The sequence below is a fragment of the Sceloporus occidentalis genome, unplaced genomic scaffold, assembly GCF_023333645.1.
Source record: "Sceloporus occidentalis isolate IW3139 unplaced genomic scaffold, rSceOcc1.0.p SCAF_5, whole genome shotgun sequence".
In the NCBI taxonomy this organism is placed as follows: Eukaryota; Metazoa; Chordata; class Lepidosauria; order Squamata; family Phrynosomatidae; genus Sceloporus; species Sceloporus occidentalis.
The window spans coordinates 167,158,605-167,735,320 of NW_028316985.1; the positions used below are offsets into that span (position 1 = coordinate 167,158,605).

At 39.9% G+C, this 576,716-nt stretch overlaps 1 protein-coding gene across 2 annotated transcripts; it reads left to right on the plus strand.

Annotated features, from left to right (window-relative positions):
- Positions 1-48,685: 48,685 nt before the first annotated feature.
- On the plus strand, positions 48,686-310,087 carry STPG2 (sperm tail PG-rich repeat containing 2). Of its 2 annotated transcripts, none has more exons than XM_089526095.1 (14): positions 48,686-48,857; positions 58,517-58,626; positions 59,963-60,118; positions 65,460-65,624; positions 78,436-78,551; positions 82,804-82,915; positions 104,598-104,702; positions 104,887-105,046; positions 108,767-108,930; positions 115,591-115,680; positions 147,671-147,731; positions 205,152-205,282; positions 308,903-309,063; positions 309,546-310,087. In XM_089526095.1, the coding sequence occupies exons 1-14, from the start codon at positions 48,752-48,754 to the stop codon at positions 309,577-309,579; spliced, it is 1,671 nt and encodes a 556-aa protein (XP_089382221.1). In that variant the 5' UTR covers positions 48,686-48,751; the 3' UTR covers positions 309,580-310,087. The 2 variants fall into 2 exon arrangements, with proteins under 2 accessions (XP_089382221.1, XP_089382222.1); XM_089526096.1 differs by having other exon boundaries at positions 48,690-48,857; positions 147,671-147,836; positions 309,546-310,086.
- Positions 310,088-576,716: the final 266,629 nt, after the last annotated feature.

The following is a 576,716-nucleotide window of genomic DNA, read 5'->3' on the forward strand; positions in this document are numbered from 1 at the left end:
GCTGAAGTCCAAAATCTCTTAAAGGGCACAGTCTGGGGACCACTGATGTAGGACATGACCAAAGCAGTGCTTCCCCAAAGTGTGCCCTTTAAGAGATTTAGACTTCAGCTCCCAGAATCCCTTATTATTGACTAACATGGCTGAGGCTTCTGGGAGCTGAAGTCCAAAAAAATTCTCTTAAAGGGCACACTTTGGGGACCACTGGTTTAATTAAAGCTCAAAACACTCCTAGAAATATCAATTCATACTTCTGTCTTAGGTCCAAAAACCCACTGCAGAAATAAATCCACTTTGAGACCCCTTTAACTGCCCTGGCTCACTGCTAAGTGTAGGACATGACCACAAAAAAGTGTCCTCCATTTTGAGCATGACTAAGAAGCATGAATTGATATCGCTATGGTCCAAAACAGTGGTTTCCAAACGGTGCCCTTTAAGAGATTTTGGACTGCATCTCCCAGAAGCCTCAGCTATGTTGGCTATAATCTGGGATTCTGGGAGCTGAAGTCCAAAATCCCTTAAAAGAGCACAGTTTGGGGACAACTGGTCCAAAACAACACTGCAGGAAATAATTCAGTTTGAGACCTCTTTAACTGCCTTGCCTCAATGATAGGGAATTCTGGGAACAGTAGTTTTGAGAGACATTTAGCCTTCTCTGGCAGATCTAGTGCTGTAATGAACTACAGTTCCCAGGATTCCCTAGTACTGAGCCAAGGCAGTTAAAGGGGTCACAAATTGGATTATTTCTGCAGTGTTGTTTTGGACCATAAAAATATCAGTCCATGCTTCTTAGGTCCAAAACACACTGCAGAAATAATCCACTTTGAGACTATTGTAACTGCCCTGGTTCAGTGCTAGGGAATCCTGGGAACTGTAGTTTATTGTGGCCCCAGAGCTCTCTCTGATAGAGGCTAAATGTCTCACAAACAAAATGTCTACAGTGCCCAGAATTCCCTAGCATTGAGCCAGGACAGTTAAAGCAGTCTCAAACTGGATTATTACGTTTTTGGGGTCATGTCCTACATTTTTCTGGAATGTCCCACATTTTGCAGTGTCTTGTCCTCCTTTCCATTTAGGACACCTGGGCACTGTGAGCCAACTTGAAGGCAAAAAACATCACCGGTGTTCTTGTGCAAGTGTGCAACAAAGTCCTCTAAAAGAAACATATCCCTCCCCTGGTTTTAACTTTTAATTAATTAATTAATTAATATCCCAAGATGGGGGAATCCAAAGCAGCTGGCAAGAAGGCGTGTAAAAAAATTACATTATTAAATAATATTTATTTATTATTTATTTATTTCAAGGACTTATATCCCTTTTTTCCCTCCCACAAATGGGATTCGAGGCAAGTTACAATAATTTAAAAAGACAGAAGTAAGAACATTAATTTACAAAAGTTAAAAAAAATTAAACATTATTAATATTGAAACATTAGTTAAAACAAAGTTAAAACCAGTAAAAGTAAAATTCAGCCACCAAACCCCTGCCTAAATAAATAAATAAATAATACAAAGGGATCTTGCAGCCCCTTTGAGACTAATTTGAAAGATAGAAGTTGGTAGCATGAGCTTTCCTAGACCTGAGCCTACTTCTTCAGTTCAGGTGGACCAAATGTCCAGATGTGAGTTACTGGAGATTATCAGATGATCACGCAATCGCGCAAAGGAGATTATCACATGCAGGATAAGGACAGGAGCCAAGTGGGATGCTCCTGTCTTTATTGCACAATTGCAGGAAGATTATCACAAGACGTTGCGCAACATCATGCTCATCCCGTGCTTCTCCCGTCAGTGAAGTGCCATGGTCCGTCACATTTCATTAACAGGAAACTACTGTTAATGAAAAGTGGCAGGACCATGGCACTTCACTGACAGGTGAAAGACGGGATGAACACAATGCCATGGGACGTCGTGTGACAATCTTCCTCCAAATGCGCAATAAGGATGGGAGCATCCTGCTTCGCTCCCATCCTTATCCTCCATATGGGAATCTCCAGTCCTGCGCTCATCCGGTGCTTCTCCCATGCACACACTGGAATGCTCCCGCAACTTCTCATTCATGGGGAAGTGACGGGAATAGCTTGCCAAAAGAAGCGCAATTGTGAAGATGTAGAAGTTAATAATGTTTTATTTGCACTATCGGTGAAGCAATCTGGAACCTTTACATGCAATTCTCTCTCATTGACAGGGTCAGTATTGTTGTGGATTTAATTCTTGTTTTGAGGTGTGGGGCATTATTTTGTTTGCACTGGATAAAAATAATGTTGTGAACTATATAAATTTTATTTTATTTTGTATGGGATAGAAACATGGTTTTCAGACATGCGCAGTAGTGCCAAAACAGCGCATATGTGAAACATTCAATCACAGTGTAATAGTGATACACTAATGGATGTATGTGGAATGAAACTGTGTTTCTCTTTCATTTTTATGTCATCATTTCAGTGCAGTTGTGCAACTGTGCGAAAATACAGATTGCTATAGTGCTATTATTCTGTTATCTCCCAATAGCGTGATAGTTGTGGAACTGGCCCTGGTGTGATAATCTCCGTAGTGCAATACACATGGAGGACACTGCTTTTGAGAAAACTGTAGTAGACAGCACTGAGCCTCATGATGGTCTGTCTGAGTATGTAAGGCAGCTTCACATGTATGGTTGTTTCATAGGACATACTAAGTGTGTTCTTTTTTAATGTTTTTATTAACAAAAAAAATTAACACATACACATATCCTAAAACATTCATAAATCATATCAATACCTATGATAGTGGCAATGTGGCACTGCCCAAAACTTCTTTATTTTTCTTTTTAAAACCCTTGTACTCCTTTGTGCCACAGCTGCCCCCAGCCCCTGATGAAGACCTGCTTTTCCCCCAACTACTCAACCAGCAACTGTATATTTGAAAGCACTTCAAACAGGCATTTATTGAAACAACCTTATATATTTATTTGCAGGTTAACTTAAATACAGTATCACTTGGGTGGGATGTTGTTCACATTTGATACATTATCAGTATACTTTATTTGTTACACTGTTTCTGGTTTCTTGTCCTTATACTTGTTTGTTACAGTAGTCCAAAACCATTCAAAATCTTTATCATACTCTTGTTTCTTATACCTTTATTAACTGTTTGTGCTTCACTTTTCACGGTCTACTATTCTCTTCAGAGCCTAACACTTCTCTTCCCCCAGGACGCTCTAAGACTACATTCACACTGGAGGAATAACCCAGTTTGGCACCGTTTTAATTGCCTTGGCTGAAGGCTATGGAATTCTGGGAGTTGGAGTTTGTCGTGGGGCCGAGAGTGGAGCAGGCTTTGCTCTGAGCCCACAGCAAACTCCCAGAATTCCATAACCTTCAGCCAAGGCAATTAAAATGGTGCCAAACTGGGTTATTCCTCCAGTGTGAATGTAGCCTTAGTCCTCTCTTGGGTGTTTTTACAAAATTTTAACTGCCTTTCTCTGCAGTATAACCTAGACCAGGGGTAGGCAACCTGCGGCCCGGCAAGGCCTTGGGACCGGCCCCCGCCTGGTCCTGCTGCCAATTGCCGCCGGAGCCTTTGGCGTCTCGCGTGAGGGCATGGGGCCTTTGGCCTATCAGGAGGAGGCAGGCAAGGGGGGCAATTCTCTATAGAAGCCTCCAAAACATGCATTTATATTAACATTTTTTAAAAAATCAGCAAATTTTTTTGCGTATCCTCCATTTATTTTTAAAAAATGTCCTCCATTTGAAAATTTTGTCCTACATTGGTCCCGGTTTATTTATTTAATTTTTTTAAAAAAATATTTAATTATTTAATTTTTGGCTTCGGCCCCCCCCAGTTGTCTGAGGGACAGCAACCCGGCCCCCGGCTCAAAAAGCTTGCCTACCCCTGACCTAGACTCTCAGGCTCTTCAGCCCCTCAGGTTGTACTAAAACAGCAACTCTTACTGAATTTTCTGGCGTATAAGATGACTTTTTACCCCCGTCTTATACGCAGGTTTGTGTTTGGCGGCCTCCACAGAGACAGGCGAATGGCGTAGCCACCTCTCCGTCTCTGGGGGGGGATGCCCTTGTGGGTTCCTATCCCAGCAGGCACTGCGGCCAGGCTCTCTCCTTCTCGCTGCCATTGCTGGAAAAGGTGGCGGAGAAGCGGCTCCAGAGCCAGTCCAGCGGGAGAGGGATGGTCAGGCCGAGGGAAAGAGCCCCTTATGCCTCACCACTGCCGCTGTCACCACCGCCACATCGGGATACTCCGCTCCAGTGGCTTCCATGGCATCTAGTGCCCTTTTGGGCCGGACTGCGGGAGGCCCTTTGCCACTTGCAGCACCCACTTTCCAGGCCTCCACAGAGGCCCCCTCAAGCCAGCACATGTGGGTGCCAGACCCCCTTAATTCGGCCTATAGTAGACCAGGGCACTGCCTGCATGCGACTTGGGGGTCGTCTTACACGCCCAGTCACCTTATACGCCGGAAAATATGGTACTTTGAGTTCTGTCCCTAACCAGTTCCCTAACAAACTAACAACACCAGCACCAACAACTACCCTCTGTCCTCATGAAGAAACCAGTGAAGCTTTTGAAAGCTTGCATGATGTATTTTGTGCATTTTGGTTGGCCAATAAAGGCTTCGCTCTTTGATGGATTTTGGATTTTGTTGCATTGTACTTCCAATCATTAAAAGTGCTGTAATTCAGCGAAGTACACTAGAGCTCTAGCAGAGAATTCTAAATGCCTCCCTAAAGTACAAATCCTATGATTTTGTAGGACTGATATAGAAGGGTATATAACTGATATAGCTGGCCAATATAAGTATGCTAGTTGTTGCCTCTTTGTAGGATCCTGTAACCATTTATATATTACAGTACATTTATAGCATTGGAGTTCTCTAGCAGAGGACTGCAAATACTTCACTAAACAATTCCCGTTATTTCTTAGAACACAGAGTTAAATTAAAGTGGTTAAAGTCATATCAATCTGTTATAGCTATGTAGTGGAGACACACTTTTAGAGAAAATGTCCTTTGGTATATAGATGGTGTCAGTATGTTCATCCATGTTAATTATCAAATGATGCTCCATTACTGACTTACTAGTGTGTTTATGTGTGTGGCTGAAATGCTCTTCATCTGAAAAGCTCTCCATAGTGGCTTACATGTCATTAGCAACAACCAACATGCTCCCGAAATAGGCTTACAGTCTAAAAGAAATGACATAAAAGGGATTGTGTTGGAGGTGGAGGAAGGAAACCAATTGCTGCAAACTTCTTTTATGATTAGCTTGATTAGAAACATTTGAGGGAGGGAGACAATGCAGTCTCAGCTGCAGACTGATGGTGAGGTTGGTGGTGGATAACAACATATTGGACATATTAGACAAGCTGTTGCATGTTTTTACCTGTGAGCAAGCAGTAAGAGTGTTAAGCACTATAAATTATTTTAGTAATTCAAATTAGGAATATTAACGACATGAAGGATTGAACATAAAATTGGTACTTCAGCATTAAAAGTATTAAATGTTTTCAAAACCCAGTGTTTTGCCATTATGACCATTAGTGCAAAAATAAAGCAAGAGAAGTCTCAAACAAAGGAAAGCTTGGGATGTGTGTACGCATATTTTTTTATTTAACTTGCTTGTTTAAATAGATATATACTAAATAAAATTCTAATTCTATGTTTAGTTTCAGAAATAGTCACTTCTCCCCTATAATTTTACTACACAGCAGCTTTTGTTCTCCAACCGCACATACATTCCTATATGAAAAATCTAAAGCGCACAGTAATGATTGGGCCTTCCTTTCAACAAAAGAGGACAACTGAAAGGTGATACTTTAATAACAGCTGATTCATAAGTGCTGTTGTCGTAGTATCACTCTGCCTCCTTAAATTTTCCTCTTGGAGAGCTGTAGTTTTGCGATATAGCAATGCCAGTCATTCTGGCAGATCTTCCAAAGAACTGTCAGAATTCTTCAGAACTAGGAACTGTGAATTTGATGCAGAACACCAAGGCACTATTTTTAGTGGCATAGTGGTAAATTTTGAAGTGCAGACCTTGACAGTCCTTATAAACACCCCACCCCCCAAGAGAGTCCAAAATTGCATGCATCTCTGTTGATTTATATTTATATACAGGTATATATTCCCTAGCACTTTTCATCTCCACCACGAGCCTGTCTTTTGTGAAACTAATTATTTTTGTCCACTTAGGACTAAGGCACCTCCAAAAAAATTGTTGCTGGGAAAATAAATTTGTGTTGCATCTGATGTGAAGATAGCAACTAAACTCAGAGGGAACAGGGGAAATCCAAAGGAGGGGCAGATAAATGTTTCTGCTCAGTTAATGGTTTTATATTTTTGTATTTTTAATTGTATTAAATAATTGTATTTTTAAATTGTACTGTTTTATTGTTTCTGTTGTTGTTGTCTTTAAGCATCTTTTGTGGGTCCAGTTTAGGAGAAATATATCGCCTTGGATCCAATTTGGGTGAAAGGTGTCATTGTTGTCATATGGGACAGATTTCAGGAGGATGAAAAAGGAACGGATGTCTGTTTCATGTCTTCTTTTCCTTAATCTCCATCCCAACTCGCCAGAGAGTAGGACAAGGTTCATATTCCAGGTTGTCTGTAGCTGGAACATGAGCTCTCTTGATGTGGAACTGGAGATAGATTATAACACTTTGTTGTGAGTCTTCAGTATCACAAAATAAAGCAGGGATACACACAATTTCCACCCATGTTTTACAGGGAAATGTCAAAGAGGTTGGTGCTGCATGATTCCAGCACTAGAAAGATTAAACAAAATGAGCAAACTTCTTTAAATGCCAAACTAGACATGGCATTGTTTACAATTGTGCGAACGTTTTTTTTAAAAATCAAGGAAAAGTCATGGAGGGTGTCAGTCAGGACCAGAACCTGAGGGTGAAAAATACAGAAGCTTTGACTCCCTACCCACTGATTTGTTCTCAGGATGGCCCTTAAACCTGCTATTGACATAGAGGGGAAAACATCCACTGGAGTAAATAAGAGCTTTCCATGCAAGGGAAATAGGAGTAATGAGTATCAGCAGGGTCGCAATGATATGACTCAGCAGACGGTCACAGTAGTTATCCCCCCACCTCCAAACCTGATCTGTATCACCTGCTGTTGACCTTTGGAAAGCCATTCTTGAAATTGCTGATTGCATAAATGCCATCTTGTTGAGCTTGACCCTAAGAAATGAACTGAAATATCTCACTGGATTCACCATAAATACTAGAGCTGAAGATTAAAATGCTGTATATCAGAAGGATGCACAGAGAATTCAAACTTCCTTATAAGCATTTGATCAGTCCTTCTTCTGCTTGGATGCAAGAAGGATTATATTATGGATAAAATGCCAAGTTACAGGAGGGGCAGGAAAGGGAATGAATGGATTTCATTTTGTATCATTTTTCAAGTACCTTTACTGCTTTGAAAGTATATGATGCAGTTCAGTTTGGCTTTTTTCCTTAAAATAACAGAGTAGCTTTTTGCGGTTTCTTTAAAGTCAGGTCTGAGGAAACATTCAGATGTTGTTGAACTACAACTCCTCGTTGTACTACAACTCCACATTGGCAGACCTAAATCCAGACAATAATAGCTGGAATGTGGTGAATGCCCCAGCTTTCTTTAAAACCAGTATTTACTTGAATACTATCAATATTAATAAAGCCAGTAGCATGGTAGTCATTTTAATAAAGATGGTTATCATAACAGCTTGCAGCCCAACAGAGTTCAAAATTTCAGGCAGCTGTGTTGATCCATATCAGCAAAATAGTTTTAACCTCTACCTCAGCACATCTTTTGCAAAACTATTTGGTCTGTCTGAATGTTATCTCTTGTGCTTTGATTCTTCTTCTTTGAAAGCAAACATGTGCCCATGAAACATGTGGCAGTTAACCAAGTTACAAGAAAAAATTGAACTGTCCAAGAAATTAATGTATAGTAATCACACTCCTTAGAAAGCTAAGATTTAAAAAAATTGCCTGTGCCTCAACATCCAGTAGCAAAAAAAGAAAAGAAAAGAGGATTAAATGTGTTCAGATCACGAATCTACATTCAGTGACATTTGCCTTTGACAAAAGTCAAGCTGTTCTAACAGTTTGGCAGAAGGATTTGCTGTGGAGGGAATACAGTCAGCATTAAGCAAACTTGGAATAAATAATTCAATAGAATCATAGAGCAGGAAGAGACTACAAGGGCCATCCAGTCCAACCCCAGTGTCATACAGGAACTCACAATCACAGTACCCCTGACAAATGGCCATCCAGCCTCTGCTTAAAGACCTCCAAAGAAGGAGACTCCACTACACTCCGAGGGAGTATGTTCCACTGTCAAACAACTCTCACTGTCACGAAGTTCCTCCTAATGTTTAGCTGGAATCTCTTTTCCTGTACCTTGCATCCATTGTTACGGGTACTTAGGGTTGCCATAAGTCTGGACCTCCAAACCGGGACAAATGTAGGACAAAATTTTCAAATGTAGGGCACATTTTTAAAAAATGGAGGACACACGGAAAAAATTGATGGTTTTTAAAAAATGTTAATATAAATTCATGTTTCTTAGGCGTGATCAAAATGGAGGACATTTGGGCATTATTCCTAAACAGATGACAGAAATGTACTTTCCTTTTTGGCCAACCTCCCCTCCCCCCATTCCAAACAGTGCATTTGGGCATTGAACATGGCTTTACTTAACATGGCAATCTCTTGCATATTTCAGAGGCTTATTCGATAACCAAACTCTTTGGGTTTCACACTGACCATGCTATGCATACTGAATAAGTCAAGGTGGTTTAACAAGAAGTGGGTTTGCCCTCGGATTCAACTGTACTTCTCAGAAGTGTGTATTTGGTCAAAGGACTTTGGTTTTTTTCACTGCACATGAGTTTGTAAAAATGAGAGCAACTTACATTGGTCGTGCCTCAGAGGCTTGCTGATATCAGTATCACCATTAAAGAACCAAAAAAACACAGAAAATGCACTTTGGAAGGTGACACTTTCTCGGCTTCAGAAATAGTGCCTGCATGTCTCTGAAGCTGACTCATATCATCATCATCACACTATCATTGTCAAAATAAGGGAGACTTGTTAGCGTTAAAAGACCCCCCCCCCCCAAAAAAAAGCCACCTTGAGGCCTCTGGCCACTCACTCACCACCTCCTCCTCCTCCTCTTCTTCTCCTTCTTCTTACTCCTCCTCCTCCTCCCCCCTCCTCCTTTTCCTCCTCCTCCTTCTCCCCCTCCTTCATTTGCTGGGTGGCCTGGAAGGAACAGAGGAGGAGGAGGAGGAGGAGGGGGGCGCGGGCACGCGCAGGGGGGGAGGGGGCGCGGGGGCGTGCAGGAGGCACACTGCCTCCTTCTTCACCTCTTCCACGCGGCCGCGCGGCCTGGAACAGAGGAGGAGAAGGTGAGCCTCCTGCGCGCCCCCGCGCCCGCCTCCCCGCGCGGCCGCACCACCCACCTCCTCCTCCGTTCCAGGCCACGCGGCCGCGCACAGGAAGCACACCGCCTCTTCCTTTGCCTCCTCCACGTGGCCGCGCGGCCTGGAACAGAGGAGGAGGAAAAGGAGGTGCGCCTCCTGTGTGCCCCTGCGCCCCCTCCCCGCCTCCCTACCACCCTCCCCCGCCTCCCCACACGGCCGCACCGCCCACCTCCTCCTCCTCCATTCCAGGCCACATGGCCGCGCGCAGGAGGCACACCGCCTCCTTCGCCTCCTCCTTCGCTTCCTCCACGCGGCTGTGTGGCCTGGACGGAGGAGGAGGAGGAGGTGGGTGGCGCGGCCGCGCGGGGAGGCGGGGAAAGGTGGGTTGGCGCTGCACGGGCCCCGAACCAGGGGCTGGGGGCCAAACTGGACCGGGACCGGGAGGGGGCCCCCAAAAGCGGATTTGTCCCGGGGGCCACCGGGATATGGCATCCCTACGGGTACTAGTCTCTGGAGTAGCAGAAAACAAGCTTGCTCCATCCTTAATATGACATCCCTTCAAATATTTAAACAAGGCTATCCGAAGATAAGTTGATGAAACTGTCAATAATGCTAATGACATGGGCCTGTTATACAATTATAGGGCTATATTCCATTTCAGAGTCAGTGTGATGTAGTGGCTTGAGTGTAGGACTAAGAGTCCAGGAGACCAGCGTTTGAATCCTTGCTCAGCCATGGAAACTCACTGTGTGACCTTGGGAGCTACACTCTCGCAGCCTAAGAGGAAGTATGTGGTAAATTCTCCCTGAACAAACATAGCTAAGAAAACACCAAGGAAAGATTCACCTCAGAGTTGCCATAAGCCAGAAACAACTTGAAAGCACACAACAACGTTCAATTTTAGTTTTCATGGCAATATCCTATGGAATCTCTGGGTCGGTCGTTTGTTGAGGCACTAGAGCTCTGGCTGAGAATTCTCAATACCCCTTAAAGTTGAACCATAGTGCTATAATTGCATAGTGTGAACAGGCCATTACAAAAAGGCTTTGGATCATCAGAACATGAATAGAATCACCTCTGTGCCCATTCTCTCATGCTTGCTTAAAATATTATTGGAAGTAATGTTATTTATCTATTGTTTTTAGCTCCTGAATAATTCAAGGATACTAAGTGGAAGCATACGTTACTCAGTGATTTGGATTTACAGATTTGAAGCTGAGGAGAGTTTTTTTTTTTAAAAAAAAGAAACTAACCCTCTATATGACACACATTCCTCCTGGTTTTTTTTTAAGGTCTGCTTATCTCCATTCAAAGTTTATTAAATTTCTCTTCTTCTATTTGTCATTAAAGCTTAGTTATCCAGGGACAGCTCTGAGGTCATTGTTGATGTTGATTTAACAAATTCTAGAAGCTGTTCCAGTAGCATTGGTGTGCCTCAACTCAGCTGGTAGGGAGTTTTCAGAATGTGGGAGATAATACAGTGTATGTTGTACTCCAAGTGGTCTCCAAGCAGAGCTCAGGCCTGTGCATGACCAGAAACAAGTTTTTTTGCAGTGAGTATAATTACTGTTGCGCCCAGTAGGAAGAAAAAGAATATTTTCAGCAAGACCTGGACCCCAGAAGATCCCAAGGTGTCATAGATGGTAATGTGTGCAGTGCCAAGCACTTCCTCAGAGGTTACTCAGTAAGGCATGTACTGGTTGTGCAGTCTTCACAGACAATGTACATCTCCCCCCAGGTGGACCCTGTTTTGCTAAGAAACGGCAACTCTCCCCCTCAATTCTTTTTTATTAAAATTATTTTTAAAATCACACATTGTTGCCTTGAGGTTATTACCATATTTCACATATAACAACAACAACAAAACTACATACAAAAAACCCATAAATAAGTATTTCCAATTTAACTTCTCCCATATAGAGGTTGACTTTACACACCCTTTTCTAATAACATTTCATTATCTTTCCTATCTCAATATTCTTTCCACTTCCTATTCATCACCTTCTGTTATCAATATAAAAATATATTCATTTGTATCTTCTATTTATATTAATGCCTCTGGATTATTCCATATATTTACCAGTTTAACTCCATACTAAGCAATGGGAACTCTTATGGATTTCTCTGTTCTCTCCTTTCTCAGAAGTTTTTTTTTACCTTTTCTTTCTCAGTCATTAGGAGAAAGTCAGATCTGAATAACATCCCTGCCAAGATGTACATGTGTATATTCTAAAATGGAACTTCTTTGACTATCTGGCTCAGGACAGCAAGGGTCACCTGAAAACTTTCTCCAGTCCAAACCTATAGCTAGCACCTATGCTAAACTCCATTATTCACCATCATCAAGTTTCCTCATTATACTATTGAAATACTAAATATGCTACGCTTGATAATGCATTGTAGGCAGGAAATGTCCATCTTTGGGGCATAGCCTGATCAATGAAACACTTCTGTCTTTGTTAGCCAGGTTATTGTAATAATCTCTCTCAAGTCAGCTCAGTGGAATCAGTAGGGGATGTGAGGATGTGCAGATTGCACCAGGTGGCACCCCAGAGGGAGAGACTGCCATAGCTACTGGGAAAGTGAGAAAGGGTGCCTTCCTGCTTGCCCACTAGCCACACTGGACCCTAAATGGCCCTGTGAAAGCTGCACTGCTGCTGCCCTCAGCAGCAGCAGCTACGGTGTCTTCGGAGCCCCATGCGGCAGCTGCCCCATAGGACTCTGAAAGCCTTGGGGGTGGTCTGGCTGGTCAGGCTGTGGAGGGCAAGGCAGTTCACCCCACTCTTCACAAGGTGACACGAACACTAGTGAGGCCACGAGGTGAACTCAAAATTCAAAGGCTGTGGTTCTGGAGATGGGATCTACTTGAAGCATCTTGTTGTTCAAGCTTTGGCATCAATGGCACATGGTGTGGGGGTGGGGGAGCAACTGGGCTGAGAGTGAGACTTCTGCATGACCATATGGCAGTGCAGAGCCTGTAAAAATGCTCTATGTCTCATGAATACTATAAGTAAGATCTGTGAGATGCACCAAGAATTAATGGGGCTACCACTACTAGGGCTGCTAGAGTGAAAACCAGAGACAGGCTCTTGTATCTTTAATGGCTGTGCAGAAGAGGGAACGTCAATAGGTATTGCTTGTTACTTTGTTGTGTGACAAGCAACAGCTGTGAAATTCCCTCTTCTACACACAGATATTAAGGTACAGGAACTATCTCCAATATTCTATCTAGCAATCCTAATCACTGTAGTGGTTAGGACAGGGGTAGGCAACCTTTTTGAGCCGGGGGCCGGGTTGCTGTCCCTCAGACAACTGGGGGGCCGAAGGCAAAAAATAAATAATTAAATATTTTTTTAAAAAAATTTAAATAAATAAATAAACCGGGACAAATGTAGGACAACATTTTCAAATGGTGGACACTTTTTTTAAAAAAAGTGGAGGACACGCAAAAAACAATTGCTGATTTTTTTTTAAAAAAAAGTTAATATAAATGCATGTTTCTGAGGTGTCTATAGACAATTGCCCCCCTTGCCGCTGCGCACGAGAGGCCAAAGGCCCCGGCGGCAATCGGCAGCAGGACCGGGCTGGAGCCGGTCCCAAGGCCTTGCCGGGCCGCATCCGGCCCGCGGGCCGCAGGTTGCCTACCCCTGGGTTAGGATTACCGGATAGAAAACTGGAGACAGCTGGAGATTGCTGTGTACATTCTACAACCATTTCCCCCTTCCCTGGCTCTGGGTACCTATGCACCTGGCTAGCCAAGCTTCCTCCAAATTTCCTATGTCATGCCTGTTTTCATAGTCAGCTGTCTTAGTTGCTTCTCTGGCCCTCCTTGTAATCCTTTCCTGCCTCGCTTCTCAGACACTGTAAAAGCCCGCCTCATGATGTCAAAAGAACCAGACACCATCCTCAGGTTTTAGTTCTAAAATCTCAGTGGTTGAGAGCTTTGCAATGTTAATGATGGCTGTGATGATGAGGTGTCTGTAGCAGCAATGAGGGTCTGTGGTATCAAGAAGTGTGTGGGGTAGCATGTATGCATGCATCAGGAGACAACAATTTGCACTGCCCCACTTTGGACTGGACAAGAGGAATAGAAGAAGCTACAAATTTTTCCTAGCAATTACTGGATACTGTTCTTGCACAAGACAGCTGATTTTTTTGCATCAATTAACAGTTGCTTGCCATTTGTGTGAACCTTTCCAGTTGCATGGAAGGACAGTTAAGAAATAAGAATTCAAATGTTATAACAGCTAATCTATATGTAGCTTTTGCCTAAAGGGCAGAAATGAATGGGTACCAGCACACCAGTGGGGAGCATGACTTTGAAAAATCCACCCTTGTCTTTTGATACCTTATGGTGCGGGTGGTAGCAAGAGGATCAGAGCCTGTATCAGCAGGTTTTCATATGCTTATCTTCAGGCAACGGAAATTGCTGGTAGAAGTGATGTTTCCCCCTCCTTCTTCCCAGGGAAGAATCAAAAGAGCAAGGATCAAAGCCTGCATTTCTGACTCTGTGCTTGCTGAGTATTATTGGCATTGTCCAGAGTCTGCTGTGGCAGCACTGATATAACAATGATTGTGGGCATTAATAGCACAAAAGGTCACAGGACACAAATGCTAAAGGGTGGAAAGGACAAGAATGGACAGAATAGGTCTCCCTTTAATGTAACCTTTTCCTGTTAGCATTTTTCAATTAAACACATTCTAGGAAGTTCAGGCTTGTGTTCATTCAGAGATTCTGCATGAAAGCATAGAATGTGATATTTTATGTAGAACTTGCCACCTGAAATGCAACCTTTTCCTTTATAAAGAAAAAGTGCTACATATAATTTCCAGGAATTGGATTTGGCTTCTGCATCAGCAAAGGAAATGCTGACCATATGAGACCACTGGGCCCATTGGGGAGTTTCTGAAAACATTTGGGACATTGTTATAAAATAGCAATGTTGGGAGAGCTATGTTGTTTCACAGAATGGTTGCTGAAGCTCCATTTTTGTCAGTCATAAGGTGCGTATTTTGTAGAAGGCAAACAAGATTGGATGAAAAAAAACTAGCTTGCCTAATCACCTAACACAAAGACAAAGTGGGAATCTGAGCATCAAAACACACCTTCAAAACACCAGTTATCCCCATCAGATATTCTTCTGAGGACAGCAGGACTGACTGAAAGCCTTTTCCCCAAAATCGTAAAACCTTGGTCAATCCTGCTAGGTAACAGCCCTGACAGGCATTCAGAAAGTCTAATCCCAAATTATATTCGGGTTTTATGGACCACAACCAACAATTTGAACTGTGCTTGGAAACAGACCAGACACCATTGAATTTATTGTAATAAGCCACTAGTCAGTGAAATATGTTGTAACATTATCTTATGATTATACCACTGGGGGGGGGGGGGCAGAAGGAACACCTGTGAGGGCTAAGGGGCAAGGCAGATGGGCAGAAAAGTGTGGCAAGAGGCAGCTCTGGACACAATCAGGCTGGGGCTGCGGTGACTGCACAGCCTGCACTTAAAGCAGGCCACCACTGCTACAGATCCCAATCTGCGCTGCCCAGGGGCTGAATTAAGCGGCTCCTTTTTTATCTGGTCCTTTGCACTGGAGGGTGGCATCGGGATAGCTTCTGGCTGCTTTTGGGGTATGCGCCATCTTAATGCCACACCCCCAAAGTGGCCAGAAGATGCTTCTTTTGGTCCTTGTATTTTAGGCCTACCTCTCCTAATGCAAAACCTGGAATTAAGGTTGTATAATTATTAAGGTGGTCATATTTGCTGTTGATAATAAATTATTCAGGCTGGTGAGAACAATAAGGCATTGTAAAGAGCCCCAATAGTATCTGTCTAAACTGATAGAATGGCCTTTAAAATGACGGATGAAAATGCAGTAAAAAGATGTTTAAACTGGCGCAATTTCTAAAAAAATAATTATTTATTTTTTAAAAAATTCTATGATAGGATCTGAGCAAGAAGCAACTAACCAAGGGATCTAGTATGCAGAGAGATCTTGTAGCACCTCTGAGACTAACCTTTGAGACAAGGGATTTAGTACTCATGGTGGCATCTCTTTAAAAATGTCACCAAGCTTGCCATTGTCACAAAAATACATTCTGTGGGGTTCTAAAAGAACTCTTAAAACAAAACTGAAAAATCCACATATAATATATATAGCTTTTCTGTGGGAAGAGTGTGGACCCCTTCTTGGTCTACTCAACACAGTGCAACTTGCTTTTTCTTTCTGGGAGATGTCCCACAAATCCTAATGAAAAACAAAAGAAGAATGGAAAAGGGCACCTTTATATCGTGGTTCCTTGTTAATATAAACCCTCTATTTTCCCTGTTAACTTGGTTTTCACTTATTGTGGCTGCTAAGAAAGTGTTCCAGTTAAAAACAGCTTCTGGAAAAATTGATCAGGCTATCATTATGACTGCAGAACCAGAAATAAATGCTACATTTTATAGAAACTAAATGCTTATGCATAAAATATTTACAACACAGTCTTCTTTTGCCTATATTTTGTACAGCAAGGTCACTTGGAGGAATACCTTGAAGAGTGGTGAAGTCTCTTTCATTACAAAATGCAGAGGTTAGATAGCCACTTCTCAGTAATACTTCTCTTTGAATTCCTGCCCTGGAAGAAGTTGAACATGGTAACTCTTGAGATCCATTCCAACTCTATGATTCTGTGACTTGCATGTGAGCCCTCTGTGCCTCAAATCCCTAAAGTATTCAAAGAAACTAGCTCCAGAACATATGCAGAATACAAAAATGATAGAAAAAAATGTTTTGTCCATGCTGCTCACTCTAAGGGCGCCCCTGAGTTGCAGTGCTATTAGTAGGCCTTCCCCCCCCCCCCCCCTCCAGATTTTCTGTAGTACACAAAATTGAAAACAGCTGCAGGAAGCTCCTCTGCCCTATTTTCTTATTCCAGAAGGTAAGTCAGCAGGAGTACAGATTCTCCTACCCATTATCACTCAGTTATCCTTTAGTATCAAGATTCTTACAAACTCAGTGTGTACTAAGAGGTCCTCTGCATGTGATCAGTGTAACTTTACTCCCAGCAGGGACGTAGGGAAGGGGGGGGGGTTGGGGGTCCGAACTCCCCCTTCAGGCCCTGGGGGCCTTCAAGCTCCTTCCTCCCCCCTCCTCCCCTCCATCAAAACCACGGAGAAAGCTCAGAGAGAGAGAGAGAGAGAGAGAGAGAGAGGGAGAGGGAGAGGGAGGAGGGGGAGGGAGGGGGTCCTTGTGATTTCTTTCTCTTTCGTTTCCATCGGAGTCCGGCTTCCACTCCTCCGCCTCCCCCCCCTCCTCCCTTGTGCTTTTGCCAGAATAAAAGTCTAGAAAGGAAGGAAGTGGAAAAAGGAAGGAAGAATGAGAGGGAGGGACTGAGGGAGAAGTGAAGAAAAGAAGGAAAAGAAAGGGAAGAAGAGGAAGGGGAAAAAGGAAGAAAAAACGAAGGAAGGAAGCTTCTAAAGGGAAATATAAAAGAAAGAAAAGGTGACTTTTAACTTTCCTTTCAGCAGTTATATCCATGTACAATACAGTATAGTATAATAATAATAATAATAATAATAATATCCCTTACCCAAAATGCTGAGGATTAGATGTATTTTGGATTTTGGAGTTTTTCAGAGTTTGGTATATTTATATACAGTATGTCTAATGGGATATAATGGGAGATGGGATCCATGTATGTTTCATATGCATCTCACAGACATAGACTGAAGGTAATTTAATACACAATATTTTCAAAATAATGTTGTGCTTCTGCACACTGAGCTTCAGCAAACCCCTGAGACCACTATTCCTTGTATAATTCAGTAGTTCAGTAATTGATCTAAACCTTCAGGATTCCCAGGTGTCCTTGAGTTGGGGTCAGACCAGATGCTCTCAGGATCAGTTTTGGGTTTTGGAATAATTCAGGTTTCAGAAGTCCAGAGAAAGGAGACTCAGACTCAACTCTGGACATTTCTTCTGATAATGAACTCAGGTTTTCAAAAACAGTCATTTCTGGATTTTTGCAACAACAAAAAAGAGGAGGGTCTGTGATGCAAAAAGGCAAGAGGCTTCCTTCCAGCCTTGTTTTTTCTCTTTTTTGAAAGACAAATAGAATAAAATACAGTTAGCTGGCCCCTTTTTAGCATGCCAATAGGGATGCTTTGATGGAGAGTTCCTGCATAGCAGAATGGGGTTGGACTGGATGGCCCTTCTTGGGGTCTCTTTCAACTCTATGATTTTATGATTAATTAATTAATATATGGAATCAATCTAAGATGATGAATCGGGGCTGTGGAGTCCTATGGCCCTGCTCCAGGCAATGCTAGACTGCAGGCCCCATCATCCAGCAGCACCACAGACTGCTGGGAACTGCAGTCTAATAAGGCTGCACACTGCAGAAATAATCCAATTTGACACCACTTTAATGCTATGGAAAATCCTGGGATTTGTAGTATGTTGTGCCACCAGAGCTCTCTGACAAAGAATGCTATATGTCTCACAAAACTACCATACCCAGATATTGTTGTTGTTGTTGTTATTTTCTTATATCCCACCTTTCTCCCAATATATGGACTCAAGGTGGTGATTTTCCATAGCATTAATCTATAGTATATCTTTCTACAATGTAGATGGACACCTCCATTACATAATTTGTTGGGGATGCTTTGACTGGGAGTTCCTGCATGGCAGAATGGGGTTGGACTGGATGGCCCTTGGGGTCTCTTCCAACTCTATGATTCCATGATTCTATAGCACTCTGAGCCTACTGTGATTTTAATTGTTTTTAAATGTATAAAGTTTTAAAGTTATAGTCTTATAATGCAAGCCATGCACTGATGGACTATTGCACTATAATTTTTTATTGATTGATTTTATACCCTGCCTTTCTCCCAAAATAGGATTCTCTTAAAGGGGTTTGTTTTTCATAAAAAGAAAGGAAGGTATTATGTCTTGGAATTTAAAATTATGATAGATAGATAGATAGATAGATAGATAGATGAGTCTTGGAATTAAAAATCGTGTGTATGTATGTATGTATGTATGTCTTGGAATTAAAAATCCCTCTTGGAAGTGGGAATGAAATGTTGTGTGGATGCAGCCTGGGTTCTTAGCTCAGCTCAGAAGTTGAAATGCAGTGTCTCAAAGCATGAGCAGAGTGTCTCTGAGCATGAACAGAGTGGCTGCCGCTCATTGCATGAGCAGCTGCACTTTGCTTTATCGAGCTGAATTTATCTGATGTAAACACCTTCAGAGGAAGGACTCAGTTTGCATCTGCACTGAAAAAATAATCCAGTTTGATGCCACTTTAACTGCTCTTGGCTCCATGTTGTGAAATGCTGGGATTTGTAGTTTGTTGTGGCATCTGACAGATGACTCAACAGGTCCTCAAAACTACAGATCCCAAGATTCCATAGCATGAAGCCATAACGGAAGTTAAAGTGGTGCCATCGAGGTGTCAAGGGTAAACGCTCGACCCTCTTTTTGTGTCTTGGGGGGGCTCTTAGCCTCTCAAAATGGTGGCACTTAGTCTTGACCCCCCCTTCCCAAAATCCTGGCTACATCTCTGCTCCCAGGTGATTGTACACAGGCTAGACTATATGCAGCTTTTGGTATTCCAAGAGTGGTGTTGAACTACAAAGAACTGTCTTATATTTAGTGTGTGTTTCCCTGATCATTTAGTATATTTCTGACTGATAATTCTTGGTGAAGTTCAACTCATTATAGCCATGATGGCAAACCTGTGGCACAGGTGGCACATGATGCCATTTTGCCTGGCACGGTTCAGGGAGGAGGAGGAACAGGCGCACATGCACCCATTGCTCCTCCTCCTGCTGTTTCCTGGCCTTCAGCTTTCTCTTGGAAACAACTGGAAGGCGGAAAATGGTGCTGGGGAGAAGGAGCCACAGGTGTGTGCCTTCTCACCTGCCTTCTCCCAGCTTCCAGCTGCCACTCTGAGACAATTGGGAAAAGGTCCCTGGGGAGAAGGAGCCACAGGCATGCACCCTTTGCTTCTCCTTGTGCATGTTCCCCAACCTTCATCTGTCTCTTAGAGATAGTTGGGGGCCAGTAAAAGGGCGGGGGGAGGAGAAGCAACCAGTGTGCGCCTGTTGCTCCTCCCCAGAGACCTTTCCCGGCCCCCAGCTGACTCTGAGCAGGCAGCTGAGGGTCGGGAAAGGTCCGGGAGGAGGAGAAATGGGTGCATACCTATTCCTCTTCCTCCCCAGGGACCTTTCCCGGCCTCTCAGCTGCCTCCAGAGGGACAGCTGGGGGTTGGGAAAGGTCTGGGAGGGGGAGGAACGGACACGTGCCTATTCTTTCTCCTGAGACAGCTGGAGGTCGGGAGAAGGGCAGGGGGAAGAGGAGCAACCAGCTCGCGCCTGTTGCTCCCACTCCCAGACCTTCCCCAGCTTGTAGCTATCTCTCAGAGACATCTGGAGGCCAGGGAAAGGTTGTGGGGAGAAGTCCTATCCTGGAAGTCCTGCCCCCAGAGGGCAGACATCTTGCCTCTGGCACCAGGTGCTACCCGGTGCCAGAAATTTTTTTAGCTTGGGCACACAGCCTCGAAAAGGTGTGCCATCACTGCATTATAGTCTTGGTGGTCCAATTTTCCCTGATCATTTCAGGGTAGCAAGGGACATCAGTTCTGGCATTTATATGAAAGCTGTAGTTCAACAATACAGGGAGAACTGCAAGGCTTGAATTATAGGCTCCAGCTATACTTTCAAAATTTTATTTTGTGAAGCCTTTTCTTTCTCAGAACTCCTTTATCCTGACTGTATAATAATAAAGCAGATCGCTGTGTTTCCATGTGTGTGCATGTGCGTGCACATGTGTGTATCTATCTATGGCAGTTAGAACTCATTGTGACATTGTGCTAGACATGTCAACATTTGACAGCGTGTTTCTGGTTGTCATCCAAGTTAAAGTGCTAAATTGCAAGCCAAATCTGAAATGGGGATATTATGAGAAGCAAGAAAAGGGAAGTCAGTCAGAGCTCAAACATAATATTGTAGTACTTCTCTCAAAATTTAACTGATTTTGGTTGTCATCCAAGTGATATGCCTCAATTCAAACTGAAAAAGTCAAAATTTCAAAGGGTATGGATTTCCTAAATGAAAAAGTGGGGATAGCCATGATTCCTTAGGACATTGCAGCAGGCTCTTCAGAACTTGACTAATTTTTTGGTCTTTGCTAAGTTGCAGTGTCCAGTTTCAAGTCAAAATTCCAAATAGAGGCTTTCTATAAGCAAGAAAAAGGAGCTGAGAAATAATTTTTGAAGGGCTAGAAAACAGGAGAGGTCTCTGGAGGACAATTACTAAAGTTCCCGAGGTAGGAGAAGCAAACCAGGATAACAGGATTGGGATAAAGCAAGGCTGCAAAAATTTCCTGAGATTATAAAAAATCAGAGAAATGAGAGGGACCTCTGATAGTAAGAGGGAGCACTGATAATGCTGAGGCACTGTCTGTAAAAGGATCAGAACATAAAAACAGAATGTTCAATGGACCTCTTTTAGGGTATTAGGTCTGGATATACTTCAGCTAGTTCTTAATAAAAGACTGGAATCAGAATCTGGCATTGACAAAAGATCTTTTACTTGGGATATTTTTGCTCACAGATGACTGTTCCACCTGAATGAGAACAGGCAACCTGGTCCCATCCAGGCCTTTTGTAGCCCAACTCCTCCCATAAGGTCTATCCAGCATAGTGCGTGGTCAAGCATCATGGAAGTTAGATTTAAGAACACACACAAAGAAACAGTTTGCCTACAAGTGGCCTAAAGGCTATTAGATAGTCAATCAATAGGTGAATTCTGCAGATTTGGATTCTGTATGTCCATATGCCTTAAGATTTTTATCGCAAGGTAGCAGTGGTGTGTAAGAAAGATATGTGCATGTGTTGTGTGCCTTCACGTTGTTTCTGATTCATGGCAACCCTAAGATTAGCGTATCACAGGATTTTCTTGGCAAGTTTCCTCAGAGAGGGTTTGCCACTGCCATCCTCTGAGACTGAGAGAGTGTGACTTGTCCAAGGTCACCCAGTAGGTTTTAATGGTTGTCAGGACTCGAACTCTCCAGTCATAGTCCAATGCTCAAACTACTATGCCACACTGGCTCTCATAAGAAATAGCCAGTTGTAAGAGAAAAGGAGGGTGTCAGTGTTTCTGTCTGTTAACAACAGATACATGTTTCTTAATACAGCTCTCTTCACATGTGTTGACTACAACTACCAGCAGCCATATCATCTGGGGTTGATGGGTGATGTGGTCAAACATTAGGAGACCAGCAAATTTGGGAAGACAGAAGAAGGAAATGAGGTTAACAGGATGGCGTGCTTGTAAAAACCTCAATTTAGAACAGGGTTGGTTAACAAGTCACTCTCCAGCTGTTACTGGTGTATTAGAGGTGTCGGTGATGGGAGTTAAAAGCCCAACAGCATCTGGTTGTCCACCCATGATTTAAAGGAAATGAAACTAGATAGCATTGACTGTTTACATTCTACATATGTGAAAAAATCGAACAAACCAATGCCTGGTCTCTTTGAACCCGACTGGTTGCCTGGAGTACCCTGTTTGTTCTGGCTCTTCTGTCTTCTGTGAACCTGTATATTGCATCATGTAAAGCTTCCACAAACACAGTTCTTTAAAAAACAAAACAAAAAAGGTCCACTGGGGATGCTGCTTACGGAGTGCACATTCCCATAAGCATTTGATTTGCATTAGTGATAATGAGCTCTCTTGTTTGCCTTTCACCACTTCCTGCTTTCATGGAGACAGAAGGCTGTTGTACTTTTGTAGCAACACTGATGTTCAGGAGGGTCTGAAGTGACATGAAGCTAGAGAAGGCAACCAGGATCTCTGAGTGCTAGGCAGTTGGACAGGTAGTCACCTGAGGATTAGTTTACGGTAATGAGGGAGTGCAGGAAACCATAGTTTCTTGTCTAGTTTTTGCTCCACAGCGGTGATAGGAAGCAAGGAGATAAGTAATGTGCATTTCCTATGGCGCTTGAAGCCCTTATCCCAATTTTAACCATATTGGAAACATTCTAAACATGGTAAAACTCTTTTTTATAACAATCAAAATAAAGTGGTCTTATATAGAATTTGTAGCTGATGATGAACCAAATTATGGTTTAGCATTAGGGTGGCCGGCCATAGTGAAGACTGCATGCTTTTCTCTCCTTTGACATAATTGTGCAAAGATATGATTCTATGGTCCAAAACACACGCTGCGGCAATAATCCAGTTTGAGACCTCTTTAACTGCCTTTGCTCAGTGCTAAGGAATTTGGGGAACTGTAGTTTTGTGAGACGTTTGGCCATCTCTGACAGAGAGCTCTCATGTCACAAAAAACTACAGTTCCCAGGATTTCCTAGCACTGACCCAGGCCAGTTAAAGCAATCTCAAACTGGATTATTTCTGCAATGTGTTTTGGACTTATGACTTCCAGTTTGAGTAAATTTCCATTTTGCATTCTGCTGAAACGTTTATCAGTACTGGTGGTTTATTAAAGCAAGGCAATTTCATATACCACAGTTTAAAGTTACTCTGCTTAAAGCAAACTGTAGTTAAGGTTAACAACAGTTTGTGGAGTTCAGATGATACAACAGGGTTTATCTAAGCTCCCCCCCCCCCCCCGACACAAAAAGCCAAAGGGCTGGTACTAAAGAACTGCTTCTCCTACACCTGCTCAGCACAACATTTTGCATACAGTGCATCATAGAAAGTGACACGGACAAATTAACTGAAGATACATTAGCAATGTCCCAGAAGAGTGATGGCATAGTAGAGTGCCAAAATTTATGTAATGGATTAGAGTTCTCTAGCTGGGAAGTCTAAGTCCCTTATCAAGCTAGAAATTCCAGGATCCCTTAGGTGGGAACCATTATTTATTTATTTATTTCCCGCATTCCTCCCAATACAGGGACTCAAGGCAGCTAAAACCATGTCAGCTAAAGATATTGGAACTGGAATTATATTAGTTTTATACATTAGATCTAAGAGTTTTGCTAGAAGCAAAACAACAGATTGGTATTTTACCTGATGGCAACCGCTTTTGGGAGCTAAACTGCCCAGATCGTGTGATCTATGCTCTAAATTGTTACATTCAGGATAAAAGCCTTTTCTTTTTCTTTTGGCCTACATTTGTCTAACCTCACAGGCATCTCTGCTAGCAACACTGCAGATGACATCAGTTCATGCTGAAATGTCTGCGAATTCTCCTAGGTCCAGCAGATTCTTTCCTAGCCTTAGAGAGAATTTGATGATATCAGACTGATGTGCTACAGCATATTTATCTCTGTAGTGGTATCTAGAAATGGAGCAGAGAACATGCCAAGAACTAAACAGATAATTCAGAGGGGAATAGTTTAAAGATCACAGTAGCTACAATTTATGGAGATACGGTTCATAGCTAATGAAACTAGAGGGAGCAAACATGAACAGCAAGAGCCCTCAGAGCAATGGAAATACCGGCCTCTAGGTTTCATGGCAATTTTCAGTTTTTCTTGATGTCTTTCCATACCAAATTAAAAGCTTTATTAAGTTCAATCATAATTAGTTAAGATTCAGAGTCCTGTCTGGCTATGTAAGGCAAAAGCTATCCAAACAAGGTACCTGAACAACTGTAAATATTAGTGATTTTATTAAGTAAAACAATTACAAAGCAACTTTTTTTTTGTAATTGTTCTACATAACACATTTAAGAGCTCTATATTGATACATATTTTAATCATGTTTTATTATGTAAATTTTATAGTTTGGGAGGGAGGGTTGGGTCAGGGTTTTGTGGATTTTATTGTTTTGTATTGTGTACTGCATAAATTCTGTTGTTACCAAACGGAAGAAGTGGAGTATAAATAAATATTTTATTATTATTATTATTATTATTATTACCTTCTTTGCTTTCTTGCTGCAGATTCCTTAGACTGCTGTAATTCATCTGTACCTCACATCCCCCAACATTTCACAGATAAAAACTGGGACATGTGCAGCCAAGCCAATTTTAATTTTAATTTGCAACACAATTCTGGAATTATGGCAATGTGATTTAGTGAAGCAAAGATGAAAGAAAAGAGAGTAAAAAAAAAGTAAAGAAAACCAGCCTGTTTGTAAACAGCAGGGGGGAATTGAGAGGGGATGAGAGGCTCAATCTCGTAAGTGCTGTTGGAGGAACTTATCACATCTGAGAACTAATGGTACAGTGCTGCAATTGGGAGCTTATTGATGGGTTTACCCATCAGTGTATCCTGTTTCGTCAATGTACCATGCTTCAACAGCAATGGTTGGAGGCAACATCATGTGATAAGTATTGCCAAAAGTTCTATTCTCAAACTTCTATTGCTGTTTAAAGGTCATGTGAGTTAAAGTCCTTAGTCTGAGGGAAAATGGGGCCTGATTTAAACGAGCCTTTGTGCCGCCCCAGTCACGTGCTAGGGGTTGGCTGAGGATGCAGCGTCCATACTGGCCTCACCCCTAGCATGTGACGGGGGCATCAAAATGGCGGTGCCCTATACACATGGGCGCCATCATTTTGATGTGATGGACACGTAGTGTCCGCATGTCCCCTCGTGCTGGTGACGTCACGAGTGCGCCATTTGTGCACTCAGGCGTTGCAAGCGCGATGTAAAAAGAACCCAATTTTTGCGGGTTCTTTTTCTGCCGCCGGGAAGCTTCGCCATTTGGCAACTGAGGTTTCTCGCCGGCGGAAATAGAGGCGGCGGCAGACCACCCTTTTTGTGCGGTCTGTATCCCACCTATGAGACTAGTTAGGCTGAGAGATTATGGCTAATTCAGAGCTATGCTCTGAGTTTTATGGCTGATAATATATATACATATATATATCCTGTCTTTCCTCCTCCACAGGGCCCAAGGTAATTTACATCCAGTTAAAACAAGGCTTAGCTTAAAAATCATTTGTACAAAAGTTCAAAAACAATTAAACAAACAATTCATTAAATCCATTAAAAACACAAAATAAAAATAGTTTAAAAACTTATATAAACCCCAATTTAAAAAGATATAAGCACAGTCCCATTAAGAGCCCCTTCTGCCATATGAATTATAAGTCAAAAGCCCTTGCTTGCCCATGGAAACAGAGAAGACAGAAAGCAAATTAAATCTTCCATTGGAGAGAATTCCACAAGCAGGGAGCAGCCACTGAGAAGTCTTTCTCACATATTCTCACCATGTTCATCTCAGATGGTAGGACTGGGGAAAAAAGACTCTCCTGAAGATGTTAAAATCATGCAGGTTCATACAGGGTGATATGGTCTTCTAACTAATCTAGACCCAAACAATGTAGGAGACTTTGAATTTTTCCAATGGAACTATTTAAACAAGAGTTATGTTAGTCCCTGCAACCACCCCTAGTCAGCATCTTGGACCTGCTGTGGTTTCCAAAGGCAGCCCCATGTAGCGTGTGTTACACTAATCTAACCTGGATGTAATCAAGATGTATGTTACCATGGCCAAATCTGACATCTCAAGGAATGGATACAAGTGGTGCACTAGTTTTAACTGTGCAAAAGCACTCTTGGCCATTGTTAAAACCTGGGCTGCTAGGCTCAAATCTGAGTCCAGGATTACGCCAAAGCTGCAAACCTTCAGGGAGAGTGGAAAGAAATGATCCATGAATAGCACTCTGTTCATTGCCTCCACTCATTGATCAGCTGATATATGCACTGATACCCTTTAATATCTAACATAGGAGTGAAGCAGATGGGTGGCAGGGAGCAGCCTCTAGCTACTCCAGCCACAATTGTGCCGGGACTGCAGCAATCACATGGTCCACTTCCAAAGCAGGCCGCCACCATGGTCCCAAGCCAGCTGCTGTCAGGAGCCAGATTATTCTGGCTCCTTTTTATATGGTCCAAAGGACCAGATCATGACATTAGAGTGGCTTCTGGTCGCTTTGGGGTGTGCATGTGTGTGTCATTTGAATGCATTGCCACCACAGCATCTGGAAGCCACTTTATTTGGCCCATGTGTTTCGGGCCACGGTTGGAATGTGGATTCTGACTGGTTTCAGTTAAGGCAACACATATTTTCACATGATCAACTCTCTCTCAATGCTGGCTAAGCAGACATCTCTGAGAAATACACAAGAACAGTAGATAGCCCCTACTGCTACTGCCTGGATCCTGGTAATAAAAGGGCTTATGTCACTGAACATGTCTCATTTAATTTTATGTCCACAAGCCTGGAAGGCATCCAGTTTGTAGTCAAACTGGAAATCACTTTAGCTGAATTTGGCTTGTGGGACCTTTCTTTGCCTTTCTTTCTTTCCTAATTTTAATTGGCCTAGGAGGAAAAGTAGGTAAACAGAGGATAAAGAAGCTACCAATTCTCATCTTTGGATGAAAATAATAGGGAGAAGGCATGGCACATGGTACTGTGTATTGGGGTTTGTGAGTCAAAACATATAATATATGATAGACAAAATTTTTATGGCCCATCATATATTATACAGCTATACCACAAAAATGTTCAGTTCCTTAAAACTTATAAGTTGGATCTCTTTGGAAACTCTGCCTCAATGCAAGTTTCACTGTGCTTTCAATAAATCAAATGAAATAATTTTACACTATGTGCAAACCAACCTGTAGAGATTAATATGGCTCCTCCTTCTAAGATCTAGAATTTTGCACTTAAATTTTGAAACATAGCATGGACAGACATGCCCATATCACAAGAGAGAGAATCAGGATCAGCTTTATTACCTTATTGATTGATCTTATTTATTACCTTATTTATTGATCAATTCTATTTGTAGACTACCACTCTTCAAATGAGGTCAAGCCATTTCCCCCTACTTTATCCTTTATAACAAGTCTGTGACATCCTTTAGGCTGAAAGGCACTGACAGTTCAATTGTGATTCCACATTAACTACTATGGTTGCGTGTTGTGGAATCTTGAGATCTCTAGTTCGGTGATGTATTAAATACAGTAGTCTAAATAGCCCTCCCTACACAGCAAATCCCAGCAACCTGTAGGAGGCAGCCACAGCAGTTAAGATGGAATCATGGTGCTATAATTGTGTGGTTTGAAAGGGTTTGAGAACAGGCATGTGATATCAGTTTCACTGACTGGCAGGGATCTGGACTGGTGATGCCTGCTGGAAGTCCTAAATGCAAAACTGGCCAACCAACTGAACAGAATGAAGCATACTATGAGTTTGGAAGAGCTGAGCTGCCCCAGGTGAACCACTAAGAGTCCAAATTGTTCTTCCTCCACCCTTTCAGATCGCTCCCACTTACCATTTGGGGAGTGGGCAGATGATTAGGGAAGACAAAGAGGGAAAGGAGCAAGTGAGATGGGACAGCAGTAACCATGGTGGTGTTTCTTTGTGAGCCCAGGAGAACCTAGTCTAGACACCTGGCTTTCTAACCTCACCTTTTACCTTTGCCAGCAGAAGAACACCTGGTGCTCTGTAGGTTCTCAGTTTTAGCTTCTTCAACCTTTTTGACTCCATTCGATTCCTGGCAGTACCAGTGTCGGGATCATCCCTTGCACAGTATTTCTGATGTCTATGTGTGGTTGTGAAAGCTGGACAGTAGATTAAGTGGATAGGAAGAGAATCAACTCATTTGAAATGTGGTGATGGAGAAGAGTTGTATGGATACTGTGGATTGCCAAAAAGACCAATAAATGGATTCAAAAGCAAATAGTCTGAACTGCCCCTAAAGGCCAAGATGACTAAACTGAAATTGTTGTTTTTTGAACACATCAGGAAAAGACAGGACTTACTAGAAATGACAATAACGCCTGGTAAGGTGAAATGCAGTAGGAAAAGCGGAAGACCATAGGACACGTTGATAGACTCAACCAAGTAAGCCATACCATGAGTTTGGAAGCGCTGAGCAAGTCTGTTAATAACAGAGTGTCTTGGAGGCCTCTTGTTCATATGGTTACCATAGGTTGAAGCTGACAACATCGCTACAGTAAATCCAGTCTGCTGCTGTTTCAGAATTTAACAAACAAACAAATTGCAGATCATCTAGAAGCCCAAAGTGATTTTCTGTTTCTCTGCTGGCTTCCCTTTAGGTAGATAATGAAAAACACTGCTTCCAAACTACCACATTTGCCCTTGGATCATTTACAAGGAAAATGACAATTAAACCAGCTGCAGAAACACCTGGAAATATTGTAAGAATGAAGGTTTTCGGTTATGAAAAAGGTTCCATTTCAGCGAATTATTTAAATATTGGGAGGAGGATTTTGTAACTGCATTTTCATCTGGCGTGTTAATGTACCTAGTCAGAGAACACAGATTTGCATGTTTGTCTTAGTGCTGATAAAGACTGTAGAGTGATTATGCTAATCCATGAGTCCCTACTGACAATCAATCAAATGTCAGGGGCACGTGAAGTGTATATTTTTAATCACCACTTGCATGTTGTTTCAGCAAAATTAGACATTCAGAAATGTTTCTTAGAGAATATTTTAGTGCAGACCTTGAATTATCATCACAGTGTATTGTGTATGTGTGTGTGTGTTACTCTCCCTGTATCCCTGCAGTCTGATTGGAGGAACATTTATCTTGCTGTATAATTTGATCATGCACAGTGCACATCCCATGGAAAAGGATGTTTATTTATCAATGGCATGTCATCAGTGGATTTTCATCGTATCCATTATTTGAAGCATCCTCAGTGATTACTCATTTGTTCACGTTAACCCTTTTAAAAAAATCCTTGGCAGTCTTCCCTTTCCCCCTGCTGTATTCCCCTACTCTGAAAATGTAAAATAAATAGGAGAATGTTAATATGTATACAACTTGTAATCTGATTACCATTAACAAAAAGCATCTCACTCACTTCAATACTTTGGAATCTAAACTTTAAATATTCCTTGATTTTTCAAACAAAAATTATCCTGATAATTTACACCAGAATTTATACCAGTGTGTTGCAGCAGTCTGAACATTGGACTGTGACTCTGGAGATCAGGGTTTGATTCCCAGCTCAGCCATGAAAACCGACTGGGTGACCTTGAGCGAGTCACATACTCTCAGCCTCAGCAAACCCCATTGCCTTAGGTTGGAAACAACTTGAAGGTACACAACAATATACATACGCATATGAGAGTGATATCATCCCTGGAAATGTTAATGTATACTGTATGACTTCTATATGATTCCTAGATAGATTCCCAGACAGCTTACAGACCTGCTTAACTTCAGCAAAGAAATTGTGCCACATAGTTTTTGTGGGTTTCTCGGGCTATGTGGCCATGTTCTAGAAGAGTGTACTCCTGACATTTTGCCAGCATCTGTGGCTGGCATCTTCAGAGAATGCTGGCATGGAAGAGAGTGGTGTGTGTGTGTGTGTGTGTGTGTGTGCGTGTGTGTGTGTGTGTGTGTGTATATATATATACACTGTGTTACTCAGCTACACAGTCTTTCCAGGTGACTTACTGGCCAAGTCAGACCAGGTGTAGAGGAGTTCCTGCATCATGTACCTTCAGGCTACACTTTGTAATCATGAGCTTGCATGCTGTATAAGACAGACTACGTACAGTCTTGCTTTCTTATTCCAGAGTCCAACAAAAGATGGAGATATACAGTATCCTTTTTTCCTGGACATTCATTATTAAATGGTATACACCATTTCCTTCTCTGCTTAGTGCACAAGGAGACTTCCATGAAGTAGGTCGTCAAAGCCATTTGCTACATGAATTATGCAGTTCCTAGAGCCCTCTAAAAATAAACTATGACAGTGGGCACGAGAGGCTAGTTAGCAGGCAGTACAAAAGATGACCTCTTTTCCAAGTTCCATGGTGAGTACCCGTCTACATTCCATAGCAGTAAAAGCACTTGTTAATAGAGTTTGAAAAATTCCTAGATGGTTGCAACCAATGGTTTGTCCATTTATTCAAGTCAGACATTTCCCCCTCAATGTCTTCTCCACTCCTTCTATATCCTACCCACCCTGGAAACCATCAGCCATACCCAGCCAGAGCCTCCTGCATCATTCTTACTATATACTGATGAAATACTAGGAACAGAAAACCCAGAAAATAGATATCAGTCCCAAGAAAAGCAACAGTGGTACTCATGTCCCATACCCAATGTGATTTGGTTCATATGACTTGCATCTTGTTTGATTTATATCCTGCCTTTCTCCATAAGCAGGATCCTATTGTTCTTCATTGCAACAATACCATTATTGATGATAGTGCACTCCCATTCTCCTTATTGTAATAGGGAAGGAATCAGAAATGCAGGGTGGGGATGTTACTATGCACAACATAGTGTTGTCAAAAACATACTGGATGATAAGTCAACACCATGTGGTAATCACATTCATATGAAACTTGGTGGTATAACAGAAATTGGCTGAACAAATGAAAATGGCTGAAGAAAGGATGGATATGCTCAAGAAACTATATTGGCTGCTTGATAGTTTGTAGGCCTGAGCCCAAGATTTCTGGTGGAGGGCTTTGTTTAGTGTGTGTTCTCTTGGACTTTGAAATCTTGGTTGAGATCTTTGAGATCATCCTCTATGGCAGTGGTTCCAAAACTTTGGTCTTCCAGATGTATTGGACTTCAGCTTCCAGAATTCCTCAATGTTGGCCTTCATGTTGGCTAGGGCTTCTGGAAGTTGAAGTCCAAAACACCTGGAGGACCAAAGTTTGGGAACCACTGCTCTATGGATTTCTGTATTTAAATCTGTCCAGCTTAAATGGGGACAGCTATAAAAACATATACTATTGTTTTAAAAAATTCTAATATGGGAATGGTGTCCACAAGCCCTGAAAACTGAATACATTCTGTAGCCATTAACAGAAATTTGCCCATACTTTGCAGAACAATGTCAATGTTTAAATTAAAATGCGCTGGTCCTTGGGAACCATGGGGGTGTACATATACCCCATGCTAAGAGCATTTTGTAGGAGTGATGTTCCATTGGCAAACTCAGGAACCATAATTGAGGTTATGAACTGCTACATGACTAAGAAGGACATCCTTTTTAGTCTTTCAATATAGGCATGCACATTGCGAATGTGGCCTTGGCTGGATGCATTAAGATAACTCTGAGCAATAGATGACTCATTCCTCTTCATGTAAGAATTAGTGTTATTATATTCCCATAATCTGTGCGCAAAGACCTTTTCTGAAGACTTAATGGCTTTCCATAAACTTTTAAGTTGTATGTCTGTGCTAGGTACACTCTGCAGGAGGCCACCTAAAGTAAAGAGCAGTTTGTTCTTTCAGAGCATGCAACATACCAGTATTTTATTACATCTTTCAAGAGAAACCCAAAGAAGGGCAAATCTTTTTAATGTGGTGATTAAGCCTGACAGATGCTGGATGGTATTTCAGGTGAAAACCCAACTACTCCCAGCATGATTTAATGTATCAGTGAGCCACAGCTTGGAAATACTCACAAATAATAATCCATTCATTCTCTTTAAACAAGCACACTAACGGGTTGTTCCCACTTAAGATTTGAAACGATTTAAAATACAACGTTTTTAATAAAATCGATTCAAAATAACACTGTTCTTATCCCGCTATCCGAATCGCTTTGTTCATCGTTCCCATCTGTTTGTTTAAATCGAAGTTTTTACCTGCAAGCGTTCCTACTTGGCATGAAATTGGTGTTTAAATAAAGCGATTCTTTTCCTCCATACCTTATTTGGAGCTGTCAATCAATAGTACGTCAGAATGACGTAACGTTAATCCGGAATATTTGGAAGCAATTTATCTTTTGGCATCGTTTCCATTTCATTGACAGCCAGGGAGAATCCCTTCAGAGAGCACAGAGATCAATGAAGGAGGCTGCTGGCAAAAAGCGAAGCTCTTTCCAGAGGAACTATGGGATAGGTTTTGGAGGGCAGCATCCTGTCTCCCAAGACAGCCAGGGAGAATCCCTTCAGAGAGCACAGAGATCAATGAAGGAGGCTGCTGGCAAAAAGCGAAGCTCTTTCCAGAGGAACTATGGGATAGGTTTTGGAGGGCAGCATCCTGTCTCCCAAGACAGCCAGGGAGAATCCCTTCAGAGAGCACAGAGATCAATGAAGGAGGCTGCTGGCAAAAAGCGAAGCTCTTTCCAGAGGAACTATGGGATAGGTTTTGGAGGGCAGCATCCTGTCTCCCAAGACAGCCAGGGAGAATCCCTTCAGAGAGCACAGAGATCAATGAAGGAGGCTGCTGGAAAAGCAGGGAGGGAGCACTCTTCCCAAAGATTCTCTTTCCAGGGTTGGAGGAGAAGGCAGATTCCATTTGAGAAATGGAGGGAGAAAGGCTCTATCCCCCCCCCCCCATTGATCAGAGCCCTTCCTTGCCTGGGCGAGATCAGATGCCTCCTCGCGAGGAGCCTTCCCTTCCCTGTCTGGGCGAGATCAGTGCCCAAGCGGGCAGGGAATGTCTCCTCGCGAGGAGCCATCCCTTCCCTGCCTCTCCTCCGTTCGAAATGGGCTCTCCCCACACAGAGGGGAGGTTGCAATCCACCGGGGGAAGCCTTGAGCAGCCGGGACTTCAGGCGCTTAAAGCGCTGAAGAGATTAAGCGCCTGTAAACCATTAAAATAAAAAATAAAAATAATCCTTATCTCTTATTGAAAGACCACAGCGGACAAAGGGGTGAGGGAAGCAAAAATGGCGACAGCCAGACGGATGGGGACAGAAAGGGCAACTCCCCCAAGGACAGCCCCATCGCACTCCGCTCCTCCCATTCATCTAACGCAATTTCAAAGGCTGTCGTTCCTATTTAAATGCTCTGGTTCCTAAATCGAATCAATGGAAAAACGTAGGTCAGACCCTAGTGTTTTTTTAACACGCGTTAAATGAGGAAAACTCGAATCAAAATTTTATTCCGCTCTACAATTCGATTTGTAGTGGAGACGATTGCGGGTTGCTCTAGAACCGTTCTAGGTTTAAATCGGATCCTAATAGGAACGCCACTCCTTGGATTCGATTCAGAACGCGGGGTTTCACCTAGTGAGAACAACCCCAGAGCAGATTTATAGCTATCTAGATTCTTCTTTGGGTTGTTCCTAGAATGGCTGCTTCTGCATCATGCAAAAAGTGAATACAGATTTCCATCAAAACTGTGCATGATCATTTATATGTATTATTATACATTTAGAAACAGTTTGTATAATTTAAATTGAAATCCAGTGCATCTCATTATAGTGGAGAATACTGGGACCATGTGATGTCTGTAGCTGTTAATTTGTTGTTTAAGAGATCACTATTGATGGAGAACTTCAATAAACCTTGTCAAGAAAAAAATATGAAAGTGTTGCCATAAATGGAGTCAACTTGAAGGCACATAACATGACAGGGTTTCTATGGGAAAACATAGAAATTAGCTATTTCAGGTGTCCCACATGAGGAGAGACCACTTCTTCCATGACATGAAGTAACCAATAATCTCTTTAATCTTAACAGCAACAAGTGTTTCCCAATCTCATTCTAATCCATTGACCAAATATTTCCCCATCCCAATATTCCAACTCTGTTTCACCTTGTTTTGTTTAGAACAAAATGAAAGCAAATGGCATACCAAATTTTGATGAACAACCAGTCTCTATCCAGAACCCATAGTTTATGCAAATATCTCACTGTTCTTAAATCATGTTTCCATATATGTATCTTGCTATTGACATAAATGCCTGGGTTGTCTCTATTACCTTCTGTTTCCAGTTTGTTTTTACTCCATTCCTTAATGGCCGAGAGAAAAGGTGGAGTGGATTTTTATAATAGTAACACAGAGATGTTATACTGGGCATGGTGAATTAGTGTTCCTTAGCAACACCACTTATGAAAGATTTTGCTTTTCCAGTCATGTTCCACCATGGAAAGAGAGCTTTGGAGAAACTGTGAGAAGTTAACCATAATTAAAGAACCTAATTCTAGGGAGAGGGGAGAAGTAAAGTAGTCCATTGTGGGTGCTTCAGGATACTAGAGTTAATGAACCTATACTCATTAAATACTTTAAGCTTTAACATAGCCTTGTCTTTTAATTGGTAACTCCAGTTCTTGGGCAACCTCATATGCTTAGTATGATTTTGGATTTATTCAGGAAGAGCTAAATATTACTGTAACTTTCATGCAATTCATCTACAAATCATCATTAAGGATAGGGTTGCATTATCACCCAGAGGGTTAAGTGTTACTGTCCGATGCCCATTGGGGCATTGGAGCATCATTTGACCTAGATTCCAAGTTTTCATTTTTACAAAAATCTCTTGACCCTGGAGAAGCTGAGCTATGGGACAAAATATGAAGGTACTCTTCGTCAAAATTTTATGAAAGAAAGAAATCCACTTGGAATTTCAGCAGTAAAGAAAGTGAGAATGAGCTCTACAAATAGCAAAGTTCAAGAAGCAAGTGAAGGGTATACTGTGAGAGTGTAAGATGAGACAAGAGATGGATTAGGAGAGATGGGAAAGCAAATGGTGTAAGCAGCAGCACACAAGAAGTAAGCAAAGTGGTGTGCTAAGGAGTTTATCACATGAGGACCTATGTGCTTGCATCCCGGAAATTATTGCAGTGCTTGCATCCTGGATAAGCGTGCAATTGCGCTAATGATTTTCACTCGCAGAGCACAAGGCATTAAAAGCATATTACCAATGGGAGAAAGTGAGTAGAAAGCATATTTGGTTTTCACACAGATGTGGACAAATCCCGGTGTTGTTTAGGAATTTTTTTTTTAGCATTTTCACATAGAAACAGTAGTTGCGGCACCAGAAGTGGTGCAAAAATCTGTCATTTCTCGCTAGGAGAGTAGTGGGGTCTCCTTCTTTGGAGGTCTCTGGATGGCTATCTGTCACAGGGGGTGCTTCCATAGCAGTTATAGTGATGTTAAACTGGATCGTTACTACAGTGCAGATCCCAACTTGGCCCCATGTCAGTGGCGGGCGAGGGACTGGTGGGAAGGTGTGGGTTGTGGAGAGACATTGAATGGCGAAGAGAGGGAGGCAGCCCTGGAGCCAGAACTTCCTGCATGGCAGAATGGAGTTGGTCTGGATGGCTCCTGGGACTGCCTATTTGTCTGTCTGTCTGATGGGGGAAAGTGGCTAGCACTGCCTGCTGCAATAGAAAGGCTTCCCGGGCAGCCCTCCCTTCCCTTTGCTTCCCAGCAGGCAAAGAAAGTGCTTTTGAAGCCAGGGACCCCGTTGGTGGGCGTTTTAAGTCCAAGGAAAGGAGAGTGGCCCTTCTGCTCTGGGACCGAGCCCTGCCAAGGGACCGAGGTAGGAGCTGCATTCCTTCCTCCCCAACCCTGCCGGGTCTGGTTCAAGCCACATGCTCAGGCTCAGGCCAGTTGTCCTCAGTTTCCAGGACAAATCCTCCATCTCAGTCTTCTGCTCCAGGAGGAATTCCAAGAGGTCCTCCATGAGGAAAACACTCTCTGCCCCAGAAACAGTGTTCAACTGGGCAGGAAAAAAACCAGGAAATAAACTCGGCCCAAAGAATCCTGGGAAATCTGGCAACAAGTAAAATCCCCTGAACAACCCACAAACAGCTTTCACACTGGAGCAATTGCACAAAGAAAGCAAATTAGTGATTGAAATGGAAATGAAAACACTGAGGTCCCAGCTCAGTAGGCTGCACTGGATGGGGGCCTGACTTTTGCCTGACAGAGATAAGGGTTTGTTACTTGCTTTGATCACCCACTTGTCTATTTATCATACAGGAAAGATGTGTTTTCTAGAGGGGAGAAGGGGTGCAAAGATTCAGGGATCAACTCTTCGAGTCATACAGTGCAGAGGAAGATATGGAGGGAGGAAACACTTAAAATATCAAAGAAGATATGGAGGTTGTTGTTCTCAAATTGTCTCTCAGCTCAAGTTACATGGATACCCTAGAAGACAGCCTTCCAAAACTCTGGGTTGAAAATGCTGTTGCTGAATGCCAGGTCAGTAAATGAATAAACAAATGTCATTCAGGATTTGATTCTGGATGAGCAAGCTAACCTGGCTTGCATTACAGAGACCTGGTTGGTTGAGGCTGTCTCTCTCTGTGTTAATCAGCTCTGTCCACCGGGATTCTCTGTGCAGCAGCAGGTGAGATCTGGTGGGTGAAGAGGTGGAGTTGCAGTGATCTATTGTGATTCCATCCCCTGACCAAGTGCCCTTTCCCACAGTCTACTGGTTTTGAGTGTGTACATAAAAGTGGGTAGCTGAGGCACCATCTGTTGGTGTACTGCTCACCCTGCTCTCAACAGTCTCCCTTCCTGAGCTAGCTGGGTTGGTTTCAGGGTTGGTGTTGAAGAGCCTTGACAGACTGGTAATAAAGGCCAGCATGGGGGCAGAGTGAGGACATGGCGTCTGTATGATGCATGCCCCAACTCTACGTCCATGCCAGCGTGATGCTGTGTGCCCCACCATATGGCAGCTGGCATCACAGCACTCCTCTGCTGCTGCATCCAGAGGATGCAGTGCCAAAGAAGCACTGAAAATCTGTAGCTGAGGCAGTTATGGTGCCCTTTTGGCGGTGCAAAAAGGAGCTGCTTTTTACGGCTCCTTTTTGCCCCACAGAAAAGCCAGATCAGGACCATGGCATGTAGTTGCCACTGCCCTGATCTGGCGCTGAAAGGGGCAGTCTGTTCAGCCCCTGCAGCTAGTAGTGATGTTGATCATGCTGAGACTGTACTTTCAGGAGTGTCTCAGGATAGACTGATAGAATGTACAATATGAAAGTCCTTCTATATCTTTGTCACAAACATGTATGTAGCATCTTTAATAGAAATAAATGGCTGTACTTTTTTAATCCTTACACTCACTTCCTCCAGGAGGAATGGCCTCCATTTTTGAGCATGAGAATTAAGACTTGACCTTTTGGGGACCTATTAAGTTTGCTGATGGCTATGCATGGAGCCAGCTGCCTGATCCCCCCCCCCCCCACTCTGGCAAATGCTTTTTCAATTAACATACATTGTTATTTAGGCTTGTGGGGAAAACCCCCAACGTGGTCTGCATGATGATTTTAGTCTAAAAGAACTGCTCAACATCCTACTTTCTTTGGTAATTTTGTTGTAGCATATTTCTACACAAATAGATGGAAGTGAAGATACATATCTACCACATTGATTTCAACAGGGGTTTGCCTCTTGAAACCAATGTGGTAAATATGTATCTTCACAAAGACCTTCATAAAAAAAGGCCAGTACTGCAGTATTATTGGCTGGTAGCTTTAATGATTAAAATTCAGGGACAAAAGAAGAAATTAATGGGAAAGGAGAAAATAATTACAAAGAATATAAGGGGAAATCTGAGAAAAAGAAGCAGTTATCTTTTTTAAAAAGGCAGATCATTGAGTCAGTTTTTTGTACTTCGTTCTGTGGTAAGTGTGTCTATAGAAACAGAGTTTAGGACTTAGACAACTGCTTATTTACTTGTTTGTGTTTTGAGTAACTTTTGTCCAGAGGCAGCACTGGCAGCTGAAATGATAGCTCTCTTCATTTTCAGCTGCAGAGGAATGTGCCAAATGCATTGTGAGCAGAGAGGCAGCAATGTAAGGATTTTTAATGCCAGGCTCTATAGGCATTCAATGCAGAGGCGGAGGTCCTCATGCAGTTTCACAATGTGGACTGCATTTTAATCAAGAGATTGAATCACAGGCATCCTCCGCTCCCTATTCACAATTGTCAATATTATACTGTGAAGATTCACAATTGTGTAGCATCTTTAGGTTACAGGGAATTCTTTATATTTTAAAAGTCTGCTGTAGTATTTTGCAGCAATTTCGAATGCAGCTAGAAGCCAGAAAATGAAGCAGAAAAAGAAATGTGTCCAGTACATTGATCACTGTTCTAGAACCTCCAATCTATAAAGCCTATAAACAAATGTAATAATCATATTCTCCTGTTTTGTTTTCAGAATATGGGTGAGTGTTATTTTTATCTTGAGGTAAGTTTCTTGAAGATATTTTCTTGAAAGAGACTTATGTGGTAGATGCATGTGGTTATCTTTTCAGTTGACTACTGCAGTGCACTCTCTCTGTGGCTTCCTTGAAGTCAGTTTGAATGCAAGAACAGATACAACATGTGATATGTAGCATCTGGCAGTACCAGAAGTATAAAATTGGACACATAAATAAGAAAAAATATTTATTAACTTTTTGGACCTTGATGTTTCATCACTTGGGAGATTCGGAACAAAGATGAGCTTAGGTTTGAATGTATTGTCTCTTCAGCCTTTATAGGAGGCACTCCACTGTCATGAACACTGAACCTGCAGAAGTTTTATATTCTGAACAAATATTACAGGGTAGACAGAAGATATAAGGTTTATGTAAACCTGAAAAACAAACAGATCTTCAAACAGAACAGAAGGAAGGAGAGGAATGCCTCTCTGCTGCAATATTGATCCTATTTTAGGGAAATTAGACATGAAGGGGAATCTAAAATCCATTAAAGGAGGAAAATCAGTGTGTCTGAGGAAGAGAGCTTGAGACAGAGCCTGATGCCTATTACTAAGGCTGCTTTAATTCAAAGGGGATGTCTTCAACTAGGGTTTCTTTTATTTGGCAAGGCTCTCCACTTCCCTTGCTTTTACAAGGTGTGGGTGGTATGTGTTTACTCCTTTTGCTTATCTCATGAAACAACTGGAGGAACACAACAAAGGCTGACTACAGAGTTCTTCTTTCCTTATGGTGGTCTGAGGTTTTTCCTTTAACTCAGCTACATCCTTTTAACCCTTGGTCTGGCCCTGGCCCCAATTCTTTCCCTAATACACTTTCTTAATAAGTGACTCAAGGATGGGCTCCCAGTATCCTTATTTATGATGTGTTTTATTATTTTGGTAGTGTGCTTAGGATGTTTTTAGTTATAAATTAATGCAAGCCACTGTTCTGTAAACAAGAAGGAATATAAAGTTTATTTACAGTCAGATCTTAAGTTTGTATTTACAGTTCATTTGCAAATCGTGTGGTTACATTATGTACAGCTCTTCGTTTGTTATAATCTATTTCCTTTTCCAATTCCCACGTGATACTACTACTACTACTACTACTACTACTATTTATTTATACCCTGCCTATCCATTAAGATTGAGGTAGCTAACAACATTAAAACATTGGAATACATTAAAATACAATATCCCCAAAACCCACCCACCCACCATAACCAATAACTCTTTATATATAAACAACAACAATAAAACAATACCATTAAAATGGACCAGACAGGGTAGTCAATGGGGGCGACTGAAATGCTAAGCTGGGAAGGCCTGTGGGAAGAGATCTATCTTGATTGCCTTTTTAAAGCTGTCAAGATTGGTAATATGGCGGGTCTCCTCTGGCAGGCTGTTCTATAACTTGGGAGCGGCAGAAGAGAAGGTCCTCTGGGTAACCGCAGCCAGCTTAGTTTTTCCTGGCTGCAGTAGATTTTTTCCAGAAGACCTAAGTGTGTGAGATGGATTATATGGAAGAAGGTGATCCCATAGATAAGCTGGACCCAAGAAATGAAAGGCTTTAAAGGTCATAACCAACACCTTGTACTGTGCTCAGAAACTAACAGGAGGAGGAAGGTAGGAGGAGGGAGAAATCAGGACTCATTAAAGCCAACTGGAAAATGGAGAAGACTAGCTGTAGCCATCCTGGCGCATCCAGCTGGAGGGAATGGGTAGCTTTTCAGTAAAAATCTTGATTCTCTGAAAAAACGCTTGCTCAACACTGTTTTCATAAACAGATACTAACTAACACACAAAGGTACTTTCTACCTAGATAAATGGTACACAAACTTAATTCTGTATTTTTATTAGTATGTTCACAGAACCAGGTTCAGCCAGTTGAATATCCATTTTTCATCTCATGAAATATGGCAAAGGGTATGTTGGGAAGATTTCCTCCCAAGCCCATGATTTGAACTAAAATTCCTCTCCAGAATTGTGTTCCATAAGTACTAATCCCTGAATACAGAGAAATAAGGCTCACAGACAGTTGTAGAGCCAATACAGACAAAACAGACACAAGATCAAATGCACTAATTTAGGACAAACATAAAAAAAAAAGAAAAGAAAAGAAAAAAGGAAGCATGTAGAGCCCTCAAGCTTAGGAGAAATGATGAGCTCACTTGTTTTCAAGGGTTTTATGTGTGCCATGATTTGCTTGGAGGGTCAGGTTGTGGTATTCAAAATAGGAAATCATCTGATTTTTCAAGCAAGATGAAATTCTCCTTCTAAAAGTTTAATTAAATGGCTGTTGTGACATCATACACACTTGGTACAGTATAGTTGGTCTTCTGTACCTGTGGATTTTTTTAATCTATGGATTCAATCATCCACAGCTTGAAAATATTCTATGCATATATATATATAGAGAGAGAGATTCAAAAGCAAAATTTGATTTTACCATTTTATTGAAGGGCTGCTATTTTACTCTGCCATTCTATATAATGGGACTTGAGCATCCATGGATTTTGTTATCCACTGAGGTCCTGGAACCAAACCTCAGCGGATACCAAGGGCTCACTATACAAGTGTTTCTGTAATGGGATTTACACCAGTGTAAAGCCACAACTGAAAAGGCCTAAATATCTTAAAGGCTCCAGATCCCATCTGATTTTGGAAGCTAAGCAGGGTCAGCCCTGGTTAGTACTTGGATACAAGACAGCCAATGAATATCAGATGCAGTAGACCTGTGGTTCCAACATCTGATCCTCCAGATGTTTTGGGCTTGAGTTCCCAAAATTCTTGATGATTGGCCAAGTTGGCTAGAGCTGAAGTCCAAAACACCTGGAGAAATAAAGGATGGCAACCACTGCTGTAGACTATGGGGCAGTAGAGACTGGCGTTTAAATGCTACCCCTTTTTGCTGCGCAGCATTACCACAGCAACCAAATGGAGCAGAAATGCTGTGCAACAAAAAAGGAGCCACCTAGAACAGCCCTATACAAATGGGCATTTTGTGGCATGGCAACGGCGATTCTAGGGTTAGGAACCGCGCACCAACCGCACAGCTCCTAACCATGGAATGTCAGGGCGACGACTTCATGACGGCCTCCTGTCTACACGGGGGCCCCACGATGATGCTACCAGCACGCAGCATTCCCACAGCCACGCGGGGAAGCGACATCATGCAACACAGCCCTTTTGCAGCATTTTGCAGCTCCTTCATAAAGCATATCATTTCCATGGCAAACGCAGCCGTGGGAATGATCCTGAGCAGAAAGGGTCCACCCCTTTCTCTTCTGTAGGGCCAGGGTGTCCAGGGGCATGAAGCCTCAAGGACACCCCTTTTCCAGGCCATGGAGAAGTGGCATTTTGCCGCTTCTCATTGGCCTGGAAAAACACTGGATTGGGGCTGCAGGGCTGCCGGTGAGGCTGCCCTGGCCCCAATCCAGCTCAAAAAGTGGCAGCTGCAGGCTTTGGGGCTCATTGTACAGCCCCAGTGGCTCCTTTTTTGCGGTGTCGTAAGGGCTACATTGTAGCCCTTACGACGCCGCTTCCTTGCTGAGACATGTGGGCACTCAGATGCCCACGCGTCATCCCAACGCCCCCCATGCAGGCGGTGCCGCTGAATAGTGGTGCTGCTGACATTTAATAGGGCTCGGGACTGTGCGGTTGGGGCGTGATCCCGAGCCCTACTATCAAGCCAAAATTTCATAGGAAGAAACTAGGAAAATCACTTCCGTGTATTCCTTGCCTAAGAAAGTGGTATGAAATTCATGGGGTTGCCAGAAGTCAACAGGCGATTTGAAGGCACACATACTACACAGAGTAGAGATAATCCTTAATGTAATATAGCAGCCAACAGTGGTGATGATAATAGGGCCTTTCTTTTGTGGTCTTGCCTTGTCATTAAATAAGAACCCCCTTCTGAAAGGAATGCAGCTTTGCTAGTTTCCTTTTTAAACAGGCTAGTCTTAGTCTGCCTTATCTCTTAAGAATCAGAAAGGCTGGCAGTCCAGGTGCTAACAGACATTGTCCTTAATAACAGCTTACTGCTAAGATGCTACAATGGAACATTGTGGTGTCCAGTCTTCGTGTGTCACTAGCTTTGTATCATTTCAAAATTGTATATAGCTAGAAGGCTGAGAAACCACAGAAATATGCAACAAAACCCACCTTTTTCTGCAGGAAGTGTTCCTCCTTTAGATTTTGTGTGTAATACAAAAACAGCATTCAAAGCCTCTTCCATAATAAATTAAATCAGTACTGTTACAGTCATATAAATGTTTCTTCTATCCTAGTTTTTGCTGTGTGGCAGACTTCTTTATGTAGCCAGATTCAACTTGTCGGGGTGAACAGGTCACACAAGCTTATTCTCAGATATTTCCCATTATGTAAAATGTCTGAGTTGGCTGATACGGCTTCTAATGTTGGAATACTAGTTGCTTTTGTGCATGGCATATAGCAAGAGCAGCCTCAGATGATCCATTTCATTTAATAAAAGTAGAGACAGAAAATCTGTTCCTCTGAAATCTTCTGCCTCCAAGCAGACATATAATTTTATTCTACAAAAAGCAAGTGCTGGAAAAATTACTCTTAGATTGGTAAATCTTGAATTTGAAATCCAAGGTGAAGTTTTCAGTTCTAAGGATCTCTACAGTACTGTCTCCTTTTCAACATGTGTGACCTAAGAAGGCCTTTCCTACTAGTTCTCTATTCATGCGTTGGGTCAGGAATGTTAGTACATTACTGCAGCACTGAAGGACTTTACGGGTGCTTTAAGCAGCAGCTGGGAGGATCCACGCTTCTTACCTTGCTACTGCCCAGCCTTCAGCATTGAAGGACTCATCCTTGGGAACTCTCACAATATGGTGAGTGATCACCAGAGGGCTGGCCCAGATATCACATGTTGGGCTGGGTGACCAGCTGCCCTAACTGCAAAGGAGAATAACGACTGCAAAATATAGGACATTCAAGAAAAATGGAGGGCATGACTATATAAAAGATTACAGTTCTCATAGAAATGTAAATTTATGCTTATTAGCCATGCTAAAAATGGAGGACCAACAATGGTCCGCCCTGGCCTCGCATTGGGAGACATGGAGACACACTATCCATGATGCTGCAGCCTTTTTCGAAAGGTCACACCGAACGAGTCTCGAAGAGAAACAACAACGCAGGAAGAACCACAACCCAGAAACATCACCCAAGGAGACTTTCTGCTGTGCTTTCTGCAACCGAACTTATTCATCCCAGATTGGCCTTTTTAGTCATCAATGCGCTTGTAGAAAGCACGGGATGAATCCTTCCTGAATCTTCGTTTGCGAAGAAAAGCCAGAGAGACATAGCAAACTGCAGAATTCCATGGGATATTGCCATGGCAGTCCAAGTGGAATGATTGCACTATAATTCTGAAGTGTGAGTGGACCCAGGGTTTTCTCCCAAGACCCTGTTCAGTTGTATGGGGTTTCTGCTGTTCAGATGCACATGGATGTCAAAGTCCAGATACTCAGGATGGTTTCAGTGGCGCAACAACACAACTAAATATGGAATTCCTGGAAATTGTTGCTTCAGCTGTTCAGAAATATAAGTTAGCCGCTCTGATAGTCTTTAGGGCTGAAGGGCGGGGTATAAATAACTTAAATAAATAATAATAATAATAAATTATGTTTCATGTCCTATATTAAACCCATCATCAGTCTGCTGAGTATTTTGGAGCATCATTATCTTAAAGCAAGAAACAACGAGAACCATTTGTTTTCCTAATGTCTTTTCCAAGAGTACCTTAAAAGCATGACATTTTGCTCTCTATTTTCCCTTGAACAGAGACTGAGTTACCCATTTGGATCATAATTACACTTGAAGTGGTTCTTAACTATGACAAAGTCTGAATACTTTGCTCTACTACAAGCATACATAGGATGGTGTTGTATAGATTCTATTTAATTAGGAATGCAGGCACAAGGATAATTAATGCAAACTAAGATTCCAGTTGGGAAATGTCTTAGTTATATTAGTACTAATTTGAAGGAGATTGTTTGGGTAAACAAATATATAATGTAAATTAAAGTCATAGAATTTGAAAATATAATTTAATTAAAAACAGTCTGGGCGGTCCGGTGTCCTAGCAGCCATTCTTGCTTTGGTACGACATATTTTATGCATCGCCTCTGACAGAATATGATCTTCTTATGTCTGTTACATTTCAGTGCACTCTAAATGATGATTTCGGATATTAAAGTAGATCTTTGACATATCAACATGATCCAAAGAGGAAGCTAATTATGGGAGCAGACACCACCTAGTGCTGTGTTGTAGTAATGAAAGTTTCCTTATTTGCATCCAAATCACACTGCAGAAATAATCCAATCTGAGACCACTTTAACTGCCCTGGCTCAGTGCTAGGTAATCCTGGGAATTGTAGTTTATTGTGGCGCCAGAGCTCTCTCTGACAAGAGAAGGCTAAATGTCATGCAAAACTAGTTCCCAGAATTCCCTAGCATTGAGCCAGGGCGGTTAAAGCGGTCTCAATCTGGATTATTTCTGCAGTGTCCTTTGGACCTTTGTTAGAAAGCTACATTAAAGGTATAGGTACGTTTTTTAATGATATTATTTTTGTGATTCCAAGACAACTATCTACCTATACCTGTTTTTTACAGGAATAACCTTATTTCAGAGATTGCAGCTTAACTGTCTGTGGATGAGAAAAAGAAAACCTGGCTCCAAAACTGGGTTTGGACATTAAGCACAATAGTCCCCTAACAATATATTTCACTTTAGCCCTATGCCAGAGGATTGCTGGGGTAAAGCATTGCAGTTTTTCTGCCATTACTTAGATGATCCAAAAGATGTTGCTTGGTGGATGTTCCTTGCTTCATGCACTCTCTGATGGCCAGGTTTGTCTTCCCTGCTATTTAACATCTACACTAAACCTACATGCCTGAAGTGACTATGGTCATCCATAGTTTTTAAATTCATTGTCCCCAGTATGTCAGTGATGCCCAGTTCAATTATTCATCCTCCTCAGCAGCTGAATCAATATCTGGCTGCAACAATGGACTAGCTGAGGCCAGAAAAGAGAAGGCCAGTCCAGACAAGAGTAGGGCAGCTGAGTTGTATAGTATTGATCAGTTCCATTTGCATCTTACTGCTGCAGCCCTATGTGTACGAAATGGGTAGCAAGTTCCATAGAATACTTGTGTGACTGGCTTCTCAGTAAACATGTATAGTCTACTTGTGAATAAATATATATTGCATTGAACCTATGCCCAAATTGACTATATGTAATGCTGTTAGTAACAGTTTATACCTGCTTCTTCCTTCCTCAGCTATATAAGTATATGTTGTGAGAAGGAAAATATAGTTGTCCCTCCCGATTCACGGTCTTGCCATTCGCGTCCCTCAGTCTTTTGCAGATGGCAAGCTGGGAGGGACATAATAGCACACACGTGGAAGTGCACCCCCATTGATTACAATGGGGCTCCAATACTGGTGATTTTCCCGATTCGTGGAAGGGTGGGTATCCGGAACAGATCTGCCATAAATCGGAAGCAAGGTCCTCCAGTTACTTTGGGCCTTTGGAGAGCTGAAGTCCAAAATGTGGGTTGAATAGTTCAAATTCTTATCTTTTCAGCAATGCCTTAACTCCCAGCATACTGAATCCAGGTGCTTTCATCTTTAGTTCAGCTTCTCTAGGAAAGAAGCATGTATGAGAAAAATTATTTTCTGCAGGTAAGAAAGGAGGAAGCAGTTAATACCACTTGTTTGAGCCAGCAAAGTTTCTGGAGCAGCTTAAAAACATAACACAAAACAAAGCAACAATACAAAGTTTTTAAAAAAGAAAGAATGGGGGGGGGGCAGATTCTGCTTCTTTGGAGATTTTAAAAAGTTGAACCGTCATCTTTTGGGAGTGCTTCAGTTGTGTATTCAGGGAGTTGGGTTAGATACCGCTGCAGTCCCTTCCAACTCTATGATAATATGATTCTAGGAGCATTTTGTAAGTCTGTGGCTGAAAAACAGAGTCTTTGAGATTAATAATTTTGCTGTGGCATAAGCATTCAAAGACTACCAGAACTCACTTCATCAAATGCATAGAATGTCCTCTTGAGTCTGCAGATCTAAATGTACTGTAATGTAAAGAGGAGGGAAAAAAAGAAAGAAAATGCTAGCAGTGAGGTCAGAGGGGAATGAAATTCAAGAAAAACTGATAGATGGGATCAGTGCTATAGTGCTATCTGTGTTTTAATATGATTCTATGGAAAATAATACAAGAAGAAGGGTTCCTATGTAGCCTGGGACTGATATGTTAACTGTTCAGAAAAACAGATTAAAACTCTAGTGTTCAAACTGACAGAACCAAACAATTTGGGTGGATAAAAAAATTCTTCACTTGGTAGTGAAAAAAAAAAACAAGAAGGAAGTGTCCAGATAAGCTTCTCTATGGAATGAATCGCGTAGCTGGAGACCATAGCAGTAAAGTCTCAACCTACATCGAATTGTTTCTGAATTGTGCTCAGAAACTGATTCCAGGGGTTAGAGTGTGTTGTTCTTAACCTTTGGTCCTCCAGTTACTTTGGGCTTCAGAAAACATGGCTAATGGTCAGGGATCTGGGGAGCTGAAGTCCAAAACATCTGGTGGATGAAACGTTCAGCACCACTGGAGCATAGTGTGTAGAATAACATCTTGGAGAAACACATCTGAAAAACAAACAAACAAACAAAAAACCCAATAGTTCAAGTTAGTACAGATGACTAAATATATGTATGGTTCTTGTGTGATGTCTTGTTAAACTAAAGCAGCACTTTAAAAAAATATTTCATACCACCCACAGCAATCTATCCTTACAACCCCAGCAAAAACACACAGAACCACAATAAGGCAGACCTTGGGAAACTTATCTAGACCATTATGAAGTAGAAGTATACAAGCAGGCTCCCTATTGTGAAATATACAAACCAAGCCTGAATCTTGCCAGGTCATTTTCTTTTAAAATCAGGTGTATGACATAACAACATAACATTATAGCACAGTCAGAATTTATATTTGTGATAACAGCTCATGATTTGCACTCTCACAATTATACAGATATATCCAGGGATAGCTGTGTTGGCTGTACAGCAAAGTACAATAACTACCCCAAATCCACAGAACAGTGATACCTTTATTAGATCAACCAAAATGCACAAAATACATGGTGGAAGCGTTCAAAGCTCCATTGGCTACTTCATCATCTTACCAGTGGTCCATAGAAATCAGGTGGAGGGATGATCTTGCCTTGTACTTTCCTCATCAAGTTATCGGAGCCATGCTAGTAAGGTGGAAGAAAGAGCAATATCTAAGACCCCATCCCACTCCTTTTACACTTAAAAATTAGTTATTTGCTGCCCAATTCTATGCATATTTTGTGGGATGAACACAAATCTAAAACAATTGGGGGGAGGAGTAGGCTAAATGTCTCACAATATTACAATTCCCAGACTTCCACAGCATGGAGCCATTGCAGTTAAAGTGGTGTGAAACCAGATTATCTCTAGCCTAAAGCTGCATCCACACTGCAGCAATAACACAGTTTGATGCCACTTTAATGGCAATGGCTCCATGCTATGGAATCCTGGGAATTGTAATTTATCTGGTGCCATAAGAAACTGCAGTTCCCAGAATTCCATAGCATGGAGCCATGGCCGTTAAAGTGGCGTCGACCTGGGTCATGTCTGCAGTGTGGATTCAGCCTATCTTTCAGCTGGTCTCAAAGCTCCACTCTGGTGCTGCAACAAACTACACTTCCCAGAATTCCATGGCATAGAGCCATAGCAGTTAAAGTGGCGCCTAACCAGATTATTGTTGTAGTGTGGATGCAGCCTTAGGCCGTATCCATACTGCAGAAATAATCTGGTTTGACACCACTTTAACTGCCTTGGCTCAATGCTATGGAATTCTGGGAACTGTCATTTTGTGAGTAATTTAGCCTATTTTGTTTGGTGTGACAAGAAGCTACAATTCCCAGAATCCCCTAGCATTGAGCCATGGCAGTTAAAATGGTGTCAAACTGGATTCTTTCTCCAGTATGCATTCAGTCATAGTCTTAGAGGTTATTCAGTCACAGGGCCAAAACAACACTGCAGAAACAATCCAGTCTGAGGCCGCTTTAAGTGCCTTGGCTCAATGCTAGGGGATTCTGGGAAGTGTAGTTTTGCGTGACGTTTAGCCTAGAGAGTTGTGGGAAGCTTGATGGGAAGGGCGACATAATTTAAGGCCCCAAACACACTGCAGAAACAATAATCCAGTTTGAGACTGCTTTGACTGCCCTGGCTCGGGGAATCCTGGGAACTGTAGTTTATTGTGGCCCCAGAGAAGGCTGAATGTCTCATAGAACTGAGCCAGGGAGGGCAGTCCAAGCGCTAGTAGTCTCTTATTCCGGCTGGGCTGGGGCTGGCTTTGCTGGCGAGTGTTAGGCCTTGGGTCGCCATGGCGACGGCGGCGGCGGCGCCTGCTCCAGCCCAGGGCCGCCATGTACGACCGGGCGCCTCGGGCCCTGACGCTGACGGTCGGCTGCCCAGAGCCCCACTTGGGCCCCGGCTGCTATGACCTGCCCTCCACCGCTAGGCAGCTCCGAGGTGAGGGCCAGCAGGGGTTAGGAAGGAGGAGGAGGAAAGCCAGCGAATAAGGCCCACTTTGACACCATTTTAACTGCCCTGGCTCACTGCTAGGGAATCCTGGGAATTGTAGTTTATTCTGGCCCCAGAGCTCTCTGACAGAGAAGGCGAAATGTCTCACAAAACTACAGATCCCAGAATTCCCTAGCATTGAGCCAGGGCAGTTAAAGAGGTCTCAAACTGGACTATTTCTGCAGTGTCTTTTGGACCTTTGTCCCTAACAGGGACCATTGGACTAAAGGTAGGGCTGCCATAATTGTCCACTTTTACCAGGGACAAAATGTAGGACAAATTCAAGACCAAACTGTAGGGCAACTGCAGGACAAAACTCAGCTCAAAATGTAGGACATTTAAGGTCCACCATTTTTCTTCAATGTCCTACATTTTGGGCTGAGTTTTGTCCTGCAGTTGCCCTACAGTTTGGTCTTGAATTTGTTCCACTTTTTGTCCCTGGTAAAAGTGGACAATTATGGCAACCCTAACTAAAGGGGGACTTTGCTTCTTTTCTTTCCACAGTCACTTCTCAGTTGTTGTTGTTGTGTGTTTTCACGTCCTTTCTGACTTAGGTGAACCTGTCATGGGCTTCTCTTGGCAAGATTGGTTCAGAGGAGGTTTGCCATTGCCTTTCCTGAGGCTGAGAGAGTGTGACTTCTTTCCCATGGTCACCCAATGCAGGGTGTCCAGAGGCCCTGGCCGCGAAGGAGGACAAGGCACTGCAAAAGAGAGGACCTTCAAGAAAAATGTGACACATGACCAAATAAAAGCTTGAAATGCTCCTAGAAATGTAAACTCATGCTTCTTCATCATGCTTAAAATGGTGGATATTTTGGAATTCCTCATGGACAGAAAGGTTGAGTGGAATGGAATTCATTTTGGAATTGGAGAATCCCTCTTAGACAGAAGGTGGAAAATGGAGGACATGTCCTGGACAATGGAGGACATCTGGTCACATCCAGTGGATTTCATGGCTCAGCCGGGACTTGAACCCTTGGTCTTCAGACTCATAGTCCAAAGCTCAAACCACTCCCCCACACTGGCTCTCCAGTCACTTCTCACATCTCCTATAATGTCCTTTCATTATCAACATTTTGTGTGTTACTTCAGTAAAAGAGAGAGAAAAATAAAGAAATACATGCAATGCAATGGTGATTGTCACTGAAGTTGTTGCAGGGTTAAAAATGGTCACCATAAGTCGGAAATGACTTGAAGGCACACAGCAACAACAACAACAGTAGTTTTGAGTGATGGATGGACTGCAGCTCTGGAGACCAGGGTTCGAATCCCAGCTTGGTCATGTTAAAGCCACTGGGTGATCTTGGGCAAGTCACACTCTCTCAGCCTCAGAGGATGCTAATGGCAAACCCCCTCTGAAGAATAGTTTTTCGTGGGTTGTTCGGGCTATGTGGCCATGTCCTAGAAGAGTTTCTTCCTGACGTTTCACCAGCATCCGTGGCTGGCTTCTTCAGAGAATGCTTGCCTGGAAAGGACACTGTGTGACCTGGGAAGGCAGAAGAGATTTGCATGCGTCTTGTTCTGTTGCTAATGGCAGGCCTCAGGGTGGGAGGGTCTGCAAAGGAGGCTGAGTGTCTGCTTGTTTAGGGCTCATTGTCTGCTGGGAAAGCCCTGACCCTGGGAGAGCTCTCATTTACATCTGTAGAGTCTTCAGCTTCCTGTGTTTCAGGACTGATAGCCAGACCTTGTTTACTTTAAGGGTTTCCTCTTTCCTGTTGAAATTGTCCAGGTGTTTGTGGATTTCAATGGCTTCCATGTGCATCCTGACATGGTAGTGGTTGGCATGGTCTAGAATTTCAGTGGTTTTTTAAACAATTTTATTAGCTTGGGGGGAAAACATACATATTAAGCATACATACAGAATAACATATAATCCTACATACATTCATACAAAGTAACAAATTAAGCATATAATGTTCAAACCTTCCCCAAAATAATCTTCTAGTCTTCAGCACTTCTGCTCTTGTTTCCATCAGTTACTCTTCTTAGATCTTCTCACATTATCTCATCTTTTTTCTTCACTGTCCCTTCTCTACTTAAAACCTCTTATTCTCTTCCCTTTCTTCCACTTTCCCTTTTACTAACTCTCTTTTCTCCTTACTAACACTTATCCTTCACTCCAAAATTGGAACTAAGTCTTCACCCTTACCCTTCTTTCACCACTCTGACCTTCTACTTATACTTTCTAATAACTCTCCTATCTTCTTCCTTCTTTGAACATTACTTACAAATGAAAAAAAAAGAGACACAATTAAGTTTACCTATACCAACAGATTCACGCATATCTTCTTATCTATTTTCCTAACCATGCACATCACACAAACATACTGTATAATAACTTCCTCCATCTTTGAGTTGTGGCATATACCACTCTCTTACAGACATGCCATCTAAAGTTACAAAGTATTTGCCATCCTGGGCATAAAATACTGTTTGGAAACATTGAAATTCTGGACCATGCCAACAACTACCATTGTTGAATTTTTCCCATTTCTTTTTATATTGCTGATCTGTTTTTCTATTAATAAGCATTGTCAGTTTGTCCATTACTGCAAGCTCATTCAGTTTTACTACTCATTCCTCAATTAGTGGACTATTCATGGATGAAATGCCATGAGAGTTTCAATCGTGGCAGGAGGGGGGTGAGAGGAAGAGGAAGGTGGACAAAGGAGGATGCAGCAGGTATAGGGGGAGAGGAGGGAGAAGGAAGAGGCAGCGGATGCACCAGAAAATGGAGGTGCTTCCGTTTACGGACCGATCCCTCACGATCTGGACCGATCCGATGGTGAGTTCTCACTACTGAAGATCCAGAACGTTTCGGCGCTGTGCTTAGTGAGAAATTACTACCAAGCAATATATTGCATACTTACATCTGTATTGCATGATCCTGTGAGTTTCTGAATTTAATGTGTATTAACGTGTATCCACATTGCAGAATTAAAGCAGTTTGACACAACTTTAATTGCCATGTTTCTGTTTTACAGAATCCTGGGATTTGCCGTTTGGTGAGACTCCAGAGCTCTCGGATAAACCAGGCTGAACACCTCACCAAGCTACAAATCCCAGGATTCTGTAGGATAGAGTCATGTCAGTTAAAGTAGTATTAAACTGCTTTAATTCTGCAGTGTGGATACACCCTCAGTTTTAAAGTTTCTGCTTATGCATAGCAGGCCTAGAGTGCATTTGCACACATCCCTGGGGCAAAGTCCCTGACTAGAATGGGACATAGTTTCAGGTAAATTTAGGTGGGCTGCACATCTCCAGGCCAAATCTTCAGAAATATGTGGAAATAAAAAACAATTTTGGATATTAATTTCAAAGTTTGATCAAATAATATTTCTCAGGCCTGTAGAAGATCCTTTTTAGTATTTGTTTTCAGCGAAATCCTCTGAAAACATAGAAAAAAATAATAATTCAGATTAAATGTAGTTCATCTAATCAGTTTCCCTTCCTGTTAACATTTATTTAGGAGTTAACTCGGTAGGATTTGTCTCTTAAGTAAACAAGTGTAGCATTGGGCTCTTAGTAATGGAAAGTCAAGTCTGATTCAAAAGTCAAGTTAAGCTGAAGTGTAATACAAGGCTGTACTTCTGTGTTACGACAGACTGTATTTTATTGTATTTGTTTATTTATATCCTGCCTTTTCCCAAAGCTGGGACTCAAAGTGGCTTATAAATTAAAAAAGGATACCAGTGAAAACACATGTAGGTGAAAACACAAACATACCGGTGAACTCAAACCTAGATAATTAATTTTTTGGGTTAATGTTTTTTGTTTAAAATTTCTAGACTTATTCATGAGTCTGTACAGTAAGGGAGCAGTGGAGGATGGGGGCTTGGAGATGTCTCATTCACAGGGTTGCCATTAATTGCAGCTGACCTGAGGTCAGTTAACAGAACAAGAAGAAGGTAAAAACATACTGAAAGTTTTTTTCCCTTTAAGGTTGGCATGATGTCTGTACAATGAATCATGATAGATTGGTGGATTTATTTATTTATTTATAGTATTTATACCCCGCTCTTCAGCCAAAAGGCTATCAGAGCAGCTTACATTATTTTCCACTTCCCTGCCCCACAGCTCTCTTCTGTTTATGCATAGATAACTCTTTGTCCTGGAGGAACCCTTGAAATAATTTTCAAACCTCAGAGAACCCCTGAATAAAAATTATTATATCTACAGCTCAAAAAAATTGCCCCCCCCCCCAATAATCTCTCATGGAGTTCTTAGAAACCTCTTGTAGAACTCCAGGGTTTTAGGAAACCCTGGGTGAGAAACTTTGGTTTAGAAAGTTTGGCTCCCCCGTTACCTGTGATACATGCCAGGTTGGCATACTCATCCAGGATCAAGTGCTGTATAGTGCTTATTCTACCATTCATCTGCCTGAAATTCACCAGCAGCACTTTTGACCCATTCAGACCATCACCAAGACCATTCAAAGTTATTTGAATTGTGGGATAAATCTGGAACAACCAACAAACCTTTGGGACCCTCTCTCAAGATAACATGCTTGTCGCCCCCTTTCCCTCAGCCCAGAGAACTGTACTTGTTGCTCCAGGGTAGGGATGCCATAACCCAGCTGCGCCCGTGATTGTAACGGTTTTGTGGTACTGGCACGGTCACGGTCCAGTTCACTCTAAATCCCGGGTCTGGGCCCCGGCCGGCAGCCATCTTTGTCCCGGAGGACACACTCGTCCCCTTGAGGCTGGCCGGCCAATGGCAGAGCAGCTGGGGCAGAGCTGTTTCCAGCCCCACTCTGCCATTGGCCAGCCTCAAGGAGGAGGTGGACCCTTGGAGGAGGAGGAGGAGTGGGAGTGAGACTCTGGGCCAGCCAGGGGGAGGGAAAAGCGCCCTTTCTTAGTGCATGGCGAGGAGGAGGAGGAGGAGGAGGAGGAGGAGGAGGAGGAGGGGGAAACAGGAGGAGGAGGAGGAGGAGGAGGGTGCCCATTTTCAAAGTGCACTTTCTGTGTACAGTAGAGTATCGGTGAAGAAGCATGGGACATCGGATTGGGGACAAAAGTCCCTCGCCTTGCCTCCTCCCTCCCTAGTTCCCTACTTACCTTCCCTGCTTGGGTCAGGCTTCTTCTTGGCGGCTGTGTTTTCTGCAGACTCCCTTTGGCCTGAGGAAAATGAAGCTGCCGAGGAGAGGCTTGGGGCTGTGCTCCGCAGCCGCCGAGTCCTTGCCTTCCCTGCTCCCTTCCCTTCAAAGGGCTCCAAAAAGAGCCCTTTGAAGGAAAGGGGAGGTCTGGGAAGAGCAGGACCGGGCTAGTGCCCAGGTCTCTCCTCTCCTTTCCTGCCTCCCTTCCCTTCCCTTTAAAGAGCTCCAAAGAGCCCTTTGTAGGAAAGGGGAGGTCCGGGAAGAGGAGAGTGGCCTCGGAGGACAGGCCTGGGCCGAGCACACAAGCCCCTCAGAGGAGCCTGCGTCCTCGATCTAGGCTTGTCCTCCTCCATTTTGATCATGCCTAAGAAACATGCATTTATATTAACATTTTTTAAAAAGCATCAAATTTTTTTGTGTGTCCTACATTTGAAAATGTTGTCCTACATTTTTCCTGGTTTGGAGGTCCTGACTTATGGCAACCCTACTCCAGGGTGACCAAATGTCATAACCACAAAGGAGAACAAGGCTCCATAAAATGTAGGGCATATGAGAAAAATGTAGGACATTACAAAATAAAAGCTAAAAACACTAATATAGAAATATAAATTCATGCTTTTTAGTCATGCTCAAAATGGAAGACATTTTGGAATTCCTCCTGGACAGAAGGTGGAAATGCCCTGGAAAAGGAGGACCTCACCTTAATTGTCATAAAGATAAAATACTGGTCCAACAGGCAGATGTCAGAATGCAGAAAATCCCCCTTTCTTCTTTTTATTAGGGGATTTCATTCATGACCCCCCCCCCCCCCACACACACCACAAGAAGCTCAGTTTTTATTATTTATTATTATTTGCCTTGATTCGCTCATTCATTTATTTGAGTTATAGCCCACCTTTATTCCAACATTATTATTATTATTAAGCTTTAGAATGCAAGGCAGCTATCACTTATTTTTATGCTTTTTCTAGTTGGGAAAATACTTTTCCTAATTCACAACATGCCTGAAACAGATTTAGCTTTTGTTTTCTTTTCCAGAGTGTAAAAGTTGTGTATAAATTAATAAGGAAAAATAAAAGCTCATAATCGGATTGTATGTGCCAAGATTTTAAGAGGAACTAGTGTACGTATGTCAGGGGCCTTAATGCTCTGATCTTTGAAGCTAAGCAGGGTCAGCCCTGGTTAGTACTTGGATGGGGGGCTGTGAAAGAGTACTAGTTGTTGGCTATATTTCAGAGAAAAGCAATGGCAAACCATCTCTGAGTGGCCTTTGTTGTTGTGTCATTTCTGACTTATGGTGACCTAAGGCAACACTACCATGGAATTTTCTTGCAAGATTTGTCACCCATTGGGTTTCATGGCTAAGCTGAAAATTGAACACTGGTCTCCAGAGTTGTAAGAAAACCCTATTAAATTCATGGGTTCACTGTAAGTTGACAGGTGACTTGAAGGTGTGTGTGCACTTGCAAACACCCACATGTACACACATAATGTATGGGGTCACAGCTGGTTTGGCTTTACTGCCTCAAGTTGAGAAGAACTGTTGCAATATAAGTTAATACCTAATAAGGACAAATACAACTAAGCCTCAAACATTATTTGAGCCAATGCTTCTCAGGTTTGTCCATTCATAATGCACAGTTTGCTCTGCCTATCCCAGGGGAATATGAAAACTAATATCCACTAGAATTATGTTTAAACTGATCGGATGCGAGTGGTGTTTAAGTAAGGCTCAGGAAAATCCAGTTTCCCTGCTGTTATTCTTGGAACTTAAGGACTTTGCTCTTGTAGAAATCATAGCTTTATAGAGAAAAGGTAATAATGCCTGCCCCAAAAAGAAAAGAAAAATCAACAATGCAGTTTATTAGAGTGATATTGGTTCAGTATACTGCAAATCAAATGCTGTAGACATATTGTGTACAGTTATATGACTAGAAAAGGAGTTCTCATTTGGAAGGTAATGTATATGCTTGCCAGGCAATAGGGTATTATTTATTTATGTATTTCCATCCATGTACATGGATGTTGTGTTATATAGCAACAATTCAGCATTCTGCTTTTACCTTTTCTTTTTTCCCCAACCAGGATGTTTTTAATGGCTTTGTTGTGTAGTAAGGAGGCATTCTCAGTATGAAGTAATGATCAAGGCAGTCTGTGTTATTATTTACATGTGTGTGGCATTTACATTTAAAAAAATCAGATCAGAATGGCAATTATGTAAACACTATATATTTATAAATAAAGGTTAATAATAATAATAATAATAATAATGAATAAAATGGATGTTTAAACACTTAATAAGGTTCTTGTACATTAAGGTGTATAATAAATGATATGTTATCTGAATGTGGGTTACAGCAGGTATTGGTGAGTATTTTAATTAGTACACTTATCCCTCCATATTTGTGACTTTGAGATTTGTGGCTTTGATTATTCACAGATTTGATTTATATGTTCTCTCTAGGAATATCTAGGTCCTCCAGTGCAATTCTATGGTCAACTTTAACCAAAAGTCACACAGAAGGACCTAGAGATACCTAGAGAGAATATTCTACTAGGCATTTGTAGCTCCTCCCATGTGGAACAATCTAAAGATGAATTTTATTGAACGTACACAGATGTACACTTAATAATTACATCGGGGAATAGCAAATACAGTTGTCCCTCCATATTCTCTAGGGTTAGGGAACAAGACCCCTGTGAATATGGAAAAAACGCAAATAACAAAAACACTGTTTTTGCCTGAGAGGACACCTTTCTAGGAATCTCTAGGTCCTCCACTGCAACTCTGTGGTCAATGTCCAACATACACTGACCATAGAATGGCACTGGAGCTACAAATGGTCTTTCAGCGCAACTTTTAGTTAAAGTTGACCACAGAGGTGCACTGGAGGACCTAGATAGTCCTAGAGAGAACATATTAATGAAATCCGTGAATAATCAAATCCGCAAATATCAAAGCCGCAAATATGGAGGTATGACTGCATTGTGGTACACCTTCATCGGTGGTTAATGAATGGATAAGACAAATAACTAGCTAATAAAACAATTTCTTCAGGATGGAGAAATATGAACTCAAATAAGCAAACTTGTAAGACTGAGAAGTTTTCAGGATCCTGGCTGTTAGTTGTGAACAAACTGGATACAGAAAGTGAAGTTAAAAGATCATCGCAATGCTAGCACTGAAGGGGAGAGATGTCAAACAATTGATGATGTTATAACATAGAATCTGAAAGATTGTTAATGACAGCTGGGTATTGTTTTTATTTGGATGTTTTTGCATATTTTGTATTTTATTTTTCATATATATATATATATATATAGGCTGTCATTGAAACACCTGAGAGTCCTATAGAGAATTAAATACTAATTACAAGGGGATCTGTATTTGGTGTTGGCTAAGCAATTTGAGAGGGTACTAGGAGGAAAAGGAAAAGGAAACAGAGAGTGGTACAAAAGTGGGGACAACAAAGAAAAAGGGGGTAGGTGCCAAATCAGGGGGGCATATGTACCCCCTAGGGCTATTTTGTGATTCCTGAGGGGGGTGTCAAACAAATTTTAAACAGAATTTTGGCACCCCCCCCCATGCACTCTAGAATCTGTAGGGGGCATTTGACTATGTTTTGAGCCCATCCTGGGACAATGAAATCTCAAAAGAGGACTTTTTTGGAACAGGACATGTACAGGGAGGCCAAAAACATGGTGAAAATGCTCCCTTCCCCCAAAGGACATTTAGAGGTTAAAAAGTTCATTTATTCTTTGTGTGGAAGCAGGTGGTTGTAGGTACAACCTTCCAAGGTCTTCGGCTAATGTGACCCTGCACCCTGCACAGTTGCCCACCACTATACTAGATATGTAGCCATCATGACCAGTGGTGATTTTCTATAATTCTCATTTAATGCTAGTCATGCTGGTTGTTAATAATTAAATTATTTTGTCATAGAAAGTCCATAGTTTTGTGCAGTTGTATTTCCTTTATGTCTTCTGAGTGTCCAATGTTACAATGTTATAGTAACTTGCAGTCCAATGAGGCAGGGCTGTAATTTGAGAACTTCGAGGCTGTACAGACTGGCCATTAAGTCGGGGTGTGGCATCCACACGATGCATGTCCCAACTCTGTCCCCAGGCTGGTGTCGTGGCACACTGCACCACACAGCAGGCGGCGTCACTGCGCACCTCTGGTGCTGCATCTAGATGATGCAGTGCCAAAGGAGCACTGAAAAGCTGTGGCACCAGCAGCTATGGTGCCCTTTCCACAATGCAGAAAGGGGCCACTTTGTGCGGCTCCTTTTTTCGCCATGGAAAGCTGAGATTGGTGCCCCAATCTGGTGCTAAAAGGGTCAGCTGCCCTTGGTCTGTACAGCCTCTGTGTTAACTTCTGTGTAGGTGCCTACAATTAAGTGAAGGGTTTTTAAGTACTCTGACAACTGCAGATCAGTTTTCATCACTGACTCTTGACTATGTGTTATAAGAATATTTCAAAGGTATATGATTTCCCCCTTCCTCTTTGCAGATGGCTTTGCTCCATTTCTTTCTCTGACAAGTCGTGGTCTTCAAAGCACTTCTCAAAATGCTGAGGATGATATTCCAGGGCCAGGGCATTATGAAATTGACAGAACACAGGTACATTTTTGCTGGATCTAATAGATGAATTTCGCAACTTCAACCCAGCAAGAGTAACTTTTCTACTGTTGATAATAAATTTAGTTGGGCTCAGTCTGTCCCTAATTTTCTTAGTGGATTATTTTTTTTGTTCCATTTCTCTGATTTTACTTCAGAATTAAAAATAATGTAAAGGAAATATTGTATCTCAAAACATAATATTGTTAGGTAGGTAGCGGGGATTTAAAAATTAATTTTCTGTTTTTTCTGTATGATCTGAAATGGTTGTCAATCATTTCACATTTCCTCCCATGGCTACTTTATATGGCTTTTATTGATTGTGTGGTCTAAATTGGAATTTTCCATATGCTGGGATGTGTTGTTTTAAAAGAGAGAGTAGCAGCTTTGTTTATTGAACCATAGATGGAATTTGTAATTTTGGATACATTGCATCAGAGATGGTGTGGTGCACTAGAGCCAAGAGGATTCAGGCCAAATTGTTTGTTTTTATATATCAGGTACCTATTTGAGGGTCTGTTGTTTGAATATCCATAAAAGAGATTTTATTTCTGGTAGGATTTTTTAAAAAATATATTTTTTATAAAATATTATATTTGTAAAATTAGTTTAAATATTAAAACCCATTATAGCACAATCTTTCTGTGATGGGGACATTTCATGCTCCTGTGAGGCAAAAGCTGGTCTCAAGCATTTCAGATAACAGATATTCAACTTGTATTTTTCTCTATGTGTAAAAGAACCCAAACCCCTCTTATATTTTTAAAAAAGTTTGAAAAACATGTAGTGATAGCACAGATGGAGCTACACAGTCCTGAAATGTATGGAGCATGTTAACTGCAAGGAGCATCTTTGATTTTGCCAATTCATTAAGAGCAGGCAAAATAGCAACTATACAATTTTTAGAAATACCTTTGAGGGAGTAAATATATGAAAACCTTATTTTAAACATATTGTTCATAACTCTAAAGAAAACATCCTGTAATCTGCCCTCTGCCCCCAGAAAAAAAGCTTGGAGGAAGAAAGATAAGGCTCTCCCCACATTCCCCTTCACAAAGCCTTTACACATCTAATCATTCCATAGAACCTGTATTTTCTATTAAGGGTTTGGTGTAGTCCCCTGTTCCGGTGTTTAGCCTAGGTATGTGCAGTTCAAACAATCACACACAATTTTTGCCTATACTTTCCTTCTCCTTCCTCTATTGTCCCATTTTCTGGCAATATAATATTTTGGTAGGGTCTTCTCATTTTTAATTATGTGCCATGTAGATGGGTAACATTATATACATAGTGGAAATCATCATTATCCTCATGATCTTTTAAATTTTCTCCACACTAGAAAACTATTAAAGGGGGGCAAAGTCTTCGATATAAAGAGAAACGTTTCAGAGATATCCGCACGGATACCCCTGGTCCTGGAACATATTGCCAACCTCTTTCACTGGGTCAAGACATCAGTAGGCCAAAGAGACCAGTTAAAGTCCCTGCAGCACAGGTATGTAAAGGGTACACTGTCATAATTTTGTGGCTTATATTGACTGCTAGCACTGAAGGATGCTTCCCATATGACCTTTTCCCTCTGTCAACATGTGTTTGATGTAGAAAAAATCCATACATAAGTGCAAAGCATGATGTTTGTTTTCTTCAAATACAAACAGAGCAATTAAAAATTTTGCTTCATTTGTATGCATTTCCCCTGCTATAATTTCATCATATTACCATATACCTAGCTCTGCTAACTTGCTGTGGTTGCCATCACTCTAGTCCACGCTATCAAATTTCTGTCTAATTTCATGTTCATTAGTCAATGCATCTTAATATGATGCAGGGTGAACAGAACAATAGACTTTTACTGTGCTGTGTTTTGATAGTGCGGAATGGTTTTATCCCTTTTTATGAAACATTGTGGAAGCTGCAGCAACTTGTTCCAGTTTCTGAAGGAAATAACAGCAACCTGGTCCCTAGAGCTAAGGACTTTGGATGTGGTTAGTGTGATACCTAGTTCTGCTTTTTCACCCAAAGTCTTAATTCATTGATGTGTTTGTTATCCTCCTTTTGCTGATTTTCTTATTTGTGCACATGTAGGATTTCTTTGAATCTGAAAAAGGCAGCCATCAGAATTTCTGTCACAAAAATGAATGGAGTAACCCCCCAGTCTCCTGCTTTGGAATATGCAAGAAGAGAATCCATTGAGATTCAGAGGTCCCTTCTTCTTCTTTCTCCCAAGATCTTTCTTTATTTCTTGATGATGTATGTGAAATAAGAGGGAGGATTGCCAGCTAGTCAAAAGTTTTGCTGAATGGCTGCAGGGGGTTAAGGTCATGGGGTGAAACAGAGAGAGGGAAAGTCTCCACTGAGTTTCCATAGAAAGGAAGTTGTTAACAGAACTTCAGAATTTTAAGAAGAAGAAATGAATGGACAAAAGTTTGCAACTTCCTTCTTTTTACTATGGAGACTTGGTTGAGGAAGTAGGGGAAAGAGGCAAATGGGATAATGCAGCATATCTGAGGCCAATGTGATAAGGCATACTTGCCCAGTCTTCCAAAGAGATGGATTTTAACAACCTAGAAGAGCTGTAAGTTGGTCAGGATGCTAATTAAATGTTATTTGGGCAATTCCTTTATTTTGGTTCTTGAGAACTATTGGCTGAGGCAGATGCAGTTCTCATTAGCATATAGTTTCTTGTGTTTTTATATTTTATGGTTGCTTGCTTGCAACATCATCATCAATGTTGCAAGACTGAATGTATGTATTTTTATTTTCTTTTAAACAAAAGAGCATTTTTAAAGTTGCTTGTGATGGTTGTCTTCAGGGAAGAGTAGTCTTTGTGCACCTCCTTAAGACTGCATAGTCAACTGCCAAGGAAAGCCAGTTCTTTTTGTTCTTATCACAGAACTCAACTCCTGGGAGCCACCCTTTCTCTGGGAAAAGGAGCAGATGTACACAGTGGACTCACCTTACAGGGATGATGCTTTTTGAGTCCTAGAAGTTTAATGCATAATATTACATTAGAGTATTGGCATAAGGCAATCTTAAACCAAAGGGGATCTGTGCTGTTGGAAAGTCTAACAGTTCTCAAAAGCCAAAGGTGTTGGTACATTATTTTTGTATGCTATGTCCTGCAGTCAAAGGACAGATTGGGGAACCAACTTGACAAGTAATTTGGTCCTGTTACAGGAAAATTTCTAATACTGATGGAAGCTGTGGTTCTTGTCTTGATTCTAGTGGAAATCTAATTCTAGCCTAAGATACAGATTTGATCAAAGATTGGTAACATTCAGTACCACCCCTGCTGTACCTTGAATACCTGTTTATCTCAGTGAAGGCCAAATTTCTGTTATATTAGGCTAAATAAAAAGTGTTAAAAGAGCCTTAGAGGATAATGCATGCAATAACTGTTATTCAGCATAGTGTAGATACACAATGCAATTCATCCAGACAGGAAGTTTGCCAGTACAATAATGTTGCACATTTTGCTTGGATCTTGAACTACCTCTATTTCTTGTATGCAGTTGTTAAGAACTGGAGGCACCAAAGTTTAGTGTTCATCTTGCAGCCTGCTTGACATCTCAGTTAAATCAAAAGCATGTAAATTTCTTTCTCTCATGCACAGATACACAGGCACATGAAGCATGTCATTTTGTAAATAATTCTCTTAGATCCATGTTTTTATTTCAGATCTGCTAACAATATATTTGGTTCTCATGTCTAGTTACTCAGTGTAATATCTTTAGGATATCATTTGATGTCTTGCAAAAGTCTGAGTCTTCTTTATGTTGAAACCTGAAATGCTTCATAATCTGTAACGTTTTTAAGACCGACATGACAGGGCAGCAGTGGAGGCAGTGGGAAGCCCCAGCCATACATACTTTGGGCGGGAGGAAGGGAGATGTCATAGGGGATTTAACAGTCAAACTTTGCAGAAGTGGTGGCTGTGATGGCTGCCACTGCCACTTCTCCATGGCAGTCCCCTAGCCAAAGTGAGGTCTACAATTGGATGCAGCAGTGGCAGCTGCTGGGGAGCATTTCCAACCTTAACATGAAGAGGAGCCCCATGCCCCCCAAAAAAACAGTTTCCCTCTCCTCTCTGTCTTGGGATGGCAGCATAAGTAATTCACTGATAGTTTGGGTTTTACTCCACGCACCATCCGCGAGGCAGGAGTCAACATTCTATCTTTTTTTTTAAAGACTCCTAACCGTCTTCTCCGACAGTTTTTTTATTGTCTGCCTGCTGTCTGGGTGAAGGCAACATCTTCTCTAAGGTTTTATTCGATTTAAATCACATGTAGAAAATACTAAAGAGATTGGAAGGAGTCAGGGAAGCAGCTGATTGCAGCAGCAACAGAAACAATGAATTTACAAACTAAAAAAGGAAAGCAGCCCTCTTAGATGACCGATTTTACCCCACGCGTCATCCTTGAGGCAGGAGTCAACATTCCATCTTTTTTTTTAAGACTCCTAACCGTCTTCTCCAACAGTTTCTTTAACCAGCCACCTTATTCTGCTGTCTATAGACTTCTTATTTACCTAAATGTTGTATCTTTTATATCAGTTTGATACAGTGGGCCATTGCTGTACACTGGGGATCCGTTCCGGACCCCCCCCCCCCCCGCTTAAAGCAAAATGCACGTATGCTTGAGCCCTATTATGTCCAATGGGGCTTGTGCTTGTCCTGTGGACACGCGGGTCCCTCACGGCCATGCGCGCCATTTGCAAGCCCTATTGGTTATAATGACGCTCGTGCTTGCTGCGCGGCTGTGTGCACGTGCCGTGCATTATCCCCTTTCCCAGGCGGCTTCAGCATAAGCTGAAAGCCGGCTATAATGAGCTCGCGTGTGGCACGGGCTCACTGTATATGATTTCCCTATTGTAAATGCTGTTTCCATCCCCTTCTTGCAACAAATTAGTATTCCAAGTTAGGGAGGGTGTGGATTACTTATCCTACCATCCCAGAATGACTCTTCATGGTAAGTACAACTTCTGATTCTTTGGTTGGCCGCATAAGTAATCCACTGATATCTTGTGTTTTACCCCATGCACCATCTTTCCCTCCACTGCTGGATTGAGGATCCCAGTCTGTCTTTGCTACCTTGGTCTTCTGCAGTGGTGGCAGGGACAATGGGGCTGCTCTCTTTTGCCCTCCCCTGAGTGCATCTGGCCACCCAGGTGGGTGGATGGGAGGAGTTTGAAGTAATGATATAGTTAAATAAAGTCAGTCATGATTGTTGAGCCTATGCAGCACAGTGCTTTTTTGAAGCCAATTTCAGAAGGTTATTTGAGGAAAAAACTTGCCCATGATTTGATTTGCAGCCCATTTTTCACTCCTACTCCCAGGAAACCAACCAAGCTGAAAATCGAAATGCTCATTTTCTTTGAAAGGAAGAGTGATATTTGAAGAGATTCATAATTAAATCTGTCTAATCTTTACATATTTAGGTTCCTAACTAACACTTAGAAGAATATCGCATGGGCCCTGAAACGGGACTGTTGCGTTCTAAAATGGGAGTGCGCAGGGCTGCGCACGGAATGGGATGGGACTAAGAACTGGAGTTTACCGCACACTGGAACGCCGCTGCTGTCGCTGGGCATTCCAATCGTGTCCTACATCCATTCCAGAGGGTGCCATTTCTGAGAACGCTTTGGAACAGTTCTCAGAAATGGCGCCCTCTGGAACGGATGTAGGACGCGATTGGAACGCCTGGCAGCAGCGGCGGTATTCCAGTGTGCGGTAAACTCCAGTTCTTAGTCCCATCCCGTTTGGTGTGCAGCCCTGCACGCCCCCATTTTAGAATGCAACGGGCCCGTTTCAGGGCCTGTGCAATAAACTTCTTGTTGTTAGGCTTTCAAAAATGATAGTGCAACTAACTAATGCTAATATACACTTAGGTGTTAAAAAGCTCAACAAGTACAACTCTAGTTTTCAGAACTGAAGCACTGGAGGAATCAACGCTAAGAAATTTAAACTGGCTTCAGATTATTTTTGGATGGCCCGTGACTTTCAGGCTTTTACTAAATATATCCTACTGCCTTTAGCTGCAATAACCATTTTGTTAGTGTGATTTATTCAGACATCTATTTTCATTGTTTCCTGGTTGAAGTCTCAAGCCCTGTCTTGTTTCCCATTGACATCAAAGTACATTACCATGTCAGGATGCACAGGGAAGCCATTGAAATCCACAAACATCTGGATAATTTCAACTGGAAAGAAGAAACCCACAAAGTGAACAAAATTTGGCTACCAGTCCTGAAGAACAGCAAAATAAGGACTCAGCAAATGCAAATGGGAAACCACTCAGAGTCAGGGGCTTTCCCAGCAGATAATGATCACCAATTAGCAGACACTAATCCTCTTTTGCATTAGCCTCCCAGCCTGAGGCCTGCCATCAGCACAGAACAATACACATGCAAATCACTCCTCCATTCCCAGACTCACACAGTGTATACACACACACACACACACACACACACACACACACACACACACACCACTTTTCCCAGGCAAGCATTCTCTGAAGATGCCAGCCACAGATGCTGGTGAAACACCAGGAAGAAACTCTTCTAGAACATGGCCACATAGCCCGAAAAACCCACAAAAAACAACAGCAGCATTTTCTCATCTATAGCTCATCTGTCCAGTTGGAAGGCAAGATATACACAGGGGTGAACTTTTTTTGGCGGTGTACTAAATTTGGATCCTTCATGGGCCAGTTTTTCCCCTTACCTTGAAAAGAGTTAAATGTATTGTTTCCACTGAACATGTTCAATCTCTTAATATGTTGGCTTTATAGAAGAATGTGGCACATCTATAACACAGATTATTGGATTTATTTCTACAGAAATTTTCAAGCAGTATCAAAATCTTCCGAAAGTCTGAGGCTCCCTCTATCCCTTCTCAAGGACAAGCATATGGTTATGAAGAATTGGAGGATGGCACTCTTATAAAGCATACCCCTCCTTCAAGAGACAGTACTTTGGGTCCAGCATATTATCAGATGAACAGTGTAAGTAATTTTTTAATTCTTTCATTATGTGTGTTGAAACCTGTAGATTGAGCTGCTGTCAGGACAGACTCAGAAGATAAAAACTAAACAAGTGAATGAGCCAGATACAATGATGGATGCACTGGATTCAGACCCTGACAGCAAGCCTGAACCTAACACTCAGGATATTAAGGCTGCTCAATGGGATCCAGATTTCCTAGAAGAACCAGTATCTTCTCTTTATCCTTTTTACTTTCTGTTCACCAGTGCAGTGCTGCATCATGTGGAAGCAGATGGGGAGGTGATTCAGTGCTCAGCTGTAAACTTAGGACAGGGCCTTTAACACTCCTCACTCCTAAATATGGTTGAGATGGGTTGATTCCTGGATTGCTAGTCAAGCTCATTTGGGGCTGAGCTTCAGTGTTGGAAGAAGTGATCAGTTTATGGTGTCCTGTCCATGGTTCTGAAATTTCTGTTTCTGAACTTCCTTTCATGGAGGCTGCATTCTATGTTGTCCTCAGCATTTATATTCTAAGGTAAGATTCATAGATTGGATTCTGATGGCCTTGCTTACTTCCCCTGAGGAGTGCTGATGGTATTGTTTGTTTTCCGTTGGTTCTGCTTTCTTAAGATATGACAGGAGTTTGCCCTCCCCCCTCCTTTTTTTGGTCACAAAAGCTCTTTATATCATGGATGGGAATCGTGCAGCCCATGGGTTGTGTGAGACTTACCAAAACTGTTTTGAGGCCTTTTGAACTTCCAGTTTCATTTGCATCCCAGTTGTTTTGGCCAAAAATTAGATTTCCAGATTCTAGACATCTCCAGGAGCAGTAAGTCTCCTCTAGAGCAAGGCACAGAACCTTGCTATTATATATATGCCTCTGTGTGGTGTTAGTTATTATTATTATTATTAACCTTTATTTATGAAGCGCTGTAAATTTACACAGCGCTGTACATACAATCTTTTAGTTAGACGATTCCCTGCCCTCGGGCTTACAATCTAAAAAGACAAGACACAGAAGGAGAAGGGAGTGGTGGAGGGAAAGGGTAAGAGGTCCAGCAGTTCCTCTCTACCTCCAAGGCCTGGACCAAGGGAGATGGACTGGAGGGAGGGCGAGGCTTCATAATGAATGGTTAATCATTTTCCAGGGAAAATACATACTCTCAAGTAGGATAAAACATATACAGTACATAGCAATACAGGAAATGGTTCAATAAACAGGCACCACAAGAACATCAAATAGTAAGCGACAATTATGCAATGCCTGGGAAGGCTTCTCTGAACAGGATGGTTTTCAACTCTGTTTTGAAGCTGATGGCTCTTGCTTGTGGGGGAAGAAGGTTCCAGGAGTGAGGGGCAGCGAGTGAAAAGGGGCGAATCCGGGATGGGGCAGAGGAAATCCTGGGCTGAGACAGCAGACCTTGACTACCAGAACGGAGGGCCCGAGTGGAAAGGTGAGGAGAAAGAAGGTCTGATAAGTAGGGAGGGGCCAGTCGATGGAGGGCTTTAAACGTGGACAGTGGGGATTTACTTCATGAATTCAGTGACATTTGTTTTTGAAATATGTATGTATGTATGTATGTATGTATGTTTCTCTTGGTGTGTGGCCTGTCCTGGGAGACAGAATTAGTCCCTAGACCTGCTAAAGTTGATCACTTCTGCTTTAGATCATGTGAGCCATGGTACTGTCATAACTCACCTTGAGAAATCTGACTTGAAGGAGTCAGACCTGGAGGGGACTTCAGTTCCAGTTGATGGCTGTCCTCAGAACCTGGGCAGCTATGAGCAGATGGTGCTGCTGCTGACCTTCAGCAAGATGGGCCCCCATCTTATCCAGAGGTGAGGTGTGATGAGGAGATGCCCCTGTTATCTGCAGTGCAAAGGCAAGAAAAACAGCAGTGTTGAAAGAGCCAACCTCCTCTTATAGAGGCTTAAATAAGAAGTGCTGAGTAATTGGCCATTGACATGTCAAGGAGTTATAAACCTCCCAGTCACAGTAATTCAGTAAACTGGTGTATGGGTTTGTATAGCTCTGATTTCTTGAAATTCCTGACCTCTAGACTGTTTTTATTTTCACTTCTTCGGCTTTGTTTATCATGACTGCTTGCTTCTGGTGCTTGACTTTGGGACATTTGAGACTTTGCTACTATACCTCTCCTCAGTTTTGGGATTACCTTGTTGATTGCACTTGCAGTTGACCTGGCCTGGCCTGATTCCCCCTGCAACAATCTCACTGTAAAGGAGTTTCTTCCCCTGGCACCTACTTCTGGACACACGACAGGTACAGACATAACAGGATTGCAAAGAAAGCATGCTTCTTTGTGACATTGTACATAGATAATGTCTGCAGCACTGACCATGGGCAAAGCTGAATTAGAGGCTTTCCTGGGCAGGGATAGAACTTTGGGTCTGAAGCTATCATAGCTCTGGAAATCCATATGCTGTCTTGTACCAATTAACTTCAGTAGCTCTTTCCTTTCCTCACCTCTTTTAACTCTGGCCACTGATTCCTCCTTTTCCTCTCAGCAGTCTTTGCAACAGATGCTTCCTCATCTACAGATCTTGGATAGTTCTTTGCTAGATCCTCACCTGTTTTTTCTTCATTTTTTTCCTTTGGTTTCTTGGCCCTACTAGCTGTGTGACCTGCTTCTGTCCTCATTACTTTTACCACCTGCCTCTGTAGAGATCGAGACTTTCCTTTTTCACTGAGACCCTGTGACCCTGCAGCAGGGGATGGAGCTCTGTGAGCATGATTCTGTAATATTTGTATATGTCGTTTTGCTAGAAGCAATATGAAAGTACAAGGAACTCTTAAGCAGCACTTAGACTGAGACAAAATAATATTGAAAAGGGCTTGCATGTTACATTAAAAGCATTTTGGTAATTATAGTTGGCTATTTCAACATGCTTCTTTGAGCTTCATACATTTTAGCAATGCAGCCAATAGCTGGTGCCTGCAAAAAAGAAAGAGCCTTATTAGTGATATAAAATGCTGAGGGTAGTGATCACTGAAGAGGACCACCACTTACTGAAGCTGGTTGCTCTGTGAAAGCAGAGTAGCCAGCTTCAGTAAGCAGTTAGTGGCTGTAATCGCTATCCCTCCCCCTGGAGACTGTGTATTGAGAGGAATAGGGAACAGTGACCTTTGCTGTAACATCCTCCTAAACTGCGTCTAGGCACACACAAGACCCAGCCTCCCCACCACACAATGCCTATTTTCCACTTTGGGTCTCACTTTGAGAGAAAGGCAGGATAAAAATAAATAAACAAATAAACAAATAATAAAAATAATATTTCATTCCCTGCCATGTGGTCTGATGTTGAAGAGGATGATGAAAAATTATTCGAAGCATCTCCCCTCTTTGGTGTATGAGCAAATTAGCACCTGATGTTGGAGCCCTCCTTGAGAATCTGTCACTTTCTTTGGTGGGATATGCCCCACTGTTTAAAAACCTAGGCTGTAGAGTGTTAGATGGTGTGAAGATCTGTTGGATCACACCTGTTTTCTATCCTCCCCCCCAGCTATTTACCTCTATGCACCAGAAATACATGGGTGGATGAGAGGGGTTTGAACAACATGGTGGCTCTTTTCTGAAAGGGAATTCTCAGAAGCCCTGCCATCCATGTGCTGATGCAGCAGCAGGGCTTGTTGCATGCTTTTAAGAATTGTGAAACATGTAAGTCTGCTTACTACCCTTCTGGTTCAGCTCTCTAGAAGAGACTGAGAAGGTACTGTAACATTTGTGGAAAAAGGGCTCTGCAAATGGAATAATGAATATTTCTTTTGGTAAGCTTAGAAAGGAGAGAGAGGAAGATATTATCTCAGGTGTGCTAAGTTTTAAGAAAAAGTAAGAAATGGTCATTCTGACACTAAATAATGTAACCCCTCTTTCTTTGACCCCTTTAAGTATTTAGAAGACTTGGTTGAATGTGAGGGGCTTCAAGCTGGCCCACAAGGAATGGGGCTGCCTGGTAAACCATGGCAAAATAGTAGTACCTTGGACTAGTTTGTTTTATTTTTGTTGCTTCTGCTAAAGGTTTGCAAGTATTTTTTTAAGCACAAGAAGCTATAACATAAGGGTAGAATGCATGCTTTGCACACTGACCATTCCAGGGTCATTGTTTGATATTTGCAAAAATAATCAAACATAACTGCAAAGAGACGGGAATAAAGTCAAACAAGGAAGGATCTTTACGATTCCTATAATTATAATAGAATCATAGAATCATAGATAATATCTGTTAGCTCATTTTGTATGATAAAGAGTTAAGAGTGGGAGGGGAAAATGTTGTATTTTATTTAATATTGTTTATTATTTTCAAGTGAAAAATGTTAATTAAAAAAAGATCAGGTAGAAATTGACGAGAGAGATCTCTGTGTATTGGCTGTAGAGCCACTGTAAATCAGAGTACATATCCTGTGCTAAATAGATATATCTGACCCTACATAATTGAACTTCCTTTTATGATTTTAACAGTTTTCATGTTTCCAATTTGTTAAGGATATTAGGCATTTTAAACTAATATGCTAACAGCTAGCATTTACACATTTCTCAAAAATATATCAAGTCCATATGATCACTGATTATCTTCTCAATGAATCATACAATATTTATTTTCATTCTAAATGGCACCATGAATATGGAAAACCACAATTATTCCACTTGTAATTGTAGTTATTTTACCAAGTGCTTGTGTATACTGTATATCAATGTAAAGCTACTTTCAGCAATTTCCCCCTTTGCTGCTATATTTAAGAATGACATTTTGTTTTCATGGCATTTTGCTTCATCAGGAGATCATCAATCAGAAAACAGTAATGTAGAGTTAACAGTTACCTAGAATATGAAATAAACAGGACAGCATTTTTTATAGGATTTTTCAATCAGTGCATTAGGGGGCAGCAAACTCATTATATTGAGCTACTTGATTTTCTCAATATGTAATGCATTATGTAGTTAAGTTAGCTTACCCTTTTATATATAAGGAACAGGAGAAACTCAAATATCCAGAATTTCTTGAAAGATTAAGAATCTCTTACCTTGCACCTGAAAAGTCAAAGATTTTTCATGAGATGTATCACCTTTTCCTTGTATTTATGAACAGTACTTAGTAAACAGAAAAAAAAATAGATTTTAAAAATTTAAATATTATTTTGTGAAGGTAGAGTATCTTTGTTGATATGCCTTTTATGCGGCTTTCGGCTTAGAGGCGCACACGCCATGCTGTGCCGCATGCACGAGCCCCATTATCTTCAACGGGGCTCGAGCATACGTGCTATTTGCTTTACGCATGGGGTGTGTGTGTGTGGAACGGATCCCTGCTTAAAGCAAGGGCGCACTGTATCCGTTTATCTTGGGGGGAGGTGTTAAACAGTGACTAATAATATTTATGCATTTATTTGTTTACTTATATTTCACCTTTCTGCTAAAAATGTCTCTGAAGGCATCTGATAATAGTAAAATTCAGTTTAAAATGCAGTTTATACTGTATATACACATGTATAAGTCTAGAAAATTAGGGTAAAAATTGAGCCAAAGAAACTGAGTCTACTTATCCATGGGTCAATGTAAGTACTGTATTTTAATTTATACACACACACACACACACACGGTGAAAGACAAGAGTTTAATCTGCCCTGGAAGCACTGATCCCCTTCTACTCTCATCTATGCAGCCTTTAGTATGAGCACAAATAGTTATATCTGCTGGAATGTTTGGCATTATTTTTATTTGCTTCGTCCTTTACACCCATTACATGCCCCAAGTTTTACCTTTGACTTATTCAAGTGTCATATCAAAATCCATAAATATGGCCCCAAAACCTGCCCTCGACTTATATATGAGGTCGACTTATAGTCGAATATGTAAGGTAATTAAAAATCACAGTGAAAGACACTCAGATGAAAAAAGAATTCCCATCAGCAATAGCACTGCTAAAAGAAGAAATAAATGTCGAAATAAAAAGCTCTTTGCTTACTGGCAGAAGGACAACGGGTCAGGAGTGGAAGGCGAGTCTATAATCCCTAAGCAAAGATTCCAGAGCTTGTAAAACACTTTATTCCAGACATGTTAATACAAGAAAACATTGGTTGGTATCCTGTTATTGGCATAGAAAGATATAAATTAATCTGTATATAATCACTGTAAATGCTGATATTCCCTTCCTCCACAGTGACCAAAGCCACCCTACCAAGTTCCTGAAGCCTCCTTGACCATTTTGTGACATGGATAGTGAGTATTTATGTAGAAGTATCTGGCTATGTCCCTCTAGCAAGATGTGGGATGCTAACATCAGCTGTTGAGACCTCTGGAAGACCCAGTGGATCTCAGTGGATGTTGTAATTGCTTCCCATCTGGTCACAGGAACATAGCCAGGTGCTTTTGTGACCCCCCCACTCTCTACCTGGCATGGAATCGCTTGGGGGGGAGGGTCTTCAGCAGCGCTACAGTAGGTGTACATGTAGAACTACTGTGCTATATTGAGCAGCTATAGTATGTAAAACAGTAAACAGTGTTTAAGCTAATTAAGACTGGATTTTGGTGCACTGGCACCTCTCTGTTATTCACTGGCAAAAATGAACATCAGCAATGTGAGAGGGGCTCTGACACAGCAGAGACCCCTGCTACATCTTGGGAGGCTATATAGTGGTAGCAGATAGAAAGAGCTGCTGGATCAAAAAGCACTTTGTATTGACCGGAATAAAACCCATTCTGTCAATCACAATCATGCTTGGCAGCTAAGCTAACCTGGAGTTGGCATAGTGAAAAATACACCTCCACCCTCATGCCTTCAGTTCTTGCTTGAGTCATCAGGATCAATAATGTGGCTGTGGAGCCACTGTTCCACTTTTGCTTTGGCCTCACTCTGGATTGCTCTGTAAACAATAAACAAAAAACAAATTCAGGAAAGGGAACTTAGAAAAATAGCTAGAAAGAGAATCTATGAAATAAAATAATAATAATAATAAAACTTTTATTTGTATACCGCCTTTCCTCCAGATCAAAGCAGTTCACATATCATAACTATAACATATGAAACCCTTGAAAACTATAAAATAATTTTTCTCCTGAATGTATAATACCAGCAAAGACTGGGAGGAGTGATCTTTGTTATCTTTTACTACCAATGGAATCAACTATGTGAAAAATATATATGAAGGATTATAAAATAATACTAATATTCTAACAGGACGTTCCTGTACATGTCTACTTAAAAGTAATTCCCATTGTCTTCACCAGGGCTTTCTTCCAGGTAAGTTTGTGTAGAAATGTTGGCTATGTTAGCACATCTGACATCCCTATGTTGTAGATGGGGTTTCATATTTTCATATCTGGAGTCAGAGATGTTTTAATAGGTCACAATGACATTTGAAACACTGGGAAGTGTCCCATGGAAAAGGAACGTTGAGCCAAAGACATATGGGTAGGCTCTAGGTAATACCAAAATAAAGATTAAAGGGGTTTCCTCATCACTCTGTCCTTCTCCAGGCTCTATGGATATTCTCTTGCTATGGAGACAAAGATCCCATTGCATTAAAGCTAGTAAGACAGTATCTCTGTGGACTTGGTATCCGTGAATTTAAGCATCCATGGACAACACGCCCGTTGTCTCCACTAGCATGTGCATGTGGCTGTGCCACCATTAGGGACAGCCCTTGTTGTCCCTAATGGTGGCACAGCTGTGTGCATGCCCTGATACTAGGGACAATGGAGACAGTAGTGCCATTGGGGACCATGGGACTTGAGGTGCTGCAGATTTTGATATCCATGGGAATGGGGGTCTGGAATGGATCCCTCGTGGATACTGAGGTCCCACTGTACTTTCCTCAGTAACGCAAAGCTAATAATGTTGATACAACATAGTGGTATGTCTGTTTAACCTTTTTCTGTATTGAGGACATCAGGACAAATGTGTTCTGCTGCATCTTGAGATTTTAGATGTTAGAGTTGCTGATTCCAGATTGTGACAGTAGCAACACAGAAAAATACTTTGCATAACAGGAAAAATGAACCCCATTCCCAAATAAAACTGCTGTAGCTGCAGTCAGGATTCAGAAGACAAGAACTGTTTTGTTTTCCTTGCCATGCGTTTTAAGAGCTCACAGCAAAGGGAGGAAATATGCTTGTGAGATGAGACTGATTTAAACTAAAATCCCCTAAATATAATCTTATCCAGAGTATCAAATTTATCTCTGATGGCTGGATGATTGTTTAAAGAGGGAATGACAGAAGTGCATACACAAACCAACTAAACAGTGTGGCTTATGTTTACTAGTGTTAGCAAGATGGTTAGAAACCTGTTTCAGTTGAAATTGATAACGTTATATTGATTAAAATCGGAACAAAATCCCCACAATTGTTGTTCTTAAAGGCCTTTATTTTTTTGTAAAATATATATGTTTGTAGTTTTAATAACAATTATACAAAGTGCCTTGCAGCTGAATGTCTTCCATCAAGACATTTAACAGCTATGCGTCGTTTTTATACACTCATTCTGAAAAGTGATAAATGCATCTTTCCTCTTGAGACATTATGGGATGTAATCCCAAATCTGTGCATTTCACCTTATGTATTCATACTAAGAGCTGACACTGATAGATTAGGTAATGTTGGGACCATGCTGGGAACTACCTATGCACTGTAGCACTGAAAGACAGTCCATTAGTGCTAGAATTAATGCACTCTGGGACTTTTAATTCTTCATGGAATCTATTTCCATATTTAATTACGGGAAAGTCATAGAAAAAAAGTTCTAAAGCACCTTCATCCATTTTTATTGTCAACGGGAGTGGCGATTAGTAATTTTTCAAGTTATATTGCAGTGTTCACTTAAAATAATGCACCTCCTTGCTGAGTTTGCTTCAATTAAACCATATTTTATTTGCTAATGACATAGCAAGTTGACAGCGACCTTGAAGTTGGTATTGTCAACACTTCTTGGCAAAAAGAGCATGGTGATTTAGAGTTAAGAGTGCATCAATTTTTTCTTCAGTCTCTGTGTTTTTAAAAGGCTTTTTAATTCCGTTATGGATGGGGTAGTTTACCTGAGTAATGCACAGGTTAGTGAGTTAAGTAGCAGTCAATTTATATTATTTTTAATGCGCTTAAGCAGTAGATGGGAAAGGGAATAATTTTATTCAAGTTTATTGAGTTTGACGTAGAATAGCCTGTAGTTGGAGCACCTTTTAAAATTGCTTTCAGAGCTGAATCAGTAAAATGCTTTTTGTAAATGTCAAAGATGTATTGATTATAAAGCTCTTTCATGGATACTTATAAATATTTTGCTATTGGATTTAGGTTTTGTAATGAAACAAATGCATATTTTGCTGTTCTTTAGTGGTCTGCCAAGGGAAAAAGTCTGTAGAATCGGTGCTTTTAAAGAGACCTTCTCTGTGCACAAACCTTGTGTAGCTGTTGTGTGTAATCAGCAAAAGGAGGATTAAATACAGAAAAATTTGAGGTAGCTTGGTATCGGTTTATTATGTATGTTCAAGGAAATATTGGAACTATAGGTCCACCACCATCTGCCAAAGGACTGGACTGTTGTTTTTAAACCAAGGCTTACAATAACCATAATCTGGTCCTAGGTTTGGAATTCTGATTCTGATTATTATTATACTTTATTTATATAGTGCTATAGATTTACACAGTGCTGTACATACAAACAATATTACAGACCAATTTCAATTAAGAGAGTAGGGGGTGGATGGATGGATGAATCGTTGCTGATATTTTGTTACATTATATGACATAGTGAGATAGGATATGATTTTTTGGATAAAAGAAGAAAAAAAATCATATTTTTTGTCAAAAGCTACAACATTGCCATGTAGCAATATCAGAAACACTGAAGAAAACAATTTATGGATATTTCTGACTTTTGATCATGCATGATTTACATCAGATACAACAGATGCATTTAGAAGATTAATATTTCCAATAAAACTAGTGAAGACACTTTCTACAAACGGAGCTGCAAAAGGAGACAAAAGATAGAAGTATGCATATGACATTGCCTGAATTGCAGCATAAACTGATATAGAGGCCTACCATTTCTTTATGAAACAAAAATATCAGTCTTAAGGAGTACTATGAGTAAATATTTAGGCTTAAATCCAGTTGCTAATCCTAGTAAGGGGTAGACTCTTGAATCAGTGGAAACTGGGTAAATCAGTAGATAAATTCCATTGGTCTTCTCTAAGGAGAACTAACAACTGGATTTATTTATTTATACAAAAAGCATATCCTGCTCTTATAGTTTCTACATAACTCTTGGGGTGTCTCAAATAACTGAAAAGAAATAAATTAGAATAAAATTTCCAAAATCACAAAATACAACAAAAACAGGGTATGTAAATATACAGTAATATGTGAAATAGTATGTGTTCCATATTTCAGATCTATTTTATCATTTTGGTACATGATATTCCTTGTCTCCATAAGCAAATATGTTGTTCATATATGATTAAACAGCATGTTCAGATTTTTCTCAAATCAATTTATTATTTGTTTGTTGTTATGTCCTAATAAATTAAATGTTGAATTCACTTTGCTCTCATGGAATGGAGTGAATATTGAAAATTGATTGGATGAATTCAGTAATAAAAATAAAGAAAATTAGATTAATATATTAAGAATAACTTTACATAAGAAAGTATGAGTCCTAAAATATGCTGCATTTTAAATAAAAGTAGGAGGTGTTTATAATTCACCATCATCTGACATTTGCTAAATAAATTATATTAAAATATACTTTAAGTCAGTCATAATTTTGAAGTCATGTGCCTTTAAAACCAAGCTTGATATTTGTCAAATTCCAGGTAATGTCAGATAGAAGAATTAAGCAAAATTGATGGAAGGCTGTCATGGTAACATTGCCCAAGGTTCAGTAAAGCAGGAATACTTATATTTTCTCTGTATATGGAAGCAGAACGCTGTAGGATTTATAGCACATAAAAAACATTTATTAATTAAAATTTGTGGCTCTGGTTATCTTTAAATATATTTGTTATGAATAATTCTTTAGAAACTTTGTAAAATAATTCCTTGTAGAAACCACTGGATGGTGCTCTAATCCCATTACTGTGAAATATTAGATTTAGTGGCCAGTAGAATTTACAGTTTTGACAGAAGGATATTGTAGGTCACTTTATTTGTAACACTTTCCATACAATATGTCTTCTTATATTCACTGTAGAATAAGGTTTTGTACACAAAGACATGGCTTTTCTTCCTCCTCCTAAATCATGAAAACAAATATGATAAGTTTATTGTCTCAGATTACATTCCATTTGTTATGAGGTTTATAACTCTCAGGTTCTTTTGTTGTTGTTGTTGTTACAACTACTGTTTTTACTGTTGAAATAAGATTTCCTCTTCTGGACCAGAACACTGTTTTTTAATGTCATAAGCCACTGTGACTCCCAGATTTGCGAAAAGGGTGGGGTATAAATAAATATAATCACCACCACCACCACCACCACCCTGGATTCAACTTGGAATTGGTTTAAGTTGTATTTCTACCCCTGTTTAGAATTGCTGGAATGTCAATGGTTTGTACAACCAGTGGATCTCAATAAAGTTGAATTTGATATGAGAATTCGTACAACTTCAAGAGATATAGACAGTATCTAACATTTACCCTAGTAAGGGGCTGAACAGACTGCCCCCACGGGGCAGCCTGCAGCTGCCTCATTCTTCGCCAGATCAGGGCCATGGCAACTACAGGCAGTGGCCCCGATCTGGCCTTTCCATGGCACAAAGTGGAGCTGCAAAAAGTGGCTTCTTTTTGTGCCATGGAAACGGTGCCATAATTTCTTGTGCCACAGCTTTTTAGTGCTCCTTTGATGCTGTGTCATCTGAATGCAACACCAGAAAAGCACTGTGATGCCACCTGCTGTGTGGTGGGGTGCGCAGTGTCACACCGGCATGGGGTGGAGGTGGGGCGTGCATCATGCGGATGCCATGCCCCCACTCTGCACCCATGCTGGCCTTTGATGCCATTCTGTACAGCCCCTTAGTCACTGTAAATGAACCTGTGGGACTTCTTTCTGAAGTTTATTTATTTATTTATTTATTTATTTATTATTTAGAGAACCATATATACTCGACTGTGAGTCGACCTCATGTATAAGTCGAGGGCAGGTTTTGTGGTCAAAGGCTGGATGAATGAGATTGTAGATGGGAGTAATTTCTTCCAGCGCATATTGCAGTCTTGCCTTTCACAAGGGGATGGTTCCTTTTTTATAAGAGTTTAAAATATCACATTGACTCATGAATTAGTCAAGTAAGGTTTTTTTGCTCAATTTTTTAATTAAAAATTCTAGACTGATATATGTGTATATACAGTATTTATACTCCACCCTTCAGCCAAAAAGGCACCCAGGATAGCTTACAAATCATTAATTTGGCAGTTGCCATTCCTTAGGCTTACCGTCTAAATGAGATATGACACATGAGAAAAAGAGAATGGCAGTGGAGAGGGGATGAAGTACAGAACGAACACAATTGGAACATGAAGCGAGGGTCCCTCATCAGCTGCTGGGACAGAGGCACAATGGAGTGTTGCCTGGCTGCTTTTCTGTTCCTTAGAGACCAGAGCTGTGACAATTGAAAATGGAAGTAAATTTTTGTATTTTGTGTTTGTGAATAAAATTTTGTGCATGGCATAGAACTTCTTAGAGCTGAGCTATTCTTGTAATCTGAATAGCAATCAAACAAAGAAATAAATATTTAATCAAAGGGAGCCTTGGCTGTAGAATTTTGCTTAGCTGTTTTAAAGAAAGTCTGATTTTCAAAACTATACACTACTTACCTTTTTTCCTTTTAGAATGAAACTTATCCTACGATGAAGTATAAAGGAGTGCATTTTGGCAATTTGACAGAAAAGCGACATGAATTTAAGGCACACGAAGGCCCTGGACCTGGAGATTATGATGTAATTCCGTATGTAATTCTGTCACTGCTTGGTATTAAAATTTGCATTTCTCACAAACATTATTCTCTAGCTTGGGTGTTATGATAAATCATGGCAACAAGCTGCAGCAGGTTACAGGACTACATGCTTTCCACAGAAAGAACAGGAACATTTGATCAACCACAGTTTGTCATCTCATCTCATCACAAGACCTTTGATCTTAATTGTATTTTGTTTGAAACAAGAAAACTTCAAACTATTGGCTGTGAATTTTGCTTGTTTCAAACAAACCACAGTTAAAATTGGACATAGGATTTGTTTTTTGCTCTGGAGAAGAAACAACCTGCAGTCAATCAAAATTATTTCAAAAATACAAATAAAGCTTCCAATATTTTCGTGTCCATAAAGTAAGGGGACGGGTCAAATGTGTGTGTCTGAGAGAGAGAGAATGAGAAAGAGAGAGAAAGAGAGAAAGATAGATTAAACGTCTTTTGGCTCATCCCCATTACAATAATTAGACATTTATTGTGATGTCTGAACAAAGTTTTTGTGTCATACTTACATTATACTCGTTCAATTGGCTGTTTGGTAGGATGTTCTGAGAAATGTCTCTCAAATCTGCCTCAAATACAGAGGACTCTGAAATGAAGCCAGGGCAGTCCAAACAGGAATGGAGGGGGGAGGGTCACCCCATCCAATAATAATAATAATAATAATATAATTTATTTATGTTTCGCCTTTTCCCGAAGGAATCAAGGCAGATTACAAAACAGAATCAATATAATACAAAACAAAATATTACAATAATACATTAGGCTATCCCCTTACACTTTGCCATCATTACATAACAGTAAAAATAATAATAATATCAGTAGGATAGTTATACAAAAGGTTAACTATACGTGATACAGAATACAGATTATGTAATATAGCATAATAATCAAAGCATAACATGACATACTAATCTAAAGGACCTCAACTCCCTCCAGACAGCAAAACAGCAATTAGATTCAAATTACATGCCTGAAATAGTTAAACTACCATATTTTATGGCGTATAAGGCGACTGGGCATATAACACGACCTCCAAGTTGCATGCAGGCAGTGTCCGTGGCCTCCTATAGGCCAAATTAAGGGGGTCTGGCGCCCACATGCACCGGCTTGAGGGGGCCTCTGTGGAGGTCTGGAAGGCAGGTGTCAGAAGTTGCAATAGGGTCTCCCGCAGTCCAGCACGCCGCGGAAGCTGCAAGAGCCACTGGAGGAGCGGAGTATCCCGGGTGGCGGTGGCGGCGAGGCATAAAGGGACGGCTCTTTCTCTCAGCCCGACCATCCCTCTCCCTTTGGACCGGCTCTGGAGCCACTTCTCCGCCACCTTTTCCAGCAATGGCGGAGAGAGAGAACCCGGCCGTGGTGCTTTCTGGGATAGGAACCTGCAAGGATCCCGGAGACAGAGAGGTGGCTACACCATTCACCTGTCTCTGTGGAGGCCGTCAAACACAACCCGGAGTATAAGATGGGGGTAAAAAGTCATCTTATACACCGGAAAATACGGTAGTTATAAATCAGATGAAGATCCTCCAGGTGTTCCAGGAGGCGTTTGGAGCCAGCATTTAAGTCTTCTGCCAATCTCCTACGCTGTCTCCTCAGGGCTGGTGCTGCCAGGTGTTCCCGGAGATGTTGAGCTGGCATTTCAATCCTCCGCCGCTCTCCTCCACCGTTCTCCTTAGGGCTGGGGCCGTCAGGATGTTCTTCTTGTTTCAATTTTGACTTGCCAGTGAAATAAATGAGGCCGTTATTACTCATCCATACCCACACCCATTCCTGCCCTAAACATTCCCTAGCCCTGGGAATACACAAAGCAGCTTAAGAAAAGTAAAAGCTCATATGAGAAAAAAAATTAAAATAATAAATAATAATAATAATAATAAATTAAAATGCAATTAAGCTATTGATAGTTTTAAAAGAAATTTAAAAATACACCCATTAAAAAGCAAGAAATAAGAACAGTATAGGACACTTTTAAAAAGCCTTTCTCAAAAAGACTGTTTTATCAAGAGAAGGGACAGTATGGAGAGAGTCAATCTAGCCTCTAGTCTAGATGGGAGAAGCCACAGAGAAGGTCCATCTCAGCATTTCCATCAGAGGGTATCTATGAGGGTGATGGGAAGGAGAGGAATTAAAGCACACATTATATTAATTGATATTAAATGATAGTAAAGTACACATGGTATTATGAGGCAAAGGCCCGAAACACACGGGCCAAAAGTTCTGGCTTTAGGCTGTGTTGGGGGTGTGGTGTTTAGATAACACACACCCTGAATGCAGCCAGAAGCTGCTCCAACATGTGCCATCCCAGAAGAACTGGGAAGAATCCGCTCTTTCCAGCGGTCTGGTTCAGGACTGCAGTGGCGGCCTGGATTGGGACCGGGTGTATGTGGTCGCTACGGTCTTGGATCTGAATGAGGCTGCTCCATCCGAACCGCCTGTTTCACCCTAGAGATTATGGGCCAAGCCCCCCTGGTCTCCTCACATAGGGGCCAATAAAGCGCTCCTTCCCTGCAGCAGTATTCATTGTGTGGCATGGGAATAATTTATTGACCAACCATGAAATAATGAGACCAAACACAGTATTTGCAATTAAACAAGGGCCATCTTTATTGACCTAAAGCCTTGTTAAATGTTTGAGACTTGGATCTGAGCAAATGAAGTGGGGAGCAACCTGATGTGGGTTTAGCAGAGACACAGCATGTCAACCTATGATAGCTCTCCAGCCATCCTTGGGCAAAACACCAGACTCCAATGAAAAGAGATTGTGAAGTTGAAGGCTTTCAAGGCCAGTGTCTATAGTTTTCTGTGGTTTTTCCAGGCTATGTGGCCATGTTCTAGAAGACTTTATTCCTGGTGTTTCACCTGCATAATTAAATAGACACACATCTACCTCTCATATCCTCCCACCCTGAGGCCTTGCCATTCAACATCAGACCAACATACAAATTCACATGTAAATCACTTCCTACCACCCAAGGGTCACACAAGTATATATACATATACACATAAATACTGTACATACATAGATACACCCCACACACTTCCATGCCACTACCCTCTGAAGATGCCAGCCACAGATGCAGGTGAAACATCAGGAATAAATTCTGCTAGAATGCGGCCACATAGCCTGGAAAACCCACAGAAAACTGCAAAACAGATTGGCTGTCATCTCAGATGGTCATTTTTTGAAAGACCAACTTGGGGGGGGGGGCTCCTTCCCAAGCCCCACAATTTTATGAGAGAGTAAGCCCACAGATTAGCCCCAAGGGCATACTCTTTCCCCAGACCCCCAGTATTGCAGCCCGTGGACACAGTTCCAGAGACCAACCCTCCAACACAAAGGAGTGCCAAGGTATACACCAATCTCATATCTTCTCCTTTTAAATCGCCCCCCCCCTCTTGTCCCCTACATATGATCTTGCTTGGCCCATAGGACCAAGCCCCCCTAGTCTCCTCTCATGGAGGCCAAAAAAGTGCCCCTCCCCACAGTGCTGTTCATCGCATGGCTTGGGTACCAAATCTCCAAAGTGGACTGACTCATTTCTTGCTGAGAGGAAAATGACTAAGGGGATGGATGACAGGTTAAAATGAAGAGTGAAGTTGGGTTTAGCGCCCCCTTCCTCAATGCCCTTTTGTTTGTTTGTGTAAGGATTTACCTTATTCAACTATCTCAGCATTTATTTTAATTTAATCCTTTTCTAGTTTGCTGTAAAAAGGAAACCTGGGGATGAATATTGGATTGGACAGTTGGAGATTATGATTTTTTGGGGATGTTTTCCCAATAAATTCTGCATTTATGTAAATAAATGGGAGTTCTAGCTTAGCAACTGAAAATACTAAACTTTTAAATGTTAAGAAACAATATCCTATCTCAAAAAATATCATTTTCTTGATTAGAAAGGTTTGTTGTTCTGGACATTTGAGGCATTATGTTCTATGTATAATTTTTTACAGCTTCTTGAATCTACTCTGTATCAACAGTGGTTTTATTGCACTTCACCTATGGCAAGAAAACTTAGATATGAAAAAAATTGTTTGAATTTATAGTATGGCAGAACATAAGTTTAGACTGTCCTGTTGGTGAGCAAACTAGCTTTTCATTTGTTACCACAAAGAACAGCTGTTTATAATACTACTCAGGGGACAAGGGAAGCAGGTAGAGCCTCTAATGTGGATATTTAAGTACTCAGGCATTTAGAACAGTTGACTCATAAATCTCTCATATTTTTTAAAGGGAAAATGTGGTGCATTATGAAAATGTTAACATCAGGAGGGAAGACCAGAAAAAATATGACCTTTGTGTTCCACGCTATCATGAAGTAATAGTATTGCAGGAAGAAAAGAAGGTAATGTCAATTCAACACAGTCTTTCATAGTAATTTTAAAAAGTATGATGAGACCAAAACTTTGACATCTGAAGCAGTATATACATATACAAAAGGTAGTGGAATTTTATAGGAAAAATTTGATGGCATGCACATACACAGAAGAACGATGGTAGATTGCATGCACAATGCTTTCTATCCTTCCTTGTTGAATACAGTTTGGCACTTGAAAAGTATCCATATTAGTTTGTCCAGTGGAAACTATCACTCAATTTCTTCTTGTCTCGAAGATGTATTAATATTCCATCAACACTAATTATGTTTCATGACTCTAAAACTAGGGTATACTGGCCATATTTCAAGGGCCTTCAAAACCACAGTTTTAATTTGCTACATCAATTAAGAATGCTTAGGTGGTTTATTACAGTGAACCTTCTGTATTGGTGGGCTGGCGATCTGACGATTTGACCACCCCATATTGTTCAATGGCAGCTTGTGCACATGGACATGCTGATATGTCTGCATGCACATTACCACCATGTAATAATATGAGGCTTGAGCATCTGTATTTTTGCAATTCACAGGAGGTCCTGGAACTGGGTGGGAAGGACTGACTGTATTCCAAAAATATATTTCTCGTGGCTTCATTGTGAAAAGGAATGTTTAGAAATCCAGATTCTTTAACACTACACATGGTTTGCAGCATATCATAATTATGAAAATAAATGTTTTTACTCATAATATATTTATAAGTCAGTGGAGTGGATTGAGACATAGCCATGTTTAGCGTTAATCCATTGAAATCAATGGGCATATTAAATTAACAAATTTAAATTCTGGTGGTAGAATTCAAAGATATAGCCATGTTAGTCTGTTGAATTAGTATGTAGAGAGATCTTGTAGCACCATTGAAATAACTGAAAGAAAGAATTTGGCAGCATGAGCTTTAGTAGACTGAAGTAGACTGAAGTCTACAAAAGCTCATGCTGCCAAATTCTTTCTTTCAGTTAGTCTCAAAGGTACTACAAGATCTCTCTACATTAAATTCGGGTTGTTTCAGTGGGTATGATCAATGCGTGACTAAGGAGATTATCACATGGGAGGCAAGCATTCTCCTCCCATCATTAAAGAGTTTTATTTGTGTGATTGAGGGGAAGATTATCGCAGGATAATCGCGCAAACAAAATGATTTAATGAAGGGAGGAGTTTCCATTAATACTCAATTATGTGTCCATTATTGTTTATCGACAGGATAAGAATGGGATAAATGCATGGGGGTGTGATAATCTTCCTTCCGATGGTGGAAATGAAACGATTTAATGACGGAAGGAGGATGCTTGCCTCCTCCTTGGGATAATCTCCTAAATCTGAATGACACTAAGTATGTCACAGGCCTAGTGTTGTAGTTCCACTCTGCTTGTATGCTAGTTTATAGTAAGTATAAGTAAGATTCTTATAGTAAGAATCCTGTGCACTAGCAGCAGTACTGTAGAAAGCAAAAGGATACTTGGGAAACAAATCCTCCCCTTAGTGGCCCTAGTGGCTACACTTGCAGGGTTTCTGGATACTTGATCTCTACCCATTGGTAATACTGTAAACTCTATGATTCTATGACTGGTACTTTTCTTGCAAATTATCTAGTGGGATTTGTGTGGGAGGAATATCATTAAGTTGGGAAATAAAGCAATTGCTTTAGAGTTTGATTGTACAGGTATTTCTGATAAGCACTTATTTTAAATATGGGTTACCTTACTGGTGCATAGTTGGTGATTGGGGATAGGGTGTAATTAGGATATTCATTGTACACTATTGGCACAGTCATTTTGTTTAAGACAGAATTTCTTGTGAATCTAGTAAGATTATTTTGTAGACTTCAGGATCAGTAATAGTTTTATTTAACTGAGAAAAATGATTGGAAAGAGTAAGTACATCAGAGTGCAAGAGATGTTTTAATAAGACTGATGATTGTCTGTGCTACACATCTTAGATTTTTAAGCTTAAACCTTTTGTTCATCAATCAGTCAAAAGTGGCAGGTAGTGACCATTAGGAGGATTCATTAGCACCCTGCAGCATGTTTGTACAGGGTGACCCACATCTGTCTTCATTAGAAGTTTGCTAGTTGCCAGTAGTGAACAGATGGGTCATTATTGCCTACATTGCCCTTTGGGTGTACCTGGAGGACAGGCAAAGTCATCCTGAGCAGGACACACAGTGTTACCTCACAGAGAGCAAGCAACATATTTTGAATAATATTATTGCAGGAATTCTTTTTTCTTGTTGCTTACCTGCACGTCCTTGCTGGAAATAAATGTGCATTGATCAAAAATGTTCTTCTTTTTATGCGTTTAAAGTTTCTAGCAATTAATAATCTGGCAGTCAGAGGTTATATGTGACTCTTTTGCACATTAGAGGTTCTTTTTTCATTACTGAGTCAACTTTATTTTACTTAATGGGAGGATTTAAATAAAGTTTGTATTTTGCAAAACCTTAGTGAAGGCATTTTTTTTCCACCCCAAAGGGAGAGGGCAGAAAGAAATATGAGAACTTTAAGTTTAATGATCAAAGGTACCACTAATTCATAGAAGAAAATATCATAGTAATGTTTTCTTTTTCATCAAAAGTGAAAACATGGAATGTTAATAATAATAATTTGTTTTATTTATATACCGCTATTCCAAAGATCATAGCGGTGAACAGCAAGTAAGCTAATTAGCAAGTAAGTTACCCATTATAACCCTCTTGTATATAAAAGATATTTAAAAATAAAACCCCTAAAGATCATGGGTGTTTTAGAAGACTGTTTGAGGGGTTATGCAGATTAAGGATTGTGGCCAAAAGGTCATGCAGATTAAGGACTGCAGCCAAAAACTTGCAGAACTGGTTCTGCACAGCCAGTAGGGATTTAATGTTGTGTTCTTCAATTAGCTGGTTTCCCCTCACCTATTACATGGAAATAACTTTTGAAAGTGAGGTAGGGGCTGGAGCACGCCAGTGAGAAAGAGCAGCTCAAGTCCGCTCCAGAGTCTGAACCCTGCCGACCACATGGCCAGCTCCCAATGTGGGCTGTGCTCCTTGGGTTGGGGCTGACCGGCATTTCTAGGAGCTGGATTATTCTGGCTCCTTTGTGCTCTGGTCCAGCGGACCAGAGTGTGGCATTGGCACAGCTTCTGGCGGCTTTGACTTCTAATCGGCATACTGCCAAAGCAGCTGGAAGCCGCTTCATTTGACCCATTTGTTTTTTTTAATTGAACAAAAGAGAGAGCTACAGAAGTCCTCAAGCCATATATGGATGACTGAGTCATTTTACCAATTTGCCTTAGTTCTTTTGTGTAAATTGAAACGGAATATTTATCATTAGTTTGTCTCCAACATTGGAGATTATCACACGGGGTAAAGGAGAGATCGTTCCTGTCCTTACCCCATCCTTATTGTGTCATGCTTATCCCGTCCTTCTCCCATCAGTGGTCCCATCATTGTATTAACTGGAATTTTTGTTAATACACGGTGACAGGGCCATGCCACTTCAGTGATGGAGAAGGACGGGATAAATGTGACGTTGCCTGATAATCTTAGCATGATTGCCCAGCTCCACTAGGGCTAGCCTGAAGATAGAGCGCCCTCCCTCCATAAACTGTCATCTTTCGGCCTGGGAGGGAGTGAATAGGCTGGCCCAGCTCCATCAGGGCTAGACGGAAGAATAAGTGCCCTCCCTCCGGTCCATCTGCCTTGGTCCAGGCCTCAGAGGGAGAGAAGAACCACTGGACCTCATCCCCTTTCCCACCACCATTCCCTTCTCCTTTTGTGTCATGTCTTTTAGATTGTAAGCCTGAGGGCAGGGAACCATCTTATTAAAAATAATAATTGTAAGCCACTCTGATAGCCATTAGGGCTGAAGGGTGGGGTATAAATACCATAAATAAATAAATAAATAAATAAATAAATAAATAAATAAATTGTGCAATAAGAATGGCAGAAGGACAGATATCACAAGATAATTTTCACATGATCACATTTTAAGGATGGGATAAGGACGAGAGCATCCCTCCTTTACCCCATGTGATAATCTCCATTGTCCTGTTATCTGCAATGAACAAAAAATATAATTTTTGGAGAAATAATTGTGATATGTCAGAAGAATATGGTGAAAGAAACAAAGAGAAAGGGCTTTTGGGGCATGTTCAGCCAGTTGTTGTTGTGTGTCTTCAAGTCATTTGCAGCTTATGGGTGACCCTAAGGCAAAACCTATCATGGGATTTTCTTGGCAGAATTTGTTCAGAGGGGATTTGCCTTTTCCTTCCTCTGAGTCTGAGAGACCATGATTTGCCTATGGTTATCCAGTGGGTTTCCAGGCCTGAATGGGAAGTTGAACCCCAGTCTCCCAGAGTTGTAGTGCAATACTTAAGCAAATAAATCATGCCAGCTAGATATGCTTAAAATTGTTCAACCGTTTGGATTATTATTATTATTATTATTATTAACCTTTATTTATAAAGCACTGTAATGACTGTATGGTCTGAGGCAGGGATGGACTAATATGGCCTTCAAGATGATTTCAAGACCCACCAGCCCTAAAAAACATAGGCAGTGGTGTAGAGAGCTGGGAGTTGCATGTAACCTTATTTGGAGGGTACCCTCTGGAGCACTCTCTTAAGTTTCATGATGGAGGAAATGTAGGGAGATTAATGTAAGGTTATATCCAATGATACGTGAATGAACTTCACCTTTTGCAGTGGAACTTTCTCTTACTTTGTTGTTCTGTGCAGGCCTGTCCCCCAGTGCAAACTCAGATCTACTGTGGTTGGGGCTGCAAGGACGAGATATCAACTGAATTGACAGATTGACACTGTTCTTGTCTTTAATTGTCCCTTGTACTTTCTCTTTTGCATGACAAAGTTATTATTAAGGATTCTTATTTTCTAAAGGTTATGCCCATTATTTGAGATAAGTATGTTAGCTGAGTCATTGGTGCTTTCATTGTGACACTGAAAACTAATGAACAGTATTTTTGAAAGCCAGCATGGTGTAGTGGTGGAGCAATTTGAGTGTTGGGCTGACTCTGGAAACCAGAGTTTGATTCCTCTGCTTGGCCATGGAAGCTCACTGGGTGATCTTGGACAAGTCACATACATGCAGCCCCAGAAAACCCCATGATAGATTCTTCTTTGTGTCACCATAAGTTGAAAATGACTTGAAGGCACACAACAACAACAACAACAAATTTTCCATTTACCAAATTTTTCATTTACCTTGTAAATTAAAAAAAGCAAAATGATTTGTTATCTTAACAAATCTTGAAACTTTTAAACAAGGGGAGAAAGCTTTAAAAAAGATTGTTTTACCATCTAGCTAAGTTGTACAGCTGAGTGTAGGAATGGGTTTTCTTAATGTACCTGTTAAAGTTATGGTGACATTTAGAGCTATTGCTGGCATTTGCAACTTTTATACCTAATGCCATCTTGTGTTATATTGTCAGCTGAGGACTGAGTAGTTTGAAATGGCAATATATGGGAAAACATATAAGCTTTGAATGCTCTTAACTGGTTATAATGTCAAAATCATGCATGACCACTCTGCATTTATCTCTGTCATTACTCCTCTCTTTGCTTGGGATTCAGTTAAAGTGCTGCTTTTAAAAATCATAATATTTAATACTTTACATTGGCACAAACATTATTTGGACTAACAATAAAGTACAATTTTAGGGATAAGATTTATCAAGCCAATAAGTGTTTAAAGAATGCTATGCAGAGAATATACACTTGGAGAAAATAAATGTGTACCTTCCCAGAAATAAAACTGATGCTGTACACTAACAGAATCTGTCTTTCTATAAATGCTGTCAATCCAGCTTTAAAGTTTCACTTTTCAGCTGTGTATGTCTTATTCACTGCCACATATATGTTATTGACTTCTCAGGCTTGAGCCATTTAAGACACTGTTTCAAGAGATTTAATTTCCATTGTTAACAATCCCTGAAGACTTCAGGGGCTTGATTCTTTCCCATGATGGCACAGTGCCTTTATATACAGAGGTCAGAATAGGTCATAAGAAATCCCCTTAATGTGGAGACACAAATATATCTGATGCAGGTCTCCTACATCCCCATTTAGCCAATTAATGTTCCAATTTTTAAAGTCAGAATAGAAGCTATAGGGTCCCCAATTAGGAGTGAGAAGATTAGTTAGTTCCTATCGAATTGAAATAAATTAAATTATGAAATAAGTTGCAAATTAGTTGACCAACTGAATGTGAAGAGTACTCACCAATAGTTGCTCTTTATCTTGGAATGAAATGACTAGTGGTATGCTTCAGGATTCTGTCCTGGACCCAAGGTTGTTAAATGATTTAACGATTTAAAAGATAGAATAAACGGCATGCTTAACAAATTTTCAGATGACACCAAATTGTGGGAGGGGTACCTAATACCCTGGAGGTGGAATAATGGACATTGGAATAAGAGGCATGCTTATCATATTTTCAGAAGACACCACATTAGGAGGTCTAACTAGTACCCAAGAGGACTAGATCAGAATTCAAAATGACCTTGACAGATTGGAGAGCTAGACATATTAGCAAAATGAATTTTAACAGGTATAAGTGGACTATATCTAGGAAGAAAAAATGAAATGCACAAATATCGGATGGATGGTACTTGGCTTGAAAGTAGAACATGAAAAATGATCTAGGGGTTTTAGAAGACCACAAATTAAACATGAGTCACCAGTCTTATGTTGTGGCCAAAAAAGCCAAAGCACCTCTGAGCTTCATCAACAGGAGTGTAGGGTCAATATCAAAGGATGTGTGTTGCTACTCAATTCTGCTTTGGTCACACCTGATCTACAATATTTTGTCCAGTTCTTGGTGGCACAGTTAAAGAAGGATATGAAAGCTGGAATGTGTCCTGAAAGGGCTGACCTTGATTCAAAACACTGCAGAATTAATCCAGTTTGAGATTTCTTTAAATGCCCAGGTTCAATGCTACAGAATTCTGGGAGTGGTAGTTTGTGAGACATTTAGTCTTCTCTGTCAGAGTGCTCTGGTGCCACAATAAACTACAGTTCCCAGGATTTCCTAGCACTGAGCCAGGGCAGTTAAAGCTGCAGTGTGTTTTGGACCTTAGATGATCAAATGTCTCGAAACCAAGTCCTGTGAGGAAAAACTTAGGGTGTTGAGTATTAGCTTGAAAAAGACTGAGGTGGTCTTTTTCTGATAGCCATCTTTAAAAATCTGAAGGGTTGTCATTTAGAAGATGGAACAATCACTGCTTAATTGGTCATTTGATGGAAATAAACTTGAGCAAGTGCCTTCCTTTAAGTATCTTGGGGTGGTTGTTTAGTGTACTGGTGAAATACAGTAGAAATACATAGAGATACAAATTCAGTGGAATACATAGTTTGCCACCAGAACCTTAAATGGACTATTAGAGTTCTGTCGCACAAAGGGAGGAAAACTGGTTCAACCCATCTTAGAACTGTACAGTATTAGAAGCACTCCCAAACTATTACATGGTGCTCAACTATGGCTATGCTAATTTGGACTGATTAGAAAGAGCTCAAAATATATTCTTACTTAGACCTTTGGCAGTTCCTGTAACCACTATGCTATAATTAGTTTATGCTAAAGTGGTTGTGATAACTATCACAGCTGAGGCCCTTAGATGAGTTTTGTTTTTCTGGTTAAAAATTATTCTTTTAGCAAGTTTCAGAATTCATCTTGATAGTGCTGCAGGACATAGGCCCAAACACGTGGAAGCAAAAAATGAAATTGGTTACCATGAATTTGGGATTTTCCACTTCTTTCTTTATAGCTAGGGGATAAATACAGCTGGAATTAAGGCTTGTCAGTTTTATGCCTCTTTCATTACTTCATGTCTTATACATAACATATACTTTCAAGGTATCTGGTAAATTTTCCAGATAGCAAGATGAGAATAGCTTTGACTCGGGCAAGGTTCTCCCTTTGGCAGATTGGATTGATTGGAAAAAGAGGACACCTAAGAAAAACAGACTATGCAGTTGTGATTCTTGATCTATTATAGATATTACTCATAAGTTTTTGGATTCTTTAGCTGTAATCATCTTTATAGAATCACAGAATCTTAGAGGTGGAAGAGACTACAAGGGACATCTAGTCCAACTCCCTACCATGCAGGAACTCACAATCAAAGCTTCCTTGACAGATTATTTTAGAAATAATACATACAGCTGCAGTTAGAATCACTGTAGGGAGAGTAAGTGTTCTAGTGCATGCAATTCCTCCCCTGGAGGGTGGGAGTCCCACCCTGGATGTCCTGTTGCCCCCCCTTCCCCGGAGCTCCCGGCACCAGGTAACACCCGGGGACAGAAGGCCTTTTAGGTTGGGCATTCGGTCCCTAACAGGTTTGCCATTACTGTTCTAGAATTCCATGCCTCAGTTCACATTGGCCACTCCTCCCTCCTCCCATAACTAGGATATTTTGTAGCTCCAAGAAACAAAAAACATTTGTGAGCCATTTAACATTTATTAGCTGTAGTGCCTGGCAGTTCTCTTAGCCATCTTCATAAATTATAGCTTCAACCAGAGGCAGGGATTTTATGGCTCACCAGATGTTGTTCAGCTGGAACACCCAGCAGCCCTGACCAGTCTAGTTGATGGTGAAGAATGTTGGGAGTTGCAGTTCAACAACATTTAGAGTCTGCATGATTCCCCTCCCTGGCTTAAAGAAAGACAACTCTATAGCAAGCAATAATAGTTGGTTTAGTTTGTTGTTAACTGCCTTCAAGTCAGTCTTGACCCATGGCAACTTTGTGGATGAGACATCTCCAAGACTCTCTGTCATCCACTGCTCTGCTAAGTTCCTGTAAATGCATACCTTTGACCTCTCATCCTTCTAGCATGCAGCCTTCCTCTCTTTCTATTTCCCTCCACCTTTCCTAGCATTTTTGTTTTTTTCCAATGAGTCCTCTCCTCATGATATGTCCAAAATATGACAGCCTAAGTTTTGTCATTTTGGCTTCCAGGGACATTTCTGGCTTGATCTACTCTAGCACCCATTTGTTTGTCTTTTTGGCTGCCCATGGAATTCTCAGCACTCTTCTCCAGCACCACATCTCAAATGAATTGATTTTTATCCTATAATCTTTCTTAACTGTCCAGCTCTCGCATACATGATAATAGGAAATACAATGGCTTGAATGATTCTAACATTTGTGCTCAGTTGTATAATAGTTGGCTACTCTTTGCAATATTTTGTTAATAGGTATCCATGTCTTTGAGCTGTTATATTCCTGATGTCTGACAAGAAGGTGTAGATATCTTGGTATCTGAATAGGTTTAATTCATTTAATAAAGAATACAATTACCATGATTGTCAGAGGTAATACACTCTGGAATGAATAAAGCACTCACTTGTGAAGTTGCACATACAGCAAATTAATACGACAATAAAAATACATGTTTAATATTTCACAGTAGAGATGATTTATTTAACAATCACTGGTACTTGGCACATAAAAAGTAGCATTAATTGTTTGTCTTGTTGAAGGTAGAGTACTTGGTTTTTATTAGTATCTTATGCTGTTATATCAGTTGATTAAAATATATTCAGCTACTATAAATGATAAAGGAAAGCAGCAAAAGCACTTTGCTTCCATGTTATAGAAACAATGAACATTTACTATCTGTACTGTGTTGAAATCAGATAAAAACGAATGATAAAAAGGGTGCCTACCTGCATAGTCACATATTTGCTTTATATGTCATTGGATATCTGATCCATGTAGCCCAGGACTGTGTACTTTAAATGGTCATACTCCTCGAAGAGTGAAGTAGAGCCTTTTCAGGGGAGCTACTTCAGATGGTTTCAATTGGAGACATCAGGGATTACACTTGGAGCCACCTGAATACAAAATAATGTGCTGTGACACACAGATATGTCATTTCTTGCCACATACTTTAAAAAAGAATTTGGGGAAAATGTATTTTGGGAAACACATGTGAAGACATTTGTAGTTTCTGACCAGAGATAAATGTTGATACCTATTCACTTTCCCAAATTTCCCATTTTTTAGTTATATTCACATCTAGCAAACCATCAGGGCATCATGTTGAGGATATTGGGCCAAAAGGTATTACCTATTTTATGACCATGTGAGAGAAGATGCATTTCATTCATTTTCTGCAATTGTCATGGTCTGTTTGGTAGTATTCTGAATAGTTACTGATTTGAAATTAGATGCATGGAGCATTCAACTTAAAGGTCTTAAGGAATAAATCATAGCAGGGTCACCGAAAGACATAGTATACTAATAACAGATTTTTACTCAAAAGCCAGTCACCATGAATTTAGTTAGGGTTACTTCCAGGAGACATATGCTATGTTAAATGCTGCCTACAAAGAACCCTTGGGATTCAGTGGAACAGAACAGAAGAATAAGATGAACTAGAAAACTGGATATGATAGGAAGAGTATTCATTTAAAGCAGAGCACTTAGTTTGCATTGAGAAAGTGACCGGTGTTTCTCCAGCTCACAAGCTACTGACTACAGTCACGAAGGTGGAGAATCTGGTGCCATACATTGCTATGTTGCCTCACGCGCTGCGTAACAACGTCAAAAGCGTTTTAACAAATATTACTACTAAATATATAATTAAATGAATCCAGAAATACTAAATATGTGTTAATCTTTCCAGCAGTACTATTGCAGATAGGAGGTTAGCAGAAAGGTAGTAGTGATTTCCCCCAAGCATGCATATTTTGCTGAAGGAATGCTTCTGGTTTCATATGGGTCAAGCTTTTAGAGCATAATAATTTCATGCCCTTCAAACCCCACATTTTAATTATTTTTTTTAAATAAAATGTGACATTCTCACCTAGCTTTTAGTCCGTATATTAACTTTTTGAAAATACTTAGTGGAATAGCCTACCTCTGTTTCATCAACTTCAGTGGGAACATTCCCTCACTCTCCCATCTTTCCTTCTAAGCCTGGTGAGTTTTCAGTACAAGTATATGCTGGGGTTTGGTTCCAGGGCACCCTGTGGGTATCAAATTTGGTGGATGCTCATACCCCATTATATACAGTGGGGTAGTAAAATGTCAGGGACACAATCAAGGAATAGTGCAGGAAAGTATTACCAATGGCCAAAAAGAAAGAGAAGGAACCATGTTTAACAGATGGAATGCTTCAAGCATTGAATGAAGGATGAAAAGCAATAGTAAATGAAGATAGAAATTAAACACAATTGTTCAATGACTAGTATGCAATGATAAAGAGAACTACTACAATAAACACTGCAGACAATTAGAAGACAATAACAAAAAAGGAAGAATGAGACATCTTTTCCACAAGATCTGGGAACTCAAAGGGAAGATGGCCCTTGTGGTCTCTTCCAACTCTACGATTCTATGATTCTAAGATCAAACCAAGGGCAGGGATGCTCTATGAGCAAAAGAACATACAGTATGCCCTTGACTTATGCGGGGGATCTGTTCCGTATCCCCTGCATAAGCCAAACAATGCGTATGCAAAAAATGCGTGCACGTGGTGGTGCTGTGGCACAGCGGCGCGCACACGCCATTGAATGCATACCCTATTCATTAAAATGGGATGCGCCACCCCTTGTGCCCCGTGCACTCCCGCACGGCTCTACATGGGTTTGAGCGTATGCTCAAATCTGCGTATAGTGTGCCTGCTTATGACGCGGGTGCACAGTACCACACAATCAAAACTAGACAAAATGATGGCGGAAGCAATACACAGAAGAGCTATATAAAAGAGATGATAAAATGAATTACATATGGAATGAAGAACCATATGAAGAGGAATGCCAAATCCTAGAAAGCTGGTGGGGGGTGGGGGGTGGAAGCTGTGCTAAGAGAAACTGGGAAGAATAAACCACCAGGAACAGATGATATCCCAATTGAACTGCTACAATCCATACAGACAGAAGCAATTCAAGACTTAATGAAAATATGTCATCGAAAATGGAAGACAAAACAGTGGCTAACAGATTGCAAATGATCAATATACATCCCCATCCACAAAAGACTGCAGCAGCTGTAGGACTATAGCATTAATTTCCCACACGAACAAAATCATGCTCAAAATACTGGAGTATAGACTTCAGTCATATGTGGAGAGAGAAATCCCACAGATGCAAGCGGGGTTCAGGAAAGGAAGAGGCACTAGGGACCACATTGTGAACATATGACTGTTAATGAACACACCAGAGAATTCCAGAAGAAAATCATCATGTGCATTATACACTACAGCAAAGCCTTTGACTGCATAGATCATGAACATCTGTTGAATGCTCTTAAAGAAATGGGAGTACAGCTACATTTAGAAGTTCTAATGAGGAATCTGTACTTAGGACAAGAGGCTGCTGTTAGATCAGAATATGGAGCAACAGAATGGTTCCCAATTGGCAAAGGAGTAAGGCAAGGCTGCCTTGCCTTCTATCATCCTATTTCTTGAACTTTTATAATAATAATAAATAAATAAATAAAAAATTTATTTGTATACCGCCCTTCCAATGATCAGGGCGGTGAACAGCACATTTCAATACAATACAATAAAAAGTACTTATACATATTACAAACAACAATATTAAAACCAATATTAAAACCCCATCAGCCAGCTACCATCGCTGTCGAAGAGTAGGGGAAGACTAGCTGGAGCTTGATTCAGGGAACGCTAGCCGAAACAGGAAGGTTTTTAGCTCCCTCCTGAACTGGGCCAGGGAGGTGGCTGAGCAGAGCTCTATTGGCAGCGTATTCCAGAGGGCCGGGGCGACGATGGTATATGACCTCTTTGCTGTAGAGGCTAGTCTAGCCCCTGGGACCCTCAATAGTTGCTGCCCAGATGTTCTGAGGGTGCGGGGCGGAATGTATGGGGAGAGGCGGTCCTCCAGGTATCCTGGGCCCAAGCCATGTAGGGCTTTATAGGTTATCACCAACACCTTGTATTGTGCCCGGAAGTGAATGGGCAGCCAATGTAGATCTTTAAGTACAGGTGTAATATGACTGGCCCTGGAAGTACCAGTGACCAGTCTGGCTGCCATATTCTGTACCATCTGCAGCTTCCGGGTGTGGTACAAGGGTTGCCCCATGTAGAGCGCATTGCAGAAATCCAATCGAGAGGTTACCAGAGCATGTACTACCGTTTCAAGGTCCCCCTGGGCCAGGTATGGACGCAGCTGGCGAATAAGCCGAAGCTGATAACAGGTGCTCTTGAAAATAATCATACAGAGAGCAGGTTTAGACTCAGAAGTAGGAGGAATGAAGACAGGAGGAAGGAACATCAACAATCTAAGATCTGCAGATGACACCATACTACTAGCAGAAAATATCAGAGACTTGGGAAAACGACTAAGGAAAGTTAAAGAAGAAAGTGCAAAGGCAGGCTTACTGCTGAACATAAGGAAAACAAAAGTAATGACCACAGAAGATCTACATAAATCTGACCTAGATAATGAAAAATTAAAATAGTCAAAGATTTCCTGTACCTTGGGTCAAATACAGTACACCTGCGCCATGCGCGCATGAGTTTTACGCGGCTTCCAGCATACGGGGAAGCCACTTGGGAGGGAAATATTATTTCTTATGGGGCTCGAGCATAGGCGGATTTTCCCTTATGCGGGAGGATTCGGAACAGATCCCCCGCGTAAGGAGAGGGCCCACTGTACTGATCAGAATGGAGACTGCAGTCAAGAAATCAGAAAATTTCAGGAATCAGAAGATTTTCAGAAATCAGGAATGGGAAGGGCAGCTATGAAAGAACTAGACCAGATCCTAAAATATAAATATATACAAGTGATCACTAAAGCTAGAATTTCCCAAGCCATCATATTTCCCATCACCATGTACAGATGTGAGAGCTGGACAGTGAAGAAAGCAGAAAGAAAGAAAATAAACTCATTTGAGATGTGGTGCTAGAGAGAAGTGCTGAGGATATCGTGAACAGCCAAAAAGACAAATAAATGGGTCCTAAAACAGATCAAGTCTGAACTCTCCCGGGAAGCCAGGATGTTGAAACTGAGGATGTTATACTTTGGTCACATCATGAGAAGGCATGACTTATTAGAAACACCAATAATGCTAGGAAATGGAGAGGGTAGTAGAAAAAGAGGAAAACTATAAGCCAGGTGGCTAGACTCAATCAGAGAAGTCATGGGCCTGAAAATACAGGACCTAAGAAGAACAGTGGAGGATAAGGGGGCTTGGAGATGTCTCATCCACAGGGTTGACTTGAGTTGAGGTTGAATCGAGGGCAGTTCACAACAAATAACAATATAAAATGGCAAAATCAAAGTTTGCTTTTTGGGATTTTTGGGGGGAATGTTTTCAAGCTGTGGATTATTGAATCTATGGATGCAGAATCTTTGGATATGGAGGGCTGACTGTATATGTTTCAGGGACAGGTCTCCCATTTTTGGGTGTCTGTAAGACCAGCAGCAACATTTCCATTACCAGTCATCTTGAAATGAAGAAAAGTATATGAAAACTGAACAAAAATATGTTAATGAGGCACAGAGGCATTCATAACTTTAATTTTGCTGTGGTAGAAGTAGAAGGAATATTTCACAATGCTGCAATGCTTTTATGAATTATTGTAGAATAATACTGAACATGAATGACTTTTCCCCTGAAGATAAAAATATATTGGGAACATTTGTTGTCAACTGTACTGGGGACAGAAAGCTTTTTTCTTATTTTGTGTTTCAAAGGGGAAAAAAAGACGAGAGAAGCACTGAGGTGACTGCTTCAATTTTAAGCTAATTAAAATGACTGTTATTCTGGTACCATGGTAGCTGTTCCCAGAGGTTCATCATCACTGTTGTATGACAGTTTTCCCTTGCCTAATTAAAGAACTTTTTTCAATTCAAACATGCTTTCTCTGTCTCTATATTTGTGGTTTTATATTTTTCCCCCTTTCACATTTTTTTCCTCACGTATAGCTTAGATAAGCAGTGTTACATAAGACATTCAGTAATAATGAAATGAATGTATTCTACATTTAATTCTACAGTTGAGTTCATTTTTGGCTTACCTGTATTCCCGCAGTGAGTTTTCAAGATCTGAATTTTTTCACTTCATAGTTGCATGACTTCTTCATTAATATTCTTTTTAATATCAAGGCAACTGACTTGGACAGATGGATACTTTAACAGGAGCACAAAAGTACAATTTGCCGAGAAGTGCTTATACTGCTTCCTCATGCATTCTGAAATGATGCCTCTTTGTGAATATGTGCACTCTCAAGATATTTTACGTTTTAGAATCCTTGTCAGCAACTTATTTTATACGAAGGCTGTTTTCAAGATGGGACTGAGAATAACATGCCAGGATTCACCTTTCATTCCTCAGTGTGGGGCTGGTATTATTACCACCAGTTTTCTCTTCTCTACTTAACTGTTAATATTCAGTATAGTAATTGCTACCATTAAATTTGTCACACAAGTATTACTAAGCAATACTATCTGAAGAATGCAGATGAATATACAATTGATGTCCATGCTATCTGAAGGACTCAACATACACTAACTTGTATCTTCAGATGGTGGTTGTTTTGTGATGTCATGGACTTTTGATGTAAAATGTTGTTTAATGTCCTGTCCTATCATGTCATATAATAGATGTGTGTGTGTATGTGTGTATGCATACACTGTGTATTAAATAAGATAAGAAACTGTTAAGAGTGGCTGCTTTTTTGGCTCCTTTTCACGCCCTGGAAAGGCCTGATCGGGGCCGTGGCGTGCAGTTGCTGTGGCCCTGATCTGGCTGTAAAAGAGGTGGCTGGAGGCCACCCCTTTGGGGCTGTCTGCACAGCCCTGTAATTAAGCTAGTTATTTATAAAGAAGAAAGGCGTGAGTGAAGTAAAGATTAGGGTTAAAAGAATCAGCTAAGTTTAGGAATTAATGAGTGGTGTTTAAGAGTGTGAATTAGCTAGGAGTGGAGTGTGAGCTATGCTCTAAATGTATTTGTGCATATGCCTCCAAATTGCATGTCATCTTATGGCAACCCCATGAATTTCATTGGGTTTTCTTAGGAAAGGAATACAGTACTGTGTTACTATGTTCAACTTCTGTTAATAAAATAATTGCTTTTTATTTATATGTTTTTTGCTTCTGGGAACCTTATGTTAGAAAGCTTGGATTCAGACAGGGTGTCTCTGGTGGCAGCAGTAAATAAAGAGTAGTGGTGTTTGGTGAGGATTATGAGCTGCATAATATCTCACAATGGTATTTTGAGGGCATCTAGGAAGTCCTCTCAGTTTGGTGGCCACAGCAGTAAGACAAGAAGTGGTCTTATATAGGTGGCAGAGGTGGGGACAAGAAAAGGCCTCTCTCATGGTTGTAACAGTGAGATGTATGAAGTTCTTCACATTTGATGGCAGTAGAAATTTAAGCAAAGCCTTGCAGAACTTTATTGCACCCGTTTTTTTCATGATTACGGGTACGGAAAGAGGACGCTCGTGTGTGCGCGTGACCAGCCAAAACCGGATTTTATTGCACACCAAAGCGTCCTCCAAAAGGCCCCGTTCCATCCCCCAGCACCAAGCCATCCCTGTTCAGTGCTGAGGCATGTGAAATGTTCTGGTCAGAAGTCTTCTGACCGAGGAAAATGGCGCCCGTCAGCACTGAATGGGGACGGCTTGGCGCTGGGGGACGGAACGGGGCCTTTTGGAGGACGCTTTGGCGTGCGATAAAATCCGGTTTTGGCTGGTCGCACACGCACACGAGCGTCCTCTTTCCGTACCCGTAATCGTGAAAAAAACGGGTGTGATAAAGTTCGCACTTGGTGGAAAAATGGTGGGTTAAGCAGCAAACCTCCACACTCTTCCCTTTGTCCTGCCTACCACCTTACAAGTATGTTTCTTGAGGACCAGAAAAAGAATCTTCATAGTAGCTGCTCTCAAACTAGACCAGCCCTCTACCTGATGGCCTACTGCCATGTAGGAGTGTGGGAAGACACATTTTACTGAGGCCTGGAAGTCCAGAAGGCACTGGTTCAGGTTACAACACGATCAGTACGAGAGAAAAAAATGAGGATATACTTCATGCCAGAGAATATTTACTAAGACTTAGTTCTGTGTACTTATTATCAAGATCTTGGGAAGTTTCATGCAGAAGCAATGTTACAGCAATCCCACGCAACATTTTAAAGTATGTAGAGAGATCTTGTAGCACCTTTGAGACTAACTGAAAGAAAGAAGTTGGCAGCATGAACTTTTGTAGACTAAGTAGACTAAAGTCTACTTCCTCAGATGCATTTCGTAGAATAAAGTCTACTTCCTCAGATCTCTTTGACCAAATGCATCTGAGAAGGTAGACTTAAGTCTATGAAAGGTCATGCTGCCAACTTCTTTCTTTAAGTTAGTCTCAAAGGTGCTACAAGATCTCTGTTCATACTGATTTTACAGACTAACATGGCTACATCGTCAAACATTTTAAAGTGGCAGGCCCTTCCACTGATTTCTACAGGATACATTTTAAAAAATTAAACTGCTCCTTCCTCGAAATTGGAGTGATCATGGGAAGAATTGCTGTTCCATTCCAAACCTAAGCAAATTTCTTGTAAGCTTTCTGCAGGAAAGCAAAGGCATCTGTTAGACTGCATGCTTTTTCTAATGTGTCTGTACTTTTGTTTGAGCTACTATCAGTAGTTTTAAATATCATGGTTTTAAGCTGCTGAAGAGGATTGACTTTCCTTTAATGATTCCCTTTTAATGTCCCTATTACTATCCCATGCTTTTTGAGATTAAATAAGGCTGTGTTCTACTTCCTGAGCTCACATTTTAACTTGTGTTATGTTGAATTGGATAACGTTCTGGTTGCCATTTCTGAGCAATTAAGTTCATTTCAGAAGCCAACAAATGGCTGTACTAGTGCAGTATTACAGATGTCTTATTGTTATTGTTGAGATTTAAATGGGAGGAAAAATGATAGCACAACAATGTAAGGTTAATAGTAATCATGTTACATTAGTGAATACTGAGACTTATTATTATTATTATTATTATTAACCTTTATTTATAAAGCGCTGTAAATTTACACAGCGCTGTACATACAATCTTTTTAATTAGACGGTTCCCTGCCCTCAGGCTTACAATCTAAAAAGACACCACTTCTTGAGAATATAAAACATTTATTTCCTAATGGAATTTTCAGAAGGTGAGGTCTCTTAGAATTAATCTTACTATGATGCTAATTTCTTTATAAATATTTACACCTCCAGTACTATTTACTGCACACACACTGATATCTGTACTCCTTGGCCAGCCAAAATGGCCATGTAGACACAAGAGCAGATTCAATCTCTCTGTACTAGAGACTGAAAAAATTACTTTTTTGGGCCTATGACTCCCATAATACCCCAGCAGCATAATCATTTAATGAGAGATTCTGAGAGCTGTAGTCCCAGAAAGATAAATCTATAAAGCCCTGCTCTTTACATAGTGGTACTAGTACATGTATAGTATAAGAACCTTATTATATTTTTACTCCAAATGGTTTAGAAAGCTTGCTTTCCTATAAATATGTACAAGCTTAAGGAAATGTTAAGACAAAAGCCAGAACATCATGCTGCTAGAGTTGTATCCTGTTGTTTGGTCTGGCCACATAAACTAGGCCAGTTGATGCATTTTCCCTGTGAAATATAATTTGACTCCGCCCTTCCTCCTCCTCTGCTGTTATAATTTTTATAATTATTATAATCATTCATAATTTAAAAACGGCATTGGAAACATACTTCCCCTTACATACTATTGACTGATTTTTTTAATCTCTGGGTACATAACCTGCCCATTATCATGTTTAGTTGATTTAAAGCTTTTAAAATTTAATTAGAACAGTGTTGTCCATAGACCATGGGCTTATTTCTTTTATTAAAACACAGGATGTATTTGAGCCATGAGTTAGCTAAAATTTATGTTGTAATTATGTAAATTAGTACTGCTAATACAAAATCTTTGCTCTATGGTAAATAGAAGACATGCTTTAAGCACTAGCCAATCAAGCATTGGAAATTGGTCACTAAAAGTGCTTCCTACATCTGTGCCTCCCTCATTAATTCCATGCAGCCTTCTGCTTTGAGAGTCCTGGTTTCCCTTATTAAAGCTGTGGTATGCTAGCCATTTAACAAAAAGCTCAGTTGAGATAAGAACCATATGGAATACACTTTAGGTTAATAAGCATTTACTTTAACATGTATTTAAATTTGTTTTATGGTACTTCATTGAACAAGAGCAAGTATATTTAATGAGATCTATTTCATTACTATTTTACTTTTTTAAAAATCCAGTTTAAAGAAAGGAGGATCAATTTTTCTTTACTTTTTCTGTACAAGAGGCTACAGCCACAGTCCAAACTTCTATGGGTTCTGACTCCTCGCTTCCCTTTAGACCAGGGGTTGGCAAATTGTGTCTCCTGAAGCCCGCAGTTTCCCAAAGGTCCCCATCCTCCCCTCTTTAAAAAAAACAGTGTGATTTTTGCCCCCAAACCACAAAGAAAGCCCTCCTATCAAAAAATATTGTAGGAAGTGATGTTGTGTCACTTCTGGTTGCCATTTTGAGAGGGACTGCAGAGGAAATCACAGGTACTTGGGTTTGCTGTGTATAGAGGTTCAGCCTGCAAGACATTTGGGCCCTTGACCCCACACAGTTGATCACCTTGTTTTAGACTAACAACCAAGTCTGTCTTCTTGCCTCCTGATTGACGTTTGTGTCCTGATTCTCTGCAACTTATAAGCTAAGAGCATTGTAGATTTCATGGTTTGCAGTTTGCAATTAGTTTTCTGTATTTCAGACCACTTGTTACATTTGGTGATTACCCTGATGATTCAGTTCTTTTCTAAAATTGAGGCTGGGAAAAGAGTTTGTATTTGTGTACAGGGCATAGAAAATATTGTTTGCCTCTTTCTCTGTTCTTTCAATTTCTATCCAGCTAAAATCAGATAACTTCAAAGGAGCCCAATTTTTTTCTCTTAACAGGTATAAGTAAAACATGGTGGGATGTCATTTGGTGATGTAATCTTGATTTGGCTCATTGGTAAATGAAACATAAGTCAGTGTGACTTCTGCTTATAAAGAACTTTGAATGAGCATAGCACCATCATTCACTGCTGTCATTCAAGTAACAACTTGATACTCTGTTTTGTATACAGACTGTACATTAAACTTTTGATTAAATAGGAAAGACCCTGTTGCATATACTCTACTTTTGCACCCAAGTTCTCTTACATGCATTATAACAATTGAGTAGAGATGCATTCATGCCTAGGGCATGTCACAGTAAGCTTCCTCAAATCAGGTAACTTCGTCAAAAGTAGTATATGTCAAACAAAATGCAGTGATTTGCAAAATACCCAATAGCAAAGGAAGATAATTAACTTCTCCTCAGATAATAATAGTTTAATACCAGACTGTGAATGCAAATATATTTTGACTTCACATTATCCTATTTGAATTCTCAGCCTAGGAGTCATTGGGGAGGTTGAAGTATATTGCATGAATCTTTGATAATGCCACGTCTGTCTGAGGGTCTGAGCAGACAGGCAGGATACTACAGGACAAGCCTGTGGGGTTCTGCCCCTGTTCTGACCTGGGACAGTCCCCAGGCTAGCGCAGCAATGGGTGGGTGTTTACATGCCTACCTACTGCTACTGTGTGCTCCTTACCTAATGCTTGTCATTGCATCTTCTCTGAAGGCCCCATGATGGCTGTACGGGTGGAAATTAGGAGCCTGGCTGTAGCCACATGGGCAGGTGCCCCATTCTGATGTCAGAAGCCATGGTGGGGAAGGCGGCTTTAAAAAAAGATGCAATGGTGGCGGCAGGTAAAGGTGCATGGGGCTGTCCAGTCGGTTGTTGCTGCATAATTTCTTGGAAGCTCCGTGGCAAATTGCTGTACTTTTGGGATCGGATTAAGACCCCTTTGGGCTGGGATCAGCCTGGGACTGCTGGATTAGCATCTAGACTGGCTGATCCTGGCCTGGGGCTAATGACCTGCATTGTCTGGACAGGATAACAGTAGGCCAGGGGGGGGGGGACATAGGCCTTTTGGCCCACATGTGCAAGCCCTTAGTGTGCTTCCTCTCTAGGATAAGGAAGTATTATGTTTAGTGGATCTCTTCATTATCAGATGTTCCTGTGTAAGACCTTGTTTGATACTAGAATTATGGGCAAGAGCTTTCTATTCCTCCACTGTCTGTTTGGACTCTGCTTCTGCAAGACAGTCATGTTCCTTAAAACCATTGAGAGTTCCACTCTAATGGAAGCATTCCACATTTGCTCAAAATATGGTAATACTTCTGGTTCATAAAACTATTTTTTAAAAGTATAACTTGCATTTCATGTCAGATGTGGCATTATTGCTGGTCTTTTTGTTTTCAAAATTCCTGCAATATGATATGGGACATTTTAATCTACAAATTGTAAGATTATAAAAATGGCAATTCTACAGCTTTTCATTGTTATTAATAATATTAGTTTTTGATAATTATGCTAGTATTCTTGTTGAGATACAAATAGATGACAGTGTGATAAGAATCTTGGAAAGCTGTCATCCTTTTGGTGCTGTTTTATGATTTTTGTTGGTTTATTTTTTCTTTTAAGAGTCACATTATGGGGGCATTTTGTAATTATCTTTTTTTAGACCTAAGATGGTCTGTAGTCCTCAGTAGGTGCAGCTATTAAAGTGATGTTTATTTTTACTGTTTTGAAGGGTGTTCCAGGTCCTGGCCAGTATTATATAAAAGGTCAATTTGAAAAGGGAGACAGGATAGCACAAAGTGAAGCTCACCGTGCTCCTTTTCTTTCTCTTGCCCAGGTAAGCAGTAATATATATCTTTGTTTTTAAAGTAAGAATAGGAATACCTTTCCTCAGTTCAGAATTCAAGGCAACTTATAACATTCAAATTATTTTGCGACAGAAAAATATTTATTTTGTTCACATCAAAGTAGGTCTCACATAGCTGCTTGTCATTGATTTATTTTCTTTTGTATTTCCTTAGAGGTTTGCACCAGTGAAATCATCCACCCCAGCTCCTGGCACCTATAATGAAACACGCTATGCTCTTGAGTCCTTGAAGAAAGCTTCTAAAACAAAAAACATTCCATTTGGCCATACTGCTGTTCGATTCACCCAAGACTACAGGCTGCAAAAAACACCAGGTTTGCATTTAATCTAAGCAAATGAAGCATATCTTCATAGTCTAAGAGGAGTGTTTCTGTTCAGACATCCAGATTGCCATGATGAGAGCATTATTGTACACAAAGAAGACTAGTGGATGTGTAGTAGTAGGGTTGAGTCTGATGGTGAACAGGAAAAGGAAAATAACCTGTTCAAACCTGAACATTGTATGACTTCATTGCAGCATGGAAGTGGTGGTGAATAAGAAAGGGGAAGGATATCCTCCTAAAACATCTATTATATTTCAGGGAGGAGAGCTTTTCACTTCTTGGCATGTATCCTTATAACTCTAATACCTTTGTCCAAGAAAAAATTACAAGTGATTTAAGGAGATCTTTCTCCACTAGTTGCCTCTCTGTAGTCCACTCTGTTGCTCATTGGGAACTGAAAACAGCATTAGCTGTTGAACAGTCTGTTAGTTTCTGTTTACTTATACTGTGCCCTGTTTGCTTATATGTAAAAAGATATTGCAGGTCTGTAATGCTTTCTTTCAACCAAAGGTAAGAAAGCTCTGTAGCACAACCTTTGGTCAGCTATTGCTCAGGGAAGTGAATCAGCTTTAAAATATATATTAAAGCAGGGCCAGTACTAGCCCCCCCCCCCTTTAAAAAAACTATTATATTTGCCTTTACTATGGGTCCTGTTAGCTAGATGGTATAATGGTTTGAGCATTGGACTAAGGTCTTGGAGAACAGGGTTTGAATCCCTGCTAGGCCATGGAAACCCACTGAGGGATCTTGGATAAGTCACATGCTCTCAGCCTCAGGGTTTTTCCCTGAGGGGAAGGTAATGGCAAACCTCCTCTTAAGAAATTTTGCCAAGAAAATCCCATGATAGGTCGCCTTATGGCTGCTATTAGTCAGCAATGACATGAAGACATAAAACAACAGCAACAACAGCAACAATGTAATATTCCTGATTTTAATGTTGGATAGGAGATGGAAGAGTTTAAAATTAGCTTGCAAAAGTTATTTTGTATTATTGCACATTGCCTTGAGCACACGAGTCTAATTCTGTAGCTATTTACTTTGAACTAAGTTGCATAGTGTGGAATTTACTTCTAAATATATGCACATATTGTTACAAACCTAAAATTTTACAAATAAATAACTGTGATTGTCCAAGTGTGGATATTTTCTAGGCCATTCAAAGTACTTAGACTTTATTGTAGGTACTTACTTAATGACGTATTCTTTCACTTCTGACAAGGTCACTCTTGCCGACAGTCAGAAAATGCTATTTATCCTTGTGTTGCAGATCATGCTAGTTATCCTGAGTCTAGAGGTCATAAGCACTATAATATGACAGTCACTTCCTAAGACAAATAGTACCTATTAATGGCATTCCCAAGAGTGTGTGCTGTCTCTCTTTCTCTCTTTACAGAACATTTTGAGTGAGTCTTATATAAGTATCAAGCTATTCAATATGAAAATTGCATATACATGGGTAAAGAATCTTCTGTGAGAACTTCTTCCAGTAATTTGGAGAGATTTCAATTTTCAGTTTAGTCAATTAAAAAAATTCTTTGCAGATAGTGTGTGTAAAAGTATATAACATGTAATTTATTGTTTAAAGGGTATAATGACCCTTTGTGTGTTTTGGAGTTACCTACTTTGAGAACACGCTTATGATGTATTTTTTCCTTCTGATCATTTTCTTTCTATAGCTCCTCGTCCTCTGTCCCAATATATATGTCTTTGCTTTTGTCCTCTAACCTGCAAGGAATGTGTTCTTCAGTATCAGCCACTTTGTTGCTGAGCAGAACATTTTTTATTAGGTCCTCAGCCGTTAAATGTGAAGTATCTTGGCTGATGGAGATGCATGTTTACTGTCATCTGAAGTCATTATCAAGTTGCTGTTCATATTTTATTTTATGTTATTTATGACCTGCTTTTCTTTTGTGGAAGTTGGGGTGTACAGATGGCCCCCATATGTCATCCCATCCAGGCTTAGCTTGCTTAGCTTATGGGCTTAAGGGTCTAGGATCCAGTTGAAAAGTATGATACGAGATTTCAGTCTTTATCCAAGAAGAGAAATGGTGTGAGTGGATAGATTATTTTTTGTACTTGATCTTTGCCTAGAATTGAAAAAGATAGACATGTCTTTATCATTAAAGTTCTTTGATTTAGAGCCCAATAGTATGCAAATGGGCTGCAAAATTGAAAGCTGGAGGAGAAATAACTCAGTGATGTGACAACACAATTATGAGAGAAATATAACTGAAAGAGAGTATAATTAAAGGAGGCAAGTTATATGTATAAATGTAGATCATACCATTCAATATTGACCAATATCACATTACAGGCAGTACATGGAAATGATTCACATGCCTTTAGGTTTTATAATATGGTGATAGGAAATCTATCATGACCCTATTGGTGGAGTTTTAATTGGAGGAGGAATTACACCCTCTAGAAGAGCAGTTTCTGTAGAAGACTTGGAAGCATCCCTCAGATCTCTACTTAAAGAGGCAGGGCAGAATGGTACTGCTAGGGTGGGCTCACTAGCAGCAAAACATGCAGAGAGTGTGGATTGCACGTGGAGAGACAACTGTATCATGGGTGAAGCAAGCTGTGTTGGAAACAAGAAGTCAAACATTGGTAACGAGGAGGAAAAAATCACAAAAGATTAATTTAATAGAGAAATAGCCAATATGTTTAATAGCTAGAATGCCTGGGCATGAAATAAGGGGAAAGGACTATTTTGCAATAGATAACCGAACATGTCAAAGAGATCTTTTCATGGCTTTTTCATGACATCTTGGGCTTTTTTATTGCCCAAGTGGCGCCTAGATGTCTGCATTTGCCCAAAACAGGGAATGCTGGGATGCCAGGCTGAGACAGTGAGTGAAAACAGTCCTGATAAGAGAATTGATGGTAATGCCCATGTGCTTCAAAATGTATGTTTTTGTGACCAATGGGTTCCTATGTTTAAATTCTATGTACCAATCAATATATAGCTTGGAAGTTCTTTGTTTGAATCCCTGTAAAATGATATATCACCTATTGCTCAGGGCTTCAGATTTTTGGAAGGTATTCCTCTGAAGCCAGCCGGCTAATAAAACTTGCTGAACTTTCTTACACTTCTTGGGTTCTCTCTGGTTTTCTGGGAAATCTACAATAGTATCTCACTGCTTCTGGCATTTCTGAAATAATTTTGGCTCAACTGGCATCCAGTCTTGACTTCTATCAGACTTCATCTGTGAACTTTCTTTCTTTGGACTTGAATCCTGTGACCTCACTTTGTTTCACCTCACTTTTGTTTCACTTAATATCCTGAAAGCCTAAAAATATTGTATTTGTTGATGTGGTTTCTCTCTCTCTCTCTCAAAAGGTTTGTATTATGATTTCATTTGATAGGTTTCTGAAAGTAACAAATTTAGAATCTATTTTTAATCTGTAAACTGGAATACCAAATCTGTAGTGGTCACACCACTATTTACTTTATTAAAATTAGAGAACGTAGCATGATATGCCTTAGTGGGATTATATCTGTACATCAAAGTTGCAGTCCTATGTGAAGTTAAATCTAGCTGACTTCAGCGTAATTTAAATATTGTAGCAGAAATTAAGATTGTATGTGTATGATTTTACTTTTATACAGACTGGTTTCTAGGTTTTCAATTATGAGTTAATTCATAACAGTAAAACAAATAGATAATACATTTCATGCTGACAAACATTTCCTTTAAACTCTGCTAGGTCCTGCATTCTATAATATCCTCAACGACAGCATTGCAACAGAAAGTCTTAAAAAAACTGTTTTGGAAAAAAGAAAGAAAGGAGCATTTGGTTCTTCAGTTCCTAGACTTTTATATTTAGTTAAGAGAGAAGCTTTAAGTACTCCTGGTCCAGCTGATTATCAGGTAATTGATAGCAATAACAAGTACATTTGGTTTTATTTAACTTTCATCCACATTGATAAAAAAAACTTGCATTGCATGACATCTAGTATTTTTTTTTATTCTGTGGGATTTATAGTGTTCAATACCCAAACAACCAGGGCCAGAAGTCCCATAGTCCCATGGGTTGTAACACTTATTTTGAGTAGCTGACACACTTAGTCAAAATAAGTAATTTTAAAAAATGTAATTTCTTTACTGTGTAAAAATGCTACTGTTTCTAACTGAAAATAAACCATTCTCCTACTCACTGTTACTTCTGCAGTAGGGCAATAGATAAGAATGTTTTGTACATGTTTATGTACCCTCAAGTCACCTCTTGACTTCTGGTGACCCTATGAATTTCATAGGTTTTTCTTAGGCAAGGAATACTCAGAGGTGGTTTTGCCAGTTCTTTCCTCTGGAATATAGCCTACTACGGGCTCATTCACCCTATGATTTAACACAGTTTGCAAACTGGGTTAAAAGTGCCTCATTCACATTCAGACTGATTTCACCCCTGAGTGTATTTGGGGTGAGCCAGGACAAACTGGCACAAGACCTTTTGACCTGGGTTATTTTGAAATGGTTCTTTTAGCACATCTTTTCAAAATACGCTGCTTGCCCCAAATGTGAACGCACGGCCAATCACATTTGGGCTCCTGAGAGGGAGGGCCAATGGGCAGAGGGGTGGAACCTATCTGTCCCAAAGGTCTTGCCAAACCACCCTTTTTTTCTGTCTCAGCATTGCTGTGAATCCGTGGAGCTCTTTTGATTTTATATTTCCTTTATATTTCAAATCACTGTGCACCTGTTCTCTGCTTCTGCTGGTTATTTGGTACTGGTTATTTTCACTTTTGGCCTGAGGTCGGGGGCAGTAGGTGGGGGAGCACCCTGGTGTGGGTTTTTTTAATTAAAAAAAAACTTGATAGACCCTGTGCACTGTCACATGTTTGTGGGTTCACGAGAGCAGCGAGTACAGCCGTGGGCGGTGGGTGGACTGCCCTGCCATCATGCATGGATCCATAATGGCAACTCCCCCTCCCCCCAGCAATGGATCCGTGCATGCCAGGGCAGATTTCCCCCATGACACCCACCACCATTCCTTTTTTCCCTGAATGCTCACAGTCCCGTGAATATCTTTTGTGATATCCCCACACTGTCAAAGTAGTCCTTTTAAATAACCGTGCAGCTATTCTCTGCTTCTGCTGGTGTTTTGGTGCCCTTTTCCCTTTTCACCCGAGGTTGAGGAAGTCTGCGGGAAAGGGAGGGTTGTGGGCATATTGCTTTTTTCTTTTTTAAAAGGAAAAAGATGCAAGCAGTCACATTTTGTGGGTTCAGAGGACATTGAAATCTGCCCAGCCATGCCTGGATCTGTGGGAGACGTCACAGGAGGTATGCCCTGCCAAGAAATGGAGAAATAGTTCTGTGGGTGCCATCATGGGAGCAATACAGCAGCATGCCTTGGACACTGGGTGCCCTGGTGAAGGAATGGGCGGCCATGCATTGGCCCATGGGTGTCATCAAGGGAAATATGCCCTGGATTGAAGGGCTGTGTGGGGCCATGGTGGAAACATGTCTTGCAGGGATGGCTGTGTGGGTGCAACGATGGGGAATGTGTCCTGGCATCTGGCTCCATGGGTAACATCACAGGAGATATTCCGTGCCAAGCAGCCCATTTCTCCACCATGGCACCCATTGTCCAAGGCATACCACTGTATTGCTCCCATGATGGCACCCAAAAAAATCACTAGGAACTTACAACATTTTCTATTTTCAAGTAATCTTCCCCCGGCCCCATGGCTCAACATCATTCAGGTCTTATGGTCATGTCATTTTCCGACTTTCCTTCTTAATTTCCCTTTTTGGTCCTTTCCCTATGGAAAGAATCACTTTAAGACAATAATATGACTTTTTGTCAACTATTTAAATCTCAAAAAATTCTTATGTAGTTTCTAAAGTTTTTTTTCTTTACAAAAAAGCATTGTAAACATCCTGAATATAACAGACCTATAACAAATGAGATAGTTTAGAACTATGTAAGTCTAGTCACTAGATTGTTATTTAACTATACTGAGTCTTTGGTACAGCCACTTTAGCTAAAAAAATATAATCAGTCTTTAAATATTAAGCAACATACAGGCTTTAGATCTTCTGGATTTTAATAGGGTATATCAGTGTAGGATCTAAAGCACACAGCCTTTTACACTATTGGTAGCCCTTGTAATTTTTGCAGCATAGGAGCATGCCTTTAGAACATTTTTCTGGAATCAGATTGCCAGCACTTCCCCATTTGGTGAGGTGAACCAACACTGGGACCACCATACCTGTATGGATCCTGGCACATACTATTTTTACTGTTGATATTGGGATGAAATTCCATGATACCATTATCATCCATCAAGTCAATCATCCAGGAAGTTCTCAAATATACACCCCCTTGTCCTTCTTGTCATCCTTCAGCCACAGTTTCCACACCTTCTGATTCTCCAGAATGCATGTGTCAGGAGATGCCCTTGTACTGCTGTTGACTATCTTCAGGGCCTTCTTCTCTGAACCATCTTTCCCATCTATACCACCAATGAAAGTCAAGATTACTTCAGTTCCATAATAGGGCTTGACTGTTCAGATTCAGAACAGGATGATGACACTGCGGAGTCATTGTTCTCTTCACTGCCACATCCTTACTGCTTGCAGAGGTGGTAGACCAAAAAACCCTTTCTCAGTCTGATGAAGTGTGCCATATGTGGACCAGACCTTATGTATGGTGATGATGCCAGAGACTGAGCACAAGCAAGCAGAGCAGCCCACTCTGGAGTTAGTGTTCAAATGGAAACAGTGACAACTGGTACTTCTGTCTGCAGTATCCATGTTGCATTCCCATATGCAAGTTGCTTGGGAACCCTGGAAATCACTATCCACTATATTACCAACATCTTGATTCATCAAAAATTTGTGTAGGGTGCAGGAAGACAATGTGCTCTTCTTTTTGAGCATTCATAACCTAATTCACTAATGGTGGGCAATGAAAATAGGAAGTTAGATGTGCTGGCTAGAAAAGCGTACTCTGAAGCTCCTCTTTTTTGGGGGCATTTTGAACTATCAGGCCTAAATGGACACATACCAATAGCAATAGCAATACAGCTTCATTTATATACCACTTCGTATTGCACTAAGCAGTCTCTAAGCAGCTTACAACTATAAGCTAATTGCCTCCAACAAGCTGGGTACTCATTGTAGCCATCTTGGAAGGATGTTAAGGCTGTGTCAATCCTGAGCCCTTGGCTGGGATTGAACTCACAACCTTGTGGTTTGTGAGTGAGTGGCTGCAGTACAGGTATTTAATCACTTCACCACCAGGGCTCTATCTTGTATCTGTGTCTGTTAAGTCATGAGACGTCACAGGGCTCTATCTTGTTTTCCAGTGCTGTTCAGCATAGATATGGAGTCGTTGGTGGAGGTCATAAGGGCTTTTGGGGTGAGATGCCATCAGTATGCTGCTGACACCCAGTTCCACATTAATCACCCTGTATGTCAATTAGAAAATTCTTTCTAAATGAGAAAAAAGATGCTCATGTGATTTAAAGAATTAACTTGGATTAATTAATTTGTAAATACAGAGAAATGAGTATTCAGTTATTGGAAAATAACATTTCAGCACTCATAACTCTGTAGTCTAGCTAAACACACACAGAGAGATATATACATATATATCAAGAGAGAAAGAGAGAAATAGAAACAGCTTCTTTTTCAAGTAGTATCAGTTAATTAGCATAGGATCTCTTTCCTCTCTTTCTCTCAAGTTCTATATTATCAAACATATTAAGTATGACTACCTAAGAGCCTCATTAACATTCCCTGACAGCTTAATTTAACAGAATTATAATCATGTAGGGAGGAACTGAATACATATTACCAAATATGTTAGTTGTAGGAACAATTTTCTTCAGCATTTCTCAAATGCAAATAATTTCCCCCCTCAGGTCTTAATCAAGCTGAATAGCTAACATATATTATCATTAGAAGTTATCATAGATAAATTTAGAGATAGGTCTTTTGATAGCGGGAGGTGGTGGAATGCGCTATTAACATAAGAGCAGGCTTACCAAACGTTGTTAGCTATCCTTCAAAAATAACTAAAACCAAATTAAAAGTACTTCATTTATACCAAAACACTTAACTGCAAGTATATAGAATTTGCTACACACATATAACCTCTTCAAAAGCTTTAAAAATACAGGCCAAGATCCAGTTCAGCCCTGGCAGAACAAAAAATCCCACTGACATAGTCATGCTGTAGTCTCCCATCAAACATCTGCTTTGTCTATGTAGAGGCATCTATATAGGAGCGACCTTGGAATTATTTTTAAGGTGGTCCTTCTCAAGACAGCAGGCAGATCATTATAAATGTTGCCAAGATACAGATATATTATTACAAAAGAATGAAATACAACATACACTGCATTAATATATTGCTACTGCTGCTGCTACTACTGCTAACAACAACAACAACAACAACATGATGGATAAAATTTCTTGAACATTGAAACAAAAGTTGCATACAGACAGAAAAAAAATGAAAAACCTGATGTCAGGCAAAACAAACCACTGCATGGTCAATGCATCAAAAGTATAGAAGAAAAAGCAGAGTATGAAAAAATCTGGAAATGGTTACAAAACGGGGAGGGGGGGTGAACTCCTCAAGGACTTATAGGTGCTTCAGACAAATGCTATCAAAAATAACTGTAGATGATAAATGTTCTCTATGGCTTGAAACACACGGGCCTAATGACGAGGATTTCGGCCATGTTCAGGGCATAGTGTTCATATGACGCATGCCGCAAATGTGGCCAGATGCCATGATGACGCCACACCATCCAGGAAGAACCGGGCCAAGAAGGAGCAGATAGGATCTGCTCCTTCCAGCGGCTCGGTTCAGAACCATGGAAGCAGCCCAGATCAGGGCCAGGCACTTGCGGTTGCTACAGCCCTGGCATGATAGGCACAGGAACAGCCGCACGCTGCTCTTTTCAGTCTGTTTTGCGCCTTTGTAAAGAAAAAAACAGAGCTGTTTACTACCTTGTTGATCTGTGTTAAGATAGTACAGACTGAATACAAGAATTCCATGATAAAGTAGCTGTAATGTATGTTGGAATTTGTGCAAAAATATGTTTTACCATCTGCAAAGAAATGGTGGGAACATAGTCCTGAAAAAATTGTGAACAATGACAAAGTAAGTATGTTATGGGGCCTTAACATTCAAATTAATAAACCATTAGAACATAATATGTCTTGTAACTTCAGCTGAGAAAATTGTTTGATTTAAAGCTGTGGCAATCCTTGTAGTAGAAGAATTGAAAACTAATAGAAGGAAAAGATTATTAAACAGTAATACAGTATCTACAAATTGGGGTTCAACACCTCTAGGCAAAGAAAACAACTGTAGTTCCAGTAGTGATAGGTACTCTGGGAGGATGAAAAACCATCTGAATGAAATCACCATAGATAGGATTACAAAAACAGAAATACAAAGAGTGGCATATACTCATCTCTAGATTCTTGAATAGAATCCAAATCTTCTTAGATTGTGTGCCATAGGCAGGTTTACTCTTATCGATTTATTATTTGTATGTACAGCTCTATGCAAATCTACAGTGCTATATAAATAATAATAATAATGATGATGATAATGATGATGATAAATCACCCATAGTCCAAAACTCCAGTCATTAACCTCTGGTGGACTATGGGGCTTTCTAAACAGCCCTTTGGGACGTCCTCCGGACGTCCCATTTTAAAAAAGGGGCGTCTCTTTTAGACGCCCCATGGTCTAGTACGGACTCCGTCCGTACAAGATGGCGGCGCCCCTTCTACATGGGCGCCGCCATCTTTACGCATCGGACGCACAGCGTCCAGACGCGTCGCGCCGCTGCTGACGTAGCGAGCGCGCCCCTGGCGCCTCGCTACGTCGCAAACGCGACGCAAAAAGAAGCTCCATTTTGGAGCTTCTTTTTTCGGTCCGCGCGGGAGTCGGGCCGTTTGAAGGCTCCGGCTCCCCCGCGGACCTTCTGGCGGCGGTGCCAGACCGCTGCAAAGCGGCGGTCTGTACCCCGCCAAAGACTCTAAAACATTGTCTGAGAAAGTAGACTGAAGTCTATGAAAACACATGCTGCTATCTTCCTTATTTCAGTTAGTCTCAAAGGTGCTATAAGATCTCTACATACTGATTCTACAGACTAACATGGCTATATCTTTGAATTATCATCAGTTAACAGACTACCTTGAAAGTCATGATAAAATTACAAATGAAGTGTTACAAAACTGAGTAAATTAAAAACCAAGAAATAGCTATATAAGACAAAAGAAAATGTATATTGAAACCCTATTAAGGGAATACAAAGGTGCCTATAAGGACTTCTAACATGTCTGCCCCTTTAAGCATGTAACATTAAGATGAAAAACTATGAAGCTATGTTAGCATATACAGCACTTTCTCATAATACTAGAATGCATGGTCTTTATCTTCTGGTGGAAGGAGAGGAGTAAAGAGTTCAGATATATATTCAGACTGTTGAATGTTATTGAATCACAGAGATGAGTTTGGATGTAAATATAATTACTAATAACCATGTACTCAAATTTCAGGTCAAAGAGACCACTGAAGAACCACGTAAAAAGAAGAAGCAATTATCTGTTTTTGTGTCAGCAACAGAAAGAATTCCAGTAATGAACACAGTAAGCTGTCTCCATAATGATTTTTATTCCTTTAGAGTGTGTTGGGGGTTTCTCTATCATTTCCCAAAAAGTGGTGTAACATGCACCTAAAGCCACATATCTGTATTTTCTGTGAATATGGAAGAAAATAGTTGTGCTGACAGACTTCAGCATGCACCTCTGATAAGATTTTTAACACGAAACAGATTAAACATTGGTATAATAATTAAATTGATATTTGCATTATATATCTGTATCAGCAGAGAGTGATTCAGTGCAAATATGTGAACCTAACATACATATGAGTAATCAAATTATCATGACACTCATATACCATATTTCTTCAGTTAAGAGATGTGGTGTTAATTAGATAAGCATCTGCCTTCCCTATGGTATGTAACTGAGAAACAGGTGTTTAATTGAGGCTATTTAAGAGAGGCGTTAATTACACTTTGCATGTTAGTCCTCGTGCAAACTTAGATTGAAAGGCAACAATTTCTCTCTTGTGTAAACAATCAAATTTAGAATAATAAGCGGTTATATTTGAGACTGAATCCACGGGAGCAAATGTCAGGTCAGTCAAAAGCAAAAAGCCCATCACTAACTAACTTGAAATATTATTGAAAATATTGGTAGCCATCTAAGAAACAGAATTAATGACATGAAATTCTTTATTGAGTCAACTGATAGTTTAAAATGTGAAGGTATTTACATTTTACTAAATTCTTCATTAGATCAAGGGTATATTCACTGCATTAATGGATCAGCTTTAACAAATCATTACTGTGTTTCAGCCCCTGTGTCATAGTTGTTAACTAGTTTTACTTTGGTCAGACATAGATGGTTCTTGCACATTCTCAGGGCACAATTTTTCATGCAAATCAAAGACAAGAAACAAAGAAAATATAGCTGTGGTGTAGATAAGCTGACTTTGCATATAGATGGTAAATATTTGGAATAAAATATGGCACCTATTGTGTATATTTGTACTTAGAGGATTCTGTTTAGAAATGCTGCTGTTCCACATGTTCCCCTATGTAGCTTGGGTTGTGTCTCAGGCTGAATGGTTGCTTCTTTGTTTATCAGCAGTGAGAATGCTAGCCAGTGCTTTTAGTATGTGTCAAAGAGTAAATACCTTGGATAAGTAAGAGGTGTCTTAAACTCTTGGAGAAATTATAATCACTGAAAGGATCATGGAAGTTATTACTGACTTGTTTCTCTAAGAACATTAGTGATATGGAAGGAGAAATCAGTTATTGTGTTTCCTGATATTATCTATTTGAACCCACAAGCTTCTTCCATCCATCTTTTTTTTCTACCAACTAACTGCTGAGGAAATTATATGGTAAAACTATCAGAAGGTACCATTTACCAAAGAGTATTGACATTTTTTCTTCAGGATGGAAATTTTAAATAGGTTCCAGCCATTTCTGGCCTCTGAATGTCATCATTATGTCTCAGTCTTGTAATCTAGACTAGGGATTTTTCCTTCCTTTTCACATAATCACCCCAATTTTGTAGTTTTTACTTTATCCTGGGCATCTTAGAGCATTGCTAGGTTGTTTGCTTTCCACCATTCTTCTGTTCTGGATTTCCAATAAATGACCTATTTGAGACAGGGCACAGCTATAAATCTTAATACCACATTATGTTCCTTTCTTTCTTTATATTTTGTTCTTTTCCACTAATATTCCTAGTAGAGCACTAAAATAATTTAATCGATGTGTTGCCAAAATTTTCAGATTTCCCTTCAAGCATGGGTTACTATTGGCCTGCTACAGACTGCCAAAATAAAACTGCTTCGGGTCTCTTTGGAGGTATGCTATTTAAATGATGAATGGGTCCTAAGAGTCCAGAGGTCGCGCCAAAGCCACACTCCATTCCTAAGCACTGGAGTGCAGCTTTGGTGCAGCTTCTGGATTCTTAGGGTGCATGCATCATTTAAACAGCATACATCCAAAGAGACCCAAAGCAGCTTTATTTGGGCAGTCTGTAACAGGCCTATTATGTACTACAGATATTTAGCAAAGAAGAAAATGGCAGGTTTCATGAGAAGCATGGAAGGTAGTTGCTGAATATTAAATATTTTTTTAAAAGGTCATGCATGACTTAAAACTATTTATACACCAGCATTACATCTTATGAACAGGAATGTTTTACTTCATTTGTGTAGACAAGAAAGAAAAAAAGGACAATGAATACAAGATTTTATTGCCAGTTCAAAACATTACGTTATTTTAATGTTATTTATTGGTCTAATTACATTTTAATTATAATTTTAGTATTTATTCCAGTTCCGGGGTGAAAAGATGGGGCTATAAATAAAGAGGATGATGATGATGATGATGATGATGATGATGATGATGATGATGATGATGATGATGATGATGATGATGGGACCACTTGGCAACTGGAGGCAGTGGAGAATTACATGGAATTTGAAAAAATGAAAAAACAACAACAATATAAGGCTTATTCAAATTTAGCAAATACAGTACAACCACCATATCCATGGGGATATGTTCCTGGACTTAATGTGGAAATGTGAAACTGTGGATAATAGTGGATCCTATTGAAATGAATGACTTCCGGTGGAAGTTGACCGTAGAGTTACACAGGAAGACCTAGATATTCCTAGAGAAAACACCTCTCTAGTCATTTCTAGGTCCTCTAGCATGATTCTGTGGACAGCTTCTGCCAGAGCTATATCATAGAATCATGGGGGGAAACCTAGAACATGCCTAGAGGGAACATATTTTTTGGATTTGGGTAAGTGAAACTGCAGGGAATCCTGGGAATTGTAGTTTATTGTGGCAACACATCTCTCTGATAGAGAAAGCTAAATATCTCACAAAACCATAGTTCCCAGAATTCCCTAGCATTGAGCCAGGACAGTTAAAATGGTCTCAAACTGGATGATTTCTGCAATGTATTTTGGACAATAAAAAAACAGGTTTCCATCAACAGGATAGTTTTCTAAAACGTATTCTAATATAACAAAAGAGATATTTTCCTTGCCTTGTTTAATTAATGTTCTCCTTTCCCCCCAAGGATTAATGATATCCAAAAATGCTGTATCTCCCATATTTATTTGGGTGGATTTGGTTGAATATCTGTGGCCTTTAGCCTGTTACTAAATAGAAGGAGGGAGGGTTGCCCAATAATATAATAACTTGGAATTGTGATTCATAAGCGAACAAATGGTAGATATGTGCTGTAGGGAATAATTGTTTCAGCTGTTTTAGCTTTTTTTTTTGTTCCGTCCTCTGTTGACAAGCCTTCCTGAGTTTGTACAATGATTAATTTTGCCAAATAATACACACAGAAGAACTGTTCATGGCCCCCATGCATCCACCTACTGCTAGATAGACATGGAGACTTGCTTGCCATGCATATTCAGCAAATGTAGACATAGGACTATTCATAGAAAGGCCTTATCATGTTTTGTCTGTTATTCAGGGTCTTGAATAACAATTCAGGAAGCTTCCATGTGGGAATGGATCCCTGCCCCTATATCCTTTCATGGTAGCCAGTCTGTATACAAAGGTTTTCCCTTACATTTATTATACTATATAGACCCTTTTTGTTAGAGTGGGTTCCTACATATTGACATCTTCTTAGATTGTCTCTACTTACGTTTATAGTTACAGAGATTATATGGACAAGTACGTTGCATCCCACTAGAATATTTCCATAGTGACTTTCATGGAAATAACAGTTCAAGTGATCTGTGAAGTATAGATTCATCCACAATGCATCTTCATGGGATCCCTGAATTTGGATGAAAAAGTATCTAGAATAAGATGTTGCTCTTTTTGCTGGTTTCCTGTGGGAAAACGTGATTATTGCTGACAGTAGTATTTTTGCGAGTAATATCCTTAACAGACGGCCCATTAGTATTTGCCTAATATATAATGATGACCAGATGCTCAGAAATTTAAGCTTCTTTACTTGAGAAATGATTTATTATGTTGGCTGTACCAGTAACAAAATTTTATTGTAAATGAATCCAACAATGCACTCAGTAGTGATGTTTAGTACAAAGGATAACATATGTAAAAACAGATAGTGTGCATAAATATTTATACTCACAATTCATGACTTGTAATTTGACTGCACATCTGTGATAAAGTTTAGTTCAAATATAGTATACATGCATGGAAATATTTTTATTGTAAATGAAGATGAAATTGATAGTACTCTTGGGAGCAAAGCCCCTCATTTGTTTAAGAGAAAACAGGATAAATAATACAATTTATATTTTAAGATTTTGCACCTCAGTGTGTCAAGGATTTTTTTTTTCTCAGCTAAAATTTTTGGTTGCTTGACAGTCATCTGCTCTGCTATGGACTTAGACCTTCTTGACATGTACCTGAAGTGACTGCTCATTCTCATTTGTGGTTAATCTCACATTTCTTCAGTTATGTTTCAAAAACAACTCCATTCATATGGTTATTTTTTTTAACCACATACTTACATAGCAAGCAATATTACTCCCAAGGGGGAGAGAATAGCTTGAAATATGCAAACTTGTGGTTATGATTATTACTGTGGCAAGATGTTTTTAAAGATACATTTAACAACATAGCAGTTTTAGAGGAGAGAGCAGCAGCATTGATCCAAATACCTGTAAAAATATGACTGAAATAATTTAAAATGTTATCTAGCTGGCTACATCAAAACCACACACCCATTACTTTACCCTGTTCCAGTGAGTCACTTACCCAGCATGATTGCAGACAGCAGCTTCTAGAATTAACTTCAGTCCAAAATGCTTTTGACTTGTGGGGTGACTCAAAATTAGAAAATGACACTGGTAAACCATGGCGGAGTGTGATCCCTATACCAAGCAAGTAAGTAGGCACCCCAAAGGAAAAGGAGGTAGGTGAGGGTGAAGTCCTGGTGAGCTACAGGTGAGGACCCTATGGCTGCCAACCCATGTATCTCCAAGGGAAATAACTTTGGACTAGTCAAACTAGGGGAATGGTTGGCCAAGGCAAAGATCTTCCTCAAGATGGAACTCTGAGAGAACCATATATCCTTCTTTGTACTACATCACTTCAGGGAAGCTTCAGTGGAGATAATACTCGCAAATAGATATATACTTCTTCCATCTTGGGATCTCTTTAGTCATATTGCCTTAGTTGCACACAGATCCAAAATGGCTTTGCTTGTTCCTTTCTTTCAAAATAGAGATTATATTTTTTAATTTTCATTTAAAAAGGAATGTTCTGCAAGAATTGAGATTCACATGTTTTTCTAAGCTGTTTTGTGTCCCAGTCTGGAAAATGATTTGATATAGTAGTAAATAAAGGGATGGATTGGGTGGATATTCTAATGTTTCAGTGTACATTTGTTTATTTAGTATTACTAAATCTGAAAGCCAGAATAGTGTAGTGGTTAGGCTATTGGACTAGGGCTCTGAAGACCAGGGTTTGATTTTACACAAGGCCATGAAAACCCACTGGGTGACCTTGGGCAAGTCACACTGTCTCAGCCTCAAAGAAGGACAATGGCAAACTCTGAAACCTTGAGAAGAAAACGCTTTGATAGGTTTGACTTAGGGTTGCGATAAGTCAGAAACGTCTTCAAGGTACAAGACAACAACAACAAATTACTATATCTAGCATGGGAGTAAAAATAAATGTGAGGATTACATTTTCAGTCATGTAGAAGGGGACGTTAGCTAGGAGATCTGTGCTGGACAAAAATAAAGTCACATCAGTGAGGAATACAGAACCATCCGTCCAGGCATATTTCCCAGTGTGTTACCTCTCAGCTGAGTACCAATACAAGACTTGGCTGATATAAGATTGCTTAGAAGCAAGGGAGCTGTGGTTAGGGGAGTGATCTCCCCAACCATTTACCTTTGTACTGAATTTTTAAAAAATGGTCTCTCTTATTCTGTATGATTAAAGGATAATTTATTATCCTTGGTTCTAAAACACCACAAATCCACCATTGTTAAATCTCATGTTGCTACTAATGCTGCCGTCAACAAATCTAGATAATTTTGTTAGTACAGTCATCCCTCCTCATTGGTGGCTTTGACACTCACAAATTTGATTCTTCACGAATGTCATGCCATGAGTGCACACATGCATGCCCCCTACTTCTTTCTCCTGGGCTTTTCCCCTTGGGACGGGAGAAGCCCAGGAGGGAAGGAGCAGCTGGGAAGGGTCTGTGCGCTGCTCTCCTCCTCCTCAGTGCCTCAGAGACCTTGGGGAAGCTCTCTGAGGCATCGGAGGAAGGAAAAAGATAAGCGAGTATGCTCTTCCCTTCTACCCTTCTCTGCCACCCTGTAAGTGGGCCAGTTGAGTGGCAAGTGTGTGTGCTCCTCTCCAACCCCTCCTTGCCACCCTGTAACTGGCTCAGCTGAACCAGTTACAGGGTGGCAGGGAAAGGGAAGAGCGGCAAGTGTGTACGTTGCTCTCCAACCCCCCTGCCTCCCTGTAATTGGGGAAGGAGTTATTCGGATTTTTCCACATTTGTGTGGGCCTTCACCCTAACTCCCACCAAATGTGGAGGGATGACTGTACTACTGAAACCTTTAATAGTAATTGATCATCCTTTCTCTGCATACACTGTAGTTATGAGATTTAGAAAAATATCATTGGTGTTTATATTGATGAAAAAACTAGGTGACAGAGGCGGATACAACTGCCTTATACTGAAACAGATTGTTGTTTTATCTAATCCAGATCTCTCTATCCCAACTGTCATTGTCACTTCAAAGCCTTGACATACGGTCTTTCCCAGCTCCAACAGGGTTAGAAACTGGAATAATGGAATTCCAGTTACAATGTCCTTGTTTACCAGGATACTGACCTTGTGTCTTGCACACGGGGTCATTGAATAGATGGCTGGATTGTCATACTTGCTTGAGAGATGATAATGAAGTGCTTTCTCTTAGTTGGTTCTGGAAGGCCATTTGGAGCAGCTGTTGGCTTCACAGTAGACTCCGATCAAATTCTGTGAACATGCTTTTCTGCATCTGAGGAAATCAAGGGGTTGGGAACTTTCCTGGAGGCCATTTTCATCCTTAGGGATTCCAGCTGCTCATTTGTAGCTAAAAAGTATTCACAAAGGTGTTTCCATCGTACAAGAAAGATGTCAGGTTATTCAGCCAAATGTTTTATATTATATTCAAGACTCTAATTTTAATTTAGGATAGACTTCCAAAATAACAGAGCATTTCATACTCCTGCTGGATATAAACTGAAAAAAGAATAGTCCTGAAACCAAATGCAAGTTAAAATAAATTATTTCATTCTAAATATAAATATAGATAAACACTAATCACCAAAGCCATCCTATTTGTCATATATCCCAGTGCCACTAATATGAATTTTTTTGGTAAAGGGGCTCCATTTCCCATGGTGAGGACATTTTTAGCCTATACTAGAGAAAAATGAAGGTATGTAATTTGCATGTAAACGTAGTCGATATAATTCACAGAAGCATTTTGGGTACTTCCTTCTCCAAGTTTCATTTTGCAGGGAGCAGCTTTTAAAGATTAATAATTCACAGAATACAGACACTTTACAAATTCCTGGAGGGGTAATTTATTATAAGAAAATGAAAAGAAGTGTGGCAAATGGGTAGAGTGTCTCAGATCTCCATTGCCATATGGCATCGCAGCATAGGATGTATATAAATGCAATTAAAATACTAGATAGCTCATAGGGTAATTTTTTTGATAAAATGAACATTACATTCTCACATGCAAAAAAAAGTAAAATTTTCCAACAGATAAACATCACAGTCAGCAGTAACTATCAACCTTCTGTTCTGTAATAGTCCTTTAAGTTAACCATTTCTTTTTAGTCTATTATACCCAGGATGACACTTGTCCTACAAACAGATTTAAGTTGTTAGTTTTAAAGCAGTTGCTTTCTTTGATTGACAGATAATTGTTTTAATTCCTAACAAAATTTTAGGACTCTAATTATCCTAATGATATTCTAGGACTGTTAACAAAGTTTTAATGTAGTTGCTTTCTTTGATAGATGGACAATTATTTTAATTCAAGGCTGCAAATGCAGGATGGATAATGAACTGAAATAGTTGAAACTTCCAAGTTTTTATTGTATCAGAGATAGTCCATCAGTAATCACACAGTATCTCTGCCATGATGCTGTTAAAATGAGAATTGGTAAATCAACATACATGTCATAATGTTCTGAAACCTGGAAAAAGATCAGAATAAACTTACAATGTTTACTTTTGGTGTAACATATATACAAATATTATTCTTCCGAGGACACTGTAAATGAAGAATAAATAAATAGGAAGGCATCAGGAATTGTTTTGTTTAAGAACAATCTGATACAATTAGAATTTTCTCAAACCATGCATGGATTAGCTAGCATGTTAATAATCAGCTTTTAACTTTTTTGTTCAGGCCAATACTACTTTATTCCTGTGCTTGTTCGCCCCACTCTCTCCATGTTCCTATGATTCTACTCTGATGTCCTCTGGGCATTGGAGGGATAACTTTCATAATGGGGAGTCTGCCCATCTTAGGTAAACTGCCCCCACAGTTTAGAGCCCCAATTATCTGAGCAGGAGCCTAACTCATTCTAGCAGATTGGACTACACCTTTCTAGCAGGGTTTACGCCTCCATTTCAGCAATGGACCAGGAACCTGTAAGAAGAGTTAGAGTCAACAAACATGAAGAAGCTAAAAATACCTCCTTCATCTGATGCAACAGGGATAACACCTGAATAGGACTTTACTTAATGGCTAAGCTTTTGAACTGTTTCTCCATCTGTCAGGTGAAGAATGGCTGGTTTTGATGTATAATAAAACAAGGATTGAACAATACTTAAATAATTTAAAGTAGTATGTATATGTAAGAGATAATTGTCAACATGATGGGTGGTATGGGTGGTTGCCTGTTTTTGTCTTGTCTGTGTTGTCTTGCCTCCATTTTCTCACTCAGGTGTGTGTATCCCCCACATATTAATCCAGTTGCTGTTTGTCTTCCCTTGTTTCCTATTTTTACCTGTCTATTTTTCATGTCTTTAACTCTCTTGAGTTCAGCAAGAGTGGCAAGATTGTTCCATTTCCCCTCATATTAGTCACTTAGTTTCACGTTACTTCATTAAGCTAAATTTTATTTAATTTTTCTTTCTTCAAATTCATTTTTATAGGTCTTTTCTTTTTAGCATATATGTAACCACACCAGTCTCCTAATACATTTTGTTCATGCTTCTTTATGCCTCTTTGTTGACTTTGGCCCATCCTCTGTAGCTTTCCCTTTTCCAGTGAATAAAGGCTATTGGTTCACACTATTGGTTCTAAATAATGCTGCCACTGTTACCCTCTTGAAATCTGGGTGGTGCTTTTCTTTTACTGTTCACATGCTACAGATTTTGGTTGTTAACTGCCCTGGAGTTGACTTTAACTCATGGTGAACCTGTGGATGAGACCTCTCCAAGACCCCATGTCCTCTGATGCCCTGCTCAGGTATTCAGACTCTCACCTGTAGCTTTTTTGATTGAGTCCAGCTATCTAGCAAGTGGTCTCCCACTCTTTCTGCTGCCTTCTACCATTCCTAGAATTATTGTCTTTTCTTATGATTCATGCCTTCTAATGATGTAGCCAAAGTACAACAGCCTCAGTTTGATCATCCTGGCTTCCAGAGGTATCCTCTGCCCTGCTCAGGTCCTGCAGTTTCAGGCCCATAACTTCTCTGATTGAGTCCAACTGTCTGGTATGTGGTCTCCCTCTCTGTCTACTACTGTCTACCTTTTTAAGCTTTATTATCTTTTGTAACGATTCATGCCTTCTTATGTGGTCAAAGTATGACAGCCTCAGTTTGGTTATACTGGTTTCCAAGGGGGTTAAGAAACAGAAATTATTTGTTCAAAGGTCTCCCCCATGACTACAGGTCCCCTAATGGCCAGCTAATGGATGTCTATTGTAGCCTCATCCCTACAGGGCATATCTCGCAAATGGGGAGCAGGAAGGTATCCTTGATAGTAGTACAGGTGGTATTTCTGGCTCTCATGTAAAACAGCTGCCATTCTTGGCCACTATGTAATCTCTACATGTATGTAGAAACATCTTCCAACCAGAAAGTCAAAAGGGTTCCCACCACCTTTCAGAAGACTTCAACATTCTCTCAGCTACGTTTGATGTATATGTGTATGTATATGTGGTGTGTGTAGTCTTTTTGTGTTCCTGGTTTAACTTGACAGAATTTGTATCAGCTCAGAATGTTATCACTTTGCTTGTTCTGTTCCATTTAAGAATGTTTCAGCTTCTGATCTGAATGTCAATATGTGAATAGAATCCATCTATTTTGGTGCCAATCTTTATGCAAAAACCTACAGCAACATTTACAAAAAGGACAATTTGACATGAGCCTAAAGTATCCAGCTGCTTAAGCTCTTCCCATCTTGCTATTTATAAAGTCAGTTTATTTTTGCCCAATTTATGCACTCACATGAATACATTTGAAATTATGGCAAAATTAGGCACAGTAATCAATTCAAACTCAGCAGTTGTCAGCTATTAATTGCCATTTACACACATTTAAATGCAAGTCTTGTGATTGCTTTGATTCATAAATTTTGAAGATGTATTTTAATGGGTAAAGAAATCCTGCACTTATTTAGAATTGGAGAATGATACACATTGTTTTGAAAAAGAATGGAGGCCCAATTTTTAATGTATTTAGTAGGTGAAATAATGTATGCCCATAAATATGAGCTGATAACACTTTAATTCTGCTTTTTGGGGTGGTATTATTGGTTTCAGAAAATGAAACTTTAATAACAACAATTATGTGATGATGTTTATTGAAATATCGTCTATTGGTGAGATCTGAAAAATAGATTAGCCTTCTAAATGTTGTTTGTAGCAAAATTCTGAAACGCTTGTATATACAATATATGTATACTGTAGCATTAGGACAGCTTTCTAAGATATCTTGTTGCAGGGAAGAAGAAGAACTATGACTTGAATGGTTGTTAGTCTTATGGGAAGAGAAGAAATTGAACATTTTCTCTCAGGTAATAAGAGAATTTAAGAGAGAAGTGCAAGGTTGTGAAGGGACATGTTTTTTGTATGTAGAAGATGCTAATCACTTTCTGTGTGATGACTCATGGGGACGAGGGATTGGCCTGTAGTATGTCAGAGGTTTTTGTGACTATTGGATACTTAATCCCCACCCTACCTCCATCTGTCTGCATTGTTAAAGTAGAAATCCAAATGTTACCCAATATGGCTGGACATACTTAATGGGCATTGAATCAGGATTGATACAAATGAATGGTATTTTTTTTTTCATTGCTCCTGCGAGGAAAGAGGCTATGCTAGTTGGAGAAGTGCTGTTAGTAGAGTCTCTCATGTCAGACAGGCTGTTGCTGAGGAGCCAGACTAAATGTGCCAAACAACTACTGGGCAGCAGCACTAGTGGGGTGGGGGTGACACCATAGCTAATACTGCACAGAAAGAGGCATGGTAAATCCTCTTTGAATGTCTTTTACCATGAAAACCCTATGACGAAACAATACAAAATGAAACAAAAAGATAATGGCAGAAGATGACACTCTCAAGTTGGAAGGTACTCAATGAGCTACTGGGGAAGACAAGAGGACACATGTGAGTAGCACTGTGGTAACTGAAAAGGGGGGTGTCTACTTGACCCAGTTATGCCCACTAGGTTTCCAGATGCAGCAACAAGCAAGAGTTGCAGTAATCTATCATGAGCCCATCCTTCTATTGTGGTACCCTGTTCAACAGTTTCCAAGGTTTTAGTTTATACACCTGGCAGTAGGGCAATGAGACAGGATGGGATCCTGTTTGTGCACTGCCTACCCTGCTGCCAAGCTGTCTCCCTCTAAGGGCTGCTGGGGTTGATCTCAAAAGCAGCGTTAATCTCCCGCAAATTATTGTGTTGGAGAATCCATGTCAAGGCACACTCATCATGGCCAGTTCAGGGGTTCATGGCTTCCATGGCAAACATATTTTAAGGGGCTCGACAATGAAGTGAGCACTGGTGTAGAAAGACTCAGAATGAATCCAGTTGAGCCTGGGTTAAGGCCTATTTTTGAACGTACTTTGCAGCAGTGAGGACAGCAACAACAAAACAAGAAAGATTTTTTTCTGCCTCTATTAAAGGGCTATTACATCCTACACCTCAAATTGCTGATGACGAATCCTCAGAAATGTGCTGTGATGAATTTTCTAAATACTTAGAGGAGAAAATTGCCCTGATTCATTTTGACTTGTTATCCACATTGACGGAAGAGCCTGGGTAGGTAAATGTGGCATGTACGTATTCAGTTTTGATTAGTGAATTTCATGTTGTTCAAGATGATGATGTGGACAAGTTGCTTGCAGAGGTAAAGCCAACCACTTGTCTGTTAGATCCATGTCCATCTTGGCTAATTAAAGCTGCCAGAGGAGGACTGGTCAGTTGAGTGGAGGTAATAAATGCTTCTTTGGAAGAGGATTATGTTACAGTAATCCAAATGGGATATAACTAACATATGTTACTATGCTGAGATCAGTCATATAGTAATTTAACGCTCCAAATACCCTCCTGGTCACCTCAGAAAATGTGTCACCACTCTCAGGACTGAATTAAGGAAGGTACCCAAACTATGAATCTGAGTCCACAGGGCAAGTGCAATTCCTTCTAGTACAGGCTGAATTCAGATCCTTAATCTACCTTTTGACTAACAAGAAGTATTATCTGAGTTAAGCTTCAGTTTGTTTGCTGTTATCCAATACATTATTGAGGGCAGACACTGTTTTAGAACTGAAATACTTATTATTTACATGTGTGTGTGTGTGTATACATATATATTTGACATGTGTGTGCAGGTATATATATGTATGTATATATACATACAATATTTATGATATGATATTTGAAAGAATTCCTTTATAGTAGTTGTTATTATGGGCACTAGAGAACACTAGTTTTTCGTCTCTCTAAAACTCATTGTTCACAATACAGCTGCAGATAACTGTATTTTTTAGTTTTTGTTCTGTAATTGTATAGATTGTATATAATCTGTATAATTGTATAGTTATATACATATATTCATTCTTCATGGATTGTTTCAGGAATGTCTTCTGGCTGTCATCCTAGATGTGCTGCTCTTTTGCTGAGTTGCTTTCCTCTTCTCCCCATTCCTTCAAAGGATAACAGGATTGGTAGTTGGAAATTTACTTTCAGTCAAAAGGCCTATATTATTTCTCAGCTATACATGTGTGGTATAACAGTCTAAAAATGTGCATTTTAGACATCCGCTGAACATTTAAGCTAACAAATTCAAAAAGAAACCTTTGATTAGATCCAGATGTTATGGTAAGCAGCAGCCTTATCTTGCCTCTTTATCTGTCTCCTGATGACATCTGCCATTATGCAATGCATGATATAATACTGCTGAATTGTGTTTCCCTACACTCACAAATGCCAGCTGGTGAAGTTGAACAACAGCAATTAAAACTTGGAACATAATGATGTCACATGTTTTCTAATATGAGGTTATAATAGAGAATGGGCAGATAGTGGGCGGAGAATGCTACTTTTGGTTACAGCCTCACATAGCAACATAGGAAACATACCTTATACTGGTTCATCTAACCGAGTATTGTAAATTATCAGTGGTGGCAGTTCTCTAGAGTTTCAGGTAGAATACTTTCCCTAGCCCTATCTGAAAAATTCTTGGTATCTCTTGGTGACCTCCTATCCAAATACTAACCAAACTCAACCCTGTTTAACTGCAGAAACCATAAGAGATCAAGTGTAGTACCATGTTTTACCTTCCAGCCTTGAATTTGTAATAATCAGAATTAAACAACAGGAGTTAAGACTGTTTTATAGCTCTTATGTATTATTATTATTACTATTGCCTACTTAGATGTTGTTGACTTTTCATTACTAGAACCTTAAAAGTGCAGTTGTCTTAAAAATGCTGACAAGATTTTTAACTAGGAGGTGTCCCAATAATCCTAATAATAATAATAGAGTATGATGGCTATAAATAGATGAGGCATTTTAGTAATTTTCCAGTGAAAGTCGTTTAATAATTCCATGCTGAGCCCTCTTTCAACAAATTTAATGAAAACCAGCATGATAGTGTGACAGCTTCTATTGGATTTTTCTGCCATTTTCGTATGCTCCATGGTGTGAGTGATTAAAATAGTATCTAATAAACTAGTATTAAAGGCTCTTCATCTTTCCTTTGTCTGAGAAACTGATCTAGACCTTTACAGACTTTTTCTCCTTCTCTTCCAAAGGATGACCTTGTTTATCTTTCCATTGCCTAGGAACTAGAAATGGTTACACAGGAATTCTGGGGCATTATTGCTTATTCATTTCCAATATCAAGGATGAAGATATTCTGAGAAAATCTGAAATAATGAGCTATTTTCAGCCTACTGTGAAACTTTATTAATCTGAAGAGACCATTTTGAAGCCCACTTGATGAGCACAGGAGTAAAGTAGTGATATATCCACATCATTATTTATTGGTCTCTATGGGTATGAATGATAGGGTAGTATGTGTAAGTTATGAAATATTGTTCCCTTACATATAAGTTATGAAATCGTACAGCTTGCTTTCACTTTGTAAATATTTTCATACTTGAAGATATCAAATAATATATATGATCAGATATTTAAGCAGATTTTTACTGAGTTTCAGATATGATCATTCTGCCTCTTTCTTTGAGCAGTTATTACTACTGTATCCCCTTTTGTTCTTGAAAAGCCATTTCAGGAAGTTAGGGGACTATCTGGTAGCTTCTGATATTGTTTCGGAGATGAGGCTATGAACAGAAAATTAGAGAGCCTTTATGCACTTAGGCAAGCCGCTGTTGTGTGCACAAAACTCTGTTGTTGTTGTTGTTGTTGTTGTTGTTGTTGTTGTTGTGTGCCCTCAAGTTGCTTTCGAATTATGGCCACCCTAAGGTGAACCTGCCATTGGGTTTTCTTGGCAAGATTTGTTCAGAAGTGCTTTGCCATTGCCTTTCTCAGAGGCCGAGAGAGTGTGACTTGCCCAAAGTCACCCAGTGGGTTTCGTGATTGAATGGGTATTTGAACCCTGTTTTCCATTGTCCTAGTCTAATGCTCAAACCACTACACCACACTGGCTAATTACAATAAATTTAGATGTGACCTTTTCCTTGGAAATGAAATCTAATCTTGCCAAAATTGTTCTCTTTTTCTTTGAAATTATGCTATACACCTTAACTGTGAATTTTATCTACGGCAAAATTTGGTGGAGACTTTAGATATGTGCTTCACTAATCTTATTTTAACTCTCCTTGAGACTTATTTTAAATAAATGTTTTACCGAAACAAAAATCTCAAATTAATTTTATATTTTCTGCCTGGTATCTCACAATTTGTTCCATGCAGATATTAAAATTTCCTCCTCCCCCTCCTCCCCCTCCTCTCCTATCATCATTTGCCTTTTCCTCAAAATTGGTTTCCAAGGCAGTTTGAGAGAACAGTTTTCTCTTCCAAGCCTAAAAGTGGAAGGTATTTAGTAGTAAACCAAGTGGAAGGTAATTAGTGTAATCCTAACTAAAGTCATAAATGCTGTCATTGGAACCACAACCAGTAATTACAGTAAATGGTATGAAAGAAAATAACCTAAACTAAGAAAGGGGAAAATAATCTACTTTTCTGACTCTCCATGCTTTGTCGGTAACAGTTTAATGTTGCTAGATTCTATATAGGATAGGGCTTATCCTGCCTAGTGTTGCAGAGAGGAGAAATGCTAAATCTGTCAAAGGCACTTTCCTTTACACAACTAACAGAGTACAAGTGGTTTATCTTCTCTGGAAGCTGACAATATTATGTCAGTAGATATTTTAGTTCACCATGCACTTTTTTCTCCTGTTACAGATGGAACTGTATTATACATCCTTAGAGAATTATACCTCTATTGAGATGTCCTTTGGGTGAAATAAATGTTAAGTTGACCATTAATAAGCAATTGATCCTGTAGCTGTTTATATTGATGGATGTGTTATACCGACCTCTGACAACTGATTTAGGGAATAGTGGCTGGCATCAAGGGAAATCCTTGGTTTGTTCCAGATTTCAGGAAACATAAATCAAATCAGTCAGGTGTCATTAAATGCCCACAACACAAATAAGTTTAACTGTAGGCAACAAGAAATGGTTCTACAGAGACCGTTGTTATATATTTCAAAGAGTTGTCACCTGACAGCTTTTACTATTTATGTCTTGGATTTTGATAAATGATCAGCCCTTGATAAAAAACTAATTTTCAGATATTTCATGACAGAACTCTGCTCAGCATCTTCCCCAGCAGCAGCTCCCCAGCTGGCTTGGTTGTTCGAGTTTGGAAACAGAACACAATTATGAACATGTATGGCTGGCTGTATGCTTGTGCCATTCCATTACTATGTTGTGAACCATCTGAGGTCAGTGTCGTAATCATGAAAAAATAGCCAGTGTTGACAACATAACTCCTTCATTCTGAAAAGGAGTATGAGTAATCCAATATGGTCTTCTTTCTGTGAAGGTGATGAAAAGCAAAAGATAAGCAGCCACTACATTTAATCTTTCATATCCCTCCTATCAGCAGGCACAGTGTCTGTGAAGCTTTTTCAGCAGAGCTTTCTGCTTGCTAGATGAACAGTGTGACGTCCAGATAGGCTGTGAGTTGTGCATACTTGTTGTTGCTATTGTGTGTCTTCAAGTTGTTTCTGACTTATGGAGACCCTATCATGAAATTTTCTTGGCAAGTTTTGTTCAGAGGTGATTTGCCATTGCCTTCATCTAAGGCCGAGAGCATGTGACTTACCCAAGGTCACCCAGTAGATTTCATGATTGAGTGGGGATTCAAACCCCAGGCTCTTACAATTAATAATAATAATAATAATAATAATAATAATAATAAAATTTATTTGTATCCCGCCCCTCTGAGAACAATCGGGGCGGCTAACAAAGTTAAAAATACAAAACATATAAAATCCCTGGTACCCTCCCCTCCTTAAAAAAGTATTAAATTCAATGCAATATTAAAAAAAAAAACCCAGAACAAACAACAACAACAAACAAACATACAAGTTAAAAACTGACCAGAAGGTCAACAACATCATACCAACAAGCAACCAGTGGGAGCAGCAGTATCTTTCCCAGACGTTTTTCTAAGGCCGGGTTCTCTATTCTGGGAAGGCCTGCCGGAAGAGATCTGTCTTAACAGCCTTTTTAAAGCTGTCTAAGGATGTAAGTAGATGGATCTCATCCGGCAGGCCGTTCCATAGTCTGGGGGTGGCGATGGAAAATGCCCTCTGGCAGGTAGTCGAAAGCCTAGATTTTTGTGGCTGAAGTAGGCCTCTCCCAGAGGAGTGGAGTGTGCGGGGAGGATTGTAGGGGAGAAGGCGGTCCCAGAGATAGCTTGGACCCATGCTCAAACTCTATATCATGCTGTGCATATCTTAGTGAGTACCTTCCTTTATATACTATATTTATGTCTTAGATTTATTCACCACCAGTGATGTGGTTTTGGGGGGCCTTTATAAGAAAGGAAAACAATTATAAAATCCTCCCAAAGTTTTCATTTTTATATAATCTGAGATCTTTACCCCCACCAAAACAACTAAAGCCAATATGCTCTGCTCCAGTTAGAAAACTAGAACAGTAGGAAGAAAGGGAGACCATTCTTTCTTCTTGTTTTTAACATTTCTTTTTTTTTTAAAAAAAATAATGACTCACCCATCTGAATTGGTACACTTTTAGGGAAATGCATGTTTATAGACCAAGCCTGGGGTTGCTTGTACACTGAACATTAACTGTCTTTGAAGCATTACTTTTTGTTTAAATAACCTCAGGATTTGACATATATAGATTACAAATATGGGAGGTTTGTATTCTAAAAATGTATTTTCTCCCAAAATTTTAAGCAGCCGGATAACTAGAATCTATATGAAATTGTTTGTACAGCAGAATGTGAATGTAATACAGCTGCTGTAGGATTCTGGAAGAATATAATAATACAGGAAAGACAATAATTTATTTCTGAAAAAGGCAAGACCATTGGATATCGTTACCTTTTCTTTCTATGCCACTTTTCTAAAAGTAATGTCCTTCTTGTTAAATTTCTTCTGGTGCAGTGTAATTACATTCTGAAATCTACCTTCACAGATTTATTTTCTTTAAACTAGGAGAGATGCCGCTTTAGGAAAATCAAAACACTACCGTACTTAATTTCCTTCCTAGTGTAGTTTCATCAGGATTTGTCTTTAAAACATCGACACAGTGATCTAATGTGAGGGTTCCTTGCATACTACTGCCCTTCCTTCTCTATACCGTACCACAAATACTTTAATAAATCTCACAAGTTTGTAGTGCCATGCTAGGACTTCCTTTAATGCAAGAGAGACAAATGTCTAGATTGTACATGTACACCTTGCTGCCTGCCTCCTCTGGGAAGTCTCCAAGGTGGCATTTGATATATATATAGCATAGGGGTCTTTAGCCAGAAAGGAAACCTGGCTTCCCCCTTTATCTTTTCAGGGAAGTGCTTTGTCCATGGTTTTCTTTGGATCCTCAGCAAAATTTCTAAAACATGTATACAGTTGTGTTCTCTGAAACGTATTCTTGACTTCTTTTAGAATATGTACCTGTGACTGCCTTAGCTGAAGAAGCCTACTGTCTTTGCCCCATTAGGTAGGGCATCTTTTTCTTGCCCTCCCCTGTTTTTGGTGTACTACTGATCCCCCCCCCCCCCCCCCCCCCGGATGACCACAGAGCCTCTAGTTTATGAAGACATTTCAGGCTTATTTTCTGGAAAGGATGCTTGTTCGTATTGTCTATGTTCTTCTCCTGGATGGAATGGGAAGAAAATGCACCAACATGGGACTGAAATTAGTACTGTAATTGGCCTACTGGCCACAGAATGCCAACAAGTGACTTTAAAATATATTAGAAACATAATGTGTTGGCAGCATTCAAACCTTGCATTAGTATCACAAGATTTTATTCCTCTGTTTTATTCCTAAGAGCCTTCCCTGAACCTGTACTATCCAAATGGATTGAACAACAACTCGTATCATGCTCAGTCAAATTAAGTGGGTGTCTTGGGAATTGCTGTTCATCATCAAAAAGATTTTCAGTATAAATCTTGATTCAGCTGAAACCAACAAAGAAGTAGACCAGAGACAGTAAAACATGAACTAGGACCTCCCCTAGAAAAAATCTATAGCTCCCACTTTTAGATTTATATACCTCTTACAGTTGGTAACATATGAAGTCCAGTAACTGCCTTGTAGTTTTGTAATATAAAAGTGTTTCCCAACTTGGTGGTATCCAGATGTTGGACAACAACACCTTGCAGAAGACTGAGTCTTGTATTTATGGTAAGGGCTGTAAAACATGCTGGATGACTTACTTAGCTGTAGTTCTCATAAATAGTTTTATTTTTATTACATAGATCAGAGGTAACAATATGGACAGGGTGGAGCCAGCTGAAAGTGCTAAATGGTAGTGCCAGTTGAGAGGGCTTTGTTTTGCTCTTCATTCACTTTTCCCTTCCTGAGATAAAGGCCTGTTACAGACTGCCAGAATAAAGCTGCTTCGGGTCTCTTTGGAGGTATGCTGTTTAAATAATGCATGCATCCTAAGAATCCAGAAGCTGCACCAAAGCTGCTTAGGAATGGAGTGTGGCTTTGGCGCGACCTCCAGACTCTTAGGACCCATGCATCATTTAAATAGCATACCTCCAAAGAGACCCGAAGCAGCTTTATTTTGGCAGTCTGTAACAGGCCAAAGATGAAAGCTACATGGCCAGTGCTTGAAAATTTGGAGACCTGGTGAGTCCCAAGATGCTAGCTTCACGCTTTGCTCACCTTCACTGGGCTGGGAAGACAAATGGGAAGTAAAGATATTCAGCTGAGGTTGTGGCTCATCTAGCATTTAAAGTGCCAACTTCTGGCTGGGCATGGGTGACTATTCCCCTCTCACCTTCCCTGTGAGCGGAAGGCAAGGTGAGAGCAAAGCTGGATTTTGGGTCATAGCAGCTTCTTGAAAAACCCTCCTGTTGCTGTTTTGGTTGGGAAACCAGTGATGTCAGGCCCAACACTCAGATGCCATCCTGCCCAGTGGGAGTTGAAGGGTTGAGAATCCGTTCTGCACCCCTGCACCAGGATATAAATCTGTTTGCTCAATAGGAAAAACTTTAAAATTTTGGTAACAGTCCAGATGTCAAATTTGCCTTCCATTAACAATATGTACATGTTTTCTAATTTATTATTTCACAGTTGAAATAATTTGTTAATTTGATTTTCATTCTGCAAAGTTTTTGGAATTTTTATTTACATAGTACAAGAAATTGTATTCTAATTGTAATAATTAACTTCTTGATTACAGAGGTGTGTAAATTTTTTAATTTGTTAAACACTGTTCCTGTATTTTGATATACACAACTTCGACAGTAAAATGTGGAAGCTTAATGATGAGAAGGACTTTCCTCCTTTTATATTGCAAGCCCAGAAATTATCACAATAATTTTTACATTTATTTTTGATATACTGAGCTGTAGATTCACAATTACTATGATCCAGACATTTAAAAATGATGCAATGAATAATGCAATACATAATTTAGCCTAATCCTATAAAATATATGAAAAAATAAAAAATTACTTTTGGTCATGACAGTTCTTCGATAGGATTAATGAATGATAGACTCCTTTATAAAGTGCCTCATCCTTTTATGTCTAATACAGATATTAGGAAGATTACATTGTTCCAAGAATAAAATTGAATCACAATTACATATCAGTCTTCATGCATTTCAGTATTTGAAACAGAAACCTACAAGGAGTATGATTGGATTTTTGTGAGATTGAAGTTTTATGAGATAATTTTTTGGGTTTAACAGAAATCACTTATCAGAACAGGAGCTTATTTGTGATGGGCATCTGACTTGAAATGTGTGAAGCTCCTGGTTGTTGACAAAATCCCTGATCTAAGTATCTTTCTTTCCACAGTTAGGTGAAATGTAAGGCAATATGAGGCCTGCCACTTTGTGAGAGGTGAGGGAAACACAGAATGTGAGGAATAGCCTGTATTCACTAAGAGCAGGCCTTGTAGTGAGCCTGATCTAGAACCCTTTACTGGACCTAACTACTATTTTTTTCCCCAAGAATGTAGATGTGGCTGGCTCTCCTTTTTAATCCTTCCTCCCTTTCTGGTGTGATGATGAAACAGAATTCTGTACCTTTCATCCTTCAGACTTATTTACTTGAGTCTCAATAGCTGTCTGGAAATGAGATGTTGTTGAAAATTGTGTCCTGCAAATGGAAACTTTCGGGCTGAGCCAGAATGCCCTATTTAGTATCTTATAAGAAAGTGTGAGGTAGAGATAGGGATACTGAAACTTGTAGGCTGATATTCAAATGAATGTGTAACTCCTGAACTCATCTCAGTATTTGCTTTTTGGGAAATATAGCTGAAGAACATGAAATTATGCTTCAGACCCCTTCAGTCCAATAAGCAAAGCAGTCTGGGACCTCATGAGTTTTTAAAAGTTTTTAAAAGGAGAAATCAAGGGGGAAATAGCATGCATGCTCTGCATCTTTCTTTTAAACATGAGGGAACCTTCTAAGAGGGGAAAACTCTTGAGAAAAGTGTGCATCTGTATGCATTCATCTGGATTTGATCTATGAACATGAGAATAAAGAAGTCTAATGAAATAACGATATGGATTTCTAGAACATGGCCACATAGCCCAAAAAACCCACAAAAAACTATGGAAGGCCATAGAAGCCTTCGACTACACAGTGATAAGGGCTGTTGCTCAGTGGTACTTTGCATGCAGAAAGTCCCAAGTTCAGTCCCTGGCATCTTCAGTCTCAACCTAGCGTGCTACCTATTGAGAGCTAGCTCAACACTACTGAGCTAAAGGTACTGAGATATAATGTAATTTCCTGTGTTCTTAAACTTTTGTAGTATGATTTTTTTATGATTCTTCCCTTAGCCAACAATGATCCAACACATTTGCAGCATTTTGGAATTGGCATACTTTCTGTTCTATATTGAATATGCTTCTCTTTGTGAGTATTAGTCACACAGGAGCGTAATAGATGCACTGTTTTTGTTAACCAAAGAGAGAAACAGGGAATGCTCCCCGTTCGTTTTCAAAAGATATTACAATAATTGACCTGGTTCAGTGGCCCAGAGGCCTATGATATATCCTTAGCAAAGTAAAGGACTTTCACCCACTTACCTATATTAGAACTTACCTATATTAGCAATATAGATTTCTCCATGCATATTTTTAAAATGATCTGAAATATTTATATCCTTACCATTAAATAATCTACATGGAAATGTACATCATCATAAAAGGATGAATTGTTTTAAAATCAGACATGCCAATATCCCCTAAGGTACAATAGTAACATCAGTACCAATAAAATATTTAAAGAAGCAACAAAAAGAAGACACATGAAATAGCTGTTACCCCAGTTGCCCTCTGAAATACAAGAAGACCCCCTCCCCCCTTTGAATCTTATTGCTTATGTGGAATTTTGTTGCTACTAAGAAAGTCTTACATGTGTTACAACCACCAGAAGTCTTCCAATTTTGTGGTGTGATTTCCTTTCTATGGCCCTTGATGGACTCTGTCAGCCATAAGCCCAAAAGCAGTAGATCACGTACTACGGTACCAGTTTCATAGATCAAACAAGATCGTTTGGGAACTGCAGTCAAGGAAGAATTCACACTTCTGAGACAGGAAGGCTAGGTGATTTATAGTCAGATGTTTTGCATCCAAGCTGGAGAGACACTATTTGCAATCCCATTCCCACCATTGATACCCCTATCTTGAGTGATCTTTCCCATGCAGATTTGACCCTTTTGATGTATCTTTGCCTCAGGCTATTTGTGCCCTATATAAGTACCCAGATGTCTTTTGTTTCCTTGGGCTGGATAGAATTCATGATGACTCCACATCACTTTGGATTCTGACTAGTTCCAACTTACTGCTGTTCCCCTTCAGCCTTCTCCAAAACGGCTGAATCCAACAACACTATACCATCTAATTAGACTATCCAGAGCCACCATGCTCTAGTAAGTACACAGTTAGTGGAGCTTCTTGTCTATTCCAGTGCTCAACCCTTTATTCCTTAGTGTGTGTGTGTGTGTGTGTGTGTGTGTGTGTGTGTGTTAGAGTATGCTTGCATTGACATGTGTTTCCCCCTTGAAATAAAAGACAGTTAATGGAAAGAACTCTGCCTTTGTGAATTCCTTATCCCAGCATCTCAGTATACAGGTGAGAAATGATTCCAAAAGGACTGTTTGTAACTCAGGAGCTCTACAGATGGCTTCTAAGGGGTGGTGGGATGCCGCCCATTTCCTGACTGGATCAGGGCTGTGGAAATCTCACACTGCAGCCCTGATCCAGCCTTTGAAGGGTGCAAAAAGGAGCTGCAAAAAGTGGCTACTTTTTTCCCTCCAAAGGGTGCCATAGCCATGGTGGCACGGCTATATGGTGCCCCTTCGCCGCTGCATCATCTGGACGCAGTGCTAGAGGAGCACTATGATGCTGTGCACTGTCTGGAGTGGCGTGCAGTATCATAGTACCTTGGGGGCGGAGTCAGGGCGTACATCAGCAGGTCACTGTTCCCTAACTCCACCAATAGGCCGGCCTTTTGGACTGGTCTGTATAGGGCCTTAGTCCAATTAATTGAGCTAATCAAAATTCTCCTGGTTCTTGGTTACACATGCTCTCCCATTGAATTAGGCAGCGGAGAGGTCCACAGTAGGGCCTTCAAAGATGATTTGGATAGGCAGGTTCATGCAGAGGAATTCATTTTTGAGAGATAACATCCACATGCCATAACAGGCAGGGGTGGGGATTATGTAACCCTCCAGCTGTTGTTGGACTGCAAGTTGCAGAATATCCTAGTTAGCATAGCCAGTAGAGATGAGTGATGAAAGATGCTGGAGAGCAACTTCATTCTCACCCCTGATTTAGGCTTTGAAGGTCAATTTGAACATTATGAATTGTACTCTGGAATGAATTGGGAACTAATGAAGTAATTTGCTGCTGGTACATTGCAGTCCTGTATTGCCCTGCAAAAGGGGGTAGTGCTGTTGCAGAAAAAGCACAGGCTGGATAATGTAAGTCAGGAAAAATGAAGGGTCTAAAAGCAGTAAGGGTGTAATGCTTCATTAAAAATATTCTTGAAGGAAGCAATTAGTAATTTTAGTAATTTTCCTCTTGTAAGGAAGTCTTTAATCATCATGCAATTTTCAGAGCCTTTTCACAATTTGGGACTTAGTATATGCAAAATTGGCATGTCGTTATTATGTACAGACAACAGCAATTTCTGCACATGAAGCAGCATTTTATGTGCAGAAAATAATATTCCTGTGTAGAAGTATTATTCTCTGCAAATGTTGTTTTCCTGCACAGAAAATGCTGTTTTCTATATTCATCACCCACTTGTGAATTTTGTGTAGAATAAGTCCCTAACTGCAGCATTTTCCCCACAGGAAACCATTTTTTTTTCTGTGCAGGAAATAATCCTTAATAAAGATGTCCTCTTCTGAACAGAAGATGGTGTTATCTATGCAAAACAACCAAGTGTAAATCTTTACATAGAATAAATTCTGCAAAAATTATCATCAATCCAGAATTCTTCTCATCTAAGTTTTTGAACACTGAAAAAATATTTTCCAACATTTCTGGAACATTTTAAATATTCTTTCCATTGCTAGAACGTAGTCATCAGACTACAAATAAAGGCCTCCCCATATGTGTGTACATCCACCTTGACTGTTGCAAAAAGATGGCATCAGCACATGTAGGAAGTACTTAGTGAAAGGGGGGAAGAAATAGATGTCCCTGTTGTTTTTCCCTTCTTGTCTTTCATGTTTCTATGTGTAATTTGCTAGACTTCAGTCAGGGACGTAGCCAGGATTTTAGGAAGGGGGGGGGTTCCAGACTAAGTGCCAACATTATAATGGGGCTTGGGCATGGTGGCGCAGCAGCAGGTACCATTCATTTTTCTAATGGAAGGGGGGGTCCGGACCCCAAGAGGGCCCCCCCCGCTACATCCCTGCTTCAATTCAACTTCCTTCTTTCCTTTGGGATCTCTTCTTCCTCTTTGAAAGATGATCTTTCACCCACTTTCCTCCCTTTTTCTGAGAAAGGAGTAGGTGTGGGATCTCCAGTGTCATCCCAGCAATGACCACTACCTTACTCCATTGAAAGAAACCAATTTTAGAGGTTACTGTAACCAGATTTAGGTTTTTGTTTTGTTTATTCCTATACATAGAGGAATTTCCTGAGAAAATAAACCTAAGTAAAAATTTTTTAACTCATCCAGAGTAATATTCTGAGTAATTACTCCTTTATATATTACATGAACTCACATTGCAAAAGCTGGTTTCACTCTGCCTAAATATGAAACATATTTACACTGACATCTTTCTGTAACGAAGACTCCAGGCTGGCTGAAGCTATCAAAAAGCAGGCAGTTCCACACAACAAAGGAAAGTCTTGGTGGGATAACTTTTTTTGCTCTGCAGGGACTTTGTCTTTGAGAAACTGAAAAACTTTGGCTTAAGGCTACAGTGGAACTGCAGCTGAGAGTTTTTGCTAGAAAGAGATCCTGGGGACTGGAAACCCCTTATTCCCGGGAGAAGGGGGACTTGTGTTGCTAAAATAAAGTCTAGGTAGACTGAGTTCTGCTTTGTCAAAACAAGGTGAACAGGGAAGTATTTATCAACCTCTGGTTGTTGCAACAGCAGATTAAATAGACTCTCGAACTAACAAGATATGTGCAGAATTTCCCTATGCCTGGAAAAGGCAATGTTCTGGTCTCATCTGAAAGTGTGATCTGGGAGACCATTCCTTTCAAGCTCGAATGATGGTGATTAACTGAAACATCTGTACAAATATAAAACTTGGTTATAGAACCTTTCTGGGCTTTAAAAAATCATCACATATTATTTTGGCTTTATGCCACAGTGTGCTTCCATAAATCATCAAAAGATTGTCTGGAGGTAAAAGGCTGAAGTGGTGACAAGTGGAGCAAATTGAGAAGGAAGGAAGGAAAGAGAATGGCTAAGTGAGGAAGGAAACAAAACACATGCTCTTGTTATTTTTTTGCTAAGAAGTAGCAGCAAGTTGATGAAATGATGGAGAAGGAGAGCTGCTTTTTTGCTTAAGGTGGTGTCTAGTTCCTGAGTAAAGTACTTAAGGACATTTGTGTAAATGGTTATTTCATCAGGTTTGGCTCCCATATATGCTGTCCAAAACTACATTTCTGTTCATATGTCTGTTAAAGCTGATCTGTAGCCAACATAACTAAATGCAGTATTGCATGCCAAATCTATATTCAATTAATAAAGCTCACATGGAGGAAATCAGGTTTGATAACAATCATTCAATAACAGGGGAGTCAAATACTAGATTACATTTTTAAACACTTAGGAGTCTTTATTGCTACAAGTACAATCTAGTATAGATTAGGTTATGATAATTTCACCTTAGATGGAGTGGAAGTAGTCACCTATTCTTCATGGTGGGCAATGAAACAAAACAGATGACCACCAAATTCACTGCAGAAGCAAACAACTCTTGGTTGTGTAGAGCATCCTAGTTTGAAGTGTTCCAAATGGTAGCAGCCTAAACATACATGATGTCAGACATAGGTCAAACATTTATCTATTTAAATGTTAAATGAAATTGCATACCACCTCATATCTAACTATATTTATTACTTGATTGGTGATGTTAGCATACCAATGAGTGTTGTTCCCAGGCCACCAGATGGTGGCATAGTAATGCTGTATGGGAGAGGACCAGCATGCGATAAGCACAATTAACCATGCTGAAGTGTGTATAGAATGTTTGGCTGCCTTCCTTGTGGCTGCTTTCTGATTTTGGCCTTTATTTTTAAAATATATATTTTAATTAAAACACACAGCATAAAAAAATCTTCCCTGTTCTTTCTAGATTTACATAACAATCCTGTATATAATAAAATTCAGCATAAAATACACTCATTTCCACTTCATCTATAAAATTAAATGAATTTCCTTCCCAACAAATGCTGAAATATTTCCCTATTGTCTAAAATCCTCATATCTTGAATATATTACAATATTAAAGCTAATTATGTTTTACATGTTTTTATGATATTCTTAATGTCTCCATAATCTTCATAGTCTATTTTATACTCTTCATTTCTTTATCTTTCATTTGATTTCTGACATTTTTTAAAATTTCAAATATATGGTCTTTCCATCTTAGTTTGTGCCACTGTATCTCCAATTATTGTATAGTTTTTTAAAAGCTTTCTGCCTTCTTCCATTCTAGCTATGGTCATCATATTTCCCATTTCTTTTTTCCAGTATTTAACATCCACATTCCAATCTTCTTCTAAATCTGTTGACATGTTTCTTCTGACAGGCTGAATGATGAGGCCAGGTGTGCCCATCTGGCCAGAAGGGTGAAGGCTTGCCAACCATGATTTAACATTTATATCCTTAGTTCATTGGCTGTCCATGCAACACAATGTGTTTCTTGGATGACTATAGTTTTAGTATGCCAGCTGAGTTCTGTATGATGGTAGAATTACAAACTTTTCTTGGGGATAATGTGCCATCCCAAGTGCCTTTCTGTAAACAGGAATCCTTGAAAGCAATGATGTGAAGCTAGTGGATTTCTCTGTCAATGTGAATGTTGGACAGCTCCCCCTCCAGTCCTCTGCCCAAACTCCTGTGCAGTTCTATAAAGTCTCTCAAAACTTCAAACAAGAGGATAGCAACTAAAAATCAAGGGGTGGGCTGGGAAATGCTAGTGTTTGGTAGACCACATTGGTCTCCTGAAGAATCTTCGTGGGCTATAAAAATACCACAATCTTCCTGAAAGGTATGGGGGAGCAATTTCAGCATTTTAAGCTTGTTTTTCCAGACTGTCTCAGACCCAGGAAGTACATCTGAGAAGTCATTTTAGTTATTGGTTTAATAAAGGTCTTTTTGGATTCTGTTCTCGAGAAGGGCTATATGCCAAAACTGACCATGCTTGTCATGGTTATTCTTAACAAATAAAAAATTGGGATTAAAATATAATGGCAGTGAGCTTGGATCCCTTAAGTCTCTTAAAGGTAGATGGGGAGAGGGTTGCGTGCAGCTTGTGATCAGCATTTTCCCACTCCTAATTGAGAAAGGAGATCTGAAACTCCAAAGGGCTGAATTTACCCCCAAAGGATGGGTGAAATGCCTAATCCAACCTTATGCATAACAATTGCAAAATGTAAAGAAACTGTAAGAAAGCTTGGTTTGCTAATATACTGTATTGCTATCCTTCTTTTCTTCCTCTTCCTCCTCTGGGATTCTTAATATAGCCAAGTAAAGTGTCAGGTATTAGATCTGTCCTTTATCTTACACTTTCTTATAGCATCTATCATTCTTTTGTCAGTTCACGGCTGAGATTATGGGAATTCCTTCTGCTGCCTAACACATGAGATTGTAATTTTATAAGTCACAGGAGTTTCTTAAAAATGGAGGCATCTGAAAATAAAAGTATTTATGTACATTTAAAAATCAAGAAAAATATTGCCAGTCCAATATAAAATGAAATTGAGTATCTGGAAATCCAGATGGAAGGCACTGCTGTACCAACAATTTAAGTCTGGTGTTTGCACCATTGGATAGTTAACCAAGAATTATTATCATCATTATTAGTACTAATGTTTCTTTGATGTTGATTAAAAATATTAATATAGCAACTGAGCAGAAAGAATTTATAAATGATGGAAGACTAAATGTTTTAGCTTAATTGGAAATATTAAATTTGAAGTAAAAAGGTCCATCTTGGATAATAAATTACCACTTTTCATTGGAATGAAGCAAGAACTGTTAAATAAAAGTGGCTGAGTAAGGAAATACATTATCATTTTACACTCAGTCTATAAATGTAAATAATCACCTGACTGGTAAAAAAAGGGATAAATTAAATTTACTATTGTTAGACTAAGCCTCTTGCAGTGGTTTTTTTTTTTTTTTTGGTGGATATTCGTTTAGAGTGGTTTTGGGATTTGTGCAACAGTACATTGCTGAAATTCAAGTCCCAGAAGCTCTACCCAGCATAGCCAATGGTGAGGAATTCTGGAAGTTGCAGTTCACTAGTATCTGGAGGGGCATACAATTTACACCCGTGCTAGAGAGAGAAATGGCTAAGTTGGTAGCTTGTCCATGGTCTTTGTCTACTTCTCTCTCTTCCTCTGTGTTGACTAGCTATACCCGTTTCTGTTCTCCCCCTCCACATATTTAATGTATTTATCTGCATTTGTAGTAATAAAGAACATATACAGTACACTTGTGTATAAGTTGATTTTTTTTTGACAAAAAATAGACACAAAAAACCCTGGGTCGATTTATACATGGGTCAGTGTGATACTTCTGTCCGATGTGGGGCCACTTCTGGCCTTTTGTAATACTTAGTCAAAAAATGGTGGTGTCTGTTTGGCACTTCCCCACCACCATGGAGACAGCAGAGGGGGTCAGTGCTTTTTTTTAGGCTCTTCTGAATCAGACTAAGCTCTTGTAGTTTGTCCTGGGAGAACCTAAAAACAAACAAACACCAATCCCCTCCATTCTTTTCACTGTGATGGCAGCTCTCCGGTGCTCAACCACTGCTGTGGAGAGAGCAAAGGAATCAATGCTCATTTTAGGCTCTTCCCAGTCAAACCAAGCTCTTGCTGTAGTTTATCTGGGAGAACTTTTAAAAAAAAATCAGCCAAAATCATGTGATAAGAAAAGGTGTGCTGAGAATTTGGGAATATTGTGAAAAGAGATTTTATAGCAAGATTCCAAGGTGGACATCACCACAGGAAGCACATTTTGGAAAATTTAAAAAGACAAAAGAGGAGTGGATAACATATGAGCATATCTTGGAAGAAGGAGAAAAAGCGACCTTAAAAATAAAATCTAAAGAGAAATTAGAGAAAGAAAATGTAAAAATAGAGTGGTTCCCGTATAAACAATTGGAAGAAAGGTTTAAAAAAGATATGAGTCAAAAGGGAATGAGCTGGACATTATAATTTTAGAAAAAAGGAAAAAGAAAAGGATATCAAAATATTATGGGGAGCTATTAAAGAGGGATCTGGAACAAGAATGTATAAAGGAAAACATGATAAAGTGGAGCCAGATAATACAGCAAAATATATGTTTAGAAAACTGGGAATCGTTGTGGAGGAAAACTAGTAAGTTCACCTTGGCACAGAGTTTGAAAGAAAACTATTATAAGGTGTTTTATTTGCGGTATCGGACACCTGTTAAACTCTCAGAAATATTTAAAAATGTAAATAAATTATGTTGGAAGTGTGGAAAGACAGAAGGGACATTTTACCACATGTGGTGGTTGTGTAAGAAAGCAAAGCAGTTCTGGGGAAAGATACATGAAGCGATGAAACCCGGAGCTATTCTTGCTAAACATGACAGATGTGATAGGAAGGGAAATAGAAAGAAAACGTTGGAAAATAGTGTTATATATGGTGACAACAGCGAGATTGTTATATGCCCAAAAGTGGAAAAGGACTGAGGTTCCTACGCTAAAAGAGTGGATTGATAAATTATTGGATATGAGAGAATCGGATAGATTATCTAAAAGGCTAAAGGGTGAAAAAGAGGAGGAGGTCAAGGATGAAGATGAATGGGATATAATAATGAGATACTGGGAAAAAAGTATAAGAAAGAATAAGGAAGGAAAAAAAATGATGATTATAGACAAAGAGGAATAAAAAGATAAAGAAATGAGAGGTACATAGATAAGAGGCGTGAGGGGGAGATAAAACATAAAGAAACATATGTATAAGAAAAAGAAACGTATGGGTTGGTTTCAGTGTGATTTATTAAAGGGGGGAGGGGTAAGGAAAGGGGGGAAGGGTGGGGGGAGGGGGAATAGGGGAGGAATGGGAGGGATAAAGAAACAGTAGAAAAAATATAAGAATGTATGTATGTAAATACAATAGATATCTATTGTGGAAAAAGGTGTGGAAAAGAAAAGGCAAAAAAAAAAAAAAAGAAAAGAAAAGAAAAGAAAAGGAAAGGAAAAAAATCAGCCTTCTCCACTCTCACTTCCATGGCAATGTTTCTTTGATGCCATTTTCCATTTTATTTTTGCAGAGGAGAGGAGAGAGAAACAGAGGGAAGGGGAAGAGAGAGGGGGAAAGGACTCAGGCTTGGGTTAGCAAACATAGCTGATTTCACTGGCCTGAACTAGAGGTTTCCTTCTCCTTTCTCCTCTTCCTTTGCCTTTGCTCTCAGTTTGAGCTCTCCATCTTTAGGAGTGAATGTTAGGTTTCTACCATGTTAATTCTTTCCTCAACAAAAAAAAGCAAATAAGCAGCCCCTTTGTCTCCCTCCGCTTTCCCGAGTGAAACTGACCAAGCTTGCTCACCTGATCTGCTGTTGCTTCTGGCCTTTTTCTTAGGTGGGCGAGTTTGGCTGATTTCGCTGTCATGAATGAAGGGATACCTCTTGAAAAGGGGAGGAGGATGAAGTTCATCAGCTCTGTTTGTTTGCTTGCTTATTTGCTGCAGATGAAAGAGTTAAGAAACTGAGATGGATGGGAAGGAAGCCTCTTGGCACCATAGCTGGCAGTCTGAATCGCTCCTGCCAACAACAAGATCTTAAAGAAATGGGACACCAGGCAGGATTTGCTTGTAGAGGCTGTCCAATGTGCAGAGGGGACTTACCATAGAAGCAGATGTCTTTTATTATGGTGCTACTTAAGTTGTCTGGTGAGATAAACTGACAGGGTCTCCCAACCCTAAACATGCCAAGAACCGGCATCATATTTGTGCCTATTGGCTACAGCTGACTCTTTCTTTCATGCCAATTTGTTGAGGACTGGCTTACAATGGATTGTGAACTAACACCAATCCACAAGCCACTGCATTAGGTAGCTCTGTATTAGCTTACATAATTGTTAACTTTAAAATGCCTTGTCTGCTTCAATTGATGCTTTGTACAATATTGCAGGAAGCTCCACCACCAGGCTCCTATGATGTTCAAAAATCATTTGAGAAATCACAGTGCAGAAGTGAGTACATGCCTCCACGAACCATAATGGCTAAAAAGAAGCATGCTTCTTTTCTCAGTGGAACATTTAGGGAAGGCGTTTCAAAGGCTGTAATGGATTTGCCAGGTATGTGAAGTATATGTTGTTATTATTTTTCAACAGTATAAGATTTTAAGAAAGGGACACTTGTGTATATTAATTGTTTGTAAAGGCCTCAAGAAATCTGAGATATCATCATCATTATCATCAATCATCATTTATTTATACAGTGCCATCACTGAACATGACACTTTACATGTAAAAGAACAACAAAACAGTTCCCTGCTCTCAGGCCTGCAATCCAGTTAAGACATGACAGGAATGGAAAAGGGTCTGGCCTCTTTCCCTCCGAGGCCAGGGCAGTGGCAATTGGATGGATGGAGGGCCTTTCATCTTTTGCTTTTTAGTTTGTTGAGAAGAGGTATTCTTTGAGATGCCACAAGTACAGTATTTTCTTGAATCTACATGACTATTGATTTGCAAGGACATAGCTTTTAACCATGTTCCTTGCAAAACTATTGTCTCAAAAAAGGCCTGAAAACTACTTCACCATGTTCAGGAAGTAAGCTTCTTGGTTGTAGGGAAACCTTCTGCAACCATGACTCTGTTCAGTTGCACAACAAGCTGCTGTCAGTCCAAAAGAGCTGATCCAGAAAGTAGCGTGTTTACAGAAGAGCACAGTAGGTGGACCTTTAGGAATGTAGTGTAGATTCTGGAATGCTCTGGTAAAGTCTGGCAATGAGCAACAGAAGAGAAATCTGAGTTTTCTCAGAAATCGCAAAGGGTTTTGGAGGAGAAGGGGGAACTAACATAAAAGGCAGTTTGCTGATTATTGAAGGCTGTCCAAGAAAAGGGAGAGAAGTGGATGAGAAGTAGCAGATCAAAGGAAATTCCGTACTGATGCTTCAGCAATTAAAGGATGTTGAAGCAGTGGAGAACAGAAACCTGGTGAGAGAAAGAGGAGGGATGGAGAGAGTTATACCTGCCCTTCTTGATCTTATTTGAAATGACAGGGGCAGTGCACATCTTTACCTTCACTGAATTTACTGTCATGGTAAATTCTGAAGGGAGACAGAAAGGAAAGATTTTACCAGGCAAAAACTATGGCATATTGGAGTACAGAAGAGGGGATCCAGAGTATATAGTTCCAGAAGTGCTCATGCTGTGTGTATTGCAGCTAGAACTTCAAAAATTACCTTCAAGTTGAGGGGTTGAAGAATGGAAGTTCCAAAGTCTAGTCTGGCAGACTGTCTCCCAACGGGAATAAAATCCATTGAAGACAGAGTTCTAAAATGGTTTTAGTTTTAGAGAACAAACAATACAATACCCTCACAACTTTTTAATGGTTCATTGTTGACATAATTAGGCACACAGCTTATTCTTTCCAGCTTTCTTTCTCACATGAAGGGAGTAGACTTCATATCTAGTGGGATATGAGTCATGCTTTAAAAGCCCATTTCGGAGCTATGGGTTCTCATCATAGTTTGCAGTTACTCTTTAGGGATTAAGTATTGAAGTGAAACTATTTATTGGTGTTAGGAGAACTAAACTGAATTAACTTGTATGGTTTCTGAGAGCCAAAATTTATTTATTACTTTCTTAGCCCATTTTTCCTTCCAGAAACTCAAGGTGGCATATATAATTTTCCTGCTCCTGCCTATAATCAAAGCAACTCGTGGGAAGTAGGTTAAGCTGAGAAGATATTCAGCACCTCAGTGTAAAGTTCTGCTCTATGTATGTAAAATAATTACACATATAAATTTTAAGTGAGGTTTTTTGTGCCATTGCATCCGCCACAGTTAAGAGGAGTATCATTTAAATCTAAAGAGAAGCTTTCATCATTAAATGAAAATTCTAGAAGACTTCATAGCTGAGCCTCTGATTATTGTACATGTAATGTGAAAAGATTCTTTTCACATTTTTTACCTAACCATCCACAAATTATTGCATTCCCAGCTGTTCTGTTGTGGAAAAGTCAAATAAGTGTTTTTGAATCTTAAGCATGGGACTAACTTGAATAAATGTATGTACTGCATTTTTGTGAATTATTTTTAGATTGAAGCTTCATATTTTATTTCAAGAGGTAGATTTGTTGCTATGTGTTGGTTACCTTCAAAACAAGAGCTGTTCTAATTGAACACATCTGTGGTAATCACCTGTTTGGGTACTAGGGCAGGAGGATTGATTCTAGGTATATATTTATTCCGAACAAGTGTTAGCCATCTGTTCACGGGGGGATATCTTTTGCACAGCAATGGGCATGCTACTGAGGATTTCTGGGCAGACATACTTTTAGTGCTGTGAGACAACTGTATTAAAATGAAACTTAAATAATTGTGTCAGCAGATGTTCATTTGTGTTTCAATAATTATAGTAACCTAATATAAAAAAGTCACTTGCACTAACTTAATGAAAGTATTATCAAATGATGTGACTCTCATTATAAAGCAATAGCTTCTCATAATTAAGTTTTCCTGTACACTTTTACAAATGGCTTTGTGAGTTGCTCCCACATGAAATGAAAAACAAATTATTACATATGAAACAAAAGTAGGAGGATGTTTCTGGCGGGAATCCAAAGATTTGCAAGGGCTTTTGCTGGCTAGTTGGGTTTTTGATGTCTCCCTTCACAGTCCCATGTGCACTTAGAGATGTTACTCACTACAACAGTGTCATTTCTCCCTTGTATTCATTCTCTGCCACCTTGGTCTGATGAATAAGCCAATGGTCTTTGAAAGCTAGACTTTTATTTATTTATTTTTACTTTCTGGCTTGCCTAGTAATGTATCACTAATGTGTGTTTTACAGTTAGGGTCTCTTGGAGGACTCTAATTCGTAGGTTCACTGCAGGTTGAAGCTGGCTTGATAGCACATAAAAATAAAAAGCCACAATTAATTCAGCAGGGTTTACATCTGAGTAAACATGCTATAGAAAATGACCAAAATATAGCTAATTTAGGATCCTAGTCATTCTTGATGAAATAAAACAATGTTTTGAATCTTTATAATTTTGTGAAAAATATATATTCATGTAAAAGCAATGAAGGCAATTCTGTATTAGGAATTACTTACTCCATAATTCCTAGTTGCTTACTTGATCTCACCCATCACTACCTCTGCTATTTTGTATTTGGTAGCTGATGTGAGATGTGTGCAGCACAGCCTACTTTCTATGTGTTTGATGTTTAACAAATAATTAGTCATAATGTGAAGCAGTGCACTCCACCATAATTCATTCATTGCGTTAGTTACAAAAGCCACTGTTTGAATCAGCGTGCCAAACTCATTATGCTTCTTGGCATATTCCCACAGGAAATTACTTTAGGTAACAAATAGAATTTATCTTCAAAATTAATTGGACAGATCACATAAAGGTAGTTGTGTCCACTTTTCCCATGACATTGCCCAGTACCTTTTTATATAAAAGTTACTGTAGTGTGAAAACTAATTATTTCTTCTATTTGCTTGTTGGCTTGTGATATTACATTTCAAAATAGTTGGAAGTCTTTACATCAGAACACTTCTAGAGTAAAGACAAGCAGCTCAAGTCCTAAAGTTCTTGCATAGTTTTCTGTTTTTTTTCTTCTCTCTGTTAGAAATGTATGGAATGGCCTGGCATATTAACATCACCAAATCCCACCATTCTGGATAATTATTGTCCAGTCTCTAACATTCAGTTTTTGGGCTAGGTACTGGAGCTCATGGTGTCCTCCTGGCTCCAAGGGTTTCTGATTGATATAAATTATCTAGATCCATTTTAATTGGTTTCCGGGTTGTTTATGGAGCAGAGATTACTTTGGTTGTCTTGATGGATGACCTATACTGGGAGCTAGAAGAAAGGAGTGTGTTCCTGTTGGTTCTTTTGGGCAGCTTTTGATATCATCAATTATGGTATTCTTCTGGGGTCATTGTTTTACAGTTGCTCTGTTCCTTCCTGGAGGGGTGAACTCAGAAGGTGGTTCCTTCCTGTTCAGTCCCCTGACTGTTGGCCTGATTTGTTCTCCGTGTTATTTAACATACACATAAAACCAATATGAGAGGTAGTCTGGAATTTAGGGGTTTGATGCCACCAGTATGTGCATGACACCCAACTGTATTACTCTTTTCCACCCAAAGCCAAGGAAGCTGTTTTGATCCTAGACCTAGTGCCTGTCATCAGTAATGGACTGGATGCAGGGAAACAAATTGAAACTTAATCCACACAAAATGGATGTGCTCCTGGTTAGTCAAAAGTCAGATCAGGGAATAGGGATTCAGCCTGTGCTGGATCTTGCTGGATCTACACTCTCCCTGTAGATGCAGGTCCACAACTTGGGTGTGCTCCTTTCCTCTGAGCATGGAAGCTCAGATTTCAGCAGTAGCTAGGAGTACATTTGCACAGTTAAAGCCTGTGTGCTAGCTACAGCTGTTGCTTGAGCCATCAGATCTGACCATCACCAATATATGCATGTAAAAGAAGTTCACATGTTTGAGGACTTGATAGTTTCTGCTTACAATGTCAGATATAGATGTACATTGATGTAGAATAAGAAAGTACATCAAGCAATGTGGATCTTTCAAGTGGAATCCAATGTCACATGAATAATTTTCTTTCATGCCCTACTCCCCATAAACATCTTCTCTCAAGGCTCCCCAACTTGTTTGGCTGACAGAAATTGTTCTGTTGGTGGGAGGACTAACTGTTTGCAACACATTATTTAGATTTAAACTGTTATTTATATTTTTGTACTGATTATTGCATTTGCAGGTGAAATTAACTAAACCAGACCAGTTCCTGATTTTCCTCTTCATATACAATCTTTGTAAGGTCCATTAGTACATAAATGACTTAGCATAACTGTCAAAAAGTGGCTGATAGAAACTAATAACATTGATTTTTAACCATATGATGTCATTGTAATCTTGCTGAATATATTATATTTATCGCCATCCTGCAGCCTCTCTTGCTCTCATAGAGCCATTCAAGAAAAGAAATTATTGAGATACCAACACTGAAATTTGAATATACTAGCTAGATGTGTTAAAATTTAAATCCAATTAAGAAACTGCCAGTTTTACTGTAAGGGCAAGGAGAAAATGAAATTTGGAAAGTCAAAGAAGCAATGCAAACCACATTTAAATAGCAGAAGATGTCTGATCTTTGACAGCTATGGCGCACACAGCTCTGTGGAATCCTCCTCCTCCTTCTCCTCTTCTCCCTCCTGCTAAAACTTTTAAAATACTTTCATCTAGTGAATGTAACTTCTCTTATATCTCTTATAATTAACTGATTAAACTTCCTCTCACTGCTGCTCATTTTGAAATTAATTTTCACAAACACATAATACATTTGTAGAAGATGTAAAACCAATCAGTAGTTTGACTAAACATAGGAAATGCAGATCACAGAATCTATGATACACCATTAAAATATCTCAGGCCTTGTTTTTATAAAGCATCTATGCCAGTTTTGGCCAAAGATATTTACTTGTATTTTTGGACTCTCTTTTGTCTTTTTGGTGACTGCTCTCAAGTTAGAGAACTCCATTTCCTGGGATGCCTAGTTGGCCCCCTCTTTTGTTATCTTTCTGCCAGCAGGAAAAGACCATTTTATTTATGGAAGCTTTTTGGATTTTAGTGTATATGGCAGATGAAGCTTTTCATGGAGGATGTAATGTTTTTATTTTAATGCTGTTTTAACTGGTTCTAACTTGTGTTTTTAAAGCAGAAATTTAGATTGATTGTGCTTTAACTTTTGTATTAACAGTTTTAAAAATTGTATTGTGCTTTTAAAATGTTGTACACTGCCTTGGATCGTGTGTTGGGAGAAAGGCATGATATGAGTTAAAGGAATAAATGGCAGACTAATGTACATTTTATTCATTTTTAGGGATGAACCTTTACCACTGTTTTTCATCTCTGTATGTATGGTTCTACAGTTGCATCATGATGACATCTATGTGGAAAGTCATTTTGTCAATGCTATTGTTTTCTAAAGGAACCCAATCTTTTGTGTTATTATGAAGTAAAAATAATTTTAAAATGGACAAATATTGCAAATTGGTAGCAAGAACCTAAATAAAGTTTTATTCTCTTTCATAAATGAGTTTCTTAAGAAAACAGTTATGGTAAATAACATATAATACCAGAGATTAAATATTAATCTATTTTTATAAAAGCATTTCGCCATTGCAAACCATGACTTGTATTTGTAAATATTGTTTTTACATGGAAATTTAGTTAGTGGTGGTTTCCCTTCAATAGAAAGTACTTCTATTTATACAAATTGGAATATCTGTTTTCTTCATCACAATATCCAAGGAGATCTTGAGGATGGATGTCCTTTTGGAACAATATGTAAAATAGCACAGAGGCCTCTAGTAGACACACCGAGAGAGTAGATAAAATAGCAAACATGGACATTTTTTCAATTTTTGTTACTGTAGTATATGTTTAAATAAATCCCAGCCACTCCTTGATATTTTAAATTTCTAAAAGTATTTAAAGATGAGAAAATAGTATTAAATAATGCTGTTATTAGAAATATGTTGTAACCACATTAATTCAGGAAGCTGGTATTAAAAAGGGAAAGGTTTCCCCTTTGACAAGATTGTCAAGTTGTGTCTGACTGTAGAGGGCAGTGCTCATCTCTGTTACTAAGCTGAAGAGACATCAAAGACAACTCTGTGATAATGTGACCAGCATGACTGCACCGAACACCTTCCCACCAAAGTAGTACCTGTTTATCTACTTGCACTTTTACATCCTTTCGAACTGCTAGGTTGACAGAAGCTGGAACCTGGGCGACAGCAGACTTCATCACCTGGTGCTTGGGCCTCGGCCTGCCAACCTGACGATCTTGCAATTGTCAGAGTCAGCATCTTAACCACTGAGTCACCTGTCCCAAAGGGTATTAAGTTGGTATTAAACTGTCAGAGTAAAGTGCACTCTGGGCAGAAAATGTCATAGATGTGGTTATGGCTTGAAACTGGAACAAAGGTGATGGTGTAACCTGAGTTCATTTTGGAGACATGATGACTCAACATTTGAAGAGTCCTGAGTCACAGGAAGCTGATGACAGAGGGGCAGGAGGTGAAGTCAGCAAGCTTCAATTCTGCAGAGTCACAGCTGCCAAGTGACAGAAAACTGGGTGACATACCAGTAGGAGGATAGACTCAAATCCCAAGAGGGGAAAGTATACATGTGTGTGAGCTGAATGTTCTGTGTGGTGGTTGTATTGTATATAGAAGTCTGGTGAAGCACTTTGACGATCTGATGTATATAGAGAAACCAAGAATAAATCCTCTGTGGGAGTACTCAGCAGTCCAGCAGTTTCTTGTCTTGCCAACAGCTTCTGCGAGGAAAGATTTTTTTCTGCAGCCTGCACCAAACTTCACAGCAGAGATCTTTCTGTGGTGTCCTGTTCCTGGCATTATGTCTTCTGCATGTTGATCCCTGGTTACACATGCCCCAACTGTGATGAATCTGGTCACTTTCCCACTAAAAGTTCAAACCACCAATTTTAGTCTTCACTATGGATACCAAGTAACATTTGTAGCAAAAAGTGTAGTTTGGTAGCTCCCTCTCTTATTGAAAAGATACGACCTTGTTAAAGTTATACTTTGTGTTTCCAAATCAGATTACCATAATGATTATGTGTAACTTAGGCCCTCAATAGACCAGCAAAATACACTAGTGTGAGGGCAAAGTGTGGGCATGGCGACCGCACGCCGCACGCCCTAATGCCAGCATCATGCCGCCTCACCAACCACATGGTGGGTGGTGTCACACCGCATCTTTGGTGCAGCACATAGACACACTGTGCCAAAGAGCAGCAGAAAAGCCTCAGAGGCACTGGAAAGGGTGCAGTTTCTACGGAGCAAAAAGAGGCCGCTTCATGCAGTTTCTTTTTGCGCTGGGTTGGAGGCATGGCTTGTGGTTGCCTCATCCCCAACCCAGGGCTTCCATGGTGCCACCTCTTAACGGTGGTCCGCTGAGCCCCTTACTTGGAGAAATGCTTAGAATCTTCCACTAATTCTACATGGAGTTGTCAATATATGAACCCTATAGTTTGTGTATCTTAGGCCCGGTACAGACGGTCCTCATGGCACGTCTTGATGATGTGCTAGGGTTGTCTTGCGGCGTTGCTTACAGACTCCCCGCAACCCTAGTACATCTTCCGTACGTCAAAATGACAGCGCCCTGTACAGATGGGCGCCACCATTTTGACGCGATGGATGCCTAGCGTCCGCATGTTGCAGCACCATAATGACATTGCGAGTGCACCATTGGCGCACTGCAGCATCATTATGGTGCTGCAAAAAGAACCCACTTTTTGCGGGTTCTTTTTGCTCTGTGAGGAAGCCCTGCAGTTTGTCCGCTGCGGCTTCCTCACGGAGCAAACCTGGGCGACAGCAGACCGCCCTTTTGGGGAGGTCTGTATCGGGCCGTAGAATGGCTTTCTTTAATGTGATCTTGCCCATTTACTTTGGCTGTCATTGGGGACACTGTTCTGAGTGACTTTGCCGACTCAGGTGACCTTGGGTAAGTTACACTCTCAGCCTCAGATAAGACAAGAGCAACCCCCTCCTGAACACATCTTGCCAAGAAAACTGTATGATAGGCTCACTTCAGGATTACCATAAATCAGGGTCAACTTGAAGGTCCATAACAGCCAGTGGTGTCATTAGGGGTGTGTGGCCCACACTGGGTGAGACGCCAAAAGAGGGGTGACATCTGGATGGGCCCTCTTCCTGCTCCCATCTTCCTGACGCCCCAGAAAAGGGCCAGGCCCTCTTCCTGGCCAAAAATGTCTCACAAGGAGGCCACCACTGCAGCAGCAAAGGAGCGGCGCAAGTACTCCTTTCCTGGATTTGCTATGGCAGTGGAGGTCTCTTGATGAGGAGACCTTTGCCCCTGCAGCAAAGAAGGGGCTGAGTGTGTCCCTCCCAGCTTTGCCACAGTGGTGGAGGCCTCCTCACAAAGACACCTCTGTTACTGTGGCTGAGAGGACCAAGTGCACTCTTTTGGCTGCTCCTACCCCTGGCAGCACCTCTCTGGCAGCCCGCCTGGAAGCCCCCCCCAGCATGTGACATCAGGAGTGGGGACGCCACTGATAATCGCAGCAACAACAGCATGCAATGAGTGTGATGCTGAATCAGGAATAAGTAATGGAAAAATTTCACAGGCAGAACTATACTATATCTTCCCTCTCAATCCCACCAATATTCACCTTTTAGCTGCAGAAGCCCCCACTCTGTAGCTCTTTTGTGGCTATTGGAGGTCAAAGGGCATTAGAGAATCATTTGGCTGTGTCCCTATATGCCCCCTGGATGACTTTGATAGATGATGGCTTTGTTCTGCATCTGGCTGTAGGAGCATGGCCAGAAATTTATCTGATGCCCCCCTCCATTGGCCACTGGGGGCCAGATTTGGTCATTATGTGAGGTTGGTAGAGAATTATGATCCCTGCAACAATAAAGGGAATACTTATGATGATCTAGGTTGGACATAAGTCATCATAGATCACTGAGATGATTTCATAGGCTTTTTAATGCCTAAATCATGCCAGAGGCAAATGGATCTTCCTGAGGAGGGCAAAACCTGGAATATAGTCGGCCCTTCTTATACACAGATTTTTTTATACACAGATTCAAGCATCCAAGGTTTGAAAATGTTCCAAAAAAGTATAAATTTCAAGTATCAAACCTTGATTTTCCATTTTTTATAAGGGACACCATTTTGCTATGTCATTATATTTAATGGGACTCGAGCATCCATGGATTCTGTTATCCACAGGGGATCTTGGAACCAAACCCCAGCGCATAACAAGGGTCCACTGTATTACTAAAATTTTGTTAAGTGATACCTAGTGTGGATACTCATTTTTTAAAACAATTAAAATAACAGATGAAATCTTTTCCCTGTTACATTTTTACCTATCTATGGGCGCGGTACATACCACCTGCAAAAGGTGAGCTGGGGGTGCCTCTCTTTGCTCTGCAGCATAACCACAACAACCAAATGGTGCGGTACCACTGTGCAGCAAAAACGGAGTGCTTAGAAGCAGCTCCTGTTTGCTGCGCACCTGCAACACAGCAAAGCGCTATAGGACGGTGTGGTGGCATCGCAGCTGTACAGCACCATTTGGACACTGTACAGCAGCGACGTGACCAACGCGTGCGGCGTGTGGTGTGGGGACACACAATCATGGCAGCCTCCACATGTACTAGGGTTAGGTAGCGTGCAGTTGGTGCACGTTCCCTAACTCTGAAATCGGCGCCAGCACAGCACAAAATGCTGGTCTGTACCATGCCTATGATAACCTGTTGATTGTGTGATTTGTTTTAATTCTTTTCTGTATTTTAAAGGTTTGTGAACAACTTCAACCAAATCCATGTAAATACTTATACAGGTTATAAATACTTTCAGCAAGTGAAACCATGGTGATAAATGAAAATACCAATGTTTGAGGCAGAAAGCTTGACTGTGTGATATTTTGACTGTGCTCATTACTCTGTGTGGGGAGAGAGAGAGTGTCCCCCCCCCCCCCCCCCGGCCTATATTGTTTGCTTGTAGCTCCAGTGCCACTGGAATGGATGTGTGAACATAATACTTAAAACAGTGAATGTGTATATAATCCATTCTGGATAGATGTAGTCAAGAATATAAATGGGTTTTATGTTTCTATGATTGTTGGAGGCGCAGAGGGGAAGGTGAGTCTTGGAAAGAAGCCTCATAACATTGGGAGACATGATGGGCAGGGAGGGAAAATGTGGGCACTTTACTGTGCCCCACCCTGATGGATGGGGCAGCAGTATTGCACTGCACAATTATGGCACTTTGGTACTACTTCAACTGCCTTGGCTACACTCTATAATATCTTAGTGACCTTGTGTTCCTTTGCAGGGGATTCTGTATAGCTTGCAAGACTACAAATCCTGGAGATTTGTGGGATGAAGCCATTGTAGCTGAGGTAGCATCAAAGTGGTTTAATTTCAGAACCTGAAAGAGACCTATTGTAGGAGGATCACCCATTGGTTTTCTGGTTCAAGTTGCGTTTATTACCATAATTTTATGAAAGTATATAGATCCAACAAGTTAAGTGTACATTTGGCATGGAACATTTGCTGTAAGCCAAGATAAACAAGCTTTTGATTTTCATTGTCAGATTTTTGTGTGTGATGAAAAGTGAACAGACATTGTGTGGGTCTTACATGACCTTGCTTTTTAATTTTTTTATAGCATGATGTAAGACTTTGTGAGCTTATTACTGTATATTTTATGAAAGTTGGTAAGAGCACTGTGTGAACACATAAGAATCATATTTTCTTGTATTTGTAGTACAATTCTTATTGAAGAATTGCATTTTCCCCATTCAAATTAAATGTAATGAGGCACATCAGCTATTGAAATGATACTATCCAGCTCCACTGGGTTAAAAAATTAGCTTTTCTCTCAACATATTGCAAGGTGAATATAAAGCATAGACTTGCTTATGAGAGCATATAAAAATCAGCCAGAGAGAAAAGTTGTGTTTTCCTTTCACTTACATGCTGTTGCAAGATGAAAGGTAGTCATTACTGAAATACTGGAAAAGAGGGTATAATTAAATTTGGGTTAGTACACTGCATATATGGCAATATTTTAAAGTTGTATCTTAGGGAACACTGGCAATCCTCAGAAGATGATTAATGGTGGGTAAATGTTCCTGAAAAACAACTCATCAATACATCAGCGAAAGTAGGCTCAAGTCTATGAAAGGGCATGCTATCAACTTCTATCTTTCAGTTAGTCTCAAAGTGCTGCAAGATCCCTTTGCAGCTCATACATTAGTATCATTTTCCTCTTGCAGTCTGAAACTATAGATAATAGGGCAGTTCAAGCGGTTGCCAATCAACTACAAGCAGTCTTGGAGGAAACGGATTTTTTGGATCCATTTCAAACGGGATTCAGGACGGGATACGGAGTTGAGATTACCATGGCCGCCTTAGTTGATGATCTCTGTCTGGGCATCGACAGGGGGAAGTGTGACTCTGTTGGTGCTCTTGGAACTCTCAGCGGCCTTCAATACCATCAACCATGATATCCTTCTTGAATGCCTGAGAGAGTTGGGTATTGGAGGCACAGCATTGCAGTGGTTCTGGTCCTACCTCTCGGGCAGGTTCCAGATGGTGTGGCTTGGGGACAGTTGTTCGGCTAAGAGGGCACTAAAATCGGGTGTCCCTCAAGGAGTGATTCTGTCCCCAATGCTGTTTAACATTTACATGAAGCCGCTGGGTGAGATCATCCGGAGACATGTGGCAGGGTGTTATCAGTATACTGATGACACCCAAATATACTTCTCTATGTCTCAGACTGAAGCAGTGACTAAGGATGGCATCTCTCCTCTCAATGCCTGTCTTGGGGCGGTAATGGACTGGATGAAGGAAAACTGACTCAAGCTGAATCCAGGTAAGATGGAGGTACTTGCTATAGGAACCCCGAATCCAGGAATGGAGTTGTGTCAGCCAGTTCTGGATGGGGTCACACTTCCCCTGAAGGATACTGTTCTCAGTTTGGGGGTGCTCCTTGACTCGTCGCTCCAACTGACAGCTCAGGTGGATGCGACAGTCAAGAGCGCCTGCTATCAGCTTCATCTGATACACCAACCGTGCCCCTTCCTGGAGCTGAGGGACCTAGAAACAGTAGTACATGCACTGGTAACCTCTCGACTGGACTTCTGTAACGCACTCTACTTGGGGCTACCCTTGTGCCAAGTTCAGAAACTTCAGTTGGTACAAAATATGGCAGCCAGATTGATCACGGGAACTTCTAGAAATGACCATATAACACCGGTCTTGAAGTCCCTGCACTGGCTGCCTATTAGTTTCCAGGCAAAGTACAAGGTGTTGGTGATTACCTTTAAAGCCCTACATGGCTTGGGCCCAGAGTACCTGAGGGAATGCCTTCTTCCCTATTGTCTGTCCCACACACTAAGGTCCTCTGAAAGAAATCTACTACAACCAAAAAAAAATCTAGGCTAACATCAGTTTCCCAGAGGGCCTTTTGTACCACTGCTCCAAAACTATGGAACGACCTGCCGGAGGAGATCCATCACATTCCCACTCTGACAGCTTTTAAGAAAGCACTTAAGACAGATCTCTTCCAGCAGGCCTTTCCAACTTAGTTACCCTCCCCAGATATAGAGATATTTGCCCCCTCATCTGCCTATTCTTCCCCGCCTATCTTTATGTCTACTTTTTTTTATTGAATTTTTAAAATGTTTATAATGTTTTTAATGCTATATCATCATTGTTTAATTCTGTTTTAATGTTGGGTATGGGGGGGGGGTAGGTTTAGGGTTTGATTTTTATTTTTTTATTTTTCCTAATCTTACTGTAACTTGATGTGTTTTATTGTTGTAACCCGCCCAGATTCTCTGTGATTGGGCGGGCTAGAAATAAATCTATATTATTATTATTATTATTATTATTATTATTATTATTATTAAAGAGGTGGTCCCTGGATTGGTGCTGGTCCTCAGAACACTGGCTATCAATCTGTGGAGAGTTTCCAGGAAACAAGTAACTGTAGCCAATGGGCATGAATATAGTGCCAGTTCCTGTAATATTGGGGGTGGGAGAAATTACTGGTCTCCTACATCAGATACCATAAGAAGCATGTTCTAGGACACATTTTCAGCTGAAGTCCAATAGGCTAGCAGGTTTTGGCACAGTTCATATGTCATAACATTACCTAAATAAATAATGTTGCCATAGTGTGAAAATCCTTGTACAGTGGTACCCCGGGATACGAATTGACCGCGTTACGAAATTTTCGGGGTACAAAAAAGTTAGATTTAAAAAAACTGTTCCGGGTTACGAAAGATTTTTCGGGTTACAAAATTAATTTCGGCGCGAAATTCAAATCGGAAGCGCGGCTAGCGGCTTTCCAGCGCCTTTTCGGGTTGCGAAATGTATCGGGTTACGAACGGCGCCGTGGAACGAATTAATTTCGTAACCCGAGGTAGCACTGTACTTACACTTTCTTCTCTCTCCTTCATTGCCTCTTCCCCTTGCATGCCAAGCTTCATTCTGTCTTGTTAAGACAGAATTGCCCTCAATGCCAAGATATTAAACCGGGACCTGGCACAGCCTTTCAGTGCTGTGTTATACATAGCTTCATGAATCAGTGATCAGTGATGCTTATTCCAAGGTAAGGGTTACAACTGAGGGTTCATGAGCCGATTTACACTCTACATTTCTGGCCTGCAACTAAAATCGCCTGTGCATTTGCCCAAAGGGTCCCCCAAATCCACCAGAAGCAATTTTGGGGCAGCAGGGCAGTTCTTCTCTTCTCATTCTACTGCAAGAAACCTTCCGTTCATGGATTGATTTTGTCCTTGGACTTCATCCTTGGTATGCAGAGGTTTGCACCCTTAGAGACTAAGGATATAAATGGCTGTGGCTGCAGATATATGTGAAAGGTTTTAACATACTTTTTTTTTTTTTAAAAAAAGCTTTTTTCAACCCCCAAATACTAAAGGGTTACAGGAGAAGCCACATAATTTATTTTTATAGTGCAATTAGACCCTCCCCATTTGTTCAGGTATTTTGTACTGCTGCAGTGTTGAGAAAGAGCTGTATCAGTGTTCATTACCAGCTGGTCCTTTGTTGATTTATATATAAAACAAACATTTTGTCAGAGCAGCAGGAATTCTTTCAAAGCCTGCTGTCTTTTCTGTGCATTGAAAGAAACATTACCAAATTTGTATTTTTTTCAATGGATGTATCATCATTTATTTGCTGCCAGAGACTGAGCTAATACAAACGTTGAAACATCGAAACTTAAGTGTAAAGAAAACTGTGTTCTAATATTGTGTACAAAAACGTTTACATCCAGCATACTGTCCTGCTTATTGTAGTGATTTCTTTTTATTTTAAAAATTCTTTTTATTCCATTTATCTACCCCTTTGGTCATCCCTTGTGTCTAATACTATTTTTCTTTTATTTCCAAGCACCAGTTTCCATCAACCTATATGGGAGTTATTGAGGTTGTTGAGAGAGAATAGTGGTGAAGAAGGCTACTGTTTTTTGTGAGAAATCACTGTGCTTTATTTGGCCCTAAACCATCCCATTTTAGCTGGAACCTCAAAGTTTCTTTTATTAGTAGCTGTAACTACACACTTATTTTGGCCAGTTTTGATGCCATTAAAATAAAAATAAAATAAAGTCCCTTCATATGTCTTTAATTCCTTTAATAAGCCTTTCATTTTAGTTTCTGTGATTTTCAATTCCAGTAGTAATTCTCTGATGTGCCACTCTAACAAGTATAGCTTTTCTCACTATATTTTTGTTCGGAGAGGAACATTAGTCTATAGGGACATCTGCAATGGGTCTCAGTGCTTTTCTTTGACTACTGGTAAACTAACTCTTAATATCAGAAATGCATTTCTACAGAAGCTTTTGGAAAGCTGAAGATCTCCAGATACTTGTTAGTTGGAATAGCAGGTTCCCAAGACCTCTGAGTAATTCAAATTGGTGACTGCCAGAGAAAGCAATTAGGGCTTGATTCTAGAGAATATCATTGAAAAGTCTAGTATGGTGTTCTCTGCAGTGTTTTTCTGTTTGTTTTGGTTTTTTTTTTTAAAGCATGTAAGTAGCCTGGTGAAGCAATTTTAAAAAGTGTACATAAATCCTTTGGGTCTTGTAGAGAGCAAAATGCTCAATATTTGGGGCTGTAGGCGTATTAATAAAGAAGTCCTTACACACTGCCTAGATTTCATGTTTGGGTTTAAGATCTCAGGATTTGAAAGGGTCCTGACCTGGCAATATTACGGGTAGACATCATTGTGACACCTGCAAAAGGACACACACCCTAGATAGCCCACTGCAACTCTCTGGAACTGTCTGGTCCTGCTCTTTTTTCTGTTTGTTTTTGCTACCTGTTAATTGTGCTCTCCAAACTTGCAAATAATGAGAAGAGTGAGGAGATAAAAGACCTTTTCTCTACTCCTTTTGTGCTCTTCTGCTATAGGCAACTGTGCAGATTGAGCCCAAAGGGCAAGGGGGAAAATGAGTGCAGCAGTGGTCCTTTAAGACAGGAAGGGGGGGGGGCATAAAGAAGTAACAGTATCTTCAAGGCATTACAAAAATGTGATGGCACTTCTGACACCATCTGCTCCAGCATCATCTTTCCAACATCAGTGGGCTACATCATTTTAGGAAGCTTTCAGCAGGGCATCTATATTATCCAGGAGCTGGTATTTATTAAGTGATACAGTTATTATGAAGATTGGGGTTCTGTTTAACCAATAATGTTACAAACAGATGGACAGAGAAAAAGTTATGCTGGATTTACTACTCTAGTTATTAATATCAAATATTATTAGGAAGTGAATTGCTACTGTAGAGATGCTGGAGACTTTCCCTTTTCCTTTACTTGAATGAAAAAGAAACCAAAAGAGCTACTGTAACAGGATGTACAATATTTGCAAAAGAGATTATACTGTATGCATTTAAAGTCAAACCAAAATATTTTTGACAACTTTAAAATTGTGTTCACTTCTTGATATAGAAATATAGTATGTAAAATCACAACCCCACAGCACAGTATGTGAGAGAGATTATAGTTGTGAATGATTTTATTTATTGTAAACTAACCATATTGTCCAAAATAGATTGAACTGTGCTTTCCAGTCAAATTATTTTTAAGAATTAAATTAAGTTCATTGCAGGATATGTGGAGCACAGATTCTAAAAGCTCACCTCTCTCTGAAATAGAAGAGACATAATAATAATAATAATAATAATAATAATAATAATAATAATAATAATACCAGAACCCTGCCCACATTGTAGTATAACAAGAACCTTAAAGGACAACTGTTCATCTTGTTGCTTCTTCTCACAACAGTTCTCATATCATAATGGAAGATTTTGTATCACAGATTTAGAAGCAAACATATGCTGGAAAAGAAATAGTACAGAGAAGTTAATTTTTTCCCCATTACATATATATGGATCAATTGTTGCTTCACTTTGGTAAGAGTGCAGATAAAAAAATCTGAGTGGCTAGGGCTAACAATTATTCTTCCATACCTAGGAATCATGATTTATCTTTTCCAAATTTTATTATACAGTCGGCCCTTGTTATACACAGATTTTTTATACACGGATTCAAGCATCCACAGTTTGAAAATGTTCCAAAAAAGTATAAATTTCAACTATCAACCCTTGATTTTCCATTTTTTTAATAAGGGACACCATTTTGCTATGTCATTATATTTAATGGGACTTGAGCATCCATGGATTTTGTTATACACGGGGGATCTTGGAACCAAACCCCAGCGCAGTGGCAAAGAAGGAGATACATTACTTATATATAGCCATTTTAGAAGACATAGGGATGAAACAGATGGCTCTGAATCCCGGATGGAGGCTGCAGAAGCCAATCCGCCCCGCCTCCACCCCAAATAGGAGCAGAAGAAATCGGATCCTATTTGGGGTGGGAAAAAAGCTGCTGGAGCTGGCTTTTTGCTGGCTCCAGGGTGAGTGACATCTAAAAATGCCAAGCCCCCAAGCAGGATAGAAGCAGGCTGGTGTGTAATAAAAAAGGAGCGGATATAATCTGGCTCCTGGCGGTGCTGGTTTGGGACTGTGGTGGCAGCCTGTTTCAGGAGTGTGCAGTCACCACAGTCCTGGCCCAATCATGGCTGGAGCGGCCTATGGCCATTCTTTACTGGCCATGTGCTCCTTCAGCCATAACTATTCTAGAGAGGAATCTTAGTGTGGAAGATCTAAAATTATATCTTATACCTAAAACAACACAGAGAATCAAAGCTGAGTGTTGGTGGAAGCTGTGCAGGAGGTTAAGGGTTACTTCCTATTTCTTGGCTGAAGGCAGAGAGTTAGTAGTACAAGTATGGTAAAATAGGCTGAGAAGTGGATTATTCTTTAGAATATTTCCCATATGCTGACAGTTTCTCATGAACAGTGGCAGATGCTAGGCAGGCTATCTCCAAAGAGAGTAAAGGGCTCGAATAATAAAAAAGAAACTCTTTCTTTACTAAGGCCCGTTACAGATGGGCCTTTTAGTACGGAGTCAGTCCGTACTAGGGTTAGGAAGGTGCGGTGCTTCCGCACCTCCCTAACCTTAGTATGGACTGAGTCCGTACAAAATGGCGGCACCCCATCTACATGGGCGCCGCCATGATGACGTCACGACCGCGTCGCCTCTATACAGGGCGGCGCGGACGTGACGTCGTCGCTCTGCGCGAGGGTGCTTAGTGCGCCCTTTGCACCGAGCAGGAAGGAGCTCCGTTTCAGAGCTCCTTCCTGGTTTGCGGCGCTGCTTTGCGTCGCTGGGCGCAGCCTTCAGACAGCTGCGCCCAGCAATGCAAGGGAGAAAAGGGCCAAGCGGCCCCTTTGTCCTCCTCCCCGCCACCATGGGGTGTCCTTGGGGCTTGAAGCCCCAAGGACACCCCTTTCCAGGATGTGGGGAAGCGGCCTTTTGCCGCTTCCCCGCGGCCTGGAAAGCGGCGGATTGGGGCCTCAGCAGCTGCCGTTCTGGCTGCTGAGGCCCCGATACCCCGGGGAAAGGGGCGGGTACAGGCCGCCGCTTTTCGGCGGTCTGTAACGCACCCATGTTTCCTTTACATATTATGATTCAAGATCATTTAGGGCTTTATTTTTAAAAAAAGTCCCACTCCTTAATCCCCTTAATTTTAGCAAAATCATGCATCCTCTCCCAGTATATTTTAAGAAACAGCAATAGTTAAGTAAGTTTGCCCCACAATAGGTAATTTGAGGATGGGCCAAACAATTGTTTTCAGTGTTATTCAGAAATAAACCGGAAGCCTCTGCGGATCCTTCATTGTGTATTAGCAATCATCATTTTGAGAGAACCAGCATGGTGTAATGGTTTGAGCATTAGAATACAACTCTGGAGATCAGTGTTTGATTCCACACTTGGTCGTAGAAACCCACTGGATGATTTTGGGCAAGTCACATGCTCATAGCTCCAGAAAACCTTGTGATAAATTCACCTTAGGGTTACCATAACTCAGAAACAACTTGAAGGCACACAACAACAAAAAGTAATCAACAGTTAGTTCATGAATTTACTTTCCCCTTATCCTCTGATATGCAAGCACATACCTATTCGGCTCATGCCGAATGGCATTCCGTTATTTAAACAATAATGAAAAAAATGAAAACAATATTTAATTTTAATATTGTTTCCCTTTCCAAGCAGACAGTACATGCCAGGACCTTTGCTTGCTTAATTCTTTTTCTTTCTTATTCGTTTTCTTCTCCAATTTCCCAGAAATCTGAAAAGTGTATATTCAAATATAATTCATGTTTGCAAACACTTTGAAGAGTGTTACAGCTTACTGTCATTCCCCCAATTCTTTGGAAATGGATTATATTTTGTTACAGAGAAACATTTTATTGCCTGCTGCTGTAACTCTGCAATGTTCATTTATATCTCCATCTGAAAACCCTTTTTAATCTAAGATCAGGAAGCTCAGAGCAGACTCAGAGCACTTGAAAAGCGTGACTGTGTTTATATAAAACGTATTTTACAGAAGATTATCCTTTCTGCGGGGAACAAAAAAGAGGGCAAATTAAAATTTAAAAAATTCAGAACTTGCAGGCAATATATATCCAGTGCTTCAGATATATTTTCTTATTTCTTGTTTAGCAATGCTGTTTACAACAATAAAGAACAAAAAGATACATATCTCAAAGGTTATTCCCACTAGTTTGGAAGTCTGTTCAAAACTGATTGCTTTAAAAGAAAATGAGAAGGATGGTGTTTCTGTCCTATAGTGCTGCATGATTTCTCTTTCATAAGATCAATGGTTTAACATCAATAGAGCAATATTTGTTCTTTCTGATGTCTCTAGCAAACTAGGAGACAGTTTTTAATTTTTAAAGAAAAAACTAAGGCAGAAAACAGACAGCTCTAAAGGGGCCGCATCACGCCACCCTTTTGTGTGCTGGATCGGGGCTGTGGCAACTACATGCCGCGGCCCTGATCTGACCTTTTCCCAGCACAAAAAGGAGTGGCAGAAAAGTGCTCCTTTTTGTGCCAGGGAAAGGCCGGCCCTTACACCACCACCACAGCTCTTCTCTGCTCCTGCTGTGTGTGGTGTCTAATCATTGCGCTGCAGGAGCGTTCCCATGCTGTCTGGTTGGGCAGGCGGGTGACGTGACTCCAGCTTGGGGGTGGGGGTGCCACCCCCAAGCCAGCTCATATTGTCGGTCTGTTTTGCCCCTAAGTTTATTACTTATTTCTTGGCATGGTATTATCAAGATACATAGGGCCTACCAAAGCAAAATGGTTGAAAAAAAATATTACTGTAAGTAATGTCCTGGAATTGTTCTGTAGGAAATTAGATAGCAGCAGGGAGAAAGACAGAATCATTTGAAGGAGTAGAGTCCATGGACTGAGGGCAGTGGAACAGGAAAATAAGGTTAGAGCTTGCTATTTGGACTGAAGCCTCCCAGGCTCCTCCCACTAGCATGGCAAGTGTGGAAAATCTTGCTGGGAAATTCTGAGATGTTTGCTCATAAAATGCAATGTCTCCAAGTTCTGAGCAAAGGTCATAAGCAAAAATGTAGAAAGATATAATTCTAGATATTAATTTTTTTGAAGTACACAATGGAAGTGGATGTCAGGTTTCTACTCCTGTACCTGAGCAATTGGTCTGCAAATTGGTACTGGTTTATTTTTCTAATACTTGCCAAAACAGTTCAGTATATATAATGGTAAATTAATTTAAATTCAGAACACATATGCTTTCCACATGACAGTCCATCCTAAATGAATATTGCTTATCTGTAGAAAGTGGCATGTAAACCAACCTGAGTGACTAAGGCCCGGTACAAACCACCCCCAAAGGTTGGTCTGGTGGCGGCCTTGCGGCAGCCTGTTTCCCTATACAAAAACACCGCAGCAGCCAAAGTGCCCGGCATCCCTCTATCCCAAAAAGAACCCAGAAAAACCAGGTTCTTTTTAGGACGGTGCATGCACGTCATGAGTGCGCCATTGACACACTCATGATGTAAGCGATGCTTAGTGACATCTATATGCTGCGCTTCGCTTATGTCATCATGGTGGTGCCTGTGTGGATGGGAAGCTGCCATGATGGTTACTGTGCATTCCCAAACATGAGTATCGGTGGCGGCACGCCACTTTGGGCCCATCTGTCCCAGGCCAAAAACACAATTGAATAATATATACAAATATTTATATGGTATCTGCCTCAAACATCTGCTGTGTGGAATGCCTCTTCTTCAGGGTTTCAGCCAGCCAGCCAGCCAGCCAGGCCATCTTTCAGAACACTATCCCAATTCCATCCATTAGTTTTCTGTATGATTCCTCCAACACACACATTTTGTGTCCATTGAGCATGTTGACTCTGGAATGGGCTGTCTGGAAAATTATTAAAGTTCCTTTGGATTTTTTGCTCTGATGTGTTTTTGGGTTTTTTGTACTTTCCCTTAGCTACTTATCATCATAATTCTTTACCTGAATTCACCATGAATAGATATGATTATTATTGGTAGAATGTTCAGCTTTTTCTTCTTCTTCAAATTTGAGTTGTGTAACCTGTTCACGATGCTGTTACCATTTTCTCTCTCCCATATTATATAAGATCTCCTGTCAAGAGACTAGATAATATCCTGTGAAGATAATATATTTTGAATTTTTTAATTTCAGTCATATGCTAATTACAAGGTGTCATGTGAAGTTCTTTGTTGTGGAATTGTTTACTTGCTACAGGTAGATAAGACCCCTTTCTTTGAGCATTTACCTATTGGTGCCTCTTGTGCCACCTTATAATAAATATGAAATCATTTCAAAGTCATTGTTAGAAGTAACACCAGAATATATTTGCATTGTCAGATCAAATAACACTGGAAAGTGCAGCAGTACTTATAATAAAATTATTAATGCAGCAGGGTTCAATATTGTTTGTAGCAAAGAAAACCAAGCGGGCATTATTTCTAGGAATTTAAATGTGAGATCAAAGCTAGTGAAACAAAGAATAGAGGGGATGCATATTCTGAAAACAGAAAAAGTCTTATTTTCCCAAAGAAATAACCACTGGAGTTATCAGTTGTATTAAAAAGAAAGGGTAGGCAGAGCTATCAAAATATGCATTTAATAAGTTAAACTGAAAGAGAGAGCCGGTCTTGCTGTGAGAGCTTACAAATACATATTTTATGCAATGTAAGAAGTTTTAGGTGCTTGCAAGTTTCTGATAACTCATGACAATTTTTATAGGCTTTTTTTTTGGGGGGGGGGAGTCATGTTTGAAACTACAAGAATTTTCAAAATTCAGCTCCGTTTAGCTGCAGGGAGAATTCTTATCAAGTATTAAAAGTATTGAATTTATACTATCAGCCCTTAGTGTGCAAATCCCACATACAGCAAAGATTGACATATTTTTAACACACTGCAATTAGAAACAGTCCCAATTTCTCATAGCAGGAAGAGACACTTTTGGGATGTTAGGACAGAGCTACTTTCTGCTCCTAATTTCACTGTATCATCCAGTCCCTTACTCTTGGTGAGGGAAGCAATAAGGCCTATTCAGGCAGAAAAATACATGCTTTATACAGTATTTAACTACATGATCCTGAGGATTTCAGAAATGTAGTTGTATGTATAAGCATGAAGAAAATTGACATACATATAAATGTAGTTATAGACAAATTTATGTGTGTATATATGTGTGTATTTCAAGCACAGAGAAGCAATACATAGTGAGATAAAGAACCTACGGCTGGTCTCCCTTTTTGACACATAAGGTTTTGGATGAAACATAAAAGTTCCTGAGTAGATATAGAAAAGAAACACAGAGAACCATGACTGCCTACAGAGATGGAAATAACATTGTAGATTGTTCACTAGTTAAAAAATCAGTTGAAACCAAATTGTGCATTCAAATTACCAATGTTTCTCATCTGTTTACTTTTTGGTATTTTCAAGAATCACATTTTCACAGAAAGAGCGAATGAAAAAGATAGATAGATAAAGTCAAATATGTTTTAAGCTTTTTCTTAGGAAATGATCGTAGTGTTACTAGTGTCCTGTTGGTTGGTTGGGATGTGAGTTCATTTGATTGTTCAGTGGAGAGCATCAGAGGGGCACATTAGTGGGAATAATAATAATAATAATAATAATAATAATAATAATAATAATAAAATTTTATTTCTATACCGCTATTCCAGCGATCACAGCGGTGTACATCAAAGAGTAAGACAATTGAAACATTAGCATGAAATAATACAAAGTTAATAATTAAGAACAGTAAAAACTAACAACACCCTATACAAGTGGCTGTGTAGAATGGAATACACAAAAACATTGCCACGGGGAAGAGAATGACCACAAGGCTCACGGGGGGAAAGCCTGGCGGAACAAAAAAGTCTTCAAGTTCTTCTTGAAAGCATCGAGGGAGGTGGAAGTACGGAGCTCATTGGGGAGGGAGTTCCAGAGCTGAGGGGCTGAAATAGAGAAAGCCCTCTGAGCTGATACATATCGAGCGTCTGGAACTCTTAAAAGATGTCTTTCACCCGACCTGAGAGTGCGGGGCAGATTGTATGGGGAGAGGTGGTCCTCCAAGTACCCTGGGCCCAAGCCATTGTAAAAAAGACCATCCTTTCTCTACAAAGTATCACTTTCAGTAAGACTTTAAATCAGTTAGTTGGCTGAGTTAAGCACCAAGATGTAGCCATGGCCTCTAATTGCACCGATAAAGTCAAAAGGTTTTGAGGAGCTTGGAAGAATGTGATCAGTCTGAAAGACATTGAAGGGGTGTGTTCCTTTTAGGGTTTTACAATATATTGCTTGAACTGAAAACATAATTGTATAGGTTGGTTGGTGTGAACTTAAATATGCTGTAATTGCTTTTAATGGATGTGATTTTGATTTATAATACCCATTAGAGACACTTTCCTCTTCCCTTTTTCATGTTTTTGCAAATTAGGCACTGAAAGCAGAGTCACTGACAGTTCAAATTTTGGCTGAAAGCAGTTTTGGCAAGTGCCCCAGTTTTGGAGTATCCAGCTGATTTCATAATTCTTTCTGCCTGATAGTGAAACCATGTTTTTCAAAGTCCTTCTTAACCTGTGGCTGATGTGATTGTCCTTTGTTAGACCTGTTTGTTACTTCCTTATAAGTGAGTTCTTAAAGCATTCATTCAAAATGATCCCACAAAGGAGACATTTGACTCTTCTTCTTCTTCTTTCTTCTTTCTTTTCTTTTTTTAAAATGCAATGTTAATGTCACAAGTGTGAAGATACCATAGCCTACCCTTCCTAACCTCGCCAAGCAGAACCTTTTTCCCCTCATGATATTAAATGTCAGAGAAAGAGTTCTTGCACTGTGTGTGAATGAGGGATGCTGTTTCAGGGCATTTGGGCTTTAAAGGTCAGTATTATTGCTTCAAATTGGTCAGAAGTATATTGATGTCCAGTGTAATCACATTGCTATTCATAGCTGCTGCCTTTCCTTGTGACTCATTGCTGTCCAAAGCCAAAGCCATGCAGTTGCATTTTGGAGATATTGAGGATTCAAAGGTAACCTGATGTAGAGCTATTTACAACAATTGATCTGTGAAATTAGGTAGCATGTACCCAATGGTTGGAAACACCTTGTATTCCAAGACAATATGTAATTTGTGAAACAAGTGTAACCTGAACAAAAAGCATCACCCCCTTGGACATAAAATAGCCCAGTCAGATTCTAAGAGTATGCAGGATAGTGCAGCTCCCATGTTAAGGTAAGCATTATACACGTTTAAAAGTGCCAGCTTGTACCCCAGTTATCTAACTAAATATAATAACCATATATTTAACTTAAATCTAACTAAGGCCCTCAACAGACTGGCAAGAAACACCAGTGTGAGGGCAGAGTGTTATACCAGTATCATACCGGCATCATGACGTGCACCCCACCACACGGTGGGCGGCATCACACCACATCTTTGGCACAGCATGTAGATGTGCTGCGCCAAACAGCCACAGAAGAGCCGTGGCAGCTTTGGTGCCCTTTCTGCATCACAAAACAACCAGCGTTTTGCAGCTTTTTTTTTGCGCTGCAGACCTCTTGGGTTGCGGGCATGGCATCCAGTTGCTACCTCCCCAACCTAGTGCTTCCAGGGGCAGCACAGAGCCACCTCTTATGGGCGGTCTGTCCAGTCCCTAAATATCTAAAATCTGTCAATAAAACAATGACCCACAGACTGGAAATGTTCAATGTACATTCCAGTCTCTAGGCAATTGTAGGATTGTATTGACCACAAGTTCATTGCGTTAATTTCCTATGCAACCAAAGTTCAAGAAAGGAAGTTCAAGAAAGGAAGAGGCACTATGGATCATATTGCAGACATAAGTTGGATAATGGAGCACACCAAAGAACTTCAAAAGGAAATTGATCTGTGCTTTATAGACTGTAGCTAAGCTTTTTGTTGTACTCAATTGTTGTACTCTGGCTATATTTAGTTATGTTTTTAACTTTTGTATATTTTTAATGTTAATTTTATATGGTTTACCTTGGTTATTTTAATTTTTTAAAAAACCGCCTTGTAAAGTGTTAAAGTATTTTTATCTTGTGCCACCTTGTGTGCCTTTCTGGAAGAAAGGTGGAATAGAAATTAAATAAATAAATATCATGAGAAGACATGACTCACTAGAAAATACAAAAATGCTTGGTAAGGTAGAAGGCAATAGGAAAGGAGAAAGACCAAATTGCAGATGGATAGACTCAATTAAGGAAGGCAGAGTCTACAAGACCTGAGCAGGTGTGTTGACGACCTGACCAGGTCTGTTGAGATTTGGAGGTCTCTCATTAATGAGGTCTCCATACATTGGTCAGCGTGATGACAATTAACAGCAACACCCCCCCCCCCCCCAATATAATGAATCACCAGCCACCAGTGGGAGCTTATCTGGATTTACACTCAACTTCTTCACTCCCATCTAGTCATTACAATATTTGGAGCCGATTCTGGATTGAGGCCACTGCTTCTCATTTGACTGGGAATGACAAATAGAGCTGGATGCCATCAGTATACTGTTAACTTGGTTATGTCTAGCTTTAAGACAATTTCTTCTCATGGTTTTACATAAATATTTAAAAGAATTGTGGAAAAACTGAAACCCCTGAAGCTATTTGCTGGACAGAGACTATTTCATGATTTGTACTGTACTTGTAAAATATTCTGCTTTTCTATGTTTATCCGTTGACGTAATAATAAATAGCAGTAGTAGCTGGGGCTACAGAAATAATAGAATTGATGGAGATTGGAATTAAATAACACAGTACAAAGGGCTTATTAGTAGTGCTGTTAGCCTCTGAGAGGAGTTATAGCTGAAAATTGTAAGTCTGAAGGGCATTTGGCTGGCCTATATCATAGTGGTCATTCGTTATTGGTTTCAAATGGCTGCCTCTCTGTTCCCCTGCATTTGAGGAAATATAACAGCAAATATAAGAGTGAGAAGTGCAGGGAAATCCATATATTAGTAAACCATTGCCAAATTATATTTAAAAGAAAAATATTTTCTAAACTAAAAAACAAACAAACTAAAAAGCATACCAATATTTAAATGTCAGCAGACAGTTTTAATAATAATAATAATAATAATAATAATAATAATAATAATTTATTTTTATCCTGCCCCTCTGTGCAACATAACTGGGGTGTCTTACAAGATTAAAACATACATTCCCATTTCACAATCCCACCCACCTCTAAAATACAATTAAACAACTTACAATGTAAAACATAACTTAAAATAATAGACAAAACGAATAACATTGGCTACAGAGGAAATTGGGGTGAGCAGTTAGGCTTTTTTGGTGGCTGGGTTCTATTCAGGAAGGCCTGCCAGAAGCGATCCATCTTAACAGCCATTTAAAAGCTGTGGTGATGTGACAGATCTCCTCTGGCGGGCCATTCCACAATCTGGGAGCAGTTGCCAAAATGATCCTCTGGGAGGTCGCAGACAATCTGGTTTTTATAGGTTGTAGCAAATTCCTCCCAAAGGAGCTGAGCGCAGGGTGGATTATATGGAAAGAGGCGGTCCCAAAGATAGGTTGGACCCAAGCCATTTAGGGCTTTAAAGGTGATAACCAAAACTGTGTACTGGACCTGGAAACTGATGGACAGGCAATGGAGCTATCTTAAAATCAGTGTAATGTGGTCTCTTCTAGTTGTACCTGAGACCAGCCTGGCTGTCATGTTCTGCACTAATTGAAGTTTCTGAGTCAAGCACAAGGGTAGCCCCATGTAGAGTGTGTTACAGAAATCGAGACAGGAGGTTACCAGCGCAGGTACCACAGTTTCAAGGTCCTTAATTAAAATGGCTTGTACCGTTGTCAATTCTCTCTGCTTGGGAAAATGAAAGATAATTACTTTGAAACCTGGAATCTTTTCTTGAGTGACCTAGTTGCTTGGGTCATCATTAATTATCATAGAGCAACCTATAGTTGATTGATCTTAATGGGTTCTAGACATTGCATCTGAACTACCAGGTCTGGATGGACACACCTTTCCATTTAACCTTTTCACTTTCATGTGTTTTCACAAAGTTCATTCTATCTCAGTTCCACATCTGCAAGTAAAAGACTGTGAAATTATGCATTTATTTTCTTCATATACATGCTAATATATGCTATGTTGAATGCAGTTTTCTCTGATATGTGAATTTTTGCTAGCAGTTTCACTAACTATATGCATTTTGTCATGCTGTTTTCTCTAATATACCCATTTTTTTAAAAAAAAATGTTCTCAGCTTTATTTGAAAAACTACATATATTAAAAATAATTTAATATACTTGGTTACACTTTATGGTTTCTGCTTCACACAAATGGGTTTTGTCCCTATGCAGAGACCCCCATCTGAAAGTTGTAGAGCTGAGTATCTTAGTGGAACCCTGTTCCCTCATGTCTATCACATGCTCTAGCCCACCAAGCTACCGTCTCCTCAGTTTCTCTCCAACCTCTGGAAGAGAAATTTTTCATCAGGTGTTCTCTTGTCTGAGTAGTTTCCTCCTTATATTTTCACTTTGATTTCTTCATCTTTTGATTCTCTTATCTTTCGTTCTTTACTTCCTTGTATTATTCCTATTCTTTACTTGCCATCCATCTTCCCTTCCCCCCTTCATCTTGATTCTATGGCCTCTAATTCCCTCTTTAACTGCTTTGAACTAGCCTCTGTTTTCACCATCAACTTCTATCACTAAGCCATGCAAACTGAAGGTGGCATTGGTACCGATGGCATCTGTGGTACCAACTATTACATCTTCTCCAGTTATCACTTTAATGCCAGCCACATCATCTGTGGAGGACCTCCTGTGATTGGACTATTACAGCTTCTCTAGCTACCACTTTCATCCTTGCCACGTCATCCATGGCATTGCCTACAATGCTCGTCTCATCAGTATTGATTTCTGTCATTTAACAGTCTTCTGCAGTACTGGTAGCAGGGCAGTTGGCCTCAGTACATGGAGCAACGACTGGGAAATCAGCCCACTAAGTCTGGGTGTAGGAGAGCACCCAGAGAGATGCTTGATGTTAAAAAATACAAAGATGATACAGAGCTGAAGGAGAAGAAGTACTCCAAACATGCAAAACACCACCAGATTCTCCATTGGAATCAACACCTTTGGTATTGACATGCACTGCTCCTCCTGAGACACCTTCAACATTGATAGCTTCCTTGATTCTGATGTCTTAACTAAGGGAGCAATGGTGGCAGAAAAGCACTAACTAGAGGAGGAGGAAGAGGTGGCCGTGAGACAGATGCAGCCAAAGTACACACCGCTGGCTGGCCAGCTGCTGCACAAATGGATGGTGGCAGTGGTTAGAGGGACAGACTTTTGTACTTCCTATCACACACAGTGGTGCCCTACATATGACGGGTAGGCACTCTGTGAGAGCAATGCCATCATGCGGCCTTGCTCAGGGAGGGAGGGAGGGAGGGAGGCAGGCAGGCGTAAGTAAGAGCCAGGTGGTGGTGCTGCCTCCTGCCCTCCCTCTCTCTGTCCTTCCTTTCCTTCCTGCCTTGGCCCACCATAGCCCTGGAGCCATGGTTATTTGCCATTTGGCTCTTCACCCTCCAGCTGACCTTAGCATTGGAGGGGAAGAAGCTGCACCCCAACATATGAGTCCTGCCCTTTGGCTAGTCTCCCCTCCGCAAAACATCAGGTGAGCTGGGGGGGCAGTATTTTGACTCTGAGTATCAAAATATAAGGTTTTGCTAATACCTGAAGTTTTGTGTAGCCACTCAAAATCCTGGAATGTATCCCTCCTGGATATGGGAGTTGTATTGGGTTTGCTGCTTTTGTGTTATAACAGTTGTGAGAGGATTTGGATAATAAAGCTTATAGCTATAGTCTGTCTATCAAGAAGAGTTTGATGCCCCTGCTGCCTCATAAGTGGAGAAGTGGAATACGCAGATAAGGACTGAGAAAGCCAATGGAAAAAGTAGCCCCAGGATACAACAAAATCTGAATTAGAATAAATACAAGAAAACATGTTTGTTACTTTGAGTGCAGTACCTCTGGTTTAATATCAAAGAAAGCAAAGCTTGTGAGAAAGAGACCAATATCTTTATTTTATGGCTGAAAATACTGAGTCAAAAAGTGTTAGCTATATGATCAATTTTAGTGGAGGTGTTGTTCTCCAAGCCAGCTCCTGCTTGGTGAATTCTGTGGGTTGCCTTAGAAGAATCCTCAAATATGAAAGATGAGATTGTATGTTGTTCCATGTTTTAAAAATAGTCTGTAAAAAAAGACACAGCAGCATAATGTCTATATAACAATGTATATGTTTAGGGGAAAATGATAAATCTATGAAAATGATGCATTTGTTTTAGAAAACAGATTGGCATGGGAAATGCAGTTGTAGATTTCATCTGAATGTTGAACTTGCCATTTCTGTTCTAGATCAGAACAAATATTGTGAATGAACTCTCATGAAAGACTGTGTTTCTAAACAGATTTCATTAATGTTTTCCACAGATAATTTATCCCCTTCTTTATGCCCCTCTTCTCATACTAATAATGGATAGGCTATTTGCATATAAATAGATTTCAGTATTTGCTGAAGCAAAGGCCTAATATGTTTCTCTTTTCAATGGGCATTGTTAAATAAGCGAAGAATTGTAATAATTTCCTTGGTAAAAATTCTGTAGTGTGTATCTATAGTCAGGCATTTTTGAGTGCTACAAAGGCTTTAGATCTCAATTAAAATAATAGAACCATGAAACATCTCTTTTGGTTCCTGTAGAGATCCTTTTGATATCACTCTTGGTTTTAAAAAAGCTCTAAAACTTAATGTGAGCTACTGAAAATGTTGATTGGGACCCTCAGGGAATCTCTTCTTAATTAGTTTTTTTTGTTCTTTTCCCTCCTGTGCTATTTGCCTTCTAGTAGCATGTTACCATTCTCAGAATATAAATGTCAATAAAAGTGTGAAAGTATTATTTAAGAGAAGTGATAGCAGACTTCTGATCATGCAATCAGGCGTCCTTGCCTCTATTCCATTGCAGGCCCTTGCAGCTCCTGAAGATACGATATTGAGAGATGAGGCACAGATGTGTAGTGGTGACCAGCAGAAAGAATACAAAACCTTTTTTGGTGTGGTTAAATGGAAGTACTGTATTTCAACTCTTTTTTTTTTTTAAAGAAGCCATTCCCTGGTGAAAGGCAAGAGTGTAATCTGTCCTGGAAGCACTGACCTCCCTCTGCTCTCTCATTCATCCAGCTCTTTAGTATGAGTCATTCCTGGTGGAATTTTGTAAGTTCTTTAGCACTGTTTTTCGTTGCTTCATCATTTAGATCCTTTGTTATATGTATTTCAAGTTTTACCCTCGACGTACCCATGGGTCATATCAAAATCCATACTTTTGGCCCCAGAATTATAGTCAAGTATATACGGTATACTAAAACACATTTTCTTCAAGGCATGAGAAAGTTTCCTGAAAACTGTGCAGCTCTTGAGGACTGTTTGCAGTTTGGGACCTTTCCTATACACCAAGACAAAACAAAACAACCCAGAAAATGTATTTTTAATGCAGAAAATAAGATTTTCTACACAGATAATGCCATTTGATGGTTTTCAGTGCAGATGGCAACATTTATGTACAGAAACTAATGTGCAAAGATTCTTGTAATTCAGGATTCTCATCAGAGTTTCCCAGTACTCAGGAAACCTCTCTTTCTTCTGTGCATTGACTATTTGGGAATGGGGTGGCTATGTTGGCCCCCTCTCTATTTTTCTTCTACCAGCAGGTAAAGACCATCCTCTTTAGACAACCTTTTGGGTCATAGAATCATAGAGTTGGAAGAGACTACAACGGTCATTCAGTCCAAAACCTTGCCATGCAAGAATACACAATGAAGGCACTCCCAAGCCAACAGATGACCATCCAGTGTTTGTTTAAAAACTTTCAAATAATGAGACTAGATCACAGTCTGAGGCAGTGATTTCCACTGTTGAAAAGCTCTTACTATCAAGATGTTCTTCCTAATTTTTAGGTGGAATCTCTTTTCTTGTACTTTACTGAAGGTTTGATGCAGGAGGTTTCTCTCCTACTTTGTCATTTTTAAATCCTTTTATACCATTTCTAATTTACTACAGGTTGAGTCTTCCTAAACTTTGTAACTTTCTCCTCCACACTGAAAGGAGGAGGGAAGATACAGATGCTTCTTCACCACTAAATTGCCCTCATGTGTTGGGTCAGATTACTACTCTTTTGTGGTGTGCATATCTCTTGAAGCAATGTGTTGGTGTTTTCAGAGCATTCTCACACAAATTTCTGCATTGAAGGATTATCTTGGGGAACACATCAGAAAGGAGGAGGGAACAAAGAGAAAAAGCAGAGGAAAGAAGCATCCCCGAAAAGGAGCAGTATTTGAGAAAGTGCCACAATCCCACCTTTATGGTTGCTTGTGGTAGAATTGCTTTAACTCCCCTGTCCTCCCTTCTTCATCAAGAGGGGAGGATAGCAAGATGGGAGAAGGAGGGAGGGAAGGAATGAGTGGATGGGGAAGCAGATGTGGGAGTGGAGAAGCAAAGAAGGAAGCAATGGGGCCTGGCAGCCCTCTTCAATACTGATGTTAATAGTTGAAAGTTTGGAAGGAAAGGTTGGCTCCCACCTAGCCGAAACATGGGAGAAATTGACTGTGGTTTGTAGGAGGGGATCTGGCATGCCTGGAGCTTCTTCTGCACTTGTGGAAGAAATTTTGGCTATAGGGCAAAGGTACATCTGTACCTTCTCACACCCTTTCAGCGTGGAGAAGGAAGTTACAAGGTATTGGAACTTGCGTTTGGGGTTGTTGGAGCAGTTGAAGTGGTGATCGTGGTGGTGGTGGTGGTGAAGGAGTCATTGTGAGGGAGCTGTAGTTATTTTCCTAGAGGCTGCTCTTCCAGCAGACTTGAATCCTGGAAACCACTCTCTTGTATGTGATTGGCCCTGCCATCATGGTGTAGTGTTTTGAGCATTGGACTATGACTCTGGAGAACTAGTCTGAATACCTGCTTGGCCATGGAAAGCCACTGGTTGGAAAAAATTTGAAGGTACACAACAACTAAAACCTGTTTGGCTGCCAAATTTATAGCCACACGATGCCAGGATAGATGTGTATGTTTGCAAAAAAAATGCAAAAATGAGAAATTTTACTCTTTATACAAAAACAGAGGGCAATGAAATGTAAACCTCTTCCCATCTCCTCTTCCTCCACTCTTCTGTTGGAGGCTATCCCTCCCCCCCTGTGGTTCCAGTATCAAAACTAGTGAGCTATGGTAGGTATATATATATATATATATATATATATATATATATATATATATAAAAATGTTAATGACTTTGTATAGTTTCTACTTGTATTGTTTTAAAATATTTTGTTAGTTTCCTTGAGTCCCATTATTGAGAGATAGGTTGGGATAAAAATCAATGAAATAAAGAAATATGCAGCAGATACTTCTTTATAACCAATCTACCAAACCAAAGCAGCTGTTTAGTAAACATGGCACTTGTGTGCTTAGATGAATCTGTTTAAGAACATATAATATTGCTATTTTGCACATTATTATTTGTTCACAGTCATAAATATACATAGATTTGCTGCTTTTTCCTCTCAGTTCAAGAAAAATTATATTACTGACAATTTGAAAGTGTCCTTTAAAAAACAACAATGTACTTGAAAGCCCATGAAAGCAAAAAAAAACCAAAAAAAAAAAAAAAAAAAAAAGAGAGAGAAGAAAGAAGGTAAGAAAATTGTGCTATCCATTTGGGAATTTCTCTGTTTTTGACTAATAATGTATATCAAGTACTCAAAACTAATGGGAAGCAAAACAAGGGAAAACTTGTAAATGTATTTTTCTCTGGATAAATAACACAGGCCTGTAAAACTGAGGATCATAAAAACCTTTTTAAAATGTATGCAGGTTTTATAGGAATTTGGTGCTCTAAATTAAGAAATGACCTCATGTCATTTTTTAGCAATTTACAGTATACACTCATGTATAAGTATAGAAATTTTAGTCAAACTGTTTACCCCAAAAACCTAGGTCAACTTATCCATGGGTCAATGTAAACACTTACTTTAACTCTTATTAAAAAAGGAACCATTCCCTGGTGAAATTTGTCCTGGAAGCACTGACCTCCCTATGGTCTCTCTTCCATCCAGCCTTTAGTGTGAGCCAAAACCATTAGGCCTGCCAGAATTTTGTAGGTCCTTTGGATTGTTTTCTTTTGCTTTGTCATTTAGATGCTTTGTTACATGTCCCTATCTTTTACCCTCGACTTATCCATGAGTCGTATCAAAATCCATAATTTTGCCCCCATAACTTGCCCTTGTCTTATACATGAGGTCAACTTATAGTCGAGTATATATGGTACTTTAATGTTTCTATGTTGCAATATGTGACTGAATGAAATGTTACTGCAAAGAATTATCCCGAAAGGAGTAAGAAAGGTGTTAAAGTTTTTGACAGACTTTCAAAACAGTTTAATAAACTGATACGAAACACAAAAATCCATTCAAATGCACTAAAAGAAATTGCACTGGAACATCAGCGTCCACACTTAATCAAAGCTGAGTAACAACTGAATTGAGAAAAATATTGAATATGTGAAATAACTGTGAGTGGTGTGACATTTTTATTTTATTTTTTTAAATTCAGCATACAGAAATACATTAAAAACAGCTACAATATTGAAAAAAAGTGAATTGTTATCTAATTGGTGTATAAGAAGGCATGTGTGTTTCCTTCTGACCAGCAGATGTCACTCACTGTAAAGTGAATGATTAGCTTTCTGGTTTTAAGGAGAATATTAAGTATCACCAGAATATGGAAGTCATGTAAATGAAGTTCTTAAAAAAAAGGCTTCTCTCTGTTTTTATTCCGTATATCTATATATATCTTTTTTCCATGTTTTTCTGTTGAGGTATGTGTTGGTATATTAGTATTTTGGTACATATTGGTAGAGCCAGTGTGGTGTAGTGGTTTGAGGGTCACCATGAATCAGAAATGACTTGAAGGCACATAACACACATACACATTGTTCATAAGAGATGTATTCAAAATACTGTTTTTTTTAAAAAAAAATCAATCGTAATGATTCAACAATAGCTTGAATAAAGAAGTTCTGAATCCCAACTAGAGAGCATTTGACATCTTGAGCAATTTCTGCTACAGTTTATTTCAGTTTTTCTCTATGAGGAGTGGCCCCATATATTGCAACCAAGAAAACTCTATAATAGGTTTATCTTAGGGTTACCATAAATCTGAAATGCCTTGAAGGTACGTAACACACAAACATATTGTTGATAAGAGATATTTCAAGGATGGGTTTTTTAAAAAATATTTTTTTTTCAATCTTAATGACTCAACAGAGGCTTGAATGAAGAAGTTCATAATCCCAATCTGGAAACATTTCACATCTTCAGCAATTTCTGCTACAATTTATTTCAGTTTTCCTCTATGAGGAGTGTCCCCATATCCACTTGTTCTGGAGGGTTCCCCAACCATCTGGAATGACATCTTGCTCAGTAGGAGGGAGGTTTCAAGGACTTCTTGCACTGTTCTTGGGATACAAGCATTATGTGAATGTAGAACTCTAAATCTTTTCTTCATATTCTGTTTTTTTCTAATATCCTTTGTACAGAAGGAAGTGGAGTAACATTTAAAATCAGAACATGTAGTTTATGTACTATAATAGCACAGAGATATGTTGATCCGGTCCAGATGAAGTTACATCTCAGTCCTCTGCATGTTTACTTTGAAGTTCAATGTGTCTTGCTCCTTTTTAAGTTTTAGGTCTGCAGCCTCAGTTGACATCCTTCAGTTCATTTCAGTTAATGGAATAGGTTAGTCACTGCTAACTAATGTCATGTTAAATTTCAGAGAAACATTTATGTGCATATTTTTCTTTGACATCCTATATTAATAAGAAATAATGATTTAGAATCCCTCATACTTAGGGATTGGCAAAGAAAGCTCAATTTGTTTTTATATTAAATAGCTCTTATTCCTAAAAATATGAGGATCTTGTGTAGTATAGTAAATTACTAGGTAATGTCTCTCTCTCTCTGTGAAATGTGTCTTTTTTTCTGGTACAATGTGGGAAAGGCCTATCTTTCAGGTCTGACACTAATTTCCCTAAGTAATATTAAAGTAACATTTTGGTAAAACTCAACCCCCCAAAACACACACACACATATGACTATAATGATGACAAAACTGAAGAACATATTTCATCATTCCTGTGAACAGTTCTACGCTTTATGGAGCATTACTGAAAACTGATTGAAAATGTGAATACAGAATGGGAATAATCCCCTTACTTTTCAATACCACTAGATGTCCATATTCAATAAGGTTTGTATTTTGAGTCCACTGTTAAAATTTGTTCAGGTTTCATTCTTAGTAATTCTAAATTCAGGTGTAGCATTGCAGGTTAGTTGTATAGAAGTAGAGTTGGTGGTGTGAAGAACGTAAAGGAAAACAAATCAGGAGTGTAATGTTGTCAGGACTGAGCCATGGGCAGCAATCTGTCAGTGACACAGCAACCATAGGACCAGCCAGTAGTCAAGACAAAAGAACAAAAGCATCATAGACTTGGAACAACCACTAAAGAAAGTAAAAGAGTATACAGCTGAACACTAGAGTCAGAATTGGCCAAGTGATTGTATTCCCCATTACCATGCATGGATGTGAGAGCTGGACAGTGAAGAAAGCAGATAGGAAGAAAATTAATTGATTTGACAAGTGGTGCTGGAGAAGAGTGCTGAGGATACTGTGAACAGCCAAAAAGACAATGAATTGGGTCCTAGAACAAGATCAAGCCTGAACTCTCCCTGGAAGCTAAGATGGCTAAACAGGAGCTGTTACACTTTGGTCACATAGTGAGAAGGCACAACTCTTTAGAAAAGACAATGGCCTGTTACAGACAGCCAAAATAAAGCTGCTTCGAGTCACAGTGGAGATATGGTGTTTCAATGATGCATGCGTCCTAAGAGTCCAGAGGTCGCACCAAAGCCACGCTCCAGCCCTAAGGACTGGAGCATGGCTTTGGTGTGGCTTCTGGACTCTTAGGACGCATGCATCATTGAAACACCATATCTCCACTGTGACTCGAAGCAGCTTTATTTTGGCTGTCTGTAACAGGCCAATGATGCTAGGGAAGGTAAAGGGCAGTAGAAAGAGAGAAAGACTGCATGCCAGATGGATAGACTCAGTCAGGGAGACCATGGGCCTGATCCTGCAAGACACGAGCAGGGAGGGATTCACCACATGTTGAAGCAAACTTGGGCAACTAACAATGACAGAGAGGCTGACTCATATTTACTGACCAAAAGCAAACCTGGAAGCTGGAGAAACGTAAAAAGACTGAAGAGTTATTAGAAATGCAAGAAGGGGCAAGAATTCAGTGTGACCTTTTTACCCAAGTAAGGGTTAACTGGAAATGTGAATCCATTTACTCTCTAGTCTGTCAAACAGGCCACAGTGGCCAGTCAAGCTGGACAGTGTTAATTCAGAGTCTGAAGATCCTTCTCTGAGAAGCTGCTAGCTGCTTTTCATTAGTTTTAGAATACAAAGGAGCTTCCTATAGATCTAGCAGTTCCTGAATATATGAATTAAGCAGACTTCAAGCTTAAAAAACCCCTAACACTTTATTTAATGGCAAGTACTAAAGGAGGTAACCTTTGAGAAACTGGAATTGAGATTTTGAAAGAATAATTTGCTCTGGGCAATCTTCAGTGTTGGGTTGTTGCTAGTAGAATGGTAGAAACCATTCGAAACAGGAAATGGAGGGGTAAATCCTCTCTTCATTGCAGCTTCTTTGAAGGGCTGAGGAACAGTCTTGAGCCAGTTTGGGGGATTTTTTGGAGAGCTGCAAAGAGGAAGGTAGCCCTGTTGCACGAGGAAGGTAGCCCTGTTGCACTATATTGCATTTATGTGAATATTTCCTATTTTTCTGAAAACCTGTCAAGTCTATTGCCACAGTCTAATGCCCTGTGTAAACTGGAAACCTTCTATTTTCATTGTGTGTGCCTTCAAGTCTCCTGTCAATTTATGGTGACCCATGCATTTTGTAGGGTTTTCTTAGGCAAGGAATACTCTGGGGTGATTTTGATCATTCCTTTCTCTGAAATATAGCCTACAGCACCTACTTTGTTCTTAATAAGCATTTCCCACTGTGGTGACCTTTCTTTCAAGGCGAGCATTCTAGGACAAAGCAAGCATGATATCAGGCATCCTAAGTAGCATCCTGGTTGGTTTTTTAAAACCATACTTCTTTCATCTATTAGAAGAAAATGGGTAAAGTCAGGATGGAATTTCATTCTAAATAACAATTCTAATTTTAATACCTGCTTTGTTGCTATGCTGTACTGTGTGAAACAGTGTATTAACTATTCTAGGATTGTTAGAAAACAGTTTACTATTTTTTTAGTGGAAAAGTGGTATACCCATCCATCCATCCATCCATCCATCCATCCATCCATCCATCCATCCATGTTGCAACCCCTTTCTCCTAGTCAGAACAGATTTCAAGGTACTTTTGTTTTCAGTGGATGAAAATTAAACTTACAAAAGTCTATCTGATAATCTTTCAACCATATAAACGTTTTAGGCTCTTTGAAAATAAAATTTTAAAAAACAAACAAAAATCAACAACAGCAAAACAGGCAGCTTGCCTGAAGTAAATGGAGAGGACATTGCAGGAAAAGGCAATTAGATATTCATTCCAAAGATTTCATGTATGAACATAGGAATGACAGCAGACAGCCAAGTTTGTCCAGAGTTTATTCTTCCATACTCATACCTTTCCCCAGGCACAGCTGTATTCAGTCTTATAATCATACAAAGTGCCAACAAGAGCAATGCAGTTTAGAGGCAAAAACTCCTTTTCTTGTTGACATTACAATGCCAGATACAGGTTTAGATTTGTATTAGCACTTACCATTAGAAAAGTCTGTTATAGACTATAACTTCTGACAAATTAATTGCATGGCTGCTATTTTCCATGCCTGGGGGATGCCTCAGGCTGATTTTTGTTAAGCCTCAGCAGCTGAAAACATCCCTCACTCTTGACATAGTTGGAGGGTGTTAAAATGTGATGTGTTATGATAAATACAAATCTAGCTAACTGGAGACAAGGACTGATAAAAAAGAATCTAAAGGCACATCCAGACTGATGAAAAAGACCAGAAAGTCCCTTTTCTATCCAAATTTATTTTGGAGATTCATACATGTTTTGTTTATCCCAGAATATTTTCTGTCACCTTCCTGTATGATCAGAGACTTTTAATACCAACTCTCCAGCTCAGTTTATTTTAACCCAGTTTAAAATCAGATTTCAAACAAGGAAATCAAAATACGAAAAGAATTCCCATACCTTGGATCAGACATTAATCAGAATAGGGACTGCAGTCAAGAGACTGGGAATAGGGAGGGCAGCTACAAAAGAACTAGAAAAGATCCTAAAATACAAAAATATACAGCTGAGCACGAAAGTTAGAATCATACAAGCCATTGTATTCCCTATTACTAAGTATGGATACAAGAGCTGGACAGTGAGGAAAGCACATAAGAGGAAAATCAATTCATTTGAAATGGATTCTGAAGAAGAGTGCTGAGGATACCATGGGCAACCAAAAATAGATCCTAGAACAGATGAAGCGTGAAATCTCATTGGAAGCCAAGATGATTTAAGTGAAACTGTTGCATTTTGGCCACGTCATGGGAAGGTATGACTCAGTGGAAAAGACAATAATATTAGGAAAGGTGGAGGGATGCAGAAAAAGAGGAAGACCCCATGTTAGATGGAAGGACTCTATTAAGGAGGTCACAGGTTTGAATTTATAGGACCTAAGCAGAGCAGTGGTGAATAGAGAGTCTTGAAGATGTTTCATCCACAGGGTTGTCATGAGTCAGGATCAAATCAAAGGCTGTTAACAACAACAAATCAGAAAGAACAGAAATAAAATCTAGGACTTTCCAATCAGTCTGGATGTGCCCCCTAACTTCAAAAGACATAGATCATGGAGATAGCATTGATACAGATAAAAGATAGGGGAAAATTTTTCTCCAGAATAGCAAACATGATAAGAATATATTATACACATGTCTGATATGTGAATCACTTGTGGGTGCCATATGCATATTCACATTTGGTGCTGCAGCAGCCCAGCTGCTGGCAGATCAGGATATCAAAACACAACCTGTAACACTGACAGGGAGGTTATGTGCCCAATGCTTCTGTGGGCCACAGAAAGCCCCCAGGAGCCAAATGGGGAGAGGAATAGGACTGAGAAGACACAGAACCCACCTAGCTGTTTAGAGGGGAGGAGAAAGAAGATTAGCCCTAATAACCATTAGACTTAAATCTAGTTGTCATTCCTAACTAAAGCAGCCCCATCGAATCATTGATAATTAACATAGGCACCTTATAGATGGGCCCACAGAGGCGCCGTCGTCACATGCGAGGGGCGGCGCTTTTAGACACCCCTCACCCCTCGCACGTGACGAGGACGTCAAAATGGCAGCGCCCTATACACAACTGCACCAGAAAAAGAAGCCACTTTTTTCTGCGTGGGGGAGCCGCGCGGTTTGTCCGCTGCGGCTCCTTCGCGTAGCAAACAAGGGCGGCGGCAGACCGCTCTTTTGGGCAGTCTGTAACGTGCCATAATTAAGGTTTTCCTACTGATTCATTCAGACTGCTTTAGTTAGGACTAACACTTGGCCTTGGGCCCAATTCTCACATAGGTCTGCTCTAGAGTGAGGAGTTTCTGTGTGTGTTGCTCTGTAAGATGCCAAAGGGGTAAGAAAAGAAAGCAGCTGTTTGTGGCTTGTAATACTACAAAGAAAAGGGAGCCTTTCCAATAAGACTGCAACTAGTGAAGGCTTAAATTCATAGAATTATGAAGTTGGAGGGGGCATCAGGAACCATAGAGTCCAAGCCCCTACTCAATGCCTTCTCCAGCTAAAACATTCTCAGCAGGTAGCTGTCTAGTCTTTTTTTTTAAGGCATCCAGAGAATATGATCCCAACCCCTCTAGGCAATTGGTTCTATTGCCAATGCCAAACCACTCTTACTGTCAAGAGGCTCTTTCTAAACTTCAGTTAAAATCTACCCTCCTGTAACTTCAAACCATTAGACCAGCTCCTACCCTTTGGGCCAGCAGAGAAAAGGCCTTTCCTTTCCTTTCTGTGACAGCCCTTGAAGCATTTAAAGAGCACAATTATGTCACCTCTCAGACTTCTGTTCACCAAACTGAACATGCCCAGGGCATTCTACCTTGTTTTGTTCTCCATATTTCTTATCATCCTTGTAGCCTTTCTCTAAACCTGCCCCAACTTGTCTATATCCTTCGTAAAATGAGGCACCCAGAACTGGATACTGCTGATTTTTCTGGTGACTGGGTCAGTAGCAGTAGCAGTAGCAGAACACGTTATAAACCATTCTGGGCATACAATACTGTTTGAAAACACTGAAATTCTGGACCATGCCAATAATTATTAGGTCAGAATGCACAGGGAAGCCATTGAAATCCACAAGCACCTGCACAACGTCAACGGGAAAGAAGAAACCCTTAAAGTTAGCAAAGTTTGGCTACCAGTCCTGAAAAACACTGAAATCAAGACCCAGCAAATGCAAATGAAGACCACCCAGGATCAGGGATTTTCCCACTAAACAATGGATCTCTAATTAAACAGACACAAATCCTCTTTGCATATCCTCCCATCCTGAGGCCTTGCCATTTAACAATAGAACAATACACAGATTAACGTGTAAATCACTTCCACCCAACCCAGGATCACACACTATATATATACATATGTATATATATACACACACACATATATATATACATACACCCCACTCGCTTCCATGCCAGCATTCTCTGAAGATGCCAGCCACAGATGCTGGTGAAACATCAGAAACAAACTCTTCTAGAACATGGCCACATAGCCTGAAAAACCCAAAACAAACCTTCACCATCTTTTGCTGCGGCATTGCTTGCTCATAATCAACTTATGATCAACAAAGATCTTAAGGTTCTTTACTACATGTAGTACTGCTGAACCATGTGTTCCCCCATCCTATAGCTGTGCATTTGTTTTTTGCCTTCGTCTCTGTTGAATTTCATTTTATTGATTTTCGCCCAATTTGCTTGTTTATCTTGAACCTTTTGAATTCTGTTCCTAAATTTGAATGTGTTAGCCATCCATCCCAGTTTTATGTCATCTGAGTCATTCATAAAATAGTTATGAGTAATGGCCCAAACTTCTTTCCACTTTGTAGTCCTTCCACTGATGACATTGATTATGATAAATTAATTGTAGTCAGGTTTGTCAGGTCTCAGGGCATTGCTGAGCTTTTCTAGGCAGAGAGAGAAAGGGTGAATGGCACTGGAGAAGAGAAAACGTGATTTTATTCAGTGTACACATTGTAGTAGTATCTTTATTAGGTCATCCAAAGGACACAGATTAGATCATTCTAGCTTTCAAAGCCCATTGGCTTTTTCATCAGTCAAAGAAAAAAATGCAGTGGAGGGACAGAGATATTGTTGGAGTTTGGGGTCTGTATTCTTCATGAGGTGTTTCCTTAAGGTGCTATTGAGGGAGAGATGGTGCAGACATGAAGGTTAGGTAACATTCATGTGGCCCTGAGAAGATTGGGAACAAAAAAACTTTAAAAATCAATAAAAATTTCCTTCTGCATTGGCAGCAAAGCTTCATTGAGTTCAGATACATGTTATTGAATCCCAGGGGAGAAATAGACTGCCCCCTTGTGCCAGCATAGCCGTGCTGTTTGAGCATGGCATTTAGATGCCACATGCTCTGATGCCGCGCCCTAGCCTGTGTCACGTCACCTGCCTGAGCACATGGTGGGCAGCTTTGCGGCACTCCAGTGGTGCAGCATTTATACGCTGCACACTACAGGAGTGCTGCAAAGTTGCAGCAGCGGAAAAGCTGACTTTTTTCCTGCGCAAAAAGGAGCGGTATTTTGCCCCTTCTTTTTGCTCTGGAAAAAAGCCAAAGTGGGGCTGTAGTATGCAGTTGCTGTGGCACCCACCTGGCTTTTTCAGAGGTGGTCTGTTTCACCCCCAGTTTCAGTTGCCTTACTGATCTATTGGGGTGGCATACAAAAAAAAAAAAGACAAAAACAAGCAGGTGAATAGTACAATTGAATTTTTAAATTGATTTATACAGAACACAGGCCTCATAAAAAGTTCTGGTTTTCCATGCTTCAGTGCAGTCACCACAGGTATGAGCCTATGTAAAACTAGGGCACCAGCAGCACATCCTGCTAAGCCATAACTTGCTGGCTTACTAAGCAAATACAAGAATGAACCAAAGCATATATTATTTGCCTCTAAACCTGACTTTGACATGTAAAAAGGCTTTAAGAGTTTTATCCTTCTATCATGTCCTATGATGGCTACTGGAGCGTACCAAGGAATTCCAAAAGAAAACCAGTATGTGTTTTATTGACTACAGCAAAGCCTTTGACTGCATAGATCATGAAAAGCTATGGAGCACCCTCAAAGACATAGGAGTGCCAACACACGTAATAGCCCTAATGAAGAACCTGTTCTCAGGATAAAAGGCTACTATCAGAACAGAACAAGGAAAAATAGGATAGTTCCTGATTGGAAAGGGGTCAGGCAAGGGTGCATCCTTTCCCCCTATCTGTTCAGTCTACATATGTAGAAAATATTATATGAAAAGCAAGCTTGGACACAGAAGTAGGAGGTGTGAAAATAGGAGGGAGGAATATTAATAATCTAAGATTGACACCATATTACAAGCAGAAAACATCACAGACCTAGAGCAACTACTGAGGAAGGTCAAGGAAGAAAGGTCAAAGGCAGGGTTACTGCTGAACAAAGAAAACAAAAATAATGATCACGGAAGATACTCATAAATTCAAGCTAGACAATGAGGAAATAGAAATAGTCAGAGTTCCTATACCTTGGATCAAACATTGATCAGAATGGGGACTGCAGTTAAGAATTCAGAAGAAGATTAAGAATGGGGAGGGCAGTTATGAAAGAACTAGAAAAGATCCTAAAGAGTAAAGATATACAACTAAGCATGAAAGTTAAAATTGTACAAGCACTTGTGTTCCCCGTTACCATGCATGGATGCGAGAGCTGGACAATTAAGAAAAAAGATTAAAAGAAAATACATTCTTTCAAGATATGGTACTAGAGAAGAGTGCTGAGGATACTGTCGACAGCCAAAAGCCTGAGAGTTACCCAGAAGCCAAGATTATTAAACTGAGGCTGTCATACTTTGGCCATGTCATGAGAAGACACGATTCATTGGAAAAGTCCACTATGATAGGAAAGGTGGAGGGAAGGAGAAAGAGAGTAAGACCACACATTGGATGGACAGATTCCATTAAGGTATGAATTTGCAAGAATTAAGGAAACTAGTGGAGGATAGGGAGTCTTGGAGATGTCTCATCCACAGGGTCGTCATGAGTTAAGATCGACTTGAGGGTGGTTAATGAAAACCAAAAACCAAAACCAAATACAAAAACAAAAAACAAAACCATATCTATATAAATCAGATCCTAATGCAAATCCTGAATATACCCTTTTCAGTTATTCCAAACTCTTGACCATTGATCTTTGAACTTCTATACATTATTTAGTTTTGAGCACTTGATTTTTTGAAAACTTAGGGGCTGTACAGATGGTTGGCATGCAGTGCCCCCTTTACTGGCTGGATTGGGGTCTTAGGATGGGGGACACCTGGCTTAAGGAGACAACATGTGAAAGGGATCTAGGAGTCCAAGTAGACCACAAGTTGAACATGAGTCAACAGTGTGATGCGGCAGCTAACAAGGCCAATGCAATTTTAGGCTGCATCAATAGAAGTATAGTGTCTAGATCAAGGGAAGTAATAGTGGCACTATATTCTGCTCTGGTCAGGCCCCACCTGGAATATTGTGTCCAGTTCTGGGCGCCACAATTCAAAAAGGACATTGAGAAACTGGAGCGTGTCCAAAGGAGGGCGACTAAAATGGTCAAGGGTCTGGAAACCATGCCCTTTGAGGAACGCCTAAGGGAGCTGGGTATGTTTAGCCTGGAGAAAAGAAGGTTAAGAGGTGATATGATAGCCCTGTTTAAATATTTGAAGGGATGTCATATTGAGGAGGGAGCAAGCTTGTTTTCTGCTGCTCCAGAGACTAGGACCCGGAGCAAGCTGCAGGAAAAGAGATTCCACCTCAACATTAGGAGGAACTTCCTGACAGTAAGGGCTGTCCGACGGTGGAACACACTCCCTCAGAGTGTAGTGGAGTCTCCCTCCTTGGAGGTCTTCAAACGGAGGCTGGATGGCCATCTGTCGGGGATGCTTTGATTTGGATTTCCTGCATGGCAGGGGGTTGGACTGGATGGCCCTTGCAGTCTCTTCCAACTCTATGATTCTATGATTCTATGATCCCTATCTGGCCTCCAGAGAGTGCAAGAAGCTTCAAACAGCGGCTCCTTTTTGTGCTCTCCAAGGGACACCATAGCCGTGGTGGTGCATCTTTATGATGCCCCTTCGGCACTGCATCATATAGATAATAGCACCGGAGTCGCGTCATGATGGCACGAGCCATGTAGACTGGCATGTGCCAAAATGGCAGCCTGGGGGCAGGGCTAGGGTGTCCAGTGTGCTGCTCCTTTAGTTGTCTTTTAAATGGGGAAAAGGATTTCTGTATGCTTGGGGGAGGAGACAGAGAGAGAGAGAATGATACAGCAGATATTACAGTTTTACCCTTCATTTTTAATGTAGCATCATCATTTTCCTCATCCACACCATCATTTATATTTAGCATAAGGGTTATCTGGAGATTACCTGAAGAATATTACTTCCACAAGGCCAGCAGTGCACTCAACATAAAAATGTCTCCAAGCATTTCTTTTATAGAGTTAACCTAGAGTGACTTAGAGCCAAACATGATTTCAGAGCTGTGCAGTGGAGAGAACTGCTTTCTTGAAAACTCAGCATGTTGAATCTTACCTTCCTTTCACAGATTGTCGTGAATACTCCACCGAGTCCTATTAACCTAAATGTTTTACTTATCCAGCATTTATGAAGCACCGTTCTAGAAAGCAAGCTTTTAACTCCTCTTTGTTGATTTTGTCTCTAAATTAACAGAACAAGCAGTCTCCCAAATGCTCTTCATCCTTGGAGACAGGCATGCTTTATTGCCTTTTAGGGCTTTGGGGGATATAAAAAGGTTGGCATTTGCATTTTTAAAAAATCTTAATACATTACCAATATTTCTTAATGTTACTTGCTGATGGGACAGGATAGGAAGCATTGCAATCTAGTGGTGCATTCTATTATCAACTGAATATGTTTGTGATATCACAGGTTTAAATCTCAGTTAAAAAAACACTGGTGCACAGTTTATTTACTTATTTATTTTATAGTGTTTCTGTATTGCCTCCCAGCCCACAAGGTCTCCAAACACTATGAGCAACAATAAAACAACAACAACAATTAAAACAATACAAAGATGGAAATGTTTAAAAACATATTAAAAACTCATTGAAGAAATCTAAAAAATTCTAGAATCCAGTTCTGAGACAGTTAAAACAGCAATTTCAAACACTGAAGACCATGCAGAATAGCACTGTTTTGGCTGTCTGTTGGAAGGTTAAAAGAGATAGGACCAGTTTACCTTCCTAAGGTTGGCAATTCCACAGTCAAGGTGGTGCTACAGTTTTATCTTTGACTCTTCTCTGTCGTGTATCCCTCAGATCCAGACCACAGCCAAGGCTTGTAGATTCTTTTTGTACAATATTGCCAAAATCCGACCATATCTCTTCGCCTCTACTGCCAAGATCCTGGTCCATGCCCTAGTGGTCTCACGACTGGATTACTGTAACGTCCTCCTGGCTGGGCTTCCTCGTTCTCACCTCCGTCCTTTAATCTCTGTTCAGCGTTCAGCTGCACGCATTATCACTTCCACCCACCGCTCTGACCACATCTCTCCTGTGTTGGCATCCCTTCACTGGCTCCCCCTCCCTTTCCGCATTCAGTATAAGCTCCTGCTGTCGACATTTAAAGCCCTCCATAGACTGGCCCCTCCTTACTTATCAGACCTTCTTTCTCCTCACCTTCCCACCAGGTCCCTCCGTTCTGGTAGTCAAGGTCTACTGTGTCAGCCCAGGATTTCCTCTGCCCCATCCCGGATTCGCCCCTTTTCACTTGCTGGTCCTCACTCCTGGAACCTTCTTCCCCCACAAGCAAGAGCCATCACTTCTTTAACCAGCTTCAAAACAGAGTTGAAGACCTTCCCGTTCAGAGAAGCGTTCCCAGGCATTGCATAATTGTTGCTTACTATTTGATGTTCTTTTGGTGCCTGTTTATCAAACCATTTCCTGTATTGCTATGTACTGTATATGTATTATCCTACTTGAGAGTATGTATTTTCCCTGGAAAATGATTAACCATCCATTATGAAGCCAAGCCCTCCCTCCAGTCCATCTGCCTTGGTCCAGGCCTTGGAGGTAGAGAGGAACTGCTGGGCCTCTTACCCTTTTCCTCCACCACTCCCTTCTCCTTCTGTGTCATGTCTTTTTAGATTGTAAGCCCGAGGGCAGGGAACCGTCTAACTAAAAAGATTGCATGTACAACGCTGTGTAAATTTACAGCGCTTCATAAATAAAGGTTAATAATAATAATAATAATAATAATAATGTATGAGTGATAATATGAGAGTCTAATCAATGAAAGAAAAATGTGGCGACTCACCTGTGTGAAATGAATAACTGAAAAGCAGAAGCAAACAAGGAAATTAAGGAACAAAGACACTATTATTACTTTGCAATTTTTTTTAAAAAATGATCAGTTTACTATTCTGCTTTTATTTCTTTTCTTTTCCTTTATTTTATTTTATTTTATTTTATTTTTGCACATTTATTCACCCATTCAGTCTAACGCTAACTCTCCTTCTCCCTGGGAATGCAAAATTATCCATCAGTAATAGCATGCTACAGCTGCTAGTATACTAGAGAGCCAGTGTGGGAAACTGGTTTGAGCACTGGACTATGACTGGAGATCAGGGTTCACTTCTTTGCTAGAGTATAAAAACCTACTGGCTGACCTTGGGCAAGTCACACTCTATCATCTTCATAAGGTGGCAGTGGCAAAGTCAAACTTCGTCTGAAGAAACTTGCCAAGAAAACCCTATGATAGGTTCGCCCTAGGGTCACCATGAGTGAAAAAAGACTTGGAGGTATATAAGAACAATGATAGTAGTATACCAAAGACTATAACAACAGTCTTCTGTCCCACCACAATCACACTTGTTTAAGAATAGAAGCATACTGGTTTGGCATATCCCCCCCCCCCCCCACAATTCCCCCCACAATAATACTTTGGCAATCCATGGTTGCATGATTTGTTTTCTACAGTGCCAAGTGCCCTCTGTGTGTATGTGCTTCTCCTGCCCACTCCCAAAGCTAGACCCTCCCAGCTTTGGGAGGCTGTTGGCTGTTGGAGTCTGGTTGCAGAAAGCACAGCAGAAAGTCTCCTTGGGTGATGTTTCCGGGTTGTCGTTTCTCTTCAAGACTTGTTCGGTGTGAGCATTCAAAAAAGGCTGCAGCATCGTGGCTAGTGCGTCTCCATGCCTCCCGATGCGAGGCCAAGGCGGACCATTGTTGGTGATCGATTTGTCCAAGCCTGAGATGTTGTTTTAGGGAGTCCTTGTATCTCTTCTTTGGAGCGCCCTTCTTACGCTGACCCATGACGAGTTCACCATAGAATACTATTTTGGGGAGGCGATGGTCCTTCATCCTAGAAACGTGTCCTGCCCAGCACAGCTGCGTCCTCAATAGCATGGCCTCAATGCTAGTGATCCCTGCTTGCTCAAGGACAGCAACATCCGTCACATAGTCCAGTGTATATTTAGAATTGTGCGTAAATAGCGCTGATGAAAGCGTTCGAGGAGTTGTAAGTGTTGGTGATAGGTGATCCATATTTCAGACCCATAAAGGAGAATAGACAGTACAATGGCTCTATACACACAGATTTTTGTGCTTTGCCTCAGGTGTTTGTTACTCCAGACTCTTTTGTGAAGCATTCCGAATGCACTATATGCCTTTGCTAATCTGTGATTGATCTCTTTATCAATCTTGGCATCTGAGTAGATGATGCTTCCCAGGTAGGTGAACTGCTGGACGGACTTAAGCACAGATATGCCTACAGTGATGTGGGGATGGTAGTGTTCTTCCTGTGGTGCAGGCTGGTAGAGAACTTCCGTTTTCTTCAGGCTGACTTCCAGCCCAAAGAGCTCTGCAGCTGTAGCAAAACAAGATGTTAGGCGCTGCAGGGCTGCTTCCGTATGGGCAACGAGGGCAGCATCATCAGCAAAAAGCAGCTCACAGACTAGATTAGAGTCTTACTGCGAGCCCTCAGGCGGCTTAAGTTAAACAGGCTACCATCAGTACGGTAGCGTATATAAATGCAGTCGTTTTGTTCGAGATCTGCCATAGCCCTTTGGAGCATCATGCTGAAGAAGATTGTAAATAAAGTTGGAGCGAGAACACAACCTTGTTTCACACCATTAGTTATTAGAAAGGGCTCCGAGAGAGCGTTGCCATATCTAACTTGACCTTGCTGGCCTTCATGTAGCAGGATAATCATTTTGAGGAATTTTTTTTTTTGGGGGGGGAGAATCCTAGTCGTTCCAGGATCTGCCACAGAAGGCTTTGATGAGGTCGACAAATGTTACATAGAGTCCTTTGTTCTGCTCTCTACATGTTATGTAATAAGACCTGGCCAAAAGTGCCTTTATCCTGTTAAATCCCGCCCTTTTAGCCTCATGTGATAAAGTCCCTAGAACAGAATGTATTAATGACATAAGGTAAGTTCTAATTAAGCAGGGATGTAGCCAGGATTTTGGGAAGGGGGGAGGGTCCCAACTAAGTGCCACCATTATAATGGGGCTTGGGCACAGCAGCACACACCATTCATTATATCTAACGGAAGGGGGGGTCCGGACCCCCCGGATCCCCCCCTTGGCTAAGTCCCTGAATTAAGTCTGATACCATCTATCCCATCTGTATGGCTACAATGTAAGAAATGGTAGATCCACTACTGAAAAAAAAAGATTCTTAAGAGAGATTTTATGGCAAGTCTCTTCGCAACTGTTTGATGTCTGTCCTGATAATGATTGTGCATCTTCTTCCTCAGGGAGCTGCATATATCTTAGGACAAAGGTTCTAGTTCATTGATAGAGCATATGTTTTATCTGTGGAAGGTCACAAGTTTCACCCCTAGCATTGATACTTATGGTAGTAACTGCCATATATCAATGCTTGGCATAGTGAGAGAATTGCTCCCTTTCTTGCCTTCACTGGAATATACAAAGATTCCAGGGACATATGGCACTGAGGAGCAGATTGCTTTTGCAGTGTGAACCTTGGAGGTCAGTTCTGGAATCAGAAGATGAGAGAGAACCTCCTGTCAGTGCAAGAGAATGGTGCAGGAGGAAAATATAAGTGAGGTAACAAAGTGCCCATGTGCAAGGAAAGATTTCTTAGGAGTAGAAGCCTTCTTGATATTTAGGGCTTTCTCAAGGGAAACACCCTCCTGAAAGCTCATGCTGAAGTCCCAGTAGCTGAGCACTAAGTGAAGCCCAAGCAGCCTAGGTATAAAAACCTCTGTTCCAGCTGGGAGGATGTGTTACAGTGTTTATGACCTCGCTTTCTTTTCCTGAATTGAATTCTAATTCAGGAGGCAGCTGGGTCCTATCATACATAAAGTGCCACTGAAATTGCTGCCCAGATACAGCCTTGGTCCATGGAGACACTTTGGCAGCCATTTTGTAAAGTCGGAAGCTTCTGTTTTTGAAAAGTTGCCGGCTGGGCGCAGCTTTGACTCAAGCTGCATCTGGGCTGGATCTGGGCAACGATTTTGGTGGTGATTTATGTATGATAGTACCTGGCTGCCTCCTGAATTAGAATTCAGTTCAGGAAAGGTAAGCCGTTTTTTTTTTACCCCATGTGATAGAGTCCTTTGTTAGCCTTCCTTGGATGCCTTAACTCTTATTTTGACTAATGAGCCAGTGGCCTGAATGCAAGATGAGTTTGACTTTGCTCTTACATTATCCTTGCCTGTTTGGTTCTTGAGCTTGGCTGGTTTCAGGCTCTTGACTCTTTTCTGGTGTTAGCCCTGGATCATTCTTACTGGATTTACTTGCTCACTGGTGCTACTCTTAATTTGAGTTTTGCATTACCTTCTGGTTTGGCTGTTTTTCTTCTTGTGTATAACCCTGCTAGCACTGCTCTTGGATTGCTACACTCATTACCGAGAGCAACATACTGCCAACTAGGAGACTGCCAGAGTAGACAGCCCTAGGCTGAATGGATTTGGATTAATATGAATTGGCATCGGTGCAGTTTTATATGTGACTTCATATATTACATATATGCCACAGGTATCTTCAGGACCTCTGGACTTGAATTTGTGATTTCAGGGAGAAAATCTCCCCTTTTTAAAAAGTTACATAGGCCACACTTTATCCTTTCCTTTGTTCTTAGTGATAGTTGGCAAGGTTTTATCATTACGTCTCATTTAATATTTTGGAGATTTTATTTATTTATTTATTGTTTTGGACTTGAGTACATGTAAAACTCATTAAGGCATTTTAAAGAAGGCTAATTGTGTTATAATGGCCCGTTAACAGACGGGCATAAAGTGCGGATTGGGTCCGTACTAGGGTTAGAAAGGGGCGTCCCTTCTGGACGCTCCTAACTCTAATACGGACCGAGTCCGTACAAAATGGCGGTGCCTGTTCCACGCAGGGGGCGCCATCTTGACGTAGCAGACGCTTTGTGTCCGCACGTCACGCGGCACATATGACGCTGTGAGTGCGCCATTGGCGCCTCACGGCGTCATAACTGCGCCACAAAGAGAAGCGCCATTTTGACGCTTCTTATTTGCAGCGGGGAGGAGCTGTGCGGTTTGGATGCTGGGGCTCCTCCGCGCTGCAACCGGCAGCAGCGTGAGACCGCCCGTTTTGGGTGGTCTGTAACGTGCCTGTGTGACAGCTAAAATAAAATAAAATAAAATAAAATAAATCACACCCTAATGTCACACCTTAAAAACTTTAAAAAAACACAAAACCCAACCTTTAAAACATTTCCTAGTTTTTATGATGGTACAATATTCTTTGTTCCTTATACACCACATTTCAGTCTGAATAGCATGTTCAACTCAGAATTTTGCTCAATAGAATAATTGAAAGTGGCAGTTCACGAAATGTTGCCCCCTCTTGTATTTTGTAGAGACAAATGGAGAATTGAATATGTGTATATACTGTATTGGTGTTGCATTCAGACCTGTTGTAAAAGGCATACATTTTGTACTCGGGTTTTGGTTGTTGTTAACTGCCCTTGAGTTGATTTGACAATAATGTCAAATAAGCAGCACATTTTTATTCTTGCCTTTGCACTTGAAAGTGGATTTTTTTCACATTAGTAATTAGACCTTCATGTAGCTTTTAAGTTTGACTAAAATTTTTATATTGCCACAAATCATTTTAAGGAAAGGCATATTTCTTTTATTTATACATTTATTTATTTATTTATGTTATTTATACCCCGCCCTTCAGCCCTAAAGGCTATCAGAGCACCTTACAATTATTATTTTTAATTAGACGGTTCCCTGCCCTCAGGCTTACAATCTAAAAGACATGACACAAAAGGAGAAGGGAATGGTGGTAGGAAAAGGGATGAGGTCCAGTGGTTATTCTCTCCCTCAGACGCCTGGACCAAGGCAGATGGACTGGAGCGAGGGCTCTTCTTCTTCAGGCTAGCCCTGGTGGAGCTGGGCCTTCCTGTTCGCTCCCTCACAGGCCGAAGGATGACAGTTATCATGGAGGGAGGGCTCATTTTTGCATGCCTTACATGTTTTTGCCCCACATGGACTTTGTTCCTCAAGTTTGGTAACTCACTAGTTTGTGCACTTCTCTGACCCTAATTTGATATGTCATTTACATCAAAATGAGCCTTAGGCAGAGTTCGTAATTGACAATTAGTATACAGGCACACTGCACAAGTCCTTCTTAAGGGCCACATTTCTTTTTTGTTACTTCAGAATAGCATACCTGGGAATATATTACTCAAGAGGCTATTGAAGTTGTCGTAGAGTAAATTGGGTCACCTTAACATCATTTTGGAAATGGCTATTATTTTTAACTGATTCTTAAAAGTCAGAAGACTACCTATGTCTGATAGGGCAAAAAGAGAGAAAGGATATTTGTGGCACATTAAACATTAACTAATTTTATATACCATGAACTTTTGTTGGGATAAATCTGCATTCACTGCAGGATGATTTAAGTGTGAAGGACCTGGTAAATGACATTAACTTCAAGGGAAGGTTACTTCTTAGCTTATTGGCCATATGAATGGTCATCCCTGGTCATCATTATGTGGTTGCTTTCCTTCTCTTCTAACAGTGAGTCACAACTTCTTTTCCCATTGCTTTCCCCCCTCTAACTCTTTATAGTCAGCCAGGTTCAACATGGAACAACAACAACAACAACAACAATAATAGGATTTATTTATATACCGCCCAATCACTGGGAATCCGAGCGGTTTACAACAGAGGGGATAATAGACGGTGATAACAGCATACTTGAAGTCCTGTAAATCTCAGCTTGCTGCTTGATCTCTCTCTCTCTGGTCTTAACAATAGAGGATTACAAGAATAACAACAACAACAACATCAATTTATTTATAGCCTGCCTTTTCACGGGGAATCAGGGTGGGTTACAACATATAAAAACAGTGTATTAAATATCAAATCTAGTTAAAATTAATCCCCTGCCCAATCGCCCATTCCTGATTATAAAACTAAATTAAATTATTTACAATATAAAACATTGTGATGATAAGATCAACAAAACTGGGGGAAAAAATAAGAAGGACTATATAATGGGGGGAATAAGCTCCATTGTGCTCGGGGAGGGGAGGCTAGTTTGGAAAGGCCTGCCAGAAGAGATCCGTTTTAACGGCCTTTTCAAAAGCCGCCAGGGTGTTAATGTAGTAGATCTCCTCCGGCAGGTTGTTCCATAGCCTTGAAGCAGCAGTGGAGAAGGCCCTCTGGGAAATGGTGGACAGTCTGGATTTTTTAGATTGAAGTTAATTCTTCCCAGAGGACCATAAAAGATGGGGAAGACAATATGGGAGAAGGCGCTCCCGTAAGTAGTCAGGACCCAAGCCATGTAGGGGCATTACTGATGGGGGCAAAGCCCTTATATCTAGGTATTCTACACTTAGAGGTAAAGCAGATGGCCCCGATAGAGCAGCATCCTGCCCCCCCCTTCAGCACTGGATCAGGGCCGTGGCAACAGCACGCTGCAGCCCCAATCCGGCAGTTTGCAGGCTCAATAAAGGTGGTAAAATGCTGCTCCTGTTAGAACTGGTAAAAAGTACTTTTGCTGCCGTGGCAGCTATTTTTGGTGCTCCTTTCAGCGTGTGGTATATAAACCCAAGGGACACTGTCCGCCATGCTGTCAGGCGGGTGGCATGACACCAGTGTGGGGGTGTGCATTGTCCAAACACCACACTCCCATGCTGCCCCCACACTGGTGCTTCAAGCTGGTCTCTTTAGCCCCTCAGATAACATCCCTTACCTTAATCTTTAAGATACCACAGTTTCTCTGTCATTCTTGGTTACTTAAAATAGAAAATTCAGAATGGAAACTATGGACAAATAAGAACTACATTGCTTTCAATTTCAGGTATATCCTTTATTTTTCTAATCCTTGATTCTGGCTGTTGTTTTAAACACCTAGTTTTTATAGGCTAATAGCAGAAGTCAGCAGTAAAGTGGATGGCAACTGAATGACATAAGATCCACAAATGTGCCTCCGACTGCAAAGAAAATTTGTGTTTGATTTTTAAAGCTCCATTTTGTAAAGCAATCATTTTCCAGTCCTCCTTGACTGTACTGAAAATGTTCATACTGAGGGGCCAGCAGCATAGATTTTCACTTTAAATTACCCAATGCTCTTGTTCTGTACTGCTTTTGCCCTGTAGCATTGGTTGACATTTCATAGAGAGTGAACCTGCATAGGGCCAGAAAATATATAATTATAGGAATCACCTTCTCTTGATTTTCCCATTACATACCAATCACTACACAGACAGGCTTTTCCTAGATGCATGCTATGAAGTGAGAAAGTTTTATTCTTTGTTGACCTGTGATTAAAATGTGGCATTTTGGTAAATAAATAGAAGATAGCTTTTGCATAATTCAGTTCTCAGCTGGTGCTATGAGAAACTTGTAATGTGAATCTTTGACCTGTGTCGCACAAACAGCAGCACATGTATAATGGAAACTATGTCCTAGGACAATGTAGGAAAAAATCAGTCTCTAGTCCAGAAATATAACAAGAAGATCAATATAAAGATAAGAATAAAGTGGGGCTAGATTAGGTTCTTTCTAGCCTTCATCCTACCCCATCTAATTAGTTTAAACTGTGCCACATTTGAGTCCAGCCTGGGCAAAAACATCCCACGTCTTTTGAAGGGTGTCCCAATAGTCATGATGATATTTATCTATGGGCCCAGACTGTGCAGTGAATTCAGAAGGAAACTGGTATGGGACATTTCTTTTGATGCATGTGAGCTGTCAGACAGAAGAACCAGGAGCATGCTAATAGCTGGGGGCTGAAATAAAATGGCTTAGGGAGGAAGCATGATATGTCTGCTTAAGATGAATGGCACAAACAGCTCTGTCAATGAGGACAACATCATTGTTCTGAAAGGGTTTTCCAATCATAACAGAGGCCTCAAAATTGGGATTTCCTGGAGTGAGAAACTGATGACAGTTGTTCAAAATGATTGCCCTTGTTGTTAAGGCAAAGAATTGACCCGAACAGGAAGTCATTTTGGGAATCATAGGGTGCATGATTCAGTCAAAGAACCCATTGCTGCTCAGGTAATGCTCTGATCAGATATTAGCAGCCCAACACACAAAAAAATAGCATACTGATATGAAGGTTCTATTCCTAGAATTTCTGACATCTCAACTCTTAGGGAACAAGCCAAGCCAGAAACAAAAGAAAGGTTATGGAGAAGACTTTCTCCTCAAGACTGACCAATTAAACCTGTAGAAATGACACTGGGAGAAATTTGAATTTTGTGTTATGATACTGACTGAACTAATCTACTGATATATGTTCATGTGCAGGTTGGCTTTCAGATTGATTTTCCCATTACATATCAATCACAACACAGACAGGCTTTTCCTAGATGCTTGCTATGATGTGAAAATGTTCCTGTGCTGGTTGGCTTTCACACTCAGACCATTGTGAGACAGTTCTCAGCTCAAAAAAGTATCAGTGTAATAATGCCCTGTCTCTCAAAGGCCATGCTTCATGGATGAACCAGAAAGAGTTTATTATAATAGATCAGCACACATCTTTTGCCAGAACTAAATGAACATATGTAATTTCACTTCTATATTCACTCCAGATCCACTTCTCTGCTCCTTTTCACATTCCATGATAAGCCAAACATTATATGGCTGTGGTTCTTACACAGCAACTATCTGCATCTTCCTGTCTCCTCTCCTTATAGCTAAGATCTCAACATGACTATAGCATAGCTAAGCAGGTCCAATCATGGTATGATATTTATATTTGGGCTACATTTTTATTTAGGCAGGCTTTTGGTGTATGAATTTTACTTATGTAGTGTGTGTGTTACTTTTAATGCTTTATTTTTTTCCCTTTTTAAAAATAGTTTTAACCATGCTGTGTCTAATTGTTGTGTTTTAATATTTGTATTATTTAATTGCTTCTTAACTTTTGTAATTAATGTTTTAGTTCTAACTTTCTAAAATTATTGTAAGCCATCTTGAATCCCATTTTAGGAGAAAGGCAGTGTATAAATCCAACAGACAAACAAAGGCAGAGGGAGCCCTGAGGGGCAACCCTGAAATCCAATGTGTTCTAAAATACATTTGAATATTTATATGAGTGAAATTATGTACAGTATATATATTTAAATATATTTTAAAACTATCCTCAGATTAATATGGAAATAGAATAGAATACATCCATAGGTAAAAACATGTAAAATGAAATGGGCAAAAATCAAATGATTTGTCCATCTGTGTCTATATGAATGTTGGATATTAAATAGATAGAATTCCTAATTCATTAGCTGAATAGCAATTTTATTGCCTACCTCAGTAAGTTGTTGTAAGGTTTAAGTACTCTAAGCTCCTGAGAGGAAAGTGTTAAATACAAAAAGGTGAAACACACTCTCCTAAGGTCATCATATGTTGCCATTGTGTAGTTGCCATATAACTGATCTTTACTATGCTGTAGAGTTGTTGAAAACAGAACAGCTACTGAAAGCACTTTTTGTTGTTTTTGCGCAAGAGAGCTTGACAAATACAAGTAGTTTGTTCATACGCTGTAGATGATCTTCACCAAAACAGAGGTTTTTCTAGCAATTCCCAGCAATGGCTTACAAAGCATATAATTCTGTTACATTCTCAAAGCAAAGCAAGTCTGAGCCAGGATGTGGCACAGAGAGGTGAGGCATATGATCCTCTATATAAGCAGTTAATTTCCATAACATATATGTAATAAGCAGCCATCACTGCTTATCACACACATATTCTGAGGCACTTGTAGTATGTACATTCGCTTACCAAGCCGTACGAATATATATGAGATGTTATGCTAACAATGTGATAGACTATGGTAAAAATGTGAGTTATATTATTGGTAATGTTTTATATTACTGTGAGACACTGATTTTGATCTCTCATTTCTATGTTATGGTCTAGCTTGCAAGCAAGCTTCTGTAGAAAATCAGAAAAACAAATCTATCTTACTCCACTTCCTATTTTTCTGTTTTAGGACCAGGAGCCTACAACCCAGAGGCATATAACTCAGCAGCAAAACCATCTTCCAGTGTTGCAGTCTGGGTTTCTCGAGTGGAGCGTTTTAAAGAAACAAAAGATGACACTCCTGGCCCTGGAACATATGAGGTATGTTTATATGACAGTGTTATTAGTTAAGTGTTTTCTATCAGTCTTCCTTTCCTCAGAAACAGTTTATAGATACTTTACTGTCTGTTGTGTTACTGTTTAAAAAGTGGAGAAATGTTGATATTTTCAGTTGACAAAAAAAAGGCCTGGTTTGATGCGTGACAGTAAAATATTACATTTATTGTGTATGCTGTATGTGTGGGATTGAATTCATTGAAGTTGTCAAAATGTGTCTTGTCTTGAGAAATTGTCAAAATGTATCTTGAATAGGACAGTTCAACTGTCTTCTGTTGACTTTGTATGAATTTGAATAGCCTGTTATTTACACCTCTTTCACAAAGAAGACCAAAAGATTTCCAGAGTCTTGAAACTGAGGAAGCTAGTTTGATTTCTGAAGGTGGTGAACATGATTATGCCTCAGAAGACATGAATTCTTCTGTGGCTCAATTGGGTTGAATGGAGTGTCATCTTCTGTGCAGTAGAGAAACACCATATGCTTCTTGCCTTGCGGTTTTAGGATTTCATGGGTGTTTATGGTAAAATGTTTCCTTGTATTAACATTTATTGTTGGACACTCTAAGGGATTTGGTAAAAAGAAGGACAGAAGTCTGAGTGATTAATATTAGCTGTATTTAAAATTAAGGATTCAATGGCAAAACAGAATAGGAATTGTATAGCCAAATGTATATTTGCAATATAAGAAAATACTTAATGTCTTAGGCTGAGCTTGGAGTTGCTGCAGCGAAAGTTTAAACTGCTTCAATTTATCATTCTTTTCATGTACTCCAAGCATACAAAGTAGTTCTTTCACGGTGTTGCCTGCTGATCATAAATTGAATCTACATAAATCTAATCTACATTAGACATGTATTGGGTTAACATATTTTGAAATAAAGTAACATATTACTGTCTCAAATGGGGTGGCTGGGTGTGAAAATTATTATATCCAGAGTCTAAAACAGGTGAGAAAACATGGTGGAGAAAGTGTGGTTTTTGAGCCCCTCAGGAAATCATAGCACACTTCCCCCTAATTTGGTAAGTGTATGAGAGGTATTGTTACCAACTCCCATGGCCATTTTAGGTTCAGGAGAAGTCTTTAAAAAAACATAAAAAATTACTTTCAGGTCATTCTTGGTTGAAAATGGCTCCCCTCCTGGACCTAATGCATAATAAAATTGGCCTCAGAGCTAAAATTGTTGGGCTAATGTTGTTTTTGGAAAAGTGAAAAAATGCACATGACAGTGATAGTGCAGCTTTCCATGTTCCCATGGAAAACCAATGCAACCCCTATCCCCTGTTAATTGGCTACCTCACCCTAAAATTACCGTACTGCACTGGTCATTGCTGTTGCCTTTGACTGCAGGGTTCAGTGCTGTTGCCTTTGACTGCAGGGAGCTTTGCCAAAGGAAAGCCATTTTCAGCCCTACTGTCTGAAATAATTTGAGATACACAAATTAGGGACAATTTATACTGAAATTGTGTGCTGTGACCACCTGCATTTAAAAATAAGGATCCTTCCTTGGGCTTCTAGTCTTATCATCTGTTGAGCAGAGAAATCTCTCTCTCTCTCTCTCTCTCTCTCTCTCTCTGACACACACACACACACACACACACACGCACACACACACAACTATATCACAGACTGACTGTATATTTGAGTTGGCTATCAATAGACTTCAACACAAAGCAAGGCTCAGGACCTTCTTCCCTTCCCCAGCCAATCTCTCCTAAGCAACAGACAAAACTTGGAGGACCTAGTTATTATCATCTGATACAGAGCTAGGAGCTGCAGACTGAGAAAACTCAAGCAATAAGCAGAAATATTTGCACATGCTTGCAAGCTTCCTTTCTGTCCCAATTCAGAGTTGTATGCTGCTCCATACAGAATGTATTTATAGTAAATGGAGCAAAGGTGCTTTTAAAAGACATTTTGTACTGAAGAAAACTGTATTATACCAGCCTTCAGTAGTGGTCCTGTACTTCTGGAATTCTCATCCCTGTGATGTCTGCAGAGATAGATTGTGGATGCTCTCCCCAGAGGTAGGTCAAGACTATCCTGTACTAGCAGGCCTTTGGAAGATAACGTTGATTGGCTCACTTTTTTCTCTAGCTCTGTTTGCAGGCTAGCAGAAATATTTCTCTGTGTGACTGTTCCATCTGAATTATATTTTGCAAGTTCCTATGCAGGGCCAAATATGAGATTAATAATACATTTTAGAAGCCAGAAAGATGTTGTACATGTGTGTTTTAATGTGATGTTTTGCTTGTAAAATATTGCTGGTTTTTTAACTTGAATTATCATCAACATTTTAATTTTATTTTTGCTACTGAGAGCTATGTGGAAGGCTCCGTGTGTGTGTATGTGTGTGTAAGAGAAAGAAAGCGAGAGAAAGTGTGTGTGTGTGTATGTGTCAGTCAGAAAGATTTAACTATCTAGGGATGGTTGTTAAATCCACTGCCCAGCCACTCAGAGTGAATCCACTCTGGGTTCCTCTGCTGCTCTTCCCACCAATGCTCCAAGTTGAAATGGGGCTCTGTCATAGTGAGGATGAAGCAAGCTTGTTTTCTTGCTGCTCCAGAGACAAGGACTCAGAGCAATGGATTCAAGCTACAGGAAAAAAAGATTCCATCCAAACATTAAGAAGATCCTCCTGATGGTAAGAGCTGTTTGATAGTGGAAGACACTGCCCCAGAGAGTGGTGAAGTCTCCTTCTTTGGAGGTTTTTTAAAGAGAGGCTGAATGGCCATCTGTCAGAAGTGCTTTGATTGTGTTTTCCTACATGGCAGGGGGTTGGACTGCATGAACTTTGTGTATATTCCAACTATATAATTCTATGATTCTGCCAGAGCAGTTCTAGGAACTGGCACTGGCAGAGCTCTTGTTCAGTTCAGAACAGCTTCAGAAGGAGCAGCAGTAAAATCCAGTGGGGCTTCATTGCCCCCATAGTAGTAGTTCTGCCAGCTACCCCTGCGTAAAGCAGCTTTCTACAGATATGGGGTTCAAACTCAAACAGCACACCTCTCAAATTCAACACTAGAGAAACTTTAATCAGACACATAGATAGTAAGAAACAACCCATTTTTTATCTATTGTTCATTCATCAAATTATCAACATAGTCTGAATTCCAGAATTGAATTACTCAGAATTAACACTTGTGAATAAAACAGTATTCCTGCATTAATTTTGTTATGATTTTATCACCCAAGAGCTGATCTTTTCAAGGTAAGGATAGGGAATACTTGGCTGTCCAAATAATTAGGACTGGAATTCTCACCACCCCTTTGTCTGTGCTGGCTAGGGCTAAAAGGATAACAGTGTGATGTCATTTAGAAGATCATAAGTTGCCTGCCCCTGTTCTAAGTGTATTTGGATGGTCACATTTTTAAAGACTGAAGCTACACTCACATGCCATTAAAAAAAAAAGTCTTGTAGGTTCCTTTCAGTTTCATTGTGATATTTAAATCATAGTACTGCTTAGGAGAAATCCAACAGCATAATTTATACTTCATTTTACCAAAAAAATGTGCAGATATGTTAACACAAGCTGCAATGGCTAATTTATATACAGTACATGCAAATTGATCCATCATTTAAAACAATTCTTACCTGTTAGCCAACTTTATGACATTTCTGTCATGTTGAATGATCGTCACCTCTTTAATTTGACAATGTGAAAGTTGGTGGTATGTCAATTCTTTTTAGTATGCTAGAAGATCTACACTGCTTGTCTTTAGCATGCAGAAATTTCTTTTATTTCTCCTGCGTGGAATATTTTGCTGCTTTTAGAAAATGTATTATTAACTTGAGCTTTGTTTTAATGTAGGCTGTGATGTGAGAGCTTGAAAAATATTGTAGGAGTTCAGCACTCTCAAATAAAAATATTTCTGCGCATTTTTGAAATGTTGTTTTCAGTATATAACTGAAATATAGTTTACTACTATATAGTCATCGCGTGCCATACGCAGGCTTCCCTTATGTGGCTTTTAGCTTACGCTGAAGCCGTGGTACAATTTAATGAATGGTGTGCATGCCACATGCAAACACCCCATTGTTTTCAATGGGGCGTGAGCATACGTGGTTTTCCCCTTACGTGGGTGGGTGGGTCTGGACCGGATCCTCCGTGTAAGGGAAGGGTGGACTGTATTACTAAATATGGAGTTATAGATAGTATTTTGGTTTATACTTGTTTTTTATATTATGCCTAGCATTCACAGGTATTCAATGACTGGAGAATGGCTGGTGCATATGCTGTGCAGCTCGGGTGCAGGAAAGACTCACCATATCTGTTCATGATGTAGTGGCCCTAACTTTCTACTATCTTCATCAATATTTTTCCAGTAGGTGGGCTGTGTGATGGTATCAGTCAGCATCTATATTGCCTGATAACTAGATCCTTGTTGTATGCCAGGACAAACTTGTGATCTGTAAACAGTAAAACCGTTTAACCTGCATCTATGGTTAATACTGCTACCACACCATCCTGCAGATGAAGTAAACATTACCATATTGTCATAATAATAACCATGTTGTCTGCATGTTTGAGTTGCAGTCCACTCTGTAATGATTGATGTCTCTAGGTTTTGCAGGTCGCTGCTAATTTTAGACCCATTGTTTATTTGCTTGAAAAAAATACAAAGATACTGGTAAAATATAAAGATACCTCACTATATTGTAATAGAAACAATATGTTAAATTCTCATACTTTGACCTGGAGGTTTTTAAAGGGTGCTGCACTTGATCTAATATTCTTTTAGTTGTTTATTGGAGTTCCCTAACTCCCCATGTTGATTTTTCCTTCCCACCCCAGGTAATTTCCCTGCAATGTGCAGCCAAAGGAGACTATGGGCTGAGAGTTGTGCATGCAGTGCCATTATGCAGAGACACAGGTGTACATGTGAATGTCCATGCAGTGTTGGTGCAGATATTCATGTGGATGTACATGCAGATTTGGTTGTAAATTTAATTGCTATTTACGCTACACAAATGTCTTTATGTGGAGCTATACCTTGATTATGCTACATATTCCTTATGTGGAAGGTAAAAGTACTCAAGAAAATGCAATCTTGAATGCAACCAAATGTACAACCAAATGTGCATGCACATCAATATGAATATCTGCATCAACATTCCATGGACATCCATATGCACACCTGCATCTCTGCACAGTGGCACTGGATGCACAACTCTTCTTTGACAACCTTTGCTGAGTTGTATTGTGTGTGTCTGTAGGGGTAGAAATGGGGCATGAAAGACTGGTCCATTTTCACATGAACTGAATATGTGTATGCTCTCTTCAATTTGCCCTGAGTCCTTGAAGTGCACTGTGTTTGGTAGGTGACCTATAGAGGTTTCTCAATAGATGACTCAATATAGAAGCCTAAAAGACTGATATACTACTTTCAAAGGAATGTGCAGAGCACTCTGCAGCATCTAAACTGCATATGCTGGTGAGATGTTAGCTTCTGCTTTTCTGTGAGAGTAAATTATTAATTTGGTGCCAGCAAATGACTTTAATGGCATTCTTCTGCTGGCCAGTGCATGCCAAAATATTATGGCTTCAAATTAATTGCAGTTGGAGCCTTGAAAACAAGTCTATCATGATGCTGTAAGGACTCAAATGATGAGTTAGTGAAATGTTGTTGATGCGCTGGAAGAAAAACCAGCTGAGACTCCAAATCTCAACCGCCATGTGTTGCAGTCACCATTCCAGCTTAATACCTGGAAGATGACTTTATTATACAGATAAAGAATCTGACCACATCCACAGAGCATGAATCAAATGGCTATATTTCTTCAGTGAACAGCTGTGCTATTGGCCAGGAGCCTCTGTGATTATATCTATATCAGCAGTCTCTCATCTTGGCATGGGTATGTACACACACAGAGCTTTGCAAGTTGAGTGAAGGATGGTACCTCTGTAGTTGAGGATTTTAAACACAGTTTTTATTAGCTTCAGCATCATCAGTCAGATGTTGAGGATGTGGCTTACTGGTTACATACAGCTCATAGAGATATGTGAAAGTGATCATTTTCACTGTCTGCTGCCAAGTTATCAGCTGCTGTCCCTCACAATCTGACAGACATTTGGGAGAATTGGTGGAAGAAAATAGAAGAGCCCTCTATTTAGATTAGATGGGTGTATTACATCATTTCAATTTGGTAAGGTTGACATCCCCCATAACCTTCATATTGTAAGAACAAGTGGCCATACATATCCATGTATTCTGTATGCATGGAGTCAACCATCCATGGCTTGAAAATATTCAAAAAAGCAAACTTTAATTTTGCCACTTTATATAAAAGACACCATTTTACTATGCCACCGTATATAATTGGATTTGAGCATCCAAACCAAACCAAACCAAACCAAACCAAACCAAACCAAACCAAACCAAACAAACCAAACCAAACTGAAATTCATTGATTTAATTCAAGTAATGTCCATGAACTTTAGGTAGTTGGTTCAGGACTATAAGAAGTCACAATATGTATTCTTTTCAAGCTATCAAGTCCTGCTTTTCAGGCTATCAAGAGCAGTTTGTTAAAACTGACATTTACATACCCTTTTGCTGGTCTCATTTCCCATAGCTACCTTTTCCATTCTAAATTTCAGAGCACATGGGTAGTTTAACTCTTTGCTTTTTCAAATTCCAAATAATGTGATCTGCTGTGTGTCTCTGTGTGTGTCACTGGCATTGTTCACTATGGAAAATCACCAAAGAATTTTCTCTGTCACTATAATTTCTTTCAGGAATATACAGCAATATTAGACTTTGTTTAGCCTTCAAATATGTGATGGATAGGGATTGTAGAGCACCTTGCCATTACTTTTGCTGAGAGGTGGATTGAAAGGAAGAACAGGATGGACAATCCTGAAAAACAGTTTATAGGATAATACTGATAGATACATTGAAGCAAGCTATTGATTCATTTTATTGATGGGGGGAGGGTGCACCCATGAGTTCGTAGTGGCAGCCATTTTTTTCATGTACAGGTTACCTCCATGTTACAGCACATCTTCAGTGCCATTATTCCCATGGGTTTATGCACAGCAATGTTTGTTCTGCAGTACATCTGTACTCGGGACTACCAATTTCCAATTTAATTTGGAATGCCAATTTCATTCCCTTCAAGCTGGCTATAGTTATCTTGCACCATGTTGATTGCTCTAGTCTAGTTCATTTCACATCTAGGCCAGTCAGAAATCTTCAGAAATGTCAAATAATATAACAGCCCCAGAACTGGCTAGATCTAGCATAATGTAGATGCAAAAAAGTTTAACTGATTCCAAGATTGTTTCTGGGCACACTTCAAAGTGGTTGTTCTGACTTCAAAAGCCCTACGTGAGACAAACTCACTTGAGTACTTACTGATGGATTACAATATTTTTGCTAGGCCATGGTATCAGTGACAGTGGCAGAACACATATAGAAATGAGGGACTTGACTTGATAACTTTGTGTCAGTTCTTCATTAGTTTATTTGCTCTTTTTCTGGGAAGAGTCAAATAGAACTGAATGGCTTACATGGTCCAGCATGTATCATATCAACAGCAAGGCACTATCTCCTGAATGTTATGATTTCCCTTCATATATGAACATAGTTAATAACATTAATTATTCAATTCAATTCATTAATATCTTCAGTTTCTTCAGTATTGCAGCCTTCTGTATAAATCAGTTTCTTCAGAGGTAATACAACTTCTGGCCTGCAGATAATGTAAACTCATTTTTAAAATCCAAAATTGGGAAAACTCAGCATCATTTTCCAAAATATTATGATTATGTACTGCTGTTTAGCATATGAACCATGCCAAGGTCATACAGTATTATAAATTAAACCGTAACTTAAGAGTGAGATCGTCCCTCAGCCATGCTACAGTTTAAACCCCAACCATCATTTGTAATTTTTCATGATTAATTTGGTTTAATAGCTATAAATGGTTCTACATCATCTGTTAAGAAAGTACTAGAGTTATATATAAGATAGCAAATGCCTTGTCAGTGTAGTGCATTAACTATTTTTAGGTTTCATCAAAATCATGTTAGTTGAGACTCACTTGAAAATTCTAAAGTACATTTGCTCAGCCATAGCAGCACCGTTCACTGTGAATTGTTCAGATTTTAGACAGGGATTTTTTTTGGCCGGGGGGGGGGGGCAGAATCATAATTTTTCAAGGCATTTATCTGGAGAGTGAAGTCAAAAAACATTTTAAAATGCAATTAAATTAGTGAAATCTAAACATTTAGTTTCTCACATCATTTTTGGCTTCACCTTCTGAGGCTCTGTTTATTCAAGAATCATGCCCATATATATTCTGCTAGAATTACTGGAAAATTGTTTTCTACTAGTTTGAACATGTCTGAATATGTGACAACAAAATATAGGCGTTCAAACTGTATAGCACTCTAATCAATGCACTAGTCTGGTAATCTTTTCAGTAACTAGACCATATGTGAAGATAATTAAATCCCACCTACTGTGATATAAAATCTTTGACAGACATAGGGGTGGTGGCTTTAGAAATAGTGGTTGATTTCAACCAAACACGTAGTTCTTTTTGCTGTTCAAGAGTCTCTAATGGTGCATTAACTGATGGAAGAAATTGCCACCGCTTGCGACTAACTGTTACAGACTGAGCCAGGTCATCTGGTTCAAAGCAGAAACTACTAAAGGATGAGGGGACTAGCTGTGCATCCTGCTGTGGAAATTATTTAGGCTATCCTCATCTAGGAGAAAGTTGGGCTGGGCTCTAAATTTCAGTCCCAAATACATCTCTTAGCCCTATAATCAGCCCTTTAAAGCTTTAAAAATGTAGTTTCTTTTGAATTTTTAAGAGGAGGGAGTATGGCCATACAGTTTTAATCCTAAACCCATTAGTTGGAAACAAGGGACAAAATCAAGCATTGGTTGTTGGAGTCCTGTTAGTAAAACCAATATTTGTTTGATGTGTTCATTTGTTATAGAAGACTATATAAACCAGGTAGTTTTATTCCAGGTTTTGACAGGTTCTTAATGAAATGGGAATGGCACTACATCTGATAGTCCTGATGAGGAATCTATACTTAAGATAGGAGGCTACTGTAAGAACTGAGTACAGAGAAACAGAATGGTTCCCAATAAGCAAAGGAGTCAAGCAAGGCTGCATTCTTTCACCTTACCTGTACAACTTGTATGCAAATAATAACATACAAAGAGCAGGTTTGGACACTAAAGAAGGAATGAAGATAGGAGGAAGGAATAACAACAACCTAAGATATGCAGAGAACACCATACTACTAGCAGAAAACATCACAGATTTGGAACGATCACTAAAGAAAGTAAAAAAAGAAAGCACAAAGGCAGACTTAATGTTCAACTTAAAGAATCCAAAAATAATGACCACAGAGGATTTACATAAATCAAACCTAGATAACGAGGACATCAAAATAAATATTTCCCATACGTTGGATCAAACATTGATCAGAAAAGGGACTGCAGTCAAGGCATCAGAAGAATATTAGGAATGGGAAGGGCAGCTATACAAAGAACTAGACAAATTCCTAAAGTGTGAGAACTGGACAATGAAGAAAGCAGATAGAAAGAAAATTAATTCATATGAGACATGGTGCTGGAGAAGAATGCTGAGGATAAAAAGACAAACAAATGGGTCCTAGAACAAGATCAAGCCTGAACTCTCCCTGGAAGCCAAGATGAGGAGGCATGATTCATTAGAAAAGACAATGATGCTGGGGAAGATGGAAGGAAGTAGAAAGAGAGAAGACCATATGCCAGATAGATAGACTCAATCAGGGAGACCATGGGGCTCAGCCTGCAGGACTTGAACAGAGAGGTAGAGGATAGAGGGGGTTGGAGACATCTCATTTACAAGGTTGCTGTGAGTCGAGATTGACTTGAAAGCAGCTAACAACAGCTTCAACAGGTATGAGGCAAAAGGAATACTTGGGAGGCCTTCCTCAGTGCCTACTCGTTGTCAGCCCTCATCATCCACTAATACCCAGAAGGATAATGCTAGCGGGAGCCAAAAGAATACTCTATATGCCAAACCTAGCAAGAGTTAGCAGATAGATCTACAAAATATGTTAGAATCATGTAGCCTTCCAGATGTTTTTGGATTGCTTCTCCCAGCAATCTTATATTATGTACCAGTGGTGAACATTTTTTGAAGCTGCAGTCTGACAATGTCTGTGTGTTTCTCTGTGTGTGTGTGTGTGGGGGGGGGGGGCTTGTACAGTTCTCTATAGACTTGTGTGATCTCCCGTTACTTTTGAGGTGAGTGGCAGTAGGATAGCCAGAAGTAAAATCTACAGTCTTTTACTGCTAGATGCTCATTTTGTGCTGTGTCTCAAAGGAGTATAAGGACTCTAATCTCTTTATCATATCTCTGGAGAAGAGACTCTCCACATAAAGCCATGCAAAAATAAAAGGCATTCTGGGAAGATATCTTGGGGCACACCCCAGGAAGGAAAGAAGCTATGGTTGTCTTATATGCCAATTATTTTGTGCAAATCAGGTTTCATGTTAGGAAATGGGAAATGTCTCAGGGGCTATGCCTGGCAGTGAACTTCAGCAGTTGCCCAGCCATTCCAACCTCTAGCTGCAGACTTGATAAACAAAGGTCCTTTGAAACCTGCAGAAGAGGCTTTCTTATTTATAATACTGAGAAATTTGCTGCTTTTATCTTGTTACAACAGCCCAACATAGCACTCTACAGATGTGTTTCACTACAACTCTCATCATCTTCAGGCATCAGTCATGCTGGTGGAGATAATGAAACAGAGTGGATCAATTTGCTGAAGCTAATATTACGCTAGTATATTGCTCATTCTTCTTTTCTGAATTCTACACTTACTCAAGAAAACTTTAAGAACAGAAAAGAAACTATTAACTCTCCAGGAACATTTGGTTGTATTGACCAAATAATACTGTATCAAGCTGCCAAATTAACTGCTTAATCCAAACTGCCCTCTTAAGTGACATCTTCACAAATCCCATTTTAGTTTTAAATGGACCCTGTAGGAACTAAAATACAGACAGACATGAGTACGTGACTTAATTAAAATCCATCTTTAGCCACTCACAAACACCATTAAATTAGCACTAAACAGATGGGGCCAATCATTATTATCGTTACAGGGGAAATGCTCTCATGAAAATAAGCCTTCTCCCCTGTCTCATCAACATTTGTGATATCCTGTGCCAGTAAAATCTCAGAACTAAATATTATAATAAACACCATATGAAATGAATTTTTTTTATAGTGCTACAACACAACAAAACAACCACAAATTCTTTGATTAACCAATACCTGGGGAGATTTTCTATTGCCGTGCTGTCAATTTCACTGTCTTCATTTGTGGTTCAGAGTCTCTAATCTCAGTAGCAGAAGAAAGATTGACTGGATTGTTCATAGAGTTTCTGCTGCAAGGACCATTACCGGCAGTTTCCAGAGTGTGATAATCTTTTGTGCTCTCTGATTAGTTTAAAACCAGTCCTCATTGTTGAAAATATAGGAAGTCAATCAGTCAGTTCTTTTGCATCTTACTGAGTATACTTACATTTGCAGGTTACACAGTTCCACTGCATTTCTTTCCATCCATGCATTGAGGATAGTAGTAAGCACACTGTGGAAAGAAATTGACTGACTTCTCTGTGGTTATTAACCTTTCATGCCCTTTTCCAGCCCTATGGTGAGCCATTTTCCTTCCTAAAGGAATGGTGTTTATTTCAGCTGTTTTTCCATGTGTACTCTGTATCAGGAATACAGGATGAGTCTGGAATATGTCTTCCTCTTTTGTTTGTCTAGAGAATAAATTTTGGGGGCAGACTAAAGAGGTCCATTGAGGAAGACTGGAAAGTTATCTCCTAGGTATTTTCTTGTAAAGTTCTCTCCTAGCTATTAACCTGGCCTATATCTTGTATAGATTAAAGGATGCAGGGCCATAGGCGATGTTGCTTCCATACATGATTCTAAATAAGAACATAAGAACTATGCCAGGGGAAAGAAAAAACACAAGTTCCCTTTTCTAACAAATTTTAACACCAATGGCAATAAACGTCTCAAATAGAGAGAAGAGATATGATACCTTTTCTCTCTATTTGTGACATTTTAGATATTCATGCATTAGAAATACCATAAAAACTTCTTTCTAATGGCTATTTATATTTATATTTTTAAAATGAATTTGTGCAATCATTCATTAAACTTGCATGTAGTACAATAGAACTAGATGGAAGAGTATGTTGCTGGTCAGTTTTGCACAGTCTTCAATATATTTATCTTCTTAAAATCTACTTACTAAATATTCTAACTGTAAAACTATTTAAATATTTCAATTGAATAATATGTAAAACATAAACATCGATTTTCGGTGCGAAAGACCTATAATACAATCCTGTGCTCAGAAATAAGTTTAAGGTAAGCATGTATAAGATTGCAATGTTTGACATCACCATCAACCTACTTAAAGTATTCTGATTATAGTGTTTCCCTGCTCCATGCTATATAAATATCATGTCCACTGTTTTATATGGTCGGGGTGGTCACAGGCCTCAGAAAGAATCCCAGGTTCTCAGAGACCAGAAAGTTACGTATAAGATGAATGGATATAATAAAGGATAGGGCAGTGATGGTGAACCCTTTCGAGGCCTAGTGCCCAAACTGCAACCCAAAACCCACTTATCTATTGCAAAGTGCCATGTCCCTCTGGCTTTCTAATAACAAACTCTGGCAAAATCTGTGCTGAGGCGACAGCACATGTGCCCACGGAGAGGGCTCTGAGTGCCACCTCTGGCGTGTGTGCCATAGGTTTGCCATCACTGGGCTAGGGTGTTGTCCTGCCATTGCTTAAGTTATGGATGGCTTCAGCATGTCATTAGTTTCATGCTTATTAGAAGTAACTTTCCAAGCTATGCAGGCACTGAATCTTTGGAAAAGATGATAATTAGAAAATGATAATCACAGTCAGCTCTGATATACTGGGGATTAGGGTATGACTCTGAGGCTTATTAGATTTCTTCACATAAAAATTAAACGTTTGCATGGCAATTTGTTGAGTTTGTTTCAAAAATTCAAATCCTGCCTTTCTGTTAATACCCATTAACACAATATAAAGCCTTATAAATTCTAAAACATCTAATAATGATTTAGTGGTAATGGAGGGCATGGCCATATAAACTGTCTTCCATTTTAAAAATTTCTAGCCCATAACAAGATCAGCCGAAACTCCAGCTGCCACCAGCCTTCCATGCCAGTTTCTCCTCCCAATCAAAAGCAAAGCATGGTTCAATGAGAGAAGACATACTTTGTGTTCCTTGGCATTTCAAGATAGGTCTGGAAAAGATTCATAGGCTGAATACCTGGAGACTCCTTGCCAGTCAATTCAGCATGGACAAAACTATGCTAAAATGAACTGATGATTTCATCATGATATAAGGCAGTTGCCTAAGAAAACCCATCTCAGCAATGCCAGAAGGGGAAACTGATGATAAGCAGCAACAACAGAAGTAGGAAGATCACTTTGTCTTTATCTCCCTGTTACACTGCAGAAATAAAATAGTTTGACACCACTTTAACAGTCATGACTCCATTCTGTGGAATCCTGGGATTTGTTGTTGCTGAGGTATTCAGCCTAGTCTGTCAGAGAACTCTGGTGCCTCATCAAACTACAAATTCCAGGATTTTGTAGGCTAGCATCATGATAGTTAAAACTGCTTTATTTCTGTAGTGTGGATGCACCCTTAGATGTCCCATGTATGTTCAAGGTCCTCACCTTATGTTGAAATCCCATTGTTTATCTTATCTCTCAACTTCTTACTCCTTAACCATCCTTTTAATTCTTGATCAGGGAAATTAAAATAGTGGTTAAGTTGATGCACTCCCCTTTCACAAATAGAGTGAAAGTCTATGGAGATTCTTCCAAATGAATGCAGATTAAATAAAAAGATTGTTTTATACTTACTTATACTTATAATTACTTCATTACTAGTTCATCAGTATGTCACACTTGGGAATGCTATCGAATTAGCCACAAACGTTAAAACAACGCAACAAATTTGGTTAGATTTTGAGTCTTTAATGAGGTTACTGTGACTATATGACACTGCTGTATTGGCACTTGAATGCCTTGGCATAAAAAATTAAATCTCTGGATTTTTCTGAAATTCCAATAGCTATATAGTGTTTTAAAGATTAAAATACAATGCAAGATCTAATCAGATTACAGTAATTGTTGATTGGAAACTCCCTTCATCTCCATTTGCAGTACAGTATCATCTGAGAACATGGGGATATATTTACATCATGAGACAAGGAAATGTGTAGTCAGAGCCAGGAAATCACTATCATAAGCAACATATTTATGCAGTGTATGGTAGTAATAGAATGGCCTTTTGTCTACATTTTCTCATCAATGAACATTGTTCTCCATCCCACCCCATTTTGAAATTCAGAACATTGTAACCAAAACTTTGGATTGCATGCAAAAGAAAGCATCTGTATTTTGCTTCGGTTGCAATCATTAACTGTAGTCAAGGTGCCTTTCAGCAGGGAAGGAATGACAGATAGGTAACATTCTCACTATCAGATGCATCAGGGGACAGCGGGAGACAGAGTGCACTGGGATACAGGTGCACCTTTTCCAGAGCACTAGCAAGATGAATGCCCCTATTGTCACCGCTCCCCTGCCTCCTCATAGCCATTAATATGACAGCATAGTAATTGATGGCATGACATAGGACCTGTTGTGAAATTTCTTTCCTTTCTTTTGAAGCTACCCCATGTAGCTTTTTGACAGAGTGTGGTTATCTAATGTGTCAACAGATATGTCTTCTAATTTCAATCCATGCCATCCTGGCAGTGACAGAAAAGCGCATGCACTTGTAACACAAAGGGGGGATTTTTTTTTTATAAAAAAAGGCTGATGATGTCTATATTAGCAGCAGTGCCCTGCGGTGGTGTGCTACCCAGTGATGTCTAAGGTCAGAAGGATATTTATCAGGGCAAGAAGAAATGTCAATGTAATTTCACTCATCAATCTACTGTAGCTAGGTATTTTGCATTTTAATGCTCTTCATTTTACTTAAATGTTTCCCTGGATGCACTGTCTGAATTGGAAAAAAACCAAAAAGGGTATGACAGTTCCACTTCAGATTATGCTGTGTGTCATAGATCATCAGTATGCATTAAATAAATGAAATACTCTAGAGTCCAGTGCAATCTATAAGTGAATGTGCAGATTATGAAAAACACAATTTTCTTTCCATTCTGATAATTGCTACAAAAATATTGAGCCCCTCAGAAATTAATGGGAAATATTTTTGAACGTAAGTGCAATTTTAAGCTTGATTTTATAATTACTTCATAACCAGTTCATCAGTATGTCACACCTGGGAATGCTATTGAATTGCCACAAATGTTAAAACAATGCAACAAAATTTGTTCAGGCTTTGAGTCTAATGAAGTTGGTCTGACTATATGACACTGCTGTATTAAGCACCTAACTGTTCATAGAACTAATCGCTGTAGGCTCACTTACTTTGTACAAGGCATTGCTTCCTGTAAAGGTAAGCAGTGTACTGAAGAATCTGAAATCTTGAAGTTAATCAAATATTTACTTATTGGAAGTATTAAATTTTCCAGTTTAAAAAAGGATAATTCTTTTATAAATATTTTTATTTCACCGCTGAAGCTTATAAGATAGTCCTGTGGCCTAAAACTACAGAAAGCATTTTAAATGTGTTGTTGCCCCTTAGACTCTCTTGGCTCCAAATTCAACAAATTACCTCATTTGTGCCCCAACTAGTATGGTCAGGAGAAACTCCTAGATCATTGACCATACTTGAACAGTCCCAGGTCCACTAGTGAAAGGTAGGTCAGCTGCATTGTATAACTGGATGGTTGAAAACTCCTATGGGAGGGGTATTTTTTTTATAAAACAGGGTGGGAGTTGGATATACAGTCGGTTATTTCAGATACAGAATGGCATCATACATGATCATGTCGTCCTTATAAGCCTGAGTCATCTGCCCTATGAGAAAACACATTGAAAGTGATATACAGATGGTACGTGACCCCTGTCCAGCTAGCATGAATGACAAGGAAGACATCTCCTTTGTGCTGGAGGGGTTGTGGGGCAAGAGGTACTTACCTACACATGTGGTTGGAGTGCCCAAATGTTCAACAATTCTGGACATAGATTGTTCAATTGATGTCAGACATTACTAAGCAAAAGGTTCAATCCACCTCAGAGTTGCTTCTCTTGTCAATATTTCAATTTGATAATAAATTTCTCCATCATAAAGAAATTATATCCTTTTCAGTTGCTATAGCTAGATTAATCATTGCCAGAAACTGGAAAACAGGTCATCTGTCCATGGATCAATGGTGGACGAAGTTCTGGGAAGTATGGTTAATGGGGAAGCTTACAGATGATGTCAGGAGAACCTCTGGGGCAAGGAACTGTAATTAGTTCAAGGGAAAGTGGTTACCTCTAATAGAATATATATACTCCAATTCACATGCTTATGTTCCACCACAGCACCACAAGAGATTTTGGTTTGGAGTTTTGAATGAGATCTCAGTTTTGTAAATCTGTATTTTAGCTTGTGTTTTTCAAGTGGAATGATGGTGTAATCAAAGCACCCCTGACAGATGGCCATCCAGCCTTTGTTTATAACCTCCAAAGAAGGAGACTTCATTACACTTAAAGGCAACATACTCCACTGTTGATCAGGTCTTACTGCCAGAATGCTCTTCCTAAGGTTTCAGTGGAATCTTTTTTCTTGTTTGAATCCATTGCTCCATGTCCTAGCCTCGGAGCAGCAGAAAATTGAGGATGGAGCAGAGTTTGCTCCATCCTCAGTATGTTATTCCTTCCAATATTTAAACATGGCTATCATGTCACCTCTTAAACTTCTCTTCCCCCAGCTAAACATACTGAGCTCCCTAAGCCACTCCTCATAGGGCATGGCTTCCAGACCTTTCACCATTTTGGTCAGTCTCCTCTGGACAAGTTCCAGCTTGTCAATATTACTCTTGAATTGTGGTGCTCAGAACACTATGCAGTATTCCAGGTGAGGTCTGACCAGAGCAGAATAGTCTTATTGCTTCCTTCATTCTAGACACAATACTATCAATGCAGCCTACGATCATAACAGATCAGTCTTTCCCAACCTGGTTCCCTCTGGATGTATTAAATCATAATTCCCATCATTCTCAGTTAATGGCTATACTAACTTTGGGCACTGGAGGTTGTAGTCCAACACATCAAGATGACACCACATTGAGGACTTCTTCTTTGGATGTTGCCTGGATAGAACATAGTTTAGACCAGGAGACCAGGATTCTGATCTTCATAGAATTATTGTGAAATACTTTCACTCTGAAAAATACAATATAGTGTAACTGTGGGCTTAATGAAATGTGCATTCTACTTGGTCCTTTTCTCTTTCCATCCCACACTTGAAAATTTACCTCCATATTTTCTCCACCTCTGAAATTTGTATTTTCTGATTCATGGTTGATTCCATGCTTTTCTTATGCTTAGGAAATAATTGTATGTTCAGAAATAACTGCAGCCAGTCAGATGATTGTATTTAAGTATATTCATAATCATTCAAAGCTATGATTGTCAAGTTAGAAGAATAATCAGACACAATAGGATGTTTCATTAAAAAGAAACACACTGAACAGCTGCATTATGGTATTATTTCAAAGAACATCTTCCAGCCTTTTGGAAACAGCTTTAATTCATGATGACAGCCATATTTATGGGCCTTGTTTGTCATTTAGAATTGTTTGTTTTGGCAAACAGTTACTGTCAAACTAGTATAATTTTATTGATATACCATTCTCTTTTGCTTTAACAGAGCCTGAAAATACAACTTGACATAGTGATACTGGAAGGTTCTTTTCTGAAACCCATATTTCAAAATAACAACAATAATGATATAGTTTAACCTTGGAAAATAACTTAGAGGTAAAACTTGGGTTATTAAGCACTTGGGAAGAGGAATGTTTCTGACATGAAATCTTCAAAAGTTTGATTAGTCTGACTTTGAGTTACTGCTCAGTTAGGACAATATAGAATGGAGGATATTTGCCAGAGAGACAGTCATATTTGGATAACAAGAAATGTGGCTATAATTAGTGATGTCAGCAAATGCCTCAGAAATACAAATTTTGGCAGTTTGTAGTGCTTTGCCTGGAAAGACCAGGTAAGATTTATAACTTCAAAGATTTTTTTTTTTCTATAGCACAGAAGAAAAGTCTTTTAAATAGCCATTTACTCTGTTTGCCTTTATTGAGTATGGAGGCTCTCCTGTCAAATCAGTCAAAGAAGCTTTGAAGAAGTTTGTAGCAATAGTGGTAGTAGTAAACAGTAGTAGTAGTAGTAGTAGTAGTAGTAGTAGTAGTACTTTTTCCTTTACGGCAACAAATAGCTAACATTTGTGTAGGGTAGAAACAACATTTGGAGGGCCAGTACATTTTGTGGGCTTATTTATAAATCTGGACTAGTCAAAACATCAGTCTACAAAATAGCAAAACAGTATCTTGGCAATGACAGCATATCTCTGAATTAATATGAGAAATTATTTATAGTTGAGTGTTTGAATATCATATTCATGTTGAGGTTTCTGGAAGGATGGGCTCATGTATAATGAACCCACTCAGATATATAAGGATAAATATTGTGCCCTTTTAGAACCCTCCATCTCCAGATGCAGAGGCAGCATCACCTAATGCCTCCAACAACTTGATTTTGCTTTTAATGCATGTGTGCAAGTCACAAACATGAAATGATGAATGATGCCAAATGGAGATATGAGTTCTCAGATTGGCAGTCACCTGCTTGAGAGATGGTTCTGAGCTTTTGATCAGGGAACAAAAGCCTTAGCAGATCCAGTTATGAAATTGTATTGGCAGCATAGCCCTGCTCTCCTATCCACTGTGCCTGATTCCAAGCCTTCTGTCACTTAAAAATGTACGTATTCCTGATGGAAACAAATTGATCCATCAAGACACTGTGTTGTGCTTCTGTATTTCTTTGTACCTTACAAAAAGGGGAAGACTCACAACATAGTGGGAAAGTTTCCTTGCTGTTTTGTTATTGTCTACTGTGCCTGCTGTTTGCAATGTTTTAAAATGATTCTGACAAGCTTGATGTGTGCCAGAAACCAGCAGGCCCACTGGTGGGAAGATTATTATCATCCAGATATAATAAAAAGCTTCTAGAAAAGTGCCTGTAATATGGACTTATTTTTCTGGCACTGACAAAGAGTTCTATTTATTTTAGTAGTGCCCGCTAGCACCATTGTGTTTAAGGGGCTCTTAGCATTTTCATTAGAAATTCATTTCCAGGACTTTTAAACTCAGCTGGAGACATTTTGCTTGGAGATGAAATGTTGCAGAATGGAGCTTTGCCAGGGGCAGCTTCTTTTCCCTCCTCCCATCCCTCTCGGAAATGAGATTTATGGAAGATCAATCATTAGTTCCTAATTGGGACTTTTCTCATGTTAACCTGTGATAACTAATTTACTTCTGGAAATAGTAGTGTTTCTGAAGGACCAGCATGAAGAAGGGATTGAACTATTATCCGTTGAGTAGTTCCACACTGGTTCCAATGACAAAGTGTAAGCAATTAAGATCAAGACATAAGCTGAATGCTGAGCAAAGGTACAAATATACCCTAGAAAGTAAGAAGGAATCAGTTAATATATCCACCCACAACTCCAATTGCTATTTGTAGAGTTGTTTCACTTTTCTCTAAAGCTCCTTATATTGTAGGACCTCCATGTCAAATGGAGCTTTGCTTAAATTATTTGGGTGCATGCCATTAAGAATGTGAATCTCCCTTTTTTTTTTTTTGGACTGGGTGCTTTATCGGTTCTCTGCAACTTGCACTTGCTCTCTGCATTTGATGCTCCTTCACTTCATATCAAATACACTCGGCCCCCGGGTTACAAAATTAATTCGTTCCGCCGCCATTTTCGTAACCCGGAAGGCTTCGTAAGCCGAAAAAGCCATAGGCGCTAATGGGGAAAAGCCGCGATTCCGTGCAAAATAGCACCGAAAAGCACCAAAATTTTATTCGCAACCCGGAATAACCTTCGTAACCCGGAAATATTTTTTATTATTTTTTTTTTCGTAACCCGGAAATTTCATATCGCGGCGCATTCGTATCCCGGGGTAAGAGTGTAAACAATTTGATCCAGAAACATTCTATGAAAATTCTAGTAGAGCTGTGTATGACAGAGGAATGTGCTTTTTACAGTGGATGATTGGAAGTGAAATTTGGCAAGGCAAAGATAGGGTGTTTCTTCAATTTGCAGTGGTTTTGTTCACATTTCTTAGTATGTGTGTATTCACTTGTTCTGGGAATGCAGTCAGAGAATCTTAGAGTCATTATTTTGAATGGGACACCAATGATTGATTGAATCATATCACGTAATACAGAAACCACCACTACTACATGAACAGTCTTGATCAGTACCCCTTAGCTTCCACTTAAAAAGCTCTAGTGGAAGTCAACTCTATTGCTTTAGTTGTTACATGGATTGGATCTGTTTAGTAGGTGCATAGATTAAAATACCCACATAGCTATGAATCTAATTGGATTGCCTAGGGCAAGCCACTATTGGTCATGACCTGCTTCATTGCCCATTCTGTCCTCCTCAGAGAAAGAATGGGATGCAGACAAAATGAAGGGTCAGGAATATAGTAAGGTCTTCTATTTAATATAATTAAGGCTCTCCAAATGCACACGTGCATGGAAGTTACTTTTAATTGTGTGCTTTTGCGGTAATCAGTAAAGTAGAATATGAAAAGTGGCTTCTCTTTTATTCTTCAAAAAGATATAATTTAGTATTTGATTTCCCTTGCTGAAATAGTTCTTTTCTACATTAGAAAAGGCACACTATAAAAGGGTGTTTGTGAGGATCAGCTTCTTTGCAGAAAGACTACAGTGAGACAGTTGACCTTTTTTCAAGTGGTTCTGAAATAGTCCAGAAATAGGGCAGTTGGCATTATTTCACAATCCCTAGTTCCATCATGCTTAAAGATGGATCTGCCACCAATGTACTCCACAGAATGTTAGCAAGGACAAAACTGGGATAAGTGCCTGTTTTGTAATGTTGTGTAGTATAGTGACTAGGAAAGTGAGCTTGGAACTAGGAACTGGATGAAGTCACTTTTCAGCCATGAATTTACACGATGGTCTTGAAATAAGCTACTTTGGCCCAAAACACATGGGCCAAATAAGGCTTCCGGCTGCTTTAGGGGCGTGGTGTTTAGATGACCCACACCCCAGAGCCGTTGGAAGTTGTGCCAAGGCCATGCCAGGTGGCTAAAATCCGGCCTCAAAGGGGTGGAGATCATCTGCTCCTGGCAGCATCAGCTTGGGGCCTGCAGTGACGGGCCACTTTGGAAGTGGGCCATGCCGTTGCCATGGTCTTGGTGTGATCAGGGCCAGAGCATCTAGAGGCTGTTCCTTCCAGGCCGTATTCTTCTGCTCTTTGTCTGTCTATACCTCAGCATCTCTTAACAAAATGGAATCATCACACTGTGTTTACTTATAGTAAAAGTTATTTAATAAAACTCTTGCTAATTTTACTGAAAAAATATATGTGAAGCACTTTGAACTAGCAATTAGAGAATGAAAGTGTCCATACTGTATACCCCATTTAATTTAGCACACATCTTACTGCAGCCATTGTTTCCACTTTCTCTTGTTGGTTAATTGCCTTTGGTTTTGCTTAAAAGGCCTTCTTCCCACTTGGTTTGTTAGTGGCATACCAAACCTGGATGTTATTGTGTTCAGTCCAGGCAGGATCTGCTTACCAAAGTCAATGCCAGTCAGAGAATGCAATACTATGTGGATTTACCAGAGGCCTGACTTGGTAAAAGATTTCATAATTTGCATGTCCATTAAGGCACTACATAGCCAGTCAGATCTGCCGATATGATGAAGACCTTAAGGTAAATGCAATGTTCCTAGTACATCTCTAGCCTAGTGTGGGTGGGAAAGAAAGAAATGTGTCCTTGCTCCTCCTCTCATTGCGTTGTATGGGAACCTTTGCTCTTAAGGATTTCGATTCCACACAGTGTTAGTTTCCCACATCCATGCCTCACATTTGAGGATAGAAATGGAACTGAGATACAGATTTATATGTACATACAAATCAACCCATTGCTCTCTTCTCACATGTCCACTTCATGCAGTATGAACTGATGGCATCTATATCCTACTTTCCACAATAAACGAGTAAAAGAATATTAATCTAATTATTTGGATATTGGATCCTCGTCATACCTTCTCTTTTAAACAATTTTGCTTTGCAGAAGAAGTTATAAAGGATAGCTGAGAGTCTGATTTCATAAAGACCTTACATATTTTTTTTAAAGTCCTAATATGGTTTTTGGCTGAGATACTCTGAATCTTATAATGCATTACATACATGCTGATTTAATCAGACTGTAATTTACTTTGCATGTTAAAATGTGCTACAAAAATGAGAGGTGAGGATATGTTGATTTGTTGAACTACATGTTTGAGTGATACTGTTTTGGTACGTGAACCTCATTAGAGTTTTCTTGGAATCATCTTGGCTCAGATTACTCCCCCCCCCCCCCATGTTGTAAAATTCATGACTAGCTCAACAAAAATACTTGTCTTCAGAATGAATATTTAATTAAGGGACAAAGTCAGCAAAATGAATGTTTCAATATTCAAATAAGAATGCTTCTCATATATTAATATGGACGATCTATTTAAAAGAGTCTGACAAATCCACATAAAGATATTTCCAGGCTTTTATCCAACTTGCCTTCTGAACATTTACAGGAATTTTCTTGTTGCTAATGGCTTTTTTGGATTTAACAGCTATGCAAAACAATGGATAGCCTGTTGGCAGACGTGCATTTTTGATATTCCCAGAACTGCTTGTGAACATGTGTCACAGCAGTAATTACCAATAGTATAATAAAAAAGTTTGCTGCATTATCTTTTTGTGTGGATATAAAACAGTTTATTGACATAAATCAGCAATTCACTGCTTATTTCAAACACAGTATTAGTTGGTTATTGGCCAGGAGTTTTAGTATCTTTCTGTTTATAAAAGCCGATAAAGTAAAATCCATATCCTAAATATGTTTTAGAAGTGAGGATTTTGCCCATTCCGTTTCTTCTTATTATGATTCTGGTTAACTCTTGTCCTTTCTTTCTTTCTTTCTTTCTTTCTTTCTTTCTTTCTGAGTGTTGGATGTTCTTTGTTTCTGAGTGCCAGATTCATAAGATAAACTACAAAAATTAATAGTGAAAATTGAATATCCACAGTATCAGTTTCCTTCAATTTTTTTTCTTCCTTCAGTTTATTTACCTCTTTTCTTCTCTTCATATTACTACTGTACTATTTATGTGCACTTGTTTATAAAAAATGAAAAAACCTTCTTGATGTGACTATGGTCAGTTTCATATTACATAGATCTAGCACTCTGATTCCACTTTAACTGCTGTGTCTGCGTCTTATGAAATTCTGGGGTTTGTAGCTTCATAACAGGGACGTAGCTAGGATTTGAGGAAGGGGGGGTCCAGACTAAGTGCCACCATTATAATGGGGCTTGAGTGTGGCAGCGCAGCAGCACACACCATTCATTTTTCTAATGGAAGGGGGGGTCTGGACCCCAAGACCCCCCCCCCTTGGCTACGTCCCTGTTCATAAGACACTAGAACTCTCGTGGAGAGTTCTGCACTGCATATCCCAGGATATCACTGGACTGGTATCCCACTTTAAAGTGGTATTCCTTTTAACTGCACAGTAGTAAAGTGGAATCAGAGTGGCCTTAATTTTGTAGTGCAAAAGGAACATATATGATGCTATCAGAATTCTTTTTGTGCAGTGTTTAACTTGGGTGCATGCATTCCAGAGTGTTAATAAGATGCCTTGCAAAAAGGATCTCAATACAATTGCTTAGGCTACTTTTCTAACCATCTTCCCTGGCCAAGGGATGGCACTGGCAGCAGGCTAATGCTGTGGCAATATCCATCTGGCCCTATTTTTATTCCCCTGGTGTTCTTACATGCCCCTTCCTCTATGCTTATTTCAACATGGATTCAAAACACATTGCAGAAATAATCCAGTTTGTGGCTACTTTAACTGTCCTGGCTCAGTGCTAGGGAATCCTGGGAATTATAGTTTGTTGTGGCACCAGACCTCTCTGACAGAAAAGGCTAAATGTCTCAGAAAACTACAGTTCTCAGAATTCCCTGAGCCAGGGCAGTTAAAGCGATATCAAACTGGATTATTTCTGCAGTGTGACTGCAGCCATGATCAACCCGATAATGATTTAACTATGATTATGTCCAGATTATTTTTATGCAGTTTCTTTTTTTTTCTGATGTGCACATGTTCTTCAACGCTTTGGTAAAACATTATATAAAAATAATATTTGTACAACTATGTGTGCAATCATATCCCATTCCCTTTTTAAAAAAAGTATTTTATCAATGCAAATTGTACATTACAATGTTTTATCAATGCACATTTAGCAGTATACATTCACACACAGAGAGACAGAGAGACAGAGACAGAGACAGAGACACAGAGCGACTGCACAGCAGGAATTCTAATGCAGTCATGCACACTATCATATTGATATTGCTTTTTTAATGGCTCATCTTCATGCTTAAACACACCAGTGACACAGCAAAGGGAAAAGGCGTGAAACAATTATTAGAGGAGGAACTGAAATTTGCAGCAAACTGGCAGTGCACAGAGCTTTGACACTACATTGTACAACAGTGGAGAATTCCTAAATTGTTCATCCTTTTCGGAAACAGCACTAGTTAATTTTCAAGTTCAAAATAAGACGACAAATTCAGATAAGGAGGTTGCTGACAAGATTCCTACATGTTATTTACCTAGTGCACCTCCCTACTATGCCTACTAAAGTAATAGCATACTGACCATACTAGTTTAATGATGTTATTTGAGAGACTGCTTCACTGCTTTAATCAAAATAACAGTATGCAAAGGGATCTTGTAGCACCTTTGAGAGTAACTGTGCAAAAGAGGTTGTAGCATAAACTCTCTCTCTCTCTCTCTCTCTCTCTCTCTCTCTCATTTTTTCTCCAACCTCTCTCTCCTCCCCACACCAACCAGTTTGGGATTCAAGGCATCTTACAACACATAAGTTTACAACAGATTAAAAAAAAAACTCCTCATATAGTTGGCCATCCATATCAACAGATTCGGCATCTATGGATTTAACTATCCAGAGCTTCATTTAAAAAAAAAAAAATCCAAAAAGCAAACTTTGATCTTGCAATTTTATATGAAGGACAACATTTTACCATGCCATTGTATATAATAGGACTTGAGCATCCAGGGATTTTGGTATCCATGGGTGGTCCTAGAACCAAACACCAGCAGATACCAAAGGCCCTTTGTAGTTAAATATTCACAAAATAGAAAAGTTAAAAGGTGATTAAATATATTAAAAACCACTTGAAAACATTAACCATTAAAAAACACAACAAGCACAACAAAAATAACAGATAGAAAATACAGCATATTATTTAGGTGTGCCAGCCTTTGTACACAGCCTTCCAAGTCCATTGCTAGTGAATTATGTTACATCTTGATAGGAAAGCCTGCTATCTGTGCACTTGCTCTTAATAACAACACCCACAGAGCACTGTCCCTCCACTTGTCTCTTCTTTCATTGTCTTTGAGTATACCGGATGGTGTATATTTATTTCAGCTGTATTCTACTAGAAATGGAATCTGACATTTAAAAAAATAATGTTATAAATGCTGTACTTTGTTATGCATTAGCTTTGCTTTTCAATCAGAGATAAAAGCAGTTTCATAGAAAGGATTTTTAGTAACTACTTTTCTGTGGGCACTTACTGTATTAAATTACATTTGGTTTATATGTACTGGAAAAGTTTCAATAATATAAATGGCTCCAAACTTTAGCTTTTATATAACACTTCTATAACAGCCTTTTGAATTGGTATCCATTAAACCCTTTTAAGCACGAGCAAATAAATCACACATCATTACTTAATCATACTGAAAATATTTTTTAAAAAGTGGCTTGTGTTTAGAGATGCAAAGAACAGGCATTTTACAGAAGCAAAGGATTTTGTCATCAAAACATCCATAAACTTAGGGGGGGGGGGGAAATCTAAGGTTTGAGTTTTTCTTTTGTAGTAATTCCCTCCCCCCCCCCCCCCAAAAAAAAAGTAACACTAATTTTAATTTTAAAAACAGTCAACTTAATTATCATGGTTAATTTTGTTCCTTTCTTCCTTTTCCTTTTTTTTTTTGCATGGTATTGTGTCCTAAGCTGCAAATAGTCTTCAAAAACTGTGCAGTTGTGGTCCCCAAGTTGTGTGACGAACAGTGCTGAGTGGGAAGGGGTGCTTTGTTGGCCTACATAACAGGAGACTAGGGAGCTTTGTGCTTGGCTCATATGTAGATCACATGTAGTGGGCAAGAGGGAGGTTATTTAAAGGCTCATCACCCCCTCATATACCTCTTTTACCTGATTGCTGTGACCCATCCATATGCCCTTAGTGCAATGTGAGCATTTCTGGTCATCTCGGGGGCAGGTAGGAATTTTTCCCCTTTACCTGTTTTTGCAGTCTGGAATTAAAGACAAAGGGCACCCAGCCTAAAGTTTTAAAATAGACACACTTTAAAAAATGTTTAATGTGTTAGAACGCTACTCTTAAAATGTATCCCACACCTTTCTGTTTATGTACCCTGGGGAAGATGAAATTGTCCAAAACAAATGACACAGTTTGCAGTAAAAGAAGGAATGTTCTACTTTCTTCAGTACTTACATTTTCTTCTTTAATGAAATGATAGGGTATTGCCAGCCTCAGTAAAACAAAAACACTTTTAATTATAGATGTATTCAAGCAGCTGCTCTAGCACAGTAGCTTTGCCAGTTTTCGTGGCCACAGATGTCCTCCAGAACCAGCTGTGTTTGTTTAGTTTGAATGTTGAGTTGTGTGCCATTACTTACAATTGTTGTTATTTTAGCCTGCATCCTCCTTTGTTGCTTAACATCCAGGTTTTCCTGCTTATTTGCAGGGATGTAAAATATCTTTCTCTCTCTCTAGATATTTTACCCCTTGATAATGTTCTTGATAACTTGTTTTGTTTTGTGTTTGGCTTTAAGCCCCAAAACAATATTAAGCACACCAAATATTTTAAAAATGCAAATAAGATCTCAGAAAATGTACCCAATTGAAGAAACATATGGGTGGCATGGGATTTTAACCAAAGAAAGTTTTGCTATATTTGAGAAGTTAGCCTGAGTATTAAACTAGGCATTAAGGGGAATGTGTATTTCTTGTGATTAACCTTTTTACCTCTTCATAATAGAAATTCCTCACAAAAATGTACCTTTGTAATCCATTGTGTTTATATGCCTTTGAGTTGATGCCGACTTGCAGCAATCCTATCATAAGGTTCTCTTGGCAAGATTTATTCAGAAGAGACTTGCCATTGCCTTTCTTTTAGGTTGAGAGTGTGTGACTTGCCCAGGGTCATTCACTGGGTATCCATGGCTCAGTGGCAATTTGAACCCTGGTCTTCTGAAGTCTTAGTCTAATTGGTTGAAGGCATATGATAAAAACAACAAAATTACATGAATTAATTTTGTTTTCTCTCACACAATGTAGACTAGCAGCTACACACACAAGTGGTTGGTAGGCAAAGGACATAAAGGAGTGAGTCCTTCAAATTCAACAAACACCCAATGCTTCTATTATAGAATTGCCTCAAACTAGTAACTCGCCAAACGAAGCAAGGATTGTAGTTTCACTTGTACATCTGTCCCTACTATGGTCAGGATTTAGGATTTAGGCCCATGTGATATGGTTACACCTGTGGTGTAGTCCACTTGCACTGCCATCAATTGAATACGCCCATTGCACAATGGCCAAAAAAGTACATACACATGTGTAAGGAAATTTACAAGGGAGCCTTGGTGGCACAGTGGTTCAGTGCCGGTACTGCAGCCATAATGTTGTGAGTTTGATCCCAAGGTTCCAAGGTTGACTCAGACTTCTATCTTTTCATAAGCCTGTAAAATGAGTACCAAGCTTGTTAGGGGCAATTGGTTTACAGATTGTAAACTTCTTAGAGAGTTCACTATTAAGTGGCATAGAAAGGTAAATGGTATTGCTGTTGCTATATATGTGCATGACACAAGTATGGCATCCCACCACTACCACCACCACCACTTCTGTAGCATCAAGAACTTCACTAGGAGAAGAGATGGAGCCTGGCCTGGCAGAGCCCCGAGAGAGGGGGAGACAACATCTAAGGAAAGAGGAGGGAGATAGACCTGGAGGGGGGAAGTGAACAAGTTAGGAGAGTTGGCTGAGGTAGCCCCTGAGCATGTGGTGTAGTGGGCGAGGTTGATGTCAGGAGAGGTGGGAAAAGGAAAGAAACAAAATTGTTGTTTTTTTAAATGCAATGCTGGTTAGGAATATTTCTAGTAGTGATTTTCACAGTTTATGTAGAGATATTTAAAGTGAGAGTCAGCATAGCAACTGGTGGTTTGAAGGAGCCATTCAGTAAATGTGAAGTTGAAGGCTTTCATGGCCAGCATCCATAGTTTTTTGTGGGTTTTTCAGGCTGTGTGGCCATGTTCTAGAAGATTTTCTTCCTGACGTTTCGCCAGCATCTGTGGCTGGCATCTTCAAGATGCCAGCCACAGATGCTGGCACAACGTCAGGAAGAAAATCTTCTAGAACATGGCCACACAGTCTGAAAAACCCACAAAAAACATTTAGTAAATGTTTTTCAAGACATGATAACCCTATTACATTGGCAGTCTGCATGTAGTTAATTAAAATGAGATTTGATGGATTACAGTTAACTCATGTGGGTCAAGCTCCCAAAAGACTGAAGAAGAAAAGAAAAAAAGCCCTCTTTTATAGGTGGACAAAAGAGGGAACAAAAACAACTAGAACTGATGGGAATGTAAATATGTATATATTTCAGATGTCCCTCAAATTTTTATTTTTCGCTTCTATGCCTATACACATAAAAAATAAGGTTGCCCCTTTTTTCACTTCGGCATTTAAAAATCCATTTAAAAACAACTTTATTCCCTACAGGTCATGTCAGAAATTGTAGAAACTAAACTTTTTTGTGCTTCCTGGAGATCCAGAATTATGTTACGCAGGGAAAAGCCCCAGCCTGTCTTCCCACTATTACTAGAGGTGAAGAGGACACTGAGCAAGAACTGAGCTTCTGTTCTTCAAGGTCCCAAGCACTACAATGAAGATGTGTACTGATGGTGATCCAGAAGCAGTCTAGATTGCAAGCCCCATTACTCCACATAAAATAGAATAAATACAGATCAAGTTTGAGGGATGTCGATGTAGCTTGATTAAATTGTATCTGTGAGGCGTTTTAAGATTTTCTAAGATTTTGCTGATAGGCAGAAGGAACCGATAACCTATGATGGATCTTGAGAGGTAGGGGGGCTTCAGGCCCAGCTGTTCTCATGATGACATCATTTTTTTTTTTAGAATTTTTATTATTAAAAGAAGAAAAAAAATACACTGCAGTACATACATACAACACAATACATACATACCACTTGCATATACATACATCTACTTACATCTACTTACAGACTGTCATGCTTACATTACACACAGATAAATTCATGCGTCTATCACTCATATTCCTTCTTATTTCTCTAACATTTCCTTCTATACCCTTCTAGAATAGTACCTTTCACACTCCTTCCTATATAACTTCCCCACTACTAAATACCTACATATCCTACCCCTTCTCTATCTTTAACCTCGCTACTTACACTCACCTTCTTCACTTACTTATACTTGCTATTAATTCTTATCTACCTTCCCTTCTCATCTCTCCACTCTTCCTGTTCCCATTCTATTATCTTTCTCTCCAAACATTCATACTTTTTCTGACTTCCTCCTATCTCTTAGATTCTTCAGCCTTTGTGGCCTTCCGTGTTCAACTTTTTATTTTATTTTTAAAGTGGATCTTATTTCCCTTTAACAATACAGTGTTTCTTTCTTTCCATATACTTCCCAAACAGCCAAGTTTAAATTACTAATCTACTCAAATGATATTATCGCTATTTTGCCCCACTTCATCTCTATAAAATTAATTACCTTACTCCATTCATCCTCTGCCTGTACGCCATCTTCATGCCTCAGGGCTTTAGTTAGTCTGTCCATCATAATAGCCTCATAAAGTTTAAATATCCAGTCCTCCACATTTGGACTATTAACGTTTTTCCATTTTTGTGCGAAACATACCCGTGCCAAAGTAGTCAGATAGTATAAGATCTTCTTTTCCTTTCCTTTAATATCGTCCTCAAACATGCTCAATAGGAAGGTCTCAGGTTTCAACTGTATCTTCTTGTCCAGAATTTGATCAATCTGCCTACTAATTGCCTGCCAGTATTTCTTTGCTTCCTTACATACCCACCAACAGTGGTAAAAGGTGCCTACCTCTCTTTTGCACTTCCAACATAGATTATTGTCTAGTTTATAAATTTTCGCCATCTTAGCTGGAGTTATGTACCAATGAAAGAACATTTTGTAATAATTTTCTCTCATATTCTGAGAAACTGTAAGCTCAAAATTATTTTTCCATGATTTCTCCCATTGTTCCAATTTTATAGGGTGGCCTATCTCTCTTGCCCATCTGATCATGTCTTCTTTCACGCTCTCTTGTTCCATTTCAAATGTCAGCAGGATTTTGTAAATTTTCCCAATCACTTTCGAATCATTTCCCAGTAAAATTTTCCCTAAGTCCGAATTCCCTTGCGATGGTTCTACTTTATATGATTTAAGATCCTCCTTATATCTTAGAAGAATTTGGTTGTATTCAAACCAGTTGAATTTCCAGCCTTCTTCATTGAGTTGCTCTCTAGATTTTAAGATTATTTCCCCTCTTTTCGTTTCCAATAGGTTACTATATTTATACCACTTTGAATTTGTTGTCATTTCTCTTCTATGGAAAGCTTCTTGGGGGGAGACCCATCCCTCAATGTTTTGAGAAATCCTGTATTTGTATTTATTCCAAATTTTTATGAGGGCACTCCTAATACAATGCTTCTTGAATACTCTATTCGATTTGTCCTTATCATAAATTAAGTAGGCATGCCAACCAAAATTGTTGCCATCGCCCTCTATTTCTAGCAAGTTTGTATCTTCCAGTTTCATCCAATCTCTTAGCCACATCAGCCCGCATGCCTCGAAATACAATTTGAAATTTGGTAGGCTAAGTCCCCCTTTATATTTAGAATCTTGTAATAATTTAAATTTTATTCTTGGCTTCCTGCCCTTCCAGATAAAATACGTCAGATCCTTGTCCCATTCTTTAAAGGGCTTCTCTGTTGAGATGATAGGAAGCATTTGGAATAAAAATAGAATTTTAGGTAGGACCATCATTTTAATACAAGCGATTCTACCAGTTATAGTAAGGTTTAGTTTGTTCCACTTGATCAAGTCTTGTTTAATTTTCACCCAAGCTTTCTTATAGTTAGTTTCAAATAGGGAATTAGTTTTGTTAGAGATCGTTAAGCCCAGGTATTTAACCTTTTTCCCTATATTAATACCAGATTTATCCACTAATTGTTTTTGTGCTTTAAGGTTCATGTTCTTGGTTAGTATGATTGATTTAGATTTGTTGATCTTACACCCTGTCATTCTTCCAAATTTCCCTAGAATTTCCATAATCGGTCCTACACTCTCAGTTGGGTCTTCAAGAAAAAAAATCAGATCGTCTGCGAACGCTCTAATTTTATAAGTTTGGTCCTTGATTTTTGTTCCTTTTACATGAACATTACTCTTGGTTTCTTTTAATAATAGATCCATTACTAATAAAAATAAAAGGGGAGAGAGCGGGCAGCCCTTTCTAGTGCCTTTACTAATGTCTATAAAATTTGATTTTCCTCCATTTATTCTAATCTGAGCTTTTTGTTTTTCATAAATTCTTGTTATCCAATTAATAAAGTTTGGTCCGACTTGAATTTTCTCTAGAATTTTTAATAGGGTACCCCATTTGACTGAGTCAAATGCCTTTTCCAAATCAACAAACATTATTCCCAATTGCTTATCGTTATGCTTCTCGTAGTATTCCAAGATATTTAGGAGTAATCTTGAGTTGTCTCTCATAAATCTATTAGGAAGGAATCCTCTCTGATCTTTATCAATTGAATCTTTGAGACAATATTTCAGACGGTTTGCTAATATAGTGGCAAATATCTTATAGTCATTGTTCAAGAGTGAGATGGGACGGTAGTTCTTCGGTTCCAGACTATCTTTCTCCTCTTTAGGTAACATTATGATCTCAGCTTCTCTCCAGGAAGTTGGAATATTGTCTTCTATGGCATTATTCATGATTTCTTGTAGGATTCTGCCTAGTTCGAATTTAAATGTTTTATAGAATTTGGCCGTTAGTCCGTCATTCCCTGGGGCTTTGCCCACTTTGGTTGCATCAATTGCGTCCCACACTTCTTGAATCGTTATTGGTTGATTTAGATATGCTCTTTGGTCCTCAGATAAAATTTCAATCGACGAGGAAGTAATATAACTCCTGATTTCTTCTTGGGTTTCAGGGGTTTCTGGGGTGTCCTTATATAAATTTTGAATAGAATAGAATAAATACAGATCAAGTTTGAGGGATGTCGATGTAGCTTGATTAAATTGTATCTGTGAGGCGTTTTAAGATTTTCTAAGATTTTGCTGATAGGCAGAAGGAACCGATAACCTATGATGGATCTTGAGAGGTAGGGGGGCTTCAGGCCCAGCTGTTCTCATGATGACATCATTGAGAAAATGATAAAGCTTGACTATCACAATGGCAATGGAGTAAAGACAGTTTTGTTAATGTCATTTGGAAATAATTTATGTTCTCTGAACCATTTCTAAATTGGAGCAGGAGACATTTGTGTGTTATACTGCTGATCACTTGATCCTGATTCATAGTTCCTCTGAGGTTTTCTCCACTGAACTGCTTCTGACGACACTGTTAGTTATATTCTTTCTATGTTTATGCTGTCCTGCCAAGTGACCATAAACAGAGGTGTTCTCTTGATGAATAACTAGCCTCTAATCACATTTTTGCCCTTGTCATTAATAAGGATTGGTGTTGGAAGAACAGTACTGTACATACACAGGTAACATTGCTGTAACATCAAAGATGTGTTTCACCACTTCCCATTTCTTTGCTCCCAAATTACATATATCAGAATATTTAATTCAGATATGCACAACTTTAATCTCAGTAACTGAACATAACTTAACAACCATTGATGGCTACTTTCAGAGGGCTTGATGACATTTTTATTTACAGGCTGGCGCTTCCAGAATGAGAAGAGGTTGCAAATACCTGCCACTCATAATGCATTGTTATCTTGCTGTGTTTCACTTAGTTGGCCACACATTGTTTCTTCTTTTTCTTCTATGGGAATTTTTTAAAGTGTTTAGCAGTGATATATTTGGGATGGCTCTTTGTGCATGGTTCTTTGTGTTCTCAATAGTATAGCTTTTTGATTGTTTTAAAAAGCTTCATCATTAGAAGTAGTTATGAAACTAATTTCAGTGTTGATTTCTTTATTATAGAGGATGTGTATGTGCAGTTAAGATGCTTACATTGTCCATAATTTTTGGAATATGTGTATAGGAAAATGATGGTGCTATATTGGTGAGATGAACTGAGGTATACATCATCTTCTGAACTTAATCATTTCTTTTAAATAAAATGAGCTTGTAGCATCTCTGTACTCTGTCAGCTCCAACAGTGAACCATGAAATAAAAACACAAAGGAAAGAGTTGCTCAGTATGCATGGCTTGGTCTTAAGCAAATGTCTTTTATCTATTAGAAATGGAAGACAAAAGACAATTGGTTGGCGGTCTGAAAAGCTTCTTTGACACAACACTGTATCATGTTTGTGAAGCATTGAAGAAAAAGTCTTTTCCTTTTGTATTTCCTTTTAGGATGTATTTCTGAAGCATAAACCACCTTTCCCTCCTTTTCTCTTTTTCTTTTTTAGAAACACAACTTTCATCTGTTTATGATATCACTCTACTGACTTTCTGTTCCTAATCAATTACATCCAAAAGTAAAAGGTTATAGAAACATAGAATAAAATAGTCAAAGAAATAATGAAGTGGAAAATTACAAAAATGTTTCTTATCGCATCCTTTTAAGAACAAACCAAAGACGCGTTATACATGAACAATTCCAGTATAAATGAAACTGTATAGAAGTACAAGTGCTCCAATAAATACACCATCAGTGCAGTTGTGACCTGACTTTTTGACCATTTGAAGTTGTCAGTGCCACGGGTTTTCTGGCCAGTGTCCCAGAAACCTTACATTTCAGTTTTACCTGATATGTCTTGGTATATATAAAGCACATGCCTACTATTAGCCATAGTGGTATGAACTCCATCTAGTACAGCAAATTCCTATTAATAGTTACCCTATTTCTGAGTTCTTACTTTTTCTCCAGTGAATTCAAGGTGCCATGCATGGTTCTCTTCCTCCTTATTTTATCTTCACAACAATCCTGTGAGGTAGGTCAGGGCTGAGACAGAATAAATGACCTAAAGTCACCCAGAGGCTTGCATGGCTCACTGGGGAATTGAACCTAGGCCTCCCAATTTAGGGTAACTACTACACTGAACCCAGTGGAGTGTAGTGGCTTGAACATTGGACTATGGACTTTATCACATGTGAAAAATGGGGGTGGGGGTGGGGGTAGGGGATCAGGGCTTTAAACAGTGATTATCCCATGAAAACTGTATGATCACAATTAAGATTTTCACACACATTGTGATTTATAGAGCCTTTATCCCAGGAATAAACAGGCAATAAATAGCAACAAATCATTCATGGGATTTCGCTGTGATAGATTTGTTGCTGCTTATTGCCTGTTTATTCCTGGGATAATGGCTCTTTAATCATGATATTGTATGAAAATTTTAATAGTGACTGTGTAATTTTCACAGGATAATCACTGTTTAAAGGCCCAATTTTCTCTGTGTGATAAAGTCCTATGTCTCTGGAAACCAGGGTTGGATTCCTGCCAGGCCATGAAACCCACTGAGTGGCCTTGGGCAAGTCATATGCTTTCAGCCTCAGAGGAAGGCTATGGTAAATCCCCTCTGAAAAAAATCTCACCATAAATTGGAAAAGACTTGAAGGCACACAACACATAACCACTACACTACACCATACTTTTATTACTTGAGGGAACGCCTCCTCCCATACAATCCTTCCCGGCCAAAGAAAACCAAGCTGGTGGTGACTTCCCAGAGGACCTTTTCAGCTGCTGCTCCTAAAATATGGAATGACTTGCCGGAAGAGATCTGCCATATTACATCTTTGGAGGTGTTTAAAAAGGTGATAAAGACAGATCTCTTCTGGCGGGCCTTTCCAAACTGACCTCCAGCTGAATTAACCAAATTGATCCATTCACTCTTTCACCGCCTCGCCTGATGATTTCTTGGAGTAATTCAACCTGTGTTGATGCTCAGTTACAAAATTTGTAACTAAGTACACTGTACTGGGGATATTGTATTGTATCTCGATGTTTAAGTGTAATTTTAGCAGAAGGAGGGAGGGTTAAGGGGATTAGGGAAATTTTAATATTGTCTGTACATCTGTTTTATTGGACTGTTGTTACTTGCCTAGATCCTGGAAGGGAGATGCGGGATATAAATAAATATTCTATTATTTATTATATTATTCTTAGGTGGTGAGAGGATGCCATTTAGATACTTTTTTAGTCACTGGAGCATTTGGGACCAGTGCTACTGTCTTTGCATTTGGGTTTTTATTGTGTCTCCAGTTTTTCATCTGGCCTTTTGAAGAGTGTCTTGAGAACAACAGATTGCTGGTGTCCCAGAGTTTTATCTTTGAATGAATTCATGAAGACATGTATTTTGCATGATGAAGGCAGTGACTGATGCGGAATTGTTCAGCCTAATCACAACTTTTTGCCTTGATGGTTAACTGCAGGACTAATTTTTCAAGCAATGTAGAAGAAAACCCATCCCAAAGCTAACTGGGAATGCAGCAACATCAATTACTGGCCAAATGCCTAGTCTGATCCCCTTTCCATTTACAACAGGTCCTTTGTTAGTGTTATGAAATCACCTTGTCTTGACAGTTTGTCAGAAGTACACTTCCACTTAATTTTATTTTGACAACATAAAGTACATCCATAGATTTTTTTTTATGTTACTTTATTTAATGTTTGCACTATTATCTCATCATAAGCTAACATTTGTCATGATTTGTATAACCAACAGCACTTTATCCCAGTAGGTGAAGCTCCTGCCTTTCTTATAAATAATGGCATAAAACTGATAGTTATAAATTGTGCCTTTTATTTTCCCATAATACAATATGATCTGGTCAACCGCAAACACCAAACTGAATGGTCTGGGTTTTTCCACAGCCTTTGGCCAGTTTTGTTGCATCATCTAGATAATCACAAATGTTCATATGCACATCATATTATGTCCCTCAGAAGACTAAATTATGACTACTACATGCCCAAATGATTTTGCAAACTTAAAGTTTATCTGAATGGAAAGAACAAAGATTCAAGGTAACCTTACAAATCTGTAGCGAAGATGGCAAATAATGTTTTAGCCTTCATTAATGGAACCATAATTTCCAAGTCAAGAGAAGTTACAGTCCCAATATATTCTGCACTTGTCAGGCCTCATCTGGAGTACTGTATTCATTTCTGGGCAACTCATTTTAACAAGGATATAGAAAATTTAGAGAAGATTAACATAAAGCCAACAAGGATGATAAGAGGTATGGAGAAGAAAACATATGAGGTGAGATTGAAGGAGTTCAGCATGTTCAGCTTTGTGAAGAGAAGACCGAAGGGTGACATGATTGCCCTCTCTAAACATTTAAAGGGCTGTCACAGAGAAGAGGGCATAGATTTGTTCTTTGCAAACCCAAGCAGTAGGACAGATCTAATGGTTTTAAGTTACAGAAGGGTAGACTTTGACTGAATATTAGAAGGAACGTCTTGATTGTAAGAGAGATTAGCAATGGAACCAATTACCTAAAGAGATTGTAGGGTATCATTCTCTGAATGTCTTTAAAAAGAGATTGGAGAGCTACTGTACCTGCTTGGAATATTTTACCTGGAGCGTCTGCATTAAGCAGGGGTGGGATTGGTCTTGGTGGCCTGTGGGCCCCTTCCAACTGTGTGATTCTAAATTCATATATGAGTGGTCAAATTGAGTTCAACAGAAATGTCTATTTCTTGCTATTGTCACATCTTTTCATCTAATAGACTTTCCTCATATCTGAGTGTCTTAGTAATCACACATGCATACTAAGTCCTTTTTTACTTTCACTCACATAACAACAAAAACAACAACAACAACAACAAGCACCTCTCTGCAAAATACAGAGCTCAGGAAACACACATGTTGAAGTTAACAGACATCTTTCACTACTTAAAGGAGTTTGTTGTTGTGTGCTTTCAAGTAATTTTGACTTATGGCAACTCTCAGGTAAACCAATAACGGAGTTTTCAGGGGCTGAGTGTGTGATTCACCCAAGATCAGCCAGTGGGGTTCCATGGCTGAGGGGGGAATTGAATCCTGGTCGCCAGGGTTGTAGTTCAGCACTCAAATCACTGCATCACACTGGCTCTCAGTTAAGAGAGTACTACCTTTAAATCTGGGTTACTCACATTGGAGTAAAATCTTAAACTTTACCTCATAAAATATGGCTGCTATTTTCAGTTATGCATTGGTGACTCTTGTGCTGCAGGAAAGGTGGGATATAAATTACATAAAGAAAATAATAAAATAAATTCAGCAGTGTCTGGGTTTTAACATCCCCAGGGTTACATCTGCATCCTCCTTCCAATCACCAGTTTTAGAAGTGAAGAAGGATTTAGTGTTAAACTGGTAAAAAAAAAAAAGCAAACTGGCGTTATTGTGCACACTAAAAAATAAATAATTTTTTCTTGCTTTAATGAAAACTCACTTTTCAGCTTCCCATCAGTTTGCAATTCACATATGTGCTTAATTAATCAGTACAGGAGCCTGATAGTACATGGAATAGCCCAATATGGGACTTAGCACGTTGTATTGTGATCATCAGCTGGTTCTAGCTGGGAGTCTTTTGATTATCTGCTTCCCAGCATGATGCTCAGCAGGTGTCTAGAGGTCTTAGTATATGGGGTTGTGGTCAGAAAGTGAATCTGTCAGCCTATTGCAGTGTATTAAATCAGCTTGTATTAGGAAATAACTTCCATCAGGCTGTCAGGTTTTGCAGATCACTCAAGTGAACAGTTAAACATGATCTGCTGTGATTTTTGTAGCAAGAGAAATCATGTATTCATAGCAAGGATTTTTTTTTAAAATAAAGAAGACTGAGTGATAGCAACCCTCAGCCCTGTACATTATGTAGAGTTTATTCTCCCGAAACTCCATCCATCCCAAAACTCCAGAAATCTAAATACTATAAGTTAAATGTAAAAACATAACATTGTAATTATGTAATGGTTTGGTCTTCTTTTCTTTCGTTTCTTTAAGCTAACCTAACGGGAGGACAAATTAAATTGTCAATATTAGAATTGCATTTTTTTTCTTTTTGAAACGTCCAGGATTTTGACAGTTGAATTATATACTTTTTAATAATATGATTTCTTTTTGGTGGTGTTGCAAGGGACTAAATTATCCAACAATTTACTCTGCAGGTGTCTTTTCCCCTCTAATAATGGGAAATGTCTGTCTTGCTTCCTTTGGACTTGGATGGATGTGCCTGTTCTTTCTCTTTCATTGTGTCTGTCTGTCTGTCTTTTTTCTATGCACCATTTCAAACAAGAAAATGCAAAATCACAGACTAAATATTCAGCTTTTTACACTACATAGCCTAGCACTGTCAAAAATGTCACAGGTTAATGGTACAACTGAGCTTCATTTATCTTACTGTGACAGCTCAACCAACCTAACAGAATCTAACAACAACATCCCTCTTCAACCAGGTGACATTCCTAGCCTTTGTTCACTTTAATTTGAAGCTTCTTGGATCATTTGCAAATGATTTTTAAAGGGAGTTTCTGTTTTGTTTTTTAAAAGTTTCTTGCTTGGCATTTGAGACTATCAGATGGGACAGAACTGACTGGGAAGAGAAGAGGAGTAGAACAGTTACTCATTTACTCAAAATGATTTCGGATGAAGTCACCACAATTTTAAGCAGAAATTACAGGGACACTGTGAAAAATGACAGTTATGTATTTTTAATTTTCAGACCTTTCTATTATGCTTGTTTAATTATTCATTAAAGCTAAAAGGCTAATATGTGACACAGCTCAAGCCAATTTTGTCTTGCAGACTGATAGGATTTCTAATCAGAACTGTCTCAGTCAGATGGTAAATGAGTTGCAAAGGACTGTGGCACTGAATTTCCTAGGGCGTAATGTGAATATAACTGAATAAGTAGTTGTGCTTGCAAAATTTTGAGTCTACCAGTGCAGTTCGGCTTGACTCTTTATTATCATTTTGGACTACACTATGACTCACATATCCATGGGACCAGTACTTGAGGTTTCCTTTTTCCATGTCTAAGAAAATGTTCTCACTAGGTATTTTCTAGGCCCTCCAGTGTGTTTCTGTGGAATGCTATGCTTCCACCAGAAAATGAGCTGGAAATCATTCATTTCAATAGGGTTTTCTGTTACCTTCAGTTTCATGTTTCCATGTGGAACATATGCCCTACAGATATTGGGATTCTATTGTATTTAAACAAACAAAGAGTTTCTCAGTGGTCACTCATAGATTCTGGAAATCCCTGTTGAGAAAAGCTAGGCTGGCTCACTTCCTGTTATTTTTTTACTGGCAAGCCAAAAGGCTTTTATTCACTTGACTTTCAACAGGTGGATTTTTGACAAATGGGGTCCTACTTGCTATAGAATGGACTTTTAACAGGGCATGGGCTGCATTTTCTTTTATGGATGTGTTTTCATATTTGTTTAAAGATTGTTATGCTTATACTCATTTTATGATTTAATAGGATTGGTATTCCTTAATTGTAAAATACTTTTTATTTAATGGGATGTAAATCAAATCAAATAAATAAAAGAAAAGCCCTTTCCTTACCACTAACTGTTAGCACTGGCAGTTTCAAATAGTAAGAATCTGGAGATCTACTTTAGATGCACCCATGCGATATAGAATGTCTAGTGAACTTTTTGGCTACTACCAATTGTTGAACAGCAAATCCCAAATACTAATCCCCCACCGACCCAAGAATTTGGCTAGGGGATTGATAGTCATTTGAGAAATGTGAGCAAAGTTATGTGTCTGTGCATTGGGGTTTGTGATAGTCGAAGTAGGACTTTTAGAATTCCATTTTAGAATATATTTGCCATGTTTAGAATGTTTGCATTAAGAAGTAGTTCAGTCTTTTTCACCAGCCTCCTTGACCCATTATTTCTTCTGGGAATGCCATTTTGCCTGTAGACTTAACAGCCATATTTCATGTTTGCCTTTTCCTCCTTCTTAATCTCAACGGGCAATATTTATTCCATGACAAGTTTTGAAGCTGTGTCCCTCTCCCCAACAACTTAAGGTTCAGATTGATGTGGAAATTAGAAGAAGTGAGTAGACATGGTAGTGAGATAAATGTAAACATAAATAAAACCAACACAGATGGGTGAATGTTATCCCTTCTATAATTAATAATAAAGGATGGGAGGAATATAATACTAAGCTTCAAGGTGGTGTCATGTTTACAATATATTTTAAAGTAATTTATGTGGCTTGCTAAAAATTGAACACATTTTCTCTGCTGAATTGTAGCTAATAGAGTCCTAGCATAATGGAGGTTTTATGACAATGGCTCAAGTAGCTGGAGGTATAATGCGTCAGTACAGATTGACACACGGCAATAATAACTGCAATCATTTTATTTGAACATTAATACTGGATCTAAAAGATTAATAAATCAATGAAAACAGGCCTTTTAGCTTGTTATATTTTCTGTAAAGGAAGTCATTACAAAGTAGCACAGTTGTGAAATTACTATAGGCAAAGAGATAAAGTTATGTAAAATAATTTTTGATACACATTAAATAAAGTTATTGCAATATTTATATGTTGATGGATTGAAGGGATTCTTTTTGCCCAGAGGTAACAAAACAGGAATGCCTAATTACATCTTAAATTATTAACTGTATTTGTGGATGGTTGTGTTCCCTTCTATAAAAAAATTCCTGAAGCTATTTGAGGATAACATTTGATTTTCTCCTTACATTTTAAAAATTATTTGCATTGATATCCCAGCCTCTTAGGCCTGATGCCATGTGCTACAAATCAATTGAAAACAATCTCAATCAGAGACACCCAGTCTTGTTCCATAGAGACTTCAGTGGCACAATTATCCCTGCTAGGATTTTCCCCCCTGGATCTTGATATCTCACAGTTTATCCTTTGTGCCTTCCTAATTTCTGCCTGCAGCTCCCAGCCTTTGAACTTGTCTAATGAGGTCTCATTTATTTCATGACTAATCTCTGGGATCCTTTGATCGTTAGGTTATCTGCATTGGAACAACATTTCCATGAGTAGCTTCTTCAAGGCTAGGGAAATATTTAAATGACCCAACCCCATGAGTAGAGGCCATTGACACAAGTCTTGGTCAGAGAATCCCCTTCTGTGAGGATGTGTGTGCACATGCGCTAGAATCATAGAATCATAGAGTTGGAAGAGACCCCAAGGGCCATCCAGTCCAACCCTCTGCCATGCAGGAAATCTCAATCAAAGCATCACCAACAGATGGCCATCCAGCCTCTGTTTAAAGACCTCTAAGGAAGGAGACTCCACTACACTCCAAAGGAGTTTGTTCCACTGTCGAACAGCCGTTACTGTCAGGAAGCTCCTCCTAATGTTGAGGTGGAATCTCTTTAGGCCCTAAGTGGTTGAATTTTTTTCACTAAACATCAACTCTAGTAATGTAGAAAATTCAGCCTAGATAGACTGCCACACTAGCAGAGCAGAAAACTCTCCTAATATAATTGCTCAGAATTTGTCCATTTTGCAAGCTGTAGCACAAAAACAACAAGAACAACATATGTTGTCATGTAAATTCAGTGTACCATGAGAAAATGTACTGGATTCTTCTCTTCCACCAGCTCTACAAGAAGACATCCACTAGTGAAACAGACCTTGTAGAGTAGCACAATGGCACTGAATACAAACTCTGTTATCACCAAACACCTATAGTAATTTTCACCCTTCCCTAGATTATAAAGTCAGTCTGTTTCTATTACTCTGCCTTCCATAAAACTCTTCCCAATTCATATTTTTGCCCAGATGGATGCACTTCAGTATTTGTAGATGAAATCCTGCCTCTCTCTCTCTCTCTCTCTCTCTCTCTCTCTCTCTCTATATATATATATATATAGGCACACTTGGGCCAAGTAATAAATGAACACAAAAAAAGAGTCTGTATCTGAACTGTTTGTAACCAATAAGCAGATGGCTTAACTTTCACCACATAAGTTGGCTAATGTGCCTGTGACATTTTTAAAAATTTGTATGGGCTTTGTTTACTTATGATCTGAGAAATAACCTTCACAAAGCTTCAGATAAAATTTTTATTGAATGCTTTGAACGTGCATTATTGTTTTTATGTGACATTTTTCTTTATTCATCTATAAAACAAGATAGCCATGGTGATAGCTCCTTGATTCTTCAGTTTTGATCTGCATCTCATGTTTTGCAATCTATAACCACTGTACATACACTGTGAAAAAAAAGATAACGAGAACACAAATAAGCTACGATGATGACAATATAACAGGAAGAAACTTGCTGAAATCATTTTTCTATTGCTTGGTTCAGGCATGCTTTGGATATAATTCCAAACTATATTTGCAAGTTTTTTACACATCTGAATTCAACATTGTATTTAAGTCCTTGTCTATTGTGTTGCTCTGCCTCTGCTAATGCCTGGATACAAAGATATGAGGCAACAGCAGTTTGAAGACAGAACTGCTAATGTAAGTAAGATCTCCACTAGTGTTTTGGCAGATCTTTCTGTGACAGGTCTCTTTTTCTTTCTGCTCTTCAGTCCTCATTGACTAGTTCTCCAGCCCATTTGTGAATTTTTTGAGACCTGCAAACCATTATTTGCAATTTTGACATGACAAGGTTTGTACAAATGATAATTTACCTGTCAAGTGAAAAGTTCAAAGGCAGGAGAAGTAGAGAAACATAGAACCTCAGAGCTGAAAGGGACTACAAGGGCTACCTAGTCCAACCCCTGCCATGCCCGATACAGAATTCTACAACTAAAGCAGTCCTGAAAGATGCCCATCCAACCACTGCTTAAAGACCTCCAGTATCATGTATCATGGTTTGGGTGATCCAAAAAGATTACATTGGATGCAAGTTTTCAACACCACCATAGAACATGATTAAATATCTATGTAAATATGAGATCATGCTTTGTTCTTTGTCCTATTGATTTAATGCTGAAATCTTTTAAACATGAAGAACTTGACAAATAGAATTTGTTTAGTTCCCCCCTCCCCCAGAAACTCACCAAGGACATTACTCTTGCATGCCCGAAAAAGGTAGAGAAGAAATGATAGTATGTCAGAGGCTATGAGATATCCGAAACCCTGCAAGGTCTTCTTTGGCATGATAGAAGTGTTGGTGGAGGGGCTCCTTTCCACCTTCATGGAATTTGTGCTTTCTGTTCGCAGGGCAAATCTTTCCACTGCAAACATTGGAAGGGAAATAGTTTAGCTGTGGATAGGAACAGAGTTGTCATTCCAGTAGATCCATATCCTCTTCTTCACCATTGCTTCTTTGACACATCCTCTCCTTTGCTACAACAACTCTGGCATAGGGATGTAATTTTTGCTACTTTTCTTCTCAAATGAAGCAGTGAGTGGCTTGATCAATTTTTCCTTCTCTGAGAGAAAGTCTTAAATAACTGTGAACTTTTCAGAGTCTATTCACATTCCAAGACTTACTGTGTACAAAATTCACACATGGTTGCTTTGTGCAGGAAATAGCATTTTTCTTTTGCACAGGAAACAGCATTTTCTTTGCAGAAAATTATATTTCTGCACAGAATCTCTCTCTCTCTATTTCTAGATATAGATATATCTGTGTAGCAAAAATAAAATTTCTGTGCAAAAAAAATAAATGCTGTTTTCTGTGCAAAGTAGCTGTGTGTGAATTCTGCATAGAATAAATCCCAAATTATGAAGATTCTTGTCAGACAAGGGTTCTTCTTGTCAGGGATTCATGACACTTGAGAAATCTGTGAGTTTGTTTTTAACCATTTTTCCCCAAACATTTCCAAAACCTGCATTTTATCCCTCTTTGAGATGCGAGTTCTAACCCAGAGAGGACGAGGAACCACAGAAACTGCTGCTATGGCTGGGATAGAACCCTGATTCTTAAGCTTTGATCTGCATTTCATGTTTTCCTATCTATAGGTGGGATCCTACACTGAATTTCTCCATCTGATGGAGATTCAACAAATCTCATTCAAGCTCACAAAGGGAGAGATGTGCTCTTTGTTGTAGCACTGGAACACATTCCAGGGACCATAGGAATTCAGCCAAAAATACAGTGTAATACAAAGTAATAATTCACATACTTTGTTTACTACCAGTGGTGAACCACCATTTACCTAAGATGCTGACAAATACTGTAATATGTTACATTACTTGTGTGCTTCTGGGTCCTTCAAGAACTTCACAACTGGATGACATTAAAAATATTGATAACAGTGGCTATAATTGCAGCTCAAAAAATAAAGGGAATGTAATTTGCTACAAGGTTAAAAAAATGAAGACCTATAATTATTATATCTCTATCACTGTAATATAATTTCTGGAAAGAGTGCTTAGTAAAGTAACATTGTGCTAATATGTTCAATGAAGTTATTAACTTGACAATTTGGGAAGCAGAGCATAGCATTAAGGAACAACTGTAAATCTTGGTAAAAATGGGAACATTGCATAGAAGATTAGTACATTATTATGTGGTTGTTGTTTTTTTAAAATAACAGGTAATGTCCCCTGTTAATTTACAAAAAGTATGAACTGGTGGAACTTTCAGACTTTAGCCATGTGACTTTTGACTAGAGTAGATGGACTGTAGTCAGGACCATGTTTACTTTGATTTGCTCTAGTAAATCCACAATTTCCCAGGAGCTTCTTAAATATTTAAGTGCCCAAAGCTATTCTTTGTTGCATATTTGGCTTATAAGAGAAGAATTGGGCTCAAGGAAATCCCTGTTCATGTGCTCTACGGTTCAGTGCTGTCCCAGAGATGATCAAGAAAATAGTAGTAATCATAAATGGGAATAGGGTTGTTGCTAGTGTCTGGTGCTCCTTCGTGATCATTCTGAGTTTGAACTTTGAGAAGTTTGAGACCTAGTAGGAAAGGGAAGAGCATAAAGCGGAGGGGAGGGAGGGAGAAAAAAAAAGAGAAAATAGGGAGGGTTTTTTTATTATGGTGTAAGGTTATTAATAAAGTGTTTTTGCATGAAAGCTTAAGGAGAAGAGGACTGACACATGAGCTACTAAGCTAATGCATTCTGTCAGCTATGAGCTGCTTCAAAAGAATGTTTACTTTCTTTACAAGTTAAGTTCAGCAGTTGCTATTACAGTGAAAACAATTGTTTGCCCTAATGGGAATGGGCTGCCCCCAAGTAAGTTCTGGTTATGGGCCTTTATTTTTATCTTTATATGCTACTTGAAATGGAAGATGTGACTGAAATATATTGCTCATTATGTTTTCATGCTTATAACTTGATACAGTGTTCAATGTAATCCCCAAAGAGTTTTCTCCTGGTTTACAGATGACAGCTGAAGTGGAAAAGGCAGGGAAAGTTACTGGCCCTGTTTTTTTAAAAAAACAACAGCCTTTGGTGCACAGCTGTATGGGAAATGCACTGGACGTATTATTGCAAACTACATAGAGGCTGACATGTTGGGATTGCAGTGCTGTTTGCTTGGTTAAGCTTTTATGTAGTATTTTGAATGAAAGTTATAACCTGAACAGCATAAGGCATTTGGGCAAACTGTGCCTGGAGCATGCACAATTGTATTTTTGGCTTTCCTTATGGTGTATTTATTTAGATTTGTAGTTTTTCCTCTCCCAAAGGGCTCAGAGTAGGTAGCAGTATTAAACAGATATATAGAAAGACTAGCTCCCTGTTGGATCACAATCTGTAAAAGTGAATTGAAGGGGGAGAGAGGTAGAAGAGAATAAAATGAGAAGTCAGAAAAGTATGTAGTTATGGAAGAAAAATGCAGCAAATTCCATAAATAGCTATGCTTTTCAGTTGAATTAAAGAGACAGTCAGTGTCAGACAGCCCAATTTCATGATTAATAAAGCTTTAAAGAGTTACTTTTTCTTGCTATAACTCCCAAAATTCCCAAATCAATATGAACAATGGCCATTCTAGATGGCATATTCTAGACATTAGGATTCCAAGAGTAACTCTTCCAAGGTCTGATTATTAATGCTCTTTAACATGTTGTCATTAAAAATTCTAGCTTGGTGTCCCCTGTCTTCTCTATTAAAATGACTCAGTCCATTATCTCCTTTTCTCTTAAATTCAATTCTTAAAACTTTTGTGTGTCTCAAATGATTTTTTCAGAAGACCCTACATTCTTATCTTAGCAGTTTTCACTTTAGGCTTGTAATGAGTAACTCTATTTATTTATTTTACAAACAAAACAAAAACAGGGCAATCATTTGAACTAAGAACCACTTTAGTGTTTTTAGTGTTGGACAAAGAGCCTGGGAGAGCAGTTTTCAAATCCCAACCTTGCCACTGGATGACCTTGGATGTGAAGGAAGTTAACAACAACAACAACAACAAAGTTGAAGTTGACTTGAAGGCACTTAACAACAACATAATTTGAACTAATGGAAGACTAAGGAGTTTAGCAACATTGATTCCATCCAGTACTTTATTATCACAGACAAGAACTTCTTATCCACTTCAAATATACACTAACATTTCCCTGTGCTTTTGGTGTCTCATGGGAGTTGAAAGCTGTTCTGAAATTCATATGTGGAAAATTCCATAGAAGAGGAAGACTCAGTTGCTGTTCCTACAGGAGAGGAGGAGGAGTGGTTTGTAGCATGAGCAGGTGAGGCTCATTTTGAACTGGTAGGATGAGTTCTGCTCCCATCAGACCACAGGCCACCAATAGAGAGGAAGATGCTAAGCAACTCTTTGTTTTTATTTTAGTTTGAAAGAAAGGCCCACTACAGACCAGTGTTTTGCCTGGGGCTAAAATTAGGGCTCAGTAGGGCGGAGCATTCACATGCTCCCGAACCCTACCGCGTGTCACAGGCGTCATCTTGGCATGCCACCATTTACGTGGAGCGCGCTATGATGACGTGCCGCATCCAAATGGCATGGTGCATGGGGGATGTCATAGTGCCATGCCAGGGCGCTTATGGTGCCACTCTAGTGGCGCACAAAGGAACCGTGTTTTGTGGCTCCTTTTTCGAGCAGATCGTTGCCATGCCATGCACTTGCCGCGGCAACGATCTGAGGGAGAAAGGGGTGGCCACTGGCCAATCTATACAGCTCCAATGTTGTTAACATTTAATGCCTAGGACAATGCATGTGATTTTGGTCTTTGCATGAACATGGTATAAAACACACACACACACACACACACACACACAGAGTAGTTGATGTTTTTTCTTCAATGATTGGTTGCAAACTAACTTTTCCAACATGTGGTGATGGATATTTTCATTTTTATGTATTGGTTATCATTCAGTTTCTAGGCCCTATTCATAATGGTGAAAGGAAAGTCCAAAGCCACATAACACATATTATAAGAACATGAAATATGAGGAGCATGAACCAGGGAAAGCTGGCCATTGTAAAACAAGAAATGGAACATATAAACATTGCAATACTTAGGGTGAGTGAGCTAAAGTAGACAGGGATGGTACATTTTCAGTCAGATAATTACACAATGTTTTTACTCAGGAAATGAAAATCAAAGAAGAAATGGAGTAGCATTATTAATGAGGAGAGATGTAGCAAAAGCAGTCAGGGAATATAATGCACAGTCTAACAGATCCATCAATATAATCCAAGTTGATGCTCAAACTAGAAAGGCAGAAGGGAAAGAAATAGAAAGATTGTACACTGGAGTCCAAGAGCAAATTGATTCAGAAGCAAACCGAAACAGGACATTTTGGTAATCATAGGCAATTGGAACACAAGTAGAAAACAAAGCAGTACCATACTAATATCATAAAATATGAAAGGACTGGAATGACTAATGATAATAGTCAAGGAAGATGTTGACCACAGATGATTTGCATAACTTTAAAGATGATGACGATGTTGAAATTGTCCATGATTTCCGATACTGTGAATCAGTCATCAGTGAAAATTCAGTCAAGAAATCAAAAGAAGGCTAGGACTTAGAATGGCAGCTATGAACAAACTAGTGAAGATTCTCAGGTATAAAGATATATCAGTGAATACCAAGATCAGTGTTACAGGCTGGATAAATTTGAGTTCGTAACTCTTTGGCCTGTTTATATAACATCAAAAAAGGACACAGAACCTGATAAAATATATATACTGTAGAATATAAACCATAAGATCAGTGCCAGCGTGTGCTTACCTTCTGTCTTGTAACAAAAGAGAAAACTTGTTTGGGTTTCAAGTCTGGGACGACAACCAGATGTTACCTTAAAATATGTAAACATAAACCACAAAGGCTAACCAGAGGTAACTCTTGTGAGTTGGTGCATTTGGTAACACTGGATGAACATGTAGTATGGAGAAAGTACACTAGACGAATGTGTGTATCATAGCAAACATAAAGATCATATCTTGACTTCTGATTGGATAATCAATGTATGGACATCAGGAGAAAATAAAAGAGCTAAATCAAAATCAGAGACACAAAAATTAGGCTGTTTTTTCTGGTTTAACCACTATCATGTCGGGTGAGCAGAAGGTGATAAAGATGACCCCAGACAGAATCCAGAATTAGCTGACAAGTGGCAATCCCTAGGTGTAAGAGCTAGAAGCAGGGAACCATTCCTGTTTTATTGGGATTGTCCATGCCATCATATTCCCAATCTTTTATAGTTGTGTAAGCTGGACATGAACAAAACTGATAGGAAGACACTCAACTAATTTGAAATGTGATGCTGGAGAAGAACTGTGCAAATATCACAGACTGCCTAAGAGGAAAATAAATGTGTATTGGAGCACATCAGGCCTGAACTTTTGATAAAAGCCAAGATGATTAAACTGAGACTGTCATACTTTGGATACATCGTGAGAAAACAGAAGACACAACTGATCAGAAAAGGCAATGATGCTTTGCAAGTTAGAAGGCAATTGCAAAAGAGGAAGACTACATTACACATGGATAAATGCAATAGCTCTGAGCTTGGACATGAACAGAGCTATTGATAACAGGGTGGCTTGAAGGTCTTTCATTCATGGGGTCTGCATAAATTGAAGTTGACTTGATGGTAGTTAACAACAAAACATTGGTGAATTTGGATGTTAAAGGCCCATTATCGTAAGAAACATGAGACTCACTCTGTGTTTGAAGCCAATAAATCCAGTACAGTGAAAGCTGGACTGGTAACAGTGATGGCAGGGAACGTTTGGAAGCCATTTTTGCTTTGCTGTCTATTCCAAATTTTTCATAAAATAAAAAGATCTCATTTGCACTCACTTGGCACCAGATCATTGTATGATGGGATTCCATGCACTTCTTGGATTCAGCATGGCTGTTGGTCCAGGCCTCGGAGGTGGAGAACTGCTGGACCTGATCCCATTCCCCACCACTACTCACTTCTCCTTTTGTGTCGTGTCTTCTTAGATTGTAAGCCTGAGGGCAGGGAACCGTCTAACTAAAAGATTGTATGTACAGCGCTGTGTAAATTTACAGCGCTTTATAAATAAAGGTTAATAATAATAATAATTAATGTTTCAGATTGATAAAAATAGCAGAGTATATTTATTCAGAATTTTCCTAACGTGGTTGTATTTCTTGACATACCTGAGGGTATGCTAAGGATTTGGCACATACAAATTTTGAAGAAATAGCTCCTTGTGGGTCACAGAGGAAACCATAGCAAAAAGTTTGTTTTTCATCCCACCAGGAAGCATTACTATATTCACTGGAGAGCTGCATCATCAAAAGACATTATTTAAATTGGACTACAATACTACAATTGAAAAAGATGAGATCTAAATAATTTCTCAAGTGTACATTTTGACCCTGGACATTTCAATATGCTTTTAAAGGGGTTTCTTTTTTATTCTTTCTATTTTATATGCCATAATTAGAATATTAGTGCCCTAGCCCTGGGAGGACCATCACTCCTTTTGACAGATATTTCTTTTTCATATTCAAGGCATTTTGTGCACCGTCATTATGATTTGTTGATTCTTGCATAATATTATATTGACTGTTCAGTGTAATGTGTACCATCTTTGTATGAGGCAAAGCACGAGACACAGCATGAATGGGTCATGTAATTCCAGAAAGCAACCAGTTCAGCATAGCAGTTGTTGAGGTACACTGTAAAAGATCAAATAATAGCACATAATTGTGTCCCACAGAGAATAATTAAGATTGCATGTTTCTGTTTTATTAGGTTCCAAGCAACATGATCATCCTTCCGTATACATATTCCAAAATGTGTGTTGACACAAATTCAGTTCTTCCATATTCAGTGAAGCTAGATAAACTCAGGAGGAACAGGGAAAGGGAAGTTTTACCACAGAATGACTGCACTATGCTTTCCCATTTAACTGTCACAGCAACATCCTGTGGAATCCTGGGTTTTGTAGTTTGATGAGACCCTTGAACTTTTTGGCTGAGAACTCTATAAACAGCCCTCTCTAAAATCCAAATCCCAAGATTCCATAGGGTCAAGTCATGGCAGTAAAAGTGGAATCATCGTGCTATAAATGTGCCACGTGAAAGGGCCCATAGCTTCAGACTCTCATTAATCCCCATTGAAATAATCTTGTTTGTATAGGAACAGCAGTACACACCAGATTTCTTTTAAACAAAAACTATTACTCCAGCTTGCTGGGAAAACCGAGGGCCGAATAAACTATGGTTGATGAGAAAAAAGGGGTGGCAATTTAACAAAATATTTCTGGGTTACTGGTCTTTCTGCTCCCAGAATTGTTTTGGACCTTGAGATTATGTAGGCTCGGCCATTCACCATTCAGTCAGAATCCCACTGAATCTTCCAGTTTGCTCCAGCTCACATAGCTTATTCTTACTGAGGTTCAGGTTTTCCTGTTTAAGATGATGCATCATGTGCTCATGTGATAAAACTGGATAGAAGAAACTGCACATTTTGAATGACAGTGATAAAACAAAATCTTTGGACAAGTAAAATATAAGAAGATAAGTTGCCTTATGCTATCCATGATTTAAGAGTTGTTACTTGAACAGTGGGAATTATATCATCAGAGACAGGGCATATGGTACAGCAGACACCATTCTTTCTAAGGTATGAGAACTATTCTTTCTGAACCTGACAGAATTTTGACTGTCTAGCCTCAAATCACTTCCCCCTGGGCATCACTAGAGAATATTTCAAAGATACAGCAATGTCTTGTTCTCTTGGCCATATCATGAGAAGATATGACTCACTAGAAAAGACAATCATGCTTGGTAAGGTAGAAAGCATTGGAAAAAGAGGAAGACGGCATTACGGATGGATAGACTCAATCAAGAAAGCCTGAGTCTGCAACACTGAGCAGGACTATTAATAATAGGGTGCCTTGATGTCTCTTCTTCATAGGGTTACCGTAAGTTGACTTGATAGCAGTTAACAACAACAACAATAAATATTTTTAATATATAAAATAAATATTACTTGCCTAACTTGTATTTTTCTTCCAAATTCTGGATTAATTTTGTTCAGTTTACATTCATGTATTTACCCTCATGTATTTAGTTTACCCCACAGTAATTTAAACCCCAAATGGTTCTGGCCCACCTCCCAATCGTTTGCCTCCCCCGCCGTATTATGATATTATAAGAACCAAGCCATGACATTAGGTTTGAGTGCTGAAAACCAGGGAATGGAATGCCATTGCCCTGGCAACCACAAACATGGTATTAATGGAAGATTCAGATATCTGGAAATTTATTGTTTTGTAGGACTAGTCTTTACAGTAGATATGATATCTTTGTCGCTGTTGTGGTTCTAATTCCATTCATTGTCCCCTAGCCTGCTCTGAAAGAAATTGAAACTTTTTTGAGAATAATATTTTTAGGTTCAAGGTGCATGATTTGTATCAGAACCACAGCCAGGCAATACATTAAAGCAAACTGGGATGCAACACGCGCGCGCGCGCGCGCACTCACACAGACAGAGGTAAGGGTTGCACAGTCTGAATAAGGACCACAGGAAAGAAATGATCAAAGCTTCCCATGGTTAAAAGCTACTGAACTGCATTGGGTCCCTTAACATTACTTTAGATTCTGAAAGTATTGTTTACTGTATATACACATGTATACGTCTAGAAATTTTAGTCAAAAAATTGATCCAGAAGACTTAACCACAGGTCAATGTAAATACTGTACTTTAACTCCTATGAAAAAAGTAACCATCCTCTGGTGAAAGGCAATAGTGTAATCTGTCCTGGAAGCACTGACCTCTCTCTACTCTTGGGGACCAACCATTCAGTCTTTAGTGTGAGCACATACAGTTATGGCATCTGGAATTTTTTAAGTTCTTTGACATTGTTTTCCTTTGCTCTAGATCCTTTGTTACATACCCCTAAGTTTTACCCTTGACTTCTTCATGGGTCATATCAAAATGTATAATTTTGGCCCCAAAAACCTGTCCTCGACTTATACATGAGGTTGACTTATAGTGTGGCTTTGGGGCAGCTTCTGGCTTCTTAGGACGCATGCATCATTTAAACAGCATGCTTCCAAAGTGACCCGAAACAGCTTTATTTTGGTTTGTCTGTACAGGATCTATGTTCCCTGTGAGGTAGAAACAAACTAAAGCCGTATTTGGACCAGTTGCTGATCTCTACTTTGTAGATAACACATCATCATAGAATCATGATTTTCAATACCAGAATTGTCTTTTTGAAATTGGCAGAAATTTTCCTCTATTTCAGTTTTCACCTTGGCATTAGGAAAAGCTGTGTAGCCTTCCTGCTTTCTTCTTTTTGTTTTTCTTTTAATTTAACTGGAAAGCTTAAGGGAGGAAAAGATACAAAGGTATTTATTTACATTTGAAGGTTTTATAGCAGGTTGTTTGCCATAATTGCTATTGACATTATTAAGCGATAAAAGTTAGAGCATGTTTTATTGATTACTGTGTTTCCTGAAATACCTATAAAAGATATCTAGTTAAGATTTATATCCTCTAACAGCCCATTTGTTTTTGAATAATTATCAGTGACTAAATGTGCTCATGCTCTGCGTTGCAGAAATGTTGAACCCCAAAATCTTGGTTTATTCTTTTTATTTGCTTGTATAAAATCCAGTCACCAACACTTCTTCATACTCTAGAATGTCAGACCTCTTTGCACTCTATAACAGTTGTTCTCAGACTTTGATCCTCCAAGTGTTTTCAGCTTTAACTTCTGGAAGCCTCAACCACTATGGCGACTAATCAGGAATTCTGGGAGCTGAAGTTCAAAACAACTTGAAGGCCAAAGGCTGAGAACTGTATATCTAGAGTAATTGAAGCCTAGATCTCTTACTATGGCAGACAAAACTGGGTTGCACCATTTCAGACTGCACACGACATAACAGTTCCTCTGTTTGTTTGTTTGTTTGTTTAAAAAACCCTACCTATACATAGAGTATTGATACAAATGGAAGCTGGATATTCTGTGTTATATGCAATTTTAAAGAAAATGTCAGCAGTGGAATATGATGTGGAGGGGAGAGTTAAGATGGTGACAGTACTACCTTTTTCCCACAGCAGCCAACCAGATATCAATGGGAAGCCAACAAAAAGATATGAATGCGACAATACGCTCCTGCTCCTGTTCTCCTATGGTCTCAGGATTTGTAGGTTTCTAGCAAATAGTATTGTGCGGTATACAACCTCTTATACTGCAAATAATATATTGGCATCATCGTGCGGTGGTTCAAGTGATTAAGACGCTGACTCTGTTGATTGCAAGATCGGCAAGTTGGCAGTTTGAGGCCCGGGTGGTGCATGATGCGGTGAGCTCCCATCACTAGTTCCAGCTTCTGCCAACCTAGCAGTTCAAAAGCATGCAAATGCAAGTAGATAAATAGGTACCACTCCAGTGGGAAGGTAAACAGCATTCTGTGCAATCATATTGGCCATATGATCGCAGTAGTCTCTGACAATGCTGGTTCTTTGGCTTATTAACAGAGCTGACCACAGCCCCCTATGATTGGACATGACTTGACAACCTTGTCAATGGGGAATACCTTTACCTTTAACTTTATCATGACTAATATTACTGATACTAGTCCTTCAATTGGCAGCATATACACTAAAATTAGAATGATAAAGAGATGGAAATTCCTCTGGGAATTTATATAGTCCACTTTCAAAGCCTGCACATAGTAGTCACCACTACATCATGATAGTGAATTTCATAATTTGACTATTGGCTATGTGAACTAATTCCTTTGATCTTCTTCCATTCAATTTCACTGGGTGATCTTAGGTTATGATAAATTATTCACTTGCTCTCCAGTGTTGAGTTTTATAAACCTCTTGTCCTGTTTCCCTCCACTCTGCAATATTCTAAGCTCAAAAGCTCAAGACAGGTGCTTTTTCTTCATAGGAGAGTTGTGGCAGTTCTTTCCCCCTCTCTACAATATCCTTTCTGAGGTATACAGACGAAAACTGTGCACAGTATTCCAGGTGTGGCTGATCCATTTTTAAAATGGATTTTTAAAAAATCCTCATGATAGTTGTAAAACAGGTCAGACACAACTTTATCACATTGGTGATAGCAAGGCCCAAAAAAGAAAACCTAAGATGGAGTAATGCTGATGCAGATGCAGATACAAGAAAGCTAAATTGGAATATGGTCACCAAAGAAAGGGATTAAATGTAACTTCCATACAGCAGTGTCCCCAGGTTGTTCCCCATTTACATTCTTTCATATAAATAAATAATGGCAATTCAGTCATACAGACCTTTTGCTAATGAAATCATACAAAGTGGATCAGCAGCCCAGTAAATTTATGAATTGGGTCAAATGAAGAAAAACACCTCATGTGAATCTGAATCAAGTTCTAGTTCAGATACATTAAACTCGATGTGTGCAACTCTGCTCAAAAAATAAAAGCAGAGGAAGAAAGGGTAGATTGTCTGTGTGTGTGTGTGTGTCTGTCTGTCTGTCTATGGCTGTACCTGCACTGTAGAAATAATCCGGTTTGATACCACTTTAACTGCCATGGCCCAATGCTGCGGAATTGTGGGAATTTGTTGTGGCATCAGGGCTCTCTGACTGAGATGGCTAAATGTCTCACAAAGCTACAGTTCTCACAATTCCATAGCATTGATTCATGGAAATTAAAGTAGTGTCACACTGGATTATTTCTCCAGTATGAATGAAACCTATGGTGCTGGCAAGGTCTGATGGACTTCTTCAAAAGAATGCTTGACTGAAATTGGACTCAGATGCACTGGTATCTTTGCTTGAACTCCAGATGTAATTCATTTTTGACCTCTGCCACTTGCCTTCTGCCCTAATTTCCCAGCCGCTTTGCAACTATCTTATCTTTTACATGGCTGGTAGTGGGAGGGCTTATTTATGGATAAACAGTGTAAAACCTGGAAAAACTCACTACATGTCATAGATATGCTTGTGGAGAATGTAAGCAGAAGCAGGAACAATGACAACTTCTGCTGCATGCTCCGTCTCTAAAAAATGTCCCCCACAGCAATGGGTTTGGTCTTTTAACTGGTTAGCTGTGGTTTTCCCAGATTGTCCTCTTGCCCATTTCCAAAACACATTTGACCCAGAACTAGCTCTGTCTCTTAATCCTTGCTTGTCCCACCTCTACAACATCACAAGGATTATATTTCTGAGAGCTCATCCTGTGACAACAGAGAGTTCCTGTGCCTTCGTCTCAGATTTGGGTCCTGAAATCTCAGGGAATGGGGATGCCACTAAGCTTGCAATTCTACTTGGAAACTTACACTTACAGTCAGTACCTTCCTCAGTGAATTTATGTAGTCTTAGTTCTTAATATTACTAGTTTTAATATGCTTGTCATGTTTCCATTAGCATTACACTGGGAGCCTGCTAGGTCTCTTGCTGTCTACTGATTGGTTACATAACATTTTGCTATAAAAATAGAAAAAATATGCAAAACGAAAGAAAAGTGTTAAATCAGAAAATAATAGTGTAATAAGCCAAAAACTGGTTAGCGTGAACATTATTATACTCCTAAAACATTTGGAATGTCGACATTCTGCTTCTCTTTGAATAATGCTGCAATTAAATAACTCTAAAATCTTTCCTGCCCTGAAGGAATGGAAAATTATGTTTCATAGGACCATATGAATTAGAGAGTGTGACTCTTCCAGTCTCATGTCAAAAGACAAATTATATGCTTGCTGGTATTGCCATTTCTTGACCTTAATGCCAGAGGTTTGCTAGTCTGCTTTTTTCTAATAACTTAAAAGTGCTTGCTTAGTATAAAATATTGCAAGTTCGTTATATACTACTATTAGTCATTTACTTTGAAATTAAACAAGCACCTGTCTAGAAAATTATTACTGCTAGCTGTTTAGCTGACCCTTTAAATCTTTAAAAATGACTTGTTTGCACAATTTTAACTTTCTTTTACAACATCTTAGTAATGATGCTATTAGTATTTCAAAATACAATGTCACTTTATTCTTTGCTGCATAAATCTCAGCCACTGAAAACAGATAATACTTATCTCTTACCCATTGTTTGCAACTACCTGCCATGTTATCATATGATTGGGAAAAGGTACATAAAACCATCCATCTTGTTTCTTTTTCCGTTTATTATTTACTATCCTGTAAAACTAAAACAACTATGGTCTAAAGGACTATTTTCTGCCTTAACTGCACTTCAGGAGCTGCACAAATCCCCATAAAACATTAACATGACCAAAAGTCTACTTCTGATTTTTAAAAATAAGTATTTAAAAACAACAAAAGGTTATTTTTTGGTCATTAAAATGTGGTCTGGGAGGAGTTGTAAGCTGCAAAAATAGCTTTGTGGGCCCCTATTATAAAATATTTTGATGGGAATTCAGGATATCCTTACCTGACAAGCACGCCTGGCACAAGGCATATTGAAATTTTCATCCAATTGCCACATCAGTACAGTATAAGAGGTGCATGCAAGCTCATGTAGGATGTGCAGTATGTGCACATGTACAGTGAGCTTGGCTCAGGTATCCTCTGTGGTAATACAATGGAGTTTTTTGTCTGCTTCTTAGATCTCAGAATGTTTCATTGGCATCCTTATAATATTGATGCCTTGAGAAATGGCTTGGCTTGTCTCTATTGTTAACATTCTTTTGCTCTTGACTTCATTACCACTCATATTTTTAAATGTCATTTTATTTCCTGGAAGGACTGTGGTGAGAAAGAAAGTGTAAATAAATTCGTATTTTAGTTAATTGAGATTTAATACACTAAAGTACATGTGTCCTAGACCAAGAATTCCACAATTGTAAGTAGAGCCCTTAGTATTCCAGATGAGTTATTTCTAATTGTTAGACTTTTGCTGTGATCCAGAAAGTATAAGCAGCATCTCACTCATGCCACAGGGCTTTCCATTTCTAGCTTCCTTCGTATTCCCCTATCAACAAAACCAATCTTATCTGGATCCAGGCCTTGGGTTGATCATCACTTTTGTGGGAAAATGTACTGATCTGTCTTGCTGGAAAAGGCAAATGAAAGAGGTTTTTAATGTGGCATATATACTTTAGGCCTACATATTCACTTCCTTATATTTTAATTAGACCATTTTGCTTTTCAGCAAGAACAGCATAAAACTGCACGATATTCCTTATTCCACCTTATGATTTAGGAAAGAAGCTACCTGTTCCTCTGTTCTTATTATAATGAATGGAGATTATATCCATTATATCCATATTTGACCTGAGAATTCTGTAATTAATTTTAAATTAATTTTTAATTCCCCCCCCCCCAAACTTTGGTGAAGCACAACTTCCTTTCTCTATATTTACTTCATTTCACCAGAGTTTTGTTGTTGGGTTGCACTGATCCAGACTGCTTTAAAACAAAACAAAACCAGTTATTGATCCTGTTTCTCTGCTATTTTACCTTATTTTCAGAGGAAGTTCCTGAAGGACAAGTAGAAACTTCACTGTAAGGCTTCAGCTAAACTGAAATGAGATCATTATTTCTTTTCCACAATTACAGTTTTAAAACAATGAATGTGAGGGCAGAGCATGGGATTTTGAGAGAGAGATTTTGTTTATAATTTTGTGTATCTAATGTGCATGCTTTAAATAGTTTTCTTGATTGCTAAATTGTTTCCCTTTATTCTGGGAACAGCATGATGATGCATTGATTGTGTGTGAGAACTCTTGGAGAGGAACAAATCACAAATATCAGCACTTTCCCCCATCCCTACCCTTTGGCTTTTCATCTACTGCTCAGTTCATTGTTTGAAATAGCTTAGAAAATTCTGTGGAATGGTTTTCTCAAGACCTTGATGTAAATTACACTAATATTGTGAAGTGTTTGTCTTTGAGCTATTCTTTACAAGATAAATTAAGGTTTTGGATAGTGTGATTTAGATGAAGCTGATTACAACAAAGATATTTATTAATTTCAAACGATGCCAAATAATGGCTTAATTTGTTTTATTGTGGATGTGAATCTTAAAAAAAAAACAAATACTGTACAGTTCTTATTGCATATCTCCTGATTAATCAACAAGAACAAAAAGCATTTTCAAAAAGTTGCCAGCTGTTACTCGTAGATCTTTTCTGATTGGTTGCATTCTTGTATTATGGTAGTTTTTATTTTCAGCATTGGGAACAAAACACCTTTCAAGATGTGGTTAAAATGTGCTCCATAATTTTTTTGTTGTCTAATTCCAAAAAACATCCAGGTTCAATTTAGATTCTTATTTTATTTTATTTTATTTTATTTTATTTTATTTTATTTTATTTTATTTTATGTACATCCCACTTTTGTTCTTATATGGGATCAAAAGTGGCTTCCAAAGATTAAAAAAAATACAGTTTAAAAAATTATTCATACAAAGGTTAAAAAACCAATTAAATGTCAGTTTAGTTAAAAAAACACAATGTTAAAAAATTAAAACATGATTGAAAAATATTAAAACAGATTTTAAAAGATAACAGATTAAAAACACCACCCAGTTAAAATGTCTTTTTGCCACATAAATGGTAAGACTGCATAAATAAAAGTCTTTACCTGCCATTAAAAGGAGTGGAAAGTCCAACGATGAAATATCCAATCATTGTTTAGTGTTACTTGGCCAACTCTGAGACTCACAAACTCTCCCTACCTCTTCTATCCCAATATTAGAGTCCTCTATGATTTTCCTCTTTTGTGGAAAATTACAATTGGTTAATACAGTCAGTTCACACACACCCTCCTCTCATTGCTTGTGGAAGTCATAGTTAGTGGCAGACCAGAAAAGGAAATGATTATCGAGCAGCTCTTACTGTCATGACATTCTTCCTAATGTCGAGGTGGAATATTTTCTCCTGCAGCTTGAATTCATTGCTCCATGTCCTAGGGCCCAGACAGGCCAAAATAAAGCTGCTTTGGGTCACTTTGGAGGTATACTTAGGACTGGGAGCGTGGCATTGGTGCAGCTTCTGGCCTCTTAAAGTGTGTGTCCTTTAAACAGCATACCTGCAGCTTTATTTTGGCCTGTCTGTTCAGGCCCCTAGTTTCTGGAGCAGCAGAAAACAAGTTTACTCCATCCTCAGTATGACACCCCTTCACATATTTAAACATGCTATCATGTCATCTCTTAACCTTCTCTTCTCTAGTCTAAACATACTCAGCTCACTAACCTACACCTCCTAGGGCATCATTTACAGACCATTCACCCATTTGGTCACCTTTCTCTGGACACACTCGAGCTTGCCTATATCCCTCTTGAATTGTGTTGCCCAGAACTGGACACAGTATTCCAGGTGTGGTCTAACCAAAGCAGAATATAGTGGTACTATTACTTTCCTTGAGCTAGACACTATATTGCTAAATTAGCAGTTTTTCAAAATTAACATTTAATTAACATAGATCTCTGGCTACTTGCGGTTTTGTTCCTCCTTCCTCTTTGTGGCATTTTTAGTTGTTTGTTTGACCACCAGAGGATCCCACAAACAATAAATTGGCCCTAGGATCTGCCATGGTTGCCCAGCCCTAAATATACACTTCTTATACCGAGGGAAGAAAATAATATTATTAGGATCTTTTCCCAAGTGTCCAACAATAGGGTTGGCATAAATTAGGCAATGTGGAAAATAGCTCATTCCAATGAAAATGAATTAAACTAGAAGTATCCAATAGAAATATGTTTCCTGAGACACACTTTCATATTCTTAGAAACAAACACATTTTTTTACAATTTCATATATTAAATAAAGGCAAACAGAGATTTGGGAGTAACTAGACCCTAAGAGGAGGTTATAATCAGTCACAGCTTTCTGCTATGGATACCTGTGTTGTGTGTTTTCAAACATGCATTTGCTTTATTTGTACTACACATACTTAAATACTTTAGGTGTGCTCCTGATGAATGCAATTCATGAAATATTCTTTACAAACACAGATTATTAGTGTTCATGACATCTATTTTAGCCATAGAAAAACATTGAATCTGCATTCCGTCTTTGTGGTATGGATCCTCTTCTACTAGAATGTTGTCCATGAAGGCTATTTCCAGAAGCATGAAGACTATTTCCAGGAACTCAACATTGTTATTGTTGGTTGGTATTTCCAGGACACTGCAGGAAATTTGTGTATTTTGAGAATGACCCTGAGACAGACATTGAAATAAAATAGTCTTCTTCTATCCTTCCTCTCTGCATACATTTGTAATGGACTCAGCTAAACTGTCAGTTTGTACAATTACATACTGTGAAAACATTTTTATAACTAGGTAAATCTTTAAAGCCAAACACTAGAACAATTTGAATGGTGCATTCAGTACTCTACTATATTTGACATTCATGTATAAATGGCAACTTGGGTCATACAGGTCTGCTTCTTCAGTAAGTTTGTCAGTATATTGTACTGATTCTTTCCTCTGAGGGCAGGTTTCCAGCAGGAGATCAATTCAGCTGTCTGGGAGTGCAAACTTGCAATGTCAAGTAAAGCACAAATTTCTGTCCACACAAAATTTAATGTACTCTGTGCCTGTTTTGGAGATACCCTTGTCACTTTATTCATCAACATGGGCTCTAATAAGGCTGTGAGAAGTTGTGTGCATTTTGACATGGCATTCCTGAGAGATTTTGGTATTACCTCTGCAATTGTTTGATGTTTTATTGTGCAAAACAGTTTGAAATTTATCATGCTGCCTGGGAAATTCTGGAGTTGTAGTTGGTGCAATGCTGTTGTTGGTACAATGCTGCAGTGTAACTATGCCAGCAATGCTGTGGTGTAACTGCTGTGGTGTAACTATGCCAGTGGAGGTGATGGCGGCAGTAGTCAAAATGCCATCATGTGTCAGCTGGCCAGTGTTATCCCTTCCCTTGCTGCTACTGTACAACTGTGGGGAGAAGTGTAAGTGCTAGCATAACTGCTTAGTGTATCTTCTTTAAAAGTAGCATTTCTAAGTTCTGAATTTCATAATAAAGGGAATGATTTTGTTGTTGTATGCTGCGAAGGTAAAAACCAGTGGAGCTAAGTGAATTTGCCAGGGGAAAATGTGTAGCTGGTTAGGATGATGTCACCTTGCTGTGTCTTGTTAGTGTGTGGTGTTAATGGGTTACTGTGAGGTCATTGCAGACCAAAAAAAAAAAAAAAAAAAGTGAGGCAAAGTCAATGTAGACAGGCCCTATAAAAGTTAAAGTCCAACCCATCTGGTAGACCCTACAATGAAGCAGCTGTCTTAAAATTTCATATGAGAAAACTCTAAACTGGAAACATAATAATAAATCATAGCCAGTGAAAGTAACACAGAGAATTAATAATCATAGAATCATAGAGTTGGAAGAGACCTCAAGGGCCATCCAGTCCAACCCCCTGCCATGCAGGAAGTCACAATCAAAGCATCCCCGACAGATGGCCATCCAGCCTCTGTTTGAAGACCTCCAAGGAAGGAGACGCCACTATGAGTTTGTTCCACTGTCGAACAGCCCTTACTGTCAGGAACTTCCTCCTAATGTTGAAGTGGAATCTCTTTTCCTGGAGCTTGCATCCATTGTTCCAGGTCCTAGTCTCTGGAGCAGCAGAAAACATATCACATCTTAACTACGGACTCATACGCGTACTTCATGTAGAATCCTTTTCTTAAAAATGCATTGGTTTTGATGAAAGTTCAGGAGAAGATTGTTGAGCTATTATATAAGCCTCTCTATGTGCTTCAGAAGTGTTATCTCTCATAATGGCATTTGTTCGTGCCCATGTTATCTCTGTGGTGGCACATCAGTTGTAAAGAGAGTTTTCATTATTTATTCATATTAGTAATGAAATATTCCCACATTTGTGGCTGCTACCTCCATTTACTGATTATGCCAAATGCTTTGAACAGAACATTTGATTGCTTTGGAACCACTGCAAATTGACCACATACAGCTTGAGGGAAATATATTATGGACGTGTTTCTGACAGATAAAATTAATATGAAAGCAAAATTGGACATGATATTGGATTCTTTGGAGATGTGACCCTCTGTAGAAATAAAAAGTATAAATGTTAAATGCCTTGCTTCCATAAAAATGTCTCTACACTACTATGAGTGACATGTGAAGTCTAGCTAACATAAAAATCAGGTGGGTTGGTGAAATTATACCTGGACAACATTCCTTCAGGAAATGGTGAGGTGATTCATTAAATAATCCATATAAGAGAGAATTCCCTGTATGTACAAGACTGAGCGTGAGGGCAAACATTCTAATCTAACCTTTCACCATAAATGTTAGGCTAGAGTTCTCTGTGGCTGTAGAAAGCTTTTCAGATTGGAAAACATTTGGTCAACTGATTTTCCACCTGAAATCTGAAGTGGTACAGGCCAGTTTTACCATTTCATCTTATGTTTGTATGTCCTTTTGGCAGTAGTTTTAGTAGCATAGCTGCAGCATAATTCCTTTCCCCACAACTTGAGAAAGCCCACTGTTATATTGGAGGAGTTCATTCCACAGCTTCTTCCATTGCCAAGATTTGATCTTCTGAAAAATGGAGTTCAACTGGCATGGAACAGAAGGGAAGGAATTGTGCCATAGTTTCCTCCCGTTTGAAACAGTGTTCTGACATTGCCAAGTACAGAGAGCTGCACTGCAGAGGCTACCCCACTTCTAAAGATAAAAGTATATTTAGATCTATAGAAATAGAGTACAACATTTAGAGACTAGTGTGGGAGGAACTACTGTTCAACCAAGGCAATATTTTTATACTAAAATCTATGGCTGCTCCCAATCAAATGTAGCTAGATGCCTTCCATGGGTGTTAGAGTGCAACTTCCTTCATCTCCAGCCAATAGCCCAGTACCTCTGGGGCCATCAGTTTGCAGAAGGCAGAGACATACAGTGAATGTTGCATTTTTTGCTTTCAGATACAGTAGTTGTTGAATTCCAACAGGAGACTGCGGCACAGGATTCCCTTCACATAGTACATTTCAACTCCTCTGAATCCATTAACAGACTAATTGTCGCTTAAGCTTCCATGGACTTGAGTCCCTTCTATTAGATGCATGAAGCATTATCCTTAACAGTTGGATATATAAGTAAATGGATGTAAAAGAGACAACATTTGCAGCGCTTGAGGAAAAAGAAAGTGCAAAATTCAATGGAGTAAATCGACAGTAATTGAAACTAGCTCCCCAAAATGCATCTGCTCTTAAGAACTCTTCAGTGACCACCATTATTTTCAACATAAGTTATCAGAAGGGGTTGCTGCCAGGCAGTTATTCTTATATGTTGTATCCCCACCTAGACCATTTCATTCCCTCTCCAGGCCACATATGTCCAGTAGAGGTATAACTGAGAGTGGAGAGGTTGAGAGCATTGCAGCCCAAAATAAAAATCCTGTCCTTGATGAAATTTTCATTCAGTCCCAAATTTCTAGCATTTCAGAGAGCCTGCCTCCTTACCCCTGATGTTCAGCCTTCACTTTTGTGTGCTTTGTGGCTTTTAGTACCCGGATTTTGGAAAACCCCACCAGGAGTGATTGCAGGTAGTTGCAAACCTTGCTACCAAGGGCTTGGAGGTACTGAAAATGGTTCTCTGACATTTAACGCTTGCCCACCCCTCTGCATACTAAAGAGGGAGCTGCATATACTGTCTCCTGTGCTACATAAGAGGATGTATCTTAGTTTTTGCCATATGGTAAGTGGGTAAAGAATAAATAGAAACCACAGATTTTGTAATGATCAAATAAAATGTATTATTTAGACAAAAACAGCTACAGTCTTAAGGACTTGGTTAAAAGCATATTTGGATATAAAGTTTATGAACATTGTAAATACTGAACTCATCAGGAATGTTCCAAATAGTCTTCAAATTGTTCTCAGCATGGTTTCCCCAGGAAACATTGTGCTCTTCCTTGCTGCTATTTGCCCTAGTCGGGATGTTTTCCCTTATTGAGACTGAGTGGGGCTTTCATTACAAAAATAATATGAGAAGTATAGACTACAGCATCCTGCCCATAGCTACTGTTCATTCCAAGATTTCTTGAGTCAGGGACATATTTGGACACCTCTGCCATGATGGCCCTTAGCTTTTGGAGTGAAAGACTCACCTTCCCAAACAGCAACTTGAATGTAAAGGATGGAATCAGATCAGCCAGCATTTTTGCTGGAGTGTGAACTTGAATGCAGAACATTTATTGTAAACCATCTTATATCTCTAGTGAAAGGGAGAAACGATTTTTATTCTTTTTTGCTTTTTCTCTTTTCCTCTGCCTTATTGCAAAATTGCCCTGAAAACATTTAATCAAAAATTTCACATATAAGAAACAAAATCACTACCTGTATTGATAAGTTCTATTTTAAATGTGAGAAGAATATTGAAGAAAGAAGATAATTTTTATATCTTGTGCTGGAAGTCTCTAGGTTTATACTCTTTATAATACAGATTTTCTCTTCCTGAGGGGATTCAGTAATACAAACGCAGCTGCACATTTTCTCATAAAGCTTGAAGAGTATGCTTTCCTTTTTTAAAATGTCTAATTTTGCTTTGGATTATATTTCTATAATCTCTTAAATAGTTTCTTTTCAAATTTTAAAGATAAGATCACAGAATGTATTACAACATGTTTCTTTCTTGGCTTTTTGCCAAATGTGTTCTTACCATTCTGTGATGATACATAATACTGTGTTTGGTGATATGAATTAGCTCTTTACAAATAATATAGAAGACACCTTTGACTCATATAGATGTCCAGCTCATATAGATTTTCAGTATACTAGACAATATGAAATACCTTTATCCAATACTACACAGAATGTCACATCCCAATAATAAGAGTACTCAGAAAATTGGTAGGAAATATTTTCTTTTTAGGTGGCTTTCACTGCTGCTCTGGGTCTTAAAAAGTAATCTTTCTACAGGACCACTGAAGAAGTTTGTGCTGTCTGTCACATTAACCTTGGGATATCTGTTGGAATTATTTGGAAAGTAAATTATGGCTATTTACATTCATGAAATTTCTTCCAGTGAGATGGATAATTTGTAAGGCATGGTGTCAATTATTTTTATTCACTTTAGTTATTCTTGTTAGACCCCCCCCCCCCTCCAAGAATCTATGGCCCTTTACTTGTGGACAAGTTTGTGATGGTAGTCCAAGAGAGAGAGACAGAAAAGTTAGAAAACACATTAAACAGTTTCCAAAGGCATCACTAGTCTTCATGAACTCCACATTCATTGTTTGAAAATGAGATTGCCTAAGGATTGATAACTGGGCTGTGGCTATTGTGGAGCAGTTGATCTCCACAAAAGTTAGGAAGAACAAGCTTCTTTGGTTCAATGAGACAAGAGGGTAGTTTGGTAAATACAGTAGCAGAACTTGTACAACAATATGCAGAGCTAAAGCAGTGGATATTTGCTGTCAGGGATCAAGAACAAAAAGACTTCTGTGAGCTTATGAAAGTTGCTGCCAGCCAGAAGTTGTAACTGTGTACCTTTGATGGGTGGATTCATAGATGTGTACATGACAAATGTAATTGATGAAATCAGTCCAATCAGATATTAATTTTCATCACAGTACAAAAGAAACCAATGATATCTAATAGCCATAGGCCAACGCCAACCAAGTATGGCATAAATGCAGTGTTCATAATATGTATATAAAGTATGAATATCAGTTGCAACCTTAGCATTTGCTAAAAGCACACCTAACATTTAAGAATATGATAGTACTTTATACATTTTAAGCTGCTTTGAGTCTCATTTTGTGAGAAAGGTGAGATATAAATCAAATATATAAAAATCATTTTAAAATGCTGTGTTATGCAATTTTAACTGAATGTATATGCAATATGTGCTCAGTTCATCCTTCTGGAAAGTAAAGTTGTTACTAAAAGGGACAGTGCTTGATTGGGCTGTCCACAGGAGAGAGACCTCCAGCAAGCCAAATTAGGTCCAAAACACTGCAGAAATAATCCAGTTTGAGACCACTTTAACAGCCCTGGGCCTGTGCTAGGGAACCCTGGGAATTGTAGTTTGTTATGGCACCAGAGCTTTTTGATAGAGAAAGCTAAATGTCTCATAAAACTACATTTCCCAGAATTCCCTAGCATTGAGCCAGGGCAGTTAAAGCAGTCTCAGATTATTTCTGCAGTGTGTTTTGGACCTTAGTTAGTTTATTCCAGCATTATATTTTGTATTTCAGGTGTCATTATTGGAAGCAACATGCTTTTCCACAAGAGACTTTTAAAAAAATAGATTAATCACCATATACCCAATTATTTTCTTTTTGTTTTATATGTTTATTTGTAGTCAAGGCAAAGAAAGATGGGGATATTTCTGAGTGCTGTGAATAATTTTATAACATATGTAAAAATAGGAATGTATTATGTTGGCTCTTTCCTAAATTTATCACTTTTTAATCATTTCAGTCCACATTGGGTTTTTGCCAGATATCTGATGCACAACTAATGATACTTGCCAAACTTGATAGCAGATGGTAATGCAAATGCTATTGCTTATATCATCCAGAACTTTTATAGGAAGGAAAAGTTATCTTGTGCTCATGGGGTCAGCCAACAAGAATGAGCATCACCAACAGGGACCTGTCAGGACTGACTTAAGATACTTTACAGCTCAAAGTTAAACTGTAAATTTCCCCTCCCCCTATTTCATGGTATTAAAATACAATAGTAATACATTTTGCAGCAACATAACAACCCTGTTATATGTTCCACCACCCCTAAGACTAGGCTAATGAGTAAACAACAGAAAAACCAGTCTCCAGGTTTTGCTGTAGACTGTGTTGGGTGTTCTCTGGGTTGTTGTCCCCCCCTCCCCCCCATTTTGGTGAGTAAACAAGACAGGGCATTCTCTGTATCAGCACTTCAGTTGTAGATTCCATTTCAGGTGAAGACAGGCTTGGAAGTTCCCTTTTGACCTTCTGGCAGGTAGCCTTGGGGTCCTTAAACATACACCAAAAACATGTTAATCAGTACACACAAGATGTATTAAATACAATACACATATTACAATATACTAGATACTATTACACAAGACAGGCTGTACAGTGGGCCCTTGTTCTCTGCTGGGGTTTAGTTCCAGGACTCCCCCATGGATAACAAAATCTATGGATGCTCAAGTCCCATTAAATACAATGGCATAGTAAAATGGTGCCCCTTATATAAAATAGAAAATCAAGCTTTTCTATTTGGAATTTATACTTTTTTGGAATACCTTCAAGCCATGGATGCTTGAATCTGTGGATAAAAAATCTGTAGATAAGAAGGGTCCACAGTATAATGCAGAAGATATACTAATAACACATAGAACAGACAGTGTAATAGCATACGGCAGTAGCACAATATTAACACTGTACAAATAAAAGGAGAGCAGGGCACATTGTCCAATAGGAGTACAGTGCAAATACACTATGCATAGTGAATAAAAGAATGCACAGTACAATAAACACCCATGCAGCTCAGCCATGAAATCTAGTGTGTGATCTTGGGGAAGTTGCATGATCTCAGCTTCAGGGGAAGGCAATGCCAAACCTCCTCTGAACAAATTCTGTTAAGAAAACCCCATGATAGGTTTGATTTAGGGTCACTGTAAGTCGGAAACAACTTGAAGGCACACAACACCAACAATGAAATATGTCATTTATTTGATACCGCCATCAGGTGCTATTTCTCAGGTTCTATTTTGCCTTTTAGTGCCACTATGTTGAAAACATAATGAAACATAAAAATATTAACTTGACTTATGTAAAGATCAAAAACCAAAATCCTTGAGCTCAGAAAGCAATAGCAAGCAATAGCAAGTACATTTCTATAACGCTTATCAGTGCACTTAAGCACCCTCTAAGCTATTCACAATGTGTAAGCCAATTGCCAGCAACCTCAGAAGGATGCAATGCTGAGTCGGCCTTAAGCCCCTGGCTGGTATTGAACTCTCAACCTTGTGGTTTGTGAGTGAGTGGCTGCAGTACAGGCATTTAACCGCAACAACCACTTAACTGCTTTCCATCTATGATTGTTATTATCTACTATGAAATACTTTCAAACGTCCAGTGTATATGGAACCTTCACCCCCACAGTTTTCCATAGCCTTCCTTTGAAATTATAAAATAGACCAGATTGTATTTGAATTATAAGCTTTGTAATACACACAGTGAATCCAAAATGAAATTCGTGATTCCTGGTTCAGCAGGTTTTTAAAAAATGTGTTAGAAATACAAGCACCTGGCCAGTGCATAACATCTCACTCTATTGACAAATAGATATTCCTAGAAACATCCTCTCTTGATTAATCTTTTCTATAAACTGAGGCAACTGGCTAATCTAGAATTTTTGTGAAGGCTCATTTTCAACATATTTTGTTTTACATAGCCACTATTCCATAAGGAAACAGCCAAAAGCCAAGCCAAGGAGATTTTGTATTCAGTGAGTGAGTTTCACTCTGCTTGCCTCTGAGTAATAATGATGCAGGATCATCCCAATTATATTTGAGTGAAATTATCTTATTTATGAAAAATCTGTCTGAGATGTGTTTGTATTTAATAGAATGCTTTTGGAAAGGGTGGTTATCACCCTATTCCTAATCTTAGCCCAAAGTTCAAATATGTGAGTCTTGATGGTTGTCAGGGATTTTTCCACATTTGATATAAGAATGAATCACTTCCTTAACAGTTTTGGTCCTTCTAGATCCAACCCAAGGGGGTTATTTATGTCCAAGAGAGCAGCTATCACTATATCTTATAGTAGTGGATTCCACAATTTAAATATACATTGCAGAAGTACTTCAGTAGAAGTTTTTTACACTTTGAAAAGAAGGCAGAATAAACAAATTGGGTTGTTTTTAATTTTCATTGATATTCAAATTTCTATGCATCCTATATGCTGTGTAACAACTAACACTTTTCCCTATAAGAAACATACTTATAAATTGCCCATCTTGTTATATTTACTTTTTTCTCCTTGTGTTGTTGGCATATTCCAGCATATACTAAAATATGATCACTGACTGATGGGCATTCACCATCAGACATCATTTCCTGGATAACTATCTGTGAGATTTTTACTGTGGACATTTTTCTAAAATTCACATTGTGGCCATCATTGCCTTGGAAAAGAGAATGTAGTAAAAGACGTGATGAAATTTTAATTGGCACTGCATCTACTGTAATTGAATTTTTAAATGTTTGGGATCATTTGTGTAAGTAATGATGTTTCTCTGTTGTTGTCTGGGATGCCTTTCACATTCATCTGATTTTAGAAGCCTTAGGGTGCCACATTAAATCTAAAGCACAGCAATGAAGACAGTACAGCCTTGGCTTCCTATTCTTCTTTACATTTTATGATTAAACTGCATCTACTATTTAGGACTAATTGTCTGATCCTGGGAGTCGGTTCTCCATCTAAAAGGGCTACAGGGTCTCATGCAGCATCTGTCAGGAACAGGACATTGCACAGGAACTAGAAAGACTATGGAAATTATTCTAATGTAAATAGAAGTGATCCTCAACACTGATCACATTGACTATGCATAGTTTTTTAGGGAGAGAGGTCTAAGAAGAAAGTAAGGGCCCCAATGGGCTTTTTGGCAGCCTGTGGTCCCATTCTTACCACTACTATTGTATATGCTTGTGTATAAGTTGACCTCATGTATAAGTCCAGGTCAGGTTTTGGGGCCAAAGTTATGGGCATTGATATGACCCGTGGATAAGTTGAGGATGCAATTTGGGGGCATGTAACAAAGGATGTAAATGACAAAGCAAGGGCATCAGCAAAGCACTAGTCACCACACACACACTCTCTCTCCTTGCAAATTCAGTGGGTCTTTGGAAACTAGGAACAAACATGCACACCCACATACAAAAACACACCTCCTTTCCTTGCAAATCCAACAGGGATTTTGAATCTCCCTAGCAAACCAGCAACAAACATGCAAACAGTCTGTCTTCTTCCTTGGGCAGCACTGCCAAAATAAGGGGAATGGGGTGATGGGCAGCACTTCTTTTAGGAACTTTCTGAGCAGGATTACCATATTGACCCCTATATAAGTCGACCCAGAATTTTTGGGTCAATATTTTGGCATAATTTTTTTTTACTTATAGATACAGTACAGTAAATTGCTTATCAAGTTGCTTGCCATTGCCACCAGCCCAAATTTCATCAATTTATGTCTTGAAAATACAGGATGGGAAAAGGAGCCTACAAGGCTTAATGTTCTCACAAGAATTTGTGAACTCACAATTTATGTGTGGGATGCCATGCTGGGAAGCAAAATGATACCTGGCCCAAGTGAGTTGTCCTCCTCCTTCCTCCTCCTCCTCCTCTTCCTCCATCAAGATTGGCTAATATTTTCACCTGATTGCCTCATCATATCCTGACAAGGATATTCCAGATTTAAATATAGGGGAAGGTACACGATAGGGTCAAGGATTCTCTTGGACTAATTTCATGGAGATAATGAGAGCAAAGAAGGACAAGGGGGAATTAAGAGAGGGCGAAAATGAAAAGGACAGCACAATGGAAGAGTGAGGGGTTGTGAAGTGAAAGTTGGGTGAGTGTGTGTGAAAAACTGGGGGGAAATGCCCCCCATCTCCCCCCCACCAGTGAAACTACTATCTGGAAAAATTGAGAAGTGAAGAAAAAGGGGGGGCAACATAGATTTTGAAATATTTCCTTTTAATATGATTAATAAATGGTTAAGAAAAGGTGTTCATATACGGACTTTCTCAAAATTGTTTCTAAAAACTATATAATAGAAAGACTTTTATGTAAGGCAATGTATAGTATCTGATCATTGCGATTTCTGGTCTTGTTATCCTTTTCTCAGCTCCTTTTTATGGGAACAATTGTTTTATGTCTGCTTGACATCACAGTGGAAGATTAGAAGAGACCATATAACTTTCTGTTTTACCAATGTTGATAATTTCTTTAAAAAAACCAAAGAATTGTTTTGTTTTGTGTGTTCTTTTTTTTTTTTTTGCCTGCTCCTAATAAAAATTCTTTATAGTACAGGATCGTGTAGCTCTATTTGTAGCAAATAAATAAATAAATAAATAAATAAATAAATAGGGAATTCAGTTTATAAATGCTGTTTGACTGAATTGTACTTTTAATATACCAAACAGGATCATCTTCTGCTAAACAAAATTGTATAATTGTATCATATTGCATAAATAATACATTTTGTACTCCCATAGTAACAAAGTGAATTTCAATTTGTTAGGATGCTAATATCATTCCCCTTCCCCAGTTTATATGAAATTTTCAAAATGTTTTCTGGGGGGGAAAAATCCCCTTCCCAGTTTCTGTATTTCTGGAAATGTTACATGCCTAGGATGGGGAATGGGAGTCCTCTTGAAATTATCACTACTTCTTCATGTGCCTGACACCAATGTGTTTTGTGCTTACACAGAGAACCTATTTCGAATCAACTTGAGCTAAGTAGCTTGGCTGTTATTCCCTGCTGCCACTGCATTACTACACATGTCATAGCCCACCAAGCTACCACTACCTAAGTTTCTCTCCATCCGCCGGCAGAGTAACAATATTCACTAACCTCTCTTCTTGAGTAGCTTTTTGGCCACAGTGATTTATCCGTTTTTGAGAGGGAGGGAGGATGTGACCTGTCTCCCTTTAGTTTTCAGCCTTACATACCGTTGGCCTACTCATCACCTGGTTTACCCTTGAGCCAAATCCACTCTTGCTTTAACACTACAGTCCTGTATAACTGCCATCCACAAAGCTGGGGCAAGGAAGGCAGCTATGCATCCTATTTTAGAGACTATACTCCTGTCTCTGAAGGGCTGATAGGAAAAGCCTTTATTTTAAAGGCATCCTCTGTTTCAGTGGTTCCCAATCTTTGGTTCACCAGTTGCTTGGGGGCTTCAGCTCCCAGAGTCCCAGTCAGCTTGGCCAACATCTGGGAGCTGAAGTCCAAAACATCTGGAGGACCAAAGTTTAGAAACCACTGCTCTATTTGAAGGACTGTCCAGCCCAAGTCTGGTATAAGGGAAAAAGGGATACTTGTGGCTTCGAGATTGCTCACCACACATCCCCTGGATAGCATGCTTAGCTATCAGGTCATTAGAAGTTTCATCTGATTTTAGTCCCAGCTACAATAGACTCGTTGAAATGTATGATACTTGTTAGTGTTAAAGTGGGATAACTCTAGTGGGGATCAAATTCAGATTTAGTCTCGGTCACAATCCTCCCCCAATATGATAAAATATATCTTCTTTCACTTTAAATCATAGTACTAATATCATAGTAAATTATTTCGTTATGATCCATTTCCTCATTTTAGAGGATGTGTAAGGGACAAAGGTGTGACATGTACTTCTTTAAGAGCTTTTGAAGAGCAGTGGAGACCCAGAGATCTCTAGCAGCTGCACTTTAGATACCATTAGTGCTTGTGTGTGTGTGTGTAAAGCTGGTTTGATGCACCTTAGCAAAATGATACGGACACAGGAAGAAGGTGCCACAGCTTTTGACCTCAATAACTACCTGACAACATCCTCTTCTGTATATATGCTTCCTAACAGATGAGAATCAAGCCTTTTCTTCCACTTCCAATAGGACACATTAAATGCTGTTAGGGAATATGGAATTTAAATGAAATATAACATTTTCTAACATTACAGCATTTGAAGCCCAAGTTCCACGGGATCTGGCAATATAACTTGGAGGCGAGTGTATTTAGCTCTGTCACTCCCTTCTTTATTTTTTCAGTTCTGCAATTCCATTTTGCACTATTGGTTTCATATTTTGAAGTCAGCCTGTAAGAATGCCTTTCTCAGAAAGAATTAAACATCTTTAATGTCATGCAAGTGTATTAGTACAAAGTATGTAGCAAAGTTTTGTGGAAATACCTTTTTTCTGGACTACAAATTATATATTTGTGCCTGTTTTATCGAACCATTTCCTGTATTGCTATGTACTTTATATGTATTAGCCTACTAGCCCCACCACCTTTCCCTTCTCCTTTTATGTCATGTCTTTTTAGATTGTAAGCCTGAAGGCAGGGAACCGTCTAATTAAAAAGATTGTATGTACAGCGCTGTGTACATTTACAGCGCTTTATAAATAAAGATTAATAATAATAATAATAATAATAATAATTAATTTTAACCTAAAATTAAGGTTGATGCATTTGTGTATATATTGTGGGGTTTTTTTTTAGATGAATGATGTCTTGCAACAGCTCAATCCTATAATGTCTGCTCAGAAGTAAATCCTATTAGTTTCACTGAGGATTATTCAGCCTGCAGCCTAAATATTTTAAGATAATGGAAAGTGGTGGTAAACACCAGTATTAATACAGAAGTATAGGTGTGTTTTTCATGTTTAATGTATCTAAATATACATCTACATTTGTGCTGTAATGTTCATCTTGGATCAGTTCAATTCCCACAATACATCTTTTAATGTGGGTGTAGAGGGATGTACTGTAGATCTCCCATCAAGATGTGATATTTCCATATCTGCTAAAACTGCTAAAACTTATTTTATTTGTACATATATCTACTAAACCCTGAAGATAAATTAATGAAATGCTTGGTTTAGCATGAACTGTTGTCTTACCAGCTAAGCCTTCAAGATCTTTTGAAATAAATTAAATATAATTATAAATAATAAATTGTTAGCAAAATGCTCTCTATAATCATTTATAAGATTTTAAATGAAACTTTTTCAAGTATGCAACAATCTGACTGAAATTATGTAAGGAGTGAAACAGACTACTCCAAAGGGGCAGCTTTAAGCCTCCCCTTCGGAAGGCGGATTGGGGCTGCAGCAACTGGACATCACAGCCCCAATCCGGTTTTTTTTTGCTGATAGCAGCCACTCCTTTTTGTGCCAGCTGACTTTTCCTTCCCACCGTAGCTGTAAGCCGACTTTAAGGCACTCCGGCAGTGTGCGGCATGCAAAGACTGTGCTGCCAGAGTGCCCGGAAGCCAGCCCATGTCTGGGAAGCCATGCAGCTTGAAGCCAGCTTCCGGGCATCTTGGGGGCATGCATCGTCTGTACACCATGTCCTCAAGACATTCGGAAGCCAGCTTTCTATGCCAATCTATTTTGCACCTAAGTTCCAGAGGGATGTTTTATTCTGCATACATATTCAGGACATGAAATAAGAATTGTAACACAACATTTCCTCTGGGATAGCAGCTGAAACACAAACAGATCCTAGTTCCTGTGAAATGTGACTGAGTCATAATTAGAATAATTGCCATCGCAGATCTTGCATATAAAAATACATGCTAATTGGGAGACCAGCTTTTTGTGAGCTCTTTTACTTCATTGCAAGGGGCACTGTAATTTACTTCACTTTTGTGATAAAAGCTGGTTATACCGTATGTATAATGCTATGCTATAATATATCAACCTTTGTTTGGAGTACCATGGCAAAATGTTAAATGTTTCTGACAGGTTAAATACTTTCCTGGAAGAACCATGTCATTCTTTTACTTTTCAAAACTTAACAAACTGTAGGGAGGAAGGGAAAAGGACACATGGGAGTGAAAAGATTGCTGAAGGTATTTTTCTTAAGGATTATCTTCTCTGTAAGAACCTACCTGAATAATAAGGTCTTGGTCAGCATCCCATTTTTAGGTCTCTTCATGCCTTCAGAAGGTGAGGTAGATAGTCTTTTCAGTTCTGGCACCGGGGGTGTGGGGTGGGGGCTCATCTGGCACAAAATCTGATTTGTTTTCAGTACTGGGTGAATGTTCTCTCTCTCTCTCTCCCCCCCCCCCCCTTTATCTGAGCCTTTGAGACCTTTTAAGCATTTTTATTGTTCATAATATGCCAATTGTGCTGGTGGTGAATTAATTACTTAAGTTGTTCCCATCATTCTTCACTTTCTGCAGTAAAGACTTCTTAACATGGTTGAATACTACATTCATGGGGAAAACTCAAGGAGCTGTCCTTCTTTTATTTCTCTGAGAGATTTAGCTTGTAAAGCATAGTCAATATGTAATGTAAAGTATAGCAAAGAGCTGGAAATAATAATAAATAACATTTATAATAAATGGATTGAAGGACAGATAACTGAATACAGATGAATAGCCCAGACCAGCAGGGATTGTTTCTGGAAACATATGGTAAATGAATCGCTGAATCTGAAGGTTCATTGGAACAGTCTGAAGCGTTCCTATTTGAGAATTACAGAAGAACAACAACATGTCAATGCTTAGGTAAGGAGTCCTTGGAGAAAAAATTCAAATGACACCCTCTTCATATTTCCACTGCATAACACTGTTTGAAGGATTTTACTACTTATATTATATATCACATTTCTGACATCAGAATAAATTTAATCTGGTAGTTGATTTTAAGAGCAATGAAAAGCAACGATGAGCCTGTTTCTCACTGTGGACAGTGAACTGTCAATGGGTGATAAATAGAAAGTGGAGCCACTAAACTCTTTGTTGCTTCCGTCTTTTCCAAAAAGGGCAGCAATGTCCCATAAGTGGTTTTATTGATGAGGACTCTGGACTGTAAGTCAACAATGATAAAGAGTCAGTCAAAAATATCTAACAACCTTAAATGAGTTAGTCATTTTAAATGGAAGGGGTATGATAACACTCTTGAGATGCTTGAAGGACTGTCCAAATAGAAGGCTGCAAAGAAGTGTGTTTACTTCACATAGTCCATCAGTACTGATGCAATCATTTTGATTTCACTGATGCTACAGAAATACAAGTGATAAGCAAATAATTCCTCATGGTGTCTGTCCCTTCTGATCTTAAATGGCAAGTTTCGTGTTCTTCAGTGGGATCTTTGGCAGTAAATCTCATTTGCTATGGGTTTCCATTCATCCTGTCTTGAATACTGAATATTGATAAATCAAGACAGGTGTAGTGGCTATAACATCTACTATGGCATTATGTCAAGGAACAGAGTGATAGCCCTGGGGCAGAGCTTGTAAAATGCCCAGGTTCAGTCTTAAGGTATCATGGATGGACAAAACCTCTCTGCCTAATATCTCTGGAAGCCTTCTGCCAGTGGCAATAGATGATGCTGGGCTAATGGACTAAGCAGAGTATATGACAGTGACTTCAGTTAAGTAGGTTATATGAAAATCTCTTTAAGAGCAGAATTCAATGAGCCAGTTCACACATTCAGCTGCGGTGCTTGACATATAAGAAACATGTATCCCCATTGATAGGTTCTGAGATCATGTGGTGAGGAAGCTCTGTCAAGAATACAGTTTGGTTATATGCCAATCAATTTATCATATGACAGTTGCAGTTGTTATGTGATAAAGATGGCTGTGTAAATCAGGATTGTATTACTGTATAGAACTGCCTGTGAAACAACATACCCCAAGAAGCTGAAAACAGCCACTTCCCAGTAATATATCACATTTTGGCTTTATTGATATTGACCTCAACTATATATTATTGCCTGAAAGAAACATTTTGAACTAAAGAACATTATTGTGATGTCAGAATACATTAGGGATTTTTATTAATATTGGTTTTCTGTGTGTGGTTCATGTGTCATCTTCATTAAATAATGCTTAAAACTTTATGTGCACTCTGTCAGCTATAGAAAATTATGATGCACTACCATAGTAGAAATGTGATATATGATGTAAGTGGTAAAATCCTTCAAACTGTTATGCAGTGAAAATATGAAGAGGGTGTAATTTGAATTTTTTTCTCCAAGGATTCCTTATCTAAGCACTGACATGTTCTTGTTCTTCTTTAATTCTCAAATAAGAATGCTTCAGACTGTTCCAATGAACCTTCACATTCAGCAACTCATTTACCGTATATGATCCCACTGATCTGGAATCTTGAGAGATGAGCATATTCTACATAACTTGAATCAGAAGCTTTTAAATGGTGACGTCTCTGTTTTTATTAATGGAATATTTGCCAGTAAATGCCATTTACTTTAATTAGTGATCTACAATATTGATTAGGTGGACAGATCACATTCTGTCTGACCAGACAACTGGTCCTCCATTCTTGTTTGTTATGTGTATGTCCTGCCTATTTTTAATACACCTCAAGGAGGAATACATATAGTTCTTCAGGGGGCCTGCTTAGCTAGAGCTGCTCAGTTTCAGTTAAGATGCCATATGATTTTCCGTCAGAATTTGCTGTGGGAAGAAAATTGAAGAAAAGGGAACATAGCTCAATGGTGTACCATGTATTTAGTACACAGCAAGATCCAGGCTTCATACCCATCTAAAAAGCAGAGAAAGACTTATACCTAAGACCTTAGAAGAGGCCTGCACAACATATGGCCTGGGGGCCACATGCAACTCGCCAAAGGATTTTGAGTGGCTTGCAGGGATGTGGAACTACTCCTCCTGAGGAGAGAGCCATTCAGAGAAAGAGGAGGACAGGTGAACATTTACCCTACAAGGGTCCCCCACTGCTTGGTTTTCTCCCAAGGAGGAAGGCCAGGAGGAGGAGGAGGAGGAGGAGGAAATTAATATTAATTAATTCTAATTAATATTACTGTATATACTTATGTATAAGTCTAGAAATTTTGTCAAAAAATGAACCCAAAAAACCTAAGTTGATTTATCCACGGGTCAATTTAAGAACTGCACTTTGATTCTTATAAAAAAGGAACCATCTCCTCCTGAAAGGCAAGAACGTAATCAGGCATAGAACCACTGACTCCCTTCTGTTGTATCGTCCATCCAGCCTTTATTATTATTATTAACCTTTATTTATAAAGCGATGTAAATTTACACAGCGCTGTACATACAATCTTTTTAATTGGACGGTTCCCTTTAGTATGAGTGCAAACAGTTATGGCTGATAGAATTTTGTAATTTCTTTGACATTGTTTTCCTTTGTTTCATCCTTTAAATCTGTGATGGCAAACCTATGACACGCATGCCACGGGCATCATGTGACGCCATTTCACCTGGCACAGGTTAGGAAGGAGGAGGAACAGGTGTGCATGCACTCGTTGCTCTTCCTTCCTACCATTTCCTGGTCTTCAGCTGTCTATCAGAGACAGATGGAAGCCAAAAAATGGCCCTGGGGAGAAGGAGCCACAGGTGCATGACTCTGGCTCCTCCTCCCTGCCTTCTCCTGGCTTCCAGCTGAGACAGCTGGAAGCAGGGAAAAAGGAGCTGGGGAGAAGGAGACAGAGGCACCCACCAGTTGCTTTTCCTCCTGGACGTTTTCTGGCTTTCAGCTGTTTCTCGGAGACAGTTGGGAGCCGGGAAAAGGGCGGGGGAGAGGGAGCGACTGGCCCATTGCTCCTTCGTATACTTCAAGGCACAGATGGTGGGAACAAGTACTGTGTATTTTCATGTATAAGTCTAGAAATTTTAATCAAAAAATTGATCCAAACATCCTGAGTGGACTTAACCACGGGTTAATGTAAGTACTGTACTTTAACACACACACATATGAACCATCCCATGGGAAAGGCAAGAGTGTAATCTATCCTGGATGTTCAGTCCCTCCTTCTACTCTCTCATCCCTCCAGCCTTTAGGGTGAGCACAAACAGTTATGCCTGGCTGGAATTTTGTAAATTCTTTGGCATTGTTTTCTTTTGCCTCACCCTTTAGATTCATCCTTTGTTACATACCCCTACGTTTTACCCTTGACTTATCCACGGGTCATATCAAAATCCATAATTTTGGTCCCCAAACCTGCCCTCAATTTATATATGAGGTCGATAGTGGATTATTTTATTCTCCATTGACTGTGGAATGAATGAACCACCAAGATAACATAACAGTAAAAATAATTATTTCACTTTTACCCACTTTGTTGTAGCCATTTCAGCTATATTAAGTAAACCAGCTGTGATAGATTTTGGCTAAGCTCATTGTTTCTATTACACACTTCTTTATTCTGTTAAAAATGTCTGCACTAACTTTTGATTGTGCTTTGGTAGTATAATATAGGTGAGCCTTCTCATAATTTAATTATATGTGCTCTTTAAATGTCCTACCCTGCGTAAACTAAAACACTTGAGCTTACCTTTTTCTCCTAAATGAGCTAAATTGTGAGATTGGGAACAATTAATAAGCCATTTAAATTGGCTTTGTTCCACTGAATTCAAGAGGACAATTCCTGTGTGAGTCATCTGTGATTAAGCCCTATTGTATAACATTAAGAAATCTTCCCACTCAGGCTTTTAAAGCAAACTATTTCCATTTTAGTGCTCCATATTGCAGGTTTATGTCATTCTCAGAAGTCATTGCCTTTGATCATAGCAACAGATCTGTTTTAAGGTCAGGAGTGCAGGTCTCTCCATGCTGGCCAGCTTCTGAAAATCAGTAGCTGGGATAGTGAAACAAAAGGGAAGTATTTAAATGCTCACATGAAGTCACTGTTGGTGAAATCCAGCTTTATTATATCCCAGAGGAGCTTTGGCATGTCTTCAGTGCATATGAATGACACTCCATGTATCCAACAATGCTCCTAACACATGTCTTTTTTCATGTCTGTAAATAAATTTTATTTCTTCAATTGAGTACATGCACATCAGGAACTTAACGGTTTCTCATCTAAACCTTTTTTTATACAGGACACATGGCAAATACTAAAAGTATTACTTAAACAGCCATTTCTAGATCACTGGCTTCCAGCAAAAAGTTAGTGAGAAGGTGTTGTCAGAGTTATATTTGAAGCTATGCCAACAATGTTCTCTATTCTTGGTTAAGAGCCAAATATGATCGCTGAAAAAAGATCAGATTGAGAGGACCTTCTGAGTCAAAAGGATATGACCAATGCTTCAAACAAGTCAATATGTACATGTCATTTTAGCAAAATGCTCTTCTTTAATGTGGATATGAGCTATGACATTATGACATTGTTTTAGAGTAAGCTAACAAGTCTCTCTTGTGGCAAAAGTGGGAGACATGAGAATAAACATTGATCAATCTACCAGGTAAAAAGACTGGGGTCTCTTAATATGAATGAGAGAGGTAGTGAGCTCCAGTGTATTTCAAAGCTGCATAACAACCATTTTTATCAAAATCTTTGTCACGATATTAGCTAGTCTTAATGCAACATTACTTTTTGTATTCTTTTTTGAAGCATTCCTCAGATGTTTATTGTACTAAGTAGAAGTAGGCTGCTGCTTTTATTTTCTGTTCAGGAATACCCACTTTAAAAGAAATGCACTGATTTAAAACATACTCGAGTTAAAGAACTTCTAGTTATTTTAGAAAACTTGCCTCAATTCTGTATTGTTTGATTCAAAATTTTAATTTGTAAAGGAAATATCTCAAAATTTTAATGATGTGTTCAGCTGAACAGGGTATAAAAGATCAGAGTACAAAAATAAGCAAAAATGAAATAGATACGTCTACCATTCTCTGTTCCATTAAGGGCTCTTTCATTCATCTGCTTGTTCTCTGTAGTCTTGACTTACTGAAGTCTCAATGTTTTCAGTGTGTCTTCTCTAAGCATGAATATGTTTGAAACTAACCCATTGCACATGTTAAAATCTGAAGGAGGAGAGAGAAGGTTCTTGCCAATGCTGTTCACATTGTGGATGAAAAATAACTGCTGGGAAGAGTCTAAGTGTACTTAGCAATGGTGAATAAGGACAAGGCAGGGTTACCACCATGTGCCTCCATCATTGTGGCTTTTAAAATTATTTTTGGAAGAGTGTATTTCTGCAAACATTGGGGTTCCCCCAACACCTCTCTCTTGTTTCTCTTTTATCTCATTTTTGTCTATAATTCTTTTCTCTTTCACCACCTGAACTTCCTATTAGAACAGAGCGCAATAATACTCAAAACAAGCAATGCTGTATTTATAACTTACAGTATTTTTGTGACACAATAAGGAGTGGCATTAACTTAAAAATATACATTCTACTTAATTCAGAAATTCTCAGTCACATAAAAAGCCATCAACAAGCCTGCTTCCATTGTTGTGCCAGACTCCTAACCTACATAAACTACTTGTGAAAGCTGAATTATTTAAAACCTCCTGTTGTGAATCTTGGATTTTCATTGTTGTGACGCTAATAGCTGGATCTTTTGTAATTGTCTTGGATAACCTGTCATTTTTCAAAGTACAGTGTCAGTAACGACCATTTTTCTTCATCAAATATAATGTTACTTGTAAATTCACCAGTGTTGTACATATGATACTGTGTAAGCTCTCAGTCTGCCATAAGGAATATATAGGAACAACCATTGCAGATTTTGATCCTTTGATGCTTCATAAGCTGTAAGTGAGAAACTGGCAGGACCAGCCAAGGCATTTTTTGCCTGAGGAAGAGAAAAGGCTAGTGTCTTTTTTCCATGTCCCTTACTGAGGTTGGCTAGCTTGACAGTTGAGTTTTATTTCAACATTGGCAATCGAAGTGTGTCTTCCATCACAGCAAATATAACAAGGCAGTTAGCAGGGAGGAGGAAGATTGTGCTTAAGGAGAAAACTTGTGAAATCCAGGGGCAGCAGGTAGAAGGCTGCTGCCACTGATCCACAATATCGATCAGGTGAGGAATTTACTTGCCTGTACCTCAAGGAAGGGCACGCCTTCAAAACTACTAAAATAATAATACCTGGAGATCTTTGGATAGATATTTTAGCCTTTATGACAAAATCAAATGATGGTGGTGATACATATTTTCCCCAGTAAATAAATAAATTCATAGAATTGTAGAATTGGAAGGGAGGGCAGAGACCCACAGAAACAGGCAAAGAACAACATTTGGACAAGGCTGCAGAGAAAGCAGCTACTTATTAAATCCAACTGCCTGAAATGCAGGAAACTTAAAGCACTTCTAAATGATGACCACTGAGCCTATATTTAAAGATGTCTGAAAGAGAAGTGTTCACCACCCACTGAGGAAGTCTATTCCACAAAGAACATCTACACTCAAGAAGTTATTTCTAATGTTTAGTCTCTGTTCTTCTAAACTGGATATACTGCCCATCCTACCACATTTTACTAGCTTGTTTTCAAGAAGAGCATGAGGGATATTGTTAAAAGCCTTTCTGAAATATAAAAGATATACTATAGTCACAGAATTCTGCTGATCTACTAAGCTTCTAAATCTATCAAAAAAAGAGGGATTAGTTTGGCATAATGTATTTTTGAGAAGCCTATGATGGCTCTTAGAAATCACAGTATTCCTTTCTAAGTGCTCACAGACTAATTGCTTAATAATCTGTGCTAGACCTTCTCCTGGTATTGATGTCAAGTTGACTGGTTGATAGTTGCTCAGGTCCTCTTTCCCCACTCTTTTTTGAAGATAGGGACAAGAGTAACTTCCTCCATTATACTGGGTCCTCTTCTGTTCTCCAAGACTTTTCATTTTTTCCCTGTTACATAAACTATTTTATCTAGAGAGATTAGGAACAATACAAAGGGATATATACTGTATTTTCTGGTGGATAAGACTACTTTTTAACCCAGGAAAATCTTCTCAAAAGTCGGGGGTCGTCTTATACGCTGGGTGTCATCTTTTAGGGTGGGTGCTGAAACTTCTGAGCTGGACTGGAGAATCTGCGGTTGCTGCATATAGTGGGGAGCTCAAAAACAGCGGTTGCATCCCCTCCGTATGTGGTGACCATATGAAAGCAGCAAAGGTGGCACTGTACAAGTACAGTAGAAGAATCTTGGAGACAGGGAGGGCTGGGCAGGCAGGGAGAGCTGACCAATCCAAGCAGGCTTTGTATACAAAAAACGGTCGCCCGACTCTGTAGGCAGACCGTTTTGCTGCTAGAAGAAGCTGGAACTACAAGCCCCAGTGTGCACTGGGGCTTGCTCCGGCTCCCTATTGGTGCGCGGAGCGGATGGGGCGGTCCCATCGCTCCGCGACGCTCTGGGAGCCGGGCTCATTGGTGCGGAGCTTCCGGTCCTCCAGGGCTGCCCATTGGTTGGGTGGCCTTGGAGGAGGGGCTCCGCACAGCATGCAATATGGGCGGGGCCTAGGCCTATTTTAGGCCACGTTGCCAGCCCCAGCCCTCAGTTGGTGCTTGGCTTCGAGCAGAGCGGAGCCAAGCTGAGGAAGGGAGAAAGACTTTGAGCTTCTCCCGCCCGCCCACCGCTGTTTTGTGGGTGTTTTTTCGTCACAACTTTGGCGGCAGCATAGGCCAGGATCTGCACGTTGTTGTACCAGGGCTATGGAGCTCTGGTTTGGGAGTCAATAGGTACCCGGGGGCGAATAGGGCAAGCATTTGGCCATTGCGGGGGCCAGAACACGGGAGCGCCTCCCGGTGACTAGGGGCTTAGTGAATTTGTGAACGCAAGACAATGTTTGCGGTCAAGTTGTGTTCCTTAGCCCCTAGGTCATCCCAAACACCTGGTGGGTGCCAGGTTTGGATAATCAGACAACATCAGGTTGTTTGATTTCACAGATCCTGACCTTATGCTTTGTGCCAACCCTACCAATTGTTTGCAAATAAAGTTGTGGCCTTACTTTCAACCTGTTGTATTGTGGTTATTTGACAGCAACATCTGAGGCAACAAGTTTTCCTGCTAAGTACCTGCATGTCATAAGCATTTGAATTAAAATTACCATATTGATGTTTTTTAATTTTTATTTGGTATGCATTGGAAGAGGGGTAGTCTTATACGCCAAGTATATCCCAAACTCTATATTTTAACTGGAAAAGTTGGGGGTCGTCTTATACGCCCAGTCGTCTTATATGCCGGAAAATACGGTAGTTACAGACTCTGACTTGAAGGTTGGTTCTAAACCTGAATTAATGTTGTTTTGTAGTTTGTTTGTTTTTATTTTAATATTATGGCATGAAGGACTTGTCTTATTTCTGAGAACCCATCCTGCAGTATCGTCTCAGCTACTTGCTGTATTTATATTTTTTAAATATTGTAACAGTTTTTTTTTTCTATTTGCTGCTGAACATGGAAATCAATGTTTCTAATTAGAGTAGTAGCTGATCTGTTTCTTCTGTTTTAATTATGACTTATTTTACTCCTATCTTTTCAAGAGTGAGTTGCAGGACAACGTATCACTAGTGCTACTCTTCAGGTTACCCACGAACCAAATGAATGTTCATATTATTGATTACTTGTCTGTGGTACAGAACATGTAGTTTGGTCAGTGGTCATCTCCGTATATTCACTGTACAGCTAAACAGCACAGTTCACTCATTTGTTTAGCATTGGATGTATCCACTATACCAACAGAATTGTGCTCGCACAGATAAACACCAAGTGGAATATATTGACTAGAACAGCAACACAAGATTACCCAGCAAGTTTAGTACAGTGTAATTTAAAGTTTGGACCCAAGAAAAATTGGAAGGAAAAATATACTGATGACTCATCTTATGTAACTGATGTTCATCTCCGTGGGTTGCAAATGAAGCTTAATCACTGGTTTGTGTTCCTTAGGTAAAGAAGAGAAGCATTTCTTGAGATGGTTCTTATTTGATTTCCTAGCCACTGGCAAATTGTATTACTTTACTTTCAGAACATGCATTTGGCTATAATAATTCTCGATTAAATTCCACTGAATGACTCTATAGTGCCATGACAAATTATCCTAAATATGCCACCCTCATTAGACATTGGCTTGAGTCCTATAATTTGTAATGGACATGTTAGTAATAGCTAATCAGGAATCTAACATTGTAACTGGAAAGACATTTAATGGACCATAATGCCTAATATTCTTCACTACATTATGGCTTTTCAACCTTGTTCTACTGAAACAAGATAACTAGTTGGGTACACATGTCATAGTTTTCATCCAACTGTCTCTCTGCTCCTTGATTATTTTCTTTTGACAAGATTCCTGGCAGACAATCCTTATCTCAGACGGTTTCTCCCCCAGTTTCTTAATTATATGTTGTCAGTGACAAATGGATGCTTAAAGAATGTCTTAGTATTTACATACTCTTTTGTCACCTTTCTTAACTTTGCTGTCCGGGTGGATGATGTCTAATAATTACAATAATACCTCAGAGAAGTTATGTCAGCTTTGTGCATATCATTAATGCATTAATGTGTCAAAACAACAGTGAATGACACAGCTCTAGGCAGTCTTAAAAGCTACTAATGGTAGCCCCACTCCAAGGAATTGATTTGTAAGCAACCCTAAAGCTATAAAACTTTCTTATTGATATATGGCTTTACAAGCTTTGTACTTACCAGGCACCTCATTTTTAGAAGATGGCTAACAGCTGTTTGAATAAGAGAACCATTGCAAAAAAAACCCCACACTCCATATTACCCCATTAGACAGTTACTGATGGGATACAATAAAGTAATAGGGTATTGTAAATCATTCCTTTTCCAAAGGTCCCAGGTCTGTTATTAAGAATGCAACGCGGATATCACATTTGCACAGATGTTAATTCTAAAATTTGTTTGTCTCCTTTTCTGTTCAATAATTATTATATTATTATATTTATTTAATGTATTGGAACAGAAAAGCAAGCAAACCCCCTTGGTATTACCACTCTAATTCTCTACTTTTTCCTCCATTTTGCCTTTAAAATTCCAAGAAGAAGCAATGTGACACCACTTCCAGTTGCTACTCTGAAGGAGACATGAAAGGAAAAGGAAAAAATGTTTTTGTCATGCTTGTGTATATGTGCACGTGTGCACACACATAACCTTCAAGGGGCTGGGTAGAAGGTTGGAACCTGACCCTCACACAGTTACCAGTTCTGCATTACAAGATTGTATTTATGCTTACAAACTCTTACTGTGTTTTGTTTTCATTACTGTGGGGAGGTACATAAATACTGGACCTGTGCCCTTTCTGGCTGATAAAAGCAGCCAGAGAGGGGCTGGCTCAGTGAGAAAGGGGGTAGTAAATCCCTCACTATTGCAAGACAGATTCCCAGCCTAAAAGAGCCAGTGGTGATGTCATTACTGAATTTTTCCCCCTTGTACCTAACCATACTGGAGAATTATTGACCAGTGTCGAATATCCCTTTCTTGGTCTAGCATGAAATGACCTCCCACTTCCATAGGTCTGTGGGTAAAATTGATTATTTATATTCATTTCAATCTGACTTCAGACCTGGTTAGAAATAGTGTTGGTTGGTTTGGTGGACAACCTACACAGGGAACTGGGCAGGGAGAGTATATCCTTGTGGGTTCTGCTGCACCTCCCAGTGACTTTTGATATCATCGTTCATTCTGACCTTCTGGGTTACCTCTCTGGAGTGCAATTTAGGGGCATTGTTTTATAGTGGTCTGGTCTTTCTTGGAGGGATGAACTCAGAAGGTGGTGCTGGGAGATTCTTGTTCAACTTCCCGGTCATTGTCCTCTGGAATCTTTCAGGGCTCAGTTTTGTTCCCCATGCTGTTTAATATAGATACATGAAACTTTTGGGGGACGTCAGACAGAATTTGAAGGTTTTGTGTCATCAGTATACTGAGGACACACAACTTTGTCTTTCCTTTCCTTCAACCTCCAGTGTAAACTAGTAATGGACTTGATGAGGTAAAACAAACTGAAATGTATTCCATATAAGACAGAGATGCTCAGTCACAAGGCAGTTCAAGGAATAGGGGTTCAGAGTGTGCTGGATGCAGTTAGACTCCCCTTGAAATCCCAGGTTTGCAATTTAGATGTACCTCTAGACTCATATCTTAATGGCCAAGCATGTGTTTATGCAGCTCAGACTAGTAGCCAGCTGTACCTGTTCTTAGAGACATCTGCTCTGGCTACAGTGACACATGCCTTGATTATATTACATTTGGATTACTGTAACACACTCTGTGTGGGGCTGCTTTTGGAAACTGCTTGGTAGTGGAGTCTTCCTTCCTTAGAGGTCTTTAAACAGAGGCTGAATGGCCATCTGTCAGGGATGCTTTGATTTAGATTTCCTGCATGACAGCGGGTTGGACTGGATCATGGCCCTTGCGGTCTCTTCCAACTCTATGATTCTATGATTCGAACTGCAGCAGGTCCAGATTGCTGTGGCCAGACTGCTGACAGGGGCTGATAGGGAATACATATGTCCCATATTCCAGCATACAATCACTACTGATCTGATGCTGTATACTGTTCATAGTGCTGGTTATGCCCTTCACTGCCATATACAGTCTGGGTTCAGACTGCCTGAAAGGCCATATTTCCTTCCATGTGCTTGACATGATTTTCCAGAGAAGGTTTTCTCTTGGTCCCATCACCATTACAGGTGCAATTAGTGAGAATGAAGGAAGAATCTTTGCAGTGTAGGTCTTAACTTGTGAAATTCCTTCCCACAAGAGGATTGTTGAATGGGTTTTTTTTAATTAGCATACTTTGGTGTTAAACTTATGTGAACCAGGTTGGGTCTCATGCTGGGAGAAAGGAGGGATGCTAAATTCATAAATGCATACTTTAAAGAGGATCAGTATAAATGAAGGATGACCTCAGGTATATACCACCACAGTAGTAGTAGTATCAAACAACTTGTTAATTTGTTAGTTCTAACTCAAACTGGCTTCACTAAGCTGGAACAAGGGGTGGTCAACCTGATCAATTAAGAAATCACTTCTAAAGTACATTTGTTCACATCAAAGTCATCTGGAGGCATAAGACCCAATTTCCAAAGAGGGATTCAGAAAGGGCAACCACAGATGTTTATCACACTATACTCTTAAAGTGCTACTATTCCACTTTGACTCCTCTAGCTGCCTCCTGTTGCATTCTGGGATTTGCAGTTTTAAGGAGGGGTATTTAGAATTCTCAGGCAGAGATTTTGGATGATTTGAGCTTGAAATCTATGCAGAAAGCCCCCCAAATACATGAAAGGATACAAAAAAATCCTACTCACCCCAGTCTCCAGAATATCCACTCCCACAGTTAACATTTTGAGAGGAAAAACTGGGGTACTTTGGCACACTGGGGCATTGCAGGCATGGGGAGTCCTGGTGTAAAGGTCCTCTTTATCTGATCTCAAGTGCCCAAGTCCTGATGCAAGACACTAATCATACAGATTGAGAAATTTTGGTGGCATCTCAAAGGGATCTGAATCTATCCAACATGACCTGACATCTTAAGGTACTATTTGATCGGTGTTGAACTTTAGATGATGTTAAGAATACAAGGCTTGCAAAAACTACCTGATGTAAAAACCAGAATCTCTTACAAATTGAAGTCCAATGATTATAATTACATCAAAACTGAAATCTGGGTAATAGTCTGTTCAATATGAAAGATAAAATGTTGGAGAATAACCACAATAACAAAATAACCCTGATGGAATGGGTTCTTGGAACAGAGTTCCAAGCTGTTATAGTCAGAAAAGTTTAATATACTATTCTTTTACAAAACTTAAACAGATTCTACACCCTTCCCCAGATAAGAGACTGCTTTTTTCATGTCTCACTTTGGTTTTTCTGTTCTTCCATAAATGTTAAAAGGCTTTCCTATGGGGACTGGTTTTTAGTAACTGCTGTTACTCATTTTGAAATGATCCATAATATATATTTTAAAGAGACTTTAACATATATAGATATACATATTACAGGGTTTTATTTTTATCTGCCCTATTTTCTCAGTGGAAGTTAGAAGTAAGACCTGTACCATGCCAAGTGGCTTTGATTGCCATTGACTTCAAAGTGTACTTGAAGACAGTTCATGTCTTGTAGGCTGTGATTCTAAGATCACATACTTGAAAGTAAGTTTCACTTGTCATAGCCAAGATGGCTAAACAACTCTTGCCCAACCTACTTTCCATTCTGGAAAATTTTTCATATGAGAATACTATCAATAAGTTGCTTGACCTCCCAGTGCTTGAGCCCTTCCTGCACAGAGAAATGTTGATTGAAATCAGTAAAAATCAAGCAAATTATTTAGTGCTGGTGTGGAGAATTCAAATTCTGAAGTAATATATTCCTGTTACCCAGAAAATTGAAATACCCCAATAGTAAGATATGTGACAGATAGTGAACCTTGGCACTCCCAATAGCTCAGAATGGGAGAAAGAATCCATAAGCCAAAGATGAAGATGTTGCATCTATCAAGAAATCATGACATAGCTAGGAAATACTTTCACAGGAAATTACAATCCTGTTAATGAAATTAAAGATAAGTAGGCTGTATGTACTTCTCCATACAGCAGAATAAATAATAATAAGGCAGAATATACAATAGAAAATGTAAAGGTAGGGGAGAGGAATACTAGGTAAACAGAAAATTAAAGGATGAGGAAACTCCATGTCACTCAGTTGGTGGGGTGGTGGTGGCGGAGACTCTTTTATGGGCACTGCAAAATAGCTAAAACATAAACTCAAACATGATTAAGTTAAGTCTTATCTTGGGTGGGTTTGTATGCCATGACAGGCTAAGTCCCCAGGGGAAGCATTCTGGAGCACACTGCCTGCTGTAAACAGGAGTGGTTAAACTCCATCCTTCCATTCATAGTTGGCTTATTGTGATGTCCAATTTAGAACTCTTAATTTTTCTCTCCCAAAGTAAGCCAGATTCTCAAACTAAGCATATGATATGGGTTATTTCTCTTATTAGAGGAGAGTCATGCCAGAGTCATGCTAAGTTAAAGCATCATGATAAGTAAACCATAGATGGAAGGTTTCTAGTTTGTACTGTTCTCATCTGCATTGGGAGTAATTGGGAACCACACACAAGAATTCTGGTTCATTGTGATGCCTGAATGTATCTGATAGCTGTTGTTGTGTGCCTTCAAGTCATTCCCAACTTTTGGCAACCCTAAGGTGAATCTGTCATGGGATTTTCTGGAGCTGAGTAGACAAGCAGGAAGTGGAACCCCCATCTCTCAAGTTGTAGTCCTACACTCAAACCACTACACCACACTGGTACTCAAATGCACCCTATATGTGCTAAAATATTTCTGGTGTGAACTGAACATTCTGGTAATGGGTTTTAAAGCCCTAAATGGATTGAGAGCTAGATAGGATGTGACCATATATATGCCTCCTTGAGAATGGAGATCTGCTGGAGAGGCCCTCAGCTTTGGCACCCCTGTTATGGAATACTCTCAGCTTTGTGGCCCAGTTGGCACCAATTTTGTCATAATTCCAGTATCAAGTAAAAGCATAGTTGCTCAATGAGGCTTTTGGGACCTAATTGGTTTTATACAATATTTTAACCAGTTCTAATCTATATTTTAATTTGTCAAACAGTTCAATATGTTTAGAGCCATTACAATAAGTTTATTTTATTCTGTTTAAATTAGTCAGATTTGTATTATTATATGTTGCCCTGAAATCTTTAAATATAGGGTAGAATAAAAATATTTTAATAATATAATAGAGTAAATAAAATATAATGGAGTAAATAAGTGAAAATAATCTGAAGGAATTTCTTCTCAGAATAGTGTACAACCCACAGCTGTATTCAAAAGTGCGCTTGGTTGCACAGTGGTCTAGCAATTCATACATGATAGTGGTGAAGGGATATATATATATATATATATAAGCAGAACAGACTTAATTTTTTTTTAAATTTCATTTGCACATGAAGTGAATAAGCTCTGCTTTTATGGTCCTGATGTTAAATTTTACAGATACAAATACAAGGGATCATGTGCGCTAACTTCTCAGTGTAGGGCCACCAATATCTCTTTTCAGTTGGCCTCCAGAATATGCTGAATATTGTGCCTTGTAGCTGTAAGTGTGTAATAATTATCAGTTGAAATCAATCCGTGGTATTTAGATTTCATTTCAGAGTGAAGAATTATAAAGATTGGAAGGTAAACTAGGATTATTATTATCTTTTTGAGAGAAAATGTCTGGTGCATAGCATTAATAATATGCTATATGAGAAAATTGGAGTGGGAGGTGGATCTGGGGTGGCATATTTTAATAAATTCCTTCTCTGAGGTTGCTTTATTTCACCCATCTGCCGATAAAATTGAATTACTGATCAAATATTATTCTTCATGTTCACGAGAGAATTGTGCTCAAAATTTAATTGTTAAAATCAAATAAAAATGCTTTTAATTATTTTTCCACTATTCTTTTGAATGATGTGTGTGTGTGTGTGTGTGTGTGTGTTGATTGGAAAAATTGTATCTTTGTCATTAAAGTGTCATTACCTGAATATATGTTCTGGAGTCTGAAATCTGCAATAAAATGACTAGCATAGAGGAAAAAGTAAATGATGGAATTAATGTAGACGATGAGCCTTCAGTTTTTGTATTTCAAAAATTGCTGACAGCTTGTAGATTCTTATCAGCACAGTTCATTCAACCTTTAAATTGCCTCTCACACTGTACGTAGCTCATATACTGTGTGATCTGGAAAAATTATCCTAGAGTTGTATGATAATGTTTTGGAGACAATATTATTTTATCTGTTTCTGAAGCCATTCACTCAGCCTATTGAAGTGCATGTAATATAACAATATTATACTAGTATTCTCCGGAGGTTTTCATAGACCATGGAAATGCTATATAAGCATGCTGGCAAGCATTTAGATTCAAAGAAGCAATTGAGGATTATGAATTGCATTCTGAATTCTCACTTAGCTTAATGTTATATTGTATGCTATTACAAGATATAAAGAAATCATTGCATCTTCTGTTAAGAAAAACCCAACAAAACCCCCCAAAACTACTCAGCATATAAGAGAATATCTCTAAACTGTTTATCCTAGTTATTTCTCTAGTTTTGCAGACCTAGATTCTGTGCAGCAGTTAAAGAGACCCATAAACATTTGCAAACCAGAAAAGTCTTGCAATTATTCCAATTGCTATTTATTGTTTTTTTATACAGTACAGTACCTAACATTTATAAGCTTTTTAGTGAAACATCATATTAAAAAGCTTGCCATCTAGACAATTGCCATCTTCCAAACACATATGGGATACAGAGGAGGTTCGGAAGGATTCATTTCATAATCCTAACTACTATTGCAAAGAGCCTCAAGAAATAACAACTACAGAGGTATCCAACTAAATTGCTGTTGGAGAATGAAAGGTAGATGGAACTCAAAATGAACTATTCATTATTGTGTGGGCTGGTTTTATAAAATGATTTGGGCTCCAGCTTACTGTTTGAAGTGACCATATTTCCGACAATTCTAAAAGACAGATTTTGAAAAATACAAAAAAAATACAAAAAAAAAAAAAGTTTATGCCTGGGTGGACAAAGTGCGGTCTGTAGACTTCATGTGTCCCTTGGACCTACTAGGCATTGTCTCTGAAGCCCTTCAAAGCAGCCAAACCTGAAGGGAAGATAATTTGGGTAAAATTTACCCCCAACCATCCAGAATCTTCTCCCCCAAATGAAGTAGTTTGCTTCCCTCAACTTACCAGAAGCCCCTAAAATCCCCAGATTTGAAAGTAATTATTGGCAGGTGATTTCCAAGTATTTTTTATTTTATTTTGCCCTCTGACCAGTGAAAAGTCCCCAATGCAGCAGTTTTCTTCCCCTCTAACCTCCCCCCCCCCCCGGCCAAAATCCTGACAAAAAAAAAGAAATCTTAAAATTGGTCAACATGGCAGTCAGAAGTTATGTTATATTACTTCTGGTGTGCCAAAACACACCACTGAATACACCGTGGTGTAACGGGGTGCTGATGGCCCCCATCCACTCCATAGTTGCCCATCCCCGGTTTACACTCTACTGTGAATCAACACATTTAAACAAAATGCAGACTGTGCAGTATGTTTGTTTGCTTATTTGATTGATTGATTTATATCTCACCTTTCTCCCGAAGAAGGGCCCAAAGCATGTAGCATCTTAAGTCAGTTTGCCTTGTTATCACCTGCTTTGATAAATTCCGTTCTTTTTACAAAGGGGTCTTGTAGCACCTTTGAAACTAACAGAGAGAAATAAGTTGGTAGCATGAGCTTTCATAGACTAATTCTTTGTCATCAGATGAAGTCCCTCAATTAGTCTCAAAGGTGCTATAAGATCCCTTTACATAGTGATCCAGACTAGCAAAGCTATATCTTTGAATCAAGCTCTTTTTGTTACTTCCCTAATCAGGAACCTGGGGGGGGGGGGGGTCTCTTTAGAACACTTGATTACGTACATGCAAATGTAATGTACAGGTGTTTTCAGATCATTTGAATTGTAGATGAGAAAATGGATCTACTGCTTTTGTGTTATCATTCCAGGAAGTAATGTGGATGGAAATTGGAGCTATTAGGAGGATTAGGCCTACTTAGCCAAATTGCTACATGGATATCCCTGTTTTAGTACAGTATTTACAGATGAGAATGTTATTTACTAGATGTTTATTTTATGCAGATACTTTTGCCAAGCTTCCTAATGAGAAACAGCACTAAAATTAACCCAATTACATAATATAGTATCCACTGAAAATATAGTGGATGTTTTCCCCAAATATGTTGCAAGATCCATGTAGATGTCTCATTATTATGGCTGGTTATAACAGTGGGTAAGAGGAGTACAGTATTTCAACTTTAAGGAAGTATGTTGACAAATTATAGCAGAAAATATGTCAGTCAAAAGAGTCACTGCAATTGATCCCTTAGTTCCTTGCAGTTTCAAAGTGCTGATTTCTTTAAAATGCTTCTATTTTCTGGTGCTGGAAATATTGAAGAAAAAAATGTATCCCATGCTTCACCAGTTAAGATCAATTCATTTAGCATTATTTCCTCAGTTCACTCCAACATGTCTGATGTTTATATTAAAGGTAAAGATTTCTCGACATGAAAGTCTAGTCGTAATTGACTGTAGGGGCAGTGCTCCTCTCCATTACTAAACTGAGGAGTCAGTGTTGTCCGAAGACGATTCCGGTGATCATATGGCCAGCATGACTCCACAGAATGCTATTACTGTCCCATCAAAATGGTACCTATTTATTGTCTTATGTTTGCATGCTTTTGAACTGCTAGGTTGGTAGAAGCTGGGACTAGTGATGGGAACTCACTCCATCATGTGGTGCTTGGGCCTCGAACTGCCAACCTTCTGACCTTATGATTGTCAGAATCGGTCTGTTATTATGATAATATAAATTTGTGGTGTGTGCTGTATTGATATAATCTTTTGGCCTATAACAGAATGAAAGAGATTTAAAGGTTCAAAAGACTTGTACAGTACAAGACTTGTACAATAATGTAACACTCTTATTCATATACATAATGAATTGTTACCAAAAAAAGTAATTGGGATTAATGGAGAGAAATAGACTATTTTGCCAGATGCTGCCATTATTTAGTTCCAGACAGAATGAAATGTGAAAATACAGACATACAGTGGAAGGCTGGATTTCCCTCTTGTGGCTAGTAGACTATGAACAAAAAAATTAATATGTATGCCCAGCATCTTTACTTCGATTCTAAATAAAGTTCAGTGGAAAAAAACTATTTTAAAACAATTTTAAATTCAAATGCCAAACAATATCAGCTTTTTGCATCCACTAGAATTGCATTGCCTAAGGCTGTAATCTCAGAGAGGTTACAGCTTGCATCCTTTTGAATTTTCATGAACTCTTTTTTGATTGGATGCTGTTTAATAGGAATGAATAATATTTTCTTGACAAAGGAATCTTGTTGTAGCGGCACAATCCACTATATATATTGCTATTAGAATCCTAGAGAGCTTATATTTAACTAACCTTTATCTTGAGACAATTTAGACAAAATGGTTATATGTGTAGGTGAGAATCTCAGTGGAAACTATCTGATTTCTCACAAAATCACATTTTGTATCCTTTAATTTGGTGATCTTGGCTTTTAAGTATATTCTGTTCCAATTTCCAGTTTGATATGTGTGCATTTTTTGCACATCTAACTTCAAGCCTCCGGACATCAAGTGAATAAATCATATAGAATCAAATTCTTAAGTACTGTATGCTGGCTGGCCCAAGTCACAAGATAGGTGCCTGAGGAGCCATGCTAGGTTACAGTGGAATTCCCACTAGTTTCCTGCACAGGAAAATATTTTTATAGTGTCCCCAAGATCTGCAGTTTTTGAATTAGGTTCTGGCTATTTAAATAGACATAGGACTATGTCCTCATGCAATCATAAGTCTCTTCTCACGCTAGGGAGCTACTACAAGTAATCATACTGTAATATCTGAACCTCTGCACTATATATCCTTCCCATATCTATCAATAATTTGAACGTATTGAAGTTATCAATTGTATGGGACAACCCTCAGAGCAATATGGGAAAGATCCACTTGTGATCCAGATTTTCTGATGGTTATTGGAACAGCTCCATAAATGCAAATGTCACTGAAATCATTAAAATGGTATGAAGAAATTGTAAGGTTGCATCATAATAGGATTGGCCCTACCAATCAGGCAGAGTGAGGTGATAGATTTGGGCAGAAATAGTAGTGAAAGTTAGTGGAAAAAAATACTGTGTTAGATTTATACCAAAAGGTTTAAAGACTGGCATTAGTAACATTTCATTGAAAGGCAGAGGCTTATTTTGATTCCATTAATTCTAACTTGGCACTTAAATGTATGTTACGTTACTGCACTGGAAGTGTTACCAAAATGAAAATCCCATCCATGTTTTCATTCTCTCTTCCCCCCCCCTTTTTTTCCTTCTTTCTTTCTTTCTTTCTTTCTTTCTTTCTTTCGGGGTTTTTTTTTTTTTTTTTTTTGGTCCCTATTTTGAACTTGAGAAAGAAGTAGCATGGATTTTTTGAGGGGAAGGAGGTTTCTCACCCACTGAAAGGGTATCAGTGAGATTAGAAAACAAAATACAGGCACATACATACAGAGGGAGAAGAAACAAAAGCTGTTATCTGTAACATATTGTTTCTGATCCCTGATTTTTGTATTTTGAAAACTGAGAGGCACTGACTTTGTAGACAGTGCATTTTATTACAAGAGGTTGATAGAACTGTAACTTGATTGGATGTGTATCTTGATGTGAGCATAACAGGGATACCATTTGCTGATCTGATTCAGGAAGCAAAATGTCCTTTGCTAATCCTTCATCTTAAATTCTAATGACATCTATAGAGCCTGAAAAATTGTAGAATGAAGTCATGCATGTCAGGTGTGTACCTTCAGAAACTAGAAAAAGATACATTTAATTTCTTGCTGGATATAAGTTAATACTGTAAGTTGAAAAGGATTGTTTCACACCTTGTAGCATCCCCCCACTTTTTCTTGGATCTTGCTTCAATAGTTCTGTGCCTGAACTTATGTCCTTCGCACTGAACATATAGTTGCTGACCTCAGTCTCAGATCCATGTTCAGTACTTCTGAGAATATTTTGCTGACAACTATTGATTTGTCTGATGTATAGTCAAGTTGCTTGCTCCCTAGATCAATATCTGTGTAGACTGATCAACATGATTTTTACCCTTGAGTTGGTCTTGATCTGAATCCAGCCCCCCCCCCCTGCATTTTATGTAGGTAAGAAAGACTGTAGTTTCCATAGTTACATTTCAGCTCACATGTTGTATAAAGACAAAGCCTCCATACCTATGCTGTTGCAACTATTCTGTGGGGCTGAATGGTGAATTCACATGGGATATTGTTCCAGACCTGTTGTGCCAACTGTCCTGTATAAGAAGTACACAGTATTATACATCCACTACACTTCTATATTGCCAGAAAAGATCAATACTGTTGGTTGATCTGTCTTTCAGGGAAACCAAGGATGCCCTGAAAGAATCTAAGAAACCCTAGAATTCCATAGTACACAGTTTGAATATCACTGTCGCAGAGCAGCAGCTCTATGCAATTTTGTCTGTTGCTGCACAATTCTTTTTTCATGATTCAGTTATTCTTTATTGTCAGAAAGTGATATCACAGTGAAAAATATTTTAAATAAAATGTCCCAGACTCTTTTTTTTAAAAAAATGTATGAACTTCTGTATGCTTCCATACACATTTTAAAAGTATAGAATAATACAATCAGAGAGTTGGAAGAGACCACAAGGTCCATCCAGTCCAACCCCCTTCTGCCATGCAGGAATATACCGTATATACTCGACTATAAGTCGACCTCATATATGTGTCGAGGGCAGGTTTTGGGGCTAAAATTGTGGATTTTGACATGACCCATGGATAAGTCGAGGGTAAAACTTAGGGGCATGTAATGAAAAGATGTAAAAGACGAAGCAAAGAGAAATAATTCCAAAAGAATTTACAAAATTCCAGCAGGCATAACTATTTGTGCTCATACTGAAGGCTGGATCGATGAGATAGTAGAAGAGGGTCAGTGCTTCCAGGGCAGATTAAACTCTTGCCTTTCACCATGTGTATGTGTGTGTGTTAAAATACTGTACCTATATTGACCGTGGATAAGTCGACTCAGGGTTTTTTTAAATCAATTTTTCAACATAAAATTGTAGACTTATACATGAGTATATACAGTATGTGCCTGTATATATTGAAGCATTTGAAATATATAGAGGAAATTAAAATATCCTACATACTACTGTTTTAATAAGACAGGAAGATATTTCTGTAAAATCTTAAGACATTTTTCTTACTGACAGTGCACAGCCTGATAAAATGTGAAACTTTAAAGTCAGTTTGAATACAGAAGACACCACTTTGATCTCCTTTTAGGAAGATCTATGAATTGAAATGTATTCCTCTGCAGGCAGATTGCTGTCAGAGGATTGTGAAACTACCTAAAGTAGAAGATGGGATTCTGCTATTCTGTTGTTTAACATGCACTGCTGTAAGATTCATATGTGTATAGTTCCTGAAACTAGTTCTTACATATGTGTGTTTTGATAAACTGAAAAGTAAGAATTTTAGAAGGGACAGGAGAGGAAGGATAGTAAAATGAGAATGAATTATAAATCATTACAAGAGAAGCTGATTTTGGTCAGATATTTCCCAGAAAGTGGTGACTATTTTTTTTTAAGTGTTACTTTGCTACATGATATTTTTCAATGACCTTCAAACTTGCATGCTGATATTTAAGACTTCAATAGTTAGATGGCTGTCAGAGTTTCATTTGAGTAGTTGCAAACTTATGTGTCTTTTCTGAGCCATATTTTCCCCTTTGGAGGTATGCTTTTTAAATTATTCATTCATCCTAAGGGGCCGGAAGCAGCACCAAAGCAACGCTCCACTCCTAAGGACTGGAGTGCAGCTTTGGTGCACCTTCTGGCCTCTTAGGATGCATGCATCATTTCAACAGCATACCTCCAAAGTGACCCGAAGCAGCTGTATTTTGGCCTGTCTGTATGGGGCATTAAATAACTATAGCAGTAGACATTGGTTTCATCCTCCACCAGAGGATGCAGGTTAACTGCAGCTTCCCTGAGAACTTTCTCTTCTACCACTCCCAGATTATGGAATGGCCTGCTGGAAGAGAGGCTGTCAAGATGGAACTCTTCTGGCAGGCCTTCCCTGAATAGCAAACCCAACCACCAACCGAATCTGAATCTACCATTCCACTGAGTATGTGTGCCCCATCTGCCCATCCCTGATTATTTTAATTGTATTGCTTTTAATGTTTAATCTGCTTAATTGTTGTTTTAGGGGAGGGAGGGATTGATTGGGATATGGGGTATGTATGTTCTTGTTCTAATTGTAACCCACCTCGATTGTCTCCAACAGAGAGGCGGCGTAAAAAATAAAGCTTTTATTATTTATTAATTATTTTTCCCCTCACCAACAGCTTCATGATTTCTGTCATTAGCACAAAGGGAAGAGCAGAGCAGGAGCAAAATGAGGGTGTTGGTATTACTCATGTATATCCTGTCTTTGTAAGCTAGCATTTGAATGTTCAGACATAGCCAACATGCCATACAGTACATGTTGGCTTAAAAAGTGTGCAATTCTGTTTGTTTCACTATAAATAGTGAATATGGTAATAGAATGTATGCTTATTTGTTTAATTTATATCCTGCCTTTCTCCCACCATGGGTCTTAAAGGACTTTACAACAAATTAAAACAAAGTAAAGCTAACATTTATTCATCAGAATTCACTTATGGTAAATTAAAATGTTCATTATTCCACTATTCATGATAGTGTACGAAGAGGAGTGCTTCCTCTACATGTGTTACTTTCTTGCAGGAAAAATATCATATGTGACTTTTTGTTTCATACATTTTTTGTCATATTATTTTGCTGCCACTCCTTTGAGAGGTGAAAAATGGAGTAGGATTTGTATAACAGTGGTTTGAGAAGGGTAGTGGACACTTGTAACTGGGCTGATTCGGTATGGGGGCAACTGGATCTACCCAGTTCTATCGAGAGCAAATGGGCTAGTGAAAATGGGGCCTACGTAAGATTTGTTCAAAGAGGATTTGTCCTTGCTGCCCTCTGAGGCAGAGAAAGTGTAATTTGCCCAAGGTCACCCAGTGGGTTCCCATGGCTCTAGGAGGAATCTATTGCAGCCTTTAAAAACCAGACTAACTGCTACCTCTCAGAGGGCCTTCTCTGCAATTGCTCCCAAACTATGGAACAGTCTGCCGGACGAGATCCGTCAAATTGCCAGCTTAGACAGCTTTAAAAAAGCTGTCAAGACAGATCTCTTCCGGCAGGCCTTTCCTGAATAAAAGTGCTCGGCCACAGAATGACTGCCCCTCACATCATATATCAGCCCACTGCTCTGTCCTCGCTGTATTTTTATTGTGTTTTTAATAGATGTTTTAATTGTAACTTGTTTAATCCTGTTTTAAGGGGGGGAATTGGGGACATAAATTTGTAAATGTGGATTTTAACGTGTTGTTAGCCGCTTTGATTGTCTTGTCACAGAAAGGCGGGATATAAATAAAAGTTTTATTTGTTTATTATTTATTTATGGCTGAGCGCAGATTTGAACCCTGGTCTCCAGAGTCCCTTTCAGTTTGGCAAATTGATACAATGTGTGAATGCTTGTGCTGTATGTGTATACGTATGTAAGGAAAAGTGGCATTCTGGGGTGGCCAAGATGGCATTCAGGTCGCCTCCCCTGAAAACGACATTTCTTCTTCTTCTTCTTCTTCTTCTTCTTCTTCCTATTATTATTACTATTGTGACAGATTATGCGAATGCTTTGGGCTGGAAGGGAAGGGAAGGGAAGGGAAGAAGTTCCAAAGAGGAGGAAATGCTGGGCTGGAAGCAAAGCGGAAGCTAGAGGCTGGCATTCAGAGGGAAGGCTGTGGAAACACATGACTTTGGGGGAGTCACACTCTCTCAGCCTCAGGGAAAGGCAGTGGCAAATATCAGAACCAATCTTGCCAAGAAAACCCCAGGATGGGGTCGTTTTAGGGTTGCCATAATCTGTAATGACCCAAATACACACAACACACACACACACACACACCTGGAGGTTTTTAAATTTGACAAGTTGACAGAATATGCCTCCAGTTTTTTTTTAAAAGGAGGGGAGCAAGCACCCATTTGGTTGGCCAATGGCTGTAGGATATGTCACCTTTGACAAAAGCAGAAGTGAATTTGATTGACAACAAAGTAGGCTCCATTTTAAAGCGGTACTGCAAATGTGAACTTCAGAGGGGCAAATTACCCCAATCGACGTAAAGGGCTAGTGAGAATGCAAATGGGCTAGTGAGGATGGGGCCACGGGAAATAATCCACTTTTGGAAAAACTGCTCCAAGGGGGATTTGCCCTGGATCAAGTGTGAACGACCCTAATTCTGATGTGTTTAAACCAGTGCCAATGGGAACATCCGACTTTTAATCCAGGTTACAAATCGGTACAAAAGGTAGTCTGAATGCTCCCCCAAAAAGACCATAATAGGGTTGCTTTAGGACAGGGGTAGACAACCTTTTTGAGCTGGGGCCGGGTTGCTGTCCCTCAGACAACTCGAGGGGCTGAAGCAGGGGGGTGGAGCTTCCACCCTCTGGGTGCGGGGCCGCATGCCGGGGGCGGAGCTTCCACCCTCCGGGGCAGAGCCGCATGCCGGGGGCGGAGCTTCCACCCTCCGGGGTGGAGCCGCACGCCGGGGGCGGAGCTTCCTCCGAAGCCCCGTGGGGAGGAGGAGGCGTGTGCCCGCCCTCTCCTCCTCGGTCCCTTTCTGGCCAAACACCCCCAACCTGCATTCCAAAACACACACAACAGCACATTTGTGCATTTCACATGGCTTTACTTAATGTGGCCTCTTGCATATTTCAGAGGCTTATTCCATAACCAACCCCCTTGGGTTTAACACTTAGCATGGTTTAACATGGCTATGCATATTGAACATGTCAAGGTGGTTTCACTGTTCTTGCACCAAGTGTACTTCTCAGAAGTGTGTACTTGGTCAAGGGACTTTGGTTTTTCGTCACTGAGCATGAGTTTGTAAAAATCACAGCAATTTACATTGGCCTTGCCTCAGAGGCTTTCTGATATCAATATCACCATTAAAGAACCAAAAACAACACCACCGCCGCCACCGCCGCCGCCGCGCCCAAAACAAGGGAGACTTGTTAGCATTAAAAGCACCCAAAACACACTTTGGAAGGTGACACTCTCTCGGCTTAAGAAACAGTGCCTGCATGCCTCTCAAGCTGACTCTCATCATCATCATCATCATCATCATCATCATCATCATCATCAATCACCACACTATCATTGTCAAACCAAGGGAGACTTGTTAGCATTAAAAGCACCCAAAACACACTTTGGAAGGTGACACTCTCTCGGCTTAAGAAACAGTGCCTGCATGCCTCTCAAGCTGACTATCATCATCATCATCATCATCATCATCATCATCATCAATCACCACACTATCATTGTCAAACCAAGGGAGACTTGTTAGCATTAAAAGCACCCAAAATAAAAATTTAAAAAACCTTGAGGCCTCTGGCCACTCACCACCTCTTCCTTCCTCCTCTTCCTCCTCCTCCTCCTCCTCCTTCTGCTCCCCCCTCCTCCTCTTCCTTCTCCTCTTCCTCCTCTTCCTTCTTCTCTTCCCCCTCCTCCTCTTCCTCCTCCTCCTCCTTCTGCTCCCCCCTCCTCCTCCTCCTCCTTCTCTTCCTCCTCTTCCTTCTTCTCTTCCCCCTCTTCCTCCTCCTCCTTCTGCTCCCCCTCCTTCTTTTCCTTCTCCTCTTCCTCCTCTTCCTTCTTCTCTTCCCCCCTCCTCCTCTTCCTCCTCCTCCTCCTTCTTCTGCTCCCCCTCCTCCTCTTCCTCCTCCTCTTCTTCCTTCTCCTCTTCCTCCTCTTCCTTCTTCTCTTCCCTACTCCTCCTCTTCCTCCTCCCCCTCCTCCATGCGCCGCGCAGCCTGGGGGCAGGGTGGAGGAGGCAGAGGAGAAGGAGGTGAGCGGCGGGGGCCCGCGCGGGGAGGCATGGAGGGCAGCGCGGGCCTGCACGGGGAGGCGAGGAGGACAGCGCGGGCCTATGCGGGGAAGCGGGGAGGGCGGCGCAGGCCCGTGCGGGGAGGCGGGGAGGGTGGCGTGGGGCTTTCCTGTTTGCCTCCTCTGCCCCAGGCCGCGCGTCCCTCCTCTTCCTCCTCCGTACGGTGGAGGAGGAGGAGGGCCATGCAGCCTGGGGCAGAGGAGGAGGAGGAGGTGGCGGCAGGACTGGGCTGGGGCCAGTCCTGCCGCCTCCGTGGGTCGCATCCGGCCCGTGGGCTGGGGGTTGCCGACCTCTGCTTTAGGATCTCCATAAATCAGAAATTACATGAAGGCACATAACAACAATAATTTATACAATCAGGTTTCATTGAAAGCATGGAAACTTATAATAGTATATTTATTCTAAATGTGAAAACTGATTCATTTCTATAGTTATACAACAGTACCTACACAATATTTCTGGTTCTACATTAGTTTTTATCTGATTTTGTCCCAAAAGACCAGTTCTGAACGAAAGAATCCTCATGTTCTTCCTACAGGAGTAATTTAGAAGTTCATGTGGCTAGCATTAATGTTATTTTCCAAAAGCTACCTTTCTTGAACCATTTCTCAATGTGTTGTATGCTGTGTCATTACTGATATGCAAGATAGATCCATAATGTAATCTTATCTGTTTTTATTTTCACAGCTGAGCCCACTGTTGAGAGATACTGTCCTGAAGAGAACATACAATACTACATTAAATAACCCAGTTGTGATTCAAGCATACAATTCAACTTATAGATGTCTGCCATCCAGACAAGGATTTTTATGTGGTATCTGTGCATCCAATGAAATGAACTCAAAAAAGTGAGTATAGCTGCCCTCTTTATTTGTTTAAAAAAATGTAAATTGCAGTGCTCTTTTCCTGTAAAATTTTGTAACCGTGAATAAAATAAACAATTTCTATTTGAATAACTTTGATTTTAAGATTTGAAAACTACAGGAATTAAATGTAGATGGAAGATTTTCCCAGTAGCTCATCTCCTTTTACTTATGACTTTGCCACATAATCTTTTTGAATGGAAATGCTGGAGAAGATTTTATTTCATTTGGTAGGCACTGAAAAAAGAGTTTTGGGGACTGTTAGTTGGATAGACATAGACTGATTTCTTGATTAGGAGAACATTAAAGTGCATATCAGTACATATATTTTACAAATGCCTAGAACATTAATATTTAATAAAAAGGAAGATGGAATAAAGTTATGTTTACCTTCATCTGCATTAGGAAGGGGCAATAATGAAACTCATATTAAATGCATCATCCTTTTTTGTTCTTTTTCCATACAGGCAAGATGAAGCCTTAGTAACCGATAATAAATGAATCCTTCTCAAGGTTGCCTGGGGAATAAATCTCTTTGGTTTGATTATGGTGTCCATCAACTGTTCAGATGAACCAAATTTGCCTCATTAACCTTCAGAAATATATATAAAAGATGCTCTTAAAATTGCTTCTTAATTTTTCTTCCTTCTGAGCTTTTCTCAATAGTACCAGGTTCTTTTGCAAAGTTTTCCCTATCTTGTTGGTATTTCTGTCTCTTACAGAGTTTTCCCACGCATTGCTGATATTTTCTGTGTGTGCACTTCCAGACTTAATAAAATTATTTAGCAAATTAATTGCTATATTCATTTCCCTAGTTCTATTTTTTTTCCTTTTAAGTTTGACTCCTAGTATTACCTGCCCCCAGGCATCCATAGGGATCTCTATGTGACCTCAGGCTATCCCTTCAGATGACATCCTTGCAGCGTATACATTGACAGGAAATTGCATGCATCTTCACTGCTTTCACTGCTCTCCAACGTAATGGAAATGACAGTGGGGGGCTCTGTGGGTTGGGGAGATTTTGGTTATGTGCAGTTGGTTCATAATTCTGAGCCCTGTAGTGACCAAAAAAAGTAAATTTCAATAGCATAAATTGGACTTGTGCTATTTTAACCCTCAACAGAATGTCAACCCACATTTCTGGATATTGTGCTGGAAGATGTTCATAATATATGCCAGTGTAGTATTGTGTTTTTTGTATTAATGTTACTTGTAAATCGTAATTCCCGTATATCATGGAATGCTGTGGTAACATTTGTGACATAAACAACTAGCAAAATTAAAATTATATCTTTAAATTACAATATCATATACATAGCCTAAATGTATTTACATGTGGTTAAAGTGAATGTTTGGTAAGATGTGTTTTTGAAGCTTTTTTTTAAAGAATATTTTTAAATAAACACACACACATTTAAATGTTAAAATTTATAATTTATTTTTAAAAACTCTGGGGCCTCTCCTTTCTTCACCCACTGAGGCTTACCCCCACTCATGTAACCCCTCTTTAGCAGTTTAAGGGGACACAGGCAAATGTCACAGCCCATTTGTGCCAAAAGGCAGATATTTGGGGAGCAATGGTGTTACCTTCCTTTGGGAAGTCACCTGGCATGGCCTGCACCCCCCTAGCGATGCCCCTGCTCAGAGACAGGGAAACACTGTCTACAGGCCAGCTTCATGAAACAAGGCCTTCCTACCTGCCCCAGTGGGGACCTGTAAGTTGGTCACATCCCTCCAGAAGAAGCTCCATTCTATCTCTTGCGAATGTGTGTTCAGACTAGCAGTTTGGTTTGAAGATTTGTAAATACTCTTGGAAGTTTTCAGTATAAATTTTATTTTACTGTTTTCAAACTCAAGAGATCCAAAGAAAAGATCCAAAATTCAGGTAGGCAACAGGTAATCAATAAGGTACATTTGCAGATTTCCAGTCTCAGCTTTTTGTAAGGCTGGTATTTCTGCCCCCCTTCTTATTTTTGCCTCTGGCCACCAATAGAGGAGAGGAAACCTGGTACAAATTGCTGGGTCCTTGTGTTTGGAAGGAGGCCTAGGCCATGATTACATCTGTAGCTGTCTTTCCCACTATCATTATTTGTCGATTGTTTCTAACATCCACTGTAAAATCAGTGAATTTCAATAATAATAATATTATACAAAATACTAACCATTTTAGCCTGTCTGCCCTTGCTGCCAGAGAGAGTAGAACTGGGGCTCAACTGCTGGAGAAAAAGCCATGGATGAGCAGAGGGATGCAATAGCACAAGTGAGTGGGGAGAAGGAGAGGAGTGGGTGGCATTGGAAGAAGCCACAGGTAAAGTACAAGACCTCTGATGGCAGTAGTAGCAGCTGGAAACAAAAACCCAGAAGTAATTAGCCTCCTATGGCCCCAGCTTTGAGGAGGAGGAGGAGAAGGAGTAAGAGGAGGAGGAGCACCCTCATGTCCACAGCTTAGGCAAGCAGCTCTACTAATTCTGTGTCAACTCCTTTGTCTCTAACAGCAGCTCCTGAATATCTCTTGGCTTTCCAAGAGGCATGTAACCAAAAGGCATGTAACATGGGAGGATGCAGTCTCTGAGTACATGCCAAAGAATGAAATCAGGCTGGTGGCTGTGGGGAAGGGTACTGATAGTGAATGGCAGTGACTGTGCGTCCCCACCTCCCAAACCTGAAGGACCCTGGTGGATGACTGAATTTTCAGGACCTGGAAAAAAAAATAACCAGGGATCAGATTCAGTTCTGATAGCCATGCCACCACTGGAACATATCATCCAATAACGTATCTGAAGTTGAATTCATTCCTCAGGCTCAAAGAGGATCCATGCCTACAGTATCCAGGTGTTTCATTCATATGTGTTTGTGTGTGCACACACAAACATAGTGGGCCCTTGGTATCCACTGGTGTTTGGTTCCCAGACCCCCCATGGATACCAAAATCCATGGATGCTCATGTCCCATTTAATACAGTTGTCCCATTTAATATATTGAGTGCATGCATGAGGTAAAGAAGTGTGCTAGCCCCATTTCTTCCATCCCACTTTCTGTCTCCTTTCAACATGATGACTTCCTATATCCATGTAGGATCTCCACAAAATCTGGAACATTACAGACTTTATGTAGAACAACCACATATAAAAGAAGCAGTTTTCAAATGAAAGAGAGTAACAGTAATGGGAAGAGATGTGAATAGAGCTAGCTTGCTGGCTTGCTTCCTGAATTTATTAAACTTCCAAGGCTCAGATCACAATGCAAATTATTCCACTACTCTGGCAGCAGGAAAATAATCTATCCCTGTCTATCAGTTATACAATGACACAGTTTTAAGAAGTAGATGACACAAGACATTTGACTTAAACTGGGGTGAACAAAATGCAGCCCTCTAGCTATTGTTGGCATGTGGTTCCTATCGGTCTTAGCCAGCCTGTTCAGTGGTAAAGAATGTTGGTAAATAAAGCCAGCAACTTATGAAGTATTGTGTTTTATCTATGCCTGTCCGAAATGGACACTGTTATGTGAATTCTAAATTTATTCCAGCTGTCCTATGCAATCAAACTCCTCTTCTTCTCCAATCTGTAATCTAAAATTTAATTACCGTATCACTGTCTTTGTTGATAGATTAAGCTGTTTACAGAATGTGGTCAGTTTCTTAAAGCTGGACATCTCTTTGTCTTAATTTAACAATGACTAAATGCTAATATTTAACCAGACTATCAGTGGACACAGAAACCAAGATCATTAAGGAAGTTGAAACTGGAGAATGTGCATAATTTCTACTCTGGAGTGTAGCCTCAAATCCAATTTTATGTGGGTGGTATATGGATGCAAAGTGCTGGTCTTAGCAAAACACTGAAAGCTAACTACCAATTAAAAAGCATTCCACAATATATCATCACTATATTCAGCAATAAAATGTCTTAAATTCACAGTAACCATTGATAACTTCTTTTATCACATCCTCATAAAGACTCTTCACAGCCACTAGATCACATCCTATTATGGAGTCATTTGTGGCAATATTCGCTGTATGGTATACCCTGCTCGGTATGATTCATAGCCACCTTCATTCAACTTGCTGTTTTAAAATGAAAACAAAAAAATTCAATGGGTGAAATGTTTTCAAGCCTGCTACTTTAAGTACAAACCACTTATGGAAAGAGATATTTTCCTTGAAAACGTCTAAAGAAAAAAAAAACGACACATACATTTTAGTTTGTGATCTTTACAGAAAAAACAAACAAAAAGCAAAACAAGTCACATTATGCTCACAGTTCTCTTCCATTCTGTTATTTGTTGAATGCCTCTGTCAGGGCATTCCAGTCATGACCTCCTATTTCTGGTTTGTCTTCATGTGACCCCATATTCTTATTTGGCAGATATCTAAATCATCATTTGTTTTCCAGAAAACATTTCAAATGCTGCAATAGTGGTTAACAGAGCAGTGCTGTAGGTGTTTATTGTGCTTGGCCAATGATCCTTATTGTTTATTGTGTTTATATATCAGGGGTGGGAAAAGTGCAACCCTTGGACTGTATATATTCACAAACAACATGGAATCATAGAATCATAGAGTTGGAAGAGAGCACAAGGGCCATCCAGTCCAACTCCCTGCCATGCAGGAAATCACAATCAAACTACAATTTAACACATTTCAGCAAAAAATATTCAAAACTAATAATGTGCTCTTGTGAAATGAAACAACAAGGTGTGGTAAGTCTTTCATAAGGGGAATATATATATATATATATATATATATATATATATATATTTCAATCTTCCAGAGATCACAAGAAGTGTTCTCCCAAAATGTATCCAGGGAATGCTTTTTTCTTTCAATAGACTCTACTTTTTATGATTTCTATTTTGATGATCAAACCTACATTTATTATTTATTGATCTATCCTTTTGAACATGCTAGGGCTAACTAGTGAGGTGGGTGTATCCGCTGGGCTCTCTATTTTGCTATTCCAACATGCTCTATAAGGGATTCTGGAGGCTGCTGTTTACTTTGCTGGTTGCAGGCAAGCATACCTGACTACAGTAGAATGGGCTAGAGCAGAACGCTACTGTTTTCCAACTTGAGCTTTATTGCATTGTTATTGTAGATGCACTGCTGCCGCCTCACACCAATATTCTGTGTTATGCCAATCCTCCTTCATCAACCTCCCAGTGTCGTTGCTGCTTTTTTAAAAAAATCTTCCAGCTAGACAGAAGATGAGAAGGAAGCGGGGTAGTGGGCAGGTATAAAAGACTTTCTTAAAAGGGGCTTCCCTCTCAGAGGCTTTGTTAACTGAAGTATACCTGTATTCAACCATTGTTTCAATGTGTTTACTCTTAGACTACCATTAGGATTTAGGCCTGTGATTCCTTAAGTCAAAAATATTTCTTTGCTTTGTAGTGACTGGAGTCTGCAACACTGTGATGAATTTTTTTCACCCAACTGGGCTATTCCCTACTGTGTATCTGACATATGTATATAGCCTTATAAGAAATAAAGAGTCCTTAACACTCGTATTTTGAACCCAGCAACCAGAAAACATGGCCAGGGAACTGAAATAACTATTTTGTTCTGTTTATGAGTCTATGGCCTGTTACAGACGGGCCTAAAAGTACGCGCTCTGCGCGTACTAGGGTTACAAAGGAGCGTCCTTTCCAGACGCTCCCAACCTTAGCATGCGCGGAGCGTGCGCAAAATGGCGGTGGCCATTCCACACAGCCACTGCCATTACGACGTCACGAACGCGCCGCCTCCAAGTGAGGCGACGTGGATGTGACGTCTTTGCGCCGTGCGAGGGCGCCTAGAGCACCCTTTCCGCGGTGCAAGAAGGAGCTCCGAAACAGAGCTCCTTCTGGAGTTTGCATCGTTGGACACAGCCTTTACATGGCTGCGCCCAGCGACACAGAAGAGAAAGGGGCCAAGCAGCCCCTTTCTCCTCCTCCTTGCCGTCACCAGGTGTCCTTGGGGCTTGAAGCCCAAGGACACCCCTTTCCAGGCCACGGGGAAGCGGCCTTTTGCCTGTAAAGTGGCAGATCGGGGCCTTGGAGGCTGCTGGTCTGGCAGCTGAGGCCCCGATACAGCGGGGAAAGGGGCGGGTGCAGGCCGCCCCAAACGGGCGGTCTGTAACCCGCCTAAGTTACCTTACATTTGTGCAATTCTGTGACATATACTGTATGGATAAACAAGACATCCTTGAATTTAAATGGTCAATCTATTTGGTTTGGCAGAAGTTTGTTCCCTAATTACTCATTAGTAGATGTGGTATGTTTTGAATAGGGAGACAGAGCTTTGATTGTCATGGCCCAAAGAGATGTAGCCTTATACACACAGGCCAAATAACATGTCCTATCCCTGTTCTCATGGATATCACTCCTGATGATGCAGGACTCAATCCCTGAGTCTCTCTGGATGACATTTAGCCAGTTCAGCACAAAACCAAAGGGAGCTCTGGTGACACAGTGGTTAAATGCAAGTACTGCAGCCACAAGGTTGTGAGTTCGATCCCAGGGCTCCAAGGTTGACACACCCTTTCATCCTTTCGTAGGTTGGTAAAATGAATACCCAGCTTGTTGAGGCCAATTGGCTTACAGATTGTAAACTGTTCAGAGTGTGCTGAGTTCACCGATAAGCTGTAAATGCTATTGGTATTGCTATTAAGCTGATTTTTTTTTTTTAAAAAAAAAAACCTCACTCTTTGCTCTGGATCTTCACGGAAGATCTGGAGCCCTCTGGAGCGACAGTGGGCAGCTGTCTACAATGCAGCCTGCTGCGAGTCTGTCCCTCTGAGGTCAGAACATGGCAGCCAATCATATGATCCATGATAGGACACTTGTTTTTGGACTCAGAAAGAGTGACCTGTGGCAGGTGGCACAGGATAACATCCATTCGAACAGCCGCCTGCTGTCACTCCAGAGTGTCCAAGTAATGGTGAGACATGAGGACAGCTTGGAAGCGAAAGTACTCCAAAATGCTCCCGGAGTATTCTGGGCCATGCAGACACCACCTAGATATTTGATTTGTATTAATTTGTTTGTTTCTCATTAAAATGTTTCTTAGAATATTTAATGTGAAACGTTTAATAAAGGTGACCATTCTTTAGGTAAAATGTGAAACAATCTGCAGCCTTCCTTCCTTCCTTCCTTCCAATGGTTGGCACTTTAGCCATAAAAACCACAGTAAGAAAGAGTGTGACACGGCTAAGTGGAATGACAGGGAATGGTGCCAACATCCTATTTATTTTAATAATAGTTGGTGCCATTGCATAAAATGGTAGGAAAGTTAACTACTGTGCATAATGAGCAGCTAATTTTAAACCTTCCACAACTCAATTATTTAACTTCTTCTAAACTAAGCATACATCTTGAAAACTGACATAAAACCTGCATTCATCACACTCCTTTCAGGGTTATAATTATGAATTACAGCAGGTAGCACATCACAGCATTTCCTGAACCAACAAGCTTTTTTTTTTAAAAGAAAGGGAGAGAAAGAGAGGCTTGCCCTTGCTTTTAACAGAAAGCCAAACGTTTTTATTTCAGCCATATATATGAACAATGAAAGTGACATTCCCAAACTGTTTGCCATACAAAGCTTATTTTTCAAAGCTTTGTGGATTGTCTTATTTATTTTGTTGACTGGCTATACATCTATGTAGCAGTTACTTTTTTCAGTTCTCATATGTTAAGGATTTGCTAAAGATGCAATCCTGTCAGCAATTGCTAAGCTTGATTGTAGCAATTGCCAGAGGGCTAGCTGTGTGTTAGTCTATTCCAGCAAAGACAGCACAGGATCTGGTGGCACCTTGTTGGCTGTGATCCATTTCATCAGATACATGAAAGATTATCCTGTAATTTTCAGGTCCTGTATATATACACAGAGGTGTGTGTGTGTGTAGTGATGGTTGGGGTAGATGGAGATTATAAACAATGAGGCCAAATGGTTTTGACCTGCAGAAGCAGCAATGTACACACAGCCTTGCTTTGGTAAACTGATTGAAGTATGCAGTGTGCTTTTAAAAGAAAAAAGGGGTATCTTTATTCATGCCAAAGCTGAACCTCTGTAGAAGTTGAGCAAGTTAATGTTAGAATCTATCTTCAGATTTCTTTGCTTAAGTGATTGGTCATCTTGAAGTGAGAAACACAGAGGGTTCCCCCACTATTTTCAAATATTGTCATTTCTTTTGTCAGATTTCTGTACATAGATTCTTTTGCACAGAAATAGACCTGTTTCTTCTACGTAAAATGCTTTGTGGGTATAGTATGGTATGTATCCCACTGAAAGATAAGCAGTTCTGTTGATTTGAATGGACTTGCTCTAAGCAACAAAGTCTTGATGCAACTGATAAGAACACATAATAAAATGGGAAATTATAATTTCTGCTCTATAATTTTTGCTCTACCTTTAGTTAAGGACATCTTTTTTGCCGGAAGAATCTTTGCTCTCTACTTTCTGTATTTTTCTTTGAGTTTTGATAAGGATTTTCAAGAAAGAGCTCTTCTCTTTTTCCACTGTGCTTGCAATCTGGCCATTCCGCAGAAGTAACATTTGTCCTGATTTCCGGCTCATGGTGTCATTAAAGCTGAGTGGATGTTTTCAAGGTAATCCCTGAGCACTTATCTTTGGCCTCCAGGTACTAGAGTGTTGCTGAGCAAGCACACAGCTAGTATATGTAAAACATATTCATTAGAAACGCAGCCCACAAATTAATTCTGACCTTATGATTTACAGTGGGAGCAGGGGAGGAGTGAGTTTTCAATCAATCTTAAAGTGTTGCATGCCACAGTCTTGTAAATAACAAGATTTGAGCTAATAAGTTTTACATGTACTTGAATTTGCCTCTTTTAACGCCTCACCCTACCATCAGGCCCAAATGCACTTCAATATAAGAGAGAATAACAATTGTGACACTTTCCATTACCTGACTGAATTGTATCTGAGGACAGATCCTTCGTCCTTTTTTGTTTCAGCAATGTTTGAATTCCAGAAAAGTGAATTTGTTGTGGGAATGGTTTGATTTTTGATTGATTGTGCAATAATTTGTCAGTAATAGAGTTAACATTTTAAATGTCTTCTGTTTTTGACACTGTTTTTATTTTTATTGTTTGAAGCTCTCCGCTTTCTTGGGCAACTTTTGAAGAATGTTGGGGAACAAATATCTTACATGAATAAAAATGTTTTGACAGATCAGGAGGATGGCAGCTAGTAAAGAAACAGATAATTAGTGTCAGTCTTCAAGATTATATTTATATGTTGAAATATAAAAAGGTTGACTTTTTCAGTGCTGAAAAAAGAAAAAGGTAATTGCTCAGCTTCTCATACAGACTAATTATATTAAGGATGAATTTAGTTATGAAATGTTGAATCTTCTTTTAATTGTATATGACATATTTTATACACGTACACACAGCCCAGACAATCTTTTGATTTAAAGGTAATTTCACCTCCTTGGAGTGTGTTGGATTGACAATAGTTGTTAATTTTTGATTTGCTTTTATTTGAAGAATGCAGAAAAAAAATGTCTTGTATTCTCTATGTGTTTTGCATGTTGTAACAGGCTACTTCGGTATTTTTTTTCATTGACTGAATCTTGTTAGGCGTTCTGGCAAATAATTCTTTCTGTGCTGGAAAAATGAGAAATACTGTACTTGGGACTGTCATTGCCAGATTGAAAACCAGAGGGGGCTTCTGTACCTTTAGTGCAAAGGTGGGTAACTGTGGGATGCTAGGGATCCACATTAGCTTCCCAGCAGATCTGGAAGGGTTGCACTTCCATTGCAAAATCACCTTTTGCCTTCAGATGCCCTTTAGTGAGTGTGCGAGGAGGGTTTTTTGCCATTTTTTTGTAGAGAGGGGCAGGCCATTTTAGGCCCAGGAAAAGATAATTAAAAAACCCAAACCAAACCAAACCAGAAAGTGATCGAAAGTCACTTCCAGTTTACCTCCTGCTTTAAAAAAAAAGCCCCCTCGTGGACCTAAAATGGCCTGAAATGGAGCAGAATTGTGATCAAAATGCCTCCACACTTCAAGAGTGCATTGTGGGCAATTTTTGATCCCTGGGGGCTTTGGAGACCAGATAAGGCCTGCCGGTCACACTTGGCTCACCTCAGCTTTAATGGCCATGTGGAAGAAGGAATTTCATCAGGTGTTGCTTGCCATGCAACCAGGTCAGAAGCAACACCTTTTCAAATTCCCTCTTCTGCACAACCATTAAAGGCACAGAGCTTTTTCCAGTTTTTACTCTGACAGCCCTTTGTACAAAAGAGAAGGAAACAGGTGCCAGGCACCTAGCAAGTTATAAAGCAATTTTGAGTACTCAGAAGGATAGACTGGAGCATGGATTTATATATTGCTTCAGGAATCCCTTGGCTAGAAGGGCCACTGATCACGTTGGCTGAAGGATTTTAGGACCAATATTTAAAAGCCAAAACAACAACAACAACAGCAGCAGCAGCAGCAGCAGCAGCAGCAAAACACTTTCCTATGCTCTGGGATAGACAGCTTGCCCAGGCAATGGATGTGAAACCCATCCTGGATTTCTGTAGCAGGAAGTAGGATTGGTTCACTCAGATCAAATGATTCAAGATCAGTGCAATTTTTGAGGGGATCCTGGGCTTGGTGCAAATCATACTGCTGGTCTCATTGCCTAATGGTAAGGCCAAACCTGGCTCTCCCTGCTGGCACAGATAGAGCAAGAAGAAAGGAATCAGGGTCTAACCTATTGGGTTCCCTGTTTGAAACTAACTGTGTATTGCACCTGTAATCCAGGCACTGCATTTGGAAACAGATGGCACTTTTGATTTGTCCAGCTTTTCAGATGATGAGTTCACAAATATCTTGCTTCCCAAGCAAAATGTTACCCCTGAATGTACATACAGTGCAGCCATCTGTATCTCTGTAGGCATATTGCATTTTAAGTAAAAGCTCATTGCACTTCCCTTGTTGACAGTGGAAAATTACCAATGTAGGCAAATACTGTGATGTTGATATGTAACTTGAACTTCTATATTTAATCAATTGTATTTGGAACACAGCACAGTACTGAATCTTGGGAATCCAGTGTAGTGTGCATGCCAGTAAAATGCCACTGTTGGTATTAAGCTTTCCATGTTTATTAAGGACAATTTCATCTGCATCCTTTGGATCCAGCTACCACTGAATTTAGAGGAACATTTATAGCCATTTGGAAGGTGATAGTCAGGGACATGAGAAAGATGCCATTGTAATTTAGCAGTGTGAATATACAGCCAAAAAGTGTCTTATCCTAGCATCCACAGATACATTGTTTTTGCTCCCTCCCTTGTAACAGTATTTTCAAAAATTAAGTGTCTGTCCTTTTGAAGACAAGTACAATTTCTCTCTGTCATCTTGCCTCATTACATCTGAATGATTATGGCATTTATGTCAGGTTGGGGCAATTTTTGCACATACAGGTGTCATCCTGGTATTTGCATGCACTGGAGCAGCATAATGAATGAGCTGGCAATTGTCATGCAGAATGGCGGCTATATATCATACCAAGAGAAGGCCAATAGCAGATTGGTGAGATAAAAGCACACCTGAAGTCTTATCTAGGCAAACCAATCTTGGTGGGATGAATTTTGAGTGTTCACTCTAAACAAATATGATGCTAGTGGGCTTTGGAGCCTACCAGGTGAAGAAGCATAATGGAGTCAAAGAGGAAGCAGAGTGAGAAAAGTCTGGCCAGTTCAGAAGACTCAAGAAGCAAGGCAGAGTATGATATTCAGCTCAGACTGAGACTTAGGCGGGAAGTGGGATCAATATAGGGCAGCACTAACCAAAGCCTTGGTTCATGGATCAGTTCAGGTCCTTCAGCCATTGGCTGGTGGTTCCTGGAAAATTTCCAGGAAAGAAAAAAAAAGTCAATGGGCACCAATATGGTACTGGTCCTTGGCACATGGTGAACAAATGCTGCCCCCCTCCCACATCTTATGGCTTGAGAAGCTCTGGGATTTGTAATTTGGTGAGGTGTACAGCCAGATATAGCAATAGCAATAGCAAGTACATTTCTATACTGCTTATCAGTGTACTTAAACACTCCCTAAGCAGTTTACAAAGTGTAATCTAATTGCCCCCAACAAGCTGGGTACTCATTTTAGCAACCTAGGAAGGATGCAAGCCTGAGTTGAGCTTGAGCCCTCTTGGCTGGGATTGAACTCACAACCTTATGGTTTGTGAGTGAGTGGCTGCAGTATAGGCATTTAACCACTGCACCACCAGTGGAAGAAAGATGGTGTCAGAGAGCTGAAGCAGGCTCGCAGACCTACTGCTGATAAGCAGGTTTTAAAGCACTGCACCACCAGGGCTCTTTCAGATATGTCAGAGAACGCTGGTGCCTCACCAAACTTGAAATTCCAGGATGCCACAGGATGGCACCATGACAGTTAAAAGTGGTATCAAACTGCTTTAATGCTGCAGTGCGGATACACCCATAAAGGACAAAAGTAAACTAGGATTAGTCAAAACACAAAAGGATTCAGCAGAGAAAACCTCTGTTATGCTTACTTTGGCCCTGTAGGTAAATAGCTGTGGAAGATCGATGGTAGCGTGGCATAATGGTTTGAGTGCTGGTCTACAACCAGAGACCAGCATTCTATTCCCAGCTCCAAGAACCCCATGATAAGTTCACTTTAAGGTTGTCATATGTCAGAAATGACTTGAAGGTACATAATTACAACAGACAAAAGCTCAGGCCCAACTCACAGAGAGAGTCTGGCGGGATACATACCGCCATTTAGTACGTATAGGATACGTACTAGGGTTAGGAAGGGGCGGTGCTTCCGCACCCCCCTAACCCTAGTACGTATTCAATATGTACAAGATGGCGGTGCCCCTTCTACATGGGCGCCGCCATCTTGACGTATCGGACGCTGAGCGTCCGTACGCGTCGCGGGCGTTGTGACGTAGCGAGTGCGCCCCTGGCGCCTCGCTACGTCGCAAACGCGACTCAAGAAGAAGCTCCATTTTGGAGCTTCTTTTTCAGTCTGCACGGGAGCCGCGCCGTGTGGAGGCTCCGGCTCCCCCGCAGACTAACTGGCGGCGGCGGCAGACCGCCGCAAAGCGGCGGTTTGTATCCCGCCTCTGTTATCAAAGCTGCCTGCTGTCTTGAACTTGATCGTTAGAATTATTGATCAACATCTCTGCAAATGGTCCCCATACCCTACACTAAAGAGTCTGAGCTTTTAGATGTTTTGAAAACTGGAGTATGTGGTTCTTTAAAAATAAATAAGGAGGAGGAAATTGAGCAGGTGAAGCTCTACCTAACAAGGAAATAAAATGACTTTAAGGCCTAAATTCCCCAATGGTACCAAATCCTGTCTGATGTTGGAAACAAACCGGAGTTAGTCCTGGTTAGTATTTGGATGCGAGACCTCCAATGACTATCAGGTGCTATAGGCTATATTTCAGAGGAAGGAACTGGCAAAACCTCTTGCCTAAGAAAGCCCTATGAAATTTGTGGGGTCTCCATAGGTTGACAGGCAACTTCTCACACACACACACACACTCACTCATGCTGGAGTTTTGTTAAAATCAGAGGAGCACCACTAGAAGGAAAAAAAAAAACCCAAACAAACATGGGGGCTTCCTTACCTAATGCTGAAAGCAAGACAGAGATGGCAACCACATGTACAAAATATGATCCAGCATTTCATGAGGGCAATATAGGAATAAGACATTGTTTATTCTATTGCAGCCTTGGTCACTGGCATGTTGGCTGTGGATGATGCAGATTACAGGTGCCAGGGGGGTGCCAGATTGGAAAAAGCTGTGGGGTTTTTGTTCCCTTTGCCTTTGCCTGATCTCTCTCTCTCACCCCCCACCCCGCTACTCCCCCATGATGAACTCAGTGTGAAGAAGAGGGAGGACAATTTTCACACCTTCTGCACTCTTCTCACCCCAGGGGTGAGTTATTAGAATGGGCATATCAGTTCAAAGTGGCATCTATCCACATCACATTAATCTTCACCATCTCTGCTTTGGCATGTCCCCTGCCTGTCTCTGAAATTGCCTAAGGCAGGCTAATAGGCTCTTATGCTAATTGCAGGCCAACTATTATCATTCCTCAAGTACCAGCTTTATCCACCCACTAGTTGATTAGCAAGGATTAATTTTGTGATTTGAATGGCACAAGGCACAAGGCCTGCTTTTAACTGGTTTATTTGGAATACAGAATATAGAATCGGAGAGTGCTTACATTGTGCTCAGAACTAATTTTATGGTAGGGCTGGATATGGGGATGATGCATTCAGACAGTTTAAAGAAGTGAAGATGAAGGTCACCAGCTTTATTAAACGTAGTGGTGTATTCCCCTCCATTTATAAATGTGGCAGCAATCTACCGTCAGTCATAAGTCCCTTTAGTATGCACTTGCACGATATCCAAGGCATGACATCTGTTCAGTCCTTGACCTCTTCTTCCAAAAATATAAGAGAAAGAGACAGCAGACTAATATATGAGTCCTTAGTAGGACCAGCTCTATCATTAGGCGCAGTCAGGGAGCAGAGTTTGTGAGACAGCAGTGGCAGCCTTGTGAACTTTCCTGAATATATTGGCTGTCCCCTCTCTTGGAAGTTGGAGGAGCAGTATAAGCTATACAGTCTGTCCTGGACCCCTTAATTAGTTTGTCTGAGGTATAGTGGAAGGCACTGACCCCAGAAAATATTGAAGTAATTTCAGCTGCTACTCCATGTGGCTCCAGTACAGGGGATGAGGAAAGATTGACCATCTTGCCCTTTATCTCAAGCATATCTTGAGTCAGCCCTGGACCTTCAGATACAGTATTCCTAGGACAAAAGGTAATTTTGGAAGGGCAAATGTAAGTATGTTAGCAAAGATGTGTTCCTCTGTGACTGAGATTCATATCAGTGCTTTGGAATATAGCAGAAAGTACAGTCGGCCCTCGCCTTACGCGAGGGATCCGTTCTGGATCCTGCCGCGTAAGGCGAATTCCACCTATGCTCAAGCCCCATTGGAAACAATGGGGCTCGTGCACGGTGGTGTGGCAGCGCGTGGGGTGCGGGGCACCACGGGCACGCGCTCCATTCAATTGAATGGGACGCGACGCCCCTTCCACCCCACGCACTCCCTGCGGCTTGAGCACATATGTTCGGGCGTACTGTATGTCTCTAATCCAACTGTACTGATAGAACAGAAATCAGTAAAATTGGATTATAGGCATGCTCTGTGCTACGTACTAAAGCATTAATATACATGCAACAAAGAAAGATGGGGTGAGGGACAGGCCTCACTGGGTCATCTGAGCTGAGAGATCAACTGCCATTTAGCTTCTCTCCTTCCTAAACTGATTCTTGTCAAATCAAGCCAAATTTTGAAATTTTAAGCATGTGCCCGAGATGGCTTGTAATCTTCCTCCCCTCTCATCTTATTTTCCTTTCAGATTAGATCTTTTAGCTTGTAATTTAGTGAGCAGGGATTATTTTATTTTCAATCAATGTACAATAATTAGTAAGTTGAACATTAGAAGGAACTCATTCTAAGTTCCTTACTGTCTTCTAAGGCAGTAAGAGATGTTCAGCAATGGAACCAATTGCCCAGAGAAGTGGTGATGTCTCCTTCTCTGGATGTCTTCACAGAGAAACTGGAGAGCTACTTACTGGGGATGCTTTAGCTGAAGATCCTACATTGAACAAGGAGTTGACTCAATAGCTATCAGGCCCCTCTGATTTCTTTGATTCTATGATTTTATAATTCTGGGCACTTTAAGGGAAAATAACCACAAAGTAACAATTTCTCCCTCTTTTTCTTCACTAGTCTAAGCAGTGATCCTAAATTATTTGGGTGACATACTGAGAGGATGTACGATACTGTGGTTGCACTGCAGGCACAAGGTTGCGTGTTCGATCCCAGGGCTCCAAGGGTGACTCAACCTTCCATCCTTTCATGGGTCAGTAAAAGTTGTACCCAGCTTGGTGGGGGCAATTAGCTTGTAAATTGCTTAGAGAGTGCTGAGTTCACTGATAAGTGGTATAGAAATCTAGATACTATTGCTATTGTTTGTCCTTCCCTACTGTCATGGCTAACTCAAAGACTGATATAGCAGATGTGGTCAGAATGGAACCTTCTAGGTACATAGTTTTTTGTGGGTTTTTCAGGCCATGTGGCCATGTTCTAGAAGAGTTCTAGGTACATTCTGGGAGTGACAGCTGGTAGCTTTGTTAGTGGGGCCATGAATCAACTCTTGCTATTAGTACAACCTGTAAAGGAACTATCAAAGGTGCTAGAGCCTGTCCCCAAAGTAAGTTAAGCACCATGCAGAGCTCCTTTAAATGTTAGAGCAGTGATCTCCAAACTGTGCTCTTTAAGGGATTTTGGACTTGAGCTCCCAGGGTATTGGCTAACATGGCTGAGGCTTCTGGGAGCTGAAGTCCAAAATCAGGCACAGTTTGGGGACCACTGCTTTAGAGTAAAGCCCAGAAAAGATTCACTGCCTTACTGATATAGAAGCCATTGGGCTCCCCTGGTGTCAAGAAGGGCTATGGACTCTCATGCCTGCCTTGTTAAATGCATCACCCCTATATCTCCTTTAATTGATGCCCTCCTATTGGTTTTGATAGTAGGGAATTTTAGGGGGGGGGGGACCCAGGCTCAAAATTAGCAAATGCCAACTTTACTCTTTCCATCTACTGGCCTGTATTCTAATCAGAAAAAAAAATGTCTGTTTCTGATCTCTCTCCCACCCCATAGTATTGTTCTGTATATTGGCATAGCTTCCCCACAAAGAATTCTAGGGGTTGTAGCGTGGCAGGGATCCCAAGAATTCTCTAGTGGGGACATTGATGGGTGGTTGTTTTTTCTTGGGTTGATAACTCTAATTTGCGATTTAGTCTTAATTTTAAAGGAGACATCCAAGATGCTGAACCTACTTGAAAGAAAGGTGCCAGTGCCTTGGATATCTCCTTTAAAATTTGGAGTAAAAGCTGCCATGCATTCACACCCTCAAAGACTGGTGTTCCCTAATCAGTGCATTAACAAAAAAGGCAGTTCTTAGAATACTCCTGGAAAAGGGAGCTGTTATTCAAGGCTATAATGCCTTTTTGTATTTGTGGGTCTTTGGTAAGGAGATCCCTTCATAAATACAGGTTTCACTTCCAGTTTTTTTCCCTTCTGGTGTGTGATTAATCAAACAATAACAATAATAATTAATACTAGATAGGATCAATATTGTGCATTTTCTACTATGACCCTTATTTTTAACAAAATTGAGTGTGAAATTTTTCAGTTATGCCAATGTCTTTGTTTCCCCTCTGCAGCAAAGTGCATTCATAATGAGTTTAATTAAGTGGAAATGGATGTTAGCCTATAATGTTACAAAAGGTTGCTATGCACCGATAAATCATAATTAAATGTATTTAGGGTAATAGTAGGAGTCATTTACAGTTAGGTTGCTTCCAACAAACGTTAATTGTTGCTTTAAATGACAAGTACTCCCAATTAAAAGGCAAACAAATCTAAACCCCACTTTTGCTAACCACCAGGGCATTTACTTTTTGAAGAAACAGCATGTACTTTATTCACCAGGAGCTACTCAAAACAAGGGGAAATACTAGATGGCAGCTTGCCTGACGTGTAGGTTGAATAGACTGAATTCCAATGTTACAAGGTTGCTGGCTGCTTTCTGAAAGGCATTTTATGAGGACTTGTGAATAAAGCACTGACTTAGATTATTGTGGAAAGATTCCCACCTCCAGACATCCCACAGAGGAAAAGGAGATAAAAAACTAACTTGATAAAATCAATTAACTTGGAAATGTCCTAACATAAAAATGCAAATTAATTTTATCGTTAAAAATTAAAATAATTTATTTAAGTTGGCATTTTAGCATCAGCTTAATTCAACAATACATTCTGGAATTCTCAAATTATTCTGCATATAGGATAACTGGAACTTGGGAAAATTAGTTACAAACACTGAGTTATTGGTGATTAATTCCTTTTTACAATGACCAAGACATAAGTAAATGAGGTAATTAAGGAAGACCACTTCTCTTTGTGTGGTATAACTATAATGTTTATAGTTATAACAATGTATTACCACACTGCCCTGGTGTATTTTATGTGATAGTACAAGTCACAGAAGTTCTAAAGAATGGTTACATAATGAGTGGTAAGAAGAACTAGTGAGTCACTGTGCCTCTACAATCTCAGCTTCAAAAAACTGAGCACTTACCTAACTATTCTTACTCTCTCTTGGATTTCAAAACTTAATCTTCAGGGGGGGGGGACCCCATTGCATCTTTAAATCATGGGCAAAGTAGTAAAGATTGGTTGATGTGGGCATATTGCCACAGAGGAACAGTTTCATTCTTGCAGGCTGGGAAAAGTGGCAGACTGCACTCATTACAGGATGCATTTTCCTTTGAACAGAATCCTGCAAAAACACTGTTGGGTGTGTAACTGGTATATGGCTAGATGGTTAGCAAATGATATGTATGCTGTATAAAATATAATTGCTTCCAGCCTCCGAACCACACAGCTGTTCCAGAAAAAATACCATGGCCAGTGGTATCAAAAGCTGCCAAGAGATAAAGGAGAATCTACAGGGTTCATTCTCCTGTCCTTTCCATACATGAGCCACCTGTCAGGACAAGCAAAGCTCTTTCAGAGTAAAAATATAGTAATCCTAAAGCAAACCTGAAATGGATCTACACAATAAGTTTCATCCAAGAATGCTTGAATCTGACTGATCATCTTCAAGCACCTTTCCACAAAAGATGATAAATGCAACTGTGTAGTAGTTATGCATTTCTGGGTCCATATTGAATCTCGCTCAAAGCAGCTAGCAACATCTGCTCCTGCGAGGAAACATTACCACTCCCTATATTCATCCAATCAACTGGATACTTCTCTTGCTACCTCCTATCAGCAACAGTGGGCACAGACTAAGACTATCATCAGAATTCTGCACTGGGAGACATAGCATAATGTTCTACCGTGGTGGGACTATGAAACAGCTGCTCACTCCCCTCCTGCAGGTCTCACCTTCCTCCTGCACCCCCTTCCAGAGCCATGTAGTGTCTGGTGGAGATTTGGGGAAGCATCTAGCTATATTCTCATAGCCAGATACGCAATGGCAAAACTGTCTTCCAGGACCTCCAGAGACTCCCAGAAGGTTCCAGAGGATGTCTTCATCATTGTGTGTCTTGCTACAGGTACATCACCAGATGCTTTTCAGCCATCCCCACTCTCCACTGGCCACTGGGTGTATGGAGAGGCTACATGAAAACTGTGGTTTTCAGGAGGTTTAGTCATTACATGAGGTAGACAATGGTAACTTCTATGATGACCCCCCCCCCCTCCCAAAAGACATCAGTAGCCATAAATTTGACTTATGACTGAATGCCTTCATCTCTGCATCATTGGGCCACAACTAAAAAATTGTCTCAAACAATGTGACTGAGTGGTGCTCATCACACAGCTGAACTGTGGGATTCACTGCCAGAAGATGTAGTTATAGATGTCAATTATGATGCCTTTAAAAGATTGGATAGATTTACTTGTCACAATAGCTATATATCACTTCCTGTATCCAAGACAGTGTATGAATTGCTTTGCATATCAGTTGCTGAAGAGTAAGCATGGAAGGTACAGTTGCACTTATGACCTGTGGATGGGCTTCTTATAAATCATGAATTAGCCACTGTGTGGTCAAAATGTTGGACTAGATTAGTTATTTGGGCTGATCCAACATAACTCCTATTTTCCTATGCCTCTACCCAACTTGTAACAACTGTGGTGTCAATTCAGTCTCAATGTAAGTGATTTTGACTTCAGAGTGCCTTAGCTATGGGTTGGAGGCTTGTCTTTATAACAAAAGGATCCTATCAGCCCACTAACTCTACAGGAATGGTCTGTTGGACTTGACAACTTGTGGAGTCCATGATGGTGGAGAAATCATCTTTAGCACAAGCCCCATGGCCTGTTCTCTGATCTGTGTTCAGTTATATTTTTTCAGACTCTTACACTACTTGTGTTTTGTACTGTCTGATCCACTTCATAGCCTGAAGTTGTCTAGAAAAGCAGGAAGCTTGCTGTGCTCCACAGCACCTGAAATGCACTTGGAGCTATGCCAGCTGGGATGTACTAACAGTTGTAGCTTCCAGAATAACTTTTACAAATTCTGATGCGGTCATATTGATTGATCTTTTTATTTACCATCCCACAAGAAGACTGTGGAATTAGCAGAGGTGCTACCATGCCAACTGCAGACTCCTCAAAACATTTATCAATTATCTGGACTTCATGAGTCTCACACATTTGCATCACAAAAGATCTTCTCCTTTCTGTAGCATTCCATTGACATTCATTTCTAGTATCTATAGCAAGAGATTTTTGGGTTTTGTTGAGAAGACATACCAAAGAATTATACTTGAGCTTCTGTTGTGCATGTCTTTCTCTACCACCCTGTTAGCTTAATGATAACCCACCCCTTTTTGTTCAGCAGCCAAAAGCCTAAATTCAATTGTAAGTTTCAGCTAAGGAAGATTAATTAAATTGAGAGAGCCAGCATGGTGCAGTTGGTTGAGCTTTGGACTACAACTCCGTAGAACAGTGTTTGAATCCCTGCTCATCCATGGAAACCCACTGGGTGACCTTGGGCAAATCACATTTTTTCAGCCTCAGAGGAAGGCATAGACAAACCTCTGAACAAAATCCTCCCACCCCCCCCCCCCCCCGATAAGTTTGCCTTTGGGTCACCATAAGTCAACTTGAAGGCACACAACAACATAAATGTTGGTTTACCAAATTACAATAATTTAATGGGTCTAATCTGGTTGGGTTTAAAAAATGGATTATGAATATATACAGTATGTATATTTATGTGTGGGTGGGTGGATATTGGTGGTCAGATTGACTTTAAATATTGCATAGATCCATATTTCTATTTGGCAGGATTTATGTTTATCTCATTACATCTTTTTAATAAATAGAGGCCCCAGATGCCATTTCTTGCAAATGTTTTGAGAAGTCCTCATCTTGGGACTGCTTCGTGGAAATTTTGTCTCAGGATATTACTTATAGAAAAGCTGGTCACCATGCCACCCCACCTCCATGTTAGTACTATCCATTATTAGTACTTTCCCTGAATGCTTTGGGAATTGCATTGTTATTGTCTTCTTAGATCAATTTAAATTGGGACTGATGTTCTTGCAATTGATTTTCAAGCAAGCAGGATTAATTTCTTTAGTAAAATGCTCAGAACCCCAGGGTTTTAAAAAATAGAAATTTGTATATAAATGGAGAAGGGCAAAATGTTCATAAAAATGCCTCCATCAAGTATGCTTGCTAAAGTTTGAATTTTGATGACAATAAGATCATCACCAGAGGCCTTTCTCAGTGCAAATAAGGTGAGAAAGATGCCTATGAGAGAGGGGGAGAAGAGGTATCCAGTAGCCTAGAGAGGCTAACTGACCTAGTGAAGAAGATTGTTTAATTTATCAGGTATTTTTGGAACTTTTTTACTGCTTTTACATTTGGACTTCCACATTCACTGGGGTTAGGGGCACAGGACTCATGTGAAAATGGGAAAACCACAAATAAAAAACCCCCACTGTTTTTAACCTGAGAGAACACCTCTCCAGGAATCTGTAGGTTCTCCAGCACAAATCTATGGTCAACATCTGCCAGAGGTTGTATTTATTGACTGAATGTTTAGCATCATAGAATCATGTTAGTGGACCTACAAATGCCTAGAGAAGTGTTTTTTCTAGTAATCTCCAAATCCTCCAGTGCACCTCTATGGTCACTTTCCAGCAGAGTTCCACTGGAGGACCAAGAAATTCCTAGAGAGAGCATGCTAATAAAATCTGCAAATAAATCAAATCCGCAAAAGTCAAAGTCACAAATGTGGAGGGTCGATTGTACAATTTATCAGAGTTTTATCTCTGCTTCTGGCTTTACTTTCCTCTTTATTCAATGATACTTTTGTTTTATTTTGCTTTTATCTCACCTGTTTCATTGTCACAGTTTAATGGTTATTTTTTTAAAAAGGTTTGTATATGCACCATGAACATTTTGAGAACATTCAGTCAATAAATACAATTATAACAAAGACCTCAATGTAATCCCTATAAAATCCAGTTTGTGAATTTCACATTACTTTACAAACCTTGAAAGAGGCATTGGAGTAACATGACGTTCTCTTCCTTGAACCAGAAACAGGGATATAATTGCTTATTACTGTACATAAATGCACACATGCTTTGACTATCATATAGAAAATGATTTGTGCTTGCTAATAAGCAGGGGAGCCATTTTGACAGATGTCTGGAGCTTCACATTAAGCAGACATATATTAATCTGGGAACAGCATGACAGAAATGATAATGAGAAGGAAATAGGACAACAGGAAGCAGAAAAAGGAGTAACACATGTTGCACGCCTTCCTTCCATATTGCACAGGCCAAAGTTGGTGCCATTGTGCTCAGGTCTACCATGAATTATGTTGGTGGGGATTGGAGGGGGAAGCAAAGACAGGATGGAAACTGATGGTATTAGGCAAAATCGTTTTGCATAAGTAGTTGCCAGCACTGAACTTGGTACATGTGAAAGCAAAAACTGTTGTGATTATCATATCAGCCAAACAGTGGGCCTATTTGCACAACCTGTTAAAAAGTTTATTCAAAACTGCCTGATCTATGTCTGATGTTTTGCCCATGTCTCTGACCTTTCGCTTGTCTGTTTTCCCCATTCATCATAACTCAATATTATTGTGGTATCACTTCACTCATTCTTACACATTTCTTGCATCTTTGGTCTAATCTGCATTTCAGACTTTAGCATTCTTCTCCCAGTTTGTTTCCTATTTCTTTTAACATCTTCAAGAAGATGGGTCCTAACAATGTATCTTATTCCACAGCTTCTTCCTTCAAAAAGCTTTGGTAGTTCCATCTGTTCTTTTTGGAGCTCCATAATCAGTTTCTGTCTACTTGGGGAATGCTCTACCTCATGTCATGTTTTGTGGGACTCACATAGTCCTCCAGATATTGTTGAATTCCAACTGCCAGTAGCCCTAGCCAGCATAGCCAGTGTTGAAAAGTGATGAGTGTTGCTCTGGATGACTGAATGATTCCTGTTCCTGAATTAAAAATCATGGCCTAAATCCAATTGCTAGTTCCAACTAGAGTAGACCCATCAAACCAATGGGATTTAGATACCTGTCAGTTTACATGAATGTTATCACTCAGTCCTAGTTTGGACTGGCTGTTGAATTTAGGACTATGCTTGTGGGCAAGTGTCATAATAATATTAGTAATAATAATAATAATAATAATAATAATAATAATAATAGTTTATTTCTATCCCGCTTTTCCAATTCAGATCAAAGTGGCGTACAAATCCAGATAAAATTACAATAATCAATAAAACAGATAAAACAAGATATAAAACAGCATATAAAACTAATACTCAAGTAGCTGAGTAGGGGAATCCAGAAAAACATAGCCAGAGTTGTTACCAAATAGAGGGGGAAAACCAAAGTCACATCTCATGGGGGGAAAGCTTGGGAAAAGAAGAAGGTCTTGAGATTCTTCTTAAACAAGTCCAAAGATGTGGTGGAGCGGAGCTCATCAGGGAGATTATTCCATATTCTCGGGGCCGAGATTGAACAGGCCCGTTGCGAAGTCCTCACATAACGTGCAGTTAGGACCTCAAGCAAGTTTTTCCCTGCAGACCTGAGTGTGCGGGGCAGATTATATGGGGAGAGGCAGTCCTCCAAGTACCCTGGGCCCAAGCCATTTAGGGCTTTATAGGTAATAACCAACACCTTGTATTGCGCCCGGAAGCAAATAGGCAGCCAATGGAGATCTTTCAAAGTAGGTGTTATATGATCTGACCTGGAACCACCAGCGACCAATCTCGCTGCTATGTTTTGCACTATGTGCAGCTTCCGGGTTTGGTACAAGGGTTGCCCCATGTAGAGCGCATTACAGAAATCCAATCGAGAAGTTACCAGAGCGTGTACTACAGTTTCAAGGTCCCTTCGAGCTTATGAGCTTGTAAATCTTGAGTGCACAATAGGTAGTAATGATTAATATAACTATCAGAAATAATTTTTCTCTCATTTATTGAGGAGCTCATAGCAATATATTATATAGTCTATAGGTAGGCTGCTCTCAGGCAGTTTATAGAGCTAGAACTGCTTTGCTTCTACAGTATAATCATGTCACGGTCTTTTGTCTGACTTCTCTAACACTGGTTGACTTGAGCTCTTTCTAAAGAAAGCTTCAGAGAATAAGACTGTTACCTGAAAATTGCCATTATAGTTGTGAATAGGTATTGTTGAGAGTTCCTTAGGTTCATCTTGTAATGCAAATGCACCTGATTTCACACATTGGAAGCAAATACAAAAAACAAAGCTCAGTTGTTGGCTGAGATACTGGGTGGAGAGACATAGGATAACAAATGGAATTGCATCCCCACCTTTCTCCTTTCACAGGACTCAATTTGCTCTATATGCCCCCATGGCCATTTAGTGGCCAGTAAAATACTATTTATTTATAGCCTGCTTTTCCAAAGGAGATCAAAGCGGGTTACAACAAGGGTATAAAACATTATACAATTTGAACAAACAGTATATACACATCATAAAAACACTCTAGAGTTAAAAACACCATAAAATTACAGAGAATAAAAACCAAAACAAAGCTAGCTGGAAGACAACTTATATGATGGGGAGAGAGCAGATATCACGACACATGGGGGAAAACCTGTTGGAAGAGATAGGTCTTGAGCTTCTTCCTAAACAGGTCAAGGGAGGCAACAGAGCGGAGCTCGTCGGGAAGGGAGTTCCAGAGCTGTGGAGCCGAGTTGGAAAACGCCCTCTGTGCATTCAAGGTGTACTTCGACTTAGGAACCCTCAACAATTGCTTCCCGGCCGATCTGAGAGTGCGGGGCGGATTATATGGGGAGAGGCGGTCCTCCAAGTACCCTGGGCCCAAAGGGGATTGCAGAAGATAAGCAGATGGCCATGTGCCTATAACCAGAAACATGATGACAACATCATCCTCTGTGGACTCCAGAGGTCTTAGATAATGCCGTAATCATGCTGTAGACACATAGCCTCTTCTCTGATAAGTGGCCATGGAAGGGAGGAGTAAGGTTTTTGAGAGTGTTGAGGTTTTGACATGGTTGGGGGTCACTGTGTGAGGGAGGTAAGGAACTCCCCCCTCCACAATGACTCTCCCAAAGATACCAGATGCCAGTTGTTCTTCCAAAGTCATATTTCTTTGAATTTTGCAATGGACTTCATCAATCAAAAATGGATACACAAATGTATGTATTGTAGGAAAGTGCAACAAATATGCATATATTAATGGGGAAAATGCCTTTTAAAATGCACAACTGTGTAAAAAAAATATGTACATTGTAGTTGGGGAGAAGGTAATATGTGCACCAACCAAGAGAAATTCATTTAAATTTTCAATCCAAATAAAAAATAGCAACAACCCCTCAACATTTGTGATGAATCAAAGTTAAATGTGAAAAAATTCTGAAAGCTCAGGAGGCACAAAATAAAATAAAAAAAATAGAGGCAGAAAGAAACTGAAAGGGATTTGTTTATCTCTAGATGTGAATAATGGGATATCCAGTGAATTGGCCAAGGATATGCGTATAGAATTGTTTCTGATCAAGTCCTTGTTCGTTTTTGACTGAGTACCTCATTAGCTGCAAAGTTCTCCCAGTGGTGTGGAGGAGCTGTGGTGGCAGGCAGCATGGAACAAAGGGAGAAAACAAGGGACACAACAATGTTAATGAAGATTTATTCCATAGTGACATTTGATCAGATCTACTGGGTGAATTCGAAGATTTCATTAGTTAAAGACAGAGAGGCGTCTGTCTGATTAAAAAGTGGGAAAACAGTAGGGAACCCCCATAAATTACTGCAGCTCAATTAAGTGCAGACAGTTTAGTGAGTGTTTATTACTGGCACAAATGAAGATTTTTTCCAATTAGACTAAAAGGTTTTGAAAACAACCATTGTAGTGCTCAGTGATTTAGACCCTTGGCTAGAATAATGCATTGTGAGATGCAGCATTGATTAAAAGCAAACTGATAAGTTATTTGCACTGCATTATTGTTTAGCAATACCACCCCCACCCCCTCTCCCACTGAGGTACAATTTAGCTCACATGATCAATGTATGGACTTGGCTAATTTTCTCCTTGGCCTGAAGATTTATATGAATGTAAAGGGCAGCTAAATCACTGTGGAAAATACCAACATGATTTATTTGGGGTAATCATCAAAGAAGTGGAGCTGAATACATCATTGGCAATGGATCCCTGCCATGCTGAACCTGTCAGGATGGCATCTCTGCCTTAGAGTTGACGTTGGGGAAAAATGAAATCAGATAGGGACTTCATTTCATACATCCATAGTGAAAAGCTTTTGCAAAAGGCATTCATTCAAGTCAAAGTGAGAATTTATTGGGTACTTCAGAAGCAGTCAGTAGCTGAGATCCTACATCACAGTCTGTGTTTATGTCTAACTTTATGAATCTGTAGCTGTGTTGCAGAAACACAATGAAACCTTGTTAGTGAATTGTGAAGATGTACATCTGGCCATCGGCAAGCATATTCCAATGTGCACCAGGCACTTCTAATGTACATTGGTACTCCTGTTAAGCATCTCAGTGTGCATTGTTGTCCACGGTGCATTGGGCCATTGCACATCAGTCACTCCACTGGCTACCATTGTGCAGCAGATGCTTTTATGTTGCAACGTCAGAGCAGCCCCTAGGTGAACAAGCAAACTGCAAAACTACTCAATTCAATTTGCACACTTGTGGGCCATTTATGAAAATTTAAGTCCCAAGTAAAATGCCAGCCAATGTTTCCAACATGTCATTGAAGTTGTTGAATGTAGAATGGAAGCCTACAGACATTTCTGTGTCTTTATGACAGCAAGTTTTGAATTCCAACCTTGAGGAGTTAACTGGAATGCAAAGCAATATGATTGAAGTGTGAGCAAGAGTATGGTTACAGAGGCTGGGATTCATCTTTGCAATCTATAAATAGATCATTCCAGAACAAAGTAAGTTGACTGTTAGAGCAAGATGTTGGTTCTGAAAAAGCTTTTACCCAAGCGTGGATTTTGTCTTTACTCATGGACCAGCAGAACTACCTTTGCTTGATGGTTTTGCTATTTTTTTTAACTTTAAAAGGTATAAGAAGTAAATGGAACAAAGAAAAGTTAAAGGCCAATCTACATGAGTTCTGGAAAAAGATGATCCCTCCGAGGTTAGATTAAAGATACATCAAAGTGCTTTGGAAAGCTTCCCAAGCAGGGCATGATGGCAATAGCCCTACCGTTGTTCTTTAGAGACTGGTGTTCAGTAGCATCTTGCCTCTGAACCTGGAAGGTGCAGTGCCAACTCTCTTGTTATTTTGCATACCACAGAGGCAAGCCCATTTGTTGTCACAAATATAAACTAAGGGAATTCTATCGCGCCCAAATATTTGTTGAGTAAGTAACTCTGTGTAATCATTTCTCATATGAAATGTTTCGGAGAGGTCTTTGGGAGTGCTCATTACCTCAGGCTTCTGTAACCTATTCTTATGGGCAATTCATGGGATGGTTAGTCATATACTGAAGTCAACACACATGTGAAACTTATTTATATGGCTAGATTTTGTGAAGTAGAACTGATTCTGGAAATACTCTGAAACACAGTGAAATCACAATTGGCTGTATATTGGTCCACCTCACTTTTCAAAAGTTTTTGGAGAAGTGGTGAATCATGTTCTACCAGGAATGTGCTGGGCTCACAAGCCAGAGCTCCCCATGTCAAAATCACAACTCAGAAGTGCTTTATATTTGTTTTTAAAGCACAACTCCACAATCTTCCAACCAGTATGGCCAGTAGCCATGCTCACTGGGAGATTCTGGGATTATAACCCCCAAACCCAAATCCTTCTTTTGTTTTCTGAGAAAATGAGAACTCAGAGAAAATGAAACTGACAGATTTCACTATCCTTACCCTGCTGCCCAATAGCTGGTCCTAATCCTTCTGTATTGCAATGTGATTTGCTAAGGCCTCCTTTCATTGTTTATTCTGTGCTCTGGCACCGCTGGGTCCTGGCACTTTTTAATTTCTCTTGCAGCACCAGCTGGGGAGGAAAACCTTTTGCTGACACAAACGCATTCTTCCACAGTTGCTCCTTGATATACCTTTCTTGGTAATCTAAATGTGGTAATAAATCACATTTCCTTTTTGGTGTGTGTCTTGATGTCAGTGCACAGCACCCTGGAGCTTTATTATTTTATTTCAATAAAAATGCTTGTGAATATGTGCCAGGCAGCTTATCTGATTGTTTGTTCTGCTCAGCTAAGCAAACTAAGCAAGTATGGTTTCAGCTTAACAATTTACTGAATTTCAGTTGGCTTTTCTTATCAGAAGGGCTCCTCTCCTTTTGTTTCTTTTTGTTCTCCTCTTTGTCTCCCTCTCCTTTTTGTTCTTTGTAGTTACCAGCTGTCTGGTTTGTTAAAAACAGCTGAGTTAAAGCATTGAATTAAACTCTGTGAACTTTGGATTATCTCAGGTAACTGCACCTCCCATAGCCATTAAAAGACCTGCTGGGAGGCACTTGTCTCTTCAGATTCACAACAATACAACTATTATTTATCTTTTACCCATGCCATAATTTGCCTAGCTGTAGCGATCCAGCTGTTAACTAAATTTGTATCCACACTGTACACTTATAGCAGCTTGATACAACTTTGTCTACCGTGGCTCCATCCTATGGGATCCTGGGATTTGTGCTTTGAATTCTCTGATGGACACCTCTTGTGCATTCCTCTGAGCTACAGCATTATAGCCCTCTAGTAAGAATTTCAAGTACCACAGCAGACTATGATCCCCAGGATTTTACAGATAGGGACTGTAACAGTTATTGCTATAACTTCACAGTGAGGATACACCCTATGAAAGGTAGGGATATAAATCCTGACTTATGCTGTCCTTGCATAATGAATGAAACCATTTTCTCCACAGTGTGAGCTGTCATAAGATAACAAGCACTGGGGAGGTTGCTGTCAGGGAAAACCTGCATATTTTGGAGTTGTGTGAGAGCGTGTTTCTATAAAAAGAACTTTGGATCTTGTAGGAAAAGGAATCTGGAACCTGGAAATCCCAATGCAATGCTAAAGAAAAATAGCAGTACAGATTGGGCTAAAGTTTAAAATTATAGGGAGAAGTCAAATAGGGTTTTGCTTGGGCTAATTTAGAAAACTGCTTGGTTCTCAATAGGATTGTATGCCTTGGGACTTTTTCTCTAGAAAAATAAGCTGGCATGGCTACAGTTGTCCCCAGCATATGTCTTTCTTCCTGGCACAAAAGGGTTAAGGCTTTTTGATAGCAAGAAGTCTGGAATTAGTTTACAGAAGGTCAATGTTGATGACTAACCTGGGAAGATAATATAACAATCTGCTCAGGAATGTTAGTTGAATGGAATGTCACTATGACACCTGCACAATGTAAGGTGACCTGGCACCTTCTATAATCAGATTGTACAAGTATTGGACTCAGGACAACATTCTGTTCCAGTTCTGCTCTGTTAGTATGTAAGGCATAAATGCATTTCCTTCCATAATTTGGATTCTTGCCTTATCTTCAGATTTCTCCTGGAGTTGTTTAGAAAGGGAATTATGAACCTCAAATTAGCTTATCTTAGATAGACCCATTTCAAACTGAGCCCACAGACATCCCACCATCCCTATTTACACCACTGGCTATTCTATATCCATGCCTTCCCTGAGGGCAATACACATAATTCTTGAGTTTATGACTATATATCAGGATATGTAATATGGGCAATCTCCTGTTATCAAGTCCCTAAACCTGGTTACTTATGAATGACCATTGGAATATTAAGAATAAAGATAAACTAAAATTTGAGCTAGTAATTAGAAACAAGAAAGTACACAAACCACCAAGGTGATCTTCTCTTTCTCTTGCTTCCCTCCTCCTCTCCCCCTCCTTTCATCCCTTCCTTCCATTCCTCCTTCGCCTTCTTCACAAGTGGAAAATTCAAATGGTACTCAAATATAATAAGCCATTAAAATATAATAATAAAGACAATTAATGGTGGCCAAAATTATAGATCAGCTATCTAGCTACTAAGTTAACCAAGTATACTTAACTAAGTAGTCTCTCCTGGCCTGACCTAACAATCCTGACTTACTGGTCATCAGCTACTGTGAGTAATAGTGGTCTATTCTCCAGTAGTGTCATTGGTGGGGTGCGGTGTGTGCAGACCGCACCGGGTAACACCCAGAAAGGGGTGACACCCTGTTAGGCCCCCACCCTCTTCAGGGCAGGAAGGACACATGCATGCCCTTGCAGCCTGCTCTATCCAGGGATTCCTCTCTGGGGAGAAAGCCCAGGATGGAGGAGGATGGCCAGCGTGCCACTGTCGTCCACCCAGCTCGGAAGGCATGGGGGGAAAGGCTGCACTTTTGGCTCCAACCTCAAGATCTGCCCCTCAGATGCCCTGCCCCCAGGAGACCCACTCCCCACACTGGGTGACACCATGGTTGAGAACGTCACTGCTTTTCTCCTGTCAATCTGGGCTCAGCAGATTGATATTTCTGCTCACTCCTGCACATGATCTCCATTGTCCATTGTGACATTCAGAAGAAAGATTTCTGTCACAATTCTTCCTCACCCTGGATATAGTTCCTGGGATTCCTACATAGGTACCATGAATACAAATCAGTTACAGATGTATAATGTTCATACTGGCTCATCTTTCCTAGTAAAGTCAGCCCAGTAACTCACTGTGCTTTGCTCCTTTTACTGGTTATTCTTATGGCACTTTCTGACTACAGTATATGGGAATGTGACCTAAATTGGAAACTACGTGACAACATTGACATTTCTAAAGTACATTCTGGACCTTTAGAAACTGCAGTAATTTCCCAGCTCATACTTCATTGTTCACATTAACAGATGATGCTCATAAGTAAATACAACAGTTTGAAGTAATATCTGAACTGCCCAATGGGTCCTTGAATGAGCTAGAAGGACTTCACTGGTTTGGGATAGCCTGATGCAAAGTTAAAACTGTCTAATTTTTCCTTGCCCATCAAGTCTGCATCAAAGAAAGTAGACAGTTTTACAACAAGACTGTACCACAGCGAGGGAATGTGTCTCTTTGCTTTATGTTTACACCATTATAATTCATATTACACGCTAAATAACCCCATTAAGTGGAAGCAGAAAAAAGTGACAAGCCATTTATGGATCATGTGGATGTAATTGAAGAGGGCAATGGGACAGCTCCTTTATATAATCTAGCTTTAATCAATACCCGGGGAAAATATTTCCCAGGCCATTTTAAACCATACAGCATAAATAGTGCTTGACACACAAAATGAATTTTTGTTTCATCTTAACCACTGATTTATCTGAGATGAATATGCTTGCATTTTATTTTAAAGTTGTAAAGAGTTTGACTCACCAGGAGCAGGGTTAATATATACACAGGCCCCTAATTCAGGTTGTTAGTAGGGACAAAGGCCTAATCCCTTTCTTGCTAAACAATTATAGTGCTATGATTCCACGTTAACACCCATGGCAACTTCCAATGGAATAGGCATTTAGAATTCTTTGCCAGAGAGTTCTAGTGCTTCAGAAGGATTCCATAGGATGCAGCGATGGCAGTTAAAGTGGAATTATACCACTATAGCTATGTGATGTAAAAGGGATCTTGGGAGGCTTTGTGATTCCCAAACAGAGTTTGAGGTTACACCTCCCTGCGTGCTCCAGCCACCATAGAATATGGCCACACTAGCTAGGGGTTCTCAGAATTATAGTTGAAACAATAATGTTTCCTAACTCTGGTTTCAGGTGATAATAATGTATTTCAATCAAACTGAGGGATTCCACATCAAGGCTATAGTTTCCCAATTCTCACTTGTCCCTACTCCACCTGGATGTCACATAAAGTAGGCAGTGCAGGAGAAAGCCATGGGAGGATTCTGGAAGGCTCCAATGTCTTGACCCTTGCCTGACTCCCTTCCCCATCCTCCCAAAGTTACATGGTGGATGAATGGAAGACCCATAAGATCCGGTGGTGTAGCCAGGAGTTATAGCCTCCTGATATTACTCTGCTTTCCCCCCTCCCTGATGTTGCATGGTGGGGGACCAGGTGGTGGAGGAAAGAGAGGATCCAGAAAAGCTATATCCTCCCTATGCTCGCCTAAGGTTGTATAGGGGTGGGTTGTATCTCCCTCCAACTCTGCTTCCAGAGACTTCAAAAACTGCAAAGACATCTGGCAGTGGGGAGAAAAGTGACTGAACATTTGTTCTTCCATGTGGGAATGAATAATTTAACACAGCACATTCCTAACTGCTCCTCTAAGTAGCCTGTTTCTCCAGTACTTCACTACTGTTGCACTCACAGGCTTTCCTTTCTGCCTCCACTGTCTATCGCTGGTATAGTAATGTCAGCATAATGTACCATTCTGCCTTAAGCGTGGCTGTTGTTGGTGTGTGCCTTCAAGTCGTTTCTGACTTATGGTGACCTTAAGGTGAACTACACTATAGAGAAAATAGATATACAGTGGGCCCTTGGTATCTGATGGGGTTTGGCTCCAGCCCCCCCCTCCGGTCGATAACAAAATCTATGGGTGCTCAAGTCCCATTAAATACAATGGCATGGCAAAATGGTGTCCCATAAATAAAATGGTAAAAGCAAGGTTTGCTTATTGGAATTTATATGTTTTTAAAATATTTGCAAGGTGCGGATGCAAAAATTAAAATTCCATGCATACAGAGGACTAACTGTAGGTAGAATCATGGTTTTGTTGTCAAGTTTCTTCAGATGGGGTTTGCCATTGCCATCCTCTGAGGCTTAGAGAATATTATTTGCCCAAGGTCATCCAGTATGTTTACATGGCAAGTCTGGATTCAAGTCCTGGTCTCCAAATTCAAATTCAATGCTCAAACCACTGTACGTCGCTGGCTAGGAATGGCCAAATCTGTCAGATTCATTTTCCTTCAAATTCATTTTTAAAAAGTGCATTTTCCCCCTGTCAAATTTAGGAAGAAACAAAAACTTTGAAAGGTTCTCATGAAAAATAAAATGAACACACCCATCCCTCAGCCATCTGCAATAGAAGAATTCAACAGACAGCCTTTCCTAGTAGAGAAAGTCATATCATACATGTCAGCCACAAAAATGTTAACAAGGGGAAGCTTGTTAGCAAAGAGACGGCAGCACTAGTTCAGGATTAAAAACATGTTTGAAATTTGTTTTAAAGTTGAGAAATGTGGATTTTTTGGGGGGAAATGCACAGTTTTCCTCCTGATATTTTAATATCCCGAGGGATTATTCTGCAGAAAAATAATATTTTGGGAAATTTCAGCACAGCCTGTTTTCTGCACAAAAAACAGGCTTCCTATGCAGGAAACCATGTTTTCTTCGCAAGAAACCCATTTTCTCTACAGAAAACAGGGTGGGTTTATTAAACAAAACTCCCACATGTTTTTCTCAGTAGAATAATTTCTTCACAGCTTTTCAGGATGTTTGAATATGGGGAAAATAGTGTGAAGGAATATTTATTTTCTCCTTCAGTGGTGGAGAAAACTATGGTAATTATCCTCACATGAAAGGATGAAATACGTAAGAATTTACATTCCTAGTTTGAATACATAGGAATTCTCCCATATTTTAAAAAATATATACAATATTTTAAAAAGTTAAATTTCTTTCTCTCAAATTTAAAAAGTAATTTGCAAATTTGGGGAAATTATTTTCAAAAAATGAAAGAAATTCATACTTAAGTATAGGACTAGATCAACATTTGGTAAACCAGATTATTGTGAAAGATGACTAGAGGAGCCAATGTTTGACTAAGAAACTGGCACCTCTAATTTACTTATGCTATTGTCTATTGTCTTTCTGCCAATCAAAACCTTAGATCATAAATTAGATTAAGCTTTGTTCAAACACATTCCAAATATGAAAAATCTATTTCTGCACCAGGTTTAATACTTTCAGTTTTACAATGCCTGTAGGTTATGGTGTCATATGCATATAGATAAAATTTTGTCAGTAAGAAAGTAAAATCTTTTGATATACGGTATAATAAATATAGAAGGGGTCATAAATATAAAATGAAGAAAATTTACTATTTAAGTATAAGGCTTCAGTTTTTATGCTTTCACATTATGTCATTACCATTTAATCCAGCTGTTCATTCCTTTAAAGTTGGATAAAGTAATGTCATACTAGTTCAGCAATCACACAGTGGCAATTGGAGCTCACAGGATGACATATCCACTCAGCACAGTTATAGCATTATGATTCCACTTTCACTGCTATGCCAACATCCTGTGGAATCCTGGGATCTTTACTCTTGGATGGGAATTCTCAGCCAGGGAGTTCTAATGCCTCACCAAACTACAAATCCCAGGATGGAACTATGACAGTTAAAGTGGAATCATAATGCTAATGCTGTGTAGTGTGAAAAGGCCAGTAGTTGTCAGTCCTCTTTGCTATCCCAAACAGATACAAACTGGCTTATGTTGTCTTTCTTTCTCACATGCAACAGCATACCATATGACTCTGCAGGAATCCAAGACTTCTGAGTCTGTTAGAACCAGAGGATGATTACAATTATAATTCCAAAGCTCTTCTAAAATAAGGGGCTATACAAATTGGCAATTTGTGCTGTCCTGTAGGGGGAGCCATGGTGCAGTGTCCACATGCTGGATGCCATGACTCCGCTCCATTGTGTCATGATGCCGCGTGCCCTTCTAGGCGGTGTGTGGCATCATGGCGTGGCCCTGGCACTGCATCTAGATGATGCAGTGCCGAAAGAGTGTCAGAAAGCAATGCCACCACAGCTATGATGCCTTTTAGAGTGTGCAAAACGGAGCCGCTTTTTGTGGCTCCTTTGTGCACTCTCCGGAGGCTGGATTGATGCCGTGGCATGCAGTTGCAGGGAGCAGTCAAATCAGTGGGCAGTCAAATCCGTAGTTGGTACAGCTCAGTTCCTTTTGATGGTCTCAAGGGGTCCCATTTAGATCAGGCAGAAGCAGGAAGGGAACCCAAGAGCCTCACAACTGTTTATTACAAGTAATGAGAATAGGTCCTTCAGGTATGCAATCTCCCCCACTCTTCACTTTCTGAATACTACAGAAACTATCAAATGTTTTGCTCAATACCTAAGTGAGTATGGTCAATTGTGTCGCTAGTTAATGATCATCAATAATCATTAAAGAAACACTTGTAGTTATCAAGCTGTACAAGTCCTACAAGATGAAACTTTCCTCCTTATTCATGTATTCAGCACTCTCCAGAGATTCCCACAAATATCTGAAAATATGTATGCTATGTGCAGAGTAACATGTGAACACCACTTATGTACTCATGAATTCACACAAACATACAAATGTACACAAATGTACACAAACATATAACTCTAAACTACTATGTATTTTAAAGGATTATTGTACATGAGAACAAATCAGGAAAAAACAGAGGTACAGAGTTTCTCACAATCTAAACTTATGTAGATATACTGTAAATATGTGGACAGCATAATGTGTGAACATCCCTAATGCATATATGTATGTAGACACAGACAGATAAGGGTTGATAAAATCTGATACTTGCCATTAAAAAGTTGTATCACACCCCAACTTTCTTTTTTTTTCCTTTGTGGAGCCGCAGTTTGAAATCATTAGGTAGATTCCGCAATCTATTCAAAAAGTGTCCTAGAATTTTATTTTATTTTTAATTCAAAGCATTATCATCTTCTTTTCTTCCATCTGAACACAGCCTAAGGATATGTCCCCACTGGTTGTCAATTTTGGAGCTTTCAGTTAAAAAAACCCTCCAAAACAATGTGAAGAGGACAGCTTTGCAAAAGACAGATGGCTCTTATTACACATTTTTGCATTGCAAATAGAAGGAGTCAGTTCATCACATGGCAGGGGAACATCTCAGTGTGGCGAACGGGTGTAAGCATGTGTCTCTGTGTGTCAGCTTATTTGGCTTTTCTTGACTGAGGCAAGTTTTTTGTCAAAGGATCTCTTCTCATGCACTCCCCATGTTCCAAGGCTGCACAAGCTGAACCAATTGTGTGTTTCCCCAAAGGGTACTTGTGATCGTTCAACCAGTCTTGGTATTTCCCTATCTCCCAGCAAGGGGTACAGTATAATAGCTGGTCCCTGAAGAGCTTAAAAATAAAGCCAGGCAGAAAATACACTGCAGCTACTGAGCAGGGGGTGGACAGGAAGCGCATACTCCATTTGATGGCTTCTCAGCAGTAATTTGACAAAGAGGAACTGTTCCTAATATGCACTCCAGCTCCCCGCTCCAGCCAACTTTCAGCGAGTGACATTTTCACTGTGGGCAGCACCATTCAGTTACAGCATTTTAGCCCAATTTTTCATATACGCTCAACCAGGCACACAAAGACTTCCTTTCCTTTCCTTTTTAAAAAAGGATAGTAAAGTGAAGCACTGCACAGTACATATCATTTTTATGCAGCTGCAGAACTTATTAAGCAATTAATCATCTCTCTTGGGGCTCACTTTTTTCCTCTCTTTTTCTTACTTTCACTTGATGTTCAATTAAGGCAAAGAGACAAAAAGAAGAAGGGATGGTGCTAGCACACCCTTGGTTTGCATCCTTGCTGTGGCTTTGCCCATATGAAATGTCAGCAAAAGTTTCTAAGGCAATACATCACATGAATAAAGACACCCTTCTAGATCTTAATTTAAACTGTCAGTGAGTCAATCTCTTTTTCTCTCTCTCAACCTCTAATAGTTTTCAGCATTGTCTCTTCCTGGATAGGTGAGTCCTACTTTTCTGTGGCTTACATTTTGGGTTTCCCACTGGCTTGAATTGTTGTCAGCCATCAGAGAATAAGAGATTGAATGGAGCTTGTTAAATACACACGCGCGCGCACACACACACACACACACACACAATAGGTAAGGATGCGCTATGATCTCTGTGCCATCCCTAGGAAGGGCAAAGCCTGCTGAGTGATTTATGAGTTCACTCTGGTGGAGATGGGTGGCAGCTGGGCTATTTTTCCAGAGATCCCCCATGTGACATATGATAATGTGCGACAATGCATTGTTTCTCATATTTCTCACTGGAATTCTAAAGGCACACTAAGGCATGTTGCTATAATTGTGAGCATCACTGCAATTTCTTTTCTTGGTGTGATCCTTGTCATGAGCCAAAATCTTTGGGGATTCCTTCTTGAAATCTATTACAGACATTAAAAGACTGCAAGAGGTCGAATTTTCCAGAGCGCCACTTTTCTGGATCCCATTCTGGGAGAAAAGCAACATATAAATGAAATAAATAAATGAATGAATAATAAATCTCTTTCATGTTAAAGCTTTCTCTTGATCATATCTCCCTTTCTGCATGTAGGTACAGACACACACACACACACACACACACACACAGATTGCATGGTCAGAAGGCTACAGCTTCACAATATTAGCTATAAACACTTGGGCAAAGGTGGCATGGGAGATTTGAGAAAGGGAGAGGAAGTAGAAAGCATAGGCTAAGGAGATTAGCACATTGGCTTTCAAGTGCCTTATCACTGATGGGTATTATTGGGATGATGGGAACAGTAGTTTAGCAACTTTGGCACACTACAGCTTTTCCACTTTGGCCAATGGGACATGCAGGCCTAAGCAAAGCAAAGCAAACCTTTAATCCAATTCTGGAAAAGGCTGTTGGAGAAACCAGGCAAAAAACATAGACCTCCCACCTTTTAAAACCATTGCAGTGAATAGGATGATCACTTTCTAATGTGAAAAGCTGCTGTGAATGCCCTGCCTTTATAAATGGGCTCTGTGAGTCAATCTCCAGCAGTGATGTATCATCCTCATTTAGGGAAATGATGTGCTGTGAAAATGCATTATTTTAAAGAGCACAAAGGGTGGGTTGTAACCAGTCTCTCTCTCTCTCTCTCTCTCTCTCTCTCTCTCTGTGTGTGTGTGTGTGTATGAGTGCATGTGTGGTATAAAGAAGCTCCAATCTTGCTTGCTGTCTGCTGATTCCTGGGTGTTCCCCATTTGCTTAGCTGTTTAAGCAAGCATTTTAAATGGAAATGTACTTGACATTTTTGTGACTAGCTGTAATCAAATAGCATTAAGATTCAGTTGATCTCACAGAGGATGATTAAACAAATTTCTCACTCATTCAAATTTCTTCTTAATGGGAAAACGAAGGGAAAAGTCATGTTGATGAAAATGATCCCCAGATGGAAAATGATGTTTTGAAATATGTACAGAAAGTAGTGGTTAAAAAAAAAAAGCTTATCTATGCATATCTGCACTGGCATTTTCTGAAGTGTTTGTGACAGATTCTGATCCTAGCTAAGATGCTACAAAATCTTAGTGATACACATTAGTTCATCTAATTTTTTTTATTGGACAGCTAAGACAGAGGGCATTCTGGATTCTTTTGCTGTGCAGAACCAGAGTCATATAAACCATACCCCATTGGTCCTTTCAAACCTCATTGCATCAGCTGAGATAATACACCTGTGTGGAACTCTGCATGGGCCCACTCCATTGTCCCAGTTACATTTTCCCCCTCCCATTTTCTCTCTTTGTCTTCAGCTTACTTCAGTTATTGCAAATGAAGTTCAAAATGCAATACACTCAGCTCAGTGATGGGAGAGGAGAGGAGGGATGGCATCTTGCCCCTCTCAAGTTGTTGTTGTTAACTCTCCTTGAGTTCACTTTGACTCATGGCAATCCTGTGGATTAGACATCTCCATGTCCCTTTGAAGCTTTCTGTTCAGGTCCTGCAGGCTTAGGCTTGTGTCTTCCCTGACTGAGGACTTTACCACACTGAGAAAATAGGGGGATTTAGGGGCTATACAGACTGCCTCTAAGGGGTGGTTAGCAGCCACCCCTTTACTGGCCAGATCTGTGCTGTGGCAACCCCACGCCATGGCCCTGATCTGGCCACTGAAGGGCAGAAAAATGAGCTGCAAAAGCAGCACCTTTTTGCACCCCCAAGGGTTGCCATAGCCACAGAGGCACAGCTTTATTATGCCCCTTCAGTGCTGCGCCATCATGGTGTGTGTTGTGCACACCAAAATGGCACCCTGGGGGTGGGGTTAGGGTGTTAAGTGTGCAGGTGCTGTGCCCTAGCTCCGCCCACAGACTGGCGCTTTTTGCCAGTCTTTGCAGGCCCTTAAACATCAATTATACTGTGAAAATCACACAACCATGATTAACATTTTCACACATATCATGATTAAATTGCAAGTATCCAGAGAATAAACAGGTAATAAACAGCAACAAATCATTCATGGGATTTCTCCTTGAATAATATGTTGCTGTTTATTGCCTGTTTATTCCCAGGATAATGGCAATTTAATCACGATATCATGTAAAAATGCTAATTGTGATTGCACAATTTTCATGGGATAATTGATGTTTAAACCCTCGATTTTCTTCATGTTATACAGTCCTCTGTCTATTCATCTGGCATGTGGTCTTCCTCTCCTTCTACTGCCTTCCATCTTTTTAAACATCATTGTTTTTTTAATTATTCATTTTTCCTCATGATGTGGCCAAAATATGTGGCCCTCTCAGTAAGCTCAGGAAAAAAGCAAACTGTGCTCTTCCTCAATCACTTCTTGACCACACTCTGCTGTTGTTTGGCCACATGTATCTCAGTTTTCCCTGTGAAATGTTGGAGGGTATGCCATTTACCTGGTAATTGATTTGAAGCATGCTTTAGCCCACACTTGAAAGCAGTATAATCGATTTTCAGAGTAATTTACAAAAACTGAGAAGTAAATCTGTGTCCTGAGGACTACAATTTATAGCTGTGCCAGAAAAGGAAAAGAAAGTGGAAAGGGAAAAACAAAAAAAGAAACTCAGCTCCTTGGGCCTTCATTGCTATCTTTTCATTGATGCAACCTGGTGGAATATTTTATTTCATGTTACAGTTGGTGGTAGATTCTGGCTTCTCTTCTGAGCTGATGGTACTCCTCTTTCTCTTTCATTGCAGCCATAGTGAGAAAGAGTTGGTGGTGATGAATATGTTTCAGTGATGGAGGAGTTTTGGGTCTGAAGTCATATCACAGTGATGCTAAGAAAGATGATAGACATTAGAAGGAGAGGAAGACAGGCTTCACAAACATGAGATTTCAGATCAAAGTCCCCCTGAAATGGTTCTAAGCCTTAGTTTTTATGAGCTGATTTTGACAGCACTTATCAGGGGATGCTGAAAAGTTCTTTGTCCAACCCACTTCCCAAAATCTGAATGTAAGTGTAACTTGGACTTTCCCCCTTCTCCACTGCCATTCCCTTCTCCTTTTGTGTCTTGTCTTTTTAGATTGTAAGGCTGAGGGCAGGAAAATGTCTAATTTTAAAATTTGGAAGCCGCTCTGATAGCCTTTTGGCTGAAGAACGGGATATAAATACTGTAAATAAATATTAAAAATATAAATATTTTGTATTATAAATTGCCAATTTTCAGGATGGTAGCTCTAACTTCTGATTTTTTTATGGACTAGGACTTAACCATTTGATCATCTTCTGGTGATGTAGAGGTAATGGTGCTTTGATAAAATCCTAAATAAAAAACTGAAAGTTTAAGCAACTTTCCTTACTAACAGCACATGGTGATTTTCTCATGTATATTAAAATCCCTTGCTATTTTAAAAAAACAGATAAAGGATGTTTTATTGGAAGTGGTGTCAAATTTCATTATTCATCCACAACTACCAGAACAGCTCTTCCAAAAGCATCTGTGTTCTCAGTTGAAAGGAACTATGGCGGGATACAAACGGGCAGGGGAAGACGTCTTGGAGGTGTATTCTGCTGAATACGGAGCCTCCAGACCGCCCACCCCGGGGGCGTGGCTCAGGAGATGGGGCTTCCACATGGGGGGCAGTGAAGACGCCTCACCTGGGGCCGTTTCAGACCCGGAGTTTCCAAACCGCCGCCTCGGAGGACGCTGCAAAGAGAGAGGCAGCTTCCTCACAGGTGGCCAAAAACGGGGCTTTTTTTTTCTTTTGCCGGCTGGCGGGTGTGCAGCTGCGCAGCTGCAGTGCTAAGCAGCGGCAGCAGAAAGCCTATGGGCACATTTAAAGTGCCCAAGCCCCTTTAAAACGTTTCCCCCCGCTCTGCCCAAGAACAATGGTGGTCTCCTGCCAGCTGGTGATCAGCTGGTGTTGGCATCCTTGTCCGCTTGCACTTTGCCAGTGTCACCAGCATCATAGATGCCTCCTCTCCTTTGGTCCCCACGCTCTTGCTGAATCTGCAATGCACAGCTACAGCTGTCTCCGCTGCCCCCCTGCCATCCCCCATCACCTCCCTTGTATATATGTAAATATTTACAGTTTTAGCGTTTTTTATTGTTAGGTGAAAATGGCACAGGAATGTGTGTAGGGGTTCACTTTAAAGTCCAAACTTTCCCCAATTCTAGCAGCGCATGCGTACATGTTGCTCTAGGGTTAGGGTTAGGGTTAGGGTTAGGGTTACGAGTCTTAAAATGCGCTGCAGCTGTGCTGCAGCTTCCACACCTGCATGGCAGCTGATGCTGCAATTAAAGCCTGACTGCAAACTGCGCATGTTCCAGGACCCCGACTCATTATGCGACGCAGCAGACACGGAGCTTTTAAATGGGCAACTTAAATTAGCGGCGTAGCAATTCTGGCGTACCGGTGCAGCAGCTTACAGACGGAGCTGCGCAGCTGCGCATCAAACGGAAAAGAAGCGGAGAAAAGCAGCACCTTTTTAATGCCGCTTCTTCCCGCTTGGGGCGTGCGGGGGGCGTGTTCATGGCGGCATTCAGGTAAGGGCCGTCTGAAGGCTCTACCTTCATGACGTCATGAATACACCCCTTTTTGCCCGTCTGTATCCCGCCATAAAGATTACAATGATGGAATAATGTTCCATCATTATCATTATTGTAATAGATACCTGTCACCAGCAGGCAGTCTCTCGGAGATTTTTGTGATTCTGAGGGTTTTCAACAAGAATGCTTAGCTATGGTTTTTAATCTTGGGTCTCCGAATGTTGTATTATAACTCCCATCATCTTCAGCCAGTATGAGCAATGGTAAAAAAAAGAGAGTGGAGTTGTAATCCTACAACATTTGAGAATCCAAGGTTCAACATCCACGGTTAGTGAGGGGGTATATAGACTGCTCCAAAGGGGCAGTCTGCAGCCGCCCCTTTACTGACTGAATCGGGGCTGTGGCATCCTCACTCCATGGCTCTGATCCAGCCTCTGAAGAGCGCAAAAAGGAACCACAAAAAGCATCTCCTTTTTGTGGTCTCCAAAGGGCGCCATAGACACCATGGTGTGGCTTTATGATGCTCCTTTGCCGCTGCATCATGTAGATACAGCGCTGGAGTTGTGCCATGATGGTGCGTGCCGTGTAGACTGGCGCGTGCCAAAATGGCACCCTAGGTGCAGAGTTAGGGCATCCATTGTGTTGATACTGTGCCATAAATCCGCTCATAATAATAATAATAATAATAATAATAATAATTTGTATACCGCCCTATGGGAAACCAATCCGGGCGGTTGACAACAGTAAAATATAAAATACAACAATTAAAAACACTTTATCCCTCCCCCCCTTAAGACAGTATTAAACAGTATAACATATTAAAAACACAATATCAAAGCATAAAAACAACAATTAAAAACGAAAACCCCTGATATCCCTCTGTTGATTCTCAACCATCACTAAGATGGGGCCACGGGAGGAATGAGGGAATCAGGGAACCTGGGCCGGGATGGTTAATCTGGAAAGGCCTGCCGGAAGAGATCCGTCTTGACAGCTTTTTTAAAGCTGTCTAATGATGTCAACTGACGGATCTCATCCGGCAGGTCGTTCCAGAGTTTGGGGGTGACAGCAGAGAATGCCCTCTGGGAGGTCGCTGCAAGCCTAGATTTTAGAGGCTGCAGTAAGTTCTTCCCAGAGGACCGGAGTGCGCGGGGAGGATTGTACGGGAGGAGGCGGTCCCTGAGATAGCTTGGACCCAAGCCATTTAGGGCTTTAAAGGTGATAACCAACACCTTGTACTGGGCCTGGAAGCTGATAGGCAGCCAGTGGAGGGACCTCAAAACCGGAGTGGTCCCTCCTAGATGTTCCTGAGACAAGCCTGGCTGCCATGTTTTGAACCAGCTGTAATTTCCGGGACAAACACAGGGGTAGCCCCATGTAGAGCGCATTACAGAAGTCAAGGCGTGAGGTTACCAGCGCGTGCACAACCGTCTCGAGATCCCTTACTTCCAGAAAAGGGCGCAGCTGGCGTATCAGCCGAAGCTGATAACAGGCACTCCTGACTGTCGCATTTACCTGGTTTGTCATCAGGAGCGACGAGTCAAGGAGCACCCCCAGACTGCGAACACAGTCACTGGAGGAGAGTGTGACCCCATCCAGGGCTGGAGGTTGCAACGCAATTCATAGGCTGACACAAAGTGCTGGTCTGTATAGGCCCTGAATGGACTTAAGAAATAAGCAAAATCCCTATCTTGACTCAGAATAGGTCTTGACTCTTGGTCAACTAGATAATATACTCGCTTAGTTTTTACAGTGGTCCTTAGTATCTGCTGGCATTTGGTTCCAGCCTCCCGCCACCATGAATACCAAAATCCATGGATGCTCAAGTCCCATTAAATACAATGGCAAAGTGAAATGTCGCTTATATAAAATGGCAAAATCAAGGTTTACTTTTTGGAATTTATATATATATGGTTGAATCTGTTGATAAGGAATCTCTGGATATGGAGGGCTGACTGTTTTTAGAACTGGTGTTTCTTTAAGTGGAGAAAGACATCAGTTTGTCTTATCATCTGTTTTCCTTCCCCTCCATATATTTCCAAACAAAAGTGTCTTGTTTTGTGATTAGTCACTGTAAGGTAGGCACAGCACTGAGGCAAACCTGATGTCAGAGGGAAAGACATGCTAGTAGTAGAGAATTTGCTTTCTCCTTAATATCTAGTTTGATCCTAATTAACAGATCTTTGTGAATTCTTGGAGAAAACCCGGACTTTAGAAGAGACGGTGGCTCACATCAGACTTGATCCTATTTTCCCAAATGGAACTGTTTATTTGAATCACTCTTTCAGAATTTGCTGCTACTCCTGTTCTTAAAGTGCAAACTATGTGCTCTTCCACATGAATGGTGCATTCTGCCACATTGGATCCACACCTTACTGGATTCCAATCTTCTTTCCAAATCTCTCTGTTGATTTCAAAAATTCTTCTCATCTCCATTTCCCAGAGAATCTGGTTTCTGTTTTTATTCTACTGTTACCTTCAAAGCTACTGAGAGAGGTGTGTTAAATTCTTCTGTTCTTGACACTTTGGCAAGTCCAGGCAAAACTGCCAAGTGGCAAACAGACTTGGGCTCTGCTTGAATGGAAGTAAGTGAAGGTTGAATGTGGCCCTCAAGTGATTCTAGGTAAATGTGTTCTGTACCCAGAAGACCTGAATGAGTCCATCAGGTAATTACATGGTTGGGCAATTTTTTGAATCTTGTATTATGTACCCACTAGACAAGAATTTCCCCACAGGAACTGTACCAGTCAAGGACGTGATTATACAATGTCATTTATGTGTATAATAGCAACAACAAAAACTAATGAAAGGCCACATGGTTTGTATAATTGAACTAGAACAGCACAATCTGGACATATGTAAAAACTAAGGGAACAAACAGAGTGGATGAAAAGGAATGGCAATTTTTTTTAAAAAAACTATCAACTCGTGAAGTCATTGCCCCCATTATTTTAAAATGTTGATTACTCCCCCCCCCCCCTTTGTGGTCTCTTCCAACTCTATGATTCTAATAAATGAAGAAGAGGGCAAAGGCTTGTTTCTCATTGTCCTCAAGTTGGAGACTAGATTTTAATTGAACATTATAGAGAACTGTTTAACAACAAGAGCAGTTCAAGAATTGAACCAGTTGTTTAGAAGGATGCTGAAGGTCTTCATGCAGAGGGTGCAGAATCATCTACTGGATAAGCTGTAATTCTAGGCTGCCTGCATCAAGGAGACTGTATGGACTATATTGCTGGCAAGTCCTCTTTCAGCACTTCAGCTTCATGATGTTGCTTTACTCTGAATAGCAGAGCTTTTCCACAGTCCCAGGGAGAGTCTTTCCCCATAATCTGGTGACCCTGAAGATGCCAAGGACTGAATCTCCACATGGTTCCTATCTACATGTACTATTGAACTATAATGTTCTCCTTGCCTATGTGCATATCCTCAGTCAGAAGACTTGTAAACATGGTTATCCACTGTGTTTGTTTAACTAACATGACTACTTGGGCTAGCATGGTTAAGCATTTCAAAGCTTCTGTCACTTTAGAAGTGTATAATCTCTCACAGTTTACTCCCTCTACACAAGCTGAGAGGGATGAGTTGAGGAGGATTAGAAATGGGCACTAGAAAAGTATTATTTCTGGGACAAGGCCTCCCCCCCAGCAAGGTCTGAGCCTCCAATTTCTGCCACAAATTAGTTTTTCTTTGCCTGCAGCAACCTAGGTTGCATTTTGCATTGTTAAAGATAATCTGTAGGAGTTTGGAAGAGAAATGTACATCTTAATTAAGAGATTCACAGGAGCCGTGACACCACAGCCCTTTCCATTCTTTTTGTAGGTGTGCAGTTAGATCTAAAGTCAAAAGGATGTTATCTAGTCTAGGATATAAAATGAATTTTTCATAATCTCAGGTCATGGCAAGGCTGGAAATTGTCCCCTACCCCAAATTCTGTTGTGAACTCCTTTAAACCTTTAAATCCCAGGGCTAGCTTCAAATCTCTCCTAGCTAGGAAGAATAGCTAAAATACCAAACTGATTCTAAGGCTGTATTTTTCATTTATATCCTCTACAATCACTTGACAAAGTAAGGAAGAAGAACATCTACTATACTTTTCAATTTGCTGTACTAGTTTAGGGCCATTGTTTTCCAGAGCTTTTCTCACTTCAGTTACAAGAAAGTATATCATCTGCATGTAAATAATTAATAATTGAAGTTTTTAATACTGGAACCAAAGGGTGGTGAACCACAGGCTCCAACTGTGCCAGAAACCATACAGGCAAAAAATAAAATAAAAATAAAAATAAAATAAAAAAAAATAAAAAAATACTTGCTGTTCCCTTAATCACTGAAAAGATTTAAACAGAAAACTTGCTTAAACAGCTTTAAATATCCTAATAACCAGTGTTCATTTATAAAGTGCTTTCTTCTTCCTTACATTCATTCCAGCATTTCCATAAAATGGGTCCATGAGACACATCATGAACAGAAATGCAAACACTGGTAGCCTGTGTTTGTTTAATGTGGATCTTTCCTCTTCTTCAGCCTCATTGACAATTTTTGGAGGGTGGATACAGTGCAGAACAGTGTTAACAAAATGGCATTGTGCCACAACTTTTTTTTCATATGCACACTATTAGGAAGACAAAGGGGGAGGAGGAATAAAGGAAGGTTCTACCTGAAATTTTTTGGATGATAAAAAACACGATACATGTTCATATAAATTGGGTGCAATTTTCATCCTTGTTGCCCCTGGGTGGACGACACTGGTGTTCCAAATCTCCCAACCCCATAATGAAAAAAATATATTCTGGGCATTGTTTTTTTCTCCACCCCCCCGAACCCCCCAACAGCTCAAAACACAGTACAGTCAGATCTCCTTATCCATAGATTCTTTATCCATGGATTCAGGCATCCACGGGTTGAAAATATTAAAAAAAAATATAAATTTCAAAAAGCAAACCTTGAGTTTACCATTTTATATAAGGGATACCGTTTTATGATGCTGTTGTATTGAATGAGATTTGAGCAGCCACGGATTTTGGTATCCACAGGGGATCCTGGAACCAAACCCCAGTGGATACCAAGGGCCCACTGTGTTTCATGAATTTCTTGCAGGGAGGAGAAAAAATTATTGTCACTTATGAGAATAACATTCACAAATACTTACAATCATAATCTATTGCCCAATCCTCAGAACTCCCAACATACAAATATTAGTGGGAACAATTTTCCAAGGTGAAGAAGACAGCCAAAATGTCAGGATGGCTTTTCAAGGTTGTGAGTTCCTATTCAAGTTTTTCAGACCCCAGGTAACCCAGGTAATTTCTGAGTTGATCTGAAATGAGCTCACCCTTCCCTAAACATTATAATCAGGTTCCAGCTGAAGGCACAAAGCAGTGTAAGAGTATGAGTAGCTACATTCATATCTCCTCAACATCAGTTACATTCACTTTACGCAGAGAATTGTCAAAACTGCTAATTATGCTCCTTGTGACAGCATGGCAGTGTGACAGAATGTGCAAAAAGCGCTGTCATTCTCTGCTCTTAGCCTCAGTCTATTAACAGTTATAAAGCCCACCCTAAATACCCATTTTTGTTCATTTCTGAACTTCCAGGCATCCTAACTAGGACACTGGTGTTTGCTAACAAATCTGTCTTGTTTTAGCTGTTTGGTTGCAACTGCTTGCTTTGTTATCATCTCTCTTGTTGTAGAGCTCTGTGTGTTTTGAATGGCACTGCTGAAAAAGCATCTGTGCAAGAAATAAAATAACCAGACTGCCACATAGCTTTGAAACACATCTGTTTAAAGAAAGAAAGAGAGAGGAGGGGTGGTGGAAAGAGAAAGAAATAGCACTTTAATTAAAGCTGACTTATGAAAACTGCCATGGTATACATATCAAATTTATCTAGTAAAGGCATATTTTCCTAGTCAGTATAAACCACTCTGTTCTTGCCAGTGTGTTAAATAGCCTGATAGAGGGTGCTGGTGCTTTACTTTAATGCTTCAAAAATGGGTCAGCTTTGCTTTTTTCCTTTGTTTTCAAATCTCATCAGTCTGAGGTTCTTTCCCTTGTTGATGGCAAACCATTTTATTTTTTTTAAAGAAAAATAACAATAATGGTGTTCTCTAATGTACTCTAATGAGAATCTTATTCTCCAATAATGTCCATGTTAAAATCAAATCCCAGGGCAATTTACAGCACAAAGAGATAATGTTTAGGTAAGTGTGATGTCTTATGCCATGGTGTCTCATCTAGAAAATGAAGCAAGCTCTACATCAGTGATTCCCAAACTTTGGTCTTCCAGGTGTTTTGTACATCTCTTCCCAGAGGTCTCAGCCAATTTGGCCAACAGTAAGGAATTCTGGGAGATGAATTCCAAAACATCTGGAAGACCAAAGTTTGGAACCACTGCTCTACATGGTAGAGTTAGCATCACAAGGAGAAGCTGTTGGACTCTTGACAGAATCGGTGTGTGTGTATGTGTATTTGTGAAAGGTGATCATTCCCACATCATCATCCCCATCATGCTATCTCAGTAAGAAGTTTTTCTATAAATCCACCCAAGCTGTGCCTTGAACTTTTGGCAACCCCATGAATTTCATACGGTTTCTTCAACCCGACACCCTCCAGAGTTGTTGGACTGGAACTCCCATCATCTACAGGCACACTGTCATTGAAAAAGGATGTCCTAGAATGAACAAGATTTTATTCCTATTTTACCTTCATGAAATGCTGGATTAGATTTTTGTGGCTGCCATCTCTTTCTTGCTTTCAGAGGTAGGTAAGGACATCAACATATTTGCTTTGTTTCCTTTTGCTGGTGTTTTTCTGCCTTTAACAAAAGCCCTGCATTAATGTGCATGTTTATGTGCCTTCAAATTGCATGTTGACGTATGGTAACCCCATGAATCTCATAGGGTTTTCTTAGACAAGGAATACTCAGAGTTGTTTTTGCTACTTCCATCGTCTGAAATACAGCCCACAGCACCTGGTAGTCTTTGGTGGTCTTCCATACAAATACTAACCAGGGCTGACTCTGTTTAGCTTCCAAGATCAGACAGGATTTGGAGCTTTTAGGGCATTTAGGTGCTGCTCAGAGAGCTTTAGTGCCTCAAAGAACTCCAAACCCTGGGATTCCGTAGGACAAAACCATGGCTGTTAAAAGGGAATAATAGCACTATAATTGTGTAGTGTGACTGGGCACTTGGTTTTTCAAGGGAGTTGTTAACACCATGTACTATGAACTTCTGTACTGTGAGCCTAAACCAGCCCATAAGGTTCTGCAAGGCCATTTCCCAAAGCAATGCTAATTTCTCCACCTTGCACCCCCATCTTAGATAGCAGCTGGTATGCTGAGGAGCACTTCTCAGAGGCTGAGAGAGCTTTGGCCTACACTTGCCTTTTCAAGCCAGAGAAAGCAATGTATGGGGAATTTGTTTTCAGATCAGGTTCAAGGAAATTTTTAGAGTACTGTTTCTGGACTGTGACTATGAATGCAATCTGCTCTCCACTGCTCTCGCACTGACAGATTGGTTGCAGATACTACTAAAAAAGGCACATGTTTTGAGAAGTTTGCATAGTAAACAGTGCACCTTTCAAATGTTTCAACATGCTTAACAAACTGTGTGTGTGTGCTCATGTAATGTATAAAACTTGAAATGTGTCCATAAATATGAGTACATTTGAAAGAAATTAGGATAAAGAGGGACAGATCTCATCCCATAACCAAGAGCAGATGGTACTAGGTATGGGTTCAACATGGAGACAGAATGATCTCACAGTAGGAAAGGTGTATCTCAGGTCCTTTACAAACAGGCATCCTAGTACATACTCTGTACGTACTAGGGTTGCCTGGGGGCGTCTCTTCTAGATGCTCCCAACCCTAGTACGTACAGAGTACGTACAAAATGGCAGCACCCTGTCCACATGGGCACCGCCATTATGACGTCACGGCCGTGCCGCCTCCAAAAGGAGCGGCGCAGACGTGACATCCTGGTGTTGCAGAAGGGCGCCTGTGGTGCCCTTTCCGCGGCACTGGAAGGAGCTCCATTTTGGAGCTCCTTCTTGGTTTTGTGTTGTTGGATCAGCCTTTACACAGCTGCACCAGCAACACAAAGGAGAAAGGGGTCGAGTGGCCCCTTTCTCCCTTTCCCCGCTGCTGTTGGGGTGTCCTTGGGGCTTCAAGCCCCAAGAACACCCCTTTCCGGGTCGGGGGGAAGTGGCCTTTTGCTGCTTCCCCGCGGCCTGGAAAAGCGGCGGATTGGGGCCTCAGGGCCATCCCCAAAGGGGTGGTCTGTAAAGCACCTCAGTTTCTTCAAGTACTGACAGATGTCGAGAACAATGAAATAAATTTTTGTCCTGTACTTTGAGATACCCAGGAATATTTTCTCTTGCAGTGATTGGAAATTGTGCAGCTTTTTCACAAAAGCTGTGCACCTTCCCTACAAGAGTAGTGTAGCTTCCCCAGAAAAGTTCAGTTTTCTGAAAGGTATGAAGCTTCTCCTGAGAACTACTGTATGTAGTCTTCCCTGAAATCTTTGCACCTTTCAATATAGAAAGGAATGCTTTCAGGCAGCCATGTGAGTTTTGCACAAGATTGTTTCTTAATCTAATAAACAGCAATGTTGGAAAACAAAAATGTGGCACAGAAAACATCAGTGTTGCACAACATAATAATGTGCCTATTTTTTTGTGCAACTTAGCTGGATTTTGTGTAACTTAGGCCCGTTCTAGACCGGCCTTTGCGCTGTCCTTGTCATGTTCTAGGGGTTGGCCAAGGACCTAGCATCCATACCGGCCTCACCCCAGCACGTGATGAGGACGTAAAAATGGCGGTGCCCTATACACATGGGCGCTGCCATTTTTACGTGCTGGATGCTTAGCATCCACACATCGCTCTTGCCTTGCGACATCACGAGTGCGCCATTTGCGCACTCTTGTGTCGAAGCACGGCGCGAAAAGAAGCCACTTTTTGCGGCTTCTTTTTCCACCACTGGGAAGCCTCCCCGTTTGGAGGCTGAGGCTTCCTGGCGGTGGAAATGGAGGTGGCGGGAGAGTGCTCTTTTGGGCGTTCTGTAACACGCTGTTTTTAGCAATATTTCATAACAAAAATCTTGTGCGAAATCAGCAGTGCTGCACAACAAAAGCAACATTTTTATTTTGCAACACTGCTGTTTTTACATAAAAATAGCAATGTTGAACAACAAAAAAGTTTCACAACAAAGTTTTTGCACAAAACAAAAATGTGCAAAATCCAGCAATGTTGTGCAGCAAAACCATGTGTGGCTGCAGCTGCAGTCAGCCTGAGTTTCTTTTCCTGCTCTGTAGTATATGGGTGGAACAACTAGCAAAAGCTGCAACCACAATTTCAAATGCTGTACCACATTGTATAAGAGTATAGTGTGCAGCTTCTGCACTTACCCTAAGTATGTAGTAAAAAACAATGTAAATAAGTGAGGGGTTTTGTCCCCTCATGAAGTTGTGCCATTTTCTGTGCTTAGTTAAAAAAAGGCTGTGAGTGTAGGTTTTGACTGAAAAGCTGCACAGATTCTCAAACTACTGTACAAGTCTAAAAAATTGCACAGTTAGTATTGTGCTTGGAACAACAACAACAACAACAAAAGTTCCTATACCTTGTGGAAACCTCTGACGGGCCATTTGTCTTCCTGCCTGTTTCTTGAGGGACCAGGAACTCCCAATCTGACCCCAGTTGTGAAACTGATGAATTTCCATCCCTATCTCACAGCCACTGCTGACATGTCAGACAAGACAGAGTCTGTTGTGGCCTTTCCAGGCTGTTACAGACATAAGTTTTACATGTCTCCATTTGCACATTTGGTGGGGTGGGCTACTGTAGATTCAAACCTGAATGCTTTCCCCTGAGGCTCAGTGGGCATGAGCTAACAGCAGCACTCTTAGTTTTTAGTTTTCTGTCCAAACAGCCAACCAGCATGCTATTGCTTCTCAGGCATTCTGGTTTTGTTGTTCACACTTTTTAAAATCAGAACTGCATATATGAACACCTCTATGAGTTCTGTTGTTCATACATGTCAGCACTAGGAATAAAGATGGAGGCAATGATGTGGATGTATTTGAAACATGTTCTAGGCATGCAGATTTTTATCCTGGTTTATCGTGGGTCTGTTTGCATTGGCTATTCACACTGCTGACAATGCAAATCTTTTAGGGAAAGTTGGGAAACCCCTCGAGATCAATTATGGTTTTTGGAAGCCCTCCCACAACTTAATTAGATACATTCGAAATGCAGGTGAACAATAAAGATTCAACCCACAGTTTACTGGGATTATTTTCACTGTCTGAATAATCCCTAACTGGGTTTCGATTTGGTAGTATCCCTCCTTGTATTTTTCCCATTTATGTTTTTTAGGGGTAAGGGAAGGACTTCAGTACCACCTTATTGATGCTTATTGGTATTTGTATCTGTGCACAGAAGGTACAGTTTGGTATAATAACCAAGGTGCTCTAACTTGAGCATCACTCTAACCTGAGCATCAGAGAAGCAGAGGATCTCCAGCACACTAGCTGCATGCCTGGTGCATGGAGTACACTGAAAATAACTATTTTCATCTTTGACCCAGAGTTTGCTTAATGCTATTTTGCTTCCCCATCTCATTAAGTACATTTCACACTTCTTTCTTTCCTTACTTGTTATTTTACTTATTGAGTCTTCCAGTACTCATTTCCAAGGCGTTATTGAGCCATGGGAAATGAATGGGGAAAGAAAGGCGAAACATGGGGAGGTTAGAGGTGGAGGGGGATGCTTTTGGATCACTGTCTGCTCATTCATTAACAAATACCCTTTGGTAATGAAGACTTCAAGAGGGCTTCATGTGGGTTTAAAAGGGGGACTGGGTGGAAGTTAATTACCTGGCTCCAAGAGTCCACATTCTTCTTTCAGAAGCCCAGGACTATGCTCCAAAGGCAATCAATGCTTTTTGTTGCTTGGCAAACATTTGGCTTTCCTTTACAGTGTTCCTTGTAATTAGGACCTCTCCTGCCTGTCATTAAAAGACAAATGGTTTGTAAACCATGCGCCTTAGAGTACTGCACTCTGTCTTCAACCTTTTTATTTCCAAGATTCAAGGAAACATCCCAAACTGAGAAATGGGAGTTAATTACACAGCTAATTGCTTGATAATGAATTGCTGCAGCTCATGAAGCAATACAGTATTTATTGTTCCCTCCTTCACTTTCTTGAGAGGACTTGGATTTTGCAATACAGAATCTTTTAGGAGAAGAATTTTTCCTTAAAGAGAAGAAGCTATCCTTTGCTGAAGCCACAGATGAATCAGCATCATTGCTCTCACAGAGCTGCAATAAATATTCAGTAGATGGGCCAGAGTGAAAACTGAAGCAGACCTTTTTGCTGTCTTAAGGCTGGCAAAACTGGCTCCTGGTTGGCTGCACCAACAGGATGCCCACCAAAGTCAGGGGATTCTGCAGTTATTTGCATGCACAGTCCCTTGTGGTGCAATCTTGGAAGCTTATCGCACACTTTTTTCCCTGTTATAGGGACAAATATGGTACAGTGTGCCTATGTTATATGCGGCGATGAGCTTACGTGCAAAGTCATGTAGAGCCGAGTAGGGCTCACGGGGCAGCATGTACCATTCGAATGAATGCAGTGTGCGCCCATGGCGCCCGTGTGCCATCGCACTGTTGCGTGCACGAGCCCAATTCATTTGAATGGGGCTCGAGCATACACGATATTTGGCTTACGCGGGGGGTGTGTGTGTCCAGAATGGCACACTATATTAGTATCTGGCCCATTAAGGTGGGAAAAATGGAATGCCAGCCCCACACAACAGATAGCCTGAGCAGTATTGATTTAGAACCACCTTATAATAGAAATACACCAAAGAAAAGGATTCTGGCTCAATGCACACATGTTTCAAGGTATGCAATGAATGAGAGAAGCAAGGAGTATGTAAACAGAGGGGAGACTCTGCTTATCATAAAGGAAGAACACTGGAAGTGGTTATGTGTTTGGCCAGAAAGTGACACAAGTTCAGAAGCCTGGGATCTTTTGAGAAGTTCAGAGATTCAAATGGGCATATGTTTCTAATTATAGGATCTACATCAGGACTGAGTAATGACTTTTGCCCTCTTGTGTACCTTTGGGGGCCATTTGCAGAATTTTAGTTCTCCAAATGCCAATTTTTATCTCCAGAAGACCCAGGGTATGATCATCTAAATATAATTTCACACATCCCAGACCCTTTTAAAGTGGTGAGCTTTTATTTTTTTTTTATTTTTTTTTAAAAAAAGATGCTTGGGGGCTTTATCAAAGAGTGGCAGGAAGTGGCATCATGGTGGAGTGCCTTCCTGCTTCCAGTGTTGCAAAAAAGAAGCCACTCTAGATGGCTCTTTTTTTTTGTGGCATGTCTCTGCTGCAGCATGGGGATGCTGCAGCACAGACACGGGGCTTACAGGGGCAGCATGCAGCCTCCCATCTGTACTGCCCCTTAGATTTTACACTAATCTGAATTTGACTGCAGACTCTTTAAAAATATACACCTGCTTCCTTCATAATTCAAATTTCCTCAGATACATCATTTCTTTAAAAACTGGACTTAAACCTGAACCAGATTCACCATCCTGTTGAAATGGAAGCCACTGAATATCACTGTCAAAAACTAGCTATGCCTAAGATATGTTCTTAGTGCTTGTGTTCTTTTTTGCCTATGCATTTATACAGTCCATGGAGAGTCATGCAAATAATTCTGGATCCCACTAAAAATCTAGATAGGCTTGCTAGGTGCAGAGGAGCTGCCTCCTTCCGGCAATTTAAAGACAAGCTACCATTATGAGTTTCAGTGTCAAAGAAATCACTATGTAGCATGTTTTACAGAAGGCTCATTGCTATCAAACGGCCCATGAACAGCTGTGCATTTCTGGTACACAGGTGTGCAAAGCTCGATCTTTGCCAAATAGCCTCTCAAACTGTGAAGTTTTGATGGACGAGTTGTGGATGGGAGGGGTGATATTGTCTGTGTCTTATTTCAGAAAAAGAGGCTCCATTGCCAATTTACTACAGAGATATGAAATATGCATCCCATAGCATCTCTGGTCTAATTGCAAGGGGCATTCTTTCATACTCTATCCAATAAGTGGCAAACACTAAAATGTGCAAGATGGCTTTTTTTATTTCATGGTTTTGTTATTAAAGAACTCATTTGCCATGCATTAATTAAAATTGCATTTATTTTATTGCTCACATTCATTTTAATCTGTGTTTCATTCTTTCTCCCCCTTTGTGCTGTCATATAACTGACTGTGGTAGCTACTTTGTGGCAGTTCCCATTTTATTCTCCCCAATGCTCTGGGTGTTAAGGAAATTTTGGCTTGCCCCACTGCTCCCTTTTTTCCCTCTGGAAATTAGGTGTGTGGGAGGGGAGGGGAGGGGGGGCTCATTTTGGTGCATTCTGGTGTACTTCCATTATTTATTTCAAATTCTGTCCAGGCTATTCTAAATTAAGAAACACAGGGGTTCAAATCTCACTGGAAATCATGGCTGGAATTTAGTATGGCACTTAGGTCTATGTGAATGGACTTGTATCTGCGAGAAAGAGAATCAAGTAGTTTTGCAACATCTGTATTTAGCTAGGGGCTGCTATGATGACTTAGAGGAAATGTCACAATATATTCTGTCATGTTATTGTTGTGGTCATTGTTATAATATGTAGCATGTTTAAGGTTTGAGGTATATAAATGAGTTATATAGATATTATTTTTTATTGGGAAAAGATGAGAGTGATGGGAGGCACAGTACTTGAGGGGTGGCTCAAAAGAATGTTTGTGGCCAGATGTAGGAATATGCAGATGTGTGGAGGAGGAATCTTCTCAGACCCTATTGGTGGGAAACAGAAAGTAGAGATGAAATCCAGCTGGTGTTGGGGGCTGGGTGAATAAGGGGGGCATGGTAGAAAGGGTTGACATGCTTTAATTAGTAAGCAAATAAAGATGAAGCCCACAAAAAGTAGGGTTGGGGCATTGATAATTTTATGCCAATGTTCGTCGGATCCATTACTCTTTATGAATGGAAGCAGAACAGGATAAGTGTGTGGGGGTCTGATAATCTTTCCCCCAATTGTGCAAATACCATGGGTTGATGGGATTAATCCGCTTTGCTCCTCCGTGTGATAATCTCCCCTGAGACCATATGCTACATAAAGGAGAAGTTCCTGCATTGAGCATAACTTTATACCCATAGAGTAATGCCTCAATTGTAAAGTTATGTACAATGCACAGCACTGGTGCACAATGTATATCAACATGCAACCACACAATCAGTGCATAGTATGCAATAACATACAATGGCATCACGTGGATAACTCCACTTCCAGAACCTCCAACAGCTCCATGATACCTAGCCCCAGAGGAAGATGAAAGGCCCTCCCTCCATCTAAACTACTACCATCCTGACCTTGGATGGAGAGAGAGGCTCTTTACAGACCACCGAAATACGGCGATCTGCTGGTGCTGCTCTTTGCTGCTCGAGGGAGCCGCTGCGTGCAAACCGCGCGACTCCCTCGCGCAGCAAAAAAGGAGCTCCAAAATGGAGCTCCTTCTTGCGGCGCGGCTATGACGCTGTGAAGAGCCACTGGCGCACTCGCAGCATCATAGCCGCTGTGACACGTGCGGAAGCACAGCGTCTGCTACGTAAAAATGGCGGCGGCCGTCTGGAACGGCCGCCGTCATTTTTTACGCGCGGAGCACGTATTAGGGTTAGGGAGGTGCGGAAGCACCGCACCTCCCTAACCCTAGTACGCGCTCTGCGCGTACTTTAATGGTGGTGTGTAACCCGCCAAAGAGAGGTCAGTACAATTCCACCATGCCTAGCCTCAGAAGAAGATGGAAGGCCCTCCCTTCATCTTAACTGCTACCATCCTGGCCTTGGAAGAAGAATCAGTGGTATCTTCCGGATTTGATCCTCTTCCCCACCTGCCATTGCCTTTCCCTTTTTACAATCTTTTTCAATTGTTATCCTGAGAACAGGAAACTGACAAATTAACAATCTATAAACCACTCTGAAAGCCTTTGTGGCTGAAGATTTCAATTCCCAGTCAGGGTTGTTGTTTTCTTCAAGTGGGTGTAGTGTAACACTCTTCCCACACAATTAAATGCCCCCCTTCCTAGTCAGCTGACAGGCCTTGGAAGGGCTTGCTGCAAATGTACCTCACTGGGAGGGGAAGAAGGCAGGAAGTTCAGATGAGGAAGATGCAACTGATCCATGCTTGTAGAAAGTACATTCCTTGATGGAGTCCCATCATCCTTTTCCTTGCCCTCCCCCAATAAAGAGGAAGAGCAGCAGTCATGCCCAGGGCTTGAAAGCTATGGAGGGGGAAGTTTTGGATGGGGCACAGAGTTCAGAAGAGTAGTTGTCTGGGTTCTGTCAAAAAAACACATGCATGCATGTATGTCATACCTGAACGCACATAAACCAAGATTCTGCCTCTGGTTTTTCCAGTGGAGTATGGAGTGACACAATATTTTCTACTACATTCACTTCAGCGTGGGCCTGTGAGATAGCATGTATATGGCATTCTCCTCCTCTGGTTCATGTGTGCTCACCAGATGGTTGTGCTAGCTTGTTGCCTGTCTAAAATATAATTCCCACAGAAACTCTCTGCCTCTGGTGCATTGGTTGTTTGTTGTTGTGTGCCTTCAAGTCATTTCCGACTAATGGCAGCCCTAGGGTAAACCTATCAAAGGGTTTTCTTAGCAACGGTTGTTCAGAGGTTTGCCATTGCCTTTCATTGAGGTCGAGAGCATGTGACTTGCCATGGGTTTCATGGCCCAGCTGGGAATGGAACCCTAGTCTCTACAATTGTAGTCCAACACTCCAACCACTATGCCACATTGCAGAGTTTGGTTAGTGTTCATTAACAAAACATAGCCCTATTTAAATCTATATCTTGTGTCATGCCTTTTATTTACCCAGCCAAATCTAATAGCTACTATATGCGCTAGCAGATTTTTGGACTGATTATTAAAAAAAAAATCTGCATTAACCTGGAAGCTGGATGGAACCCAACCTGGAAAGGCAGCTCTATACATTTTTCAGTTGTAACCAGTTGCCATGCCCAGTTCTTTTAGACGCTACTGTCTCCTAGACACCTGGATTGGTTAAACCGCTGGCTAAAACTCTCCTGCTATTTGCTGTGTATTTTCAGTTCTGTAACACTTTGCCAGTAGCTCACTCCATTCCTTTTCAGACTGTTATCTCATAAACATGTCATTATTTATCAAGTTCCTTTCTAGATGCAGTGCAAGAAGGAAGATTATGAATAATCACTACAACAACACTGTTACTGTAAGGAGCACTTTACAGTCCTTAAAGTCACTTATCTTCACAAGGCTGCAGGGGAGCTCATTAATATTTCCTTTTTACAATGGGACTGAAGCTGAGACATGTACTTCTTGTATGAGATTAGGGGGAATCCCTTTCCTCTGTTAGTCTTTGTGCTGCTCAAATGATCAGCTCATTCTGCCTCTCAGCCCAAAGGAGGAAAAAGAGCTTGTAGACATAAAGTTTCTACTCTTTTGAGTTGGTGAGTTTTCAGTTGCCAGCATTTTCTTTCTTTTTAGTAGAAACAGTCTTTGATGTTATGCCCAGAAAGAAACATGTACAGCCTTTACAAAACATGCTCAACTTGGTGTGGGGTATGGCTCTTGTGCATAAAAGGACCTTTGACTTGTACTGAGCTTGTAGAAGCAGAGAGAATGAGCAAAAGATTGGGAGGTAGGCACAAATGTTGTCTGAATATGGCATTTTATTTATTTCCTCCTGTATTGTAAATTTGGAAATGTCAGTTTTCCTTCCATCATGAGTATGAGATTTGTGAATTTTGGTAACTACTTCAAAAACAAACTGAAGCAAAAGTCTCCCTCATTTGTGCTGAGCAAATCCAATACTGTATATGGGACTATTCACAGTATGGAGAAAGTCGTATTACACCTGCATTCAGTTGAGGAACCTGACATCATATAAAGAGGTGGAGGCACTAAAATGATCAAAACACAGGGGTTTAAACCTAAACTCAATGAATGAGTAAACCATGGAGCTGGGTGGATCAATCTGTCAGTTTCAGTTTCTTCTAGATTATACAAAAGTATGAATCTTGATAAATTATGATTAACAAAGGATGCAACAAAATTCTTATTGACCCATAGCTCAGAGATGTAGAGTTTGCATGGAAGCTGGATGAATTCTTGGGGGCTTCCTGACTTCTCCCTTACTCTCTTCTAATTTCTGATGTGGAGCAGCAGAATAGCGAAGAGGTTGCTATTTACTGTCTCTCCTCACAAGCAATAGCTACTTATTGGCTGCTCCACTTTTAGAATAAATATGATGATGGCTGCATCCACATTGCAGAAATAATCCATGTTGATGCTACTTTAACTGCCATGGTTCAATCCTATGGGAGTCTTGTGAGATATTTAGCCTTCTCTGTCAGAGAGCTCTGGTGCCACAACAAACTATAATTCCCAGAATTCTATAGCATTGATCCATGGCAGTTAAAGTGGTACCAATCTGGAGTATTTCTGCAGTGCAGATGCAGCCAGTGTTATGCATTCATTAACACTCAACACCTGGTTGACTCATTTTTTTGGCACAACTGGAAAAAATTGCCCCTCCGCCAGTAGTTTGAGTTTTAATCCCTTTAATATAAACCAGCTCTATATCCCCCTCCCCAAAGCAGCAGGTGTTTGGGGTTTTGCCACTATAAACAATGGAGAAATCATGTAAAGCTTCGTAAAAGAGATGAGCTGATCCCTTTTTGCCTCACATCATAATAGCACTCCAGGCCTTCAAGGAAAGATGTCCAACGAGGTAGATTCAGACATGAACATCCTTTCAGTACAGAATAAGAGCCCAATCAAGTACTAAATTTGGCAAACCTAATAGTAACCCAAATAAGAAAATGCAGAATTGCTCTCTGTCCAACATTTAACCTCAGAACCCACAATTCCACTATCTGCATCTCTGGTTCACAAACAGATCATATGCATATCCAATTTGGGGAATGCTTTATCTTTTATGAATTCTTTAAATGGCACCTTGTAGGAATACTTTCAGTAGAAGTTCATGAGAGGAATTCAGAAAAAAACAAATGTGGTCTTTCTTCCATTTTGGAATGTTTGCATGAGAATACTGTCTGATCAAATTTCACACCGCTTTTCCCTTTTCTTATCTTTTCAAAACCTGTGAAATCCTTTGTAAACCAGAAGTATGATTGCTGGAGAAATCTGTCACAGATAATTTAGAGTGCAAATTTTCAATGTCCATCGCTACAGAATCTGAGAAAGATTCTCCTTACTATCTTTCTGCAAGCAGATAAAAACTTTTTATTTTGCCAGGCTCTTGAAAATTGTTTTTTTTTTTGGGGGGGGAAACAGGATTTGCATAATGTGCTGGATGACTACTACTACTACTTTGTTTTAACTGGTTTCAGATTGTATGCCTGCTTTCTAACTTTTGTATGCTTTTAATTTTTAACTTTGGAGGGTTATAGACTGCCATTAGGGATGTCCTGAGGACGTCCCAGTTTGAAAAAGGGGCGTCTCTTCCAGATGCCCCTAACCCTATCACAGACAGAGGCCATGACAAATGGCGTCGGCAATTCCACACGGCTGCCGCCATATTGATGTAGCGGATGCTGTGCGTCCACACGTCGCACCCCGGAAGTGACGCCGCGAGTGTGCGACTAGCGCCTCGAGGCGTCTCTTCCGAGGCCCAGGAAGGAGTGCGATTTCCGCGGTCCTTCCTTGGAGCGTCTGGGAGCCGTGCGGTTTGGCCACTGCGGCTCCCGGACGCTGAAAGCGGAAGCGGAGCCAGACCGCCACAATCCGGCGGTCTGTAACGCGCCAATGTTTGTTTTAACTGTTGTGAGATGCCTTGAGTCCCAAACTCTGAAAAAGGCAGCATAAAAATAAATATAATAATAAATACAATAATAATATGCGGAAAACACATGGAGTCATTTCACATCTACATGACTTTTCTATTCAGTAAAGTTTACTCAGAGATTTATACTAGATATTAATGGTATTGTTGTCATGTTCAGCGTTTCTTAGCTACAACAGATATGCTCATTTTTAATATCCCCTTGCTGCATGTGAATTGCTTGCATTAAAAAGCAGGCTTTCTTTGGTTGCATTATAAGTGGATAGAGTGTATTTATTACAAGTTATGCTCAATAAATATGAATATTAGACTTTCCTGCATAAGGCAGGAAAGCTTTCTCTTGCCAAAATCTGCCAGAGCAGGGCTGGTAGCCTGGAACCCTGGAGAAATTAAGCCTCATTCCCCACTTCTGCTGACAAAGAAATGGCTTCACTAATGACAGCAATCAGTGTTTACCGTAACTGTCTTGTCTGTCTCCATTGAATGGAAACCTTGTAAAACTGGCTCAGGCCAGTATACCCTCCATTGTGAGGTACTGAGCAGCTTCTAAAGACGTTGAGGAACCCTGTCTGGTGTGAAGTTGAAGGTTTTCATGGATAGCATCCATAGTTTTTTGTGGGTTTTTCAGGCTATATGGCCATGTTCTAGAAGAGTTTATTTCTGACATTTCACCAGCATCTGTGGCTGGCATTTTCAGAGAAAGCTGGCATGGAAGAGAGTGGGATATATATACTGTATGACTCTGGGCAGGGAGGAGTGATTTCCATGTTAATCTGTGTATTGTTCTGTTGTTGAATGGCAAAGCCTCAGAGTGGGAGGATATGAAAAGAGGGTTAGTGGGAAAACCCTTGACGCAGGGTGGTTTTGCATTTGCTGGGTCTTGATTTTAGTGTTTTTCAGGACTGGCACCCAAACTTTGTTTACTTTAAGGGTTTCTTTTTTCCTGTTGAAGTTGTCCAGGTGTTTGTGGATTTCAATGACTTATCTGTGCATTCTGACCTGATAGCTGTTGGCATGGTCCAGGATTTCAGTGTTTTCAAATAGCATTTTATGCCCAGGATGGTTTTAGAACATGTTCTGCTACTACTGATTTTTCTGGCTGACCCAGTCTGCAGTGTCTTTCATGTTCCTTGATTTGTGTTTGAACACTGTATTTGGTTGTACCTATGTAGACTTGTCCACAGTTGCATGGTATGTGCTAAATTCCTGTGGCTGTGAGAGGGTCTCCCCTGTCCTTTGCTGAGTGCAGCATTTGCTGGATTTTCTTGGTCAGTTTGGAAACCATCTGGAGGTTGTTTCCTCACCAGTTTCTGGCCTCGCTTTCTTGCCCATCTGTTTTGCTCCATTGTTCTGAACTCTGATAATTTTTCAAGTCTCAAGTCAACCTTATTTTGGTTATTTTTTTATTTTGGGTTAAAAGGGGTTTTTTTGTTGTTAAAAGTTTGTGTGAAAATGTGTATACTTGTTTTGTACCTACTACTCCTAACATAACAGCTTTGATTCATGTATTAGTTCAGAAGTACAAAACATTGAATGTGAACCAAATGAATTTTTCTCCTCAACAGCATAGCATGTGAGGAGGAATGGAAGGGGGAGGTTTCGGTATTTAAGAATAGACAGAAGAAACCCATTGAGATGGTTATTCAAATGTACATACTTTTAAAAATTATAGCACTTATGGATGGCTGACATCTGGATGTGCATGCCCAGTGTGTTTGTTGTCTGTGCATTGCATTACCTTCACAATCAAATTGTTCTAACAGTGTTCACAAATTATCTGTGGTCACATGGACTGGTAAAGGGGTCAAGAAGTTTTCAGAGGGCATATAAAGGTCTTCTGTTTAATTTTAGATAGGTTTGGTGGGGTATTTTCCCTGAGTCCAGAGAGATAACTCCAGAGATTCCACAGCTTTGATTTCCTCATTTAATGGGCAGCACTTATATCAAAAGTCTTTTTCTAGCTCTTTATAAAGAAGAGGTTAGCTATGTGGAATTTATTTACAAATACTTGATCCCTGAATTTGAGAGTAGTTCTGAGATTTGCCCTGGAGATGTGTTCAGAAACCTTTGGGGCTTGAGCACAGATCTAAACTATGATGAGTGTGTCAGAACTGGATGAAAATAGAGAAGCGCTTAAGATTTAGGGGAAGTCCGTTTAATGGATTGATGAAAGGTTCTCTTCAAATGTTCAGATTTCACAAAAGTGTGATTCAGCTTGAAATTCACTGCCACCATTCATTAAAGGTAAAAGCTCCCATGCAGAGAATGTGGATTCTGGGAAGGCTTGAGCCCTCAGTTCACTAATGAAGCTTTGAAGTCTAGATATCTGTTCTTTATCCCCCATGGAATTAGAAGAAGCAAGTAGAACATGTGTTTCATTTTGAATAATGATGACTCACCTGTTAAGCTAGAGTAATGAACAGAGCTGTATAAAGATTCATTGATAGATCATTCATTTCAAATGGTTTCTGATGGGAAGCAGTGCCCACAACACACACACACTGACACCCTTGACTCATGCAACTTGTAAACTTTATTTTAAGCAGCAGGTATTGGGTTGGCCTTGCCTTCTTTAATGATCAGTTTTCTTCTAAATTGGGAAGCTTTGCTTTTTATTCAATATGAAGCTCAGCGTAGCTGGAGTGGCGTACCTAGGAGACATAATTAAAATGTTTAGCTACACTCTGTCTTGCCTCAACTGAGCTGGTCTTTTGCATGTTGTACACTACAAATAATGCTTGCTTTTTTCCTTGTTTTCAGAAACAAAAAGTTTTCTGCTTGCATACCTTCCAGGTTTCCCACGTGGGGAGTCTATGTAGCATCTTAAAGGTTATCCTTACTGCTTAGCTAAATGTTATCAGTTCTCTAGGGAGAGTTGGCAATGATACTGCCCAGTGAATAGTTGAAATCTTTTAAATGAGGGAATGCTTCTGGTTACACATTGCTCACATATTGCTGCTAATATTTCATTTTATTACAGCTTGCTTACCTGTACTTTATTAAGTGCCTGTAGATCTTTGTTAGTGTAAAGTGCTTTTTTAGAACCAGAGACTTCTAAGCCAATTGTTTTGAAAGCCTTATCTAAGTGACTGAAAATACTGCAAGATGAAATGGCCAGAGTCTTGAATGTTAAGGCAGGACATAACCATGAAGTAAAGTTTACCACTTCAGCTGCATTGCCATACTAAAGGAATGGTCATGATTTAGTAGTCAAAAACACAGGTACGGTGATTTAATGGTTAAAGCGCCAGACTAGGAAAAGGAGGGTTTTGGCTTCAAAGCCACAATTAGCTATGAAATTCACTGGGTAGCCATAGGCCAGTCACATTCACCCAGCTTAATCTATGTCACAGGGTTGTTGTGAAGATAAAAGGGGGAGAACCATAAATACTATCTTCAGCATTTTGAGAAGCTGTAATAACAAATGAAAATGCTGAAAATATCAATGCTTAACAACTCTTTTTGTCCCTATCACTATTTAAATCAGATCTCAGACAAAGGACAGTCTGGGGAATATCTTTTTTCACTAGACAGTAGGGATGAAGCCAAGTATAAGGTCAAGATCCTACATGGTTGTGCATAGTGTAAGAGTTCCAGATGAGGTCCTATGCTATCAGGACTCACTGTTGCACTGTAATAAACCTTCTCCCTCCTCACCATATCATTGCTGGTGGAGAGTGGGGATGACTGGAGAAGCTTCTGGGTATGTTTTCATGGTTAGACTGAGCACATCTTCTGTTGAGATCCACTGAGGTCATCTGGAGGTCTCAGGAATTGATGTCATTGGTCTATATCGGGCAATGGGGACATAGACAGACACTTCTCATATCCCCTCTGTTCTCTACCAGCAAAGAAATGGCCCTAGGTGGAGACCAACCCAGTATGACAATGAGCCCTGGAGTGGGGGTGAGGATTTTACATGTTTTGGAAGGAGGAAGAGAATACAAATCTCTGTAATGAGTAAAACCAAAAATACATACAAAAATATAAGGTAGACTTACATCCTAAGTGTATCTTATTATAAGACAGCTTTATCAATTTGGTTTTGTATTACTTCTCCATACATTGTGCTGGCCCAAGTCCATGCTGGCCTAAGCCTGTCTCACTATAAGACAATTTTATCTGCTTGCTGCGGTACTACTTCTGTATGTACTGTGCTCATTGCATATAAACACACTGCCTTATGGGATCAAACCAAAGGAGTATCTTTTCCAGCATTATGTTGGTCACCATGCAGATCAGATCCATGCAGAAAAAAATATTGTATAAAAGTCTAAATCCTGTTTTTGTCTCAATTGGAGTATTTCCATTGAATTAATGGGAGTTACTTATGTGTGAATTCACCATTCAGCAGTTGAATTAGTGATGCTGCTTTTGTTAGCACTAACTAATAGGATTCTAGTCAAAGTTTGTATAAAACAATAAATGTGAAAAATGGATAGTATCTTGAGAATTGTAAGCTTGAGAAAGTAGTTATGGAGCTTGGGATGTCCACCATTACATGACTGTCCATTTTCAATTCAGAATGATGGTACTCTTCATTGGAACATGGGCTTTTTTTGTCTCTAATAATTCTAACCTGGAGTGATTTGCCCTACATCTATCTTGTAATGACAGCCTGGAAATTTTGATTCTTCGCCTCCCACAACAACCAGAGGTGGGCCGGTCATCTCTGGGTATTTGATTTTTCTTATTCTGAGTTTCATTTGACACGCAGTGCTGGAGAAGAACTTCTCAGACAAATGGTGTTGGATTTGCAATTCTGCTAAGCATTGTGGAATGGAGTAACAATGAAAGGTCACCTTATGATTGTGAATTCTGGCAATAATATCAATTAGGACCCTTCCAAAAATTGTGAGATTTTCCATAACCCTTAAGCCTCAGAAGCTTTTCCTTTGCCAAGCTCCAGGATTCCCTTCTGGACAGTGTTCTCTAAGAATGAGAGAACCTCTTTTCAAAATGTTCCTTAATAAAACGTTTGACAGTTGACTTCTGTTGTATATAGTCATAACTATTATTCAGACAGAGATGAGAAGACCACAGGTTACCGAAGTACCATTTTCCAGTCTACTGTCTATCAAACATTCACATCCTATCCTTTTTTCTAAAGATCATGGCCCTCCCTGAGGTGGGCAACTTTCTGTATTCCTACATTTGGGCACTTTTATTACACAAACAGTAGTAAATTTCAAGTATTATTATTATTATTATTATTATTATTATTATTATTACCTGTATATCTTCCATATCAAAGGTAAATTTGTCTCTTGTATGAAAGGCTTGAAATTACTCCATTCCATCAACACTTGACAACAATTTTCTTGTAGAAACTATGGCACAGCCATGACTAACATGCTCATTATCTTTGAACAGAACATAGCGGGTAAAATCTTGCAAGCTTCACTGAGACCCCATTCACACTAGCATTTTTGTGAGGAGTAGATCTGGGGAGATTCAATGATGCAATACTGAATCAAAGTTCCCACTATGTTAATCCCAATCAAATTTCTTTGTGGCAATTTAATTCTCATGAAGTTCACTAATATTTGTATCAATTTAAAATGGAGCCGCCATTTTGCCCATTCTCAGGTGTTTTTTATACTGTCAATCAAATGATGCGCATCTACGTCACACTGTTTGGCCAACTCCCCCCCTCCTGTCAGCCTCGGAGGATGTCAATGGCAAGTCTCTGAGAACAACCCTTAGCAAGAAATCCTGGGATATGTTAGTCTTGGGGGGAGTCACACTCTTTCAGCCTTATAATAATATAATAAAATAATCTCTCAGTGATATAATATGTGTGCAAGAGCTTTAGTTTGCACCAGCTTGGGAGCAGAGTCTGTTGTGGCTTTCTTTCTTGGGAAAGAGGAAAAAATTACCCCTAACCCACAGCCCCACTGATAGGGTTGTTCTTTTTAATTTCAAACATTTTGCCGTACTGACGCCACGAGTATTTAAAAGTGCAGTCTACTGTGGCTATGCAATAGCAAATATATGAATAAACTGTCAAATTTTATTTAAAAACAAACACCATCTAATGATGTTCCAAGGATAACCTCCTCCTTGGCTTTGGTGAGATCTGGGCTGGGAATCAGACATCGGTGCAGATAAGGGGACTGTTGGACAGAAAAGGAAAGAAAAAAGCTGGGCTGCACTGGGCTATGATTCTATGATTTTAAAGAGATCACTTTCTGAAGTGTGGGAAGTTTTAATCCACTTCATTTATGGAGCTGCTTTTTACACTCCTGCAACTGAGTGCTGAGAGGGAAAAACAATGGCACTTGACTGACAGGGAGAGAGCAAAGAGGTGGGCATGATCCACTCCCTACACATTGAACCCTCCCTCCTGGATGCCCTGAATGGGATCGGGAGCAAGTTCCCACTGGCAGCACCCCAATAAAACTGGTGTTTTGGAAAAGAAACAGGGAAAAACTTAATCTTGGAAAAAAAAGGTTAAGGGGATTTGCTCCTGCCCCCCTTGAATTCGGGGTGGGAAAACCAGTGCAAGTGTGAACAACACCCTTTTAAACTGCTTTGCAAACTGGTTTATAATGTAGAGTGAACGGCCCCTGAGTCTCCAATTTAGGAGTATATAAGGAATTCTGAGCATAGTCTTCTTGGCAATTGGTGTCTTTCTGAAGGATGGCAGAAGGGAAGGGAATGTATCTTTATATTTGAGAGTGGGGAACATATGATCTTGCAGATTCTATTTCCTGCCAGAATGCCAGGTTGTTTCTGGGAAAATTTTGTTAAATATGAAAGACACAGCTATTCAGAATGTGAAGAATCAACAAAGACATGAGAATCCACACATTTCCATGCTATATAGATTGTTCTTCATTATTCTTTGATGGCTAGAAATAGCCATGCTAGGGGAGGGATAGTGCATCAGCTAAAAGTGTGTGTGTGTGTGTGGGGGGGTGTTTGGAGAGGGCAGAAGGAGATGTCCAACAATTCCTCCTGATGGAACTTTATGAATCTTGCTGATCTAGGATCTGTCAGTGATTACAAGTACATGAGTCCCATCCCATAGTCAGCCTGGCAACCAGTTCTCCAAGTTTACTTATCGTGGGAGACAGCATCTTCTTGTGCAGAAGAACACCGGCTCAGTTACTGGTGTCTGTAATTAAAAGAATCAGGTATTAAGTGGATACTGTTAGTGATGTCTGCCTGAGGTCCTGGGGAACCACTGCTAATCAGAATAGATACAATTAGTTGTCCCTATGCAGGTTGGTCTTTCCCTGGAGGGTCTTGTGTAGTACAGGATTGATGGTTTGGTGGGGGTGGGTGGGTAGACAAACATACATGCATGCACTTATATCTAATAACAATAACAATAACAACGATGATAACAACAACAACAACAACAACAATAATATTTATTTATATCCCGCCTCTCCCTGTATTGGATCAAGGCAGGTAACAGCATACAAAAGAAAAAATAATAAAATCAAGAACACAGAACAATAGATAAAAATACAATGAACTCCCGATTCCCACTCCCTCCCCCCCTAAAGTTAACATTAAAAGCAGCTCCCGAACACTGGGCAATAAAATCAATCAGAAAAATAGATCAGTTCGAAGAGAACAAGTTTAAGCAAGTGGAGAGTGTGATTAGGGGGTCAGTTTAGGAAGGCCCGCCGGAAGAAATCCGTTTTTATTGCCTTCTTAAAGGCCTGCAAAGATGTTAGATGGTGGATCTCGTCCGGCAGATCGTTCCAGATTTTTGGAGCGGCAGCAGAGAATATTCTCTGGGAAGTGGTTGTCAGTCTAGTTCTCTGTGACTGCAATTGATTCTTCCCTGAGGACTTGAGAGTGCAGGAAGGATTGTATGGGAGGAAGCGTTCCATCGGGTAAGCTGGATCCAGGCCATGTAGGGCTTTCTTAGTCTATAGATATGTTGTGTGCACGCACACATACACACATATTTCACAGAGAACAGAGATGGTGAAGTTTAAATATTCTCTCCTTGCTTACTGAGAATGGGATGTGTTGGGTGGCAGTGGTTCAGACCTTATGAGGAAATAGTGTTCTCTAGCAGGTTTGCAGTGCAGTGACATATTTGTTGTTGTTGTGTGCCTACAAGCTGTTTCCAACTTATAGCACTTCTAAGGCATGAGGGTTTTTTTAAAGCAAGATTTGTTCAGAGGAGGTTTGTCATTGCCTTCCCCTGAGGCTGATTACTCTCCTAGTATTCTTTACACAGATCACCCTTCCTTGCTGCTCTTTACTACAGATTTGAAAATCTCTTAAGTCTTGATTTCATTGCATTTCTATGAAAGCAACTTTTCAGTTTAATCCCATTTTTGGGGAATACTAAGTCTTCCTATTTTTCTTGCAAATTGAATTTCACATTTTAACTTATGTTTTCCTAATGTGTACTTTTATTTTTGCAGTCAATCTGATTTATGCAACATTCTCCCATGGACTAAAGCATGTTCCTGTTTTCCCCCCCTCCAATTGTATACACTTTAACTCTTTGAATTTTTAAAATATGCACATTGTTTTGGAAATGATTTGTAAAATTGATAAATGTGCAAATGTTCAAGGTGAGGTAAGCATTTTCTCACAAGTGTTAGGAGGAACAAAAATGCTACTTTCATCAAGACTGTTCAAGTCCAGTGAAATATTTTTCCATGACTGCTCTCAGTAGTAACCAATAATAATATTAGTTGATAAATTAATATCAGTTCTCTCTTGTATGCATGCCTCAATGCAGCTAGGAGATTTGAGTTTGTCAGGCTGAGAGTAGTACCACCCAGTGGTGTCCCGATCCCTAGTGTTTGCTAGGGCTGGGGACAGTCAAAAGGACATGCTTGCCCCTCACTTTTCACTGTGGCAGGAGCAACCTCCTCCTGAGGAGACCGCTGTGGTGGCAGTGAAGCCAGGAGAGTCACACTTCTCTCCTTTGCCACAATGGTGAAGGCTTCCTCCTGAGGAGATTGCCACAGTTGTGATGAAACCAGGAGGGGCATCCTTACCTTTCTCTCACACACACCCAGCAGCAGAAGGGCCTGACTGAGGCGCGTTACAGACCGCCCCTTTGGGGCGGCCTGTAGTCGCACCTTTCCCCGCCGGATCTGGGCCTCAGTGGCCAGAGCGGCAGCCGCTGAGGCCCCGATCCGCCGCTTTCCGGGCTGCGGGGAAGCAGCAAAAGGCCCCTTCCCTGCAGCCTGGAAAGGGGTGTCCTTGGGGCTTCAAGCCCCAAGGACACCCCGCGGCGGCAGGGAGAAGGAGAAAGTGGCCGTTTGGCCCCTTTCTCCTTTGGTCCACTGGGCACAGCTGTGTGAAGGCTGCACCCAGCGGACCAAACCAGGAAGGAGCTCCAAAACGGAGCTCCTTCCAGGGTTGCGGAAAGGGCGCCCTAGGCGCCCTGCCGTGACCCCAATACGTCACAATGGCGCCACCTCGTTTGGAGGTGGCGCGGTCGTCACGTATCGATGATGGCAGCCGTGTGGAACGGCCGCCGCCATTTTGTGCGCACACAGCGCGCACTAGGGTTAGGGCGGTACGGAAGCACTGCCCCGCCTTAACCCTAGTACGCGCTCTGCGCATACTTTTAAGCCCGTGTGTAACGGGCCTGAGTGTCACCCCTCTTCTGGCGCATCACCCGGTGTGGACATCCCCCCTCCCGGCACCTTCCTATTGACACCGCTGGTGCCACCAATCGACTAGACCTTGTCAAGAAGCTGGACCCCTAGTAGAGTCATCCAAGATGGAATACTCAAAGTGTATTAGACTAGACTAAGAGCACATCCTCAGAAAGCACTGACTGCATCAACAGAAAAGAGATGAGGGCGGGGAAGAAGCTCAAGAAGAGAAACTACTGACAGGTGCAGTAGTAGGAGGTGACACTGTTTTTATAGATAATGTCACTGGCACGTTAGTAACACATTTTGTCACTGCTGCAAAAAGGTATTCGTAAACCAATTCTGATAATTTTTCCTTTGAAAACCCTATGATGAGACAATGAACAACAATAGCAAATTTACCAACTTACAATATCTGGCTACAATAATTATGCAGACTTATGTTTCTGCCTCCATATGGTTTTGGTATCATTTTACTTCTTTATGTTTTATTAGTAACATGAATATTGATGAATTAATGCAGCATCTATATATTTATTACATAAACTTAAACACTTTGCATATGTTATTATTAATGCTAACAAAAATAATTCCTTCTACTACTACAGGCCAAGTTTCCCTTGTCCTGAATTCCAAAATCCAAAATGCTCCAAAAAACAATTTTTTTTCCATGGGTGATTGAGATACTGACAGCTTTGCTTACTGATAGTACAGTGTACACAAACTTTGCTTCATTCACAAAATGATGTAAAATATTGTATAAAATTATCTTCAGATTATGTGTATAAAGTAATTCGAATTCCAAAATAAATAAATAAATAAATAAATAAATAAATAAATAAAATTGATTAAAAAATAAAAATAAATCTAAAATTCAGAACACCTCTGGTCCCAACCATTTAAGATAAGGGAGACCCAACCTGTATCACCCATATAATGACAATTGCAGCATCAGCAACAGACTGACTGTTATTATAAATGAGTTTCTGCTGTTCTTATTCTTATTCTATTTAATCTTGGATTGGACAATGGTGACTGTCCAATTGTGATAGTCATAATGCACAGTTTGTCCTGCTCACAACTCCAATACTGAGTCAAAACCGGTGGGATATAAGCTCCTATCTGTGAAATAAAACACCTCCTGTTTCCCAGATAAATGAAATTATTGGAGTAACCCATCAGAAAGCACTGCTACTTAAGCCAAAATCTGAAAACAACAGCACTTTTATACAGAGTACCCACTGTTAACTGTTATCAGAAAAACAATAGTAGGATATTCTACTAGACAATCTTCCCACCCCTGGCTTGCTCAAGTAATAGACCATTTCCAGAACCTGAGTGTGAGAAAAGTATTTGGTACAAGAGTGAACTGTATATAAATATTTATAGGGGCCTTCATTATAAAAGGGACAGGTAAAGAACAGCAAAGAAGCCTCAAAGAGAGAGGCATCATATGAAGAGATGCTCCCAGCCCGTATCTCTCCGGTGTGAAGTGATTTCGAAATAGCAGTTCTTTCAATCTCACAAAATATTATTATTAGATGGTTTACGCATAGTGAAGCAGAGAGATGGGGAAAGGCCCTTGGGTTATGCTGTGCTGTGCAGTGAGAGTCCCAGTTCATTTAAATTACCTTAATAAGTTTGGTGACTTCTGATCCACAGAGGAGGGGATGAGAGTGAGAGCTTTCCACATGCAGACGTAAAGGTCAAAGTAATAATAATCATCATAAAAATCTCTGGAATGAAATATTCCCATACCAGGGTGTTTTACTATTACTCTTTCATACAGGCAGGGCCTAATGGTTCCTCAGAGGTATTCCTCTTACATTTGTTAAATGTTTTAAAGAGCACAAATTAGCATTATTATTTATATAGTACCATTGACACATACATTGTTTTATAAATGTTTTATAAATGTAGGGAAGGAAGTCTGTCTCAAGGATCTCTCTGTCTAAATCTTGATAGTGAAGGTGATGGTAGAAGGAGAGCCAAAAGCAGATTTATGGAGTTATCTGCACTATTAAATAGAGTAAAGTAGCTACCTCACTTTAGTGGTATTGAGATATTGAAGGACAGAGTTGTGTGGACCACATGATCTGATATGCATTTCCAAATTGACTTGCAGACCCATTTTGTGGTGGAATCTGCTGTTCTATCAGCAGCATTGAAGTAAGATGCACTTGCTGGTCTTATTAACTTCTGGACATGGTGTGGGTTCAATTACAGTCATGTCCTTCACCTCAGGCATCAAAATATGTTGGATCACCTCCACTTTCGTATCATACAAATGACAAATGTGCACCTTCAACCTATGACAAATATATGGATAGTAAAAGTTACAGGATTAGATGGGATGCTTGTGTATTTGTTATCAATAAACCCATCTTTTTGTGGTTGTTGTGTGTTTGTGCACTTAGCCTAATGAAGGGAAAATATACTGATTTTGCTCAGAGAATGGAGTCTTATGTAGATTTACAAAAACTGCCATGGGATTCCCATTCCTGTATTTGGCATGCTTGATGGAGCCAAGCTCTCCCAAGGGTGTTAGATAATACTACATACTCATACCAAAATGGCTGTTCTTAACTAAAATTTCAGCAACTGTGAGATTTCTTCCCTTATTTGTGATCGAGAGACTCTCTTGTCCAGGTCTCCTCAGAATAGCTGCAACTGCAAAAGTCTTGAATTATTTTTACATAGATGACAGGAAGTGATCTCATCACCTTAAACTCATCTTCAGTAGCATCCTGAATTTTTTCAGGAGTCATTGGTCATAAGTTGCTATGTACCCACCTGGCCCTTCATAGCAGGATAAAGCAGAAAGTAAGAGGTATAATTCAGTGGGGGAGCACAAAGAAAGGAGTTTGATTGCAAAAGTGTTAGCTTTAACTTTGCCCTTCTAAATGGAAAATTACATATTGAATCCAGAACAACAGTTGTCACCTATCATGAAGATTATTAGCTGTTCCATGGGCAAGCCACACACACAACTCTCTGATTCAATTGTGTTTCAACCTGCAAGAGTAGTACAAATAAGAGTGGAGCCCCTGGCCTCTCCACAGCTGCTCACTTCTGATCTAGTAGTATGGGTTCTCAGTACACTTGGTAATGGGAGATGCCCTCTAGAACATGTGAGGGAGATCCCAGGTTTATGCCCCAAATTACCCAGTTGAAAGACTCAGGCAGCAGATGATGGGCAAAGAGACTCTGGGAAATTGCTGCCAGTCAGGTGAAATAGAGACAGTTTGGCCAAGACTGACCAAGGGACAGATTCATTATAAGATAGCTTGAAATGTTCACCAACACTCAGACAGGATTACACAGACTAGCCTGAATCCTATTGGTGGTCCTAACTATAGTAGATCCATTGCATCAAAAGAATTTACCTATGTGTTGACTTACTATTCAACAAAGGATTCGATGGATCTACTTTGTATGGGATGAACTAATAGGATTCAGGTCACTTACACACACAGGCAGCTTCCAAGTGGCTCCAGCAATAAAAATGTTAGTGGAGCTCTTCTCTCTTAAGAGAGATATGTTTATTTTTGTGTGTGTTAAGAATAAAGACATATGACACAGTGGTAAAACATGGGACAGTAACAATCAAATAAAATATTAACCAGTCACTCCTATATTAAAACCTGGGTTGTTGCTGTCTGTTCATTCCTTCATGCCCATAGGAATGCAATTCTTTGCTAAGTTCTTTCTTGAAGGAAGCAACAAATAATTTTAGCAAATTTCTCCCACTGTGAGAAAGTCTTTGAACACTGTGCAGTATGTAACTTGTAACTTTTTCCATGCAAAAATATATGTGCTATTTTATGCAGAAAAAGTACAAAATGCTGTTTTCTGTAGAAAAAACATGCACAAATTTTGCACAGAATAGATTCCCAACTGTGAACATTTTTGTCAGTCAAGATTCTTTTCATCAGGGTTTCCTGACACCTCAGAAACATATTTTTGACCATTTTCTGGGAAATATTTTCAAATGTTCCTTCTATTTCTACATGTCCAGTATTACTGGCAATGCATCTCATGAAATCAATCTTTTTTTTTTTTAAACAAGCAAAGGCAGTGTATCATTAGCAAGTCTCTGTTATTCGCTAGGAATAAAGAAGGATCCTACTTTAGGCTGAAATTTTTTTCCTTAATGGCAGTCTTCTCTACTGAGAATCCATTCATTAAACATTTAATCTACCAATCTTATGGTATGAATTCAGCAATTTTCATGTTTAACCCACTAGGTAAATGAACGTCCTTTCCCCAGAAACCCATTGGCTCTTTCAAGCAAGGGAAATTGAGACCAAAAAAATTCTCATTAAAAGATGTGTCATGGTTCATATGCTAGACAGGTGTGGACAGGATCAATTTACAGCAGGGGTCCAAAGAGCAAAAAATTGATGGAGGATATGGAAATGCAATATCTTGGAAAATATATCTGCTCTTGGTGATGAAAAGGTGATGCCAAAGGGGTGAGCAGAATGGATGAAGGAGGACTTATTGGTGTTTAGTCCCCCACCTGCAGTCTGGAGAGGCATCCTATCTAATGTTTAGAATCTGCAAATCAAGATGATATTTTAAAGACTGCAATGGAGAATTAAACACTACCGTAACAAAATGCAATAAAACATTTGTTTCTGTAAGCAAAATTGGAAAACTGCTGCATAGAAATCAATCAGTTGCCCATTCCCTGATATAATTCTTCTATATAGGAAGAATTACATCTGATGGGGTTAGAAATTAAAAGCTTAGATGGAAAACTGGAGGAAAGGATCTTGTACATGTACACAAAGAGGTCTTTGTACATTTTATTGGAAAGCACTTACAGGTTGAAAATGGTTTTGGTTAAATGTGCATGCCTAGCCATTTCTCTTTCATAAGGAGCACTAGATCATAATACTTTGCTGCCCCAAAAGGGATTGCAGCTTTGTATCTATATGCTTCTGGAAGTGTGCAACCCCAGATGTCGGTAAGCAAAATTGCCTCAGAGCTTTTTACTTGCTGAGTACAATGGCCTAGTGCTGAGCTTGTGACATTTGAAGAAAATAATCACTCTAGAAACTGGTATTTGTGAAAATACACCAATCTTTGTAAAAGGTAACCGTTTCCCCTTTGACAACATTGTCTAGTCATGACTGTAGGGGGTGGTGTTCATCTCTGTTATTAAGCCAAAGAACCAGTGTTGTCAAAGAGGATCCCATGGTGATTTGGCCAGCATGACTGCACAGAACGTTGTTACTTTCCTACCAAAGTGGTACCTGTTTATCTACTTGCACTTTTATATGCTTTTGAACTACTAGATTGGCAGAAGGTGGGACTAGCAACGAGAGCTCACTCCATCACATGGCGCTTGGGCCTTGAACTGCCAAGCTGCCAATCTCACAGTTGTCAGAGTCAGCATCTTAACTGCTGAGCCACTGTGTCCAATCTTTGACACCTCCTTAAAAGCTCATGTCTAAGGCAATAGCAACTAGGATTGCTCAAAGTGTCCCTCGATACTACAGTCTAAGGTCCAACCATTCTACTCTGTATCCCTGTGAGTCACTTTCCTCATGGAAACAAGACAAAAAACAATAAAGAGAGGGAGGGAGCAACTGGATCATTTGTGATTCTTCACAGTGCTGTTCAAACAATTGGGAGCATTGCTCAACAGCTAGATGCCAGACTGGGCCCTCAATTGATACACAGTTCACAGGTATGTATCAGGAGTTTATGTGCCCGTTAATCACAGCTTGAACCACATATCTGTGAGGTTAATTTCATGAAATGAGTGGTCAATGGTAATGATAAGGGTACATCAGCCAATCCTAAATTCTGAAAAATCTTTAAACTTAATTTAAAAGGGGTGGGGGTGGGGAGAAAGCAATGTGTTTGAAGACAATTACGTTATTTGCGATTTCAGTCTCCATGGTCCAGTGGCACAGCATAAAGCACAAGGAGCTGCAGAAGTGACTCCAGTGGTATTAGGAACTTTTAATTAGATAGTCATATCAGAGAAATATGATTCTGTTCTATTCCTCTTTGAGTCTTAAGATGCTTGCACATGATTTTCCCTAGCTCAAGTGAAGCCAGGGGAACAATGCATAATTTTAGCATGCCCTCTTCACTGTGAGAAAGTCTTTGAAAACTGCATGGGTTTTGAAGACTATTCATGTTTCAAGACTTTATTCTGCACAAAACACACATAGTTGCTTTGCACAGAAAATAACATTTTCTGCACAGAACTAGTCTGCATATTCTGCACAGAATAGGAGGCACAAGGGGGAAAAGTTGTTTTTCTGTACAGATATTGCATGGCATTCAGTACTGCAGTTATAGATTTGTGACCTAGAGGTTACAGACCCATAATCATTTTGTATTCAGCAAGGTCCAAAACACACTGCAGTGATAATCCACTTTGAGATCGCTTTAACTGCCCTGGCTCAATGCTATGGGAATCCTGGGAACTTTATTTTTGTGAGACATTTCACCTTCTCTGTCAGAGAGCTCTGGCACCACAACGAACTACATTTCCCAGTACTCTCTAGCACTGAGACAGGACAGTTAAAGTGGTCTCAAAGTGGGTTATTTCTTCAGTGTGTTTTGGATCTAAGACTACATAAAAATGACTACTATTTTTTTGAAGTCAGGGAGCTTCTGACTTAAAAAACTGGCCGGCTGAGTGAGGTTTGACCCAGGATGCATCCAGGTGGCAGCATCCTGGCTAGATAGGCAGCAATTTAGGTATGATAACATCCGGGGGCATCTCGGCTTATTTGTTAATGGGATAAGCTCCTTAGTTATAAATATGTAATTAAGTAGCTGATGTAGAATACTGGTGATTATTTTCTGCAAAAAAAAAAAGTTTTCTGGCAAAACTACATGCATAGTTGTGAAGATTCTTATCAGTCAAGGTTTTTTCACTCTAGGGTTTTTCCATATGCTAGAAACATGTTTTCCAACCATTTTGGGGGGAAGATTTGTGACTATTCCTCCCATCTGTACTGTCTATTTTATATTCCAATGTGGTCCTTAAGGTGCAATTCAACCTTTGTTTTATATATATATAAAAGCTTAATATCTATTTCCCCCTTTCCTTTCCTTTCATTTCCTTTCCTTTTCCTTTTCCTTTCCTTTTTCTTCCTTCCTTCCTTCCTTTCTTTTTTGAGAACAAAGCCTACTGACTTTCTAGACAACCAGTTCTGTTCCAGCTGTAGAAAGGAGGAAGGAAGTGCTCATTGGGCTTGGGATATAATTCTGTTTCCCAGTAAAGAGAAAGGGGGAATAAACACGCACACAAGAAGCCTGTCACACCTGCTGGAAAAGATAAGGGTGTGTGAGGGAAAATGGTGGCAGCCTACCTGAGAAAGTGGGAACTTGAGACAAACTCTACACAAGCCTGCTGGTATCATACAGTTGCAGTGGAACTAAGTAGAGTTGTACAAATACAATAATTTCACAGGGCCCTAAATCCTATTGTTAATCCCAACTAGAGTAGAACTGTTGAATCAATGAGATTTACCTACCTGTTGACTCATCATTTAACAACTGATTTGGTGAGTCTACTCTGGTTGGGACTAGCCAACAGGACTCTAGTTACTCAGTTGTGTGTTCTTGGATGGTACATAACTATTCTGCAAGGCCTTCAATGTACGACTTTATTTGCTTGTATTGCAGAAACAGCTACTGTTGGCAGATACACAATTGGTTGCATAATGTTATTTAGTAGAAAACTGGGATAACACAATTAGTGTGTGAGTATAGAACTACTCTATCCAAGCACAATCTAGAATCTCAGCACATATACATTTTGTGCACCTTAAAGTTTTGAACTTCACAAATGTTCTTTTAGAACTGCACACCTTTTCTTGGAACTACACATTTTGCATTTGGTTACTCATTGTACAAATCCTTATAGTAATGAGTGGCTCTTAGCTATACCCCTGGGCCTTGACCATTGTGTCACACAGATTTTCCACTCATGATTGACTGGTGCTTGTGCTGCAAAGAAAGAACAGTTGCTCATAGCAGAAGCAGTGTTGACTAACAGTGTTGTTGCAGTCCATCACCTCTCAAAGGAAACACGTGTATTAGCTGTAAATGCCTCAGAGAGCGCTACTAACAGGCACTGAATCATAAAGGTTGTGACACTCAGATGATGTAGTCACACTGATTTGATGGAAGCTTAGAAAAAAGCCAGTTTTTCTTTTTATGACCATTGTCAAGGCAGAATTATGAGGCATCAGAATTTGCCATGTTATCCCCTTTCACATTCTTTCCTCTCCCCATTTTTTAAATTGGAAGATGCCAAGGCACACATAAAAGACAGCAGTGGATTTTATATTGGAATACATTGCTGCCCTCTGGCAATGAGTGAATAGGTTTTGCTTGCCTTATCTATGTGTGTCACCTTGGCATCATTTGTGACCAGCTGTAGATAACCTGTTATGTAGGCTTCTGCCCTTGTGATTATTATGGGATTTCCTATCCCCCTAATGGGCTTCCCAAGAGTATTTTGAAATGCAGTCAGTTGACATGATGGGGCCCAGACAGTTACAGATATTGTATTTCGGTGTATCGATGTCAACAGGTGTGATGAAACCTAAGAGAGATGTGTGATATGTCAAAAAGTGCCGTATTAGTCACACTGAGAGGCTTACTTCAAGGAAATGTACCTCTATAGCCCAAGCTGCCCAACCAACATTATCTATTATTCAGCAAAGTTGACAGATGACCTATCAGCATAACTATGGCCATTCATAATGCATGACTTAGAGAGGCCAACCATCCATGACCATGGAGAATGATGTACTTTCCATGTGGATGTGGAAGGTTAGAATTTGAGCAAGAGGAATCAATAAAAGATCATGCTTAAATTTTCTCTGTTTTCTGGGTGCTGATGACCCATAAGGCTTACTTTTGATAAACAATGAGAAGACAGAAAGCCCAGATCTGTCAAGCACTCCTGACAGTCTGTGCTTGAAAGCATAAAGCATGCTCCCTAAAGAATTTCAGTGCTGTGCCTTGTTTAATCAAAATTACATTCTGAAAATTAGGTGCACCGGTGCCTTTAGGTGTGTAAAAAGAAAATGTGTTCCATACATTTTAAAAATGAAGGTTGTAGTGATTAGTGAACCATGGATTGAGATCTATAAGGAGTGCAGAGAAAAAAGAACAAATGGACCCATGTCATATTTGAGTCTTTTTGCATGAACTTGGCTAAGAAATCAATCTAAAAGGCAACTGAGAAGTCATGTGAACCTTATTTCTGTGACTGTTGCTTTTCCAGCTGAAAAGGGTATACAGAACTGATACACACAAAAAAGATATGCAGGTAGTTCATAAAATGTGCATTTTACATCAGAGGTATCAGTATTTACAGTGCAGCATGGAACTGACATGGTAATTATCACATTTTTATTGAAAACTACAGGAAGCTGATACATAGGATTTTCACATGAGAGTATGTTAATGGCACAAGAATTACAAATGTCCCGTTGTTTTTATAAAGATTTTTTTTAAATAAAAGAAACACTTATCTGTCAAATATTCTTGTATTTTAGTACACTATATGTAGCTGGCATGGAAATATCAATAAATGGATTATGAATCCACTGAATATTGAAGTCAAAAGCAGTCAACCATTCAGACCTATAAACTGAAATGTTAATAATATCCCAGAAACAAATAAGCGTAAGGAGGCTAAAAAGAGACACACACAGAGAAAGAGAGACTAGAACAGTGGTCCCCAAACTTTTTTGGGTTACTGCCCCTTTTCTCTTAGGTGATAACCCTAGTTCTTCCAATGCCTATTTCTTGATATTCAATCTATTGTTTGTTCAGCAGCCAGCTGGCCAGCAGCATCTACCTCAGCCACTCCCAACTCATCAAATGCCTACTCCTCAGCCTCTCATGTGTGAAAACAGCAGTGGCAGGAGCCTAGGTCTACTCTTTCTACTTATCGGTTCTAGTCTTACAGCAAAAGGAAAGCTGACTGTCCTGTTGCTCAGTTGATGCTCCCAGGGTGATGGAGGGCAAAAGAACCAGCACCCAAGCATCTGGCTGAGCAGCAACTGAGAGGCCATTTGCTTGTGCAGGCCTTGTGGCAAAGGCTGGTGTGAGTGATAGACTTCTCAGTAGCTGCTTGACTGGCTGCTTGGTTGCTGCCCCCTTTACATCTTGTCACCTTGAGAGCAGCAACTGAGCAGCCAGCTGAGTAATGACCAAGAAGCTTCTTGCCCATGCTGGCCTTGCAGTAAAGGGCAGCATGGGTGTAAGGCTTCTTGGTTATTGCTCAGTTGCTGCTCCTATGGTGACCAGGTGCAAGGAAGAAGCTTCTCCCTGGTGAGGAAGGACTCTCAGTCCTTTTTTGCCAGTGCAGAGAGGGGTGCAGCTGGCTTCCCACTTTTCTCCTCAACAAGGAAAGGCTCTCAATTTGAGGGAGGCAAGAGAAGCAAAGGACTCTTTTCAACAACAACCCAGATACTCCTCTTCTTCCTTCCCCAGAGATGTGCCTTCCCCACCCAGCTTCTCTCTACACACAAACATTGTTTCTTCTGCTACATCTTCTCTTGGCCAGCCTGATAAAAGAAAGCAGAAGGATTAGTGCAGCTTCTATCTGCCAGCCAAATTCCAGCAAAACTCACAAAGCTTAATCAGGGTCCCAAATGTGAAAGCTCCCTTTTCTCCTCTCCTTCTTTGCCACTTACTCTAACTCCTCACTTTCACCATGGTCCTAAATGTTGCTGATCCTTTCTTACATGCCAGCACTTTGACTGACTGTAACCCTGCTGCCACCTTTACTCTCACCGTCCCCAGAGATGCTCTACCACCCACTTTGGGAATCACCGGACTAGAACAAACAACCCAATGAGAACAAGTTGGCAGAATCAAGAATGCCTTCCTGTTCTTTCAGAACCTCTTGAGGATCAGGTGAATGTTGCTTTCTGTAAGGAGAGAGATTGATAAAACCTGGAACACTACTCATGGAACTACTCCCTATGGGGCTCCTGACTATCTGATTTTTTCTGTACAAGATTTCTGAGGACCTTGTCAGCTGCTGTTTCCATACCAGTGTGCAAAATAATAAAATAAAACAGAACATGCAAATGTTAGCTCTCTGAATCAGCAATCTCCAAAAAACAGCCAAATCTACCCAGGCAACAATTCAAGTTAATTGTTATCAATATGATCTTAGTGCGAAAAAATGGGGAAATGGTTTGTGGTATATAATGTTGCAAACCACCTCCACATCATTGGCTTTCACAGCTAGGGAATGCACAATAGGATTAACAACAAGACATGGAACAAAATGCTGGGCTTCCGAAATACTAGCTATCCTTCCAGTCTTTTCTTAGCAATAGGTTTCTCAGATTTCTCAGATTTCAGGGCCTGGCCCTCATTTTCAGGACTTGGACCCTGTTCTCCAGTCCTCAGGATGAGAGGGAGAAATCTCAGGGTGTGAGCAATGACTTTAAAAATTATTTGTGTTTGTGTGTGTATTCCTCATTTGTTAGGTGTTTTCTACATGAAGAGCTTGCTCTATTAGTTGTGGTTGATGCATAATGTATTTTCATGCTTTATGACATCAGCAGAGCTTGCCTCGTGTAACATCATAAAGACTGCTCTTGTGACATCACAGGAGGCTGTCTTTAGGATTTCTTCCTGAAATCTCAGGGCCTGGGATAGTCCTAATCTTGAACTCTACTTTGGACTGAATATATCCTTGAAAGCAACTGGTGTGGTAATTCATAATTTTTTCTGAGTGAGAACAGCATAATAAAATCTGTTTTATATAAATACAGGGGCACTGTATTTATGTTTGACAAACTAAATAAATAATATCAGAGTCCATACCGTGGCAATACTGTTTTTGGACCAGCCAAAATGCCACGAAAATATCAATGCCTTTGATATCACAATGTGGACTTTTGTATTTTATATAACATTACAAAACAGAAATCTGTATTGGCTAATCCAGTTGACTATTGCTGAGCAAAGGGCCCAAACAGACAGGCCTAAACAGACAGGCCAAAATAAAGCTGCTTCGGGTCACTTTGGAGATATGTTGTTTAAATGATGCATGTGTCCTAAGAGTGGCAGCCACGTCAAAGCCACGCTCCAGTCCTAAGGACTGGAGCACATCTGAATCAGTTAGAAAAGCCTGTTATGGCTCACATCTGGGACTTTGTCTGAATTGTTCAAACATCCCTATTGAATTTAGAGGATTGTGACCCAGGGCATTATCACATGGGAGGAATGTCTCCCAATTTCGAAAGAAAAGAAAGTAGGGCCAATTAGAAAATGAACACTATTACGCAAATGGTTATCAAACTCACAGAACAACACAGCGCCCATCCCAAAGCCAAAGTAGTGCGAATGCAAAAGAAATTATCATATGAATATGTACCCTTCATAGTCTAGAATTCGAATTAGCATCCCTGCACATGCGCAGAATTGGATCATGACCTTTTTACACTTCCGGTGGGGCTTGCTTCCGGTTCCCATGGTTTTGCATTGTTTCATGTTATTTGTTCATACATTACCCCTTATTTAACGTTACTTAGGTAATTCATGTTATTTGTTCATTCATTACCCTTTATTTCACTTTATTTAGGCAATTTACCAATTCAAAACCAGTCGAAAGCAACCTTGTATTTGGTTTGAGCATTGGACTATGACTCTAGAAGGCAGGGATGGAATCCCACTGGGCGACCTGGTGCAAGTCACACTCTTTCAGCCTCCTCAGAAAATGGCAATGGCAATCCCCATCAGAATAAACCTGCCAAGAAAACCCAAAAAGCGGGGTGGGGGGGTCTCCAGATGGTTTTGTGTGTGTGTGTGTGTGTGTGAGTGAGAGAGAATGAGAGAGAGAGAGAGAGAGACTGTGTCTGTGCCTTTAAGTCCCCAGATATGTGTGGGGGGGGGGAGGAAGAGAAGGAGACCATCCCATTTGGGAGAGCTTTGCTGCAGTGAGGTTGTGGGGGGCCTGGGTCCTCTCTGATTCTAACCTGGACCATTGGGAGACCCATTGAAGGCAATGGGGTTGCCTCCTCACCATAGTCGAAGGAGGAGGAGGAGGAAAGGGGAGGGGAAGCTGTGCAGGAACCAGAGCTGGTGACTAAAGCTACATCCACACTGGAGAAATGACCCAGTCTGACACCGCTTTAACTCTTTGTGGCTCAAGGCTATGGAATTCTGGGAGTTGGAGTTTGTTGTGGTCCCAAAGCGATGCCCCTGAGGGGAGGAAAACAGACCCCCATTCCCCAGGCTGTGCTACTCCATCCTTCCCCAAAGGAGGAGGAATGAGGGAAGAAGAAGAACTCTTTGGGGCTAATAAAAAGGGGGGATTTTTCTCTATTTCTGATGCCCCCTGGTCCTGGAGGAAGGAAGGAAGGGAGCGAGGCAAAAAGGTCCTGGAGGGGCGCAAGGGGCCAGGAGCAGGGCAAACCCCAAGCCCACCTTTTTGGGCAGAGAGAGAGTGTGCAGGAGGCCTAATAGGGAGCCTCCCCCCCCCACTCTTTCCTGTCAAAAACAGCTGCTTTTCCTCCCAGCTGCTGGGGAAGACCTAGGAGCCCCAGAAGCCAAAACAAAATGGAGGATCATGGGAAATGGATGTGGAGGAATACCAGGGCCACAGCAGACATGCATATCACACCAAACAACATTGAATTGAATGCAAAGTAGACTAGGAATAGGATTTGTGAATTCGCTAGTTCACTGAATTTACTTAATTTTGGATTGCTGTGGAATTGCTTTCAGAGTGCATTCAGAATACCAGTGAATGCGTGACATAACCTATTGCACAATAACGTGAATACCCACGATTGCATTTGGGATGACACTGGATTATACTTCCAATTTCCATCGTGTGATTATGGCCCCAGATATTTAAAGGTTTAACACTGAAAGACTGGCATTATGTTGGTTACTAACAGTTAGGCTAGATCCAAGCAATCAATAGTTGTGTGGTGAACACATATATAAATCTTAGGCCACTGTCTTCTGCTTGAATAAACATATCTGTCAGTTTTGTTTGCTCCAATATCTGACTGTGTGTGTTTTTTTTTTTAAAAAATTCAAACCCTCAAGTTCTTTCCAATAAATTTATGAACAAATCTGCCCATGTTAGGACCTAGTGAAATCCTGTCCATTCTGACTCTGTTTAAAGTGAGGTAGGAACACAGACTTCTAGACGGAAGTCCCATCATACTGTTATGATGCAGGGATAGAGTTAATGCTACTTTTTCCTACCCCAGTGGGTGTGTGTATGTGTTAAAAAAGAGGGTTAGCTAGTTTTGGGAATCCAATTTAATGTTCATGAAAGGTGCTGTCAAAGAACCTCATGCCTGGCTTTAATCTCTAAAGTTTATATTTCCAGGGGAGATTTTATTTTATTAAATAGAATGCTGTTCTTGGAACTTCTAGCTTTCAAATTCACTACAAATTAACAATATCAGCAGTAACTGCCTGGCATCATGCTCTACAGCCAGCTTTTACTTCCAGAAAATGATTTATTAACCAGAGTTCAGCTGCTTTGTGCTTTTGTTGCAGTTGACAAAAGGCATGTTTAAGCATGTTAAATTGGCTTAATGTGGTAGACAGAAATGATGGCCAAGGGGTGCAGAACTTACTGCCAATGCATACTACTTTCTTTGTGCTGTGTGTAAGGAATAGTTAATCTGACCTAAAAGAAAAGAAACATATGCTTGAGCAGATAAGGTGCTTGAGATGAATGAATCTGTCGACTGCTGCGCCGTAATATTTGTTGGTACGAAACTGAAGGAGAAGTCATTTTTTAAAAAAATTATTGGAATGGAGTGGGATAGAAAGCAACCTTGCAAGCTTTTCAGTTCCCCAAAGAAAGGAGAATGAGACTTTAGAAGCCACAGAAATGCACAGCAAAAAACAAGTGAATGGAAAGATGATAAGAAATAGTGGAAGAGATGCAGGGATATCATTGCATATGTAAGAGTTATACTTGTGATTAGATTAATATTAGAAAACACTGAAGCAATGGACTTTTTCACACGGGAGGCAAGCGTCATTAAAACATGATTAATCAAAATTGAGGGGAAGATTATCACATGCCTACATGCTTCTCCCGTTTGTGTCCCATGTGTAAACTGTTATGGACATCATTGGGTAATAAGGGGAGCTTTCGTTACTTCCCAGTAATAATGAATGGGACATGAATGGCAGAAGCACATGGGGGTGTGATAATCTTCCCCCTGATCATGCTATTACCATGATTTAATCATATTTTAATGATGCTTGCCTCCTCCATGTGAAAGAGCCCATTGGATTTCCCAATCATTCTGACCTAATGTCAGAGAATGGGCAACCTTGGAGACTCTGACTCATAATTTGTGTTCATGGGGGCCTTGTGCTCCTAATCCTAGTGAATGCGGAGGGCCCACTCTATCTAAAAAAAACTCTTTACTGCCCCTTGCTTGCCTAGCTAGCTCCAGATCTTTCTGAGCTTTGGATTTTTTTAAAAAAATACTACTACTGAGAGCTTGTGCTACATTTCTGTACAAGCATTTCAGTGACTGGTCCTTCCTTCCATTCTTTGTACATACTCTTTTTTCTTTTCACTTCCTCTTTGAGTTTGCTATGCAGTTACATTGGCTTTTTCAGACATTTCCCATTGTGTTTCTTCCATGGGATTGTTTATGATTTTGCTTTTTGCAATTCCTACTTCAAGAACTTCCACCACTGGGTATCTTTTTTCATTTAGCATGTCTAGCCATAATATTCCATCCAGTATTTCCTTGAACTTCTCCAAATCAGCTTTCCTAAAAACCAAGCCCATGTTTCTCTATACTCTTTTTATTTTTGCCCTATCCCGCAGTTGTGAATTCTAGCATTACATGGTCACTTCCCCCTAAAGTACTGACTACTTTGATCTAGTGGTTAGGTTCAAGAACATATTTACTTACTGGAAAAAAGAGTGCAGAAAGGGGCCCAGATAAGCTTGACTAAGGAATGAGTTCCATAGCCTAGGAGCAGCTACTGAGAAGGCTCTCCCCCATATCTTTATGAGCTGTGACTGTGGGACAGAGGCACATGGACCCTTAACACCACATCCCCATTAAACAAAAAGCACAAGAATTTCAGACAAAAACATATGAGCTAGCTTGTTTTCTGCTGCTCCAGAGACTAGGACTCGGAGCCATGGATGCAAGTTCCAGGAAAAGAGATTCCACCTCAACATTAGGAGGAATGTCCTGACAGTAAGGGCTGTTCGACAGTGGAACAAACTCCCTCGGAGAGTGGTGGAGTCTCCTTCCTTAGAGATCTTTAAACAGAGGCTGGATGGCCATCTGTCAGGGATGCTTTGATTGTGAGTTCCTGCATGGCAGAATGGCGTTGGATTGAATGGCCCTTGTGGTCTCTTCCAACTCCATGATTCTATTTTCTGCAATATCCTTGTTGTGAGCATAAATTGTGCTCTTTTCCTTACTCTCAACTCCATGTTACATACAGCTGCAGCTACTGAGTGTACATTACTGCTGCAGCATGGTCTCACTGATTACATCTCAGAGTCTAGCAGAGTCATTTATGTTGCCACCTCTTCTGCAGCTTGGAAGTAACTATACTACAAGTAACAATTATCTGTAAGTAGTTATTTTTTCTTATAATGAAGTTACTTTTTCTTATAATTCAGTGAAATCACATTTCAAAAGCAACACACTATATCCCAGATCCACAAAACAGTGATATCTTTACTGGCCAGCTGAAATGCACAAAATACCTGTTGCAAACTTTCAAAGCTCCACTGGCTTCTTCATCAGGCAAAGATGTTAAAAATCATACAGGAGGAAAAAAATTATGCTAATGTTAGTCACAAGGATTTTGCTACATGGCAATATGGCTACTCCTGGATACACTGAGGAAAAGTGAATTTATTTTATTGGTGCAGCAAGTAATGGCTTATAGCTGCTTTCAAAAGTTACTTTTTAAGGGCACTTTGGAGGCATTTGCCAGGCCTTCCTTAAATGTTATGCCATTGTTTTTTCAATCCTATATTTCTTTCCCTCAGAAAAAAATGACAGTAACTAACAGAAAAGTAATCAACAATGTATCACAACAAATTAGTTTTTCAACAGTGTAAGACACAATGACTACAGGTTACCTTTAAAACAGTGCAATGAATGGTAGGGATGAATTACTTTTTAAAAGTAACCTTACAAGTTCTGCCATCCTCCTTCTGCAACCAGGGAGGCACGGATGATTTCCAAGTGGGAAATGCACTTGTAAGCAGCTCCAAATACAAAATGAGAGCATCCGGAACAGAAGATAACCATTTCCAGAAATAATATACTTTTGCTTTGGCTTCCTTTTGAAATAGAAATCTTGCTAATATACAGGAACGCATGTATTTGCATGTGTGTATGTGTGTGTTTATTTTATAGATAGTGGTTCTATAAGATATGTAATAGAACATGGAGGAAAATAATGCTTTCCTTGCTTTAAAGGAAGCTAGTTGATTTTCCTGTATTACCAATATTATCTTTTTTGCTAGCCTTGCTATACTACCTTTATGTCAGCACAGGGACTTAATAACTAAAAAGCAACAGACTGAATAGTTATCCCCAAACTAGCCTTGCTGTGCCACCTTGTATCAATAAGCAAAGCAGTCACCAACCTGCAGCCTTTTCATTTAGCAGTTGGCTCTCTGAACAGTTGCGGTGACTGATGCCAGGCCCCGAATGAGAGGCATTTGGGGTGACATCTGCCTGTCAGTGAATCTGTCCACATGTGTCTATCTCTGAGGCACTATTGCCATCATTATTTTTTGAAAGTCAATATGCTGTTTTGTTTACAGTCACTAAGTGTGTCCCCAGATGGAATTTCCCATGGAAAAGAAGTGAACAGGAAAAGGAAGGATCTATTTAATGTTTTGTTTTGTTTCATTTTGCTTTTAAACACAGATAAATGCTCTCTGCTACTTTGCCTTAGGCTATCTTCTACTCAGGGACAAATGCAAGCTGATGTTTCACTGCTGACATCAACGGAGATCATTCTGTTGATTATTTGGAAAAGGAAAGTTGGGATAATTTTTGTTACACTTTGTTTTAATGGATTTTGTCACTGTTGCTAATACCAGTTTGTAGATTGTTGATACTATAAAAAGGTGGGGGAAACAAGAGAAGTAGTCGCCTGTTTTACAAAATTTCTTATCTAATGGATTTGCAAATAGATTTGTGGTTGGATTTTTTTCTTAATAAAAAAATAAGAACTTGAGTCTTATTAATTCTTGCTATCCAACCCTCTTTGTGATATGTATTCAAAAACAGATTTAGAGTTTCATTCTGCTTATCTCTTGGGTGCTTGAAATTAAGTACATATGTTGGAGATTTGCAAATAATTGAAAGATTATTTTGGTGCCAAACGCACATGTTTTGGAAGGTCTTGTAACCTATGAAAAAATGCTTTGCTACATTGGAGGCCTGAGTCCTGTTGGTAGAGCCAACTAGATCCAATATTGAGTCAACTGTCAAATGGCAATCAACACATATGTAATGCTCATTGACTCAACAGGCCTACTCTAGTTGGATTATGGTCTGGAAGATCACAGCTGTGTGCTGCTACAAAACTGGGAAATAGGCTACATGTGTACTGCAGAAATAATTCAGATTGACATCATGTTAACTGCCATGGTTCAGTTCTATAGAATTGTGAGATTTGTAGTCTTATGAGATATTTAGTCTTTGCTGTCGGAAAGCTCTAGTGTGACAACAAATGACAAATCCCAGGAGTGGTGTCAAACTGCATTATTTCTGCAGTGTGGATGCAGTCTCAGCCATATTTATCTGGAAGCAAAGTTTGGAAAAAATATTTTTGGGATGACAACTCCCATCATCCCAAAACAGCAAAAAACAAAACCATGTTCTTGGGATAAATTCTACTGAACACAATGAAGCTTAATTCAGAGTACACACACACACACAATTATGCTGTCATTATTTTGATTGTTTTGTTTTAACAGAAAAGACAAATGGTGTATGTCCCTCCACTTGTCAAGCCCACTGAGCATGGCTAATATATATTCAGGGATAGTGGAAAATGCAGTAGAAAAATATCAGAGAGGGATAGTGTCTCTTCACCTGTTTTATAAGATGGTCCATATGGAATCACTGGTGGCCCTGTCCTTTGAAGTTCAGTCCCATCATTGCAAAAGCAACAGTTCAGTGAAGGAACAATCCATTCATTCTCCACAAAGCATAAATGCTAAAATCAACAGGAGTAGACATTTACTGCACCTGTTGTATCAGTCTTGTAAATACTCCATCAGGTATCCAGGTTGACTGTAACTGATCACCTCATGATTTTTTTTTCTCTAGACATGTTGAGCCAAGATTGGTGAGCTGCCATCTGCAAAACTGTCAAAGCATCCACAGGACCAGTGGAACATGCCAAAACACATTGGGGAGGCAGAATCAACAGACAGGGCATGATCATTTGATCCTAAATGTGAGGAGAATGCAAATCCAAAATCATTTCTGCTTTTCTATCACTTACATTAAAAGATTTAAACAATTCTTCTCATAGTGGTTGAGAAGTTATTTCTCTTGAGGCTATACCTTTGGTGTAGGATGATCCTCAAAACAGGCACTGACACAGATATTTAAGGTATCAAGACTATTAAAAAGACCTCTCAACTTTTCATCTCAAATGATGGACCTCTTAATTCTCCATTTCCTCACTACATTGTTTCCGAGGAACTAGTAGTCTCACCCACTCTCTTGTCTTCTCTGATGACTTCTGTTTAAAGATAAGGAGAAAAAGAGATTATATTGCTATCCTTCAGGGCATATCTATGAGTGCCTGACATTTCTGTAATGGAGGAGAAGTAAGAGCTCTAACTGCTAATGGCTTTGATAAGCAGAGAACCAGTTGTCTGATGCAGTGTTGCAGTTGAGCTCTTGTAAGCACTGGTATATAATGGGTGGCAAGATTTCTGGCCCTGAGGGCTACATGGGGTGCTTGGTGGAGTGTCAGAATTGCCCATGCACAGACATACTTGATCAGCTCTAGTAAATGTTGAGAGAATCCTCCAGATAGCATGACTGGGGGACGTACTACTCAGGGGATTCTTGGCTATATACAGTGGACCCTTGCTATACGCTGGGGTTTGGTTCCAAGATCCCTGTGTATAACAAAATCTGTGTATGCTCAAGTCCCATTAAATACAGGCGGGTTACAGACCACCATTTGGGACGTCCTTAGGACGTCCCAGTTTAAAAAAGGGGTGTCTCTTCTAGACGCCCCTACTCCTGTTACGGACTCTGTCCGTAACAAATGGCGGAGGCCGTTCCACACGGCCGCCGCCATTTTGACGTCTTGGACGCCTAGCGTCCAGACGTGTCGCGGCAGAAGTGACACTGTGAAAGCGCGCCTTGCGCTTTGCTGCGTCATTTCTGGGGCCCAGGAAGGAGCACGATTTCCATGCTCCTTCCTCGCAGTGTCCGGGAGTCCCGTGGTTTAGAAGCTGCGGCTCCCGGATGCTGCAAGCCGTGGCGGAGCCAGACCACTGCTTTTCGGCGGTCTATAACCCGCCATAATGACATAGCAAAATGGTGTCCCTTATAAAAAATGGAAAATCAAGTTTTGATATTTGAAATTTATACTTTTTTTGGAATATTTTCAAACCGTGGATGCTTGAATCCGTGTATAAAAAATCAGTGTATAAGAAGGGCTGACTGTAGCTGCAAAAATAACTTTTCTAAGCTCTGCTCTGGGTTTTAGAGCAGGGAGTTTGTGGTCCTTCAGCTGTTAAATCAGCAGTCCTAGCTTGTATGGCCAATAGTGAGGAGTTTAACATCTGGAGAACCTCTCATTCCCACCTCTTTTCTATGATTTTCTCTAATTCAATACTGGATTTATTTTTTTCTAATCTGTCAGCCTTTGGTGCTGTTTTTATTTTGTTTGTTTGTTTTGCTTTTGTTGGAATTCACAAGCAAATGTAGAAAAGTCAAAGTATATAGATGGGCAGTGAACACTTCTGCAAGGTACTGTGATGGAGATAGAATTATAGAATCCTAGAATCATAGAGATGATTCACAGACTATGTGAATCATAGATCCTGCATCAGAAACAACAATGTGTAACTTTATGATGATGACATGAGATATAACCATGGTGGTGAATTGCTTAAGATGTTCTGTTTCACAAGAAGAGTTTTCATTTTGTAACAGGAGATGCTGTGCATTTGGATATGTTACACAGTGGGAACTGATATGCAATGGGACACATTGTACATCAGAACATGGTTTGCATTGGGGCTGTTGGGCAACAGTGTCTCTGCTCCTCTCCTGTGTACATGAATCTTTTGCAATGGCTTACTTAAATTTTTTGGGATTGTAAGCCAGTTTATGGTGACATAACTTCCCCAAAAGATGTTAGCTTGTGTTTATTTAGGTGTATATGTTCTGCTAGCCTCACAATGAACTGTATTTAATATACATTTACAGTAGCTTTTCCCAAGCAGGTGCCCTCTATGGGTGTTAGAATGTAAATTCTACCATTCTCAGGCAGAATTGCCAAGCAGTCATTCTGGCCTGGATAATGGGAGCTGTAGTCTAATACCCCCAGACAGCACCTGCTTGGGGTAGGTTGATATATAGCATCTCTCCTTTTTTTCCTACGTGGCTCATAGCTAGAATTTATCTGGTGAGTCAGTGAGAATGAAGTCAGTCAAGCTGTTCAATTTTTTTTTGCAGATGTCAAGGCTGTATTGCCAAACTGTAACCTAACCTGAGATGCATGCTAGATATTAATTAATGGGCTGGCAATCTACATCACTTTCTAGTCTGGCTTCCACTAGTTGATTGGAACATCTCTTTTGCACCAACTTAACTGTAGGACTGACTCTTCTCTTCTTCTGCTTTCCACTTGGAGAAGTTGTTGGAAACTTCAGATATATCTATTGTTGCCACCTGAGTAAATAAAATGATGGTGCAGTTTGCTGTTGTGCTTTTAATAAGTAAAACTCCAAAAGGCATGGAGATAAACATGTTCATTTCTGTTAAAGTCTATAGACTGGTGCCAATGAAGCATCTTTCCGGCATCCACTTCAGGTCATGCACAAGGAGGGGAATTCTGAAATAAAAACTAACTGCATTGATTAGTTTTACTAAGGTTTACTCTCCCACCCTCACTTGCACTTCCAGGACCTGATCCAGATTGCTGCTGCATAAACTCCCTTGAAAGTTTATATATATAGGAAAGAATCTTAAAATGATTTATGTTAGTGTGTAGTTCTGTGCCAGAACAGGACTTTGTAAAAATGTTGGTTATGACCACTGCAGCCCTTCCAAGGCTTCCTGACTGTCTCTCTGCACCTCCTGGAAATAAAGAGGCAAGTTGTCCATGAAAACAATAATGTCACATTCTTTTATGTTCTTGGCACTTCCTCTAGGGATGAAATCTAAAAATGTTCATTAAATCCAGATTCCATAAGCCTATAAGAGTAACATCTGGTTGGTTGGACGTTTTAGCTAACCCCATACCCTTTCAATAAATTATCTTGTGCTGTATTTAAATCCACTTTCATGTTTTCCCAAGTGACTGAAATCAAAAGGTGTCAGGCTGCCTTTATTTTGGGAATGAGCTGGACAGGATTGGAGGTGAAGGATACATGTTCTGTCCTTTGTCTCAGTGCTGAGGACACTGAGAACTGCTTGTAAAACACAAGACCATTTGCTCATTTGAAGACCTTCAGTTTCCCCAGCATCCTTGTTCAGAGCTGATGTGTGTGTGTGTTGTTCCTACCTTTTCTGTATTTGTTAGCTTGTTTTTGAAACTGTGAAGGTTTCAGGGTAGGAAGAGGTTTTTTTCCCCTTCTTTATCAAAATTGCCCTTTTCTTTAGCTTGTTTTTTCCCCTCAGCTTCCCAGCTGGCATGCCTGGCACTGTGACATGGTGTGTCAGGTTGCATCAGTCACATTGTTCTACATGACATCACAGATCAGGAGGGGATGTGACTGATGTAAGGTGATCATGTCACCTCACAATATGAGGCCTCGGCTGGGGAATTCAGAACAAATTCTCAGAGCCATTGCTAAAGAGGACACAGACTGGGGGAAGGAGAATGCACTTGCCGGCTCTCCGCCTACAACCCCTCCTTCCTTGTTTTACATTTGAGAGTTTTGTCAGCTCTTCCTGCCCAAATTAGATGTGGTTCAAATGCTTTCAATCCTCTACCAAAAGATTTGAGGGCATGCAGCAAGGGGCTGTGCATTGTCATCTGCTGTGGCACAGATTTGTCTGTAGTGAAATGGAGTCTTTCAGAGCTGAAGCGCCTCAGAATTGCATTTCCAGTTTTGCCCAGAATCATTATATCCACTGGATTGTGCACTTTCCCCACTCAGTTGGTCAAGCAAGTTAAACAAAGTGAGCCATTTTCTAGTAACCACTTCAAGCTCACTGAGGCTGTCACTGCTGCTAAAGTGATGAAGTGCATCATTTCTATTGCACAAATTTCAGAACTAAAACCTGTTTAGAACAAGAAATGTCAGGAAAGGCTCTGAAACATCCCGCCAAAGGTGGCCAGGCTAGCTCCACTTTCTGTAAGTAGGCAAAGCTATTTTCATCCACTTACACTGGCTTATTAACTGGCTTGTTTATTAAGTAAGTTTTAATTTGGTTTCACCTATGTTTTCAGTTACATATTTTAATAGATGTGTTTTTAATTGTGTCTTAATTGAGATGTGATATTTTAAATATACATTTGCATTTTATCTCTGTGGGTTTTGTTTAAGCTGACCCAAGTGCTGTTTTGGGTTATTAAGGCAGGGTATAACGTTAAATAACAATGAAGAGGAGGAAGAGGAAAAGGGCAGTGGGCAAAGAAAGACCATGTGTTCTAGGTAGTGACAGCTTATACTTACTGGAGTTAGTGTGCAAATGGTGGGGTCACCAGTGGTGGAACTTACCAGTGGTGGAACTAGTGCTATTTAATGACCTTTCTTGCAAGCTCTGTGTCAGAGCTGTGAACAACAGCCACTGGTTTTGTTGGGGGGGGGGGGGGCTCACTGAACTTCTATGGAAGCCTGTATTTTAACACTACTACTACCTTTTTTCTTCCCAGAAAAAAATCTTTCCAGGAGAGAAACATGGAACAGCTGCACAATGCCTGGGATCCCTCCATCTGAAAGCCTAACAGAGTACCAAAATAATGTATGGACTCAAAAGACTTCTTGACCATTACCAAGGTTCTCATTTATTCAAAGAATGTAGGTGAACATTTGAATACTATAAAATGCTGTATAAGTGCTGGGTGTTCTGCCTCCTCCTCCTCTTCTTCTTCTTCTTGCTCTTCGTCATCATTGTCCTCATCGTCCTTCCTCTTCTTCATGATGATTACCATCTCCAGCACCATCATATTTTTCCCTTCAGTCATTTCAGTGCTGTCTTGGCATTCATTTTCCCAAGCAGGATGTCATGCCCTGCTTCCAGAATCTTGGCATGTCCTCTGAGTCTGAAGGCTCTGATGGAGAGTTTTAGAACCCAGGGGACATGCCAGGGCTGCAGCTACAACTGTCCTGTGGAGAGATGCCAGGAAAGAGAAAGGTGTCAGTGCTCTTAGCATTTAAATAAGAAGCACACAGCAAATAGGAAGCACCTGCAAGACCTGAATGGACTATAAATAACCCAGCACCTCACTCAGTCCAGTATGACTGACAACCATCCTTTTACTTGAGAGAAAGCCACGTTGGTGCCTTGTCCTTTGATTGACTGCTGTTGCCTTGAACCTCTGCTTGGACTCTGTTCTTTTGGATTATCCTTTGGACTGTTTTCCTAGACTGAACACTGTCTTGTGAGTGACCTGGACTGGACTAGACTAGACTATCTGCTTTTCTAATGACACCTTGGTGAGCTTGGACTGTTCTCCCTCTCTCTGCTTAAAAGCTTCACAAGATGGGAGGCTTTGTGCTGGAAGTCTGGCTAGCCTCCCAAGGGTAAAGCAGGACACAGGAAAATGTATGAGGATACAGTGCTTCTGAAGAAACCCTTGCCTAATCCCTCCAGTTGTTGCAGCCAGGCCCTGCACATGAATTCACTGATTCAATCTCTCACCAGCTGATCAGTGCAAGCTCAGAAGGCCCTGGATCAATGTCCTCCACACCACCATCAGCACCACAAGGGAGTGGGCATAATGTAGAGTGACTGGAAAGACAGAAACATCAACACTGCTCAGTATAGAATGGCATACCCAAAGAATATCCAACTGAGCACAGGAAGGCACCTGTTGTTCTGTGCCTAGATGAACAATGAAAATCTGGAACATGTTTTCTCCTAGAGCAGCTCCTTTCTCATTTTGGTCTTCCTTTTGGGAAGTGACGTTCCCAAACTGGGTGACATCTGGTGTGGGAGGTGGGACTTCTGGGGAGTAGGACTTCCAGTGGGGTTTCTGGGGTGGAGGCACCTGGAAAAGCCCCCCCCCCCCCGCGGGGCCTGGGTGCCAGAAAAAGGCCCACTGTAGAGCCTGGCGGTGGGAAAGCTCCCCCCCATGTGGGACCTGGGTGCCAGGAAAAGCCCCTTATGGGGCCTGGGAGCCTGGAAAAGCTTCTATGCAGCCCAAACAGCACCCATAGGGGAGTGGGGAGCTGACCTGGTGTCAACCCCCTTTATTGGGTGTCACCCCCCCTTCTGGGGTGTCACCTGGTGTGGTCTGAACCCTGTACACCCCCCCAGTGACACTACTGCACATATCTATCCTATTACCTAATCATAATGGATTCCTGGTGCAATTTTCCATGCACCATGGTTGTGGTGCACAATTCGGTCATGAACCTGGAAATACTATTTATGCAAAACAACACCTAGAAAACTCCAGCCATACAGAAACCCTCACAACAGCTGCTATAGGAATTATTCCAAACACCCTGAAGCAAAACATGGAGGGAAGCACATTCCATCTTTTCCATTAAAAAACAAAGGGAAAAGCTGTCACAGGCCCACAAAAGATGGGCCTGATAAAGTGGGCTGTGGCCACAGCAACCACATGCACCTAAACCCAAGGTAAGTCATGTTGGCACATAATGAAGGTCCTAAGGTAATCCAGAACAAGGAATTGTTCTTCCTGGGCATTTCAGGGGAGACAATTTGTTATTATTTATGGCCAGAAAAAAAAATGTAGTCTGGGATGTTCCAAGGGGGAAGAGACTGCAAAAATAGCCTTAGGATCACATGTCATATTGTTCACCCCTCCCCAAGATCCTAGTTTTGAACCTCTTTCAATCTGAGGGCTGAATTCAATTCAAAAAAGTTCTTGGGTGCTACACTCCAGTGATGGGTGGAGCCAAAGGATTGGGCCCAAAGTACCAGATTAATTTAGTTTAAAGTTCTTACCACCAGGAATTAAGCCTTAATAGAGGCAACACAATCTCCAAGAATATGAGGGGAAATGGACAAAACCACAAAATGATGTCATTGTGGAGAAGAAGGTTGTGATCTGAGGAAGTCCAGAGGTCCAGATTTCTCATTCGGAGGGCCAGAATATCATTTTTTTTGCCTTCAAGGACCTGGTTTTGTCTATGCCTGCCTCAGCTAAATAGAGCTCTGAAAAATTACAGGATTAATGCAAAATCCTACTGTTAATGGCTTGAGATACATTTAAAATATTTGTATTTTTGTATCAGCTCAGAATAAGTAAAGAGATAGTACAGGAATACCTGGTTAATTTAAATGAATATAAGTTTCTAGGACCTGACGAACCACATCCAAGAGTATTAAAAGAACTGGCAAATGTAATTTCGGAACAATATTACAACAATTGTCAATAATCTTTAAGAACTCCTGGAGAATAGGAGAAGTCCCAGCAGACTGGAGGAGGGCAAATGTTGTCCCCATCTTCAAAAAAAAAAAAAGAAAAAAAAAAAAGGGGGGGGGGGGAAGGATCCCAACAATTTTCGTCCAGTTAGTCTGACATCAATACCAGGAAAGATTCTAGAATATTAAACAGAGAGTCCGTGAACATCTAGAAGGCAATTCCATAATCACAAAAAGTCAACACAGGTTTCAGAGAAACAAGTCATGCTAGACAAATCTGATCTCTTTTTTTGATAAAATTACCAGCTTGCTAGATGAAGGGAATGCTGTGGATATAGTATATCTTGATTTCAGTAAGGCCTTTGGCAAGGTTCCCCATGACATTCTTGCGAACAAGCTTGTAAAAATTGGGCTAGACAAGACATCTGTTACATGGATTTCCAATTGGTTGTCCGGCCAAACACAAAGAGTGCTCAACAATGGCTTCTTTTGATCCTGGAGATAAGTGACCAGTGGGGTCCCACAGGGTTGTGTCCTGGGCCCAGTGCTATTCAACATCTTTATTAATGAATTGGATGATAGAATTAGGGGCATACTTATCAAATTTGCATATGATACCTAATTAGGAGGGGTAGCTAACACTCCAGAGGGCAGGATCAAAATTCAAAATGACTCGAATAGACTAAAAGCTGGGCCCGAGCTAACAAAATGAAATTCAACATGGAGAAGTGTAAGGTACTGCACTTAGGGCAGAAAAATAAAATGCACAGATATTGGAAGGGGGACACCTGGCTTAAGGAGACAACATGTGAAAGGGATCTAGGAGTCCAAGTAGACCACAAATTGAACATGAGTCAACAGTGTGATGCGGCAGCTAAAAAGGCCAATGCAATTTTAGGTTGCATCAATAAAAGTATAGTGTCTAGATCAAGAAAATAATAGTGCCACTCTATTCTGCTTTGGTCAGGCCCCACCTGGAATATTGTGTCCAGTTCTGGGCACCACAATTCAAAAAGGACATTGAGAAACTGGAGCATGTCCAAAGGAGGGTGACTAAAATGGTGAAGGGTCTGGAAACCATGTCCTATGAGGAACAACTTAGGGAGCTGGGGATGTTTAGCCTGGAGAAAAGAAGGTTAAGAGGTGATATGATAGCCCTGTTTAAATATTTGAAGGGATGTCATATTGAGGAGGGAGCAAGCTTGTTTTCTGCTGCTCCAGAGAACAGGACCTGGAACAATCGATGCAAGCTAAAGGAAAAGAGATTCCACCTCAACATTAGGAGGATCTTCCAGACAGTAAGGGCTATTCTACAATGGAACACACTCCCTTGGAGTGGAGTCTCCTTCCTTGGAGGTCTTTAAACTGAGGCTGGATGGCTATCTGTCTGGGATGCTTTGATTGAGAGTTCCTGCATGGCAGGCAGGTTGGACTGGATGGCCCTGGTGGTCTCTTCCAACTCTACAATTCTATGATTTTATTTTGTTACCTGGCATAAAGCAAACCTCACAAACCATTTTTTTCCTGAGTATGTCATGTCTGCATTTCCCTGAAAAGATGTCCTGTTCTCTGTTGCAATTTTCTACTGCATCCTTTTCAGGAACCCACTCTATGTTTAGCTGTTACTATATTCTGGGCTGAGTGAAACACCAGCAGAAGAGTCTACTCCCTCCTTTGCAGTTCTGCTACAATGTTTTTCATTGTTGTCATTGTTCATCATGCAATGGAGAGTGACAAACTATGATGAGACTCGTCTTGCATTATCTTCCTTCTAGGTAGATTTCTATTAGACAGCTGTAGAGGAAAGGCTGCGATCACACTTCATCCTGGATTTTAACTCTCTTGTCAATATGTCGGGAAGACAAATCCTTTAACCCTTTCTAAAATCCTTTCAGCTGATTGGCAGAGGTTGGATTCTGGGCTCATCACCCTACCACAGCTCCCTCCCTTGCCTTTCCTTTACATCATGGCTTCTGTTTTTCTGTCTGACTGCATCCGCCGCCTTCCTACTGCCCCTGGGGGAATTGCCCTCTTATTACCACAATTACAATCTGTACACATTTCATTAAACTAATATTGCTTCGCACAGGCTTTCTCCGCTGAAGTGCACAGCTGGAGGCCCATTCCTTTTCCTCAGCTTAAACACTTTGACAGGTTAAGAAAGCTATTATGGCTGAATAACAGGTGTTGCAAAACAATGTGCATTTGATGTTTAAATGAGAGAGCTTCTTTATTGACTGCCTTTATTGCAGCTAAGACTCTCCTTTTTCAAGATGACTGGATTTTTATTGGTTTTACAGCTTTTTAAAGTGTATTCTGTTGTTTCAGAATGGGTCCAGAGTGGCTCTCTGCCATTATTTGTTATTCCGGTAGCTTTTTTTTTTAATTTGTGGATTTATTATTATTATTTTTGGGGCTGTCCTATCCAGGTGAATTTTGCCATTGTAAAAGGACACTGTTATCTAGCTTTGGACTCATGTTGGTACAAAACCTTTCCTGCTTGTGCACTGCTTCTGAATGGGTAATGAATGAAGTCACACATTAGTTTGCTGCTGCTTATTATATGTAACTAGATTTGATTCACTTCCAACTGCCCTGGAGTGATTTGTGTCTATATACTGTAGATTTATAGATACACTGTACTCAAGGTGCCCTGGGCCACAATGAACCATATCACCACAGTGCAAGGATGAGACTGAAATATTAGAAAAGATACAGACAATAGTACAGTAATGACAAATAGAAGGTCCATTTATTTCTGTGTATGCCTGTATGAGGCAGCATGGTGTGGTGATGTGAGTTTTGGACTAGGATTCTGAGAAACTGCTCAGCTGTGGAAACCCACTGTGTGAACATGGGCAGGTCACACTCTCTCAGCCTAAGAAGAAGGTAAAGGCAACCATTCCTAAACAAATCTTACTAATAAAACCTTGTGGTAGGTTTACCTTAGAGTCATCATAAGATGGAAATTATTTGAAGGCATACAAAATCAACATGCTTGCATATACTTATCTGAGCATTAAGATCTTATCAAAAGGAGCCTCTTTATTGTCTTACCATGGAGAGAAGAACACTATGTGAAGACATGGGAGAGGGCAGTTTCAGCCATGGTACCCCAGGTGTGGAATTAAGTCCTCTTGGAGGTCTGACTGGTGTCAGTAACGGCCTCATTTTGGAACCAAATTCAAACATGGCTTTTTCATCTAAGCTTTGATGGTTCATTGACAAGAGGCTGATTTTGGTCTGTTGAAGGGATGTGCATGCTCCATTTCCCAAAGTGCTACCCAGATCTACTTTCAGCTTTTGTGAAGCTGCAGATGGCATCAGTGCATAGTTACAGAGACCATTTTGGGTGAATTGCCTAGCAATACCATTTACATTTCTAGAACACTTCATAGTGAACTCAGCACTCTCTAAGCAGTTTACAATCTGTAAGCCAATTGCCCCCAACATGCTGGGTATTCATTTTACCAACTTAAGAAAGGATGGAAGGCTGAGTCAACATTGGAGCCCTGGAATCGAACTCACAACCTTGTGGCTGCAGTACTGGCATTTAATCACTGTGCCACCAGGGCTCCTGTCATCTTTCACATCATTACTGATTAAGGCTTGTTTTGATGTGGGGAGCAAAACAAACAAGATGAATAATTATCTTTTAATAAAATGCTACAATAAATTTGTAAACAAATTTTCAGCTCAAAGAGCACTCCTTTATCCTTCACATTGGACAGCAAAACATCACTTGTGAAAAGATCCCAATCCTGAGACTCTGGAGAAGTTGTTGCCAAAGACAAAGATCCCAGTCTTGAGACGCTGCTGCAGTTGTTATTACCAGATGGTGTGTAGAGTACAAGACTAGATGGATAAATAAGCCCCTCCATATTTTTATTTCCTCTCCTTCCTCTTTGAAAATTCTATTTCTTTTCCCTTCCTCAATGGGCATTTTGTCACCTTTTCTTCAGTTACTGTCTCCTATGATATCTGTAAACCTATCTTCTTAAATTCACTTATGCTTTGCAGTGAAGCAAGGCTTGGCAATGGTGGTCATTACCTCTTCTTCATTTTTCACCCACTTTTTCGATTTATCATTTTCTTTCCTGGATTCCTTGCCACTTATGTCACTGTGACATCCTAGCAGGAAATCTTCTTCACTAATATGATAGATGAGCCACAACTGAAACAATAAATTTCTACATGTTTGTTGCTTTGTTGATTTGTTGTTGCTCCCGAGATGTAGTTGTGAATGATCTCAGTTGAATTCCTTGGTTAGTGAGGGTGACATCTATAAACTTGCTTACAACTGGAAATGCACCAGTTTCCTTGGTGGGTCATCTAGGTTTGTGTTCCTCAGTGGTGGCGAATTGAGATGGAGAATTTTGTGTAATTCAACAGTTAAGATGGATGCCTCAAAACAGAAGATGTCAGCTATTTTCCCTGGTGGCAAGATTTCATACAGTTTGGCAATGCAGAAGAAAGAGTCAATTCATCACTCAGTCCCCCCAAGACATGGCTGGGTAATACAAAGACTACATGTACTTCTGCCCATTTTTGTAAAGAACAACAAGAAGGCAATCCAATATTAAAAGCAAGCAATAAATTAAATAAACTACAGGGCTCAAAATAAAGCTGCTGCCTATGACGCCATCTTGGCTTCACTCACAAAGCCATTCCAATATAATTAAAGAGTATTCTAGAAGGTGAGATCCTAAGATCCTATCCTGGACTCTCTTTGTAGTTTGTAATAAGGCAAACATGGTGTATTGATATGAGCATTGGACTATGATTTTGGATTCCAAGGTTTGAATCCCTGCTCAGCCATGAAAACCCACTGGGTGACCTTGGGCAAGTCACGCTCTCTGAGCCTTACAGGAAGACTAATGCAGCCTCCCTCTGAGCAAATTCTCCCAAGTAAACTTCGCGATAGGGTCGCCTTAGGGTTACTCTAAATTAGAAATGACTTGAAGGCACACAATGACAACAAAGCTGCCTTGAGTCCCAAAACTAGAATGAAGGTGGATATAACTGCACAATAATAGAAAGTATATATCCAGATGTATCTATGTTGGCCATACAGCACAGTAAAATAACATCCCAAATCCATAAAACAGTGTTACCTTTATTGGTCAAATAACAAGGTACAACTATATTATGTATATATTATATATATAATTAGGACTACATTTGGTGTGTTTTATCTGAACAGCATCTAAAAGTTTTCCATATGCAACAGCTCAAAGACTTCTTGAGAAATTCAGTGTTCTCTGCCAAAGGAAGGGGCTGGTAGCCTCACACAGGAGAGGAAGCAACATGGATCTTAAAGAAGGTTCTTATTGTGTTGCTAATGGAATTTAAATTTTACTTCCTGGAATTTCTCTTCATCTCCCAGAGCTCACAGGACCAAGGAGGACTAATGGCCTCTGCCTACATGGATAACCCTCTGTACCATCTTAACTGAGAACAGATATACAACATCTTGATAAAATGTAGGCATATGACTCCAACAACACCATCATTTTTCTTTTTTTCTCCTGTTTGATTATTGAAAGCTTTGTTTGATGAAAAAGTCAGCTGAGCTTTGAAAGCTTGCATCATGTATTTTGTGCATTTTGGTTGACCGAGAAAGCTATTACTGTTTTGTTTGGATGTTATTGTACTGAATAATAATAGTAACAACAACAACAACAATTTCAGCACGACCACAACAGAAGCAACAAAATTACTACCACATTGGCTGTTAGTAAGTGGAGTGATTGGTAGTATGTGAAGCCAAGAGGTTTCTGATGTTTTCACATTTTATTGGAAATCTCTCTTCTCTTTTTTTCCTGATGGCACAGTGGTTAAATGCCTGTACTGCAGCCACAAGGTTGCAAGTTCAAGACCAGCAAAAGGGCTCAAGCGTGACTCAGGCTTGCATCCCTCCGAGGTCGCTAAAATGAGTACCCAGCTTGTTGGGGGCAATTAGCTTACAGTTGTAAACCGCTTAGACACTGCTAGTTCGGTATGAAGTGGTATATAAATTAAACTGTTCTAGTTTTTGTCATTCATTTCCTGAGTCTGTCTGTTTTTCCTCCTCCTTTAGTAATTCATAAATGGTCACATACATAGATGTATCTCCCTCTCATCCATCACAATAGCCACTTACTGTAGAGAAGGCTTGGACAGAATGGGGCATCATTCCTGCAAGTGTAAAAGAGGAAAAACTTTCCTTCTATGTTGATGTTAGTCAAATCTCATTAAAGTGCCAGGTATTTTAGTGTAAGTCCACAAAGTTACCATCTTCATTCCAAACATAAATAAAACTCCAAGGTAAGATGACCTTCTTAAAAATATTAAAACCTGTCACAGCCAGTCTAAAAGATATGGCAAGATATACAGTTATTATTTCACTTCATGTGATTTCTTCTCCCCCCCCCCCCCGGATTATTATTGGCATCTGGTCAGCCTGTCATGGCAGAGCCCAATTAAAATTATATATTATTGAAAGTCTCCCCCTCCCCGCTTTCATTTGTGCCAGTATTCTCTCTGGATGAGAGATCCCCTTGATAGCAATTTTGATGTCCACTACTTGGTATTTTAATTTCCTGACAAATCTATCATATGTAATTTTCCAATTGGGGCACTCTGTCTCATAGTGACTGTAAAGAGGTATAGGGCCTCAGGCTTTTGTCTTGCACTTTGTAGCATAGAGATTTTTCACACACATAATGTTATGTCACCAGGACTTATCTTTCCCCTGATTTTCTTCGTAGGGGTGAAAGGTGGTGTATTTAACCCCAATTGGTTGATTTGTTTTCAGTCAGAGTGTAATTGCTTCTCAGTACTAGAATTAACCAAAGTTTGGTTAATTGGAGCTTTTTAGATTATAACTCCCAGAGTCTCCCTGCCAACGAAGGAGAATATATCTGAATAATGATAGAAAATATACCCCGGGTGGTGGCTCTTCCCCTGGTTTTTAGGTACAGTGTAGTAGATTGAATGTTGGACTAGGAGGCCAGCATTCAAATCATGGCTTGGTCATGGGAACCCACTGGGTGAACTTGGGCAAGAAGTCGCACTCTCTCAGCCTCAGAGGATGGCGATGGCAAACCCCCTCTAAAGAAACTTGCCAAGAAAACCCCACAATAGGCTCGCCTGAGGGTCTCTATAAATCAGAAATGACTTGAAGGCACACAACAACAAAAATATCAAGGGGTATCTGTCTAAAACAGAGCATTTGTTTAAAAACAGAATACAATTAAAAAAGATAAAAGCATTTTAAAAACACACATTTAAAAAAAGTAAAACATCCCCAAGACATTCTTTAAGAGCTTTCTGTTTTAAAAGCCTGTGTGAACAAAAAGGCTTGTCCTGCCGGCAGAAGGACAATGAAGAAGGACCGATTCTGGCCTCCTTGAGAAGGGAGTTCTAGAGTCTAGGGGCAGCAACTGAGAAGGCCCTCTCTTGTCCCCACCAACCATGCTTGTGCTGGTGGTGGGACTGAGAGATACAATAGCAATAGCAATAGTATTTACATTTCTGTACCGCTTCATACTGAACTAAGTAGTCTAATACTGAACTAAGCAGTCTCTAAGTGATTTACAATGTGTAAGTCAATTGCCCCCAACAAGCTGGGTACTCATTTTAACCAATCTCCAAAAGGATGGATGGCTGAGTCAACCTTGTGGTTCCTCAGGATTGAACTCACAACATTGTGGCAGCTGTACTGGCATTTAACCACTGCACCACTCGGGTTCCTGGAGAAAGGCCTTTCGAGGATCTCAGGACCTGGACTGAATCATAGAGGGAGATACAGTCTGCCAAATAGCTAGGACCTGAGCCATATAGGGCTTTATAGGCCATAAGCAGCACTTTGAATTGCTGGGAAGAAACTGGCAGCCAGTGGAGTTGTTTCAACAGGGGTATTGTGTGTAAAAAGGAATGGCTTAAGTAGTAACATTTCCAAGCTCTGAAACACATAAATAATTCCTTCTTCATCTCTTGAGCCTGATTTCAGAAGAATAGTTAGATGTGCAGCTGCAAAAATAAATAAATCTGTTTTTAATTTAAAATAAATTCTGTCAGTGACCTATGAGTAGTTCAAGTGTTTTCAGTATGAGATGTAAATTTTAAATCTGCCCTTTTCTCTGATTTGAATGGCAAAGAACTCTTCTGTGTTGTGTCTCAAGATACTCAAGATCTTCAAACTTGTTCTTTCTGATTCACATATTGTGACTGAAAATATGAGAACTCTTTGGAGATCAAGGGCACTTGAACAAGCGTCACATGGGAAGCATGTGAATAAATTGGAGAAAACATATAAATGATATTCCCCAAGTGTTCTGTATTTTGGCATTCTGAATACAACAATCATACTTTCTTAACACTTAAAGATCTGGGTTTGAACTCCTATATATTCAGCCATAATTAAGAAGCTGAATTTGGGTTGCCAGCTCTTCTTTTCTTAGGGGTTCATTTTATACCTGTACAATAGGCAGATCCAATATGGTCCTCTGCATGCTGAAGTTGTAACTGCTGGATTTTCCCAGTGTGTAAAAATTTAATTCATTTGGGAAGCAAATTCGCAAATTTCTTCAAATTTAGGATCTAAAGTACACTAGGCTTAATGAATCTGAATACAAGAGAAATAAAAAGTGACAGATTTTCTCATTCCCTCCTCCATTTTAAAGGGAGGAAACAAGATACCTGTCTTTTCCTGATATCCTCTCTTATCTTGTTCATTGACTAATATATACTACTGATAGCATGGGAATCTGCCTTGTTAATTCCCCCTTGGTTTTTCCTTCCATGTTCACCTCTAAATACGGCAGACCTTTCCCCTTTGGTGTTACCCTTTTTCAAGCTGCTAGCTGTTATCCCCTTGCTATAAACTTTCTCTCCCCTACTTTTCCTTTCTTTTTCTTATCAGAAGAGAGAGAAATGTCAGAGCCTCAGAAGAAAATAACAATCTGAACACATGTATGGCTGACCTTCTGCTTTATCGCACACAATTGCACAGTCTTTAACTGGTCTTTGTTAAGCTCCTTGATCAGCTAAGAAAGTCACAAGAACAACTGAGAGTTGGATCTTCAGCCACTGAACTCACCTCATCTGGAACAATGATACTACAAGTGCACCAAACTATCATGATTTACACCCCGTTGCTTTTCTCACCCGCTTACATTTTGTTTAAGTTAACTGCAAACTACGTCTGTTTACATAATTTTAATGAGCTTTTTGCTTCCTTCTTTTCTTTTATCTTAAATGGGCTTCTTTTCAGAAGACACAAACCCAGAAAAATGGAAAAAAGAGTCACAAAAATGACAGTTTTGCTTTTTCCCTCAGTCTTCAGCATAAAATATCCTTGTACTGAGGAAAGACTCAAAGCTACAAACAAAATAAAAGCAATTACAACGATCATGTTTTGTCTTGTGCTCAATCGTAATGTGTCCAGGTTATCTTGAATGGCTGCCAGCCCTTTTGTCGGCCCAATTATTTTAAAACAATTGTTTCATTTTGGAATTGATGCCGCTGCAAAAATGATTGTTCCTTGTCAGTGACACATTCAATTAAAAAAACACAGAATAGGAGTTTTGGGGCCTACTGTGCCTTGTCCAATTTTATCAGTCAAGGAAGAACAACCTTGGAGACTCAAGTACATCGTGGTATGACTATCAGGTGGTTTGAACATGTTGCACCTTTGCAGGGTTCCTCGGTGTCTTCATTTCCTATGTCTTTTCCAGCCAATGACAGACATCGTCTCAGCAGCCTTCAAGGTTGCTCTTGCCAAGAAGGCTTATGGCTGTAGAATAAGATGGCAGCTGTCACAGCCCTGACAGTTGGTTTGAGCTCAGGGTGGCAAGCTAAAGTGGACTTGTAGCAGTTGGGGTAGCAGTGAGGTATGACCACCATTATTGGCCAGCAGATGTCAGTTTCAACACTGGCTGCTACAGCATTTGACAGACATCTAGCAGAGTCACACAGCCAGCCAGATCTTTAAGCACACTCTCTGCATCCTCTGCAAAGGGGCTTATCTATTCTGTGCTCTTGTGAAAGAAATATTTAGTGGCAAGTTCAGTTGAAATAGGAGGCTGAAGAAATGGTGAGGAGGAAGAAATCCCTGGAGAGCTATTACTTTCTAAAAACCCTTCTTATCAGTTGCATATGATGATACCAGATAGAGGGAGATTTGGCAAATACAGATTTATTAACATTACACATGAGAAGGACATGGAGAAAGGATGAGAGAAAAGTAAGAGTGAAATTACATATTACATAAGAAATCTGATATTGGATCTCCTGACTCTTTTTTCTAAAATCAACCACAGGGCAGACCAGTTTGGAGCAGGGTAATGGATAGCTTAAGAGGGTTTTAAACTCACTCTTTTACATTGATTCTCAAATGTACATTTCCTTCCAGGGCTGTTTTTCATGATTTACTCTAGAGAAACCAGTATGGGAGAAAGTGTTAAACTGGCTTCCTCTACTGCTAGCTCTGATCAGAGATCTGAGATAAGAGGGCACTGAAAGATGGTTAAAGCTGACATGCCTTGCACAGGTAGGCTGTTGCATGGAAGTATGTGCTTAGCAGGCAGAAATGCTGTTGCAGTGGGGCTTACTCCTGAGTTATGCTTGACATGGTTTAGAATTACATTGTGGTTTATATGCTTGATGGGAAAATGGCCATCTTAACCCTGTTTTTAAAAATGGCCTATAGATCTTTATAAAAGTCCCTTCTCTACAAAAATATGATTTGTGATCTGCTCTCATTGAAATTTGAATTTGCAGCCTTGTAAATATGTCGAAAGGCATTCAGATACTACCCACTTCAGTTTTGGTCGTTTGAAGTGAATGTAATTTTGTCTTTCAATGTTTTGCTCTTCTGCCTCCAAAGCAGTCATTTTCACATATATGAACATCCCCCCTCTTCATCCATTATTACCAACTTTCTTTATATCCCATCTTTTCCACAAACTGATACCCAAGGCAGCTTTCAGATTAAGACAATGCAGTTTTTTAAAAAAGAAGTTCAACAATTAAAATAGATTCAAACTATTAACAACACTTAAAATAATAAAACATACAGTTAAAATAGTTAAAAAGCAGCTGGAAAAACAGTACAATTGAAAAAGGCCAATAGACTCTTAAACAATAGACTTTGTAAACAAACATCACCTTTTGAAAAACTGTTGAAATAAAAAAAAAGTGTTTGCCTGCTGATAGAAGGACAGCAAGGAAAGGGCCATTCTCATCTCTCTAAGTAGAGAGTTCCAGCAGCCACTGTGACAGCCCTATTGTGCAAACCCACTAATATTTCCTCTGAAGGTGATGGAGCTGAAAAAAGGGGCCTTTCCTAAGGATCTCAGGGCCCAGGCAGGCTCATAGGAGAAGATACTGCCAGTCAGAAAGTGTGGACTTAAGACATACAGGTTTTTATCACTCATAACCAGCTCTTTGAGTTGTGCCTGGAAGCAGGCTGGCAGCCAGTGAATCTGTTATAGCAGGGGAGTTGTATGGTCCAGTAACCAGCCCCAGTTAACAATCTGGCTGTAGCTTTTTGTTTCAACTGAAGTTTCTGAACACTCTTCAAAGGCAGTTCAAGTATTTCATGTTACGTTGATCCAAGTGGGATGTAACTATGGCATGTGTCAGTATGGTCTTATCAAACATCTCTGAGAATGGACACAATTTATGCAAAAGCACTCATGGTTAATTCAGAAATCTCGACCTCCTGGGTTCAAGACACAGTCCAGGAGACCACCCCAATTGGGAACATGGACCTTCAGGAGGAATGTAACCCCATTTATCACAGGCCCATTCCGCACGGGCAAACAGTACGTACTAGGTACGTACTAGGGTTACGAAAGGGTGTCCCTTCCGGATGTCTTAACCCTAGTATGTACCTAGTACATACAAAACGGCAGCGCCCTATACACATGGGCACCGCCATCTTGACGTCATGGACCCTTAGTGTCCGCATGTCGTGGCTCACTTATGATGCCACAAGTGCACCATTGGCACCTTGTGGCGTCATAAGCGCGCCGCCAAAAGAAGCTGCTTTTTGGGGCTTCTTATTTGGCTGTTGGGAAGCCTCACCATTTGGAGGCTGAAGCTTTCCCATGGCGTAAACGGAGGTGCCAGCAGACCACCCTTTTTGGGTGGTCTGTAAAGCACCACAGCTTGAATCCCTATCACCTGATTTGCCTTTCAAGCAACCAGGAGCAGCTCTGTATGTTCATCCTCGTCCTATCCTTTATTAATGCCCAATGCCAATTTAAACAGTTTCCTTGGGGTTTGATGTGAAGGAGAAATAGAATTTGATGTAGTCACATTGATGGCACAGAACTCCAAACCTCTGGACAAGCTCTCCCAGTGTTTTAATGTGGATCAATGGTTAGAAGCTAGGAGGCCAATTAACTCAGTTAGGAGAACTTGAAATGCTGCATTCCTGTAAAAATAATTTTTGCTCCCTAAATGTCCTCTGGAGGCATTTTGCCATGCCAGGGGCAGATGGGAGGAAGCTAGTGATTTCAGGCCTTGGGAATGTCTTTTTTTTTTAAAAAAAATCTGGAAGTGGCTAGAATTCAGTTCTCTTCAAAATCAGGAGTCAGGGATGATGAATGGAGCCCTGGTGGCGCAGTGGTTAAATGCCTGTACTGCAGCCATTCACTCAAAACCACAAGGTTGCGAGTTCAAGACCAGCAAAAGGGCCCAAGCTCGACTCAGGCTTGCATCCTTCCGAGGTCACTAAAATGAGTACCCAGACTGTTGGGGGCAAATTAGCTTACTTGCTAATTAGCTTACTTGCTGTTCACCGCTATGATCTTTGGAATAGCGGTATATAAATAAAACAAATTATTATTATTATTAAAAGATCTTAAAACACACAGAAAGCTGGAGACAGACAGATATTGGGGAAAATAAGGAAGATTGTATGGTTTTGATATGAATATCTGCTACTCTGTGAGGAAAAGGCTACCATGGGTTAGAATGGACTCTGATGGCTAACTTCTGACTACACAGTTCTTTTTTAAATCTTGAGGCAGTGGAGAATGTTTTCCTAAAACAACGGAAGGATTTCTCGACTGATCTTGTCCTTCCTCATGGCTTTCATGTGGAGGAACTCGGTGGAGGTTCCTGTCTTTAAACCTCTGAGCAAGAATAAGTAGTAACCACAGAGATATTTACTGGTGGTAATAGTGCTCCTGCTGGGGATTGATTTAATCAGGGCAGCCATGGTCCCAGATTTTCAGGACATTAGCAGGGTTGTTATGACCAAGGCTCTTCGAAGTCTCTCATTCGTAGATTCACCATAAGTTGAAGTTGAGTTGACAACACGTAATAACAACATTATGAAAGTTGTGCTCCATTAAGGGTTTTTTTTTTTTTTTTGGTCTCTCAGTGTGTTTTGAGGTTGTCCAAACCAGGATGTACCTGCAATTATTTGGTTAGAACAGTGACACAACTTCCATAGAGACACCTGAAATTTATGGGCTTGCCATGTTTCTTGTGCTAGTGAGGGGTGCTCATAGTTACTTAATTTGACAAGGAATCGATGAGCAAGCACTTTCTTACCCTGCATGATCTTAAGCCCTGCTTAACCAGAACTCTCAAACAAAATGACTATTCTAAAGTCAAGTTATGTGAGAAAAAATTAAAAAAATAATAGTAAAACCAAACTTCTTGGTAATGTAATTGCATACAGAGTGACTAAATCCAAAGAGCATTCTTGAGTTTAACAAACAGCTATTTAAGGCCCGTGGAAATTTCAGGAGAGTTTCTTGAACAATCTCAAAGTATCATAAGACCAACACATCACATAAAAGTGGAACTCCCAAGATTCCATGGTGATGTTTTTAAGTCTTTCCAACCCTCCTACCCACCCAAGTTTTCTCTGCTTGCTTGAAACTTAAGATGCCTGTCAGCAGTTTGTAAGGTGAACAGGCAAATGGCAGCAGCCAAACAGGCAAAATGCAATATAAACCTTTATTTAGATGAATGATCAGAGCTGGACACAAATCCTATTATATTAGATAATAGAGTGGAACCATTTAATTAACTGGATTTATTGATATGTTTGCTCACCATGCAATGGTTGTTAAAATTTATGTGTTCTAGTAGGGACTCACCAACAGGATTCCAACTCAGAGTCTAGAATTTCTAGCAAGGAAGTTCTGAGCTCAAGTCCTAACTGATTCAGACAGTATGTTTCATGTCAAAACAGTACTACACCAAAGAGATCTCATCTCCACCCGCATTTAAAAAGAAATAAAAACTTGGTCCTAATATAACATGATGACATGTAGCAAACATTGATAGGGATCCCGTTGTTGACTTATGCTGGTGTAACTGGGAGTTATGCTTGTGTAAGTACTTTCTCAGACCAGGGACATGCTTGATTAAATTATTTATTCCCACAAGGGAGAACAAGTAATTTAATAATGTTTCTTTCTGCTTAATGAACAGAGGAGGGAGAAATTCCCCACTCTGACTAACCTCTTTCCTGCCCTCGCCCTGATGATAGTAGGAAGGGATGGAGGGAGCAGCCAAATGAGGAGGCAGCTGTCATAGCTGGTAATGTAGCTGGTTATATATCTCTGGAGCTTATCACATGGGGCTCAGGGAACGCAAATGGTGCAGAACAGAAGGTAGTGGGAGGGGGACGGAATGGGGAAATCACCCATATTATTACCGCATGGGGGAACACTGCTGATGCCACCAGAAGTCCCTAATCCGTTCCCCATCTGTCCCACAAGTGGAGATTTTCAAAGATGATTCTGAACAGTTCTTGAAAATCGCCTCCTGTGGGACGGATGGGAAACGGATTAGGGATATCTGGTGGCATCGGCAGTGTTCCCCCATGTGGTAAAATGGGTGATTTCCCTGTTCTGTTCCCTTCCCGCTCCCTTCTGTTCCACGCCATTTGCATTCCCTGAGCCCCATGTGATAAGCTCCTCTCTCCCCCCTCATAGCCACATGGCTATCTGGAGGGAGGGGGTAGGCAGGACATTGCTGGCTATCATAGCCAGCAATGGGTAATCCTTTTTGTTAGGTTCTCCCACATGCTACCACTTCCACAATCACATGCCTGGCAGGGGAAGTGGGTGGGCAGCTGAATGAGGAGACTCACCTGTCATTGCCTAGTCAGTGATATATGAGTCTTGGTCAACTGCTCTCCTCTGCCTCCTCCCACTCATGTCGCCTTGTAGTGACTGGGGCGGTGGTGGCGATAACAGCCCAAAAAAGCTGTAATAGCTGAAAATGGATGACCCTCCTTGCTCAATTCCTCCATTGCCTTTAACCTGCATGTCCAAATGTCTGTCTGGAGCTGGGAGGAGTGGGGTGAGCAGCTGTGTGTGAAGGCTCATCCATCACTGGCTAACAAGCACTGAATGAGTCCCAGGCCTTGTCTGCATGGGTCAAAAGGCCTATACTCCTCCCATTCTGGCATTTCACTGTTCAGTCAATGCCTGTCCAAAACTCTGATTCTGGTGCAAGTATTCTGGTTGATGTCCACTATGTTCCATACTAGAACTGGGCTATGCCAGCCTTAAAACAGAGGAAAAAAAGATACTTGTTGCTCTGGATTATCTGGGAAGATCTGGAGCCCTTGGTTCCCATGTTGTTTGCACAGGTGTCTCACTGGGTCACCTAACGTTTCTCCTGCCACCCAGCATGTCTTCTGTGACAGGTTGCTCTTGCAGAGAACAGGTTAGAGATTAACGTGTCTATTTATCCAACACCCAGAGAAGAAGAACTATATTGCTACAAAAAGGGACACAGTTTTGCATAAAACATAAACATGGTTCTTAGATGCAAATTTAAAATAACAGAAGGTATAAAAACCCATGGGGTACTGGATTAATTGTTGGAATGAAGATGATCTGCAGCTCAGACACCTCCTGAATGATCAGGGCCATTACATAGGAAACTATAGTGTTACTTTAGTTATCACACCAGTGTGAGTACTGGGCAAGAAACTACGAAATGTAAATGGGGAAAAAATATTAGAACTTCTCAGTGACCACTGAAATTAAGGGGAAGTGAAAGATTGGGGGGAAAAAAAGGCATGTATAATGGATGCACACATACAGTATACATTTATTTATTTTAAAATGTTTTTCCTGGAGATGTCTACTGAGAGCTAATATCTCATTCTCAAGGTGTCCCCTGGGAAGAATTGGGAGGGTTAGAGCTGCTGGGAAAGTTTTAGAAGATGAAAGAGAAATGCAAGAAGGGAGGCAAGAAAATGATCAAGAAAGCCAAGATTGAAAATGAAAGGGAAATGTACGTATGCCATGAAGACGAATAACAAATGTTGTTACAAAGGTAAAGTGTAAGGAGTAAGAAGCTGATGAAAAAGATGGCAGGGCCTTTGGGAAAATAATGATTGGGGATGAAATTGATGACAGAAGAGCTGAATGTTGATGCACAGGAGACTGATTTCTCTACAGTAGATTTCAAGGGCAGGTAAAATAATCAGAACTGAAAAAACATGGGTGAAGGCTTAAATTCTTTTCACTTGGTAGGCACTAGGGCTGTGAGGTGAAAATGTATTTATTTTTGTTTGTTTTAGAAATTTCTATGATGCCCTTCAAAGTCTTAGGGCTGTTCCTTAAGAAATCAAAATTAAAAATTGAAACAGACAAGCCAAATCTAAAAGAGCAGTATAAAAGCAGTAGCAAAAAACAGCAACCTTTCTTTAGACGCTGAGATGGTGCCAAAGCAGTCCCAAGGCAGACCTTCTTGGGAAGAACATTCCGTTACTGCGATTCCCATACAGAAATGTTCTTTTCATCAGTAGTTATGTCTCTCACTTCAGAGGTGCCTGCTTGCCTAAACCTTATTTCAGCACTGGGTGACCTTCAATCACTTGTTCTCTTAAGCTGGTTACTCTCTCTTAGTCTGTTTTTACCAATGCACATTTTTTGCCAATGCATATTTTGTTGCAGAACTAGACCTACAAGGTGGACATTTGGTGACAATATTATCTGAAGAGATGAAAAGTTCCTGCATTTGAGCCATCTACTAGGTATATGGTCTGGGTCAAAAATGGTCTTAACATATCTGTTGCATTTGGTTTGGTAATATATTTTTTTCTGATAGGAAGGGTTTACAACTGCCCAGAACAATTGTTCCACTTCGTGTGACCATGTCTTGCATCCTTTTAGTGAGTTATGATAGTGAAAATCCAACTTAGGTTATTGCAACCCTCTTTTTTTTTTTTGTCATTGTTATGGTCATAATTCTTTACCAAGTTTGTTGTTGTTGTTGTTGTATGTTTCCAAGCCCTTTCTGACTTATGGCAATCCTAAAGCAAACCTATTATGGGGTTTTCTGGAGCTGAGAGTGTGTGACTTGCCAAAGTATAAAGACTCAAATCCAACACAAAACCAACTTTTAAGTGACGCAGTCCACCCAACACAGCCATGTCATTATATAGTGTGGGGAGTGTGGAACTAGTGGTGATCTCTCCATCTATGTTCCTGTAACTGGACACACTGTAAGGACCTCATCTGCAGGATTTCCTCAGGATCTCCTGAGGAGGAAAATCCTCGTGGATGCCTGTTGCAGTGCATTCAGTTGCAGGAAAATAGCTGCACACATCTTTGCTGATATCCCTGCTCTCCAACTACATAAAACAAGTCATGTTGGAGGGTCTCAGATGGGGTTTAAGGGGTAAAACCAAGAGATGTATTTACATGCCAGATGTACATCTTCTGATATAGAATCTCAGCCCATGTGTTTTCTGGCTCTGGTTGTTTAGCTATTGTAGAATACCACATATCATCTGTGGAAATGGAGCATTTATACCCTGGAATACTTTGGAATTCTCATTAGGGTGAGAAAAAAAACCTATATTAAAGCAGTCAGTGCTAGAACCTTTTAAAATATTGGCATGGATGTGAGTTAAAACATCATGGTATTGCCCTGGTGGCTCAGTGGTTAAATGCTGGTACTGCAGCCACAATGTTGTTAGTCCAGTCCTAGAGGAGGGCTCCAAGGTCCATTCAGTTTTCATGGGTTGGTAAAATGAGTACCCAGTTTGTTTGGGCAATTGGCTTACATACTGTAAACTGCTTACTTCACCAATAAGCAGTACAGAAATATACTTGCTATTGCTATTGCTATTAGTGCCTGACTTCTGACTATTTTCCTTTTGGCAAATATAGGGTCAGACCACTAAATCATCATGCATAGTATGATGAATACACTGATTAAGAGCATTTATATCTGCTCAGACATAATCAACATCTTCATCCTTTATGGAGACTTTTTGATATATCATCAGTTGTTGCATGGACTAGTTCTTTTGAGTGGTTTTTGTGGTGTGCATTAAATTCAACAACCAAAGCCACTCACTGAGCAGATGTTGACCTCTTTGTTTGATTAGCTGAGTGCTGGTCCTTCAACTGACTTTGTGCTCTGTGTATGTAGAAGGCTAGTAAAAAAAATAACCAGGATAGAGGACTAAGAACCCACACAATGGGAAATGGGATGCTGAATTTCTAGCAGCAAGAAATAACTTATTTCTGATGGATGTCTCACACTGTCAAGAAACCAAACACTGAAGCATTATAATTGAATCCTACAGAGATCAGAATGCCTTTGTTTTGCAGTTCATTGAAGACATCTTGCTCGAGAAGAGAGATTTCCCTTTCTTGATTGGAGTCATTATTAGGCTGACTTCATTTTTCTAAGTGTTACCAAGTGGCCTGATTCCCTTGTTCAGATCAGCATCCACCAGTTGGTGTACTGATGATGTCTCCGCCATACCAGGCTTGAATGCCTTCTGGCGCTACTACCCTTGTTTCATACTGTGTTGGCAATTTCTTCCATCTGTCCCCTCTCTCCATGATCAGCCTGTAGTCTGCAAAGAAGTGAAATGTTGTATGTTTTTAAGGAAATAAAAAAGACATTATATTTCTCCCTAAAGGACTTCAATTTTTGGTACAGTTTTATAACCATAGGTGATTGTGGTCTACTTTTTACTCATGTGGTAAATCTTTGTTTGAGGTGTACAGATCACACGTGGATACTCATGTCACTGAATACTCAACTGTGCAAATGGCAAGGTAAATTCCTATACACAGAAAATTAGTATGTCAAGGAGAAAACTGACTAGAACTCAGTGGAGCTGGTGTAGTATAATTGGTGTTGAACTAGAACTTGACAGATCCAGGTTCTGGTTCCAGTGAGGCATGAAATATACTGGGTGACCTTCAAGCACTTATTCTCTTAATCTGGTTACTCTCTCTTAGTCTGTTTTTTTGTGAAGACAAATTGAGCTTCTGGCAGGAAGTTGGTAAAAATGTCATGAATAAACTGAAAGAAACTTCTGGATAGAGATGGGTAAAACAATCAATTTCACTTACTCACACATTCAAGGTGTTTTTCCATCCTGTCAATGAAAAAAAAGAGTGAATGTTGGTAAGTTCTATAAAAATGGATCAAATGACATTCTCACCCATATGCACTGTTCACATGAAATAGGTACAGCTTTTCACAACATGGAGAAGACAATGCTGTTCCTGCATTGTGCCACTTGCTTGTTAATGAGCCTGTCAGAATAAATGGATGGCAACCATAATTCAGCACCACATACAGTCGGCTCTCTATATCCATAGATTCAATCATCCATGGCTTGGAAACATTTTAAAAAATCTAAAAGGTAAACCTTAATTTTGGCAGTTCATATAAGGGACACCATTTTACTATGCCATTGTATACAATAGGATTTGAGCATCCATGGAATTTGGTATCTGCAGGGGATGTGTTGATTTGGAACCAAATCTCAGTGGATAACAAGTGCTCACTGTACATGACTGAATAAACAGAGATTCAAAGTCTGATTTTTAAGAACTAAGCACACAAAGACCTCTGCCTGGATGGATTAATGTGTCAATTCTGCTTTCTGCTACAGCTTTTTTTAAACAGTCCCCCCCTCCCCTTACTCTTTTAGAAGAGATTTTCTAATTTTGCTTTATTTTTTAAAAATGAACTAAACAAAGCTCTCACATATCTCTGTTTCTCCCTGATTTGGCGGGATATTTTCATTTGGAGAACCATTCAATCATTTTAATTCCCAATGCAATCAGCAATGAGAAACAGGTTCATAATGTCAGTGGGAAGTAGGGCACATGGTTTTTTAAAAAGGGCTCAGATCAACTCCTTCAGTGTTGCTATTTTATTGCTGAATTTAAACTGCCAGTTTTAATCAGACTTATTTGTATGTCTTACTTCTGTCAATAACTTTCAACAAGTGTTAAAAACCATCCGTATCTTCATGGCTTATACGGAGATGGTCAAAAGAACAGTGAGACCTGGAAGAATGTACTCAGAGTCTGACAACATATTACATCTGTTCAACAGCAGGCATGTGTAAGGCACATTCTGCCTACTGAAAATCATGACATTCCCTTAGAGGTAGGCATTGAATGCTGGAGGGGAACATACATAACGTAGAAGGAGTTTCCAGTAAAGTTGTGCATGTGTGGCCCCTTTAAACTATCCACCCTTATTACTGCAGAGAACTTGGAGGAATTGTTTGGAACAAAATACTCAGAGGAAGGAAAAATTCTCTAGCAGTTTTGCAGGATAAAGACTCACCACTACCACCAGCAGTAGAGTAGCATCTCTTTTTATCCCTAAGAAGTGCCTTTTCGAGTGACAGCAGCAGCAGCTTCCTTGGTATCCTTAAAACCATTTTGAATGCATAATAATGCTCAAAGCCGAGAATCATGATGGGACATGGAGGGATTGTGGTATTGGCCTCTGCAAAAATTGGTGGAGATTATTCAGGGAAAATTCTACCAAGCAAACTCCCACTACCATGGGGAATGAGAAAAAGAAATATAATAGAAATCTTCTGGGGGGGGGGATCCTCCATATAAATTGGATCTACCAACTTCTAAGGCAACCTATTTGACTGCCAAACAGTTATTACCATGAAGACATCCTTCCCTATATTTAGTCAGAATCTCTTTCCTTATAACTTGAATCCATTGGTTTGAGACCTACTCTTTAGAGAATATTAGGTCTTATTTTGGGCCAACCATATCATTAGGTAAAATAAGGTAGCCACTCATAGTGGAGGGAAGTAAATTCATAGGAAAAAGCTACATGTGCTATCTTGTTTTTGTCATATGCCTTAAAGTTATTTCTGACTTATGGCCACACTAAGGCAAGTCATGGGGCTTTCATGACAGGATTTGTTTAGAGGGAGGGTTGCTGTCGCCTTCATCTGAGGCTGAGAGAATGTAACTTTCCCAAAGTCACCCAGTGGGTTTCGATCCCTGATTTCCCAGTGTCTTGCTTCAATTCTCAAACCACTACACCTGCTTTCTCTCTATGTGACTTGTAGGCTACTCTAAATGTCTTTAGCTAGTCTGTTGCCTTCATGTGCAGCACAGGACACTATCCCCATTTGTTGAATTAAAATCCAGCTGCTGTATATGGAATGTTTTTGCCTTAGGTAGATAAATTTGTTAGTTTATCCTCACCTTTTCTGGATAAGTCCTTTGGGATTGACAAGGGAGGAGCAGAGAAACTAGTTGTAAAATAAGAAATACGAGAGAAACACAGGAGGCCATGTATCCATAATAGATTTACTGTTATTAATAGTCAATGTCTGTCCATTGTATAGCTAAATTTGAAATGATTAACTTTGCACCATGTAGCAGTGAGATTCTTCAGGAGGGATAGTGCTTGTGCAGATTCAGAGGACCTTTAATTGCACTTTTTCACAAAGCCTCCTCAATGCTATCATATCTTTTGCAATTTACCTGGAAAATAAACGTTTTTCTGTATAAAATGATTCTTTCGCACTGATGGACCACAAAGAACCAAACTCAAGTCATCATTCAGTGGGTGACACCAGGACAGCAATTCACTCTTAACAGCCTATTTCTTGGATGGCAAAGTACCTTCCAAATGCCACCTATTATTGGGTGATCGGCCTGTGAAATTCTCATCAGGTTTTGCAAGTACTTGCTTTGAATACTCTCTCAGAAACAGTATTTCTCCTTTATGAATGTCTTATTTCAGGGTAATTGCTGTTCGTTTTTCATTCTTTCCTTCCTCTAAGAAGATCAGCACAATATAGATAGGATTTACCGTTGTATCATATTTTATGCATTTTTGTTGAACCAGTAAAGGTATCATTGTTTTGTGGATTTTGGATGTTATTGTATTTTGCTATATGGCCAACACAGCTATCCTTGGCTATGTTTCCTGGATGTGAAGATACCACATTTTAGCTGCAAAAAGAGGGAGCCAATGGACTAGGACTTTACTATTTGAGATATCTACCTCCAACAAAGGTAATTAAAAAAGGGGGGACTACAATTGTTCTGTTTTACCTAACAGCACCTAACATTTTACTAATGCAAAAGTATGGAGACTTTTTGAGAGATTCAGCATTCTCTGACTAATAAAGGGGTTTGTGGCCTGACAAAAGACTGAGGTATCCTGGATCTCACAGGAAGTACCATTTTGTTTTGCTAATGGAATTTAAATTTCATGGACTTTAAAATGCTTTGTCTCCCAGAACCACATGGTCAGAAGCAGAAGAAGCCTACCTATACAGCTATTGCTCCATACTCAGAACACCAGAACCAATATCTTGACAAAATGCAGGCCTGTGACTAACTTCTCTTGCATTATTTTAAACATCTTTTCCTGATGAAGAAGGCAGTGGAGCTTTGAAAGCTTGCAATATATATTTTATGTATTTTGGTTGTCCCAATAAAGGGACAACTGTTTGATTGATTTTGGATGTTATTGTACTTTGACATATTGCCAACACATCTATCCCTGGAAATGTTTTTAGGGATGGAAAAAATATTTGGAAATATTACAGAAATTGTTAACCTCCCCCCCCTCCTTTTTTTTTAGTGTCATGAAACTTGAATAGAAGAGAATTTGCACAGTTTGAGACTTATTCTGCACAAAATTTGCATGTGGTTGTTTTGCACAGAAAACAGCACAGAAAAAGGTTGCGCAGAAACTATTCTGTGCGGGAAATAGCATTTTCTGCACAGGATGTAGCATTTTCCTGCACAGAAGATAATATTTCTGAATAGGAATCTTATTTTCTTTACTGTAAATTCAGTTTCCTGTGCAGAAAATCCGGGTTTTTTTTTTTTTTGGTTTTTTTAAAATGTAAAACAAGCATATATAAATTTTGTGCAGAATAAGTCCCAAATCGCCAATAGGCTTTTTTTCACAGTGGGAAGAAAATTAGTAAAACTATTTGTTCCTTCTTTGAAGAATTAGCGAACAATCACACCCCTAATTACAAAGAGCCTTGCTCGATCAGATTCAAATTAATTCATTAATTCAAATTAATGCAAACTAATGAAATTAGTTAATTAATTAATATGATCTAGCATGTCACTGCCTACTGAGCCATTGCAGTGTCTTGGGGAATGCCATAACCCTGAAATAAAGGCCATAGCTTTCTCTTTGGAAACTGACAAACCCACACTCCATGAATTTATCTGATTCTCCTTCAAAGATACCTAAACTAGTGAGAATCATCTTATTTTCTGACAATGAACTCAATGAATTAATTATCTTCATCTGTTCTCTATCTCCTACCAACCAATGTTGTTGGATAAGCCCGAATTCTGGAATTGTTTCAGTTCCAGAACTGACTATTTAGTCACAAGAAAAAAACAATAAAATATATTTGTGTAAGAGATTTTTAAAATTAGATTTTAATTGAACTGCAATACATGCTTATTTTAGGTTACATATATGTAAAGAAAAATGGCTATCCATCTAGCATTTTCGAAACAGGGTGGGCTGTAGTACTTGGAAAAAATATTTGATTAAGCCTATCAGCCTTTTTTCAATAGACCATACCAACTGAAAACCCACATTTGAATCGCATTCAATGAGTTAATCAGTGCATTGTAGCAATTATTCAATTAAGGATTTCAGTACTGGTACTATATGACTGCATTCATTTCCTTGTATAGAATGCCTTTAGATCTTCTGTTAGAAGCTATGCTCAAAAGGACAGTCATTATAATTGCTTTTCTATCTTGCCAATATTTACTTTGCAATTCCTAAGGGCAACTGGGTAATTCCCTAAGTCTCCTGGATGTACTGATGGAAGAAAGAAAACAGAGTTGAAAAGAAAGTACAGCTGATAGCATGATGCTACATTCTCATTTTAAGTTAATTATTAGAATTAATGGGCGCATGAAAATAATTAACATAGTACATTTTTCCTGCCTGTTTTCTGTCATGAGGGAGTCTGATGACCTGAAAGTTGAAAATTGTCAATTATAACTTTACTTATTTTCATAATTTATAAAGAAGTCCTTCTCATTGTTCCCTTGTTCAATGCCTGTGCAGCCTGATTCATATCACATTAAGTTCAATGGGAGTTATTCCCAAGTAAATGTGAATAGAATTGCTGCCACATAATGCCATCCTATGAAGGTTGTCTAAGATGTCCTCTTCTTGTTGTTGTTATGTGCCTTCAAGTCTTTTCTGATTTATGGTAACCTTAGGTGACCCTATCATAGGGTTTTGTGACAGAATTTGTTCAGAGGTGGTTTGCCCATGCCTTTCTCTGAGGCTGAGAGACTGTAACTTGCTAAAGGTCACCCAGTGAGTTTCCATGGCTGATCAGGGATTCTGACCCTTCTGTCCCAGAGTCCTAGTCCAGCACACAGACCACTACATCACACTGGCTCTTTAAGACGTAAATCCACTTAACTGAAATGAGTTCATTCCCTGCAAAATGTTCATATATTTGTAGCCTTGGTATGTTATACAAATTTATTTAGTTCTTACCCACCTCTCTTCATGGAGTTGGGAACAACAGTTATGCCCTCAGTATTTTTTTGCCAAATTGATACAAATGTTTGATTGGTTAGAACCTGTCTGTCTTGTGTCTTAGTTCTCTGCGGAAAGTATATAGAACAGAATGTGATCTTAACAGAGAAGACACTATTGTCATTCTTTAGCAATGACACATCCACAGATGCACACAAGAGACAACTCATCAGGTACATATATGCAGAGAACAATGCTGGTCCAAGACATTTTCCAGCTTGGGACACAGGAAAAATCCCCCCACTCACCAATCAAGATGTATGAGCTCCAAAATCTGGCATAAAATTTGACAGAAAATTCCACCAGCAACTTGCCTGGTCCTTGGCAGTAAAAAGACAGCAAAAATAAAAGCAAACAAGCTTTTTTGTCCTTCATGCCGTACCAAAATCTGTTGCCTGGGTCAGCTGCCTCCCTATGTTTAATTCTCTCAGTGACCACAGGTTTTAATGGAAGCTTTATGGATTTTACTGCTTTTATTGTTTTATCATTTGATTCTTTTAGTTACTGTTTTATTTTATGTATACACATGGTATGTGCCTTCAAGTTGTTTGCCAACATATGATGACTCTATGAATTTAATAGGGTTTTCTTAAGCAAGGAATAATCAGAGGTGGTTTTGCCAGTTCCTATTTCTGAGATTTAGCTGACAGCACCTGGTGTTTGTAGGCAATCTTTTGTCCAAATACCAACCAGAGCTGACCATGCTTAGCTTCCAAGATCAGGCAGGATCTGGTGCCTTTAGGGAATCTAGGCCTGTTTTATTTTACAAAAACTGTAAATGATTGGATGTAAATATATTGTCTAATCATTTACGTGGTTTTGATCACTCATTTTTTTTCTTACTATGGGCCTGCTAGCAGAGAAGTATCAGACTGCAAATCTCCAGCCATTGGCATGTACTTTTGCTCAGCGCCTCTGGAACAAATCTTGTTAACGTTACTTTTGGGGATTACAACTTCCAGAATCCCCCAGGCAGCATGATGAAATGATAGTGCAAAATGATAACTTCTCCAAGCATTTCTCAGGGCATCATCCCTAGCATAAAGTTCTACTAAAATATCCAGGGGTAGCCATGTTGGCGATACAGAAAATCCAATTAAAATATCCACTAAACAGACCAATAAAGGCATCACTGGTGGATTTTTATTGGATTTCCTATATGGCCAACATGGCTACCCCTGGATGTCTTCTGGATTTTAAGATACCACATTATAGCCACAACAAGGAAATCCTAAACAGTCAGCCAGTGGACTAGGACCTTCTTATTTGAGATTTCAACTTCCAACAAAGGTTAAAAAAATCTTCTTAAATTTGGACTGCATTGGCATATTTTACCTCAGTACATACTGAAGTTTTTCTGGTGCAAAAGCCTGAAGGCTTCTTGAGAAATCCTCTGTCTAACAAAGGGGACTGTGGCCTCACAAGGATGGAGACATATTGGATTGCAAAGGAAGTGTCTTAGTTGTGATGCAAATGGATGCTAAATATCCTGGACTTTGAGAATCTCCCAGTTGCCACATGGACAGAAGGAGGAGGTGCCAGCCTGCAAGATATGCACCTCCATATCATCATAACTAAGAAGAGAAACAGCAAAATGCAGGCCTATGACTAACATTTTCAATTTTTTCTTCTGTTTGGTTTGTAACACCTTGCCTGTTGAAGAAGCCAGTGAAGCTTCAAAAGTCTGCTACATGTATATTGTGCATTTTGGTTGACCAATAAAGGCATCACTGTTTGGTGGATTTTTTATTGGTCCCACTACAATATTATGTCATTCATTGTGGATGAATAAAGATGTCAATGCCTTAGAGCCTCTCTCTTTGTTTGGGTGGCTTAAACTGCTTGTTTCTTTAACACCATCGCTCATGACCAGCATCTGTCCCTGCTATTGCCTAACTCTTCTGCTTGTTAAGTTTGGAACAATAGTAGCATTTGGAGGCTTTTGCTCAGGAGTCCCTCAAACTTGGCCTTGGTCCAGCAGGGATGTTTATCCAAAAAGGAATGAGAAAGCCCCACATTGCTAGACTTGGTGTAAGGAGAGAACATTATCAGATTTGGTGCAAAAGAGATGATATTTGAAAGCATTTCTTGGGAAGTGCATATTCTTGCTTCTGATTAAGGATGGATGTGAATTCGAACAATTCATAATATCAAAAATGGAAAGAAGGAATTCTTTTGTGCTCTGGAATTCCTTTCCTAGAGAAGTAAGAATGGCTGCTTCCATGTTGTCCTTTTATTGGTAGGCAAACAATCTGGTGGATGGAAATGGAGAAGAATTTTGTTTCATGTTATTTTTCAGGATTTGCACCCAAATGTGCATTTTTTTTCCTATTTCTAATGAGCTATGAAGTTGAAATACTGGAGAAAGCAAAACTGACAGATTTCCCCATTACTCTTACTGATTGGCAACCAATCAATTCCTCCTAAAATATGAAGACAGGTTGTGCCTTTGAAATGTTGTCTGTGGTTGACTGCAAAGAAAAAAAGAGTTCACATTTTCATGTCTAAAGTCAATCTGTGCGTGCATATGTGCCTTCAAGTTTTGTGTTAAGTTATGAAAACTCCATGAACTTCATAAAGCATTCTTAAGCAAGGAGTACTTAGAGGTGGTTTAATTTTGCATACTATCCTTCTATCATTAATTAAATACAGCGATATGATTTTGCATTATTCCAGTGCATACCTGATCTTTCTGTTCTGTTCTTTTCCATTTTCTCTTATTGCTAAGAGCTTTCTTTGCCTACAGTCACCTTCTCTTCTACAACAAAAGATGACAAAGTGACTGGTAAGACCAAAGTGATATCTAATAAATAAAGACTTAAATGATGAGTGTAGAGACCTTGACAGAGCTGGCTGATGAAATATATTAATCAACAGAATGGCAGTGAACTCCTAAAATAACATGCATGCATACTTGCTTAGCTAACCAGACTGCATGGTTTTCATGTGAGATTCAGTTTCCATTCTATAAGCTATGTGCTAAGCTGAAGAGGAAATATTATTCGAATTTTTGTCAAGTCACTGTACAACTATGGAATAAATTTTCTGAACTAAATTGGACCAATTGTTTCCTTTCATGGAACATTCTTCTTCAAAACATAGCTTCTCTTTTGTGTTCAATTGCCCATTGAGTATGAAATTGCCCATAAGGTTCCAACTTGTTCCTTTCATTTTCTTTCCCTTGATTTCATAAAGGTTCTGATCAAGGCCAACTCTGCTGTCTTACTTTGCACTTTACTAAAAGGGATATTAAAGCTCAATAGTCAAGTCACTTCACTGGCGTGGAAGCCATTACTTTTGACAAATAACATTCCAAGCTCTGCTGAGTGTTGCCTGCTTCACTTTCTTTTTAAAAAATCAGAATAGCAAAAGGGGTCAATGGTAAGCAAGGCTGGGCTTTGAATGTGGGGTTAACTCCTGCTGTTTGCCTTGCAGGAGGAAATGTACAAGTGGAATATAAATATCTGTGTATTTTCCCATATAAGAAAACACACCACTGGTATGGTGGCCTAAAATAGAGAGGACAGTCTTCTGTTTTCAGGGTTGTCAGAGGACTGTGCTCTATTTGAGGCCATCCTTTCTTCAACTTGCATTTTATCTCTCCTCTCTATAAACTGTTGAGTCACGGAAAGGTGTTCCCGAAGAGGCACCTTTCAGAAATAGAGGACTGCAGTGCCCATTATTTCCAGTTATCCTGGCCAGGGATGATGGGAAATGTAGTCAAAAGGCGGGTGAAACATTATTTATGAAACATAACTTGTGACTTATGGCCCATAATTATTTTAATAAAATAACTTGCTTCTTGTCATTTAAATGGCAAAATATTAGCAATGCTACTTTTTAATAGTGTGTTACTTTCTAAATTACTGGTTTTTAAAAAATAAAAATAAAAAAGCTATAAATGGCCCCAAACAACCCCTTTGGAAATTTTTTAGGAGTAACGTGTACCCATTATATACTACATTTAAGAAGTAACCACTGTTATGTTAGCAATAACTCAATATCATGTGTATTTATGTGTAATGCATTACTTTCAAGCTCTGTTCCAGAACATCTAGGCCTAAATCTAATTCCTAGTTCCAACACGAGCAGATCAATTAAACCAGTTTTTTGAATGGTAAATAAATTTTATTGATTTAATTGGTATACTCTACTTGGGACAGCTGTTGAATTTTGATCCTAGAGGATGTATTTTATTGTATTAATCTTTCCATTTCCTATGTGTATATGTAGGTACAGTTTAGACTGTATATTGGCAGGTTGGCTATTTTGCTGCTATTGTTGTCATTTTACTTTGTAAAGCACCACGTCTACTGGTGCCACTATATAAATAAACGATGATGATAATAAATGAATGAATGAATGAATGAATGAATGCCCGGTTGAGAAAGCTGGTCTTAAAATATCCAGTCTCAGAGCTATCCTAGGGTGCATCCTTACTGCAGAAATAAAGCAGTTTGAGTCTGACACCATTTTAACTTCCATGACTTAGTGCTTTGGAATTTTGAGGTTTGTAGTTTTGTGAGATATTTAGCCTTCCCTGACAGACAGCTCTGGTGCCTCACCAAAGTATAAATCCCAGCATTCCATAGCATTGAGCTATGGATGTTAAAATGCTTTATTTCTGCAGTGTGGCAGCAGCCCTAGAGTATTGCTTTCCACATCAAATGAAACTCACCACATAATGTTAAACTTCAAAATCTATACTCCTAAAATGCATTTTAATAATCCGCTTAATCACTTGGAATCCAATTTTAATATATTGGATTTTAACATACCTCCTTAAGAGAAGGGAAAAAAACACTGAGATGCTGAAGTTGGCATGTTTTTGATGATTTCTACCCCATTCTTTAAAAACTCTATGATGATGATAAGGCTAAAGCAAACAGATTGGCTTATGTTTTTCAATGAATTTTTTAACAAGGTGTCCTGGGAAAAGGAGGTCCTTAAACTACATTCTCATTAACCTAATAGTTAATCTGGCTCTCTTTACCCTTCTCTCTAGTCTCAAGCAACAGTTCCAGTTTGAAATTACACACATTGCTTAAATTAAACCAGTGGAGTGGACTGTCCAGGGGAGTGACAGGCATCTTTTGTTGAAGTTGGCTGCCATGGCTACATCCACACTGCAGAAATAATCCAGGTTGACACGACTTTAACTGCCATGGCTCAATGCTTTGGAATTCTAGGAACTGTAGTTTGTTGTGGCTCCAGAGCTCTGTGACAGAGAAGGCTAAATATCTCATAAAACTCCCAGAATTCCATAGCATTGAGCCATGACAGTAAATGTGGCTCAAAGTGGATTATTTCTGTAGTGTGAATGCAGCCCATATCTCAGGAGTGCTTATATTTTTATGACAAGAGGGTAAACTAGATGGTCTTTGGGATATGATTCGATGGTTGTTGTTTTTTAAAGTTATTTTATGACAGTATTGCCATGATTTTATTTCCTACAGACATATTTTCTTTCCTTCTGAAAATACCAGGAAATACTTAAATATTTAAACAATGCAAAACCATTGGTTGTTTCCTCATGGGGAGGCTTTTTAGTATACTAGTATGAAACTACATCAGTATTGGCATGCCTCATTACCATTGCTGCTCAAGTCTATGCAGTTAGCAAGAGAGTGTTACTGGATCATAGCAGTCCATTAGGCCTCTTAATTAAGCCATTTCTCTTTTTTCAAGAATTTTCAACTCGGATCTGTGTAGTTTCTTTTATGGCCAGCTGGCAAGTTTAAAATGGTTTAATAGTAATTTTCTCTTCCCATATGACCTTGCGAATTCTAAGTTTGCAAATGTAGGCAATAGATCTGTAAGAGGGAAATTATGCAGTTCAGACAGATACAAATACAACATAAACCTGTAGAGTAAATATGCTCACACTCCTGCACTACAAGTGGAGTGATTCAGTCAAGGAAGTCACAATTCTGAATTTGCAAGGCCTGAAGAGGACTCTAAATACTCACAACTCTTTGAAGACTATTCTTCATAGGGTCACCATGAGTCAAAGCTGGCTTGTCAGCAAATTGCAACACACAAATATATGCCTATGGTTCTAGTGTCCGGTCATGATTCATTAGTGGTCTAGAGCTGTATCAGCTGTGCTGATTAGGGAATGAGTTTTTAGTTCTTGTGATTTAATGCTTAACTTTAATTCAAGAAAAGAGAAAGTTACAGGGTGTACAGACCAGTGATAAAGGCTGGCTTGGGGGTGGAGTGGGAGTGTAGCGTCCACATCATGCATGCCCTGTCTCTGCCCCATGCTGCCATGTGCTGCACCACACGGTGGATGGCATCACAGTGCTCCTCTGGCGCTGCATGCAGATGATGCTGTGCCAAAGGAGCACCGAAAAGCCACGGTGCCTGTGGCTACGGTGCCCTTTCCATTACACAAAAAGGAGCCACTTTTTGCAGTCCCCTTTTGCTGCACTGAAAGGCCAGATCGGGACATGGTGTGTAGTTGCTGTGACCCTGATACGGCACTAAAAGAGGCGGCCACAGGCCACCCTTTAGGGGTAGTCTGTCAAACCCCAAAATAAGCAAATTTCCAAAGAGGCTCTAATACTCTGATTTGTAATAAAAAAAAATCTTTCCACAAACCATGCAATTCTTGGATACTCCCACCAAGAATGTAACTAAATACCTACCTCCTCACATTTCCTTCAACATATGCTACTGAATTCTTTATTTATATATCTCAGGCCCGGAACAGATGGGCCTTTGTGACGCCCTCATCACGTACAAGGGTTGCCTGGTGGGCAGAGTGCCCACACGCCCGACAACCCTCACACGTGATGAGGGCGCTACAGCTGTGGCTTCCAAATGGGGCGCTGCGCTGGCTCTGTTGCTTTGTGGCATCACAGCAGCACCACAAAAAGAAACCGCTTCCAGGCGCTCCTTTTTTTGCTCTGCAGCAGCGCTGCACAATTCGGTTGCTGTGGCGCTCCTGCGGAGCAAAGAGAGACACTGGGGAGGCGCCTCTTTGTGGTGCTCTGTACCATGCCTCAGTTTTAAGGGAGTTACTTTGGGGAGAAATTGGCTACATTGGTAAGTTTTTCCATATGTATCCCATATGGATGTGCAGACTTTCAGACTTAGATACAACACCATTCTAATCACTGTGTGTATACGTAAGTATGTGCATGTGTGTTAATATACGGAATCACTTCCTCCTGTATAATCTATCACATACACTCAGGTTACCTCTCAGATATTTACTTCAACCAGCAAGGACTACACTGGCAACTGTCACCCAGAAGACATTTCAATCAGCTGCCCCTAGACTGTGGAATGACCTGCCAGGAGAAATTTGACAGCTAAACATGCTGTCTGCATTTAAAAACAGTAAAGACTTAATACTGGGAATGGGGTCAGACAAGGCTGCATCTTAACACCCTACCTGTTCAACTTATATGCAGAACACATTGTAAAAAAACAGGCCTAGACACAGATGAAGGAAGAGTGAAAATAGAAGGAAGTCTGAGATATTCTGGTGACACCATAATACTAGCAGAAAACCTCCCAAACCTGGAATAACTGTTAAGGAAGATCAAGGAAGAAAGTGCAAAAGCAGGCTTTTGAATGAATGAATGAATGAATAAATAAATAAATAAGAAAATTGTTCCAAATTGGAAAGATATTTGGTTAAGTGGTTGTGTCATGTATTTCACAGCAGTCAGCAATCAACCAAACTTTAAGAGATAATTAAAATAATAATATGGAATAAACAATTGTGATGTATGTGGTCTTTTTTACCAATGTGCAGAAGAGCAGGTGTTTATCAATGCTCAGGATGTTTCCATATGCAATCATACATAGGATAACATCAATACTGCTTTTTTTTAGTGTTTGATCAAAGCAAGCAGGCATGAGTGAGTAGGAGGATATGTGAATGAGTGAAAGGAAATAAAAGATGCAACAAACTATGGATATTCTAGTTCTGATGTAAATGCTAGAAATTCCCAAATGAAACTGAAATTCAGGGTGATGTGGATTCATGGAAAAGAAAGTGATAAAGAGAATCTGTTCATCCTTACAGAGAGAACAATTTTCCTGAACTAAATTTGAAATGAACATTCAGAAATGCCATGATGATCCAGATTGGCTTAGAGTGTGAGAGAAGGTTGCTCAGCAACAGGGTACACTGCTGATAATAAAGGCTGAAACACAGGTTTAGACACAGGGATATGTGTTTTAAGGATATGGTTCATCTTCCAATGCATAACCTGGTGGATAAAATATACGGATTCAACCAAGTCGAAGTAGCAATTCAATCTGCCAGTGCATCGATTGAATGTAAAGTTCCTCCTCACAAATAGCAGTATGTCTTTCATTCCCAACAATTTACAAGACTTTATGATCTATTTCATTGCATCGTAAATGTCGTAATGACCAAATGTTCCATGAAGCATCATAAAATGGCATGAATTACAAGATGAGTTCTTTCAGCCTTTGATTGACAGACTGGCTCCGGTTCAGGTAGCAGCATCCTGTAATGCTTGCCAACAGGTCAGTGTTCTGGGAGATTTGAAGAAAACATGTTGCACTTCCCTCCATTCCAAATAACTCATAGCTTACACTTGGAAATAGATGCTTGGCCAGCCTAGCCTATACAACACATAAATGTAAGTTTTCGTTCCTATGCTGCCAATACAGCTAGCTTTCTGAACATATTACCGCCCATTATAACTGAGGACTGAAGTGCTTTTGTGGCTCACAGGAAATCTTTACTGCTCACAACTATCCACTTATAAATGAACTCTGTATGCAGTTCCATCATTCTGTGGTTAAATGAATCCCATGAGAACAACCCTTTGGAAAAGTTGTTTTGTTGGTTTACCGCTCTGTGAAACCCCAAGGTGGGGTTGTAAGCCAATTTTTCCCCCAGGCTCTGACATCTCCTTGTTGTCCTTTTCAAGTTTTGAATGAGGTTGACATTTTGGCAACCCTCTCTTTAGAGCATGATATAAAAGCTATTTAACTGACTCTCTTCTTCAGAAGACATTGAATGGTAGTAGGTGAGAATATGCAAAAATTGCAAACATTTGCCATAATAGCCCTATTTTGTCAACCACACCTTGAATCCTATGAGTTAGCCCCAACTAAAGTTAGATCTATTCAATCAGGTAAATGCTTAGTAAACACATAGGTAAATTCAGTTGACTTAATGGCTCTATTCTACCTGGACTAACAATAAGATTTAGCGTTATATCTTTGGTTAATGACTGCATGGTGATGGGAAAGGAGCATCAGGACTATTTTTGCTGCTTCCAGCTTAAGGTTACTTGAGAAGTCTGGTCTTTGCAAATTCCAAAGAAAACTGATCTGATCTGATCTGATCTGATCTACATCCCATATATTAATGGGAGAATCAGGACCTAATCTAATTATCACCCACACACCCACACCCCCCCCACACACACTGTGCGTATAATGTGTCTCACATTAATTTGTTAGTGAACTAGCTCATCTGAAACATCCTACATCTGAGCTGTTCTCCAGTAACTAGTATTCAGAGGCAGATGGCTCTAAGCATCTCTGAATCAAGATAATAATAATAATGAAATTGATTTTTCAGTTCTATGATTTATGGTTCAACAACACAAAGAGTTATTTAAGTCCCTACATTTAAAGTAGGACCTTATGAGACTCATGAATCTCTGACCTATTTTTCTTTCACATATATGTGCAGCAAACAGAGCCGTACACATGCATTTTCCAATGCTTGTTGCATTGGTGGTTCTCATAAATTTCATGTATCAACAGTTGGAAGCATTGATAGCCTGGTGGCTATGCCTGCTTTCTGCCATTGCTGCACAAAAAGATTTCTAAGGCAAATTTAAGATCATTCAGTTAAGAGGTTTCACTGTCATCCACAGAACAGTGCAATGATATATAAATGTCCACATCAGTATCATGAATCTCAGCAGAGTATCAAATTATGTTTTTTTCCAGACATCAGTTACAAAATAAGCCATGCTGAATGCATATGTGGGCAATGAAAAACACATGCTATAACAAACAAGTTTTCAGAGTTTGAGGGAGCATTTTTTCGATATATATGTTTAATGTGTCATCTAGTTTGACTTGGAGATTCATGGGAAATGACCAATGGGAAAAGTTTGCCTACTACAACAGTTATTACTTCTTATGCTACTCTCTTCACAGCTCAATGTTTTATCTTTGATTTCTCTCTGTCCTCTCTCATGGTCTCTTTTAAAGAGTTTGGAGGCACTGGCTGAGATCCTACACCAGCTTACCAGCTTCATAGACATTAAGGGGCTCTACAGATGGGCAGCGGATCAGTGCCACAGCAACCTCACATAGCGGCACGAGAAGGGAGCAAAAATAAGATGCTCTAGGGAGCTTTCTGGAAGGGAAGCCATAGGTGCAGCAGCATGCCGTGATGATACCCCTTCTGCGCAGTGTCATTTAGGAGCTATGCACAATATGCATCATCATGGCACGTGCTGTGTAGACGGGCATGTGCCAAGATGGCACCTGGGTGGCATGGTGATGACTCGAAGCGTCCAGATGCTCAGCCCTCACTGCACCTACAGGCCGGTACAAAGTGCCGGTCAGTACAGCCCCTAACACTCCAACAGCATATTTCTGCTCCTCTTCCTATTCTCCAAGTGCAACCAACATATTCTACACAAAGTGCATTGTCATACAGCCAGTTATTGGCAGGGAGAGGTTGGGGAGTACCTAGTTAGCATCCCAGTGTGGCTCAATAACTGAGAACAAAGAAAAAATTCATGTGTTCTTGATTGAGATCTGCAAACATGACATGTACTTTTTATTCCCTGCAGTGGAACCATAGTTGGATGTTACCTGCACATCTATGCCCTGTCCCAGCTACTGAATGGCCATGGAAACATGCTCTGGCATAGTAAAGGACAGTTGTGCTGGGGATTGTGCCATTGTATAACCAAGTGTTGGATACCACTTTTCACAATAACTTGAAAGCACATACAACGGTTATTTCTCATTGAAATAACAACCTGTAACTGCTGTGATTATAAAAAAGTTATAATTAATTATTCTGATATTAAACTTTGGTATTAAAACAGCTGGCATTAAAACAGCACTTAAAATTACCCTTTCTTCTTAAGGCACAATCTCCCCCTAACAAAGCACATTTGTTCCATCCCTAGTTTCTGTTTCCTTGGGCACATCTTTTCATCTTCAAGGAACAATGTCACTTAAGATGTCACAGTTCCAGCATGATGGAAGGATGAAAAGGAAAGGGGCTTGGACCTGGCAGGGAGGCAGCGGGAGGAGCACTCTCAGTTTATGGAAAACATGTTTTAAAAACTGTAGTTGCTCTTTCTCCTTATATAACAAAGTTTCAGAATGTCATGTTCCAGGAGAGTGAGAAAACATACCCACTTTTAACTAACACAATGCAAGGAAGTCTGTCACTGGAATCATGAACCTGCCAGTTCACTAAGGTCGCAAACAGAAGCTCTCTTTTGTGGCATATCAATATCACATGGCAATTCAGTTGTAGGTCAGACAGGTGTCCTGTGTTGCAGAGAACATTCTTTTCTTTGAAGGGCTGGCAGAGGTTAGTCCTTTGACCCAAGGGTCAATGTCTTCTGAAGGTGTCTTCTACTATAAAGGCTATAGAGTCAAGTTCTGGTTAAAGATGAAGAATTCTAAGAAGAAAAATAGGGACCTTGAAATTGCCCATCAAGAATTAGTATGTGAATGGCAAAGAAAAGTGGTCATGTTGGCTGAGGCATTCTGGGGACGGTAGCCCAGAAAGTACACTTTGCAAACTTTCAGTCTTATGTACAAAACACACTGCAAACAAAATCTAGTTTGAGGCTGATTTAACTGTCCTGGCTTAATGCTAGAGAATTCTGGGTACTGTAGTTTTGTGAGACATTTATAACCACCTTTATCAGAGAGCTCTGGTGCCGCAATAAACTACATTGATTCCCAAGCAATGACCTAGGGGTGTTAGAATGATCTCAGACTGGATTATTTCTGTAGTGTGTTTTGGACCCCAGATTCTAAAGACTGGGTCCTAGTCACAGTCTGCCTTACTATGGTGCAATATGTTTTATTTATAATTAAAAACCAGAAACCATACCCTATGAGGAATGACTTAGGGAGCTGGGGATGTTTAGTCTGAAGAAGAGAAGGTTAAGAGGTGATATGATAGCCCTGTTTAATTATTTGAAAGGGATGTCGTATTGAGGAGGGAGCAAGTTTGTTTTCTGCTGCTCCAGAGACTAGAACATGGAACAATGGATGCAAACTGCAGGAAAAGAGCTTCCACCTCAACATTGGGAGGAACTTCCTGACAGTAGGGGCTGTTCGACAGTGGAACAAACTCCCTCGGAGTGTAGTGCAGTCTCCTTCCTTGGAGGTCATCAAACAGAGGCTGGATGGCCATCTGTCGGTGATGTTTTGATTTAGATTTCCTGCATGGCAGAGGGTTGGACTGGATGGCCCTTGTGGTCTCTTCCAACTCTATGATTCTATGATTCTGTATACTACTTTAACTGTCATGTTTCCATTGGATGGGATCCTTGTATTTGAAGTTTGTGAAGGACATTAAGAATTCTCATCAAGAGAGCATTTGGGCATCTGTCATCCCACTTTTTCACTGATTTTATAATTTTTTCTCTCCTCCTCCCACTCTCCCCTTTGTCTTTAGCTTACTTTGGTTGGTACAAACTGAGTTTAAAGTTGAAAAGTAATTTGTACTCAGTTAACACAGCATGAGGCAGAAAAGAAGAGGAGTGGAATCTTGCCCTTCCCGATAAATTCAGGCAAATGCACAGTGCTGAAGCCTTACATCTTCTTCTTGATTAATAACATTTGCCATCTTGACTGCACTTGGTTGTTGCTTGGACACATGTGTCCCAGTTTTCATTTGTAAAATATACATAATTTTGTTGTTTGTTGTTCAAGTTGTTTCCACCTAAGGTCACTCAGTGGGTATCCAGGGAATAATTCCCATTTAACCTAATAGGTCTTACCTCTGTATCAAGGATTGTGCTGTTACTCTTAAATTGTGCAATTTCTTTGCAAGAAATTTTTGCTGGAGATGCTCATCTCAGCAATGGAATCAATTAATTTTGCCCTGCTCTGTAGGTAACTTGAAACACATTGGGAGCATCTGCCATTTCCCAAAATGTCAGCCTCAACATTCTCACATTACAACTTTCAGCAAAGCCAAATCCCAAGCATTTCTGTGGAAATTACATGGAAATCAAATTTGAGATACACACGGGAGGTTGCAGAATATGAGCCCCAAAGTGTAACATTGCCTCTAATGGGGTCCATTATGAAATGTTTACTGTTAAATCTGGGGCATGAAATGAGATATTATGGTCTCTCCCACATTCTTCATTCCTTTTCCAGTAGGTCAGAGACTCCATTTGCTCTGCTGTTGTGATGCAGTGATTAAGTAAGGCCTGTGTATGACCTTCCTGGTATATGTTGCCTCTGTTACATAGCTGTTTTAAATTTGAATTCTGACTTTTTGTTTATTGAATTACATATTACATAAAAGATTTATTACTGGGACGGAAGATGATTGCAGTATTTTTTTTTAAAAAAAGAGTAAGTGGCTTAGAGATGTTAGCACTCAGGCCAACACGGAAATAAATGTGGTTTCTGAGTCTCCCATTTAAGCTGAAAGTCTTGTGATTATATTACGGTATATATGTACATTCAATGAACAGAGAAATAGCTAGGGAGAAATGAGCTCAGAATTCCTGAACTGCACCTCCTGGATTGAAGAGTTGAGCACTCTGACATCAAAAATGCATATATACATATATCCCCCCCCCCCGCGAGTTTGTGATCCAGGAAAGAAATGGCAGGTCTCTGACTACATATGTATACCTGAGAAGTACACACAACTTTCCCATTCACTGTTGTGACAATGCATCTATTAACACGGCTGTTGCAAAAAAATACAAATGCATATATGGATTTTTTTCTGTTAAATAACCTAACAACGAATCTGCAAGGAACTAGAATGGGATGGACTTGGGGATGGGAAAAGGAGGAAGTGACTTGACATCTGTCCAACTCTAAAAACAGCCCTTTCCTGTGAAAAGACGGTCAAATATGTTTTCAGTCTTGAGGGGGTCCTTGGTAGAACGTTACAGGGGAGCTGTCATCAGAGTCCAGCCTTCCCTTTAAGTTGCAGGTTTTCTAGGTAGCAAAGGCCAGCAATTAGAAGCAGCCATCTTACATTTCCCATAATGCAGATGATCTAGCGAAACATCCCACTGTGTGTTTGAAAGATATTATGTTGGCAGCTTCAGGGCATTCTCATAAGCTTTAAAATGGTGTGGGAATCATGCAGCCCTCTAGATGTTGTTGTACTGCAAGTTCCATCAGCCCTATCTAGTATAGTCATGATGAGGATGCATGGAGTTGTAGTCATATAACGTCTGGAAGGTTGCATGATACTCACAACTATGTCATCTGTAGTGCAGCCAATGGGATGGTGAATTCCTCTGGGTTTTAGTCTAAAATTTAAATATGTCAGTCAAGGTGCTGAATCTATTTGGGAATAGAGAATAGAATTCACTTTCAGTGAACCATGCTGGAGATCTGAGTCTCAGGTGGTTGTTCCTTGATGGTGCCAACCATGGGAGTAATCATTACATCAGTTTTTGGATGAAGGTTACAAAAGAGCAATGTGAGGATGAAAGCAATTCTCAAGCCCTGGACACAAACTCTTTAGCCTCATCCCTTTCTGAAATAATTCAAGTCCATGTCACTCAGCTGAACACATATCTCAATTTTCTTCTCCATTTCGTGTTTCTGCTTCCACATCAGTGTTAGATTGTAGTCAGGGATATCTGAGCAGTCCCAATGTCAGTTGGTCTATTGGTCATATCCCAACCTAAAGTGAAGATCAGAGGGGGGGGGGGGTGAGGGGTCCTTTGTATCCACTGATATTTTGTTCCAGGACCTTTTGTAGATATCAAAATCCATGGCTACTCAAAGTTCCATTATATATAATGGCATAATAAAATAGTGTCTTTTATATAAAATGTCAAAAACATTTTTTTTACTTTTTAGAATTCTTTTTGGGCAAATATTTTCAAGCCATGGATGACTGTATCCATGAAGACAGAATCTACATAGAGCTGGCTTCATTTGGAAATGTATGAACTTAGTTAAGATACATTTGTCAATACAGGTTGAGTCTCCCTTATCTGGAATTCCAAAATTCAAAATACTCCAAAATTCAGAATTGTCCATATAGGTAGCTGAGACAGTGATACCTTTGCTTTCTGATGGTTCAGTCTACACAAACTTTGTTATCTGCACAAAATTATTAAAAATATTTTGTATAAAATTACCTTCAGGCTATGTGTGTAAGTTGTACATGGATCATAAATTAATTTTGTGTTTAGATTTGGGTCCCATCTGCAAAATAGTTCATGTGTATGCAAATATTCCAAAATCTGAAAAAATCCAAAATCATGTACACTTCCGGTCTAAAGCATTTCAGATAAGGGAGATTCAACTGGAATATGTTTTTAGAGGAAATATTTATACCTATTTGTGTTTTTATTTCCACTCAGATTTTTCTTTTTTAAAAAAACACACCTCACAATAACGTGTGAAGAATGACACAGACTAGATACAGGGTGATCTGTCCATCCTTAAGGCAAGCTTCTCTGTGTAATCATTTTGCTGTTCTGTAACACATCCTCCCTTCCATCAAGAACAAAAGACTAACTCTGTATTTTTAAAAAACTTTTTTTCAGGGCTGGTATTGAAGAGAGACCAATTGGCTTCATTTAGGCTAGTACCAGTTCCAGTTTAACTTACCCCAGTGTTCTTACTTTAGCAACACATACAATGCGATAAAGTATGCGCTAAGTGAGCTTCTGTTGAGCATATTTGTAGCTGGCTGACAAACCAAACCCAAAGAGTGATCATGAATGATTCCTCTTCTTCCTGGAGAGAAGTCACTAGTGAGATGCCTCAGGATTCTGCCTCAAGTTCAGTTTTGTTGAACATCTTTAGAAAAGATGGAAGACATGTACTGTACTAAATTTAAACAGGAAAAATGAAGTGCATAAATACAGTATGGTAACACCAGGCTTGACAACCTACATGTGAAAAGAATCTAGGAGTCTTAGTAGACCACAAACTGAACATGATGCATCAATTGCATCATGTCCAATTGTATGATGTGGTGATAGAAAAAGCAATTACAGCTTTAGACTGCATCAACAGGAACATAGTGTCCAGATCAAGGGAAATGGTAGTTCCTCCCTATACTGCTTTGGTCAGACCTTACTAGTAATATTTCTGGGTACCACTGTTTAAGAAGGATATGAACAAGGTGGAACTTATCTAGAGAAGGGTGAGTAAAATAAATTGTGGAAATGAAGTCTTATGAGGAACAACTTAGGGAGCTGGGTATGTTTATCTTGGAGAAGAGAAGACTGGGAGGTGACATGATATTCATCTTTAAAAATCTGAAGGGATATCACATTGAAGATGCAGCAAAATTGTTTTCTGCTGATCTAGAGACTAGGACATGAGCCTATGGTTTCAATAGGCAAGAAAAGAGATTCTACTAAACTTTAGAAAGTACTTCTTGGCATTCAAACCTGTTTCACAGTGGAATATGGACCACCTTGGAGGGTGGTAGACTCTGTTTCAGTTGAGATTCTTAAACAGTGGTTGGATGGCTATCTTTCAGGACTTAGTAAGCGCCATGGCAAGGGGTTGACTAGATGGCCCTTTAGATCTCTTCTGACTCTATGATTTTATTATTACTTCTTACTTAAGAAAAATGTGATTATATATTTTGGGAAAGAATTCTTCACCATTAAACTTCCCTAACATTTTTGTCATTCTTTCAGAGAATCAGCAGGCAGTCTACAACATTGTTCCCAGCACAGCACAGTGGGTGAATTCTTCATTACGAGTTTTTTAATTGCACTTGTTTGTTTTACTGAGTTGAAAACAATTATATCTATTCTGCTTTCAAGTGGGACTGTACCTGAAATAGGACCTGACAGTTCAAAACCAGGTTACTTTTTATTAGCATTGCTTTAATCAAAAATAGCAACTAATACAAGGATCAAAGGTTTATCCAGCACTTGAAAGGATCAAGTTCTTTTTAAACTTCAGTATCCTATACATTTTTTTAATGCAACTGTTTTGTGGGCTATTTCCACAGCAGGGCTAGTCTGCTGTTCAGAAAATGAAAGTGTCTGAAGTTATTCTCACAATATTATTATTCTAAATCCAATGAAAGATGGAAGCAGCTGGCTCCCATGTGTAGTTTGTTCTACATACATTGCTGCAGAGCCCAGGTCATTTGCAATTTGGGTTATTAGCTGATATTTTCAATGCATAAAATGATTCCCTTCCACCTCATATGTATCACAATTGTATGCATAGTTATATGGGGGTAGATGGGTATTCCTGGATCACCCAAAGATGCTAACAGATCTCGAGACGTTTGACCTTAGAAACCTTATAAACATTTGGGTTGATAATGCTAAAAAAGAGGCAAGTATCACATGCTGTTGTTGTTAGAATAAAATCTAAACCCGAGAAGAATCTGCAACTCACTCCTTTACACAGTCACTGAGTAATGTTTTTGCAGGTTTGGAGCTTGCATGTGAAAGGCCTTGAGTTTGTTTGTTTTTCTGTTTATTTAATAGTAGCAGAAATTATGACATTATCTGCCACAACCTCAGACTTCCCCCTGCCCACTAAAATTAGTTGTAAGACAAACAGTAACTGAGGAGAAATGGATTTCCCTAGAAATTAGATATTGTTGTGAGTTACACCTGCTGTAATGAAAAATATATTACGGTGGCTTGGTCGTTCAGGTCAATTAAGACCCATCAGCTTTACCAAAAACTTGCTTTTGGTAGAGCTGAAGACTGCTAAACCCAGTATGTGATGGTATTCATTAATGCAACATGAAGTGCTTCTTTCATTTTTGGACCCACTGCAGGAATGTGGTTATTGCAAATTACATGATGCCGCAAAATTCATTATTCTACCACTGCCACTCATCATTAAATACCAAAGTCAGAATTGTTCAGGCCATAGTGTTGTCTCTTAATTTTGACAAGGTTGTTAGGTACAATATGTAACACAGCACTTAAACGTCACCTGCTGCATGTAATCTCCAGCTGAATAATAATAATAATAATAATAATAATAATAATGATAATGATAATTTATTTCTATTCTGCCTTTTCCCACGGAATCAAAGTGGATTACAACAAGAACGTTAGATATAAAAAATAATCATATAGTAAACATAAGCCAGAATACAAAACATAAACCTAATGTTTAAAGCAAGGAATATATATATATTCCTTGCAAAATATGGGCGCAAAATACGTCCTGGGGATGTACTAGGGTTAGGGAAAGTACGTGCCTGGGGACATACTAGGGTTAGGGAAAGTGCATGAAGCCCCAAGGACACCACTTTCCAGGCCGCGAGGAGGTGGTCTTTTGCCACTTCCCTGCGGCCTGGAAAGCAGCGGATCGGGGCCTCAGAGGCTGCCGTTCTGGAAGCTGAGGCCCTGATTCAGCGGGGAAAGGAGCGCCTACAGGCCGCCTTTGAGAAAAGGAAAACAGGCAATTTCTAAATATAGCTGGGAAAACTGGACAGTGAAGAAAGCTGACATGAAGAAATTCAACTTGTTTGAACTGTGGTTCTGGAGAAGGGTTCCATGGGCAGCATGGACTGCATAAAGAGAAATGAATGGGTCTTAGAGCAAATCATGCCTAAATTCTCATTAGAACCAAAGATGATTAAATTGAAGCCGTCTTACTTTGGACATATCATGAGATATTACTTTTTGGGAAAGACAATAATATTTGGTAAAGTGGAAGAAAGTAGAAAAAGAGGGAGACCAAATAAGGAAGCCATGGTCCTAAGTAAACCTCAGCATGGTGACTGATGATAGGGTGACTTGAAAGTCTATTATTCATGGGTCACCATAAGTCAAAGTTGACTTGACAACAGGTAACAACAACAACTACTGCCATAGACTTAGAAAACAGATTTTCCTTCAAACAAGTAACTAAGCAAGGAATTCAAGTGGTTGCATATATATATATATATATATATATATATATATATATCACTGCTGCCACCACCACCACCACCACAACAGCACTCATACAGCATCACATTTGTGTTATCATTTCTGTAAGCCTCCATCTTGTCCTCTTTATAACAGATATATGAAAATGCTGATTTCAACCACCTGGGGGTTGACACATGGCTCTTTCTTCTCCCCATCTCTAATCCAGATTATGCAGTGGATATACACTGAGCTAGTGTTTGGACTTGGTAAATGATATGAAAAAGAGTCTGTCAATTCAAGTGCCTTGTAGAGAAGGTGGAGATATTTTTGCTGAGTGGTGAAGTTGATATGGAAGTTTGTAACCTTGTTTTTGATAGGGTTACAACCCACTTCCCATGTCTGGTTTACAGTTTAGAAAATTACCATTGCTTTGCAATAGCCATGAGAAGGTTTGATGCCCTTCAAAGGATTTCATTTGTGGGTGATCCTTGAATTTGTTCCCTGCCCCTGGGATCTGTTTCATCTTCTCAGTGACAAACATCTTAAGATGCTAAAGACTGTTTTATCCATATTTTGTCAGGACTAGGAAGACTGATTTTTATTCTGTTCCATTTCCAGTGACTGTTGATTTTTCTCTCAGTGTCCTATTTTATTTTTAAAAGGTTGTTTCTTCTATACTTTCTCCAATGCATTCCTTATCATTTTAAAATGGTTGTTTGAGCTGAGATGCTTTACCTTTCGTTTTTACTTTTAAAAACCAAAAGAGAAAGTTAGGGGTTACATCCTTTCATCAAATCAATCAATCAATCAATCAACCAGTTGAATACATTGTAGTATCTCTATTCCATGTGTATAGGTTTCCCACTATATTAAGTAAATAATAGTAGTCTTTGCTGTAATCTTTCCCCCCTTTTTTTGGCAGGCCTGTTTTTTCCCCCGTTCAAAACCCACAATTAAAATAAATGCCCTGCATATATGGGATTGATTTTTGTACCACTTTAAAGCAAGAAAAAGTATATATAATTAATCCCTACCTCATTTGTAGGAAGATGAGAGAACAAAAAGATGTGTATAGCTAATGAGCATCTTAGTGTCTCCTTCATACAATAATGTATTTGCAATAAATCTGAATTCAGCTGAGTTCTCTGCAACTTGTATCCAGTGAGGCTCGAGAAAGATGAATGGTCACAATTATATATTTTTTTCTAGATCTTACATAGATTGTAAGCCTGAACTGTCTATTATCCCCTCTGTTGTAAACTGCTCGGATTCCCAGTGATTGGGCGGTATATAAATAAAACCTATTATTATTATTATTATTATTCAACAAATTTATGTTGACCCCCTGCATTTCATAGTGTTTTCTTAGGCAAGCTATACTCGGCGGTGTTTTTGATAGTTCTTTCCTCTGAAATATAGCTTATAGCTGGTATTTGTTGGTAGTCTCCCATCCAAGTACTTAACAGGGATAACTTTGCTTGGCTTCCAAGATCAGATGGGATCTAGTGCCTTTAAGGTATTAAGTAGCCCTTTGGAAATTGCTGACACAGTAGGTTCAATGTTTCTGACACTGTGGTTGAGTCCTGGCTTATTCAGGTGAAAGCATAATTCGCTAAAGTATATCTTTGACTTCAGTGTTAGTTTAGGAAATCTAATGAGCTAGACAAAGTTGCTAGAGAAAACTAGTGACTTAAAATCTTAACAAGTTAATTAACTAGTTATTTCTCACCCTTGAGCTGCAGTCAGTTGCGATAGATAATGGAGCAGTACTACATTTAGGGACATAATGCTACACAAAAGTAGACCATGGATCAATGCTGCAGCTAATTGAATGCCATTTCCTAAGGAATTGGCAGATTGTTTGATTTTGTGTCAGATTGCTTCTCTTGGCAATGTCCCCTGCAAACAACAACAAAGCAAGAGTAGTAGGTTGAATAGTAGGTTGAAAGATCTTTGAATATGATTGGTGGTATATACCAGAAAATATTTACAAAATGCCACCCCTCCTTTATCTTGGCCATATTATTATGTGGAATTTGTAAGCGTGTTCACATAAGAACTAATATTTCTTTTGAGACTATGTACAATTTGACAGTGATAAACCAACAGTAAAGCCAGCTCCTGCAACTGCAATTTTCACCTCTGTCCATTTTGTTCCCCAATATAACTCATGCCATCTTTAATCTCCCTTGCTAAAAAGAATAGAATGATTGGACATGGGGGTAACAAAAGCAGCCAAAATCCAAAACGCAAGGAGCTATATTGTGAAAACATACACTTATTTAGATCAGTCCAGAAATGTCCTTAGTTTGACTTTAAGAGGCTTGTGGAAAGAGGTGAGCCTTGAAGACTTTCAGTTCTAGGGGTGCATCTCCACTGTAGGAATAATGCAGTTTGACCCCACTTTTACTATCATGGCTCTATCCTACAAAATCCTAGGATTTGTAGTTTGGTGAGGCACCAGCACTCTTTGGCAGGCAAGGCTAAATACCTTGTAACACCACAGATCCCAAGATTATATAGCATTGAACTACGATACTTAAAATGGGGTCAAATTGTATTTCTTCTACCCCCTAAAATGCACTCAAAGAACCCACACAACCCACATTTTTGCAACGCACTTCTAAAGACATTGAATTTGGGACTGTTTTCAGGCAGTGCAACTGGGAAATAAGGATTGTTGGAATAGATGATATCAGTGAAAAATAAAAGAAGTTTCGTCAGCAAGGGTAAATAAATAAATAAATTTCTTTAACAGATTGACAGCCCTAGTGTGAATGAATTATATAATAAGAACTCAGGAGTCTTTCCTTCCACTTATTTCTTTTCTACATGGCAGAAAATATTTAAATGACATCAATATTTTAAAAAATCTGAACTGGCAGAAAATTGAGATCTAGCAGTTGCGAGATGCGGGGGAGAGGAGGTATTTTAAAAAGAAACAATGAACTGTACTTTTAAAGTGATTGGTGTTTAATTGGTAGGCTCTGTCAGTCTGTCCCTATTGTGAAATGGAGATAATTATGATATCTTGCAGAAAATTTCATCCATTGCAGTGCCTTGTCAAGCAAGAGCAGACTGGTTTTTTTTGTAAACCCTGAAAAAACAACATTAATTTGCAGTAGAATTAAATGTGGAGCTTTGGGCTTCTGCTTTGGGAAGGGAGGACTGGAAAAAAACCTAAAGCAAAACAAAACTCAAAGTTTAACTCTTTGGTGTATGTTGTTACAGAAGGAGGACCCAACTGTTAAATGTTTCAAATAAATGGGTGTTGCTTGTCTTAGAGAGGAAAGGTGTGCGTTAAACTGTATGTGTGTTAAACTATATATAACTATATATAACTATATATAACTATATATATATATATATATATATATATATATATATATAATTTCTCCCCACTTCTGGGGTCTTAAAGATACATTAGCGCACTACTCCTCTATTTCTTAACAGCTTGACCAAATTGTTCCACACAAAAAAACCTCACCAGTTTTCAGAATCAAATGGAATATTGTAGAAATGCAGTTGATGGGAATAAAAGCAAATAGGGGAATTCTGGGGGAAATGTATAAGCTACAATCAATGTATTGCTTTATGATATATCATTGGAACCACACAGTTTCTTACTGAATCTATTAGAGCCTCATGTGCTGCCAAAATAAAAAGTTGTCGCTTCAGAAACGTTGATAACCAAATACTGGGAAAAGAGCAAATGGCCCACTATGGAGTTAGAGTTAAATAGGTACTGATATACAGTGTTTCTATATAAACTAATCTAAAATCCCTACAGGAGAGGAGAATGAATGAGGGTGAGAATACAAAGAAAAGCCCATCACCCTTCAGTATTCTGAAATGTACAAATACCAAATAATGTTATCTCATCAATTTAGGAGTAAGGACAGGAATGTGAAATAATGTTTTGCTGTAAGATTAGGGACTTAATATATAATCATATTTTAAACTTTGCTTTATTACTTAGTAGAAACATATAACAATCCATTAACAATACTACCCTCAGTGCTGTCATAATAAGTGTTCTAATTATAAAAGAATCTTTCAAAATATATTACATGGATTCATGTATAACTGAGTTTTATAAATGTATGCATATATGTATAAAATAATGAAAACTGTATTTTTTAAATAAAGACCTCAGAAGCTTGGTTCCTATATACAATTCACTAAGGATTTCACTCTGCAGTGTTCATAATTTGTATTCTTCATTAGAAAGTCAACAAAGGAAAAGTATACCAAGAACTCACTAAGTAATATTTTAACAAATAATATGTGGTCAATTAAGTTCTTGTAAGAGTATGACAGGGTAATAACAACAGTTTAAAAGGAAAATAAAATAAAATAAAATATGTATTTAGGAACTGCTCTATCCTGGAATGCAGAAGGAGAAGGATTAAACTGGTTCTACTCTGAAATCCTTATTTGTTATGCTGCATGTATATTGGACTATCAGAATTTGAAACTGCTTTATTCCTTTGTGGGAGCTACCTTGAAAACCTTCTTACAACACAAGATAAATGTTATGTATCAAAGAACTGAAATGTTACCTACAGCAATGTGGTGGCCACTGCAGTACAAATTTCCCCTGTGTTGCTTGTGACTTGTCTAGAGCTCATGTTGTGATACTTTCCCAAAAATATATAAGACGATTCATGCTGGAGTAGACCAAAGACCTATTCATTCCAGCCACTGTGGGAAGCTTGCAGGCAGGACATCACTGTTGCATCATTCAGGAAACAGAAGCAACAACGATATAGTTTCCACCACAAACATAACACCACCCCCACCAACACCTTACATAATCTCCCGCACTCCGTATCTTCTCAGGCTCCTTTCTGACTTGGATCTCTTTCACACTACATAATTATACCACTTTAAAAACATTCTTTCTTGACTATATCTTACAAAATCTCAGGATTTGTTGTTGCATGAAACTAGAGATCTATGGTTGAGAATGCTAAATACCTTATGAAACTACAAATCACATGCTTCCATAAGATTAGGCCATGGTAGTTAAAGTGGTATGAAAGTACTATAATTGAGTACAGTGAAAGAGAGTTTGTCATACGAAAAAGCTGTGTTGCAGCAGATTAACCTTCCAAGGAAGGCACTTTCGGTATTCTCCCATAGCAATGATATTGTGACTTTTCCACCGGTACCAGTATATAAAGTACATGTTTCAGAGATTAAAAAAAAAAAAAAGGAAAGAAAGATAACAGATAAGCCTTCTTGCCTGTATTATTTCAAAGAGAGATTAAGTGTTACAGGAGCAGTGACTATGAAGGCACAACAGTTCCACATAAACCTCCATGCAAATATACAGTATATTCTGAATGACATTTTAACAGAGACAGAAAGCAACAGTGAAAAGGAATACGATTGTATTTCTGATACCAGCCTTTCAAGGTGAGAGTGGTGCATGAAGGCAACCTTTATGTCTAGATGATGACAAATTACTAGGGGACGATGGACAGAGCTGCTTAGAGGCAGCCAACCAACCACCCCTGTTGTTCATCTTCATGAAGACAGTGTCAGTAACAAAGCATGCCCCAAGGGAATAAACCCTGGAAATAAATTAATTAACCACTTCCAGATAGATCCTCAGCATTCCCTCCAGCTGCTCAAAGACACTCAACTCAGAAACTGGTCAACCATATTGTATTGTTCCAATACCAGCTTGCATTCCTCCTCCTCTACTTTATTTATACTCTGCCTCTCCCCCCCCCCCCCCAGCTAGCTAGCTAGCTATTTATTTATTTATTTGTTTATTTATTTATTTATTGTTAAAGCATTTCAGTCTTGCCCTCTATCAAGAGATCTCAGGGAGGCACACAGTTAAAACAGTATAAGCAATTTAAAATAATAACAGATTTTTAATTTTTTTAAAAAATAGTATTAAACTATTAGCAATGTTAACATAATTTAAAGCATGTAGTCACTATGCTTGCTGTGCTACCAGATCATAACCGTGGAAATGCAAAGTTTGAAATCCATCTGCAGTTTTAACAGCAGGACTTCCATTTTTTAATGGCAATCTGGGTTATATGGGAGCTGTCCAAGTGCTGAACCAACATTGAAAGTTGGGTTCAGCACCTATATAGTTCCCATAGGGAACAGCTGTGGCAGGGCAGATATTTAAAATCAAAGGTGGAGTCTCTGCTCTGCAATTCTGTGGTCACTAGGTGCTTGGGACCATAGTAAAGTAGATATAGGTGTAGGTGTCTATCTCTCTGTTACTGACAGGAAAGGATTTAATAGGAGCTGAGTTTCTTGATAAAATCATTAAAGGAAAGAGCAAAACTGTGTGAACTGGTGAAATGCTACAAAATCAGAGGTGAGAATTTTTCACAGTGTCTAATCTCTAGACTCTCTGGTGTTGGTCTATTAATCAAGTGTTTAACTGCCCCATTGAAATAATGTCTACCTCTATTTAATTTAGCCTTATATGAGCAGTGATAGATTTGTAGAGACAATGCAGGTTAGGGTTGTGATACATGGATGATGAAAAGTGAGTGTATATTAAATTAAAAATGTAGGTAAATAAGTACATTTTGAAGTAAGATTCCCACACGTCTAGTACAGGATGTGCTGGCCACGGAATCTTATTCATAGTATGTGTCTTTGGAATTAATATAAATTCCTTGACTGCAGACATACAGTATCTACATGGAAGTAAATCCCATTTATTTCAATAGACATTGGTCCAAAACACACTGCAGAAATAATCCAGTTTGAGACCACTTTAATTGTCCTGACTCAGTGCAAGGGAATCCTGAAAATTGTAGTTTATTGTGGCACAAGAGCTCTCTGACAGAGAAGGCTAAATGTCTCACAAAACCACAGCTCCCAGAATTCTCTAGCACTGGGCCAGGGCAATTAAAGCGGTCTCAAGTTTGATTATTTCTGCAATGTGTTTTGGGCCATTATTCTCAGATAAGCCAACAATAATGCCTTTTTACTCAAGATGCCATCTAGCTGTGAAAAATGGAGAGAAAGATGAGTATTTCTTTTAACAAAAAACACTACAATATTACATTAGGAGAAATCTGCTGATGTAACATTTGTCTTAAATCCATTTTTTTATTCCCAGCTAAATTAGGCAAATTTAATCGATGAAAAGTATAATTACTGTTCTATCGAATTCCCTTTCATTGACAAGATTTGTTTGGGGTGCACTTGTGGTCTTCTGACACTGAGAGAATGTGACTTGGCCAAAGGTCACCCAGTGGGTTTCCATGGCTAGCCAGGGATTCAAATCCTGATCTCCAGAATCCTAGGCTGTGTCCAAGCTGCAGAATTAATCCAGTTTGGCAAGACTTGAGACATGGCAGTTAAATTATGGGAATGGTAGTTTTGGGAGACTTTTAACCTTCTCTGTCAGAGAGGTCTGGTGGCAGAACAAACTACAATTCCCAGAATTTCATACTATTGAGCCATCGCAGTTAAAGTGGTGTCAAAGTAGATTATATCTGCAGTGCTGATGCAACTAAAGTGCAGCTCTCAAACCAATATATTATGCTGGCACATGGATTTACTCTTGTTGGGTGGAGTTAGATCTAGGTCTTTATACTTAGATGAGAAGTTCAAAGTGAATTCCACAACTGATGCTGTAGTGAAAAGAATGCTGTGCCAGTATCTTAGCCCTTGGTTGTCCATACTCTCCCAGTCTGACTTACTTTACAGATTAGTTGGGAAGTAAAAGGGGGAATGATAGAAAGAATTATGTATGACCTACCTCAATAATGGCAAGATATAAAATGCAATAACAAAAATTCTTTAATCATCCTTTTGAATTACTATCAAAACGTCTGTAAGGGCATTTGAACTATCAAGGCCAGTTTGTCATTCAGTCTCACAACAACATGTTAAATATGTACATGGTCCTCATTGACCTCACATCCAGAATGTCTTTTGAACATTTGAACACAGAACCATAGATAAATCATTTCAAAAGATGAGGTGCTTTTGAAAAGGAAATTCTAGAGTAACCTCTACCATTTATGCCTTAAAGTCATCAAAATTCTGTTCTGTTCCAAGATTAGTATTGTTTATTAAAAGGGAAGAGGGCTTTCTACCTTGAACAGCTGAAGTCTATTTTTTCTGGCACAGAACACTTTGCAACTCTTGAGAACCAAGCAATGTTTTACCCCCTGGGTATTACTGTATTTGCATTTTTTGAATAAGACTTTGGAAGCTCCTAAATCTTTCCTATTCTTTTCTTGAACAAAAGAAAAATACAAAACAAATCAGGATGTTTTGTAGTAAAGCTAGGATAACTTAAGGGGGCATCCCCCACTTCTTCTTCTTCCAAATAATCTTTCAATGGTAGTTCAAGGGCACAGGATTTACCAAGACAAATAGGAGTTGTGAAAGGAAAGACAAGAGGTATGGAGAGAATGCCAAGAGGAATGACGGAGGAATCATAAACATAGGGAACAAGATATTTATTAGTTATGCCATTCTTCAAACAAATAAAACAAACAAACAAACAAAGAAATAACTTCAGACTTTTCAGTCTTTTCAGACTCTTGATAAAAATGGCACTCACATTTTCTTTGGGCTTGGCTTGGTAACACTTAGAAAAAGCTGAAACATATGCTAGCGGAGAGTCTAACCCTTAATTACAAGGTTATCCACATTTTCTTACTTCCTTGGGGCTTGGAGTTACTATTTCCACTGGAACCAGTGAGTTCAAAAACAGAAAATAACCTCTGGCGTGTGTGCAACTAATCTTGGATATATTAATTAATCAGTGTTATGAGAGGAGTGTTTGGAAAAATAACTTTTGCTTACTATCAATGCTGTACTCTTCCAGTGTATTATTTTCTCTCTCTTCACTTTGAACCATGGGATTCACAGAACTACCCATGGGAAGGAAATAGGTCAAGTGGTCAATAGGCATTTCTTTGTAAATGAGTCGTTGGAGTAACTAAGTGTCCCTAACCTGAATATAGCTTTCTCTCTGAGAGCTCAACTAGTACCATATTACAGGCTATAGAAGTCAAATGCTAGAGCCAGACAAATTGAGGTTAAGATAATCACAGCACTGGGAGACTAGAGGCCCTTTTGCTACACAATTATAGTGCTATATTCCACTTTAACTGCCATTCTAATCTCACTAACAACGAACCCCATGATTCAATAGGATGGTGCTCAAAGTGATATCAAACTGTTATAATAGGGTGACTTAGGCGTGGTACATACCACCTGCAAAAGGCAGGTTGGGGCCGCCTTTCTTTGCTGTGCAGCATTACCACAGCAACCAAATGGCACGGTACCGTTGTGCAGCAAAAAGAGTGCTTAGAAGCAGTTCCTGTTTGCTGAGCAGCTGTGATGCAGCAAAATGCCATAAGATGGTGCGGTGGCATCACAGCTGCGCAGCGCCATTTGGATGCTGCACAGCTGCAATGTCACCAACGCATGTGATGTGTGCGTTGGTCTGCGCAATCATGGCGGTCCCCACACATACTAGGGTTAGGAAGCGTGTGGTTGGTGCGCGCTCCCTAACCCTAAAATAGGCACCAGCACAGCACAAAAGGCCAGTCTGTACCACACCTATGATATACTTTTGAGTGTACTTTAAATGTCTCACCCTGAAATGAAATGGGATGGAACTATTTTTAATTGGGTTTGGATGATCCCCTTGAAGCTACATGCCTTATTAGCAGGAACTAGTCGAGCTCAATTAATGAAGTAGATTTATTGCTGTACCCTGTACTTTTCCAAACACTTTCATTGTCCTCTCCTGTCCCTCTCAAAATGGGAACAGGGAGTGATGCAAAGCCACCTTCTGTAATATTTTAAGAGGTCCTGCACCTTTAAACAGTTCCCAGAAATGGTGCCCTCTGGAACCTGATGGGAATGCAATGGGAACGCGCGGCGGCGGCGGCGTTCCCTGTGCGGTAAAGTCATGTTCTGGGCCCCATCAGGTTCCCATCACACTCCGTGCGTGCCTGCGCTTGTGCTCGTTAGAACGCATTGGGGAACGTTTTATCCCCGGTGCAATAAACATCTCTGTTTTGCTGTTTGTACATGTTCAATAAAGGATTCTGGCGGCAGGTGCTGCTTACCTTGCCTAATTATAGGCAGACACATATGGCTGCAGCAAGATGGGCTAGAGCAGAGTCCTGCTCTTTCCCACTCAACCTTTGAATCATAGAATCATAATGTTGGAAGAGACTACAAGGGCCATCCAGTCCAACCCCTGCCTTGCCAGAATATACAATCAAAACACTTCCCACAATCTCCCTCCAGCCTCTGCTTAAAAACCTCCAAAGAAAGAGACTCCATCACAGTCCAAGGCAGCATACTGTACTGTCAAAAGTTCTTTCTAACGTTTAGGTGGAATCTCTTTTTCTGCAGTTTGAATCCATTGCTCTATGTCATAGTCTCTGGAGAAGCAGAAAACAAGCTTACTTCCTCTTCAGTGTGACACCTTTTTCAAATATTTAAACATGGCTATTGCTCACTTCTTAACGTTCTTTTCTCCAGACTAAACACATCCAGCTCCCTAAGCTCCCCTCACAGGGTCTCCACGCCTTTCACCATTTTGGTTGCCCTTCTCCGGATATGTTCAAGCTTGACAATATCCTTCTTGAATTGTGGTATCCAGAACTGGACAAAGTATTCCAGGTGAAGTCTGACCAAAGCAGAATAGAATGGTACTATTTCTTCTATCAATCTAAACAGCATACTCCTATTAATGCAGCCTACGATCATATTGGTTTTTTTTTAGCTGCTGCATCACACTGTTGACTCACGTTCAGCTTGTTGTCTACTAAGACTCCTCGATCCCTTTCACACATACTGTAGCCAAATCAGATCCTATATCTGTGCATTTCATTTTTCTCTCTCTAAGTGTGATACCTTGGATTTCTCCTTGTTGAAATTCATTTTGTTAGTTTTGGTCCAGCTCTCTAATTTGTTAATGTCATTTCAAATTCTGATGCTGTCCTCTGGGATATTAGCTACCCCTCCTAATTTGGTGATTGCATTCTTTATTGCATATACACTGTTGCAACTAAACACTGCATATCTTCGTTTCTCTAGCCCTCTGTAATTCAATGCCAATGGTGCTAAAAGAACATTCAGCTAGACAGAATAAAGAAGAAAATGAAGGGCTGGGCATGTGTCAAAAGACTTTGTAAGAAGGAGCTTCATTGCAGGGACTTTGTTAATTGAGTATGACTATACTTCAGGCTGTCTGTGAGAGAATTGCTCTGGTACTTAATTAAGGATAAGTGCTTTCAGAGTTTTTGATGTCTACGAACGTAGTAAGTAGATTTTTATGTGAAAAATCCATGGGGAGGAGGCATGGATCTTCCTTCCACCATGCCTTGAATGGGGCACCTGATCCAGGTATGAGCTGTGTTTCAATTATGGAACTTGTGGATCTGAATGTTAGAAATATTTTGATAGTAAAGTGGATGAGAATGACCATCTCTTTTTAACCCACAGGTGGCCAATAACCTTAATAAAGCCAACCACTGTTGCACAGTATTATGAAAATGTTTGAGTTTTCCAGAACACTTCAGCAGGAGACAAAAAGTTGCGTGCTGGAGGAGGAAGGGAGAGAGAAGGGAAAGAAAACCCAAAGGTTTGGCTAAATGTTTTAAGCGCTGGGTTCTGTGGTAAAAGCTGGTCCCAAGAAGGAAAATGGAGACTTCATGAGCCACTGGTAGTTGTACAGGTGTAACATGACATCCAGCAATGCCTGGTGGAATGAAGCAAAAAATGATAGGTCTTTGTCTCTGGAAATTCAAGGTTGGTAGCAGCTCCTGTCACTAAGCAAGAGTTTAACTGCATATACAATCTCTAAAATGTCAAGACAGATTTTTGGACTTTCATGCTTCTTTCCTGTTTTTTAAAAATTGCCTAGCTTAATAAGCAGTTATGGGGAACTTAAAACCTTGCACTATTGTACAATTCAAGATGGTCCCCAAAATATATTGTTTGCCTGTTGATTTTGGATTAGGGATAGAAAGAATCTTTAGAAATATTCAAAAATTGATCAAAAACATGTTTTGCATGTATCACAAACCCTGAATCTGAAGACACTTCACAGTTCGGGAGTTTTTTTTGTGTAAAATTCACATAGAATCATAGAAGCTGTGTGATATCATAAAATATGTTAAAACATGTCGATATTTTGCATAGAAAATAACATTTTCTAGGCAGGAAGCAGGCTTTCATGCACAGAACATAATGTTTATACATGGAAACATTGTTGTTTAGTATCTTAGTAATTGTAGTATGGATTTTCCCCAATACTTTTTAACTTTAGGGCAATTTCTCCATATGTGCAAACCAAGAATCAGTCATTTGTTGGCATTTCCAAGACTCACTATGTTTTTTAAAAATAAATCTATGCAATTTTTTTTGAGGTGTTAAATACCATATATGGGCCATTTTCACATAACTTTTTCTCAAATCTTGGCAATTTGTAATTTTTTGGGGGGGCGGGTTCCTTGCATATGTCCTGCTTTTGAGATCAGTTTCTTATGTCTCTGGCCCATTTAAGCACTGTATCTTAAACCTGGTATTGTTCTATCTCTCTGTTTAGTAAAATTCTATAGAATTTCATCTTCTCCCCCTTTTTTTACTTATAGAATTTTATGCATTGTTTTCTGTGCAGAAAAAAGTTGTTACCTGGTCAGAAATTGAAACAATTGGGGACATGCCATGCAAAGTTCACACAAAGTTGATTTGCTGAAGAAACAGCTTTTTCTGAATAGATAATAAAATTCCCACACATAAATATTTTTTCTTGTGCATAGCATGGTGTTGCCTCTGGGGGAAAGTGCAGTTTTCTGTGCAGAACAATCTTGTGCAATTTTTCTTCAGAAAAAGTCCGGAATTGCAAATAAGATTTGAAAACTGCATGATTTCTGAACTCTTTCTCAGAATGGGAAGGGCATTGCTAAAATTATTTATTACTTCGTCAAGAAGAAAATTAGCGATGAATTACATTCCTATTTTGGATTTTGTTTTACATTTATGCATCCACGTGCTGGGGCAACCAGTGGATCCACAGCCATGGAAGTTGCAAATCAACTCTGGATTTTGCTACCACTTCTACTGCAGCTGTTCCATGTTGAATGAGAGCTTTCCTGGTGTTGGACCCTAATCCAACACTGGCTCAGCTCTCATCCAACTTGGAGAAGTAATGGCAAAATCCATTTGCCAGCCCTGTTGCAGTGGATCCATCAGCTGCCCCTGCCAACCTGGCTACCTTTGTTGTTGTAACTTTTTTTTTCCTTTTCTGATTGATTTTCAGAATGAATTTCTCAAACAAACAAACAAATAAAAACACCCCCTCACCAACCCCCCCCCCCCAGCATATCTTAAAAATTAACAGTCAGATACCATCTATCTACTTAGATATTTTCACCTCAAATGACAGAATCTCCATATTTGGTTGGCTGGTGCCTGCTGGTGAATTTTGGGAAATATGGATAGCATTGGATTCTGCAATAGAAGGGAAGAGCACACGAGATTGTTCTCCAGTTCACTAGATTTTTTACCTGATGATTTACAAGGTATGTAAATTAAGAGACAACCACAGAAGGTACATTTAATGACATCTTAATGCATCACAGGATTTATGACAAGGCATGAATAGCTTGTGCACTCAACCGTCTGTAGCAGATGCTGCAATAATTCTACTTAATACTTAGAAGCAAAGTAAAGCATATTGTTTTTCATACAAATGTTTATGAAACATTAATAAGAATAATATGCACCATTCAGTGCTGAACATGCCATGTGGAATCTTTCCCTATAAATATTTATAAGGCAGACTTTTTGGTCTTTTGCAGAAACTGATCTCCAGTTTCATTTGCCAAGCTGCCCCCATCATTCCCCCCCTCGCCGTTCACTATATTGCTTTCCTTAAAAAAGAGACAGGGAAGTAGGGCAATTACACCTACATCATACACAGACATATCTACTGAAGAAGTTCTTTTCTCACAGCAAAGGAACTGCTACTTGCATAACTAGTATTAAGGGATATGATATATGGGGAGGTTTTCTTTTTTCTTTTTTGGTAGGATTGTATAAGTTTGCTACTGTGGAGATGGTTAGAATTAATAGGCATCATTAAATTCAAGAGAGAGTGTGGATTTCAGAGTTTTTTCAGTATGTCCTGGTTTTCATAAAACAAACTATAGAAAACGTGCAGTTTCCCCCACAGATAATTGAAATGTTTGAATTAGCAGTTCGCCCCTGCCAACTAAAGACCTTTGGGGAAATGCAGCAAAAATCTATGCTCTAATTTTACTGTAAATTTGATCTACCACTCAGGAACACTTACAGTCTTATTTTACTTGCTAAATAGAGCAGCAGTACTTTTCCATAATACAATTTTCATTATGGAAGTATCATTTCTATTCACACTTGTATCATGTTTCTCTTAATGATTCTTACCCTCCACTAAGTAATCTTTTCAGAGGAGATGGGAGATAGGCGTGTTTTCCCTTGTGATTTTATTAAAAAAATATTATTTCTTCCTAATTGTTCTTTGTTACTGAAGTTTTGTCTTTAGCATTCTAACCTATGCAAAAAGTGTCAAATGAGTCACATTGGTATGTTTACTTTAAACAAAGCACCAAATCCTTGGAAGAATCCAATTCTCATGTTCCCATGAATGGTTCAAAGGATTCAGTGAACTGCTGCCCAGTGGTAGATGGGATTCTTAAGACTCTGAAATAACAAAACTATCTTTTTATCTCCTGGGAGACTGTGAGCTTTTCAGTATGCACTAATTAAAAAAAAGTTTAAAGGAACTCCTGCTACCTGTTGTGAATGATTGGTATATAGGACTCCTGGTGTAATGGAAGTGACTTTGAGACCAATAATAAATCCTGTTTACAAGGACACACACTCAAGTCTCAGCCACTTCCTCCTCCCACTGCCACTCCTGCTCAGCCCTATTTATAGCTAGGGATGTAAAAATCTGTCATTTCCATTTTAGCTCTATTTCTTAGACTTTTACTAAGGTTCTCATTGTGTCCAAGGTCTGTATCAGATTGCAAATGGTCTCCTGTTTCCGACATGGAAAATCATGCCCATTCTGGAATCCACTTCTTCTAGTGTCAATATTTTTTATGCATTTTTCTTAATGTACACACTCTTACACATTTTCTGAATTGATTGACTAGCATGAATTTCTGTGCATTTTACTAGTATATTTGCATATTCCATTGTGTGAATTTCCATGCATATAATCTGATGGAAGAAGAGCAGTTATGTACATTGATGTATCCTAAAAACATTCCAACAGCTATGCATTACAAGGTATGATTTACAATTTCTTCCTGTTTCCAAACAGTCCTGTTTAGCTATTCTGAACATAACCTTTATTTAGATGGTCATTATATTGTTTGTGACAATATTTTCCCTATTGATGGAAGACAGGTTGTATATAAATATGTCCTTATGGAAAATCCCATAGCTCTATGTAAGATTTTATGCTTTGAATATATACATTCATAATTTTAGTACATCCAAGCTGTGGCATTGCCACTGAAAGGTTTAAATACCAGTGCTGGGAATTAATTCTACTTGAAAACCTGATGGTGGACATGTTCTCACCCGGCCTTGATAGATAAACTTGGTCTAGAAACATCATTTTATGTACCAATTTCTGAACACATGAATGTTCTTGCAGATTCTGCTTTTGGCCTCCCAATGCCTCCCAGTATGTTCTCTGTAGATACAGAATTTCAGATTGAAAAGGTCCTTGGGCTGATCTAGGACAACTCTTAATTGCTCCTTAAAGTTCAGCCAAACTAATGGGCTCAGATTTCTTTACTAGCTTTCAGATGGAGTAGGATGAAAATGGTTCCTGAAACTTGAAATCTTGTTTGAAGGGGGCGGACAAATAATTTTCATTTTAGGGATGAATTGATTTTTGTTGGGAGTGGAGAGCTTATCTTTATTTAGAATGAAGCTGTCAGTTCGTATTTAAGATGAGGAGTTTTGCCCTTTCTAAATTTCCTTGTTTAATTATGGAGAGTGGAATTTTGCCACTGTTTCAAGCAGGGATGTCCCTCTTCCCACAGGAATGATCTAGGATGCACAATATGTTATGCTGTAGCATTGTTTTATTGTCAAATGGAGGTAACATTCAGTTGTATGAACAGAAATGCTTCTGTTGCTAATGCCTTCAACTTGACTCCAGTATATGGAAACATTCTCATATGGTTTTCTTAGTAAGATTTATTTCAGAGGGGGTTTGCCATTGACTTCCTCTAAGGATGAGTGAGTGTGATGTGGCAAGATCATGCAGTCAGTTTCCATGGTTCGAGAGAATGTGAACCCTGGTCTCCTGGAGTTCTAATCCAGCACTCTAGGCACTACTTTATGCTGGCTCTCTACTGACTACACTGATATTAAACTAAACAGATCTAAACTAACTATGACATTTAATGTATTGATCATGCCATTAACTATAGTGCATTTAGTTTCTTTTCCCACTGAATTTTCCCAGTCCATAGAATCATAGACGTGGAAGGGGCCCTATGGGCTGCCAGGTCCAACCTCCTGCTTAATGCAGGATTTCCAGCTAGAGCATCCCCAGCAGGTAGATATCCCACCTCTTTTTGAAGTAATCCAGAGAAATATCATCCAGTGCTATATAAATGAAGTAAACTGTGAGAAACTAAATGAGTGAAACATAATAGGAATAGGAACTGCTACTTGTGGTGAGATTTGGTGTCAGCAGCAACCTTATAAAACCCAGCAGGCAACCTGCTATCAGTCCCATGGCGTCTTAGCCCAACACTCACACCACAACATCATGCTTGTTCAAATGGACAGTTAATTCACTATAATCATCTTAGCAAAAATGTATCTAAAAATATTCCCTCTCTTCTTTGTTAAGCACCAATACCCCACTGAGAAAGTGTGTGTGTGGTCTGTCCTGCAAATATGTGATGAAAATATGTCTCAGTGAACAAGGATTTGGATCTATTTTTCTAATACCTAGATAGGAAGCAGAAGAACAGCAGTCCACCAAGCTGACCTTTATGTAACAGTCATGTAGACCAACTCCCCAGAGGCTCAATAAACCTCTTGTCTTGCTTCTTACTAAGGGCTACAGAAACAGAGAAACTATCAAGCACCTGGAAGGCCATAATACATGGCTTTTTTCTGGCTTCTTCCAATTGGCCAGTTTATGACACAAGATACTGTTTAAAAACAAACAAACAAAAAAACTTTGAAAATTAAAATACATATAAAAGAGATTTCCCTTAGGAAATCTAGAATATTGCCATCACAACGTACATATAAACACACACTCACATACAGATCCATTTAGAGTGAAGAAATCAAAACTGCTTGCCAAATTAAATACAGAATAGTATTCGCATCATACCAACATACCACATAGTAGGTTTTGTTATTTATGTTCTTTTATAGTTGCCCCTCCTTTTTCTTGGGAGATCCGTTGTGGATCCCCTCGCGAAAATGGAGTTTCGCATGTATTCAAGCCCATTGGCTTGAATATAGGCATGGGCATGTGGAGCGCACACCATTCATTCTCCCTCCATTTGTCCCTCACGCATAAGCGAGGGACGCGAATCCAAAGACCTCGAGAATGGAAGGAGGATTGTAACTTATTTTCCAACAAAGAGTATATATATCTCAGTTTAGACATCATATTTTGTTATAACTTTGCCTTTCCAAAGCTATTGTACAAACTGATATTTTATTCATTCAGAATAACGTTCTCTCATTCACTTAAAAATCGTTTTTAAACTTTGGTCTGGATACTAGAAATTATTTTCAAGAGAATCTAAGGTGGAGGGGAGAAGACCACTGTACATTTTTGCTAAGGTTGAAAGAATATTTGAAAATATTTTTTTAAAAGGTTGAAAAACATGTTCCTTGAATATCAGGCAACTCTGGCGAGGAGAAACCTAGACTGATGAAAATGCAGTTCACCAATTAGTCTGTGCAAAATTTAGTTGTGGATTTTTGTGTGTGCAGAAAACAGTATTTTGATCATAAGAAACAGTATTTTCTGTGCCAAAAATAATAGCAGAAAATATTATTTTCTATGCTTAAAAATTCCTCATGTATACAAAATTCTGTGCAGAAATACCCATCAGGATTTTGTGAAGAGTTAGTCCTGGACTGTCAATAGTTTTCAAAAACCACAGATTTCTAAGACTTTCTTGCAGCAGGAACAAGATTGCTGAAATTACACACTGCTAACTTCAAGGGCAGAAATAGTAAATAGTTACATCCCTGACTTGTGCTATATGTACTCTGTGTGTATATGTGTGTGTTTTGGCTATGATAAAAATGTTTTCTAAGGATTTAGACTATCAGTGAAAGAATACTAAGAAAGAGTTTAATTTATTATCTCTGTGGGGAAAATGATAATCTATTTCCAGATGCATTACTTATTTTTTCCTAACTCATATAATATGGGCACCATTTTATCTCTTTTAATTATTATCTCCAATCTCCACTCCTGCCTACCCCATGTTTTCCTCTCACTTTTTTCCAGCCTTCCTTTTCCATCATCCACAAAATACAATTAAGATGATAATCCTATCCACAATTTGAAATTATATGAAAAGCTTAGCAGAACTGATTGGAAGTAGCAGGCTTCAAGGGTTAACCAAGGCAAATTAATTAGTATTTCTCCCTCTTTGAATAGGATGATTTATCTAGTGATTTCATTAACCCTAAAGCTGATTTAAGGACACTTCTTAAAATCATTTTTTCATGCTGAATGAAGGTCTTTATTCTCTAGTGACAGTAGGAGGTGTCGATCAGGTCATGGAGGACAAGACAATATGTGGTTATTTAGCTTCTCAGTAGCCACAGTAATGGAAGAGTGCAATTAAATTTAATTAAACAGGTTTAATGAACAAAATCCTAATACAGTATGACTTTATTATTACAATCAGGCCTTAATGTGAATTTGGTCTAATTGATTCCAGGATGTTGTAAACCGTCTGGATGTGTAGTCTTTGGGATGGATTCTGATTGTGTCTTGGGCTTGCCTGCTGCAAAATGTAGTGCAGTTACATTACTGGCACTTGAAGAGTTCCACATTTACACCAGCTCAGCTGTTATCCTCTGCTTAGGCTCAGCAACCTAAAGCAGACTGAACTGTTGTAATCCAGACAATAAGATGTAGTATGATTCCTCTATGTCTGCCATGTGCTTTTTATGACATCTTGGAGAGTCGGCAGCAAAATTCAATTAGTGAGAAGGCCTATTGTTTGTTTAGCCATTCTGAAATGTCCCAAACACAAAGGAGCAAAATATCCAAGGGAAGAATAAAGCCCAAAGCAACTTTAGATGAAATAAGAATTGTTCTCATTTATTTTTACTGATTTCGTCAAATTGCTGACTAGTCTATTAATGTGCTGGTTTAAAAAAAACACCATAGTTATGTTTTATACTATCTTCTGATAAAGGCTGTGGTGGGGGAATCCCTTTAAGGTAGGATTGCTTAATTCTTTATGTTTATTTATTTATTTATGTTCATGTTTATGTATTTTTGTGTGCTTTTATTGACATTTTGTAACTGTATTGTTTGATTTTATCTCTTGTAATCCCACCTTGATCCACGGGGAGAGACAGGAAATAATAATAATAATAATAATAATAATAATAATAATAATCCCCAAGGCATTCCTTCCCTTTTAAAAATAAATTCCTTCTCAGTGAAAGCAGTTAATAAGTCAGGCTGAGACTGTGGTAAATACCCAATTGATTTAGATAGAATATGTATGGAGGCCAACAGAACTGTGAAACTGCAGAAATTGTAGTGTGTTCTAGACCACCTTTTAACCCACCCCACCTCATTCTTGATGCCCATGTTCCAAAGCATAAAAGGACCTCCTGTGAAAATTTTGATGGCAGTTGAGGCAAAGACAACAATCTCCTGGGATGGGACCCAAGGCAGGTAATTTCTCCCTAAACAGTCTTTGTTGTATAATGTCTAAATGAAGATTTTTTTTCATTATAGTTCCATTTATGTGATTTGGAGTAGCTCCTTGGCTTCCAATACTTCCACAGAATATAAATACCTCATGTTAAAGTGAGTTTGGTAATTAGAATAACATAGATATTTTCTTATATGTTGATATTCCAGCATGATTTTTGTGAAACATGAACTGAAGCTGCTCCCTGAATAGGATGGGATTTTGACATTCTAAAATAACATCCATCCAGTTATGAAATGCCATTCAATGCTTGTTCCTTGAACAGCTCTACAAGTATTTTGTTACAAACTGTGGTAAATTACCTTTTTTTCTGCATGTGAAAGAATCATCCAGGTTTACTAAGAATCACTTTCGTGAAACATATTGCAACAGTATAGGTGACAACTGGAGAAGTTACTTTTTGCATTGCAAGTCACAGAATCCCATAGCTAACATGACCACTGGATATTTTGGGAGCTGCAGTCAAAATAGCTTTTGGGAACTGTAGTCTAAATAAGAAAGTGACAATACTGGCTGGAGTTTGGAGGAGTTGTAGCCCCCAAAAGTAACTTTTCCAAATTCTAATTTGGCCAAACAAGTAAGCAATGAGGATTTTTTCACTTTAAAATGTGTGCTTAATGGTAGCATATTTGCTTCTAGTCTCCCTTAGCAACTTCCCCAATAGTTGCCTTTTTGCTTCTAGCTCTAATTCAGTATGCTGGGTCTTACCTTTAAAATGCTTCAGGAATCAAATTACTGAAGGAATTCCTCTGCAGTGTCCCTTCTCTGACAGTTTTCTTGGGAGGGGTACCTAGTAGTGTAATATTGTCTTTAGTATACTTCCTCAGATGCATGGAGTGCTGCAATGTCTTTTGTTTACTTAGACGCGTTACAAATGCGCCGAAAAGTACGTTCTCCGTGCATACTAGGGTTAGAAAGGGGTGTACTAGGGTTAGAAAGGGGTGTCTAGAATAGACACCCCTCAACCCTAGTATGCGCAGAGCGTGTACAAAATGGTGACACCCTTCCACACGGGTGCCGCCATCTTGATGTAGTGGATAAATAGCGTCTGCACATCATGCGGTGCAAATGACATCACGAGTGCACCATTGGCGCCTCGCGACGCCATAAGTGAACCACAATAAGAAGTCCCATTTTGGGGCTTCTTTTTTGCAGCATGGAGGAGCCGCGCGGTTTGGATGCTCAAGCTTCTCTGCACCGCAAATGATGGCGCCGGCAGACCGCTGATTTCAGGCGGTCTGTAACGTGCCTATGTCTCAAAAGTGTTGTAAGATCCCTTTGTGTACTGATATTCCAGACTAAAACAGCTATGTCTCTGATTTCTAGACATGAGGGAGTGAGACAAGCAATAAACTGAAGTTGGCTCAAGTTGCAGAATGGCTAGAATATTTTCCCCACGAAAATCCCATCAAGGTTGCAGCATAAGCTTTTATAGGGGTTTATCACACTAGCGAGATCTTGTGGGAAAACAGGAGTTCAGTGCAATATAATGTGAAAATAACCTGGAAATGCTCAAATTTTATCACACAACATCACAGTTAACGTGAAATAACACAAAGTTAATCTGAACGTAAAGCAGAGAAAACCAGCAGCTTTTTAAATTCAGAACAAATCGAATTTAAAAAGCTGTTGGTTTTCTCTGCTTTAACTGTGGATTAACTTCACATCATTTTGTTTTAGCAGTAATTCAGTGTGATAAACTTCCTGAATTTGCAAGTTCTGTTTAAATTCGAATTTAATTTAAATTGTGTTTAATTCCCGTTTTCTCGTGGGATCTCACTAGTGTGATAAAGCTCATAGTCTGAGTGTATTTTTCCAGATGTATGGAGTGAAGTGACTATGGACTGACATTTATATCCATGAGAGTGTGAATAATAACAGAAATCAAAATTTGTGGGTATGGAAATGAGGTGACAGGTTTAGATTTAGTGATGGTTTTTGGAGGATGAAACTGTGGCAATGGAGTTGTACTAGTGCATTGTGCATACAGATGTTCATGTGCATAACCGTGAGAGTTAAGTCACATTTGGTCTTTTCAATGCATGATTTCAGTTTATATTGTATTTGTTTTAATTTGTAAGCTAAACCGAGTCCTGGTTTTAAGGGGGAAAAAAACAGGCTATACTTATTTTTGTTGTTATTATTATTATTACAGGTCAAATAGGTTTGAGTAACAGGGTTCATCAATTCTGACATATATCTGAAACAAAAACAGATGAAAGAGACTCAACCTAGAAAGGGAAGGATGCTTCACTCTGTGGGCATAATTTCTATTTCTGGTATTACAGGCCTGCTACCATCACTTGAGAAATTTTCTTCTCTTACCCTGTACCCTCAAGTATATAAAGGTGACTTTGTTGCTTGCGTGAAAACTGTCAGCTCTAATCATGTGGGACTTTACTTCATCTAAGCCACTTTGGCTATGTAGTGATGTGTTTAATTTCCCTTTGCAATAACAGTGACAATCTTTTAGCATTCTCTGAAAGCTAAGCAAATAATCAAACCAGAATAGACAAGGACTTTTATTTCCCCTCCGGTCCAATACCAACTCTTCTAACTGTTCAGTCCTTTCAACTTCAACTGTTTAAGGAACCTCACTGTCCAATCCTAGCTCAGGAACGAAGCCCAATCAAAGTGAAGTTGTGTCATCATCTCAGCCAATCAAAACAGTATATTTGCCCCCCTTCTTCTTTCATAAAGATCAACCCAACACTATATTTTTTCCCCAGGGTCATAGAGAATATGTCAAATATGAACTTTATTCCACCTAAATGTTAAGAGAACCAAACAGTCCTCTATTTTGCCTCAGATAGATCTGTCCACAAACTTACTAGAAGAGGAATAGGGTGAACAATTCTAGCAATTATTGTGGAGAATCTGACCTTGGAGCTTCAAATAAATTGAAAGCCCTGTTATTGCTGCTTTATTTGGGACAAAGGGTAGTTAGGAGTGATAGTTCTGCTTCTCTCTCCTCCTCGAGGCATTCCTTCCCTTTTAAAAATAAATTCCTTCTCAGTGAAAGCAGTTAATAAGTCAGGCTGAGACTGTGGTAAATACCCAATTGATTTAGATGGAATATGTATGGAGGCCAACAGAACTGTGAAACTGCAGAAATTGTAGTGTGTTCTAGACCACCTTTTAACCCACCCCACCTCATTCTTGATGTCCATGTTCCAAAGCATAAAAGGACCTCCTGTGAAAATTTTGATGGCAGTTGAGGCAAAGACAATCTGAAGTAAGATCTTTGTTTCCAACCTCAGAACGCTTTCTCCATTCTTGAAGAAGGAATTCTTCTAAATCATGATAGTCTCCCAAGGACCTTCCTTTGTAATTGAAACTATTTTGGGGATTCTAAAGTAACTAGTTGTAGGGTTCCATGCGGAATGTAATATCAGTCCAAGGTGTCACAAATTTCAGTCCACAGTCTCTGGACTACATGCACCCTGGATGCAATTCACAATCTGGGATCCTCCTGTTCCTGTTAGTGAAATGGTTATGAATGTGTCTTCAGAAATGTGCTCATTGAAAAATATGTGCAGAAAAATGTGCATGTCTGAAATCACAGAATCATAGGATCAAGAGTTGGAAGAGACTATAAGGGACATCTAATCCCAACAGATGGCTATCCAGCCTCTGTTAAAAAAATCTCCAAAGAAGGAGGCTCCACTAATCTCCAAGGCAGCATGTCCCACAGCTCTTACCATCAGGAAGTTTTTCCTAATGTGTAGGTGGACACTTTTTTCCTGTACCTTAAATCCACTGTTCTGGGTCCTAGTCTCTGGAACAGCATGAAATAAACTTGCTTCATGCTCAGTATGACATCCTTTCAAATATTTAATCATAGTTATCATGTGACCCCTTAACCTTTTCTTCTCCAGGATAAACATACCCAATTCCCTAAAGCGATCCTCTTAAGGCATTTTGGTTGCCCTCCTCTGGATACTCTCCAGCTTGTCTATATCCCTCTTGAACTGTCCTGTCCAGAACTGGATGCAGTATTCCAGGTAATGCCTGACCAATGCATAATAGTGTGGCATTATTACTTCCCTTTTGAATTTGTCCCCTGGGATATTAGCTACTCCTTCTAATATGGTGTAATCTGCAAATTTGATAAGCATGCCCTCTATGCCTTCATCCAAGTAATTCCTAAAGATGATGAATAGCACTGGGCCCAGGACAGAACCCCGTGGCACCATGCCAGTCACTTCTCTCCAGGATGAGGAGGAGCCATTGTTGAATACTCTTTAGGTTCATTCGGTCAACTGATTAAAAATCCACAGTTGCATTGTCTAGCCTAGATTTTACTAGCTTTTTTGTATGGATATCATAGGGGATCTTGTCAAAGGTCTTACTGAAATTAAGATATGCTACTTCCACAACATTCCCTTCATCTATTAAGCTTGTGACTCTATTACAAAAAAAGAGAAAGCTAAGATTAGTCTGGCATGACTTGTGGACCAAATACTAATTCAACATGTTTTAATCAGCGGGAGGAACATGTACAGGAAATGTATGTGAGAGGTAAAGGCAGACTTTTAAAATGTTCATTCTAAAATGAATAAATAAATAAATTTTTAAGCGAGAAGTGAATGTATCCATCTCTCAAAATATTAAAGAAAAGACTTTCATCTAGGCTTATGCCCACTCACATTAGGAATTAACTGCTGCTGCAGTGGGACCAAATCGTAAGTTCAAGTCCTCTATTATATATGACTTGAGAAATGGAAAATAATGCACACAGTAGGAAACAGATAACTTTTCTTTGTTTTTATAATAATGACACAACTGCAAAATTAACCATTGTAGATCTTTCTGAAGTCCTGAATCTGTCAGAAGTGTTAAGAACATGCCCTCTCCTGCTTCACTTCTTAATTTCCTCATCTCCTAAGATGCCGAGAGAGCAAATCCATTGTGCAGTTTCTCTAAGACTTATGTATTCTTATGCCCTGCATGATTGGTAAACTGTGTCACACTGAGAATGGAGATGGAGGCGGAGCGAAGGCAGGATTTGAAATTACATGCTCTATTATGCAAATAGAAGGTAGTGGGTGGCAAAATCCATACAAAATAGATAGGTCAGCTACCATCTCATGATTATCTCTTTAAAATGCATGCCAGGGAGAGGGAGGCATAAAACCCTCAGATTTCAGCATTTGCCTTTGCATAAAATAGTCAAATTTGATTAGGAATGTGTGAGATTAAACATACACACACCTGCCTTCAATCTAACAGATGAGGGAAGACATACAGCATATTCAGAGCAATTTCAAGATATATATTTTTCTTTCATCTGTAGCCCACTAAAAATGAGGGTGATGTGTTGGGACCCTGTGCAAATTGATTTCCTATGCAGAAGGCTTTTAGCTAGGGAGAAAGACTTAAAATGGTGTGTCAGAGCTAATGGAGAGAATCCAGTGAAATGATGGAAGGCATGAAGGAAACACTGCATGCACACAGAGCTTTGATAGAACTTTTTCTACTGCCCAGTGGGCAACCCATCATTCAGGTGCCTTGTTTCTTCAATAGCAGGAACTGCTACAGCAAAACCCAGGGATGCAAACATCAGATCCTTCCCAATGATGACATTGCTGATCTCGGCCTTTGCCCAGATTCAAATTCAAAAGCTGCAAACAGGAACCATAGGGGTCAGAGTTACATATGCAGCCTAAATCAGTTCCAAGGCATCAGGGTAAAGAACCAGGAAGATAAGCAACATCCTCAGAACAGAGAAGTTACTCTGACTAAGGATCATCTGAGGTTAGAGCTCTACAGGCCTTGGGGATGATACATTAGTTGAGATGCCACTCTGGAAGCATGGTTCCCAAGACTGAGGTGGAATAAAACTGCTGCTGGTGTATTAATGAAAGAGTGCCAGTATGACTGCTAGAAATCTTGGCTCAAGAGGCTCTAGTTTGGGCCTTCCTTGCTCAGATCCCCTATGATATCCATACAGAGGTGGGTAATTGCAGCCATACTGGAGTCCAGTTTCTACCTCTGGGAAATGCTGGAGCCCACATAGTGGCCAAAAATAACAAAAGATGAAAACAAAAGAAAGAAGTGGCCAGCAGTCCACTTATGGTTTGGAAAAGTTGGTATTTATTTGATATTAGTATAGGGGGCCCAGAAAACTATTTAATACTAGAGGTAGCAACTTTACTATCCCTATAATCAGTAGCTGCCAGTTTACATGGTTCTCAAAGAGTATAAGAATAGCATGTATTCATGCCATTTCCTTGTTGTTGGCCTTAACTACATCTTCTCACTTACTGTATCAGTTAATCCGCAGTTAGTTTGATTTTCTTTGTCTTCCATTTTGTATGCTGCCTGTTGTACTCTTTCTTCCATTCATGTTTGTACTTTGTACTCTCTCTTTCCCTCCTTGTTTGAAGAACATATGTTACAGAGACCTGGCACCATGAAATATTATGAAACCTTCTGTATTTGTATGTAAACCCTCCTTCATAAGTTTTTACAAAGAAGACTAAACCTGTTTTATTTCTCCTCTAGAACCAATGTGTGGGCAGGTGGTGTCAAGAGACTAGTTGCTTACCTTCTGCTTGAAAATACTAATTACTTTGTTTGTGTAATACTCTAACATCTCTTGCATTCCCCAACATTTAAAGATACATTGGAGGCTTCCAGGAAGGCTGTATGGCCAATAACAGGGGTCTTTGGAGCTGGGGTGTTGGTGAATGACTGGGGGCACATACAGCATCAGGGCTGCACTACTGTCCAGTTCCTTACATTGTAGTGTAAGAAACCCAATGGTTTCTTACACTGAGAGCCAACCTTCCATGTCCTAAAGGATAGTGTGATGTGTGATTAAGGCAAAAATTTCATAACCGAAGAACACTAATCATTTCTATAGGAATTAATTCCTGCATTGTTATGTTAGTACTACATAGCACCGACAGAATTACATGATAAGGCTGATGGGTAAAAGTAAGAACTTGAGGAATATGGGTTAGATTGTGAGACATGCTTGAGTGATAATGCCCCTGAAAGCTCTTGGCCTTGTGTGGACTGGCAAGATTTGAGTTGAAATTTTACTCTTACAGTGGGCCCTTGGTATCTGCACAGCCCTGCCATGGATAGCAAAATCTGTGGATGCTCAAGTCCCATTAAATACAATGGCATAGTAAAATAGTGTCCTTTATATAAAATGGCAAAATTAGGGTTTGCTTTTTGGAATTTATACATTTTTAAAAATGTTTTCAAACCATGGATGCTTGAATCCATGGATAAAAAAAATTCATGGATATATTAATATGTGAATATGTGGTGAGCCACACTTCCATTCAGACAAACGTGGAAAGTAGAACAGCCTGGATCGGGCTTTGTTTGTGCTTGACTCATGTAGTATAATATTTGGCAGCCCTGGAACAGAGTGAAGATTCCTCTATGCATATCAGACAGGACATCTAGTTGTTCAATAGGATCCAAGGGTGTGCATTCAGCTATACCTGGATAACGCTCACTGATAGACATGTTGTTTCTGGACCTGGATGGATAGCAGATTTGAAAATAGTCCCAGTCTGGTTGGAAACTAATCTGATTGAAAATAGGACTTCCCATATCAGCAGCATTGTGGATCTCATCTATACCTCTAATATTTAGTAGTGCGCCTTTTTTTCACAGCGTGGTCTAGGAGGGTGGATTCTTTTTAAGGTACATTTTGAAGGAAAAAGATTGCCTTTCCTGGAAGAAAGGGCACCAGAGATTTGTGTGGGGAAGCAAATAATTGTTCCCACATTTTCTCTGAGTATAATTGTTTTATAATTTGTATTTATATTTTCCCTCTCACCAGTAATTAAATTTAAGAGACTATATGCAGCAGGCTAATAAAATTATCACATCAAACACATTTAAAGGCTTTTCAAACTACCCATTATCATACTGAATAAACTTCTGTCAGAATAAATGGGCAGTGATGATGAACTGTGACTACCCTGTGGCTCTGGAGGGAGAGGGGGAAAAAACACCAGACTCTCTTCATTTGTACCAGAGGCAGAGTTGATGAAGTGTCTGTACCTGTCCATGAAAGGCTCTTCTTTTATGTTCTACTCCAAATATTGTTCAATTCATTTTCATTACAGAGATGGCTAGGCCATCAAAACCAATTGTGCCAAATGAAATGCAGCAGTAAATCCAATTAGACAAGAGAGCTAAATTCTGCTTCCACTCTGCTAGGCTAGATTAAAGGTAGCCTAATAGAATCCTTAGTGGTTATTCCAGATTTACAGCATAGCTAACCGAGACCACCATTTTGCAGAGCAGAGGCAGCTTGGGATGTTTTATGTGCACACTAGTCAGGAGGAGGTGGATGAAACAGAAAACTATATCTGCTTGATTTGGTCGGTAGGATCAGGTCTGGCTCCTGCTGTTCATGCTCTATGAACATCCAGGTTAAATGGTTGTAATATATTCTTCCTGGTTCTGCGTTTGAAAATGGGTTGGAAGTACATCTAGTAACCACTAGATGGACTTAAACCAGGGTTTATAATAATCTTATGCCTACACTATGCCACTGCTCAGAGCAAAGTGCTGGTCCTGAAACTGTTTACACTTTTTGGAATCTTTTGGGAGTTGTTATTCTGTGCAGAAATCCCCTTGTTTTTTCCTGCACAAAAACATTTAGTTTGCCCTGAAAATATGTTTCCTATGCAGTAAAAAGTGCATTTAATGCAGAAAATACTGTTTCTTTTGCTGGAACCCCATTTTCTGTGCAAAATAGTGGAGATTTGCTAAAAATAACAACATGAAATTTTCTGTGCAAGTGCTTCCTTAAGAATTTTTGCAAAGAACCAAATACTTCCTGAGAACTTTGCAAAAATCTTTGTTTCTTCCACAGTGGAAAGAAAACACAGGGCCTGAACAGACAGGCCAAAATAAAGCTGCTTCAGATCATTTTGGAGGTATGCTGTTTAAATGATGCATGCATCCTAAAAGGCTGAAAGTCGCACCAAAGGCACGCTCCAGTCCTAAAGACTGGAGCATAACTTTGGCACAGATTCTGGCCTCTTAAAATGTGTGTGTCATTTAAACATCATACCTCCAAAGTGACCCAAAGCAGCATTATTTTGGCCTGTCTGTTCAGGCCCACTGGAGACTATTTTTTCTTCCAGATGAGGATGAAGGATGCAAAGATTTACAACCATAGAGAAGATCATGTTTCAGCACAAGAACCATGTGAACCAGTTAGGAGAATTTACATTGAAAACAAAGGGCCTGAACAGACAGGCCAAAATAAAGCTGGTTTGGGTCACTTTGGAGGTATGCTGTTTAAATGACACATGCATCTTAAGAGGCCAGAAGCTGCGCCAAAGCTGCACTCTAGTCCTTAGGTCTGGGTTGTGGCTTTGGTGTGGCTTCCGGCCTCATCGTTTAAACATCATACCTACAAAGTGACCTGAAGCAGCTTTATTTTGGCCTGTCTGTTCAGGCCCCAAGTAAGAAACAAAGTGGTGCTGTCCCTTGCTTATTCTTCATTATTAATATTTCCCACTGTATATTACAGAGTTCTGAATACAAAGTGCCAAACTGAAACAGTTGTTTAATGATAACCAGCTGGCATGTTGGCCCACAATGCGCTAGATGACTGTGCTTACATATAATAAGCTTATACAGTACAAGGAAACAACAAATATGAAGGGATTTGCATGATATGTACTGAGAATTCACTGGATGAAGAGATTAACCTGAAGAACAGAATCTCACTAATACAAGAAAATAATTGTCTTGGGTTTTCCTTTCTATCCAGAAATACATATACAGTGAAAATTAATCTCTTATTAATCAGTTTTTCTTCAACACACACACACACACACACACACACACACACACACACACTCTCACATGTTCTTACACACATGCATATACACAAACATACAAAAACACAGCAATTTACAAGGTGAAGATTTATGCTAGCTAATTCTCCCCCCTCCATCTTAGTATTGTATCTCAGCATTATACACAGTGACCATTCTTTTGTTTTAAGGCTGCTTGTTGTTGACTTAACTTACAGTATTGGTTTCTCCCTTATCCTTTATTTTTCTGTTATAATTCCTTTTCCTTTTTTGGGTTATATTGTTATATTTTTTCCCTTTCGTGAGAAATGCAATGTCATGAATTGTGTGTACATTTTGAACTTTGCTTTTGTGTGCAACTGAATGATTTTGAATATTTCTGGTTCATGTTAATGTCTGGTTTTTATTAACCATTAACCATTAGATTGCTTCATGCAAGTGGCTTCTGATGAGTGAAAGGAGTCTGTATGACAAGCATCCAATGCATGACTAGTCCGTCATGGGTTTAGGGCCTTTGTATACAATTCTAGGTTTGGCCTGTCTTTTCTCTTTAAATAGATGATGAAGATATTGAAATAGTCTATATATTGTCTCAGTCATGAATAAAAATGGAAACTATAATCAAGATACTAAGTCTAAGGCTCATGAGACATTACTACACAGTAGGAAACATGGAAAAAGTAACATTTGCCATGCCGGGTCAAAAGCACAATGGCAGATGTACTCAAGTGTCTTGGAGGTAATGAACAAAAGCTTTTGGTGTTCCCAGTGTTGGATAAAGAACCCCAAGAAAAGAAGGATCAGAAAAATGACAACAGGAACAGTGCACACAGCAATTGCTGATTCAACGTATCAAGAACAACACTTCAAGCCAGCAAGCAGGACTAATCTTAGTCTTTTACTAAGATTAGGAAGGACAGCTGTAAATGAACTAGATAAGGTCGTCCTGTCTAAAGATATCTTTTTGAATACCAAAGTCAAAACCATCAATACCTTATTAGTTTCAGTTTCTCTGAATGGTTTTGAAAGCTGGACAGTGAAGAAAATGGATGGGAAAAGAATTAACTTATTTGAAACGTGATGATGGAAGAGAGTTCTGCAGACACCATGGACTGCCAAAAAGATAGATAAAGAGCAAATCAAGCTCTCACCAGAGATCAAAACTGGCTAAACTGAACTTATTGTACTTTGGAGATATCATGAGGTGACAAGACTCAGTGGAACAGGTAAGTGTGTTTGGTAAAGCTGAAGGCAACAGAAAAAGGTGGAAGACTGCATTATAGGTGGATTGATTCAACAAAAGAAGCCAGAGTCCTAAGTCTGCAAGACATAAGTGGAAGTTGGCTTGATGGCACATAACACTGATAACAGCAACACAAGAGCCTATTCCAATGGCAGTTACTGGCTTCCATGTTAGTGGTATGATGAATCTGATCCAGTTTTATGTCTAAACGTTAATGGAGGCAACCAACATGCTGATTTAGTTATGTTTTATGTGATTTTTTTTTACTGGTTTTAGCTAGCTGATTTTAATTGTATTAAAACTTTTGTTGCAAAGTTTTGAAATAATTTCTATCTGTGAGCTGCCTTGGGTCCCTTTCTGGGAGAAAGGCGGCATGGAAATGAAATGAATAAATGAATGAATAACTAACTGTATTTTGTATATTGTGTTCAGCACCTTGGTCAGATCCTTTAACATTCAATTTAAATTTCAGAGTGGTTTTCATTCCATTGCACTCTATTTACATGGAATTTGCCAGACACTACTGCACTGAGCAGTACTGCACTGCACTGATGGGTAGTATCCTTTTTGGAGACTTTAAGCCATATGTTCATTAGAAAATTTGTAGCTATAGCAAATTGCTGTATTAAGGTACCTGTGCTGACTACAACATGAACTGAGACCACTGTGCCATTAACTCCAAAGAGATTTGCAAGTCCAAAGTGTAATGCTGGCTTTTTCAGTGAAATGGACTAGGAAGTGCTTATAGGGAAGACTTTTACTTGAGAACCTTGTGTAGTCATTTCACATCAGTGAAATACTGGAGTTGATGGTGAAATAGTATGAAGCATTACTACACAGTAGGAAACATGGAAAAAGCACAATGGCAGATGTACCTGATTGTCTTGGAGGTAATGCATAAAAGCTTTTGGTGTTCCCAGTGCTGGATAAAGAATCCCAAGAAAATAGAGATCAGAAAAATGACAACAGGAACAGTGCACACAGCAGTTGCTAATTCAGGGTACCAAGAACAGCATTTCAAGCCAGCAAGCAGGACTGTATTGAAGTTTGATGAGAAATAGCAAGCCTAGTGGTATTGAGTCATTATCTGCTCAGGAAATGGAACAAAAAGTGCTTCTGGAAAGGTGCATTGTGTCCTTTGTTTGACCTCACTTGGTTTTAGTACATGTTGGCTGTTTCCCAGAGGCCAGTCATAACTGATCATATTAGCAATTACAGGCAGAGGCTCATTAAAATGCTACATTCAGAGGCACCCAATACAATGTGCTTCATTAATGCTAAAGCAAGATATGGCATGTCCCTTTGCCAAAACACAGACCTATTGCTTTAACATATTTAGGTAGTGATGATAAAATCCCATCTATACTCCACCCCTCTGACTTCTATCTGTTTTACTTCAAATAATTCTTTCATGGAATGGGACCTCTTAGATTATTAATAAAATAAAATGTATATTTTAGAGAAGCCATACAAATTGTAAAAAAAAAAATGGGCAAAATGTATGAGGTAGCAGTTTTAGTTGGCAGGAATGCTGACATCTTTGTTTCAGTGGATTTCAGTTCTCCCTGTTGGTTTTAACTGAATGATCCCTCACACCTGCCCACCAACCCACTCCCATTTTTCTGTGTGCCTGAAAATAGACAGAATATAACCTTCTGTCAAATTTCAGCAGTATGAGTGTTGTTGTTTTTTTGGATAGGGCAGATTGAGTAAACCCAACAGTTCAAATCCAACTGATTCCCAGGATCAGTAGTAGCTAGAGATACTGATGAAGTTCACCATAGAATCCACAGGAAAAGATTTTTCCTGATCCAAAGGGTGGTACTCTCATGATGCTGGATTGCCTATAGAATTTATGACTGAATGGGTATGATCTTCTCTCCAAACTTGTGTGTGTGTTTGTATGTGTATGCCTGTTTAAAATAATTGTGTAACTTTCTGAATGTGGTGGATAGCAGTTGAAGAGATAATTCAAAAGAATGGTTAGAATGATATTTTTTACATATACACATGTGTCAAGTGGCTTTGTATGAGCACACCTTGTTTAAAAAAAGTGCTTTACTTTGTGTATTACCTTTTGCCCAGAACCCTCTAGTGTGTGTGTGTGGGGGACCTGGAAAGAGACATCTGTGGATGATGGAGTCTCATCAGCACTATCAAATGTCATGGCACTCCTATGTCTTTAAGAGTGTTCATTGATTTTTGTGATCTATGCGGTCAAAGGATTTGCTATAGTCTATAAAGCACATGCCAATTTTCTTTTGGAATTCCTTGGTATGCTCCATTAGCTATTTATGCTTGCTATGTGGTCCCTAGTACATCTTCCTTTCCTGAACCCTGCTTGCATCTCTGGAATTTCTCTCTCCCTTTATGATTGGATATGCTGCAGATACATAATTTTGTGTATTATACTTGTATCCCACCTTTCCTTCCAAGAGCACAAGGTACCTTTCTTTGATGCTCACAATAATCCTGTGATGTAGATTAAGTGGACAAACAATGATTATCCCTAGATTAATTTTAGCCATCTCAGTCAGCCCTTGGATTCATCTCTCTCTCCTCTTAATCTTGGGGACTCTACTGACACAGCAATGTCTTTATTTAACACTACTCTTTCTTCAACTCTTGACAGCTTTGCCCCTGTCTCTGTAAGTGCATCTTCCTCTATGACTAGGCCTTGAGTATTATTTGCTATTTGACATTTTTAATTTGCTGCCTGTTTTTTTGAACCCTTTCCTGTATTGTTATGTATTATTTATATGTATTATGCTATTATTTCTTAGATTGTATGCCATGGGCAGGTTTACTCTTACTATTTTATTGTTTGTATGTACAGTGCTGTGCAAATCTACTGCACTATATAAATAAATCATAACAACAACAACAACAACTCAGTGAGGGGATTAGAATTGAAGTCTCCCTCATTCTACTCTAACACCATGTGCAAGAAATCATCCCTCTAGATTGCAACTGGTTTGATCTTCTACCACTTGCTGTCCTGGCTAGAACTCATGAGAATTTTAGTCCAACAATTCTTGGAGGGCTGTGGATTCCCCATCCCTGCTTTTTAAAAACATTTCCTGAACTTTTGCCCCATAAAATGTAATTATGATGATGGCGTTCTGCTATGTCTGGCAATGCTGCTACTCCAAAGTTTTTCATTCTGGCTGGTTCCCAGTTTCCAAGGTTCCTGGGGCAGATCGGGGTACTGGGAACTGACATATGCAGCATGTTCCTGGCTGTGATGCATGTTGAGAAAGAGAACTGGAGAGACCCCTTGGGGTCCTGATGCAACTGCTTGTTTCAGTATGCCCCATGACTGCAGACATAGTTTGCCAGTGCTCCAACTTGCAGCATTTCAACAACCCTTTGGTTGGGAATCAGCTGGGCTGAAAAGTTAAGTTTGGGGGTTCGTGTTAAAATCATTGACAACCATAAACATGAATCTCCAGCACTTAGGAGATCGTAAGTCCAGCTTAATGATCCTGTAACTACTGAACAAAATGCCAGCCAGCATAACTAAATACTCTGGCTGGCCCTTAACTTTCTTTTAAAAATTTGTGGGAAATGTTTGCCAGGCATAAATCATTTACCATGTGTTGTTCTGGCAAGTTAGTTGTATGCAAATGACTTTTAGCTTCTGCATCACTACAACTGATATACATGTGGAATCTCTAAATGTATTTTATGTTTACAAATGTAGTCGTAATGTATATGTTTGAGGTATGGCAGGATGTGATGCACACCTCATGCTGCTAATGGCATCACCCATTCCCATCCTAATCCAGCATTCTAGCTACATTTTAAAATCAGGAATATTGTATGTATGAATATGTGCCAATCAAGAAAAAAATGCCACCATATGTAAATGAAAAGCCAAGATTTTTGGCTAGCATTCTGTTTACAAAGAAAGCAATAGTCTGTTTTGTGCCAGGCATGACAGATTTATTCATTCTTTTGATTTCTTAAACATAAGACAAGGATGGAAATTGTGTGGCCCTCCAGATGTTGGACAACAACTCCAGCAGTTCTAGCCAGCACAGACAATGGTGGGAATTTCTGGAAATTAGGGATGTGACAAAAAACCTCCTTGCTATTCATTTAACATATGGGAGTTTTGTGTTGCCTGATGCTCAGCTCAAGTATTTATGGGCTCTGAAATTTGGAACTACTCTATTGAAGTGTGAGAATTTGCAGATACTTTATTCACAAAACAAGTAACAGGGTGGGCACTTCAGGAAGAATTTGATGTTCAGGACTTTTTTCCCCTTAAGTAATAAAGGTAAAAGTGCCTTTGCCATTTATTTTAATTGTGTGAGTCTCAGTCAAGGCAATTAGACTTATTCCACTCGGCTGCAGGAGGGGAGGGGGAAAGAGAAGAATTCAGTTCTAAAGATAAACACAAGCCCTCTTTCTTTGTTAGACACTGTAGAGGGGAAAGACTGCTAAGTGATTAATGGCGCTCTCTGGTTACCACCAAAAGAGTCATTATAGCTTCAGATCATAAAGGTTTCACAAGCACCTGACACTGCATGTAAGCATAAACAACTACAATATAATCTCCTAGGCCCAAAAAAGACAGGCAAAAAGCACCACCTTTAGGGCAATCTGGGGATGTGGCATGCAGATTACACATGCCCTGGATCAGCTGGAAGAAGTGCCAAGGCCAGTTAATGTGGCCCAAAGCCGGCCACCAAATGAGCCCCCCAAAACCCGTTCCTTGCCAGTGGTCCTGCACTGAATGGGGGTCAATTAGGACTGGGGTGGCCAGAGGCTTCTCCAAGCTGCTGGTCTGTTTGACCCCTAGATAATTTAACATTCCCCATTTTAACTGTGTTAGTTTCAGTCAAGACAATTTGAATTACTCCATTGGACTTTAGGAGGGGAGGAGACAAGGAAGTCCATTCTAAAGATAAACACAACCCATCGTTCCCTGTTAGACACTGCAAGTGGAGTTTTATGGTTCACACCACTAATTACAAGAGGAGTTAGGAAGGGAAAACAGCTTAATGTTGTATAGTTTACATTCTTTGGGATTTTGTCAGGCATGGTTCACTTCTCTGTAGGGGTGACCAAACTGAAATATCTCACTCTCCAAAGAGGAGCAAGAAGAGTAATACCTCTCCCCCTTTTCAGGGACAGAAAGAATAAAGAGGGAAATTTACATCACTATTGGGAATTGTAGCTCAACCACATCTGGAGAGCCACATAATTTCCAGGCCCATTCTAGCATCTATGGAGTTTATCAAACGGGACGGGAGGCTCTCAATTTCGAAAGAGAAGATAATGAGGTTAAATACGTGATTACTTTTCACACCTTAAACTCGCTGTAATGGCTTCCCCGAATGTGACCCAGATTCTGTGCGAAGCAAGCCATCACATTGGTGGGTTCTTAATTGTGAATTGGCACATGCTCAGTGAGACTCCAGATGACTGGAGCATAGCATATTTAGGTGAGTGAGAGAGAGGAACCAAGGAACCCCACAATTTACAAAAGAGGTTGGAGGAGGGGTGGGAAGAATGGTTGAAAGAACATGCTCTATTCACGTTAAAATGAGCATATATTCATTCATGTCACTTTAAAATGTGAATATAATGGTTATCCAATAGTTCCGGGTCCATGCCTCTTAATTAGCAGGTAGCAGCCCCCCTCAGCAATGCTGAAGGACAAGTGGAAGCAAAATTGAAACAGAATTGCAGCATGGCTTCATGGGAACCCCCCCTTCCAGATTGGGAGGGGGGAAACCAGGACCAAAGGAGGCATGTGCATCGCACCAAACAACAGCACACTGAGTGTGAAGTTGCCTAGGAACAGGGTTTGTGACTTCAGTAGTTCACCGAATTTACTTAACTGTGGATTAACGCGTGATTGCGTTCGGAGTGCGTTTGATCTGCCAGCGATCACGTGTGGTAACCTTTCACGCAATAACATGAATATGCATGATTCCGTTCAGGATGACACTGGATTATACTTCCAATTTCAGTGGTGTGATATCGTCCTATGACTTACTTGTCAGTGGTGTGCTTTGTCTGCATACGTTCCAATTTCAATGTTCAATTAAAATATCACATCAGCACAACAGAAGGTAGAAATTATTCTCAAAGGTCTCTTAAGTGACAACATTACAGATCATGTGAAATTTGTTTGACATAGTATCAGTCATTTGCTTGCATCTGAAATGGTGATTTAGACTGTTCTCTTATGGCTGCTTATTTGGAACACAATTGCTTAAAAGCAGGGGTGGGTGAGAATTTTGTTTGCTAAAATGTTTCCAAATGCACTAATTTCTTTATAAATTGAAAGAATTTGAAATAATCAAATGTAGGAGAAAGAAAAACTAACTGATTTGGCCAAGCAAACTTAGCTCTTAAGGTCAGGCAGGCCTTGAAAGCCTTGAGTTATGGCCAATACCTCTTGAACAGCTACTTGGAGGCAGATACTCTCTGTACTGAGAATATATGTTCTTTATGGATTTGTCTGGTGCAGATGGTTGAGAATTTAATTCAGTTAACTTTATATTTGGAACTTTCCAAAATTTGCAAAATCTCTTCATATATTTTATAGAAAGAAATTGTGATTTAACAAGTGAAAGTTAGAACTGGCAAAAATTGAAAGTATTTCAATGACAGACAAGGAGAATCCTGGAAAGACAAAAATTTGCAGTTCTAGACTCAGTCACATACTGTACATGTTTGTCCAGATAATGGCATTTTCTGTGCAGAAAGCAACTGTGCCATTGCTGCCCAACCCCAGAAATAATGAGAAAAGACACAAGATTGGGAGTAAAACAGGGCCATTTATTGAACTATTCATAAATTTCTTAACGTAAATGCAACCATTTCAAAAATTAACAAGTGTGGGAGAAGCTGCAGCCGGTGTCTTTCTATCAGATCACCTCTGCAGCTTATTTGGCTGATAACACCTCAGCCCTCAAGGATAACTCAAAATCTGGGTTATTTGTTGCCTGGCCCACATCAGGAAGTCTAACTCAAAAAGTCCCTTTCCTAATCTGTGAAGATTAAAGAGTGGGTTTATCTTTCAAGCCAGACCTAAGGGCAATTTCTTTCTGCCACCCCCCCCCCCCCCCAGGTTACAAGGCTGAAAGACGTGGTTCCAGAAGTGTCCCTTCCACCCAAACGGTGTCCAAGGTGCTTGCCAAAATATAATTCAATTATATATGCCAAATTCAATTTAAATTTGCCAAATTATAATTCCAACATTTAAACCAAATCATTTCCTATTTAGATGCCACCCCAGTCAATTTCCCATATGCCAACTGGAAGTAGTATGGGATAGGCCAAAAAAAATAAAAAATAAAAAAATAAAAAAATATGGAAAAGAGAAAAAATTCCTACCCGGTCCCTAAATGGCCAAGAAAACTTCACACTACACCAGCGGCAGATGAGTGGGTTGATAAACTAACTGCAATTAAACCTCGAGGGCAGCTGGCATCCCTTTAGCTCAGGCTCTGCCCTCTAAGCTTTATATCATGGCATAACTGCTATAGCTTTGTTTAACTTAGCCTGTCTCCTCTCAAGGGAGGGCAGCAAACAGTCTATCTCCAGTCCAACCCCTCCATCATGGACGGGGGGGGGGGGTAGCCAATTTTGAGGATTTTCTCACAGCAGAAAGTAAAATGGTAAATTATTGTTCTTGCCTATGAGAATAAAATTTACAAAAGTTTGCATTGCTAACAAATGCAGGAGAATACAAACCTAACAGATTAAAAAAATGGCCTATTAAAGTCATTCATGAAACATTTCATTTTTAAAACATTTCAAGTCATTTGGGAGGGGTCAGGCAGAGAGATCACAGGGCCTCACCATCTCTTATTCAGAGATGTTTGTTGCTGCTGCTGTTGTTGGTGGTGTGTGTCTACAAGCCTGGTGTGTGTCTTCATGTTTCTGACAGTTAGTGACACTAATGTGAACCTGTCATGCATTTCTCTTGGGAAGATTTTTTTGCCATTGCCTTCCCCTGATGCTGAGAGCATGTGACTTGCTGAAAGTCACTCAGTGGGTTTCATGGCCAAGCTTGGAATTGAACCCTGGTCTCCAGAATCATCGTCCATCACTCAAACCCCGATGCCCTTCTGGCTCTAATGATTGAGAGACAGGTGCAACCATTAGACACATGTGGAACAAAAGCAAGATGACTGTCAGCATGTTGATTCAGATGTCTCTTGTGATAGTTTTTTTGTGGGTTTATTGGGCTATGTTGCCATGTTCTAGAAGAGTTTCTTCCTGACGTTTTGCCAGCATCTTTGGCTGGCATCTTCAGAGAGCTCTTGTGAGCTTAAGAATTTCAGTACACACACAGTCTTGTCCCTACTGCAAGAGCACTCCATACACTCCACTAGAACAAATGGAAAAGCAAACTTGTACAATGGTGTTGCCACTGAATGTCATCTCTGTCACTTAGAAATTTGAGTCATGGTGTGTCAGAATGCTTGCCTCTGCTTCAGAGTTAGCAGATATGTAGGTGAGTGAAATGGAGCAGGTTTGGAGGCTCAACAGATGAAGAGCTGGACTTTTGATAACATTACTTTCTTATTTTAATAACGTCATTGAGAGTGCTATAGGATCATTCCTGCATGGCAGGGGGTTGGACTGGATGGCCCTTTTGGTGTCTTCCAACTCTATGATTCTATGATCAGATTTAGCCCAGGAATGTACAATGACACCCCAAACCCACAAAACAGCAATACCTTTACTGGGCCAACAAAATATGTACAAAATACACCAGGTAAGCTTTCTTAGATCCACTGGCTTCTTCATCAGGAAAAACTTAAAAGAAGAAGAAGGGAAAAATGCATTGTAAGAGTCACGAGTCTACATTCTGTCAAAATATTGTTTAGCCTAAAATTGGAATCAGAATAAACTGAACCATTTTCCAAGTTCAGGAGTTGGGAGGATCATTAATTTTTACAGGCTTGCCCAGTGTGGTTCATCTCCTCATCAATTCTTCTGCATATGTAAGTACAAGTTCTCATTCAGGATTCATAATTGCCACATCATGTCTCAAAGGCTTTTTACTATAAATCCCCATGCCTACTCCTCCCTGTTCAACTTAACAATATTTTTTCAGGTAAGTGTCTTGGAAATTTTTGGATGGAAAGGTTTATTCTGTTAGTATTAATGTTTTATATTGCTTTGACTTCTAAAGTACTAGAACAGGTAGCTACACTAGTGAATAGCAAATCTATCTTCGAACTGTGTGGTTTAGTGGCCATGCAATGGCCTTTTTGTTGGTTACAAGTAGGAAGAAGCGACACTGGGTTTTTAACTCTTTGCTGGACACCATTGCTCCTCCCCCACTGTTCATACTAACTTTAGTCTGGGTATTTGGACTCCAAGTAGCCGTGAAATTTCCTAAGTTTTCGAAAGTTAGCTAGTAGCATAATATAGAGTTCATGAGCAAGCTTGGCTGGTTTAGCCCTGTAGGTGAGAAATCATTACTCAGAGTAAAGAGAAAGGAATCAAATTCTTCTCCGGGGGAGTTGAATAATAAACGTGTGCTCTTATCACCTTGCAAAATATAAATTAAACTGATATATATGCATTTGCAAAGGGACAGAGAAGCACTGTTTTGCATTTCTGATATTTGTCATATTTGCATATTTATGGTAGAGGGATGGCCTTCAAGCTGCATTTTATAAGACTGCCATTTCCTGTGGCTGTCCCGTGGCTTTGGGAACTGAAGCTATTTGCAGAGAAGCAGCTCAGATTGATCCAGCACCTTGGCAGATGATAAGAGGAATTACTGAACTGGCTGACAACAAAGTTTGCAAGCAACAACAATCTAATCTTTTTTTTTTTTTTTTTTTTACTGAAACTGTCTTGTGCTTTTGCTGGTGTTCAGATTGATTATTTATGCATATAGCTGTATCTGGGCAATTGCTATATTATTCTGTTTAATTACAATGCCCAACTAAAGCAACTTTGTTCACTTTAAATCTTTGCAAGTTTTTATTTCAACTAAATCTGTATGATCCATACAGGCAGAACTTACAATACCTCAGCAGCAAATTATTCTTAAATCTAAGTGACCAGATTTTAAATTGTAGTCACCAAATGTCATATTTTTCTTTCTGAAAAATTCTTAACAATATAATTAAGGGTCAATGCCCAAATAGGACCCAAGATTAGATCTTCTAATATTTTAATTTTTATCTAAAAGCAGCCAAAAAGGTTCCTTATTCATTAAAGATTGACAACAATGGAGGGAAAGAAGGTGCGTTAGAGGGAAAATATTAACTTTAAAGCTCTGATGTTCCAAAGTGGTGGCTAATGTTTTTGCAACCTGAAGTAAAGGACAAGTTGGCACGAATTCCAGTCCATCTACAAAAACCAATTGGACTGGCAGATAGCTCTTCCTTCATACTGGTGATGAGACAGCATCCTCCACCTCACCTGTGGGTAGAAATTTGAACATTTTTGTCTTGCTTTTTTGTGTTTCTCTGAAGCCCATAAGCATTTAGTTCTAATTGATATTTTATACTGAGTTATAGAATTGTGGTCAAAATCCTACATTGCTGCAGTATAGTATAAATCACCATCAGTGGAGTTGCATCTACTTGCATCATGCAATCCCTATACTGAAGACCAATTTAGTGTAACATATGTGCTTTCATAATCAATGCACATGTCTAACACCCCACAGTGAAACAGCAATGTGCAGTATGCAGAGGATATAAAAGGAAGGAACAACATTAATGTACAACTGCATATGAAGCAGTTCTACCTGCTTAACTTTGCTCTGTCAGCTGGAGAAGACCAGAACTCATTGTCCACAAAAGCCACACTACATACATACAGCAACTTATACCTTCATGTGCCACTAACAAAATGCCAACCTATGTGTATGCTTGTGTGGGGTGAGGAGTGGCAACTCATACACATTTTAATGGATTTTTCCCAATACCTTTTACCTAATCTCTGTATTTTACCTGTTGAGCAAAGTGTGTTTGTGCACATATTTTTTAATTTTCTGTATTTTGGGTGTTCACATTTAAAAACATACATATTTTTGTGCTAAATTTACTCCTCTGACACACCCCATCAGCCTTCCAAGAGCTTCTGCTACCCACCACAGAATCTAGCATTGGCTGCTTGAGACAACTGTTTCACTCTGCCTAATGAGACAAAAAAGGCTGGATTTCATGAAGAAATTTCCCATATCCCATCTAGCCTTCAACTTGCATCCATAATTGATTTTCTGCTATGCTTTTCTTTCTCTTTTACAAATGGTATTTTGAGAGAAGGAACCCTGACAAACAACACTTCCTTCCATGTTAGTTTCTTCCATTGTTGATTAAAGCCTGTTGCTTCTTCAGCCATGTGGAACATTAATTTTGAGCAAAAAGCCCCTTGAAGCACTTGAGGCTGAGCACACATTTCCACTAAGGATTAAGGTATTTCTTCTTTCAAATTCATATGCATATTTTTAATGATCTGGAAGATAAACTGCTCTTTGCTTGATCTAGAAGCATCCAAAGAAGGATGAAAAGAAAGAAAAAACATTGATTTCCTCATGCCTTTTATATTTGTATTTTGCAGTGAAATCCTAGGAGTTTACTCAAACTAAATTTACTGGGAATTTTGCCAAAAGAACAATGGGACAGAAAACTAGTTAAATACATCAGCATTTGGGGTGATAATCAAAATCCATTTTTATTAAGATAGAAGCGGACATTGCTGCTGCAGGTTAATTTCTCTTCTTTTCAGATTTTAATTGTTCATAGGATCCCAGCACTGGGAACCATTCTGTACCATCAACCATGGCTTTAGATGATTTGGAAAAAATCAGAAATATCCCTATTGTATCAGGGATGGAAAAGTGATGTTCCGCTAGATGTAGGTACACAGTCACTATGGCAATACAAAGTTAATTCAGGTAGGCAGGGCCAGTGTAGTTGTAAGTAATTTCCAGCATCTGTAGGCATTCACAGTGTTGGATTCAACACAGCATCAGCTGGTTAGTATTGGTTCATTTGCCTTCAGCCATCTTGGTGAGCTGGTAATGTACTTCATGTTAGAAAAATATTCCTTTAAATAATTGTGAAAATATTTTGATTGACAGGTGGCACCATATCAGGTGGAACTGCCATAGAATACTGAGTCAGAGCACATGGCATGAACCAAACTCTGCTGAGCTTGCATCATGCCGTGAGGCACCAGATTATGACTCACAACAAATACTCTAAGTGGGCCAGGAAACAGGTCACATGTGGAAGATCGTTGTATTGGTGTGGGTTGGTCCAGATGGATTAGTATGGATCAGTGTGGGTTGGATAGTTTGGATTGAACTGAAGCTGTAAGCTGATGTACTACAGAGGGAGAAGTTGATGCGAGTCAGCGAGGAGAGTTTGTACATATTTGCACATATTGAAACTCACGTTAAAGAAACTGCAAGAACTTGGGTGAAATCAACAGTGTCTGTGAGTTAATTTTTCAGTGCGGAAAGTGGTCAGTGTATTGCCAATACCTATATCTGGATCCTTTTGCTTCCATATTCTTCTGTGTTATTGCTGAGCTACATCTGAGTGCATTGTCGTCAGATTGTGCTGAAGCTGGTTCCTAAGATGGCAGTGAGTTCATTAGGGAGCCAACACTTCAAGTCACTGTTAGAGGGTTGTAGGCCCTCCAAGGCAGAGTATACATCCTTAATAAACACATAAGCAAACAAATACTAGGAAACAAGGACAAACCTGCAGTGGATAATTAAAACTGTGTTTGTGTTTTATTTTTTGTTTTATTATTTTACTGACAATCCACAATACCTGCCTATGATATGAAAATAATTATTACAAATCTCAAGTGCCATGTTGTATAAACGTAAGAGACATTGTGAATGTGCAGCAGGAAGAAGAAAGGAAAGGTTCAGGTAACAGGAAGGTGAATTATAAGACAGAAGAAACCAGCTCAGGGAAGGTGGGAGGTCAAACAAGGAGTTAGTAATTGGAAGAGGATATAACTTGGAATTGGATGTTAAACAATATGAGCCATGGATGCCATTTAGGTTATTATGCAATTTATTTTTTAATTATATTAAAATGTTTAACTATGGCCCTGTACAGATGGGCACCCAAGTATGTACTCCGTATGTACTAGGGTTGCCTGTGGGCATCTCTTTTAGATGCCTGCAACCCTAGTACGTACGGAGTATGTACAAAATGGCGGCACCCTGGTCACATGGGCGCCACCATTTTGACGTAATGGACTTCTAGCGTCCACACATTGCAGTGTCCAGGTGACATTGTGAGTGCGCCAATGGCGCACTGCGGCATCACTTGCGCACCACAAAAAGAAGCTGCTTTTTGCGGCTTCTTTTTCCGCCTCCAGGAAGTCTCGCCGTTTGGAGGCTGGGGCTTCCTGCCAACAGAAATGGAGGCGGCAGCAGACCGCCCTTTTTGGGCAGTCTGTACACCACCTATTTTAAAATCACCACCACCATCATCAGTGCATGTGTGCACAAAGAAACTCTGTGGAGGAACTGTGTTGCTTGAGCCCCACAGTTCTGCCTCCAAGTTCATAGCTATGGTCTGAATTACATGAATACCCCACAGAAACAAGAAGCACTCATCTTCAGAAAATCATCCTCCATTATGATGGAAATTATCATAAATGTTATTGTGGAAGTCAGACTTCCCCTCCTCACTTGATTATTGTACAACATTACAAGTCTGCATAGGAATTTAAATTGTATCACTTCATTAAATTATCCAGTGGGTGTGATCTACTTTAAGGAGAACAGAGGTCATCTGGAAAATGTTCAAAGAACTACAAGGGAGATGTTCAGAAGGATTCAAAACTAGTGCAATGAGGACAGATTGAAGGATTGGAAAAGGAACAGCATTTGACTGGTGAGTTTTGACCAAGATCTTGTCAAACATATTCCAGTAGAGGAGTTTAGTATATGCTCACACTTTCTTGCTGAAATCAATGAGACTTTGTAGTGCTTACTATTGGCTAGATGATGTTGTTTTTTTGTTTAACTTTTGTGACACTCTTTGGTAACAATTTGGTCATTTATTTATTTATTTTCTTCAGAGAGTTGAAAAAAAACTGTTTTCACAGCCTGAAACCAAATATTGTTACATAATTCAAAATGTTTGCTTTGCTTCTTGTTCTGGAGGGATGCACATGTAGTTCAAGCTGATTCCATCTGGAAGAATAAAATAAAGGAGGAGAGATTGAAGGAGAGAGATGGAGAGAATGAGAAAGACTGGCTGAGAATGGTGTGAGCTGTGAACCATGAATATGATTTTAAGGAGCCTAAACAATCTAGGAAGTTCTTTAACATCTCATTCAAAAAAATTCTATCAGCAAAAGTCACAGATCCTTGCATTGTTACCCAGGGAACTAGCACAAATAGGAAGAATCTAGCTTTGTGACCTTTTTGTGTGCAAATTTCCATCGTCTTGTGCTCCTCTGATTTCATCTCCTTCCTCAAAGTTGCTATGTGATGATATGTTCAGTTTGGAGAGAGGCCCTAATGGATGGAGGGGAAAGGGCTGAAAATTCATGGCTTTGATAAATGTGATAATTAAGAGAAGTGAAGTTAGCTGCACTCAAATGCTGAGCTTCATCACACTGACATGAACCTGGAGTAAATCTGATAATGACTTCACCCAAATTATTCAGGGTTTAGAAGAGTGTGAGCATCAAGTCATTTGCCTAATGTGATGGAGCAAGCTGCTACAACCAGAAACCATTGTCTTGACTCTGTGTGACTTCCCTATCTAATTACCTTAGTTCTTGTCCTTACCTGTCTTACAGATGAAAACTAGGGAAAAGATGAGTGCTTTTTTCTTAACAACCTTTATGTTTCATCCAATAGCAAAGTTTTCTGGCCAGCTTACAGTGAGCATACACTATTAAAATACAAATCCAAACTATACAATCAAATGTGAAATAAACCATGAACAATTATTAGGAAATATTAAAATCAGTACAGTATAATGTCAGGGATTCAACTTGAGTGGCACCAACATGAAGATGCTAAAGCTTTAAAATAGACCTGTGCCCAGGGTCCTGATTTAGTTCAGAGTTTGATTTGTAGACTCAAATCTGGGTCTGATTGTACTATTCTGGTTGAATGACCAGATGATGAGATCATTAACCCTTTGTTGACCTGGAGGAGAGAATAGGGTAAGAGTTGGGATTACGGTTAGGCCTCTGAGGAAAAACACTTTCTACAGTAATGGCTGGATGCCTAAATACCCTGAAGACTATCATTTTAGACTACAGTGGACAGATGGTCTGGGAGGATTCTGGGAGCTGTAGTCTCCAAGAGTAAGGTTACTAAGCTTTGACCCAGAGTAACTGAGGGAAAGAACATGGCAATGGTTATTGCTGTCCAGCCTGATGCTTCTCTGCCAACAGGCCCATAGTCAGGAAAAACTCATTATCTGCTGTGGTTTGGTTCCAGGACCCATCTGTGGATGCTCAAGTCCCATTAAATAGAATGGCATTTGTGAAAAATGGAAAATCAAGGTTTGCTATTTGGAATTTAGAATTTTTTTGGAATATTTTCAGTCCTTGGATGCTTGACTCTGCGAATAAAACATCCGCAGATAAGGAGGGCCAACTATATAAATATTTTCAATATCCAATCATTTACATGGTTTTTTTGCCATTTGAAATATTTCACAATTCAGACTGCCAACAGGTAAAACAAAAACAGATAAAATAAAAGAGAAGGCCTAAATGCCCTAAAGGCACAAGATCAAAGCAACTCTGATTATTCCTTCACTAAGAAAACTCTACAAAATAAACGCAGTTGCCATAAACCAAGAGATGACTTCAAGGCACACATGGTATGGGTGCTGTCATGCACTGGTCTATGCTTTGCTGTCTTCAGTAAAGAACAACTTGGTCTCCTCACATTCCATGTAGAAAAGTCAACTGGATTGGTGCTTCAATCTTTCTTCAATGCTAGTGATGGAATATCAGTGTCTAATACACCTGGAAGCAACAGTGGGTTCTTTTTGGAGGTGCACAGCACTTTCATCCAACACTCTCCTCCCCACACTTTCTAGCATCAGCTGCCTGAGGGAAAGACTTTCTTCTGCTGAAAGGAAGGACTAGCCCTGGTTATCATCTCTTTCTTATGAGGTACTTGTAGAGTGTGGTGTCTGCAGCACTACACCAAACTGCACCTGGTAATTGGGAACGTTTTATTTCTAAACTTCCAACATATTCTTTTTTATTATTATTTTAGTAATATATCTTTATTTTACAAAGCTTGCATTTTTACAAAACAACATATATTTAGAAATCTGTATCAGGAAGAAAGAGGACTTCAAACACATATTTCACTACACTAATTAACTATTTCTCAATAATGGCATGCCCAATTGACACGCCCCCCCCCCTCTCAATCTAGCTTCACAGCTCTCTATTTCATTTAGAAGATGTGTCATCAATACTTTTTCATAATTCATTTCAGTTCTCTAGCTGACACTGGGGGAAATATTACTGTGTACTTTTCATGACTAAAATGAATAAAAAAAATTGCTGCATCACTCAGTTCCCATAAATTCTCCTCTTCTGATTGCTCATTTTGTCTTGGGGATAATAGGAAAAAGAGAATTTTTTTGTGGGGAGGGGGAGGCAGAAAAACAATAACCAGAAGCTGCATCACAGACCCATGTTAAAGTGATGCATTTAGAAACAGGTTGTGTCTGGAGGTTTGTGGAAAGCTTTTCAAACCAGAGACCCCAAATGACCTTATTTTACTGCTGGTGACTGTGCTCTTCAGATTAAAAGATGTTTTCTTTTATTGAAATAAAAAGTGCCAAATATTGAACCTGCTTTTGCCACATACATCAAAAGAAAAAATATTTCACTGCAACGACATGACCTGACATGTGGAAGCAGATAACAAATGACATCTTGTCAATGTTCCCAATTTATTATTCTTTTGCTTGTACATTTTTTTTTGGCTGCAGCAGGATACTACAATCTTTTTAATCATGGGCCTATATTAAACATTTTTTTAAACCAGTGGAGAATATGAAATGCCCCGAGATGTCCTCCACTTCCTCAACATCTCAGCTTTCTCTCTTTCTGTAAAATGTGGAAAGACAAAGACCGTGTTAAATTTTTCATTATTTTATTCCATTTCTGATCCAATTACATGAGGGTACTCCATCACTTTCAGGAGTGTATGTGCTATAACATCAGCTGCTGCACATTAATCAGGTTCCCCCCTCCTCTTTATACTTGCCAGACACTGGTGCTAAATCATATTGCTCCAAATAAAAAGGTGTGTGTGTGTGTGTGTGTGAGAGAGAGAGAGAGAGAGAGAGTTGGAGAAGAAAAAGACGCAAATGAAGACCCAGGGAATTCCCTTTTATGTAATTACAGCTGGAAATGATTACAAGTGGGTGGCTTCCCAATCTAACCCATTCCCACCCAAAAGGTCTGGAAATGCATCAAGTGGCTGTCACAGCTCTCTCTCAATTGCCTAACTGAAGGGGACGACTATACACCTCATGCTGCTTTAATGTTCCATTGCCATTTTATATCACTGAGTCAGCACCTATGAAGATTGCCCTGGGCACTGGCCTCCCCTTGTTGAACTATTGTAACTAATAGGCCAGGAAGTTGAGAAATGACTGCCTTGGCACTTCCAATTGCCTCTCCAGAACTGAAAAGCTGGTGTCTCATTTCTCTATCTGAAGACTAAACAAAACAAGACCATGAATAGTGGATGCTTTCTAAGCTAATAGCATTTGATTTGTGAGGACTGCCTGTGAAAATACTGTGATTTCATTGCCTGGGAAAACTTAGTAGGCAGTATGAAGAGTGCTATTTGCTTCACCCTTGTCCATTCCTGCATTTTAAACCATGCTGTTCCTAATCATCTCATTCTCTCAAAGTCTGTGCCAGATCATTTATGCTTCATATTCTGCCATCTTGGCCGGAAGTCCCTATATGAACAAAATATCAATGCAAATTATAACTGCTTTTGCTCCCTCGTCTCTAGTTTCTGTACATACAGACTGAGATTCTACATTGTGCTTACATAGTATAAATCTGCACACATATCTTTACACAGTGGTTGTACTACACCATACTTCTGCTGATGTATTTCATGAATTTCACGAATATTTCTGCGTGAAACATTAGTAAATGCAGTGTTTTTTGGGAACAAAAAATCTTCCAATAATGTAGTCTAGTAAAACTTATGTTTTCTCACCTTTTTCTTAACTTCAAGGTTTTATCTTCCTTATGTATTCTCTCAGATGGCACACATTAACACCACGATGGCCCAGAATCTCCCAGTCAGCATACCTCCCTTGTATCATATGTGGGGCCTCTGTTCTTAAAGACAAAACCAGGCACAATTCAACAGGCATTTTTTAAACCAAATGAAGAACCTGCACATTTCCCCTGGGGACTGATCACTGTAGTGAGAAGCACAGAAATGAAGCGAGAAGTTCAAAGTCCAGGTTTCAGTAGTGTGGTGTAGTGGTTTAAATGTTGGACTGACTCTGGAGACCAGGATTAGAATCCCCAATGAGCCATGAAATTCACTTGGTGACCCTGGGGAAGTAACACTCTCTCAGCCTCAGAGGAAGGCAATGGCAAACCCACCCACTCCTGAAAAGCACTTGCCAAGAAAACCCTGTGATAGATTCGCCTTACGGTCACCATATGTTGGAAACAACTTGAAGGTAAAATAACAACATTTGGATCAAAGGCTTTCTGGAGGAGCTATATTATGTCTGAGGAATGTGGTGTCTACCACTTACTGAAAGAATTAATTTACTACTATAGGCTACATTAAGGCCAAAAACAGAAGGCCCTAAAGGAGCGGCGTTATGCTGCCCCTTTGTGCGCCAGATCATGGCTGTGGCAAGCGCACACCGCGGCCCCAATCTGGCCTTTTCCCAGCACAAGAAAGAGCAGCAGACAGCTGCTCCTTTTTTGCACCAGGGAAAGGGCACCCCTTTCACCACCACTGCAGCTCTTAGCTCCTGCAGCGTGCGGCATCTAATCTCTGCACCACAGGAGTGTTCCCATGCTGCCTGCCATCTGGTTGGGCAGGCGATGTGACTCTGGCTTGGAGGCAGAGTTGGGACATGGCAGCGTACTGCTGCCACACCCCCACATCGACTGTTATTGCTGGTCTGTTTTGCCCCTAAGAGCCTTATTGTATTACAAAATTAAGACGAAAGGCAGTGAAATGGAATCACAGAATCATAGAGCTGGAAGAGACCGCAAGGGTAATCCAATCCAACCCCCTGCCATGCAGGAAATCTAAATCAAAGCATCCTCGACAGATGGCCATCCAGCCTCTGTTTAAAAACCTCTAAGGAAGGAAATTCCACTACACTCTGAGGGAGTTTGTTCCAGTGTCGAACAGCCCTTACTGTCAAGAAGTTCCTCCTAATGTTGAGGTGGAATCTCTTTTCCTGTAGCTTAAATGCATTGCTCTAGGTCCTAGTCTCTGGAGCAGCAGAAAACAAGCTAAACAAGCTGGAAACAGCTTTGAGTTTACTTCTCTGCATGCCCTTGAAGCATGTCCATTCTATTCCCAATGGAGACACTTGTACAAGCGTACCCTTTGTCCTGCTGGAAAAATCCATTTGCCAAAGCCACACTTTTACAACCTCCTCCCTCTGGAGGGAGAATGGAAGTATTCCAATGTCATGCAAGATGGTAAGCAGAAAGCTGTTTCTATTTTGCTACCTCTCATCTTTCTTTTGTAAAGCAATATGGCTCTAGGTTTTTAGTAAACTAAAAATTTAAAAAGAAAACTACCCCAATATGTAAATCCTCAGGGTTTGTGCCAAGTTTCAGGTGATTACATTTCACAGTCTTGGGGCTATGGCAGAAAGTTATTCTCCTACTCTCTTTCTTTTTCTTTTTCATTGTAGACTGTTAAAAAGAGATTTTTTTTTGTGAGCATGTTTGGCAATGCTGTTAATAACTTCCAGTTTCATCCCTCTTTAGTGTGGAAATGTTCACTTTGTTTTCACTGTCCTCACTTCCCCTTAGTGATGTTAATATGCAGCTAAATATAAGTGGCTATAGAGTATTCTGTCCACAACATGATCTTCAGTTGGGTGGAGTTGCCCTTTTGACTAATCCAGAAAGGAGAAAGAACTGGCAGATGCAGGGGGAATGGAAGTGAAGTAGCAGCCATCAAGAGGAAACAGTGATATCAACTGAGATCAGAAAAGGTGAATATTCTCACAGTGTGAGTGTTTGGTAGTAGGTGGAGATTTCTATTTAATCCATGCTAGTTTACATGCTTGATGCAGGACAGCAAATGATGCCTCTCCTCCCAAGGTCAAGGCACATAGTACCCGAGACTAGCCAAGTTATTTTGGCAGTCAATACAGAAAATCTCATAAGTGCATCTCTCCTTTTCTGGCAGTAAAAGGATATAATAATATTAAATTAAGCAGCTAGCAATTTGCTGCCCTTTTATGACACCCAAAACATGCTGCCTGAAGTGGCCATCTTGCTGGGCTTATTAGTAAGGTTGGTGTAAATGCATAACAACAACAAAAACAAAACATCAGGAGAATATTCAGCATAGTTCTGATATTACAGTCTTCCAATCTGCTATGCTCACAACACTGTATCCTTTTGTCCACATAGGCTGAAACTAAATGGAAAGGAGATTGGCATAATGCAGGCGAATGTTCCTCAGCTTCAGCAGGATGATAAGGCTAGATCATCTCTTTGGATGATAAGGAGTTATTCCAGTTTCCATGAGCTGACAGTGGCTCCTCATTCTCTGAAAAACAATCCAAACAGATTGAGAAGAAAACAAGTGCCCTATAAACACTGAGGGGAAGGATAACACACTGCTTCGCATTCTTCCTTTATCTCCTTAAATTGTATATGACAGAAGCAAATAAGCCACGCTCTAGCAAGTGTCTTAAATACTGTTGTTTCTCTAAAAGGATTATTACACAGTGTGAATTCCTATTTCCAGAGAGGTAAGTGCTTTCATGGTGACTGCAGCTTAATGTTCTACACTGCAAAAATCAGATATTAAAAATGCAAATACCTCTATAAATAAGCAGGCATGTGATAAACAAATACCTGTCTCCACTGAACTGATTAACTGAGCTGAAGGATAAACCCTTGTCTATTAATGTGGTGTAACATGGTGTGAAAATACAGATAAGTGGTAGGTGATGCCATGGTGTGTGTGTGTTTTATAAAGAAAAGCCCTAGGCATGGTGAAAATATAGCCAGATGTCGTGGCCAGTGTAACTATATCTTGTCAATGGGACTTTTTGTAAAAAAAAAAAAGTTTTCTAAAACAAATTTTGTAGTTTAACTGGAAATACAACATCCAGCACAAATATTTTTGCCCATGGTAGGATTGTAGACTATGTCAATGAAACAGAAATAGTACTAGATTTCCTGAATGACCAGTTGTAACATGCAACATGCTACAAAATACAGAAATTGCATTCTTTGGAGCATAGGGGAGGGATAATGCAGGACAGAACTACATCCACTATGTGCTCATTCAGTAAGAGATTTACATGTGCTCACCTTCTGGAGCACATAGGATTCAGGCTTTTCTTAGGACCACGTGGAAGACAATCTTGTTGTATGTACTACAGCTTCAACAAAGGGATTGCATAGGTGATGGCTATCATATGGATAATTGTGTTAGTTCTGATGTTATTCCAGAGATTTGTCGGCTGTCTTCATATGAAGAAATGGGCAAATGGACTACACTCATGCTCTCATTCAACAAGAGGTTTTCACATGGTCATCTTCTGGATTATATAGGATTTGTGATCTTGTTAGGACCAAGTGGAGGAAGATCCTGTGGGATATACTACAGCTTTAAGAAGAAGATGTATAGATGATTGCTGTGGTGGGAATAATTGTGTTGTTCCTATTTCATTCCAGAGCTATAGGAAGAGGAAGAGTGCCAGTGAGGGATTAGTAAGTTTATCTCTTTTGTCCCCCTACAGTCATTAAAAAACCCCTTAAGAGCCAGCATTGTCAGAGACTACTCTGTGATCATGTGGCCAGCATGATTGCACAGAACACTGTTTACCTTTCCACCGGAGTGGTACCTATTTATCTACTTGCATTTGCATGCTTTCAAATGGCTAGCTTGACAGAAGATGGGACCAGTGATGGGAGATCACCCCATCATGTGGCACCCGGGCCTCAAACTGCCAAACTTGAAATCAACAGAGTCAACATTTTATCCACTTGAGCCATGGCATCCCAAAGATGAGCAACCTGATAGGAAAAAAAAGTTGTAGAACATTAATTTGACCTCACAGCCATGACTGAATACAAGGTTTGCAAAACTTTCCTTGTTTCATTCTCAGATGCAAAAAGGTAATAATTTTATGAGTAAATATGCAAATTTGGCAGAATACTAACAAAAAACAAACAAAACAAAATTATCACAAATATCTAGCACCACTTTGTAGACTTCTGTTGGTGGCTTATCCACCAAGTTGTCAGTTCCACATGTTCAGAAAGATAGTTCTATAAAGACTAGCTGTAATGCACCAGGTATGTGAAATACATACATAAAAGAGAAATATGTATTTTTGCTGCTTAGAAATCTTGTCAGCTTACCAGAGCTTATCCAATGCTCTGGAATGTTCTTGTGACATGAAAATTTATCATGTTTTTATCTCCCTAACAAAATGGTGGACTCAAAACAATCCTGTCCTTCCCAGTTGTTGTTGTTGTAATCTGCCTTTGATCCTAAGAATAAACTCAGCCTTTGTAAGAGTTACTCATCTCATTCTACATCTGTTGGATTGAATTAAGAAATAGAAAAAAGAAAAAAAAAGAATCAGAATTAAAAATTTGTTGTTGTTAACTGCCCTCAAGTTGATTTCAACTCATGGTGATCCTATGGATGAGCCATCTCTAAGATTCCCTGTCCTTCACTGCTCTGCTTAATGTGTCCTGCAGACTAATGCCTGTGACCACCATAACTAGCTCTCTGGTGTGCAGTCTTCCTCTCTTTCTTCTACCTTCAACATTTCCAATCATTATTGTCTTTTCTAATGAGTTGTGACTTCTCATGATGTGGCCAAAGTACGACAGCCTCAATTTAATCATCTTGGCTTCCAGGCTTCATCTGTTCAAGGATCCATTTGTTTATCTTTTGGGCTGTCCACAGTATCCTCAGCACTTTTCTCCAGTACCACATCTCAAAAGCATCCATTTTCTTCTTATCCACTTTCTTCACTGTCCAGATCTCACATCTGTACATGGTAATAGGGAATACAATGGTTTGTACAATTCTAAATTTCACCCTCAGTTGTATATCTTTACTCCTTAGGATCTTTCCCCCAATACAGGATCCAATTCAGTTTCTTTTTCATCCAAAGTTAATTTAAATTCTATCTTTTATGGAATGAGAGAACCTAACTATTTGAATGTTCATGATGAAACAATCATTTAAAATATATAGATCTGATTTTACAGCTGTGGCTTTCATGTAAAGTGATGTAATTTAACTGTTGTTTCTATTCCATGAGCATTTCATATCTAAATGGACCAGAGTTTTCATAATGTAATTTATCATTTGCTGTTCCAGGATAAAGTGTACAATTATATGTTTTACATAATTCAAAACCTTTAACTCCCAGAGTAAACCTCCAATAGCATAGATTTATGGTGTGTTTGAATTTCAGTCCTCTTGCCACATGTTTCGCTGTAGTCTGCATGGTACATTTGATTCTTCAATCTCAAGGTCAAAAGCTATAAAAAATATTCACTCTGAAAAATGAGAATGTATATCTGTATTTGGTCACATGCAAGCAGCATACAAAGTTGGAAGGTTTGAGTGAAACCGAGGTTTTGATCCATTGTGAGTTTCCTTAGGAACCCAAGAACTTTGCTGCTATAACATCATTCTGGGTTTTATTCAGCTTCACAATCTTTTTCTTTAAAATATTCCCAGTTACAAGTTCCATCAGCCAAATGAAGCAGCTTTGCATCCTGCCCAAACTGAATGGAAGAACTTTATCAAAATATTGACTGCCAAAATGATTTAAAGGAGAGAATCAATGGGTAGTGTTTGGTTTATCAGAGTTATTTTGTTATTTTCTCTTTGTTGCTGGAAGAACGAGCCATTCCAGGGCATTTTGCAAATAGATTCCCCAAAGTTAGCAGGTTTCAACCCACAGAATGAAGTTGTCTCCTGTAGGCAACAAATGTAAATGTACTTGCTTTAAATGGCTAAAAATGTACAGGTATTCAGTTCTTGATATTTTGATTACCCAAGGGGTCTAACTTTTTGAATTGTTGCATCAACAGGGATAGAAATGCCCTTTTATAATAATAAATAATAATAAAAAATTTATTTGTATACCGCCCTTCCATCGATCAGGGCGGTGAACAACACAATAACAATACAGAAACACCATAAAAATACAATACAGTCATATTAAAAACTAAATTAAAACACCATCAGCCGATCACCATTGTCATCGGGGGGGGGGGGGGGGGGAAGACCAGCTGGAACTTCATTCGGGGAATGCAGATTGAAATAAGAAGGTTTTTAGTTCCTTCTTAAACTGGGCCAGGGAGGTGGCCGAGCGGAGCTCTATGGGCAGCGTATTCCAGAGGGCCGGGGCGACGATGGAATATGACCTCCTCGTTGTGGAGGTTAGTCTAGCCCCTGGGACCCTCAGTAGTTGCTGCCCAGAAGTTCTGAGGGTGCGGGGCGGAATGTATGGAGAGAGGCGGTCCTTCAGGTATCCTGGGCCCAAGCCATATAGGGCTTTATAGGTTATCACCAACACCTTGTACTGTGCCCGGAAGCGGATGGGCAGCCAATGCAGATCTTTGAGTATAGGTGTAATATGACTGGCCCTGGAAGTACCAGTGACCAGTCTGGCTGCCATATTCTGTACCATCTGTAGCTTCCGGGTATGGTATAAGGGTTGCCCCATGTAGAGCGCATTGCAGAAATCCAATCGAGAGGTTACCAGAGCATGTACCACCGTTTCAAGGTCTCTCTGGGCCAGGTATGGGCGCAGCTGGCGAATAAGCCGAAGCTGATAACAGGTGCTCTTGACCGTTGCATTCACCTGAGCTGTATCTCCTTGAAGTAGAGTTCTTTTTAAAAAGAAATCCTCTCCAATAGAGATGCTGAGTGATTTTTGTACATTTTTGCAACACCTTCATATTTGTGAAGTGAATTTTTATGCAAAATGTTTCAAGAATTTTCCCCACAATTTATGTGCAATTTTTATCTCCATGGTTTTGATTTTTCCAAGTATTTGGCATGGGAGGGGAGAGATCTAAAAATCAGTAATCCTGTCCTTTCGTGCTTGTATTGATACTGGGTTGAAAAAAATGGGCTGTTTTATTTATTCTATCCTATTTATTATTCCTTCTTGTAACCTGAAAAAGGGAAGCAACCTAGTGACGGAGCAGCTATGGCAGGTGGTCTTCCCGGACCTCATCTGCAGCTTCCTTTGGATGAAAAACCTGAGCCCTGAGGAGAACCCAACAAAGTTTACCCTCAGGCAGCTGCAAGGGAAGTCTCTTTCCCCACCCCCCAGTTGCACGACTTAAGGATTCAGTTCCAGAAACAGCTTCTTCACCAAAATAGGTGCCATAGGTGCTCATCAAACTCCAAAATCTCCCCCATTACTTGCCAAGTGACTGTGTTTAAAACACCACCCTGGCTAATTGTCCATTTCCACTTTCAGCAGTGTGGGGTAGGCAAAAAACTCATGGAAAGGTATAAAATTCCCATCCAGCCCTGTAGCAATGAAAGAAATCACACAATGGTGCAAAACACATGGGCCAAATGATGCAGACTCTGGCTGCGTTTGGGGCATAGTGTTCAAGTGATGCACACCCCAAAGGTGGCCAGAAGCTTTACCGATGCCACACCATTCAGGAGGAACCAGACCAAAAGGGAGCAGATCCTATCCATTCTTTTGTGGCCTAGTTCTTCCTTCTGGCTGCCCAGTTCAGGGCTGCCATGGTGGCCTAGATTCGGGGCGGGTACACACAGTTCCCATGGCCCCAGCATGATTGGTGCTGGAGTGGCTGCACACATCTCTTTTTGCCCCATCTATTCAGCCCTATGTCAGTGATGGGAGGGTGGGTTGAATGTTCATTGAAAGAGGAATAGATAGGAGAGTATCAGCATTCAAACGATGGAACCTCTGGCCTCCTCTCCCATGCTCCTTGTTATGGTGCAGGTGCTGTGATGCATTTTACTAGGCTTCATTGTCCTATGAGGCCATGCAAAAGGGCCTCCCCCTCTGTATGACTATGATGGATGGGGCGGGGATCTGAAAAAAATCCTACCAGGGAGATCATTAGGGTATCTGAAGATTTAAGTATGTGCCAATTCCAAAGTTTGTAAGAAAGGACTTCCTGGATTCATTAGCATTTCTTTGGTGACAAGTTCCTTTTTGCAGTAACTGTTTTTTTTGCCTCTCATAGCCATGGAAATAATTCATTTCTTTTACGTGATGAGGAATGGAGTTGACGGCCTATTGCTCATTACTGTGTGTATGTGTGTTGGCTCAACCTGAGCAGTGAGAAGGGAACTATGAAGGGTCACATGGGTGGTTGCCTCATGCAGCAACAGAAAGGATTGTTTTGCAATGTCTTTTGCATTTTTCTCAGAATTTACAAGATGCAATACTCGAATAGATCACTTGATGGAAACAGAAAGTATTTTCCTGCATTTTGTTTAGGGGCACAACAGTAAGAACAGCAATATTTATCTATTCATTCATTTATTTATTTCATTTTTATGCTGCCCTTCTTCCAAAAAGAGACCAAACGTGGCTCACAAGATAAAAAACACTTTAACAACATTTAAAAAAACAAACAACAATTAAAATAACCTAGTTAAAAATAACTAGGTAATAACCAAACCAAAACTAATTAGAAATGAGTAACTCAGTTGATAATCTTTCTATACTAAAGTAAGAAATAATTGTCTGGAACTGGCTTGCTATTCTATGCCACCCACTTTGGAGGTCCAGTTACAGATTATATTAGTTTCACTCCAACATCAAGTTAAAATATGACTTTTAAATAAAGCTTTGGGGTCTAGTTGATTCCTCCCCCCAAACATACATATAAATGGTTTTAAAATCTTAATCTTTTACATTTTTTTAAAATTTAGTTGATTGTTTTAATCTGAATTACTTTACTTGTATGCTGCCCCAGATCCCATGATATACAATGGAATATAAATGTTTCAAGGAAGGAAGGTAGGTGAGTGTGTTGGGTGGTTGGAGTAATCAGTAAAGCTATCAGATCCTTTTAAAAATAAACATTTCATGTGTGTGAATAGCCACCCAGATTACAATGGAAGGTTTAAGGTAAAGGGGGGACATGGGGGCAGCTTTTGGTCCAGAGTATTCTGGTTTGTGTGAACCCAGCTTTAGTAATCCAAGGGACTTTGAATTATGTGTATTTTGAATGTTGTGAAGTAGCTGTGGGCAACTCAGACTGAAGCACATTCACATTTAAAGGATCATGTGAAAACAGTTCAAATCTTGTGAAAGGGACAGAAACAGAAACAGATGAATTAGTCTATTTCAATTTATAATGTGCTTCTGAAGAGATAGTTGCAAATTTCACCATACTGCAGCTTATACATATATTCTAACACAGCAGCCATACTCCCAAAGCTTAGCAATGCTCAGTATTTCACCACAGCCTTCATGCCAATGTTTGACTGTTCAAACTCAGTGTCACAGGTTAAGAAACATATTCACTCCATAGAAAAACAAAAGTAACATCTGTATTCTGACAAATGTGAGGAGCATACAAGGTTACAAGACTTGCCAAGTTTGAGTGAAGCAGAAGAGGGTCAGTTCGTAATCCTCTATGAATTTCTTTGCAAATCAAAGAACACTGTTGCTGTCAAAATGCTCTAAATTTGACTGAACTGCACAAGTCTTTTTCTTCAAACATTTCAACCTACAATTTCCCTTGTATTTGCAGATACAGCTTTGCACTGTGTCAGAACCCAGATGCTTGACCAAAAGGTTGCCTGCCAGAATGGTTTAAGAGATGAATTAAGGACAGAGTCTTTTTTCTTTGGGTAACTTTGCAGCCCCAAAGGAGCAAGATCTAGTCCCACTTGTTTCAGTTATGAGATAAAGCTTCATTGTGGGTGTCTAGCTTTCCCCAGGATTGAAAAATTAGTATAGGCAGCCCCTGCTAGTCCAGAATGGCATGGGAACATCACAGTCCCAGATATGTGCCAAACTGTGTCACATCAACATTAAGGAGGAGATGTATCATTAATATTGTTCCTTTGTTGTTCCTCTGCTTGTACTTTGCTTGGCTTCGTGAATTCTATTTCCCTACATTCACACTGGAAGTGGGAACCTCTCAGTTTCCCTTCATTTCATTTGCAACCAGCCTCTGGTGTGATATCGACACTCATGTGCAGGTTGATAAAGTGCTGCAAAAAGCATCCTTGAAGTAACAACATGTATTATTACATCAAAACACTATCTTCTTCTCTCTGTCTCTGTCTCTTGCCATGCTATTATTTATTTATTTATTTGATAAATTTCTATCTTGTTTTTCAGGTCATAACTCTTCAGAACAAATAATATGATACAGAAGTGAAAACAATTATAAATGCACACAACTACCAAAAGCATAATATGTGCAGCAGGAGGAACTAAAGACTGAAAACAATACAGTTGGCCCTCCATTTATGCGGTGATCTGTCCTGACCCTCCCTCCATGAAAATGGAGGCTCGCGCATATTCAAACCCCATGTGTGCTTGCTGGCCATGCACCCCATTAAAAATAGCAGAGATTGCCTCTCTGCAGATTTTGGTTCCCACTAAATGTTCCACTTGGTATAGGAATAGTCAACATGGGAGAATGTGTAAGTAGTTTTTTGTGGGTTTTTCGGGCTATGAGGCCATATTCCAGAAAAGTTTCTTCCTGACGTTTCGCCAGCATCTGTGGCTGGCATCTTCAGAGAATGCTGGTGAAACAGCAGGAAGAAACTTTTCTGGAACACGGCCACATAGCCCAAAAAACCCACAAAAAACTATGGATGCCGGCCATGAAAGCCTTCGACTTTACAATGTGTAAGTAGCTTAGTAATATTTTAGTATATTTTATTAATATAAACAAAATAATACATATATACAGGTTGGGTATCTGTTATCCAAAATGCCAGGGACTAGCAGTGTTTTGGATTTTGCATTTTTGGAAAGCCTGTAGTTGTATATATATTTGTATGTTTGTATATAGATGGGACCCAAGTCTAAACACAAAATTTATTTATGTTTCATATATATCTTACATACATAGCCTTAAAGTAATTTTATTCAATATTTTAAATAATATTGTGCATAAAACAAAGTTTGTATACACTGAATAATTAGAAAGCAAAGCTGACACTATCTCAGCCACCCATGACATTGGCGGTTTTTTTGTTTGTTTTTGAAGTATTTTGGATTTCTGATTTCCAGATAAGGGAGACTATACATAACTTGAGGAAAAACAAAGACTCCTCATTTTCTAGGCATATTCTAATATGCTACATTTATTTAAGGAATCAAACTTCCTCCATCATATTAACCTTAGGAAACATTAATGGGAGGCAATCATATAGACTTATATTTGAAAGGAATTAACATCTCATGCAGTATTCCAACACAGTAGTTCCCAATCTTTGGTCCTCCATTTGTTTTGCACTTCAGATCCCAGAAGACACAGCCAACTTGGCCAACATTCAGCAATTATGGGAGCTGAAGCCCAAAACATCTGGAGGACCAAAGGTTGGGAACCATTATGGCCAGGATCCTGTTGGGGAGATATATCTTTGTAAGTGGACTTAAGTAGGAAATACACTGTTATGTAACATTTAGGGATAGTATAAACATCTATGTAACTTCTAGAGATAGTATCCAGTAGAGATATGGATTGCAGTTACGTTACTATATAGCACAGCCAGAAAAATTCCTGATGTGTATTGGTGACCGATTCACAACGGGAATGATGTCCAATGGGACTGATGTACACATTGCATCATTCCTTATTCACATCACATTAGTCCTGATATGCACTAGACACTTTTGCTGGTACCCTGTTATGCATCTTTGCAATTCAATAACCGTGTTTCTTGGTTTCTCACTGCTACACAGCTGGTTATACATACACTTACACAGAATTCTGGCAGGCATCTCTAAATAGGCCTCCATGAAATAAATCATACTTTCCCACAGCCATTGCAGTACATTGCAACATTTGTTATATCGTGCTAACAGGCATTGCACTACAGGCCAGTATCTAGCAGATTTTATAATACTTAAGAGAGGTGGTTCTCTCCCCCTCTCTCTTACCAGCATTTTAAGTGCATTTACCTGCCTGCCCTACTATTAGCAGAATAAAAGCTGTTAGATACATATCCACTATGTTTCTGGCAGTAACTTTTATACTATCTCTAGCCCCTCTTTATCTACACATCTACTTCTCAGAGTGATTGTTAACTAACCTTCTGTTATAAACTGTTTAGTGGTAAATTTTTTACTAGTCTTTTATCCTCAGCCAGTGGGAAATTAGTTTTACTGGCCTTTGTACATGGCCACTAAGTATCCAATCACCTAAGAATGTAACTGGCCATTTGTATGAGGCTACTAAGCACCCAGTCACCTATTGGTTATTTTCTTTCTTGGACTTTTCTGCTATATCTTTATTTTGCATTAGTTTGGCTAAAAGCCCAGAACCAGACAGCAAGCCACACACACACATCTGGTTTTTTACTGTATGAAGATATTGAGCACAATGTACTATTATTTACCCATTTAGTGCCTTGAATTTGCAAGATATACACAGAATACAGCATTTAGTCTACAACACAATGTGGTCCTGCATAATTTGCAACACTCCAAAATTGGGAAGGAGTTGGATTCAGCAGAGCACCTTTTTTTAACCCTTACCATGTAAAGCGCTGTGCAAACTTTACAGTGCTCTATAAATAAATGTTAATAATAATAATAATAATAATAATAATAATAATAATAATAATAATAATAGCCTTATGTCAGGACAGCTGACCCTTGGTCATTCTGACCACTTAGGGTTTCCTTCTAGACCTATTGCTTTCCAAAGAATATAGTACTGAGCAGATGCATCTTACCATTTGCCAGTTATGTTAAGCAACTGAATAGAGAAAGGGGCTGTGTTTAAACTTCATAGGAATATATGGTTATTCACTTGAATGTCTGCTACTATCTCTCAAAGTCCCATGAAGACTGGATCACACAATAAGCAGTGATTTCTAAATGTTAGCAAGGGATTGAACAAGCATGCAATCACTTGAGCACCAGGCAAGACTGTTCAACAGCAGCACATGATTGCATTTACAGAAATCACAACTATGGTATTTATTCAGCTAAACATATTCATTTAAACTGGAAGCCATTGACTTCAGTGGAACATTTGCATGAAGGATTAAGATCCAGAAGTGCACATTTAGACTAAATGACTTTTTTTTTAAAAAAAAATCACACAATAAAGAACAATGTGATTGCTTCTGAATATTCTCAGTTGCCTCCTACTCACAACAGTGATTTCAGAGGGTCAGTACAGGATGATGGCATAGCAGGAGGCATGGAAAGCCATCAGGTTAAAAGCCTCTTGTCGGTGAAATGTAACAAAAGTAAACAGAACACTGATTGAAAATGGTGGGGGTGGGTCAGGAGGGTAGACGGCATGGGAACATAATGTACAGCAACTGTAATTTGGAGGCACTGAGTATTATTCGCTCTATTCACTCCTTATGGCTTCCACCTTGGTGCTTTCCCACAAGTACAGAGCTTCACATTCATTTCATTTTGTATCTCTCAGAGCTGGAGAAAGACCATGTAAGTCACCTCAAGCCATTATGGGAGTTATTTAGCCCTCCAGATTTGTTGGTCTGCAATTTCCAGGATTTCTCACTATTGGCTATGCTGGCTAGGGCTGATGGGTATTGCAGTCCTATGACACCTCAAGGACAGCCCTTGTTCTAGATCAGTAGTCTGCTAAACAACACAAGAATCACCTGCACTGTCCCTGACTCACTGCACACTCCAACAAATGAAAGCCCCCCCATTGTCTGGGGCACACTGTTCCACTGTTCATGAGTTGATATGAAAAGCATATATAGCCCTATAATCATAGTCCTATAATAGTGTGAGTGGATTCTCAGGATTATTGATGCAAGAATATCAGCTGGCAGAGAAAGACTGGGTGGTTTTATTCTGCTAATACTCAGATTATAGGCTTTCCTGGGGCATCAAGTCCTTGTTGATCCTTGGAAACCCACTGGGTGACCTTGGACAAAATACTCTGTCTCAGAAGATTATTGCACTGGGGTTAAAACGTTCCCCGGTGTGTTCTAACGTGCACACACGGGGGCGCGCACAGAGTGTGATGGGAACTGATAGGGCCCAGAACGCTAGTTTACTGCACACAGGAATGCCACCGCCGCTGCCGCCACTGCGCGTTCCCATCACATTCCCATCGAGTTCCAGGAGACGCCATTTCTGGGGACGCTGTGAAACAGTTCTCCTGGAACTCAATGGGAATGCGATGAGAACGCTTGGCAGTGGTGGCGTTCATGTGTGCAGTAAATTAGCATTTTGGGCCCCCGCACGTGCATGTTAGAACGCACCAGAGAACGTTTTAACCCCGGTGCGATAATCTTCTCAGTTTAAGAGTAAGGCAATGGCAAATCTTATCTGAATAAATCTTGCCAACTTCTATGATAAGTTGCCATAAGTCAGAGTTGACTTGAAGGCACAGCAGCAATGATAAATTAACACAATATAATACTTATTACACGTGCTTCTAATGGCCCTGGAAGGAAGGATCAACAACATGCAACTAGTTATTACATTTGTTGTGTCAATTACATCCGTAGATAATAGGCCATCAATTCAGAAAATTCTCCACATGTTGGCTTTGGGGCTCTTTGGAGTGAAATCCTTTTACATCCCTATTTGTTCTTCTCTGGGCATGCTCTCCTCTGCCAATGCTGTTCTAAAATGCCTCTTCCTGAATTCTGAATTCACTGAGAAAAATATCTAAAACTGGAATTAGATCCTACAAAATTATTTTATCTCATTCACATATTTCCTGCCCTGTGTATCAGTGATGATATGGATATTGCTTAAAACATGCAAAGAAATAAGCAATTACATAATTGCAAATTCTTTGTATTATGGGAGGTAGCTATTGTGAGCAAATCTGAAGCTGATACGGATGCTTCCTTTAATCTGGACACTACAGTTTTGTTAATTAACCTAGAATTTCATTGTCTGTCCTTTCCTTCCCTTCCTTTATTTCTTTGTGTTCCCAGTTTGGTGACATATTAAGATCTAGTGTCAGGAAAAAAAAGTATTATTTTTAGTTCCACTAACAACTATGTTGTTTTTGTATATTCTATTTGTTTTCAACAATTCAAAGTACCTAACACAGTAGACAGAAGCAGTGAAAGCTATCCCACAATCTACAAAAAGCCAGCACAAGGACAAAATATAACAACACAGTCTCTGACCTGTGGGTTTTGCCTGCCTCTCTTGTAGAAACCTTTGCCTTAACTGCTCATAATATTTCTCCCTTGGGCTCTAACTATCTAGCCCACAAGGGAACATCCACAACAGGTGTGCGAGGTTTCCTCATCACATTGCAATAAAGTTATCCACTCTTACATCCTGATCATAAACCTATGGATCATAATAGTTCCCTTGCCTCTGGAAGGGTTTTGATCTGCTCTTATATAGCACTGTACATCTGAAGTACACATATAATATAACCACTTAAAATAATAAGGCATTTTATTACTGGGCTGAAGTGGCCAACTGGCTTGATTAACAGTGGTGATGAGGTAACAGTTCAATGGCAGAGCCAGACCCCAAAAAAAAAAAAAAAAAAAAAAAAAAAAAAAAAATAGCTTAATTTAGAAAGAAAGGACTAGAAGCAAGAACATTATATGAATTATATTCAGTTAGATCTCTTTTCCTTTTTAAGATGTTTTAATCACTCCCTGGAAGATATTATACGCAAAATGAATAATTTTTTTTCTTTGCTGGTCTGTAGCAGTTTAGTTTTTGGATAAGATGGAAAAGCTCTGAATGTGCTAGATTTTCTGCAGGAACACACTGGTTGCATCCACACTGCAGAAATAATCCAGTTTGACACCATTTTAGCTGCCATGGCTCAATGCTATGGAATTCTGGGAACTGTAGTTTATTGTGGCACCAGAGCTCTCTTAAGTTTTTTTTGAGGAAGGCATGGAGAAAAATGCAGTGGAGCAAGAGCATCTCAACAAGCTCATAAGTGTTCTTGTTGCACAAACCCCAGTGACTAAAAAACAAACCAAAACAAACTGAAAAACAGTCTTCCAGACGGATGAAAAGCAATGTATCATATGTTCTGAGCAGGAGTTAAGGGCTGCTGTACTAATTTCCCCTTCTTCTGAGCTGTGAAATTTCATAGATGCATACACACATGACTCTGGATTGTCTATTATCTGAGTATCTATTAAGTGAAGAGTTTTGCCCTGATTCTGGGCCCATTTACCTGGATTCCCCTTGTGCTCATTTCAACCATCAGCTGGCAAAGAAACAGTTCCTCCCTTGCCTGCCCCACCACTGTGATATCACAAGGACATCATGGGGACCTGACCCAGGTGTCAGGTATTTGACTTGAAATCTCAGACAATCAGATATTGCTGACCTGGTAAACCTAGAAGAATCTCCTGCTTCTTAAGCCCTTCTTAGGCCTTGCCAGCTGATACCAGTCAGAAAGCTCTGAGATGAGTGTGTGTGTAGGTAGATTTTCCAGTCCTGGGAATGGGTTAAAAATAAATTTTCTTCCCAGCGGCACTAATGGGAAGGAAAAAGAAGAAAAACTGCTCTGAGGCTGCTGGAATACTTTTTATCCAAATCAGTTGGTGTGGGGAGGAGGGTTTATTCAGTCGATCCAGTTCAGGCTATTAATTAATTAAATAGTTGATTTATTCTAGCAAGCAACATGTAGGATTTCAGCAATGGAGTATGTGTGCATGTGTGTGTGTTGAGTGGCAACAGTAGTGGTGTAGATTCCTCTCTCCCTTGGCTCAGCAGAAAGTTCAGAATTTCTCTATTCCCAATAGGAATACAGAGGTAGATAAAATATGAAAAAAAAAAAAAGGAATATAACAGAATTCAGGCAAATAAGCAAAAGTCATGCAGGTCTGAAATTTGTCTACCCCAGTCAAGTCCATAAAGATGTGAAGCATTGTGATAGGACTCTATGGTGCTGTACAGACTGGCGCAAAGCGCCGGCCTGCACACATACTAGGGTTGGCTCGGGGTGTCCTTTCCAGATGCCCCACAACCCTAGTATGTTGCTGCGGCATTGTAATGGCGGCACCCTTTCTACGTGGGTGCCGCCATTACGATGTCACGGCCGTGCCGCCTCCAAATGCGGCGGTGCGGACATGATGTCTTGGTGCCGCTGAAGGGCGCTTGTGATGCCCTTTCAGCAGCACCAGAAGGCGCTCCGTTTCGGAGCTCCTTTGGCCGCACGTATCGCTGGCGCGGCCTTTAAACAGCCATGCCAGCAATACAAAGAGAAAGGGGTCGAGCGGCCCCTTTCTCCCTTTCCCCGCCACAGATTTATATTTGTATGGAATTATTATAAGAGAAATTATAACTCAACTTGTGCAGAACAGTCATGAACACCTCCACTTGTACTGATCTTTTGTATTCAGACACGCAGAACCTGGCAAAGTAGAATGTCACATTTTTTTTCTCAGTGTTAGGAGGTACATGGTTAATCTTATAATCAGGTTCGAATTAATTAGGCTGGAGTTGGACAGTGTGAATGGACAAACAGAAGTTTTCTCTTTGAAAAATCTTGAGGGATGTAGCAACTGGGATATAGGTGCATAAATGCTGACTTGAAAGATCTGGTGTGAGAAACTACAACAGCTTCCTTCATCTTTGTTTTATGCAGTTTTTAATCTTGTTCATGGAAGAAGAAAAAACTGATGTGTCACTTTCTTTTAAAGATGGATTACAGGTCAGAATAGGAGCACTGAATGGAAGAGTGGGAGTAAACTATGCATCTTTATAATATCTATTTACAAGACATGAACAATACTGTAATCAGTATTATGTGCCCTATTACATAAGCATCTCTCCCCCCACCTTTCCTCTGTATAATGTATAATATAGGTTCTAAGTCAGAAGGGGGGAAAGTGTGGGCCACAAACTGTATGAAAGGATGGAAATAACATTCACAGTTACTCATTCCCTTGTGGATAGCCAATCAAGAAGCATAACTCATGAGCACAAATTTTGCAGTCTTCATCCAGTATTTGCATATTCCAGAGTCTTTGGGGAAATTATTCTGAATAAAGATGCACATGGATTCTTTGCCAGAAAATTGTGTGTGGGGTGTGTGTATGTGTGCCAAAACATACTTTTTTGATGCAAAACACCATTTCCATGTAGCCATCTGAGTTTTTATTGTGCAAAATACAATCTTATACCAAAGAATAGTCAGAGGTGATGGAGGTTATTACTTAGCCTTGCATTCCACTATGATGGATATATATATGTGTCTGTCTGTCTGTGTATAAAATCATAATATCTAGTGGGGAACATGGCCGGAAGTTGTAATGACTTAATACATGTTTTTGGAGCTCACAATGATTCTAAGAAGTTAAAAGGCATCAGTGTTGGGATCATTTGAGCAAGCCTGGCCTAGCTAGAACAAAATGACAAGCACCATGGCTTATGCTATACAGAAGAACTCCCCTTACCAGCTTATTTTGCATTTCCTATGGGAAAGGAAATGAAGACAGCAAAAGAAAGTTATTTGTCAAGAGTGTCAAAGGCCAGACCCCGTCTTACCACTTTGAAATTCCCTGCCATTTCCCCTGCTTGCCCTTCATCAAAGTGAGTTTTTTCAGCCTGCATCAGTGTCTTAACAACTTGCTGCTAAAACTCCTTAACTTTTCCCAAATATTTGTCTGTAGAATCACCAAAGGTCAGACATGAACCTCTTTCAGAAACACAGGTCTGGCTTGTTATAGTCAGGTTAGATTTAGAAAGGACAGAAGACTGATGTCATATTTGAAATAAATATATTAGTATACAATTTCATTTTGTCTGATTTTATTAATTTTTAAAAAAAATGTTTCAGAAATGATAGTCTATTCAGCTTCTAAAAATCAGATGTACTAGGCATTGCTATACATATATATTTAAGATATACCCTCTAAAGGTGGAGTATATTCACAATTTTGCTTAAAGCTTCAGTTATTTACTTCAGAAAGTTGGCCTTATTTTGTGCTGGTTTTTTTTTTGTTGTTGTTAAGCTTTAATTAGTTTAAATTTAGATATCAATGCTGAACTGAGTAGATTAGAGAGGCCAGATTAGTTGAATCCATCAATCAGCTGAACTCCCAGACTAAGCACCAAGAATTTCCTATCCTGATTAGTGAACTGTGACAGCTATCTAAATAGCCTGAGTGTATTGATCGCATGCTCAATCAAGCCTGTGTTCTTTTAATTTCTTCAATCCTTTTTGTATCCGTAGAATCATAGAAAAAAGAGCACATGGATCTTTTTAAAAAGGATGGTGGTTAGAATATGAGAAAATGATAGAATCACTAACAGTTAACTACCCTTGCAATTAGCCCTATACAGCAGAACCTGATGGGAGAGCATTCATAATGTGCAGTCAGTTACTTATATTCAAAAGTAGGACACTCTCATGATAGTTATAGCATATGTTTATGCGTAGGTCACAACTCTTAGGTAAATCAGTAAAGAATGGCCCTGTTGTACAAAACTAAAAAGAAAAAATGGTCCATCACCACCACCACCCATTCCCTCCCCAGAATTGGATTCAACGTAACTTACAGTCTAAAAACACAGAGCAATAAAAACCTGCAAAAGTCACAATTAAAATGGATGCAGTAAGACCTCCATTTTAAGCAAACTAATACCTCTCCCTGACTCCTCTCCACATTCTTCATTCTTAAAACTCTGTTCTGATATTGCAAATTCTTCTCTTTCTCACTACCCCTACCTCTGTTTCTGACTGTTGCTAACTAACTGTTTTACACATGGCTTCTAGGTTATATCCTTTTCCCATAGCCACCCCTCACAACATTCTATGACTGTGGTTGGCCAGCTCTAAATGGTTCGCACAATTTTTTGCTTCACAATTCCTATTTTTATTTTATAAAGCTGAAACTACAGTCGGCCCTCCTTATATATGGATTTTTTTATCCACGGATTCAAGCATCCACGGTTTGAAAATATTCAAAAGAAGTATAAATTCCATATAGCAAACCTTGATTTTATATAAGGGTGACCATTTTGCTCTGCCATTATATTTAATGGGACTTGAGCATCCACAGATTTTGTTATCCACGGGGGATCCTGGAACCAAACCCCATGGATAACAAGGTCCCATAGGCGTGGATGGATTATGCACACAGGTATCTTGTCCCATTTGTATTCATCTGCATCATCTTTGACACTGTTGATCAGTATTTAGTGCTAATGAACAAAGAAAGGGGGAGAAAAGGTGATGCCTCAGTCTGGGATCTTAAAAAACAAAGATATCTGAAAAACAACAATAAAATACAGGTGTCAGAGCCAAGATACAGATCCTTTAAGCCAGTGTCCATCCTTAAGAACCACATTTCCTTGGGAAGAATGGGATTGGTGACATCATATAACTAGTGGGCTGAACATGAGCGAATAGTGGAAAGGACCTAAGTTCAAAGTGGGACCAAATTGTTCTCCTGACCTCTCCTTCAGTTCATCATTGCAGGGTGGACAGAGATTCCCCTAGTCTCTCTCTCCCATGCCCTGCATTGCTCATCTGTAGAACAGCTGAGGAGCTGAGAAGTGTCTCCAACATATTTGTTTTCCAACTATCAGTTCAATACCACAAGAAAACATTATTTTTCCTGCAATCACCCCCTACTGTGTTGCTCAGCTGATTGCTAAGGAGCAGCTGAAAAGTGCTGAAAGGAGGATTACCATGTAGGAGATACTGTTGAGAAGGAAAGAGCTCAATTGCCTTCTCAGTCTTTGAAAGGCTAGGGCAGATGAGGAGGAGGTAATTCTTGTGCTTTATAAAACCTTCTTTCCCTGCCTGAAGCAGACAGAAGGCAAAAGCCAAGACCTGATAGTTGAAAACCATACCTGTAAGTCTTGTGAATTAGCTACAAGGCTGTGTTGCAGGAAGGCGATCCATGTGTGAATCACCTTTAACTGAGATGATAACACTTGGTAGGATGCAGACGAGTGGACTGTCTGTGTAGGCTGATACAAGCAATCTCTTAATACAAAGAAGAGAACAGGAAATGTTCTGCTTTGCTGTCCATTCAAAACCAAAGAATTAGCATATCCATAGAATAACAGCAGATTATGAGACTCTAAGGCGCATTACAGACCGCTGGATTGCAGTGGTCTCCCGCCGCCGCTGGTTGCAGTGTCCGGGAGCCGCAGCAGCCAAACTGCGCGGGTCCTGGACACTCCGAGGAAGGAGCGCAGAAATCTTGCTCCTTCTTGGGCCCCATAAAAGACGTCACAAGGCGCTAGTCGCGCACTCACGGCGTCACTTCTGGGGCGCCACGTGCGGACGTAGAGCGTCCACTACGTCAATATGGCGGCGCCCATTTCAATAGGGCGCCGCCTTTTGTTACGGACTCTGTCTGTAATAGGAGTAGGGGCGTCTAGAAGAGATGCCCCTTTTTCAAACTGGGACGTCTTCAGGACGTTCCTAATGGCGGTCTGTAACCCGCCTAAGTGTCTGTGCACACCTGCAGAGAAGGCAACTCCTTTTTGCACCCTGCAAAGGCCAGATCAGGGCCATGGCATGTGGTTGTCCACCCCCGATCTGGCTGTAAAAGGAGTGGCCTGCACAGCCCCTCAGTGGATTTTGTTCAGTTTGGTTGGTAAGAAGATGTGCAGATCTACTCTATGCCTTGTCCCACGAGCGGGAAACATATGGTCCTCCAGATTTTATCATACTGCAACTCCCATAAGCTCTATCCAGTATTTCTGAGGATGAAAGGTCATAGGAATCAGAGTCCAACAATACCTGGAAGGCCACATGTTTCTTAACTTTGCTCTTTTCCATGAGATTGTGAATGGCACAGCTCTTTTCCCCCACTTCGCTGAAACCTGCCCCCTGTTCTTCTTGAAGTTAAAACAATGCTTCTATCTAACAAGTTGTGCTTGGTATACTCAGCCTAACACTGCTTTCCCCCTTGACCAGCAATAGGATTTATTCATTTATTTAGAAATATTTATCTATCTCTTAAAACCAAAAAGATCAAAGTGTAGTACATGAGTAACAAATATATAAGGAACAAATTGCCATGCTCTTTTTTTGTGGGTCTATGGTATAAATGTGAACTTGTACTAAAAATTTAAGATTTGCATAAATTAACATGCAGCTAAACCTAAGAGTGTTTGGAGCATGCTGAATATCTAATGGAAGAATAATATGAATAGTAATAAATGATAGCAATAATAAAATGAATAGTGAGAGTAAATGCTTAGGTGACCAGCATCTTTAACTGGAGACCTGGCTGTAGGAGACTTTTAAATAGCAACATGAGATGGCTCCCCCCCCCCGCCCCCCGCACATGTCATTCAAAGAAAGGGGTTATATTTCTAGCAATAAATATTTATAATTTTTATGTGGTTGTTTTAAAAAAGATTTTTCATGACTTGTTTTATTTGAAGCTGTTCTTTGAAATTTTCAATTCCTCATGAAAACAAGTTGTACAGCTTATGGTATTGCTCTGACAAAATGATTTCCATAAATAAAGCAAGATGCAATGGAAGGGAACATATATAAAGATTAATGCATCTGACTTTTAGGTGTACAGTGACTAACTGCAATTCTTGAGACTTAAGTTATTGGAAAGCAAATCTCTGTTAAGGAAAACAGGCAACAAATTCAAAGCTACCTGAGCAGCATGGGCAATTTACTTTCCCTTGATTTTAAAGAATGTCGTTTTATAGCCATTTTCCCTGGGCTTATTGATTTCATATGTCATTTTGTACAATGACATAATGCAGCTGAGTACATGCGCCCACACACATACATGCACTAAGGGTAGCGAATACTGTTGTCATTTGTCATCCTGAGCTTCAGTCACTGTTTTCAATGCACAACATTTCAAGGGGAGTGATAATTTCAATCAAAATGGTAGGAACCTAGAAAACAGGGGCAGACATGCAGCTGAGAGGAGATGGTGCCAACTGATTCTTAGAATCAATTGGAATAATGGTTTAACAATAGTACATCCTCCAACTGCCCTAATTTAACAGGAGCAATCCCAATTAATCTTTTGTAATTCCATTTTTAGCTGGTTTCAAAATGTCCCAGTGTTAGTTTCTCCTCTCCATACTGTCCCCCTTTGCCCTTCATTTTCTGCAAGCTGAGTTTGAAGTGCAACTTGACAGGGAAAAGAAGAGAGGAGAGTAGGTGGAGTCATGGCCATTTCCAATAGGCTCTGGCAAAAGCAAACTACTGTGATCTTCCTTACCTTGTGTGTTCTTCCTCATGAATAATTTTTGCCAACTTAACCATACCTTGATGCTTCTTGGCTACACGTATCCCAATTTTCAGCTATAAAATCTTGGAGGGTATGTTATAGATGTAGGGTGTGTTAACATGATTCTGGCATTTCCTCACCTATTTTTTACAACACACAGGAATTAGTCTAAGAACTTAATCACAATGCCTCTGGTGCCTGATACCTCTTCCAAATTTGAACCAAATTCACAAGTTAGGCTGATTTTATCGTGCAGACTTTCTCATCAAAACGGCTTCCAGTGTTCAATTCGGGGCCTGTAATTCACTTCGGCGGCCTTTTCCCCCAATTCTGAAGCTTCTGATTTGGAAGTTCTAAGTGTGAGGGAACTGTGGTTCCCAGTTTTAATGGGTTTAGCAGGCAGATGAGTCATCTACAGGTTTTTGATTCAGTCTACTCTGAAAGAGTGGCTAGAGTGGAAAGATGATTGCTCTCAGACTACATTAAAACATGCAGATGAGCTGTTTTTCAAGGAGGAATGAACACAAACACTACCTTCTCTGAGACATTTGGTGGGAACAAGGGCGAGGGACATCTTGTTAGCTGCTCTCAAATTTTGGAATGCTACCCCTAGGGAGGCTAGGATGGCCATCCCTTTGCTTCCCTTCTTGTGGCAAATGAAAACTTTCCTATTCCATCAGACTTTTAGAATCTGACTGCAGTGGGCTTTTAATAGAGTGTTGTTTCACTGATTTTTAAAAATAGTTTGTCTTTTAATGAATGTTAAATGGTTTCAACAGCTCCAGCATGCCTTGCCCAGGGACAGATGAAGGGCCCTCCCTCCATTCCAACTGCCATTGTCCTGGCCTCGGGAGGGAGAGAAGAACCAGTAGTATCTGCTGGACTTGATCTCCTTCCCCAATGCCATTCCCTTCTCCTTTTGTGTCATGTCTTTTTTAGACTATAAGCCTGAGGACAGGGAACTATCTAATTTACAATTTTTTAGCCACTCTAAGAGCCTTTGCAGCAGAAGAGCAGGGTATAAATACGCTAAATGAAACTGAATGAACTTTATAGAGTTATTTAATTGTTTTAAAATAATACAGATGGATAGATTAGATGGTAAGATATATCGATGATAGAGATATAGGTACATAGATACATATTTACTGATGTTTTATTGTTTTAATCTATATTAGTTTTAATAATTTGTAAGCTGCCTTGAGCCCCAGTATTGGGGAACAAAATGAACAACTATAGCAGCAACAACAACAACACCTGAGGGAAGGCTTTAGCTGGCAGGGAAGGGTTGGGGCAGAGTACACATGAAAGTTGGGAGCTCCCACAATTTACATGTCCTCCAAATAACAGTGTGATTCCTTTAACAGCCTTTAAAAACGTTGTATAGTTAGAGCCAGAGTGCGTACTGGCATGAGTGTTGGAATATGGGAGCAAAGGTTCAAATTCCTGCTCAGGCATAGAAATCCATTAGGTGATCTTGGGCAAATCATGACCTCTCAGCCTCTGAGGAAGGCAACAGCAAAGCTCTTCTGAAGAAATCTTGTCATGAAAACCCTCTGATAGGGTTGCAATAAGATTTCTGACTTGAAGGCACACAAATACCACCACCAGTTATTGTGGATGGAGCAAATCACCAGACTTAATATGAGCCACTACTCAGGCTGCATTGTTCCTCCATAAGACCCTGGAGCCCTGCACTCCCATTATGACACCATGATCCCACTTTCTGTTAAATCTGGGAGCGGTAAAAGGTCTTTCCCCACAAAAATAACTCACAGTACTGTCTCCAACCTCCAGGGAAGGGCTGCAGGCCATATTGCCACATTTTCAGACATTTCTACCCCCCCCTTTTTTTTTTGGATCTTATAGGTGTTGTAGTTTTATCCTTATTTTATTCTTATGTTTCAAATGCCTTAAAATTATTTGAAATAGTGTTGCTTTAATATGATAGCTTAGTTGGTTGTTTTTAAACTGTTTGTATTACAATGATTGCTTTTAGATGCATTTTGTTTTAATACATAAAAAACTAAATAAGGCATTTGAAGTTTTAAAAGTAAAATATGCAGATGCAGATGCACATCCACATATCTATGATCTTTTAGAACTTCTACTGGTATTTTTTTTCACATCAACAGATATAGTGCCATTTTTCATTTTAAGGACATTTTCTTCTTGATATAATAATTCACTGCCTAATTTCATATTGGCTTCTGCACATGATAAATACAATGTATGCAAACTCTGTCACAACAATGCTATTGAAACTTGAGACATCCCCCAAAATATTATTTAATTTCAATAGGAATTTAATATATAATTCCTTTATGCTTACTGACAGAACTAGGCTTCTAGTAAATAATATTATCAGGATTTGTAAAGTTACCATTGTATACTAGTGTTATAGTGTGTTGTTTTTTGTTTTGTCTTTCTTTTTGCCATGGCTTTAGATTTAATTGTTCTGCAGCTGAAAATAAAAATGTTTTCCCCATATTCAAAAGACAGCATTAACCAAGTGTTTCTGATGGGTCTTTGTGCTCGCTTCTGCAATACTTAAACATAGTGTTTGTGATGGGTCTTTGACACGATAGATGTTTCAGGAATAGATGGAATTTTAGTACTCTTCAAAGAGTTTAATTCTTTTACAAAGCATTTTTTTTCCGTGGTAAAAGGTAAGAATGTATAGATGTCATAAGGTGATGATATGCCAATAGGTTGGGGATTTCAACACTGCTGAAATGTTCAGGAAAAGCAAGCTTTGGTTCATTTTTACTATTAACACATTCTGTCCCTGAAACCCAGGCCTTGTCTTCACTAATCAGTCATGCAGACCAGCGTATTCTGGCCCCATAACTGCCCCAACCTCTTACCTGCCCCCCATCTTCATGTTGGGATAGCTGTCTACATGTGCATCCTGATGAACCATCTGGTATATTTGCTGTGAGTTACTGATGTTTGAGATCAGAATAAGGCACCCATATGGCTAGGCACCTTGTTTTGTCCTCAGAGTGAGCAACTGGTGGCTCAGTGGGATGTGCATGCAGATAGCTGCCCTGGAATAAATGGAATAAGAGATATTTTTTTAAAAAAATCATGTTAAGGGTGTTATGCCCTGGTTCTAGTGCTGAACATGTGCAGGATGTCATCCAGACTGTTTGCACCAAAACGGGGTGGGTGGCCCATGTGTCCTCTGAACAAGATGCCATCAGAACAGGAAGAAAATGGGACTTTTGGTCTGTGCAGATCCTGCCAACTAGGTGGCCATTTTTATTTCACTCAAAAAATAGGGGGAAGGAGTGTTTGAAGACAAAACACACAGATGTCTAATCATTTGGGCAACACATTTTGCCATAGTGGGATAAAATGTGACCTAAGTTACCTTTGTGCCTGCTCAGCCTGATGTCCAGGTTCTAGGATCTCTGCTGCTCTCTTCATACAGTGCTTCATCTTTAAACCAGACTTAGACTAGGCAGCACTTCAACCAGTGCAGAAGTGGGGAATCTCAGGACTGGAGTGAATCCAGATATTTGGGATTCTCTAGATCAATGATTCCCAAGCACGGGTCCTCCAGGTGTTTTGGACTTCAGCTTCCAGAAGCCTCAGCCATTTTGGCCAATGTTCAGGTATTCTGGGAGCTGAAGTCCAAAATACCTGGAATATCAGAGTGTGGGAATCACTGCTCCAGATGGTCATACATCTTTCTGCATGTCATCACAGTTTGGTGGTTTCCTAGTGTCGTTACTGTCCCCTTGTCCCCTTCTGAAAGCATAAAATGTTTAGTTTCAGTTAAGGTTTAATGCAATAACTAATCCAGTTGAGCTTTGTTATTGGAAGTAAGAGCTGACTTTTTTTTCATCCCACCCTTTTAACTTTGATCCCATCCACCAAATGGAATGAAGCTTCAAGAACTTCTCTGAACTTAAATTTGGTCTCAATGCTAAAAAAGGTTTTCTACCTCTGAAATAAAGGATGGCTTGGGTATACTGACTTTTAAAATGAATGATCACCTTGTTAGAGACAGTTTCAGATGAAGAATTGGGAGTCTATAGGAGAGCTTGGAGTTTAGCATTGGAGAGTTGCACTCATGGTTCTCTTGGAGTTTCCTGGGTGCCAAAGTTGAGGTTGCTTCACCTGTTTGCTTTGCATCTCTTACTGTAAACAGTGGCATCACAGGGGGGGGGGGGAGCAGATGGACAGATGGAAGAACCTTCTTTGCCACATTCAAATTCCTGTGTTTGTGAGCCTCAAATTATGCAGACCATTCTGCGTGAGGTTTTCATCTTTCCCCCTTCCCCTTTCATGAAGTATTTTCCAAAGTTAGATGAAGTCTTAGAACATATTACTGAGTCTCAATTTCAAAGAAATAGGGGGATTCTTTAAAGATCATACTGACTACAAAAAAGGGAGCCACCACAGAAATTCAGAGTTACGTTTAAGCATACAATAAATTCAAGCATTTGAAATGCACAGTTAGATTGCCTTAACCCTGGTCTTTCAGCAAACCAACCTCCCACCTTTCTTTCTTTCTTTGATCATTATATAACACTTTTTACTTAGTATGTAAAAACTGAATAAAGGATTTTTTAAAACTTCTAAGGTCTCTAAGAAACTCTCACTGTGTGGCTTAAATTTTAAAAATGCAGCTGTACTTATAGTTGTGCTGTTTACCAAAGATTTATGTCAGGGGGAGAGAAATCTAATTTACAAGCTTGATTTGTAATCCATTCTAATGGAAACATGTAGGGACTGAAAACAGAGGGGTTCATACAAGTGGCTAAAAGCATACTGGGTCAGCACAGGAGCGTTCTCTCTCTCTTTCTGCCATTCTATCAGTAGGTTTATTCTAGTTTGGGCTGGCAATTGGATTTAGGCCAAATAAAGGGTTTTGAGTGAGATCCAACATTTTTAATTATTTAAATTTTCTACAGATCCCACCATTCCACATCATAAATATCACACAGAGACATACAGACACAGACACACAATGTCACATTAAAATGAAATTAAAATCAATTAAGACAGGTTTGACAATTAAAGCAATTGTGCGATTCATTAAACCACTAGACCCCTACAGTTTAAGTCTAAGTAAGAAGGCCTTATATGGCTTCAAAGGGATATTTTGACTTGGGCTCTGATAAGTCTCGTGGGAGAGTGAACTACACAATTGACAGTTAAGTGCCTCTCTGTGGGTGCATTTGGATGATGGGGAGCTACAGAGGGATGATGAAGCTTGACGCTGTGTTGCAACTGATCATGTCTATACCCTAGGGGAGGCTTTCAATTCACCCAATGGCTGGATGAGCCAACCACTGGGACATATAAAACAGCAGGAACCTTGAAAGGTATTACATGCTGATATCCCGAGCTGTTGTACTGTTTAGATTACAGTTTAGTAAGGTTACATTTTGGGCTGCAACTCTCATGAATCTCTAAAAAAGCTGGGAAGTTCTAGACATTGTAGTCCAAAAAAGGGACTTTTCCAAGTTTAGGCTCAGACATGCTACTATTGCTCAGAAGATGCTGCTGTGTAAAAATTCACAGGCTACTATCGCTGATTTTCACATGCCAGTTCCCATCTTCAAATCCCTATTAACAATGTTCATTGTGGCTGAATATGTCTTTTCTGTGTTGGTAGCATGTGGCTTCCACCTCACTGGGGTAATGATTCTATTCTTGGGTTTGGTCTAAATTTTAAAAAAGCTTTCAAAGGTCCTGGACTTCTTTGTTGTACAATGGGCCCTTGATATCTGCTGGGTTTTGGTTGCAGCCCCCTGTGATTACCAAAATCTATGAATTCTGAAGTCTCATTGTATGTAATAGAGTAGTTAATTGGTGTCCTTCATATAAAATGGTTTGCTTTGGGCAGGGCGGGGAAATATTGGAGTACAGTGGGCCCTCAGTATCCTTCAGGGATCCATTCTGGACTCCTTTACAGATGCCAAAATCCATGGATGCTCAAGTCACACCACCATTGGGGACAATGGGACTTCACCTAATGTGTTATTTCTCCCTCCCTCTTTCACCTGAGTTGGCTGGCGGCAAGGGACATCTGCTGCCACAGCTGACACCACTTCTTTCTGCTCCTCCTCCTCCTCCATGGCTTCTTCTCACCCAGTGGAGATCCTGCACCGGTGTTGGGGGGCAGGATTTCTGGGGCTGGGGAAATGGCCATGTGGCCAGCAAAACATCTGCATGGGCCAGGAGAGTGGCTATGTGGGCTGGGAAAATGGCCATGCAGGTGGGGGAAGCAGCACATGGGCCATAGAAATGGCCACCTGTCACCCGCTGGGTCTGGAAACCCCTGAGGCCCAGAGAACCTCCTGCCTGGAATGGCATCTGTGCGGCCCCCAAGGAGCACCTGTGGGGGTGGGGGCCTGCTACTGCTCCCACCTCCTCCTGCTTCTTCCTGCCTCCTTTGCCCTCTTCTTCGTTCCTCCTCTTCCTCTCTGCGACTTCTTCTTTTCTCTTCCTCCTGTCTCTTCTTTCCTCCTCCTGCCTCCTTTGCCCTCATTTTTCCCGTTCCTTCCTCCTCCTCCACGGCTTCTTCCTTCCTCCTCCTCTGCCCCCCCCCCTAAGGTTTGCTGTCTGCGGATGCTTAAATCTGCAGATGACAAGTCTGTGGATATGGAGGGGCCACTGAACTGTACTTTCAAGCCATGGTGGCTGCATCAGTTGATGCAAAATCTGTATGGAGTTCAGTAATTTGAATATCCAATTTGGAGTAAAATTGGGAGTAGGTTCATTGATCCACTGATACAGAAGTCACCATCCACCACTGCCTGTAGGGGATGCTGAACTGACAATTTTAGTCTAGATGTTTCCTGCCATCTGCAGGAAATGTAGAAGTTCAGGAAACATGCCTGTATGAGGTGGAATGTGTGTTTGGAATATCTTTCAGCAATCCTTGTTTGAAAAAAAAAGTAACAACAAACAACAAAAATGGGACAACATGGTTTTTGATATGCTTAAAACTGTCTGTACATAGCAGGTAGCTGAAAGTTGTGGATATTGTTTACAAGAGTACAGGTGACAATACTGTAAAATACCTATCGTTCAGGTCTAGTTCTGTTTGAATCTTCTAGAAACTATAAGTCTGGGAGACTGAAATATCCCACATACCTGGATGAGGGTTAATTATAAACACTATGTAGTCAGCATATCATGAAGCTTTTATACCTGTGGCAATTTCCTTTTGGGCTTATAACTTGGAACACATTTCATTAGCATCTCATTAATGCTGGAACTGAGGTCATCCAAGGGGGCTGATTGGTAGAGGAGGTTTGGGAAAGATAAGAACACACAATTCTTTACTCAATGCATAATTAATTTTGCAGTGATTTGTATGTTCTTCTTAGAATGCTTTCTCCAGTTTGATTTTATCATAGAAAGATAGTGTATACTTTTCAAACCAAGAATAAATATGGAAGTTATTACCAAAAGATGAAATGATAACCTGTAGCTTTGGAAGGCTTTGGAAGAAGTATAATTAAATTCATAGAGGAACATTTATCCTACTCATCATGATGGCCATTCAGAGTCCCCATACTGAGAGGTGATGTCCTACACATTCACAGATAATGGGGAGACAAAAAGCTAGAAATAGCCATTGTTTTTGTATCCTTCTAGTGGCCTTCCTGGAGGCAATTAACTGGCTACTCTATGAAGTAGTGGGCTAAATAATCTCTGATGTACTGTTAGCTCTCCATATCCACAGATTTTTTATCCACCATTCAACCATCCATGGCTTGAAAATATCACTGTAATTAACAAAAACAACTAACAATTATACTGTCATTATACAGTGCACCCTTGATATTCGCTGTAGTTTGGTTCCAAGACCCCCATGGATACCATGTGCATGAGCCCCATTATCCTCAATGGGACTCAAGCATAGGCAGAACTTGTCTTACGCAGCAGGGTTCGGAACTGATTTTGAATTTTGACAACCTTACTTTTGGTTTTCCTAGCAAGATTTGTCCTGAAAAGATGAGGTTTGCGATTGTCTTCTCCCAATGCTGAGAGAATATGACTTGCCTAAGGTCACTCAGTACATTTCCAGGGCTCAGCAGTCTCCCAGAGCCCCAGTCCAATGCTCAAACCACAACATCACACTGGATGACATATGTTATGCCTTTCTCTTTGCCTGTTCAGTCAATGTTCAGGGATAAGCTCCTGGTTTTCAGGCAATCCTTCATTGATTTCTTCAACTAAGATGCAAAGTTGCTTGCTATTCCTAAACTGACATTCAAAAAAGTTTGGCTGCATGGATTTTCCATACTCTGATAGGCAAACTTTTTAAACCCAATTGCAAACTGGTTTGAACTGATTCAAATGACCCTGGTTCCCACTTGAACTGAATTGCTGAAGCTATTCAGAGAGGGAAGCTTTGCTCTAGACCATTTTAACCAGCATCTTTTTGACACTGATTTTTTCTATGTCTTTTTGGATAAATCAATTCTGCGCAAGTGTGAACCAGAGGTGGATTGGAATCGATTTAAATTTGCCCTTTGACTGGCTGGAGCGGGTCCTGCCCTGGTGGCACAGTGGTTAAATGCCTTTACTGCAGCCATTCACTCGAAATCACAAGGTTGCGAGTTCAAGACCAGGAAAAGGGCCCAAGCTCGACTCAGGCTTGCATCCTTCCGAGGTCGCTAAAATGAGTACCCAGACTGTTGGGGGCAAATTAGCTTACTTGCTAATTAGCTTACTTGCTGTTCACCGCTATGATCTTTGGAATAGCGGTGTATAAATAAAACATTATTATTATTATTTTGAATTGATTCATTCGTGAATGTGAACCACAAGTGAGTTATTTTACAGGGGGAAAAATGTGATCGGGGCAAATGTAGTGTGAACCACATTCCACTATTGAAACAATCCATCGAGTCGGATCGCAAACCGATTTATTTTTAAGTGGGAATGAGGCCACTGACAGAAAAGTGATGAATTTAGCATGGGGCTTAATTCTGTTTCACCTGTCAGGCATAATCATTTAATATTACTATGTTTCAAAATAACAGTTCAGGAAATGCTGCTTTGAGTGGCTACTCAGTTACCCCTGTTTGCTTCAATCTGCCCTTTATATTGCCAGAAACTGGTGCAGAACTAGAGCAGGTATTTCATTCTGATCAAGCCCATCAATCATACTTGTCTCTGCTGTCCTATGTATCATTTTTAATGCATATAATCTAGTGAGTGACTTCACTGTTTGCTATTTTGTACAAACAGTTTGCTTCCTGAGAAGATTAATATGTCACCCCCCTGCTGACCATAATAGGATAATGGATATTTTAGATGTAATTATGTAAAACAAACTTTGGAACTGCCTGCCATAGATTGATTCAGACATTGCTACAAAGAAGCTGAAGGCCTATTGATTACAACCATGTGTGTATATCCCTCCCTTCCTCCATGCATTTGCATGCACCTATCCATGAAAATCTCCATGCTTTGTGTTCACTCAACTTCCTTGAAAAAGTTAGACACCTTACTTGCACACTTGAATAAGTAAGACACTTTAGTCAGACCATCAGTGAATGACTACTGTACAACAGAAAAATGATATGAATCCTATATTGTATTGACTGGAAAGACAGTCTGCTTGCCCCTTAAAGATAAACCACATTACCACACTACATAGTGCTGCTATTCCACTTTTACTGCTCTGTCTGCCTCCTGTTGCATTCTTGGATTTGTAGTTCAGTAAAGCCTAAGAGCTCTCTGGCTGAGAATTCTAAATGTCCCTCCTTAAACTGCAAATCCCAGAATGCAACAGGAGGCAGTCAGAATAGTTAAAGTGGAATAGCAGCGCTATAAGAGTGTCACCAGTAATCTAGTAAGCCTTACATGCTTGAAAATAAGCTCCATGGAATTTTGTAGGACTTACTCTTGAAAAGACATGAATAGGATTGTGCCGTGATCCACTCATTGGGATAGTGAGATAAATATGTCTGCTTATGCCTTGGGGAGGGATGCTTCATATTTTAAGGAGATTCATTTCAAATCCTGCTTGTTCCACCTATCTTGTGAAGGTTCTCATTATAGTCAAACCCATCTATATCTATATGGAGCCCTGGTGGTGCAGTGGCTAATTGCTCCCAGGGCTACCAGACTGAGCCTTCCATCTTTTTGTAGGTCAGCAAAATGAGTACCCAGCTTGTTGGGGGAATTGGTTTACAGATTTGTAAATTGCTTAGAGAGTGCTGAGTTCCTTATTAAGCAGTACAGAAATGTAAATGCGATTGCTACATCCCATCGGGCCACTTACCAGTTTTGTAGCAATCTTAGGCCCTGTGCAGATGGGCCATTAAGCACGTACTCAGTACGTGCTAGGGTTGCCCGGGAGCGTTCTTTTTAGATGCTCCCGGGCAACCCTAGTATGTACTGAGTATGTAAAAATGGCAGCGCCCTGTCTACATGGGTGCCGCCATTTTGACGTAATAGCCATGTCGTGTCCAAGTGGCGCAGTGCGGCAGTTACGTTTTGGTGCCATTGAAGGACGCTTGTGGCGTCCTTTCAGCAGCGCCCAAAGGAGCTCCAAAACGGAGCTCCTATCGCGCTGCGTATCACTGGCGCAGCCTTTACAAAGCCGCACCAGCGATACTAAAGAGAAAGGGGCCCCTTCTCTCTCTCCCTACCGATGTTGGGGTGTCCTTGAGGCATGAAGCCCCAAGGACACCCTTTTCCAGGCCACGGGGAAGCAGCCTTTTGCCGTTTCCCCAAGACCAGGAAAAGCGGTGGATTGGGGCCTCCGGGGCTGCCGCTGTGGCAGCTCAGGCCCCAATCCGTAGGGGAAAGGGGTGGGTGCAGGCCACCCCAAAGGGGTGGTCTGTACCCTGCCTTACATAAGAAAGTAGGAAGAGAGTAACTATTAGTTAGTTGAGTAGTCATGTTGTAATCCCTGGTTTCTTGCCTTGTTAAGCTAAATTTGTATGTCCTGGATATGATCATCTGCCTGGTTCTAGATTTGGAGTTTAGTTTGCTCCTCCAATATACACTCTCAGTTACATTATTCCTTTGTTTTTATTTAAGGGCTGCTCAAACCTGCTTCTTTCTTTGCTCCACATTGTGCATGGCTTTATTTAGTCCTAAAATGAATATTTTCATCAGTCTGTTATTCTTTGAAAGCATCCAACATTCATTCTTCTATATAATATGTGGAAATAAATACTTTATGATTCAGTGTGATATGCAGAATCTATGGCACAGTGAATGCACTTTGTTGCATTTAGGCACAGCAAATAATAATATGCTCTGCTTTCAAAAATAATGTAGTCCCCGCACTATCCCCTTCTTCATTTTGCTTGAGCAAGAATTAATCATGCTGCAGGGCTGTGTTTTATAGTCCTGTCATGAGTGTTATATGACCCTATTTAATCAACTGTTAAGGTACCAATACCTATGAGCCTGAATAAGCAAAGTTCAACAGATAATGCAAAACATTAAACAGTAGGTTTTGCTCCATATGGTTCACTGTGAACACATTTAAAGATCCTACCATAAAGAAGTCACATTGTGGAGGAAAATCATTTTAAATCTGCTCCATGTTGTGGAATATTTGCTGAATACTGCTGAGGAGCTGGTGTTCTAAAATACATTGATGCTTCCATTAGGACTGCCAGCTTTCCATGTCTTTATCAGCAGCTTCATCTTCAGAGGTCAGTGTGAAATTCTGTTTATCCCTGTACTGTGAAAAACTCCATCTGCTGATTTCTGCAGATTACACTGTGTATAGATCAGGCCCTCTGTATTTTTTGTCATTTGGCAACCTTCACCTCATCACTTGGACCTTCCAACATTTGTGGATGTTACTTAGCAAATGAATGGCAAGGAATGTTAATGCTTACACCTCAAAATAAGCTCTTTATGTTGAATTTAGAGGGAATGTGAATAGCAGCTTTAGAGCTCTCTGGCCTTCTCAAGGACAGCTCTTTCATTTCCTTACATGCAATGGAGAGCTCCCAAAGGGAAATCCAGACAATGCCTCCCAGGCAATACATTATCTCTTCTCCCCTGCCCCATTGTAAAAGCTCTGGTGTCCTCTTCACAGAGTTGAGTCTGGCACCTGATAGATGCAAACTGTCATTGCAGTCATCACTGGGCAAGAAATATCTTGTCAAAATCATTGACCTGACTTTTATAGAAGAACAAGATGTGTTCTTGTTTTTAAAAACCCTGGAGGGAAGGCAACTGGATGTAATTAAGGAGCTGGCAGAGCTATTTTTAATTCCTCATTGGTTAAAATGCTCATCTCAGGAAAAAGACAATGGATCTAATCCCCTCTAGGACTTCCTCTGAATGTTAATGTACTATGTATCAGTTGCTGTGATTAACCATGGAGCAGAACCTCTCCAATATTTGACAAAAGGGAAATGGCATTCCCTGTGTTAAAATTATCAAATCAGGAGTTCATAGTACTGCAATGAACAAATTGAATGAATGAACACTTCCACAAGGTCTTGAATTTTCTCCTTGTACTAATTCTTGGCAATTACTTCATCACAAGGATGGGCAACGTCAGTGGGTCTGGGTTTCCATTTTCTGCCCCTTTGGCCTTCAATGAAAAACTGACTATCCAAAAGACAAAATAAATCGATTTTTAAAGCTTGGAAGCAGCACAGTTTTAAAAAATGTGTCCTTTTACCTGTGGTATATATAACCCCGATAATAAAGAATTACTAACATAAATCTTCTTGATTAGACTATTGTATGTACACTCTATGTGAAGCTGTCCTTGAAGTGTTTTGAAGCTGTAGCTGGTGCAAAATTCAGTATAAACAGTAAAGGTAAGGTAGTCCCTTGACATTAATGTCTAGTCATAACTGATTGTAGGGAGCGGTGCTCATTTCCGTTACTAAGCTGAAGAGCCAGCATTGTCTGAAGACTACTCCGGTGGTTATGTGACCAGCATGACTGCACCGAAGGCTGTTACCTTCCCACTGAGAAGTGGTACCTATTATCAACTTGCATTTGCATGCTTTCAAACTGCTAGGTTGGCAGAATCTGGGACTAGTGACAAGAGCTCACTCCATCATGTCACACACAGGCCTTGAACTGCCAACCTTCTGATCTTCCAATTGTCAGAACTGGCATCTTAACCACTAAGCCACTGAACCAGACTGTTATCTGATATTTAGTTTAGAGACAACATATCAGCCCTGGCCAGTACTTGGACGGGTGACTGACAAGTAATATCAGGTATGTGTGTGGTGTTTATTCAAGTCATTTCCAATTTATGATGACCTGAAGGCAACCTATCTTGGAGTTTTATTGGCAAGATTTGTTTAATGGAGGTTTGACATTGCCTTCATCTGAGACTGAGAACATGTGACTTGACCAAGATCACCCAGTGGGTTTCATGGCAAAACCAATTGAACCTCTAGCCAAAAATCTATGTAGGGGAATTTTACTTTAGCTCAGAGAGGGTTAGGCCACAAATAACTCTTGAGACCATCTCCCTTAGTGTATATCAAGAGAAAAGTGGATTCAAAGGAATTGTGCAGAGGCAGAATTCTTATAATTAAATGTTCCATTTATTGGGGGGAAATCACACAGCAAGTTACTAAAAAACACACATTCATACAAGGCTCAGGAAATAAGGAGTTAGCTTGGAAAAGGCTGGAGGCTGAACTAACGGCAATACTTACACAAACACAAGGCTTGCTCCCAGATTCAATTGGATGATATGGAGTGAAATATGGCCGTTCTGATGAGTGGAGGTCAATGAGCGTGCCAGAGCTAGTCAGGATTCACAGAGACAGAGTGTCCCTATGGAATCAAAACTAACACACTAGGCAAGGATTTTGGGGACCTTATATAGGCCAAATCTAGCCTCTGGGCAAAAGCGATTCTACATCTATGGGTGAAGTCATAGTCTGGTGGTATTCAAGGTGGGAATAAGATGCGATTCATCACAAGCGTGGCATCTTCATAAGATGCCACAGGCTAGATTTGAGAAAAAGGCAATGGTGAGCCATATTTGAATACACCTTGCCTAAGATGATTTCATCATAGATTGACAGGCAACTTGAATGTATGTGAATGCAAGTTCATGCGCACACCCATATCACAGTGTTCTGCACTCAATTACAAGTTGTTTCTAAACTCAATTCAAGGTGCTGGCTTTGATATACAAAACTCTAAATGGGTTGCAGCTAGGATATCTGAAAGACTGCCTTCTGCTATATGAACCTGCCAAGATCTTTTATATTCTCAGTGGAACCACTGCTAAACATCCCACAAACTTAACTCCAGTTTGGCAGGGACAGTCCTGATTAATCCCCCATCATCTCACTTTCCCAACTGCTTTTAAAATGCCTCAGTTTTTCTCTTTCTCCCACCCACTATCTCCTTTTATCCTCACTTTACTTCAGTTTATGCAGACTGAGTTAAAGAGGCAAGTTTAGTTTGCATTTGATTAACTTAGCAGAAGAGAGAAAGGAGGAGGAAGTGAAATGTTGTCCTTCCCAGGTGGTTCAGGAAAATGCAAACTGCAGCAGCCTCTCCTAGCTTGTGTGTTCTCCTCAATAATGTTTGTCATCTTGACCGCACTGGTGTTCTTTGGCCCCATGTGTCCCACTTTTCATCTGTGAAATGTTGGAAGATAGGCAAAACAAAACAAAACAAAAAAACACAAGCTGATGAACACCTGAAACAGGACATTCTCAGTAGTAGCAGTATCTGACTTCATCCCTTTTGAACTTCTGCAAGAAGGTAAAACTGTACTGTTTAGTAAGGTCTTTGGTCTTTAAAACTAGGGTTGGGTTTTGGAATTTTTTAATTGTGTATGCATGTTTAAACCTGATGGTTATTTTAAAAAATTGAATTGTTTTAAAATACTGTTTTATTTGTTTTTATCTTGTATCTCAGGGGCTCTGGCAGAATGAAGGGGGTGTCTCCTTCTTTGGAGGTTTTTAAGCAGAAGGAGACTCTTTTGGAAGTTGTTAAGCAGAAGCTGGATGACCATCTGTTGAGAATGTTTTGGTTGTATATTACATGCCTGTCAGGAGGTAGGACTGAATTGCTCTTGTGGTCTCTTTCAACCCTGTGATTCTGTGATTCTATGCAACAAATGCTTAAGTATATACATAAATATAATATGAACTAGTTGTATTCATGAGATTGGTCTATCTTTTGTTTTTTAAAGCCATATATTATTCTTCAAACATGTTCTATGAATATTGGCTAAGTGCTGAAGTCTCTCTTTCGCTGGCCCACATGACAACTAGGGACAAATAGATTTTGGACACTGGACTTCTCTGAACCAGTCAAAGCTCAAAAGTTGTAAGGAAGATACAAGTTGGAAATTCTGGTCTATCTGCTTTGGACATGTTTACCCTATCACTTAGACTGCAGGTACACAACACTAGTATGCTCTCTGATCCCTGAAGGGGTGACCTCCAGCAGGCCCTTCTTTAGCTGGATCGGAGTTGCAGCAACCTTATGCTGTGGCTCCAATCTGGCCTTCTGAGGATGCAAAAAGGGACTGTAAAAAGTGGCTCATTTTTGCATCCTCAGAAGGGTGCCATAGCTGCGGTGTCATGTCTATATTGTACTCCTTTGGCACTGCATCATCTGGATGCAGCACCAGAGGCGTACCATGATGTGGCACACTATCTGGAGTATCATGCGGCATCAGGGCGCCCTGGGGAGGCAGAGTTGGGCATGCACCATCAGGATGTTACGCCCCGACTCTGCCCCCAGGCCAGCCTTTCAGGTCGGTCTGGACAGGGCCTATTAGCACTTTTTAACCAGTTGCAGTTGGTATACAAGCTGACACTTTTCCTAGAGAAGAAAAATCTGTAAAATAGAAAAGACCACCATAAATTCATTAACAATAAACACAACAACATTGATGGAATGAGGAGCAAAATATAACAAAAATGCTATATACTACCAAACTAAATAACAAGTGAACATGAATGCAAAAATACCAGATGAAATGTCAAAACATACATAAAAAGGTAAACATACAGAGAGCACTACGAACAATTCCACAATTTCTGACAGAAAAATCAAAATACATAGAATATATAGCATGACCTCAGAACATAATGAAACAAAATAAACCAATTCAGAAGAAAATCCTTGTCTTTTCTTTTTTCAGGTTCTGCCAGTTCAAGAGGAAACCTCACTGCATCTGCAGTTATAAAATGTTTTCTAGTCTGTGAGCTACTTTGAAAAAAAAATTAAAATATTATATAATATGTTTGTCTACTTAGTTAAGGGATTTTTAAATTAACCCCCCCCCCACTTTGTTGTTAACTGCCTTTGCGTCGATCTCAGCCCATGGCAATGCTACTGACGAGACATGTAAAAGACTCCCTGTCCTCTGCTGCTCTGCCCATCTGCTGCAAACTCATAGTCATGATCTCTTAAATAGATTCCATCCATCTAGCATTCAGCTTTCCTCTCTTTCTACTTTCCTCCACTTTTCCTAGTGTTATTGTTTTTTCCCCAATGATTCATGTCTTCTCATGATGTGTCCAAAGTACATCAGCCTAAGTTTTGTCATCCTGGCTTCCAGTATTGATCTGCTCTAGGACCCATTTGTTTATCTTTTTGGCTCTCCTTGGGATCCTCAGTATTCTTCCCCAGCATCTTGAATAAATTTGTTTTCTTCCTATCTCCTTTTTTAACTGTCCAGCTCTCACATCCATACATTGTAATGTACAATATAGTGGATTGTATGATTTTAACTTTTGTGCTGAGTTGTATATCTTTGCATTTTAGAATCTTTTCTAGTTCTTTCATAGCTGCCCTCCCCATTCTTAATCTTCCTCTCATTTTCTGGCTGTGGTTCCCATTTCTATCAATGTTTGATCTCAGGTATGAGAACTCTTTTACTATTTCTATTTCCTCATTGTCTAGTTTGAATTTATTTAAGTTCCCTTTAGTCATTATTTTTGTTTTCTTTATACTCAGCAGTAAGCTTGCCTTTGGACTTTCTTCTTTGATCTTCCTTAGTAGTTGTTTGAGGTCTGTGAGGTTTTCTGATAGTATTATGATGTTTCCAGCATATCTCAGATTGTTGATATTCTTTCCTCCTATTTTCACTCCTTCTTTTCTGTGTCCTGCTTTTCTTACAATATGTTCTGCATATAAGTTGAACAAGTAGGGTGAGAGGATGCAGCCTTGTCGGACTCCTTTGCCAATGGGGAACCATTCTGTTTCTCCCGGTTCTGTTCTGACAGTGGCCTCTTGTCCTAAGTACAGATTCCTCATCAGGATTATCAGATGTGTTAAAAATGTTGCCAAACTTTATTAAAGATAAAAGCAGTATTTCATTTATTTACTTACTTACTTACTTACTTTATAGCTTGCTTTTCTCCCAAGTTGGGATTCTGTACACTGTAAAGTTATAATAATATGAAAAATAATTTTTAAAAACAAAAATACTGAGCAAACTAGGAGAGAGACATCTAGAATGATAATGTATTTTTTTTTAACGTCTTTTCATCTTTGTATCATGAGGTGGTCTTCTTATGGGTCTTCAAGTTATTTAGAAAACAAATCATTCCAGAATCATCGGCATGAAAAAGAAATTGTCTTATATCTTCTAACATGTCACAGATGCAAACTGTGACATATGAGGCCAAGCAAGTACAGAGGTTAAGAGGGCTAAAGTCATTAGCGTATACTTTGTAAACCGCTTAGTACATCAGTAAGTGGTTTTGAAATGTACTTGCTATTGCTATTAATCAGAAGAACACACAAGCTAGGAGAGGTTTGCTATTGCCAGAGATTTACTGCTACTGCCATCAGATTACATCAGCCATCTGATTGCATCAGCTGTTAATCTCTACTGTGGCACCTTTCTTGGAGTTCATTATTCATCATGTCAAACTGTTTATGCTATGCTATCTTGTTTATAATAATAATAATAAGGTTTATTTATATTTCCCACCTCTTCCAGAGGATTGAAGCGGGATTACAGCAGAATATAAACAACAAAACAGTATACAACTACAGTTAAAAATATTATTATCCAAATATCTATAATAATTATTAAAAACAGTTCATAAAAATAATATATATCTACAAAACATACAATGTGCCAGTCCTAATTGGGGTCTTACCTAATTTCTATAGAGGGGTAGACTTTATAAAGAGTTGGGAGGGTATGCTAATTGGAAGAGATAAGTTTTTCATGCCTTCTTAAAGGTTTCCAATGTAGGGATGCAGTGTATCTCTTCTGGGAGGTTATTCCAATGTGTGGGGGCTGTGGCCGAGAATGTTCTCTGGTGAGTGGAAGTTAGTCTCACCCTAGGGTGCTCAAGTATGAGCTTACCTGTTGTTCTGAGGGTGCAGGGCGGATAATGTAGGGAGAGGCGTTCCCTCAAGTAACTTGGGCCCAAGCCATGTAGGGCTTTATAATTGTATTGATTTATAATTGTACTGATTTTCTAAACTATGCATATGCTCTTGGTAACACATACACATTCCATAATATACTATACTTTTGGCTCAATATTTTAGGCCTTCTATGCATTATAAACACCCTTCTTACATTTCAAGGGCTCAACATTCTCAGTCAAATCAGCCGGTTGTCTACTATAGGCTATATTTCAGATGAAGGAACTGGAAAAACTGGCTCTGATTATTCCTTGCTTAAGAACACCCTATGAAATTAATGGTGTTGCCATACATTGACAGGAGACTTGAAGGCACACACACATACATACACATACATATTTTAAGAAGGTGGAAGCATGTATGTATGTATTTGTTTCCATTTCCACTGAATGGGAATAAACTACAACTGGCAGATTTTATATCTTTTTCTTTTCAAACTAAATGTAAACAAATATGCACTTCTTCAAATATGTTTTTTTTTAAAAAATGTATAACCATGCTTTTATTAATGGGGAAAATGTATACAAACATTTGTATCTTAAGAATGCATTTAAAAATTGCCTGCATTTTGGTATGCATCACAACAGATGCATAACAAAACATGCATCAATTTCTATAGAGGAAAAGTCACCCTTGAAGTGTCACAACCTGATACAAAACAAGGATGAGGGGAACATGCATAGCAGATTCAGAGAAATGTAAAAAAAAATTAAGACAGAGGTTTTCTCATCCCTCCTGTGAAACTGGAACTTAATACTGGTTTTAAGAAGGCATATTTGAAAACAAGCTGCATCTATTACAACTGCTGCAGAATTTTGACATTCCCAGTTATCTTGGCATACTTGAGATAAGCTCTTTGTCTTAAATCATTATTACATGACAATGTGAAAGTAGTCAGCCTCAACCAATAAAATGCCAAGGGGATGGAGCGATTACATGTCAGGCTGTACTTTTATGAAAGTAGGCACACTTTCTTTTCAATGGCTATCTGACAAAACCCACACATTAGTCTTTGGCTTGTCTCTTAAAAATAGCTCAGTCTTTTAATATATTGACAAAAGCCATGACTGACATGTTTACCAATGAACGTGAGGAGCAGTATGATTTGCTGTATTACAGTACAGTATATCCAAGCAGCTATGAGTAGAGAGAGAAGGAAAGTTATTTAGATTAAAGCAGAGTAGGAAGGAAAGTATGAAATTAATATCAGTAAAGCATGGCAGTTTATACAAAAATTATGGTAGTCTGTTCAAGCACTATAGTGCTACCAAAAAAATCTACACATCCCAGGATAATTTTGCTTTAACTGATATGACAACATCTTCTGGATTCCTGGCTTGTAGTCTGATGAAACTGTAGATCTCTATTGAAAGAGAATTCTAAATGTCCCTCCCTAAACCACAAATCCCAGGATTCCATTAGATGAAACCAAGTGGACTAACAGCACTATAATTCTTTAATGTGAATGGGCCCCTGATTTTGGCTATTACATGTGTAACCACTTGGACAAAATCTCTGAATTTGGGGAGCAAGGATCGTTGAAGCGTTCAGTACCTTGAAAAGTTAATACAGAAATGCTTTCACTTCTCCCCAGAATGCCAGAGAAAGGAGAGGCTTCTACTTGGGTTTGTTATTACCAGTAGGTGGCAGGTAGCTCTTAGGTTAGTGGTGTGGTGAATTTACTTTAGGTTTTAATCTAGAGTTTAAATGACCTATGTAAGGTGCTGAACTTTATCATCAACATAGGTTTGGTACATTAGACAGCTCCTTTAAAACCAATATGGATGCATCACCCCAGCAATATAGTGTCACCAGCCACCACTTTTTGTGAAAACCAATGGCACTGTAACAGAAGCAATCAGTGTCAGTACTGCAGTTGAGAAATTTCCTATCAGTTTAAGGGTCTGATGTGGAGAACTCCATCCACCATTTCAGTAACAGCAAAGAGATCTATGCATAGAAAGAGACTGCCTGTTGCTATTTAAGGCTGTAGGCTACATAGTGTGCCCCAGGTCACACTAGCCTCTATAATTGGCTGGTATGAGACTACCAAGACACACACACCCCATTTAGTGAACCAGCTTTCTGTATTTCAAACAGCAAGAACTTTTTTCCAATAACTGTAGGTGTTAGCAGGAAAACATCTGCAGACAGAATTGCCGTCATTAACAATGTTCTGCCTAAAATTTTGCAGGCTTTACTTTTATTTGTTTACAAATTAAAACATTTCTGCCCTTCCAGTCATGCCTGACCAGTCCTCCCAACTTCTCATACACTCTCAGTCTGGTCTCTGCTTTCCACTTCCCATGAAAAATGAAGAAAAAACAAACCACTGTCCCCCAGACATCTGCACATTGTTGTGCCAGGCAATGATCTTCTCTTTGAGCCACTTGTTGTTGTTGCTGCTGCACTACGCCTCCCATCATTTCCTAACATAAGTTGTATACTAATACTCCTATAATACCATATTAACCAACATAACCAATTAACAGAATACATGTTCATAACTTATGACAGGTTTTGTTAGATTCTGACAGAAACATTAAATCTCGTTTTGTAGTCAGAACGATTCTGGATACACTCATTTGCTTAGTTCAAGGTACAAAGCATACAAAGTATAGAAAGATCTTTTGGCACAGAAGGCAAAATGTCTCATAGTTGACCTACTCCAGCTGCAGCAGTAACAGAAGAAGAGCAAGAACAATTCCTTGCTTTTTCTTCTCAGTCTAAATTTGTTCCTGTCTGAGGCAGTTGCCTCAGTCTTCTGAACCATAGAACCATTTCTTTTCCTGAGCAGCAATGAAGCCACTGTATACCCATATAATTGTATAAAGTGTGTACAGTATAATAGTAGAACTAAAGAACAGAAGTGGAGAATTTTAGGACCTTCTGACATTTTGACTTACAGCTCCAAAATCTTCCACCAATTGAAAATGCAGTATGGGGCTTGTGGGATTTGTGAACCAATACATCTGAATAGCCAAATGTCCAATAACCATGGCAGAGAAAATGGCTTCAGAAGAATATTATATGTAGACGTAGATATACAGTTCCTAAAGTTAGGCAGAGAGGAAGCAATGTTTTCCTTGTTCTAACTCACGGGTGAGCAAAGTCTGGCCTTTCAGATATTACTGGACTGTAATTCCCAGTATTATTCACTCTTTGGTATGCTGGCTATGGTTGCAGTCCAACAACATCTAAAGCTGTCTTTCTCAACCTTTTTACCATGGAAGAACCTTTGTAAAATAAAAATTATATCTACAGCTGTAAAAAAGAAATGTCTCATTTTCCCATTCATGACCCCCTAGCAACTTTGCATGGAACCCTAGGGTTTGGGGAATCTTTGTTGAGAAACCCTGATCAAGAGGGTCACACTGTACCTACCCTGGAGGTACAATTTTCTAGGATGATAAATAAGTTATCCTTTTTGTCTCACCATGAAAATGGCAGAAATTACCCACCTGTGCAACGTGAAGAAAGGGGTAGTTGAGAAAAGGCATCCTAATCTCATCCTAAATCATTGCTTTTGGGTTCCTTTTCTGTTATTTCCATGCATGTTAAAAAAGAAGTGAGCAACTGTTGCTTTCCAGATGTTTTTTGCTGTAGCTTCCATAATTTCTTACTGTTGGCTATGGCTGATGAGAGCTGGAGGCCAAAAACATCTGGAGGGCTACAACTGCCCACCTCTGCTTTAAAGGAAAAGGGAAGGAATTTGTACAGTCATGTGTCAGTTACAATTGATGTGGAATGCATGCATTTTGCACTACACAAGTTGCCTTTTCTGTTGCTAAAAACAAAGCAGTCTGGAAATTAATCATGATTTTAAAAGCCCAGGGTTGTGTTATAGGCAGAAATTAAAAGAAATTCATCTAATATTTACCATGCTATAGAGACCAAATGAAACAACTGAAGAAGAAAATTTGGGTTGAATGGCAAATAGGATCTTCACAAGAGAACTATGACTGAACTGGAGCTCAAGTGGCTGCAAATAGATTTCTTATCCTCCCTTGGAACTTTCTTTGTTTAATCCTCCTAATATGTGCATGAATATTTAGTTTCCAGGAGAATAGGAGAGAAGGGGAAAATTACTTGACTGCAGAAAATGTGACAGGTTTAATTACATTTAAGAGAATATGGAAAAGATCAAAGCTGAAGAGATAAAAGCTGAAGCTACTGCATGGGCTCAAAATATCTTCTGAATCACAAACACCATTAAGTACAGTACTTCAGACTCAGCCACCCTGAAGTTGTTCCTATCCAGCCCACTGGTTACCCTGTTTTATGACATGATTTGAGTGTCTTCAGATAGCCTCATGCTAATGCAGGCACCAAAGTGTCTGGAATTGCTCACAAGAATATAGTAAGCCAAACATTTCCTCCAGTGTCAATGACTCTAAAACAGTATCTGCTACCATTTCCCCTTCCATGAACAGAATGGTTTTTGGACTGCTCAGCAGGGATGGTTGTTAACTGTGGACCAACAAAAGGTGACTCCTCTGCAACAAAGGTAATCAGACTCCTTATGCACATAATGACTCTGTCACACTTTTTATTAGCTAGGAATGGTTTGATTTTTGAGGGCAAGTGGGTTTCCTTTTCCACCCAGATTTTAAAGATAATCTGCAACTAACAATGAACCTCTCTTCTACTCTCTCTCTCTCTTTCTTTCCTTATTTCCTCTTTTCTTCCTCTCATGCACACTGCATTGAAGTCAATGGGAAAATCCAGTTTTGGCAAACATCAGTGGTGTCAAATAAGGGTGGTGTTAAATTATTGAGTTTCAGTAAGATAGATATCTTACAAAATTTGCATTAGTATATGAATAGGGGTGAGTGAGGCAGCCTCATTTCAGGTTCATCAAATGTTGAAGGACTGGAATCCAGTGCCTACTATTCTGAGAAATGTATTGGTTGTTTTTAAACATCTACTATCACTGCATCAACAATTTTTGTTGCATGCTACAATAGTGGAAGAGTGTAGTTCCTTGTGGGTTCCTGGCAGATTACATTTGACCTTGAACCTATTAAAGTATCTTACCCTGTTCTGCCTTAAAAGATCATTTTCATGGATGATGCTAAAGGAGGCCAAGATCTTGCATCATTAAGATAATTACAGTGATGAATCTCCATCAGCATAGTTACATATAACAATGCCACTCCAAAAACCTATCTTTGCAGAACCTCAAAAAAACTTCGAATTGGTTTTGCCAGGCTGTAAAGTTAGGCTTTTGGGGTCATGTCCTGTTTACAGTCTTGTAACTGATGAACAAGACACCAGATAAAATTAGTTCTTTTCAGTTTTGACTGGTATTCTTCCAATCTAGCCATCCTCAATTCTGAATCCCTAGAGACAACAATCAAACAGACAGGAATGGCCCTCATCCTGCAATCTTGCAATTGGTAGCTTACCCTGTTTACCTCCTAAGATAAGGCTTTGATGGTAAGTAAAATAACACCTTCCCTTCCTGGGATAGATGCGGGAGATGAGAGAGCTGGGGCAGAGACTTTAAAGCATTTTTTGATGTAGTTCAAAGGGCATTGACCACGAGCCGGGAAAGGAGGGGCTGGAGGGGAAAGCCTGAAAGGATGAATCTATTGTGGGAAAATCAGATTTAACACTACTCCATCAGTGGTGAATCACTATCTTGGATTCCAGAATAAAGCATTAGTTAATTTACACTATTATGCTGTCCTGGCTCTTTAAGTTTGGGTCTGCTATTTATTACACCCTGTTCTCAACAGCCCCACTCAGGTCTTGCAGACTCAGGGTTGTGGCTTCCTCAATTTTGTCTATCCATGTGGAATGTGCCTTCCTCTTTCCCTACTTCTTTCTGTCTTACCAAGCCTTATTAATGTATCCACATTCCTTTCATAACTTTGCTTGGCCCTTTTCTTTCAAAATCTAAATTCTCTTTCTAAATGCTCAACCGAACTTTTAAGTGACTGTAATGTTAGAAATTTGGAGACCAGAAGAAAATTTAACTGGGGGATTGAATTCTTTCATGGTGGTGGCAGTGGGAGCAATGCCTTTATTATGCCCTTTCCATAGCTGCATCCCTGAGTGCATTTCAGAGAGAAGAGAGCAATCCAAGGGTGTGGCAAATGATGTCATAATTACTGCTGCTGCTGCTGCTGCTGATGATGATGATTTTAAAATCCCAGGTCTTTGAATCTGTGAGCCCTTACTGTAGTTTGACACCATATTCACTGTAATGGTTTTATCCTATGGAATCCTGGGATTTGTAGTTTGTTGTGACACTAGAAATCTCTGTCAGAGAAAGCTAAATGTCTCTTTGTTGTTGTTGTGTCTTCTGGAAACCCTAAGGTGGCCCTATCATGGGGTTTTCTTGGGAAGAGGAGGTTTGCCATTGCCTTCTCCTGAGGGTGAGGGCATGTCACTTGCCCAGGATCACCCAGTGGGATTCATCGTAGAGCTGGGAATTGGACCCTGGTCACCAGAGTCATAGTCCAACACTCAAACCACTATGTGGGCCCTCTGCAAAACTACAAATACCATAATTCCATAGCACTGAGCCATGACATTTAAAGTGGCATCAAACTGCATTTATTCTGCAGGGTAGACACAGCCTTAGATTAATGTCTGTAGCTCTTGAGTCTTTTTTGCTTTGAGTAAGTAAAGATAAAGATAGTGGCTAGTGCAAATAACAGGCAGCGAGCCTCCCAGCCTGCTATATCTGGAAAGTAAGGTGGGAGTGTGTGCCTTTTCATTGAGGCAGACTACTGGCATAGCAGCACACAGTGTCGTTGTGTCAGGCATACCGTCAGTGTTTCTATTCATTGATTCCAATCTAAAAAGACTTTCTATAGATATTCTAATATTCCAGTTCATCCAAAGCCATGGCTTTTAAAAATGACAGTCTATTTCAGTCATGAGATTCTTATCCGGTATTAAAAGAAATAATATTTAACAATGGAGTGGGATTATCAGAAATCCAATATATTTTTCACTTTCTTCAGAGCAGCCAAACTTCACAGCTCTTTAAAAGAAGGTTTTGTGTTTTTGCTAATAATGAAGATGATGATGATGTAAAAAGGACCTCTTCCCTCCTACAGTTAATTCAGTTACTAGCAACAGCAGGAATACAGCTTTACACTGAAATTTGGGGGAAGCTTATCAGTTCTGCAAAGGGTGTCCAAGGGGCTAGAAATTACATTTTAAGTCCACATGACTGCAAGAGATCCAGTTTCACTAATAAACCTGGGCACTTTGTTAGGCTTGGAGGAGAGATAAGAGGATGCCTAGAGCTTTGTGTCTTTAAAGGTGGTGCCAAATTAAAACTCTGAAGGGCTGGATAAGCTCCATATGTGCAGTTCCTGAAGTCCACTGGGGCCCAGTGTCCAGTTTTTAAGTCCAAAGCCCTTAAACCTCTTTGTGGCTCCCCAGCTGTTTTGCAGGGAATGGTTGAAAGACTTTAAAGTCCTGGTTTACAAAAGGGATTTCAAAGCCAAACAAGATCTGAGCAAAGCCTCCCTTAGTGTATCTAGGCATTCAAGCAACCAGATTCCTAAAGAGTTATGCAAACTGCAGGAAATTTCTTGGAAAGGCATAACGTAATGTAGCTGTGGAATGTAATTTAGCATGTACAGTGCTCCAGAGCTTTTCACCTCTTTTCTGAGATCAGTTACCTTTATTCTCAAAGAATGAAAATGCTTATTTATGTAGATGTCAGCAGACTCCAGGGAATTACTAAAGAGGGTTTTATGGCCACCATCCAGTTTCTGTGGGCAGGCTTGTAATTATAAAAGTGCATATGAGTAAAAAGATATCTTTATTTATTCTCATGTTCCCCTAAGTTGTGCCTTGAAATGTGAGGATCTCTGTCTTGATTTTCTTGACCCATTTGATTTTATTTATACAGAATGCTAAACCAGGATTCTGAAGAATACTCTGGCGGGTTACAGACCGCCCATTTGGGGCGGGCTGTACCTGCCCCTTTCCCCAGTGTATCAGGGCCTCAGCTGCTAGAACAGCAGCCGCTGAGGCCCCGATCCACCGCTTTTCAGGCTGTGGGGAAGCGGCAAGACGCCGCTTCCCTGCAGCCTGAAAAGGGGTGTCCTTGGGGCTTCAAGCCCCAAGGACACCCTGCGGCGGAGGGGAGAAGGAGAAAGGGGCCACTTGGCCCTTTTCTCCCTTGCTTCACTGGGCGCAGCTGTCTGAAGGCTGCGCCCAGCGACGCAAAGCGGCGCCGCAAACCAGGAAGGAGCTCCGAAACGGAGCTCCTTCCTGGTCCGTGGAAAGGGCGCACTAAGCGCCCTGGTGCGGACCGACGACGTCACATCCGCGCCACCCTGTATAGAGGCGGCACGGTCGTGACGTCGTCATGGTGGCCCCCATGTGGAAGGGGAGCCACCATTTTGTACGGACTCAGTCCATACTAGGGTTAGGGGGGTGCGGAAGCACCGCACCTTCCTAACCCTAGTACGGACTGACTCCATACTTTCATGGCGGTGTGTAACCCGCCTCTGCTACCTTAAAAGAGCTGTATATTGTTCCATTTACTCCTGCTTGGCCCAGCCAGTAAGAGGAATGGCTAACCTCATCAGAAGGGATTTTCTCAGCATATTATCTGAAACCAAGTTCTCGTTTATAGCTCTCAAAAAGACCCCTACAAATATGTGTCGGGAATAAACCTTGGTTTCACAATGGTCATGGGCAACCTTTGGCTTTCCAGATGTTTTTCTGGCTGCAGATCCTACAACCACACCACATTATCTATGTTAGCTAGGGCTGAAGGAAGTTGAAGTCCAATTGTATTTGGAAGAACAGAAGTTGCCTATCCCTGTTTCACAACACTGGCTTGTAAATGATACAACACAAAAGCTCCATTCAGATGGCACATTAAAACTGGGATGGGCAATGTCAGTAGGTCTGGGGGCCATTTATCTGCCCTTGAACTATACAGATTGTCCAAAATGTCATCCTTCCCCACAAGAAAACAAAATTATAAATGGCCACAAGTACACTTTTTTAAAAATGTTAAACACTACATTAACCTCTTTTTACACAACCCCTTTCTGATTTGGCTAGAGACTCATACTAGTGGGAGGAGTCACATTAGGGTAAATAGGCTGCATATATCAAGATATAGCTTATTTGTGGTGAGCTGTGATTCTCTTGAAAAATATCTGTTCCAAATGATCAAACCTTAATTTCAAGCAATCTCTTTTAATAACTTATATTAATAATATCAGTCCATGGGCTTTGTTAATAGAGAGTTTATACTGCATTCTATGCATCACAATGAAAAAAATGCCTTATAATAATGTCCTCACTGTTCCACAACAGAGAAGAGTGGGGAAATGCCTCCCAAGTTCACTAAATTCAACAAGTGTATTTTCTGTTCTATAAAAAGAGAATCACGGTTGAGGAACCAAAGCCACAGCATGCTCAACAATCACTTCATCTTGGAGAGAAGTGACCAGTGGGGTGCCACAGGGTTCTGTCCTGGGCCCAGTGCTATTCAACATCTTTATGAATGGCTTGGATGAAAGAATAGAGGGCATGCATTTCAAATTTGCAAATGAAACCAAATTAGGAGTAGCAGCTAATACCCCAGAGGACAAGATCAAAATTCAAAAAGACCTTAGAAAGCTGGGCCAAAACTAACTAATTAGCATTTTTTACATTATAACAAAATTAATTTCAGCAGGGAGAAATGTAAGGTACTGTACTTGTGGAGAAAAAAGTGAAATGTATAGATATAGGATGGGAGACACCTGGCTTAACAAGACTATGTGTGAAAGGGATCTAGGCGTCGTAGTAGACCACAAGTTGAATATCAGTCAACAGTGTGATGCGGCAGCTAAAAAGAGGAACTTCTTGACAGTAAGGGCTGTTTGGCAGTGGAACACAGTCCTTTGGAGAGTGGTGGAGTCTCCTCCTCTGGAGGTCTTTGTTTAAAGGTTGGATGGCCATCTGTCAGGGGTGTTTTGACTGTGTGTTCCACGCGATTGGACTGGATGGTCCTTGTGTTCTCTTCCAACTCTGATTCTCTGAGTCTATGTTTGAAATGGACATTTGGCCATGCTGACATTCATGATTTTAGATCACAGAACAATCATTTATCTCTAGGAGATATTTTCCACTGATATAATACAGCAGGGGTAGGCAACCTGCGGCCCACGGGCCGGATGCGGCCCGGCGAGGCCTTGAGACCGGCCCCAGCCCGGTCCTGCCGCCGATTGCCGCTGGGGCCTTTGGTGTCTCGCGCGAGGGGCATGGTGGGGCAATTGTCTATAGAAGCCTCAGAAACATGGATTTATCTTAACATTTTTTTAAAAATCAGCAAATTTTTCCGCATGTCCTCCATTTTTTATTTAAAAAGTGCCCTCCATTTGAAAATTTTGTCCTACATTTGTCCTGGTTTATTTATTTATTTAATTTGTTTAAAAATATTTAATTATTTATTTTTTTGCTTCGGCCCCCCAGTTGTCTGAGGGACAGCAACCCAGCCCCCAGCTCAAAAGGGTTGCCTACCCCTGTAATACAGTTTACATTATTTTCATTGGTTTTTTTTTTGGCCATTCTTCAAACAACCCTTTTGCATTAATGACTGTCTTAGCATCTTGTGGAATTCTGCAACAAGCTTTTCTAAATATCCCTTTGAAGTTATGCACACATGGAGCAATGGCAATTTCCAAATACTTTAATATTTGGAAAATGATGATGCAGCTCAGTTGCAAGCAATACGTGGAAGAATGTGAACATCTCTGAATGTAACTGGTTGAACTGGGTAGTTTCATGGACCAGTGGTTTTCAAAGTGGCGGCATGAGGGCTAGTGTCTCTCTGTGAGTCATCAGCTGTTGGTTTTTGGCAAGTGTTCAAAAACACATACACACAGTGATAATATGGTACACATAAAGCATCAGTCCCTGGCACACGGGTAGAAAACTATTGCTGTTCTCCCACATCAGATAGCTTGAAAAGCACTGCCATGGAGAGTTTATGCTCTGGCATCAGAGCTGGCTTCAAGCACCAGAGTTAATAGATGTTGGCCCATCTGACTACTAACAGTACGAAGATTATAGATTGGCCTGTCGTGGTAAAAATACTAAAATCCTGGCCTTGGTGGCTCTGTCTGGGCAGCAAAGCAGTTCTACCATTTGCAATTCAAGCCTCAAGAGTCCAGTTTATCCATTCAACTTGTATGAGAATCATTGTGCTCATTTTGAAATAAGAAGGCATTTCTGATTAAATTTGTTTAGAGAAAAGAACTTGAGAGTTTGAAAGACTGGAAGTAGGAGAAAGCAAGTGTCAAATCTGCCCATCCAGGCAGAAGGCTTTGAGTGCTTAACTCTTAAGAATCTGCTTCAATCCCTAAGCACATAGCTATGTTTGTGATATTTAGGATTCAGAATCCTCCTCCTTCTCATCATCTTCCTCCTCCTCCTCCTTTCTCTTGACAACTTTCTCTTATTTAATAGCTCTCCATGCTCAGAAAAGGATGACAATATTATCCAATGCATTTTTGATAACTTGCCAGACTTTGCAAATTTCTTCCATCAATTCAATGGAAGGAAAATGAGTTATTCTCTTTTAAAAAACTGAATGTGAGAGAAAAAGAAAGCAAAATATTCAGCATTATTTCCTGCTCACACCTCTCAAAACCAAATTCAGAATCTGGGCAAAGTTACATTTTTGGATTGTATTGTTCAGAATTCCTCAGGACGTTATCACATGGGAGGAACGTCTCTCAATTTTGAAAGAAAAGAAAGTAGGGCCAATTTGGAAATGAATACAAGTATATGGATGGTTATCACAGAAGAATACACCACCCATCTCAAAACCAAAGTAGTGCAAGTGCAAAAGAAATTATCATATGAGTACATACCCTTCATAGTCTAAAATTCAAATTAGCATCCCTGCACATGTGCAGTGAGGGCAGAATCAGATTGTGACCTTTTTACACTTCTGGTGAGGCTTGCTTCCAGTTCCCGTGGTTTTGCCTTGTTTCACCTCATTTGTTTATTCATTACCCTTTATTTCACGCTATTTAGGCAATTCACATTATTTGTTTGTTCATTACCCCTTATTTCGTGTTATTTGGGCAACTCACCAATTCAAAACTAGTCCAAAGCAATCTTGTACTTGGTTTGAGCATTGGACTATGACTCTAGAAGGCAGGGATTGAATCCCACTGGGTGACCTGGTGCAAGTCACACTCTCTCAGCCTCCTCAAGAAAACCCTGTGACAGGGTCGTGAGAGAGAAAGAAAGAGCCAATCCCTTCCCTCCAGTTGGTGAGGATGAGTTTGCAAAGGGAAAGAGACAGAAAGGTTGAGAGGAGGAGGGAGGCAGTGTGTGTGTGTCTCTGTGGGGAGGGCTGCTTCATCCTGAAAACAGCTCCAGAAGTACTCTGAGAGGCTGAGAGAAAACCCCCCACACCTGGAGGGAGGGACAGAGGGAGGGAAAAATTGCAGCCAGAAAAGGAGCTCAGGAATTGTAGTCTGATTTGAAGGCAATCCAAGGGCGACTGAGACATGCGTTCCATACCTGCCAAATTCGAACTGAACGCAACTTTCGAGTGGAACAGGATTTGTAAATTCTGTATTTCCCTGAATTTACACATCTCTTGGTTGACTCTGGATTGGGTTTGAATTGACCTAGCATTGACTTTGATTATGTGTGATAACTTCATGTGCAACAACGTGAAATCCCGGGATCACACTGCACTGACCTTCCAATTTCCCCCGTGTGATAACACCATCAGACGGCATGGCCACTGACAATATGGTCTGCATGATCCTGTGAGTTATAATCTAAAAGGCAATTTTCCCAATCTCTGGATAAATTAATGTTCAAACAGCCACAGTTTCATCTGTGTATTGTACACTATCACAAAACTCACGCACAGCTTTTCTGAGCAAAGCCATCAGTGAAAATAGTTGCACTGAAAAAATATTGGTGACCAGGTGTTTGTGATTAAACACACAGGTATACATTAATAAAACCACTCTTGAGTAATTGTAGGAAAATATCACTGTCATAAACACAAAGACAAATGCTGTATTTTTCTACCTAAGCCTGGCACTTCAAGGTAGTTGTGTCAGTTTCTGTAGTTTTACTTCTCCTGCAGGAGGCATAAGAATTCAGAGAAGTGATTAAACAAGCAGGTTAAGGCTCCGCTGTGATATATTCGGAGACCAAATTCCATTCTATTTTTATATTTTAGGCAATTACACAGCAATACGTTAAAACTTGAGAAATGCAGTAATGTGAAAATAAAGAAATATAGCATTCTTGCTGAATGAAACAGGATAGTGACATACCATTGGTTTTCTTTCAAGTCCCTTATGCCTGGCAATAGAAAATGATTTATTATATTTAATAAGAAAGGCCCATCACCCTGTTTTTCAAGTGGATCACAAGAATCTCCATTAAGAAAACTGTAGAGGTGGTGGTGGGGCGGGGGGGGGGGGGAGTATATCAAAGATGACTCACAGATCCAGACAATGGACTTAAGTATATACAGTATGATCCAAAATCCACAGAACAGTAATACCTTTATTGGACCAGCCTAAATGCACATTATACTTGTTGAAAGCTTTCAAGGCTCCACTGGTTTCTTCATCAGGCAAAGGTGTTAAAAATGACACAGGAGAAAGAAAGAAAAATTTATGATGTTAGTCATAGCATTTGGTCAAGATGTTGTGGTTATTGTGCTCAGTTCAGATGATATGGAAGGGTATTCATGCAGGTGGGCCCCTTCTCCTCCTGGCCATGTGGGTACTGGGAAATTCAGTCCAGGAAATAAACCTTTAAAATCTCTTAGCAAGACAAAAAGCTATGCCTTTGAGATCCAGTTTGTCTCAAATCCTTTGTAAGGCTACAAGACCCTTTGTATTTTGCATATACTTAGAGATGTTCACAGTTTTTCTCTTTTGTTTCCTTAGGTAATCTATAAACAAAAGTCATAGAGCTGGAAGGGATATCCTGTCCAAACCTCTGACATGCAGGAATGAGCAACTAAAATACACTTAAAATGGCCATCTAACCTCTGTTTAAAGACTTCCAGAGGAGAAGTGTCCTCCTGTTTACAGCTTTAAAGATTAAAAACAGTACCTTGAATTGAATCTGGAAAGCATTTGCCTCCATTGCAAACCTCCCAGTATTGGAATAACAACACTGAGTCTTTCATCCTTTTCTCCTTTATGTATGTGTTATTTGTCTGTATTGTGGTTAGACACTTTCTGCAGCCAGCTCTGTAGCATTTTCTCATCTATTCTTGAGAGTTTCAATGTCTGGAAAAAAGCAAAATAAAGGAGCAGATCTACCTTCCTATTTCTCACTTTTGATAGCCATCCATGGATGTTGTTGTTGTTGTTGTGGATCATAATGAAGAAGAATCCATTTATGCCTGAGCATCAAGAAGATACATATGTGCTAAATGGATGTAGATTATTAATTTTTACAAAAATAATAACTATGTATTTGTTAAGTAACTATAGTGCAGCAAACTCCCAGTTCCTTTCCCCTTACACTTCATTTTTGTGAAGTAACCTCCCCCCCATACCCACATAGCTCTAATTCCATCATGGTGGGAGTGTGTTCCATGGTTGAACAGCTCTTACTGTTAGCTCTTATTATTTAGCCCTTGCAATACCAGTCATGATATAACTCAGCATCTTATTCAGCAAGCTTATGGTTTTATCATCAAATACAGCCAAACTTAATAAAGTTTTGTTGAAGGTAATACTTTTTTTAAATCATTTGAATTAAGCATGCTATAATATTATTCCGTTTACCTCTACAGGAGTCCTATGTAGTGGGTTAGGCTGAATGTACTGCAGACTCTACATTATTCCATTACTTCATTGAAGGGTGGGGATTTAAATTCTAATCTTTCTGAGAAAGTCCACTTATCAAATCTCGCCTTCCCCAACTGCGGAGGGGGGGGGGGTTCAGAAATGTTAGAGTACAACTCCCACATTCCCAGACATGACCTCCCATTGGCCAAGGTAAGGAAGTGGGAAATGTACAGCACATCCAGAGGGCACCAGTTTGGGGGAAGGTCTTATACCACACTGGCTCTTACACAGAAAAGATCAAACTTTTCTTTCTTTCTTTCTTTCTTATTCTCTCATACTTTTAATCAAACCTTCCTCAGGGACTGCACATTAACATGATGATAAATGTGAAGTATGTTGACTTCCAAATGTGATAATGTGTCAAAATATGTTTCCTTTGCATATTTCCAGATTAGCATCTTATTTACATATTGGCAAATGAAAGTGAATTGGTGAAAGACTTGCAAATTCACAGAGATGTATTCCCCCCCCCCCTTTTAATGTAAGCTTTTCTAAGGCTAAGGCATTTGATTGGAATAGCTGGTAAAGTGCCACCTCTTACCAGCCAAAAAGAGCTGGATAAAATGTTTGGGAATTTGGGTTTTTTGAAAGACCCAAAACTTGCAAGGATATTTGCATGGTTTTTGGCAAGGGTGCTGCATATGACTTGGCAGTACATCATCTCTTAGGAAACTGATACTAGGAAGCTGGTGGAGATTTGTCAAATCTTTTACAAAACTGGCCATATTGTAGGTTTTATCTACAAGGACATTTTGATGTACCTCTGGCACGTTACCAACTGCCTGAAAGCGGTGGTCTGCCTACATGCGCCCACCACCCCACTTCACCCAATGCCACCCTGTTGGACTGTCTGGTTTAGGTATTACATCCATTGAAGTTTCTGCATTTTCATTTCTTTGCTTTGATGCAGCCCCACACTCTTGTTGGGGCATTTATATGCAGCAGCAAAGATGTGCATTTTCTGCCTTGTCAGACTACCCCAGCTTCTTTTTGCTCCAGATTTTAACTCTGGAGCATGGCTTTGGTCTGATTTTCAGCTGCTTTTGAAGCATGCGCCATTTAAACACCCCACCTTCAAAGCATCTGGAAACCGCTTTATTTTGCAGATGTTTTGGCCCTCAGTTTGAATCCTTTTGAGTTTCTCCAAATTCCACCTGCATTTTCTCTCATCCTTGTTTTTGCTGAAATCCTGTTAGTGACATGCGCAGATACAATCATCCTTTTTTGGAACTCCAGATGGAGATATCCAGCACCTCGATCTACATCACCTATGCTGTCTAAATTCATGTTGGCTGGGAATCCTTCAACAAGCATTTATTAGCTGGGGCTGGGCAAGAGCTGGTCATGTCTGTGTTTCTGAAACTAGACACACAAAAAAGCAGCCATCATGTTGGATCTCCTGGGAGCTCTTGGAGAATCCTTGGAAGGTCCAGGAGGATGATTTTATCATCATATGCCCATTAACATCATTGGATGCTTCTTGTTCACTCCACCCACACACTTGGCCTTTTTTGTTTACTTCTGGCACTGGAATTTCCATACACACCTTTTATGTATGTTCTCTAATGCAATTTGCTCACTTTACTATTCTATACAGCTTTCAACTTTCGCATAAAAGGTGTTTATACATATCTTTCATAATACACATTTCAGCTATTCCCATCTTACAGTAGGTGTATTTTTGTGTGCATTTAATTTTTTGGAAACATCATGTAAACTTTGCAAATGTGCAAATGCTCTCAGTGACAAGGGCCCAAAACAGACAGGCCAAAAATGCCACCGTTGGACCAATCTGGGGGCATGACATTCAGATGATACATGTCCCTGGATCAGGCCAAAGCTGCACTATGGCCGCCTAAGGTGCCCCAAACCTGGCTGCAAAAGGAGCACAAAAAGGGCTCCTTGCTGGTGGTCCATTGCAAACCATGGCAGCAGACAGCCTTGGCAACATATCTGGTCACTGTGGTCCTGCACTGCTCAAGGCACACTTGCACCACCCATCTGCTTGAGGCCAAGATCTGTGCAAGAAGCACCTGGAGGTATAGAAATGGGGTTTTCGCTGAGAACTTCAAATCCATTTAAATTTCTCTCTGTTCCTATTGGCCATTGAAACTTACCTTATCATGGATATGAGACAGCTAGAGATGGGGAGGAATTTTGTTGTTCTGTAAACAAGCACACCTACTTCATACTTCCTAGAATTCTCTTATGCAGCCTTTGTGGAGTTATGTCTCCATGTGTTGAAATACAATTTTGGTTTAAATATTCAACAATACATATTGTAGAAAGTTCCATACAAAAAGGAAAAGTTATTCCTTGGGGGATTCTGGAAATTCTAGTCCAAATGTGGCTTATTCAGATTATGCAAAAATGCATAATTTAGCAGGAAGTGTGTACAAAAATGTAGGGGAAATGACATACAATATCTTAGGGGCACTTATGCATGAAAAGAAATGCAGATTTGTCTATGCTTTAACTTTTTGCAGACTGATGTGGAAGTGGCAAAGAATGCACTAGACCTCCTGCTGCTTCTCCCCCTTCTGACTACTCTTTATTGTACTTGGCTTCCAAACTACTCACCGTCTTTATAACACTTCTGTTTGTCAATGTCTTTCTTAAACTGTAGCATCTGCTGCCTAAAGCAGATCACTTTGGCTGATGCCAAATTGCAGAAATAATGCACTTTGATAACACTTTGACTGCCATGGTTCAATGCTATGTAATCCTGGGATCTGGAGTTTGTTGTGGCACCAGAGCAATTTGTCAGGGAAGACTGCATATCTCACAAAACTACAAGTACCAGAAATCCCTAGCATTGAGCCAAGACAATTAAAGCAGTGTCAAACTGCATTAATTCTGAAATGTAGATGCAACCCCCACCTAATGGTTCAAACAGCCCTTGTCTTGTTAATACTTTGACTGGAATTCTTGAGAATGCTTGAGCTCCTTTTAGGGTGGATGCCATCACAAACTACAATCCTTTTTGTGCCAGGAACTAGGTCACCTAGGGGTGCCAGTGCCATGTTGCTGTGCTGTAGTGCTCAATAATCATGGCCATAGGAAGTTCTAGTCTCTCTCTTATGCATATGCATTGCTGGCCTTATCTTAATTGGCTGGCCAGTCTTTACCAAGATTTGTCCTGCAAAGGGGAGCCCACCAAGGCATGGCAGACGGTTGGACTTGATGGCCCTTGTGGCTATCCAACTCTATGAGTCTATGATTGCATTAGTTACAGAGTCAGACAGCTCTTACTATCAAAATATTTCTCCTAATGCTGTGCTGAAATAGGTTTTACTGCAGTTTTCACTCTTGGAAAGACAGAGAACTAAGGCTGCTTCATATTTTCCATGAGACCCTTTACACATTTGAACACAGCTGTCAGCCTTCCTCTTTATCTTGTCTTTTCCAGTTGAAAATGCGTTAAAATTCAAATGTCCCATTCAGGGCTTGGTTTCCAAAGCACAAACCAGTCTAGTTGCTTTCCTCTAACATGCTTCAGCTTGTCAACGTGCTTTTAAAGCATGGCCCTAGAAATGGATACAATATTCTAGAAGTGACATATTCAACAGAGCATAACTATCAATTTCCCAACTGGTCCTGGACCTTGTGATCATGCAGCCAAAAGACTGTGATAGGTTTACTAGTAACAGCACACTATTGGTGAATATTTAGCTTATTTATTCAATTTCTTATACATTCTAGAAGTTTAAGTTCTGAATTGCTGCCAATCACACATCAAGAGAAGATTATTACAGGCTTTTACAATGTGTTTTTCCCCCAGGGCATGAACATGTGTTTGTTGAGAAGAGTGGGTACTTCTTCACACCAGGAGGTAACTGGTGGGGAGGAGAAGAGTTGAACATTGTAGGAAAGCTTTTCTTTTTGAACACACCAACTAGTAGAACTGTTCTGGAATCAGCAGGGGAAGAAAGTACCCTCCAGACTATAAAAGAATGCAGGAAAGAAAGAAAACACGTATTATGGAAAGATCAGGAAAGGAATCATAGAATCATATAGTTGGAAAAGACTGCAAGGGCCATCCAGTCCAACCCCCTGCCATGCAGAAACTCTCAGTCAAAGCATCCCTGACAGATGGCCATCCAGCCTCTGTTTAAAGACCTCTAAAGAAGGAGACTCCAGTACACTCCATGGGAGTGTGTTCCATTGTTGAACAGCCCTTACTGTCAGGAAGTTCCTCCTAATGTTGAGGTGGAATCTCTTTTCCTGCAGCTCGCATCCATTGTTCCGGGTCCTGTTGTCTGGAGCAGCAGAAAACAAGCTTGTTCCCTCCTCAATATGACATCCCTTCAAATATTTAAACAGGGCTATCATTTAACCTTCTCTTCTCCAGGCTAAACATCCACAGCTCCCTAAGTTGTTCCTCATAGGAGCTATAGTTCTGAATTATATGAGTACCCATTGCTGAGAGTAAGAATGTATATAGTATATTGTATATGGTCTTGCTATAGGAAGATCTAAATTCATTTTTCTTCTGTATTGCTGACATATTCTGTGACCTTTGGCTAGACAGGGAGCTTCCCACCTGTCAAAACAGGGATACTATTTCTCTCCTCCACAGGGTTCTGTAAGAATAACTCATTTGCAATTGTGAGATGATCAGTAACCATGACTGTGGGAGCCATATAAATATCTTAAACAGACATGGGATCTCTATTTAGATATTATAAATGTTAGCAGTGGAGTCATCTTGCAAATCAAATCTCTGCGTTACACTCACTGCTCTGGAGGAGATGTTAATAATATGCTGTAAAGAGACCTTTACATTTTTAATTAACGGAACTGATCCTCCTCTGTCTCCTTTTCCTCTCCTGGTTATATTTATGCGACTTCTTTGACTCACAAAGTGACTTATGCACAGTCAGATCCTAAAGAAACTCAAAGAGATTCTAATTTGGCTACATTTTGTGCATGTAACCCCACTGTGTTCATGTATAACAGAGAGAGCTTTGATCTTTTAGTAATAACAAGCAATTGTAGGTCTTCCATGCTGCATATCTGAAGATCTCAGGTTCTCATAGTCTAATATAGCTCTCACCATTAATTCTCCTGCAGATTTGCCAGCAAGAGTCCACCATTGTAAAGAAAGCATTCCCAAGAAACAATGTAACTAGATAGCATGGCAGTTTAGAAAAAATGAGAAAAAAGATTTGAAAACTGAAGGAAATAAAATTTGATTTAAAAAACTGTCATTCAGCAATCAGGAACCATGCTGGTTTTGCTGCAGCGGTGCAGGTCAAAGCACAAGCTACTTTTACTTGATGATACATTGAAGTTTACACACTTCTGATTTTAGTAAGAGGTGAAAGTCAGGATTTCTTGACAACTTTCTTAATGATTGATTCATAAAGTTTAAAGCAAATCCATTAAATATGCATCAATACAATTAAGAAACAAACACTACCCATGAGTTAAGACCTATTTCAGAAAACTAACATATTACTTTGAAAGCCATAGTCTTATAGACTATGAACTGAGTACATTCATTATATAGATCTCAGTTTTTGTCACTTTACACTCATATTCATAGTTCACAACCAGGATGCTTTCTTGAGCCTGAAAACAGATCTGTACCAATGTGTGGGGATGGCTGGTGGATCTGTTGCCATGGAAGCAGTGAATCAACTTTTGGCTTTATAGCTGCTCTTCGTACAACTGCCCTGTTTTGTATCCAAGTGTTGGACCCTAATTGTGACAAAGGTTTGGCAATGGAAGAACTCCTGTACAACCTGGAATGTGTTCTCTGCCCCTCCAGCAACAGTTGCCCTCGCCAGTGACAGCTGTAAAAAGGGAATCAAGTGCACCCTGTTACATTCCCTATTGAAAAATCTGGCCACAGCATTCTGGACTAACTGATGTTGCAACTACTTTTCATACTCAGTCTGTCTGCATAATAACAATTTATTATTCAGTGAATTCCAGCTAGATATGATTAGTATTTAAAACACTTATTATATGATGGGGATCCAATGGTCGCTTTAATAGTGGCTACATTTTGTGCAGCTGCAATAAAACTAAAGAGACAAGTGGTAAATCATCTTACTGTATAGTATCCTTACTTATTTATTTTAACCGCACCTGTATAAGTATGTAACATATGTTTTAGGCATATTGTATATTCACATATACATATTTAGTTATGACATTTGTCAGTTCATCACTTGAACAAGAGAAAGGGGGAAGACTCTGAGTATGACAACGTGATACTGAAGAATAGTTATATATTTACATTAATAGATTTGCAGACTATGAACTGGATAAATTAATCTTAAAAACCTCAATACTTTCCCCCCGCCACTTCTGTTTTATCCAGTATACTCTGAATTGTGGCTGGAAACCAAGTAGTACTCATTGACACTAACAAGGAAATTGTACTTACCTCTAAACAGCATGCTGGCATCCCCAAAAGAGCATATTGCAGTTGCAAAAATGAGTTATAACTAATGCATGTGTCACTTGTGAGAAGAACCAATATTTCCAGAACAAGGTGCAATTAGCACACTGGCCTTTGCTGTGCAATCCCATTCCTAAATACCACTAGAATTTGAGTTCAGAAATATACCCGAGCTGCAATCCAATTCTTCAAGAAGAGATTGACCCCAAGATTGAATCTCTGTATTTTGATCTACCTTTTGACAAAGACCTGATTTATTTCTCTCTCGTCTGGACTGACCTGCAGTTTCTTTGCAGAGATTTAGAACTTGAATACCTTCCACAGGTTTAAACAGAAAGATCAGAGTGAATCTCTGAAGCCTATTCCTTCTCCCCCTAATCCAAGCAAGCTAAGCCATTCAAAAACCCTAGTTAAGGTGCTGGTTCAAATGCAAAGATGAAGGATGTAAACATAACTTTTCTTGGTCATGGTCATCGGGTGCCTTGGTTATATCCTATTGAATCTTGAGGTTTCAAGTTTGGAGAGTTATTTAGAATTTTATCTTGGAGGGTTTGGTTTCACTCCCCTGAATTACAGACCTAGTCTTCTAAGGCCTAAGAGTTTTTCTTGGCAAGGATTCTTCAGAGGACGTTTACCATTGCCCTTTCCTTTAGGCTGAGAACATGTGACTTGCCCATGGTCACCCAGTGGGTTTCATGGAATAGCTGGGAATTGAACCCTGGTTTCCAGAGTCATAGTCCAACACTCAAACCACCATGCCACACTGGCTCTTGTGAGAATATACAGCACATATTATACTATAAGGAGTGCACTTGCCTGCTCTTCCACCAACGAGATCTTCAACCTAAGTCAAGGTTTTATAAGTCTGGCCATCAGTTTTGAAGCTCTGAAAAGCAATTGCTGAAGAGCCTTCTGAAAGCACACTTGAGACACTATGCACCTGTGCAATTCTATGAAGGTCAAACAATCTGGGTTATTGCCACACAGTTGCGAGTGTTTAGTCTTGAAGTGCACTCAGGGATAGGAGTGATGCCACAGGTTTGTCCCATAGATAACAAAAGATCCTCTCTCTCTTAATGTATTGGTTTAATTACTTTATGGAAAACTCAGGAGACTTGTACCCAGACACAGCTAAATAAAATTTTCCACTTCAGCAAGTTGTTCAACTACAGGGAATTATCACCTTCTACACATCTGAATGTATTTTGCTCAGAAAATAGAAAGAATGTTGTTCTTCCATCTGTCTGAAGGGCTGTGGTTTAAGCAGTCCATTCCAATTTTCAGGGATAACAAGAATTTAAACAGAAACTAGGTGATTACATATTTGTATCCAGTTGCCAAACTGGAGGCTCTTATGGTCATCAATGCTCCAGTGAGCCAGACACTGTGCAAATACAGTATCTGAGAAGCAAATTGCAGTAAAACACACATACACAAACTTACTATTTATAGTTCTCCAAGATTTAAAAGCCTCTCAAATTTTGGCTTACGATGCATGTTTCTTAGCTTGGGTTTTTATGTTAACTTGTCACATCATCTTGAAGTAAGATTAGATAGATAAGTCTGTTTCTGTTTATATCACTTACAAAACTTTCATCATCTCTATCCTGCAATAAGTTACACACTGAAAAAAATGTAATGGAAAATTTATCTAAACATGTATTTGAACATGGTTGTCCTCAAGGTGCATATTTCCAAACACATTTTTCATCAAAGTGTGCATTTCAAAACATATTTTATCCTACAAAATTATTTAAAAGCATGTTGATTTTTTTTTTTGAGCCAGTAACCTCATTGCGAATTTTGTTTTAAATCCTTTCCTTTCCTTTCTGTCACACCTTTTTTCTCTTACAGGATCCAAGGTGGTTCACAAGTATTTAAGAAAAACGTAGAGTTGAAAAAATGATTTGTACAAAAGTTGAAAAACAAATGACACTTTGTTTAAATCTTGGTTTTCTTAAAAAACTAATCTAAAAGATATGCCATAGAGAATTTCTTTATTCCTACGGAGTGGCAATACATGCAGTGAAGAAGGTTTTCTTCTCTGCACGTATTGCATCTGGAAATTCTCATCCAGCAAAGTTGTTCAGGGTGGTAAGGCACTGATTCAGGGATCCAACACCATCCCGGAACCCATCATTAGAACCTACCACAGCTCACTATGACACTTTAAATGACCATTTTGCAGATAAAATCTCTCAGATAAGAGCCAACTTCAGCGCCGGTATTGCTGCAGAGGCTATAGGTGAGATGTCCAGTGGATCAATTTGAATCTGCTAGTACCGAGGACATGGACAGGCTTCTTGGAGGTATGAAGAAGACAACTTGCCCTCTCATCCCTTGTCCTTCATGGCTGGTCATCCAAGGAGGAGATGTAAGTTAGGACTTAAGTGAGATATATCATAAATTCATCTCTTGAGGAGGGCTATTTTCCATCTTGTTTAAAAGTAGCAGTGGTATGGCCACTTCTGAAAAAGCCCTCCCTAAATCCCTTGGACATGAACAATTACGGACCAGTCTCCCATCTTCCATTTTTAAACAAGGTGATTGAGAGGGCAGTTCAACTCCAAGCGGTCTTGGATGAAACAGATTATCTAGACCCATTTCAAACTGGCTTCAGGACAGGATACGGAGTCAAGACTGCTATGATCACCTTAGTAGAAGATCTTTGCTTAAGTATCAACAGGAAGTGTGACTCTGCTGGTGCTTTTGGAGCTCTCAGTGGCTTTCGATACCCTTGACCATGGTATCCTTCTGGAATGCCTGAGGGAAATGGGGATCCGGGGCTCTGCATGGCAGTGGTTCCAGTCCTATCTCTTGAGCAGATTCCAGATGGTGATGCTTGGGGACAGCTGTTCCTCTAAAAGGGAGCTTAAGTCTGACGTTCCTCAGGGCGCCATCCTGTCCCCAATGCTATTCAACATCTACATGAAACTGCTGGGAGAGATCATCTGGAGGCAAAGGGCATGGTGTTATCAGTATGCTGATGACACCCAATTATATCTGTCCATGCCCCAGACTTCAGTGTCAACTAAGGAAGGCATCACTCCTCTGAATAAATATCTTGAGGCAGTAATGGGCAGGATGAGGAAAAACAGATTGAAACTAAATCCAGATAAAATGGATGTGCTTGTTGTTGGAGGTCATAATCTGGATATGGAGGTTTGTCAACCAGTCCTTGATGGGATTACACTTCCCTTGAAGGACTGTGTTTGCAGTTTGGGGTTGCTCCTGGATCTATCACTTCAGATGTCAGTTCAGATAGATGCGGTAGCCAGGAGTGCCTGTTATTAGCTTCAGTTGATACTCCAACTGTGCCCTTTCCTGGAATCTGAAGAGCTGAAAACTATAGTGCATGTGTTGGTAACCTCACGTCTTGACTTTTGCAATGAGCTCTATATAGGGCTATCCTTGCACCAAGTCTGGAAACTTCAACTAATTCAAAATATGGCAGCCAGAGTGGTCACTGGAAGATCTAGAAGTAACCATATTAAACCTATACTAAAGTCTCTTCACTGGCTGCCTATTAATTTCAGAGCACAGTACAAAGTGTTGATAATAACCTTTAAAGTCTTTCATGTCCTGGGTCCAGATTACTTACAGGATTGCCTTCTCCCTAATAATAATAATAATAATAATAATAATAATAATAATAATATGTATCCTTCCTCTCCCTTTTTGAGGATTGAGGCGGATAACAGCAAACTAAATAATAATTTCAGAAACAATAACAAAAACATTCCCTGATCACCTCAACCCCCCCACCCTCCTTCCCTCACATAAGATAAAACAATAAAATCATATAACCCACAATAACAGATTCATTAGAACAACATTAAGACTGGAGTGATCATATTAAGAGGGGGCAAGTTTAAATGGGTGAATAGTTCTATTCTTTTAGGATGTCAGTCTGGGAAGGCCCGCCAGAAGAGAACAGTTTTTATTGCCTTTTTAAAGGCATCAAGAGATGTAATATGGTGGATCACCTCCGGCAGGTCATTCCAAATTTTTGGAGCGACAGTTGAAAAGGTCCGCTACCAATCTTGTTTTCTTTGGCTTCAACAAATTCTTCGCAGAGGTCCTGATTGTGTGGGAAGGATTGTATGGGAGGAGGCATTCCCTCAAGTAAGCTGGACCCAAGCCATATAGGGCTTTATACATGGCTTGGGTCCAGCTTATTTGAGGGAACACCTCCTCCCATACAATCCTTCAAGCACATTGAGGTCCTCTCATAATAACTTACTGGAGCCAGCCAAAACTAGTTTGGCTGCGGTTATTCAGAGCACCTTTTCCTCGGCCACTCCCAAATTATGGAATAGCCTGCCGGAGGAGATCCGATATATTACCAGTCTTGAAAGCTTTAAAAAGTCAATAAAGATGTATCTCTTCTGGCAGGCCTTCCCAGATTAACATTCCAACAACCCCCTGTCAATTTAACTAATTATTGAGCAACCACCCACTGCCTCTGCCCTGCTTTTACCAAATGTTTTAACAATTGTTAATAATTTAATTGTATTTTATTGTGGGTGAGAAGATTGGGAGGGTTTGTGATACAATGGACAATGAGGCATTTATTGTATGCTTATTGTATTTTATGAATGTTTTATTGTTAGCCATTTCAATCTTCTTGGAGAAGCGGGATACAAATTATTATTATTATTATTATTATTATTATTACACAATTACATGAAGCCGCTGGGTGAGATCATCCAGAGACATGAGGCGGGGTGTTATCAGTACGTTGATGACACCGAAATATGTTACTCTATGTCTCGGGCTTATGCAGTGACTAAGGAGGGCATCTCTCCTCTGAATGCCTGTCTTGAGGTGGTAATGGACTGGATCAGGGAAAACAAATTCAAATTGAATCCAAGTAAGACGGAGGTATTCGTAATAGGGACTCCTAATCTCGGAATGGAGTTAAGCCAGCCAGTTCTGGAGGGGGTCACACGTCCCCTGAAGGAGTCTGTTTGCAGCTTGGGGGTGCTCCTGGATTTGTTGCACTGACAGCACAGGTGGATGTGATGGTCAAGAGCACTTGTTATCAGCTTTGGCTGATATGCCAGCTGTGTCCCTTCCTGGAGCTGGGAGACCTTGAAATAGTAGTATATGCACTGGTAACCTCTCGGCTCAACTTCTGCAATGTGCTCTACATGGGACTACCCTGGTGCCAAGTTTGGAAACTTCAATTGGTACAAAATATGGCAGCCGGGTAGGTTATGGGCACACTTAGAACTGCCCACATTACACCAGTTTTAAAATCTCTCCACTGGCTGCCTCTTAGTTTCTGGGCAAGATACAAGGTGTTGGTTTTAACCTTTAAAGCCCTACATGGCTTGGGTCCAGACTATTGTGAGAGCATCTTCTTCTACATAATCCACCCCACACACTTTGGTCCTCTGGGAAGATCCTGCTACAACCTAAGAAGATCAGACTGTCAGCGATGATCCAGAGGACCTTCTCATCTGCTGCTCCCAGGCTCTGGAACACCCGCTGGACGAATCTGCCACATTACCACCTTGGAAGCCTTTAAAAGGGCTATTAAGACAGATATCTTCCGGTAGGCTTTCCAGACTGACCTGTAAGACTTGCTTCCCCCTTCCGACACTGGAATCGATATTGATACTACCATCCCCGTCCCCCTTCCCTCCCCCAGAGGAAGACTCATTTTTGCGCTAATCTGTCTGCAATTTTATTTTATTTGCATTGGAATGTTTTAAATTCTCCTACTGTTTAATCTCATTTTATAAGTTTATAAGATCATTGTTTTGGGGGGCAGGGTTGGGGTTTCAGGGTTTTTTTAATTATAATTTTTAACTGTATGATGTTTTATTCTTAAACTGTTGTAATCTGCTTTGATTCCTCTGCAAAAAAATGGAACATAAATAAATTATTATTATTATTATTATTATTATTATTATAAAAGAGAAAGACACAGTTTCCAAAGGCAGTCTCATTACAGTATTCCAACTAGGATGTAACCAAAGCCTGTATTATCATGGGCAGATCTGATATCTCAAGGAACAGGCACACCTGGCAAACACAATTGAGTTATGACACATCTACCTACTTGCTTCATAGATGTCACCTATTTGGAATTTTGACTTGAAACTTGCCATAGGAACTTGGCTTACAACCAAAAATGCCCTGTCAAATATTGAAACATCAGTCACAGTGGCCTGGTAAGCTATGATAGAGTATTTCTTCTTCTAGGAAATCTCTCCTTTGGAATTTTGCCTGGAATCTGACCTGTGGAATTTGGACAACAACCAAAACCTCTCTGTTATGCTTTGAAGTGTTTTCCATAATGATGGGTTTTTAGCAAGGCTTCTTTTTTTGCATCTATGGAATTTTGGGAATTTTGATTTTTGAATTTGAAACTTGGCACCGCAATTTATTTGAAAACTTAAAGTATTATACTGAATTTAATAGAATATGCCATGAACTGGATGCCACAGACAGACATGAAGATATTCCCTTTCATTGTGATAACAATGATATGGATAATAGATAGACAGACAGATATTCATTGAACCAATCTGACAGTACATTAGTTGTAAAACTGTAGTACCACACTCATTAGCCATGCCTATTGCCCCTTGGGGTCCCAATATTTAACTATTACTTGTTACATCTAACCCACCAGTACTACTGCAAATCCCTGGCATCCTCCCTTACTGAAAAAAAAAATTGGCCTAAAATGGCTAATCACAAGAAGTCTCCAGAGGTGATATTGGTCATTTAAAGGCTATTTTGCAAATTTGTCCTCTACATTTGGCCCAAAATCTCACTTTTACAAAAACCTGAAATGGCTTTCTAGTGATCATTTCTCTTTTTTTAAAAAAAGTAGATGTTGCCAACCAAGGAGCTGAGGAGTTGAAAATGTTGCAGATGGAAACCTGGATCCTCATAAACTATTCAGCACTCTTTTAGGAAAAAGAAATGCATTTTTTTTCTAGGACAGACTTATCAGAAGTGACTTTTCCTGTTTTTAAACCATCCCTTTATTAATTAGTAAGATATAGAATTATAGAATCAAAGAGCTGAAACAGACTATATGTAATTATCTGGCATGAGTCTAAACAAAATGCCAAGCTGTTTGCAATGGGCATCCAGGCTTTCTCTTGCTTTAGAGCATGCTGCTTCATACCTGCTATGCTTAAAGCACAGCATAGGTTTAAGTTGGATTTTTCTACCAAAAGACATGTCATACATTGTCAATAGAGGGTGGCCAAAATATAATGAGAGCACTTAAATATTTTATAAGTCTTCCAATGTACTGCAAGTGATGGAACTCTGCAATGAGTGCTAAGTGTGAACAGCTTACTAGATGAAGAACACAATGAATACCTTTCATAAGCATGAATATTTAATCAGTGTCATTAGCCATATTAAATAAATTGTTCAGCCTTCTCTGATGCAAGACTATTTTGCAATTTCTTCTTGGATCTTAAGTCTAAGAAGAACAATGCTATGCATTTTATAATATGAATTGGTCAAAGTGGGATCACTTTGACAAAAAAGTAGGCCCAAGTCCTTAGAAACTCTGTGCTACCTGTGGTTTTTAATTTGCCCACACAGATAAGAAATTGCTTCTACTAGGTTCATTCATAAATTGACCCTGAGTTCAATCAAGCCATCCGAGAAGCAGGAAAGATTGATTGAACCAAAGCTTAGAAAATGAACTTTTTTTTAGCATAGCCACTCTAGGACATTCTGAAAAAATACTGCATCTCTACAGAACTGAGGAAAGAAATGGAAACAACTCTGTCTTGCTACCCATTAAACTCAGCAGATATTTTGCTAATACAGCACTGACTATGACCCTGTACAGACTGGCAAAAAGTGCCGGCCTGTGGGCAGAGCCTCCCCATTCGACACCCATACGCTGCCACCAGGGTGCCATTTTGGTGCATGGCAGTCCACAAGGTGCACACCATGATGATGCACTTCCAGCACTGTGTCCAAATGGTGTAGCACCGAAGGGTTGTCATAATGCAATCTCATGACAGCTATGACACCCTTTAGATGGCATAAAAAGAGCCAGTTTTTCCAGCTTCTTTTTGTGCTCTCTAGAGGCTGGATTGGTGCTGTGGCATGCGGTTGATGTGGCACCGATCTGGGGTCCCGCCATCCCTTCAGCCCAGTTTGTACAGCCCTTATATTGCAGAAGCCTCCAGGTCATTCCCCACTTCTGAAGGACATTGCTGTGTCTGGTACAAAGCCTGTCCTGACCGCCCCCCCCCCCCCAAAAAAAAAAAAAAAAAAAAAAACTTGTCTTCTGCTTTCATCTGTGCTGGAGGCCACTGTACAGTGTTGAAGTATAGTTCAGCTGCCAGTACAGTATGCTTCTGGATTTGGAAGAGTGAGGTCAAGGTAGAAACAGTAACATTGGATGCTGCCTTACATCAGATCAGATGTCCGCTTAACTCAGTATTGTGTATATTGACTAACAGCAGATACCCAAGGTTTCAGGGATGGGATTTATCAAGCCCTATTTTGAAATGCCAAGGACTGAGCTTGGGACCTTATGCATGCAAAACATGGGCTCTATCTCTCTTTTTTCTGTAGAACACATCATGAGTTGGCTCTGGTCTCAATGATTCACTTTGATAAGGGGCTGGACATTTTGAAACAATCTGCAATAACACAAAAAAATAAATTATTGTCCAAAAGGAAATGTTGAAAGGTATGATATTTTCCTGGTCAATGTGTTCCTTACACATTGTTTTTCATCTTTTTATTTCATATCTTTGTCTTTCTCCTCTACAACACTTATTTGGAGTATTCTGGCTATTTCTCCATTAACCCCCCCCCCCCCCCCCATCCATACAGCCTATGAATTTAGAAACATGAAGAGACCTCTTTTTGGGAAAACAGTTAATAGCAAAAAAGCTCAAAAAGTCTGCTCAGTTCCCCCCATTCATCCCTGTAATGTCTTTCAGACGCATTTCAGTGGCTCATGGAAAACCTTATACCTCTTACCAGATGGGTCTCTGAGGAGGAGAATAAAAGAATTGTTTTAATAAATCAAAGTACAACTTTGCTACCATTTCCAAAGCTCCTGAAATAGCTGGAGTATGATTTCATCTTTTATTTCCTTCTTACCTAAAGCAAAACGATTGCAGGAGGGGTAATTCCAGCGGGGGGTAATCATGCCTAACATTGCAAACAGGAGCAAGTACATGTTTTTGTGTGACACATTTGGTCGATCTGTAGTTAGGCAGGGTTATTGCAGTGTGATGATGTCTAAGAGCAATGCTAAAATGTTTCCTGTTGATGAGACTTAACTGAAGGACAAGTCAAAAAGAGTTAGGGTCAGAAGGGCAAAATAAAACAAAAACCTCTGAAACTAAAAAATAAATAAATAAAAATCTAAGCAGAATAAGCATTAATGAGGATCTAGCCAAACCAAAATGCTCTCTGTCTGAAAGGAACATTTGGCTTGCTCTGGGAATCAGTACAAGTTACTGAAGAGCACTGGGGAAATTAATATCTCAGAATAGAAAAAATAAGAATCTGTTTCGTCATTCCGTTAACTAGAAAGTGGTGTCAGAATAGAAAAATACATACTAGGGTTTCTGGAGGGAAACAAAACTGTAGCAAGTAATTTCCAGTTTTGATTTTTGTGTGGAAACTATCAATTCTACAGAGCAAAAATATATCCCCCCACAATACTTAGGACATGCAAATATTCAGCTTTTAAAACCCTGTTTATTGTTTCCTTTCTGTGCTACTGCTTCAGTATTACTTCTCCCTTGTTACGCATGAGAACAATTTGAGAGCAGTGCTGGATTAGACCAAAAAGTATTTAGTTCAGCATTTTCTTCCGCAGTGGCCAACAAGATGCTTATGAGAAACTGACAAGCAGAATATGAATACAATAGCATCCTCCCACTTGGGTTCCTTAGCAACTGGCATTTGGAGAAGGATGCTTCTAATACTGGTGGCAATATATAGTCATTGACTAGAGTCTATTGGTGCACTGTATGAGGAGATGCATTTTCCCCAGAGTGGGACAGCACTAGTACGTGAAGACAGACAAAAGCCTCTGGCTCCAAGCAGACTATTCCCCACCTCCCCAGTACTTTATGTCCTCCACAGCTAATGAGCATGTATTCCATCATTTCCTACTGCAGCGTAGTACGCCACATTACATAATTACAGGGCTGTGATTCCACTGTAATTGCCATAGGTACATCAAATGGACTCCTGGAACTTGTGGTTAAGTGATACACTAGAGTTCTCTGGCAGATCATTTTAAATATCTCTGCTTGAATTGCAAATCCCAGGACACCACAGGATATTGCAATGGAGCTAAAGTGGAATCATGATACTATAACCATGTAGTGTTTCCCACAATAAGTGCAAGGCGCTCTCACAATTCAGCCATCACGTTATACTTGGCAGTCTTGTCTTCCATTCTGTTTATTGATTTATTTTTTTAAAAAATGCCTCTTGACCCAGCAGGGTTCCAAAAGGGATATACAATATATAAAATGTTTTTTTAAAATACCCTATTCTTCATCCTCCTCCACCGCTAGCCCCCAATTAATTGCAACAGTGATCCCAATCAGGAAATGGTTGCAGAGCTTGGAAAAATAACTTATTTGAGTAACTGTTCCCAGAATTACCCAGGCATGATCAGTGACCATGCTGGCTGGAGGTTTTCAAGAGTTAAAAGTCCAATTGTCTAGCGATTCCCACATACACCTTCTTCAAGATGAGTGAACATAGTAAAGTTTGATGTTTTCCAAAGCTGTAATCCTTCTATGTCTCTGGAGCAAGTTGTAATCCCTCCCCCCCCCCAAAGAGAGAATATTGTAGGACTTTGCAGACTAACATATTTATTATGACATAAGGCTGTCATGAGCTAGATATTTCATGGTTTCACTGATGGCATGTGAATATGAGGATAAATAAAGACATTAGAAGTGAATGAGTGGTGAGAACAGTCCTTAAGGAGTGCTAGTAAAAATTCACCATTTATTTATTTATTGGATTTATATCCCTCCTCCCTCTCAAAAGGGGATTCAAGGCACCTTACAATAATTTAAAAGAATACAACTAAAACATTAATTACAATTTTAAAAAAAGATTAAATAATATCAGTATTGAAACATAGGCGTGGGACAGATGGTCGCAAAGCACTGTGCCACCGCCAATTCTATGGTTAGGGACCGCACATCAACCACATGGTCCCTAATCCTAGCATGGTGCTGTGGCGTACTAATGGCAATGTCCCGTGTACATGGGCACCGCCATTTTGATGTAAGCAACACACAGCATATATACATAGCTGCGCGTCGCTTACACGAATACACTGTTGACGCAATTGTGATGTCCTCTTGATAGCTCAAAAAGAACCCATTTTTTCTGGATTCTTTTTACTCCAGAGGGATGCCTCACCGTTTGGTGTTCCGTCAGAGGGAAATAGGCCATCGGCAGGCTGCCCTTTGGGGTGGTCTGTCCCAGGCCCTTGTTAAAAACACAGCATAGTTAAAACCACTGAATGTTGTTTAAACATTAAAGCATTAAAATGTACATCAATTACTCACATATGGTGCATAAATAAAATTCACACACCAGAAGCCTTTCTAAATAAGAATGCCTTCAGCTGCCAGTGAAAAAAAGAGCAAGCAGAGAGGGAACCAAACTGCTTTCCCATGGATGAGAGTTCCAAAGTCTAGGAGCAACCATGGAGAAGACTATATCCCAAGTCCTCACCAACTGCACCTGTGAGGGTGGTGGGACTGAATGAAAGCCCTCCTCTGCCAATCTCAAACTTGGGATGGCATGTATAGGAGAAATGGTCTTTCAGATAATCTAAGTGATTTCCCACCTCCCCAAATTGTTTCAATTTAGTTTTAGGGGGAAAAAAACATTGCTCTCTAAGAAATTTCATTCCTGAAACTATAAGTGCATAACTCTGCTACCATTTACTCAGTCTAATTCAGGGGTTCCCAACCTAGGGGGGGTTTGAGCAATTCTTTCTTGGGGACTTGCCCTTCCTCCTCCTCCCCTCCCCTCCTCCTCCTCCACGCAGCCACTACCACTGCTGCCATCTTGTGGAGCTGAGGCTGCCATCTCCTCCTCGCAGCCATCACCGCCATCATGCAGGACTGCTGCCACTACCACTGGCACTGCCTCCTCCTCCAGGCAGCTGTCACCGTGTGGGGCTGCTGCCGCCGCCACTCCTATTCAGGTGGCGGTGGACGTCCCGCATGATGGTGGTGGTGGCAGGCCAGAGGAGGCCTGGCCGGTGCTGGAGGAAGAGGAGGAGGGGTGAGGAAGAGGAGGAGAAGACAGCGGCAGCTGCAGGCCAGAGGAGGGTTGGTGCTGGAGGAGGAGGAAGAGTGGTGAGGAAGAGGAGGAGGCAGCAGAGATTCCAGCGGGCTTTGCGGCCAGAAGTCCTGCTCATTCTTCCGGCTGGCGGCCTCCCTGATTGATTGAGAGGCCAGGAAGGGGGGGACTTCCAGCCACAAAGGCCACTGGGGCTTGTAGGTGGCTGGAATTCCCGCCCCTTCTTGGTCTCCCAATCAATGGGAGGGCTCTGGGCGGGACTTCCAGCCGCAAAGGGGGGTTATGGCCCAAAAAAGTTTGGGAACCGCTGGTCTAATAGCTTTGGGAATTATGTGTTCTGGTTGTCATATGACTGAAGCCCATTTGATTTAGGGGATCCAGTGAAATGGTTTTCCATGTGGACCTCTACCAACAACAGCAGGGGGCAGTCATTTGGGCTATAAAATAGGTGATGATAAGGTACCTCTGGAGAGCTAAGCATTCTGGGCAGCTGTTCCATTTCTTAAGTGAGATTCCCTCCTTCCTTTTCATGGCATTGTTTAAAAAATAAGTCCATGTCTGCTGCAATGTATGTAGCCATGATACCAAAAGGTCAATATGGGCAATTCCCAAATAAATAAACAAATAACTATAAATTCTAAATTCACAAAATAACCATAAAAGCTCATGAGTTTCATATCTCTAACTTTGTAGAAAGACTATTGTGGCGAATGTTCCAAGGCAACTTCAAAACTTACCACTATGTAGAAGGCCACACTGATAAAAGACTTTATCCCCCATAGTTACATATGATGGAACTACCAAAGTTCCATTTGAGACATCCTCAAATTAGGAAAGGGGGCTGGGTAAAAGGGCCCTCCACTTGCCCAGCCTTGCATTCCTTCTGGATCTTGTCAGCTATGACCAGGGGCATGTCCCTAGCGGATTTAAGGTTACCAGAATCAGAGGCCACCTGAGGGTGCATGGCTGGTATCCTGAACCCTTCTGTGAACCCCTTGGCCAAAAAGATGGCTGCCTCCCTATCAGAGTAGAAGTCTAACAGGGGGTGAAGGGCCTGGAGGTGCCCGCGAGTGCACACCAGCTTGGCATGTAGCCTAAGCACGCCTCACAACTGTGCTCAAACTTGCATTGGGTCTTGCCGCGTTTCCCTAAGTTAAATTCTCAAAAAAATTGCTTACGAGAATCCCGCTTGCCTGCCCAGCAAGAGAACTTGGTGGACTCCCCCTTTCCCTTGATGTGGGGCCTACCAGGACCAAGCAGAGCTTGCCATTGATCAGGTCCCACCTGGCCTTGGCACTCTAGGAGGTGCATTTAAATAATAAATAATAAAATTTTTATTTATATCCCGCCCTTCCTGCGATCAGGGCGGCTTACAACAGAGATTAATTTCAAAATGAAGAAATCCAGCAAGGCAGCATCATACTCAATGATTGCTGCCTCACCCAGTAAAACACTGGCCTTGAGAACATTCACAAGATGATTGGATATCACCCCTAGAAAGGCCATCTGTACCACCCCATGTAGACAGTAAAGCCTGCCAACCAATTGGTGAAGGAGCGGACCACGGGCTCTTTCTTGGCCCCCTCTCTTCTCCTTCTTACTGGCCCTGGGGTGTCGGTTGACTTCTTCTGGCTTTAGCAGGGTGAAAATGTCCACATAGAAGCCTTTGAGGGTCATCTTCCTGCTCCTTTTATTGAGATGGATACCAGGAGTCACCTGTTTGGGCCTTGCAGGCCTGATCTGCTACCGCTGCTGGATCCAATGCCACCACTTGTTTTGGGCCTGGGAGGCCTGATTTCCTGCCACCACCACCACCACCTCTTCTGGGCCTTCTCAGCCCCATCCCACTCTCTGCTGCCTGAAGATCACAGCCAAGATCTCAGTGAGCTGGCTTGGGGGGAGCAGCAAAAAGGCACCTCCCTCAGCCAATAGGGGCCTGGAAGTGGGCCCCTTGCTGCTGCTCCTCCAATCCTGGGCCACATCCTGCCCCAGGGCCCCCAGGGAAGAAGAAGCCCAGCGGCAGCTGCCATTACTTCCCCACCAGACCTATGAAGCAAATGGCTGGCCTGGTGAGTCGGGCAACCACATTTATGGCAAAAGGCAAATGTCTCAGGGCTATTTGAAGACTTACCACTATATAAAAGATCATA

Coding starts and splice junctions, on each gene's coding strand:
- STPG2 (XM_089526096.1), top strand. CDS start 48,752: ATGTACGACCGGGCGCCTCGGGCCCTGACGCTGACGGTCGGCTGCCCA. Junction 65,625..78,435: donor CATATTATCAGATGAACAGT/GTAAGTAATTTT, acceptor TTTTCCTTTTAG/AATGAAACTTATCCTACGAT. Junction 105,047..108,766: donor CAGGCTGCAAAAAACACCAG/GTTTGCATTTAA, acceptor AAACTCTGCTAG/GTCCTGCATTCTATAATATC.